The sequence below is a fragment of the Dermochelys coriacea genome, chromosome 27 (assembly GCF_009764565.3).
Source record: "Dermochelys coriacea isolate rDerCor1 chromosome 27, rDerCor1.pri.v4, whole genome shotgun sequence".
Taxonomy (NCBI): Eukaryota; Metazoa; Chordata; order Testudines; family Dermochelyidae; genus Dermochelys; species Dermochelys coriacea.
In genome coordinates this window covers 2,802,702-3,347,690 of record NC_050094.1, presented here as the reverse complement: position 1 = coordinate 3,347,690, position 544,989 = coordinate 2,802,702, and the positions used below count along the sequence as shown (strand labels likewise).

Genomic DNA, 544,989 nt, shown 5'->3' with positions numbered 1-544,989 from the left:
TTGTACATGAAGCAGGTGATGTGCTGTTCTCCTAAGGTCTGAATTCCTCTTCTTAGGAGACAAGGATGCCATGAACTCCAGGGATTAGGGAGAGAAGTGCTCAGTTGTTTCTGGTAGGATGCACCCCAGCTCTTGTCTTGCTAACCTTCACAGGCACCCAGACACCTTCATAGCTTCTGCAAAACCATCGGTTAGCACTTCTCTTATCATTCTTTGTATCACAGGAGCACCCCTACGCCCAGTGAAATCATGTCCCCACTGGGTTAGGGGCTCTCTGTGTATACAGTAAGAGAGAGACACCACAGACAAAGGATGCACCTGAGGAGCTGAGGCACTCGGGGTTGTGGAGCCATATAGAGCTTTGGACCAGATTATTCATGTGCTTGGCACCCACAATTAGGGTAAGATATTTCAAAAGAACTTGCACCCATTTAAACATCTAGAGAAGAGCTAGATTTTCAACATCCAATGTGCTAAGCAATTTTGAAAAGCGATTTGCCAAAGGTCACCAGGGAGTCTTTGGCTGAGCAAGGAATCAAACCAACGGCTACGTCCATCTTGCAGCTAGGAGAGGTGATTCACAGCTCAGTACTTGTGGGAGTTCTGCTCCAGCCAGGATGCTAAAAATAACAGGGTAGCCACAGTGGTACAGACAGCAACTTGGACTAGTTTCCCAAGTGCAACCTCATCTGAGATCCTAGGTATGTCCTCAGATGGTTCAACCCAGCTATTGCCTAGTTTGCTGCAGCCACGCAGCTACCTTGAGCAGAGTTAGCACGTCTACATCTACCTAATCTGGATATTAAACCTACCAGGGGTGGTGTAGTTCTACCCAGAGACTCCTGAGTCTCCAACCACTCCTTTAAACACATATCCATCCTGTTCACAGGAAGTGAGTAATTTATGATTGATAAGGCCTGTGGAAAAGGCCAGGGCAGTATTTAGTTCTCTAATAAGGGATATGTCAGATGTTAAAAGCACATATTAAAGCAACTTAAAAGAGCAAATAATTTTGTTCAAATTTCAAAAATGTCAAACAGTTTCATTCTGCTGTGTTTCAAAATAGGTTGACTTTCCATTAGTCAACATGTTCATCATTCTGGTTTCATCCCCTCATTTAAAATGTCAAAATCTATTTAATTTTTGAAATGTTTATGTTGTAAAAGGATCTGATTATGTGACTAAACGGACCATTCCAAATTAGGACTAAGGAGAAGAGTGAAACTGGACTCAGGAAAGAAGATTAAAAACAAATACAGGATAAAAAAAACGACCCAAAAACCAAAAACTGGGTTTGTGGAACATTTTTAGGAAATCAATCATTGCTGAAAAGTGGCTACATTTTTTCCAAAAAATTGTTTTTAAGAAAAGATTTTCACCTGTTCACAGTCATAAATCCCATGGTAACTTTATTTTGTTTTATCTTATTGGATAGTCAGTTATTATTTTACATGTAATTTACAGATTTTCAGCATTTATGCTGAACACAGTGAACCTGTCACTTACTATGTTTATATATCATGTGGGCTCCTGAACTGGCTGAGATTCTGATGCTCGCACAATATAAATGCTAAATAATAATAATAATAATAATTAATAATAAGAGAAGCCACAATTGCTTTTGTTTTCCATGAATTTAGTTCTGATGGAAGTTCCCTTGCAATTGAAGATCTCTGCCGATAACACAGACAGCAGCTGTGCAAGCATCCTACAACACAGCCACCCCCTGCCAACATGCCTCATCCCAGATCAGGAGGCACCATCTCTGAGGGTACTTCAGATGCCATGGCTCAGCCAGTGTTTTTCCTCTCTAGGGACACCCAATGAAAATGTCCATTGGGACCAGCTGTGCTGGCAGCTTTTGGAATTGGGTGGAGACCAGGGCTGGTTCTGAATCTCATTACCAACCCCCTGATTCTCTTACTGCGATGAGAACCCAGGAAATCTTTTCATGCAGTTGCTGTGCATCCCATAGCTCTGCGTTATGCAATGCTCGAATCAGCTTTGTCTCGAGCAGACAGTTGACCACATCACAAAAGCCATCAAGGTGGCAGCCTCTGCTCAAAAGAAACAGGCCCGGGAAAGAAGGAGTGGTGAGGATCAAGAACAAAGTGCATTAGAGGATCTGCATAAAAGAAAACTTACACCAGCCTGCATTGTGCCTGGTGAAAGTAGAACTAACTGAACATTAGAGAGGAGTCCAAAAGCAACATTCAGAAGCAGATGTTGATCCAAGATCTGTAACTTCCAGGCTGTTTGGATCTGGAGTTCTGGTTCAGGCTCCTTGCTAATGAAACCAGAGTGTATTTTTAAAAAGAAAGAAAACTGTGTATGTATTTCAGGGTAAAATTATAAGACCCTCTTAAATTAACACTCAAAAATGGATCCAGCCTAGTTAAAAGAATAAAGTACCAGTGCAGCGAAGGGTGAAATGCAGTAGGAAACTGACCTGATAAAAGGATAATCCTGGTCAATGAATAACATTTTCCATGCACGATGCAAACTACATAATGCATAGTTCATAAAGCAGCAGTGGCAGCTTCTGTAACAAATCTCTTCTATGGGAATGGTAGACTTGAATAAAGTTGATCTAGGGTAAAATTTTCAGTAGCCCCTAAATGACTCAGGAATGTAAGTCCCATTTTCAAAAGTAACTAAATTACATCTGCAAATGGGATTTAGGCTCACGAGTCACTTAGGCGCTATTGAAAATGCCAACAAGCAAACTATGAGGTCTAGTGGTCAGACCAGGCGAGACTGGGAGTTCAGACTCTGAGGTTCTGTTCCTTGCTCTGAAATGCATTGTGTATAATGGCTGCCAAAGAAAACTGAAAGTCAGAACTCCTGGGTTCAGCTTCTGGCTGGGCCTCTGGCTATGTGTGTGACCTTAAGCAAATCTCCTTGTCTCTCTGTGATTCCCTTTTCTTAGCTGCTCAATGGATCCTACCTCCCAGAGGGGCCGCAAAAAGTTGTTCATTAATCAAATCCTCAAGTTCCCTGGATGGAAGGTGTCTCATAATGGGCCAAGCCCTAGGCCCATGAAAATCAATGGACATTTTGCTATTGACTTCAGTGAGGCCAGGCTTTGCTACAAGAGGTTTTTAGCGTAATGGTGGAAGGGGAGGGATGGAGGAGCACTGAGGAAAGTTGAGCCCCTCCTTCCTAATCAGGGACACAGTGACACCTTTGGAACCAGAGCAGAGAGAAGAGCTGAGCAAATGTGAAGCCTGGAGTTCCTCTTGGTCAGCTCGCCGGCCATGCGGGCTCCAAAGCCCCTGCTGAATGGGGTGACTTAGGAAGGAGGGAGGGAGGGGGGGCTTCATCCTGTGAGGCTTACACTTCTGAGTACCTGCCTCTTAACAGCCTCTCTCCTGTGGCTCTCCTGCTGGCGGAAGCAGCTGGATCGTTTTTGAGGTCAGATTATGGAATTTTAGCTGGAGGCGCTTTGTGTCTCAGGAGAGCCCCACTGGTTTGTTCGGCTGAGAGATCTAAGGGGGGGGCCGCTGCAGCAGAAATGGCTTGTTTGGGCCATAGGCCGCCTGCCCTGGATCTGCTCCAGCACATTCATGCAGGCCCCCCACTGTCTTGTTTAATCTTTCATGCAGCTCCAATTGCCCTAGGCTGGACACTTCAGTGAGGCAGCTTGATAGAAGTGATGATTAGCTCCGCACCCCTCTGTGCTATGCTGGTGACTGGGAAATGTACGTCTAATGGCCAACCCTTCACCAATCCCCAGCCATGCCCCTGAGGGCAGCAGGGGTCATTAGCGGCAGCTCGCATTGGAGGGGCGTGCTGTTTGTCTCATTCTCTTGCTCAAAGGCACATGAAAGAGCTACAGGTGCAGCAGATCTGACCTGCCTGTTCCTGCTGGGTGCCTCATAGAATCATAGAATATCAGGGTTGGAAGGGACCCCAGAAGGTCATCTAGTCCAACCCCCTGCTCAAAGCAGGACCAAGTCCCAGTTAAATCATCCTAGCCAGGGCTTTGTCAAGCCTGACCTTAAAAACCTCTAAGGAAGGAGATTCTACCACCTCCCTAGGTAACGCATTCCAGTGTTTCACCACCCTCTTAGTGAAAAAGTTTTTCCTAATATCCAATCTAAACCTCCCCCATTGCAACTTGAGACCATTACTCCTCGTTCTGTCATCTGCTACCATTGAGAACAGTCTAGAGCCATCCTCTTTGAAACCCCCTTTCAGGTAGTTGAAAGCAGCTATCAAATCCCCCCTCATTCTTCTCTTCTGCAGACTAAACAATCCCAGCTCCCTCAGCCTCTCCTCGTCAGTCATGTGCTCTAGACCCCTAATCATTTTTGTTGGCCTTCGCTGTACTCTTTCCAATTTATCCACATCCTTCTTGTAGTGTGGGGCCCAAAACTGGACACAGTACTCCAGATGAGGCCTCACCAGTGTCGAATAGAGGGGAACGATCACGTCCCTCGATCTGCTCGCTATGCCCCTACTTATACATCCCAAAATGCCATTGGCCTTCTTGGCAACAAGGGCACACTGCTGACTCATATCCAGCTTCTCGTCCACTGTCACCCCTAGGTCCTTTTCCGCAGAACTGCTGCCGAGCCATTCGGTCCCTAGTCTGTAGCGGTGCATTGGATTCTTCCATCCTAAGTGCAGGACCCTGCACTTATCCTTATTGAACCTCATTAGATTTCTTTTGGCCCAATCTTCCAATTTGTCTAGGTCCTTCTGTATCCTATCCCTCCCCTCCAGCGTATCTACCACTCCTCCCAGTTTAGTATCATCCGCAAATTTGCTGAGAGTGCAATCCACACCATCCTCCAGATCATTTATGAAGATATTGAACAAAACGGGCCCCAGGACCGACCCCTGGGGCACTCCACTTGACACCGGCTGCCAACTAGACATGGAGCCATTGATCACTACCCGTTGAGCCCGACAATCTAGCCAGCTTTCTACCCACCTTATAGTGCATTCATCCAGCCCATACTTCCTTAACTTGCTGACAAGAATGCTGTGGGAGACCGCGTCAAAAACTTTGCTAAAGTCAAGAAACAATACATCCACTGCTTTCCCTTCATCCACAGAACCAGTAATCTCATCATAAAAGGCGATTAGATTAGTCAGGCATGACCTTCCCTTGGTGAATCCATGCTGACTGTTCCTGATCACTTTCCTCTCCTCTAAGTGCTTCAGGATTGATTCTTTGAGGACCTGCTCCATGATTTTTCCAGGGACTGAGGTGAGGCTGACCGGCCTGTAGTTCCCAGGATCCTCCTTCTTCCCTTTTTTAAAGATGGGCACTACATTAGCCTTTTTCCAGTCATCCGGGACTTCCCCCGTTCGCCACGAGTTTTCAAAGATAATGGCCAAGGGCTCTGCAATCACAGCCGCCAATTCCCTCAGCACTCTCGGATGCAATTCGTCCGGCCCCATGGACTTGTGCACGTCCAGCTTTTCTAAATAGTCCCTAACCACCTCTATCTCTACAGAGGGCTGGCCATCTCTTCCCCATTTTGTGATGCCCAGCACAGCAGTCTGGGAGCTGACCTTGTTAGTGAAAACAGAGGCAAAAAAAGCATTGAGTACATTAGCTTTTTCCACATCCTCTGTCACTAGCTTGCCTCCCTCATTCAGTAAGGGGCCCACACTTTCCTTGGCTTTCTTCTTGTTGCCAACATACCTGAAGAAACCCTTCTTGTTACTCTTGACATCTCTTGCTAGCTGCAGCTCCAGGTGCGATTTGGCCCTCCTGATATCTTTCCTACATGCCCGAGCAATATTTTTATACTCTTCCCTGGTCATATGTCCAACCTTCCACTTCTTGTAAGCTTCTTTTTTATGTTTAAGATCCGCTAGGATTTCACCATTAAGCCAAGCTGGTCGCCTGCCATATTTACTATTCTTTCGACTCATCGGGATGGTTTGTCCCTGTAACCTCAACAGGGATTCCTTGAAATACAGCCAGCTCTCCTGGACTCCCTTCCCTTTCATGTTAGTCCCCCAGGGGATCCTGGCCATCTGTTCCCTGAGGGAGTCAAAGTCTGCTTTCCTGAAGTCCAGGGTCCGTATCCTCCTGCTTACCTTTCTTCCCTGCGTCAGGATCCTGAACTCAACCAACTCATGGTCACTGCCTCCCAGATTCCCATCCACTTTTGCCTCCTCCCCAGTTTCCCTGCCACTGGGACTCTGGTGTCCCGGTGAAAGCGCCTTTGAAAGCAGGAGATAGACCTGGGTGAAATGTGTCTGCCCCCTGCCTGCTCACACCTAGACTTGCTGCCCAGTCTGAAGAGTGACATTGGGGACCCAACCCTCCATGGACCCACCCTGGCTTCAAGCCCCCTACCATCCACCGAAATCTCCCCTACCTCCCCACAGGGACTGATCCCTGTTCAGTTACAAGCCCTTCCCACATCACTCTGCCTGGGGCCCAAACATGTCTTACTTCCTATAGAGCCTCACAAAACCTAGGGGCTGTTCTGGTGCCTCTCGAACTAAAACCATGCCTGGGAATGAACAAGGGCTAACGACAGATAGGCCCAACCCCCAGCCCATTGGTCTGTGTATCAACTTTACCAATGTTTGGGAGCTCAACACGTATGGGAGATGGGAACTGGGGCCTCATCCCAGCCAGAGTTGGTTGACTGGGAAGTGAGTATAGATCATCAGTAGCAGGGATCTCTGCCTGGGAAAGGCAGCAGTTAGTGCAGCTCCTGTCAGAGGAGAACAGCGCTTCCCAGCATGCAGAGGAGTGGGGCCATGTTGAAGCAAAGCCGTCCCTCTACCCAGAGGTTTGGAAGAAGCCAGAGAACAAAAGATGGATGTCCAGGCTCAAATCACGGAAACTGAGCCACAGGAAAACCTGGCCCAAGAAGCAGGAGAATGCTAGAGGAAGCTTGTTAAGAAAGTGCAGGTAGTCCTGATGGCCTGTATGTCCCACAGCTCACATACAAACCTGGTGCCTAGGACTCACTGGAATGCCTTCTTGAGGCTAAACAGAAAGTGGTTGTGAAACACAATCAAGGTGTGGTAGTGCTGGCTACGGAAAAGCAATTTTGGGGAAGTTCATCACTCCACAAGTGTATCCCTTTGGGGAAGGGTGGCCAGCACGTCCCTTGGCCCGCGCTGCTTCCTGCAGCCCCCATTGGCCTGGAGCGGCGAACCGCGGCCAGTGGGAGCTGCGATCGGCCGAACCTGCGGACGCAGAAGGTAAACAAACTGGTCCGGCCTGCCAGGGGCTTTCCCTGAACAAGCGGCGGACTGGCTTTGTGAACCACTGGACTAGTCTGACTTCCTGTATAACACAGGCCAGAGAACTGTCCCAAAATATTTCCTAGAGCAGAGCTTTTAGAAAAACATCCAATCTGGATTTAAAAATTGTCAGTGATGGAGAATCCACCACGACCCTTGGTAAATTGTTCCAATGATTAATTACTCTTATCATTAGAACATAAGAACAGCCATACTGGGTCAGAACAAAGGTCCATCTAGCCCAGTATCCTGTCTACTGACAGTGCCTAATGCCAGGTGCCCCAGAGGGAATGAACAGAACAGACAATCATCAAGTGACCCATCCCCTGTCACCCATTCCCAGCTTCTGGCAAACAGAAATCCTTTACCCAGCACACATGTGCACACCTCCTTTAGGGTATAAACCCAAAATAATATTGTCTTGCGCCATGTAGAAAGATCTGCACAGTGCAAGCTCATAAAAATTCACCCTCTTCCTCAAAGTGAAGAGAGATATGCACAGCTTTTTGCGCTGCTCCTCACTGATATGAATTGCACAAACTGGGTTTTGAAATGAACAAGAAATAAGTTTATTAACTACAAAAGGTAAATTTTAAGTGATTATAAGGGATAGCAAACAGAACAAAGCAGATTACTGAGTGAATAAAACAAAACATGCAAACTAGGCTTAATACACTCAAGAAGCAGGTTACAAAATGTAATTTCTCACCCTCAATATTGTCTTAGGCAAGTTGCAGAGTTTCTGTATCTTAGAGTTCCAGTTATTTCTCTTTACAGACTGAACCCCTGCCTCAGGCTGGACTCAATCCTGTCTTTCCCTCCAGGTGTTTTTAGTAGGCTTCCTTCCTGGGCAGGCAATGTGGAAGGATCAAGATTAACCCCCTCCCCAGCCTTAAAAAGATTTTACCTAAGGCAGTAATCCTTTGTTTGATCCCCATCCCCCCACAGTGGAAAAGTACCAGCAAGTGAAGATATTTTCAAGTACCAGGTGACACAGTCACCTGACACTGCAGTGTCAATGCAGCACCCCAGGAAACTTCTCAGGAAGGAGTGAGATTAGCATTTTCAAAGTTCTATTGTTCTCCTTAATGGCTCATCCAGGTTCTTTGCCTACTGTCTGGTGGGCATTTCCCAGGTAAAAACACAGTTGTAATTGTTACATATTTAATATTCCTAACTCCAGATACAGAAATGATACATGCATACAAATTGAATAATCACATTCAGCAAATCATAACCTTTCTAATGATATCTCACATGATCCATCTTGCATAGAACATATCTTAGTTATGCCATATTCATATCATAACAATATTTCTATGAAGAATATAAAGATTAACATCACACTGTCATTCATGGTACCTAGCAATTTTATCTCTGCATCCTGTCCTGAGGTGACATGTACCCACTCAATATGGAGATAGTTGAAATCCCCCATTATTACTGAGTTTTCTATTTTTGTAGCCTCTCTAATCTCCCTGAGCATTTCACAATCCTGATCAGGTGGCCGGTGTTATATCCCTACTGCTATATGCTTATTATTCAAACATGGAATTTTTATCTATAGATATCAATTTAATTCATTTAAGATTTTTACTGTATTTCACTCTATGTGTTCTTTCACAGACAGTGCCACTCCCGCACCAGCACAACCTAGTAAATAATTCCTATATATTTTGCACTCTAGTATTACCATTTCCCACTCATCATAATTCCACCAAGTTTCTATGAGGCCTATTATATCAATATTCTCATTTAATAACCAGGCACTCAAATTCACCCATCTTAGTATTTAGATTTCTAGCTTTTTTATACAAGCACTTATAAAATTTGTCAATATTTAGTTGTCTGCCTTTATGTGATTGAATGAGACTCTTTTTCATTTGACTGTTTCTCCTCAGTTTCTGCCTGTACTTTATCAACTTCTATCCTCTCCTCTTTAATGGGCTAGTAAAGTAAATTTCCTTTAATAAATACTCCCATAAGGGATGTCTCTGTCTGAACCATGTGCTCCTGTTGGCTTTCCCCCAGCCCTTAGTTTAAACCTTTTTAATTTTACAGGCCTGCAATCTGGTTCCATTTTGGTTTAGGTGGAGCCCATCCTTCCTGTATAGACACCTCCTTTCCCAAATTGATCCCCAGTTCCTAATAAACCTAAATCTCTCCTCCAAACAACATTGTTTCATCCACACATTGAGATTCTGCAGTTCTCCGTGTCTAATTGGCCCTATGCATGGAACCAGGAGCATTTCAGAGAATGCTACCATGTAGTCCTGGACTTTAATCTTTTACTTAGCAGCCTAAATATGGCCTCCAGGACCTCTTTTCTACCTTTCCCTGTATCATTGGTACCGCCTTGTACCACAACCACCAGTTCTTCCTGAGCACTGCACTATCTAGATGTCTATCTAGATAGTCTATCTAGATGTCTCAAGAGATCCAGAACCTTTGCACCCAGCAGGCAATTCACCATGCAGTTCTCCCAGTCATCACAAACCCAACTATCTATATTTCTAATAATCAAATCCCCCATTACTATTACCTCTCTCTTCCTAATAACTGAGGACTCCTCCCCCAGAGTGGTATCCTCAGAGCAAGAGGATACCATGCTGTCATCTGGAAGGAGGGCCCCAACAATGGGATCATTTCCCTCCACTCCAGCTTGATGTTCTCCGTCCCCAAGACTTTCATCCTCTTCAACAGCACAGACGCTGTCAGACTGGGGTTGAGACCTCTCTAACATGTCCCAGAAAGTCTTGTCTGTGTCTCTCTGTCTCCTGTAGCTCCTCCATTTTGGTGTCAAAAGGCCATACTCAGTCTCTGTGAGCCCCTTGGTATTGAGGGCCGTGAGATCCCTTCCACCTCAGTAAAGCCCTAAAATGTTCCCATTATCCTTTATTAACAATTGAAGGGATCCTATCACAAATGCCTTTTCTTAGATGCCAAAGATGGTTTCTGCAGTGCTGTTGTAGCTGTGTTGGTCCCAGGGTATTGAGAGACAAGTTGGGTGAGGTAATATCTTTTATTGGACCAACTTGTATTCAGACCTGAAGAATAGCTCTGTGTAGCTTGAAAGTTTGTTTCTCTCATCAACAGAAGTTGGTCTATTAAAAGATATTCCTTCACCCACCTTGTGTCTCTAAGATGGTTTCTGGCAGGAAACAAGAGATGAAGAATGCAGCTCTTTGATGACCCTCTGGACTCCATTTGGCAGATATAGACATTGATAGGTATAGATAGCTGTGACTGCCATTTTGATGACAGAGAACTGCAGAGAATCGCCATGCAGTGCTACAGCTCACTTCATCAGATGCATTCAGTGGAAAATACAATGGGGAGATTTATATACATAGAGAACATGAAACAATGGGTGTTACCATACACACTGTAACCAGAGTGATCACTTAAGGTGAGCTATTACCAGCAGGAGAGCGGGGGGAAGGGGAACCTCTTATAGTGATAATCAAGGTGGGCCATTTCCAGCAGTTGACAAGAATGTCTGAGGAACAGTGGGGGGTAAGGGGGGGATAAACATGGGGAAATAGTTTTACTTTGTGTAATGACCCACCCACTCCCAGTCTCTATTCAAGCCTAAGTTAATTGTGTCCAGTTTGCAAATTAATTCCAATTCAGCAGTCTCTCGTTGTGTTTGAAGTTTTTTTGTTCAAGTATTGCCACTTTTAGGTCTGTAATCGAGTGACCAGAGACACTGAAGTGTTCTCCAACTGTTTTTTGAATGTTATAATTCTTGACATCTGATTTGTGTCCATTTATTCTTTTACGTAGAGACTGTCCAGTTTGACCAATGTACATGGCAGAGGGGCATTGCTGGCACATGATGGCATATATCATATTGGTAGATGTGCAGGTGAAGGAGCCTCTGATAGCGTGGCTGATTTGATTAGGCCCTATGATGGTGTCCCCTGAATAGATATGTGGACACAGCTGGCAACGGGCTTTGTTGCAAGGATAGGTTCCTGGGTTAGTGGTTCTGTTGTGTGGTGTGTGGTAGCTGGTGAGTATTTGCTTCAGGTTGGGGGGCTGTCTGTAAGCAAGGACTGGCCTGTCTCCCAAGATCTGTGAGAGTGATGAGTCATCCTTCAGGATAGGTTGTAGATCCTCGATGATGCGTTGGAGAGGTTTTAGTTGGAGGCTGAAGGTGATGGCTAGTGGCGTTCTGTTATTTTCTTTGTTGGGCCTGTCCTGTAGTAGGTGACTTCTGGGTACTCTTCTGGCTCTGTCAATCTATTTCTTCACTTCAGCAGGTGGGTATTGTAGTTGTAAGAATGCTTGTTAGAGATCTTGTAGGTGTTTGTCTCTGACTGAGGAGTGGGAGCAAATGCGGTTGTATCATAGAGCTTGGCTGTAGACAATGGATCATGTGATGTGGTCTGGATGAAAGCTGGAGGCATGTAGGTTGGAATAGTGGTCAGTAGGTTTCCGGTATAGGGTGGTGTTTATGTGACCATCGCTTATTAGCACTGTAGTGTCCAGGAAGTGGATCTCTTGTGTGGACTGGTCCAGGCTGAGGTTGATGATGGGATGGAAATTGTTGAAATCATGGTGTAATTCCTCAAGGGCTTCTTTTCCATGGGTCTAGATGATGAAGATGTCATCAATGTAGCACAAGTAGAGTAGGGGCATTAGGGGACGAGAGCTGAGGAGGCGTTGTTCTAAGTCAGCCATAAAAATGTTGGCATACTGTGGGGCCATGCGGGTACCAATAGCAGTGCCACTGATTTGAAGATCTCCATTGTCCCCAAATGTGAAATAGTTATGGGTGAGGACAAAGTCAAAGTTCAGCCACCAGGTTTGCCATGACATTATCGGGGATACTGTTCCTGATGGCTTGTAGCCCATCTTTGTGTGGAATGTTGGTGTAGAGGCTTCTACATCCATAGTGGCTAGGATGGTGTTTTCAGGAAGATCACCGATGGATTGTAGTTTCCTCAGGAAGTCAGTGGTGTCTCGAAGATAGCTGGGAGTGCTGGTAACGTAGGGCCTGAGGAGGGATTCTACATAGCCAGACAATCCTGCTGTCAGGGTGCCAATGCCTGAGATGATGGGGTGTCCAGGATTTCCAGGTTTATGGATCTTGGATAGCAGATAGAATACCCCAGGTCGGGTTTCGAGGGGTGTGTCTGTGTGTCTGTGCGGATTTGTTCTTGTGCTTGTCATGCTGTCGAAATCATGAATAGGTCGAAATATGAACAAGAGGCTGCTAGGCAGCTCTCCAACACCACTTTCTACAAGCCATTACCCTCTGATCCCACTGAGGGTTACCAAAAAACTACAGCATTTGCTCAAGAAACTCCCTGAAAAAGCACAAGAACAAATCCGCACAGACACACCCCTTGCAACAAAGTCCATTGCCAACTGTGTCCACATATCTATTCAGGGGACACCATCATAGGACCTAACCACATCAGCCACACTATCAACGGCTCGTTCACCTGCACATCTACCAATGTGATATATGCCATCATGTGCCAGCAATGTCCCTCTGCCATATACATTGGCCAAACCAGATAGTCTCTACGCAAAACAATAAATGGATAGAAATCTGACATCAGGAATCATAACATTCAAAAACCAGTGGGAGAACACTTAAATCTCTCTGGTCACTCAATAACAGACCTAAGAGTGGCAATTCTTCAACAAAAAAAACAGACTCCAACGTGAAGCTGCAGAAATGGTATTAATTTGCAAACTGGATACCATCAGATTAGGCCTGAATAGAAACTGGGAGTGGTTGGGTCATTACAAAACCTAAACTTAATTTCCCCAATACTAATTTCTCCCTACTGTTACTCACACCTTCTTGTCAACTGTCTGTAATAAGCCACTCTCTTACCACTTCAAAAGTTATTTTTTCTCCCTTGGTATCCTGCTGTTACTTGATTTATCTTGTTAGACTGACCTCATACTTGGTAAAGCAACCCCCATCCTTTCATGTATTTATACCTGCTCCTGTATTTTCACTCCATGCATCTGATGAAGTGGGTTCTAACTCACGAAAGCTTATGCCCAAATAAATTTGTTAGTCTCTAAGGTGCCACAAGGACTCCTCATTATTTTTGCTGATACAGACTAACACAGCTACCACTCTGAAACCTACTAATTCATATACACTCAAGCCATATTTGTGCTATAGCGATTCTACACAAGATAAATAAATACATAAGAACGGCCATACTGGGTCAGACCAATGGTCCATCTAGCCCAGTATCCTGTCTCCTGATAGTGGCCAATGCCAGATGATTCAGAGGGAGTAAACAGAACAGGGCCATTTATTGAGTGATCCATCCCAGTTTGTCCACTCCAAGCTTCTAGCAGTCAGAGGTTTAGGGATGCCCAGAGCATGGGGTTATGTCTCTGACCTTCTAGGCTAATAGCCATTAATGGACCAGTACTCCAGCAATGTAGCTAATTCTTTTTTGAACCCATTTATACTTTTGACCTTCACAATATCCCCTCGCAGCAAGTTCCCCAGGTTGACAATGTGTTGTGTGAAGAAAAACTTCCTTATGTTTGTTTTAAATATCCAAGATGTTCTCTATAGGCCCAAAGATGGAGAGTGAGCTCAAAAGACTCCATAAGCCAATGAACCATCTCTAACAAATTCTAGTATCCTTCGTGATGTTAATTGGTATTTCGATTATTGGGAAATGGATATCATAGAGACAGCAAGAGCAGCCTCTCTCACTGAATACTGCAATGCTCAATTTTCTGGTATGGAATGCCAGACACAGTTATTACTTTAGTTTGGCCATCAGCAACTTGCCCAGTTTTCAGCTGCAGCAGAATTTGAGCACATATCGCATTGTTCCCCCATCACGGCCAGTCTGATGGCAAAGCAGGAGCAGCTGTCAAGATTGCCAGAAAAACCATTTAAAAAGCCATAGTGGGACCCCTGGACAGCATTACTGGCCTGCAGAAATCATAGAGTCATAGAATCATAGGATATCAGGGTTGGAAGGGACCTCAGGAGGTCATCTAGTCCAACCCCCTGCTCAAAGCAGGACCAATCCCCAACTAAATCATCCCAGACAGGGTTTTGTCAAGCCTGACCTTAAAAACTTCGAAGGGAGGAGATTCCACCACCTCCCTAGGTAACACATTCCAGTGTTTCACCACCCTCCTAGTGAAAAAGTTTTTCCTAATATCCAACCTAAACCTCCCCCACTGCAACTAGAGACCATTACTCCTTTTTCTGTCATCTGCTACCACTGAGAACAGTCTAGATCCATCCTCTTTGGAACCCCCTTTCAGGTAGTTGAAAGCAGCTATCAAATCCCCCCTCATTCTTCTCTTCTGCAGACTAAACAATCCCAGTTCCCTCAGCCTCTCCTCATAAGTCATGTGTTCCAGTCCCCTAATCATTTTTGTTGCCCTCTGCTGGACATTTTCCAATTTTTCCACATCCTTCTTGTAGTGTGGGGCCCAAAACTGGACACAGTACTCCAGATGAGGCCTCACCAATGTCGAATAGAGGGGAACGATCACATCCCTCGATCTGCTGGCAATGCTCTGACTTATACATCCCAAAATGCCATTGGCCTTCTTGGCAACAATGGCACACTGTTGACTCATATCCAGCTTCTCGTCCACTGTAACCCCAGGTCCTTTTCTGCAGAACTGCTGCCGAGCCATTCGGTCCCTAGTGTGTAGCGGTGCATGGGATTCTTCCGTCCTAAGTGCAGGACTCTGCACTTGTCTTTGTTGAACCTCATCAGATTTCTTTTGGCCCAATCCTCTAATTTGTCTAGGGCCCTCTGTATCCTATCCCTACCCTCCAGCGTATCTACCTCTCCTCCCACTTTAGTGTCATCTGCAAACTTGCTGAGGGTGCAGTCCACACCATCCTCCAGATCATTAATGAAGATATTGAACAAAACTGGCCTGAGTACCGACCCTTGGGGCACTCCACTTGATACCAGCTGCCAAGTAGACATGGAGCCATTGATCACTACCCGTTGAGCCCGACAATCTAGCCAGCTTTCTCTCCACCTTATTGTCCATTCATCCAGCTCATACTTCTTGAACTTGCTGGCAAGAATACTGTGGGAGACCATGTCAAAAGCTTTGCTAAAGTCAAGGAACAACATATCCACTGCTTTCCCCTCATCCACAGAGCCAGTTATCTCATCATAGAAGGCAATTAGATTAGTCAGGCATGACTTGCCCTTGGTGAATCCATGCTGACTGTTCCTGATCACTTTCCTCTCCTCTAAGTGCTTCAGAATTGATTACTCGAGGACCTGCTCCATGGTTTTTCCAGGGACTGAGGTGAGGCTGACTGGCCTGTAGTTCCTAGGATCCTCCTTCTTTCCTTTTTTAAAGATGGGCACTACATTAGCCTTTTTCCAGTCATCCGGGACTTCCCCCAATCACCATGAGTTTTCAAAGATAATGGCCAATGGCTCTGCAATCACATCCACCAACTCCTTTAGCACTGTCGGATGCAGCGCATCCATGGACTTGTGCTCGTCCAGCTTTTTTAAATAGTCTCGAACCACTTCTTTCTCCACAGAGGGCTGGTCACCTCCTCCCCATGCTGTGCTGCCCAGTGCAGTAGTCTGGGAGCTGACCTTGATCAGGAAGACAGAGGCAAAAAAAGCATTGAGTACATTAGCTTTTTCCACATCCTCTGTCACTAGGTTGCCTCCCTCATTCAGTAAGGGGCCCACACTTCCCTTGACTTTCTTCTTGTTGCTAACATACCTGAAGAAACCCTTCTAGTTACTCTTAACATCTCTTGCTAGCTGCAACTCCAGGTGTGATTTGGCCTTCCTGATTTCACTCCTGCATGCCCGAGCAATATTTTTATACTCTTCCCTGGTCATTTGTCCAATCTTCCACTTCTTGTAAGCTTCTTTTTTGAGTTTAAGATCAGCAAGGATTTCACTGTTAAGCCAAGCTGGTCGCCTGCCATATTTACTGTTCTTTCTCCACATCGAGATGGTTTTTCCCTATAACCTCAATAAGGATTGTTTAAAATACAGCCAGCTCTCCTGGATTCCTTTACCCCTCATGTTATTCTCCCAGGGGATCCTGCTCATCAGTTCCCTGAGGGAGTCAAAGTCTGCTTTTCTGAAGTCCAGGGTCTGTATTCTGCTGCTCTCCTTTCTTCCCTGTGTCAAGATCTGAACTCGACCATCTCATGGTCACTGCCTCCCAGGTTCCCATCCACTTTTGCTTCCCCTATTAATTCTTCCGGGTTTGTGAGCAGCAGGTCAAGAAGAGCTCTGCTCCTAGTTGGTTCCTCCAGCACTTGCACCAGGAAATTGTCCTCTGCATTTTCCAAAAAAATACATCACCCGAGGGCTTGGGCAGCAGGTCACTCCACTGCCTACAGCAAATACACTTTTGCAGCCAGTAGTAGTGAAAAAGGAGCTGAACAAATTAAACCACAGTGACAGCGAGTCAAATACTACCTCGAGAAAGCAACTGAAAATCTCCCTGAACTCCAGCTAGGACAGCCAGTACGTGTGCAGCCAGCACCTAATAACACAGACAAGAGCTGGAGGGCAGGGACAGGTGTGTGAAAGGGGAGCACAAAGGTCCTACATGGTATCGTCAAAGATCCCAAGGCCGGAAGGGACCATTGTGAGTATTTAGTCTGATCTCCTGGATAACACAGGTCACAGAACTGCCCCCCAAATAATTCATTTTGAATTAGGGCAGATCTGTTAGAAAATCATCCCATCTTGATTTAGAAATTGTCAGAGATGGAGAATCCACCACAACCCTTGATAAGTTGTTCCAATGGTTAATTACCCTCAATGTTAAACATTTATGCCTTATTTCCAGTCTGAATTTGTCTAGCTTCCCATCCCCTCCCTCCCCACGTCCCTGCCCTTTGATAATCTGTGAGGAATCCAATAAAGACTCCTGCAGGAATTCACAGCAATGCATTCCTTCTCCCCCCATCATCCTCACTCTGGGTAAAACTCTCCTCTTATGTAACTCTTCTGACAGAATCTGAAACCACAAGTATTTTAAGCTGAGATGAAGAAAGTAGTGGTCTGTAATCCAAACTGACAGCAACATTATAAATCAGTCAGGAGAGAAGGCTGCAGAGAGCAGATTGCTCCCAGAGCCAAGAACCAGCCCAATGTTGGGAGAGGGAGCTGCTTGGTTCTAGGTGATGGGGACGGGATACAGAGCCTCTCACCTTGAGATCACCTGGTCAATAACGATCAAAAGTTGTTAGCAGAAAGGGGGTCAGACAGGACCACCTGGTTCTGAAAGATGCACCTATTCTCAAAGTCTGGAGACATTCAGAGCCTGGTCTAATCATTGCCACAGGGAAAGCACATTTTCCAAAGGACTCAGGGCCAGGTTTTTGAGTGTGTAGCACTCACACAAGACCAGATTTTCACAAGAACTCAGCCCGAAACATGCACCCAATCAGCTTGGAAATTCTGGCCTTACTGAACATTTGGGGCCTTTGTGACACAAGCTGGACTCGTCTCAGACCAGTTTGTATACCCTATTGCAGAACTCACTGTTTAGTGTTCAAGCATGCAAAGAGTGAGCCAACTCAGTGCAGCAGTGAGGCTTTATTCCTTCCTGCACATGTGCTGTCCTCTCCTGTCAAGCACGTCCTGAAAGACATGTTCTCTGAATTTCTAGACAAAATCATGCTATGTTACCCCATGTTGGGGAGCTATTTATTTGAGATAGTAAAATTAAACATGAATTCTACAAACTACTTACGTAACTTTCTATTATACCCTCCACAGCATTTAGATCACAACACCAGCTTCTGAAAAAATATTAACTAACTCTTAACTTGCTGGGGAACCTCAGTATTTTCTGCTAGGTTTGGGAGGGATGTGCTTTGACACCTTTGTGTTGCACAAAGTCTTATTTCAGAGTAGCAGCCATGTTAGTCTGTATTCGCAAAAAGAAAAGGAGTACTTGTGGCACCTTAGAGACTAACAAATTTATTTGAGCATAAGCTTTCATGAGCTACAGCTCACATCATCGGATGAGCTGTAGCCCATGAAAGCTTATGCTCAAATAAATTTGTTAGTCTCTAAGGTGCCACAAGTACTCCTTTTCTTTTTACAAAGTATTATGTATCCTTTGCAGGCAGTTTGATGTTGGAGTGAGTGTGAATTTCTTGTAGCAACAGGAGACTGCTTTGCATTTCATAGAATCATAGAATATCAGGGTTGCCAGGGACCTCAGGAGGTCATCTAGTCCAACCCCCTGCTCAAAGCAGGACCAATCCCCAATTAAATCATCCCAGCCAGGGCTTTGTCAAGCCTGACCTTAAAAACTTCGAAGGAAGAAGATTCCACCACCTCCCTAGGTAACGCATTCCAGTGTTTCACCACCCTCCTAGTGAAAAAGTTTTTCCCTAATATCCAACCTAAACCTCCCCCACTGCAACTTGAGACCATTACTCCTCGTTCTGTCATCTGCTACCACTGAGAACAGTCTAGATCCATCCTCTTTGGAACCCCCTTTCCAAAGGTAGTTGAAAGCAGCTATCAAATCCCCCCTCATTCTTCTCTTCCGCAGACCAAACAATCCCAGTTCCCTCAGCCTCTCCTCATAAGTCATGTGTTCCAGTCCCCTAATCATTTTTGTTGCTCTCCACTGGACGTTTTCCAATTTTTCCACATCCTTCTTGTATTGTAGGGCCCAAAACTGGACACAGTACTCCAGATGAGGCCTCACCAATGTTGAATAGAGGGGAACGATCACATCCCTCGATCTGCTGGCAATGCTCTGACTTATACATCCCAAAATGCAATTGGCCTTCTTGGCAACAACGGCACACTGTTGACTCATATCCAGCTTCTCGTCCACTGTAACCCCTAGGTCCTTTTCTACAGAACTGCTGCCTAGCCATTCGGTCCCTAGTCTATAGCGGTGCATGGGATTCTTCCGTCCTAAGTGCAGGACTCTGCACTTGTCCTTGTTGAACCTCATCAGATTTCTTTTGGCCCAATCCTCTAATTTGTCTAGGGCCCTCTGTATCCTATCCCTACCCTCCAGCGTATCTACCTCTCCTCCCACTTTAGTGTCATCTGCAAACTTGCTGAGGGTGCAATCCATGCCATCCTCCAGATCATTAATGAAGATATTGAACAAAACCGGCCCGAGGACCAACCCTTGGGGCACTCCACTTGATACCAGCTGCCAAGTAGACATGGAGCCATTGATCACTACCCGTTGAGCCCGACAATCTAGCCAGCTTTCTCTCCACCTTATTGTCCATTCATCCAGCCCATACTTCTTTAACTTACTGGCAAGAATACTGTGGGAGACCAAAAGCTTTGCTAAAGTCAAGGAACAAAACGTCCACTGCTTTCCTCTCATCCACAGAGCCAGTTATCTCATCATAGAAGGCAATTAGATTAGTCAGGCATGACTTGCCCTTGGTGTTCCTGATCACTTTCCTCTCCTCTAAGTGCTTCAGAATTGATTCCTTGAGGACCTGCTCCATGATTTTTCCAGAGACTGAGGAGAGGCTGGCTGGCCTGTAGTTCCTAGGATCCTCTTTCTTCCCTTTTTTAAAGCTAGGCACTACATTAGCCTTTTTCCAGTCATCCAGTACCTCCCCCAAATTCCATGAGTTTTCAAAGATAATGGCCAATGGCTCTGCAATCACATCCGCCAACTCCTTTGGCACTCTCGGATGCAGCACATCGGGCCCCATGGACTTGTGCTCGTTCAGCTTTTCTAAATAGTCCTGAACCACTTCTTTCTTCACACAGGGCTGGTCACCTCCTCCCCATGCTGTGCTGCCCAGTGCAGCAGTCTGGGAGTTGACCTTGTTCATGAAGACAGAGGCAAAAAAAGCATTGAGTACATTAGCTTTTTCCACATCCTCTGTCACTAGGTTGCCTCCCTCATTCAGTAAGGAGCCCACACTTTCCTTGACTTTCTTCTTGTTGCTCAGAAACCTGAAGAAACCCTTCTTGTTACTCTTAACATCTCTTGCTAGCTAAGTGGCCAACATTCTTTGTTCCTAAATACATACATTTACATTTAGCCATATTAAAATACCTTTTGTTTGCTTGCAGCCAGTTTACCAAACAATACAGATTGCTTTGTACCAGTGGTTTGTTCTCTTCATTATTTACCACTCTCACAATTTTTGTGTCACCTGCAAATTTTATTAATGATGATTTTATGTTTTATTCCAGGTCAGTGATAAAAATGTAAATAGTGTGGGGCCAAGACCCTAACCCTACAGTACCCCACTAGAAATACATCTGTTCTATGAGACTTCCCCATTTATAATTACATTTTGAGATCTATTAGTTAGCCAGCTTTTAATCCATTTTATGTGTGCCATGTAAATTTTATATCATTCTAGTTTTTTAATCAAAATTTAATGTGGTACCAAGTGAAATGTCTTACAGATGTCTAAGTAGATTACATCAACATTATTAGCATTTATCACCAAACTACATAATCTCATCAAAAAAGATATCAAGTTAGTTTGATAGGATCTATTTTCTATAAGCCATGTTGATTTGCATTAATTATATTAACTTCCTTTATTAATCAAGTCCCATATAAGGCAATCTATTATCTTTCCCAGGATAATATCAAACTGACAGGCCTATAATTATCTGGGTTATCTCATTTACCCATTTAAAATATTGGCACATTAGTTTTCTTTGAGCCTTCTGGAACTTCCCCAGTGTTTCAAGACTTATTGAAAATCGACAGTCCAGTAAGCTCGTCAGCCAGCTCTTTTAAAATTCTTGGATACAAGTTATTTGGACCTGATGATTTAAAAATGTCTGACTTTAGTAGCTGCTGTTTAACATCCTCCTGAGATACTAGTAGAATGGAAAGAGTGTTATCATATTACATGACTACATCATCTGTTTTTCCCCCAAGTATAGAGCAGAAAATTATAATGTCCTGTTAGTAGATCTTGCTGGCAGTGTTGGTAGTCTTCCACTGCAGGTTTGATCCTAATTGTCATTCTTAGCCATCAGTATCTATCTACTGGTATCTAGAATGTGATTAAGCAGCTGCTCTTTTTATCCAGTAGCAATTGGCAATATCCACCTTTGGCATCAAGTACTGAGAATATTTTTGCTTTTGCCAAATCAGATAATATTTCTTCAGTTGTAGGTATTTGGTAGTGAGTGCTTTTTAGTGCTGTGTTTAAATTTCAAATGCACAGTTAGCCTGCCTTCTCTATGGCTGCCATGATGCTTATCCAACTTGTGGCTCTGTAACTTTAACAATACCGTCTTTTTCCATTTGCTTTATTGTCCTCATATTTTTTCTCTTAATGCAATGGGGACTGTTGTATTAATTTAGATGGAATAAAAGGGCCAAAGGTATTAACATCATCTAGTCACTGTCCCACATTAACCAGTGGTAAACAAGGTCCCAGGTTTGGTATCTAGAGACCTCAGCTTCCCATAGTGTCATGGCAAACACCACATTAAAAATCCTTTTAACCTTCTCTTAAAGATACACAAAAGATGAAACACAGTTAAAGCCTTTGAAATGTCAAGTACTGCATGAGGCTGTTATTATAACAACATTTCTGGTTCCCTTTCCCTTGAACTGCAGAGAGTTGTAGAAGGAAAACCCCCTTGCCCGACAGTCTCTTAGATGGTACCAGAGAGTGATGACTGTCCTGGGGGGCAGAGGGAGGAGAGAAATTAGTTCATAGGGGCTGGAGCTGTTGTTGCTGCTATTAAAGTCCGATCCCATTTCATCCCAGGTACTGTCTGGGATTCAGCTGGAGCTGGTCAGAGTGGCATTGTCGTCTGACTCCCTCTCTCTCTGGCCTGGTCAGGTCAGGACATCCCACAGGATCAGGATGATGTTGGCAAGAGATGGTGGGGGTGGCAGCCATGAGGATGAAGCTTGCTCCAGGAGCCTCTGCCTGTCTTTCCATCTCCCCAAGGCTCTTTGAGTGGCGGGTGGAATAGCCCCTTCCCTATACATAAACCTACAATCACACCCCTTAATCAGAAGCTATTTATGATAAGACCCACCATCACATTCGGCATTGCAGTTGGCAGCAGGATTGACTGGACCACAGAGCCTAATCTTCCCTCTCACCCCTAGAGGGGTATCCCTGCAGATCTGGGCCCGTCCTCATTCATTAGGCAGTGTATTGAAAAAACTTGCCCTGCCTGTGCATGTGCCATACACAGAAGTTTCCAGGGCTCTCAGTCCAGAAGTAAATTCATTCAGCAGGTGGCCTCATGTGAAGCTTTTCTGTCCAAAGGCAAAGCCATGAATGTTTGACACACCTGGTCTTCCCAGAGAGGCCTTTTAAACACATTCATCCCCTTGCTCCCTGAAATGATGCAAATTCCAGGCAAGCAGAAGGAAACCATATATAAGACCTGTGGCCTAAGCTGTAGGGTAAAGAGCCCTCTGCCCCATCTGTTGGTAAACAGGAGGTCATACAGTTACAGAAACTGCCTAATTTGCATAAAATTTCTACCCAGAATTCCCTCAGTGACACTTTGGGAGCCACTTTAACCGAACACAGACTTATAATTAGTTGGGTAGTGGATCTGAAAAGAGAAATGAAAGAATACTTCTCTTCTGTGGAAATGTGTGTCTTCCTTATAAAGGGTACTTTGCTCAAAAGTTCTCTATACTATTGGCTCTCCTCATCTGAGGGCTCTGCACTGTTGCTAGAACTCTACCATGAAAGATGATGTCGCCTAAAAACTGCCCTTCTGCAGCTGGTAGAGACGGCTTTGTGAGTGAACAGCAGGAGAGCTGAGTGACCTGCACTGAGGCTTCTCCTACTCAGGCACTAAATAAAGCTGAAATTGCTCCAGCTGAGCAATGGCACCTCGGGGGAGAACCAGGCAGCACTCCGCAAGGGGCTGGAGACAGGCCTGTCCAAGTGACCTCCGGACTCTGCACTAAACAGCCATTGATGCCAAACTGTGAGTGGGATTTAGCAGATGGGGCTGGGGTGTGTTAAAGCAGGGGTGGCCAACCTGAGCCTGCGGGGAGCCAGAATTTACCAATGTACGTTGCCAAAGAGCCACAGGGATACGTCAACAGCTCCCTACCCCCACTCCCAGCGCCTCCCACCCACCGGCAGCCCCGCTGATCAGTGCCTCCCCCTCTCTCCCAGCATCTCCTGATCAGCTGTTCCATGGCATGCAGGAGGTTCTGGGGGGAAGGGGAGGAGCGAGGGCATGTCAGGCTCAGGGCAGGGGGCGGGAAGGGGTGGAGAGGGTTCAGGGCCTGTGGCAGAGCCAGGGGTTGAGCACTGAGCACCCACTGGCACATTGGAAAGTTGGCGCCTCTAGCTCCAGCCCCGGAGTCGATGCCTATACAAGGAGCCGCATATTAACTTCTGAAGAGCCGCATGTGGCTCCAGGGCCCCAGGTTGGCCACCCCTATGTTAAAGGGAGATTGTTTATTGGCTATTCTCCCCAATGGGTGGGGAACTGAGTGAACAGAGTACTGCCAACATTACTGTGTGCAGAGGTTCACTTTGGTCAGGCCAACACTAGCAAATTAGGTCAGTATAATTACATTGCTTAGGGGTGTTGTGTTCTCTTGCCCCCTAATAGTTTTCCTTATTTCATACATAGACTCAGTGCTTGCAAGTGGGGCAGAATTGCCTATAAAAGCGCTCAGGAAACGTATTTAGTGATCCCAGGAATTCTGGGCAGTGGGGGGTAGAAGGAGATGGATGAACTTGTGCTGGTGGTGTGTATTAGTTTTCAGCGGGATCCACAGCCACTTGAACCTGGCCCTCATGGCTGCTGATGGCATCTGGCAGAAGAGTTACAACCATCTCACAAGGTCTCACACCCATCCCAACCATCCAGCTTAGATGACAAACAGGGTCCTGGGTAGGGGTATTGTGCAAGACCAAAGCAGCGTTTCCTTTTGCTCCAGCTGGAATTGTTGTTATTATTTGTATTACAGAACCCCTGGAAGGCCCAGTGAAATCAGAGTCCCCCGGTGCTAGGAGCTGAACGGGCACATGGCAAGAGACAGTTCCTGCCTTTGGCCAAATAGACAAACTGTCTGAGGCAAAGCAGAGACAAGACCTAACTTGCCCAGGGTCACACAGCAGGTCACTTGCAGAACCAGGAATAGACCCTAGCTCTTATGGCTCCCAGTTGAGAGCTCCAGCCACTAGACAAAACTGCCTCTCTGGGTGAAAGTCCCTCCTGAATTGACTAGTGTCACCAACTCATATAAAACGTAATTTCCACATCCTTTGCCTGTGGGGGCTTCCTCTTCCATCTGGTGATTGACCTCCACGCACAGCTGCCAGCCCACATGGGAAGACTTGGGACGCAGCAGGGAGATAGAAGATTGTAGTTTACAGGGCAACATATGGCTTAGAGCTCCTTGTAGATACCCCATAGGCACCTTTCTCCTCCTTAACAGAAGTGCAGGTACCTGAGTTTCAGACCTTTTTACTGCACCATTCTAACAATGAGGGTAGGGGAGCGGGAGGGGGAGTGGTGGCATGGGACTCAGTCTCGGACCTGGACCAGCAAAGCAAACCACATGGGCCTGTCTGTGTCGAGCAGCCTCTACAAAAAATCTCCCTTTGTGTTCATTAGAGCCAAGGCTAGATTCTGCCATATCACAAGGAACATTACAGCTCTATGCACCATGACCTTCACAGTGGTTAAATTCAAGTGTCAGCCAACTTCCATCTTACTCTTTAGGTTGGGTTTGGTAGCATCATGTAGGTGTGATGCTTCCCTAGAGGAATGGACTGTATATTCATAGATTTTAAGGCCAGAAGGGATGATTATGATCATCTAGCCTGACTTTCTGCACAGCACAGGCCATAAAACTTCACCCAGGGATTCCTGCCTCAACACCACAACTTCTGGCTGCGTAAGAGTGTGTTTCTAAAAAGACAGACAATCTTAGAGGCTTCATGCAATGGAGAATCTGCCACTTCCATGCCAAGGAAGTTTTTTCAATTACCCTCCCTGTTAAAATATTGTGCATTATTTCCAATCTGAACATGTCTAGCTTTAGCTTCCTGACATTGGCTCTTGTTACACCATTTCCTGCTAGTTTAAAGAAATATCAAAAATCATCTTCACATGTAAGTACTTGTAGGCCAAGATCAAGTCTCCTCATAACCTTCTAACTGTTCACCTAAATAGATTAAGCTTCTTAGCTATAAGGCAGGTTTTCCAGTTCTCAGATAATGCCTACATTTTTTTTTGTGTGAACCTTTTGCCAACCTCCTTTTTGAAATATGGACACCAGAACTGGACACAATACCTAGGAATGGTCTCACCAATGCCATTGTGACTAACACCACCACCAATTGTTGTCTTTTGGTTGGCCTTGGTCTCTCTCCTCATGTTTTCCAACCATGGCATGATGACAACACAGGAAGTGAATACCTTTGTTCAATCCTTTTGTCTGTGTGGGATACAGGTTTCAGAAACTTTCTACCTTTCCTTTGACATTTCTCCTAGCAGGTCATGGGGACGTGTACATGAAATCACCTGAACAGCAGCAATCTTTACCAAAAAAAATTATTAAAAACAGAACATGGAGGCAAACAAAAGAATCAGTTTGCTTCACATCTCTAGATTTATGCTTCTCTGAAGGTAAAGTAGATACCACATTCTCAGCTGAGTTACAGAGGAAAGAAAGCCAACATTCCCGCACTGCTGTAAGCTCTCTAGTGTAGGCATGGCCTCTGTCTGCATCACTTGCAGTCTAGAGAGAGGTCTGGCTCCTTCCCTGACCCTTCTATTAAAGCCCCACCAATCCAAACCAACTGCACCCAGTTTCCAAACCACCGTACTCCATCTCTATACATGCACACAGTAGGGTTTGGGAACATCCTGAATTCCCTAAGACATGGACCATCAAGAATACACAGACTCTTTCATGAAGATTAAAATAGCTTTTTTAAGATTTTTAACAACCAACCTCATGTAACCATGAGGTAATCATGAAACCAACCTTTCCACAGGCCTCCTTGTCTGGTTTTAGTCAGACCTCTTGTTAAACTCCCTATGCATTTTTGATCTTGTCTATGAATTTGGACAGTGGGACAGACCCTGTGTCATAGAGGTATACAAAGGTAATATCACCTCCCTAGTCCTACCTGGTATTCCCTTGCTTATACATCCAAAGATAGCTGTGGCTTTTCTAGTTACAGCACTGCATGGGGAATCTCATAATCAGCTGTTTATCTGCCATTCCCACAGTCCTCCCCTTCAGAGTCACTGCTTTCCATGGGCCAGTCCAGCGTCCTATAAGGGCAACTTACATTGTTTGTGTCTAGATGTATGACCTTGCATACTGTAATAAAAAAGACACGTTCAAAAGACCCCAATTACAGAGCAATCCACGTCACTCTGGCCTTATAAGTATTTACAACGCCACCAATTTTTGAATCATCTGCAAATTTAACTGCAATGATTTTATTATTTTCTGCCAGATTATTGATAAAGATATTGAATAGTATTGTGCCAAGAACCGATCCCTGTGGGACCCCACTAGAAACACCCACCCACCGGGATGAGGATTCCCATTTTCAATTACTCTTTGTAGCTACAAATAGCCAGCTTTTAATCAGCTTAATATGGACTGCACTGATTTTACCATGGAATGCGGCTACATGGTCAGTGATCATGTGGGTACCAAGGGCGTCAGTGGTGCTATAAGATCTCCCGTGATGGACACAGACTGAATACACAGCCTTAAGGACCTAGCTAGAGATGGATCTGGATGAAATGCGACCTGCAAAGCAGCTGCATTCCGCTGGGATTTGCTGTCATGATGATGACAGTGAGTTTGAATAATGCTAATTTTTAGTCAGAATGTCTTGCAGTACTAAGTCCATTGAATAATTTGAGGGCTGGAAAACTGGTCTTATAGTGAGAAACTAAAGCAGCTTAATCGATTTATTTTACCCAAGAGAAGGTTAAGAGATGACTATCAAGGCTAAAAGTACCTGCATGGGAACAAGCTTTATCGCAGCAGACAGATCTTTAATCTCACAGAAAAAGGAATAACGTGAGCCAATGCCTGGAAACTGAAGCTAGAAAAATTCAGACTAGAAATAAGATGCAAATTTGTAAGAGAGAGTGGTGAACTATTAGCACAACGTAATTGGTGGCGAGGTGGATTCTCCGTCACTTACAGTCTTTAACTCAAGATTGGAAGTTTCTTTCTCAGAGATCTTTTACAAGTCAACCAGACATTCTGATGCAGCAATTAGTAGCTGAGGTTCTCTGGCATATGTTACACAGGAGGTCAGACTAGATTTTGAAAATGGTTGCTTCTGGCCTTAATCTATGAAACTATTAAAAGACTTACAGAAGGTTAAGTATAGTATTTCAACACAGTTACCATTTTCAGTCAAGACTGTAAGCCACATCAGTAAAGGACATCAAGTTTGTTTGCAAGACCTATTTTCTAGAAATCCATGTTAAATGACACATTAATTGACATTAATTATGCTGCCATCCTTTAATTCTTTATTGCTTGCATCTCATGTCAGCCTTTCCATGATTTTGCTTGCGATCACTGTCAAACTAACAGGCCTACAGCTCAACAGTAGCTTTTCCCCCCAGCCCTCTGGAACTTTCCCTGTTATCGAAGACTTATTAAGTTGCAACATCTATGGTTCAGTGTTTCTCAGCCAATTCCTTTAAAACTTTTGGGTGGAAGTTACACAACCCTGCAGATTTAAAAATAATTAATTTTAGTAGTTACTATTTAATATGCTGCCTAGTTACTGTTGGAGTAGGAAGCATTTCATTATCACCTTAAGATATGAATACATCATCCTGCTTTTTTTCCAAATACACAGCAGAAATAATTATTGAAAATGTCTGACTTTTCTGCATCATTGTTGACAATTTTGCCATCCCCATCCAGTAATGTACCTATGACAGTGCTAGGATTTCTTTTGTTAATTAAGACTCAAAATCCCCACTGTGAGTGAGTCATTATTATCATCATCATCCCCTATTAAACATGGGGAAACTGAGGCACAGATACATTAAGTGAATGGCCAAAGGTCACACAGCTAATCACTGAGAGAGAGAGCTGGGCATAGACTCCAAAGAGCCTAATTCCTGTGTCCTTGGCTTTAGGTGCTAAGCCATTCTTCTTCTCAACATGTTTTAAACTCAGAGCATAAAATTCCTCTCTGGGGGTCAGTGATATGATAAGGGGTATGAATTTGGCCCACTGCCACATTATGCCCAAGGCAGAGCTCAGCAGTGTGCTGCTGTCATTGAGACAAGAGCCCCAGCTCCCGTCAAAAATGGACTGCTTCTCAGGCCTGAGCTAAGCGGAATTTCGGGTAGGCACTCCAAGGATAAGGGAGGTGTAATTCCAACTCAGGTGGACGTACACACACAAGCTCTGATCAAGCTAGTGCATTAACAACAGAATTGTAGTTGCAGAGATGGGAGCGGTGGGATGGGCTAGCCGTCCTGAGTACAAAGGCAGGGTCCCAGGTGGGACTGTATTTGGGCTGGCTAGCCCCTCCCATGGCTTGCACTGCTGTGGCTAGCTCAGTCAAAGCTACCCCATCCAGCAGAGGTGTAGACATACCCTGAAAGTGAGGCTAGTTGCACTCTGGCTAAAGGCAGTCTAGTGCCTAATGCTCTCCACAGGGTGTTAGGAGGCCTTGGTTCTATTTTGCTATTGGCCTGCTCCATGATCTGAGATAAGTCACTTACCCTCCTTGTGCCTCGGTTTCCCCTTCCACCCTATGGCTGGTCTACTTAGATTGTGAGTGTTGGGGGCAGGGCCTGTTGTTCATTACAGGTCTGTCCAGCACTCAGCCCAGTCACACCTTGGTGCTATCGTAATCCTATTACTAATGAATAGCTTCCCTATACTGTGGGAGAAGCGGGTTGATGTTAAGAGACAAGGGCTTGACCCTGGAGCCAAACACTTCTGCTCTGTGGAGACAGGTGGGGTGGGATTTTGGTGGGTGCTCAGTACTGGCCTAATTTGCTCCTGTTGAAGTTGATGGTAAAACCCAGTCAGAGCACAATTTAGCCAATACCGAGTGCATCTGAATGCAACAGCTCAGGCCCAGCCCTAGCTGGGAGGTTCTTAACGGGGGCTACTGAATGGGAATTCTGTACGAAGGTATGCCCCCAATTTCCAGCTTTGGATGGGGCTGGAGCATCTTCTGACACTGAGGCTGAGATTGTCAAAACCACCCAAGGGATTTGGCTGCCCAATTTCTATTAAAATGAACAGGATTATTGGTATTACAATAACATAGGGAGGCCTCAGCTGAAATTGGGCCCCGCTGTGCTGGGCACTACACATACACAGTCAGCGACAGGGCCCTGCTCCAAAGCGCTAGATGAGATAGACAAAAGGGGGAAGGGAAGTGACTGGCCCAGAATCACATAATAGGTCAATGGCAGAGCCAAGTGAAGAACTCAAGTCTCCTGAATCCTACCCCGGTGCCCCGTCCACAAGATTACACTGCCCCAGAGAGGCATGTAGCCAAATCCCCGGTGCGCCTGTGAAAACCTACCCCGGCAAGCCTGGAGCCGAGAGCTGGCACTGTAAAAACATTCTGAAACGATGTGCCACCATCTGTCCCAAAGGATTCTCATCCAAAGCCTCATGTTCCAACCTGACCCAGCTTTTCCCCAGCCTGAGCGGGAGGAAATGTGAGAACTAAAGCTGGCAGCTCTGGTTGCTAATGTGTCACCCTCCCCCTTCAGCAATTCCTCCAGCCTCTCCTCTCTGCAGTGAGGCGGGAGAGGCTCACTCTGTCCCCTGCAACACCTGCACAGGCTGCTGCCTTCGGTGCCTCTGGCAAAGCAAGGCTGGAAACCATGCGGCCCAGAGAAGGTGAAAAAGAGTTTAAGGAAAGAATTAAAATAAAAATGTTACTTTCAGGTGACCCTGGAGATTTTCTTATTCTTACTCTAAGATGAGAGCATGTCAGTTGCAGGGTTGAACCCCAGGAAGCTGGAGTGAAGCAAGCTGCTAATATTAATTATCCATCTCCTGTGCCACTGGGCCTGTCCACGCAAATGGGCAGGAATTTGCTGGCAAATGAGGTCAAGGGGAAAATTATTTCTCTGCCCATCTCCCTTCTTTCTGGCTTCTCTGTTAGTCTGGCCAAACCCTTGACTCTGTCAGAAATGCTCTTTATACTCTTTCTTCAGTGAAGGAGCAAAATCCACCCCACCTCCCCAACACCCGTGTAACCATGCCAGCTTCAATGAGCTTGCAAGGGACATAAGGGAAGACATGACCTCCCACCGAAGAAAGTGGGAGAGGGAGAACAAACGGCCTGGCCGTGGCACACCACAGGTCCTGGGCCATTTCTGCATCTCCTGGATTCTGAGGCTGTTAGACGCTAGTTCAGTCCCCGGTGTAAACTGGAGCAGCTGCAGCGGCTGCTCAAGCTCACACACTGGATGCAGAACTCCATAAGAGCCCACCCACCCGTGCCCTCCTCTGATGCAGCTTCTTACCCCCCAGCCATGCCTTCAGTATGCCCCTGCCAGAGGGGCAGCCAAGGACTCTGCACCAAAACATCCTCCTTTCAGGGGAAAGCTGCACTCAGATGAGCTGGCTGATTTCTAGGCCAGAGCAGTACAGAGGGGCCAGGATGAAACCCAGAGAGGAGAGGTCAGGGGATAGAAAGAGGCGGAGGGAAGGGAGGGGGGTGCGAGTTAAGGGAAGGGGAAGAGCTGAGGGAGAGAAAGCAAGGTGACAATTATCAGGGATGTGGCATGGAGGCTATCACAATCCACAAGCTCACGGCTCTGTGACCCACAGCAGAGGGAGCCAGGCTGCCAGTGTTACTCACACACCTCCTGGCTGTGGTGTTCTGTCCCATCTAGTGGCACCTAGACCATTTAGAGAGAGATAAAATGAGTCAGCTCTACAGCCTTAGCTAACAGCCAGTTGACTTTTAGCTCATGCAGTAGAGGCTCATGCACTAAGCTCCAGAGGTCCCCTCTGCCTACTGACAACCATACTCTGTCGCCAATACACCAGCACCTCTTGGGAGCACCCAATGGCCTGGGCAATGCTAAATGTGTTGAATAGGTGAGAATTTAATCCACGAAAGGCCAACTTCGTAGCACATTGCATGGGCAGCCTCACCATCCCATCAGCACATAGTGTTAAAATCGCCTGCCCTTTCTAGAGCCAAGAGAGGCGTCCCGGGAAACTCCCAAGGCCACACACCTGTAAGAGTATGAGTGCTGGGAGGTGCAGAGTCCTGAGCCAGGTAATTATGAGCAGGGTGGAATGCAGCAGCTTTGTTAGGTAATGCTTTGGAAAGGGCTCCGGCAGCTGCCATGTAGCCAGGGGTCTATTAGGGTGGGACGGTACTGAAACATGAGAACAGAGAGAAACACACGTACCGCTATGGTTGCACCTGGGACTAACCAAAATATGTTCTAGCAAGAGGCATGCTGAGCTGGGCTTAGGATCTGCTAGCAAGTTGTCACAAAGACTCGTGTTGGGCATTACCAACAGAGATGGACTGCTCCAGACAAGACATAGACAGCTGTGTCAGATAGCCAAAGGACTGCCTCACACATTGAGCATGTGTGGGGAGCGATGTGGTCTTGTGGCTTGCATACAGGATGTGGAATCAGAAGGCCTGGCTTCTTTCCCCAGTGCTGCCACTGACTCCTTCTGTGACCTTGAGCATGTCTCTTAAATGCCCACTGCCTTTGTCCCCCATCTGCACCTTGTTGGGTGGGCAAATTCCTTCATGTTTTTGAAGTACTTGGAGACCTTCAAATGAAAGATGCTGGGGAAGGTGTTCATTGTTATAAAGGATTTAAACAGGTGTCTACAGGCACCAGTAACAGGCTCTGGGTTGAGCACTTGAAAGGGGAAGAACCAAACTGAATGTTCAGGCCTCAAATGGAAGGGAGGCCCAGTAGCTGAGAGGAGATGAACTTGGGCTGAATTTGCATGTTGGCCTCAAAGCACGGTCTAGCCCCAGCTCCTGGAGGAGACGTCAAGGAGCTGCATTGATAGGGCATGCTGGAATTGCAGTGTTTGGGACCCTGCCCATGCTGTCAGCAGTGTGTGTGTGCACTGCTTTCGGGGGGACCTGAGCAGGCGATACTGCTGGAGCACTGCAGCCTCAGGCTCTACATTGCAGGGAGCCACGTGCATCCTCAGGCTCAAGCTGGCTAGCCGGACAAATGGAAGTGATGGGGTCAAGTGTCCTGGGCTTGCTGGCACTCAGATGTGGGGAACGAGCACAGCAGGAACAGAAACAACACGAGGGACATGAAGAAGAGTGTGGTGAAGGAATAGCACTAAAACCCAACCGCTTCTCAGTCACCAATTTCAAAGCCTTTTTAGAAATACTGTCACAAGAATTAGCTCCATTTTATAGGGAGGGAAACTGAGATAGAGAGATTGGAAGCGATTGACCCCAGGTAGGAACAGAACCCATATGTCCTGAGTCCTAATCCAGGGCCCCAGCCACCAGACCTCATGAGCTCCTCACCCAAATCCCCCAGACCCAGTGGAGTAAAAAAAACTTTAGCCTAGACAGTGCTTTCTTGTTTCTTGGTTTCACAAGCAGGGTATTTTCAGTGGTGCACTAGTTACTTACAGTCATCAACCTTGAAATCTACCATATTCCACCCAGAAATGATGTGTTCTTCACTGCAGAGAGGTTCCACATGTGGGCCTTGCACTGAATGTATAATAAACGGGGCTGGCTATGTGAATGAAGGGTCCCCATATTTCATCAGGGGAGTATAAACCTTCCCATGTTTTCATGTCCCCCCTGACCAGTGCCCCGTCCACACAGGATTAGGTTACAACCCCTGCTACTTAGCTGGCTCAGTAGTCTAGAGACTTGTGCAGTTCACATTGGAAGTGCCTGCTGTCATCCAACATGGGGGTAATCCCAGAACCCGGCACAGATCTGGCCTTTGGACTGCTGTAGATCACAGATGCTCAGGATGAGCTCTGTGTGTCCAGAGGAAATCCATAATCCCTGGGTCAGTGTGTGGTGAGCGTCCCACTCCGTGACCAAACCAGAGCACATGAGAGCTCATTGCAGAGCTGGCATTCCAGCTCAAGCTGTAGCCACTTGTGCTTTTAGCTTTGGAGGGCCCTGCTGCAATCTTCAGTGTCAGCTAGGATGGCAGCCAGCATGTGTGCACAGTGTGGCCTTCAAGTTCACCTCCCTGTTTAAGATTTGGCTTAAGAAATTAACAATAAGATAATTAAAAGACCAGCTCAAACTGCCCTAGGCTTGGCTGCTCTGAGTTCCTCTGTGCGGCGCTGCCAACTGGACAGTCAACGGCCTGGTCAACGGTGCTGACCGGAGCCACCAGGATCACTTTTTGACTGGGTGTTCTGCTCAAAAACTGGACACCTGGTCACCCTAGCCAGCTCCCCAGAGCCTCTGACCCAGGGAGCCACTCCTATCTGGCCTTGCCTCAGTGAGTCAGCAGAACCCACTCCACCCTTCCTGATAGGATCCACACCTGGGTCTTGAGTGTGTCAGGGAAATGCTGCCAGGGCGCGTTGTCCATAGCTCTGACCCAGCCTGGTTCCCTGAGCGTGGGAAGAGGGGACGGAGCTGCCAGTCCTCCAGGATTGTCCTGGAATGGTGCCATGTGATGAAACCTCCAGGAATATGTCCAACGCCAACTGGCCACCCTAAGAGGGAACGTAAGGCAGAGCATTGCCTCCCTCTGTGTTCTGTGGCTAGAAAATGGTCCCCCTGTACCCCGCATGCTTTGGCCCTGCTCTAGGGCTGGACAGATGTGGCAAGGGGGGCAGGGGAAGGCGGAGTCCTTTCTCCAGCTTGCCAGGGCTGCAGGAGGAGCCAGGACTGACCTTTGGGCAGTGGTGGGGCTTCTCGGCATGGGTGGGGCAGGCTTTGCCTCAGCCCATTCGGAGCTGCCTGAGCCTGAACACACCTTCAGCAGCTGTTTTCTCAGTCAGTTGCCTCGTGCACTCAGGGCCTGTGGGGCCTTTCGGGGTGGGGTGGGGTGGGCGCCAGGCAGGGGCCAAGGCCCGTCGTGAGAGTGAGCCAGGCTGCACCCAGATGAGAGAGAGCAACGTACATCCGGATAGAAGCCAAGAGCCCAGAAAGAAGAGCAAAGTGGGGTGGGGGGAGGAGCGAAGAGGGCACAAGAGCATGGGGGGCGGGAAGCCAGTTGTCAGTCAAGCTGTCTGTCCAACAGCCCATGTTGTTTTTTAACCTCAAGAATCTGCCCAGAAGATGAGCAAACCAAGCTCGTTGTGGGGCCTCCTGTTTTCACTCTCAGCCTTTGTCCCAGCCTGCCTTGGCTGGGGTGCTCTCTTCCCCCAGCTGGGGTACCGGCTCACGCACTCTAAGGACGTGCAGGGGAGCTGGGGGAGCTGTGCTGACCCTCCCTCGTGCTGCCTGAGCCAGGCGCAGCGGGATTAACATGTCATGGGAAATGGCTTCTGGCAAATGAGGTGCGCGGGATGCCTGCTTATCTGGGCATCCATGCTGAAAATCCCCCTCCTTGCATGGACAGAGCGAGACTTGGCGGGGCTCAGGGCCCACTCAGAGACTGGGCAAAGTCATAGCTGCCCTCCAGGCGGCCTCATGCATCTCTTCTCCCCTTAGCTGGGCAACAGGATTGACACCAAACACCCTTGCAAAACCTGGGCACCAACTTTCAGTCTTTTGAGCCAGTGAATTCTGCTCCTCTGATGCCTTTAGCATCATTAAATCTGCAGATTGTTATTTGCAGTCCAGTAGCACCCAGAGGCCTCAGCTACCAGGATGCTGCACAGACTGTGAGAGACTGCCACAAGGAGCTCACTATCTACGGAGACAAAGGGGAGGAACGGAAACTGAGGCACAGAAAAGGGATGTGATATGCTCACAGTCACACTGGAGGTTAGTAGCAGAGTTGAACATAGTACCCAAGTCTTCTGTGTCCTAGCCCCATCTGCCACCCAGTAGACCACACTGTCTCCCTGCCTGGAGCTTGCTAACAACATGTATGGGCCACAATCCCATGGTCTACAGCACTCAAGCACTTACATGGCACTAAGTGGCATCCTGCATCATACACTGATCCCATCCTAAACAAACCCGTTAGCTGGGTCAGCTATAAAGAACGTATCCAGCCCAGCAATAGCTGATTCTTGAGAGGCACGGAATTCCCCTCACTCCCAATTGCAAAATGCTCTTTATGGGCAAAAACTCCTTTCTGCTCCCTTTCAGAGATCAGACTAATGCCCTAAAGCATGTGCGCAGAGCCCCAATATCATGGCCGCCAGAGCCACCCGCAGAATGACTGTTCTTAAGCCTTTTAAACAGTATTTGATGCGACAACGTGTGATATTTTAATGATTGAACCCTCCTCTGGTGACCCAGTGGTCCAAATACATCGGCCTGTTGCTGGAGAACAGACAACTGATTACAGTCTAGTCTACCCCCACCAGGCCCTCCCCAGCCCCTGGCCCCAGTGAACTGGTACACAGCAGCCTTGCAAGACAATAGAGAATGTGATCAGCCAAAGTGCTGCTTTGGAGGGGTGCAGCAGGGATGGGGAAGCTGGTTTGTGTGCGTGTGCCAGGAATGTCAGCGGTGCAAGGGGAGGAACTGGTCTGTGTGTGTATGTGCAAAGGAGGTACAGGAGGAAGGGGAAGTCTAGGTGTGTTCTGGAAAGTGGGGTGCAAAAGGGAGGGAAAACTGGGGAGTGTATGTGGAGGGGAGAAAGGAGGGAGAATTTGGGTTGTGTGTGCAAAGCAACTTAGAGCTTTGTTTTGCTCCAGGGGGTATAAAAGCAGCCATAAAATCTGGCCATAGTTGTTAATATTAAACATTTATTCAGGTCAATATTTTATATCAGTGACCCTCAGACCTCAGTGATTCAGGAGCCAAATTAATGATCAACATTCCCCCAAAGAGCCACAGTCATGTGAATTCATTGTTTCATTTATTATAGTGCTATCTAGTCATATTTAAACAGTATGGCAGGGGAAATAATTAATTATATTTATATAATTTCAGAGCAAATGACTGACCAAGTATTATTATTTTATCAACTACAGTTGGTTAATAACATAGTAAAAGCATCCTCATTGGTGAATAACTTTGATTGGTTAATAATTCCATCAAACAATGTTTTAACATCGTGCTGCAAAAAGCCACAGGAGACACATTGAAGAGCCGCTTGCGAGGCTCAGCAAGTATCACTGCTTTGTATCTTCCAATCATTAAAATATCACATCGTTACAGTCTCTTTTCGGTTCCTGTGTATTGTGTGATGTTTTTAAGTTCACAGCAATTTCCAGACAAGGGTAGAATTTTCAAAAGCACTTAAGTCAATCCTGTTTGCAAAAGGGACTTTAAGGAGGGATTCAGAATGGGGACTCAGCCTACTGGCTTTTGTGGATCCCATGCGTAGGTGCATAGCTTTCCCCATGCATCACATAGGGAGTCCGGTGCCTACTCTGGACTGTGGATTCCACTAGGTGGCAGGGTGCTCAACAGGGCAGATCCTAAGTGGGAAGCCACCTAGGCTAGTCAATAGGACATGCTGAGGAGAGCGGTGTGGCCTAACCCCCACCCCTCAAAAGGAGTTAGGTCCTTAATTCCAGGCCGATGGGACGTGCCTCCCTGTGTTCTGGATACATGGCTGTGAACCGGTCCTTGAAACTTCGTGATTTTTCACAAAGAAAGGAGGAGGTGGTGGTGCCTCCCTATAACCTGTAGCCCAGTGACATGCTCCTAGAGGTGGGAAGAGCCACATTCATGTCCCTGCTCCACATCTGGCAGAGGGGGAAGCTGAACCTTGATCACCCATATCCCTGAGGAGTGCTCAAACTACTGGGCTAAAGGTTATAAAAGGAGGAACCCTGTCTCCTCCATGCAGGCATGCTCTGATTGGGCCCTGAAGCCAAGAGAGGCAGGGGGACATCTTCTTTGTGAATCTCACTGGCACTCAGAGGAGCCAGCACTTAGGTGGCTGGGTGCATGCCCAGGTGTGGGGACTTTAACGATGGAAGCTCAGGAACTGTAGGGACTTGGGGCACCTATAGTGTTAGATGGCAGCTGGTCAGGGGTTTTGTGAATGGCAGCAGCACCTAAAAATTGGACTTAGTCCCTCTTGAGACTCCTAGAGCTCACTGAGATGGCAGAACCTCTGTACCTTAAGCACTTTCCAAAAGTTTGCCCAGAAGTCCATGGAGATGGAGTTAAGGCTGAAATCACGCAGCAGGAAAGAGGTTTGGAATGTAACATTTTTATCCCACAGGAAACGTTGACATTTAAAAATTAGTCTCTGTTTCAAATTGGAATGGAATGTTGAAATAGCAAAACAAGATGAAATTCAATAAGGAAAAATGCAAAGTACTCCACTTAGGAAGGAACAATCAGTTGCACACATACAAAATGGGAAAAGATTGTCTAGGAAGGAGTACTGCGGAAAGGGATCTGGGGGTCATAGTGGGTCACAAACTAAATATGAGTCAACAGAGCAACACTGTTGCAAAAAAAAAAAAAAAAAGCAAATATCATTCTGGGATGTATTAGCAGGAGTGCTGGAAGCAAGACGTGAGAAGTAATTCTTCTCGTTTATTCAGCACTGATAAGGCATCAGCTGGAGTATGGTGTCCAGTTCTGGGCACCACATTTCAGGAAAGAGATAGACAAATTGAAGAAAGTCCAGAGAAGAGCAACAAAAATGATCAAAGGTCTAGAAAATGTGACCTATGCAGGAAGATTGAAAAAATTGGGTTTGTTTAGTCTGGAGAAGAGAAGCCTGAGGGGAGACATGATAACGGGCTTCAAATATGTAAAAGATTATACAGAGGAGGGGGAAAATAGTTCTCCTTAACCCATTCCAGTTCTTCACCACCGTCCTAGTGAAATAGTGTTTCCTTATATCCAACCTAGACCTCCCCCACCACAACTTGAGACCATTGCTCCTTGTTCTGTCATCTGCCACCACTGAGAACAGCTGAGCTCCATCCTCTTTGGAACTCCCCCTTCAGGTAGTTGAAGGCTGCTATCAAATCCCCCCTCACTCTTCTCTTCTGCAGACTAAATAAGCCCAGTTCCCTCAGCCTCTCCTCATAAATCATGTGCCCCAGCCCTCTAATAATTTTCATTGCCCTCCGCTGGACTCTCTCCAATTTGTCCACATCCCTTCTGTAGTGGGCGGACCAAAACTGGACTCAATACTCCAGGTGTGGCCTCGCCAGTGCCAAATAATCACTTCCCTCGATCTGCTGGCAATGCTCCTACTAATGTAGCCCAAAATGCCATTAGCCTTCTTAGCAACAAGGGCACACTGTTGACTCATCCAGCTTCTCATCCACTGTAATCCCCAGGTCCTTTTCTGCAGAACTGCTGCTTAGTCAGTCAGTCCCCAGCCTGTAGCGGTGCATGGGATTCTTCCGTCCTAAGGGCAGGACTCTGCACTTGTCCTTGTTGAACCTCATCAGATTTCTTTTGGCCCAATCCTCCAATTTGTCTAGGTACCTCTGGACCCTATCCCTATCCTCCATTAATAAAGATGTTGAACAAAACCAGCCCCAGGACCGACCTCTGGGGCACTTCGCTTGATACCGGCTGCCAACTAGACATCGAGCAGTTGATCACTACCTGTTGAGCCTAACAATTTAGCCAGCTGTCTATCAATCTTATAGTCCATTCATCCAATCCATATTTTTATAACTTGCTGGCAAGAATACTGTGGGAGCCCGTATCAAAAGTTTTGCTAAAGTCAAGATACATCACATCCACCGCTTTCCCCAGAGTCAGTTATCTCATCATAGAAGGCAATCAGGTTAGTCAGGCATGACTTGCCCTTGGTGAATTCATGTTGACTGTTCCTGATCCCCTTCCTCTCCTCCAAGTGCTTCAAAATGGTTTCATTGAGGACCTGCTTCATGACTTTTCCAGGGACTGAGGTAAGGCTGACCAGTCTGTAGTTCCCCAGGTTCTCCTTCTTCCCTTTCTTAAATATGGGCATTATATTTGCCTTTTTCCAATCATCCGGGACCTCCCCCGATCGCTACAAGTTTTCAAATATAATGGCCAGTGCCTCTGCAATCACATCAGCCAATTCCCTCAGCATCCCTGGATGCATTAGATCTGGACCCACAGAGTTGTGCATGTCCAGCTTTTGTAAATAGTCCTTAACCTGCTTGGTGTCTGCTTAACCTGGTCCTTACCCTGCTTTATTGCTTGGTGACACTACAGGGCAGAGTTAAGGATTGTAAGGGAGCCTTAGCTGTTCATTTCCACACCTTACCATACCTGAATTTCTTTAAGTTTAACCTTCATGCTGAATTTCCTGGGTTTGTAATGCTTGGTTGGGGATAATTACAACTTCTCTGCAAATAACTGTACTGCCTGTTGCTGAACTGTACTTTAGCTCTATTTTAACATCGGTTTTGTCTGAGACTAGAAAAAGGAGGTGTACACAGTGAATGGGACTCTAGCAGTCTCCATGCAGGACGGCATGTGTCTGATCTAAAGAAGTGGCTGCACATGCTATGTCCTACTGCCATGCCTCGTGCAGTTCATGCTAGCAGAGGGGATACCCTCTGGTCTCGCACCTCTCCAAACCTAGCTTCAAATGACCCAGAGCGAATGGAGGCTCAAGTCTCAAGTGCTAAAATACAAATGCACAAAGCCTTGGAAACAAGCAGGGAGAACTGGAGGTCCTGGTGATGTCAAGGAATTATGACGTGATTGGAATAACAGAGACTTGGTGGGATAACTCACATGACTGGAGTACAGTCATGGATGGTTATAAACTGTTCAGGAAGGACAGGCAGGGCAGAAAAGGTGGGGGAGTAGCACTGTATGTAAGGGAGCAGTATGACTGCTCAGAGCTCCGGTACGAAACTGTGGAAAAACCTGAGTGTCTCTGGATTAAGTTTAGAAGTGTGTGCAACAAGAGTGATGTCATGGTGGGAGTCTGCTATAGACCACCGGACCAGGGGGACGAGGTGGATGAGGCTTTCTTCCGGCAACTCACGGAAGCTACTAGATCGCATGCCCTGATTCTCATGGGTGACTTTAATTTTCCTGATATCTGCTGGGAGAGCAATACAGCGGTGCATAGACAATCCAGGAAGTTTTTGGAAAGCGTAGGGGACAATTTCCTGGTGCAAGTGCTAGGGGAGCCAACTAGGGGGAGCGCTTTTCTTGACCTGCTGCTCACAAACCGGGTAGAATTAGTGGGGGAAGCAAAAGTGGATGGGAATCTGGGAGGCAGTGACCATGAGTTGGTTGAGTTCAGGATCCTGACGCAGGGAAGAAAGGTAAGCAGCAGGATACGGACCCTGGACTTCAGGAAAGCAGACTTTGACTCCCTCAGGGAACAGATGGCCAGGATCCCCTGGGGGACTAACATGAAAGGGAAGGGAGTCCAGGAGAGCTGGCTGTATTTCAAGGAATCCCTGTTGAGGTTACAGGGACAAACCATCCCGATGAGTCGAAAGAATAGTAAATATGGCAGGCAACCAGCTTGGCTTAATGGTGAAATCCTAGCGGATCTTAAACATAAAAAAGAAGCTTACAAGAAGTGGAAGGTTGGACATATGACCAGGGAAGAGTATAAAAATATTGCTCGGGCATGTAGGAAAGATATCAGGAGGGCCAAATCGCACCTGGAGCTGCAGCTAGCAAGAGATGTCAAGAGTAACAAGAAGGGTTTCTTCAGGTATGTTGGCAACAAGAAGAAAGCCAAGGAAAGTGTGGGCCCCTTACTGAATGAGGGAGGCAAGCTAGTGACAGAGGATGTGGAAAAAGCTAATGTACTCAATGCTTTTTTTGCCTCTGTTTTCACTAACAAGGTCAGCTCCCAGACTGCTGTGCTGGGCATCACAAAATGGGGAAGAGATGGCCAGCCCTCTGTAGAGATAGAGGTGGTTAGGGACTATTTAGAAAAGCTGGACGTGCACAAGTCCATGGGGCCGGACGAATTGCATCCGAGAGTGCTGAGGGAATTGGCGGCTGATTGCAGAGCCCTTGGCCATTATCTTTGAAAACTCGTGGCGAACGGGGGAAGTCCCGGATGACTGGAAAAAGGCTAATGTAGTGCCCATCTTTAAAAAAGGGAAGAAGGAGGATCCTGGGAACTACAGGCCGGTCAGCCTCACCTCAGTCCCTGGAAAAATCATGGAGCAGGTCCTCAAAGAATCAATCCTGAAGCACTTAGAGGAGAGGAAAGTGATCAGGAACAGTCAGCATGGATTCACCAAGGGAAGGTCATGCCTGACTAATCTAATCGCCTTTTATGATGAGATTACTGGTTCTGTGGATGAAGGGAAAGCAGTGGATGTACTGTTTCTTGACTTTAGCAAAGCTTTTGACACGGTCTCCCACAGCATTCTTGTCAGCAAGTTAAGGAAGTATGGGCTGGATGAATGCACTATAAGGTGGGTAGAAAGCTGGCTAGATTGTCGGGCTCAACGGGTAGTGATCAATGGCTCCATGTCTAGTTGGCAGCCGGTGTCAAGTGGAGTGCCCCAGGGGTCGGTCCTGGGGCCCGTTTTGTTCAATATCTTCATAAATGATCTGGAGGATGGTGTGGATTGCACTCTCAGCAAATTTGCGGATGATACTAAACTGGGAGGAGTGGTAGATACGCTGGAGGGGAGGGATAGGATACAGAAGGACCTAGACAAATTGGAAGATTGGGCCAAAAGAAATCTAATGAGGTTCAATAAGGATAAGTGCAGGGTCCTGCACTTAGGATGGAAGAATCCAATGCACCGCTACAGACTAGGGACCGAATGGCTCGGCAGCAGTTCTGCGGAAAAGGACCTAGGGGTGACAGTGGACGAGAAGCTGGATATGAGTCAGCAGTGTGCCCTTGTTGCCAAGAAGGCCAATGGCATTTTGGGATGTATAAGTAGGGGCATAGCGAGCAGATCGAGGGACGTGATCGTTCCCCTCTATTCGACACTGGTGAGGCCTCATCTGGAGTACTGTGTCCAGTTTTGGGCCCCACACTACAAGAAGGATGTGGATAAATTGGAAAGAGTACAGCGAAGGGCAACAAAAATGATTAGGGGTCTAGAGCACATGACTTATGAGGAGAGGCTGAGGGAGCTGGGATTGTTTAGTCTGCAGAAGAGAAGAATGAGGGGGGATTTGATAGCTGCTTTCAACTACCTGAAAGGGGGTTTCAAAGAGGATGGCTCTAGACTGTTCTCAATGGTAGCAGATGACAGAACGAGGAGTAATGGTCTCAAGTTGCAATGGGGGAGGTTTAGATTGGATATTAGGAAAAACTTTTTCACTAAGAGGGTGGTGAAACACTGGAATGCGTTACCTAGGGAGGTGGTAGAATCTCCTTCCTTAGAGGTTTTTAAGGTCAGGCTTGACAAAGCCCTGGCTAGGATGATTTAACTGGGACTTGGTCCTGCTTTGAGCAGGGGGTTGGACTAGATGACCTTCTGGGGTCCCTTCCAACCCTGATATTCTATGATTCTATGAGGCTGACACTCCTGACTGAGCCCACAAGAGCTGTTTGCCCACATCAGTATCTGGGGCTAATCAGTCCCTTCCCTCACTTTCAGAAGTACTGAAAAGAGGCTCCCCAAAGCTGCCTCAGCAGTTCAATGCTATTGGGATGGAGCATAAATCTTCCCCAGGGACCTACCCAGGGCTCCCCCAGTGCTGGGTTTACTGGAGGCTCAAGACTCCATAGAGCAGCAACAAGGCCAGAATTTTTGAGAGAGCTCAGCTCCCGTTTTGGCATCTAAAGAAATGGGCAGGCCAGCTGGGCACTGAGCTCTTGTGGGTGCTGAGGCCCCTCACTCATCCCAGTGCTCTAAACTCCAGCAGGAGGCAGCTGAAACCTTTTGCCTGGGATTTTGAGCAGGGCTCCAGGCTCTGAGGAAGACTTGCCTTGTGGATTGGGTATTAGAGCGGGAGTCAGATAATCCCAGTTCAATGTCTGGGTCTGCAACGGATTCCCTATGGAACCCTGGGCCGCTCACTCAATCTCTCAGTTCGCCACCCGTGAAACAAGGCTAATAATCACCCATCTGCCTTGTTTATTTAGACTGTAGCCCACTGGAGCAGGGCCTGGCTCGCTCTCTGCGGACACGGGCGGCACCCAGCACAACAGAGCCGTGGTTGCTGCTGGGGTTCCTGGTGCTATGGCAACACAAATCAGAGTGGGATGTATTGACCTGGGCCTGGGCAAATGCCTCCCTGTCCACCCCTGGCTGGCCGAACACGCTGGGGAGGGAGTGGTGGGGAGACTCACTGCTGCCCAGGCAAAGGGGATGCTTTGGGCTGTTCTGGGAGGGTCCATTGTCCGAGGTCTGGACACAGGAAGTGGTGCCAGTATGGGCAGGCTGTGAGAACATGGTGATAACATGAAGACCCACCCCCAGAGGAGGGATGGGGTCTGTGCTATCTAGGGCCACCCAGGCCAGCTGTTTGCCCAGGAGAACATTATGGATTGGTCAGAGGAAATAGGAAGAACCCAGTGCCCCCTATCCACACTATTCAGGCTTGATTTGTGGCCCATTGTCCTCAACAGAGCCTCTGTACAGGGCCAGCTGTACACTGCTCATCGGCTTCTGAATGTCAAAATAGCTGTCACTATCCTTTGCCGGGGGCGGGGCACAAAATAGTTGGATGCGATATTGGTGAAGTTTCTACCATAGAATTGGAGAAAAATATTTGACATTTTGAAAATGATATTCCCAATAAAAAGCAGAAAGATGTGTATTTTTAGAAAGAATTGGTATTTATGGACCACCAAAGCAGATTGGACATTAGTGCAACACTTCTCAGAAACCAAACAGCCATACAAAATATATAAATTAAATGTTATGAGAGAGACTTATGTACAATTTAGGAAAATGTACAAGGAGTGGAATGCAATTAAAAAAACACACAAGCTTATTTCTTTCAGGGAGATCGACAAATATAAATAAGAAATTTCTCTTTCCTTGCCCTAAATGCTGTACATTTTGAGGTAGAGAACTACTTTATTTCCCTTAGAGCACTAAGCTATTGCAGCAAAGCAATATTTGGTTTTGCACCATTAGTTCATTACACTATAGTTCCAAACTCATCCCCTCTGCTTGTAACATGAACTAGAGCTCAGGTGATTAGTCAGAATGTGGTAGCCACTTATTACCCTTCTCATAACAGTCTCCCCCTCACCCTGTGCTGGCCTTGTCACTTGTCTAATGGAATGTAAGGGGCAGTGGCCATCTTTTCATTGTGTGCGCACAATGCCTAGTGCAATGGGACACGGACTCCTCATTAGAGCATCTAGGAGCTACTGCAGTACAAACAGAACAGTCTTTCAACAGTAGTTCCTTGGGTTGGCCAATTATGCAATCTCTTCCTGTACAATTTGAACCTCAGCTATAGGCAGGTGTTTCTGCAGATGCTAAGGAAACAGCCAGTGGTGCATCTGCCTCCAGTTCTTGCTTCCACGCAGTGTTGAGCTGATAACCAGACTAGGCCTCGTTCGGCATGACCTCTGGCAGGGAACCAGAGACCCTGTTGACAGCTCATTGGAATCTCATGGAAAATTTCAACAGGGAGTCCCCTTGGCCTTCCCTCCCTCTAAGAGCTGCAGGGACATGTGGAGCCAGGTAGGGAGCCTGCCAGCCCTACCAACCCTCCCTTCCCGAGCACCAGCAGGAGTCTAGGGCCACAGGCTGCCACCCACCTCCCCACCCAGCACCAGTGGGGTCCCAGGCCACCCCCAGCACCTGTAGTGCCTCCTGACCACCACCCCCCAGAGCACCCCTGGCCCCTGTTTTAGTCAGGGGTATATAGTACAAATCATGGACAGGTCCCGGGCAGTGAATTTTTCTTTACTGCCCCTGACCTGTCCATGACTTTTACTAAAAATACCCATAACTAAAACGTAGCCTCAGTTATGAGATAAAAACCTCAGTAGTGGGAGCAGCAATGAAACCCCTGCACACTGGAGAGGCCAAGATTTTCAAGAGTGACTAGGGATGTTGGGGGCCCTACTCAAAGGCACCTGATGTTCAGAGGCCAGGTGCTTAGCACTTCCTCAAAGTGCATCAAATTGGACCCCAAAATAGTGAGGCTCCACAACCGCTAATCACTTCTGAGAATCATGGCCAAAAGGACCAGCATTGGCCAGGTGCCTGGACCCGAGTCACTGCCTCTCTCATAGTGTATCTGTTCACAGTCACAGCTGTGTCCCAGGACTCACCTGGCAGGAGCTATGCTCCCAGCCTGGACATTTGCTTCCTGCTAAACTATTCCAGAGTAGATGCTGTTCCACACTCACCTCCTTGCAAGAGAGCATTGCTCTTTCATTGTTCCCTTGTTCCTTGTGTTTCCTCCAAGTAAAACAAACTGCACCAACCATCATTGGTCCTACCAAAGAGGGTTGTCATGGCTGTGGAAATGATGCTGAGAGGCCGCTGGTTTCAAATAGTTGTTTTATTTGTTTGTTTGTCTGGCCAAGTAAAACTGCTCCTGGGGGTCCCAGAGGAATGGTCTACCTCAGGGCTCAGTTCTACCACCAACACTTTTCAACCTCTTCACAATGTTCTTCCCAACATCATTGCCAAGGGCTTGATCTACTCGGCAGGTGACCTCTGACTAGCAGTGAACTCTGTCTAGCAGTACAGGACCAGCACTGTAGTCACCAAGACATCCTGAATGCTGACACGAGAGATGGCCTACTACTGCTGAAGATGGAGACAAACTTTGCACCAAAAAGACAGTTTCCTGTTGCTTCATTGATACCACATCAAGGCCAACAAACAGCTCAACACCTTCCTGAATGGACACTTCTGGACCACAACCTGAAGCCTGGGTATCTTGGTGTTTCACTAGACCCTACCTTTACTTTCAAGGAAAATCTCACCAAGGCCTAACTGAAAATAAAGACAAGAAACAACCCAATCAGCAAATTAGGTGATTCTACCTAGGGAGCCAAGGCAGACTCTGCCTCACGCTATTCCATAGCAGTGTATTACTCCATGGAGTATTACTCAGTTCCTTTCACACAGGACTAGTGGACACTCAGCTGAAATGAAAGCAGGTGTGTAATAATAGGTATCAAGACTGACCAACCTGGCCTGGCCGTTGGTCCTGTCCAGCATTGCCCTCCAGACATCAGGCGACCAGTCACCTTGACGAATCTGCTCCTTAAGGTGCAAGACATACCATAACTACCCCATTTAAAGATTGGTTTAATCTACCAACCCACCGTTTCAGCTCAAGGCAACCTGCTTGGACAATTCCCCAAAGGAATCTCAATATGCCAGGTGGCATACTACGAGGCAAGAACAAACTTCAAACACAATCAATGCCTATCTCGTGACAGAGTCAACAGTTTGCTCCTGGTCTTGACCTTCCACACCACCTTTAGGTCTCCCCTCCACTCCCCACAAGTTCTTCCAGACACTGCGCTCCCACTCAGACACCCTCGTCTCCCATGCTCCCATTAACCAGATACAGCCACAAACACCACCGCCGAGTTCACTTCTAAGCACTGGCTTGCAATATAAAGTAAATTCAGACCCTTACCCAATAACTTGTACATAGAAGAATTCTTTCCATCCCTGGATTAGAGTTTGAACCCACATCCTGCAGCACCACAGCACAGACCACTTCCATTTCTGCAACAGGAGTAACTGGGACACCTGCTATCTATGGACCATCCCATGCAGAGAGACAACATATACTTGGCCAGCGGGTTACCCCAGTATCTGTCAGGTGCTAAGCCTCAGGATTCTTGATTTCTAGTCCCACATTTGGGAGCAGACTGTGGTCTAGTGGTTATAGACAGCACAGCCAAATAGAACACTGGTCCCGTTTGGGTCATCTGGGCAGTCCTCTAGATGTAAGAGCAAGAGCAAGATTTTGGCATGGCAATAGTAGCAGAGTTGTCACACTCTCTGTGGTCTAGCTGGAGGGTACCAGAGCCACAATATGTTATTGTGGGTTACAGAAGCAAGTTTTCCTTCTGGAAGGCTTTGTGGCAAAGTGGAAGAAGCTAGCCTTTATTTCGGTTAGAAACTAGGGTCTGTGCCTGCAGTGATGTTGATCTGTGAAATGGGTGAATGCTATTACAAGCCAAGGTCTCCTACCTTGGGGGTACCTAAGGGTCATGGAGGGCACAGAAATATTAGACAGCAGTCTGTTGAAGACCTGGGACTAGAACTCATGGTCACTCAGTTTACTGCACGTCCTACTTGGGGGACTCCCCTTCTGGTTTTACTTCCCAAAAGTTGCAGCTTGTCACTATCCCAAAACTGCCTGCTGGGGTGGGGAATCACAGGGCTCATGATCAATGCAGGAGAGCCGGCAAAACGGCAGTGACCAGTTCCCCCCACTGAACCTCTGCACTAAGTGCCTGGACCAGGGCCAGGCTCTGGTGGTGGATCATAGTACAGAGGGCAGTTCACAACCACCCTCTCTGCCAGGCCCTACACCCATCCCTGGTGATTTTAGCCCTTCATGGAAAACTGCTACTGTTGCTTCCCCCCTTTTACCTCCAGTCCGAGGAACCTGGAAAGCTCACGCTCTTGGAGGATTAGCAGTAACTCGTAAATAATGATCTGTTCATTATTAATTCCTAAGATATTTAGGGTGGTAAAAAATTAAGGCAGATTATCCTCATTGGCAGTAATGTGCAGGTCATAAGCACTTTGGCAGGACTTTTCCCTGTTCTGGCTATTGCTGACTTAGTGTAAGGGACAAATCCACTGCTAGCCAAAGAGACATTTTAGTGGCCTCCAACTATCAATTAAGAAATAGCTAGATTAGCTCTGAGCCAGTCAACGTCAGCTCCTTTCAAAAAACAGAACACATCTGTTTTGTTTACACTAAATGGTCACAAGATCTAATATGAATAGACACACGGGCATTAATTTACAGCTCCAAAGCCATTTAATACTGCGTGGAAGTGAGCTCATGAACCTGTGTCTGAGACACAGACTAATGATAGAAGGGACCCCCCCACTGACCCCCTGTGGAGGCTGCTCCAGAACTTCACTCCTCTGATGGGTAGAAACCTTCACCTAGTTTCGAACCTCAACTTCCTGATGGCCAGTTTACAGCCATTTGTTCTTGTGTGAACAATGGCCCTTAACTTAAATAACTCCTCTCCCTGCCTGGCATTTGTCCCTCTAATGTGTTTATAGAGAGCAATCAGATCTCCCCTCAGCCTCCTGTTGGTTAGCCTAAACAAGCCAAGCTCTTTGAGTATCCTCACATGTCACAGCACGAATGTTACAACTTGGACGCACACCAAGGTTAGACACTAGACAACTGGGCTCGAGGTCTAGCCGTGGCTAGCAGGCCTATTTAACAGCACCAGGATGGTGCTGCACCCAAACTCTGTCCAGTTCAGCTCATCTGCACCCCCATTGCACAGGGGCCAGTTCAGATTGGAGAATTCAAACTCACTTTCTCCCCCAACCCTCCAGTTTCTCAAGGATTTGGATTTGAGGCTGCAGTTTTGACTCCTCTCAAGTGGAAGATTTAAACACTTGCAGCCTGGGGAGCCCCCCCAAACAGCATCTTGCTAACACCTAAAAAATCACCAAGCAGAACTGCGGGATAGGGCAGTGGGCTAGGAGTGAAGAGACTGGGTTCTATTCTCAGCTCTGCCGGGCGAGCAACACAGGCCAGAGACCTGCCCCAAAATAATTCCTAGAGCAGATTTTAGAGAAACCATCTAGTCTGGATTTAAAAATTGTCAGATATAGAGAATCCATCATGCCACAACCTTTGGTAAATTGTTCCACTAGTTAATTACTCTCACCCTTAAAAATGTGTGCTTTATTTCCAGTATGAATTTGTGTAGTTTCAACTTCCAGCCATTGGGTCGTGTTACATCTTTATCTGTTGGATTGAAAAGCCCATTATTAAATATTTCTTCCCCATATAGGTACTGACAGACTGATCAAATCACCCCTGAACCTTCTCTATTAAGTTAGGCTCAAGGAGCTCAATCCGTTTATCATGTTTTCTAATCCTTGAATCATTTAGAGAAGGACTGGGATATCATACAGGAGGATCTGGATGACCTTGTAAACTGGAGTAATAGTAATAGGATGAAATTTAATAGTGAGAAGTGTAAGGTTATGTATTTAGGGATTAACAACAAGAATTTTAGTTATAAGCTGGGGACGCATCAATTAGAAGTAACGGAGGAGGAGAAGGACCTTGGCGTATTGGTTGATCATAGGATGACTATGAGCTGCCAATGTGATATGGGTGTGAAAAAAGCTAATGTGGTCTTGGGATGCATCAGGAGAGGTATTTCCAGTAGAGATAAGGAGGTTTTAGTACCGTTATACAAGGCACTGGTGAGACCTCACCTGGAATACTGTGTGCAGTTCTGGTCGTCCATGTTTAAGAAGGATGAATTCAAACTGGAGCAGGTACAGAGAAGGGCTACTAGGATGATCCGAGGAATGGAAAACTTATCTTATGAAAGATTCCAGGAGCTTGGCTTGTTTAGCCTAACTAAAGGAAGGTTGAGGGGAGATATGATTGCTCTCTATAAATATATCAGAGGGATAAATACAGGAGAGGGAGAGGAATTATTTAAGCTCAGCACCAACGTGGACACAAGAACAAATGGGTATAAACTGGCTACCAGGAAGTTTAGACTTGAAATTAGATGAAGGTTTCTAACCATCAGAGGAGTGAAGTTTTGGAATAGCCTTCCAAGGGAAGCAGTGGGGGCAAAACATCTATCTGGCTTTAAGATTAAACTCAATAAGTTTAGAGAGGAGATGGTATGATGGGATAACGTGATTTTGGTAATTAATTGATATTTAGATATTCATGGTAAATAGACCTAAATGGCCTGTGATGGGATATTCGATGGATGGGATCTGAGTTACTACAGAAAATTCTTTCCTGGGTATCTGGCTGGTGAATCTTGCCCATATGCTCAGGGTTTAGCTGATAGCCATATTTGGGGTGGGGAAGGAATTTCCCTCAGATTGGAAGAGGCCCTGGAGGTTTTTCACCTTCCTCTGTAGCATGGGGCACGGGTCACTTGATGGAGGATTCTCTGCTCCTTGAAGTCTTTAAATCATGATTTGAGGACTTCAATAGCTCAGACATAGGTGAGATTTTTCGCAGGAGTGGGTGGGTGAGATTCTGTGGCCTGCGCTGTGCAGGAGGTCAGACTAGATTATCCGAATGGTCCCTTCTGACCTTAGTATCTATGTATTTTTGTAGCTCTTTGCTGAACCCGCTCCAATTTATCAACACCTTTCTTGAACTGTTGATCCCAGAAGTAGACACACTTTTGCAGCAATGGGCACACAAGTGCCAAATACGAGGAAAAATAAACTCTATTCCTACTCAAGATTCCCCCGTTTATCCCAGAATCGCATTAGCTCTTTTGGCCACAGAATCACTCTGGGAGCTTATGTTCATCCGATTATCCACCATGACCCCCGACTCTTTTTCAGAGTCACAGGACACAGTCCCCCAGGCTGTATTTATGGCCTATATTCTCTGTTCCTAGCTGTAGACATTTAGCCACATTAAAATGCACATTGTTCGCACCCCTGGTTTACAGGACTATCCAGCATATCCTGTGCCATGGCCCCTCTGCATGCAGAGGGTGAAGGAGCGAAGCCTGCTGAGTGCCATGCAGCCAGCAGTACCTGTCTCTGCCTTGCCTCAGAAAGGGGCCCTGGCTCACTCGTGTCCTTTGCTTGGATTTCTTTCCTTACACCGCCCTACTGCTTGCAGCTGTAGATCACCTCCTCCTGCATGCACTGCTGGCACTCCACATAGCAGCACCACTGCACTTGGCAGTGGCAAGAGAAGGCGACCATCCGGCTCTGGATATTGTAGCCTCGCCCGCAGCAGAGACTGTCACAGCTGGCCTCCCGGGAGCACGTCCTTCCAGCAGTGCCTAGTGAGTATTTGCTGGGCCGGCAAAAGCTAGGAGAGTCCTCCACGTACACCAGATCTGTGGGGCGTGGAGCAGCTGGGCTGCTGTGGGAGTGGCTGTGCCTCTGCGTGCCCACGAGCTCAGAGTGCCCCACAGCATCATTTGTGGCACTGAAGATCTTGACAGCATCATCATAGCGCAGCTTGAGGATCTTGCCAGTCTCATGGAAAGGGGAGAGCTGCTTCCAGCAGGTCCTCACGGCACAGGAGCCTGAGACACCATGGCACTTGCACGTGGTTTTGAGACCATTCTTCACGGCCTGAGGAGGAAGAAACTCCAGTTAGTATTTGCCAGGACCATGGGCCTAGCTCTCGGTATAGATAACACCGCACGCCGCCCCTCCAGAGGATCTCAAAGCACTTCCATGCGGGATGCCAGTCCTGTGTTACAGATAGGGAAACTAAGGCACACCAAGAGGGGACATCATGCAAATGTTTCAAAGGGTGGAAAATGCATTACAGTAAGAAACTGACAGAGCTCAAATCAAAAAGAAGAGGGAGAGGACTTGATTCAGCAACTAGGGATCTTCACAGAGAGAAAGCACAGGGTATTAAAGGACATTTGAATCTAGTGGAGAAAAGCAGAACAAGAACTAGTGGCTGGAAGCCGAAGCCAGACAAATCCAAATGAGAAGTTAGGCCCAAACTGTGAACAGGGAGGGCGATTAATATTGGAAAGAGCTACCAAGGGGAGTGGTGGATTCTTCATCTCAATGTCTCCAGACCAAGCCTGGAGGCCTTTCTAGAAGATGCTTTAGTCAAGCAAGTTACTGGGCTTGGCACAGGGGTGTTTAATGGCCTGTGATGGCTAGATGATGTAATGGTCCCATCTGGCCTTAAACTATGAATCTCTGATAAGCCTGGCCCAAGGTCACAGCAAGGCAGAAGCTGAACTGTGGTTGAAGCCAGGAGTCCTGACTCCCAGCCCCTTTCTCTAACCACTTGCCAGCCCTGCATCTCTAGCCTTACTCAAAACCTGAATGGCCACATGAACACTGACGGATTTACCAAGCGCAGAGTCATACACAGACTTCGCAGCTGTCACTATTGCTGTTGGCAGGGGGCATACAGAAATCACTCCTCTCTATAAACACAGGTCCATGCCACCTGAGCAAAAGGAGAATTTTTGGTCAACTCTCAGTAGCACAGGGCCTATGCCACAGGTAAGCAGTTCTGACTAGTCAGAGGGGCACTGGCCTCTCTCCCTCACCGCATCAGTTCCCCTGTAGAAACCATGATGGCAGAGGATAAGTCAAGATGTTTGCATCTGATCCCTGAACCCTTTCTGGGCCAGGTGCCCTGCCCTCTCACCTTGATGCCCACGTTCGTGTTGTGGATATCCACCTTAGCCCGCAGGTCTTTGCCAATTTTCTTCTGGCCCAGGAAGTTTTTAAGGAACTTGGTACTGTATTTGAGGTTGTCGCCACACACTCCCCATTGCCAGGCCTTACGATTCTCCAGATCTGGAGAGTCATCGCAGGTGCAGCGCTCCATTCGTCCAGCGCTGCACGCCCGGGCCAGGGAGTGGGTAAGAGCTGCAGAGGACACTGCATACAGGAAGGCAGTTTCCTTAAAACCTGCACAAGATAGAAAGGTTGAGAGGGGCTGGGAATGAGGAACAGGCATTCACCCACATCACTGGGCTCTCTGCTGTATCCACACAAAGAAATATTGCGCCCTATTCTATGGGGAGAAGGGATGGTATGGTTTGGATGGCCTACATCTCAATCTTCTGGGTGACAGACTATCATGCTCCAGACTAGCTTAGTGCAACGAACAACAGAAAGGGAGAGTGCTAATGGGGTAAACACACAATCATAACTCTGACACTGAGTATCATGAATGTAAAGAACCCAGGTGCCAAGTGACAGAAAGGAAAGAGGTTCCTCAAGTGCCCATACATGGATTCTAGAAGCCTGGGGGATAAGAGAAATCACAGACACCCATTTATAAAAAGAAGTTAGACATCACTGGTATTCCTGAAACTGACCGAAATGTTAGTCACTGGACAGCTGGGTTAGAAGATGCGTAGAATCCAAGGCCAGAAAGGACCACTGATCATCTAGTCTGACCCCCTGTATGACCTAGGCCGGAGAAGTTCCCCAGAGCAGATATTTAGGAAAATCATCCAATCTTGATTTTAAAAAACTGTCAGCAATGGAAAAATCCACTATGACCCTTGGTAAATTACTCTATTAAAAATGTATTCTATTTCCCATCTGAATTTGGCTAGCTTCAACTTCCAGCTCTTGGATCAGGTTAGACCTTTCTCTGCCAGACTGAACAGCCCATTATTAAATAATTGTTCCCTATGTAGGCACTGATTGTAATTTAGTCACCCTTTAACTTTCTTTGTTAGACTCAAAGAGCTCAATCTATTGAGCTTACCACTAGAAGGCAGGTTTTCTAATCCTTTAATCGTTCTTGTGGCTCTTCTCAGAACCCTCTCCAATGTATCAAATTCCATCTTTAATTGTGGACACCAGAACTGCACACATATACTTGCTGCAGTCACAGAGCAAGATACAGAGATAACATCTATTCCCTACTCAATATTCCCGTTTCCTCAACCAGTACAGAGCCAGATTGCTGGAATGTAAAATTAAAAAGGTCAGAGGAGTTTTTACACTAAAGGGTTTAGAGAAAGCCAGTAGGTGCTGAAGAACACACAGTTCAGACAGACATACCCATTAGTGGAGGATTTATTAAAGGGGATGCTCTATATTCAAGTAAGAAGATAGCATAGAAGTTGATAAAGTACAGGTAGGAACTGAAGAGAAACATTCAAACAAAAAAGTCAAATTCAATTACATCACATGAAGGCAGACAACTAAATATTGACAAATTTTATAAGTGCTTCCATACAAATGCTAGATGTCTATATACTCAAATGGGTAAATCTGAGTGCCTGGTATTAAATAAGGATATTGATAAAATAGGCCTCATAGAAACATGGTGGACTGATGTTAAGTGGGACACGGTAATACCAAGGTGCAAAATATATAGGAACGATTTAGTAGGTTGTGCTGGTGGGGGTGTGGCACTGTTTGTGAAAGAACCCAGAGTGAAATACAGTATAAATCTTAAATGAATCAAACTGTACCATAGAATCTCTAAGGCCAGAAATTCCATGCTTGAAGGAGTACAACAATAGAAATACGCTACTGACCACCTGACCAGGTGATTCAGAAGTGTTGAGGGAGATTACAAAAGCAAAAACCAAATAATAATGGTGGATTTCAACTATCCCAATGCTGACTGGGTATATGTCACCTCCGGATGGGATGCAGAGATAAAATTTCTGGATACCATTAATGACCGCTTCTTGGAGTAGCTAGTCCTACAGCCCACAAGGGGAGAGACAATTCTTGATTTAGTTCTAAGAAGCACACAGGATCTGGTCCAAGAGGTGAATATAGCTGAACTGCTCAGTAATACTGACCTTAATGCAATTAAATTTAATATCCTTGTAGGGGATAAAATACCAAAGAAATCCATCACAAGAGCATTGAACTTCAAAAAGGGGAACTCCACAAAAATGAGATTTGTTAAACAGACATTACGAGAAACAGTCACAAGAGTGAAATGTCTGCAAGCTGCATGGAAAACTTTAAAAAAAAACCTTCCATAATAGAAGCTAATATATTACTATACCTTACTATTAATATACTAAATGTATATCCCACATATACATATTTGTAAAAAACAGAACAAACAAACAAGCTGGAAGGAACAATTTAAGAACAACGTTGAATGACATTTTTGACCAAAACTTTTCAGCGAAAAAAAAAAATACAGTTTCAGGGTCACTGAAACATTTTGCAAATCTGGGTCAATTTTGCTGAACAGTTTTAGTTGGAAAAAAAAACCTCAGTAAATTTCAGAAAGAAAATCAAAGTGTTTTGTTTTGCCAATCAAAAAATATTTCATTTGTAATAAAAATGGTCTGTTCTGAAATTTCCTTTATTCTAAAAATTAGAATGTAAAAAATGCTCAAAATCAAAATACTTGTTCAACCCAAAACAAACTTCTCAACTTTCAATTTGCAAAATGTTTTAAAAAATTACAGTTTCGAGTCAACCTGAAACAATTTCTTCATTTTTTCAGAATTGCCATTGAACCAAAATAAGACATCTCTGACTCTCACAGCGCTAGTAAAGGCTAAATAATGGCATCTTAATTAATAAGCGTCATGTTTTTATAGAAAATAGGTCCTGTTAATTAAACTTGATAGAGTTCTAAGGCAGTTACAAATTCAATTGACAAAAGTAGACATTTGACTTAGTCCTGCATTGCATTCTGAAAGAAAAAAAAAATCAATGCAGCATATATTAAATTGATTAAAAACTGGCTAACTAAATGGGAAATCCTCCTCCACTATGGGTGTTTCTAGTAGGATCTAACAGTGACCTGTTCTTGAGCAAGTACTAGTCAAGATTTTCTTCATGATCTGAAAGACAGTCGAATATTATGGCTGGTAAAATATGCAGACAACTCAAACTAGTGAAATGATAAATAATGGTGAGGATAGGTCATTCTACAGAGCAATCTACATCATTTGGTGAGCCAGGCTCACGTAAGCAATGTTTTAATACAGCCAAAATGCAAGGAGAGACATCTTGGACCCAAGAATGTAGGTCAGCCTTATGACATCCTGGAAAGAGGTGACTCGGAAGAGGATGAGGGGTCATTGTGGATAGCCAACCGAATACGAGCTGTGGCTTAGGGAGAATGCAAACTTTGGATGTTTAACATAGGCATGGGAATACTGAATAAGAGGAAGGAGTTACCACCATGGCATATAGCATTAGTGAGATCATCACCGGTCTGTCCAGTTCTGGTGTCCATGGGGCAAAAACAATGTTAAACTGGAATGGGATGAGAAAATAGCTACAAGATTGATTTAAGGTCTGGAAAACCTGCCTTATAGTTAGACTAAAACAGCTTGGTGTATTCAGTATAGCTAAGAGAAGGTAAAGTAGTAACTTGATTGCAGTCATGTACCTACCTGAGGAAAGATTTCTGCCTGCCCTAGTTTCACGTGGCTCCCGAAAGCAGCCACCAGGTCCTAGCGGCCCCTAGGCCAATGGGCAGCCACAGAGGCTCCACGCGCTGCCCCCGCCCCTAGTGCCAGCTCTGCAGTTCCCATTAGCCAGGAACCATGACCAATAGCAGCTGCGGAGGCAGCGCCTGTGGGCATGGGGGCAGCACGTGGAGCCTCCCTGGCTGCCCATGCACATGGCCAATTCCTGGCAGGCATAGTAAGCACCACCGGGACCCTGTACCCCAACCGCCTGCCCCAGCCCAGAGTCTCCTCCTGCACCCCAAACCCCTCATCCCCAGGCCCACCCCAGAGCCTGCACCCCTAGCCACCGCCCCCACTCCAACCCCCTGCTCCAGCTCTGAGCCCTTTCCCACACACTGAACCCCTCATTTCTGGCCCCACACAGAGCCCACACCCCCAGCCCAAAGCCCATACCTTCCCTGCACCCCAACCCCCTGCCCTAGCCCAGAGCTGCCCCCCCCAGTCCACACCCCCAGCCAGAGCCCTCACCCCCCACCCACACGCCAACCCACTGCCCCAGCCCAGTGAAAGTGAGGAAGGGGGAGAGTGAGCGACAGAGGGAGAGGGGATGGAGCAAGCAGGGGTGGGACCTTGGAGAAGGGGCAGGGCAGGCGTGTTCATTTTTGTGCCATTGGAAAGTTGGCAACCCACCTAGCAGACAAAGGCAGAACAAGGTCCAATGGTTGGAAGCTGAAACCAGACCAGTTCTAACTATAAATAGGGTTCATATTATTTGTAAATGATGCTAATTAATTATTGTAGCAACTTGCCTTGGGATGTGGTGGATTTCCTTTTGCTTGGGGTCTTACATCAAGACTGCATGTCTTTCCAAAGGATGCTTTAGCTTGACCAGAAGTGATGGGTTTGAGGCAGGAATCCCTGGGTTAAGTGTTATGGTCTGTGCTGTGTGGGAGGTCAGACTAGATCACAGTGCTTCCTTCTGGCCTTAAGAACCTATGAATCTACCTCAAAAGGTGCTAAAGGGGACGATGTTGCCAGAAGTGCTACCTTGTAGATTAAATTTTCCTGCAGTCCTGACAATTTGGGATCACTAAAGCTTCCATGGCACTTGCAGTGAGTCCGAGTGTTAACCCTGGTGTCCAATTCCCATTTTCCTTAATTATACTGCCTCCTAAAGGCCTCTGGTAGTTTCACTTGGAGATTGCATTCTTCCACACTTCCGGTCCTAAATTATTCCATAGCATGACTGTGCAGCTGTTACATTTCTGCCAGGCTTTGCCCCAGAGGTGGTTGCATTTCAGCAATAGTCAAGCTGATGCATGTTTGTAGAATGCTTTTGAGATTAAAACTTTTTCAAGGAATAAAATTATCTATAATCAAGGATATCAGTGTGCCCAGAGATCCAGCTTGGAGTGATTACGCATCCCATATGCCACATTATGCACATTTACAAACCATGCAGCAAGTTCTGTGCTAGAGTAAGCAGCCAAAATGTCACTGCTTGCACCACTTATGCCAAGGCCAAGTTTGGTCCTGTATGTTCATAGGGCAGGCTGACGTTCTGGGCCTTAGAGCAGCGGCTCAGCCCTCAGAGCCCAGGGACAGAGGGAGGCAATGTGATTTTAAGCCACCTTTGCGGTTTTCCAATTCTAGGCTGATGTGATTCCTGGGGAAGCTAGGCAACCCAAGCCTAGCTATCTGTGGGCAGCAGCACTATACAGAATTACTGCCAAGGCATCTGCTAAGGCCCTGTCCCTGTCCCAGGCATGCACATGCCCTTTTCAAAGAGGGCCTCATGACAGCATGCTCCGGTGTTACTCAGTTCTTGCATTCTGGGGGTGGGAGGGCAGAAATCCATTATACTGCCAGAGCAGGACGGAGAATCCCTCTTCAATTCTAAGGCCAGCAGGGGCCATTATGATCACCTAGTCTGATGTTCTGCAGAACACAGGCTGGAGACCTGCCCCACTAATTCCTGCATCCCGCTCAGCTTCTGGTTGATCTGGAGCAGATCTTTCTGAAAGAGGCCTCCAGTCTTGATTTAAAGACTCCAAGTGACAGAATCCACCACATCTCCAGGTAAGCAAATCCAATGGTTAATTCCTCCCCCGGAATAACTGGCACCTTAGGACTAGTCTGAATTTTTCCAGCTTTAGCTTTCAGACATTGGATTTTGTTCTGCCCTTTTCTGCTAGATTAAAGAGTCCTTGGCTGTCAGGAATCTTCTCATCTCAGTGGCTGTGGTGTGTGATCTAGTCACCATTTGGTAGGCAATGAGCGCGCGCGCACACACACACACACGGTAAAGATTCAGGGCTTGATCTCAGAGTTTAAGGGACCTTTCACCCCACAGTGACTGATTCAAAGCCAGCCAGGTTAGCAGCTGCTCTTGACGGCTCCTCTCAGCCAGTCTGTTTAGGTGCCTGCATGAAAGGAGTCTAGTCTCAGTCCTGCTCCCAGGGGTCGGAAATCCACATTACAGTAGCTGTCCTCAGCAGAGGGGCCAAGGGTGGAATGGACCTAGAGAGTGGGCTGAAACAGTGGGGAGGGCAGAGCGCCTGCCTGGTCACTGCCTGTTCTGTGGGCAAAGAGCATCAGCCCTGCCCTTTCACCAGCTCGACATTCCCAGGAAAGACTCACGTTCTCCAAACTAAAGCCTGGTTCCCTGCCCTGGTGAGGCCCAGCTACTGCCCTAAATGGGATTCTGTTCCACAGGCCAGCGGCTGCTGCGTACCTCGCTTCAAGAGGCTGGTCCGTCCATCCAGGCTGCAGTTCCAGCGCTCATTGCGGAACTGGTACTGGCACTCCAGGATGCTGAGCCGGATGGCATCCCGCAGGGTCTCCGCCAACCCTGGCTCCCGCTGGCAGAGCCTTTTCTGCTTACGGGACAGCTTGAGCAAGTCACACTGCTTCAGGTGTGCCTTCCCTTGGGCAGGGTTCACAGAGGGGCCCAGTGAGGGAAGATGGGTCAGACCTTCCTTCCCGGTCAGGCTGAGAGGGGAGAAAGGGAGAGAGGTGAGTCCATGGACTGTGGCCGACTGACTGACTGGAGGGAGCTTCAGAAAGCTGTCAGCGAGAACGTGGCACAGTTACCAGCTCAGAGAACTGGTCAGTAGAGCTGGTGAAGAACTGATTTAAAAACTAAAAGTAATTGGTTTGGGTGGAACCGAATGCAATACTGGCAAATCAAAATGGTTGACAAACATCAACCATTTTGTTCAACCAGAAATTAACAGTTTTGTTTGATTTTTGGGCACTTATTCACATAAAAGCAAAGGGCTAGAGTCACAAAACAGCCAGAGGACGAAGTGACATCACCAACCACCTTATAATCTTTAGCCCAATGGTTCAAGCACTCACCTGGACCATGGAAGACCCAGGTTCAATTCCCCCATGTCTGATGTGGGGAAGGAATTTGGACTTGGGTCTCACATGTTGCACGAAAGTGGCCTATCTACTGGGCTAAGAGGTACACTGGTGTGTGCCTCTCACTCTCCTGTTGAAGCAGTTTCACTGTTGATAAATAATGCAAGATGTCACGGGAGCAGGCATATGAACATAGGTCTCCCCACCCCCACGAGTGTGCCCTGACTGAAGAGTCAGCTCCGCTCTCTCTGGCCCAATGACCAGTCAAGTATTTTATACAGCTTCAGCAGGAGAGACAGAGAACCTGCCCCAGAATAGCCAACAGGCCAGGGGCTCGGGCACTTTCCTGCAATGTGGGAAACAAGTTCAGATGCCATCTCCGCATCAGAAAGGAGGCGAACTGAATCTGGGTCTCTTCCGTCCTGGGTGAGTGTCTCAGCACTAGGGTAAGAGCTGTATGTTAGATGGCAGCCCCACACGTCCTTCTCCAGTTTGGGAATAGTGCCCACTTCCCTGACATGTTTAACCAACACATTTTGGCAAACTCACGTCAGATTCACAAATTGTTTCGAGTCCACTGAAAATGCATTTTTCAGGTAAACAACGATTCACCCAGCTCCCCAGGCCACTGCAGCTCAAGCCACTGGCCCATCAGATCTGGTCTGCCATCTCCAGAACTGACTAAGGCCAGTACAGGGCCTGATGTGCCAATGGCCTGATGTTGCAGAGTAAACAGAAGATACACACTCCCATAAAACACCCATCATCACCCACTGCAGAGCACCAACAGGGAAGCTTCCTCACAGGCCTCCAATGGATCAGGTTATGCATCAAGCCTGCAGCCCAGGTTACGGTTGCCAATTTTGATTGGATGTATTCCTGGAGATTACATCACATCACAATGATCTTTAATTCCTGGATATGCCAGGACAATCCTGGAGGGTTGGCAACCCTAGCTCAAATACCTGTGTTTGGCATACCCAGCATTTTCACAATCACACACTGTTTGTCTACATGCTCATAGACCGGTTACTGCACAAGGATGCGGCAGGTTGCTACACGTCACGATTTATGTGACTACTTACTCATAGGCATATTGATCACATTGACTGAGGCCATTTGTAAACCTCTACAGTGCTGCTATAGGATACGGCCAGCATGAAAGAAGAGGTGGCGGCTAAGGGCGGTCCGGACCCTGCTAACGAGCCCAGGGGAGAGTTCCAGGGTCTCTCAGAGTCTGCCAATAAGGGCACCAAGTGCTTTATAAATACCTGGAGTCCCAACAAGTATCCCCAGCCCACATTAACCCTTGGAGATTCCAAAATCATTGACTGAGTACACGGCCAGTCAGTCCGAGCTTCCCCCTCCGCTTCCGCTCCCGCCCCCAGAGCGCACACACTACTACATCTTACCAACTCCCAGACCAAGCCTCTGCAAGGTCACTCATCAGCCAAGCGAGTAGCTGCTGGGCTCACCCTTGGGGGCTGCACAGCAGGATCTGACCATGAGTGTATCCACAGAAACTAGCAAGCCTCAGCAGCATGGATTCAGGCAGGGGAATGGTAGCATCTGCTCATGGATCATGAGTTTCAGGAGTAAGCATGGAACACACCTTCTCAATCATGGCCCAGAGCTCTCCCTGGCAGCCAGAGGGAGACTAGTTAATCATTAAACTGGGCTGGGAAACTGGTAAGTTTCCAGTCTATCAAACCCAAAGGTCTCTCAGCAGCAGCCTGGGGAGAGAGCATTCTCATCATTACACGGTCACCCACATTCCTTCCTGCAGCAGGGTCCCTCAGCAAGCTTTGCCATTGCCAAGCAGACTATCTGGCCAGGTACACGCGTTTCCTGACAGAGGAGACCCTGCATATACTCCAAGATTATTGACACAAACAGTGGAAATTCCAGAACAGTGAACACTATGAGTATCCACCCCCCATCCCCACCATCAAGTTCTGGCTCAGCACAAGCACAGAGCTGTGTTAATCTGTGGAACTCATTACCACAATATGCCAAGTCAAAGTTCTCATTAAGGTTTTTTTAAAAAAGGATTAGATCTATAGGAATATCTTCCTGAATTATCCCAGCTAGGATAGACATAGTAGAAGGATATCAACCTTCATGATTTAGGACACAAGCCAGGGGGTTAAGAGCAAGCATCCCCCATGGACATGTTACTGCATAGCTATTCATTAATTCAGCTTTTACATCTTCCTCCAAAGCATCTGAGAGGCTATTGCACTACAAGGACCATTGGTCTGACTGACTATGGTGCATATCTGGCCCCTATTCCCATAGTACCCAAGCACCTCAGTGTCTCAGGGTAGGTCAGCTGCACCACTACACACACACACACACACACACACACAACACAGCAATAGAACGGGGCTTTCCATCATTGTAGTAAAACCGTCCCTGACCTAGCAGCATTAACAATGTGGGCTAGGTCGACCTAACCATGTCGCAAAGGGCATGACATTTCCCACAGCCCTGAGCAATGGAGCTAGACAGACCTAAGTTGTACATGTGGCCTATGCTTTAATGATTTGTCCACCCAACCCCCTGTGAGACAGGGCAGTGCTGTTCTCCCCATTTTCAGATGGGAAATGGAGGCAGAGAGTCTAAGCAACTTACTCAAGATCATAGAACCACAGGGTTAGAAGGGACCACAAGGCTCATCTGGTCTAACCCCTTGCCAAAATGCAGGATTTGTTGCATCTAAACCAGCCAAGGCAGATCCAGCCTCCTTCTGAAAAGCTCCAGTGAAGGAACTTCCATGACCTCCCAAGGTATCTGTTCCATTGTCCTATAGTTCTTACAGGAAGGGAGTTTTTCCTGAAATTTAATCTAAATCTGCTCTGCTGCAGTTTGAACCCATTGCCTCTTGTCCTGCCTCTGTGGCAACAGAGAACAACTTTTCTCCACCTTTTCTACAGCAGCCTAATATCTGAGGATGGCTATCATGTCCCCCCTTAATCTCCTCGTTTCCAAACTAAACATACCCCGTTCCTTCAGCCTTTGTTCATATGGCTGCATTCCATCCCTCTGATCATCTTAGTCACTCACCTCTGGATCCTTTCTGGTTTTTCTACATCCTTCCTGTACATTTATAGCCAAAATTGGACACAGTACTCCAGCTGAGGCTTAACCAGCACTGAGTAGAGCAGAACTATCACCTACCATGACTTGCAGTTTTAGGTTGCATTAACAGAGGCATAGCACGATTTGCTATTTTTTGCAACAGCATCACATTGTTGACTTATGTTGAGGTTGTGATCCACCACAACTCCCAGATCCTTCTCAGCTGTGCTGCTGCCAAGCCCGTTATCCCCCATTCTGTCTTGTGCGTTTGGTTTTTCTTCCTTAAGTGTAGCACCTTACGTTTATCTTTGTTGAATTTCATTTTGTCGTCTATAGCTCAGTTCTCCAATTTATCAAGATACCTTTGAATTTTCGCTCTATCCTCCAAAGTGTTTACAACTCCCCCTAGCTTTGTGTCAGCTGTGACTTTGATCAGTATATTCTCTAGTCCTACATACAGATCATTAATAAAGATGTTAAACAACACCAGACCCAGAACCAAACTCTGTGGAACCCCACTTGAGACCTCCCTCCAATCTGACATCATTCCATTAATAGTTACTCTGTTTGTGGTTGTTAAACCAATGATCTATCCCCTTAATGATAGTTCTACCAAGCCCGCATTTCTCCAGCTTTCTTAGGAGAATAGCATGGCTTTTGATACGATCCCACATGACAAAGCCCAGGTATATGATTTCTACCACATTCCCCCAGCCACCAAACCAGTTACCTTGTAAAGAAAGAAATCAAGCTGCTTTGGCATGATTTGTTCACAGTAAATACATGAGGACTCCATCATCCAGGTATTCGTAAATTGAATGTTTTGTACATTGCTCTAGGAGCTTCAAGGTATCAAGGTCAGGCTGACGGGTCTACAGTTCCCTGGCTCCTCCTTTTAAAAAGTCACACAGGAAGCCTGTGCCAGAGCAGGAAACTGACCCTAGACCTCCCAAGATCACGGCTAGCTCCCAGCTGTTTCTATGCAATGGAACAGCCACACGAAAGGAATTTGCAAAAAGAAAAGGAGTACTTGTGGCACCTTGGATACTAACAAATTTATTTGAGCATAAGCTTTCGTGAGCTACAGCTCACTTCATCGGATGCATGCAGCGGAAAATACAGTGGGGAGATTTATATATACAGAAAACATGAAACAATGGGTGTTACCATACACACTGTAATGACAGTGATCACTTAAGATGAGCTATTACCAGTAGGAGAGCAGGGGGTGGGGTGGGGGAGAAGAAAACCTTTTGTAGTGATAATCAAAGGTGGACCATTTCCAGCAGTTGACAAGAACGTCTGAGGAACAGTGGGCAGGGGGGTGGTGATAAACATGGGGAAATAGACTTGAATAAAGACTGGGAGATGAACGGGTCATTACACAAAGTAAAAACTAAGTTAATTGTATCCAGTTTGCAAATTAATTCCAATTCAGCAGTCTCTCGTTGGAGTCTGTTTTTGAAGTTTTTTTGTTGAAGAATAGCCACTTTGGTCTATAATCAAAGTAACCAGAGAGACTGAAGTGTTCTCTGACTGGTTTTTGAATGTTATAATTCTTGATGTCTGTTTTGTGTCCATTTATTCTTTTACGTAGAGACTGTCCAGTTTGACCAATGTACATGGCAGAGGGCATTGCTGGCACATGATGGCATATATCACATTGGTAGATGTGCAGGTGAACGAGCCTCTGATAGTGTGGCTGATGTGATTAGGCCCTATGATGGCGTCCCCTGAATAGGTATGTGGACACAGTTGGCAAACAGGCTTTGTTGCAAGGATAGGTTCCTGGGTTGTGTGGTTGCTGGTAAGTATTTGCTTCAGATTGGGGGGCTGTCTGTAAGCAACGACTGGCCTGTCTCCCAAGATCTGTGACAGCAATGGGTCATCCTTCAGGATAAGTTGTAGATCCTTGATGTGTTGGAGAGGTTTTAGTTGGGGGCTGAAGGTGATGGCTAGTGGCGTTCTGTTATTTTCTTTGTTGGGCCTGTCCTGTAATAGGTGACTTCTGGGTACTCCTCTGGCTCTTGTCAATCTGTTTCTTCATTTCAGGAGGTGGGTATTGTATTTGTAAAAATGCATGATAGAGATCTTGTAGGTGTTTGTCTGTCTGAGGGGTTGGAGCAAATGCAGTTGTATCGTAGAGCTAGGCTGTAGACAATGGATCGTGTGGTATGATCTGGATGAAAGCTGGAGGCATGTAGGTAGGAATAGCGGTCAGTAGGTTTCCGGTATAGGGTGGTGTTTATGTGACCATCGCTTATTAGCACAATAGTGTTCAGGAAATGGATTTCGTGTATACTGGTCCAGGCTGAGGTTGATGGTGGGATGGAAATTGTTGAAATCATGGTGGAATTCCTCAAGGGCTTCTTTTCCATGGGTCCAGATGATGAAGATGTCATCAATGTAGCGCAAGTAGAGTAGGGGGTATTAGGGGACGAGAGCTGAGGAGGCGTTGTTCTAAGTCAGCCATAAAAATGTTGGCATACTGTGGAGCCATGCGGGTACCCATAGCAGTGCTGCTGATTTGAAGGTCTCCATTGTCCGTAAATGTGAAATAGTTACGAGTGAGGACAAAGTCAAAGTTCAGCCACCAGGTTTGCCATGACATTATCGGGGATACTGTTCCTGACAGCTTGTAGTCCATCTTTGTGTGGAATGTTGGTGTAGAGGCTTCTACATCCATAGTGGCTAGGATGGTGTTTTTAGGAAGATCACCGATGGATTGTAGTTTTCTCAGGAAGTCAGTGGTGTCTCGAAGATAGCTGGGAAGTGCTGGTGGCGTAGAGCCTGAGGAGGGATTCTACATAGCCAGACAATCCTGCTGTCAGGGTGCCAATGCCTGAGATGATGGGGCATCCAGGATTTCCAGGTTTATGGATCTTGGGTAACAGATAGATACACCCCTGGAACCCTGACCAGGGGTATTCTGTGTGGATTTGTTCTTGTGCTTTTTCAGGGAGTTTGAGCAAATGTAATTTCTTTTGGTAGCCCTCAGTGGGATCAGAGGGTAATGGCTTGTAGAAAGTGGTGTTGGAGAGCTGCCTAGCAGCCTCTTGTTCATATTCCGACCTATTCATGACGACGACAGCACCTCCTTTGTCAGCCTTTTTGATTATGATGTCAGTTGTTTCTGAGGCTGTGGATGGCATTGTGTTCTGCATGGCTGAGGTTATGGAGAGTTTGTTACAATCCCACAGCACGGACCTCTGGACTTTGCAGCCATTGTATCAGGACAAATACAGGCCTTGTAGAGTACTAAACCAAACCACCAATACAGCTGGCGACATCTCAGAGTAAACTTTTTTGCCAAAACATGCTGATTTGGGTCAACAAATTTGGGTTAATTTTGCCAGATTTTTTTTTTTTTTGCAATTTGAAAAAAAAAAAAAAAAAAAAACATTTACAACCTTATTAAACTGGCACATTTTGATTAAAGACAAGGTAGGTCAGGTAATATCTTTTACTAGACCAACTTCTGCTGGTGGAAGAGATACACTCTTCTCCAGGTCTGGGAAAAGAAACAGAGGGCTTGTCTGCGCTTGAAACACTACACTGGTGCAGCTGCTGTGCTGCAGCAAAACTGCTATAGTGCTTCAGCGTGGACACTACTTCTGGCAACAGAAGGCTAGCTAGGGCCGGTCTACACTACACGGTTAGGTTAATGCAAGGCAGTTTATGTCAACTGAGCTGTGGATGGATCTACACTTAAAATGTCACTCCTGCCAATGTCAGTGCCCCACTACATGGACATATCACCACCTCTTCCCCAAGCGGCAGAGTCATGGTGTATGTAGTTAAAATGACGCAGTGATAGCATAGACACTGCATTACATATGTCAACGATTACTGGCCTTTAGGAAATGTCCCCCATGCCCCACTCGGATGGCTCTGGTCACTATTGTGAACTCCACTGTCCAGGAGTCATGTGGACATGAACCGCCCCTCCCCTTTAGAGCCCTGAACATCTTTGAAATTGATTTTCATGGTTGTCTGGCTTGGTGAGTACACCAAGCATCTCTTCATTTTTTGTGTGCAACTGCCCAGCTGACCTGGCCAGCTACACACTGCAGACATACTCCTACCTGGAGTACACAAGAGGTATTGGATCTCCCAGGCCTGTGGGGAGAAGAGGTTGTGCAGACCCAGTTCCGACCCATCTGTAGAAACATGGACATCTATGAGCAGATTGCTCAGGGGATACCAGAGAAAGGCTCCCGCAGGAGTGGCAGCGCCACGTGAAAGTCAATGAGCTGTGGTAGTCAGACCAGAAAGCCAGGGAGGCCAACAATCGATCAGGTACAGAGTCACAATCCTGCTGGTTTTACAAAAAGCTGAAAGCCATCTTTGGCAGAGACCCCACCACCACCCCAAGAGCTCTGTGAATACTTCAGAGGAACCAGAGTCACAGCCCCTCCTTGCTGTTCACAGGAGGGAAGTGGAGGAGGAGTATGGGGGACAAATGACTGGGGATCCAGTAGCACAGCAAGCCAGGACATGTTTTTGATTCCACCAGAGTCCAGCCAGTTGAGCATAGGCAAGCCTGATGCAGGGGAAGGCGCATCTGGTAAGTACACAGTTTGCTTTGACATTACAGGGATGGAACCCCCAGAATAGCAGGACATCTGTTGATTTACTCTTTTAGACTTGTGGTAGAAGAGGTAGTGAAACATGCAAGAGGTGGAGTTATCTGCTTTTCATTCCCCGCTAGAGTTAGTGCGGTGGGATGTCCTGTGAATCTGCCATAGAGATCTTGAAACTTTCATGGAGCTGCTCTGCAATCCTCTGCTGAAGGTTTCTGGGGAGGGCTGAGTCACTGTGCGTGAGTGGGTCACAGCTGAAGATGCCAAATTCAGGACAAACTGCTGAGAAATAGGACAGGCTCACCCCAAACAGGTGGTTCTTCTCTCATTAGATTATACCAAGCCAGTAACAAAAGTAAACTTCTGTTTCACCACCCTGGTTAACAGGCAGCCAAAGATGCAGTCTCCTTAGGCTTTCCTGCCTTTGTCTCACCACCCAGATCCTAGACTGATGAGTGGTTACTGAAAACCAATTTAATCAAACATAGGGTTCTTCTAATCCCAAGAGATCAGCCACATAGTCAAGTCAATATACAATTCAGGTCTTACTCAATAATCATGCCATTTCCAATCCTTAAGTAAAAACTAAAAGTTTAATAATAAAAGAAAAAAAAGAGTTAATGGTTAATAGATCATATACATACAAATTGCAAAGTCCTTATTTCCGGTTTGTAGCAGTTAGATTGTTGGATAGTAAAGTCTCTCTTGTAGCTTCCAAAAGATTGGAAGATCCTCAGTCCATAGTTCAAAATACTCCTTTTGGTTGTAAATCCACAGTCCAGATACTCAGGGCAGGAAAGAGGCAAAATGGTGATCTCAGGGGTCTTCTATATCCTTTGCCATGTTCCTGGAAATTTACTGTTTCAAACAAAGCTCCCAGTCCAGTCTGTAGAAAGTTACTGACTCAAGATGGAGTCCAGGATCACATGAGCATAGCATATCACATGTTCTTACATAGTTTGAGGACTCATAGGGGCAGCCATTACCCATATTCTTGCTGAGGTGTCCACAGGAAGAGCTATCTGGGCAGAATGAGTTTCTTCTATGGCCCATTGTGAGAACTAAGTGTCCTGGATGGGCCATCAACACACAGCTGTCTAGTCTTAATGTAAATGTTACTTGGTGGGCATTAGCCAGGAATACAACCCAGGCATGCCGCCAATACATAGCAAATATTCATAACTTTAGATACAAAGATGATGCATGCATATAAACAGGATAATCATACTTAGCAAATCACAACTTTTCCATTTACACCTTTCATAGACTCAGAACTGGAAGGGACCTTGAGAGGTCATCTAGTCCATTCCCTGCACTCAAGGCAGGACTATGTATTATCTAGACCATCCCTGACAGGTGTTTGTCTAACGTGCTCTTAAAAATCCCCAATGATGAAGATTCCACAACCTCCCTAAGCAATTTATTCCAGTGTTTAACCACCCTGATAGTTAGGAAGTTCTTCCCTAATGTCCAACCTAAACCTCCCTTGCTGCAATTTAAACTCATTGCTTCTTGTCCTATCCTCAGACGTTAAGAACAATTTTTCTCCCTCCTTATAACCACCACCTTTTATGTACTTGAAAACTTATGTCCCCTCTCAGTCTTCTCTTTTCCAGACGAAACAAACCCAATTTTTTCAATCTTCTTTCATAAGTCATGTTTTCTAGACCTTTAATCATTTTTCAAAAAGAAAAGGAGTACTTGTGGCACCTTAGAGACTAAAATTTCTTTGAGCATAAGCTTTCATCACTCTTCTCCAGACTCTCTCCAATTTGTCCACATCCTTCCTGATATGTTGCACCCACAACTGGACACAATACTCCAGTCGAGGCCTAATCAGCACGGAGAACAGTGGAAGAATTACTTCTCGTGTCTTGCTTACAACACTCCTGCTAATACATCCCAGAAGGATGTTTGTTTTTTCTCCTTTTTGCGCAATAGTGGTACACTGTTGACTCATTTAGCTTGTGATCCACTATGATCCCCAGATCCCTTTCTTCAGTACTCCTTCCTAGGCAATCATTTCCCATTTTATATGTGTGCAACTGATTGTTCCTTCCTAAGTAGAGTACTTTGCATTTGTCCTTATTTCATCCTATTTACTTCAGACCATTTCTCCAGTTTGTCCAGATCATTTTGAATTTTAATCCTATCCTGCAAAGCACTTGCAACCCCTCCCAGCTTGGTATTGTCTGCAAACTTTATAAGTTTATATGCCATTATCTAAATGCCATCATCTAAATCATTGATGAAGATATTGAACAGAACTGGACTCAGAACCGATCCTTGCGGGACCCCATTTGTTATGCCCTTCCAGCATGACTGAACCACTGATAACTACTCTCTGAAAATGGTTTTCCAAACAGTTTTGCCCCCACCTTACAGTAGCTCCATCTAGGTTGCATTTCCCTAGTTTGTGTCAAGGACATGCTCTGTACAAAGTTTTTTGAAATTGTATAATAGTGGCAATATCAACAATATAGATGGACATATTCAATCATACAGCATCACAGGTTGTCTTATTTCTTCTGCCGTGGGAAGACACTCTCTCATGCCACTCAGTGATTACTTCAGCAGGCTAGCAGCCTATGGGCCAGGGCAGCAACAGGATACCAGCAGCAGCTGTGCTCTCTCTGCCCATTACCCTCAGGAGTGAGATATCAGCTAAAGTCACCACTGTCTGTGGAAAACAGTGCCAGTATTCATTGCCCCTGTCCTACACAGGTGTCCCCCACTCCCGAGGGCCATACTCGCCATGGCTGGTGCTGTATTAATCCCAACGAAAAGTGAGAACTTAGTGCCTACAACTTCTGGGGATCAAGAGGAGTGAGTTCTTCTATTTCCATCATGACTACACTGACAATAGTACCTCTGTGTTGTATCTATGGCTGATGCCATTGTGGTCTTCAGGGTCTCCCCCTCCACACCCGCGGAATGTTGGAACTAGGAGGAGGAGAAAGTAGAGTACTCAGGATGACACGTTCCAGGACATCCTGCAAGCCTGTGCTGCATCAGGGGATGAGACCAGAGCCTGGAGGATCATCCTGGCTGACAGCAGGGAGAAGGAAAGAGTGGAGAGGAGAAAGACCCAGGAGTCTAAGCAGGAAAAAAGGAGATGGAGATGCACCAGGACATAATAGGGCTTCTGAGACAAACAGCTGCTGTAGACTCTGATAGACCTGCAGGTTCAACAATCCTGTACTTGCCTCTCTCTGCAGTGCACAGAGATCTCAATAGAGGGACCTCCTTACACCCCGCACTCAACACTCCACATGGCATCAGGGCTCACTGGACTACCCCTACCACTCCACCCTGGGAGACATTAAAAACAATCACAGCTTCACGTACACTGACCTGTGAAAGATACTGTTGGCGTAGGTGTACCTGAAATGGAAATGTGTGTTCTTTCCCCTTCAAACATTCTGTTCCCTTAATAGATTAAGTTTTAAATGTTTTTTTTAATTGCCTGGTTCATGTTACTGAATAAATTTCTATTTTTGGATCAAGATTCATCATTGTTAGTTCACAACATACGCTGCCTGATGCTGAGCAGGTCTGACATGCACAAATTTCCTGTTACTTCATTTTGTCAGAGAACCCATAACATCGTGCACAGGCAGTATTAATAGGTGCATTGGCAATGTTCTATTCCTACATACACAGCAATCACTGCAAGAATCATACCAGGCTGCAAAATTGCAAGGCCAAGTTCAGCACACTACAACCACTCTGGCTCACTATTAAAATGTTCTTTCAATGCTTCATTGAACCATCACATTCTATGCTAAGCTCTTCTAATAGCCCTTGTATCTGGCTATTCAAATTCAGCAGAGATCCACTCCACCTCCACCCTTGCAGCAAGATTTCCCCCTTTGCTTTACAGATATTATGCAAGACACAGCCGGCAGCTATAACCATTGGGATTTCCCACCCCCGCTCCCCCGCACTGAGGTCCAATCTTGTAAGTAAAAAACACCAGCGATCCTTCAAACCACCAAAGGCACATTCAGCTGTCAGTCTGTACCTTTTGAGCCCGAAGGTGAAAAATTCCTAGACTGGCCACCTTGACAGCACAAAGGATTTCATGAGCCAGGGGAGCAAGGGATAGACTGGGTCTCCCAGGCTCACTAATGGCATTTCAGCATTCTCAATGGTAATCCGCTGGTCAGGAAAGAAAGTCCCTGCTTGCTGCTTTCTGAACAGTCCTGTGTTCTTCAAAATGCATGCTCATGCACCTTCCTTGACCAGCTCGCATGGATCACCAGGTATGCTTTACCGACATCAACCACTGCTCATATTACCATAAAAAAGTAGACCTTTCTATTGATCTACTCTGCAAAGGGTGTTAAAATAGGGATGTGCATGCCAGCTATCATCCCACTGCAGTTCAGGAAGCCCATTGCTGCAAAACCATACATTATGTCCTGCACATTGCCCAGAGTCACAGTCCTGCATAGCAGGAGGTGATTAATGGCCCTGCACACTTGCTTGACAACAGCCCCTATGGTGGACTTCCCGACTCCAAATTGATTCCTGACTGACCACTAGCTATGTGGCATTGCAAGTTTTCACAGTGCAATTGCCACTTGCTTCTCAACTGTCAGCATGGCTCTCATTTTTGTGTTCCTCCACCATAGGAGTAAGGTGAATTTCAGCACACAGATCCAGAAACATGGCCTTGCACATTTAAAAGTGCATCAGACATCTATCATCCTGAACCTGCATTATGATGGGATTGCACCAGTCGGTGTTTATTTCTTAGCTCCAGAAATGGCGCTTCACCATCTACAGCTACTCTGTCAATGCCACCAGCAACCTTGAATTATTTTTTTCTAGTTCCCCCAGCAAAGTGGCTTCAATCCATCTTCATGTTCCCTGCAGCTCCTCTTGCATCTCTTCAAATTACTCCCAGGCAATACAGAATTTTGCAGAAATTAAGGTTGTGTGCGCAGAATTTCCTTTCCTCTATAGAAACGGGCCGCAATGCTGCTGGCCACCACCAGGGGCTATTGGACCCAGCAGAGCCTATAGAAGACACTGCTAGGGGAGGGGGTGAGGAGGAGGGAGAAGGAGGGTTCCCAGCAGCTGCCATTCCCGGCACACCCAGAGGGAAGGATGCAGTGACATGTAGGAAACTCCACACAAGCTTGGGACCAAGCATCAGGCTGTTTCTCCCTCTGGAGTCTTTGACTCTGAGGGGTAGATGGGTGGGTGTCTGGGCTGGGGGGAGGTCGTAGTGTATCAGCTGGGGGAGGTCCCATGGCTGGGCCCCACGGGGGAGAGGGCAGAGAAGAAGGAACTGGATTGTCGCAGGGGTTCTTTAACTTTACTCCTGGGGGAATTTTTGTTTGCCTGTATTGTTACAGACAGACATACTTGCTAACAGGTATTTTGAAATAGTTTATCAAAATAATTGAAACTGGTGTGATTATGTGGGGTTATTGTGAAATAAAATTTGCAGAATTTTAAAATATTATGCACCGAATTTTTTTTTGGTGCAGAATTCCCCCAGGAGTAGCAAATATTGCAGAGTCGTGGACCCTGTACTTGCAACACTCATAACGATAGCACAGAGCTAGGCAGGCTCCATGCTTCTCTCACAGATGGTGAACAGTGAGGAGGGACATGTGGGTTTGCACAGGATTTTGAAAAGAAGGCCCATAATATTATCTGATGCAGATGAAATTATAGGATAGAGAACACTGTACTATGGGAACTTGATTCCATGCACCCAGTCACCATTAAGCAACTCATTTTGGCCTCATCAGGCAATGCAAAAATTACCCAAAACACCCTGCACTGGATGGTGACAGTTGCACAGGGGGATGCCTACTCCCAGTGCAATGCACTCTGCATCAATACAGGTTTCAGAGTAGCAGCCGTGTTAGTCTGTATTCACAAAAAGAAAAGGAGTACTTGTGGCACCTTAAAGACTAACAAATTTATTAGAGCATAAGCTTTCGTAAGCTACAGCTCACTTCATCGGATGCATCCGATGAAGTGAGCTGTAGCTCATGAAAGCTTATGCTCTAATAAATTTGTTAGTCTTTAAGGTGCCACAAGTACTCCTTTTCTTTTTGCATCAATACAGGCATTCCTGGTGAGCATGTGCACCACCAGGACAAGGAGTGTAGTGTGCACATGCACGAGTGACACGACGACTGTGATAGATGTATGCGGAGGTAACGTAGGTTGACATAATTGTGTAGTGTAAATATGCCCAAGGTCTACAGAAGAATTCTTCCATCAACATAGTACTGTCTACATGGGCATTTAGGTCAGCTTAACTACACCCCTTAGGGGTGTGGATTTTTTACACCCCTGAAATATCTAGTTATGCCAACCTAATTTTCTAGTGTCTGAGCTAAATACCCTTTTCACTTAATCTGTCCCAACTTGTAATACATGTGGGAGGTGGTCACTTGCAATGAAGTGGGCAATTCTAAGTTAAATTGTTATGCATAAAGGGTTTGAAATGAGCAATTAAGGGTAGCAGGAAGGGTGGTGTGTTACAAATGGCTGTAATGAGCCATAAAACCTGTGTCCCTGTTAAGTCCTTGGTTTTTGGTGTCTAGGGACAGGTCTACACTTAAAATGCTGCAGTGGCACAGCCTGTAGCACTCCTGTGAAGACGCTACCTATGCCGACAGGTGGGCTTCTCCCATCACATAGCTACCACCTCTTGGGGAGGCAGAGTACCTATGTCCACGCGAGAAGACCTCTCGTCGACATACCATTGTCTACTCCACCTGTTAGATTAGTTTAGCTGCGTCACTCAGAGGGGTGGACTTTTCACACCCCTGAGCAACAGTTATACCAACCTGATTTCCTAGTGTTGACCTGGCCTAGCAGAGTTATGAATTTAAGTGCCCAGCCTCACCTTTTGAAGGTGTTGTGCAGGTTTCCCTGGAGGTCAAATATTGAAAGATCATATATGGAGTGATTGCTTTTTGAGAAGTGTTTGCCCACAGGTAATATGAAGTTTTTGCATTATTTTTCTGTGTAAGTTCACTTGAGAGCATAGTGATGGTCTGGTTTCACCCACATAGTTATGGGGACATTTCGTGCATTGGATGAGGTACACCCTATGTGATAGGCATGTGTAGAACCCATGAATCTTGAAGTGTATATTGTGGAGGGTGTTGATCATCGTAGCAGTGGAGAGATGACTGCAAGTTTTGCATATGTTGTTCTGGCAGGACCTGGTGCCACTGAGTTGGTGGGTCGTGGTATGAGGGGAGCTTGGTGAGACTGGGTTGGGTTGTTTGAAAAGCAGTTGAGGGGGTTTGGGAAGAATTTCTTTTAGGATGTGGTCTCCGTCAAATATGGGTTGTAAATTGTTTGATGATACCCTATAAGGGGTCCAGTTCAGTGTGGCAAGTGACAACAGGAGGCATGTGCTCTCTACTTCTCTGGTGGAGTGCCCTTGTTTGGTGAAGGTGGTTTTAAATGTATCAAGATGTGTATCCTGGACTTTAACTTTGAAACAAGTTCTGCGATATCCGAGTGCCTGACTGTAGATAACTTGTTTTTGGTGTGTCTGGGGTACTTGCTGGATCTGTAGAGATAAGTGTGGTGATCGGTGGGTTTCTGGTATATAAATGTTTGTAAGGTTCCATTCTTGAAGCTGATCATGGTGTCCAGGAAGCTGGAGTTGTTAAGAGTGTTCAACAACCATCACCCATCCATGAAAAACTCTAGAAGTTGTGGAAATCTATGAGAGAGTCTAGATCTTCTGTCCAGACCAACACAGTGACAACACCACTGCAAACATTTTGATTATTCAGGCTCAACTATCAGGAGGATGGGGGTGCCCCCCCCACCTTATAGCCTTTAGAGCTGTGGTTTTAGCATTTACCTGAGAAGGAGGAACCTGGGTTCAAGTCCCTACTCCAGAGAATGTTCACTGGAGCAGGGACTGGAAACGAGCACTACCCCCAGGCTATAGCATCAAATCACTAAATTTTCTCTGTGGCCCAACAACTGCTGAAGTATTTTATACAGGGAGTGAGTGTGTCGGGGGCGGGGGGGGGCAGGATACACTTATGATTCTTTAAACTTAAGCCAAAAACACCTCTTCATAAAAGCCAAAGAACAAAAAAGGAACAAGCTTCAGGAGTAAAAAGATAATGCAGAAGTCCAGCAACAGAATGGGGGCTATCCAGGTTATTACACCCAATGCAGCATGTATTACCTGCCCTATGGGCAGGTGGCATGTGTGTGCATTCAGTGCAAAGAGCTCCTGGCCCTCAGAGAGCAAGTATGGGCTTTGGAGACCAGAATGGCTGAACTGGAGGAGCTCAGGGAGACAGAGTTACATAGATAAGAATTTCTGGGACACAGTAGAACTGTCCCATCTCCTCCCCCATCACCACCCATCTGACTGCCTCTGTGCTGTTGAGGAGTATGAAAGTCTCAGGGAAGGAGAATATCCAACTGGAGCAGAGGGAAACAATCCCATAGTTGGGACCCTCCTTCCAGATGATGATGTGGTGTCCTTTCACACTGAGGATACATCTCTGGGGGAGGGAACTCCAGTTATTAGGAAGAGCAAGTCATAGTTATGGGGGATTCTATCATTAGAAACAGAGAGCTGGGTTTGCGATGACAGGGAGAACTGCATGGTGACTTGCCTGCCTGGTGCGAAGGTTGCCGATCTCTCGAGACATCTAGATAGGCTTATGTGTAGTGCTGGGGAGGAGCCAGTGGTCATGATACAGGTAGGTACCAATGACATAGGGAAGGGTAGGAGAGAGAGGTCCTGGAGGCCAAATTTAGGCTGGTGTGTAAGATATTGAAGTCCAGGAACTCCATGGTAGCATTCTCTGAAATGCTTCCAGTTAGACAGGCAGAACTGCAGGGTGTCAATGCGTGGAGATGACAATGGTGTAGGGAGGAGGAGTTTACATTTATTAGGAACTGGGGAAACTTTTGGGAAAGGAGCCTGTACAGGAATGATGGGCTCCACCTAAACCAAAATAGAACCAGATTGCTGGCACTTAGTTTAAAAACTGCTCTTTGACCTTTTTAATTTTAGGGGGGGGGGGAACTGACATGTGCGAAGGAGCATATGGATTGGACAGAGACATCCCTTAGAAAATCTCCATTAATAGATCCTCCCCTATATCCTAGTAAGGAGGAAAGGATGGATGATAAAATATAGGTAGGATCTGATGAGAAACAGTCAAATGAAAAAAGTCTCATTCAATTACATCATGTAATGGGAGACAGCTAAAAAGTGACAAGTTTGTAAACTGCTTATATACCAACGCTAGAAGTCTAAATAATAAGATGGGTGGACTAGAGTGCCTTGTATTAAATGAGGATATTGATATAATGGGCATCACAGAAACTTGGTGGAATGAGGATAATCAATGGGACACAGTAATACCAGGGTACAAAATATATCAGGAGGACAGAACAGGTCGTGCTGTTCGGGGAGCGGCACTATGTGTGAAACAAAGCATAGAATCAAATGAAGTAAAATCTTAAATGAACCAAACAGTACCACGGAATCTCTATGGATAGTAATTCCATGCTCTAAGAATAAGAATATAGCAGGAGGGATATATTACTGATCACCTGACCAGGACAATGATCGTGACTGAAATGCTCAGGGAGATTAAAATAAACTCAATGAGGGGATTTCAACTATCTCCATATTGACTGGGTACAGGTCACTTCAGGATAGGATGCAGAGATTAAGTTTGACACCTTAAATGACTGTTTCTTGGAGCAGCTAGTCTTGGAACCCACAAGAGGAGAAGCAATTCTTGATTTGGTCCTAAGTAGAGCACAGAATCTGGTCCAAGAGGTGAATATAGCTGGACTGCTTGGTAATAGTGGCCATAATTAATTAAATTCAACATCCATGTGGTGGGGAAAGCCACCACAGCAGCCCAACACAGCAGCATTTAATTTCAGAAAGGGGGGCTACACAAAAATGAGGAAATTAGTGAAACAGAAGTTAAAAGGTACAGCACAAAAAGTGAAATCCCTGTAAGCTGCATGGAAACTTCTTAAAGACACAATAATAGAGGCTTAACTCAAATGTATACCTCACATTAAAAACCTAGGAAGAGAACCAAAAAAGTGCTACTCTGGCTAAAAAACAAAGCAAAAGAAGCAGTGAGAGGCGAAAAGGCATCCTTTAAAAATTGTAAGTTAAATCCTAGGGAGGAAAATAGAAAGGAGCATAAACTGGCAAATGAAGTGTAAAAATATCATTAGGAAGGCCAAAAAAAAAAAAAAAAATTTGAACAGCTAGCCAAAGACTCAAAAAGTAATAGCAATTTTTTTTTAAATGTACATCAGAAACAGGAAGCCTGTTAAACAACGAGTCGGGCCACTGGATGATCAAGATGCTAAAAGGAGCACTCAAGGACGAGAAGGCCATTGCGAAGAAACTAAATGAATTCTTTGCATCAGTCTTCACGGCTGAGGATGTGAGGGAGATTCCCAAACCTGAGCCATTCTTTTTAGGTGACAAATCTGAGGAACTGTCCCAGATTGAGGTGTCATTAGAGGAAGTTTTGGAACAAATTGATAAACTAAACAGTAATAAGTCACCAGGACCAGATTGTATTCATCCAAGAGTTCTGAAAGAACTTAGATGTGAAATTGCACAACTGCTAACTGTAGTCTGTAACCGATCTGGCTTTAAGATTCTACTCAATAAGTTTATGGAGGAGATGGTATGATGGAATAATGTGATTTTGGTAATTAATTGATTTTTAAATATTCAGGTTAATAGGACTAATCCCCTGAAATGGGATATTAGATGGATGGGATCTGAGTTACCCAGGAAAGAATTTTCTGTGGTATCTGGCTGGTGAATCTTGCCCATATGCTCAGGGTTTAGCTGATCGCCATATTTTGGGTCGGGAAGGAATTTTCCTCCAGGGCAGATTGGAGAGGCCCTGGAGGTTTTTCGCCTTCCTCTGTAGCATGGGGCATGGTTGACTTGAGGGAGGCTTCTCTGCTCCTTGAAGTCTTTGAACCATGATTTAAGGACTTCAATAGCTCAGACATGGGTGAGGTTTTTCATAGGAGTGGGTGGGTGAGATTCTGTGGCCTGCGCTGTGCAGGAGGTCGGACTAGATAATCAGAATGGTCCCTTCTGACCTTAGTATCTATGAATCATTTAAATCTGCTTCTGTACCAAATGACTGGAGAATAGCTAATGTGACACCAATATTTAAAAAGGGCTCCAGAGGTGATCCTGGCAATTACAGGCTGGTAAGCCTGACTTCAGTAGCAGGCAAACTGGTTGAAACTACAGTAAAGAAGAAAAATTGTCAGACAGATGAACATAATTTGTTGGGGAAGAGTCAACATGGTTTTTGTAAAGGGAAATCATGCCTCATCAATCTACTAAAATTCTTTGAGGTGGGGGGGGTCAAGAAGCATGTGGACAAGGGGGAATCCAGTGGATATACTGTACTTAGATTTTCAGAAAGCCTTTGACAAGGTCCCTCAAAGTCTCTTAAGCTAAGTAAGCTGTCATGGAATAAGAGGGAAGGTCCTCTCATGGACTGGTAACTGGTTAAAAGATGGGAAACAATGGGTAGGAATAAATGGTCAGTTTTCAGAATGGAGAGAGGTAAATAGTGATGTCCCCCAGAGGTCTGTACTGGGCTACTCAAGATAGTTAAGTCCCAAGCAGGCTGCGAAGAGTACAAAAGGATCTCTCAAAATGGGTTGACTGGGCAACAAAATGGCAGATGAAATTCAATGTTGATAAATACAAAGGAATGCACATTGAAAAATCAATTCCAACTATACATACAAAATGATGGGGTCTAAATTAGTGGTTACCATTCAAGAAAGATCTTGGAGTCATTGTGGAAAGTTCTCTGAAAATATCCACTCAATGTGCAGCAGCAGTCAAAAAAGTGAACAGAATGTTGGGAATCATTAAGAAAGGGATAGATAAGACAGAGGCAATATGATATTTTCTATATAAATCCATGGTATGCCCACATCTTCAATACTGCATGCAGATGTGGTCACCCCATTTCAAAAAAGATATATTGGAATTGGAAAAGGTTCCGAAAAGGACAACTAAAATGATTACGGATATGGAACGGCTGCCATATAAGGAGAGATTAATAAGACTGGGACTTTTCAGCTTGGAAAAGAGATGACTAAGGGGGAGAATATGATAGAGGTCTGGTGTGGAAAAAGTAAATAAGGAAGTGTTATTTACTCCTGCTCATAACACAAAAATTAGGGGTCACCAAATGAAATTAATAGGCAACAGATTTAAAAACAAACAAAAAAGTGTGGAAAAAATACTTCCAATGCACAGTCAACTGTGGAACTCCTTGCGAGAGGATGCTGTGAATGCCAAGACTATAACATGGTTTAAAAAAAACTAGATAAGTTCATGGAGGGTAGGTCCGTCAATGGCTATTATCCAGGATTGGCAGGGATGGTGTCCCTAGCCTCTGTTTGCCAGAGGCTGGGAATGGGCAAGAGGGGATGGATCACTTGATTACCTTTTCTGTTCATTCCCTCTGGGGCACCTGGCATTGGCCACTGTCAGAAGACAGGATACTGGGCTAGATGGGCCTTTGATCTGACCAAGTATGGTCATTTTTATGTTCTTTTAACATGAGAAATGAGACTCACTTACAGAAGAGTCAGGATCCCAGTGGTTGGGGCACTCACCCAGAAGAGGGAAACCTGTGTTTAAGTCACTGCTCCAGAGTGGAGATTCAAACCTCAGTCTCCCACCTCCCAGGTGAATATCCCAACCACTAAGCCAATGGTTGAAGATTGAAAAACAAGTGTCAGTACAATTTGTAATGGAAACAGACTCTTTCAATGTTTTGGAACTGCCAGCTTGGGAAATAAGCCAGTTAGTTAGTCGCACAGCTCTAACCACCAAACACAGCTCCCAGCCCTGCCCCAATACTTCATGAGCTAATACAGACTCTTCAAGTGTTACCATAGCTTACTGCTCCTGCTCCAGCTATTAGGGTGCAGCATGATCCCTTGCTCTTCAGCCAGACTGATTCCACCCAAGCTGGAGCGCGTGAAGGGCCCTGCCGAAGACCTGGGGCGCCGCCGGATCAGTAAAAATTTTAAAAAGCACCTATAAATAAAAAGGCGCCACTTGTGCTCAGAGGGGGAATGGCTGCTACCCCCTGGCTACGCTACTGATTCCACCTTCAGAGATCAACAATGCACAGATTTGTCCATTTAGGCTCTGGTAGAGCAACACACCGAAGCATGTGAGTAACTCCACTTAAGTCCGTAGGACTTGAGCACTGCTCTGGAGATCAGCATATTCTTCAGGGCCTCGTTTCCAGAGATGCTGGGCATCCATAGCTCCTGTGACTAGTTAGACTTGTGGGGGGTGGGATTTATGGTACTACTTTCTGGATGCCTCCAGTTATAGACAATCCCTTAACCAGAGAAGGAAAACAGCAGGCCCACAAGACAAGGTAATAAACAAATAACCATGCAGCACTAGGAGCCCCCATTTTCCCTGTGCATTGTCCCTCAAGCTGCATTCCCTTCCTCAGCTGCCCTCTTCAGAGGGAGCATTATCCTAGGTGTTGACCCTCAGGACATTCTGGAAATTTGGGGAGGTTTGGGGAGTGGATTCCAGAGCCAAGAGGCCTCCCAGAGAACATTCTGCTGGCAGTTCCCTTTTGTGTATACCAGAGGAGCTTAGCTAAGGCAGGAAGGAGTAGAGAGAGCACTGGTATCAGGCAGGTTCTGGATCATCTGGGGCTTTTATAGGTCACCACCATCACCTATAACCAGCCAGAAACCCACAGGCAGATTAGAGCACCTGTATAATATGCACTGGGGGGGGGGGGAAGGGAGGGAGAGGAGAGAGATGGGGACACTTAAGTGAGAAGCTCCAGTTTCTGCATACTTTATTGCACCCTCTACTCCACCCCCCAGACAGGCACTTTACTGTAATCTAGCCCTGAAGTGACAAAAGCCTGGCTCATGGTGCCAAGGTCTCTACCAGAAAGAGAAGACCTTTAGAGAGAGACTTGTGCCTTACGGCCATAATAATTCTGAGAGTCAGGAGAACTAGACTTAAGTCCTGGCTCTGCCACAGACTCCGTCTGAGACCTTGGGCGAATCCCTTCCACACTCTGTGCCTCAGCTGTGAGATGGGAACAGCGGTCCTTCCTTTACCCATTTTTGTCTATTTAGATTGTGAACTTTTGGGAGAGGACAGTCTCCCACTATGTGTTTGTGCAGTATCCTGCATAATGGAGCCATGGTTTTCCTTTGGCTAGGACCTCTAACTCAGCGATAGTTGGGAATCTTACCAGACTCCTGTGAGGCTAATATGAATGGACCACAGAAGTAATTGAGCTGCAGCTTCAATTACTAATAAAGCTATTTAATTAGGTCTGTCCCTTCCAATTGCATTCCCCAGCCCATCATCATCTGGTTTACCTGAGTTGAGCTCCCGCCAGACCATTCTTACCAATGCTCCAATCTCTGTCAGAAGTTGGGAAGGTCACTCAGAGTCAGTGTCTGGATCAGAAGAGGTAGAAACAGGTAGGCCACTAGCATACTGGAGATGCCACAATCCATGCTCTCACTGGCCTTTCCTAATAGCATTATATAAAACATTGAGGTCAAGGTGAAATCTTACAGTATCCTTGTGGTCCTCTGGGATCTCCGGAGATACAAGAGCCAACCCACTTAAAAGAGCAGCACCAGCTATCATAGAACCAGAGAAGATCAGGGCTGGAAGGTATCTAGTCCGACCCCCTGCTCAAAGCAGCACCACCAGCTATTGCAGAGGTCTGTAGGGAATCAGCAGATATGGCAGGTGTCCAGGATGTGCCTTTTGTGTCATGATCAGTGGTGTTGGAGAGGCAGCTGATAGACCAAACTATACCAATAAAGATTCTTGATCTGTTGCCAGGAGATCACCTGCCATCACAGCAGTCTCTGCACCAGATTGAGAAGAGGCATCCAGATACTGGAAGAATAGGATCAACACAACCTTCTTGATAAGCTTTACCACAAAGGAAAATGGCACAGGGCAATGACAGGCACCTATTCTGTTATCAGAGTTAGCCCCTTCCTGGAGCTTGGCTCTGTTGGCAAAGTTGATCTTATTCAGCAGGTGCAGGCTTTGTCTGGAGCCCCTGCTACCTGACCTCACACAGTTTAGCTCAGCCTGAAATTGTCACTCTCGAGGGCATTCTGCGCCAAAAAATTAAAAGTTCTGCAGTTTTAAAATTCTGCAAATTTTGTCAATAAATAAATGTGGAGGCTCCAGCATAACAGTGGGGAGCACAGGCCACTGGCTGCACTGAGGTGGGAGATCAGCCTCCAGCCATCCCCCTCTGCCCCTCCAGGACACTGACTTGATGGGGAGGCTGTACCCAACCCTGACACAGTACAAGGGCTGGGCTTGCCCTAGAAAAACCCAAGGGCCCTGCCCCTCCATGCCAGGCAAACCAGGTGTGGGCAGGTAGGCTCAGCCTGGCAGGACCCAAGTGTGAGGGGGAGATCCAGCTGTGGGGTGAGGGTTCTGGGTGGGGCAATCTGGTTACAGGTGGCTCAGTGGAGAGTCTGGGTGTATGTGTGTGGGATTTCCCCTGCACAAGTGCTTGTGGCAGGGTTCCAGGTGCAGGGGCAATGGGACTCTGCAGGGGGGTCCAGGTGAAGTTGGTTGGGGCTCAGTAGCTCAGTAGGGGAATCTGGGTGAGGTGGAATGGGGCTTAATTCTGGCTCTGGGGGCTTAGTAGAGGAGTCCAGGTCCAGGTGTTGGTGGGGGTTTGGGTGAAGGGGGTTGGGGTTCAGTGTGGGGGGTCCAACTGCAAGAGGTAAGGCTCAGTGGGGCAGGGGTTCAAGTGTGGGGAGGTCTGGGTAGGTGGGGGTCCAGATGCACAGGGATTAGATGGACAGTGGAGCAGCTCCCCATACAGTGACCCCCTTCCCCTGTTGCTGAGGAGCGATGGGAGACAGCGTGTTTGGCTTCCTGCAGACGGGGTAGGTTTCTGAGGGTGGGTCTGACCTGGTCCAGATCACTCCTTTCAAGGGTGGAGCAAGTCCCGTCCGCCCCTGTCCAGCTGGGGCTAGCAGCTGAGCCTGGCACACAGTAGGAGCCACTGACCAGGGTATGCCCAGCCCTGTCTTCCCCCGACCCATGCTCTCTACAGTGATTTACCTCTCCGCCAGCTGCTCCAGGTGCCAAAGATGATGTGCCTCTCCCCAGCAATGAGGGTACATGACCACACTTGCAGCTTCCCTTTGATTCCCCTTCAGAAAGTCATTATTCTACAGGGAAGCAAATAAATCTGTGGGGAACATGAATTCTGCATGGTGGTGCACAACTCCCCTAGGAGTAAATAATTGTTCTGCTCCCATCATATAGTGATACTGCCATCCCTTAGGGCTCCAGTTATCATAGAATATCAGGGTTGAAAGGGACCTCAGGAGATCATCTAGTCCAACCCCCTGCTCAAAACAGGACCAATCCCCAATTAAATCATCCCAGCCAGGGCTATGTCAAGCCTGACCTTAAAAACTTAAGGAAGGAGATTCCACCACTTCCATAGGTAACGCATTCCAGTGCTTCACCACCCTCCTACTGAAAAAGCTTTTCCTAATATCCAACCTAAACCTCCCCCACTGCAACTTGAGACCATTACTCCTTGTGCTGTCATCTGCTACCACTGAGAACAGTCTAGATCCATGCACTGTCAGATCTAGATGAGGCACTGTCATAAAATACACTCCTGGGTAAAATGTTCAGAAGCACCCAAGTGATTTAGGTTTCAGAGTAGCAGCTCTATTAGTCTGTATTCACAAAAAGGAAAGGAGTACTTGTGGCCCTTAGAGACTAAAATTTATTTGAGCATAAGCTTTCGTGAGCTGCAGCTCACTTCATCAGATGCATTCAGTGGAAAATACAGTGGGGAAATTTATATACATAGAGAACATGAAACAATGGGTTTAAGGAGAGTGATCACTTAAGATGAGCTATTACCAGCAGGAGAGCAGGGGGGAAGAGAACTTTTTCTAGTGATAATCAAGGTGGGCCATTTCCAGCAGTTGACAAGAACGTCTGAGGAACAGTGTGGGTGGGTTGGGGAAATAAACATGGGGAAATAGTTTTACTTTGTGTAATGACCCATCCACTCCCAGTCTCTATTCAAGCCTAAGTTAATTGTATCCAGTTTGCAAATTAATTCCAATTCAGCACTCTCTCGTTGGAATCTGTTTTTGAAGTTTTTTCGTTGAAGAATTGCCATTTTTAGGTCTATAATCGAGTGACCAGAGAGATTGAAGGGTTCTCCGACTGGTTTTTGAATGTTATAATTCTTGACGTCTGATTTGTGTCCATTCATTCTTTTAGGTAGAGACTGTCCAGTTTGACCAATGTACATGGCAGAGGGGCATTGCTGGCACATGATGACATATCACATTGGTACATGTGCAGGTGAACGAGCCTCTGATAGTGTGGCTGATGTGATTAGGCCCTATGATGGCGTCCCCTGAATAGGTATGTGGGCACAGTTGGCAACAGGCTTTGTTGCAAGCATAGGTTCCTGGGTTAGTGGTTCTGTTGTGTGGTTGCTGGTGAGTAGTTGCTTCAGGTTGTGGGCTGTCTGTAAGCAAGGACTGGCTTGTCTCCCAAGATATGTGAGAGTGATAAGTCATCCTTCAGGGTAGGTTGTAGATCCTTTGATGTGTTGGAGAGGTTTTAGTTGGGGGCTGAAGGTGATGGCTATTGGCGTTCTGTTATTTTCTTTGTTGGGCCTGTCCTGTAATAGGTGACTTCTGGGTACTCTCTGGCTCTGTCAATCTGTTTCTTCATTTCAGGAGGTGGGTACTGTAGTTGTAAGAACGCTTGATAGAGATCTTGTAGGTGTTTGTCTCTGTCTGAGGGGTTGGAGCAAATGCAGTTGTATTGTAGAGCTTGGCTGTAGACAATGGATCGTGTGGTGTGGTCTGGGTGAAAGCTGGAGGTATGGAGGTAGGAATAGCGGTCAGTAGGTTTCCAGTATAGGGTGGTGTTTGTGATCAGACACAAATCAGACATCAAGAATTATAACATTCAAAAACCAGTCGGAGAACACTTCAATCTCTCCGGTCACTCGATTATAGACCTAAAAGTGGCAATTCTTCAACGAAAAAACTTCAAAAACAGATTCCAACGAGAGACTGCTGAATTGGAATTAGTTTGCAAACTGGATACAATTAACTTAGGCTTGAATAGAGACTGGGAGTGGATGGGTCATTACACAAAATAAAACTATTTCCCCATGTTTATTTCCCCAACCCACCCCACACTGTTCCTCAGACGTTCTTGTCAACTGCTGGAAATGGCCCACCTTGATTATCACTAGAAAAAGTTCTCTCTTCCCCCCCGCCCCCGCTCTCCTGCTGGCAATAGCTCATCTTAAGTGATCACTCTCCTTACAGTGTGTATGGTAACACCCATTGTTCAATGTTCTCTATGTATATAAATCTCCCCACTGTATTTTCCACGGAATGCATCCAATGAAGTGAGCTGTAGCTCACGAAAGCTTATGCTCAAATAAATTTGTTAGTCTCTAAAGTGCCACAAGTACTCCTTTTCTAAGTGATTTAGGAGTTGAGGTCCCATTTTCAAAAGTGACTTCCAATGAGACAGACATTTAAGTGCCAAAGGATCAGATCTTCAAAGGCACTTAGACACCTGGAGGTACAAATGGGCACCTAAAGTGGAGTTTACGGGAATGCCAGGGTGACAAATTTGCCTAGGGACCCATCTGCTTCTTTAGGCACCTAAGCCCCTTTGACCATCTGCCATTAGAGCCAGGTGGCTATGGTTCTATTCCTGATGTGACTAAATTGCAGTGTGACCTTGACTAAAATCATTTGGGGCCATATTTTCTATGGAACTCAGCTCCCAGCTTTTGAAAGTTGATAATCATAAACCTTTTGAAGATCTGGCCAAGATTGTGGTTGATGAGCTTTTTGAAAGCTCTGGTGATGGACACCAGAGCTAACCCTAAATAGGGCATGCCAAGAAGATCAGATCAAACGTATTTTTCTCTTCTTCATTCCTATATTTAGTGTTCCTTAATGATGAAGTTACAGAAAGGTCAAAGAAAGTTTTCAAATTCTTGAAAGTACCCCTAAGGAACACACAGAATTAGGGTGGGATTTTTACCCCCGAAAGCTTATGCCCAAATAAATCTGTTAGTCTTTAAGGTGCCACCAGACTCCTCTATGCTTCTGTACTGCTTATCAAGCACTTTTCTTTACAAAAATATAGAATCAGAATCTTCGGACCTGTAGGGGACTGGACTAGATAACTCTTGAGGTCCCTTCACTCATGGCAGGACTAAGTGTTTATTAATTATTATTATATTGTACAATATATATGAACAGGTCTAGAACAGGAGAGGTTTCCCTCCTCCATGCTCTTATAAAATTGTAAGCGACAGGCCTGGCTAATAGCACCTCCTATTAAGGCTGCCCAACATTTCCCATTACAAGCAACTGAAACAGGGTCTTAAAACTTTGCAAGAATTTAACTGGACTGAAATTTTCCATGCCAGGTAACTGTCTCAGGCTGAATTGTCTTGGAAAAATCAGAGCCAAAACAGTTCTGTCATTTCCAAAAATGAGGCTGGGGGAAAAAAAAAAAGCCACCACCACCACCACACTGTTTGGCTTATTTTTACAGAATTCTGATGACATTTTCTTTAAAAAACTCCAGTAACCCACATTTTGGAGCACAGACTTGAAATTTGGCAGGAGGTGGCCTTTGTCCAGTATGTGCCTTTTACTATCTCTGTAAAAGTCTGTCCAGATTCAGCCAAATTACCTTTGAAGAAAAAGAACCAGTTTGTACATGCTCACTGGATACTTGTTAGAGTTTGGCAGGTAAAATCTCTGAAGATTCAATCCTCATCGGACATGCTCTAGCCCCTCAACTCCTGGTGCAAGCCAGGATGTACATATGCTATCCCCACAGAGCATGCTCCATCCCTTCACAGCTCTCACTTGTGAGTGGACTGCACATACTCCCTGTTCAGAGCATCTGCATATGCCAAAGCTACAGGGGGAAGCCAGATTTCCCTGCAATTTTAACTGTGGGCCAGGATGGGGATGGACACCAGAACAGAACTGTGCTCAGAATGATGTCCCAGATGGCATCTGGCCAACATGAAGGACGAAGTCATCAGATCCAAACGCAGAGAACAAAAAAGTCAATATGGCCAGGAAACAGGGAACGGAGTGAAAGTAGTAGATTGGGAGGAGCCTGGTGAAACTGGGACTGGAGTGTAGGGAGAGAACAGACTCAGGAGAGGGAAGGGGACAATGGCAGTGAACTCTGGTGAGGAGCTGGGAATGGGAATTAGCTGGACAGGGGATTGATTAATAGATTCCAAGACCAGGAGGGACCATTGAAATCATCTAGTCTGACCTCCTGTATAGTACAGGCCAGAGAACAGCTCCAATATAATTCCTACTGGAAATCCTTTAGAGAAACATCCAATCGAGATTTAAAAAATTATGAGTGATGGAATATCCTCTACCTCCCTTGTTAAGTTGTTGTAATGGTTAATTGCACTCACTGTTAAATATTTATACCTTATTTCCAGCCCAAATTTGTCTAGCTTCAACTTTAAAGCCATTGGATTGTGTTATCCCTTTCTCTGCTAATCTAAACAGTCCTTTATTAAATATATTTGTTCCCCATGTAGGTACTAACAGACTAATCAAGCCACCTCTTAACCTTCTATTTGTTAAACAAGTTGAGTTAATTGAGTCTATTATTATAAGGCAGGTTTTCTAATCCTTTAATCATTCTTGTGGCTCTTCTCTGAACCCTCTCCAATTTTTCAACATCCTTCTTGAATTGTTGACATGAGAAATGGACATTGTATTCCAACAGTGATTGCATCAGTGTCACACAGAGATAAAATCAACTCTACTCCTATTCAAAGATTCCCCTGGAATGAGAAGCCTGAGGAATGAAGACTGGGACAAAGAGCCAGGGGTGAGGAAGAAACATAAGACTAGGATAGGACGGATAGGATTGTACAAAACGTATCAAGTTTTTGGCAAAAGCATCTGTGCCCACTAGGGCACAATCCTCTCCAGTGTCTGGAATACAACCCAAGATTCCCAAGTCTCACCATTCCTCTGCTGTCAGCACATCTATGAAACCTACTAGCAAAGCACAAGATTCATTCCCCCCGCCAGTGCTGGTCCATGTAGGACAACCTACTGCTATCAGTTACTCCTTTAGCTTCATCACTGACAATTTTTAAAATCAAGACAATGTTGTTCTAGAAGATCTGCTGTAGGAAATATTTCACAGCAGTTCTCTGGTCTGTTTCATTCAGGAGGTCAGACAAGATTAACACAATGGTCCTTTCTAGCCTTGGAATCTATGAAAAAGTGACCGAGGTCTGTTAGATGGATAAAAGGTTCCAACCCTGCCGTTGGCTCATGCAGGTGTCAATATGATGCCACATGATTGAATTTGTTTTTTCCGTTTGCATTTTCAAAAAGCCTAGTAAGTTGCACACAAAAAGCTATGTTAAACGATCATTAAGGTCACTTATTAGTGCTGCACTCAAAGTTAAGAAGTGCCAGAATTAAGGTTTGACTGTAGAACCTTAATTTGGCCCGCTTGTGCATACATATTATAAGAGTAATTAAATCATAGAATCATAGAATATCAGGGTTGGAAGGGACCCCAGAAGGTCATCTAGTCCAACCCCCTGCTCAAAGCAGGACCAAGTCCCAGTTAAATCATCCCAGCTAGGGCTTTGTCAAGCCTGACCTTAAAAACCTCTAAGGAAGGAGATTCTACCACCTCCCTAGGTAACGCATTCCAGTGTTTCACCACCCTCTTAGTGAAAAAGTTTTTCCTAATATCCAATCTAAACCTCCCCCATTGCAACTTGAGACCATTACTCCTCGTTCTGTCATCTGCTACCATTGAGAACAGTCTAGAGCCATCCTCTTTGAAACCCCCTTTCAGGTAGTTGAAAGCAGCTATCAAATCCCCCCTCATTCTTCTCTTCTGCAGACTAAACAATCCCAGCTCCCTCAGCCTCTCCTCATAAGTCATGTGCTCTAGACCCCTAATCATTTTCGTTGCCCTTCGTTGTACTCTTTCCAATTTATCCACATCCTTCCTGTAGTGTGGGGCCCAAAACTGGACACAGTACTCCAGATGAGGCCTCACCAGTGTCGAATAGAGGGGAACGATCACGTCCCTCGATCTGCTCGCTATGCCCCTACTTATACAACCCAAAATGCCATTGGCCTTCTTGGCAACAAGGGCACACTGCTGACTTTGGTCACCTTCCCCCTGCCAGAACGATGCCTCATTCAGGCCTTTTTGAATTTTAGGTAGAAATGGGCCTAGACACACCCACAACAAAAATGAACCCAGAATGCAGTTGATTACAGGGGTAGACTAATGAACAAACAGGAAGAGGAGTCAACAGATCAAAATCGGGTACCAAAAAGGGGACACTAAGCAGAGAACTCTGAACAGCACCAGTTCTCCATACAGGAGTCCAAGGAATCAGTGACACCATCCAGAGGAACTCTACCTAGACATATGAACTAACGAGTGATCAGAAGTGGGCTCCACAGTCACAAAGAAGCACCCCCATCTAGCCCCCTCCTTGATGGATAGATGGCCATTTGGGCCAGGGCTAGGAGGAGATTAACAAGGTGGTCCCAAGACTTTGGTCAGGCCATGGATGGGATTCAAGTTGAGTGCAGCTAGAACCTAACATAAGGCTCAGGAGGGTGCAACCTGGCACACTGCAAATGCGCCAGACCTCTCTTGTCAAAGAAGGAACGAGAGAGCGAGCGAGCGCGCGCACGCATTGCAGGGGGTGGGGGAGAGATTCTGTAAACGTTGTCACAGTTCAGGGCAACTGCACCTGTATTCCCCCTCTGTGGCCCAGCAAGAGCACGCTCTCTCTAGGACACCTGCTCCTCAACCTTCATCTCTCAAATATAAGAAGGGCCACACTGGGTCAGACCAAGGGTCCATCTAGCCCAGTGTCCTGTCTTCCAACAGTGGCCAATGCCAGGTGCTTCAGAGGGAATGAACAGAACAGGTAATCAAGTGATCCATCCCCTCTCGCCCATTCCCAGCTTCTGGCAAACAGAGGAGGTCTATGCCTCCTGACTGGGGTTTTTCCAGACTGCACAATTCCCTGCCTACACAGAGTTTCCTAGCAAGTCACACAAATCCTGCATCTTGGCTGGGGGCTAGACTAGATGACCCTTCAGGTCCCTTCTAACGCTATGATTCTAAATCAGATGACCCAACTAGGCAGCTTTGCCTTCTCCTCAGAGGCAATAAACTGCCCTCAAAAGTCACCACAAAGCCCTTTCTAAGCAAGCAAGCATGTTTATTGTTAAGGTAAAAGCATTACAGGGAAAACATTAAAAACCTTCATACATGCTAATCAGCTTACCAAGATCATTCCAACTCCAACAAAGGGAATGGCAGATGATCAGTCCTTCAAACTCCACTTGGGAAGTTTTCTGTGGGTACAAGTTCATAACAGCTGTTAGCTCAGAACAAGCATCCCCATGAATCAGAGTCCCTTTTTATACAATTTGGGACTTTGATCTTGGGACCCTAGGAACAGGTAATCAGAATACAATCACCGTCCCCTTAGGCTGTAGTTTCAAAGGGTTGGGTTTTGCCAGGAAATCCATTTCATACATATTGTGCCATAAGTTCATTTCTGTCTGCCACAATGCTCAGTAAAGTCGTTGGATCATCCAGGCACCTAATACAGACCCTTTACATTTAATACAATGGACTCCAAAGATACTTAAACTTAATTCAAGAAGATCTCCTAAAGATATTGCAGGAACATTCTGTATCTGTCAAACAATGCTAACCTCTCCCCTCCCTATGCTCATGGCTCTGTGAAGGTAGTACCAACCTATGTCCCCAGCGGGCTGTGGAACAAAGGTGGGCTAGAGGCTGACCCACTGAGTGCTCTTGCCCTCCACAAGTGGGAGGAGGTTCTGCCACTTAGTATCAAGACAGGACACTAGGGACAAAAATGTATGCTTTGGAGCACAAGCATGTACAGCTGTTTTTGTAACGTGGCTCATGGATGGACAGGCTGAATCTCAATAAACCCAACTGGGCAGTGTGCTGGAGGCAGCTGGGGGCAGGGGAAAAAAAAAAAATCACAGGGCAGAAGTCTGACATCAAGTTCCAGAGGGCCAAGGCAGGCGGAGACCATCCTCTTTAGATAATTAAGAGAAGCAGGGAGAAGACAGCCTTCACCTCCAGGAGCACATGGTGTGGAGAGACAAGGGATGGGCAATCCCATGCACTGAGCAAGCGCCACACACTCCACTCAGTCCCACTGACAATAGTCCAGGAAGCTTGACTCTGGAGACACCAGCTGGGACCAACCTCCAGTGCATAAAGGGGCTGCCACCTGTGCCATGAGATGTGGCTTATGCTGCAAGCTCAGCAAGGAGTCTGCACCTTCAGCAGCTACAACAGACCTATGCCAATTTCCAGGTCCTGAGGAGGTCCTGGTAGAAGACCAGCAGCTCAAAGAGGTCTCAGAGGAGACCTCTTGGATGGAGACAAAATTGCTGACAGTCTTATTGCAACCCTTGAAGGAGACAGTGGAAGTCAGGCCCTTACTGGCTCCATGCCAGACTACAGGCACGATAAAGAAGTCTCTGCAGGGCCTAGAGGGCAAACATATGGACTTGACTGTGAATGCAAACCAGGCCCTGTCCAACCTCTCCCAGAGACACACTCCAGATAACCACAAAGACCCACTGCTTTCCTGGCCAGAAGAACTCAAAGACCTTTCTCTGGAGGCTGGCCAGGGCACTGAACAAGTACCAGACTGTGGGCAGGACTAGCTGGTTGAAGACCAGCATTCCTCTTGAAGGGAAAGGCACCAGAGCAGCCACCCATACAATCAGACAGACACCCTGGCCTCAAGTCTCTCCAACTGACTAGTGGAGAAGGGTCAGTGGCAGAGGGTAGATGCTCAGAGAAAACAATGGACCTGTGTCCCTTTGGGTGGTGTGGATTGTTGGTAGGAGGGAACCCACCTGCCCCCATTGCTGACCATCAGGCCAGAGGTCTTGACCCAGATGGAGGCCAGCAAACCAAAGAGATGGCTTAGGAGGCCTCCACCTGCACCAGATCCATCCAGACCAGGGCCATGAAGAGCACCTCATTGGCATATAGCAACAGGTCATTCATAGCCAGGTTGCCGAGTTACAACCCTATCAGTCTCTTACAAAGGATAGAGGACGGGCTCAGCGACAACAGCCAGACAGAGGGCAGCCCTGACATACTCCATAAGCAAAGGTGACAGGTTCAGTCAGGGCCCAGTTGAACTTGACCAGACACTCTGCAGAGGCATATGGCACCTGGAGGAACCCCACAAAATGAAGAGTGAACCCAAAACCCACACAGAGTGCCCATAAGGTATCTGTCATCCACCCTATCAAATTCCTTCCCCTGGTTGAAGGGCCATCCCTACACACCAGATGGAGAAGGTCCTGGACTTGACACAAGTTGTCAAAAATAGTCTGGTCCAGGACATCATAGGTCTGGTTGAGGTAGATCATGTCTGCAGCTGAAATCCATGCTGGGAAACATGATAAGCCTTATAGACCATACAAAGTAGCATTACTAGGCACCAATTCCTCAGGTCATGAAGGTCTCCCTATAGCAGCAAGTCAAACCCAACCCTGCATGGCAAGGGGGAGTGCCCCACTATGCAGGGACTCCCCCAAGACAATGGTGAGGTCTGGGCAGAGGAGGTTTCAAAACACTCAGTAGAACTCTACAGGTCTTGACACTATGGGGTGCTGAGCTGAAGAGACAGTGGGAGCAGTGCTTTGAATATATAAAGAGCTACATAAAATCAGGTCCCAAGTGTCTCAATTTGGGCACCCAAAATTAGTGGAGACTTTTGACCTTAACTGCAGGGATCAGTTCTCGGCCCTACACTATTTAATATTTTAAATCAGAGATCTGGAAGAAAAAAGAAATTACCAATCAAGTTTACAGATGACAGATTGAGGGAGTGATAAATAATAAAGGGACTCGGAGTGATCTGGGTCACTTGGTGTAAGCAAACCGTATGTGTTTCGATATACCCAAATATAAAAGGTCATACACCTAGGAACAAAGAATGTAAGCCATGTTTGCAGGATGGGAACTCTACCCTGGGAGCAGTGATCCTGAAAAAACACTTGATGTTCATGGGGGATAATCAGCTGAACATTAGTTCCCAATGGGTTGTGGTGGCCAACAGCGTAACAGTCCTTGGAAGTATCAAGATGGCAATACTGAGTAAGAGTAGAGAGGTTATAGTAACTATTTTGCACTGATGTGACTGCTGAGGGAATATTGTATCAGTTCCGGCATCCACAATTCAAGAAGGATGTTGATAAATTGGAGGGGGTTCAGAGAAGAGCCTCAGGAATAAACATGTCTTGTAGTGACAGATTCCGTTTAGCTTCTCAAAAAGAAGGTAAAGGGGTGACTAACACAATCCATAAATTCCTAGATGGGGAACAGAAATTTGATAATAGAGGTTTCTTCAATCTAGCAGACAAAAAGTATAACAAGATCCAACTGCTAGAAGTTGGAGCTAGAAAATTCAGACTAGAAATAAAAATTTTTAAAAAATTTAAAAACCATCTTAACAGTGAGGGTAATAAGCCATTGAGCATTTTACCAAGAGCTGTGGTGGATCCTTCATCACTGGAAGTTTTAAAACCACGATTGGGTGTTTTTCTTAAAAAAAAAAAAAAAAAAAAAAAAAAAAAAAAAAAAGACACTGGCAATTCAAAGAGGGATTAATTCAGGGAAATCCTAAGGCTCATGTGTGACGCTCCTCAAGGGTACCCAGCATTGAGACACTCCTCACCACCACCTGCCCTTAGCATGAAGCAGTCTTGTCTGTGCCTGGTGTGGGTCAGCTCCCTGAAATCACCAGCCTCTGGCAGGACAAGCCTGACCTGCCAGGCCTTGTTCTCTCTGTACAGATAGCAACAGGTGCACACCAGCCCTATAGCCTCTGGAGCATTCCTGGTATGTTCAACCCCAGAGCCACTGAATGCTCACAGAATTACCAGGTGTGCTGTTCCCAGAGGAACAGTACACACCAACTTGTAACAGTCAACTCAGTACCACCACTTTGCTTCACACCACAGCACTTACTCCTATTGTCACTATAAATATAGGCAAGAGTATCAAAGAACAGAGATACAAAAGATGGTGGATAACAATGGTTACATATAAAACAAAATCATAATATGCTTTCTAGGGACTAAACTTAACTAACGTGTTATCCTTCTATCTAAAGGAGCTTCTGTCACCCAAAGTCCACACCAGTTTTTCAACCAAGCCCAACTGAGACCCCCTTTTTCATAAAGCAAGGTCACTATCCTTTTACTTACTCAGCAAAAGGTGGTAGGGTATCTTTCTTGCCTCCCAAATATAGTACATCAAGGCTCCATGCCTCCAGATAGGGTTCTCTCCCCTACTGTTTTTCCCCTTCCTGTTAGTTTCTTTTTGAAGTCTCCACAAACCTTCATTTGCATTCAGTTCAGACGGGTGGTGGGAGACCCAGTGCAAATGAGCCAATACTCAGTTTACATGTAAACAGACAGATGGATCAACATCTCGTCTGACAGAAAGCCTTTCTTCCACCTGTTCTGATGACCAGTCCTTCGACACAGATGTTAAGAACATATCTTCACTAAATATACATAACTCCTTCCATAGTATCAATACATACATTTCACAAGGATATTGATGTGACAAGCTTTTATTCAAGATCTCACATGATTCTTTTGGTAAGCAAGACCATAAATACTAGAGACGCAAGATTCTTGTAACCCCTATGCAGCCCCTTGCCAGTTAGCATTAAGAGGTTCCTGGGTCACACTATTATACAGGAGAGTTCAAAGGGGTTTTTTTTGCATTTGGATGGTGGCAGCATCTACCCATCTGAGGTCAGAGAGAAGCTGTGACCTTGGGAGTTTAATACCAGCCTGGAGTGGCCAGTATTAATTTTTAAAATCCTTGCGGATCCCCACCGTCTGCTCTCGAAGTGCCAGAGTGGGGAATCAGCCTTGACAAACCTTCTGCTGGTGGCATCTGACTCAGATAATGAAAGTGAACATGTGTTGGTCCACGCTACTTTGGGTTATTATCAAGCAGAACCAGTCATCAGCATGGATGCATATTCCCTGGAATGGTGGTTGAAGCATGAAGGGATATATGAATCTTTAGTGCATCTGGCACATAAATATCTTGCTACACCGGCTACAACAGTGCTAGGAGAATGCCTGTTCTCACTTTCAGGTGGCATTGTAAACAAGAAGTGGGCTGCATGATCTGCAAATGTAAACAAACTTGTTTGCCTGAGCAATTGACTGAACAAGAAGTAGGACTGAGTGGACTTTGTAGGCTCTAAAGTTTTACATTATTTTATTTTTGAGTGTAATTTTTTCGCACATTATTCTACATTTGTAAGTTCAACTTTCATTTAAAGAGATTGCACTACAGTACTTGTATTAGGTGAATTGAAAAATATTTTTTGTTGTTTTTTTAGAGGGCAAATACTTGTAATCAAAAAGAAATATAAAGTGAGCACTGTACATTTTGTATTCTGTGTTGTAATTGAAATCAATATATTTGAGAATGTAGAAAACATCCAAAATATTTAAATAAATGGTATTCTATTATTGTTTAACAGTGTGATTAATCACACTATTCATCACGATTAATTTTTTTAATTGCTTGGCAACTCTATTTATAATCGAAGACCAGATCATACAGCAAAAAGCAAAGATCTTCACACTAATTCACATCTGTTAACAATTTTGAAAGACAAGAAAGATCTCAACTCTGTTCTCTGCTTTTCTGTCTGAGCACTTTGTTAAATGCATCATTTTGCTTTAATTTCTTTCCAGGCACATTCCAGCTACAAGAGATTTTTTTTAAATGAGAGCCTGATCCTGTGAGGTGCCAAGTGATCTCCATCCCTGCTGACGTCAGCAGAAATGAAGCATGCTTAGTAACTTATGGGACCAACCCTTGGTCTGGCCATCTACAAAAGGGTTAAAGGGAGCTTTAGAGAATTCTCCAAATTTCAGTTTTCTGGGGGTGGGGGGACCACCTCTCACTAGGACCGCTTTTCTCATGAGGATTTCTACATGCAGAGGAGTTTGTCACAGTCTCAAGGCCATTTCTGCACAGCTACATACAAAGTCAAGCTACTGGTGCCATTTCCCTGACCTGGATTAAGACTGGTCCAATGGTTAAGGTATGATTTTTCAGATTTTATAGGAGATGAGCACATCAAGAACGGTATTCATTTGTGAAAATGTTGCAATAGGAAAGTCGAGTGGCATCAGTTTATACACAGATGTAGTAGTGCCAGCTGAGTTCAGTACCTACAACAGCCTGTCTCAGTAGGAGCCAGTGAAAACAGGAACTGCCAGACTGGATCAGACCCATGGTCCATCTAGGCCAGTGTCCTGTCTCTGACAATGGCAATCACCAGATGCTTCAGAGGAAAGTACAAGAAACCTTTATTAGGCAGATATGGGATAATCCACTCCCACCTGCCCATATTAGGTCTCCTACTAACCCCTATAGTTAGAGATTGGTTTTCAGCCCTGAAGCATGAAGTTTTATAGCTCTTCAAAAGCTTGTTAGCATTAACTATTGTAACTCTGCATATTCTTGTTATCCATAGAAGTGTCTAATCTTTTTTAATCTTGCTACATTCTTGGCCTCAATTGCTTCCTGTGGCAGGGAGTTCCACAGTCTAATTACACATTGCTTGGAGATATTTCCTCTCATCTGTTTTGAACTGGCCATCTTTTAATTATTTCCAGTCTCCCTCTGTTCTTATGTTGATGAAAATTGCCCATGTAATTGTACTGTTTCTCACCTCTCAGCCAATTTTTGATCCATGACCATAATGGCTGCTACTACCTCTCATACAAGATTCTGTCAAAAGGCCATTTGAAAGTCCAAATAAGATGGATCAAGGAGAACTGGTTGACCTACTACTATATTGACACAAAAAAATTGAGAGATTAGCAATACAATTTCCCTTTTCAAAATCTGTGCTGGTTAGACCCTATCAGATGATGATCTTCCAGATGTTTTACATGAATCAGCAAGCAGACACTATATTGGCAGGCTATATAAAACTACCATTGTGGTAGTGTACCACTGATGCCACCCATCAGGCACAGAACCACATATGTCATAGTCCCCTCACTGCTCATGGAGATTCTTATTTAGCAAAGGCCCAAGCTTTTGCAGCAGGAAAATCTGGGTACTACCTTCCAGAAGTTCACTACTATGTACTGATCACCATGACTTTTCTAAATGGCTGTGGCTATTTAATAATATAAACATGGGGGGGGAAGGTCCAACTTCAGCAATTCAGTTCTAGTCAGGATTTGTTGGTTTCATGCAACAGGGGCAGGGTAGAGAATTGGCTCCCCCAAGTTCCAATTGGCTCATCAAGATCTTTAAGTCTCTTGGGAAGAGTTCTCCTTCCTTCCCCCAATCCTCCAGAAAGGAGTTCTGCATAAGCAAGAATCACAAGAATAGCCAAAGCAGAGGAGCCACAACAGCGTTATATGTTTTACCTCAAAGGGCTTTCCATGTTACATACATATGCCCCATTCAAATGCAGCTACCTCTGGGGTGTGGCCAACAGCCAACCAGTGCACAGAAACACACAACACTCAGAAAGGGAGTTTTGGCCAAGGAGCCCAGGACGAATAAGGAAATACAGGACCCTACGTACATCACAACATAGGGCCCCCTGCCATTCTGCCCCCTACCTGAGAGGGCAGTGGCATAGGGCTCCTTATCCTTTTAAGAGCAGCAACAGGGAAATATCAGCAAGGGTTCCCTCTCTACCCTCAAAAGGCAAGAACGGTAGAAGCAGTGACCCACAGTATGTACCCGCTTGCTGCCGAGCATGCGCTTGGGTAGGGCCTCCTGCCAGAGAGGGATCTGTTGAGGTGGGGTTGGCCTGACTCCCCAGAGCAGTGGGGCTTGACATTAACACCCAGAAAAACATACAGGGCACTTCATGGCCCTCGGTGCTATTGTTTCAGGCTCCTTGCATGCTCTGGAAGAGGTCATCATATCAATTATACTCAGGTCATGTTTTCAAGCTTTTCTTACCAGTCATGAGGACTAAACTTTCATTAAAATATGGAAAATATATATACACATTTTCCATAAGCTGGGGCCATACGCAATGGATCTGCAGTGCCTATGTCTTTACTCACTGCCCTTGTGAGCCTGTATTATGGATCTGCTAAGAACAGCAGCTACAATTCCTATCAGCCCCTTCCCCACTGCACTTCCCCAGGCCAGGTAAGAGGAAGCGTCCAGAACCAGGAAATGCCCAGGCTTGGGTGGGTAGGAGGGTGAGCGGTGAAGCAGCAGCCGCATGGCAAGCCAGGAGCTGCAGAAAAGCCCCATGCAGAAGCTGTGTGTGGAACAGGTTGGGACTCCCGGACATTACCACTGAATGCAGGTCTGTGTGGGACTTATGGGGGAGCAGCAATGGCTGGGCAAGGAGCCAGGCAGAGATGCTAACTGAGCCTGGCTTGGAAACCCTCAGTCTCCTATTGGCTTGACTAAAAATTCCAAGCCCTAGGCCTGAAGGACCCTGACACTGGATGGGACTGCCCCAGGGACCCAAACAGGAACCTCTATTGCTCACTTCAACCAGAATTATTTCAGCTTCTGTAACCAGGGTATTTGCAACCTTTCCCTTTCCTACCAGCCCTTGTAAAATACCCTGAGCACTTAACAGAACCCACAAGGCCTAGCTCCTGAAACACCTACAATGCTTGCCTCTGAGTCTTAGTACACCTGGCACACTACTAGCATCTCAAAGGCCTAGTGCACTCCAACACTCCCAATCATTACAACTGGTGCAAACTCCTTTCATAAGAAGAGCCACAAATCTAATGCCCATACAATCTTGATTTAAAGGTGCCCCCTAAAAGGCCAGATCCAAGAACGTACACAGAACCTCAGAATAATGAAGGGCAGAGCTTACTGCTTTGGGACTGGCACATGTACTTCTCGAAGCTGTCAGTATTTCAGTGCTAATGTTTAGCGTCTCCAAGGTCTAGAGGTACAACAAAAGAACTTAGGAACCTACGCTGGCAGTTAAGAGTCAAAGTTCAACATTTAAGCACTTGTGCGATCCTCATTCACAACAGAGGACTGTTCAAATGGGATGTATTCCACCTGAATAGGGAGGGAAAGTCTTCTGGGATGGAGGTTATCACAATGGATTAAAAACTAGGAACTCAGGGGAGATGATCAATTAATCTCCATACTTGATTCTAAACACTGACTAGGAAGAAAATAAAAAAATAGAGATACAGTAATAGAGAAAGCAATAGCAGGGGGTAGGAGAATGGACATTGAGAGGAAAGATAGTGCCTATACCAATGATGTTAATAGTCAGATAGGAGATACTGGCAGTAGAGCGACTTCCCAACTGGGTGAGAAACCTAGTTGAAGCCAAGCAGAAACTAGGATGTTTGTACACCAGTGCAAGTAGCCTGGGTAAGAAAACGGAGGAACTAGAACTACTGATGCAGGAAATGAAACCATGTATTAGAGGGATAATAAACATGGTGGAATAATAGTCATGACTGGAGTACAGGGATTGGAGGGTATGGGCTGTTCAGGAAATACAAAAAAAAGGGAAAGGTGGTGGAGTACCATTGTATAGTAGTGATGAGGGAGATTTAAAAAAATTAGAAGTGATGGAATGGATAAAAGTCTGATTGGGTCAAAAACACTTTGTGGAAGAAAACTACCAGAGGCTCCCCTGGGATAGTGCTTGGGGTGTGCTATAGACCCTAGGATCCAATCTGGATATGGATAGAGACCTCTAGTGTTTTTAATGAAATAAATCCTACTGGGAATTGTGTGATTATGGGAGACTAATTTGCTGATATAGATTGGAAGACAAGTGCTACTAACAATGGCAGGGCCTAGATTTTCTTGGATGCGATAGCCAACAGATTTCTTTACCAAATATTCACCAAACCAACATAGGGTGATGCGATTGTAGATTTGGTAATGGTGAGTAGTGAGGACCTCATAATACTTGTTGAAGGGGACAACCTTGGTTCGAGTGATTGTGAGCTAATTTAATTTAAACTAAATGGAAGGATTAAAAAAAATAGATCCATAATGAGGGTCCTTGATTTTAAAAGGGAAAACTCTAAAAATTTAAGAGAATTAGTTAGGAAAATGGACTGGACTGAAGAACAAGGTTTGAATGTGGAGGCGGCTTGGCATTATTAAGTCAAAAGTTACAGAAGCTGTCTGAAGCCTGCATCCCAAGCAAGGGGGGGGCGGGGGAGATCCTCATAGGGAAGGGTTGCAGACCAAGCATCTCACACAGGTGATGGAGAAAGCAGAAAGCCTACAATGGAATGGAAGATGGGCAGAATCAGCAAGGAAAACTACCTCTTGGAGGTCATAGTGCAGGGAAAAGTGAGAACTGCCAAAAGCCAAGCAGAGTTGGGCCTTGCAAAGGCAATTAAAACCAACAGTAAAAGGTTCTTTAGCCATATAAATAAAAAGAAATCAAGGAAAGAAGTGGGACCGCTAAGCACTGAGGATGGGGTGGAGATTAAAGAATCTCGGCATGGTCCAACACCTCAATAAATACTTTGCTTCACTTTTTAATAAAGGCAATGAGGAGCTTAGGAATAGTAGCAGGGTGGCTAATGGAAATGAAGACATGGAAGTAGAAATTACCACGTCAGAGGTGGAAGTCAAACTCAAACAGCTTAATCAGACTAAAGCGGGGTGGGGGGCAGGCATAGAAAGAACTAGATAAATTCATGGAGGATAAGTCCATCAATGAATATTAGCCAGGGTGGGCAGGGATGGTGTCCCTAGCCTCTGGTTTCCGAGTAGCAGCCGTGTTGGTCTGTATTCGCAAAAAGAAAAGGAGGACTTGTGGCACCTTAGAGACTAACAAATTTATTAGAGCATAAGCTTTCGTGAGCTACAGCTCACTTCATCGGATGCTGTGAATGGGTGACAGGGGATGGATCATTGGTGATTACCTGTTCTGTTCAGACAATGGCGAATGCCAGGTGCCCCAGAGGGAATGAAGACAGGATACTGGGCTAGATGGACCTTTGGTCTGACCCAGTATGACCATTCTTATGTTCTAACTGTCACATGAAATTACAAGCTCAATAGCAAGGATTTTTAATGAATCTATAAACTCAGGGGACATACCCTATGATTGGAGAATTGCTAATATAGTACCTTTTTTTAAAAAACTAGGGGTGAAAGTGATCAAGGAAACTACAGGCATACATACAATTGAGTCACACTACAATTAGTTTGACCTCAATTGTATGCAAGGTCTTGGAACAAATTTTAAAAGAAAGTAGTTAAGGACAAATAGTAACTGAGATAAAATACAACATGGTTTTACAAAAGGTAGATAGATCAGGTTGGTCTGGTGCATTTTTTTTTTAAGAAGATAACTTTTTTAGACAGAGGAAATGCAGTAGATCTAATTTACCTGGATTTCAGTAAGGCATTTGATAGAGTTCCACGTGGGAAATTATGAGCTAAATTGGAGAAGATGGGGATTAATGTGAGAATTGAAAGGTGTCTAAGGAACTGGTTAAAAGGGGAGACTATAGTGGGTCATACTGAAAGGTGAACTGTCAGGCTGGGGGGAGATTACTAGTAGATTCTCTGTGATTGGTCATGGGACCAATCTTATTTAATATTTTTATTAATGACATTGGCACAGAAAGTGGGAATGTGCTAAGAAAATTTACAGATGACATCAAGTTGGGAGGTATTGTCAATAGGAAGAGGACTGGAATATCATACAAAATCTGCACAACCTTGTAAACTGGAGTAATAGAAATGGGATAAAATGTAATAGTTCAAAGTCATGCACCTAGGGACTAACAAGAATTTTTACTATAAGCTGGGGACTCATTAGTTGGAAACGACCTAGGAGGAGAAAAACCTGGGTGCTTTGGCTGATCGCAGGATGACTCATGGCCCCATCACACTGGCAGCTCATAAAAAGGCTCATGCAATCCTAGGATACATCAGGCGAGGTATTTCCAGGAGAGATAATGAAGTGTTAGTACCATTATACAAGGCACTGGTGAGACCTCACCTAGAATACTGCGTGCAGTTCTGGTCTCCCATGTTCAAGAAAGATGAACTCAAACTGGAACAGGTGCAGAGAAGGGCTACTAGGATGAGCAGAGGAATGGAAAGACAAGACTTAAAGAACTTGGCTTGTTTAGCCTAACCAAAAGGCGGCTCCGGGGAGCTATGAATTCTCTCTATAAATACATCAGAGGGATAAATACCAGGGAGGCAGAAGATGAAGTTTACTAACCATTAGAGGAGTGAAATTCTGGAACAACCTTCTAAGTGGAGCAGTGGGGGCAAAAAAAATTTAACTGACTTCAAGACTGAGTTTGGTAAATTGATGGAGGGGATGGGGTGATGAGATTGCCAACAATGGAACATAGCTGATCTGCAAGTGCTAGTAGCAAATATCTCCAATGGCCAGAGATGGGATACTAGATGGGGAGAGCTCTGAGTTACTATGGAGAATTCTTTCCCAGGTGTCTGGCTGGTGAGTCTTGCTGAATGCTCAGGGTCTAACTGATGGCCAGATTTGCAGTTGGGAAGGAATTTTCCCCTAGATCAGATTGGCAGAGACCCTGGGGTGTTTCACCTTCCTCAGCAGCATGGGCCACAGATCACTTGCAGGTTTAAACTAGTGTAAAATGATAGATTCTCGGTAACTTGAAGTCTTGATTTGAGGACTTCTGTAATAGACCCATAACCTCTGGCTAAGTTACTGGAGGGAGTGGGTGAGTTTCTGTGGCCTAAAATGTGCAGGAGGGCAGATTAGATTATCAGAATTGTCCCTTCTTGCCTTAAAAATCTATAAGGAAAGCACGGCTTGAAAGGGGACTGCTATTCTCACTCACCCCCAACACTACCCCAGGACCTACCTCCTCCAGGGTGCTATGTAGGCAACAAACATTCCCAAGTCCCTGTGTGCTGTAAGGCAAACAAGACCCCCACAAAACCTAGGCCAGCTTGGGCTAGAGGAGAGCTTTTGTCATATGTGACTCATCCAGACATTTCTAAAAGGAAAGACAAGCACAAACCAAGTTAAAGGCCAAATTCTGCTCTCACTGAAATCAACACACAAGTCCCATTAACTTCAGTGGGAACATGACTGGAGCTTTGCCATACAAAAGATCCAACATCTCCAGAGGCCACCGAGTGAGAAGGACCAGCAGAGGATCTGTGTATCAGCACAGAGTGAAACTCCAGGGTACCTCAATGCTCCCTGCATAGGTCAGGATTTTAATCTTGGGAGAGGTTTCAGAGAAGCACTGAAGCAGCTCCTGACATGTACTTGTGAGGCAAGATAGACAAACTGGCCCATCGTCTGCATTTGTAGTAGCCCATTCACTGCAGAATTACTGGATGCCAAGAAGCACTGGAAGTTTTGATCACCAAGATGAATAGGGAGGCTAAAAAAGCCAATTGCTCCTTGTACAGCAGTGAGTCTAGCCCACATCTAAATAATGCATGGCAAAGAGAAAAAAGATCCCACATGTTCACAACTCTTTCAACCACTCCTATTTGTGAGTGTCTCAGGTTCAGAAAATGAAAGGAGTACTTGTGGCACCTTAGCGACTAACAAATTTATTAGAGCATAAGCTTTCGTGAGCTACAGCTCACTTCATCGGATGCAGAGTTTGCCCAGGTCTGGAATAAGCCAGACAAAAAGGGGAAGCTTTCAAAAAACTGCAGAGTCACCCAAAAACATTAAGTGGGGAGTGAGAGGGGAGAGACCCAGGGGCCCGTGCTGCAGGACATTCTGGAGTGCCAGGTGCAATTCCCACATTTCAGGAGATTGTGAAGTTTTAAAGCAGCAATTCCAGTCTGTGTTTCTCTGGAATTCCACAGCAGAGTAACTTGCCACTGGCAAATTATGTTGAATTACCAATGCAGTGCACACACAAGGCCCCAAATACCTGCTTATACTTCCAGAGAGTGACATATCCACCCCACTGCTCTCCTTCTCACACTATCACTCCCCCATTACCTTCCCTTCCTCCAGATCCTCCTCGTTCCCCTCAAAGCCTCCCTAGCGCACATCTGCCTAGCACCCACTCACCACTTTCCCCAGCCCCATTTTGCAGTCCTCCCCAGTCCAGTCCCTTCATGTTGCCCCCTCTCCCATCAATCTCTGACCACACACAATTCACCCTATTACACCTCCCTACCTGTTCTCTGATCTATGTCCCCAGTCCTCCCAATCAGTTCAATCTGTACTCCCCTGCTCTGGTCACTCATTGCAGCAATTCTGCTCCTTCCCAAAGTCAAGCCTCAGTACCCTGATCACGATTCAATAGGATTCCAAACCACTCCCTCCCCGAGGCCATGTTCCCATATCAGTTCTCACCCACTCCCTCCTCTTCCAAAGGAATTGAGACACCACCACCCCCAAATCCAATCACCCCATCCACCATCTCCCAGCCCCTCCTCCAACCCAGCTGTTTTGGGGCTGTTTCCCCTGGCCCTGTACAGTTCCCTCACACCACTGCCTAGTGACCAAGTCCTTGCTCCAGTGGGCCCTTCAGAGCCTCCCTGCCACTGCCCTCTTAGCCCTGGAGGGAGTTCTGAGCTTCCCAGTACCGCCTGCACCCTAGTGCTGTGGAATATGCTAGAGGGGGAGCTGGGTGGCTGAGAGCCCTCACCAGAAGAGCCGTAGCTCAGCACCAGCATCCCACCTGTGCAGCAGTCATGGGAGAAGGGGTCTTGGGGGCACACCATAGAAGGGAAGGAGCAGTGGCTGAAGGGAGGAGGCAGGGGAAGGTAAGAAGCACCTGAGGAGGGCAGCTGTTGCTGGGGAAGTGGGTGTGGATGGGAGGACACCATTAGCAAGGAGATGGCTGTCAAGCGTGTGCTGCACATATTGGGGGAAACAGGGGTGCTACTAGAGGAACTAATGGCCACAGTGTGGTAAAAGGGTAGCGGGCAGGCTTCGGGAAAGTGGGGGCAGCTGAGCTCTCCGAGCATCACGGCTGGGAGGTTCACAGCAGGAGAGCCATCTCTCAACATAGCTTTTCTTTGGAGAGTTTCAATGCAGTTCTCCCTGTTGCAGAAGTCATGTTCCCACAGATGCCCTGCACCCGTTTAATTGCTACATATTGTGCCACACGGCTCATTTCTCTTTTCCTAAAAACTCTAGGAAATTAATTGCAAAAAACTAGCACTAATGTATAATTAAGGTTGCAAGATCAGGTATTTAATGAGTCAGGAAGTTCCAACATGCACTAGGAGTGTTAGCTTAGCCACATTGCATTTGCTCTACTCCTCTTTCCCTTGTTAAATGCAAGTCTGAGTTTATTATTCTCTGGCCCCAGTCCTGCCAACTGCTCCACACACGTAGACCCAACCCACACGATTTTCAAAGAGCTGAGCATATTGGGTGCCAGTTGGGTGTGAGCAGGGCCAGCATTAGTGGGGGAGCAAGCAGGGCAATTGTCTGGGGCCTCACACCACAGGGGACCCCGCAAACCTAAGTTATGGGCAGCAGGGCTTCAGCCCCAGGTGGCAGGGCTCAGGCAGGGTGGGAACCCACTCCTCAGTTTCTGCCCTGGGCCCCAGTGAGTCTAATGCTGGCCCTGGGTGTGAGTTCACCCAAGAGCTGCACAACAATTCTCTCTGTTAAGACTGTATTTCTAATTATGCAGCCTTGGATCACCCTGAACAATTCTCCTGCTTCATATCCTTGTTAGGGTTGCCAACGTGGTAACATTTAAAAACCAGACACTCCAGCAGGAGTGTGGGAACCTCTCTGCCTCTTGCCCCAAGGCCCCACCCCCCATTCGCTCACTGCTTTTCCCCTCTCCTCTCTGGGTCAGGAGGGACCCACCTGCAGAGCCAGGGCTGGGAGCTGGAGCCACCAGGTAGGAGGTGGCCCTGGCTGAGCAGGGGCTCATGTGGGTGATGACCCGGTGCCTCCCCTGCATGCAGTAACCAGACTTCAGGTGTCTGGTCCCCCTTTCAGCTGGACTTTCTGGTCAAAAGCCAGGCACCTGCCCACCCTAATACTCGTCGACGAGCATCATCTTTCCCTGGTCTTAGTCAGCTTCAGCCTTGCCTGAAGAATTCTTACCTCGCTCTGACATTGACAGAGCCAGAACCCGACACGGCAGGAGACGTGCCGTTATCTCAACACTGCAGAGCTCCTCCAAGTAGGTGTCCACACGTACAGTGCTACAGCAGCTTAGCCTGCGCAGCTGTCAAGCGCGCTAGTGAAGATGCTCCTGCAGCGACAGGCAAGCTTCTCCCTTCAGCGTAGTTGATCCACCTCAAAGAGGTGGCAGCTAGGTTGATGGGAGACGCTCTCTTGCCGACACAGCGCTGTCTCCACTGGGGGTTAGGTCGGTAGAACTGCATCGCTCAGGGTGTGGTGAGTGACGTAGTTACACCCATGTAAGTTTGTAGTGTAGACCTGGCCTAACACTGCTTTCGGACTGGAGACTTCTGGGTTGCTTTGGACTGCATACAAGGGCCCTTTTCAATGAAGCGTCACTGTGCAAACTCCTCATTTGCTGTTCATCAGGTCTCTTTCCGCATTATCCTTTTCCAAGGCCCCAATTCAACAAATCATTTAAGCACGGATGTAGTCCTGATTTTAAGTGCCAGTACTCCACTCCCTGCCCCCCTGCTCACAGTGCATTTCTGTTCAAAATGGCATCCTCCATGAGGCATGACCTCGCACATACAGTGCATGAGGTCAAAAGTGCAGGAACGCATTTCCCACCTTGCTACCACACTGCTTCAGTCCATCCCTATTCAGCAAAACACTGGAACAGATGGTTAAAGATGCCCCCCCCCATTAAGCCACATTGCAGTTTAGATTGTATCTGTCACGGCTGAATCTCATTTTAACATTTCCTGCCTATACCACTAAAATATTACAGTTCCCTAATAATCCATTTCCCCAACCAGCACCTGGAAATATCATCCCATTCTTATGAATTATGGCTTTCTTCAACTGCCCAAAAATAATGCAGCTGTTACTCAGGCTTCAATTTATTTTTTAATTCTTTTTAAAGTTCTCTTTTCAATTAAATACTGCACGTTAAGGAGCAAGAGCTCTTGCACAGCACGTGCCACTGCAAAAAAGCTTATGCCTCAAGGACAAAATGTAACAAAGCAAGAAAATTCCAGCCTCAAACTCGGAGACACACAGAACAGAGAGAATGGCTAATATCAGCCCCTGATTTTTCATTTCAGGGCAATACAAGGCAGGTTAGATAGGCATTCCACTAACCAAAGGGTCATTGTTAAGAGACCAGGGATCATTCGTGTTGCTCAAACAACTGAATCCACCAAGAGTAATATTCAATATTTGTTTTGTGTTAAGGAAATAGGAGAATATTTAATTTTTGCTTTGTATACTCGGCAATACATACTTCCTGTAACTAGAAATCCAAACAGCAGCTACCAATTCTTAGTTCTATACAAGGTATGTGCTTAGATGTATATTCAATCATCAAGTGCTAGTATATATGGGATATTCCTCTGAGCAAAGTGAAACAATCATGTAGATCACATCTTTAAACAAACTTAAAAATCCATCTGATTTAAGAAATCCTTTAAACTCTTTAAAGAAATAATTGTAGCCAAATCAGTGTTTTAAGAAGTGTTAAATGAACATGACCTAGGCCCCAATCCTGCAAACACGAATAACTTTGCGCATGCAAGTGTTCTCTTCATTGGAACGACTCATGTATGTGTTTGCATGATAGAACCCAGACAGTGAATCAGATCTTCAGCTGATGCAAGTCCATTGACTTCAATAGAGCTACCGTAACTTCCTCAGCTGGTGATCTGGCTCAGGATTTTAGGGACGGTTATTGCAATGTTCAAATGTATTCATCTTCCTGCATCTCACAAACATTCATAATGCAACCACATGCACTAAGAGCGCTACGTTCTGTAAAACAATAGATAGGTATACGTTGGAATCGCCTACCTGCAAATAGGGTGACCAGATGTCCTGATTTTATAGGGACAGTCCCAATATTTGGGGCTGTGTCTTATATAGGCTCCTATTACCCCCCACCCTGTCCCGATTTTTTCCGCACTTGCTGTCTGGTCACCCTACCTGCAAATAAAAGATTTTGCAAAGACTTCTGCACGTAAGTAACTGGATGCACTGAAAGCAGCCCCACTGAAGTCAACAGAACTGCTCAGTCAGAGGTCATAGGCATAGGTTTTTGCAGGATCAAGGCCATAGAAAGGAACATCTTATTGGCAAAGTAATTTGTACAGTTGCCGGGAAAGGGTTTTCCCAGAACCAAGCAAGGCAAATTAAAAAGAAATAATCCACTTTTTTCTATTGGAGAAATTCTGTTTTTCTAGCATGTTCTAAAACTAATGCTGGCATCTTTAAAAATCAACATAGAAAAAAGTCTTTATTTTGCGGGTGGTGATTCGGGATGCTCAGTTCAGGGGCTGACACACACATACATCTTGGATATTGTCCCAGATAGCACGACTTGGGCTGAGACAGCCATTCCCTTTGCATTTCCCTGTCTCCTACCTCCAAAGCCAGCCGCCGGCTATGGTCGCCCCTACTCAAGACTAGGAAAACCTCCATGGATGTCATCCGCCAGCAAAGCCAGAGGTCAAGGGCATCCAGAGTCCCTCCACTTTCTCTCTGCTGCCTTAGTTAAGAGCCTGACTGTGCTTTGGGGACACTTTGTCCAGCCGGGCAGAGGAGCCCTCGGAGCTGCTGCCTTTTGGATTTCAAGCGTGACAATGATTCAGGCCCCTTTTAAACACACAGCTCTGAACAAGGGATTTCACAAGAACCACCACAACCAACAACAATTTTTCTTTCATGCTACAGACCCAGGCAACAGCCTTTGCCCTCCCGCAAGGCGGGTATTTCAGGACAAATTCCCTTCCACCCCCCAACAGCCTCCTCACCCCCAAGGAAAGAGAGCGGAGACCCAGACCCTTTGAACGCCTGTTCCTGGATTTAACCGCACCACCAAGGAACTGTCACCGCTTCCCACCGCACACACGAGTCTTTCCCACAGCGACAGACACCAGGCTAGCCCGAGGAATGACCATTATCAGTTCAGCTGCGGCGACCCGGAGGCTGCAAGGTGCTCGGCGCTGAGCAGATGGGCGGCCAGGTTCTGTTCAGACAAGCCCGGGGAAGGGGCACCCCAGAGCCCCGCCGGCTGCCTCCCCCAGCAGCGGCTTGGCTACTGTTAGCCCAGCCGGGAACTCTCCGGCGTCCCAGGCTGTGCAGCGGTGCCATCTCCCCGCGGAGCCCACCGACCCCGACCCGACCCCCCCAGGGAGCCGGACCCCACCGCGGGCGCAGGGAGCGGGGCGGGGCGGGACGGGCTGACCCGAAGTAGGCGGCGGAGACGGGCAGCAGCAAGAGGCACAGGGCGGCCAGCAGGCTCCGGGAGCGCATGGTGCCGGCCGGGCGCTGCTCTTCATGGCGCTGAGCAGCCGGCGGCTGGGGCTCCCGCGGCTCTTTAAACCGGCGGGGCGGGGCGGGAGCCGGGTGGTCCCGGGGGCGGCTGCTCACCTGCCGCCCGCGCCCCGCCCCACCCGGACAGGTCCCGCCTGGTAGCGCCGGGCTGGCCGGGGAGCCGCCGGGACATGCCCCGCTCGCTGGCCCCGGGCCCTCGGGGGTCCCGGCCGCGCACAGTGCAGCCCCGAGCCGGGGGAGCAGCGGGCCGAGGCTCCTGAGCGGGGGCGGACACGGACATCGGACACGGGGGGCTCCCCTCGCTCCTCTGGGGGCGCCTCAGCTTGTTCGTGGGGGCCAAGCTCCATGGGCCCTGAGACGAGCCTGTGCATAGCCCGGGCCTGGCCCTTTGCTCTGTCAGCAGGTCCCCGGGAGAGAAACTCCCCGCAGCTCCTCTGAGTCCCAGCCTGCTTCCCTGGCATGGCAGAGGGGGAGCCTCTGCCCTTTGTCTGGCAAGGGGGCAGTTTCAAGACAGAGGGATGAGCAGAAAGAGCCAGCAACAGGTCCCTGGGCCACCAAGGCCTGGTCTACACCTAACACTTAGGGCAGCCTCGCTATGTGGCTCAGGGCCGTGACCAGCTCCATCCCTGCGAGGCCGCTCGGCTGACCTAGGCCCCCCTGCAGCCACCTCTCTGAGCATCAAAGAACGTTTCCATCAACTTAGATCCTGCCTCTAGGGCGGGTGGATTAAAGACAGGGAGGGAAAACCCTTTCCTAGCAAGTGTCTACACTAGAGCCCCAGAGCTGTGCCCCCGTAATGTCTGTAGTGTAGACACACCCTCCCCACGGGCCTCCTAGTCCCCTTCCTTCCTTATGCACCATGCTCCCCTATTCTGGAAACTCTAACCGGGCAGTGGCTGCCATAACCAGCATCCTCCCTTCATCTCTGCCACGGCACGCAACCCACCCCAAAGACCAGTGCTGCTGACCTCTCTGATGTGCAGAACTGCCACTGTTCCATTCAGCAGGGCCACATAACCAGCTTTTGATCCTTCCATTCCTTTAGTGTTTATGGAGTGCCCATCTCTCTGGGACTGCCTTCACGGCCCCATTTGTAAAATGGGGATAATAATATTGCCTTATCTGGCATGAGATGTTGTAAAACTATTTAATGTGTGTGAGGCATTCAGGGGACTGGATCATGGAAGAAGCCTATAAATAAAAACAGTGAGAGGAAAGTGTCACAGTTCAGGGCATCTGTACTTGTATTCCCCCTTTATGGCCCAGCAAGCACACCCACTCTAGGCGCCTGGTTCCTCAGCCGTCACTTCCTAGGTGGAGACCTGCATCTCTCTTCATCCTCACTGGGATATTCCTGGGCTGACTGTAGTGTGACATCTCCAGCAAGCCAGACTGCCTAAGCAGGCCTGGCTTGCTTCTCTCCTCAGAGATGGTAGTTACCTAACTGCACAGCTGTTTCTAAGCAAGCACGTTTGTTCTGTAGGTAAAAGCATTAGAGGAAAACATTAAAAACAACAAAAGACCCTTTATACATGCTAAAAAGCTTACCAGAGATCACCCCCAACTCCAGTAAGGGCTCTGGTTGGTGATTAGTCTTTCAAGGGGTTCTTCCTGTGGTCACAGGTTCATCACAGCTGCTGAGGATTGCCCCTCCTCTGTTTGCTGGATCAGAAAGCAGGCCCCAAGTCAGTATTAACTCAGGCTGTTTAACCAAAAGTCCTTTCTTTGTCTGTTGGTCCCTGGAGAACCCAGTTTGAACCAGTAGATGTGAGCCTTTTTCCAGGTGGTGAAAGCTCTCTGGAGTTGAAAGGACCAGAGTGAATTGTTTTAACAACCACACACTGTTCTTCATTCCTGGAGGGCTCTTCCATGGGGTTCCATACAATCCCTCAAGAATACAGAAACACTTGCTCTTCTCAGACAAAGAGTAACAAGAAGGGTTTCTTCAGGTATGTTAGCAACAAGAAGAAAGTCAAGGAAAGTTTGGGCCCCTTACTGAATGAGGGAGGCAACCTAGTGACAGAGGATGTGGAAAAAGCTAATGTACTCAATGCATTTTTTGCTTCTGTCTTCACAAACAAGGTCAGCTCCCAGACTACTGCACTGGGCAGCACAGCGTGGGGAGGAGGTGACCAGCCCTCTGTGGAGAAAGAAGTGGTTCGGGACTATTTAGAAAAGCTGTATGAGCACCAGTCCATGGGGCCGGATGTGCTGCATCTGAGAGTGCTAAAGGAGTTGGTGGATGTGACTGCAGAGCCATTGACCATTATCTTTGAAAACTCATGGCAATCGGGGAAGGTCCCGGATGACTGGAAAAAGGCTAATGTAGTGCCCATCTTTAGAAAAGGGATGAAGGAGGATCCTGGGAACTACAGGCCAGTCAGCCTCACCTCGGTCCCTGGAAAAATCATGAAGCAGGTCCTCAAGGAATCAATTTTGAAGCACTTAGAGGAGAGGAAAATGATCAGGAACAGTCAGCATGGATTCACCAAGGGCAAGTCATGCCTGACTAACTTAATTGCCTTCTATGATGAGATAACTGGCTCTGTGGATGAGGGGAAAGCAGTGGATATGTTATTCCTTGACTTTAGCAAAGCTTTTGATACGATCTCCCACAGTATTCTTGCCACCAAGTTAAAGAAGCATGGGCTGGATGAAGATGGATAGAAAGCTGGCTAGATCGTTGGGCTCAACGGGTAGTGATCAATGGCTCCATGTCTAGTTGGCAGCTGGTATCAAGTGGAGTGCCCCAAGGGTCAGTCCTCAGGCCAGTTTTGTTCAATATCTTCATTAATGATCTGGAGGATGGTGTGGATTGCACCCTCAGCAAGTTTGCAGGTGACACTAAACTGGGAGGAAAGGTAGCTACACTGGAGGGTAGGGATAGGATACAGAGGGACCTAGACAAATTAGAGGATTGGGCCAAAAGAAATCTGATGAGGTTCAGCAAGGACAAGTGCAGAGTCCTGCACTTAGGACGGAAGAATCCCATGTACTGCTACAGACTAGGGACCGAGTGGCTAGGCAACAGTTCTGCAGAAAAGGACCTAGGGATTATAGTGGATGAGAAACTGGTTATGAATCAACAGTGTGCCCTTGTTGCCAAGAAGGCCAATGGCATTTTGGGCTGTATAAGTAGGGGCATTGTCAGCAGATCGAGAGATGTGATCATTCCCCTCTATTCAACATTGGTGAGGCCTCATCTGGAGTACTGTGTCCAGTTTTGGGCCCCACACTACAAGAAGGATGTGGAAAAATTGGAAAGCGTCCTGCGGAGGGCAACAAAAATGATTATGGGACTGGAAAACATGACTTATGAGGAGAGGCTGAGGGAACTGGGATTGTTTAGTCTGCGGAAGAGAAGGGAGGGGGGATTTGACAGCTGCTTTCAACTACCTGAAAGGGGGTTCCAAAGAGGATGGATCTAGACTGTTCTCAGTGGTAGCAGATGACAAAATGAGGAGTAATGGTCTCAAGTTGCAGTGGGGGAGGTTTAGGTTGGATATTAGGAAAATCTTTTTCACTAGGAAGGTGATGAAGCACTGGAATGGGTTACCTAGGGAGGTGGTGGAATCTCCTTCCTTAGACGTTTTTAAGGTCAGGCTTGACAAAGCCCTGGCTGGGATGATTTAGTTGGGGATTGGTGCTGTTTTGAGCAGGGGGTTGGACTCGATGACCTCCTGAGGTCCCTTCCAACCCTGATATTCTATGATTCTATGAATGGACTCCTAAAATACTTACATTTAATTCAACAAGGTTTGTCCAGGAGATTGAAGAATATTGTCATGTCTGTTACAGAAGGCATGAGGCCTGCTAATTTACAATCTAATCTATACATGCATAGGAATTAAGGAAGAAAGAGGCGAGGAGGCAGCTATGTACTTGACATTTGTACAGTCCGTCAGCACAGTCACAATGTGAGTAATATTTACACATAACAGCACTGAAATGCACCTACCGCGGATCCCAGCAGGCCTATTATGGGACTAAGAACACTTCCAAAAGTACCTTGTCGTGATGGGTTCAGCTAAGAAGAGCCCCACTTAGCACTGCCACTGGCTGCTGGTTTTATATAGCAGCAAACTTACAGAGGAAGATCTCAGACCAAGATAAAACAGGGTATGGAGAAGTACGGGTCTCCATAGCACTGACTCCGTGCATGCTCCGGGGCTGAAGCACCCATGGGGAAAAATGGTGGGTGCTGAGCATGCACCGGCAGTGCCCCCATCAGCCCTCCCTCCCCCCCACACAGTGCATCCTACCAATCAGCACCTCCCCCTCCTTCCCTGTGCATCCTGCCTGCCACAATCAGCTGTTTCATGGCCTGCAGGAGGCTCTGGGGGAGGAAGGGGCAGGAGCAAGGATGCAGCATGTTTCAGGGAGGGGGTAGGAAGAGGCGGCATGGTGATTTGGGGGAAGGGGTGGAGTAAGGGCGGGGCCTGGGGCAGAGCCGGGCTTGAGCACCCCCTGGCACATTGGAAAGTCTGTGCCTGTGGATGTGTCCATGATCATACAAACAGGCCTTCTGGGGGAGTCAATGCACATACACCCCCTGAGCACATTTAAACTCACTCATGTACACACACACAAATTCACACCCTGAAAGAGACACACACACGAGGGCAGATATACAAAGTCACACTTACCCGCACTCACAGGCAAGCACACAGATACACACATTCATGCAGCCACACCTTTGTAGAGAGAAAAGGAGTACTAGTGGCACCTTAGAGACTAACCAATTTATTTGAGCATAAGTTTTCATGAGCTACGGTTTCTTGAAGTGAGCTGTAGCTCACGAAAGCTTCTGCTCAAATAAATTGGTTAGTCTCTAAAGTGCCACAAGTCCTCCTTTTCTTTTTGCGAATACAGACTAACACGGCTGCTACTCTGAAACCTTTGTAGAGAGACACTTTTACACACACACGGACAAGTGTCACCAAATACAGAAACCGTCGGGCCAAATTTCCAGCAGCACTCAGTCCCAGCAGTTCCCACCGCGACCAGTTTTTACCAGAGCTCAATACCCAGTGTCCTTAGCTATTTGGAAAAGCTGGTTCCTAATGTCACAGTACACAAGCAGAGAGCTGAATACACCACACACACACACAGGGGCATGCTCACACATGGGCATATGCAAAGACATACACACACGTGCCCACGCACACACACGTGTATAAAAAAAATCTATCAGTCAATAAACAAGAAGCGGCCACTCTGTCGAGGTGATGTGTGTACTGTTCTGTTTCACATACACTTCTCTATCTGCTTGTGCCTCTGATACAGGTTGCTTTGCAAACATAGAGAGCAAACACTTGGACAAGCTATTAAACTGCAGCCCTTCATCATAATGTTTAAGGAAGGCACAAAGGCAACAGTGCCTAGGCAAATCTGTAATCTTCACAAACCCTGCCGTGGCGCCTTCGAACGGCTGGATGAGGGAGGCTGGAAATACTTAGGCCTTGTTTACCTGTACACCGCTCCCCCCAGCTCTAGGCTCCAGCTTGATACTTGGCCTTGGTCCCTGGTGATCACCCCTTGCAGCTCCTGGTGACAGGACCCCTCTGGCCATCTCCCTGGAGAGTGGGGGATGGAGGTTCCAGACTGGCTTTATCCTTCAGAACCTGCCCTTAGTGATCATGATTATTTATTTGTATTATTCTAGTGCCTAGAAGTCCTAGTCATGGACCAGAACCCCATGGTGGAGCCCTCTTCTCTGGAGGGAGCTCTGCATTAAATCACCCAGGCAGCAATAATCTAATACAAACCAGGTTTATTAAGAACAGAGAGAAAGGCAGTTAAAGCCAAAGACAAGGTTTGCTTAGCAGATCTAGCGGCAGTAGTTGTGGAAAGAAATACTGATATGATGGTAGCACCCAGAGGCTTCATTCAGAATGGGCCCATTGTGCCTGGTGCTGTACAAACACAGAAAAGAGCATGCCCAAATAAATTTGTTAGTCTCTAAGGTGTCACAAGAACTCCTCGTTGTTTTTATAGAAAAGAGACACTCTCTGCCTGGCAGGACGAACAGTCTGAAGTCACAAGGAGATGGCTACAACCTACAAGCAAATGACCCTGGGGAAGAATTGGCCAGCTTGGTTATTTCCACATATAGAATCCTGCAATCTGTGGATATCCGTTTTGTATCCACAGCCCATGGTTGCAGCTCATGGATCGTATGCGGGTACAAACTTTGTAGCCATGCAGGGCTCTATCCATGTATATTCAACTTGCAGTGGGGGAGGTTTAGGTTGGATATTAGGAAAAACTTTTTCACTAGGAGGGTGGTGAAACACTGGAATGCGTTACCTAGGGAGGTGGTGGAATCTCCTTCCTTCGAAGTTTTTAAGGTCAGGCTTGACAAATCCCTGGCTGGGATGATTTAGTTGGGGATTGGACTAGATGACCTCCTGAGGTCCCTTCCAACCCTGATATTCTATGATTCTGTTAAGTGGGGTTCTAGCTGGGGAGGAAGGGCATAGAGAAAGGAAAGACAGGAGAGAGGAATAGTCACAGCTTGTCACCAGCCTCGCCATGCCCAGGCAGGCTGGTTCTGTGCTGGGCATGGTGAGGGATTTCTCTGGCTGCACATTGAGGGTTTAAACTTTTGAAAAAATCCCAAGTTTCTTGACTCATACTTCCTCTTGGAGGTAGGGATGGGGAGGGGGCAGCACCATTTTCCAATTGCAGTTGGCCTGCATGGACCCAGAAATGATCCTCTGCACTATGGTGGCAAACACAGAGGCTGATTGGCGCAGTATTTCAGGACTCAAAGTTGGATTAATTCAGATATGGCCTTCACCTGCCCCATCCTTGAGCAGATAATGCGTCAGCGACAGCAACTCCTCCAGCAGCAGGACGGTCTTCAGTGGTGGAGGAAATGGGCCAAGGGCAATGAAGAAATGGAGGACGCCACCCAGTTGGCACAGGAGCAGCTTCACGCCATGCAGTGCCGACGTGGATTTGTGGGAAAGGACTGTTCTGCAGACCTGGGTGAGCAGCAGTGAAAGAGAATTTCCGGTTGGGGAGGGCTCCCTTTGGAGATATGTGTGGTGCGGAGCCCAGAGCTGAAGTGGCAGGACAGCAGCATGTGGGGCCTCATGCTTGTGGAGAAGCAGCTCGCCACTGCCATCTGGCAGCTGGCCACGGGTGTGGAGCCAGCCAATTTGGCCCAGGGAGATTGACTGCAGATGCGTCATGCCATGGAACAGGAGCTGTCACTGCGTTCTAAACCCAGCCCATGCTCAGAAGATTATTGATGGCTTTGTATGGATTGGATTCCCAAACTGGTTTGGGGCAGTTGATTGGAACTCATGTACCTAGTGTTTGCCCCCCAGTCAGGGTGCAGAATTCATAGGCAGAGGGGTATTTGTCCATAGCTCCAAGGGGTGGCTGAGCACTGTGGCAGGTTCAGAGACATAAATGCTGGGTGGCGTGAAAGGGTCCACAATGCTAGGGTCTTTCAGAACTCAGCTCAGTTTACATTAATGGAGTAAAGACAGTTGTCTGCATGACATTGCTCCCGTTATCCTGTGAGACCCGACTTGTCCTTGGCTTTCCTGCTTAATGAAGCCATTCACAGGCTGCTTGGGTGGAAGGAAGGCACTGTAGCTGCAGAGTGGTAGTGGAGTGTGCATTGGGCCATTTGACAGGCAGGTGGCACTTCTTGTGAACTAGCTTGGAAGCAGCCAGAGAAACCGTTCTGACTATTATAGCAGCATGTTGTATTCTGCTCAGTATTTGGGAGCATAAGGGAGAGAGGGATGGGAGGATGAAGTACCATCTCAGACTAAATCAGTTTGAGCAGCTGCCAAGGTGACCCACAGAAAACAGAAACAGCCACAGCAATATTATCAGGGATGCCTGGAAAGGTACCTGGAGGCAGATTGTGAGCAGTGCAGTACTGAGTATGGGGGTGGGAGGTTGCCTATATACTTCTGTAAAACCCATAGATTATTTCAGTTTTATTTTAAAGGTTTTCTGCATTAAATGCAGTGACAAGTCATTATGCTTGAATTTTAAATGGTTTTTCATTATAAACCAACAATCAATTAGGTAGCAAACCAAACATAAAGTTTTACGTGAACCAATAATAACACAAGTGTTTTAATATTGGCGAAATGCATTTTAAATAATCTGTTATGTAATTGGGTTAGTGTGCAGGTGCTGGTGGGGCTGGTGGCCTGTGGCATACAGAGGGGTCATAGTCAGTGATCTGGCCTTAAACTCTCTGACTGTAAGATGGTTCCAAGAAGTTCTGCAAGAAAGGAAGAGGGTTGCAAGCTATATCTGGGGGAATCAGTGTGTGGCTATTCCCCTCACATCTGGACAAAAATGGAGCAATTTCTCAGTTTTAAGTTCTGTTTTATCTGCCTGCAGACATGGTGAAAATGCAGAGAAAAATAGACCAGAATCTGCAGTGATGGCCAGTTCTTTTTCTGTAAGAATCCATGTTACAGGGCATGTCTACCTCTACAGGGAGCCGTCAATTTGTATCTTTATAGGCATGTATTGCCCATGTCTACCTCTGGTCAACTGAGAACACTAACCAGGTTACTTGTCCTGGAACTACTGTCTCAATAAGCTGGTGAATTTTGCGCAAGTGAACGTTTTCAAATGTGTCATTGGACGGAGATGGGGTCTGTGGCTTATGCCAGGAGCCAGCTGCCATTTTCAGATGGCAAATGACGGTTCAGAGGTAAAGGGGCAGGACAGTTCACCAGACAGGACAGATGAGGGCAGGAGACAGGGTAGATGTGGGCACAAGCCCTCTGTGATGTTCGCATTGCCAAGTGAAATTCTGCTATGCGTAGTGGTTTGTACAGGTGCTTTCTCTGTGTCAAAGTGTTCTCCCCTATGAATCTCAATGGCTAGTGCAGGGAACCGGACATGGATTCTAGGGCAACAAATCCAACAACTGTTCCTAAATCCTTTTATTTCTACTATCCACCCACCCTGCTTGTGACCTTAAAGCCAGACTTTTCCAACGAGCTCTCCACCTCCAATTGCAACCAGATATCCAAGAACTCAGTATGTTGGGTGCTCAACATTCAAAAATCTGCCCCACGTTCTTTTGAAAATTTGGACCCCTGTCATTTGTTAAGGCATCATCAGAGAAAAAACAGCATCAATGGAAGGAGGCAAAGGAAGAACAGGACACAACGGAGTACAAGCAAGTGACTTACAGAAACCAGAGATCACAATGATCGTATAGAGCCTTCCTGGGGCAGTTCTCTGTAGCATATTATTGAAGGTTTTGTCCCAGAGTTAGACCAGGCCAGTTTGTGGTGGCTCAGTGACCTGGTGTTTTTCTCTGGCGCTTGTAGTTCACAATCTAAGCTTTCATTGTAAAAAGATTTTTTTTGTCTGATTCTCATTGAGACTGTGCTCTGACACTGTAAAGGGGTTTTAAAGTGCGTGTATACGTAAGGCTCCTGTACACCACTCGAGTGGCATAAAGGGGCCTTAGTATATTTACTTGATATATTTCTCTTGGTGAGATTCAGACCCTAAGCCTAGCCCTTAGTTGCAGATGTAACTGTTTAAACATGAACCAACTAAAAACCAATTCAGTGATGTCTGTCTGAGTCTGCAGACACCTGAAACAATAGCTCTGAGGCGTGGGAGCTATTCCCATTCATCTCAATGCAGTGTTGGCTCTGAAGCCTCATGATGACAGACTAAATGTCAACATTGTTCACTGTTTCCCTGCTGATCAAAGCAGGCAGTGCTGGACCTAAGGTGCTGGATACTCTGTGCATACACCACTGTCCTGTACTAGGGAGAAGGTCAGCCTGCTTTGAGATGCCTCAGAGAAGACCTTAGATTGCTGCAGCTGCACTGCTAGCAGCATGGGTTGGCAGAAGCTGCCTACAGACAGCACGCAAGGCATGGCTACTGCTCCCAGTAGCAGCAAGCCTCAGAAGATCAGTGTGGGAGGCAGAGGGCCACAGAAGGAGAGTTTGCGCCCCACAAGATATCTAGCAGCCTATGGACTCTAAAATAGATGGCAAACTGGCATAGCAAAGGGAGGGGAGGAGATTGGTACTTCTGAGGGGAATGGGGTGTAAAGTGGAAGTTCTCCAATGGGGGTGGCTAGGACTGGCCCTGTGCAGTAATACTGGTCCTGAGAACTCTCTCACTGCCCCTTCTGTCTCTGCCAAGCTCCACCACCTGGTACCCTTAGGTCTGGCACCAGAAGGAAAGGGAATCTCTCACTGTTCCTCCTGGTGGGGGGAGCGGTAGCAAAGCCATGGTTAAACCTGCATCAGAGCCTAATGGGGCAATAGACTGGGAAGAATTGTGAGCAAGAATAAAGGTTAGGCTGGGAAAAAAATTGACTCACACATGGAGCATCAGGGGCTATGTGCAGTGCAATTCAGAGGGAAGTGGTGGCACCTAAAAATATTGAGGAAGAAAAACAGATGGGTTTTGAAAATGGGTCTGTAGTGTCTGCCTGCTTTTTGCAGCCCTTTTGCAAAGAATATATCTGGAGATTTTATTCTCAGCTTCTGCTGGAGATTACTGGGTAGCAAGAGTTCACACTTTGCTATTTTATGATTTCATTTCAGAATTGATTTGAGCTGAGCTACTTTGAAATTGCCGCATTAATGATATGATAACATTGTTTGCAAAGCAGCCACGTATAGCAGTACATGGCAACAGATTCATCACATTCCTGCAGCCCAATAGCCCTGTTGTGGCTATTGACTCCAGAGTCACCAGCCTGAAAGTACCACGCTGACTAACGATCAGCTTTGCTAGCTTATGCCCTGAATCTGTGACACATGGCAGCACATTGGCCACATTGCAATGGCCACATGTGATCTAATGTCGACATTTCTCCATAGTTGAATGCTCCCTGCAGCTGGGAGGTCAGTATATTGTTGTCATGTTTTGTGAGGCAATGGATTATCTGCCTTTGATTTTACAGCTTCAGTTTACACAATTGCTTTAAAAACTAGGGAAATTCACACAGGACTAGATCCACAAAGGGACTGGGCCCTGGCAGGGAGAGAGGTGGGGAAGGCCAAGGATGAGAATCCTGCTGCAGCTTTGGCCCAGTGAGGGCAATGAGCACAACTCCTTAGCTGGAGGCATCAGCAGCACTTGAGTGGCTTTGCACCTGCCGCCCATCAGAAGCCTCTGTGCCCAGGGGTCTGTAGGTGCTGGCAGGGTTAGGCAGCAGCTGAGCAGTGGTTTGGAGAATGTCAGTGGCACCTAAATGTTAGACTTCAGCACCAAATGAGGCCATTAGGCCCCTATAGCCCTGTGTGGATCTAGCCCCCAGACCTTAACTCTGACATTTAGTCAAGAAGGCGAGAGCTGTTAACAGCATGGACCCTTCAAAGAAATAGTTCTCTCTGGATTTCTTAGAAATAAAAAATAACTCTTAATCTACGTCTTCTCTGTGTATGTGAGTTGGAGTAAGGCTGCCTGGTGCATAGCTCATAAAGCTCGTAAAGCCATGGATAGTAACAACATGTTCTGGAAGGAGGCTGGCAGCAGGGAAGAGTTAACCGAGTTCTATATTGCTGCAGGTAAAGCCAGACCAGTGGCTGTTGATCTGAGGTGTTTAGTGCCTAGCTTTTCAGCACTGGAGTAAAATCTTATTACAGTAAAATACAGCAGCCTTAACTAATGACATTATTTTTAGTTTCAGAGTAGCAGCCGTGTTAGTCTGTATTCGCAAAAAGAAAAGGAGTACTTGTGGCACCTTAGAGACTAACAAATTTATTAGAGCATAAGCTTTCGTGAGCTACAGCTCACTTCATCGGATGCATTATTTTTAGTGTGATTCTCGTAAGACCTGACCACCAGCGAGGCTGTCTCACTGCAGCTCCACTGTGAGAGCCATGAGCATCTGCACAGCACCTTTGCTACCCCAGATGCTCAAAAACTGAGGATCAACTGTTAAGGAGTTAATAGTCCCTATCTTGACCAAGGGCAGCTGGCAAAGAGGGGACTGTCAACAGGGGAGTTTGAGAGGGGTTGAAGGAGATCCCCCTGCTGAACGAACAAGGTGCGAGTACTAACTTTGGGGTGAGTGAGTTTGTTTGGCTGTTTGTGTTTTTCTTTCTCTTTCAGGTTATTTCAGTTATTTTCAGTTATTTCAGTTACTGGGTCAGTTGGGATTATGTGTCTGGGGACTGTTGGAGCCTTTGTTCCCTGGATCATCCTTGATCATCTTTGATCAGCCTTAATCAGCCTTGTGATCACTCTCCCCCTGTGTGATTAACAAAGGGGGAGAGCTGACCTAGGAGAGAAGGCCTTAAAAGCCAGAGGCTAAGCAACCAAGGGAGTTTGTGGGAGGGAGATGTTATATAATCCACCTGCGCCTGTATCTAGACTGACAACCTAACTATGGCTCTACGCAGATCCTGGTGTGGATTTGCGGAGACTATGGCCTGCATTTCCCACTCACAGAAAGCCAGGCTGGGTGGACCATCCAGTGTGAAAGGTGCCTGCTAGTAGAATCTCTCAGGTAGCAGGTGAGAGAGCTACAGGAGGAAGTGGCTGGGCTGAGGAGCATCTGTGCCCACAAGGAATTCCTCAATAGTATTCATGTGAAGGCATCCAAGGCTGGGGTAGCTATCCAGCTATGTACCCCCAAGGCTGGGAGGATCACAGCCACCACTCCCAGGAGGAAACGTAGGGTAGTGGTGGTTGGTGACTCCCTTCTGAGGGGGACAGAGGCACCCATCTGTTGCCCAGACTTGGCATCCTGGGAGGTATGCTGCCTGCCAAGAGCCTGTATCCAAGACATTATGGAGGGATTATTGAGGATCATCCAGCCCTCTGGCTACTACCCCATGCTACTCATCCATGTGGGCACTAATGATACTGTGAGGTGTGACCCTCAGAGACCAGAAGGGACTACAGGGCTCTGGGATAAGGGTGAAGGAGTTGGGAGCACAGGTGGTGTTCTCTTCAATCCTTCCAGTCAAGGGTAGTAGCCCAGGCAGAGACAGAGGCATCCCGGAGGTGAATGCCTGGCTGCAAAGATGATGTTGCCAGGAGGGCTTCGGCTTCCTTGACCACAGGATGCTGTTCCAGGAAGAAGGATGCTAAGCAGAGATGGGGTCCACCTATTGAGGAAGGGGAAGAGCATATTTGGATACAGACTGGCTAATCTAGTGAAGAGGGCTTTAAACTAGGTTTGAAGGGGGCAGGTGACCAAAGCCCCCAGGTAAGTCAAAAACATGGAGACCTGGGAGAAGGGTCGGTATTTGGTGGGAGAATGGGCTGGTATAGCAGGGATAAGGGAGAGACAAGACAGAACTGGGGGTGGAGAAATCAAATCAGTATCTTAGATGCTAATGCGAGAAGTATGGGGAATAAGCAGGAAGAACTTGAAATGCTAGTAAATAAATACAACTATGACATAGTTGGCATCACAGAGACTTGGTGGGATAATACGCATGACTGGAATATTGGTAGAGAAGGGTACAGCTTGCTCAGGAAGGACAGGCAGGGGAAAAAGGGAGGAGGTGTTGCCTTATATATTAAAAATGGTTACACTTGGACTGAGATGGAAATAGGGGACAGACTTGTTGAAAGTCTCTGGGTAAGGATAAAAGGGGTAAAAAACAAGGGTGATGTCATAGTAGGGGTCTACAACAGACCACCTAACCAGGAAGAAGAGGTGGATGAGGCTTTTTTTAAACAACTCACAAAATCATCCAACGCCAGGACTTGGTGGTGATGGGGGACTTCAACTACTCAGACATCTGTTGGGACAATAACACCGCAGGGCACAGATTATCCAACAACTTCTTGGAATGTATTGGAGACAACTTTTTATTTCAGAAAGTGGAGAAAGCTACTAGGGGGAGGCTGTTCTAGATTTGATTTTGACAAATTGGGAGGATCTGGTTGAGAATTTGAAAGTGGAAGGCAGTTTGGGTGAAAGTGATCATGAAATTATAGAGTTAATGATTGTAAGGAATAGTAGGAGAGAGAACAGCAAAATAAAGACAATGGGTTTCAAGAAGGCAGACTTTAGCAAACTCAGGGAGCTGGTAGGTAAGATCCCATGGGAAGCAAGTCTAAAGGGAAAAACAATTGAAGACAATTGGCAGTTTTTCAAAGAGACATTATTAAGGGCACAAGAGGAAACTATTCCACTGCATAGGAAAGATAGGAAATATGGCAAGAGACCATCCTGGCTTAACCAGGAGATCTTCAATGATCTGAAACTCAAAAAAGAGTCCTACAAAAAGTGGAAACTAGGCCAAATTACAAAAGATGAATATAAACAAATAACACAAGTATGTAGGGACAAAATTAGAAAGGCCAAGGCACAAAACGAGATCAAACTACCTAGGGACATAAAGGATAACAAGAAAACATTCTACAGATAAATTAGAAGCAAGAGGAAGACCAAGGACAGGGTAGGCCCGTTACTCAGTGAGAGGGGGGAAATAATAACAGAAAATGTGGAAATGGCAGAGTTGCTTAATGACTTCTTTGTTTCGGTTTTCACCAAGAAGGTTGGTGGTGATTGGACATCTAACATAGTGAATGCCAGTGAAAATGAGGTAAGATCAGAGGCTAAAATAGGAAAAGAACAAGTTAAAAATTACTTAGATAAATTAGATGTCTTCAAGTCACCAGGGCCTGATGAAATGCATCCTAGAATATTCAAGGAGCTGACTGAGGAGATATCTGAGCCATTAGTGATTATCTTTGAAAAGTCATGGAAGATGGGAAAGATTCCAGAAGACTGGAAAAGGGCAAATATCATGCCAATCTATAAAAAGGGAAATAAGGACAACCCAGGGAATTACAGACCAGTCAGCCTAACTTCTGTACCTGGAATAATAATGGAGCAAATAATGAAGCCATCAATTTGCAAACATCTAGAAGATAATAAGGTGATAAGTAACAGTCAGCATGGATTTGTCAAGAACAAATCATGTCAAACCAACCTGTTAGCTTTCTTTGACAGGGTAACAAGCCTTGTGGATAGGAGGGAAGCAGTAGACTTGGTATATCAAGACTTTAGTAAAGCTTTTGATACAGTCTCACATGACCGTCTCATAAACAAACTAGGGAAATGCAACCTAGATGGAGCTACTATAAGGTGCGTGCAAAACTGGTTGGAAAACCATTCCCAGAGAGTATTTATCACTGGTTCACAGTTATGCTGGAAGGACATAATGAGTGAGGTCCCACAGGGATCAATTCTGGGTCCGGTTCTGTTCAATATCTTCATCAATGATTTAGATAATGGCATTTAGATAATGGCATGTAAACTTATAAAGTTTGCAGACAATACCAAGCTGGGAGGGGTTGCAAGTGCTTTGCAGGATAGGATTAAAATTCAAAATGATCTGGACAAACTGGAGAAATGGTCTGAAGTAAATAGGATTAAATTCAATAAGGACAAATGCAAAGTACTCCATTTAGGAAGGAACAATCACCTTCACACACACAAAATGGGAAATTATTGCCTAGGAAGGAGTACTGAGGAAAGGGATCTGGGGGTCATAGTGGACCATAAGCTAAATATTAGTCAACAGTGTAACACTATTGCAAAAAAAGCGAACATCATTCTGGGATACTTTAGCAGGAGCGTTATAAGCAAGACACGAGAAGTAATTTTTCCCCTCTACTCTGTGCTGATTAGGCCTTAACTGTAGTATCGTGTCCAGTTCTAGGTGCCACATTTCAGGAAAGATGTGAACAAATTGGAGAAAGTCCAGAGAAGAGCAACAAAAATGATTAAAGGTCTAGAAAACATGGCCTATGAGGGAAGATTGGAAAAAATTTGGTTTGTTTAGTCTGGAGAAGAGAAGACTGAGAGGGGACATGATAACAGTTTTCAAGAACATAAAAGGTTGTTACAAGGAGGAGGGAGAAAAATTGTTCTTAACCTCTGAGGATAGGACAAGAAACAATGGGGTTTAAATTGCAGCAAGGGAGGTTTAGGTTGTGTAGTGGGACAGATGCCCCAGTCCAGTAGGCAGGGGGTTAAAAGCAGCCCTGGAAAGGGCTGTGGCTGGGAAAAGCTAGGCTGAATGGGGAAGCAGCGACAGCTAGGGCCAGCCCAATCAGGGTCCAGCTGACCCTGATAAAAGGGCGGTGGGGCCAGAAGCTGAAGGAGTCTTACTCTAGCCCTGGAGTAGGAAGGACTAGCTGTCTGGAGTAAAGTACCTTAAGCGGAGCAGTGCTGGGCAAGGGCAAGGGCAAGGGGAGCTCCAGCCTGGTAAACACCCAGGCTACAGGCCTTGCTAAAGGCCAGGAAAGGTATTCAGGCTACAGAGGGGCAGTCTGGGAATAGGCAGAGGCAGCTGGTCCAACCCCCTTGCCAGTGATGAGTGGCCATTACAGATGGCCGTCTGCCCCAGTGAGCGGGGGCTATATGATGACTGGCAGTAGCCACTGTAGCAAGGTGGGTTTAGAGGGCTAGGGGTTCCCCGGGGATGGGAGACCCAGAGTGTGGGGTACGTCTGGGGCAGAACCTTGACATTAAAGGGCACCGGAGTCATGGAGGGACACAGGTGCCAGCAGCAGGTGAGACACCGCCCAGTAGGAGGTGCTCCGTATGCTGGAAAAGAGCTAATTCCCAGATTACCAGCAGGAGGTGCAGCACCAGTGAGTCATCGCGTCGCTACAGGTTGGACATTAGGAAAAACTTCCTAACTGTCAAGGTGGTTAAGCACTGGAATAAATTGCCTAGCAAGGTTGTGGAATCTCCATCATTGGAGATTTTTAAGAGCAGGTTAGACAAACACCTGTCAGGAATGGTCTAAATAATACTTTGTCCTGCCATGGGTGCAGAGGACTGGACTAGATGACCTCTCGAGATCCCTTCCAGTCCTATGATTCGCAAAAAGAAAAGGAGTACTTGTGGCACCTTAGAGACTAACAAATTTATTTGAGCATAAGCTTTCGTGAGCTACAGCTCACTTTCATCCGATGAAGTGAGCTGTAGCTCACGAAAGCTTATGCTCAAATAAATTTGTTAGTCTCTAAGGTGCCACAAGTCCTCCTTTTCTTTTTGCGAATACAGACTAACACGGCTGCTACTCTGAAACCTGTCCTATGATTCTATCTCACCACAAGGTGTCACTCTTACCCCACACCATGAGTAGCCGGGCCGTTTTCCCGGAGTCCTATAGTAGCTCTTAGCAGTTCAGGAGCTGCCCACAAATGAGCGACAACCTGAGCAATTGGGTCGGGGAGTCCTAGGTGGCAGAAGTCTGTGTTAGACTGTTAAAACCGCACCCACAAGGGCTGTACATGTGTAGGAGTTAGGGTCACAGGAGGGGGTGCAGGGGCTGGGGGCACAGGAGAAGGCAGCATGCAGGGATTAGGGGTGCAGAAGGGATTTCCGGGGTTGGGGTGCAGGAGAGGGTGCAATGCAGATGTTGGATGCAGGAGGGTGTGCAGAGGTTAGGGGTACAGAAGGTGTTGCAAGAGTTAGGGGCACAGGAGGGAGCAGTGTGCAGGAGTTAGGGGTGCAGGGAGGCTGGTGAGCCCATGTGGGCCAGGGGCACCAAAATGAAAGTTTGCTCAGGGCAGCATTTTCCCTAATGCCGGCTCTGAGCCTGGGAGAGAGGCTCAGGACCAGGTGGGGTGTGGGAGAGAGGCTTGGGCCAGGTTCACATGCGGGGGGTGGCGGGGTTGCCAGTTTTGGTTGGATGTATTCCTGGAGATTTCATCACATGACAATCTTTAATTAAAAATTCATATTTAATTCCTGGAGATTCCAGGCCAATCCTGGAGGGTTGGCAACCCAAGTAGAGGACGGAGGCGAGGGGTTTGGGTGAGGGGTTCAGCCAGCTTGGGGTGGGGTGAATATACTCACCCTATTTCAGTTGGCCTCCGGCTTCTGGCTTGGCCAGGAGGCAGGGCCTCAGAGAGGAAATAGGAGGAGCAGGGCAGGAGTTCTGGGATCCTGGGCGGAGGGGAGGCAAATTGGCCAGGGCTCCTGAGCACTGGCCCTGTTGGCCCATGTGGTAATCTGCCACTGCTCCCAGTATCTTCCTGCAGTGTCCAGCCCCTCTGTCAGGTGGTGGCTTGCAGTAGTCAGGCCTGGTGGTTGGAGCAGGGGTTGATGGGGAGCATGAATGTTGGTCACTGGCTCCCATGAGCACTCCATCTTCCCAGTCTAAGAGGTACAGGAGCTTCCCTCAGAGGATCTTGGAATCAAAGATTTGATTCACAAGGTATTCTTCCTGACCTTGTACCATGACCAGAGGAGGAGGAACTTGCATTCGTCCCAGCAGGGAGTTGGGAGGTGTTTTTTCAGTATGGAGACATGGCACACAAGATGTACTGACATCAAGAAGCGTAGCTGGTGTAGGCCTTGCAGGAGCCCTAGGCATAACTAGCAGTGTGAACAAAAGGCTGTGAAATAGAGTAGGCTTTGCCTTGGCAAAATAACAACACGCTAGGTCTTGGCTAACCGAGTAAGCACATTCCTGACTGGAGAGGGTGGTAAAAGAACACCCAGAATTCTCAAGTAACTACATAAACACATTCTTAAGAGATGGTACAGGAACACCCCAACCCCTCATAAGAAAAGACGGCCCAGCACCTGGTAACTCATGTCATCCATGTCCATAGGCTCCCAGAGCGAGTCACAACTGTTTGGGGTCTGCAATTTGTGTCACTGTTTTGATACAGAACTTTAAGATAGCTTGGGGTCTGCACTTACACATCCACTACTTATCACCTACAAACGGATGGTCAGTCCGAATGAGCAAATCAAGTGTTAGAAAAAATACTTGCACTGCTTCATGAATTTCCACCAGGGCAACTGGTCAAGTCTCCTACCCCAAGCAAAGTTTTCCTACAACGCCGACCATGTCTCTACTGGGCAGAGTCCATTCTATGCCAACTGTAGCTTCCACTCCATCTCCACGTGGCCATACCCATCAACTGCACCAATCCTGCGGCCATTGACTGGGTGAAGCAGATCCATGAGGTCCAAGAAGAACTCAAGCCTCATCTGGACAAGACCAAGGAAGACTGCAAGTGGTATGCTGACCAACGACACCAGGAAGGCCCAGCATTCACCCTTGGGCAAAAAGCATGGCTTTCAGTCCAAAATCTCTGCACCAACTGGACATGTCACAAACTGGACCACCAATACCATGGGCCAAATTCCATCAGCCAGGTAACCAACACAGTGACCATGAAGCTTCAAGTACCCAGATCCCTCAGAATACACCAGTGTTTCATGTATTCTTGTTAAAACCTTACATTGACAACCCTTTCTCCCACCAGGCTCAACCACGCCCCCCTCTAGTACAGGTCTAAGGACACGAGGAGTACAAGGTCAATGAGATACTTGACTCAAAAATCAGATGTGGTCTCTGGTACCTTATTGATTGGGCAGGTTATGGCCCAGGAGAGCAATTCTGGGAAGCTGCATCCCAAATCCATGCCCCTGACATCATGGAAGCCTTCCATGCAGCCCATCCTGACAAATCCAGGCTGTCCGGGCGATAATGTAAGGCCCTGCTCATCAAGAGCCCAGACTTGTAGAGCTGCCAGGAAGCTGACATCTCCAGGCTGCCACCCAGAAGTTACTCTAACAAGCTTGCAGTCCACTTCCCAGAACCCTCTGCAGACACAGACCATGAAAAGTCCCATCTCCAATGTTTGACAGACAGCAGCCTAATGAGGCCTGATTGATGAATGAGTATCTTCTGAAGCTGAGGTTGTACCAAGTAGCACAGGTTCCATCATCTCTCTGTTCAGTCTTCCTAGGCCTGCACCTGGACTCCAGCTAAGCTATTGACTTGGCATACCTCCTGCACCACCCACAAAATGTTTGGGGTTTGGAGGGAGAGCCAGGAGGGGGGCAGTATGACTCAAAAGTGCAGCAAAAGGATCAGGTCAAATTGCATAGTTTCCTGGGGGTCCTCAATCCTGACCTGTCTCATAGAAAATTGGCCCGGAGGTCAGCATATTGCCATCTGTAGTTTCTACCTGCTCTAGGACAAGCTTCTCCTGAATGGGCAAGTGATTGGCTCAGGTGAGGTCCAGGTCCATAAAGTTCCTGGATTTCCCCAGAGTTGATCAATGCAAGTGAAGTACAGCTTACTTTGTGAGCGGCGGGAGCCTTGAGCTGGAGAAGGACTTGCAGATGTAGTTGGCGAGGTTCCACCAATGTTGGGGCACCTTTAGGCAGCAGAGGGGATACTTTTGGAGATCTTTCTCTGAGTCATGTCCAGCTGTGACCCCTCTACTGGGGCTGGATAGGGTGGTTTTCTGGTACCATAGAAGGTCTGAGTTTGTGGGGGCACATTGAGGCAAAGTGGCCACCCTCTTCACAATACTAGTAAAGGCCATTTTGGTACCGATGTTCCTTCTCTTGGACTGTGAGGCACCTCCTGGTACTGTCAATCTGCATGGGCTCAGGCCCTGAACTAGGCAAAGGATGTATGTGGGGGCCCTTGACACTAGGCTGGGAATGGATAGAAGCCTGTTACCTTTCCAGGTGCTGCTCATGCAGCCAGTTATTGATTCTCAATCAGAGCTCAGTGTAGGGTAGCAACTTCACAGGGGGATCAACCCGAGCCAGCTCACCCTTTATGGTGTCATTCACTCCCTGAGAAAAATGGTAGATTTGAGCCACCTCATTCCAGGCCATATAGGTTGCCAGGCACCAAATGTGGGCTTCATAGGTGGAGATGGGTTGTGAACCTTGGGTTAGGAATTGTAGGGCTGCTTCAGGGGCATGGGCTTGGTTGGGGTTGTTGAATATCAATGAAAAGGAAATTCTCAAAGTGGCCAGGCGTTGGGTCAGCCCATTTCAGGAGGGGTGAGGCTCACTCTAGGGCTTCTCTGAACAGTAGTCCTGTCATAAAAATAAAGGGAAGGGTAACCACCTGTCCGTATACAGTGCAATAAAATCCCTCCTGGCCAGAGGCAAAATCCTTTCACCTGTAAAGGGTTAAGATGCTAAAATAACCTTGCTGGCACCTGACCAAAATGACCAATGAGGAGACAAGATACTTTCAAATCTGGAGGGTGGGGAACAAAGGGTCTGTCTGTCTGTGTGATGCTTTTACCAGGAATAGATCAGGAGTGCAGTCTCAGAACTTCTGTTAGTTAGTAAGTAATATAGCTAGAAATCTGTTAGATTTCCTTTTCTTTAATGGCTGGTAAATAAGCTGTGCTGAATGGAATGTATATTCCTGTTTTTGTGTCTTTTTGTAACTTAAGGTTTTGCCTAGAGGGATTCTCTATGTTTTGAATCTGATTACCCTGTAAGGTATTTACCATCCTGATTTTACAGAGGTGATTCTTTTACCTTTTCTTTAATTAAAATTCTTCTTTTAAGAACCTGATTGATTTTTCATTGTTCTTAAGATCCAAGGGTTTGGTTCTGTGTTCACCTGTACCACTTGGTGAGGATTATTATCAAGCCCTCCCCAGGAAAGGGGGTGTAGGGCTTGGGGGGAAATTTTGGGGGGAAAGACGTCTCCAAGTGGTCTCTTTCCCTGTTCTTTGTTTAAACACTTGGTGTGGCAGCATACAGTTCAAGGACAAGGCAAAGTTTGTACCTTGGGGAAGTTTTTAATCTAAGCTGGTAAGAATAAGCTTAGGGGGTCTTTCATGCAGGTCCCCACATCCGTACCCTAGAGTTCAGAGTGGGGAAGGAACCTTGACAAGTCCGATAACCAGTCCCACCTTTGTCTGGTCATCTGGGTACAAGGATGCTTGATAAACCCTTAACTTCTGGCACCAATCATCAGTCTGCTCCAGTAAGGGGATTTTCAGATCATGCTCCATGGATGCACCGTGGGGATCTATGGGTGAGCCTGAGGGTCTTGGAAGGGTTTGGACCTGTGCTCGGAAGGAGGCATTCTCCAACTTTAGCTGGGCATTTTGATTTTGGAGGCTCTGGAATAGGAATGCATCTCTGGAGCCACAGCACCCTGATGCTCCATCAAGGCCCTGGTGTCCGATACAGTGGAGTCTGTGCAAACTGTCATGTTCTCGCTCCCTTGGAGTGGATGTCAAAGCTGGACGTAGGTTCAGGACTGGGCCAAGCTGGAACCAGGGACAGGCCAGGATCAGAACCGAGATCAGAGTTCATGGGTAAGCCAAGTCAATACCAGAGTCCGAGTCCAGGTGCAGGCCAAAGGTTGAAACTAGGTGGTCAGGGCCCAGGGGGAGTCAGGAAGTGGAGATAGGGCTGGAGTGGATCAGTGACAGGGCTGGTGCAAACTCAGAGCAGGGCAAGGACAAGACTAGAACAGGACTTGGGCAAAGGTGGGACAGGAAAAGGAACCAGATCAAGAGCAGACTGTGAGCATGGACATTGGAATAGGAGGAGCCGGGGAGCTATGGCGCCTCCCACTTTTTCCCAGCTGTAAGGGTGAACGACAGGGATGGGACAGAGAGGAGCGAGTGGGGGGCAGGGCCTTGGGGAGAAGGAGCAGCAATAGCCCCCTCACCTTGAGGGACCTTCTGCCGCTCCTGGCTATGAGTCTAGAGAATCTGTTATGCTGCGAGGCAGCTGGAGGGTTCACGAACAGATAGTGTTGTTGCACAGACTGGCTCTGGCGAGGTTGGGGGAAAACCTGAGCCTGGAGGTCATCTGACCCAGGCTTTGCTCTGGATAGGCAGGCTGAATCACTGCAGACTCTGTTGAAAGGATAGGTCCCTGCAATCCTTGTTGCTGAATGCCTGTGTAATGACTCACCGCTCCTCCAACAGAGTTGCACCAATTGAGCTCCGCCCACATCTAAAGGCCCCTCCTCCAGCCTAGGGGGAGATGCTACTGAGCCTAGACATCAAGAAATTCCAGGGGACAATAAATGATAAAACTGGGATGGGAGTGAGGGTCACATGGTCAAAAGCAGATATCCAGAGTGGGACACCAAGCAGAGAACCCCAGATAGCGCCCATTCTGTTAGCAGGACAGCTGAGTGAGCAGCCCTGGTTTGGCTCTGGGTTTGCCTCACACCCTGATCCACTGTACATTTGCAGTATTCACAGATATGTTGCTACTAAAAAAACAGTATACCCAAATTTACTAGTTCCACCTCAGACCACTGGTCCACTTAATACAGAGCACATAAATATATTTGTAGTGAAATTAAGCAAAAGTTTATTTAACAAAGAGGAGAGATTCAAATGATTGCAAGTAGAAATATTGGAACAAATGGTTACATATAAAACAAAATCATAATATGCATTCTAGAACCTAGTCTTATTTAAATACTTCAAAAATTGGAGGGCAAATGAGCACAAACTCTAGCAAGTCTAAGGTAAAAGTATAATTAGGCAGTGTTATCCAGGGTTTTCAGAACCCACAGCAATGGTAACTTAACTGTTTCTCTCCAGGCAATGCCAGGAATAAATCAATGGGGACTCAGTTCCTCTGTCTGATATATGATTCATACAAACCAGAGTACTTTACTTAAAATTACTTTTTATTACATCTTAAGCACACATGCGCGCGCACACACACACATGCTGTCTCACAATGCACAGTCATCCTGTGGAACTTGTTGCCAGGCAGTTTTGTGAAGGCCAAAAGTATATCGGGGTTCAAAAAAGAATTAGCTATGTTCATGGAGGATAGATCCATCAATGGCTATTAGACAAGATGACCAGGAATGCAACCCCATGCTCTGGGTGTTCCTAAGCCTCTGACTGCCAGAAGCTGGGACTGGATGACAGAGGATGGATCACTCAGTAATTGCCCTGTTCTGGTCATTCCCTCTGAAGCATCTTATACCAGCCACTGTCAGAAGATAAGATACTGGGCTAGATGGAACAATGATCTGACCCAGTATGACCGTTCTTATGTTAAGTAGATACTTTCATGTGTCAGAGCAAAGCTCACCCCTCAGTTCTTCCAGTGTTTTTCACCCAGGCCAATAATCTTTTTTTTTTTCATGAGATGAAACAAACTGCCAGCTTGTGTGACACTTTATGAAATATGTGGAACACTTTGTGATATTATTGATACCAACATAATAAAATTGCAGTGAATCTGACCAAGTATGTGATTTGCCAAGTATGATTATCTTGTTTATTAGAGCATAAGCTTTCGTGAGCTACAGCTCACTTCATCGAAATGCATCCAATGAAGTGAGCTGTAGCTCACGAAAGCTTATGCTGGATATGAGTCAGCAGTGTGCCCTTGTTGCCAAGAAGGCCAATGGCATTTTGGGTTGTATAAGTAGGGGCATAGCGAGCAGATCGAGGGACGTGATCGTTCCCCTCTATTCGACACTGGTGAGGCCTCATCTGGAGTACTGTGTCCAGTTTTGGGCCCCACACTACAGGAAGGATGTGGATAAATTGGAAAGAGTACAACGAAGGGCAACAAAAATGATTAGGGGTCTAGAGCACATGACTTATGAGGAGAGGCTGAGGGAGCTGGGATTGTTTAGTCTGCAGAAGAGAAGAATGAGGGGGGATTTGATAGCTGCTTTCAACTACCTGAAAGGGGGTTTCAAAGAGGATGGCTCTAGACTGTTCTCAATGGTAGCAGATGACAGAACGAGGAGTAATGGTCTCAAGTTGCAATGGGGGAGGTTTAGATTGGATATTAGGAAAAACTTTTTCACTAAGAGGGTGGTGAAACACTGGAATGCGTTACCTAGGGAGGTGGTAGAATCTCCTTCCTTAGAGGTTTTTAAGGTCAGGCTTGACAAAGCCCTGGCTGGGATGATTTAACTGGGACTTGGTCCTGCTTTGAGCAGGGGGTTGGACTAGATGACCTTCTGGGGTCCCTTCCAACCCTGATATTCTATGATTCTATGATTCTATGCTCTAATAAATTTGTTAGTCTCTAAGGTGCCACAAGTACTCCTTTTCTTTTTGCAAATACAGACTAACACGGCTGCTACTCTGAAACCTATCTTGTTTATAAGTTTGTATCACCTTTGTATTGTAAGTTATAGATATGTATGGAAAAATCTGTATTTCCAAATTTGTGCTGCTTTTCTGGGTGATACCCCCCAGACAGCTTGGCATCAGCACACTCTAGCCTGTTCAATTACCCATCAAGGGTCATCAGCGAGAAATTATGGACCCTTTGAGAGAAGGCATGGGATACAGTCAGCAAGGCACGTAGGGGCAGGCAGGTGGCAGGGGTGAAAGTAAATTAGAGGACTTACCGGTACCCCGGAGTCCTGAGCAGGGGGCATGGCCTCAACTGGAAGAGGCGTGGCCTTAACCGGAAGAGGCAGGGCCTTAAATCCCCAGGCCCTTTAAATCTTGATTTAAAGGTCCAGTCTCCAGCTGCGGTAGTGGCAACTGGGAGCCTGGGGCCCTTTAAATCAACCCCAAGCTACCAGCTGCAGAGGCGGCTGGGAATCCCGGGGCTCGAGGGGCAATTTAAAGGGCCCAGGGCTCCAGCTATGGTAGTGGCGGCTGGGAGCCTGGGCCCTTTAAATCACCCCCGAGCTATCAGCTGCAGAGGCGGCTGGGAATCCTGGGGCTCAGCAAGTGATTTAAAGGGCCCAGGGCTCCATCTGCTGCTACCACAGTGGAGCCCCGGGCCCTTTAAATCACTGAGGAGCCCTGGGGGCTCCCGGCTGCCACCGCTACCCCAGGGCTCTGGGCTCTGGCAGAGCTTTAAAGGGCCTGGGGCTCTGCTGTGGTAGTGGCTGCCGGAGCCCCAGAGCCCTTTAAATCCCCGCCTGAGCCCTGCTGCCCGAGCCCTGGGGTAGCGGCGGCCAGGCTCCATCGGTGCAAACGATATTTAAAGAGAAGGGCTACTAGGATGATCCAAGGAATGGAAAACTTGCCTTATGAAAGGAGACTTAAAGAGCTTGGCTTGTTTAACCTAAATAAAAGAAGGTTGAGGGGAGATATGATTGCTCTCTATAAATATATCAGAGGGATAAATACAGGAGAGGGAAAGGAATTATTTCAGCTCAGCACCAATGTGGACACAAGAACAAATGGGTATAAACTGGCTACCAGGAAGTTTAAACTTGAAATTAGACAAAAGTTTCTAACCATCAGAGGAGTGAAGTTTTGGAATAGCCTTCCAAGGGAAGCAGTGGGGGCAAAAGATCTATCTGGCTTTAAGATTCTACTCGGTAAGTTTATGGAGGAGATGGTATGATGGGATAATGTGATTTGGGTAATTAATTGATCTTTAAATATTCAGGGTAAATAGGCCTAATCCCCTGAGATGGGATATTAGACGGGTGGGATCTGAGTTACCCAGGAAAGAATTTTCTGTAATATCTGGCTGGTGAATCTTGCCCATATGCTCAGGGTTTAGCTGATGACCATATTTGGGGTCGGGAAGGAATTTTCCTCCAGGGCAGATTGGAAGAGGCCCTGGAGGTTTTTCGCCTTCCTCTGTAGCATGGGGCACGGGTCACTTGAGGGAGGATTCTCTGCTCTTTGAAGTCTTTAAACCACGATTTGAGGATTTCAATAGCTCAGACATAGGTGAGGTTTTTCGTAGGAGTGGGTGGGTGAGATTCTATGGCCTGCGTTGTGCAGGAGGTCGGACTAGATGATCAGAATGGTCCCTTCTGACCTTAGTATCTATGAATCTATGAAAATCCCCGCCGCAGCCCCGCTGCCGTTTCTCCAGGGCTTTAAATTGCCCTCTAGAAAAGCCGGTCCCAGTACGGTACACCAGCTCTTATCGGTACGCCGTACCGGGGCGTACCGGCTTACTTTCACCTCCGGCTGGTGGACAGAGAACTCTCAGGCTTTACCATGCTATGTGTTGTGAATCCTGTGTTTGGACTCGGGAAGTACAAACCACATGGCAAAAAGGTGCATCTTCTCCATTTTTGTCTTCATTCCTGCTTCTTACCTCTGGAGTAACTTTTCTATGAACTGAAGCTCTGAACAAAGGACTGAGTGACTCATGATCTGTTCCAGAGGGACTTTCAAGCCAGCAAACTCACCAATACTGCTCAGAACCTGATATATGGACTTTGAAGTCTCTGTTTGTATGTGATTGCTTTATCATTTAACAACTCTTTTCTTATTCTTTCCTTTTTTTCTTTATAATAAACCTTTAGTTTTAGACACTAAAGGATTGGCTGGCAGTGTGGTATTTCGGGTAAGATCCACAGTAATATTGACCTGGTGATGTGGCTGACCCTTTGGGTTCAGAAGAACATTTTGTATAGTGAGCAAAGTTTTTAAATAACTTCATTAAATAAATGGACCTAGGTGCTTATTGGGAGCCAGAGAACTGGAATGCAATAGAGGGGGCTGTGTGATTTCTTTTTTAGCTTCTCGATAACCATTGTGGGGGATCAGAAGCACAGTTTGTTACTAGTTTCAGAGTAGCAGCCGTGTTAGTCTGTATTCGCAAAAAGAAAAGGAGTACTTGTGGCACCTTAGAGACTAACAAATTTATTAGAGCATAAGCTTTCGAGCTGTAGCTCACGAAAGCTTATGCTCTAATAAATTTGTTAGTCTCTAAGGTGCCACAAGTACTAGTTTGTTACTAGGTTGGTGAATTTAACATCAGTGTTAACCACCAGTTTGGGGAGTGTCTGCTCTCTCTTTTGCAGCCTGCTCTGACCTTGGCATTAATGATCTGGAGAATGGCATGGATTGCACCCTCAGCAAGTTTGCAGGTGACACTAAACTGGGAGGAGAGGTAGATACACTGGAGGGTAGGGATAGGATACAGAGGGACCTAGACAAATTAGAGGAATGAGCCAAAAGAAATCTGATGAGGTTCAACAAGGACAAGTGCAGAGTCCTGCACTTAGGACGGAAGAATCCCATGCACCGCTACACACTAGGGACCGAATGGCTCGGCAGCAGTTCTGCAGGAAAGGACCTAGGGGTAACGATGGACGAGAAGCTGGATATGAGTCAACAGTGTGCCCTTATTGCCAAGAAGGCCAATGGCATTTTGGGATGTATAAGTAGGGGCATTGCCAGCAGAACAAGGGACGTGATCGTTCCCCTCTATTCAACATTGGTGAGGCCTCATCTGGAGTACTGTGTACAGTTTTGGGCCCCACATTACAAGAAGGATGTGGAAAAATTGGAAAGCGTCCAGCAGAGGGCAACAAAAATTATTAGGGGACTGGAACACATGATTTATGAGGAGAGGCTGAAGGGACTGGGATTATCTAGTCTGCGGAAGAGAAGAATGAGGGGGGATTTGATAGCTGCTTTCAACTACCTGAAAGGGGGTTCCAAAGAGGATGGATCTAGGCTGTTCTCAGTGGTAGCAGATGACAAAATGAGGAGTAATGGTCTCAAGTTGCAGTGGGTGAGGGTTAGGTTGAATATTAGGAAAAGCTTTTTCACTAGGAGGGTGGTGAAGCACTGGAATGCGTTACCTAGGGAGGTGGTGGAATCTTCTTCCTTGGAGGTTTTTAAAGTCAGGCTTGACAAAGCCCTGGCTGGGATGATTTAGTTGGGGATTGGTCCTGCTTTGAGCAGGGGGTTGGACTAAATGACCTCCTGAGGTCCCTTCCAATCCTGATATTCTATGATTTTCAGTGAGGGCTGCCCCAGGCACCCCATGTCACAATTGTCTCCTAGATAAAGGATAAGATATGTCTCCTTTTAACCCCAGATATATCAAAACAGTCCTTTGTTGTTTTTTTCATAAACTGGACAACCTTCTGCTGTGTGTTCCTTCCTGTAGATTTTACAATCGCTTGTTGATTGTACAGTCTTGATTAGATGGCGGCACAGACTTACATTGTGAGACACCCGATGACCAGACAGAGATGAGCATCTACTACCCCCTGCCTAAACTGAACCCGTCCAAGGCATGCCTTTAACGTCAAGACTTTAAGAACATAATTTCCAGTATAGATATAAATATCTTAAATATAATCCATACATACTTTTTGGCAATTATGATGATGACCAGTTGACTACTGGCTCTTGGTACACACCTCACATGTCAACTTTTGGTGAATTATTAATCCAGTAGATACCTGGAAAACTCTATGCTCCTTGTGCCCTTTGCCAGTTGGCACCAAGAAATTCCTGGATCACAGGAATTACTGCTAGACTAGACTACTGCTCCCAGCCCATTTCTGATTGCAGATTGGGATGTGAATAAACCTGATCATTGGCTTGTTTTTAACAATTTGTATGAATTAGATTTTCAAGTCCTAGCCCAGTCAGTTTTGGACCCTTGTAAATATTCGGCATTTTCAGGAACTCCCCAGTCAGTGTGGAGAACACAGCTCCTGCCAGCAGAGTCTGTCCATCCAGCCTGGGACTGTCCAAGCCCCCAGTCATGAAGCAAAGAGGTAATCTCCAATGGAGGATTCTCTACAGCACTACCAATACCAAGGTATTTGTACATCATCTCTCTCTTGGCCCTTTGAGGGATGCGAATTACCCTGTTTTCCATATATTTGTAATCTATCCCTGGCTTCAGCCACTGTTTGATTTATTTCAGAATATTTCGTGTCTTGTGCCTTGATTTCCCCCCTGCTGTATTTATTTTTTGTGTTAAGTACTAGGCTATGTTCTATGCCTTTCAAATTCCATCCTGGACCCAGTGGAGATGTTAATCCTGCAGGAAATGCAAATTAGCAGACTGCCAGGGCTGGCAATGCTCTGCATGTTTTAATTTTCTTGTGGTTTCACAACTTTATTTGGAATTCAGATATCAATACATAATGTCAATCGATTTGGCACACCATGGGCCACTGTGGATGTACCTTACTAGGGCATGCAGGAGGAACCAGTTAACAACTTGCAACTTTCTCTTTTGCCTGTATTCCATGTCCTGGCTTGTACATTTAAGTGTTTGAAAAATCACAGTCTGTCTCCCCACAAACCCTCTCCACACCTGCATGCTGAGCAAAGCGTGAATAGTCTGTCATAATTGCTAAGGAATCAGCAAAATTCACCTCTCCGTTGCCTGCAAAAGAAAGAACAGTTCAGCTAGAGGAGGTCTGACAGACTGCATGCAATAATAAAGCTATCTGGCTTCATGGGTTAGAGCTATTTCAATCCGTTTCATATCATCAACGTTGTAACATTTTCACCCAGAGTTGTGCAGGCTGCATGGACGTTAAACATAAGCAAAGCCTGGTGATGGAGGGTGACAAAGCCATATTCCAGCAGCAGAGAGAGATGGGAAGGATTCTGCTTGGCTCATGCCGCCATTAGCGCTCTTTGTCTCTCTCTCAGGAATGAGGCCTCCTCCCTGGGGAATGCACTGTCAATAGCTGAATGGGTCCATGCCTCCTGGATCTCTTGACAACTTAGTGATGCCCAGTGTGGGCAGAAGAAGCCTCAGGCCACACATGGTGATGCCGCACTCTGCTCTGGTGCTGCAAATCTTGAAAGCTGCAGGCAGAGCACAGTGTGTAAGCCAGGCTGCACTCTTGCAATGAAGTGAAAGTAGCCACAGCTGTATTAATGCACTCACCTTGTCTCTTTGTACACTCACCCCCATCTATTCATATATCCACACTTCCTCTATCTATCCAGCCAGCCACCCCATCTATCTGTCATAGACTTTAATAGAATCATAGACTTTAAGGTCAGAAGGGACCATTATGATCATCTAGTCTGACCTCCTGCACAATGCAGGCCACAGAATCTCACCCACCCACGCCTGTAACAAACCCCTAACCTATGTCTGAGCTATTGAAGTCATCAAATAGTGATTTAAAGACTTCAAAAAGCAGAGAATCCTCCAGCAAGTGACTTGTGCCCCATCCTGCAGAGGAAGGTGAAAACCCCCCAGGGCCTCTGCCAATCTGCCCTGGAGGAAAATTCCTTCCCAACCCCAAATATGGTGATCAGCTGAACCCTGAGCATGTGGGCAAGACTCACCAGTCAGACACCCAGGAAAGAATTATCTGTAGTAACTCAGATCACACCCCATCTAACATCCCATCACAGGCCATTGGGCATATTTACTGCTAATAGTCAAAGAACAATTAATTGCCAAAATTAGGCTATCCAATCATACCATCCCCTCCATAAACTTATCAAGCTTAGTCTTGAAGCCAGATATGTCTTTTGCCCCCACTGCTCCCCTTGGAAGGTTGTTCCAGAACTTCACTCCTTTGATGGTTAGAAACCTTTGTCTAATTTCAAGTCTAAACTTCCTGATGACCCGTTTATACCCATTTGTTCTTGTGTCCACATTGGTGCTGAGCTGAAATAATTCCTCTCCCTCCCTGGTATTTATCCCTCTGATATATTTATAGAGAGCAATCATATCTCCCCTCAGCCTTCTTTTGGTTAGACTAAACAAGCCAAGTTCTTTGAGTCTCCTTTCATAAGACAGGTTTTCCATTCCTCGGATCATCCTAGTAGCCCTTCTCTGTACCTGTTCCAGTTTGAATTCATCCTTCTTAAACATGGGAGACCAGAACTGCACACAATATTCCAGATGAGGTCTCACCACTGCCTTGTATAGCGATACTAAAAGCTCCTTATCTCTACTGGAAATACCTCGCCTAGTGCATCCCAAGACCTCATTAGCTTTTTTCACGGCCATATCACACTGGTGGCTCATAGTCATCCTATGATCAACCAATACTCCAGGGTCCTTCTCCTCTTCTGTTACTTCCAACTAATGCATCCCCAATTTATAACAAAAATTTTTGTTGTTAATCCCTTAGAATATGACCTTGCATTTTTCACTATTAAATTTCATTCTATTACTATTACTCCAGGTTACAAGGTCATCCAGATCTTCCTGTATGATAGCCCGGTCCTTCTCTGTATTGGCAATACCTCCCAGCTTTGTCATCTGCAAACTTTATTAGCACATTCCCACTTTTTGTGCCAAGGTCAGTCATAAAAAGATTGGTCCCAAAACCGATCCCTGAGGAACTCCACTAGTAACCTCCCTCCAGCCTGACAGTTCACCTTTCCGTGTGACCTGCTGTAGTCTCCACTTTAACCAGTTCCTTATCCACCTTTCAATTTTCATACTGATCCCCATCTTTTCCAATTTAGCTAATAATTCCCCATGTGAAACTGTTTCAAATGCCTTACTGAAATTGAGGTAAATTAGATCTACTTTGTTTCCTTTGTCTAAAAAATCTGTTACCTTATCAAAGAAGGAGATCAAGTTGGTTTGGCACAATCTACCTTTCGTAAAACTGTGTTGTATTTTGTCCCAATTACCATTGACCTCAATGTCCTTAACTACTTTCTCCTTCAAAATTTTTTCCAAGACCTTGCATACTACAGATGTCAAACTAACAGGCCTGTAGTCCCCGGATCACTTTTTTCCCCTTTCTTAAAAATAGGAACTATGTTAGCAATTCTCCAGTCATACGGTACAACCCCTGAGTTTACAGATTCATTAAAAATTCTTGCTAATGGGCTTGCAATTTCAAGTGCCAGTTCCTTTAATATTCTTGGATGAAGATTATCTGAGCCCCCCGACTTAGTCCCATTAAGCACCTTAGGGGGGAGGTTTAGATTGGATATTAGGAAAAACTTTTTCACTAAGAGGGTGGTGAAACACTGGAATGCGTTACCTAGGGAGGTGGTAGAATCTCCTTCCTTAGAGGTTTTTAAGGTCAGGCTTGACAAAGCCCTGGCTAGGATGATTTAACTGGGACTTGGTCCTGCTTTGAGCAGGGGGTTGGACTAGATGACCTTCTGGGGTCCCTTCCAACCCTGATATTCTATGATTCTATGATTCTAAGCTGATAGAGTTTGGCTTCTATCTCGGGGGATGTGGCTCCAAATCCTCATTCCCATTTGTCATCCTACCATTATCCCTAAGCTCCTCATGAGCCTCATTAAAGACTGAGACAAAAGTATTTGTTTAGATATTGGGCCATGCCTAGATTATCTTTAACCTCCACTCCATCCTCAGTGTTTAGCGGCCCCACTTCTTCTTTCTTTGTTTTCTTCTTATTCATACGGCTGTAGAACCTTTTGCTATTGGTTTTAATTCCCTTTGTAAGGTCCAACCCTACATGGCTTTTGGCATTTCTCACTTTATCCCTACATGTTCTGACCCCAATAAGGTAGCTTTCCTTGCTGATCCCTCCCATCTTCCACTCCCTGTATGCTTTCTGCTTTTTCTTAATCACCTCTCTGAGATGCTTGCTCATCCAGCTTGGTCTACAACTTCTGCCTATGAATTTTTCCCCCTTTCTTGGGATGCAAGCTTTCAATAGCTTCTGAAGCTTTGACTTGAAGTAATTTCAGCCCTCCTCTGCCTTTAGATCCACATGTTCTTCTGTCCAATCCACTTCCCTAACTAATTTCCTTAATTTTTTAAAGTTAGCCCTTTTGAAATCAAAAACCCTAGTCACAGATCTATTTTTGTTTATCCTTCCGTTCAGTTTGAACTGAATTAGCTCATGATCGCTCAAACCAAGGTTGTCCCCTACAACTATTTCTTCTATGAGGTCCTCACTACTCACCAAAACCAAATCTAAAATGGCATCCCCTCTTGTTGGTTCAGCAACTACTGGGTGAAGGAATCCATCAGCCATCGCATCCAGGAAAATCTGAGCTGTCCATCTATCCCCTAATCTATCCATCCAAACATCCACCCAACCTTTATCTATTTATCTGGCCAGTCAGCCATTCCTCTACCACCTATCTCCCTTTTTCCCATCTTTCAAATCCCCCCTTTCAAATCCTACCTTTCTATTTATCCCTTCTTTCTTGTGCTGTCTTTAATATCTCAATCCCCTGGTGTCGAGCTTTCTCTTACTCACCTTGCCTCTCCTTTTTGCTCCATTCCATCTTATTGCTCCTAGTTAAACTCCCCAGAGTGTCCATGTGAACCCCAACCTCCATAACAGTCCCCTCACCATATCTCAAGATGTAGTTGCATCAGGCAGGGCTTGGCATCACCTCTCTGCCTCTTGCTCAGGGGTTCCTGAGGTATATCTGCTACATCCAAGGGATGAATAGATGGATACATCTCTGGTTTTGCTGCAAGGAAGACGCACACATATCTTAGCTGCCACAGCCTGCTATGCCAGGGTGCTGAGCTGATATCAGAGACAGGCTGGGTGCTTAACCCTGGATCCAAACTCCTCTGAGCTCTGGGAAGGTTTGGAGCTGGAATGAGCTCCAGACTTCATCACAATTCCTCAAGCCAAAAGCCTCCACACCTGGACTCAGGTGAGATCTGGGGCGAGCTTTTCAGCTGGTCCATGTGGATTCACAGTCGGAATTGGTTCAGTCTAAATGGTACCTGTTAGAGTGCTTTCCCTTCACCCTCTCCCCTGGTTCTTGTCATGCAGACAGAAAGCAGAAGACCAGATGTCCAAAGTGTAGTCAATGTGGTGTTTATTGGGGTTAGTTTTCAGCAAGCATGTATACCATAATTCTGACTCCACAGAGCCTTGTTTACCAGTGTCCCATGACTCCCCTCCTTAGCAAGCATAATTATACCTGAAATGCATGCCCACAGTCCCACCCCTTACAACTTATGTTCATGTTCCATGTTGATTCATAGATTCATAGATTCATAGATACTAAGGTCAGAAGGGACCATTCTGATCATCTAGTCTGATCTCCTGGACAGTGCAGGCCACAGAATCTCACCCACCCACTCCTATGAAAAACCTCACCCATGTCTGAGCTATTGAAGTCCTTAAATCATGGTTTAAAGACTTCAAGGAGCAGAGAAGCCTCCCTCAAGTCAACCATGCCCCGTGCTACAGAGGAAGGCGAAAAACCTCCAGGGCCTCTCCAATCTGCCCTGGAGGAAAATTCCTTCCCGACCCCAAATATGGCACTCAGCTAAACCCTGAGCATATGGGCAAGATTCACCAGCCACATACTACAGAAAATTCTTTCCTGGGTAACTCAGATCCCATCCATCAATATCCCATCTCAGGGGATTTGGCCTATTTAATATTTAAAGATCAATTACTTACCAAAATCCCATTATCCCATCATACCATCTCCTCCATAAACTTATCAAGTAGAATCTTAAAACCAGATAGATCTTTTGCCCCCACTGCTTCCCTTGGAAGGCTATTCCAAAACTTCACTCCTCTGATGGTTAAAAACCTTCGTCTGAGTTTTTGAGGGGTTGTGGGTCTGGGGTCTTCATCCAACCTCTTTTGTACTCCTTGGGAGGGGTAAGGAGTGAGGTTGTGCTATGATCAGTGGCAGGCGTCTGGCCTTTAGTGTTTTACCTTCCCCCCCCCCCCCGTCATCTCTTGCCCCTCCCAACTGGTTGCTTGACCTTGCCTTGAGTTAGGAGTTGAGGCAGTCTAAAGCTTGTATATTAGACTCCCACCATGCCCGGTAGCACTTTAACTGCTCTTATCTATTCCCATTATATTAATAAACTCATCTGGCTAAGCAGAAGTAACATACACAGTGTCTTTGTCCTTTTATTTGCACATATTAATAAGGATCTGTTTGTTCACACATATTAGTAAGAATGTATGTGTATCAAAAAATCAAACAGGCAAGCAAAACCCAAAATACTATCTCAGGTGAAAATACAGGCCTGAATCCTACATTGACGCTACCATGCTGAATAGTACCTAAATCCAGCAAACTTTGGGACATTCCTCCACAAATCCCTGCTGGGAATGTGACAGAATACACTCCGGTATTCACACCCTAAATACTATTGTAATAATCTTCATACGAAGTATGCCTTGTAAGGTATCATTTGAAAACTCATCATTTGCTGGTCAGTATTGTCCTGGTAAAATACATGGCACTGCTGTATGTAAAATTATAAAACTCCCCTGCATGATATTAATACGTGTTCCAAACCCCACAGCCCTGCCCAAACAGAAGTTGGAAAACAGGTCTGTCCTAGACAAGGGAATGTGTGCTGGCCTTAATTTGCATTTAAGCAGTAAATGGAGTCATCCAGCTAGGAGGGAAACAAAGAAAGCTGAAACAGGTGAGAAAAAGCTATAAGGGAACATCCTTCCACATACGCTTTTTGTCTCCTAGGGTCCAGCTGGAAATGTTTCAAGAAATTATAAAAAAGAGGGACAAACACCCCAAAAGATTCCTCTTTCTCTTCCTGCATATAGCATTCACTGCACCTGAAGGGACAAAGGAAGCAGTCATTGGACTCTGGGAGAACAGTCCTGACTTGAGAGTTTGGTCAGTAATCTGCTGGAGCATGTGGTGAGGAACTATGCTTGCATCTAATATTCTTTGTTAAGTTAGGCATTAGTAAATGTCTCATCTTTATTTTTCTTGTAACCATTTTGACATTTATGCCTCATTACTTGTACTCACTTAAAATCTATCTCCTTGTAGTTAATTAACTTGTTTTACTGTTTTATCAAATCCAGTGAGTTTAAATTGAAGTGTCTGAATAACTATTTGAGATAATAAATTAGCATATTATTCCCTTAAAGGAATAACAGACTTAAAATATTTGTACTGTCCAGGAGAGGGCTAGGCAGTACAAGACATACATTTCTGGAAGAAAATCTGGGACTGAGGGGGTGTTGGGGTCATGAGGATGGTGGGAACCAGAGTGTAACCCAAGTGTGGCTAGCAGGATGCAGTTACAACAGATACTCTGGATGTAGCTTGCATGCTGGAAGACTGTTTTGAAAGGTGCCCAGGTGCAAACTACTTCAGCAAGACATTATAAGGTGTTGAAGTTGCAGGCATGGGCAGCAGGTATCATAGGCAAGGGGAGGCTGTGCCTCCCCAAACAGCCTAGCTTGGCCCCGCCTATGCTCTGCCCCCAGGCCAGGCCCCCTCCTGCAATTCCCAGCACTCTGCCCTGGCTAGCCCAGGCTGGCCTGCCTCCTGCAGGGACTCAGGGCAGCTGGTGCTGGGGCTTGGCTGCATGGAGCTTCGGGGCCAGGGGTACTGTGGCCATGCTGCCCAGCCGCCTGGAGCACTGGGGTTGGGGGCACTGCCGCCCGGTGCTCTGGAGCTGGCTGCACTGCCCGGCTGCCCAGAACACCAGGACTGGGGCTGTCCCGGCTGTCCAGAGCACTGGGGCTGGGGCGTTGCAACTGCGCCACCTGGAGCACTAGGGCTGAGGATTATCTGGCTGCCAGGAGCACCGGGGTTGGGGCCTTGTCCCCCAGCTGCTTGGTGCTGGGGCCAGGGGCCATGGTGGGGGTGCTCTTGGCTCCTGTGGGAGAGGGGGCAGAAGGGGAGTGGTGGGGCCTTGGGCATAAGGGGTGGGGCTGGGGGCTATTCTCCCCCAGTGGCTGGGTCACCGGCTGCCCATGGTTGCAGGGCAGGAGTGACACAACTCCCCACTGGTCTGCACTGTACCCTAGTACAGACAGACTCCCTGACATGCTTCAGCCTTTGGTCCTCTCACTGGCCAGGTCTGGAGCTCCAGTCTGGACTCACATGTGTTCCCTTCCTGTGTTTTGCTAGCCCATGAAATTGATCAGCAGCCCATCCACAGCCCATCTGATCAGCATCTGATCTGAAGTTTCAGCCCCATGACTGTTAATCTACAGTGGAATAATCTCCTGCTGCTGCACTTATGGACTCCTGATCTCTTGACCTGGGCTCTGCTGCTCAGCCCCACACTTGCCCCTCTGGACAGCCAGCTGGTCTCTGTGACACTGCTCCTGAGAGTCAAGTGATGCATGTGATTAAGTGCTTTGCAGGACTGGGGCCTCCAAGCATGGAACCTGGTGGTGCTTCTGCATAGATCAAGGATAACATCATAGAGTCCACCTGTGAGGAACTGAGGGTCCACATCTCCCAGGCACTGCAAGTGTAACTGGGGATGGCTAGTGCTTTGTGGCATCAGGCCCTAAGACAGCTGGAAAAATGTTTACAAGAAAAGATATTTTAAAAGGAACTTTCAAAACCGCTCTGTGATGGGATAGTCTGCCCCTTAAGGGCAGTACTGCTACTGGTCAGTTCACCCTGCAACCTGTCATGGCACTTTAAGAGATGAAAGGTCCAATTATAGATTCAAGGACCTGGGAGATATTGGAAGAGAGGAAGTAGTCCCAGAAGTGAGTAGGGCTTGGGAGAAAACTTCTGTACTGTTTCTTGAAGGGCCTAGAGTCAGGACTTTGTGGGGAGTGGGGGGAGATGTAGGGATCTCCTCTCTCTCAACCAATTGGGGATGAGCAGATTGTGATCCCTGTCTGAGCCAGAGTTTGAGCTCAGTGCCACTAGTGTAAATTCAGAGTACCATCACTGATTTCAGAGCAATTACTCTGGATTTAGAATGCTCTGCCTGATAGCAGAGTCTGGTTCCCCATCTCTGCTCTCAGCCTGTCAAGCAGTGTTCAAACAGAATTTGTTTCCATACCCCTAATAATTTTAGTTGCCCTTTTATGAACCTTTTCCAATTCCAATACTTTTTTGAGATGGGGCGACCACATCTGCATGCAGTATTCAAGATGTGGGCATATCATGGATTTATATATTTTCTGTCTTATTATCTATCCCTTTCTTAATGATTCCCAACATTCTGTTCGCTTTTTTGACGGCCGCTGCACATTGAGTGGATGTTTTCAGAGAACTATCCACAATGACTCCAAAATCTCTTTCTTGAGTGGTAACAGCTAATTTAGACCCCATCATTTTATATGTACAATTGGGATTATGTTTTCCAATGTGCATTACTTTGCATTTATCAATATTGAATTTCATCTGCCATTTTGTTTTACAGTCACCCAGTTTTGTGAGATCCCTTTATAGCTCTTCGCAAGTCCACTTTGGACTTAACTATTTTGAGTAGTTTTGTGTCATCTGCACATTTTGCCACTTCACTGTTTAACCCTTTTTCCAGATAATTTATGAATATGTTCAATAGGACTGGTCCCAGTACAGACCCCTGGGGGACACCACTAATTACCTCTCTCCATTCTGAAAACTGACCATTTATTCCTACCCTTTGTTTCCTATCTTTTAACCAGTTCCCAATCCATGAGAGGACTTTCCTTCTTATCCCCTAACACCTTACTTTGCTTAAGAGCCTTTGGTGAGAGACCTTGTCAAAGGCTTTCTGAAAAAATAAGTATACTATATCCACTGAATCCCCATTGTCCATATGCTTCTTGACCCCCTCAAAAATTCTAGTCAATTGGTGAGGCATGATTTCCCTTTACAAAAACCATGTTGACTCTTCCCCAACAAATTATGTTCATCTGTATGTCTGACAATTGTGTTCTTTACTATAATTTCAACCAGTTTGCCCAGTAATGAAGTCAGGCTTACTGGCCTGAAATTGCTGGGATCACCTCTGAAACCCCTTTTAAAAATTGGCGTCACATTAGCAATCCTCCAATCATTGGGTACAGAAGCTGATTTAAATGATAGGTTACAAACCACAATTAGTAGTTGTGCAATTTCACATTTGAGTTCCTTCAGATGTCTTGGGTGAATACCATCTGGCTCTGGTGACTTATTACTGTTTAGTCTATCAATTTGTTCCAAAACCTCCTCTAATGCCACCTCAATCTGGGACAGTTCCTCAGATTTGTCACCTAAAAACAATGGCAGATTTGAAAATCTCCCTCACATCCTCAGCCATGAAGACCAATGCAAAGAATTCATTTAGTTTCTCTGCAATGGCCATATCATCCTTGATTGGTCCTTTAGCATCTCAATTGTCCAGTGTCCCCACTGATTGTTTAGCAGGCTTCCTGCTTCTGATGTACTTAAACATTTTTTTGCTATTACTTTTTTAGTCTTTGGCTAGCTGTTCTTCAAATTCTTTTTTGGCCTTCCTAGTTATATTTTTACACTTCATTTGCCAGAGTTTATGCTCCTTTCTATTTTCCTCCCCTAGGATTTAACTTCCACTTTTTAAAGGATGCCTTTTCGCCTCTCACTGCTTCTTTTACTTTGTTTTTTAGCCAAGGTAGCACTTTTTTTGTTTTTTTTACTATGTTTTTTAATTTGGGGTATACATTTAAGTTGAGCTTCTATTATGGTGTCTTTAAAAAGTTTCCATGCAGTTTGCAGGGATTTCACTTTTGGCGCTGTACCTTTTAATTTCTGTTTCTCTAACTTCCTCATTTTTGTGTAGTCCCCCTTTCTGGAATTAAATGCTACCATGTTGGGCTACTGTGGTGTTTTCCCAGCCACAGGAATGACAAATTTAATTATATTATGATCACAATTACCAAGTGGTCTAGCTATATTCACTTCTTGGACCACTTTGGACTAAATCAAGAATTGCCTCTCCTCTTGTGGATTCCAGGACTAGCCACTCCAAGAAGCAGTCATTAATGGTATCTAGAAATTTTATCTCTGCGTCCCGTACGGAGGTGATATGTACTCAGTCAATATGAGAATAGTTGAAATCCCCCATTATTATTGAGTTTTTCAAGTTTAATAGCCTCTATAATCTCTCTGAGCATTTCACAGTCACTATCACCATCCTGGTCAGGTGGTCGGTAATATATCCCTACTGCTATATTCTTATTATTAAATCATAGAATTACTATCCATAGAGATTCTATGGTACAGTTTGGTTCATTTAAGATTTTTACTTCATTTCATTCTATTCTTTCTTTCACATATAGTGCCATTCCCCCACCAGCATGATCTGTTCTGTCTTTCCGATATATTTTGTACCCTGGTATTACTGTGTCCCATGGATTATCCTCATTCCACCATCACTCTCTAACTTCTCCCATGCATGTTCTGAGCTCTTCCCACCCTCAGATGGTCATGCTACATGACAGACAATCCTACTTCTCTAGGTGGAGTTTCATGACACCACACTGTAGAATTGTTAATCATAGACCTGAGCCTGAGAGTTACTGAGCACCTGGAGGCGAGTTGTGGGTGTGCCTCTAAAAACAAGGCCACTTACGTACCGAAATTTGGATTTACATGCCTAATTTTAGGACTCCAAGGTTGAAAGTAGAATGCATAACTAGGGAAATATAGGAACAAGCCTGCACACAGGGCTGGCTCTAGGTTTATTGCCATGCCCAGCAAAAAATTTGCCGCCCCAAGCTCCTAGAGTGCAACTGCCCAAGCAAAAAAAAAAAGGGGGGGTGGCCGGAATGCTGCTCCTTGAAATGTGCCGCCCCAAGCATGTGCTTGCTCTGCTGGTGCCTGGAGCCAGCTCTGCCTGCACAGGCTTAGGAAAAGGACATGATAGCTCACAGGACGTTCACATTTCTAAACATCTTTTCTATACAAACCTGCCACTAGTCTCCCATTACCAACAGGTGGCCATGCACCCAAAGGGTCTCCCTGGGCTGTAGAGTAGCCTTTGGAAGGTGCTCTTCCAACACAAGCTCAGGCAATTGGTTATGAAAGTTTTTGCCTGCCCTTTTGCCTGAGTCAAAACCTTCTGCTCTCTAAGTCAGACTCTCCAAGTTATTCTACCACAAGGCACACTCGGGAGAGGGTTGCTGACTCCGAATGGGCCACGTTCTTGCCCTGTTGTGTTGAAACCGGGCATTGGGGCTGCTGATGTGTGTCTGCTTTCAGAGCACATGGAAACTGCTGTCAGTTACATTAGCACTGCAGGTGAAGAGCAGCTTGTGAGTGCAGCCTTTCCCCTCTTGCTCACTGGTTCAGCATCATCCCTGAGGAGTAGCAGTGGATGTCTCACAGGTGAGTGTGTGTGTTGTGTCCATACAGTGCAGTGTATATTAAAATTAATCAGTAACAAGGCTTCTGGCCAGTGTGTCTGTGGGCACTGAACCTGGCGCCTCTAGGTCTAAAAGCAGGCACTTCTAGTGCATGAACTAAAGAGGCAGGCTCATAAGCTTTGAACCAGTGTGAAATATAAACTTCTATATGCTCCTGCCCCAGGAGGGGGACGAAGACCTCACTTCCAGCAAGAGCCAGACAGAGCAGCGTAGTGCCATGTGGTGGAGGGATTCCTACAGCTTCTGCCAGGTGCCACTACGCAGGCAGAGATTCATGCATCTCTTCTGCAAATCCCCACTAGCTGTGCACCATTGTCTGTGCTCTCCACATATGAGCTCCACCACACGTGTGACCTGGGTTAATGGGTCTGAGAAAAAAGGGAGCCAAACTTTTGCCAGGTAGATGAGAGATGGGGTAGACTAAAGTGTACTCTGCTCACCTCACCAAAGGTGCTGAGCCTTGTGACTGGGTGAACCCAGGGGGATGGGAGGCTGGCTAAGCCGATTGGAGGTGGGATGAGAGGAGGACAGCTCTGCCTGAGGGGAGTGCGGACGATCCCCCGACTGTCTCCCCCTGCCTGAGGGGAGTGCGGGCGATCCCCTGACTGTCATCCCCTGACTGTCTCCCCAGCATGAGGGGAGTGTGGGCGATCCCCTGACTGTCTTCTTCCCCCAATAGCAGTGCGGGCGATCCCCCAACTGTCTCCCCCTGCCGGAGGGGCGTGCAAGTGATCCTCTGACTGTCTCCCCCCGCCTATGGGGAGTGCGGGTGATCCCCTGACTGTCATCCCCTGACTGTCTCCCCCTGCCTGTGGGGAGTGCGGGTGATCCCCTGACTGTCTTCTTCCCCCTAATAGCAGTGCGGGTGATCCCCTGACTGTCTCCCCCCGCCTATGGGGAGTGCGGGTGATCCCCTGACTGTCTCCCCCTGCCTGTGGGGAGTGCGGTCGATCCCCTGACTGTTTTTCTCCTGCCTGAGGGGAGTGCGGATGATCCCTAACAATCTCCCCTTTCCTGGAGCATGCGAACCTCTGACTATCTCCCCCTGCCTGAGGGGGTGCGCGTGATCCCCCTGACTTTCTCCCCTGGCCTGAGGGGAGTGCGGGCGATCCTGTGACTGTCTCCCCCTGCCTGAGGGAAATGTGAGTAACCCCCTGACTGTGTCTCCCTATCTGTTGGTGCCTGGGCAATCTCCTCATTGTCTCCTGTCTGCCGGAGTTTGAGCACTTTCCTGCTTGTCTTTCCCTGCCTGGGGTGTTGCCTCTTTTGCCCTCAAAGGGTTTTGCTGAACTATTCGAAAAGAGCAAGTGATCTCGGGAACACTGAGGAATCTCTCTATGCTATTGGGACTTTTTCCACTCTGATTAACGCCTGTTGGTGTTGTGGAGAGGTTAACCTGGGCAAACTGGCATCCTCATCACCTCGCCGCATTCATGCAGCTTCAGGGCTGCCTCATCAAGGTGTGGGTTTCTCCACGTTACGGACCCCACTAGTGTGAAATAAAGTGGACACGTGAATCCAAGGAAATTAGACCCTTAGCTGGAGCCCCTTAGCCTGAGTCAGCTGGCACGCCTCAGCTGCAAGTTTTTAATTGCAGTGTAGATATACCCTGTGAGGGCTTCTTCTTCGATGCAGAGAGGGAACTGGGTGTAGGAAAGGAAGCTGAGCAGGTACTGAGTAGCTTTTGGCCTGACAGGCCGTTTTCTGTATCTCAGTTTTGCATTTAAACTGGTATTTATTTCATGAAAAGCACAATCAAAATGTCCTGTCTATTGCCCAGTGTCCATTTCTGAGTGTTTTATTCAGTCTAGCTTTAAAAATCTCATGCAATGGGACTTCCGCCCTCTGACAAAATCAGACTGAATGGCTGCAAGGGGGTCTTCATATTGGGTTCTGGGAGGTGGGTGGGCACACTCACCTATGGCTAAAAGACCCTTCCCCAGCCTACGGGGAGGATCCACTGAGCCTGGGCCTCAAATAATTATGGTGGGCAACAGAAAAAATAACAAGGTTGTGTGTGAGGGTCAAAGGGTCAAAAAGGGGACACCAGCAGAGAACCCTGGACAGCACCCACTGCTCCTCAAAGGTATCAAGGGAGCCAGCGGATACTGCCCAGGGAATTCTGCTCGGATGCATGAGCGGAGAGAGGAAATAAGTCCCACAGTTGCAGAGAACCTCCTCAGTCAATATCCTCTCTCTGGTGTTATAAATGGCCATTAAGAGGAAATTGACGTGGAGGTCCCGCAACTTTGTGGGGCCACGGATCGGGTGTGTATATATAAGAAGGTGGGGGGAGAAGTGCAGCCAAAAATGTAAAAGGATGCCGAGGAGGAGCCGGAATAGGGGCTGCAACCTGGCGCACTCTTGATAGGTCTCGCAGCCGGCTCGAGGTATACGGGTGGGGTGGCCAGGGGAGCTCATGGGATGGGGCCCAATGAAAAGGTCTGGAGGGCCTGGGATGTGGGGTGGGTGGAGAGAACCCTCCCACAGGACCCACTCGAGCTAAGCCTGAGAGGTGGGTGACAAGGCTGCCCTCACCTCCCGAAGTACTCTCCGGGGAGTACGAAGGGTGTAGAGACCCATGCACTTAGCAAGTGACGGGGTCCACCCAGTCTCCCCGGTCATAGTCCAAGACTCCTGCCAGGACCAACCTCTGGAGCACCGAGGGGGACTCTGCCACCTGCACACCGAGCTGGAGATTGTGTAGCAGAGGATCCGCGAGATCATCTACCCCCTTGGCACCGCTATGTACCTGGTTGCTGAAACCAGCTTCCAGGTCCGGAGGAGGTCCTGGTAGAAGACCGGCAGCTCAGAGAGGTCTCATGGAAGATCCCTTGGATGGAGATAAAGGAGCTGCCAGTCGTATTAGAGCCCTCAGAAGCAGCGCAGGAAGGTGTATGCCAACATGTTTGATGCCGGACTAGCTGCACTAAAAAGAGGTCTCGTCAGGGCCTGGAGGCAGAAGACATGGACCTGAGTGTGAAGGCAGATCAGGCCCTGTCCTCCCTCCTCCACAGGGACACTCAAGATCCCTGCAGAGACCCAGTGCAATCCTGGCCAAAAGAACTCCAGAACTAGCATCTGGAGATGGGCCAGGAAACCCAGAGCCGGGACGAGGGTGTTGAGCCGGTGCCAGAGCATGGACAGGACTAGCTCATTCAGCTCCAGTGCCCTCCCCCGCAGGGAAAGGAACCGGAGCAGTCCTATCCGCCTCCGCAGCCTCTCAGCATAGCTCAGCACAGCCTGCCTGCACGACAGAGGGAGGACCCTGTTACCCAAGAACTCGGCCCAGATGGTAACAAGGTCCGGGCTGAGGACATCCCAGAATACGCGGTAGAACTCCATTGTCAGTCCGTCCATGTTTGGAGATTTATTAATGGGCATGAGACGGAGGGCTTCCGAGAACTCGGCCAGAATGAGAGGTAGCTCCAGTCGGTCCTGGTCGCCCACGCTGACCGTTGGGAGTTCATCATAAACATATAGCACCATATACACTCTTCTTTAAAGATAAGGTATACTTACACCCTCCTCTGAGTTTCCTCACTAAAGTAGTTTCAAATTTTCATAGCAATCAAGCAATCTACTTACCTGTGTTTTACCCAAAACCTCATGCCAATAGGCATGAACGACTACACCCATTGGATGTTAGATAAGCTCTGGCTTCTACATATACATAAACCATTTTGGCAGTCCACCCAACTGCTCATGGCCATAGAGGACAGGATGAAAGGTCTCCCAATCTCCTCACAGAGAATGTCATCTTCGATAATGTCATGTATCTACTCTTGTTAAGAACTGGCAGGCATTTTGGCACCATGTAACCTGACTGCTCATTCCACAAGATTGCAAGCATCCTCAGGAGCATTCTGAGCTCAAATCCCCATCCAGGACATTTGTAAAGAATCAACCTGGTCATTGGTGCACATTTTCTCTTCACGTACACCATCACCCATTTCTCTAGGGATAATGCCAAATTTGATCATCTGTACTATGGTCTGTATGTATGTGAATTCTGATTCCTCCACTTTTATTGCTGCTTGGAGTCACCAAGCACTTGAAGAAACAAAAGCGGTTACTAACCTTTCATAACTGTTGTTCTTCGAGATGTGTTGCACATGTCCACCCTCCTACTCCTCTACATTGGAATTCCTGGAAAGAAGGAACTCAATGGGCACAGAGTCGGCTAAGTGCTTTATACAGATGCTAGCAGCACATAGCAGCAGAGGGCACTCAAGCTGCCCCAAGGGGTATCTGTGAGGGGAATATTTCCAGCAATTGTGCACAGGGCAAGAGTGGAATAGACGTACAACACATCTCGAAGAACAACAGTTATGTAAGGTTAGTAACCGTTTTTTGTGAGGTAAGTACAGTAAAGATTGTGAGGTTCTTACTTGCCCATATTATAGGGGCTGGATAAGCACAATAAGTAGATAAGCTTCTAGTCACAGCACTTCCAAATTTATCATAATGTAATTTTGGCTTCTGCTGCAGTCTGTGTCATAATATCATGAAAAGTAATTTTTTCTACACAGTTTTTGGGCAGCAAAGCTAGCTAAAGCCCCACTGTGATGCCCTGTAGCCTAGGGAAAACACACTAAAATGCAAGTCTAGAGATTATGAGGTCTAGCCCCAACTCTTCTGCTAAGTACTGTTAATAGTTCTATGCCCTTTACAAGCCAAGGTTTCACACCTAGGGATAGGAGTAATTATCATCTACCAGTTTTAAAGCTTAGACAATAGAAAGCTTGCAGGCAGAAAAGAGAAGCTCATAATTGGGCCCCCTCTCTTCCATTTTGCCACTTAGGATATGGCTACACTGCCATAAACCAGCAACGGTGAGTCTCAGACACTATGTCGACAGGACAGCTTCTCCTATCATTATGGGTGCCGCCTATCAGGGAGGAGTACCTACGGCAACAGAAGAAGCTCTCCCATCGGCATAGGTAGCATTTTCATAAGTGCTGCAGAGGAACAGCTGCACCACAGCAGCACTGTATGTGTAGACAAGCCCTCAGGCCCAGAATGGAGCTCAGGCTCTGAAGCTCATCCCTCTCCCCAGCTGTTTTTAGTGCCCTCATGTGAGCCCCTCGAGCCAGAGTCTGTAGACCCAGGATCTGATGCTCACTGCTGCAGGTTTTAAAACCCACTGTAGACATACCCAAAGAGCACCTTAAATTAGGTACCCACACCATGATGCTGTCTCTCCCTCTGGCATAAGAACATAGGACTGGAAGGGAATTCTTGGCTTATCAAGTCCAGTCCCCTGTAATTGCAGGCAGCCCTGTCATACAATTGTACTCATAAGTTTATCAAGCTCCGTCTTAAAACTAGTTAGATTGCTTAACCCCTACTCTGCCTATTGGCAAGCTGTTCAGGAATTTTAGTTATCTGATGGTTAGAAACCTTCTAATTTCCAGCCTGAATTATTTCTTGTATCAACATTGTCCTTTAGCTTTAACAGCTCTTCATCCTCCCCTGTGTTTCAGAGGTGCTGGAACTAGGAGTGCTGTGGATGCTGCTGCAGACCCTGGTTTGAACATATACAGGGTTTACAGTTTGGTTCAATGGCTCTCAGCGCCCCACTATACACATTGTTCCAGCACCCCTGATGTGTTTATCTCCTGATGTATTTATAGAGAGCAATCAGATCCCCTTGCAGCCTTTGTTTTTCAAGGCCAAACAAGCCAAGCTGTTCCAGTCTCCTCTGGGAAGGTCAGCTCTCCATTCTCCGATCATCTGAAGAGTCCTTCTCTGCACCTGTTCCAGTTTGAATTTATCTTTCTGGAACATGGGTGTGCAGAATTGTACACAGTGTTCCAGATGAACTCTCACCAGTGCCTTGTACAAAGGCATTAATACTTCTCTATCTGTACTGGAAATATCTCGCCTGATGCATCCTAGGATCGCATTTGTCTTTTTCACAGTTCATCGCATTGGTGGCTCCTAATCCTCCTGTGATAGACTAATACACCCAGGTCTCTCTCCTCCTCTGTTTTTTCCAGCTGATGAGCCCCCATCTTATAGCAGAAATTATTTTTATAAGTCCATAAATCCTTACATTTTGTAATATTAAATTTAATCTAATTTCTATTACTCTAGTCTTCAGTGTCATCCAATTCTTTGTGTACTATTCCAATTCTTGGCAATGATTCCCAGCTTTATATCATCAACAAATTTCATTTATCACACTCCTACTTTTTGTGTCAAGGTCACTAATGAAAATATTAAATAAAGTCAGTCCCAAGACTGATCCTAGAGCAACTCTACAAGTAACCTCCCTCCAACTCAACAGTTCCCCTTTCAGCGCAAGCTGTTGTCACCTCCATTTAGCCAATTCCTTACCCACCTTGCAGTTCCTGTATTAACTCTCCGATTTTTCAATGTAAGTAATTATTTCCCATGTGGTACCATATCAAATGCCATACTGAAGTCTAGATAGATTAGATCTACTGCATTTCCCTTGCCTAGACAATTAATTATCTTAACACAGAAAAATATAAGGTTAGTCTGGCATGATCTGCTTTTGGTAAATCCATGTTACATTTTATCCCATTTTCCATTTACTTCCATGTCTTTATTCTTTCCTTCAGAATTTCTTCTAAAACCTTGCTTACTATTGAGATCAGACTAATAGATCTGTAGTAGCCTGTATCACTTTTTTGCCCTTTCTTAAATATAGGTACGGCATCTGCTATTCTCTAGTCATACAGTGGAAACGTGCCTTACAGTAAGAGACTTAAACACAATCTGGTTACTTTATCATAAAGAAAATGAGAGGTAATATGAGGAGTGGGTGGGTAAGGTTCTGTGCAGGAGGTCAGACTAGAAGATCATGATGGTCCCTTCTGACCTTAAAGCTTATGAGTACCCCCCCCCCCCCCCGATTTGATATAAAATTCCTTGCTACTGGACTTGCAGTCTCATGTGCCAGTTCTTTCAGTTTTCTGTGATGATTATCCAGTTCTCCTGCATTAGGCTCTAGGAGTTTTACTCCCACCTCAGATGTGACTTCCATTTCAATACACTCATTCCCATTAGCCTTTGTTCCCATGTTTTACATCATCATCCTTATGGAAAACGGAGCAGCTAATCCACATACTGTTTTTGTCTGTGCTACTGCTTGCCTGTAACAAGGCATGGTTCTTCAGCTCAAGGCTTATTCTTTTACACACAGAAGTCCCATGTTCAGTCCTCCCAGATGACCCAAACAGGGACAGTGTTACATTTGGCTGTGCTTTCTGTAACCACTAGACCACAATCTACCTCCCAGAGCCAGGAATAGAAACCAAGTATCCTCATGCTCTACATCCCACTGCTGCCTCACAAATATAGGTATAGCCTATGGCCAGGGGTATGCTGTTTCTTCCAGTATGGGGTGGTTCCAGTGTTGCCAACGTCAAAGCTCAGGTTTACACCAGTCACTTGTGAAAAGTAGCCCACAGCTGATCTGTTTGGGGGGCTGTGTGCTGAGCCTAGCAGCCTGTTAGACAAGGCTGAGTGCTTCCCAAGGTGGCTCTAACTTGCCATCCTTTGATCCTAATTCCTTTAGGGATGGGGAGGGGGGCTGGTAAGGGGGGGTAGAAAGCAACAGAAGGGTGTAACCCTGCACCACCGTATTGAGGAACCATCAATCCGATGTTATAGATGCCCATGCAGGGAGGAAGGAAGAAAGGCGGTTGGCAAACAGAGGGTTGGAAGGATCCAGGGAACAGTCTGGTAGGTCGCCCTCGGGCGTACCCTCAAAACGGGTGCTTGCTCATCTGCTTACTGCGGGTCGAGACCGACTGGGATGTAGATGGGGGTTGGTGGCCAGAGTGTCTCTTTTAGCCCCTGGATTTTTTGTGGGGAGGCTCCTGGCGAGGGTGGCTCCCCTGGCTCTGAGGCTGCTGCGGCTTAAACCGCTTGTAGGAAGGGCAGGGGATGTATAGACCCAGTGTTCTCAGGGTTGTGCCAGAATCTTTCAGGCCATGGAATTTATTGTCTGTCTGTTCTGTGAACCCATGCCTGTCAAAAGGGAAGTCTTGCATTGACTGCTGAGTCTCTGAGGAAAGATCAGAGAGGAGCAGCCAAGAAGCCCTGAACAGCAAGACGGCTGATGTCATGGTACGGGCGGTGGTGCCTGCCACTTCTGAGGCCACCTGGAGAGTTGCTCTAGCTGCAGTCGAGCCCTCATCCAGGATCTCCCAGAACTCCTTCCTCAGGAAGGGCGCTCTCAAATTTGGTCATGGCCTGCCACATATTAAAATCATAGCGGCCTAGTAGGGCCTGATGGTTGGCCACCTGCAACTGTAGACTGGAGGACGAATAAACTTTATGCCCAAACAAGTCTCATCTCCTTGAGTCTTTATTCTTGGGGATAGCCCCGGCTGACCCTGTCTCTCCCTGTGATTGACCGCCTCCACCACTAGGGAATTGGGAGCTGGGTGGGTGTAAAGGTACTCATGACCCTTGGCTGGCACAAAGTACTTGAGCTCCGCCCTCTTGGAGATCGGAGGCAAGGAGGACAGGGATCCCAGAGGGCATTTGTAATTTCCGCAACCCCTTCATGTAGGGGCATGAGACTGGCTGGGGCTATGGGGCAGAGAACATCAAAGAGGGAGTCTGCAGGCTCCTCTAACTCCTCCCCCTGGATGCCCAGGTTGGTGGCAACCCTCTTTAACAGCTCCTGATGCACCTTAGCATCATCCTGGGGAACCGGTGGAGGGGGCCCCACTATAGTCTCATCTGGTGATGAGGAGGAGGATGCCAGTACCAAGGGGTCCTTTGCAACCAGAGGTGGTCCAGCGGCTTTCTCGCCCACTTCCTCTGTGCCTGCGGAGTGCCTGCAGCCGAGGTCTCTTGAACTGGCGGGAGGCGGGAGAGGGCAGTAGCCAGTCTCTCTGAAGCTCCGGATACCAAGCAGGGGGACTGGGAGGGCTGAGTGAATCCCCAAGACAGGGCTGAGTGGCGGCTCTGTCCCAATCGGTACCGGTCGCTCTTCCCGGAGTTGGAACTGGCTGACCTCGAGGAGCACCTGGATCGGGGCCTCGGCAACCGGCAGCACTCGGCAGATCCGCGACAGCCCTGGGCTGGAAACCTATGCCTCATGCTCAAGGCTGGATTACCCAATAGGCAGACTAAGCACGTGCTTAGGGCACCAGCAAAGCAGGGGGCACCAAAAACAATGAGATTATTTTTGGAAAAAAATTGATATTTGATATTTCAAAAAAAGCATTGAAGTAGTCATCATGGGAAAAATCAGAACTTTGTTAGACTTCCTTACACTCCACTACACACACAGAGACTGACCCTTCTTCTATTGGTGAAACAAACACCATTCCAGAACATTTGGATGTGTCAGAGACAGTAACTGATCATCCTACTCCTGGTAGTAAAACAGACATTGTTCTAGAAGGTGTGGATGTGCCAGAAACTCAACCTGCTCATGCTGTAAATAATAGGAGAAAAGATCCTGGTATGTGGGTTGATTTCAGTACTGATGATGTAGCTTACTGGATAGATCATGGATCAAATGACTGTCAACACCATACTGGGCAATTTGAGAAATCACATTGGACTTTTACCAATGGCAAACAAACAAGATATAATCCACAAAAATATTTTTCGGCATGAAAGTGAATGGTGACAAATACACTCGAGAATGGCTACTGTATTCACCATCAACAGGATCTGTGTACTGTTTTGTTTGCAAACTTTTGCATATAAACCTCAACATCCCAGTTTGCTGCAGATGGATTTAGTGACTGGCAAAATACTGTTTTAATTGAACAACATGAAAATAGCACTACTCACAGAGATTCAATGTTGACATATTTAAATCAAAGACAGGGCTTTGGATTGACACAAAAATTGGAAGAACCAATTAAAGGGGAGCGTGAATACTGGCAACATGTCTTGCAGCGTGTTATAGCTGTTATTCAAACATTAGCTGAACATGGTCTGCCTTTCCGGGGATCAAATGACACATTTGGATCATTGCAGAATGGAAATTTCTTGGGATTGTTGGAGCTTGTGGCTCAGTTTGACCCATTTTTAGCAGGCCATATCTCAAAATATGGGAATGCTGGCAAAGGTAACCCATCATACTTATCCAAGACAATATGTGATGAACTCATTGGTCTAATAAGTCACAGAGTTCGTTCAGCTATTGTGGATGAAATAAGTACTGCTGGGTACTTCAGTTTATCTGTCGACTCTACACCTGATCTTTCACATATTGATCAATTGAGCATTGTACTAAGATATGTGTCTCCTACAGATGGAAAACCAGTTGAATGATTTAGAATGATTTTATTTATGTCCATTCATTCTTTTACGTAGAGACTGTCCAGTTTGGCCAATGTACATGGCAGAGTCCTTGCTTACAGACAGCCCCCCAATCTGAAGCAAATACTCACCAGCAACCACACACCACACAACAGAACCACTAACCCAGGAACCTATCCTTGCAACAAAGCCCGTTGCCAACTCTGTCCACATATCTATTCAGGGGATACCATCATGGGGCCTAATCACATCAGCCACACTATCAGAGGCTCGTTCACCTGCGCATCTACCAATGTGATATATGCCATCATGTGCCAGCAATGCCCCTCTGCCATGTACATTGGCCAAACTGGACAGTCTCTACGTAAAAGAATGAATGGACACAAATCAGACGTCAAGAATTATAACATTCAAAAACCAGTTGGAGAACACTTCAATCTCTCTGGTCACTCGATCACAGACCTAAGAATGGCTATACTTCAACAAAAAAGCTTCAAAAACAGACTCCAACGAGAGACTGCTGAATTGGAATTAATTTGCAAACTGGATACAATTAACTTAGGCTTGAATAGAGACTGGGAATGGATGAGTCATTACACAAAGTAAAACTATTTCCCCATGGTATTTCTCCCCCCCCCACCCCGCCCCCCACTGTTCCTCTGATATTCTTGTTAACTGCTGGAATTAGCCTACCTGCTTGTCACCATGGAAGGTTTTCCTCCTTTCCCCCCCCTGATGTTGGTGATGGCTTATCTTAAGTGATCACTCTCCTTACAGTGTGTATGATAAACCCATTGTTTCATGTTCTCTGTGTGTGTGTATATAAATCTCTCCTCTGTTTTTTCCACCAAATGCATCCGATGAAGTGAGCTGTAGCTCACGAAAGCTTATGCTCTAATAAATTTGTTAGTCTCTAAGGTGCCACAAGTACTCCTTTTCGTAGTTGTAGGAATGCATGATAGAGATCTTGTAGGTGTTTGTCTCTGTCTGAGAGGTTGGAGCAAACGTGGTTATATCGTAGAGCTTGGCTGTAGACAATGGATCGTGTGGTATGATCTGGATGAAAGCTAGAGGCATGTAGGTAGGAATAGCGGTCAGTAGGTTTCCGATATATGGTGGTGTTTATGTGACCATCGCTTATTAGCACCGTAGTGTCCAGGAAGAGGATCTCTTGTGTGGACTGGTCCAGGCTGAGGTTGATGGTGGGATGGAAATTGTTGAAATCATGGTGGAATTCCTCAAGGGCTTCTTTTCCATGGGTCCAGATGATGAAGATGTCATCAATGTAGTGCAAGTAGAGTAGGGGCATTAGGAGACGAGAGTTGAGGAAGCGTTGTTCTAAATCAGCCATAAAAATGTTGGCATACTGTGGGGCCATGTGGGTACCCATAGCAGTGCCGCTGATTTGAAGGTATACGTTGTCCCCAAATGTGAAATAGTTATGGGTGAGGACAAAATCACAAAGTTCAGCCACCAGGTTAGCCGTGACATTATCGGGGATACTGTTTCTGACGGCTTGTAGTCCATCTTTGTGTGGAATGTTGGTGTAGAGGCTTCTACATCCATAGTGGCTAGGATGGTGTTTTTAGGAAGATCACCAATGGACTGTAGTTTCCTCAAGAAGTCAGTGGTGTCTCGAAGATAGCTGGGAGTGCTGGTAACGTAGGGCCTGAGGAGGGAGTCTACATAGCCAGACAATCCTGCTGTCAGGGTGCCAATGCCTGAGATGATGGGGCCTCCAGGATTTCCAGGTTTATGGATCTTGGGTAGCAGATAGAATACCCCAGGTCGGGATTCTAGGGGTGTGTCTGTGCAGATTTGTTCTTGTGCTTTTTCAGGGAGTTTCTTGAGCAAATGCTGTAGTTTCTTTTGGTAACTCTCAGTGGGATCAGAGGGTAATGGCTTGCAGAAAGTGGTGTTGGAGAGCTGCCTAGTAGCCTCTTGTTCATACTCCGACCTATTCATGATGACGAAAGCACCTCCTTTGTCAGCCTTTTTGATTATGATGTCAGAGTTGTTTCTGAGGCTGTGGATGGCATTGTGTTCAGCATGGCTGAGGTTATGGGGCAAGCGATGCTGCTTTTCCACAATTTCAGCTCGTGCACGTCGGCGGAAGCACTCTATGTAGAAGTCCAGGATGCTGTTTCGACCTTCAGGAGGAGTCCACCCAGAATCCTTCTTTTCGTAGTGTTGGTAGGAAGGTCTCTGTGGGTTAATATGTTGGTCAGAGGTGTGTTGGAAATATTATTACATGCCACAAGGGGCCACAACAGTGGTTCCCGTAATCCACCCAGCAATATTGTTAATCTATCCAACTATACTCTTAGCCCAGCAGAAGAATCTGTCCTATCTCGGGGCCTCTCCTTTTGCCCCTCCACCCCCACGAACATGATACAGTTCTGTGGTGACCTAGAATCCTTTTTTCGACATCTCCGACTCAAGGAATATTTCCAACACACCCTCATGTTGACCATGTGGAATGAAATTTTACAACACTTTTACCACACAAGTCAAGCTCTCCAAGAAAAATCAATCATTAGCAGACCACTTACATGCTTTGAGGAATGATTTTGAAAGATCTGAAGACATATCAAAAGATATCTTGCCTGATACTAACTACAAAGAAGCCCAGTCCTGCAAGCGAATCAGGAAAAAACAAGCAAATGATAGCAGTGCAACAGAAACAGCATTGAATCCTAGGGACAAATTTCACATATCTACTTACTACGCTATAATTGATACGCTTGAAGCTCATATGAAGAGGAGAGGTGAAGTGTACAAAGAAGTATCAAGTAGATTTTCTTTTCTAAACGATATGGACTCATCTGATGAACAATATTCACAAGTTTCCCAAAAGCTAGTTGACTCATACCCTGTTGACTTGAACATGAATCTCTGTGGAGAAGTACGGCAGTTCCACTGTTATATGCGCGCAAAGTTTAATGAAACAGGAAAAATGAAATTCAGTCACATTGATCTTCATGGCACAATACTGAAAGACGGAATACAATGTGTATTTCCAAATGTAGAGATTGCACTATGTATTTTTCTAAGATTGATGATTACTAATACTCCTCAGAACGCTCTTTTTCTCAGCTGAAAAGAATAAAAAACCCTCAGAAAACAACGTGTCAGGACAGACTTGATTTACTTTCCCTATTGTGTATGGAAGTGGACATGCTTCATCGAGTCAGCTTCGATGAACTTATCCAGAATTTTGCAATCAGAAAATCTAGAAAGAAGCTATTTTAATTTCAGCATACATGCAAGTTTTATGTCATTTCAAAAAATAAAATTTTATTTTATGGTATAGTATTGTTTTTATTTTGAATTACATATGGGGGGCACCATAATCTCTTCAGTGCCTTGGGCCTCTAAAGGTCTTTATCTGGCCCTGCTCATGCTTAATGAACAGTACCGGGATATGGAGCGGAACCAGGAACCAGAGCAGGCTTGGCGTCATGAAGATGCAGCCGCAAGCAGTGATGCCACCCTGGGGGATCAGCAATGATCTGGGGAACAGCACTGTCAGTCCCTCGATCTGTCCCTGGAGTGGTACCGATGCTGCGGAGATTCCGGGTGCCGACTCCGAAACTCCAGCCAGGAGGTGTGTGCCTCCAGAGGTCTGTGTCCGGTCACTGACAAGCCATGCCTTGAGCCTCTCTGCCCTTGTCTGAGGTCTGGAGGCTGGATGGGGCTGCTAAGCTTCTGCCTATCATGGTCAGAAGTGTGTTGGCTGTGAGAGGGTGACTGTTGGCGGGACATCTCCCGCAATGGGGAGCATTGCCATAGAGGTGGAGACTGTGGTGGTCCAAACACAGGTTTACACTGGGACCCTGCAGGGGAAGGAGTGGGCAGCATTGGTAGGGACATAATCTCTTGGTCACTTTTAGGGCCTCCGGCGTGGATGGCACCCAGAGCTGACAAGGATCTCCATTGCTAGTCGGGGTAGCCAGTAGGGAGCAAGCTAGGCTATACCGCTTGACCTGAGCTGGGGCCCAAGATCCAGAAAGGGGTGAAGAAGTGCTCGAGACAGGGCTTTGATCCATCCCAGACTTGTCCTTTCCCTTGCCGGAAGCTGGAGACCTTCCTGACCCCATCTTCCTGGGCTTCTTGGCTGGAGCCACGGAAGTGGACCGGTGCTGCACAGACTGTACCAGCAGAATGCTGCGCAACAAGGTGATGGTGCTCAGCACCAGATCGGAATGCTGCTCCAGTATCGGGGTAAGGGCAGACTCCATAAGGAGCGCTTTCAAGTGAATGTCACGCTTCTTCTTCATCCTGGGCCCAAGCACTGTAAACAACTGTTATGTGGATGCCCCGTCCTGAGGCAAAGTCCCATTCGGGACCTACTAAGTCTCTGACTAACAAATAGGGAAACTAAAACTAGAAGGAAATTATATACAATAATATACAAGAGGTAAATGGGTTTGTACAAAAGAGAAGCAACAGCGCTAGCTGAAGCAGCAACAGTTCCATGCACCGTCACTGGCAGCAAGAAGGAACTGAGGCTGGAGGGGGCTGGCGGCGCCCTATATGCCACGGCATATGCGTGCCACTCCAGGGGGCACTAGAGCTGGTCCCCTACGGATACTACTGAGGGAAAAACTTCTGGCACCGGTGCATGTGGCAAGCACACAAACCTATGTTGAATGGACATGAGCAATCACTCGAGGAAGAAGTGAAAGTTAAATCCTAGGGAGGAAAATAGAAAGGAGCATAAACTCTGGCAAATGAAGTGTAAAAATATAAGTAGGAAGGCCAAAAAAGAATTTGAAGAACAGCTAGCCAAAGACTCAAAAAGAAATAGCAAAAAAAACCATCAGAGCAGGAAGCTTGCTAAACAATCAGTGGGGCCACTGGAGGATCGAGATGCTAAAAGAGCACTCAAGGATGATAAGGCCATTGTGGCATAACTAAATGAATTCTTTGCATCGGTCTTCATGGCTGAGGATGTGAGGGAGATTCCCAAACCTGAGCCACTCTTTTTAGGTGACAAATCTGAGGAACTGTCCCAGATTGAGGTGTCATTAGAGGAGGTTTTGGAACAAATTGATAGACTAAACAGTAATAAGTCACCAGGACCAGAGGGTATTCACCCAAGACATCTGAAGGAACTCAAATGTGAAATTGCACAACTACTAATTGTGGTTTGTAACCTATCATTTAAATCAGCTTCTGTACCCAATGACTGGAGGATAGCTAATGTGGCACCAATTTTTAAAAGGGACACCAGAGGTGATCCCAGCAATTTCAGGCCCGTAAGCCTGACTTCAGTACTGGCAAATTGGTTGAAACGATAGTAAAGAACACAATTGTCAGACACACAGATGAACATAATTTGTTGGGAACAGTCAACATGTTTTTTGTAAAGGGAAATCATGCCTCATCTATCTACTAGAATTCTTTGAGGGGTTCAAGAAGCATGTGGACAAGGAGGATCCAGTGGATACAGTGTACTTATATTTTCAGAAAGTCTTTCTTAAGGTCCCTCACCAAAGGCTCTTAAGCAAAGTAATCTCTCATGGGATAAGAGGGAAGGTCCTCTCATGGATTGGTAACTAATTAAAAGATAGGAAACAGGGTAGGAATAAATAGTCAGTTTTCAGAATCACTTTTGTCACCTTTATCCGGCTTGTCCTCGTCCATCCCTTCACAAACACAAGTCGACGCCATACCATTCTGTTTGTTGTGAGCACATTCTTTCCATTTCTGGTCAAAGAGTGTTGTCATGGGATCGGCCCAGTGCATTTTCAGTCTGCCCAGCAGTCGCTTGTGGTCTCTGGGGATCCAGTCACCAATGCGGGTTGACTGCCTATTGTCTTGCCTGTGGACCACATGACCGGCCCATCTTCGCTTTGTGTCGTACATAGCCTGCACTATATCGGTCACCTCTGTACGCCTTCTGATCTCCTCATTCAGTAGATGATCACGGAGCAATATCTTACATATTCGCCTTTCCATTGCTCTCTGGGTGACAGCTCATTTTTCTTCCTCCGCTTTTGTCTTTGTCCAGCTTTCTGCTCCGTATATCACTGCTGGCAGAACAGTGGAGTTAAACAGTTCTTCCCTTTTCTTCATGGGCAGTTCATCATCCGTTAGAGATGTCTTTATTTTGTTGAAACTTGCCCACCCCGCCTTTCACCTCCTACTGCATTCCCCTTCGCATGAGTTGTCTCTGCTCAGCTGCTGATCCAGGTACATATATTTGTCAACCTCTCGATTTCTTTCCTGTTTACAGTGATGATTCCTTCTGCACAATGCTCATTCTGCATCCACTTCGTCTTCGACGTATTCACGTCCAACCCGATATCATGTGAAAGTGTTTGCAGTTGCTGCAATTTGCTCTCATAGACTCATAGATACTAAGGTCAGAAGGGACCATTCTGATCATCTAGTCTGACCTCCTGCACAGCGCAGGCCGCAGAATCTCACCCATCCACTCCTATGAAAAACCTCACCTATGTCTGAGCTGCTGAAGTCCTCAAATCATGGTTTAAAGACTCCAGCTCTGCTGTGTCCTTTGACAGTATTACACAGTCATCAACGAAGAGATGTGTTAACTGTTCTCCGTCAATTCTGATTCCTTCTTCCCAGTTCAATTTCTTGAACAGCAACTCCTGTACTGCTGCAAACAGCTTTGGTGAGATTGTGTCGCCTTGTCTGACACCTCTGCATTTAGTAATAATGCCGGGGACATTGAATAATGTTATCTCTGTCAAGCAATTGCAGTTAATTTCTTCCAGCAGGTTGATGTATCTCGGGTCGATTCTGATTTCATTGAGCACGTTGAGTACAATGTTAATCTCTACCAAGTCAAATGCTTTTTTGTAGTTGACAAATACAATACACATCGGTACTTTGTATTCCTTGCATTTTTCGATGAACTGCTGAACTAAGTGAATGTGATCAATTGTTGAATACTCTGAGTGGAAACCAGCTTGTTCTCTGCTTTCGTGCATTTCAAGATCCTTCTTAATCAGATTGAGTATGACATGGTTGAAGACTTTATACACTTGTGAGAGGAGTGTGATCAAATGGCAGTTGTTCGGTTCTTCTAGATCGCCTTTCTTCATTAATAGTATTGTTTTTGATTTCTTCCATGCATCAGGAACACACTTGCTATAGATGTAGATGGTGAACCGTTGCGCCAATGCTTTGAAGAGAGTATCTTCCCCTGCTTTGAGATATTCCAGTCAAACATCATCCACTCCTGGACTCTTCCCTGTCTTTATGTTACAAACTGCTTTTTCAATTTCTTCCCACATAACGTCAGAACTTTTTCTATAACCTGCTGCCTTGATAGTGTACACTGGACATTGGCATGTGAAGAGTAGAGGCATTGTGGAATTTTGTACATATTTTTTTCATCTTGTTCCTTTCTGATGTCTTTTCACCATTTTCATCTTTCAGCGCGGCTGGGATAATCTGTTCTTTTCAGCCACCTCTCTGAATTTCATCTCTCTAAAGTCTTTGTAGTCTTTTTTGATCTTCACATGAATTTCTTTGCACAGTGGTCTTATTCTATGCCCATTTTTCCTTCTAATTTCATGTGCGTCTGCCTCACCATCAGATTCACAGTTTCCTTGGTGATCATCTGCTTGTGTCCTAGGATTTTCAATACCATTGTCTTCTTAGCTGCTGAGATTATCTGTGAGATAAACTCTTCGTAGTCCTCATTGATGTCCTTGTTGGCCTTATACTTGAGGTCCATTTCACTCACTTCCTGTGTAAATGCCTCTTCACTGAACAGCCATTTTTGCTTTGGTTTCTGGCTTCTCTTAACTCGGTCTTCGTAGACATTGTCAACACATAGTTTTGAGCGCAACATACGATGGTCTGAGCCTGTGAAAATGATTTGTTCTCCTATTGTAGCTACATCGTTGAAGATTCTTCTGGCATCTGCCATTACATAATCAATTGGATTCAGTGTGACTCCATCTGGGCTTTTCCATGTCCACTGCCAATGCTGGTCTTTTTGAAATATCATGCTCATTATGTGGAGATGGTTTGCCTCTGCGAATGCAACCAGACTTGCTCCATTAGTAGGTGGAAAGGAGAGTGAGAAAGAAAAGTACATGAGAAAATTTGGTAAAGGTGTATGTTTTCAGAATGGAAAGAGGTAAATAGTGGTGTCCCTGACGGGTCTGTATGGGGACCAGTCCTAGTCAACATATTCATACATGATCTGGAAAAAGGGATAAAAAGTGGGGTGGCAAAATTTGCAGATGATACAAAACTACTCAAGATAGTTAAGTCCCAGGAAGACTGTGAAGAGCTACAAAAGGATCTCACAAAACTGGGTGACTGGACAACAAAATAGCAGATGAAATTCACTGTTGATAAATTCAAAGTAATGCATGTTGGAAAATATAATCCCAGTTGTATATATAAAATGATGGGGTCTAAATTAGCTGTTACCACTCAAGAAAGAGCTCTTGGAGTCATTGTGGATAGTTCTCTGAAAATATCCACTCAATGTGCAGTGGCAGTCAAAAGAGCGAACAGAATGTCAGGAATCATTAAGAAAGGGATAGATAATAAGAAAGAAAATATCATGATGCCTCTATATAAATCCATGGTACGCCTACATCTTGAATACTGGGTGCAGATGTGGTCGCCCCATCTCAAAAAAGATAGATTGGGATTGGAAAAGGTTCAGAAAAGGGCAACAACAATGATGAGGGGTCTGGAACGGCTTCTATATTAGGAGAGATTAATAAGACTGAGACTTTTCAGCTTGGAAAAGAGACGACTGCGGAGGAATATGATAGAGGTCTATGAAATCATGAGGGGTGTGGAGAAAGGAAATAAGGAATTGTTATTTATGTGCATCTGTGACACCCCCTCTACTGTCTCTTCAGTCCCCTCTACTAGTAGTTGAGCCACAGGACTAGCTGTATCAGCTAGCACTAAGAGACGTCTGTTATCCCAGATGGGGAATGGGGTGCTGAGTTAGTGAAGTGGCTGGGGGCAGGGAGCCCGGCCTGACTCTCTCTTTCTCCCCCACCCCCAGAGTTGGGGGAGCTTGTGCCCCATGAGACAGAAATGGACTGTGGGGCAACGTGCTGGGTTGGAGCCAGGCTAGCTCTCTTACTTCCCCCACTCCCTGGCTCTACCTGCTCTTCTAGGGCAGAATGTGCTGCTGCTGTTGCTCTAGGGGGTGACGTGAGCTCAGCCTCTGAATAGTCAGTGATTTTGGCAGGCTGCCAACATTCCCGACACTACAAGCTGCAGACATGGAATGGCAATTTTTTAATACTTTACATCTTGACCAAATCTGAATGGAATTTCACGGAACTTCTGTAGCCCGAGGGGATTCCCCCTGCGAATATCAGGGGCCTGTTGCAAACACTGGAGGAGTGAGATCATCTCAAAGAAAAGTCACAAGAATCCCTTGCAGCAGACAGTGGTAGGCACTTTAGTGCAAGGGGTTGCTATTAGTGCCTCTTGTAACAACATGGAGGCAAATCTACAACATATGCTTGATGGTGGTAGTGCAAGAAGGGTTAGGTTCTTTTCCCTGCACTGGCCTTACCTTTGGTGTGAATCACTTCCCCTCTAACCCTTTGTCTGGTTAGATCATAGGCTTTTTGAGGCAGGGACTGTCTGTTAGGATGTGTTTATACATCACCTTGCACAATAGGGACCAATCCAGATAGGGGCTTCTAGGTGTTCCCATAATACAAATTCTAAATTATATTAGCTAGGGATACAACACAGCAGCTGTTTGGCTAAACATAGCCCTTGGGGCTTGAGTTCTGCAGACCTTTAATGGAGCAAAGCTCCCCCTGAAATCCAAGAAGTGAGCACGTCACCATGCCAGGAATAATTTGACCCTTTAGAGTTTATTTCTGGCTGCTGGCCAGACAGATCCACACCTCAGCAAGAAGAGATTGTCTCTGGAAGACCTTAGAGACACTGGAAGCAGGAGTTTATCTCGATCCCCCAAGGAAGCCCCCACTTCTGAGAGGGATGGTTCTGAGCTGGTTTGTGCGGGGGCTGCTGAGGTGACGGGCGTCGCTAGCTGTTTATCAGCTCTGAATGTGTAAAAATTTCATAACTATAGAGGAAGTGGGGGGGGGCGGGGGCCTTTGGCGAGGGGAACAATCGGCTGAAAGAGATAGCTGTCTGGGCGCCAGGGTGGGTCCCCAGGGGAAGGGATGCGGAGGTTTGTCCTAGATTTGTGGAGGGGTTTTGCCTGAGAGCTGAATGTATAATTGTGGGAGGAGACAAGAGAGAAAATGAGCTGAAGTCTCCTAACGCAGAGCCTGGTCCTTATGAGTGAAGGGCCACATGTCTCCTTTTATCACTGGCCATAATTCCCTCCTTGGCTCAAAGGCGGCTGTGAAAAGAGCAGGACTGGTTCAAACTTCCTTGTGGTCTCCGTGGCAACCATCCCTGCAGGAGCCTTTTCTTCCTTTCCCCCTTTCCTCTTTTGTTGTTGTTGTTGTTGTGTCATTAAAACTTCCCTCCCCAAAGGCCAGGATTGAATCCCTACCCAGCGGCTTCCCAGCCGCTGCCTCTGCTCTTCTGTCTGCCTCCTGCCCAGCTCACTCCTTTCCAGAGCAGCTGCCTTTGCTGAAGTCTCTAGTGGCCACTCCCAGGATAGTGGGGATGGAAGCAAAGACTTGATGGGTTTTTTTGGGGGGAGGGTCTTATTTCCAGCCCCCACAGGTCCTTCTTTCTCAGTCTATCCTATAGACTGGTGTCAAGCATTCAGGTCTTTTAAAGTCCCAGGATAAAGTTGTCTGCACAGATCCTGCTCCCACCCAAAAGCCCTGAAAAGCCACTCGGTGCAGCTTGTTACATTTATAATCAGATGGGTCCAACCTAAAACTTGGATGTGTACACCAAAAGCTGTGATCCTGGCCCAGCGTGGGTCCATCTCTCTCTACAAAGGGCCAAAGCCAGTAGTGAGTCTGTGTTCCCCTAAGGGGGCCTAAACTGGCCGCCTTCTGGGACCCTCAAGATGTAACCCAGCAATTCTGTCTCCCTTAGACTCAACTAGGAATTTGGCCCAACAGCTTTACAGTTGCCAGCCCAAACATACCCCAGTGCTTGGGACTCCTGGACTGAGATGCAGAGTGTTTTCTCAGGAGAGAAGTCACTGGCAATCACACACATGGCTCATGCTGTTGCCCTCACATGCAGACCAATAGGGCAAAATTTCAAAAGAGCTCATGGCCAAATTTTGAAAATTCTGGCCATAAGGGCCCGATTCCCCACTGTCTTGTAGCTTGGATCATTGCCTATGCTGGTGCAGTGTGTGTGAATAGCTACCAGATCAGAATGGCCACAGTTTCACACCCATTTGCACTCAAGATGGATGTAGATGACAACACAAGATGCAAGGAAGCATAGTCTTTGGTCCATTATCCTTTACATGTGGTATGATCAATAGTACACCAAGTGCACTTACTGGGAGCCATCTAACAGGGGAAGTTAGTGAAAAGGCTAAATGTGCCTAATCCTGAGCATCCTGAGCAGTGCTGAGCATCCTGATTTCCCAGAAGAGCACATCCTGAGGAGTGGCAAGGCAAGCTTCTTTTTCACTGTCTCACCAATATGGCACTACCTTGACCTTGAGGGTAAATTCAGTCTTCAGGCTCCTTCGGTCCTTTTCCTCCCTGCTGGGACTGCTGGTGAGAAGCTTTTTTGGATATGTCTATCCAAAAGCCTAGCGAGACTGGTACTGTGAGACCTGCACCTGCAGATTTGGTGTTTCCAAGCCCATGCTTGAGTGTCCACACTGCATGGGAAACCCAAGCCTTACGACCTTGCTGGCACATCCATATTGCAATACATAAAGCCGAGTCAGAACTTCAGCTTCTGTGAGTGTAACCCACACACTTCCTGGGTGTGGTGCTCTGTCCCACCTAGTGGCATCGAGACCACTTAGAGAGAGAGATTAATGAGTCTGCTCTACAGCCTTAGCTAAGAGCCAGTTGGTTTTTAGCTCATGCAGTAGAGGCTCATGCACTAAGCACCAGAGATCCCCAGTTCGATCCTGCCCGCCGATGACTGAGATCTGTTGGCGTTACAGAAGCACATACCATAATATCCCAGGACTCCTAGCATCCTTGCCAGCTGAAACAATTCTATGGCTTTGTTCACAGTGGGTTGAGAGTGAACTTATCTGTGTCCCGTAGGAGTTGATCAGAAGTGTTTTTGGTGGGTTTTGCCTGCCAGTAAATCCAGCAGAACCATTTTGTGTCCGCACACTCCCAGCAGCCTGAGCCTCAACATGGATCCTGACCCAATGGAAGACTTCCAATTCAGGGTGTCAGTCCTATTTCAGGAATCAGAAATAGCACCTGGGAGATGCTGGTGGACGTTTTGGTGGCAGTTTGTGATCTGCCAAAAGGGGTTGCTGACATGTCAGTCACAACCCAGCTGATGCCAGTGGTCTTAGCTGTAGATTCCCTATGTGCAGACCAGCGCTTCTGGTACAGGGCCACAAACACAAACTGGTAGGATCACATTGTCATGCACATGTGGGATGACCAACTGTGGCTCCAGAACTTTCTCATGGAGAAAGCAGATGTTCCTGGTGCTTCGTGATCAGCTTGCTTGTATCCTACAGTGCCAGGATGCCAGGGATGAGGGGTTTGGGGTGCAGGTGTGGGCTCCGTGCTGGGACAGGGGTTGGGATATGGGGGGATGAGGGCTCTGGCTGGGGGGTGTGGGCTCTGGGATGGGGCTGGGGATGAGGGGTTTGGAGCATGAGACAGGGACTCTGGGCTGGGACAGGGGGTTGGGGTGCAGAGGCGGGGGTGAGGGCTCCAGCTAGGGGTGGGGCCGGGGATGAGGGGTTTGCAGTGTGGGAGGGGACTCCGGGCTGGGACAGGGGGTTGGGGTGCAGAGGCGGGGGTGAGGGCTCCAGCTGGGGGTGGGGCCGGGGATGGGGGGTTTGCAGTGTGGGAGGGGACTCCGGGCTGGGACAGGGGGTTGGGGTGCAGAGGCGGGGGTGAGGGCTCCAGCTGGGGGTGGGGCCGGGGATGGGGGGTTTGCAGTGTGGGAGGGGACTCCGGGCTGGGACACGGGGTTGGGGTGCAGAGGCGGGGGCGAGGGCTCCAGCTGGGGGTGGGGCCGGGGATGGGGGGTTTGCAGTGTGGGAGGGGACTCCGGGCTGGGACAGGGGGTTGGGGTGCAGAGGCGGGGGTGAGGGCTCCAGCTGGGGGTGGGGCCGGGGATGGGGGAGTTTGCAGTGTGGGAGGGGACTCCGGGCTGGGACAGGGGGTTGGGGTGCAGAGGCGGGGGCGAGGGCTCCAGCTGGGGGTGGGGCCGGGGATGAGGGGTTTGCAGTGTGGGAGGGGACTCCGGGCTGGGACAGGGGGTTAGGGTGCAGAGGCGGGGGTGAGGGCTCCAGCTGGGGGTGGGGCCGGGGATGGGGGAGTTTGCAGTGTGGGAGGGGACTCCGGGCTGGGACAGGGGGTTGGGGTGCAGAGGCGGGGGCGAGGGCTCCAGCTGGGGTGGGGCCGGGGATGAGGGGTTTGCAGTGTGGGAGGGGACTCCGGGCTGGGACAGGGGGTTGGGGTGCAGAGGCGGGGGCGAGGGCTCCAGCTGGGGGTGGGGCCGGGGATGGGGGGTTTGCAGTGTGGGAGGGGACTCCGGGCTGGGACAGGGGGTTGGGGTGCAGAGGCGGGGGCGAGGGCTCCAGCTGGGGGTGGGGCCGGGGATGGGGGGTTTGCAGTGTGGGAGGGGACTCCGGGCTGGGACAGGGGGTTGGGGTGCAGAGGCGGGGGTGAGGGCTCCAGCTGGGGGTGGGGCCGGGGATGGGGGGTTTGCAGTGTGGGAGGGGACTCCGGGCTGGGACAGGGGGTTGGGGTCCAGGGGGGGTGCAGAGTCCTGGCGGCACTTACCGCAGCTCTGAGGAGGCTGCCACCCGGTCCCGGTGGCCTCTAGGCGGAGGCGCAGCCATGAGGTTGTGTGCGCTGCCTTCACCCCTGCAGGCACCACCCCCTGCAGCTCCCATTGGTCATAGTTCCCAGCCATGGGAGCTGCTGTTGTCCCTGTGACATTCTATCCCTTGGGGCAGCATCCTGTAACTCCCATGTTCCTCATCTGTATATAATTGTGATATTACATGTAAAACAGGCCACGTGAGGTATCAGGGAAAAGTTAAGAATGGCTGAAACCCATGGTTCTGTCTAAATATGTGTGTCTTTAGTGCATATGAAGTTGTGAGATTGTGTGGTATGGGTGTCATTAAAACATGCTGTGAGTTGGGGAATCAGCCAGATATTGGCTCCCCAGAGACAAGAACAAGGAAAGTCGCCTATGCCTGGGCAGGTGTCAAACAACCATCAACAGCCATTATCCAGAGAGGGAGCTATGATGCAATGACTCACCTGTATGAGGCCACACCAGGAGAATAGCTCAACCTTGCCCAGAGACTCAGCAATGCCCCTAGACATGCCTGGACTTGTGTTCTCCAAGCACATGGATTAAGGGTATAAAACAGAACACAAAGGCCACATGCTTCGCCTTTCTCCTTCACTCACTTATGCTGCAAGCAACAAAGACACTCTGGAGAGTCCAAGAGAGGGAACTGACCCAGGTTTAAGAGACAAACCTGTATATTAAGGACTGCAAAATCTACTGGGATGAGAAAAACTGCTTAATCTAGATGTTGCCCAGTCTAATAGGGTTGAGAGATTAGACTGCGAGCTTATATTTTATTTATCTTTACCATTGAGTTTGTATGAAGTGTGTGGCAAATGTGCTCAGGTTTGCAAAGGCTGGTGTATATCCACTTTCCATTGATGAAGTGGTGAATCAATTAATTATGGTATATTCCTGAGGTACAGTGTTGGGAGCTGGGGGGATTTGGCTGGTGCCTTTCTCTGTGTGATTCATGAGTGGTTCTGGGAGTATTCATGCAGCCTAGCTGGGTGTGGGGCTCCACATGTGGTTGTGCTGAGTGATGACAATGCCGGGAGGGGTTTGCTGCTTGTCACTAGCAAGGCATTATGAGAGACAGCCCAGGCTGGAGAGTAAAGGGGGCACAGTTCCAGGCTGCACCCCAGGGATCCTGTCACAGTCCCCTAATATGAGATGCTGCCATATCACCTCTGAATAGGAGCTCTTCTCAACTGATGTGACTCTGCTGTGAGCATGGGCATAGAGCCAATCTCAGCTTGGTTTATTCTATCATTGGATCTGTCCATTTGTGGCATCCTCCCATAATTCCCTCTGAGCCCGGTGATCCCAGCAAGCCAGGGTAACAGCTGAGGGATTGCAACCTCTGCCTAAAGAGCTGTCCCAATATGTGGCACAAGACTCCAATAAGGGATGCCCAGTGACCAAAAGTAATTACCATTTGGCATCTGTTTGGTGGCCTATGTGAAATGAGTTTCATGGGTCTCAGCCCATTTCCAGTTGGACAGGTGTCCAGGTCATGAAGAGTATGTCTACACAGCACATTGAGCTGGGCTCAGACTCAGGTTTAAGCCCAAACCCTGCTTCTGTCCACGCAGAAATCAGTCTGACTCAAGCCAGGAACCCCTCTGGACTCAGGCCCATGGGGATGATGGGTCAGAGCCTGAGTTCCACTGTGACACAGGTCAAAGCTGAGGCATTTTGCAATGTCGATGCAACTCAAGTCTGAGTCACCAGACTTAGGTCTGGAGAGTCCACCAACACTATCCTATAATCTCCCAGGAATGTGCTTCCCAGCCTGTCCCTCTCCAAACTTCTCACTTGCCTCACAGAGATTGTGCAGAACACAGCAGGCCACAATAATGCTGACTGCACTGACGACTGGCATCCAAACTGTTTAGAAGGCAGTGCCAATGGGATTTCAGTCTGCCAAATGCATATTCCACTACCATCCTAAAACTACTGAAAAGAAAAGGAGTACCCGTGGCACCTTAGAGACTAACAAATTTATTAGAGCATAAGCTTTCGTGAGCTACAGCTCACTTCACCGGATGCATTCAGTGGAAAAAACAGTGTGGAGATTTATATACACACACAGAGAACATGAAACAATGGGTTTATCATACACACTGTAAGGAGAGTGATCACTTAAGATAAGCCATCACCAGCAGCAGGGGGGGGAAAGGAGGAAAACCTTTCATGGTGACAAGCAAGGTAGGCTAATTCCAGCAGTTAACAAGAATATCAGAGGAACAGTGGGGGGTGGGGTGGGGGGGAGAAATACCATGGGGAAATAGAAAAGGAGTACCCGTGGCACCTTAGAGACTAACACATTTATTAGAGCATTTATTAGACTAACACGGCTGCTACTCTGAAAACTACTGAAGTGTAGTTGAACCTGCTTTTGCCAGGTCCTCTGAAATCAGGGTACGGTTTCATAAGCCAATGGCAACAGAGAGTAATTGGGTTCCTCTGGAATAAAAATGGGGACAGTGACTCCATTTATAACAATGCCATTTGGTGGGAATAATGTCCCCGCTTGTCCATGAAGGTAAAGTCCTAGTATTCAGGACACCCTGACTCCATGCATCTTGCCAGTTCATCCCATGCTGGCTCCCATGAATTTTCCCCCTGGTTGACCAGGGCCTGCATAAAGATGGAGTTGTACCTTTTGTGGTTTAGGTACTTGTGCTCCTTGCAGAGGGCAAACTATGGGCACATGAATCCCATCTGTGGCCCTAGCACCGTGTGGAAAGCCCATTTTCTGAAATCCAGCAATTATTTCAGGAACTTTTGTAATGCCAATCACTTTGGGGTACACTACAGTACTGATTGCCTCACAAACATTTGCCATAACAACCCCCACACTTGATTTGCCAGCTTCAAACTGGTTAGCCATGGACCTATAGCAGTCTGTGGTAACCAGCTTCTAGATGGCAATAGTGACTGCTGCTTCTGGCCTGGCATGGTCTATCTCATGTGGGTGTCCTGGCACCGCACAGTTTGTATTCTGTGTTGTCATTGAAATTGATATATTTGAAAATATAGAAAAACATCCGAAAATATTTAATACATTTCAGTTGGTATTGTATTGTTTAATAGTGTGATTAATTGCAATTAATGTTTTTAATCGGGATTAATTTTTTTTAGTTAATCGCATGAGTTTGTACAGCCCTAGTTTGGACTTGGCATGGGTGAGCTGTGCCTCTACTGCCACCATCCAAAGGACTGCAGCTACACTGCTATGTGTATGCACACGGACTTGATGAGAAGCAGCAGGGTATGTAACACACACACAAGGGAATCACACCCCAAGCTCAGATTGTAGACATAGCCGATCAGCAACGCACAACTTCTTCAAAGACTGAACAGCACTCTCATGCTAGGAAAAAACTTGTAAAACCATGTGTAAGAGCGCCATCTGGTGACTCCTGCTGTAACAATAAAGTAGGCCACACTGCTTTCTCTTACACTGGTGTGTCTCCACTGAATTCAGTCCGGTTACACTGGTGTAGGTGAGGGCAGAATTGACCCCCCCCCCCCGCCATTCTCTGAAAAGTGCTTTGGGATCCTTCTGATGAAAGTTGCTATAAAAAGTGAAGGAATTATCATTAGACGATTAAACCTGAAGAAGAGCTCTGTGTAAGCTCGAAAGCTTGTCTCTCTTCAGCAGAAGTTGGTCCAGTAAAAGATATTACCTCACCCACCTTGTCTCCCCATTGGACAATCTGACATCTATTGTAGCATGAGGATTATGGCCCCTATCATCTGCTAAGAGTAGCAGCTTGTTGCTGCTTTATGTGTTTGTATATTACTGTAATTAGGAGGAAATTTTCTTAGTAAGTTAGTTTATTTGTTTGACTTCCTATGGTCTCTTCAAGATCTGTCTCTAATTCTCTGTGATGGAGCAGAAGATCACAAAGCAAACCAGGATTCAAACTCCTACGGGCTTTTCCAATTAGGGCCCGATGGTTCTGAAAGAAGTAAAATAAGTGATGAGGTGAAGCAAGCACCCTGGTGACTCTTTTGGCCAGTGTTTCTGGTAGTCCCAGCTCAGCAGGCAGGCAGGATTTCCAGAGCGCAAGGTGTTTAATGCTTGGTGGTAGTAGCAGCCTCCAGTGTATCCAGTTCAGGTTTCTTCTCACATGACATGGCTACAGAACAAGATTTAAATATTTAAGAGGATCAAAAAGTCTGGAATGAGAGTGATACTAGCCTTCTCCATACCAAACTACACTAGCAAAAGTCATTTTCACAGCAAGAGACGCGGAAGGCTCCAGAGCAAAGAGCTTGAAATGGGGCAGGATGCAAAGCAAGAGAGAAGTACCTGGGAATTTTACTAAGACTGGCTAGACATGAAAGATAGTTGGCAGGGATGGTATTAGGTCAGTATCAGTAGCTCCTGAATGTCAGCTGAATGCTACTTAGGCCAGGAACTGTCTATTCAGTCTATAACTGTACAGTGCCTTGTACAACATGGGTCTGATCTCTGACTGGGGCCTCTAAGTATTCCCATCATGTAACTAGTAAATAACAAGGATTGGAGATACCAGTCAAGAGCGGGTGTTACAGAGTCAGCTCCAGAAGTGGGTCTCTCTCTTATAAAGTGGTCCCCAGAATGAACTAGTTGGAGGACCAATCATCATTTGGTTATTTCGTCTGCACTTGGAATACCTGGGCTGCAATACCAGGTTCCACTAGGAACTTCAGTAAGAGGGATTGACATCTATTATTATTATTTGTATGACAGAAGCACCTGGAGGATGCAGCTGAGATCAGGGCCCCATTTTGCTGGGCACTGCACAGACCACACTCAGAGACAGTCTCCGCTCCCAGAACCTCACAGTCTAAAGAGACAAGACCGGCAAAGGAGAGGTTTTCATCCCAAAAATGACAGGCAGGGAGCAGAAGCACAGAGATGTGATGGGACTCGCGCAGGATCATCCAGAGAGAGCGCAGATCTTCTGAGTCGCAGTTTATGCATAGTAATGTGGGTGTGGCTGTGGAGACCAAAGGGCAACCTCCATTATGGAAGGTGGCATCGTTTAGACTGGGGAGGGCAGGTCACACAGGTTGCAGTTCACAGCAGGCTCTGGTTTCAGTGTTATTTAATTCTTAAATAAATATTAAAATAATATATTTTTTAAATACATCTCTTATTGCCTTAATACAAAGTACAACAAACAATTAATGCGTTGGCCACAAGACCATCTAAGACCTCTCATCCAAAGCATGGTAGAAAGGAACCTCAACCTCTGCACCTTTGAAAGTTGGGCAATGTCCTGTGCGAGTGGGAGTATGAGTGCTAGGAGAGGAGACAGAAGAGTGCAAGAAGAGGTTACTCTTGCACCAAAACATTAAAAATTCTGCACCAAAATATTCAAAATTCTGTGCACAATATTTTAAAATTCTGCAAAATTTTGCATATTTTATTTGTCAAAACAACACAATATAATCACCCCAGTTTCTATTATTTTGGTAATTTATTTCAGAATACCTGTCAAAAAGTATGCCTGTAACTATAGACACAAAAAAAGATTCAGGAAATGTTTTAGACAAATCGATTCCTTACTCGACATATTAATACATATCTTTGAGTAATAATTCATTTAAACTACAATATAGAAATATATTTCCTGCACCTCTCAGAACAAGTGCAAAAGCTTGGGGGACTCAGGGGTAATGGAGGAGCTGAGAGAGAGGGATGTAATTGCTGGGAAGGAGCTAGGAGTGAACCTGGAGGGTTGTTGAGAGTGGGTGGGAGAAGTACGGAACAGTTTTTTGGGGGGTGAGAGATTGTTACAGGGTTGGGAAGAATCCACCATGCAGAGCCTGGATGACCCCTACCCTCTCCCATTCAGTCAGGCACATCTGCCCCGTCCCCATGTGTCCCTGCACCCCCACTCAGCCACCCCTCTCCCCCATCCCTATGAGTCCCTGCACCCCTCCCCATCCCCATGCACCTCTCTCCCTGTCCCCATGTGTCTCTGAACCCCCTTAGACATCCCTGCCTCCATGTACCCCTTGCCTCCATTGTCCCTGCACCCACACTTAGCCATCCCCTGTCTGCATGTGGCCCTGCACCCCCACTCCCACCCTAGTCTGAGCCCCCACCCCAATCTGTCCCCCCTCACTAGCCCTTCTGAACCCCAAAATATGTGACCTCCCCAGCCAGCCCTGTGTGCCCCACTCTGTCTATCACTTCCACATCCCCATGCCACCTCATCTGCCCCCACAGTCGGGCCCCTGAGGAACATAGCCTCTCCTCCTCAATATTGGCTGCTGACTGCTAAAGCCAGTGAGCCACAGCAGCCCCTGGTGAATGAAAGGCATAATGTGGAGAAAAAACAAAATCTGCGGAGCACATGAATTCTGCAATGCACAATGGTGCTGAACTCCCCCACGAGTAAAATATGCAGAGGATGGGAGAAGACTATATGTCAAAGGAGAGACCATCCATATTCATCAGAGAGAAAGAACTGATGTTCAGGGTCCTTGCTAAGGTCAGGATTTCCCATCATCATTGTCACAAAGTTCATCAAATCTCAGACTAAGGCCCAGTTCTCCCCTCATTTACACAGTGTAACTCAATTACCTTCTGTGGAGTTACTCCTGATTTACACCGGTATGAGTGACATCAGAATCAGGCTCTCAGGTTTCCAGGAGAGGAAAAGGAAATTGTGCACATGAGCAACAAGGAGAAATAGCCCCAGACCATTCAGCTGACCAAGGTGGGAATGATCTTCCTAACTTGATGAATATTTGTTACAGAAATTATATACAATTGCCTTCGCCATCAGACAGCAGCTTGTGGACCAGGAATATAGATGCAGGCCCCTTGCTGACAGACCTAACAGAGGTACCCAGAGCTCCATGCAACCTAACACATGGCAGATCAGTAAATATGGGCCCATGCAACCCAGCCCAAGACAGGAACTTATTTGGAGACCCCACACAACCTTCACCAGAGTAAGGAACATAGGACATGGACTCCATGAACCTAAAACAAGAGAAGAACTTGCCAATGGGCATCATGTAACTTGAATGTGAGTCAGAGGCAGCAGAGGCCAATCAAGACAGTCTGCCACCTCAGACAAAACTTCAGTGTGCTGCCCTTCTCATTGGTCTAGGGCGGCAGATTTGGCCCAGCTGCCCCTCTGTCATGACAGAGGGTGGCCAGGCCAAATTGGAGTGAGTGGCGTGGTGACCCACTCATGAGGAAGGGGCATGTTCAGCCTGCACCACAACCCCCCTCTGTGGGAGATCAGTGGTGACGTGGCATGGCACTACAGCACGCTCAGATCTTGCTGTACTCATGTGACCATGTAGCAGGATAGCAAATTCTAACACTCTGAACAGGAAGGTCAGATTCTTCTGCTGAGTCCTGCTCAGCTCATGTGGTAACACACCGCATTAAAATTCCACTCCGTTGCTGCTGGCTGGTGGGTCCTGTTAATGCCAACCAGCATATAAAATGGAGGGAAAGGGAGTAGGAGAAGAGTTTCTCTGCAAGACAGAGGGAACTAGGAATCTAGGACAGAGGAGGTGCTGCAGGAAAATCCGAGAGACAGCTAAGCCCTTGGTGGAAGCTTAGGTGGAGGTTTATGCTGCTGTGGAAGAAAAATGCAGTCTTCACTCTTAGGTTGTTTGCAAGAAGTCAGAGACAGTTTATTCTCAAGCAATTGCAAGGGGGAGAGTGCATACGGACAGGGATTCCCCCTTCCTAGGCAGGCCTCTGCCAGATATACAATTAGGGCAAGCATTTATACCTTTTGTTGCATACAATAATGATCAACAGCCGCATCTTGTTTATACATATTCCTTCCTGATATCTCACTTTTGAAAGCAGTTCCTGCTACAGTCTGCATTCCATTCTTATCTAACACAAGGTCAAAACAGCATCTCTTACAGTTTTCCCACTCGCCCAGGCCTTAAAGTCTCGCGTTATTAGAATTAGAGTTAGTCTGACTCTTGCTCTATTCCTAAGAAAACTAAGATGTCTGTGTTCAAATTCCCTTTATGCCTTTTTCCACTTCCACACTGCTGTTGTTTATAAGATAGCAGTAAAGCCATACCCCAGGAAGGGGCAGAGTTTGCTCTGTTGAGGACAGGTTAGGAACTCAGTATGGAGGAGGATTGTTGTGGCTGGTTAGAAATTTCTTGAGTAAGAAATTGCTTAAGGAATAAGGACTAAGATGTTAGCTGATTGGTGCCACAGTTCTGTCCTCTGACAGTGTATAATAGTCATTGCAAGCTCTTCGGCCATCCCAGTGCAGCAGCCTGAGCATCCACATCTGAACCTCCTTCTCAATGGTTGGATTCAGGTAACACTGGGCTTTATAGTACCGCTCGCCTCCAACAGACATTCCCAACACAGATGGCAGCCGTGTTTCCCCTGTCTCTCATACTGGCACGCTGGTCCCATGTTACAGAGTGCGGCTGTATGGATGCCATGTCATGCTGGCCTAGCCGCAGAAAGGACACCTGAGGGGAGTCTGTGGCTATGACATTCATTAGTGGGATAAGTTTCACAGCTGAACCCATGTGTCCTCAGACACCTTTCCCCGGGCCCATGCCCTGTCTCCTCTCCCCTGTACCCTGGTGAATGAGGGAGCACAAAGGGGCTTGAGACTCTCGCCTGGTCAGTACGAAGGATATGCCTCAGACTCAGTGTTACTGGATGGAGTATCTCCTTGCACTTGCACCGAGTAGCCCTGCATTCCTGCATGCGAGGCCCTTATGGCACATACCCCTCTCCACTCCTGTCTGGCTATGGAGAGGGAGAGTCTGCTGACAGGCTATTCCTTTGCTAGTTTCATCTTCCTCATGCTCTGATCTGCCTGGTTTGAGTCATTTGCACTGGCATTCAGTCAGTGTGCTCAAGCCAGATCAGTCCTTGGGGTAATTGCACTTTGGATAGTTTTAGCCCCTGGTGTCTAATGTTCAACTGGTTGACTGAGAATACTTCAAAACTGGAACAAGTCCAGGCAGACTCCACAACTTCATTACCTTACCCAGGCAAATCCAGTGGCTGTTTCCACTTTGTCCCTCTCTGCCAGTAGGACTCTAAAATATGAAAAAGAACCTAAAAGAAGGGAAGGAAAAAGACAGGAGGTTACCAGGGCTGCCAAACCTCTCAAGGTGAATGCAAACATGTCTCTGTGATTGAAACTTCACTAATCCTTTGCTGGGCTGATGTTGGTATAAATAAGAGAGAAGCCCCAGGTGAATGCCAGGATCTACAAAGCCCTGATTTAAGGATGTTGAGCTGGATTCTCAGCCCAAATTCTCAGTTCTATGTCAGATCTAGAGATACACATTTATATGGACACTGCAAAGGTGAAACAGGGCTTTGAAGCAATGAAACCCATTAGCTTCCTCAAATCACCCACTGGCTGGGCTGAATCAGCCAAACTGGAATGTGAGAGTCAATGCTTCCAAACTACAGTGCACCATTTCATTCAAAAGACTGTCAGTAAATATGACTGACAGCTTCTGACTCTTCTTGGGGTACCCTGGAGTCACCCTGTTACTCCCCTTGCCTCCAGCACGAGGAAATCTTCCTAGTAGTAGCTGGATGTCAGCTCCCTAACACAACCAGACTTTCAGCCACTCAAGCACTTTCCTCCAGACTATGTCAACCTGTCTTTGCCTTGCAGGTCAACCATAGGTACAGCCCAATCCCCAAATCCCTCTGTAGTGTTCTCTGTGATATCCAGCCCCTAACATTAGCTACTCACAAAAATCCCAGATTCTCTGCCCCCATAGGAGCAGAGTACTCCAGTTTGCTAGTTTTACCTTCAATCACCACTCCTGTAAACTGCACAGCACTTATGAGCATTTATAATTAAACAGAAGTAAGTTTATTTAAGAAGGAATAGAGATTGAACTAGAAACAAAAGAGAGTGGTGGAAACAAATTGCTACAATGCAAAACAAAATCATAAAAAGCAAACTCGGGCTTATCAATAGTTACCTTTCCTATGTGATAAAGTAGGGTTTCTCCCTCAAAGTTCTGTCTGTTGCAGAGCTAGCTGGTTCCTGGATCCTGGTTCCTGTGAAGACTTCCCTGTTCCCCAAGATATTTCCACAGTGAATGGATACAGAGTGCCTCACCCCACTCTGAAACATTCTTGTGTCTCTATTTATAGATGGGCCAAACCCCTGTCTGGTAGCCCTTAATACGTTATGAGTTTTCTGTAGATACCTTACATATTACCCCACATGGATAAATACTCTGCAAGACGTGTTTGGAATAGTGTGTTTGTCAGGTCTGAGACAAGAGTTGTTTGCAAAGAACAGGGGAACTTTTGCCAAGGGTCCGTGTGTCCCACAGCCCATGGCACCAATCCACATGACACCTTCAGTTGTGTTTTGAATGCCCTCCTGCCTTCTGACCACTTTCATTCACTCTTAGGCCTCAGATTGTAACAGATGTCATTAGGACATCTACATCCTACTTTTGGTTGCTCAGGTTGTCATGCAGATGTCTTTGGGATGATAGAAAGAGTTAAGAGCCAGATTCTGATCTCACTTACACAAAGCAAAATTCAGGAGTTACTCTACTGGTTTCAGCAGAGGCCCCATAGATTAATAGAATTTTCAATAGATTCTAAGACTAAATATGGAATTTGGATGTTCTATTTAGGTACCTACCACTGAAGATGAGCATGTTTTCAATTGGCCTCCTTAGCTACATTTCCAAATAGGTGACTACAAAAAACCCAGACCCCACTAGAAACATGCCCCCTGGATGATCACCCTCTCTGTGGTGCTGTGGGTATTGGTAAAAGAATGTAATACCACACTCAGTGTCAACTAAAGGTAAAAATTCTTAATCTCACTCAACTACAAATCAAAGTATATTCCAAGCTTCCTGGTGAGAACTGTCTGCCCTGCTGGGGGAATTCCTTTAAACACTTGATTTCCTGCAAAAAAGCTAAGACAAGGCTCTCCTGCGTTCCTTCAGGACAGGTAGAATTTTAAAACTCAAGGGGCCTAATCCTACACCACTGAAATCAGTGGAAGTTTTGCTGTTGACTTCAATAGGAGGATGGAGACCCACTAATATGGTCTAATCTTATGTCCCTTTTAGGTGTGTCTGGAGCACTCCACATCACTATAGTTTCCAAAAGCTCAAATTAATAATAGACCTACCCAATACTATCCGGAGAGGACTTCAGAGTGTTCCTGGACCAAAATAACTGCAGATGGATGTGCACTCCAAAGGCTAACAAACTCAGACTCTGGGGATGTCCACCTGGAGCTGGAAGGTGACATACCCACGTTAGCTTGATGACAGCTAACATAGAATGAGAGCTAAACACAGAATGCAGCCATGGTGGTACAAGCAGCAGGAGGGGCTAGCCATCCTGAGTACAATCCCATGTGGGATGCTAAGTATGTGCTCGTGTGGATAGCACCTCCCACGCTTTGTACCACTGCAGCTACACTCTGTGTTTAGCACACTAGTTTGATCAGAGCTAGTGTGGTTATGTCTCCTCAAATGGAAATTATATCTCCAGCTCCAAGTGTAGACATACCCTGTGTAAGACCCAGCTGGGAAGCAAGTTCTGGAGTGGAGAGCCCTCTGCTGGAAATGCTCTTCCCCCAGAGGTTAAAACCGATATACTGTGAGTACATAGCTGATTGTCGTTGTCACCAGAGCACACAGGGAGAGAAGACCCTCCTCAGGCAGTGAGAACCAGGGTTTTGAAGATCTAGGGAAATGAGGATTTGTCTAAATTGTGGAGTAATGTGCTCTATGGGGGTGTGATTTCTAAAGCACATCATAGAGTTATAGACTTTAACGTCAGAAGGGACCATCATGATCATCTAGTCTGACCTTCCGCATACCACAGGCCACAGAACCTCACCCACCCACCCCTGTAACAGACCCTAACCTCTGGCTGAGTTACTGAAGTTCTCAGATCATGGTTTGAAGACTTCAAGTTACAGAAAATCCACCATTTACACTAGTTTAAACCAGCAAGTGACCCGTGCCCCATGCTGCAGAGGAAGGCAAAAAAAACCCCCAGTGATTCTGCCAATCTGACCCAGGAGAAAATTCCTTCCTGACCCCAACTATGGCGATCAGTTAAACTCTGAGCATGTGGGGAAGACCCACCAGCCAGACACCTGGAAAAGAATTCTCTGTACATGAGTGGCATCATATGTACATTTAACTTACACTAATTCAACTGTACGCACTCGGCAAAAAAAAAGAAAAATAACAAGATACCTGTAAATAGTGCGGGCGATTCCACCCACCATTCCACTCAGTGAGCGTAGGCCCTGGAGTGAGCATGAGATGGGAGACGTGAATCTGCTGTTCCCTCAGTTGGTCTCAATTCCCGCGCGCCTCTCACAGTGTGAGCATCTCGCCGCGCTGAGTGTGATTCTAGTGTTTAAAGATACATATTTTTTGTACAACATGGCCCCTAACGAAAGCCAACTACTTCATCTGGTGCTCAACCAAAGAAACAGCAATCTGTTCTGATGCTGGAGGAGAAACTGGCTGTGTTGGACTTATTGAGAGATGGTATATCGGTCTCCAATGTGGCGTGTAAATATGGCTGCAACGAATCTAGCATCCGTGCCATCAAGATTCGAGAGAGAGAAATTTGTCAAGCCATGGCATCAAGTGCTCCAATAACTGCTAAGGTGACGAGCCAGGTGCATGATAAGACTTTAGTGAAGACTGAAAAGGCATTAAACTTATGGCTGGAAGACATGAACCGTAAAAGTGTGCCTATTGATGGCAACACATTGTGAGAAAAGGCTCTTAGCCTCTATGCGCTGTTCAAACCTCCCACTGAAGAGGGACAGCCTTCTGATGAGAAGGAATTCAAAGCCAGCCAAGGTTGGCTTAACAGTTTTAGGAACTGCTTCAAGCGCAAAAACATGCAGACTACTGGTGAAGCTGCATCTGCCAATGAAGAGGCAGCAAAAGCCTACCCGAACAATTAAAGAAAATCCTAGAATAAAACGGCTATCTTCCGGAACCAGTTTTGAAAGCTGACGAGACTGTGCTCTTCTGGAAAAAAATGCCCAACCGCACTTACATTTCGAAATCAGAAAGACGAGCCCCTGGCTTCAAAGCAGCTAAAGACCATGTGACTGTGTTGTTTTGTGGCAATGTGGCTGGGCATTTAATAAAGCCGGGCTTGCTCTACAGGGCTGCAAATCCCTGTGCCGTAAAAGGCAAGAACAAAAATCTCCTGCCTGTGTTCTGGCAATCAAATAAAAAAGTTTCAGTGACAGCAGCATTATTTCTGGATTGTTCCACAAGTGTTTCATTCCGGAGGTCATGGGATAACTCAAAGAGAAAGGACTTGACTTTAAAGTGTTGCTGATCGTAGACAATGCTCCTGGCCACCCTGTGGCACTCCGGTTTGCGCATAATGATGTTGAAGTCATCATTCTCCCCCCCAATACCACCTCCATCCTCCACCCTCTCAACCAAGGCGTGATTCGCTGTTTCAAGGCCACGTACACAAGGCTTACGTTCTCACAGATACATAGCGCTATGGATGCTGATCCCAATCTTAATGTGATGGAGTGTTGGAAGTCCTTCAACATTGCCGATTGCATCACTTATATTAAACAGGCAATGGATGCAATCAAGCCTGAAAGTCAATGCATGTTGGCGAAATCTATGAAAAGAACATGTGAATGATTTTAAGGGTTTCCCAACCATTGACAAAGAAGTGAAACGCATTGTTCAGGTGGCCAGGCAAGTGGGTGGTGATGGCTTCATCGACATCCTTGAGAAAGCAATTGAAGAATTAATTGAGAGCCATTGACTAACAAAGAGTTAGAGGAACTGATAAAGTCGTCTACAGAAGACAAAGATGATGACGACGAACAGGAAGAGCCCGCAAGTTGGAATCTTCAAAAATTTGCTGAAGTGTTCCAAGCAGCAAAACACTTGAATGGTTTAATTTCTGAATACAATCCCTCTATGAACAAAGCCTCAAAATCACACATAGTATTATGGACGATTTGAGACCACATCAAGAAATGTTTGAGCAGCTTAAGAGACAACAGCAACAGTTGCCGATCACCATGTTTTTCAAGAAAAAACAATCAGCAGCAGATGAGCCTACGCAATCAACTTCTTGAGTTGAACCAGAGCCAACCACTTAGTCTATGACTTGCTCTCCATCACCCAAGCTCTCTGTCACCTCTGTCGCCTGGATCATTATCAAGCCCTGATGACCCCCTGTAATTCCCCCCCTGTAATTCCCCCCTGTAATTAAAAATACAGTACTGTAAAATTATATTTTGCATATGTACTTTTTATTATATACTGTACATTACTGTATACATTATACATTTATAGCAGGGGGAGGGATAGCTCAGTGGTTTGAGTATTGGTCTGCTAAACCCAGGGTTGTGAGTTCAATCCCTGAGAGGGCCACTTAGGGATCTGGGGCAAAAATTGGGGATTGGTCCTACTTTGAACAGGGGGTTGGACTAGATGACCTCCTGAAGTCCCTTCCAACCCTCATATTCTATATTACTGTACAGGGTTGTATACACAAAACCACGTACAGTATACTGTACTTTATGGGCGATTTAAGGGATTTTCAAGGGTAATTTTGACTTTATGCGATTTTCACCTTATGCGCTGACTTTAGAACCTAACCCCCGTGTAAGATGCAACTCCACTCAGAGCCCTCCCCATCACTGACTGTTGGAGATATTTGATGCTAACAGTCACAGATTGGATACGTGCCATTGTCGGCAGTCCCATTAGACCATCCCTCCATAAATTCATCAAGCTCAGTCTTGAAGCCAATTAGGGTTTTTGCTCCACTGCTCCCTTTGGAAGGTTGCTCCAGAACTTCACTCCTCTGATGGTTAGTAACCTTCATCTAATTTCAAGTCTAAACTTGTTGATGGCCAGTTTATATCCATTTGTGCTTGTCTCCACGTTGGCGCTTAACTTAAATAGTGTTGCACGTTAATTGGTCCATTTAGTCCCTGCTGGTGCACTTTAACCTAGTGCTCTTTGAAACAGCTATGTTAAAGCACACTAGGGAACCTTTAGTGTGCACCAGCAGGGCCTACATGGTCCAATTAAAGCACAACATATTGGTGAGCTTTAGAAATCAACCCCCAACACTGAGCGCATCATTCCACAAGCCCTAAGAAAACACATTGAAAATGTGAGCCTTCAGATACCAAATTCGGGCTGTGACAAAGTTCCTCCTCTACCTTGGTGGGTCTTGCGCTTATTGGCGGATTTGCTCACCTTGGAGCTTCACAGCAGCCCTCAGTTTGGCCGTTTTCGTGAACCCACAGTCCAGGTCAACTCCTCCTGTGTCTGACCAGGAGTTCAGATGTTTGGGGGGAACCTGGGCCCACCCTCTACTCCGGATTCCAGCCCAGTGCCCTGTGGAATGCAGCTGTCTAGAGAGCCTCCTGGAACAGCTGTGCAACAGCTACAACTCCCTGGGCTACTTCCCCATGGCCTCCTCCCAACACCTTCTTTATCCTCACTATAGGACCTTCCTCCTGGTGTCTGATAATGCTTGTACTCCTCAGTCCTCCAACAGTCCGCATTCTCACTCTCAGCTCCTAGCGCCTCTTGCTCCCAGCTCCTTACACGTGCACCACAAACTGAAGTGAGCTCCTTTTTAAACCCAGGTGCTCTGATTCGCCTGCCTTAATTGATTCTAGCAACTTCTTGAGGTGTTCTAATCAGCCTGTCTGTCTTAATTGTCTCCAGAAGGATCCTGATTGTTCTGGAACCTTCCCTGTTACCTTACCCAGGGAAAAGGGACCTACTTAACCTGGGGCTAATATATCTGCTTTCTATTACTCTCCTGTTGCCATCTGGCCCGACATTGCCACAGGGCCTTAAAAATCTTCCCAAATAATTCCATCTGAATAATAGAGGAATGCAAACAATACAGCCACTGACTACATGAACTAGAGCAGTGGTTCTTAAATTGTGGGTCGGGACCCCAAAGTGGGTCCCAACTCCGTTTTAATGGGATCACCAGGGCTGGTGTTGGACTTGCAGAGGCCCAGCTTTGGCTCACCCACCCAGGGCAGTGGGGCTCAGGCTTCAGCTTTGGCCCCTGCAGCCCGGGGTGACAGGGCTGGGTGAGCTCATGCTTTTGCCCGCACTCCTGGGGTCTTGCAGTAATTTTTGTTGTCAGAAGTGGGTCATGGCACAATGAAGTTTGAGAACCCCTGAACTAGAGGAATCCACTGATGGCTCCATGACAAGGAACCCATACATTTCAGGCAGACGGGCACAGAGAACTCTGTGCTGGTGAAATTCAGGAGCGGAATGGATACAAGGAACTCACATGGAACCTAATCAAAAGCCCATCAAAATCAGTGGAAAGACTTCCATTGACTTCAATAGGCTTTGGACCAGATTCCATGGCCTTCACATATATGCTTGTTATTCATCTTTTAAAAACTGCCCGTGGCACAGTGTGATGCCAGGCAGCGGCAGATTCGAGTCTGGTTGAGTACCTCAAAGGCTCCACTTCCTGTGTATCATGTATTATTTCTCCATAATACAGCAATGATGAAATCTGCCAGTCTTCATGGCTAGTCAGTTTATAACACGTGGACTGTTCCAGAAGAAAGTTTTGCCTTGATACCAAACATCCCCCTCTCTTCCTGATCCTTTCATACTAGTCCCTCCCCATCTGCCTAACTGTTTCTGGGCCAGATCTTGATATCTCTGTTCAGTGACAGACTGTCCTAAGTAAACACTGGATAAGGTCGTCAGGATTTGGCTCTACATTTGCGGTTAAACTTAATGCACTCATCACCATTGTATGCATATTTTGGAATAGCATCAAGTCCCCCTAACTCCACCATTTATATTCCTTTCTTAAGATGGGTTGTTCATGCTTGGTTGTCTCCAAGAGAGACATTTCCAGGCATATCAAAGCTTCATTAATGAGCCCTAATCCTAACCCTAATGAAAAGCTAAAGAGATGCATGTTGTTTTTCCCCCGAGGATGGCAGAACATCAGAACCATCAACCTGGCAGCAGAGCAGAAATGGGTGAAGAGCCAGTGTACAGCGCGTAGCCTGGGGAGGAACATCCTCTCACTGATGCATGATGCCTGGTAAATTGGCCAGAGAGAGAGGGAGTTTGGTATCAAGATCAAGTAAGTTGGTCAAGCTGGTCATCTCTGGGCCAAAGCCTGCATTCTTACTCATTGAACTCATGGAAATGAATAAAGACTGCAGGATCTGGCCCAGTGCATTTCAGTAGTTATCCATGTACAGAAATGAGTTTGGCGCCCACAGCCTTGGGTTCTGGGGAGAAGTCTTACAGTTTTTAAAAGCAAGCCCACACATTAAACTGCCTGAGACCAGACCCCATATTTCATTTATTTCCACTTCCCCATGATCACTTGTTTGGATATCTGGTTATAAGGAGCCAGATCTTCAGCTGGTATAAGCTGGCATAGCTCCATTTGAAGTCAGTGGAGTGATGCAGATTTACATGAGTTGAGGACATTAGTCTTGGAGGAAATCCATTACTGACTGTTCCTATGTGCTGAATCACCCTGTCATTTTATTCTGCTGACACACAGGTAACTGTAAATAAAGCACCTCCACTGTCACGAATGAGGTGTCCTTATTGGCCTTTCACTGTGTCTGTTCAGAACATGGGCTCCATACGTTGGAACTGGGCTAGCTGGTGAAGAGCTGTGTTTTCTCATTATAGTAACTTATTACTTTAATGATACTTCACCCTACTACAGCACCTTTCATCCAAAAATCTTTGAGGCATCACTGACATTCCCAAGTGGTAGGTGTTGTTGTACCCATTTTACAGGTGGATAAACAGGGATTCAGAGACAGGAAGTGACTTTTCCTAAGCTCACACAGTGGGTCAGTGGCAAAGTCAGGAAAACAACTCAAAAGTCCTGAGTTCCAATTGCCCAGCTCTAACCATTGCATCCCATGCACTCCCACTTAGGAGCCCGGGCTCCCAGTCCCTCCTGCTTTGACCACTAGGCACTGATTCCTTGATTTAAGGTTTAACTAGTTTGGGCCATGCAGTTATTAACTTTAAAAAATAGATGGATTGCAAAGCAGCAAAACTAATTCTTGAAACCTTCCCTTCCTGAAGTTCTGCATCCCCACTGTGAGGGGTTTAGATTTACCTCCATCATCAACTAAGTCATTTTTCCCTTCCCCACCCTGAAACTGAGAGAAAGCAGAAATATCCTTCTTCCTTACCTTGCAGAGTCTCATCATGGCAAGCCACATGCAGGAGCAGTGCACCCGAGTTCCTAAGTGAACTTAAAAAAAAAAAAAAAGAAAAAGAAAAGAAAAAAAGAAATCTCATTATCCCAGCAATGTCTCTCGCAAAAGAGTTTCTCTGTGCCCTTCCCCAGTGAGGGCTAGGAACAGAGTTGTGGGGCCGGGGGGGGGGGGGATGACTGACAGCCCTGAACTATAGAATCATCCCTTACCTTAGGCCATGCAGTCTGATTGGCTGCCTGCTGACATCCCCAAGCCCTGCACTTTTTAATAGAAGCTTTTGGATGATCTACAGGGGGAAAGGCTTGGAGAGGTGCGTTTCTGACAAGAGAGAAAGTCATTCTGCACTTCAAGGGACTTTGTTTGCCTGTTTGGGGTGGGGGGATACTTCATTTTTGCCCTTAATGTTTTTCTGAAAACTTCACTGAGGTTTTCCTTTGCACCAGTCTGGACTAATGGATTACCACCTGCTTGGATTAATTTTATCTTTTCTCTTCAGTGGCACAAAGGTCTTAGCCGGGTACCCAATTTGGTGGTAAGATTTCCCCCCCAGTTTTTATGATTAATTAATGAGTTCATTAATTATTAGAGATGGGGTTTGTGTGTGTGCATGTTCCTTCCTTCCCACCCTTAGTTCTTCTGAGCTAGCCACAATTGCGTGTTTGGTTCTAAACACAATTTCTGCAGCTTTGCCTGGTAATTCATTAAACATTTCAGGGTTATTTTTAAAGGACAATGTATAGGTTTATCCCTGAACTAATGAAGATTCCTCCAACCCCCTTAATTCTCCAATTTCAGCCATTGTAGTTGTGTTTAAAATATACGAGGATGTATTTTTATTCACTGTGCAATATAATTTTCATCTGTCACGGACTCTGGCTTTTGTTCGTAGGTAGATTTCTCCTCCCTTTCTTATTAAATACTGCTCAATCCATTATTATTTTTTCAATTCTATTTTCTTTTGGGCTGCTGCAGTTTTGGGTCTTCTTTCTCTCCTTTTGTTTTATTCAGTCGTTCGTGTGAATTTAGTCCAGGAAATATGCAGAGGACATAAATGGCACCGAGAGAAATTTTTTATTGCAGATATGTTCCTTATTTTCTCTTACCAAAAAATAAAAGAAATCGGTTTTATTTTAGAATGTGGCTGATAATTGACCTGTATTATTCTACGTTTTAAAAATAAATACATTAACAAAATTTAATCAAAGGTTAGACCCCACCTTGAAGAACAGAGATGCAAAACAAAACAATCATGAGTCACTTGGAGATAGAAGATGTTTAGTAGTATAGTACAATATTTCAGTCAATTTCTCAGTTTATCACATAGAATTTCTCATTGGAATGAGTCTCCTATGTCTCTATACAAAGTAGGTAGGGGACTGTGTATGTATGGCGCCATGAGGCAGAAACTAGTTATGTCAAAATACTTTAATTATTTTTCCCCATTCCAGAAAAGCTTTTTTTATTAATTAATTAAATCCCTTCTGTGCAGACTTGCAGATGCAAAGAAGTAGGCTGGAGTGAACTTGGATATGGGCTGCCATGTCTGGGGAAAGGGAAAAGGGAGCAATTATTAAACAAATCTGTTAATTATCATGGGGATTAAGAATGAAAATTTCAATTATTGCAGTCAAAGCATGTCTAATAATGTTACTATGAGTGTATAATTTCGAATCCTTTAAAAGCTACACAGACTCCTTAAAATGGCTAAATCTCAGCGTTTGCATTTTTTTTTCTACAAAATAAAATTTTCCACCCTGATCATGAATGCTGAACTTGAGGGCCTAAGCCGGGCATAGGAGGTCCACCAAAATGAAGACCTTGTCAGATTCCTTTAGACCCTTCTCCTCATTCAATAATCAAGACTGTGAAGCATTGCAGTGTGTGTCTGGAGAGGGGGGTGCCTGCTGGGGAGCACTGATCAGAGTGGCTGTATCTAAAGAGAAAAAATGCCTTTGGAGCTGCACAGGATGACTGGACTTTGTTGTGCAGCCAACTGTTCGAGAATCCAATTGGGTTTGCACCCTGAATGAGATTCTGACATAACTCCGTGAGGGTTAAATGATTGAGTCAGGAGGCATCTGCTGAGACTTTCATACTGAGGAATGAAAATCCCCTGGAAGAGATAGATCTGTTTTCCTTCTCAAGTAGAGGTTTCTCCCTTAGAATGAGTCTTCTCCCTGTTAGCAGAGAAACACACCACAGAGAGTGCATTCCCCAGGCCTTTGGCACAAATAATACAAACAACATGCATGTTTTCTGGTCACTTACACAAACATGTTGTGCTCGGCAAGCAGTGACAATGGGAGAAGAGAGGGTTAAATCAATCAATGTAGAACTTGCCTATAGTTCCAGTAATCTGTACCCTGCATAGTTTAGCAGAGCCCTGTTCCCTGGCAGTGCTCAGAGTGCTAAAGGAAGCTCTGCCACACAGATATGATGATGGGGTGACTGAGTCTTAAAATGGGGGAGAGGAGACAGAGAAAGTGGCTAAAGCTTTTGAGAGACTTTTTCCAGGCTAAGTAGCAGCAGGCAATGAGTATCTGGAGCCAGGGCTCCCTAGCAGTTTGAGAATTCTCACTGCTAAGATCATGCATTCCAAAGCAGAAGAAATAAATGAGGGTTCCAGTTCAGCAAAACACTTAACCACACTCTTAATTTTAAGCATGTTCTTAAGTCGCACTGAAGTCAAGTGCTTAAATGCTTTGCTGAACTGTGTTCTAATTTCCTGTGCAAAAGCGCCTGCTCTGAGAAGCACCTTCAAAAGGCAGCTGCCTCGTTTTAAGCACTTCCTCTAAAATACCCTCATGAAGTACCCAGTGACCTTTAACTATAGAGCAACCTCTGCGAGATGAATAATTGCTAGACCTCCAGGTAGATGCTTGATTTGGGTTTTACCGGACCTCAAGGCTGAGGGTGTACTATGCTCAGTTATTCTATTGCAACCCCATAGAGCATTTTCCTATCCCATGTTGGAATTTTTGCCTCTAGACTACATTTGCAGTAGGCCAACCTCTCTGAAGTCAATGGGGTTGAGCCAGTATAAATGGGGGCCAAACTGGATCCTATTGTGTGCACAGAGTGTGTCAATGCAAGCTAGGAAAATACAATAGGAAACGTGGAATAAGAAACAGTGAATAGTAGGCTGAGTCCAAGGTCTCTAGAATAATTCTGATTCTTCTTTAACTCAACTAAAGGATTCAGTTCAGGTTGGAAATAAACCAATATAATGTCTTCAAAACAAGGAATAAGAATAATAAAAAAAAATTCACGGAGGGAGGCACATGTCCCAAAGTTTTGTAACACCTAGGCCTGGTGGTAGCAGCTGGATAGACATGATAGACAGGGTCTGTCCAGGTTTTCCCAAGATTGTCCCTTCTTTTAATGTATCTGTCCTGAGAAATCTGTAAGGGTGGTCAGTACACACTGCCAGCTGTCTAGATTTGTGGGCTCAGGATCATCCTGGATGTCCTGGTTTTTTGTACCTCAGAGGTGGCAACCCTAGATGTAGAAGATACCTCCCAATATCTGGAGCTGTTACAGTTGAACGATGGAGTCTATTGGGTCAATAAAGCACATACTAAAATTGAGTCCAGTATCCATGTCTGATGAATGAATCTTCAAAGGCTTGATCCTATAGTTCTTACTACAGCAAATCTCCCCTTGCACTCTCTTGGTCACTCTCTTGCACTAAGGGCTTCAGGACTGAGCTGTTGGCCTCTCTTTCTAGAAATTAACATGAGAGACAGGGCAGGGAAACTGGGATGATTTTTCAGTCTGCAAAGTCAAACCTAGACCAAATGTTGGTTGGGATCCAGGTTTCATTTTATCTGTAGTTCTCTGGGATTGAGGTAAATGGTTCCAGCCCATATGCATATAACATGCATTTTATATATAAACTTTTCTGAAAAAGGCCCTGATTCACCAAGGTTCTTAAGCATGCATGAAACATTGGAGAGAATGGGAAGTAAATGGGACTACTTTCATGCTAAAGTACCTTGCTGGGTCTCCTTCCCACCCACCTACAACAACCATTTAATAAAAAGAGACAGTCCTACCCACAAAAGCTTACATTCTAAATAGACAAAACAAATTGGTTGAAAGAATAATTAGAAACAGAATAACAAAACACCTGGATCATGTTCTGATGGGAACTTTAAAGGAAAATTGTGTCTCACTAATCTCTTATAATTCTTTGAACATGTCAATAAAATAGTGGAAAAAGGAGAACCCATTGGAGTTTACCAGTTGAATTTCTTTAGACTTCCAAAAGGCATTCAACTAGGTTCTACACAAAAGGCTACTAAAGACGCTAAGTAGTTACAGCATGAGAGGCAAAGTATTATCATGGATCAAAAAATGGCCAGAGACAGAAAGCAAAGAGTATGATGAAATGGTTAATTTTCAGCATGGAAGAAGTTAACAATGGGGGCCTCAAGATTCCGTACTAGTTCCTGTGTTGTTTAATACATTGATTAAAAATCTGGAAAGAGGATTGAGCTGGAAGAGGGCAAAATCTGCAAATGTTTTGAAGTTATTTAGGTTAGTCACCACCAGAGAGGAGTGTGAGGAACTTCAGAGAAACTGGACCATGCTTGGTGAATGGGCAACATCTTGGCAAATTAAAGTCACTGTTGATAAATGCAGAGTAATGCACACTGGAGGGAAAAATAATCTACTCATATATTTTGCAGAGTTATAAATTAAGTGTATCAACTCAAGAAAGAGACTTAGGTATCATTGTAGGCAGCTCAGTGAAACCTGTGCTCAATGTGCAGTTGTGGTCAATAATACAAACGACATGTTAGGAAGCATAAGGAATGAGATGGAGAATAATACAGAATATTTTAATTCCATCCTATAAAGCAATGTTGCAGGCTCACCTTTGAACTGTGTGCAGCCCAGGATCTCCAAAAGGCTATTGCAGAATTAGAGGGGATTCAAAGACGAGTGATGAGATGATGAAGAGCCAGGAAAAACTTTTATATGAAGAGAGATTGAAACAATTAGGATTGTTGCCTTAGAAAGGGAACAAATAAGATATAAAAAATAAATAAAATACTGAAGGGTCTAGAGAAGATAGATCAGGATGTTCTGCTCTCCTTGTTTCATAACACAAGAGCAAGGGACATATTGTGAAATTAAAAGGTTGATTAAAATTAAATTAAATTAAATTAAATTAAATTAAATTAAATAAATTAAAAGAGCCACAGCTGCTGGCTTTACTGACACAAACAAGCGCTCACACTCTGGCCGCTCCAACTAGGCCTGCGAGAGCGCTACAGGAGAGGGAGCCTCCTTTACTACCAGCTTGGTTCTATTGCAGAGCCTTTCGGCAGGGCTGTCGGAAGCAGACCAACTCCTCAGCTGAGCTGATATGGAATCACTGAGGGAGTGACATAGGGAATCCCACAATGGCGCTTAGAGTACAGCTACCCTTGGAGCTGGGGCGGGATGATTCCCAGTGCGAGGAGACATACTCACACTAGCTCTAGTCGAGCCAGTAAGCTAAAATGAGAATGTAGGTGGAGGAAGGAGCTAGTTGCTGCCAGTGCTTATGTAACGCTGACAGACCCCGGTCATTGGTGGGCAGGATTGAACCAGGGACCTCTGGAGCTTAGTGCATGAGCTAAAAGCCATCTAGCTGTTAGCTAAGGTTGTAGAGCAGACTTATTTTATCTCTCTCTGTTAGTGGTCTTGGTGCCACTAGATGGGACAGAACACCACACCCAGAAGGTGTGTGGGTTACACTTACCCATTCGAGACCCTCGGTATGTACTTGGACAGTTGGCACTACCATAGCTGTCTGATGTGAGGATATGAGATTGATGAGTGCTAGCTGGGAATCCCACACCAGCTCTCAGTGCAAATGTGCCCTTCCAGTTCTGTAAGTCTGGCCAAGCTACGGAAAGATTTCATTCACATTTGCAAAAGTAGACACTAATTTTGGGTACCTGATCTTCATGGGTGCTGAGCACCGGCAGCTCTTCCCGATATCAGATGGAGTTGTGGATACTCAGTCCCTCTGAAAATCAGGCCCAAGTTATCTCAAGTTGGGCTCCCAAAAATCAGGAACCACTTCTGAAACTGTTGTCTTAATGTGTTAATGGACTGGCAGATTCTCCAATATCTATATCACCCACGCTCGGCTAGTAGGTCTTTGTCCCCCCTCTAGTGGCTAGTCCACATATAAGGACAAGAGCCTACTTCAGGTGCCAGCTACAGGTCTTAAGCCTTCATTTCAAGTAAGGCACTTGCTCTTAGCTCTGAAGGTCTCTGGTTGAAGCCCTGTTATAGGGTTACGATGATGTAAAAAAGCAGAATGTCTATCAAAATTATATGTTTTTTATAACTGATATTCCATTAACATACTCCAATGGCTGCAACTAGATTATGCTCAGCGTTAATTCCCTGCTTTATGGCTTATTAAGCAGTTCAGTGACGAATATTCATTCCCACTGGTGACAGTTCCTTGGCTGTGGTGAACGGAGTGGGGCTGGCCTCAGGATAGTATTTAGTGGACAGGCCTGGAAATATGCTGGCATTCTATTTTCCTGGTTGTTGCTACCACCATCTGTGAGGTCCCCATCCTGTGGTTAAACAGAAGGCTCCAGAGCTGTCAGGCCTTGACCCGTCCCAAAGCTAACCACTTAACTGGTCTTGAGGTTCTGTAGCTGTATTGCAACATACAAACTACGATCTGAAAAGAATGTTAAGTTTACAAAGTCAAGCACCCAGAAGTTAGAACTGCCAGACTTACAGTTCCCAGTGCCACCATAATTCATTCCTCTTGTGCGTACACTTTATGAGAATCTTTAATTAGAGGATCACCTGCTGCTTTTCCCACAGGACCCCTGCCTCAGTCAGTGCTCAGGAGGGAAGGTGCCCACTAATTGGGGAGCTAGTCAATATTTCTTTTTAGCTCATTCAATCAGTGTATGGCCTTATTTACTGTCCATCATGAAAACCCTGCTCTGCATACGAAGTCATTCCCTCCTCAGGGGTGTTTCTGTAATGCCATCACCACCCCACTGGAGAGCGGTGACACGGTACCGTTGTCTTCTTTGCACAGGAAGAACTGAGGCATAGTGAGCTAGATTCACACAAGGACTAAGGCACCCAACTGCCACTTTAGGTGCATAAATCCCAGAATCAGGCCCCACTGGGAATCCCAAAACTCCTGCTTAGCTGCTGCCGAATCCTGTGAGCATCTAAACTCACTCAAAGCCTATATTTTTGCAGTAAAAGCTCCCTTCACACCTAAGTTGCTGTCTCTGGTTATGCACAATACTGCTCCTCACCAGACATCCAGACGCCCAAGCCCCAGAGCGATGCACGAATGGGGGAAGATAGGACCAATCCACTAAGCATGCTCAGAGCTCACCTGCTGGATCACCCCCGATAGGGAAGCTTACATATGGCAGCAGCAGACACCTGGGAAGTGGGAGACCTCTGGCTCAAGTCCCCCCTCTACCTGAAGCGGAGAAATTATTTGAATCAGGGCCCTCATCTCTCAGGTGAGTGTCCGAATCACTGAGCTATGAGAGAGTCTGATATGGGGCTGCCTCAATCTCTCCTGTTGAAGCTGTTCCATTATGGAGAACTAGTGGCCTGCGATGTGCAGAGGTCAGACTACATGATCACGATGGTCCCTTCTGACCTTAAAGCCTCTGAGTCTCTGACAGTGTCATTGAGGGAGCGTGAGAGGAAGTGCAAGCATGGGGGACTATGGTTAGAGCATTCAGAACCCTCTTCAAATCCTTTCTCCCCATCAGCTGGTGCCCGGAGTTGAACCAGAGTTTCCCACATCCCAGGTGAGTACTCCAGCCTTTGGGCTAAAAGCTAGGAGGGATGGTTTGCAGCTCAGAATCCCAAGCAGAAAGGGGCAGGGCTGAGGATATACCCTGCCTATTGGCATCTCCCACTGGCTAGCTTAGGCAGCTCCCTACATACATGCTGGCTTTTGTGAATCGCTGTCTACAGTATTAATTTGATAGGGAGCCTGGCTGCAAACACAGGCTTTGTGACTCACCGTGATTTTCTAGTTGCCTAAAAGTTACAGACATTAAGGCCAAAACTGTCAAGTGTCCACTAACTTCAGCCAAACTTGAGATACCACGGACTTGAGTTTTTAGAGCACCTTGCATTATATAGCACTTCCTATGTTCAAAGCACAGCTCTCAGTGAACATCTCTGGCAGCTGTGGTGCTCAGCACGTCTGCAAATCTGTGTAGCTCAGTGTGTGGCTGCTGGAGCCAGAAGTCGGGGCCACCTGGGAAAAGTTTGCTGCAAGTGACTTGGCCAGCACCACACAGGGGCTCTGTGGTAGCAGCAGGGACAGGCTCCATGTCTCCAAGGTTTTGGTCAGCTACCCGAACCACAAGACGTTCCTTACTCCTCTGGTAATCCCCTGCCTCATTCACCCCGCTCCTTCCAACTTCTACAACAAACGAGGCAGGATCCTACAGACAAGAGCCTCCTTCACTACACAGCCCTGATTCATTCCCAGAGCACCCAACTGCCGCTTTAGACATCTAAATCCCAGAATCAGGCCCCACTGGGATTCCTAAAATCTACACTCAGTCGTTGCTGTAGTTGGCTAAACTTGCTCAGTGCCTGCTTTTTTGTAGTGAAAGTTCCCTGCATGCCTCTTTCTGCCTCTGGCACCCCATGCCAGGCACGTGGACACCAAAGGCCCAGAGCGATGCATGAAGTGGGGGACGATAGGCATTCCTCTGCCTAACTCACTTGCAGGGCCCAATCCAATACACATGCTCAGAGCTCACCTCCTGGCTTAGCCCCTATAGGCAAGTGTACATGCTGCAGCAGTGGCCCTCCCTCCTGTCAGCCCAGAGGTTAGGGTGATGTCAAGAACTGTGGGTCTCGCCCCGGAGCCACAGGGCTCTGAGGAGCTAGTAAGCTCGAACCAGCCACTGTGACCCGGTAACCTGCTAACAGTCGCTAGGGCGGAAGCTGAACCCCAGCTGAGCACTCCAGTGCTGGAACTTGACTGAAAGGATGCAGGGGGGTCTGACTGGTTCACAGCTTCTCTATAAACCCAGCACAGGACCAGGAAGTTGTCCAGGGAACTGGGACTACGCTACTCTTGTGGCTTGACTCCTCCTGTCCAACTTGTGGTTCCTGCCTCTGACCTTTTGGTCTCCTGACCCAGCTTGACTCTGGTCATCAATCGGTGGTTCTGGTCTCAGTTAGTCTCCCCCTTCTGATCTCCTGGTAACCTGACCCAGCTGACTCTTGACTCTTGTCCTGTGACTGCAGAGCCTAGCTCTGACTGCTAGGGCTGGCTGCCTATGACCTGGCCATGAAAGGTACTCATCTGGGAGGTGGGAGACCCCTGGCTCAAGTTCCCCTCTGCCTGAAAAGGAGAAAGGCTTTGAACAGGGACCTGTCACTTCTCCCATGAGTGCCCTAGCCACTGAGCTTTGGGATATTCTGATGCAGGGCTCCTTTCAGCTCTCCTGCTGAAGCTATTCCAGCCTGAAGAACCAAGGGAAGAACAATTGACAGAGTGTGAGCATGAGACTCTGCAGCCTGGCGGTCAGAGCATGCACCTGGGAGGTGAGAGACATGGGATCGCTCCCCTGCTCCGATCATGCGGATGACTTATTCACAGTGGAACAGATTCAACAGGAGAGACTAAGGAGCCCCACCCAGAACACTCTGGAGCCCAGCGGAGAGGGCAAACCCCTGCTCAAAGCCTTTCACCTCCTCCCCAGTTACTCCTAAGGGTGCCAAAAAATAGAAGATTCAAAGCACAATATTTTAAAATTCTGCAAAATGTATTTGTCAAAATAGCACTACGTAATCACACCAGTTTCAATTATTTTGGTAATTTATTTCAAAATACCTGTCAGCAAGTATGTCTGTAGCAATACAAACACACAAAAATTCCCCCAGGAGTAGAGAGTTAAAGAAACCCTTATGACAACCCAGTTCCTGTTTCTCTGCCCCTTTCCCCCACCCCAGAGCCCAGCCGGGGGGCCAGAGACTCACAACCCCTCTCCCCAGACAGCCCAACTCCAGCCCCCCCAGCCAATACACCCAAAGCCCTCCTCCCCAGAGCCCAACTACAGGGCCCCCTCCAGCCCAGATACCCGCACCCCCTCCCTCCCCAGAGCCCAGGGATCCAGAGGGAGAAACAGCCTGGTGCTGGGTCCCAGGCTTGCATGGAGTTTCCTGCATGCCGCCCTCTCCTTGCCTCAGGGCATGGAGCCTCTAGCCCCCTCTCCCGCCCCCAAGCAGTGTCTTCTATGTGCAAGCTGGGCTCTGCAGGGGCCAGTGGCCCCTAGTGGCGGCTAGCAGCATGGCAGCCCATTTCTGTGGGGGGAAAGGAAATTCTGCATGCACAACATTAATTTCTGAAAAATTCTGCATGCAACAGCAGCAGAATTCCCCCAGGAGCACCCAGTGAGTACCTACCACTGGGCTAACGGTTAGGAAGGAGGTGTCCTTCTTCTCCCTTGCATCTTGTCAACAGGGTAGTTCCTGATGCCAGGAGAGGGTTCACAGGTGGGAAGCCCAAGCAGAGGGAGGCAGCCTGGACTTCCAGATCTTTCTCTGTGAGAAGAGTGGGGCTTGATACCTCCCATTGGCTAGCTTAGGCAGGGAGCTGCCTAGCATGCTGGCCTTTGTGGATCCCATTCTGAGGCACTTCTCGTCCCGTTCATTGGATAGGGAGCTGGGACACCTAACTTGGCTCTGGGAATCCCTGTGATTTTTCTAGATGCCTAAAAGTTAGTTGTGGTGACATTCAGTGTCACTTCTCCAACGTTCCTTTGTGAATCTAGCCCTGAGAGCCTAAATCCCATTGGCTAAGTCCCTTTTACAAATGAGATTGAGGCTCCTGGAGCAGTCAGGCAGTGCTCCGCTTAGCACAACAACTGGATACCTTGAAAAGCTGGGCCTGGATACTAGCTTCTAGCCACTGAAAGTAAGGGCTAAAGTTGTCCTCCCTTTTGCAGGTGCATCTTTGGTTATGGATGCAAATCAAGTAGGTAAAAGCACTTGGCTAGATCCACAAAGGGACCTTAGACTCAGTCTTGCAACATCTAACATTTAGGCACCCTGCCAGCTAGCAGACTCCACAGCCCTGAGGTTGGCACCCAGGCTCCCTGTACGATGCAGAATGGCCCAGAAAGGGAAAGGATTAAAACTTTCTAAATTCCCTGCTTCCTTAACCTGCTCTCTCCTCCCAACAATGAGAGTCCCTCATTCAATCAGGGGACAGAAACAATGCCATGTGACTAATTACAGCTTCCAAACATATAGTGAGTATCAAATCCTTACATTGAACTGTTGGGATCATTCTGTGAAGCTAAAAATCTCAACTTTACTATAGTTAGCTAACCAAAGAGAGGAAGCCATGATCTGCTCTCAGAGAGAGAGATGGGGTTTGTCAAACTATCCGGCCTGCGTATAAACCCCAAACACCTGCCTAGCACTTCATGTTCAAAGCATTTTACAAATACTGGGCCTTCACCTTACTTCTGGGAGAAATGGGAGCATTTTACAGTGGAGGAAATTGCAGCAGAGAGGTGAAGTGATTCACACAAGGCCACATGCCATGTCAGAACCCAGATGAGAACTTAGAAACTAACTTTTATTAGTCACAGAGGAACCCCATATGTCAAAGGTGGCCTCTCATTTTCCAGTGTGTTTTGACTAGAGGCGCAATGCAGGTACGTGGAAGCTCAGGTCTGCACTCTGCAATTCGCTTTGGGGGTGTGGTAAGGCAGTGTTGCCTCGTGGGCTGGGCACTGCAGTGGGGCTTGGAAGATCTGGGCTCTGTACCCTGCTCTGCTACCTACTTGCTGTATAATGTTGAACAAGTCACTTCACCTCTTTGTGCCTCGATTTCCCCTCCCACCCTTTATCTACCTTGTCTATGTCAATTGTAAGCTTCTTATGGAGAGGCTATTTCCTATCTTGAATGTACAGAGCCCTATGGAGTCCAGATCTCAGTCAGAGCCTCTAGCTGCTACTGGAATACAAATAATCAATAACAATAAGAAATCACAGAATCCTAGAATCATAGAATATCAGGGTTGGAAGGGACCTCAGGAGGTATCTAGTCCAACCCCCTGCTCAAAGCAGGATCAATCCCAACTAAATCATCCCAGCTAGGGCTTTGTCAAGCCTGACCTTATAATTCCACCACCTCCCTAGGTAACGCATTCCAGTGCTTCACCACCCTCCTAGTGAAAAAGTTTTCCTAATATCCAACCTAAACCTCCCCCACTGCAACTTGAGACCATTACTCCTCGTTCTGTCATCAGCTACCACTGAGAACAGTCTAGATCCATCCTCTTTGGAACCCCCTTGCAGGTAGTTGAAAGCAGCTATCAAATCCCCCCTCATTCTTCTCTTCCGCAGACTAAACAACCCCAGTTCCCTCAGCCTCTCCTCATAAGTCATGTTTTCCAGTCCCCTAATCATTTTTGTTGCCCTCCGTTGGACATTATCCAGTTTTTCCACATCCTTCTTGTAGTGTGGGGCCCAAAACCGGACACAGTACTCCAGATGAGGCCTCACCAATATCAAATAGAGGGGAACGATCACGTCCCTCGATCTGCTGGCAATGCCCCTACTTATACATCCCAAAATGCCACTGGCCTTCTTGGCAACAAGGGCACACTGTTGACTCATATCCAGCTTCTCGTCCACTGTAACTCCTAGGTCCTTTTCTGCAGAACTGCTGCTAAGCCATTCGGTCCCTAGTCTGTAGCGGTGCATGGGATTCTTCCGTCCTAAGTGCAGGACTCTGCACTTGTCCTTGTTGAACTTCATCAGATTTCTTTTGGCCCAATCCTCTAATTTGTCTAGGGCCCTCTGTATCCTATCCCTACCCTCCAGCATATCTACCTCTCCTCCCAGTTTAGTGTCATCTGCAGACTTTCTGAGGGTGCAATCCACGCCATCCTCCAGATCATTAATGAAGATATTGAACAAAACCGGCCCGAGGACCAACCCTTGGAGCACTCCACTTGATACTGGCTGCCAACTAGACATGGAGCCATTGATCACTACCCGTTGAGCCTGACAATCTAGCCAGTTTTCTATCCACCTTATAGTCCATTCATCCAGCCCATACTTCTTTAAGTTGCTGGCAAGAATACTGTGGGACACTGTGTCAAAAGCTTTGCTAAAGTGTGAACAAATTTCACCCACAATTGGGAAAGCTTGAAAACGTACCCTCTTTTAGACCCCAGGGATTAATTTGTCTAAGGCCAAGACCTGCTCTCTGCTAAAGACACGCAACTTCCATGGCTCTTAACTGAAAGTGCTGGAATATTTGCCCTGCACAATTCTGCTAGGAGTCTGAAGGGGAGCATAGCTGCAGGGGTAGTTCACACATCTGTATCAAACACACACAGGGTCAGAGTCTCTGGTGTTTTGCCCCTTTGGAGTCATTTATACTAGTGCAAAGTGGCTGTGAAATGCTGCTCTGGTTTGGTAGTGAGTAAATGACTCCACAGGATGCAGAGCAAAAGAGCCTCTGTCCCAAGTTATCAATTCATGCTCCACTAATCCGAGAGGCAGAAAGGAAATGGCGAGCGATCCCAGCGCTGCATACATTGTGGCCAGCTACCGTAATTACAGGCAGGTCATGGATTCTCCTGCATTCCCTCTTTGCGACTCTTCATCCCTAGTGTCATGGTGAGGGCTGCATGATGCCAGTAGATAGGTTTCAGGGGGCCTACTGTATTTTTCACTCAATGCTTCTGATGAAGTAGGTTTTAACTCACAAAAGCTTGTGCCCAAATAATTTGTTAGTCTCCCAGGTGCCACAAGGACTCCTCATTGTTTTTGATGCCTGTAGAGTGTCGGGGGGGGGGGGCAGGCATGCTCAGCAAGACTCAATGTAACTATACACTCCTCTTCCCCCGGCACCTCAGCCTCACACTCTGCTGAAGAACAGGATAAAAGTCCAGGCTTTCCAGAAGCATTACCCAGAGTTAACCCTCGGGGCTACCGTATGTAACCCCCTGATAAAAGAATGGCGAGAGTCCCCAGCCAATTTCAGAGAGCACCAGGCACTCTCCTAGTAAAACAAACATTAAAGCACACAAAACACCCTGCAAACAGCACCAAATAGTGTAACTAGTGTTTGGAATAGTAGGACTCAAACTTGTGAACATAAGGGATGAGACAGTAGATCTCCTGGTTTTCCTTACACAGACTCTCTCCCCTTTTGGTTTCCGTTCACAAGCAAGGTTTCAACATGACATTTTCTATGCTGTAACACACATCAGAACACATTCCCTCTCTGAGGCGATTTCTCCCTGTGTCCATAGTGTATGATGCGTGCCACGTGGGCTCTTCCAAGCGAGCGTGAGCCATGGCAGGTCTCAGTCCTTTCCAATAGTTCAGAGCCCAGCCAGCAAGCAGATAGTCTGGGGATGGCCACAGCCAGCAGCATGCCTGCCCTGGGGTTCCCAGATGACTGGTCCTTTCAGTTGCTGATGAAACAGAATCTATCGCCTGCATCCAAAGTGGCACTGGGATTGCAAGCAGCATAAAAATATCTATGCCCAGAATCCCTCCCAAGGCTCTCAGCCAAGTCAGGCAAGAATTCACAAAGCCTCCCCTCCCTAAGTGCTGCTCCAGTCTCTCTCGCTGAGTCACAAACCCAGGTGAGAGCCGTTAACTGATAGCTTAGTGTAAGTTCCACAAGCTCTGTAGCCTCTAGATCCATAAAACTCACCATTATCCTAGTGGAGAGCATCCCAAGTAAGTAATGCTGGAATCGCTCACTGATTTGTATCCAAATGGTGCAGGGACTGGGACACAGCCCTGGCAGCCCACCACCTCTTAGCCCTGTCAATCAACCACCGAGGCCACAGAGCTGTCTGTAAATCCTTTCCCCCTTGCTTTCTGATTGGCTCAGCTCTCCAAGGTGAATGGGTGGGATCTGCCAAGTGGGTTGCCCACAATGAAAACTTCCTACACAGCCTCAGAAACAACTGAGCCCATCACGTGACTGTCACACCCTGTTCTGGAAGTCTCTGGGCCCTTCCAGCTGAGTTTCCTGCCCTGCTCTCTTCTGCACCAACCTGAGCAGAGACACAGCAAATCCAACTAAGACCCACGTCTCCTCCCCACTGCTTCTCTCCCGCTCCGTGGGAGAAACAAGATCAAATGCTGCAGTATGAAGCATGTGGGTTACATGCACCTCTGCTAGGAGTGGAAGCAGGTGCCTGATTTACACATGTAAAATACTTGAAAGTGTGAATATGAATTAATTTTGCAGGAGACTGTGCAAGATACAGGCCTCTGCAGGAGTTCACTGGAGCTGTTAGGACGGGTCTGTATGTGATGGGAATGGGTTACCTAGGGAGGTGGTGGAATCTCCTTCCTTAGAGGTTTTTAAGGTCAGGCTTGACAAAGCCCTGGCTGGGATGATTTAGTTGGGGATTGGTCCTGCTTTGAGCAGGGGGTTGGACTCGATGACCTCCTGAAGTCCCTTCCAACCCTGATATTCAATGATTCTGTGATCAAGTAGGAAAGACAGGGGGACCTGTACTGATCTGGTCAGGGCTTCCAAAGCTCACACATACCCTGGGATGTTACAAACAGATACCTGGCACCGCTTTACGGGAAAGCTGGGTTGATGGCAGATGCCATAATGAGTTTTTAGTCCCTGTCTTCCTGGGATTTCCAAGCTTTCTCCTTGCATCATTGTTCCATTCTCCCCGCCATCCTTCTTGGGGTCACAAAATAGTCCCAACAGACATCAGTGGATTTTTTACAAAATCTGGTCTGGAGTCCTGACTATCATCATCTGACCCAACAACCACAAACAGGTTCCTCAGGGTGGAGAATTTTTCCCAGGATCTTAGCATCTGAATGAGTTTATCATACAACACAGAACAAATGTCATTAACATGTTCTCTGATAGTGTCTGTATGTATTCAAACCACTGAGAAAAGCCAAACTCTTTCATCCTACTGAGAACTTTTTCCAGCAGACTCTTTCTTGCTGATAAATAGCCAATTTTGCTTGCCATAGCAATGTGACTGAGGCAAAATTGTGTAACTATATACAACCTGCCCCCATATACAACCTGCTCTGCCCCCAAAAAAATATTTGGATGAAATAAAAAAGAAGGACATCTCAGGGCCCATGAAAGTACTTCCTGCCATCAGACTGGCAGATGGGGGGACGATGTGATATGTGCTCAAATTCTGCTGCAGGTGAAAACTGGACAAATAGCTGACAGCCAAACTCAGGCCCATTATGTGCAATAACAGTGCCTGGCATTCCATGAGAGAGGCTGGCTAGCTCACCCCATAGTTGATCAGGTATTTCAAGCATCATGAGTGGTTCCCTTTGTTGATTTGCTAGGAATTTGTTGTATATGCTGAACTTGCTTATGAAGCCTTAGACTTCACTGCTCATGTTTGGTCAAAACAGGACACCTTGGATCTTGCTTCAAGTCTGGCTTGAGTATTTTCAGGTTAGCATTTCCAGAAACATGATCTGGAAGAAAATATAAAACCTCTGCTGGTAAACTCTGCTGATGAAATGAATCGGAGGAATTATAAATAATGACAGATCAGTTCTACAGAGAGATCTGGATCATGTGATAAGCTGGGCTCTCTTGAACAGCATGTGTCTTAACACAGCTACATGTAAGGAAATAATTTGGGGAACCTAGAATATAGGCAACAAGTATAGAATGGGAGACTAATTTTGGACAGATAATAACTAAGAGAATATGGTCAATTTACCAACTGAACACGAGTTCCCAATGCAATATGGTGATTAAGACAGCAAATGTGATTCTTGGAAAGATAGGCAGGGGAATATCAAGTAGTAATAAGGAAGTGGTATTACCAATGTCTACAGCATTAGTGATACCATTATTAGAATACTGTGTCCAGTTCTGGTGTCCACACATCGAAAATAATGTTGACAAATTGCAAAGACATTCTGAAAATAAATACAAAAATGATTTATGGTCTGGAAAACCTGCTTTATAGAGAGACACTGAAGGCTCAAGAAGCAAAATCTATTTAGATTAACCACAAAAGGTCAAGAGGTGACTTGATCTTGGTCTCTAAATACCAGCAGAAGACTTCCAATCATAGGGGGTGTTTTAATCTATCAGACAAAGGTATAACAAGATCCAGTAGTTAGAAGCTGGAGCAAGACAAATTCAAATTAGAAATCAAGTGCAAGTTTTTAACAATGAGGGTAATTAACCAAGGGAAGTGATGGATTCCCCATCACTTGAATTATTTAAATCAAGTCTAACATCTTTCTAAAAGATATGCTCTAGCTCATCCAGAAATTATGGGTTTGCAGTAATAACCAGCTAGTGATTTTTTTTGGTCTTTGTTATACAGGGGATCAGACTAGATGATCATAATGGTACCTTCTGACCTTAAAATATATGACTAAATCTTTGATTTTATGACCTTACTGCTTGAAAAGAGAATACCATTTTGCACAGCCAGTTTTTTGTATGTCTAACATTCATGAATAATAAGTGGCTCTTCTTCCTTCCTGTCTGGCTTTCATGACATAATGATGGTTCTGAGTGCTTGAAGGACCATTTCTGTTTGGGTAGGTCTCTGTATCTGCAACAGACACCTGTCACATAAAGGGAATTGTGCTTATCAAGTTCCTGATGAAACTTCTCCTCCTGGCACATGCAAGGATTCCATAATCGAGGGACCCTGCAGCCACTGCTGCTCTGGGCAAAGTCCGCAGTGAACATCAGTGACCCTTGTTGGTATTGTGCAGCCAAGCAATATTTTTTATTTTTAACATTCTTTGAAGACACTCTGGAGCTGATCACAAAGGTGTTTTAAAAATGGATTCCAAAGATTTGTGTCTATGTTGATATGATCACAGCTCAGGAGAGATTGATCAGATTTGGTGCACAAATCTAATGGTTTGGCATGCGTCCTCTGTTCGAGTACAGCCTTGCTCTAGAGTGCCAGGGTCTATAGGTCTTGAACCCTAGTCCACAGGACACACAGGCACTAGCAAGTTCTAACCTACTACCCTGCGATGCCCTGCTAACTGCTGCTAAAATAGAAGCTGAACTCTGACAGAGATCTGGGATCTAAGAGGCGGAATGCCAGGGGTCCTGATTTGTTCACAGCTTCTGTTTAAACAGGAACAGGAAGTTGTCCATGCAACTGAGTTCTTACTGCTTAGGACTGCTTCTCCTGCAACTCCTGCTCCTACTGTCTGGCACTGATCTCCTGGTAATCTGACCCTGCCTGACATGTGATTCTTGGTTTTGCCCTCTGGCCTGCCTTGGACTCTGACCTCCTAGTATCTTGCCTGGCCTGACTCCTGCTCTGACCACTATGTCAGACTGCCCACATTGCAATCATGACATAGAGTGTCCTAGAGGCAAATGCTACATCGAATAGGGACATTTTCCTTTATCTCGTGCTAATTAGGCCTAGTCACTAACTTTTGGATCCATTTGAAAGCATCTTGCTATTGGGTTTCCCAACACCATCCAGCATCTCTGTCAATCATCTAACATTGACTGACGTGGGGAGGTATGGCGGGAACTTGAACAGATAATTCTGTTCTAACGAAATGGGGGCAGGGAATGTCCAAAATTGCTTCAAACCTGCTTAGGGTCTGTTTTTACACCTTCTGCTGTTAAAAGGTGTCTGATATGCAGACAGCTAATGGATGCAGTCTCCTTTATTTCCCATTTGGTTTGAACCACATGTGACGTGCTCTATAGAGCAGAGCTATCAGGTTATGATTATAATCATTCTTAGCCTCTTCATGGGCATCTCCACAACCAAACACTAAGATTCATAGATACTAAGGTCAGAAGGGACCATTCTGATCATCTAGTCTGACCTCCTGCACAATGCAGGCCACAGAATCTCACCCACCCACTCCTACGAAAAACCTAACCTATGTCTGAGCTATTGAAATCCTCAAATCGTGGTTTAAAGACTTCAAGGAGCAGAGAATCCTCCCTCAAGTGACCCGTGCCCCATGCTACAGAGGAAGACAAAAAACCTCCAGGGCCTCTTCCAATCTGCCCGGGAGGAAAATTCCTTCCCGACCCCAAATATGGCGATCAGCTAAACCCTGAGCATATGGGCAAGATTCACCAGCCAGATACTACAGAAAATTCTTTCCTGGGTAACTCAGATCCCACTCATCTAATATCCCATCTCAGGGGATTAGGCCTATTTACCATGAATATTTCAAGATCAATTAATTACCAAAATCACATTATCCCATCATACCATCTCCTCCATAAACTTATCGAGTTTAATCTTCAAGACAGATAGATCTTTTGCCCCCAGTGCTTCCCTTGGAAGGCTATTCCAAAACTTCACTCCTCTGATGGTTAGAAACCTTCATCTAATTTCAAGTCTAAACTTCCTGGTGGCCAGTTTATACCCATTTGTTCTTGTGTCCACATTGGTACTGAGCTTAAATAATTCCTCTCCCTCTCCTGTATTTATCCCTCTGATATATTTATAGAGAGCAATCATATCTCCCCTCAACCTTCCTTTAGTTAGGCTAAACAAGCCAAGCTCCTTGAGTCTCCTTTCATAAGACAAGTTTTCCATTCCTCGGATCATCCTAGTAGCCCTTCTCTGTACCTGTTACAGTTTGAATTCATCCTTTTTAAACATGGGCGACCAGAACTGCACACAGTATTCCAGGTGAGGTCTCATTAGTGCCTTGTATAACGGTACTAAAATCTCCTTATCTCTACTGGAAATACCTCTCCTGATGCATCCCAAAATCGCATTAGCTTTTTTTACAGCCATATCACATTGGCAGCTCATAGTCATCCTATGTCAACCAATACTCCAAGGTCCTTCTCCTCTTCCGGTACTTCTAATTGATGCATCCCCAGTTTATAACTAAAATTCTTGTTATTAATTCTTAAATGCATGACTTTACACTTCTCACTATTAAATTTCATCCTATTACTATTACTCCAGTTTACAAGGTCATCAAGATTCTCCTGTCTGATATCCCGATCCTTCTCTGAATTGGCAATACCTCCCAGCTTTGTATCATCTGCAAACTTTATTAGCACACTCCCGCTTTTTGCGCTGAGATCAGTAATAAAAAGATTAAATAAGATTGGTCCCAAAACTGATCCCTGAGGAACTCCACGAGTAACCTCTCTCCAGCCTGAAAGTTCACCTTTCGGTAGGACCCGTTGTAGTCTCCCCTTTAACCAATTCCTTATCCACCTTTCGATGTTCATATTGATCCCCATCTTTTCCAATTTAACTAATAATTCCCCATGTGGCACGGTATCAAACGCCTTACTCAAATCTAGGTAAATTAGATCCACTGCGTTTCCTTTGTTTAAAAAATCTGTTACTTTCTCAAAAAAGGAGATCAGGTTGGTTTGGCACGATCTACCTTTTGTAAAACCATGTTGTATTTTGTTCCATTTACCATTGACTTGTCCTTAACTATTTTCTCCTTCAAAATTTTTCCAGGACCTTGCATACTACAGATGTCAAACTAACTGGCCTGTAGTTACCCGGATCACTTTTTTTTCCTTTCTTAAAAATAGGAACTATATTAGCAATTCTCCAATCATACGGTACAACTCCTGAGTTTACAGATTCATTAAAAATTCTTGCTAATGGGCTTGCAATTTCAGGTGCCAATTCCTTTAATATTCTTGGATGAAGATTATCTGGGCCCCCTGATTTAGTCCCATTAAGCTGTTTGAGTTTCGCTTCTACCTCAGATATGTTAATATCTACGTCCATATCCTCTTTCCCATTTGTCATGCTACCATTATCCCTAAGATCCTCTTTAGCCTTATTAAAGACTGAGGCAAAGTATTTGTTTAGATATTGGGCCATGCCTAGATTATCCTTGACCTCCACTCCATCCTCAGTGTTTAGCGGCCCCACTTCTTCTTTCTTAGTTTTCTTCTTATTTATATGGCTATAGAACCTTTTACTATTGCTTTTAATTCCCTTTGCAAGGTCCAACTGTACTTGACTTTTAGCCTGTCTCACTTTATCCCTACATGTTCTGACCTCAATAAGGTAGCTTTCCTTGCTGATCCCTCCCATCTTCCACTCCCTGTATGCTTTCTGCTTCTTCTTAATCACCTCTCTAAGATGCTTGCTCATCCAGCTAGGTCTACAACTCCTGCCTATGAATTTTTTCCCCTTTCTTGGGATGCAGGCTTCCGATAGCTTCTGCAGCTTTGATTAAAATAATCCCAGGCCTCCTCTGCCTTTAGATCCATAAGTTCTTCAGTCCAATCCACTTCCCTAACTAATTTCCTTATTTTTTGAAAGTCAGCCCTTTTGAAATCAAAAACCCTAGTTGCAGATTTATTTTTGTTAATCCTTCCGTTCAGTTTGAACTGAATTAGCTCATGATCACTTGAACCAAGATTATCCCCGACAACCATTTCTTCTATCAGGTCCTCACTACTTACCAAAACCAAATCTAAAATGGCATCCCCTCTAGTCAGTTCAGTGACTACTTGATAAAGGAATCCATCAGCTATCGCATCTAGGAAAATCTGAGCCCTATTATTTTTACTAGCACTGGTCCTCCAGTCTATATCTGGGAAGTTAAAGTCTCCCATGATCATGCAGTTTCCATTAGTATTTACTTTATTAAAAACATTAAAAAGGGCTCTATCCATATCCAAATTAGATCCCGGTGGTCTATAGCACACCCCAAGCACTATCATAGGGGAGGCTCTACTAGTTTTCTTCCCCAATGTAATTTTTGCCCAGACGGACTCTGTCTTATCCATTGCATCGCTTCTTATTTCTTTACATTCTACCTCATCATTGATATACAATGCTACTCCACCACCTTTACCTTTATTTCTATCTCTCCTAAACAGCACATACCCTTCAATACCTGTAGTCCAGTCATGACTACTATTCCACCATGTTTCTATTATCCCTATAATATCACATTTCACTTCCTGCACCAGTAGCTCTAGTTCCTCCATTTTGTTACCTAGGCTCATCGCATTGGTGTATAAACATCTTAATTTTTGCTGTTTGGCCTTGCTCACATTTTGTACCCTATTAGGCACAGTCATTCTACAGCCAGTATAACCTATTAGACTGGTATCCACACTGCCCTTCCTCCTTATATACATTCTCCTATCCACGGCTGTATCCTTTCTTACTTCATGTCATTATAAATAGCAATTTTCTAACTCAAAAAGTGTTGCCGCCAACATGGGGGAATTCCCTATTAGACCTTGTCCTCACAGATAAAGGGGAACTGATTATAGAACTAAAAATGGTAGTTTAGGTACATGATCATGACCTGATCATATTTATAATGTGCAAGCAGAGTAAAGTCCAGACCAGCACTATAGGTACTTGGTGTCTAATAGGGCCAATTTCATAAACCTGAAAATTATTATGAGCTAAATCAAATAAGAGAAAGAATGTAATTAGAAAAATGTGAATGTTAATTGGGAATCATTAAAAAACACCTTACTAGATGCCCCAAAAGCCATAATTCCACAACTGAGGAAGAAGTCTATGCTGGTTACAAGACTAGCCTGGTTCAGAGAGGAAGTGAAGACAGCTATAAATAGATAAAACAAACGGAGGAAAGGGGAAGTTGATAGTAATGAATTTAAATCAGAAGTTAGGAATTGTAGAAAATTGATAAGGGAAGCAAAGGGACACAAAGAGACCTCTATGGCCAGCAGAGTTAAGGACAATAAGGAGTATTTTAAATACTTTAGGAATAACAAAAATCCTGACAATGGTATTGGTTCATTACCAGATGGAAATGGTAGTATTATCAATAATAATGTAGAAAAGGCAGAATGTTCAATAAATATTGCTGTTCTGTATTTGGGAGAAAACAGAATTCTTCCCATCCTACTAGGATGTTAAACAGAAGTTACTAAAGTCAGGCATTTGTAAAATCAGCAGGTCCAGATAACTTGCAGCCTAGAGTTGGTTGAGGAACTCACTGAACTGTTAATGTTGATTTTCAGGTTTCAGAGTAGCAGCCGTGTTAGTCTGTATTCACAAAAAGAAAAGGAGTACTTGTGGCACCTTAGAGACTAACAAATTTATTAGAGCATAAGCTTTCGTGAGCTACAGCTCACTTCATCGGATGCATTTGGTGGCATCCGATGAAGTGAGCTGTAGCTCACGAAAGCTTATGCTCTAATAAATTTGTTAGTCTCTAAGGTGCCACAAGTACTCCTTTTCTTTTTGTTGATTTTCAGTAAGCCTTGGAGCATTGAGGAAGTTCCAGAAGCCTGGGAGAAAGCTACTGTTGTGCCAGTTTTTAAAAAGGTTAAACAGGATGGCTCATCATAGGCCTGACAGCCTGACATCAATCCTGGGCAAGATAACAGAGTGGCTGATATGAAACTCTATTAATAAAGAATTAAAGAAGGGCAATGAAATTAGTGCAAATCAACAGGGGTTTATGGAAATAGATCTTGTCAAATTAACTTGATTTGATGAGAAGTTTGACTGATAAAGATAATAGTGTTGACGTAATATACGTGGACTTCCCTAAGGCATTTGACTTAGTACTGCAGAACATTTTGATTAAAAATCTAGACTGACTTAAAATGAACATGGCACATATTAAATGGATTAAAAAGTGGCTAACTGATAGGTCTCAATGTAATTATAAATGGGGAATCATCAGCGAACTGGTGTGTTTTCAGTGGCATCCACAGGGATCAGTTCTTGGCTCTATGCTATTTAACATTTTTATCAATGACCTGGAAGTAAACATGAAATCATCACTGATAAAGTTTGCAGATGACACAAATTGGGAGAGTGGTAAATAATGAAGAGGAGAGGTCACTGATTCTGAGCAATCTGGATTACTTGGGAAACTGGGCGCAAGCAAACAGTATGCATTTTAATACAGCTAAATGTCTAGGAACAAGGAATGTTAGCAATACTTACAGGATGGGGGATTCTATCCTGGGAAGCAGCGACTCTGAAAAAGATTTTGGGGTCATGGTAGATAATCAGAGGAACATGAACTCCCAGTGTGATGCTGTGGCCAAAAGGGCTAATGCGATCCTTGGATGCATAAACAGGGATAGGATTAGAGAGGTTATTTTACCTCTGTATTTGGCACTGGTGCAGCTGCTGCTGGAATCCTGTGTCCAGATCTGGTGCCCACAATTCAGGAAGGAAGTTGATAAATTGGAGAGGATTCAGAGAAGAGCCATGAGAATGATTAAAGGATTAGAAAACCTGCCGTATAGTGATAGACTCAAAAAGCTCAAACTATTCAGCTTAGCAAAGAGAAGGTAAGGGGTGACTCGTTTACACTCTGACGAGCAAATATGGCTCTTCTATCTAGCAGGAAAAATATAACACAACCTGATGGCTAGAAACTGAAGCTAGCCAAATTCAGACAAGAAATAAGGCACAAATTTTTAACAGTGAGAGTAATTAACCATCGAAACAATTTGCCAAGGGTCATGGTGGATTCTCATTCACTGACAATGTTTAAAATGTTTTTCTAAAAGATTATTCTAGGGATTACTTTGAAGAAGTACTCTGCCTTGTGTTATATAGGAGGTCAGACTACTTGATCACAATGCTAGCCTTGGAAGCTATGAATCTATGAATGTAATCTGCAATTACATCACCCCCTGGATTCCCTCTAACACTGCATGGTAACTTTCTGCAGTTCTCTGGCACCAGAAGAGTACCAAATGACATTCTCAGCCATCTATATCTGCCAAATGGAGTGCAGAAGATCATCAAAGAGCTGCCTTTTTCTTCCATTTTCACCTGGCAGAAACCATATTTGGCATCTCTCAATTGTTACTAAAACATTTTAGAGCTTTACTGAGGTGCGAGGGGTTGATACATATGTGAAGTTTCCTGTTTCTTTTTTAAATGACTACTCTACTGTGGATCCAATGTATTTGTCCTGTAACTTTCTTTTAAGACTCCATCTCCACAAACTTGTCCAACTAGTTTTTAGATTCCTCCTCCAAAGGAACTGCTACTCTGCATGGAGCTCATCTTCACGATTTCACCTCTAGGTTGATTTCCTAGTGATGTTCTCCAGGAAGACAACCAAGGCATTTAAAAACATTGAGTTGAGTATCTGTGCCTTTGAGGCCTATGACTGTGGCTGTCTATTGCATTGTATAGCACTGCATCATCTGCCACCTGCAAAAGCCTACCTTTCTCTCAATTCCGCTGAGAGTGGAGACACGAGGTGTTTCAATTATTTCAAAGTCTAGTTTGTGGTGCTTGCCCTTGCATGGACATGTCAGCGTGCCCCGTCCCACGCTGGACACTAATTGGCCGCTGTTGAATTTTAGCTGGGAGTTGCTTCAGCAGTTTGGGGAATTTATCTTGTACAATTTTGCAGTGATCAGTGCAGTTCATTATGGTGCAGGCAGAGCCCCTGTCTTAGCTGGGGGGCCTGGGTGATGCTAGAGGATTTAGTTGTGCAAACCACTTTTTCCCTTTGATCTTCACAGCCCTACCACAGTGCGTGATGCCTCAGACAAACTCCTGTGCCACTGTCACTCCCCACCCAATGTACATTATAGAGCTGTTTCCATTGCTCGTTAAAAAATGATTTATCTTCTTGCAATAAGCTCCTGTGGCATCATGAACTGGACATTTGCCTTTTTCCTGTTTTTTTATTTTCCCCACAATAGAAGTATTACTTGCCCTTCTTTGTAGACCACTGATCTGTTTCTTTGTTTACACTGTGTTTGCCTTTATTTTGTGTATGGTGAATATCTTCTGTTTCTACAGCTTTCCATTTCTGTAGCTGTTCCTTTGTTCACTGCTGCAGTCAATATCAACTGCCTGATTAAGTTCCAGCTGTAACAGTTGCAAAGTATATGCCCCAATTTCAGTATATTTGGCATCTAAAATTATACAGTGTCTAACTGGTTTGTCAGCAAGTGTATCAGAGTTGCATGATGAGGGTAACCGATGCAGCCTAATTACATATGATTACTCAGTTCCTATTAGCCAGGATGGACAGGGATGGTGTCCCTAGCCACTGTTTGCCAGAAGCTGGGAATGGGCGACAGGGGATGGGTCACTTGATGATTCCCTGTTCTGTTCTTTTCCTCTGGGTCACCTGGCATTCGCCATTGTCGGGAGACAGGATACTGGGCTAGATGGACCTTTGGTCTGACCCAGTATGGCCGTTCTTATGTTCTTATGTTCATAGTAGTCTATTGTTTGTTTAAATTTTGAACTGATGTACAAAGTAGACCTCTGACTGAATATATTTCTTTTAGGCGTATTATCGTACAGCATCTAAGTTTTTAGTTAGTTCTTGCCTTCTCTGCTAGCTGTAAATGTTGTTGTTTTGCAAGTAGTCATAGAATCGTAGAAGATTAGAGTTGGAAGAGACCTCAGGAGGTCATCTAGTCTAACCCCCTGCTCAAAGCAGAACCAACACCAACTAAATCATCTCAGCCAGGGCTTTGTCAAGCTGGGCCTTAAAAACCTCTAAGGATGGAGATTCCACCACCTCCCTAAGGAACCCATTCCAGTGCTTCACTACCCTCCAAGTGAAATAGTTTTTCCTAATATCCAACCTAGACCTCTCCCACTGCAACTTGAGACCATTGCTCCTTGTTCTGTCATCTGCCAAACACTGAGAACAGCTGAGCTCCATCCTCTTTGGAACCCCCCTTCAGGTAGTTGAAAGCTGCTGTCAAATCCCCCCTCACTTTTCTCTTCTGCAGACTAAATAAGCCCAGTTCCCTCAGGCTTTCCTCATAAATCATGTGCCCCAGCCCCTAATTATTTTTGTTGCCCTCCGCTGGACTCTCTCCAATTTGTCCACGTCCCTTCTGTTGGGGGGGAGGGGGGCAATACTCCAGATGTGGCCTCACCAGTGCGAACAGAGGGAAATAATCACTTCCCTTGATCTGCTGGCAATGCTCCTACTAATGCAGCCCAATATGCCATTAGCCTTCTTGGCAACAAGGGCACACTGCTGACTCATATCCAGCTTCTCGTCCACTATAATCCCCAGGTCCTTTTCTGCAGAACTGCTGCTCAGCCAGTTGGTCCCCAGCCTGTAGCGGTGCATGGGATTCTTCCATCCTAAGTGCAGGACTCTGCGCTTGTCCTTGTTGAACCACATCAGATTTTTTTTGGCCCAATCCTCCAGTTTGTCTAGGTCACTCTAGACCCTATCCCTACCTTCCAGCATACCTACCTCTCCCCCCAGCTTAGTGTCATCAGTGAACTTGCTGAGGGTGCAATCCATCCTCCCATCATCCAGATCATTAATGAAGATGTTGAACAAAACTGGCCCCTAGGGCACTCTGCTTGATACCAGCTGCCAACTGGACATTGAACCATTGATCACTACCTGTAGAGCCCGGCAATCTAGCCAGCTTTCTATCCACCTTATCGTCCATTCATCCAATCCATACTTCTTTAACTTACTGGCAAGAATACTGTGGGAGACTATACCAAAAGCTTTGCTAAAGTCAAGGTATATCATATCCACCACTTTTCCTATATCCACAGAGCCAGTTATCTCATCATAGAAGGCAATTAGGTTGGTCAGGCATGACTTGCCCTTGGTCAATCCATGTTGACTGTTCCTGATCACCTTCCTCTCCTCCAAGTGCTTCAAAATGGGTTCCTTGAGGACCTGCTCCATGATTTTTCAGTGTACTGAGGTGAGGCTGACAGGTCTGTAGTTCTCCGGGTTTTCCTTTTTCTCTTATTTAAAAATGGGCATGATATTTGCCTTTTTCCAGTTGTCCGGGACCTCCCCCGATAGCCACGAGTTTTCAAAGATAATGGCCAATGGCTCTACAATCACATCAGCCAACTCCCTCAGCACCCTCGAATGCATTGTATCCAGTCCCATGGACTTGTGCATGTCCAGCTTTTCTAAATAGTCCTTAAACTGTTCTTTCACCACTGAGGGCTGCTCATCTCCTCCCCATACTGTGCTGCCCAGTGAAAGCAGTCTGGGAGCTACCCTTGTCTGTGAAGACCAAGGCAAAAAAGCATGGAGTACTTCATCTTTGCCCACATCAACTGCCCCATTCAGTAAGGGTCCCACACTTTTCCTGACCTTCTTCCTGTTGCTAACATACCTGTGTAGAAACACTTCTTGATACTTCCTGATACCTTCACATCCTTTGCTAGCTGCAACTCCAATTGTGCTTTGGCCTTCCTGATTATACCCCTGCATGGTTGAGCAATATGTTTATACTCCTCCCTTGTCATCTGTCCAAGTTTCCACTTCTTGTAAGCTTCCTTTTTGTGTTTAAGCTCACCGAAGATTTCTCTGTTCAGCCAAGCTGGTCGCCTGCCATATTTGCTATTCTTTCTGCACATCGGGATGTGCAGAATATAAACAGCTACACCAAGGAAACCACTAGGAGCACACAATGAGTTTTTTGTCTCTACAACACCAAGGAACTATGCTACATATTACTGAAAGCCATGTGCTGGCATTTTATCTATTTAATGCACTTCTGTAACAAGCTGTGTTGGTCCCTTTAAGCAATAATCACTTCCGGGCGAGTCCCTGTTTACTGCTAAGCACTACCACACCATGCAGTGTTGCAGCTCTTCTGATTTTTTGGCCCTTGCTGCAGGCAGTCTCATGAAGACCAAGTTGCAGCCTTGACATGCTCTTGGGGAAGTGGAGAGAGCCAGCTTGGAAACCATGAATTTTAGTCCCAGCTCTTCCCCTGACTACTGTTAATATTTCTGTGGCCTTCACAATCCTATTCTAAACTAAGGACTCATACTTTGGGCATAACATACCCCTACCAGTTGCAGTAGGGTTATGAGAGGGTTTTCCCGGACATGACCTCTTTTTTGGTCCTCCGATCTCAGTCAGGGTGGATTTTTGAAATATGAAAGAATGTCCGTGATTTTTCCTTTTTCAGCATTGATTCTGGTAGAACCGCAATTGCCAGCATGCCTTAGTTGTGGTGTGCATGTTTACTGGTCTGCCACCCTTGCCTTCAGAACCTGGCGGCCAGAAAGCAGTGACTGCTGGCCGACTGGCCAGCTCTGAAATCAGTGCCACTGCCAGCATCAGGGCAGAAGTAAGGGTAGCATGGTATTGACTGCTGAGTCGCTGAAAGGAAACCTGTTTGTACAATACAACTTCAGGCACATAACTTGCAAAGAATTTCATGTCTACTTGATGAACAATCAACAACTGCTGAGAAAGATAAGCTGCACATAGGCACAAGGGGAAGAAGCGCAAAAGGAAAGGACTGACTGCATGTAAAAAGGTGCTATTTCCCCACTGAGTGATCTGGCTCTTTGGTTCAAGTGGTTGAAGCCCACAGGCCCTATGTTCAGTCCTCTCAGATGACCCAACAAGGGGCGCTGTTATTTTTGGTTGTGCTATCTGTAAACAGTAGACCACAATCTGCTCCCAGCCCAAGGAGCAGAAACCAAGATACTTAGCATGCCGCTGCTGGCTCACAAATATGAGTGCTAATCAGGGCATGTTTGCACTGCAACAGTTAGCTTGAGTTATTCCAATGGAGAAAGCCTAGCTCAAGTGAGAGAAGCCACGCTGCAAAACAACACTCGAACTACAAAGAGTGATTGGATTAGTGGTTGATGAGTTGTGCTAACTAGAGTTTTAGCCTGTAGCTGCATCCTTATTGCATTACTATGCTTATGCATCAGTTGCAGTTGAGCTTCACACCATATCTCATGACAGGTCTGTTGGCTTGAGTTTAAAACCAAGATAGAGATTTTTGTGTGTGGATGGGAGTCAGGTGAGGGGCAGCACTCAAGTTATGCCAAGAGCTAACAATGCAATGCGGGCAGGCCTTAAGTGGTAACGCATATGTTGTATTTCCCTATATGAGCTGGTCCCCATGTAGCAGAGCAGCCTGTTTTCTTTCTGCTGGTTACTTATAGCTGAAGGACAAGAATTAGGCTGTAGGTTTGAAAACTGCAGGTTCAAGCCCTGCTGGTGATCCATGTTCAGTCAAACAAGAGGTGTAAAGACTCTGGATTAATTGTTGCACTGATTATTTATTAGCAAATGTTTTTTGAGCTATGAATTTGGATGCTTGTTAGCATTTGTTTTCCCATTGTAGTTTTAGTGTTTGTAATTTTGGTGAACTTAAGGGGGCAGGTTAGATGCTCTGAGATATGGAGGCAAGTTCCCTGGAAATTTTTCAACAAAACATATTTTCTTCAGAAAATGCTGATTGGTTGCAACTGAAACTTTTAATGGGAACATATAAAACTTTACTCAGGAAAGATTTCTTTGGCCCAGACTGGAATTTCTGGTCTCACACACAGCTACCTGTGCATAGCTCCAATAGGCTGGTGGCTAGGCCATGCCTTGCACTGGGAAGATCAAAGTTCAAGTCCCTGCTCTGCCTGATTCAAAAGAGGCTCTCCGACATCTCAGGTGAGTGTGCTAGCTTTTCTGGGGCAGCTCTTTCTCTGCATTTTAATGAAACATGTCAAATAGTCTCAGTTTTGCTCCCAAGCAGATTGTGTAAATTGTTTGAAATCTTGAAAATTTTCAAGGGATGGGAAAACCATTTCCCACCCATCTCAGTCTTTCACCTGTAGGTATTCAGCTTGCATACTGTCCAGCTCAGCTGGGATTAAAAGTCGTTCTCACCTAATGGATCTTTGGGTCTCAGTTCCAGCTCCCACATCACAAAATTACCATGATGCTTTGCTCTCAATTGTGAACTCAGTGTAGTCATTCTCAAATGTTCAAAAATCAGGCCCAACAATGATGATTAAAAAAAATCGCATAATTTAAACCAAATAAATGTGTTTCCCTTCTGTTTTTTGAGCCATAATCACAAGACTCCAAGAGCTGGGGTTTTTTAAAAAAACACTGAATAGCACGAGCTTTGGGAAAACTGTGTTCCTGCCAGGCTGGCAGCTGTGGGGAGAGGATGTCCTGCCCGATAAAGAGCCTTCATGGACTGAGCAATAGAGATTAGGAGCATCTTGGGCCTTAAATACCTCTAAAGGCCAGTGCAAGTCCCTCCCGCCCCGCCATTGACAGAGGCAGATTAAGGCCCAGCAATGTTTCTCTCACAAAACAACTGTCAAGTTTCATCCTAGAGCATTTCAAATGGGTCCATTTTCCCATGGACTTAATTGTGACCCTTTAATTAGGTACCTGGATGAATTCACTTGGATACCACAGACAAGGGTGCAACAAATCCAGATTCATAGTGCCTAGAAATTGAAGTTGGAGATGGAAGTTTAGTGGCAGCCCATAACACACACCCGGCCTCCGACTGCTGCCCTGTGCCAGAGAAGGGTTCTTCCCTCAGGTATATTTGCTTGTGTATTGTCAATGCTGCCTTTAAATGACTGGAGTGTGCTGGCTTATGCTCGGGTCTAATCTAATGCTCCCATCACCGTAGGATCACCATAGGCCAAGATTTCTCTAGGCTAGTGATTGTGGGTGCCCGATTGGACACTTTATAGAGGCTTGATTTTCAGCAAGAGGGTGCTCAGCACTTTCTGAAATCAGGCACCTTCAAGGAGTCTCCAGCTGGGCACCCAAAAAGGGAGGCACCCACTCATCACTCTTGAGACCCTTGGCCTATAGAAGCGAGCTGGAGCCTGTCCAGCACTCCTGACCTCATCATGAGCAAGCTCTTGCTATTTTGGAGAGACAAGGCCTGAGGAGGGGAGAGCGGGTTGGACCTTAGAACCTTCCCTTCCCTTCGTTTCCACAATAACCAGGTCTGTTCCCACTCCTTGGTCAGAGAAACTTTGTCTTTTCACTTCAGCTCTGTTTTTGGGGGGGTGTTCTGGGGGGAGGATGTGATGTTTAAGTTTTCCAATTCCTGGGAAAGCCTGGCAGAGATGCCTGCCGGTCAGTGTGGGGCGGGAGCTGGTGCTGACCCGTGGGGTGGATACAGTTGCACTCTGTGAGTATGCAAATCCCCTGCTAGCAGCTCTGCCAAGTCTCACTAGTTTGGGGAAAGCAAGACTCTGCGTGAATTTTGGAAGCAGCATCTCACTCTTCCAAGGAAAGTTTCTGCTGCGCTGAAAATCTCACTGTGCTTATAATGGGCACAGCCTGGGAGCCCTGGTTTATGTATGCAAATCATATGCATTTATGTAAATTCCACAGAGAATAATATTATCATGGGCCCTGTAGAATAGGTTCCTTCCCAGAGCAAATCACTCAATTGTGTTTTCTAAACACAGAGTGACATTGCTTTGAACTGGCCATCTGAACATAACATTTATATTTTGATACATTTAGCACAAAAGAGCCCTAATTCCTGGCCCCGCTTCCCCACACACATACATCCTTGTCAGTAACTTTATTCAGCTTGTTTTCCTGATGAAGTGAAACAGACTCCATAGCCCAGGCCCTCCCCCCGCTGGCGAATATGTCAGAACCTACCCGTGGACAGTGCCCAGACAAAGGGACGCAGGCAGATACCAAATCACTTCAATCCCATGATAGAGTCCTGAGTCACCCAAACGTCAGCAACTCTCCAAGATGGGCTCCTCTGAGCAAAATGGTGTTGCTGCAGCAACCCTAATCCACTCACGAGTGGGCAGCATGATAACATCATGGATGCAACAGCAGATTCATTTGTTTTGTGCCGTGATCAGACAATGAGGCATTGCAGTCATCTATAGCGATAGACTGTCACTAAGTTCACTGTCATCCTGCCCAACCTTCGGGAACTTTCCTCAGGCAAACTGCCCCTGGATTCCAGCTTGAGTCAGAACCTCAGGGTCTGGCCCACTCTTGTGTACACCCTGCCTATGGCCCCCACACCACCTCAGTGATAAACCACTGCTGAGAAACATGCTCCAAGAAACCTGAAAGAACATGCTACTCTTAAGTCTATCGTGGGCCCCCAGTGGCTGAACTGTTTGGGGTTTGATGGGAATTGTGCAAAGCTCTCTGTACTTCCAATGGAGCAGAGTTAGGCCAATCCCATGCTGTCACACAGCAACCAGGAGGGTGTTTCCCACTGCATTTAGACAGATACATGCCAGCTCTGCGCGAGCCAGTGCATTAAAAATAGCACAGTGGCCGCAGGAACGCAGGTGCTTTAATAAAACCAAGTGCAAAGCGACCCATCGAGGAACAAGGAATGCAGGTCAGATCTACAGAGTGGGGCACTGGACCATGAGAAGCAGGGACTGGAAAGGATTCCGGGGTCACAGTGGACAAGCAACTAAACATGAGTGCAATTGTGTGGCAAAAGGGGCTAATATGATTTTTGGCTGTGTGAGTAGGGAGGTAATTTTGCCTCTGTTCATGGCAGTGCTGAGACCAGTACCAGAATACTGTGTCCCATGCTGGTGTCCACATTTTAAAATGGAAGTTGAAAAACTGGCGAGGGTGCAGAAAAAAACCACAAAAATTATTCAAGAGCTGGAAAAAATGCCTTGCAGTAAGAGACTTAAAGAGCTCAATCCATTTAGCTTGTCAAAAATAAGATTGAAGGTGCTTATACACTGTTGCCTCTCAAAGGAAGAAAACACCAGGCTCTTCAGGCTAGCAGACACAGGCATTACAAGAACCACTGGCTGGAAGTGAAACTGGACAAATGCAAATTAGATTTAGGCAAAAAAAAATTAAGTCAGGGTTATTAACCAACTCCCAAGGGAAGTGGAGGATTCTCCATCTCTTGGTGTCTTCAGAGCCAGACTGGAGCCTTTCTGGAAGATGCTTTAGCCAAGCACAAGTTATTGGGCTCAGTACAGGGCTAAGTGAGTGAAGTGTTCTGACCTTAATCTATGAATGTTTTGGTATCGTGCTACACTTAGCATTCAACAACTACTTTTATGACACCATAAAATTCAGCAGAGCAATACAGGCCTTGTTGACACGAGGAAAAAAAGTGTGTTAGCTAACACATGTTAAAAACACACCTTTTTTTACTAGTGTAGTTCTGGTTCAAGAGTCCAAAAGGCATGAGACTGACCCTGAAAAAGCCATGAGATATTATTAAATGACATTTTGCTTTTTTGATCTGTCTTCTGATTTTCTTTTCCCATAATGTGTGTGTGAAACGGGGTTGCCAACCCACAAGCAGTGCAAGTTTTGGCCTCTGCTGCAGGAGCTGTCCCTAGAAGACCCCTAGAAGAGAAGGTCTCCATGCTCCTGGACACTGCACAAAGACAGAGTGAGAGTCAGGGCCTGCCCAAAAAGCTCACAGGGTTTGCAGCTCTTATGGCTTTTATTGAGAGTCTTGCAATATTTGGTGATTTTCTTGGTTTTTTTAGAGACACAGCTCCTGGAGTCACAGGAGTATGTTAGAGGAGTGCTTCTCAAAAGTATTTGATCAGGCCCCCCCTTCTTTGTGCCTGCAGTAGTTTACATTCCCCCCCCCCCCCGAAAGTACCTATATCACCACCCAGATAGCGAGACCAGTGGCTGCTGGCCATGCACCAGCTCTGAGGGCAGAGCGGAGAGCAGCGGCTGTTAGCCGGGCACCAGCTCTGAGGGCAGAGCTGTGCCAGCAGCTGCACAGAAGTAAGAGTGGCAATGTGAAAAGTGACATTTGTCAATATCACTTTTCACAGCAGACTTAGCGCTCCAATGCCACCCTTACTTAGTGCTCCAATGCCACCCAGGGGCTGAACAGCCAGCACCTTGCCGCTTCCCAGTGAGGGATGGGGGGTGGGGAGTAGAGGCCAAGCCTGGGTGGTGGGGCTCCAAGCTGTTCCCTATATTCCCACCTCCCAAGTGTGCACAGCCCTTCTGCACGAGTCCCAGACATCCAGGGCTGACAGGCAGAGCTCTTAAAAAAAAATGCACAGCTCGCACCTCCTTTGGCACATTTCCGTGCCTCCCTTGGGAGGCCTGCCCCATAGTTTGAGAACTGCTGTTGTAGAGAATATCAGCTTTCATTGTTTAAAAGTTTGTTTTCTTGGCCTCATGTGATCCAAAAATCTTGAAAATATGACTAGAATGTACGCCACAGAACAAGACCAGATGGCAAATGAAAAGAACCCAAATTTGTGAGTTTAAAAGATTTTTAAGCCAGTGATTTTGGGGGACTTGATTTATGATTTGTGAACAGTTGAGGGTTGGAAGTACTGATTTCTGTACTATGGTATATTTGGTCTGTGGCTTGGTTAATGGAGCTGTCTCTTCAAGAAGAGAGTGGGATACTCACTGGTAAAATGATTGTTTGTTTGCAGAAGAGTGAGAGCAGTGTGTGTGGGACCCCAATGTGTGGGCTCTACTCCAAAGATCAGAACTTGATTTAATGAACTTTTCCACAAAATAAGCCTCATTCTCACAGGTATAACATTAGTACTTATGGGACAAGATGCCTTTGGGACATGGCTAATGAGCTACAGAGACTTATACCTACTGGCACCAGTTTCGCAGATTCTAAAGCTAGAAGGGACCATTGTGATTATCTGACCTCCTGTATAACACAGGTCAGAGAACTTCCCCACAATAATTCCTAGAGCAGAGCTTTTAGGAACACATCCTATCTGGATTTGAAAATTGACAGTGATGGAGAATCCAGCATGACCCATTGTAGGCTGTTCTAATGGTTAATTATTCTCAATGTTAAAATTTTTCACCTTATTTCCTGTCTGAATTTGGCTAGATTTAGCTTCCAGGTATTGGATCATGTTTTACCTGTCTCTGCTAGGTTGAAGAAACCATTAATAAATAGTTGTTCCCCATGTAGGTACGTATAGACTGCAATTAAGTCATTCTCATGGCTTTTCTCTGGGCCCTTTCCAATTAATCAGCATCCTTCTTGAATTGTGGGCGCCAGAACTGGACATAGGATTCCCGCAGTGACTGCACCAGTGCCAAATACAGAGGTAAAATAACCTCTCTGCTCCTCCTTGAGATTCCCCTCTTTAAGCATCCAACGATCTCATTAGCCCTTTTGGCCACAGCATCACACTGGGAGCTCATGTTCAACTGATTGTTTACCATGATTCCCAACTGTTTTTCAGAGTCACTGCCTCCCAGGATAGAGTCCCCCATCCTGTAAGTAGGCCAACATTCTTTGTTCCTAGACACATACATTTCCATGTAGCCACATTAAAACGCACATTGTTTGCTTGCGCCTAGTTTACCAAGCGATCCAGATCACTTTGTATCAATGACCTGTCCTCTTCATTATTTACCACTCCCCCAATTTTTGTGTCATCTGCAAACTTCATCAATGATGATTTTATGTTTTTTTTCCAGGTCATTGATAAAAATGTGAACTAGCATAGGGCCAAGAACCAATCCCACCAGGATGCCACTGGAAACACACCTGCTTGATGCTGATTCCCTGTTTACAGTTAAATTTTGAGACCAATCAGTTAGCCAGTTTTTATTCCATTTAATGTGTGCCATGTTATTTTATATCATTCTAGTTGTACAATCAAAATATCATTTGGTACCAAGTCAAATGCCTTACAGAAGACTAAATATAATACATCAACACTCTCTTTATCAGCCAAATTTGTAATCTCATCAAAAAAAGATTTCAGGTTAATTTGACAGGATCTATTTTCCAAAAACCCTGTTGGTTTGCATTAATGACATTACTTTCCATTATTACTTGATTAATTGAGTCATAGAATCATAAAATATCAGGGTTGGAAGGGACCTCAGGAGGTCATCTAGTCCAATCTCCTGCTCAAAGCAGGACCAACACCAACTAAATCATCCCAGCCAGGGCTTTGTCAAGCCAGGCCTTAAAAACCTCTAGGGATGGAGATTCCACCACCTCCCTAGAGAACCCATTCCACTGCTTCACCACCCTCCTAGTGAAATAGTGTTTCCTAATATCCAACCTAGACTTTCCCCACTGCAACTTGAGACCATTGCTCCTTGTTCTGCCATCTGCCACCACTGAGAACAGCCGAGCTCCATCCTCTTTGGAACCCCCCCGTTCAGGGAATTGAAGGCTGCTATCAAATCTCCCCTCACTCTTCTCTTCTGTAGACTAAATAACCCTAGTTCCTTCAGCCTCTCCTTGTAAGTCGTGTGCCCCAGCCCCTAATTATTTTTGTTGCCCTCCGCTGGACTCTTTCCAGTTTGTCCACATCCCTTCTGTAGTTGGGGGACCAAAACTGGATGCCATACTCCAGGTTTCAGAGTAGCAGCCGTGTTAGTCTGTATCCACAAAAAGAAAAGGAGGACGTGTGGCACCTTAGAGACTAACAAATTTATTTGAGCATAAGCTTTCGTGAGCTACAGCTCACTTCATCGGATGCGTTCAGTGGAAAATACAGTGGGGAGATTTATATACACACACAGAGAACATGAAACAATGGGTGTTACCATACACACTGTAACGAGAGTGATCACTTAAGGTGAGCAATTACCAGCAGGAAAGCAGGGGGAAAAAAATCTTTTGTAGTGATAATCAAGGTGGGCCATTTCCAGCAGTTGACAAGAACGTCCGAGAAACAGTGGGGGGTGAGGATTCGCAAAAAGAAAAGGAGTACTTGTGGCACCTTAGAGATTAACAAATTTATTTGAGCATAAACTTTCATGAGCTACAGCTCACTCCAGGTGTGGCCTCACCAATGCCGAGTAGAGGGGAATAATCACTTCCCTCAATCTGCTGGCAATGCTCCTACTAATACAGCCCAATATGCCGTTGGCCTTCTTGGCAAAAAGGGCACACTGCTGACTCGTATCCAGCTTCTCGTTCACTGTAATCCCTAGGTCCTTTTCTGCAGAACTGCTGCTTAGATAGTCAGTTCCCAGCCTGTAGCGGTGCATAAGATTCTTCCATCGTACATGCAGTACTCTGCACTTGTCCTTGTTGAACCTCATCAGATTTGTTTTGGCCTAATCCTCCAATTTGTCAAGATCACTCTGGACCCTATCGCTACCCTCCAGCATATCTGCCTCTCCCGCCATTTTAGTGTCATCTGCAAACTTGCTGAGGGTCCAATTAATCCCATCATCCAGATCATTAATGAAGATGTTGAACAAAACTGGCCCCAGAACCGACCCCTGGGGCACTTCGCTTCATACCTGCTGCCAACTAGGCATCAATCTGTTGATCACTACCTGTTGAGCCTGACAATCTAGCCAGCTTTCTATTCACCTTATGTTTCATTCATCCAATCCATACTTTTTCAACGTGCTCACAAGAATACTGTGGGAGACCGTATCAAAAGCTTTGCTAAAGTCAAGATATATCACATCCCCATATCCATATCCCCATATCCCCATTTCCCCATATCCACAGAGCCAGTTATCTCATCATAGAAGGCAATCAGGTTGGTCAGGCATGACTTGCCCTTCGTGAATCCATGTTGACTGTTCCTGATCACCTTCGTCTCCGCCAAGTGCTTCAAAATGGATTCCTTGAGGACCCCCATGATTTTACCGGGGACTGAAGTGAGGCCGACTGGTCTGTAGTTCCCTGGGTTCTCCTTCTTCCCTTCTTTAAATATGGACACTTTATTTGCCTTTTTCCAATCTTCCGGGACCTCCCCAATCACCACGAATTTTCAAAGATAATGGCCAATGGCTCTGCAATCACATCAGCCAACTCCCTCAGCACCCTCAGACGCATTAGATCTGGACCCATGGACTTGTGCATGTCCAGCTTTTCTAAATAGTCCTTAAACTGTTCTTTCACCACAGAGGGCTGCTCACCTCCTCCCCATGCTGTGCTGCCCAGTGCAGCAGTCTGGGAGCTGATCTTGTCTGTGAAGACCAAGGCAGAAAAAGCATTCGGTACCTTAGCTTTTTCCACATCATATGCCACTAGGTTGCTTCCCCCATTCAGTAAAGGTCCCAGACTTTCCCTGACCTTCTTCTTGTTGCTAACATATCTATAGAAACCCTTCTTGTTACCCTTCCCATCACTTGCTAGTTGCAACTCCAATTGTGCCTTGGCCTTCCTGATTACACTCCTGCATGCTCGAGCAATATTTTTATACTCCTCCCTAGTCATCTGTCCAAATTTCCACTTCTTGTAAGCTTCTATAGTATTTACTCCATTATCTTGTCCAGGATCGATGTCAAACTGACAGGCCTATAATTACCGGCGTCATCCTGTTTACCTTTTATAAAAATTGGCGTAACACTAGCTTTCTTCAGTCTTCTGGATCTTCCCTAGTGATCAAAGTCTTATTGAAAGTCAACATTAACGGTCCAGCCAGCTCATTTTTAAAACTATTGGATGCAAGTTATCTGGACCTGCTGATTTAAAACATTAATAACTTCTGTTTGACATCCTCAAGAGATACTAGTGGAATGGAAAGAGTGTTATCATCATGATGTAGAATATATCATCTGTTTTTCCCCAATTACAGAATAGAAATATGTATTTAATACTTCTTCCTTTTCTGCATTATTATTGCTAATACTACCATTTTCATCTAGTAATGGACAAATACTATTGACAGGTTTCTTTTTGTTTTTAATATATTTAAAAACTCCTTCTTACTATCCTTAACTCTGCTGGCCATAGAGTTCTCCTTGTATTCCTTTGCTTCCCTTATCAATTTTCTACAGTTCCTACTTTCTGATTCATAGTCATAACTACCAACTTCCCCTTTATTCCATTTGTTATATTTTTTAAAACATTTTATATAGCTGCCTTCACTTTCCCTCTAACCTAGGTTTGTTTTCTAACCAGCGTGGTCTTCTTCCTCAGCTGTGGGAAGGTTGCTTTTGGGGCATCTAGTAATGTATTCTTAAATGATTCCCAATTATCATTCACACTTCTCTGATTAAATTCTTCCTCCCAGCTGATTTGGTTCATAATTGTTTTTAGCTTTGTGAAACTGGCCCTATTAAAGCACCAAGTATATCTATTACTGGTCTGGATTTTATTGTACTTGTACATTATAAATGAGAGCAAGTCATGATCAATTGTACCTAAGCTACCATTAATTTTTAGTTCTGTGATCAGTTCCTCTTTATCTGTTAGGACGAGGTCTAACATAGCATTCCTCCATGTTGGCTGCAACACTTTTTGAGTTAGGAAATTGTCATCTATTATATTTAGAAATTCCAAGGATGTTTTAGTCCTGGCAGCATGAGGCCTCAAATGGATGTGACCTTGGCACAAAAAGTGGGACTGTGCTAATAAAGTTTGCAGATGATGCAAAGCTGGGAGGTATTGCCAATTCGGAGAAGGATCGGGATATTATACAGGAGGATCTGGATGACCTTGTAAACTGGAGTAATAGTAATAGGATGAAATTTAATAGTGAGAACTGTAAGGTTATGCATTTAGGGATTAATAACAAGAATTTTAGTTATAAGTTGGGGACGCATCAATTAGAAGTAACGGAAGAGGAGAAGGACCTTGGAGTATTGGTTGATCATAGGATGACTATGAGCTGCCAATGTGATATGGCTGTGAAAAAAGCTAATGCGGTTTTGGGGTGCATCAGGAGAGGCATTTCCAGTAGGGATAAGGAGGTTTTAGTACCGTTATACAAGGCACTGGTGAGACCTCACCTAGAATACTGTGTGCAGTTCTGGTCTCCCATGTTTAAAAAGGATGAATTCAAACTGGAGCAGGTACAGAGAAGGGCTACTAGGATGATCCGAGGAATGGAAAACTTGTCTTATGAAAGGAGACTTAAGGAGCTTGGCTTGTTTAGCCTAACTAAAAGAAGGTGGAGGAGAGATATGATTGCTCTCTATAAATATATCAGAGGGATAAATACAGGAGAGGGAGAGGAATTATTTCAGCTCAGCACCAATGTGGACACAAGAACAAATGGGTATAAACTGGCCACCAGGAAGTTTAGACTTGAAATCAGACGAAGGTTTTTAACCATCAGAGGAGTGAAGTTTTGGAATAACCTTCCAAGGGAAGCAGTGGGGGCAAAAGATCTATCTGGTTTTAAGATTCTACTTGATAAGTTTATGGAGGAGATGGTATGATGGGATAATGGGATTTTGGTAAGTAATTGATCTTTAAATATTCAGGGTAAATAGGCCTAATCCCCTGAGATGGGATATTAGATGGATGGGATCTGAGTTACCCAGGAAAGAATTTTCTGTAGTGTCTGGCTGGTGAATCTTGCCCATATGCTCAGGGTTTAGCTGATTGCCATATTTGGGGTCGGGAAGGAAATTTCTTCCAGGGCAGATTGGAGAGGCCCTGGAGGTTTTTCGCCTTCCTCTGTAGCATGGGGCATGGTTGACTTGAGGGAGGCTTCTCTGCTTCTTGAAGTCTTTGAACCATGATTTAAGGACTTCAATAGCTCAGACATGGGTGAGGTTTTTCATAGGAGTGGGTGGGTGAGATTCTGTGGCCTGCGCTGTGCAGGAGGTCGGACTAGATGATCAGAATGGTCCCTTCTGACCTTAGTATCTATGAATCTATGAATCTATGGATGTCCCCCGTGATCATATACGTTTTTTCCCTACATGTTTTAGACAGGTGCGTAAGGAAGTGGTCGTCCTGTTCCCTAGTGTGATTTGGTGGTCTGTAGCAGACACCACCTAATATTCCCTCCTGTGCTTTATCTGTTAGGACATTGTTAAAAATGTCATTACCTGTTTCTGAGTCATGGATAGCTTGGAGGAAAAATACTTTCAATGCTTATGGATCAGAGTGCCACTGCCCCCTCCTTTTGCCCACTCAGTCCTTCCTAAATGTATTATAACCATTGATTTTAACATTCAGTTCATGTGACTCATCCCAGCAGGCGTCAGTAATACCAACTAGATCATATTTATGCTCATAAATGCACATTTCCAATTCCTCTTATTTGTTACCCAGGCTCCTAGCACTGATGTATCAGCAATTTAAGAATTTCTTCTCTTCATGTCCTTTGAAACCTTGATTCATTTTGTACTCAACATCTTGATTTGTGCTCAGTGCTCATATCTTCCCTCTTTTTACATTCCCCATTTGTTATTAATTAAACACCCTCCTTACTTCTCTAGCCAGCCTGCCCCAGGGAGATTGGTACCCCTTCTACTGATGTGAACACCATCCAAATGATACAGGCCCCTCTCCCCATAGAAGGTGGACCAGTAGTCTACAAAACCAAAACCTTTCACCACTTACCTAGCCAGTTCTGTCATCCTTGGCCCATGGGACAGGAAAGATCTCAAAGAAAATTGCTTGGACATTCTTAGTTCCAAGTTCCCTGAAGTCATCTGCTAGTGTCATTCACACTGATGTCAACTACGGACGCTTACCCAATCTTAGAGGTTCATCTCGGGTCTTGGCTCCAGTCCCTGGACAGGTTTGAATCCAGACCATTTCAGAAGGCTTTAAAAATTGTTCTCATCTGTGGATATATGGTGGCTACTAACATTAGAGGAGTTTTGGCCTCACTTTGAGCAACTGACCATTTGTGTTATCAGCAGAGAGGCCAGGAACATCATAGGCCATGGAGACTGACTGACCTCTCCCCCATGTTACGAGGATGCACTCACCCACAGCGGTGTTGGGGCACGTTGGCCAGCCATTGGTGTGGGGGAACAGGCACTGGAGCTGCCCATCAAACAAGCAGAGGGATTCTATAAGCAGAGCAGTCAGGGCAATACCTGTTACTAGCAATAAATCCACACAACTCCCTTTAACAGGAAGATATGGTTATATGTAAATTAGTTGTAAATATGCACATTGGCTCATTATATAATTTGCATAAAATAACACATGGAGCAGCACAAAACTTGGCAGCTATGTAGTAGCTGCTCCCCCCAGTTAAATGGATAGGAGACTGCTCCAACTGGGGCTCGGGCTGCACCACCTCCCAGCTGGGCAGGCAGAAGATGGTAGCTGTGGTGTCTGCTTTCAGCTTCTTCCTTGCCAGGGCTCCTGCCCTCCCAGCACCAAGCGGCTCTAGAGCAGGATGAGTACGGCCCTACCAAATTCAAGGGTCCATTTTGGTCAATTTCGTGGTCGTAGGATTTAAAAAATAGTAAATGTCCTGATTTCAGCTATTTAAATCTGAAATGTCACAGTGTTTTAGTTGTAGGGATCCTGACCCAGAAAGGAGTTGTGGGGTGGTTGCAAGGGGTTATTGTAGGGGGGTGGCGGTACTGCTGTTGCTGCTGTGGGCAGCGGTGCTGCCTTCAGGGCTGGGCAGCTGGAGAGCGACGGCTGCTGGCCTGGAGCCCAGCTCTAAAGGCAGAGCCGCCGCCAGCAGCAGTGCAGAAGTGATCATGGCATGGTGTGGTATTGCCACCCTTACTTCTGCGCTGCTGCCTGCAGAGCTGGGCCCTCAGTCAGCAGCCACCACCCTCCGGCCACCCAGCTCTGAAGGTAGTGCAGAAGTAAGGGTGGCATGGTCTGGTTTTGCCACCCTTACTTCTGCACTGCTGCTGGTGGGGCCCTGCCTTCAGAACTGGGTGCCTGGCCAACAGCTGCCTCTCTCCGGTTGCCCAGCTCTGCAGGCAGCACAGAAATAAGGGTGGCAATAGTGCAACTCCCCTAAAATAACCTTGCGACCCCCACACGACTACCTTTTGGGTCAGGACCCCCAGTTTGAGAAACACTGGTCTGCCCTGTGAAATCTGTATAGTAGAGCATAAAACCACACAAAAGACCAGATTTCATAGTGGGGAGACCAGATTTCATGAGTGGAGTCCGGATTTCACAGTCTGTGATGCGTTTTTCATGGCCAAGAATTTGGTAGGGCCCTAAGGATGAGCCAGGCCCAGGAGAGAGCCCAGCTCTGAGTGGGGACGGCAGGTCCCAGGAAGAGGCAGCTTATGGAGTGTGAGCAGGGCAGGCACAAGGGAGGACAGGTACAGGGCAGGACACTAGCTGTTGTGCTTACCCTGACACATGTGCACACCATAGCACACATCATTGGTGTAAGCCTGGTGAGGTGTGGCTGGGTATCCTGGGTCCCTTGCACTGCCTGTAGGGTCACTGCCTTCTGAGAAATGGGCTCAATGGACTGGGGGATACCCACTAGTGTGTGGGAATTGCAGGAGTAGGGGCAAACATGCATCCTCCTTTCACCGTCTCCTGGAATGCAGCACTGTGACATTTTTGGACCTGTGCGTGGCTGAGGGTCGGAGGAACACAGCGTCCTGTCCATTGTTATGACAGGAAAGCAGCCCCTGTTGTACAGGACAGGACCCTGAAGGTGGCTGGACTCACCAGAGGAGAACCCTGGGATTGAGACCCTTGCATGATTCCTTTCGGATCCGTTCTCAGAGCAGTGACAATTTGGGGTGGCCCGGCTAACAGTCACCGAACAGTGGGACCGGATTGTTATGCGGCTTGGGATGAGCAGCAAGAGCTGAAGAGCTCCCAGATGCAAAAGACGATGTACCTGGAACTGTGTGTGGAGCTTACCCCGATGAGGGCTTGCCTCAGCACAGAGAAGTGAGTGGCAATTGCAGTATGGAAACCTGACATCTAGATTGTTAGGGAACTGTGGGGAGCCAATGTGGTGAGGGGAAATCCGCTGGCGTTGCCAGAAAGGGCTGCAAGGCAATTCAGCCTATCCGACCACACCAGGTGGCCAGGCTGGGCAATGTGCAGCAAATAGCAGATGGATTCAAGCAATTGGGGTTCCCCTCAGCAGCGTCCTGGGACAGTGAGTTCTGCTGTCTAAGGCTGCACTCTGTGGAAAGTATTTCCTTTTATTGATTTTGCACTTGCTGCCTTTTCAGAGTCATTGAATGTCTTCTTGTTCTTATGTTATAGGGCAGAACTTCCAACCTGCCTTCTCTAGACTGTTCATGAGTGAGGCTAAGTGACTAGTCACTTTAGGGCAAGTTGTTGCATTGTTTGCCCAGGAGGCTTTAGCCTCCTGTGTCCTGCTGCAGTCGCACTGCCTTATTCTGAGCTGTCCTCTCCAGTTGTGCAGGTTTGGGCTGGGTCAGTCCTTGACTGGAGACCCTCAGGGAACAACTAGCAGGGAAGCAGACCTCCTTGGCAGGCACTGACTGAGCTGGTGCCCCAGCAGGGTGCTGGGGGTGTTTTGCTGCGGGAGCTGTCAGCCTTCAGAGGAGACACAGTAAAGAGGTTGCTGTAACACAGGATTTTCTCCAAGAGCTCAGACTAGAAAACAGAAGCCCTGCTCTGCCCACCCCGCACTCGCATGTACAATGCAAACGAGCTCATCTGGAAGAGACTCAGCCACAGAGGGAAGCTGGGTGTGGGAGATGGCAGTTCTGAGTGAGTCCCAAAGGGTTCCTCGTGACCTGGAGGGCAGCATCTGAGCTCCTCACAGTCTCTAACATATTCCTCCTCCTCCCTCACCCCCCGCAGTGAAGAAGGGTGGAGCTGTGATCCCCATTGTACAGATGGGGACTGAGGCCCAGAGACCTATTTCACAGAGGGACCAAGGTGCCTTAGACTGGGCTATAGGCTCCTAAGTCCCAGTTTTAGGCTGCACTGTGATTCCCAGAACTCCCCCTGGACCAGTAGGCCCCTAAGCTCCCTCGGTGCCCAAGGGTTCGCAGCACAATGTCCCCTGGGTGCCTCAAGCTCTGCCTCTGGGCCTGCATGCTGCAGTTTGCAAAACACAGTCTGAAGCCCAGAACGCCAAAAAGGGTTCCCAGCTGCGTTCACTGGCAGCGCTGAGTGCCTCCCTGCAGCCCAACCCATGTCTACACTGCAAACAGCAGAGTCTCAGAGCCCAGGTCAGCTGGCAGTCTCACGGGGCTTGGGCTGTCGGGCTAAAAACAGCCATGTAGCCATTTGGGCTTGGACTGGAGTCTGGGCTCTGAGCCCCTCTCCTTACTAGGGTCCCAGAACCCAGGCTCCAGCCTGAGCATCTACTCTGTGATTTTCTAGCCGGTGGCCTGAGCCCTACAAGCCAGAGTCAGCTGACCTGTGCCAGCCACAGCTGTGCCATGGGTCTTGTATTGCTGTGTGGACGTACCCTTCGGCACCTAGCTACCCCCCTCATCTGTATCTCTCACTGGCCAGCTTAAACAGCTCCCCGCTGGCAGATTGCAGCCTAAGGCACATCTCTCCCCAGTCATTGTGCAGGGAGCCTGGGCACCCAACTCAGGCTTTGTTAGTTCCAGGGTGTTCCTGTGATTTGCTAGGGGTGTCATGACCCTGAGCGTCACAGCAGCTAAGTCTCTTTGTGGGTCTAGGCGAGAGGGACCAAGGGCACACAGAAAATCTGTGGGGGATCAGGGAACGAAGCCCAGACCTTGTGAGTCTCACACCAGCCCCCTAACGCTAAACCCTCTTTCCCATTGCAGGGGACAGCTACCTTCTGGACAGTGAGCAAAAGGCAGGCCACTGTCTCCTTGGCCTGTGACTGGCCATGATGTGGGGCTGTCCTCTGGTGTGATGCCTCACAGTGGGGAAAAAGCAGCCACAAGCAGGAGACAAGCTGTTGGGGAGGGGAACAGGCCGGCATAGCTTTGAGGTGGCAGGGTGGGAGAGGTTTCCACTGGAGTCTGTGGAATGTGAACTCTGCTGTGCACTGAGCTCCCAACCTGGAGCTCCAGGCTGATCTGATAAGAGATGACAGGGCTCCTGACAAATGTGTACGCTAGTTTTCTTTGTACCATAGAAAACACTCTTGGCTCAGGCAGAAAACGGGGAAGGTAACTAGCAAAGGAGATGAGCCAAAGGGGAAGAAATTGGGAAGAGAAAGCTTTCCTTTCCGAAACAGTGTCCCTCTCTCAATGTAGGGTCACAGCTTTTAGTGCCAAGTGCCCCCTCCCCTCACATGCACACAAAATGGGCACATGCTAAATGGATGGTAGCTCAGGCTGGAGGAAGCCGGAGGCAACCGCTAACCCACAGCACCAGGGCTGGAGCCTTCCAGAACCAGCTCTCACTCTCTGCCATTCACAACGTTATTTTAAACAATGACACTGATTTAAAAACGGAACCTCCTGGCACTCCTGTATTAAAGATGGACAAACCGAGGCAAACCCAGGTCCCCACAGCATCTTTCTTAAACTAGTGCTACCAACCTCTCTTTTGCATCCCATTCAAATATGGAGCCTGTGTAGGACTGGCACTCATGTTATGTAGAAACTGGGAGTAGTGAAGTAAGAGCAGAGAGGTGATTTTTCCTCTTTATATGGCATTGGCAAGACCAATCCTGGATCCTGCATCCAAGGTCTGGTGTCCCCCTTTTTAAAAGGATGCTGTAAAATTGGAGGGTGCAGAAAAGAGGCAATGATTTGAGGGCTGGAGAAAATGCCTTACACTGAGAGACTGAAAGATCTTAATCTGTTTATCTTAGCAAACAAAAGATGAGGTGACTTGATGACAGTGTGCTGGTATCTTCCTGGGGAGAAAATTCTGGGTACCAAAGGCGCTTTAAGCTAGTGAAGAAAGGTGAAATAGGAATCAGTGGCTGGAAGTAAAAGCTGTGTACATTCAGCTTAGAAACACAGCACAGACTTTTAACACTGAGGCTGCTTAACCACTGGAACCAACCATCAAAGGACGTGGTGGATTCTCCATCTCCAAGACATCAAGACTTTCTGGAGCCAAATATAAGTTACTGAGTTAAATACAGAGCTCAATGGATGAAATGCTCTGGCCTATGCTAGGTGATCTAATGGTACCTTCTGCCCCTAAAATTTGTGAATTTCACTCTGTGCCCTTGATTAACAAATGTCCAGTTTGGCTGCTGGTAATTATTGTGGAGGCGATTTGTCCCCCTGGCAATTATTGATGATGGCCACACTGGTACAGGAGGTGAGAAGAGGAGGGTAGACTTGGGGTTAAAGCACAAGCTGGAGAGTCAGAAGAGCTTGGCTCCATTTCTGGCTGGCTGTGGGGCCGTGGACGCTGGAATGTGCTGTTCAGCCACCAAACAGGGAGAGTACGTGGGGGGAGCACCTCCAGGGGTGAGCGGAGAGTTTATATTGCATGTATTGCAAAGAAATGACACCAAAGAGGGACAATAGACTCAAGCTGAGATTTTTTTAAAGCCTTGTACTGGAGTTGTGTCTAAATTGGCTTCAGTATCTGTTCAATTCAGCTACACTTGCAGCAAGAGTACTTCCTATACTGCTGAAGTATGACTGGGTTGCCAAATCCTACATTACATGTGAATATGAAGTGATGGTTTCCACATCTCCTGGGCATCACTTGTAAATAACAAATCATGTCTGGGTGCAGAGAGCAGTGAGCGGGATTGTTGGCTAGTGGTTTGACACAGGCATTGTGGTCAGGATTCCAGAGTTCTGTTCTTGATACGGTCACGGACTCACTATGTGATTTTGGGTAAGTCACTTCCCCTCTGCCTCAGCTTCCCCAGCTTGAAAAATAGGATAGCCTGCTCTGAGCTCGAACACAAGAAATGATCAAGGGTACTAAAGTGCTCCGACTGTTGCTTATGGCCTATTAAAGGAAGAGCAGAGGTCAGTTGGGTAGTTATAGATATCCAGTATGATCACTGGTTCAGAGTCTCATGGAGAATATCTTGGTAACCTTTATGTCTGGCACCCTTGACAATCTTTCCTCTTCACTGGATACTCCTTTGTACTAGTAGAAACAGGGTTGAGGTAGCTAATGGATGAACATTGAAGGGTTTTGAGGTTCAATGCAGATCTTCTCCAAATATTTCAAATATTTTTGGACACATTCAACTGACTGGCACCCCAGCTGGTACATAAGTTACTATGGTGAGACAATGAGGTTATGTCAGAACTTTGCTCCTTGACTCTAGAAAAATGGGTGGAAATCTTATGCATATGGGTTCTGTCCCGTGCTTCCCAAATAACTGCTGCTTGAAAATAGCACCACTCTTGCAATAATTTGCTATCAGCAGGAAGTGCAGAGGTGGTAGCAGAAATGGAGGGAAAAAATCAACAAGTTAATTGAACTATGTCGATTGAGCTAAAAGCTCAAACCAAGATTTTTTGGAGAAAAGCTATAGCTAGGCTCATCATCTGCTCCTCCTCCTCATGCTTCTACGCTCACCCTATATATACTTAGCTCTCAGAGTGCTTTTTGCCCATACAGCTCCAAATGCTTTACCAAGTCAAGAAAGCATTATTGCTGTTTTTACAGATAAGGGGAACTGATGTGACTTGCTCAAAGTCACCCAGGGATAGAGTTGGAAGTAAAATTTGGGATTCCTGAAGATCAATCCAGTTTCCTAGACATTGGACCATGAATCATAGAATCATTGAATATCAGGGTTGGAAGGTACCTCAGGAGGTCATCTAGTCCAACCCCCTGTTCAAAGCAGGACTATTCCCCAACTAAATCATCCCAGCCAGGGCTTTGTCAAGCCGGGCCTTAAAAACCTCTACATTTTTAGAGCACAACTTAATCTCTAATACCCAGAATCTGCGTCGCTTCTCATAGCATGTTTGGGTTCTGCATTCATCTACCTTGAGGCTTGTTCAGTCACTTCTTTTAAGTCAGTGTATATTCTTGTTCTGGATACATTTTTACTGTTGCTCATGTTTGCACTTCACCATAGTGTCTTTCACCCCCAAAGAACCTCAAACCGCTCTGCAAACTAGGGGGTCAGTTCTGCAAGGTACTGAGGACTCACAGCTCCCATGGAACTTAATGCACCCCACAGGATCAGACCCTCTATAATGTACAGACTGCATCTCTGGTGTGGAAGCTCTTTGGGGCTGGGACAGTCTTCAGTTATGTGTACTGTGTCTAGCGCAACAGGAACTGGAGTCTAGAGAGATAAACATAATTTATTGGGAAAGAGTCAACATGGTTTTTGTAAAGGGAAATCATGACTCATCATTCTACTAGAATTCTTTGAGGGGGTTAACAAGCATGTGGACAAGGGCGATACAGTGGATATAGTGTGCTTAGTTTTTCAGAAAACCTTTGACAAGATTCTTCACCAAAGGCTCTTAAGCAAAGTAAGTTGTCATGGGATAAGAGGGAAGGTCCTCTCCTGCATCAGTAACTGGTTAAAAGACAGGAAACAAAGGATAGGAATAAATGGTCAGTTTTCAGAATGAAGAGAGGTAAATAGTGGAGTCTCCCAGGGGTCTGTACTGGGACCAGTGCTGTTCAACATATTCTTAAATGATCTGGAACAGTGATGTGGCAAAATTGGCAGACGATACAAAGCTACTCAAGATAGTTAAGTCCAAAGCAGACAGCAAAGAGTTACAAAGGGAATCTCACAAAACTGGGTGACTGGGCAACAAAATGGCAGATGACATTCAATGCTGAAAAATGCAAAGCAATGCACATTGGAAACCATAATCCCAACCATACATATACAATGATGGGGTCTAAATTAGCTGTTACCACTCAAGAAAGAGATCTTGGAGTCATTGTGGATAGTTCTCTGAAAACATCCACTCAATGTGCAGCAACAGTCAAAAAAGTGAACAGAATGTTGAGAATCATTAAGAAAGGGATAGATAATAAGACAGAAAATATCATCTTGGCTTTATTTAAATCCATGGTACGCCCACATCTTGAATACTCTGTCCAGATCTGGTCGCCCCACCTCAAAAAAGATACGTTGGAATTGGCAAAGGTTCAGAAAAGGGCAACAAAAATGATGAGGGGTCTGGGACGGCTTCCGTATGAGGAGAGATTAATAAGACTGGGACTTTTCAGCTTGGAAAAGAGACGACTAAGGCGGGATATGATGGAGGTCTGTACAATCATGAGTGGTGTGGAGAAAGTAGATAAGGAAGTGTTGTTTACTCCTTTTCATAACACAAGAACTAGGAGTCACCAAATGAAATTAATAAGCAGCAAGTTTAAAACAAACAAAAGGAAGTATTTCTTCATACAGTGCACAGTCAACCTGTGGAATTCTTTGCCAGAGGATGTTGTGAAGGCCAAGACTATAACAGGGTTCAAAAAAGAACTAGATAAGTTCATGGAGGATCAGTCCATCAATGGCTATTAGCCAGGATGGGCAGGGAGGGTGTCCCTAGCCTCTGTTACTAGAAGCTGGGAATGGGCAACATGGATGGATCACTTGATGATTACCTGTTCTGTTCATTCCCTCTGGGGTACCTGGCATCAGCCACTGTTGGAAGACAGGATACTGAGCTAGATGGACCTTTCCTCTGACCCAGTGTGGCCTGGGGTTTCTAGATGCTACAACAATACAGATAGTAAACAATAATACACAACACTGAAGGGAGAAGAGATTTAGATAAAGACATGGGGGCAAGCTCTTACATGTCACCCAGCAGAGCTGTTGCTGGGCTTTTAAGGTCTCATACCCCAAACCACGACACACTTGAAAAAGAAATTGAAATGGGTCGTTTTGATTTTTTTCATTTTGAAATGACTTTTGTGTAGAAATTTATTTAATTTTATATTATATCATATCATAAACTAGAATATAACATTAAAATGTCAAAAATGTGAATGAAACATTTCAATTTTGAAATGTTGAAATGCAACATTTTGACTGACCCAAAAAACAAATTGTTTGAAAATTTTGTTTCTTGCAAAATTTCTGAATTGCCCACAGATTAGAAATTCTGAGTTTTAACCAACTACAAACATGTGAATACATCCTCTGAGGCCTAACTCCCTGTGTGCAGTGTTGGCTGCTATAGTGTGAGAAGATATCCCCCCAGAGACTCTGTGAGCTTTGGCAGTGAGCTAGAGAATCCCTTCCTGCACAGAGTTTCTTGCTTCGTTAAGTTCTGCCTACAGCCTATCCTGGTCCACTTTGGGAACTGGAGGACCAAGAACTCTGAGTTCAACTAAACTCCATAGCTGTAATATCTATGGCTGCCTAACTTGCATTGTTTGGAAAGCTCCATTAAAGTTTCTCCAGTCTTTGTTGGGACATAAGTTCTATGTGTGAATCCAGAAACAAAAGTAGACATAAATCAGGAGTGGGACGGGGCAGTGCTTGAAGAGGAAGGCTGCTTCTCACAGAAGAAAATGGCCATCTCTAGTCCACCTTAGTCTAGCTGTTGAGGTGTGTGATAACACTGGTGGGGTTGGGATTCCTAGATTCCAAAGCCAGAAGGGGACCATTGTGATCATCAAGTCTGATCTCCTGTATAGCACAGGCCAGAGACCTGCTCCACAATAATCCTTAGAGCAGATCTTTTAGAAAAACATCCAGTCTTGATTTAAAAATTGTCAGTGATGGAGAATCCACCACGACTTTTGGTAAATAAATCCATCGGTTAATTACTCTCAGTATTAAAACTGTATAACTTATTTCTAGACTGAACTTGGGTAGCTTCAGCTTCCTGCCTGTGGATCATATATTATAACCTTTCTCTGCCAGATTGAAGAGGCCATTGTCAAATATTTGTTCCCCATATAGGTGACTTATAGAGAGACTTATAGATCACGTATACATCCCTTAACCTTTTCTTTGTTAACCTAAATAGATTGATCTCCTTTAGTCTATCAGTATATGTAGGTTTCTAATCCTTTAATCATTCTTGTGGTTCTTCTCTGAACCCTCGCCAATTTATCAACATCCTTCTTGAACTGTGGACACCAGAACTGGACACAGTATTCCTGCAGCGATTGCACCAGTGCCATGGATGATTTGGGTGGCATGGATTAGAAGACATTGAAAGGAGAAAATTATGAGATAATGTTTATTTCTCTCTCCTGTGTAAATAGTTTGGTTATTTCAACCAGCTCCTGTTAACCAAGATGATAAGCCTGAAAATCCAAGTCAGAGGAAGGTGAAAAATTTTTAGGAAATTCTCAGTGTGATTTCAGGTGCTCAAAAGTTGGGAACTAACTGACCAGAGCCATGAATGATGGAGGCAGGTAGTATATAAGCCTCTCACCATTCTGGTAATGTTCCCACCTGGGTCATGCCTGATTTGCGGACCCTCATCACTCCCTGCTATTTGAGCTGTAAGCCTCGATCCCAGAATTCTTGCTATTCACTTCAGTCCTGATCCACGGGTCCTAGCTCACCCTCAAGCAGAGGCTGTCAGTTGCATGGTAGCTCTGAAGTGCTTTAAAAGCACTTCTGCTTTAAAATCTATAACTCTCCCAAAGATCAGGTGTCTTTGGAACCAGTTTGACTCAGCCTGTTTTCAATGCAGGAGCTGTGTGTCAGACCCAAAGGGCCCCAATGTTTGTACAAATTTTGGATCCAGGACATGGGACCTTTCCATCCTGGCAGGATCTGAACGCTGATCTCCAGTCGTGAGAAGGCAATGCTCCAGGTCATCCGGAAGCAGCAAAACTCCTTTGGTTAACATGTACTGTACCTTGCTGTCACAGGCAAAGACTAAGAGCCAACAGAGTTGTGTGAAAGGCTATCATAACCCCCCTGGTCACACTCAGGTCTTGATTGTATCTTGGGATTCTCTGTGGCAATGGGGATGGTCTTAGGAAGAGAGACAGAGGTAAATGGGTTGTTAATAAATCTGTGGTTGGCTTCCAGTCAGTCTCCTGCCTTACTTGCCTGTGAGCTGTGGAAGCATTTGAATGGGCTAGCAAACATCCCACAAGGATGGGCTCTCACTGAAGACATCTTGTCTTGGCTGAGGAGCCACACCTTCCTCAAGTGTTAACAAAACACCTCACCCTGCTGCCCAAGCCAACTTTCCTGTCCTGCCAACAATCAAGTGGCAGTAGCCAGGAAAGAGTGGTTATTCAGAAATAATTACTGGGCAGGCGAGTGGTGCAAAGCCTAACCAAGCATTTTCCAGAGCCCCACAGACACAATTCTTCAATAGGAACCCCATCTCTTGTCATAGTTTGTTGTGTAAGGAAAGGCCTTCCATGCCCCACACACGCATCCATGCCTGGGTCTGAGCAGGTCAGGCTTGGATTTCGGAACCCAGCTTCCCTCCAGCCCCACACGAGATCATCCTGCTTCTGGACTATGTCCATGAGTTGGCAGTAGAGGGGTTTTCCAAGAGATGTGCACGGTCCTGTGGAGAAACACAGTGGCTCAGTGAAGGCTCAAGCCCTGCAACAGTGAGCTTAGCTTTGTATCACCACCCCCAAGCTCAAGCAGCGCGAATCGGATCCAAACAATCCTGAGTCTGGCCCCACATTTATGTCTTTTCTAGAAAAAGGATTGTGGTTTTTGCTCTGAGTTGTGATTGTCCCTGGCCCCCAGGCTGCACCAGAACCAGCACGCCAGCGCTCGCACAGCCCTGGCAGCCAGGCAATTCTGGCCCCTGCTGCAGGAGTTGGCATGAGAGAACCAACTGAGATTCTGCCTGATGGTGCCGAGCTTCCAGCTTCTGCCCCAAATGCCATTTCATCAATTTGTTCTGTGCCACCCAACCCCACATCGGTTCTGTGCCCCACTCAAGCCCCACTTCTGCCCCTTGTCCCCCACCATGCCTGCTCCTCCTGCAGTTGTGAAGGTTTTTCACCCCCCTCTCCTAGGCATGGGATGGGGAGGGGGCTGCGCCAGCAGGGATCCTGTTCTCCTCCTTCCCAGGTCTAGTGTCGCAGGAAGGATGAGGAGGGGGAGGAAGTAGGAGCAAAGAGGACCTGAGCCATTGCATGGACAGGGAGGAGGTGAGGAGGAATAGACCCACTCTGAGCTGCTGGGCTCTTTCTGCTCCATCCCGCCTTGTGAAAATGGTACCTGCCCCTCCTCCTACCCAAAAACTTCTTTTGGCTCCTGAGGTGGGAGGGGAGAGAATCTCTTTCCTCCTTCCCCCGCTCTCCCTGTGTGTTCTTCCCCCAGAAGGTGGGGTCAGGAAGGCAGCCAATCAGAAGGGGTTTCCCCCCCTTGGCAGATCTGAAAATTGCTTGAAGGCTGCAGTTTCTTGCCTCGTGGTGCCACTGCTTGTAGCAAGGGCCAAAATCCCGTTATTCGCAGGAGTTGGCAGCACTGCCAGCAGTTATACCAACCGGCTCTGGCCCTCCCGGGTGTGTGAGTGCACCGGAGGCTGTATTCAATACACAGCAGCTGTAAGTGGCTCCCAGGCGCCAGCACTGCGTTGGAAACCACTCAGCTCAACAGGCAAAACTGGCACAGAGATGCTCTTGAATGCAGCCTTCAGCACCAGGTAGCAATTGTGCAGTCCTGCCTCAGACTAGGGTAGGCAAACACCAGCCTGCACTACCGCGAGGTGTCCCACTGCCATCTTCTGGAACGGAGTCCCCAGGGTCCTGAAATCAGGGAACTGAACGTGCAAAAATGCTTCCACTGCACTTGGTGCAGAATTATTTTCCAAGTGCAACTCATGTTTTTATGAACAAGGCTCCGGCTGCAGCCTGATGTGCTCACCTACCCTCTGCCCCCCAGATTACAGCTCCCAGATGGTCTCTAGCAAGCAGCAGAGAAGCTGAAAGTCCATTGGCAGGAACTCTTCAACAGGCATGGATAACCGTGTTAAGTTTTCAATTAGCAACAGCCAGGCCTCAGTTTACCTCCTGGCCTATGAAACTGCCACTGCCATAACCCCCTAATGCTGTGACACAGCAAATGCCTCAAATGGTAACTAAAGATTACATTTTCACTAACCCAACGCATAACTGCTCTGCAGACTACCTAGCAACCTTGAGACGTGCACATTTACAGCCAAAGTTCCCAGATGGCTACAGTATTCCCTCTCGTCTGCAGCAGAGACAAATTAAAGGGGTTGCTATGACTTATTCCCGCTTTCTTACCTACCTGCAGTAGTACCCCCTAGGGGTGAGAGGGTTCCCAAACAGTTCAGAGGATTGTCCTTGCTCTGGGGAGCTCCAATGCGGGAAAAGCAAATAATGAAGAGGACACATCACTGCTAGAGAGCGATCTGTACTGCACCCAAACAATATATGTTTTAATACAGCTAAATGTGAATGTACACATCTAGGAACAAGGACTGTCAGCTGTATGTACAGGATGGGGGACTCTATCCTGCGGAGCAGTGACTCTGAACAAGATTTGGGAGTTATGGAGGATAATCAGCTGAACATGAGCTCCCAGTGTGACGCTGTGGCCAAAAGGGCTAATGCCATCCTGGGAAACATGAACAAGGGAATCAAGTAGGAGCAGAGAGGTTATTTTATCTCTGTATTTTGCAGTGGTGCAACCATTGCTGGAATCCTGTGTCCAGTTCTGGTGCCCACAATTCAAGGGAGATGTTGATAAATTGGAGAGGGTTCAGAGAAGAGCCACAAGAATGATTAAAGGATTAGAAAACCTGCCTCCTAGTGATAGATGCAGGGAGCTCAATCTATTTAGCTTAACAAAGAGAAGGTTAAGGGGGGAGTTGTTTACAGTCTGTAAGTACATACATGGGGAACAAAGATTTAATAATGGGCTCTTCAATCTAGCAGAGACAGGTGTAACACCATCCAATGGCTGGAAGTTGAAGCTAAACAAATTCAGACTGGAAATAAGGTGTAAATTTTTAACAGTGAGAGTAATTAACCATTGGGACAATTTATAAGGGTCGTGGTTGATTCTCCATCAGTGACAATTTTAAAATCAAGACTGGATGTTTTTCCGGGGAGAGGGATAACTCAGTGGTTTGAGCATTGGCCTGCTACACCCAGGGTTGTGAGTACAATCCTTGAGGGGGCCATTTAGGGAGTTGGGGTAAAAATTGAGGAATGGTCCTGCTTTGAGCAAGGGGTTAGACTAGATGACTTTGTGAGATCCCTTCCAACCCTGATATTCTATGATTCTAAAGATCTACTCTAGGTATTATTTCAGGGCAGTTCTCTCTCTAGATGATCACAATTGTCCCTTCTGACATTGGAGCCTATGAATCTAAGCTAATAAATCTGTCATGTGGTCTTGTCCAGCAGCTCTAAATGGACAGCAACACACACTTGTTTAATGGACATTACTGCTCTTAAATTTCAGATTTTGTTAAACATGTTGTAGTATTGAACCGGTGACTAAAGGGTTAATAAGCAGATAATCTATATGAATGCACTAATGCTGAGGTTTTTCTATTGGGCAGCAGTGCTTGAGGCCAGAAAAAAAATGCAATCAGTGATCTAGTTTACCCTCTGTCTATATGTCCAGAGACAATGCTGATGAGGAATGCAGTTTGGGAACTCCTGAGAAAAGCAGATTGGTATCTTGACCATAGCTCTGTGAATATTTGATCTCAAAGTTTGTTGGCCATACTGGAAAATAACAATATTTGTTTTTGTTTTCTCAGCAAAATGAAAAACTGGAAAATATTTAATTTCAGGTCAACCAAAAAGTTTTAATCAATTTGAAACAAAACATTCTTATACTGCTCAATCTCTATATGTGTTTTCTCTTTCAGTCTGAGAACCTCTTCCCAGCTGAAAACAGCATCCACTCTGTTGCTATTAATACTTTGTATCCATAAATGCAATTATTACACTGTACTTCCATCCACAGGATCTCAAAGCACTTTACAAATGTAACTTAAAGAAGCTCAACATTTCAATGCACCAGTAGATTTAGCCCCATTTTATATGGGGGAGGGTAGCAAGCTAAAGTAGAAATTATGGCTCAAATTCTTATAAGTGGCCATTAATTTTCCTTCAATGATCAGGAGCTTTGTAATTCCACAGTTTACCTTGACAGCTTCATAGAACCATTGAATGAATGAACAGCTGGAAAATATAGCCTGGGTCACTAATATCCTTGTGTGCTTTAAATGTCCCGCACAATGGATCCTCCTTCAGGATAGAGACTCCGACGGCCTCACAGCACTCATTGCCAGGAAATCTTCCTCCCTAAATTTTCCTTTGCTCAATTTCATTCCATTGGTACCAGCTCTCCCCCCTTGGCACACACTAAACTCCTATCCACTGTTTGCCTTCTTCAACTTCTTGTATACAGGTCTCACAGCTTTCCTGAAGTGTCCTTAGATGCTGCCTAGTCAGTTCTCCGAATATCCCCGCCAATCCATCCCGTCAGCCATCTGCTCACATTGAATCCTTTTCCGTTTGTTGTTGGCTTCCTGGCATTAGGTTGATCAGGATATTAACACTGTATTCATCTGTGATCCTGCCACTGCCAAGGTGCTGTTAGAGCACGTTCCAGCATGCTCCAGCCATGTCCTTACACAAATTAGATTCCCTTCCACCCAGTCCCTGGCATGTAATTTACATCATCTTCCACATCACCTTCTGAACTTGGTCTTGGCCCTCATCCTAATCTGTAACCTTAATATTTTCCTAATGCAGTTTAACTGCCTCCCTCCCATCCTGCCTTGTGTCATCCTCCCACGAGGAGAGTCCCTGCCCATAGCTCTGTATGGTGACAGTTATCCCTCGACATGTGAGCTACGTTTGAGGAGCAAGCAGGGTGCGCAGCCCCTACTCCCTTGGCTAGGGGATGGGCAGAGAGAAGGAGCTGGCTTCTCCATCTCCCAGAGCCCTGCTTGGCAGGAAATGCCATCCCTACTTCCTGCTGCCTTTGGGGGAAGGGCACGCCATTCCAGAGAAGGCTGTAGGAGAGTGGAGGCTGATGTTGCCCTGCTGGGACACAGTAGGCCCAGAGCCTGAGTTCAGGCCAAAGGATGAGCCCAGGATGTGCGAGTCCTGAGCTGTCACTTAGGGACTGATGTTGGAGGAGCAGTAGGACTGGTCCTTTGCTGATGAGGGTATTGGAGTAATTCCTGGGTGAATTCCTGCCCCGCAAAGCTTGTAGGAGGCTCCTCTAGCCTGACAAAAGGAGGGAAATGAAGATTTCAGTAGGAACCTGACCACTGACTTCACTGAGAGTCGACCTGAGCACCTACAGAGAGGAGGCGCGTTGCACGTGGCTGACAATTTTTTGCATCTCCATGTGCCATTTCATGCAAATTGTTTAGCTAATTTGCATATAACAAACTGACTTTAAAAATGTTCTGTAGCTCTCATGCTAATGTAGCCTTGGTGCGGGAAGCCCTCTGTTTATCTACCTTGTGGCAGCAGGACGAGCGTCCCGTGCACATGCCCACCCACTGGCCTGCTTGCACGACTCAACCCTGAGCCTGGGGGGACATCCTCTAGCTGGAGGGCGAAATGTTTTGGTCAAATAGTTTATTCACCAAAAAATGCAGCTTTGAGATGACCAAAATAACTCACAAGTTCAGGCTGAATTTGGTGAATAGTTTCAGCTGAATAAAAAATGGAAAAAAAATATTTTGAAAAAATCTAAATGGCTCATTTCAGCATTTCCAAAACTATATTTTGTTTCAAAATTTAGCTAGATTTGTTTAGATTTTTTTTAAATGGTAGAAACTAAACACATTTTGTCATTGGGTTACACATCTATTTGTGAAGTAGCCCTAGAACATTGGCTGTCAGCATTCCCGGGTTCTGTTCCTGGCCCTGGCAGCAGAGTATGGTCTAGTGATTAGGGATGGCATAGCCAAGTGTAACAATGTCCATGTTTGAGTCATCTGTGGGTTTCATACCCAGGATCTCTGAATCTTAAAACCATGAACTTTACTATTTGAGCTGAAAGACCATGCATGTTAACATGGAGGCCATTACAAATTCATAATCACAAACCTCTGTATGTGGTCTAGCCAGAAGAGAGGAACAAAGTGCCACATTGTGCTAACATGGGTTAGATAAGCACGTAATTTAGCCCTTTTCATCTGAAAGGCAGTGTGGCAAAATAGACCAGACTTGGCTCGCTCTCATATGACAGACTTGCATTCTGTTCCCAGCTCTGCCTCCAGTGCCCTTGTCCAGCCCCTCAGTTATCTTATCTGTAAACTAAGTGAATGGTCGTTACCTCCCCCTATGACAGGAATTTGAATCCTGGGTTAATAAGAGTTGTGATGAACACACACATCATGAAGAACAGTAAGTAGGAATGACCAGGATTGAAATCCATAGGCTCTGGCTTGTGGCTCAGTACTACTAAATTTGCCCAAAATATATTTTTTGGGGATCCCAACACTATTTGTGAATTCAGATTGAATTTGGTGAATAGCTTAAGCTGAAAAAACCCAACTGTTTCAGAAGTAAGCATTTCAACTTTTCATTTAGAAACAACATTTCATTTCAAAATGTAGCCATATTTATTAAAAAAAACCCACCTGAAACACCTGACAATGAAATTATATGGAAAACTGACAAAAATTGTTTCCGCTCAAACAACATTTTGACAATCAAAAACAAAACAAAAAGTTGTTTTAAACTGGTTTTGTGTTTTGTTTTGTTCATTTTGTTTTCCATTTGGTGGGGTTTTGTTTTTTTATCCAAAACTAATTTTTTCCCCCCAGTTTTTTGTTTTGGGTGAGAAAACAATGAAAAGTTAAGTTTTAGTGGGAAATTTCTTTTTCAATTCAGGCCCCAAACAGAAAAATCAGTTATTCACTCAGATCTTCTCAGTACCCCTTCCCCTAGACTACCAGATATTGTATAGAGCAGGGCTGGTTGGTTGTGGCAATTTACCTGTTATGGGGGAATGCATGCCAAAAATGCAAAATGTGTGAGTGTCATGTGACACTTGGCAGGTCTTTTTGTGAGGCCACTAGCCAGCAATGCGGTAGGACAAGAGCGATGTGTATGTAATACTACTTCAGCATGTATTTCACCATCAACATGCTTCCTGAATATTTACTAATTAATCCTCACAGCCCTTCTTACCCCTCTGGGAAGTCCACATTAACATTCCTGTTGGGGAAACTGAGGCACAGCCAGATTACAGAGATGGTTGGTGGCAGGTGAGAGTGTAGAACTCTGGCCCTCTATAGACTGTACCACTCCATCCATGTGGAATGTACTAACCATCAATGCAATGACTGCACTGATGCCCCAATATTAATTATTGAGGCATCAACAAGGCCCCCCAAGTGTTCAGGCAGAGACAGAGTCTGCCCTGCACCAACAGACTATGGTGCTGCTTGTGCTGAGGTTCAGATTTTCAAATACGACTGTACACACGTGATTGGAAAGCATGGCTTCAATTATGCGCCTAATAAAAATGCCTGGCACTTTTCATCAGCAGAGTACAAAGGAGATCAGTGTCATTATCCCCATTTTACAGATGGGGAAACTGAGGCAAAGAACAGCCTAGCAACTTGCCCAGATCACCCAGCAGGATAGTGGCAGAGTCAGGAATTGACATTGGTCTCCTGCACCTAAGGCCAGTGCTGTTGGCAAATCAATCCTCATGCTTCTGGGCATGAGTTGATTGCTAGCTGATGGGTAGGAAGAAACTTCTCATTCTGGCATCATAGGTCTACTCCTCTGAAGCACTCAGCATGAACTCTGTCAGACCCAGGACACTGGACTAGATGGCCCATAGGCCTGTCCCTTCCAGCATGGCAATTAGCCTGTGTGCCCTCCTTGAATAGACGGGAGGAGGTGAAGTCTAACCCTACCATACTCAGCTGCACTCTCCAGGCTCTGCCTGATGCACGTAGTCACATATTCCTGGCTGGATTGGACCCTGGGCTGAGCCCTATTGGAGCTGAGCCTGGGGGCTCCTGAGACTATAAATGCTTTCTAAGGAGGTAGTGAGGGAAACAGCACAGCAGGGTCAAAGAGGCATGTGACACAGCTGCATTTGTGAGGAGGAACTTCTTCAGAGAAGGAAAGGAAAAGCAACCACGTGAGGAATGCAGTACAGCCCCAAGGGACAAGGTGCTGCTATTGTGCAGAGACGGCATCCACAGCCTCCTGCACTGGCTGGCCTAGCGACCACCCCGATTCCCGGCGGAGCAGAATGGGGGAGGGAGATTAATCTGCTCGGAGCTGAACAGTCTGGGGTTACACAGTCGCTCTTCTACCCCCTCCTGCAGACACTGCCATGACATGCCCCCGGCCCTCGATCTCACACAGCCGGTTCCCTCATTTCATTCTGGAGCCAGGCCTAGAGCTCTTCGGAAAACTGTCAGAACAATCAGCAAGACTTCTGGAAAGAAACAAAAATGTTCCATTTCTTTTCAAAATGTTTTGTGGACATTTTCCAGTTTCATGGCAGAAAATCCAGTTTTCGTTTCTTCCATCCTTAAAATGGAAAATTAAAAAAACTTCCAAACCTTTCGTTGAAAAGGTTTTTAAATCAAGGATTTGTTGGAAGACACTTTGGCTCTAGTCAAGTGCCAGCTTGACAGCCCAGGGCCAGCAGTGCTCCTCCACCAGCCTTGTGCAGTACACTGACACCCAGGGAAGGCCAAGCCTGCCTCGAAAGGAACCATCTCTCCCCCTGTGGTGTTTATCTTCCCAAACAGGGCATCACACATTAACTAAAATAATGAAACCAGACCCACGAAAGACTGTCTACCCCTCCTCCCCCCGGTTGTGTATGAAGAGCCTCAGTGTTCAGAGCGTTATCATAATCCCATCTCATGGTCAGGGTCTGACTTTCCTTCCAGTTCCTGACTTCACAAACCAGGCTTCTTCTCACGCTGGGCCTACCCAATTTAAGAGCTTGTCTACATGGCAAGTCAGAATCACCAGTACCCCAACTTGCAGTACACTGCCATCCCATGTTAACACTGGGTGTGCCATCCCATGATGCACTGCAGGACATTCCCTGATTGTAGCAGTGTCCACACAGGACATAACTGCACTGCAAGCTGGTGTGCTGTAGCTTCACCTGGCTGGCTGTATAGACATGGCCTTAGCCTGCATCTTGGGAAGCACTCCAGCCAGTGAAACCAGTGCTGTGAGGCTAATGCAATGACTTCTCTTCCCCACTCTGGTCAAGGAGCAGGCCAGATGGTGCCTGTGGATTTATACTGTAGCCCTGCATCTCTCTGGCAAGAGCACTGATGGGGACACCAAAACAGATGTAGGTTGAGCCCCCAACACCCTCTGCCCAGGTAGAGAATGGTTCCTGCCTTGAAATCTTTCTGCCTGTGATGGCAGTGGGAGAGTCTGGGTGTGATGATTTCCTGTGAGGTTTTGGAAACTTGGCCCCAGGTGGATAAGGAATATCTTGTTCCCAGCACCCAGCCCACCGTCATCCTGCCTCATCCTCCCAAAACAGTATTGGGACTGACTTCCTGATCCTGTGCGACTAGCTCGCTAAGATCGGATCAAAGAGAGTCACGGGCTCACTGGAGAGTGTCAGCTCTTCCAAAGTGGATTGAGAGGATTTCCTCTGGTCTGTGCCACCATCCCTTACATTCGCATGAACTCACTGTCTCTCCTCCATACACACACTTCCCGTGCCCACCTTCATGAACCAAAGCCCTCATCTCTCACCCACACCTTGCATGCCCATATTTTCACGCACAGACACTCAAAGGTGAAAGTGATTCCCCCAGCCAGATTGGCTGTGCCATTTCGAGGCTGTGACAGCCAACGACACATGGGGGTGCTGAGTAAGGCCCAGGTGAGAGTGCAGCTGTCAGCCTTCGGCAAGGACACTGGAATGGCTGGCTTGGGGATAAGGTCTGAAGCCAAGGCAGGTGAGCCGGTGTTTGGAAGTGCCCCAGCAGGCACCAGACCCAGATGCCAGCCCAGATGAGTGCCCCCGCCCTGGGCTATGTTAAGTACCCTTGGGCCCTGAGAGAGAGACTGAGAATGACTCTGTGACTTGGAGGGGTGGGGAATCCAAGATCAATGAACACTTACACATAGTGGAACAGCTTCAATAGGAGAGCTTGCGAGACACACACAACACACCCATGCAGATGGCTCTAGATGAAGGCTAGCTTCCCAAAGGTGGTGTCCCAGAGGGTAAACAATGAAAGAAACATTGGGCCAGAGTGAGTGAGCATGAGAATAGCTCTAGCTTGGCGATGTCTCTTTGTGGATCTAGCCCTAGATTTCCCATGCAATGGGCTTGAAGACAGTGGAGGGCCTCTGCTTTGATGAGTCCCAGGACAGAAATATTGAGGGCTGCAGTTCAGGAGTGAGGTGCGTTGAGGTGCGTTGATGGAGAAAGCAGCCAGTACTTCACATTTCTTCCACTAAAATAGCATGGGCCAGATTTAAACAACCATGTGTGCCCTTGTATGGGTGTGCAACTCTTGATGCACATAAACTTGGAGTTACATATGCACAAGCCTGTCACACATCAGCAAATCAAAATTAATACGTCTGTAAATTGGGCACATTCATTTCTGTTTGTGCCTGTCTGTAAATCTGGTCCTAATGTTATAAAATGTGTAATTCTGAAATAGAAAAAATAATTCTGGCTCATGAGCTTCGTTCTGCCAGAGACCTTCACTGACAGTTTCCCCTGCTCCTTCCAAATGTCACCTTCTCTGGAACCGCTTTAGTCCTCTCAGCTTGATGCCGTTTCCATCCTGACCTGGAAAGAGCAGGGCCTGAACTCATAGGTCTGATATTCATGCTCTTCACACATGTGCTTCTGCATTGCTCTTACATTTAGATACCTTGTCTTTCAGCAAGAGGCTCCAGCAGAGTCAGGCCCTATTGCATCAGGGACTGTACAAAACACACAGCGCCTGCCCCAAAGAGCTCGCGGTCTAACAGACAGGGGAGATGAAAGCGGGCACAGCGAGGGAATGTGTGTGTCCTAGACAACACAGCAGATCAGTGGCAAAACTGGGACTAACACTCAGGCCCACTGAATACCAATCCTTACACTGGAAAAGGCCCCCAGCCCTAAAATCCTATGGCTCTGCTTTCAGCTCATGGCAAGCCACTGCTTCTTCCACAGTAGAGCAGACATACAGGAAACAGGCCCAGATGCTGGGCTGGAAGCCAAGGCACAAGAAGAGCTGCCCACCAGAAGCCATTTGCCATATATACTAGAACCTGAATGAATCTATTGAGTTAGACAATGCCGTATGTATTCTTATAACCCAGAACATGCTACACTTTTTGTAACCAATTAACATGTGTGCAGACATGTCTCTTCTAGAACTCCTGTAACAACTCCCTTCCTATAACGGAAATGGAATAATTTCATTTCGTAGTCTTTTAAGTTCATTAATGAAGTTTCATTTAATAGTCTTTTAAGTCACTTGCTCATGTGTCTGCTTTGTGTGGTTTTATTTTGAGCCCCTCACGTTGCTCTTTGGCTTGGGAGATTTCTGTGCTGCTAGAGTCCAAGGCCAGAAGGGACCATTAGGATCATCTCGTCAGAGAAGTTCTGACAATTAGCTCTATAGCCAGCCCGTTCTTTGGCATTGCTTTTAACAAGGCACGAGGGTTGCGACAAAGTGAACTCATTTCATAGTTATTCCCACACAACCGCATGGTTTTATGGAAAATTGGTCTTGTCAAACAAACCTGATTTCATTCTCTGATAAGATTACAAGTTTGGTTGCTAAAGGTAACTGAGGAGATGTAATATAATTAGACTTTTGTAAGGCATCAGAGTTTGATTAAGAACTAGCCCTACACAATATCAGTAAAGCACATTTTAAGTGCATTAGGAACTGGCTAATTGACGGCACTCAAAATGTAGTTGTCCATGGGGAATCATCATCAAATGGGCCTAATATTATTCAACATTTTTACCAGTGACCTGGAAGTAAATATAAAAAAATCATGACTGATAAATATTGTGAATAATGCAAAGATTGGCTGAGCGAGTGGTAAATAATGGGGAGAACAGGGCAGTCACACAGACCTATCTCAGTTGCTTGGTTAGCTGGGCTCATTTAAACAAAATGCATTTTAATACAGCCAAATGCAAAGTTATAATCGAACAAAAGGAATGCAGGTCAGCCCTATAGATTGGTAGGCCTGTATCCCAGAACCCAGGGACTCTGAGAAGGACAGAGGGTTCACAGCAGACAAATAATTGAACATGAGCTCCCAGTGCAAGGCTGTGGGAAACACGGCTAATGCCATTCTCGGATGGATATACAGGAGGTGGTGAGCAGGAGTGGGGAGGTGATTTGTCCTTCCAAGGAGCTGCTACTCTGTATGGTGCTTGTGGTGGTGATGTCACCTCCAGGTTGATTTCAAGATAGGTCATTTTGAGAATTTGTCCCTTTGGCTATGGCTGGAACTGTCTATTGCATTGTATAGCACTGCATCATCTGCCACCTGCAAAAGCCTACCTTTCTCTCAATTCCGCTGAGATTGGAGGCACGAGGTGTTTCAATTATTTCAAAGTCTAGTTTGTGGTGCTTGCCCTTGCATGGACATGTCAGCGTGCCCCATCCCACGCCAGGCACTAATTGGCCGCTGTTGAATTTTAGCTGGGAGTTGCTTCAGCAGTTTGGGGAATTTATCTTGTACAATTTTGCAGTGATCAGTGCAGCTCATTATGGTGCAGGCAGAGCCCCTGTCTTAGCTGGGGGGCCTGGGTGATGCTAGAGGATTTAGTTGTGCAAACCACTTTTTCCCTTTGGTCTTCACAGCCCTACCACAGTGCGTGATGCCTCAGACAAACTCCTGTGCCATTGTCACTCCCCATCCAGTGTACGTTATAGGGCTGTTTCCATTGCTCTTTACAAAACGATTTATCTTCTTGCAATAAGCACTGGTGGCATCATGAACTGGACATTTGCCTTTTTCCTGTTTTTGTTGTCCCCATAATACAGGCTTTGTTTGCTCTTCCTTGCAGACCACTTCACTGTGCTTGCCTTTATTTTGTGTTTGGTGAATAGCTTCCTTTCTTTCTACTGCTTTCCAATTCCGTAGCTGTTCCTTTGCTTGCACTGCTGCAGTGGATATCAACATCTTGATCAAGTTCCAACTCTGACTGCTGCAACATATCCCACAGATACGTACGGCTTTTTTAATGAAAGCTGAGCTTTTCGTAACACCACAAGATCTTGTGAGACACACTAAAGCTGGCAACACTGTAAATCAGTCCACACGCTTTCTCTTCTGCCTTATGTTAGGAGCTGTGTGTTATGAGTTCCACACTGGACTCTATGCAGCATTCATAACAAGTACTATGTTATTGCATCTTCTAATGTATCAACTTTGCAACATCTTCCATAGGGTCAGTGGTGACCAGGCCTGGGGGTCACCCAAGGAAGTGGTTACAGGGACATTGTGTGCATGCAGTAGGTTAGCATCTCACTCATCCTGCACCAGCAGGTCAGCTCGTCCCTCCCAGAGCGACACTTTCTGACCCAGCGACACAGTGTGCCTGACAACAAGGGGCTCGGGGATGCCTGGAGCAGCCCTTTGTGCCCAGCACTGTCACCGGGACCAGGGATTATGGATGATTTCCAGCCTAGAAACATTGGGCTGTGGGGTGGAGTTGGGGGACAGAGCAGCCAGCAATACCTGGGGCTTCCCAACCACAGTGGGGAGAAACAGGGGCACCAGCCAGCCAGACCCGGACCCAAGAGTAGCACCCAGCAGTTAGACTCAGGGCTTGTAAAATGCTTGGGGTGGCTGGTGTGCATGGGGGGTGGCATGCAATAGGCCCAGCAGCTCCATCTGCAACAGCTCTTTGGTCTCTCATTGGCAGGAGAGGGCTTAGAACATGAGAAGCAGTAGAAAGAGGCCCTCTGACTGGTGAGTGAATATGGAGTATTAAACTGGCTCCTTGTCCCCCCCAGTCCAGCACTTGTGCTGCATGGCTTAGCCACATCTGTTCGTGGCACCCAGTGATGCAGTTAATGCACAGGATGGGAGTGGCTGGGGTTTACAGGGTGGCGTGCATTATCTGGGCGCTGCGTATGTAAGAATGGGGTGTTCGACATGTCCACCCAGTGCTTCTGGCCTCACACTCTGCCCAAGGCTGCAGAATCAGCTGTCAACTTTGGGGCTCTGCCCTGCCCGACTGTCAGCCCTAGTCTATGGTGCCTCTGTTCAAGGCTCGGCCCTGGTGGTGCCAAGCTACCAGAGCTGAGCACTTGTCAAAAGATGCTCCCTGATGCAGCAACAGCCTTGTGCTGTGAGCTCTGCCTGGGCCCTGAACACAGACCCTCATGGCTCTGCCATACCCTGCAACATCCTGCACCAGTGAGGCTAGGCCTGCAACAGCAAGGCAGCACTTGGGCAGGATTTGGGCATTCTGGGAAGTGCAAAAGGAGTATATATTGCTGCTGCCCGCTCCACATCTGGCTCTGACCAGCAGGAGAATATTGGTCTTCCCAGTGTCTCGGTGTGGATGCAGATTCCAGCAGTGGCAGTCAGGGTCCTTTTCCATGGCCCATGCCCAGCTAGAAGCATACTTGGAAAGACCCTGTCTCATTCATCTGCGTCACAAAAATTCAACCCACTGACCCCAGTTGTTCTCATCTCTAATCTCTTCCTGAGACCTGCAGCCCTTCAATTCCTGTTTAATCCATCCAACATCCACTGATGGTCACACATTTGATCCTTAGTAGGGCCAGCTGCTGCCCTCCTGCCAGAGGTGGATGCTTTGCAGTAGTGGGTGAAGTGATTGCTGCGTGCGCATTGGGATGACAGCTGCCCTCCCTCCCTATTCCCACCCATAAAATGATTCCAGACGGAGGCGTCTGCCTCACTCTGTACCTTTCCCTAAAGCGTTCCTCTCTACCCACTCCCCAACCCAAAAGGGAACAAGGGCAATGCTGATCCCCCAGGCCCGGAGCCTCCCTTCCCAATACGTAGAACCGATCTCAGGTGGGGGCTGCTCAACTGGGAGTTCTCCGGGAGGTCCAGCTCTGTTCGTGCAAACAGACAGATCCCATTGGGAAATCCCAGCTCGCTGGGTTGCTGACTGATTCAAATCAATGGGGCCAGGTTGTTAGCATGGAGTGAGGGCTCCTGGACCTATCCCAGCTCTGGCACAGATTTGTATTATTTGCATCCCAGCAGCACCTCAACCCCACCAGCCAAGCTCACAACCCACTTGCACTGGGCGCCTCATAAGACACGGTCTGTGGCAAAGCTCACTGTCAAACTGGGCAAGGTAGGGGTGGGGGGTCAGCCTCAGCCCAGGTCACATGGTGAAGCAATAGCAGAGCTGGGGAGGAGAGTGCTCAGCCAGCACCCTGGCCACAGAGCCAGGCTGCTTCTGCTAACACTTGTGACAGTGTGCGAGTGACTTCACCCTTCTCTGCTGTCCTGGCAATTCATTGCACCTGGCCCAGGTCAGCCTTGGGGGCTCCCAGCACTTCTCAGAGCAGGGCTATTACGCAGGACACCTGTCCTGCTTGCCTAGTTAACCCTGGCTGGACATTTGCTACCTCTCAAAAACGAAGTGAGTTTAATGAAAGTTTGGTGAGGCCCTGCAGAAGCTCTGCTTGGGCCAGGAGAGGGGAATTCCAGCTGGCTTTCTCCTGTGGTGGCACAAATTCACAAGTACCATTACATGTTCTGTGTTTCCCCTCCTAGGTCCCTCGCGTTAGGCCAGCAATACTCCTCGCTGGGGTCCCAGCCCATCCTGTGTGGCTCCATCCCCGGGCTGGTCCCCAAGCAGCTCCGCTTCTGCCGGAACTATATTGAAATCATGCCCAGCGTGGCCGAGGGGGTGAAGCTGGGGATCCAGGAATGTCAGCACCAGTTCCGAGGCCGGCGCTGGAACTGCACCACCATTGACGACAGCCTGGCCATCTTCGGGCCAGTCCTGGACAAAGGTAAGGAAACCACGCGGCCGCTCAGGTTGGGGCGGGGGATTCTTCCATTTAGCTGCATTCCAGGACCCTGCAGCGGCGCAAGCTGAGATCAGGGCCTGTCGTGCCGGGCACGGAACGGACACAGAGCGAGATAGGCCCTGCCCAAGGAGCTCACAGGGGTGGGAGGGGAGACAGAGGCACAGAGACGGGATGGGAAGTGCCCACGGTGACCCAGCCCCTGCATGGTGTGGCTGGGCTGGGTAGAGGGAAGGTCTGCTCATGACAGCAGCTCTCACCAGACAAGTCCCTGCTGCGAGGGAGTTTGCCCTGGTGAGAGATTGCAGCTAGGATCAGAAATCTCCCCCCCCCCGCCCCCGTCATGTGTGAGTCTCGGGGGCAGGGTGTCTTCAGCCTTGCCAAGAGACCAAGTGAACACGGTCCAGCTCTTCCCACCCAGACCCATGGCTCCCGTGTCGGCCCAGCCCTTGTCCGCAGGCACAACAGGACAGCGGGAGGCTCAGCTGGGCTTGGCCAAAGGCTTTGGCAGCAGCGCCCTGACCGTGCCCCACGGAGTGCACCACTCTCTGCGAACGCAGCTTTGGGGGCAGGAGGAGGAGGAACGCCTACACCCCCTCCTCACCCCCCAGGCCTGCAGACCTGGCCCGTGGGCTGGAGTGACAGCAAGGGGAAGCTGCAGCCTGGCCAGAGCCATGGGGGTCCTGCAGCGGCTGCCTTATTTTGCCCAGAGGTGCAGATCCTAGCACTATATGCCTCAGTCCCTCTGGTTTGGACTCCCAGTCCTGGCCTCCAGGGCAGGGTCTGCTTTAGCCACACACAGGTGCTGCCTGGTACTGCCCGCCAGAGCCCCTGGCCACAGCCCGCAAGGTCTGCATGGCCCCTTCGTGGAAGCTGCTTATTTAGTCTCCCCTCCCTGTTCCAAGACTCCATCGGGGCTGAGCTGGGCCCCCTTCAGGCCTCTGTTAATAGCAGGGATCTGAGGCACCCCCGTACCCACAACGACTAGAACCCCTCATCTGGTCGCTTCTGAGAAGACAATGGATCAAGGCATTGAAACAGAGGACTAAGGAGTCAGAGCTCCTGCAACCCATTCCCAGGTCTGCCACTGAGTTGTTGCATAGCCTTTGAATAAGTCATTGCCCCTTTGGTGCCTCAGTTTCCCCATCTGTGAAATGGGGACAGTTAATGCTTCCTGACCTCACAGGCTGGAAGGCATCAGTAATGTTGCTGAGGGAGGCTGATGCCTGTGCCAGGGAAGGCCAAAGGATTATTTGAAACAGCTAAGATGGTAGCTGGAGGGCAACCTCACCCATTGTCTCTGGGCCCCGGTCTTTGACACACCATGGGTCAGCCTTTCACAAAAGCTCAGCACCCCAGCATGGTCCCCAGCAGCTCTTCTGCCCAATGTGGAAACTTTGGCTGCTCTTCTCCCAGCCAACCCTTGCCAGGGGCTGGATTTTCTCCCGTCCCATCTGTGCACTCAGTGACCAAGGGTCCCACTTACCCCAGGAAGCCCCAGATCCCATGCTAGCAATGACAGGCAATGCCAGGCTGCTGGGAGCAGAAAGGGAACAATGGGGCCAGATGCAGTGGAAGGGAGCTGGAGTCAGGGCACCATGGCGTCCTGGTGCTTTTGGCTGAGTGGGGGGAAGCACAGAGCCCATGACACGAGCTATGAAAAGGCCAACAGCACCAAGATAACCCTGTGGCTTTTCTCAGCAATGCCACTCACAGTCATTTGCATCTAAACAGGGGTGTATAGGATGGGATCAGGGGGCCCGGGGCCATCTCAATATCAACTCAAGAGACTTAAGAGGAGAGGGAGAGAAAAGACAGAGGGAGAGAGCAAAATAAGCTTATACTGATGAGAAAGAGCTAAGCTTCCTCCCCTACTGTGAGGCAGGGTGAGTGATACGGCCCCAGCACTACAGTCGTTTCAAAGTGCTGCACCATTCACACGCCCTTTAGCCATTCTGATCTGGGGGTGGGGGATGGGGAGAGCCATCAATAGGCTTTCCCAGCTGGGCTGGCAGGATTGGACGGGGACGGCAGGCCGGGGACACTGTCCCGTTGCTACGCGGGGCTCTCAGGGAATGCCAGCTTTCTGTGCTGGGGGGACGTTGGACGGCGGAAACATTCCGCATTATGCTGGTAATACAGTGTGACACCGAGGGGAACAATGGCAAATTGAGTGGCCCAAGCAGGTAACGGGCCTGGCTGGGAGACAGTCGCAGTGGTGCACTGTCAAGCACTCGCTAATCCTCCCTCCCGGCCCCTCCCTGGTTCTGGGGAACTTCGCTTGCCTCATTTCACTGCTGGGAAATTTCTCCCCAATGCCTTGTGCAGACTAGAGATTTTCAAGTGATTCATTTATAGTGCCAGGCCTTCCCGCCCGGAGCCTCTTCTCACTCCCCCCATTGACCTGTTGGGTTTGAACATGGCTCCTGCCAAACTGGCTCTGGGGCTGCAGGACAAAAACCACCGGAGTAAACATGGCTGTGGTCGAGCATGGCTTATTCTTGCTGTATATTCAGAAAGTTGTGTTCTGACCGGGGTTAACCGTGCTCTCCCCCTGCCAGGGACAAGAAAAGTGTATGTAAACTCCCAAGTTTAAAGCATTACTTGTTTGGCAGGAGGTTGTTCTAGCTGGGGGTGTTGCCCTGATTAAACCTGACCTGAAAGTAAACAACATTGATTAGACTTGTGCTCTCCACTTTTTCCCCTTGGGGTGGCTAGAGTCAGCCTTTAAGTAGAGCTGACACTTTCCGGCTTGCTTTTTCCCTTCGGAATAGCGGGAATGCCAAGTTTGTTCTTCCTTGTTGCAACGGGAGGTGATGATTCATGTGCACAGTGGCCCGGGGCAGGCACGTGGAATCTTGAACCCCAAGGAGCTTTTTCTCCCAAGGGTTTCCCTCTCAGAACTGACCTGGCCTCATCACTGTAGGCTGAGCCCCTCTCAGCACACCTGGGACAGGGGTCAGTACTATTATCTCCATGTGAAGCAGAACCACCTGTGGGCTTTGAAGCACGTACTAAGTGACTCACCCAGGGTCATACAGGAAGGCTGTAGTAGGGGCAGAAAATGACCCTGTCTCCTGAATCCCATTCCAGACAGACCAGTTTCTCTCCTCAGCTGGTGAGTTACAGTTACAAATCATCTAAATACAAATTCTTGCCCCCTCACTCACCTTGCAGTGTCAGATCTGGTGCAATAAACCTACTGATGCTCTGATCGTCCATAGAGGTGGGGTTGGTAGAGATGCGGAGAGCCATCAATAGGGATTTTCCAGCCTGACTGGGAGGAAGTGGGGAATTGGGATACCGGGAGGAAGCACGAGCAGGAGCGTGCAAGAGGGGAAGGCTCCTGCCTCATCCTGAGAAAGAGGGACGATCAGCGATTTATCTCAAGTGCCTATACACAAATGCAAGAAGCCTGGGAAAGAAGCAGGGAGAACTGGAAGTCCTGGCACAGTCAAGGAATTATGATGTGATTGGAATAACAGAGACTTGGTGGGATAACTCATATGACTGGAGTACTGTCATGGATGGATATAAACTGTTCAGGAAGGACAGGCAGGGCAGAAAAGGGTGGGGGAGTGCATTGTATGTAAGGGGAACAGTATGACTGCTCAGAGCTCAAGTATGAAACTACAGAAAAACCTGAGAGTCTCTGGATTAAGTTTAGAAGTGTGAGCAACAAGGGTGATGTTGTGGTGGAAGTCTGCTAGAGACCACCAGACGAGCAGGATGAGGTGGACGAGGCTTTCTTCCGGCAACTCTCGGAAGTTACTAGATCGCAGGCCCTGGTTCTCATGGGAGACTTCAATCACCTTGATATCTGCTGGGAGAGCAATACAGTGGTGCACAGACAATCAAGGAAGTTTTTGGAAAGCGTAGGGGACAATTTCCTGGTGCAAGTGCTTAACTAGGAGCAGAACTCTTCTTGACCTGCTGCTCACAAACTGGGAAGAATTAGTAGGTGAAGCAAAAGTGGATGGGAACCTGGGAGGCAGTGACCATGAGATGGTCGAGTTCAGGATCTTGACACAAGGAAGAAAGAAAGAGCAGCAGGAATATGGACCCTGGACTTCAGAAAAGCAGACTTTGACTCCCTCAGGGAGCTGATGGGCAGGATCCCCTGGGAGAATAACATGAGGGAGAAAGGAGTCCAGGAGAGCTGACTGTATTTTAAAAAATCCTTATTGAGGTTACAGGGACAAACCATCCTGATGTATAGAAAGAATAGTAAATATGGCAGGCAACCAGCTTGGCTTAACAGTGAAATCCTTGCTGATCTTAAACACAAAAAAGAAGTTTACAAGAAGTGAAAGATTGGACAAATGACCAGGGAAGAGTATAAAAATATTGCTCGGGCATGCAGGAGTGAAATCAGGAAGGCCAAATCACACCTGGAGTTGCAGCTAGCAAGAGATGTTAAGAGTAACAAGAAGGGTTTCTTCAGGTATATTAGCAACAAGAAGAAAGTCAAGGAAAGTGTGGGCCCCTGGCTGAATGAGGGAGGCAACCTAGTGACAGAGGATGTGGAAAAAGCTAATGTACTCGATGCTTTTTTTGCCTCTATCTTCACGAACAAGGTCAGCTCCCAGACTTCAGAGTAGCAGCTGTGTTAGTCTGTATTCGCAAAAAGAAAAGGAGTACTTGTGGCACCTTAGAGACTAACAAATTTATTAGAGCATAAGCTTTCGTGAGCTACAGCTCACTTCATCGGATGCATTTGGTGGAAAAAGCAGAGGAGAGATTTATATACACACACACAGAGAACATGAAACAATGGGTTTATCATACACACTGTAAGGAGAGTGATCACTTAAGATAAGCCATCACCAACAGCAGGGGGGGGAAAGGAGGAAAACCTTTCATGGTGACAAGCAGGTAGGCTAATTCCAGCAGTTAACAAGAATATCAGAGGAACAGTGGGGGGTGGGGGGGGGGTGGGGTGGGGGGGAGAAATACCATGGGGAAATAGTTTTACTTTGTGTAATGACTCATCCATTCCCAGTCTCTATTCAAGCCTAAATTAATTGTATCCAGTTTGCAAATTAATTCCAATTCAGCAGTCTCTCGTTGGAGTCTGTTTTTGAAGCTTTTTTGTTGAAGTATAGCCACTCTTAGGTCTGTGATCGAGTGACCAGAGAGATTGAAGTGTTCTTCAACAGGTTTTTGAATGTTATAATTCTTGACGTCTGATTTGTGTCCATTCATTCTTTTACGTAGAGACTGTCCAGTTTGGCCAATGTACATGGCAGAGGGGCATTGCTGGCACATGATGGCATATATCACATTGGTAGATGCGCAGCTGAACGAGCCTACGAAAGCTTATGCTCTAATAAATTTGTTAGTCTCTAAGGTGCCACAAGTACTCCAGCTCCCAGACTGCTGCACTGGGCAGCACAGCATGGGGAGGAGGGGACCAGCCCTCTGTGGAGAAAGAAGTGGTTCGGGACTATTTAGAAAAGCTGGATGAGCACAAGTCCATGGGGCCAGATGCGCTGCATCTGAGAGTGCTAAAGGAGTTGGTGGATGAGATTGCAGAACCTTTGGCCATTATCTTTGAAAACTCATGGCGGTCGGGGGAAGTCCTGGATGACTGGAAAAAGGCTAATGTAGTGCCCATCTTTAAAAAAGAGAAGGAGGAGGATCCTGGGAACTACAGGCCAGTCAGCCTCACCTCAGTCCCTGGAAAAATCATGGAGCAGGTCCTCAAGGAATCAATTCTGAAGCACTTCGAGGAGAGGAAAGTGATCAGGAACAACCAGCATGGATTCACCAAGGGCAGGTCATGCCTGATTAATCTAATTGCCTTCTATGACGAGATAACTGGCTCTGGGGATGAGGGGAAAGCAGTAGACGTGTTGTTCCTTGACTTTAGCAAAGCTTTTGACATGGTCTCCCACAGTATTCTTGCCAGCAAGTTAAAGAAGTATGGGCTGGATGAATGTACTATAAGGTGGATAGAAAGTTGGCTAGATTGTTGGGCTCAACGGGTAGTGATCAATGGCTCCATATCTAGTTGGCAGCCGGTATCAAGTGGAGTGCCCCAAGAGTCGGTCCTCGGGCCGGTTTTGTTCAGTATCTTCATATATGATCTGGAGGATGGCGTGGATTGCACCCTCAGCAAGTTTGCAGATGACACTAAACTTGGAGGAGAGGTAGATACGCCGGAGGGTAGGGATAGGATACAGAGGGCTCTAGACAAATTAGAGGATTGGGCCAAAAGAAATCTGATGAGGTTCAACAAGGACAAGTGCAGAGTCCTGCACTTAGGATGGAAGAATCCCATGCACCACTACACACTAGAGACCGAATGGTTAAGCAGAAAAGGACCTAGGGTTACAGTGGACGAGAAGCTGGATATGAGTCAACAGTGTGCCCTTGTTGCCAAGAAGGCCAGTGGCATTTTGGGATGTATAAGTAGGGGCATTGCCAGCAGATCGAGGGACGTGATCGTTCCCCTCTATTCGACTTTGGTGAGGCCTCATCTGGAGTACTGTGTCCAGTTTTGGGCCCCACACTACAAGGAGGATGTGGAAAAATTGGAAAGAGTCCAGCAGAGGGCAACAAAAATGATTAGGGGACTGGAACACATGACTTATGAGGAGAGGCTGCGGGAACTGGGATTGTTTAGTCTGCGGAAGAGAAGAATGAGGGGGGATTTGATAGCTGCTTTCAACTACCTGAAAGGGGGTTCCAAAGAGGATGGATCTAGACTGTTCTCAGTGGTAGCAGATGACAGAACGAGGAGTAATGGTCTCAAGTTGCAGTGGGGGAGGTTTAGGTTGGATATTAGGAAAACTTTTTCACTAGGAGGGTGGTGAAGCACTGGAATGGGTTACCTAGGGAGGTGGTGGAATCTCTTTCCTTGGAGGTTTTTAAGGTCAGGCTTGACAAAGCCCTGGCTGGGATGATTTAGTTGGGGATTGGTCCTGCTTTGAGCAGGGGGTTGGAGTAGATGACCTCCTGAGGTCCCTTCCAACCCTGATATTCTATGATTCTATGATTGTATTTAGCAAACACAGGTTAGACAAGAGCAGACTAGGGTGGGGGGAAGCGTAGAGCAAACCCTTCTCTCTCTCTGACCAAAGGTTTCAGACATCATTCCCCCTGAGAAGGCACAAGGCAGGTTCCCCTTTTGCTGGTCACCATAAGGTCATGTCTACATTTAAATAAAAAGTAACGCAGCTGAGTTCTACCACGTCTCCTTTGTCTCCTTCTTAGCCACACATGCAAGAAAAAATGTTAAGGAATCATTTTAGGTCCCATCGAGACTAGTTAAATGAGTCGGAGGATCCAGCTATAACCCAGGTATCCCTGATTTGGTTACATAGACTGATAGACTGTAAGGCCAGAAGAGACCATTGTGATCATCCAAGCCCACCTCCTGCATGTCACAGGCCACAGAACCTCACCCACCCACCCACCCCCCTCCCCGTGGCCATAACTTAAAGGCTTCAAGTTATGGAGAATCCACCATTTACACTAGTTTAAACCTGCAAGTGACCTGCGCCCCATGCTGCAGAGGAAGGCAAAACAAAAAGAAAAATAAAAAATACCAAGGGTCTCTGCTAATCTGATCTAGGGGAAGATTCCTTCCTGACCCCAAATATAGCAGCCAGTTAGATCCTGAGCATGTGGGCGAGACCCACCAGCCAGACACGTGGGAAAGAATTCTCTGTAGTAACTAGAGCTCTCTCCATCTAGTGTCTCAGCACCAGCCATCAGGGATATTTACTATGAGAAGTTGCAGACCGGCCATATGCCATTGTAGACAACCTCATCAGACCATCCCCTCCATAAATGTATCAAGCTCACTCTTGAACCCAATGGGGTTTTTGCCCCCACTGCTCCCCTTGGGAGGCTGTTCCAGAACTTCACTACTCTGATGGTTGGAAATCTTTGTCTAGTTTCAAGCCTAAACTTGTTGATGGCCAGTTTATATCCACATTGGCACTTAACTTAAGTAACTCCTCTCCCTGCCTTGTATTTGTCCCTCTGATGCATTTATAGAGAACGATCAGATCTCCCCTCAGCCTTTGTTTGGTAGACTAACACGGCTACCCCCCTGGTACTTGACTCCCAAGTTTACGGATTCATTCAAAATCCTTGCTATTGGGCCAGCAATTTCATGAGTCAGTTCCTTTAATATTTTTGAATGGAGTTTATCTTGGCACCCCCCCCCCCCCCCCCCCCCGCTTTAGTCCCATTAAGCAGCTTGAGTTTGACTTCCACCTCTGATGTGGTAATTTCTACTTTCATGTCCTCATTTCCATTAGCCACCCTGCTACTATCCCTAAGCTCCTCATTGCCCTTATTAAAAACTGAAGCAAAGTATTTGTTGAGGTGTTGGAACAGGCCTAGATTATCTTTACTCTTCACCCCATCCTCAGTGCTTAGCAATCCCACTTCTTCTTTCCTTGTTTTCTTTTTATTTACATGGCTCTAGAGCAGAACTAGAGCAAAGCTGACCACTTCGAAAATACCACCTGAGACTTTCAGACCGGACTGGATAGAATACTGACAGTGAACTGAATTGCTGGAGCACAGTCTAGACTCACAGCATAAGCTAGAATCTGACTTCTGTGAACCACAGGAGCAAAGTGACTTTTATTAATACTGGTGCCCCTCTGCCAAGAGCTAGTACAAATCTGGGGCCTTGCTGGTTGGCTTCCCAATAGCGGACAAATCAGGGACATGGAGTCTGCGAATATCCTTAGTGTAAATTGCTTTATTTATACATATGCACCAGTCCTGGGACAGAAGCTGTCCCAAATAACATGTAGTACACCTTCTCTTCCAGAAATCCCAGACTGCATATCAATGCCCAGTCCTCATGAAGCTACTCTGTACCAAGAATTGCCCCCAAATATCGAGAATGAAGCAGAGAACAAACTTTGCTGTCTGCCAGAGTTTCTCCCAAAGGTCAACTACAGAACAAAACTTATAACACAACAGCATTTCTTTAAAGACTAAACACTTGCTCACAAACCAAGAAAAAGAACTAAAAGTAAGAGTAGGTATAACAGTGACATCTATTGACTGACTCTTGCCATAACAGCACTATGGTTCGAGCTCCACTGTTCTCTAGGATTAAAACATGGTTTGATAAAAAGTTTTTTATTTTGTGTAATCAGCAAGCTTTCCACAGTGCTATACAAATAATCTCATCAGTTCTCACTGCCCCACCACAAAGTGAGTCACTATCATCCCCCCTTCACTGTATGGAAAACTGAGGCAAAGGTGGGTGGCATGACTTGCCTAAGGCTTGGGGAGGCATCCACTTCAGTTAGGATTAGAATTTAAGAGCTGAACACCTAAAATCCAGGGCTCGATCCACAAGGGCCAAGGTTCCCAACAGTGACCAGCCAGTTCTTTGCAAATCACGCAGTTCTGCCACCACCTCCTTGCTTCCCTCTGCTACATTTTATTGAAATGTGAACTAACATACACTCGGCGCATTGTTAGTGTCACTTTTCCACTTAATAACTGCTGTAGTGCCCATGGGCATTTTGAGCAACTGTGATTTTGAGAGGAGGGGTCTGCCTCACAATCTCTATTAAATTGTGATAGACACTATGAAAAACTGAGCAGTTTTGCCCTGGAACGTGCCTCATGAGCACTCTGACACCAGGCCTGCCCTGGAACATGCCACAGGAGCATCCTGATGCCAGGCCCAGGCCTGGAACATGCTACATGAGCGCCCTGACACCAGGCCTGGAACACGCCCCACTGTCTATTTGGATGCTGCTGATTTTTCTTTGCATCTGGTGCTTGTCTGACTTTTACAAACCATTTATTTTTTCTGTTTTGTGCTGCATAGTGTCATACATGCAAAATCTCAACCTCTGAGTCACGGCCAGCTTCCTTGCCATGGTGCATTTTTTCCTGTATTCTTCACAGTTGCAAGAGAGCCCTGGTGGGGAGGCACTAGAGAGGGGCCAAGTAGGATAATGCATTGGTTAAGTGTTAGTGGGCTGTTGTCACTGCCCTCGTCGGCTGCATAGGATCAGAATTGCCTAGGTATTATTGGTGGTCCAGTAGCAGCCAGAGGCCCCAACCCAGACCAGGGCACTCTTGTGCTAGGTGCTGTGCCACAGAGTGAGAGTCTCTGCCCAGAAGAGCTTACAGTCTAACTATATAAGGAGGAAAAGGGATGGGAGGGGGACAGCGGCACAATGAGAAAAAGCAACTTGCCTAAGGTTACACAGCAGATCAGTGGCAGAGCTGGAAGTAAATCCCAGATCTCTTGATTCTCAGTCCCTTGATCTATCACCTAGAGCATGTTGCTTCAACTGTGCATCACATGCCCTGTACTGCTGGTGAAGTCTACTCCTTTAGAGCAAGTGGTGATTCTGCAGTAAGGGCATCAAGAGCATGGGAAGGGCTATAATCCCTCGTGCTTCAGAGCCAGAACCACTAACTGTTGGAGGCTGAAGAGGAAGCTTTTCCCGGGGGCAGGTTAGACCATAACTGCTTTGAACCTTTCTCGGGGCAACTGGTGCTGGCCACTGTCAATGGCAGGATACTTGGCTCCCTGGACCATTGGTCTGATCTACAGCAACCCAATAACCTGCCAAGCTTGTCACTGCTGGGACAGCATCAATCGTCTAGATGGGAGGATTTTTACACTAGTTGGGCTGGGGCATGAGAACTGAGCCCCAGATGGGTTTGGAGCAAAATCTCCATGCAACAGGAAGCATGTCAGATTCATAGAATCAGAATATCAGGGTTGGAAGGGACCTCAGGAGGTCATCTAGTCCAACCCTGGCCTGCTCAGCATCAGCCTGAAGGTGACATTTGAAAGGGATTTCTCTTGGGCTGGGTATGGTGCGCACTGTACACTAAGACTCCAGCAGCACACAATGGAAAGCCTGACACGGGATGCAGTGAGTACAGAATTAAAGGATGGCAGATGAGATTACAATTTTGGTTACTAAGAATAACTGTGGTGATGTTATATCAAAGTTGTGTGTGACATTTGATTTAAACATGCATGACATTAGAATTAAAATAGTAGCACTATCAAAATCAATATAGCACATAATAATAACTGGCTAAATGATAGACCTTGAAAAGGGATTGTAAATGGGGAATCATCATCCAGTGTGGGAGTTTTTAGCGGGGTTCCACAAAGATCTGTTCTGGGCCCAATAGTATTCAATATCTTTATCAAGGGTCTGGAATATTTTTTTTAAATCTTTGCAAGTAAATTTTGCTGCTGAGACAAAAACAGGAGGTGTGATAAACAGACAGGAGACTAGCAAGCAAACTAAAGAGGCTGTTCAACACCTAAGTCCCTTTCTGGACTTCATCTATCCCATTTCTGTGCCCGTTTCTCTTCCCACCTTTGTGTGTTGGATCTGTAAAGCCTTCTCTCACGATGGGTTTGTCCTAGGATGGTGCAAAGGGCACTGCTCTCAGTGGGGAGTGCTTCTGTACAGAACTACAGCAAGACAAGTAGCAATGGCATAGTATAGTGCAGCACCGGCTCCATTCTAGGAAAGGCTGATCGGCACCCTCCAGTGAAGACTCTAAAATCTGCAGGCTTACTTGGATGGTCTTGACATTTGCCATGTGTTCTGGGGGTGCTGGACAGTGTGAATGACCCAGAAATGGGATCAGTTGAACAAGGAGTTCCCAAGAGACAGTCCCCCTGAAACGCCCCACTCAGCATTTTTCAAAATCAATAGGGTCTTATAACTTTGGTCCGCCCACACCTGGGGCTTAAACCCTGGCTCTATAATTGCCCCCCCCCCCATGATCTCAGTTGCTCAACATTTATTTCAAGTAGTGCATAACACCCATGAGCCTTTGGGGCAGCAATACTGAAAATGGCATTAAAGCAGGATTTGAGCTCTCTAGCATGGTGTGTGCCAAACCCACCCGTGACGAAGAGTGAAACGAGACATGCAGCAAGACCAAGCAGGAGCGCTTGGAGGCAGCCCCTTGTCATAGCAATTTGGTGGCTCAAGGGGCCATGCCCTGGAAACTGGAACCCTCCCCTTGGCAGAAACGTGCAGTTGATCTGCAGGCATGTTTGGCACATCCCAGGGCTACAGCCACAAAGGTGGTGAGGGGATGAACGGCCTCTCTACATACCTATGGCCAACTTCTGACTTACTCTGCTCCTCTTTGTCCCTCCAAGGATCACGTTTGCTCTACTAGCCACTGCATTACCGTGGGAGTTCATGTTCTTTTCATTTCTACTCTAGATCCTTTGAGTCACTGCCTTCCAAATTACACACCCCTCATACTGTCAGGGTGACCTGCAGTCTTGGTTCGTAGACAGAGGAGCTTGTATTTGGCTGTATTAAGACACGTGTTATTCAAGGGAGCTCAGCTTACCAAACAATCCAGATCACTCTGTAGGACTGACCTGTCAGCATTATTTATCGCATAAGCACAGCTGCCTTCCCACCTGTCTGGGAGAAAAACTTTTCTCTGTGTTTGGTCACATAATGTCACTGAGTAGCCACCCTTCCTCATACAGACCTTTCACAAAGATAGTCAGCTCCAGTGAGTCAATCAGCTTTCAGAAAAGACCTTACGTGGTACACTTTTATGATACAGTAATGCTGGATACAATTATTTGATTCAATGGCTTATCATTTGAGGTTTAGACCCTCACAAGAGTCTATCTCCGCCACTCGCGAGGTTGATGGCTTTGTTTACCTTTTATGTAAATGTGCCTTCGTTGTCTCTGCTGCCAACCCGGCTGGTCAGTCAAGCAAATGCGCATTCCTTTAGCTAAGGCAGCCGGTGCTTATGCGCTACTTGCAAACACATTTTAAGAACATAATTCTAGCATAACTTTGTACACAGCCCATACATGAATAGTACTGATCAGTGACTTATTAGTTTTCCAGTGATATCTTAAATGCCACTGTTTGGGTATATATCATGACAACAGTGTGTTAGGTGTAGTGAGTGCATCAGGCCAGACAAGAAAGGCTGACAAAGAAAAGTGAACCACCAATGGGCCTCTGTGTCAAAGCAGTGTAGTGCACATCAGCACGGGTTTATGGATCTTGTCAAACTAAAGATATATTTTTTGGATGAGATTACAGTTTTGGTTGATAACTGTAACAGTGTTTATGTAATATATTTAGACGTCTCTGAGGCATTTGACTTGGTATCGTACATTTCAATTAAAAAACTAGAATATAAAATAAACATGGCGCACATTAAATGGATAATAAATTGAGTAACTGATAGGTCTCAAAATGTAATTTTAAATGAGGAATTGTCATCATGCGGGTCTGTTTCAGTGGGGTCTTGCAGAGATAGGTTTTTGGCCCTACATTATTTAATACTTTTATCAATGATCTGGAAGAAAAGATAATATCACTGATAACATTTGCAGATGACACAAAAATTGGAGAAGTGGTAAATAATGAAGAGGACAGGTCGTTGATACAGAGCGATCTGGATCACATGGTAAGCAGGGCCCAAGCAAACCTTATGTTTTAATATGGCCAAATGTAAATGTACACATCAAGAACAAAGACTTACAGAATGGGGGACGCTATCCTAGGAAGCAGGGACTTTCAAAATATTTGGGGGTCATGCTGGATTATCAGCTGAACATGAGCTCCCAGTATGACGCTGTGGCAAAAAGAGTGAATGTGATCCTGGGCTGCATAAACAGAGGAATCTTGAGTAGGAACAGAGAGGTAATTTTACCTCTGGATTTGGTACTGGTGAGACTGCTGCTGGAATCCTATATCCAGTGTTAATACCCAAAACTCAAGAAGGATTTTGATAAATTGGAGATGGTTCAGAGAAGAGCCACAAGAATGATTAAAGGATTGGAAAACCTGCCTTATAGTGATTGAACTCCCTGAGTCTATCTATTTAGCTTAACAAAGAGAAGGTTAAGGGCTGACTTGATTGCAGTGTATAAGTACCCACAAGGGGAACACATATGTAATAATGGGCTCTTCCAACTAGCAGAGAAAGGTATAACATGATCCAATGGCTTGTTGAAACTAGCCAAATTCAGTTCTAGCTCCACAGCAAGCCTGATGGTCTCTTCCAGCCCATTTGGTTTCTCCTTACAAAGAACTATCCAGATTTCTCCCCCAGCTGCATGTCATAAGTTGGTTCCTGACCAGTAAATCCTGCATTTGGTTGTCATAGTCCAGGATCGCCTTGGTGGCCAGGTGCCAGAGGAAATAGCCAAAATTGCTGACAGATTCCCCTTTTTCTTGTCACCAGCTGTTGAAGGCTGTTCGGTTCCACTCAGGGTCTGTGGTCTGATGCAGAGACCGCTGTGGAACATCCTTGACAGAGGCACATTCCCCTGGGGTATCACAGGTCAGTCGTTCAAACACTCCTGGGTTTTACTTTGGAGCAGCAGGCCAAGAAAATCCAGTTTGGCAACCTCTTCCCAGCTAGTTATTCGAGCAGCTAGTTCATAATGGTTGAGCCAGCTGGCCCAGCACTGACCATGCCTAGTATACATTCTGGGTAAGAAGATGGGGCACCGCATCTCCCAACTGCACTGACCTTCCACTCTTGGGGCTCAGGGGAATATTTCAGTCAGTCATCAGGAGTGTTCATTTCTACTCACTAAGGAGATCTCATACCTATGGCAACTGCCTCTTAATTCCTTGCCAACCAGATTCATAGATTCCAAGGCCAGAAGGGACCAGTGTGATCATCTCATCTGAACTCCTGTTTAGCACAGGCCATAGAACTCCCCCCAGATAATTCCTATTTAAACTAGAGTTTGTCTTTTAAAACAAATCCAAAACTGATTTTAAAATTGACAGTGATGGAGCCTCTACCACAGCCCTTGGTAAGTTGTCCAAATGGTTAATTATCCTTAAAAATTTACACATTTCCAGTTTGCATTTGTCTAGCTTCAGCTTCCAGCAATTGGATCATGTTAGACCTGTCTCTGCTAGATTGAAAAGCCCATTATGAAATCTTTGATCCTTATGTAGATACTTAGAGACTGGGATCAAGTCACCCCTTAACCTTCTCTTTGCTGAGCTAAAGATTGCGCTCCTAATCACTATAAGGCACAGTACCTTTAATAATTCTTCTCTGAACCCTCTCCAATTTATCAACTTCCGTCTTGAACTGTGGACACCAGGACTTGACACAGTATCCCAGCAGCCAACAACAGAACCAAATAGAGATAAAATAACCTCTCTAGCCCTCAGAATTCCCATATATACATCCAACGGCTGGCAACAGCTTCACTGGCTAACTGATAGGTCTCAAAATGTAATTGGCCACTACAACCCCCAAACCTTTTCAGAGTTGCTGCTTCCCAGGATAGCATCCCCCACCTGTAAATATGGCCAACAGTCCTTGTTCCTAGAAGTGTAAATTTAGATCTATTAAAATGCATATGTTTTGCTTATGCCCAAGCTTATCAAGTGTTCAGATCACTCTGAATCAGTGACCAGTCCTCTTCAGTATTTACCACTTCCCCATTTTTTGTGTCCTCTGCAAACTTTATCAGTGGTGATTTTGTTTTCTTCCAGGTCATGGATAAAAATGTTAAATAGCATAGGGCCAAAGAATCGATCCCCGTGGGACCCCCACTAGAAACACACCTGCTGGAAGCTGATTCTCTGTTTCCAATTACACTTTGAGACCCTTCACTTAACCAGTTTATAATTCATTTAATATGTGCCATGTTCATTTTGTATTCTAGTTTTTTTTAATCAAAATGTTGTGTGGTACCAAGTGAAACATCTTACTAAGTCTAATTTTGTTACATCAATACTATTACCTTCATCAACAAAACTTGTCATTTAAGCAGCAAGTATATCAAATTAGGGTGACAGGATCTATTTTCCATAAACTCATATTAATTGGTTTAATTATACTACCCTCCTTTACTTCTTTATTAATCAAGTCTCATATCAGCCACTCCATTACCTTACCTGGGATAGGTGTCAGAGTGATAAGCCTATAATTACCCTCATCATCAGGTTTCACCTTTTTAAATATTGGTGTATTATTAGCTTTCTTCCAGTCTTCTGGAAGTTCCCCACTGTTTCAAGACTTATCAAAAATCAATATTAACGGTCCAGCGAGGGTTGCCCTCTGCACTCCATTGCTCTGGGTGCAGGCAGGGTTCCAGGCCAGGATCAGTCAGTGATGTATCTTGCTGGGGCCTCTCTGCACTGGCTCCCTGCCTAATCTCCGTTGCTTTCCCGTAAGTCCTGCCTCGACCTGCTCCTGGCTGCAATGTCCATCAGTCACAGCCTGCTCTGAGCCCTCTCCCTGACGGTTACCAAGCGCCTTGCCTCCTGGCAGTTCCTGTCTTCCAAGCCACCACCACGTCCCCGACTGCAATGTTTCTTTTTGGATCAAGGCCTTCCTTGATTTCTGCTCCCTCACCTGGGACAGGGATGTGCCTCCATGTCTCTCCCCCACCCCAAGTGGTTTGATGGGAATGGTAGGCCCCTGCTTAGCAGACTCATTGCACCTATATTCTCCCTTGGTTTAACCCATCCCTCCTAGCTGTGCCATGACTAATTTCTCTCCATTCTTGCAGATGTTTAGACTCACCCCCTCAATCTCCTAGCTCAGCTAGAGCTTTTCATTCTTCCCTCGGGAATCAAGCCCTCCAGCTCATCCCTCCATATGCCTGAGCACAACTTAGCTAAGTGAATTTTGTTTCTAATAAACTTGCTGATTCATAAATTACTGTCTGTGCAGGACACCTCTATAATTACTGAAGCAAATGGCATATTCTTGTCCAGTCTAAAGGCAGCATGCTTTGATTTCTCTTTAAAGGGCTTGATTGTGCACTAGTGAAAGATGACCCAGTGTATTTTCAGCACACTGCAGTGCTTGCTGAGTTAGACACAAGAAAACAGACATTCAGCCTGAATTCAAAATAAACCCAAAAACCCATAGGCTGGAGAGCATGCATTGAGCACCTCCTACCAACCTGCAAAGAACAGAGCACAACATGGCTGCCGGTCTCTGCAGGCAGCAGAATCTGAGCAGTTTAAAGGTGCGGTACACGGAAAAGAAGCCAGTCACTGAGAACTGCAGCAGGGTGAAGAACGGCTCAGGGAATGAATTTGAACAGCTCAGCAATGATCTGACAGGCTTGCAGTGAACTGGTCCCCCCCCTCTGTACCCGCTATGCTGGGGCAAGATGAGCCAGAGAGGGTCACACACTGAGGCAGAGGCAGCTGGGCCTGACTTCCCCATCCTGTGCGCTGGTCCCTGCAGCCATCACTGCCTCAGCCCCATTATCTGTCTTCCAGAGTGCTGCCATCGGACCTTTTCTTGTCATTGATCCTTTCTAGGGGGGCCAGAGGTCGATTTTTCCTGCCTTGTTCAACTCTTTGCACTCAGTCTCTGGGAGCATTCTTGGAAGCAAAGTCAGGGGAGTTCTACTTTTGAAACCCAGTGGAATGCCCAGAATATGAAGATTGCTTCTCTTTGGCTTGTTTTCCAGGCCCTCCGGTTTGTCCCATGCTCTGATTCGGGGAAGCGGTTTCCCTTGTAGCTCCTTTGTTGCAGTGATTCATTTCCCTGAATGTGAGGTTTGAGATTTGAATCAAACACAAGGAGGGACTGGCTGGCGAGGAGCTGTTCTGCCAGGAAGCCCCTCAGCCATATTCCCTTTCTCCCATTCAGAGATTTGAAGGCTGGAAGGAACCTTTCTCCAGCCCTGACCATTTTTAAATCCAGACTGGCTGTTTTTCTAACTGATCTGCTCTAGAGGTTATTTGAGAGCAGTTCTCCAGCCTGTGCTAGGCAGGAGGTCAGACTAGAAGAGCACAATGGACCTTTTTGGCCTTGGAATCTATCCACCTATGATGATCCAGTTTCACTTTCTGCATCACCCCAGCCAGAGAATTTCACCAAGTGACCCCTGCATGGAGCCCGGAACATCTGGTTGCGTTAGAGAGCATCTTTAAGACAAGCAGGCTGGGTTTAAAAACTGCAAGAGATGGGGAAAACTTCACTCTAGGGAAGCTGTTTCAATGATTACTTACTCTCACCATTAAAAAAACTGAACTTTATTTCTACTTTGCATGTTTAGATTCAGCTTCCAGCCATTAGATCTTATTATACCTTTATCCCCATCATCAGACAGCTTTTCCCTGTTTAGATATATACATAGACCATGATAAAGGCAACTTTTAACCTTTTCTTGGCTTAATTAGAGAGGCTGAGTACCTTTAGAGTCTCCCTGAAAGGCACCTGTTCCAGCCCATGAATCATTCTTGTTGCTCTTTCCTGAACCCTTTACAGTTTGACTTTTATCTTTTTGAAGCGTGGACACCATAACTAGACAGTGTTCCAGTATCAGTCTCACCAATTCCATACACAGCAGGAATAGAATCGCCCAACGCCAACACAATGTCCCCCTTGCCCGGTATACACATATACATGCGTCTATGCCCCAGCTCTAGGTCTTGCTCATTAGGGAACTGCTCGGTTTTTGGATTTTTTTTTTTTTGGAAAAGTTAATAAATAACCTTTTTAAAAAGATTCACAGAAGTTGGTGGGTACCTGGGGAAGGGAAGCAGCTAAACATTAACCTAGCACATAATCCCATGGACTTGAACATAAAAGCGACCGTACTGGGTCAGACCAAAGGCCCATCTAGCTCAGTATCCTGTCTTCCGACAATGGCCAGTGCCAGGTGCCCCAGAGGGAATGAACAGAACAGGGAATGATCAAGTGATCCATCCCATCGCCCATTCCCAGCCTCTGGCAAACAGAAATCCTGTCTCTTCACAGCTACGCGAGAGTCCGCCTTTGTCCATGCCATTGCTTCAGCCGGCGTGGCCTTCGCTGTCACCCGCTCCTGTGCTGAGGGCACCTCCACCATCTGCGGCTGCGACTCACACCACAAGGGACCCCCAGGCGATGGCTGGAAATGGGGGGGCTGCAGTGAGGATGCTGACTTTGGCGTTCTGGTTTCCCGGGAGTTTGCAGATGCCCGAGAGAACCGTCCGGATGCCCGATCAGCCATGAACAGACACAATAATGAAGCAGGCAGAACGGTGAGTGCCTTCCCCTCCCACCCTCCTCTGTCACAAAACCGGCACATACTGTAGTCCCCTGGCATTTGCAGATGGCCTGATTCAACTCCCACTAAGGAAATGGAAAGACTCCTATTAACAGAAGGCGGATCAGGCCCTGGCTGCACTTACAGCCATGACTGAACCCTGCCAGGCAGGCAGCCCTAGTGTAACAGCCGAGCATCTCCACATACTGACCCAACGTCTCTCTTTGTTCAGGCTGGGGCAGATTAAAACCAGGGTGGTAATGCACTTGGCACAGCTCGCCACCCGAAACCCATTCCCTACTCCACTGACGTACCCATGCTCCTAGATGACAGCCTTCCACTAAGACAGTGTTGGCCACAGTAGCAGATAAGATGCAAGGGACCTTATTAACTCCTAAGACTAACCTGTGAAGCACAGTGATCTCCAGCTTGTGTACTTTCCATGCTCCCCATTTTGGCAGGGGGTTGTAGTGTAGGGAGTGGGAGGGGGAAGCCAGCCAGGGTTTGCAGCTCTTCACTTGCAGGAGAAATCTAGATTAAGATACACCTTGCTACAATCTAAGAACTCTAAACAGATATTTTGGTGAGTAACTTCAACTAGTGAATAACTGCACTCTTCACAGGCCCTTTTCAAATAGGCAACATTACTCACATAGGTTATTTATTATGGGTTGGGGTGTTTTTGATTATTTTGCCCAGCTGTAGTCTAAACCATTAAAAACACACAAAGCGAAGGAGTTACTCTCCCTGCCTGCATGTGGGAATGCTTGGTTCTCTTTAACTCCTCTCTCTAACTCTCAAATCTTTTACTCTCAAGAAACTGGCAATACATCCCCAAATCAAAGGCCTAGGGATTTTAACAGATAACCCTGATTTTCTACTTCACGCTGAGGTGATTTCTTTGCAGCTGGTCTTGCCCAGTGAAAGTTTCTTGCAGAGACCAATCCTTAGAATGACAAGCCCCCATCCCTTTCTGTGCCAGGCTGACAGACTGAGTGCACAAGAACAAAGAATTGTCATGTTAGTTAAGATGTGGCACACGGAATCAGGACTATTCTATTCCCAGCTCTCCCAGAGACTCTCTACTTGGCATTGAGCAAGTCAATTACCTGCTCTGTGCCTCAGTTTCCCCAAGTGTATAAAAGGATTAATAGGAGGGGCATGAGTCTAAATCCTTGAGTGTTTGTAAAGCACTTGGGTGGAAGGCCCCAGATAAATGGAGATTAGAATTGTGCTACTTTCTCTCTAGGTGGGATTGGATTTTTAGCCAGCAGAGAGGCATTCAGGAATCATCACTTAACAGTCTCTATTCTGCCAAACATCGCTGATGTACAGAGTCTTCAATGTTCATATTTGGCCAGATATTTAATGTGGTTACTTCTGCTTGTCCGATAGAAAATATTTTTGTTCCCTCAACCTTTAAATGTCAAAAGCAAAGCTGTCTCGTCTAGGATAGTTCAGATAAATCTAAACCAGGATTTTGTGATAGTGGGATTTAATCCTGAGCTTTAAAGACTACATTTTACACGTCTCAGAATCGGGGATTGATGTTATCTACACCTTATGGCTGAGGAAACAGAGAGGCTTAAGCAACATTTTTCAAGTAGGTCCCAATTTTCAGAGGTTGAGTACCTGCAACTCCAGTTGAAGTCAAGGGGAGGTGCTGGTGCTTGAGGCTTCTGGAAAGCAGGGTGAGAGCATCTCAAGCTGGGCAACCCAGACTGGGGTCAGCTGGAGAGTTTTATCCTACATGACTTGTCTGAGGACATGCAGCAAGTCTGTTAGGCTCACAGAGGATTGAGGCTCTGGAATAGCCACCTAACGAGTGTAGCAGGGACAAGAAACCTACCTGGTTTTAGGGTGGATCTTGGTACATTTATGAACGAGATCATATGATGGGGTTGCCTGTAGTAGCAGGGAACTGGACTTGATGACCCAAGTCCTATGTTCCTATTGCAAAGCTGTGATTAGAATTCATGCTTCCTGCCTCCCACTCTGTGCCTTAAGTCCAAACCCTTGCTCCTTGACGCAGCCATTGTGCAGTGATGGTTCCATGGTCTCAGCAATATTGCAGAGGCCATTTAGAAATCAGACATGTGCAGGTTTCAGTCCAGGCTCAGATGAGAGTTGGGCTAAATCCATGCAACCTCAAAAGAGCAATTTGAAACCAAGCAGGTGGGGCTTGAGCTTCCAGGCTGACTGTCTACTTATTGTCTTCTGGACAGACGATTCTGGATCACATGCACCTGAAGTGCAAGTGTCACGGCCTCTCAGGAAGTTGTGAGGTGAAGACCTGCTGGTGGGCACAGCCAGATTTTCGGGCAATTGGTGACTACCTGAAGGACAAGTACGATAGCGCCTCTGAGATGGTGGTGGAGAAGCACCGCGAGTCCCGGGGCTGGGTGGAAACCCTAAGGGCCAAGTATGCCCTCTTCAAGCCCCCAACCGAGCGAGACCTGGTATACTATGAGAATTCCCCCAATTTCTGCGAGCCCAACCCCGAGACCGGCTCCTTTGGGACCAGGGACAGAACATGCAACGTCACCTCCCACGGGATCGACGGATGCGCCTTGCTGTGCTGTGGGCGTGGCCACAACACCAGGATGGAGAAGCGGAAAGAGAAGTGCCACTGCCTCTTCCACTGGTGCTGCTACGTGCGCTGCCAGGAATGCCTCCGCGCCTACGACGTCCACACCTGCAAGTAATCAACGGAGGGGGCGGTAGGCCAGAGCAGGGGGCCAGTGTCTCATTGAGCCTGGGAGCATCATTCCTCACACAGCGGCTTCATGCATCACAGGATGGCGCCGAAGACCACAATGTACCCAATAAGCTGTGCCGTGATGTATATCGAGGCAGGCATTCCCTTCATGAATACCACCACCAAACTGAGCAAGCTGGAGTCTAGCTCCTGTACGAGAGACTCCGCCATGTGCTCTCCAAACCTCATCAATGTCTCCCAGGCGAGAACAAGGCAGCTCAATGGCTTAGACATTCCATACCCATTTTAGGTCACATAGCTACTGATTTTTCTCTAGTTCCACTCTGTTTGACAAGCGTCAACATGGCAGGCAATCTGTTCTGGCAAGGGAGGGGGACACAGGTCAGGACTGAGATGTATTGGAAGAGGTTTGTAACGGATTCACAACTGGGAACACGTGGTGTGTCAGGTCGAGATAGAAGTGCATTGGCACAGCAGCTGTGCAGGGTTGGTTTAACTTTTAACACCGGGTTTAAGCAGAAATGGATTTAACAGTGAAACACAGGAAACTGTAGACTTCCTCCTTTCCCTGTCAAGGAACTCGTACCCTGCTGCCACTCTCAGAACCGAGCATGGCCAGCAATGGTTTCATCACACCCACACCTTCCCCTGCAAGTCTCTAGCTCTCGCTTGATCTGGTGGGTTCTCCAGCTATTTCCCTTGCAGCTGCTTCTCCGGCTGGCCACTACCACAGCCCGATGCCATTCCTGTCTCCACTGCTAGTGTATGCGAACACTGGCTGGCTTTCCCTTACCACACCCAGCCTCGCCGCTCCCTACTCGACTCCACCACTTGTAGGGATGTTGCTAATACTTCAAGTACCTGACTTGAAACAAAATTCCTTGCTTTTTTAATCAAGAAAAAAAGGTATTTAATAAATAAATAGCACATTTATTGCCTTGTAATTATTTTTTCTGTAGCCCAGTATTCTAGCACTGACTGGAAAATCCTTCCCATCAACCTGCTGTATCCAAAGTTTGTACAAAGTTGTAGAGGTTGTTGATTTTTTAAATTTTATATTCAGAAAATTCTCTTTTTATAAGCATTATTTATTATACAGTGTATATATCTTTGAGTTAACTAAGATTATATATTATATAAATATATACATATATATATATATATATATTTGGAGATAAATATATTTCAACCTGCTTTTTGTTGTTGTCCTGTTAAGACATTAAAGAGAAAGTAAATGAACTTAAACTGATACACTCGAGAGCCCATGTTGTTCACTTGTTATGGAGCCTTGTGAGATCACTGACAACCACAGGTCAGTGCTCTTGCTGGACAGGTGAGTGCATTCAGACACCACCACCTCAATTAACACCAACAACTGAGACTAAAAACTAACCACTTGCCATATAGTGATAGTGCTTATGACAAGCAGCTTTCTACAGTGAAATATCACAATGAACAAACATTAAGACAGCATCTGACCGTGTCCAACGTAGCTTAATCCTACACAGAACTCAATGGCATTAGATTAAATAGAATCACAGAGTTTAAGGCCAGAAGGAATCATTAGATTATTTAGTCCAGGAGTTCTCAAACTGGGGTGTCAGGACCCCTCAGGGGGTCACGAGGTTATTACAGGTGGGGGGGGGGTCATGAGCTGTTAGCCTCCATCCCAAACCCCGCTTTGCCTCCAGCATTTATAATGGTGTTAAATATATTAAAAAGTGTTTTTAATTTAATCGGGGGGGTGCACTCATAGGCTTGCTGTGTGAAAGGGATCACCAGTACAAAAGTTTGAGAACCACTGATCTAGTCTGACCTCTTGTTTGTCACAGTCCATTAAATATCCCTGTATTGAGCCCAACAACATGTGTGGGATGAATCATCTTTTCCAGAAAGGCCTCCAGTCTTGATTTAGACTAGAGACATCAAGAGTGGAGAATCCTCCACTTCACTTGGTGGTTTGTTCCAATGTTAATCACACTCAGTGTTAAAAATGTGCGCCTAATTTCTAATTTGAATGTCTGGCTTCAGCTTCCAGCCATTGATTCTTGTTCTGCCTGTCTCCAGTGCATTAAAGAACCCTTCAGAGTACCTGGTATTTTCTCCCTGTGATGGTACTTATACACTGTGATCTAGTTCCCTCTCCATCTTCTTTTTGATAAACTACACAGATTGAGCTTTAAATCTCTCACTGTAAGGCATCTTCTCCAGCCACCAAATATTTTTTTTGGCCTCTTTTCTGTACTCCCATCAAGTTTTCAAAAACCTTTATAGAATGTGGACACCACAACTGGACAGTGTTTCACTATCGGTTTCATCAATGTCCTACACAGAGATAAAATTACCTCCCTACTCCCATTTATCCATCTGGAGGGTCACGTTAGCCCTTTTGGTCACAGTATTGCACTGCGAGTTTGCGTTCAGTTACTTGCCTACTATAAAACCTGAAGGCCTTTTCAAAGTCACTGCATGCCAGGATAGTCCCCCATTCTGTAGGTGTCACCTGCATTCTTTGTTTCTAGATGTGCAACTTTATATTTGGTTGTATTAAAGTGCATCTGTTTGAATGGGCCCAGTTTACCATGAAATCCAGATCGCTCTGTATCACTGCCCTGTTCTCATTTACACTTCACCAATTTCTGTGTCATATGCAAATTCATAGAATCATAGAATCATAGAATATCAGGGTTGGAAGGGACCCCAGAAAGTCATCTAGTCCAAACCCCCTGCTCAAAGCAGGACCAAGTCCCAGTTAAATCATCCTAGCCAGGGCTTTGTCAAGCCTGACCTTAAAAACCTCTAAGGAAGGAGATTCTACCACCTCCCTAGGTAACGCATTCCAGTGTTTCACCACCCTCTTAGTGAAAAAGTTTTTCCTAATATCCAATCTAAACCTCCCCCATTGCAACTTGAGACCATTACTCCTCGTTCTGTCATCTGCTACCATTGAGAACAGTCTAGAGCCATCCTCTTTGAAACCCCCTTTCAGGTAGTTGAAAGCAGCTATCAAATCCCCCCTCATTCTTCTCTTCTGCAGACTAAACAATCCCAGCTCCCTCAGCCTCTCCTCATAAGTCATGTGCTCTAGACCCCTAATCATTTTTGTTGCCCTTCGCTGTACTCTTTCCAATTTATCCACATCCTTCTTGTAGTGTGGGGCCCAAAACTGGACACAGTACTCCAGATGAGGCCTCACCAGTGTCGAATAGAGGGGAACGATCACGTCCCTCGATCTGCTCGCTATGCCCCTACTTATACATCCCAAAATGCCATTGGCCTTCTTGGCAACAAGGGCACACTGCTGACTCATGTCCAGCTTCTCGTCCACTGTCACCCCTAGGTCCTTTTCCGCAGAACTGCTGCCGAGCCATTCGGTCCCTAGTCTGTAGCGGTGCATTGGATTCTTCCATCCTAAGTGCAGGACCCTGCACTTATCCTTATTGAACCTCATTAGATTTCTTTTGGCCCAATCTTCCAATTTGTCTAGGTCCTTCTGTATCCTATCCCTCCCCTCCAGCGTATCTACCACTCCTCCCAGTTTAGTATCATCCGCAAATTTGCTGAGAGTGCAATCCACACCATCCTCCAGATCATTTATGAAGATATTGAACAAAACGGGCCCCAGGACCGACCCCTGGGGCACTCCACTTGACACCGGCTGCCAACTAGACATGGAGCCATTGATCACTACCCGTTGAGCCCGACAATCTAGCCAGCTTTCTACCCACCTTATAGTGCATTCATCCAGCCCATACTTCCTTATCTTGCTGACAAGAATGCTGTGGGAGACCGTGTCAAAAGCTTTGCTAAAGTCAAGAAACAATACATCCACTGCTTTCCCTTCATCCACAGAACCAGTAATCTCATCATAAAAGGCGATTAGATTAGTCAGGCATGACCTTCCCTTGGTGAATCCATGCTGACTATTCCTGATCACTTTCCTCTCCTCTAAGTGCTTCAGGATTGATTCTTTGAGGACCTGCTCCATGATTTTTCCAGGGACTGAGGTGAGGCTGACCGGCCTGTAGTTCCCAGGATCCTCCTTCTTCCCTTTTTTAAAGATGGGCACTACATTAGCCTTTTTCCAGTCATCCGGGACTTCCCCCGTTCGCCACGAGTTTTCAAAGATAATGGCCAAGGGCTCTGCAATCACAGCCGCCAATTCCCTCAGCACTCTCGGATGCAATTCGTCCGGCCCCATGGACTTGTGCACGTCCAGCTTTTCTAAATAGTCCCTAACCACCTCTATCTCTACAGAGGGCTGGCCATCTCTTCCCCATTTTGTGATGCCCAGCACAGCAGTCTGGGAGCTGACCTTGTTAGTGAAAACAGAGGCAAAAAAAGCATTTTTTTTGTAAAATTGTAACAAGCAGTGACTTTGTATTCACTTCCACGTGACTGGTGGAAATATTGAATAGCATCAGGCCTACTGCCAATCCCAGCGAAACCTTCCTAGAAATTATGGTTCCCCATTGACAGCTGTTTTGAGATCTGTCAGTTAGCCAGTTCCTAACCCATTTAATGTGTGCTTTAATGGTATTTTAAAGTGTTGATTTCCTAATCAGAAAGTGCTGCAGTTCCCACCCAAATGCATTACAAACGTGTAGCATATTACATCTATGCAGTTACCTTTTATCAACCAAACTTGTAAACTCAAAGAATGAAATCAGATTTGTCTGACAAGTCCTATTTTCCAGAAACCCCAGTTGACTGGCATTATATTCCTAGCTTTTAATTCTTTATCAATTGAATCCCATATAAACTTTCTCATCCTTTTAGCCAGGACGTCAGGATAACTGGCTTTTGGTTACCGGGTCATCCCTGCTTGCACTTTTTTGAATACTGACACAGCATTAGCACTTTCCCAATCTTCTGGAATTTCCCCAGTATTCCAAGATTTATTAAAAATCCACATCTGTGAGCTAAATGTCTCCTTTACCAACTCTTTTGGAACTTTTGGGTGCAAGTTATCCAGGCCTGTTGATATAAAAATATTTATCCCTAGCAGATGTTGTCTAATGTCCTCCTTAATTACTAGTGGAACAGAAAGTACTTCATCATCCCCAGGTGATAGGACAACATTATCCTGCTTCTTTCCAAATACAGAACAGAAAGATTTACTGAACATTTCTGCCTTTTCTGTATCAACAACTTTCCATCTCTATCTAGTAATGGGCGAACACCATGGCTAGGATTTCTTTAGTTCCTAATCTACTTAAACTCCCTCTTACTGCCCTTAGCCCAGCCAGCCATAGATTCTTCCCAGGTATATTTAGCTTGTATTATTAATGTTCCATATTTAATAGCAATCAAAGTACATTAGAAGTTATTTCTCCCCTTTTTTCCATTTTTTTGTTATTTCTAATTCCTGTCTTCACTTCCCCACTGAACCAGGATGAGCTTTGGTCCTCTTTTTTGATTGTGGAATTGTGGCTTTTGGGGCATCTAATTAACTCCCAATTTTCACTGACATGTTTCTATCTAAATTTTTCCTTTCGATCAATTTCACTCAAAATTCCTCAGCTTTAGGAAGTTAGCCACATTGAAGCACCAGGTTTATATATTACTTGTTGGGACGGTTCTGTGTTTGCCCTTGAATATAATCGGGTCCCATGGGAACCACCAACTTTCAGCTCAGTGATTAATACATCTTTAGCCACCATAATTAAGTCCAAAATAGCACAATCTTGTCTTGGCTGCAATCCCTTTTGTATTTATAAAATTTTTAGAAACTCTAGCAATGTTTTATTGCATGGGGACCTCAAATTGAGAAACAGCTTTTTCCCCACATTGGACAGGTGCTGGTTTGATTTGGCAGTCACAAATCAAACAGGTCCCCACAAGTACATACCCATTCCTGGGCTTTGTTAGGTAGAACATGCCAGAACACACAATAACTCCTTTAAGTCAAGTGTGCAGAAGAAGCCAACAGTAGGGTAGACAGGCCCACTGGGGCTAGCCAAGCAATATAGCCCGAGCCCAGGCTCATACCTACCCGTCCCCGCTCTTGCATCCACACTCCAATTGGGTTAACCTAGGGTCCAAGCCCATGTTAAGCTGGGTCTGAGCCCTATTGCTTTCCTGTGTGCACATGGCCCCCAGCTTGACTCGGGTCCTGGAAGTCCTCCAGATCTATCCCAGAGTTCCTTGGGGCAACTTCCTTAGTCCTCTGGAAGCCAACAATCTATGGTGCAGTCTGTTGTAAACAGAAGCCAGGCTCTCCTTTATGCAGCAGCTCGGATCAGCGTTAACCCTTTGTCTGCTGAAAACCTGTTTGCACACACACTACCAGGATGCCTGCAGGGTTTTCAATGGAGACCGACCCAAAGAAGCTTTTTGCAGAGAGAGCTGCTTCCTGGGCACAAGAGCACAGCCAGATTTTGGTGCATGCTGGCCAGGCACCCCTGCACCCGCAGCCCCTGGGACGGCCTTGCGGGCCAGAGAGCAGAACAGGGACTAAGCAGCTGCCCTGTTGGGAGGAGCAGCGGTAGCAGCGTTCCTGGCTGAGCACCCCCTCCCAGCAGGGCAGCTGCTTGGTCCCTGTTCTGCTCTCTGGCCTCCCTGGAGCTGCCTAGTCAAACTTTTACCATTAGTCCAGCAGGGGTGGTCAGAGAACAAGAAACTTACCAAATGCCTTCAGAATACACATACCAATTTCTGAACACTAGATCAAGCAGAATCCTATTAATGGCCAATACATGTGCTGCAAACCAAATAAATACCTTTTCTCTCACTCCATTATAGCATCAAATGGCTAGATCAGTCCTTTGGCTTCTGAACCTGCTTGTGTTGTAGCATGAGAGTTACACAGGATGCTAGAATAAAACCCATTTGCTTAACAGTTCAGTATTTAATATTCTATGGTGGAAATGCAGCCTTGGGTGGTTCATGTGGGCCCTTCAATTGGCAGTGAAAGCACTAGGAGGATGACAAGGAAATAATTAAGTTAGTAGCCGGAATGTGTATAACAAAAGTCATGGGCCATTATTTATTTTACATAAAAGGAGACTATATAGAAAGAGAAATTCTTGTGAAAACACGCATCTATCCCCAACGGCCTGAAACCCAAGGCTAGCTCTGTAACACAATATTAACCACTTCGGGCAACATGTGATGGAAGTGCCAGGTTGCAGAGGCTATGCAGAGAGGGGGATATGGGAGGTGACAGGTGAAAGACAGGGCTGTAGTTAAACACTCCCCCCCACCCCCCCAGTGTGGTTTTAAAGATCAAACTGAATCTGGGAACATTTCCTTGCTAGCCCATCGTCAAAGAGTTAATGATTTTGGCCAAGATTTTCCAAAGTGTGACCTAAGATGCCTTAAAGGGACCTGATGCTCATAGGGGTCATGCCCAGGCTTTCTGAAGATCAAAACCCTTCATAGTGTCTCAAGTTGAGCACCAAAATACTGGGCATCAAAAGATTATTCACTTTTGAAAATCTTGGTCTTGATCTGTTTTTCTCTTTGCACATAAAATCCATTTTATCACGCCCTGTAACCGGTATGGGAACTACTGCAAAAACATGAGCTTTGCTTCTAAAGATCTCCAAAGCTGTATCTTAAAGTAAGACCCCAGAAACAGCAGTTTGAGGCCTGTGCCTGGATACATCCAATATATCCAGTTCTCAATATGTATCAGCTCCCGCCACAAAACACATCCATCTCCCAAGGACAATTCAGCCTCCTAAGTCATTCCAAGTATGTGCTTTTTATTGCATCCATGATTTACATTTAAACCATATAATATTTGTTTCTCAATATCTTTTTGGACAAAAAAAACACAATAAAATGGTTACATCATTTAATCTGAGACATAAATTAATACATTGTGTGCTGCTTTCACTGGGATTTGGGGGGGAAGAAGGGAACAAATGAAAGTTGCAAGATCATACACAAATATAGGAGGGTGCATACTGGCCACTGGGACTCACAAAATCACAATACAGCAGCACTGACCAAAAGAAGAAAAAATCAAGGAGGTAAGTTAAATTGCTAAAATACATGACCAAGTTCAAGTACACAGCAAGGTCTAGAGAATGGTTTACCTTCAACCACGGGGCCAAAGGACATTCGCAGAGAAGGAGGTTGCTCCCAAACCCCTAGGGGTGTCCGAGTTGCTAGCCTTTGGCAGTATGCCTCAGCAGCTTGTGAAGCCACATGGGCTTTATGTTCCTGCAAATGGCTTTGATTGCTTGCCTCACCCTGTCAGGGGTGGGGAAAATACAGCAGCATGCTCCATGCACTTTATTAAAATACAGGCTGAGCTCACTGATGAGGGAAGAGAATTCTCACTCAGCTATCAGTAAAAGTGTATCATGCAGGTGCTTTGCAGCCAAAATTTGGTACATTGCTTTACAACAGCGCAAGAATGGAAACTGAGCCTGCCCTGGCAACACAAGGGGTCCTGCAGAACCTAGAGAACTCAGGAAAAAAAACTTGGATACCTACCTTTCAAAGGATGAGAGGAAAGATCATTTTTTCCAACCCTCAGTAGCTCATCAGGAAAGCAGGATTAGTTATACTGGTTAATGCCAGTTCTGGCTTCAATACCACACATTTTAATAAAATTTAGGTTCTCAACTGACATTATGAAAACAAAGATGTTTGAGTAAGAAAATTAAAAAATTCTTCAAAGCTTTACAGAAATATTTGTTGTGCACGTATCTAGCTCGGGAAGGAACCCAACTCTGCCCAATGCCACTCACTGCCAGCTGCAGTCACTACTGCTGCTAGCCCCACTGGGCAGCCAACTGAGTGAATGTCAAAGTGGGCTGTAGCCTCTCTATTACTGCACTTTGCTGTCAGAGGCAACGACTACGCTGCCTCGTGTTTAGAATCATCACAGACAAGTTAGCTCTGATAGTCACCATATCCGGCAGGACTGGGAAGTGACATCACAGGCTCAATAGCCAATCCCACTGCGTCATATGACAACAGACAACTGTACAGGAGAGCATTCACTATCACAATGATATCACAAACACACTGCAAATCATCTGCAGACTACACCACTGTAGGTTAGAAGTAGAACTTTTGTACAGAAAAGGTGCCATGTTGTGGTATTAATTTAATGCTGTACATAAGCATTAGCTTCATAATTCATTGGACACTTCCTCCATGATAAAACAGTGAGAATGTACTTTAGCGTGCACAGAAACAGAAGCAAGGTATTCTAAAGGACATTGATCATTCCACAAGACACCAGAATATTTAAGAGCAAAGAAGGGATATTTTATTTTGCTAAACATGCAAATTCCAAGTGGGATGTTGAAGGTAGATGAACATTTCACTTTGTCCAGTGTGTTGAACAGAAGAACACAGATCCCAGTGTATTCTCCAGCTTGGTCACTTCTCCAGCCACTGAGCTCTGCACACAGACCATCTCCACTCAGTCGAGCACACTACTGAAAAACAGACCACAACCGCCATAAAGCACGTCTCTCTGAAGACACTGAGACCCATACACAGCGTGCACACAGAAGACGCATCTGCAACCACCCACTCTACGTTCCCTGTCAGCTGCGCAGCAGGGTCTCAAGGGCTGCGCAGGTGGGGAGAGCAGCCCCTCCCTCAGCCCAGCCCAGCTCTGCCTGAGCTACCAGGCAGGGTAACCCCCCCACCCCCGGCCCAACCCAGCCCAGGCCCGCCGGAGCTGCCACAGCCGGGGAAAGGCACCTCTCACCTGGCCCCAAGCTGCTGTGGTGAGAGAGGACTGGGCAGAGACCTAGCCCTGGGGCAGCTTTCACCCCAAACCCCTCGTCCCTGGCCCAACCCCAGAGCCTGCAACCCTCCCACAACCCTCTGCCCCAGCCCTGAGTCCTCTCCCACACCCCGAACTCCTCATCCCCAGTCCCACCCCAAAACCCGCACCACCAGCCAGAGCCCTCATCCCCGCACACCCCAACTCTCTGCCCTAGCTCTGAGCTCCCCACCACCGCACCCCAATCCCCTCATCCCTAGTCCCATCCCAGAGCCCACACCCCCAGCCAGACCCCTCACCCCCCCCCCCACACTCCAACCCTCTGCCCCAGCCCTGAGCCCCCTCCCACACTCTGAACCCCTCAGCCCCACCACACATCAACCTCCATATTGGTGCACATAACAAAATTCATTCCACACATGGGTGTAAAAAATGAGGGACCATTGCCCCAGAGATTCCAGTGCATGCACGGGAGAGCAGGCGTCTGTGAAATGATGCTGCCAGTGGAGGCCTGACTGTATGTCCAGTTCAACAGGAGTGGGATGGGCCCTTTGCACAGGGACAGGGAAGGCTGACAAAGCAGGACACAGAGAAAAATAAATAGTAGAGCCAACAGGCAAAGGGACCGATTCTGATGTCACAGGGTTTAACTCCATTGGCTGCAGTGAAGCTACTCCTGATTTAGTCTCGTTAGAGACAATAGATCAGGCACAAGTTTAACGCCTCCCCCGGATATTCAAGGCAGAGAATTCAAATATGCTTTGGGTCCCTAATAGCTTTGGAGAGTCACTGGGGAATAGAATGATACTAGAGTAGGAAGGGAAGGTTCAAAATGGAATTTAAAAGAGCTATTACAACTCCAGAACCCAATACTGCGGTCAGATACTCTGCTGCCAGGGGGAGTGGCACCCACGCATCTGAGAGCAGAGTTGGGTCCTGGATCAGCCTTTAAAATATTACTAGTACTTACACCCCTTCTTCTCTTAGGAGTGCCAGGAACTTTCTCACACGATAATCAGGATCCATCTAAACACAAAACAAAGATGAAGGAGTGGTCACTAGCAGCTAGAATGGATTTACCAAGAACACGTCATGCCAAACGAGCTCGATTTCCTTCTTTGACAGGATAACTGATTTGGTAGATAGAAGGAATGTGGTGGATATAATATACGTGGACTTCAGCAGGCTTTTGACATAGTCCCACATGATAGTCTCATAAATAACCTGGAGAAATGTGGGCTCAGTAGAACTGCCATTAAGTGGACACATAATTGGTTAAACAACTGCAAATGAAAAGTAACTATTAGTGGAATGATGACAGATTGGAGGGAGCTCTCAAGTGGGGTTCCACAGGATTCTGTTCTGAGCCCGTTGTTGTTGAATATCTTTATTAATGAACTGGATGTTGGAATAGAGACCACACTGATCAAAGTTGCAGATGACACAAAGCTGAGGCGGCATGTGTGTGTGTGTGTGTGTGTGTTTTCTACAGACACTTTGGAAGAGAGCTAAAATTCAAAGGGATCTTGATAAATTGGAGAACTGGGCTACAGACAACACACACACAAAAATGGATTACAAGCCACCAGGAACAGTATCCCCGATAACGTCACGGCAAACTCGGTGGCTGAACTTTGCGACTTTGTCCTCATCCACAACTATTTCACATTTGGGGACAATGTGTGCCTTCAAGTCAGTGGCACTGCGATGGGTACCCACATGGCCCCACAGTATGCCAACATTTTTATGGCTGACTTAGAACAACCCTTCCTCAGCTCTCTTCCCCTAACACCTCTACTCTACTTGTGCTACATTGATGACGACATCATCATCTAGACCCATGGAAAAGAAGCCCTTGAGGAATTCCACCATGATTTCAACAATTTCCAACCCAACATCAACCTCAGCCTGGACTAGTCACAACAGGAGATCCATTTCCTGGACACTACAGTACTAATAAGCGATGGTCACATAACCACCACCCTATACCGGAAACCTACTGACCGCAGTACTTATCTACATGCCTCCAGCTTTCATCCAGACCACACCACACGATCTGTTTTCTACAGCCAAGCTCTAAGATACAACCACATTTGCTTCGATCCTTCAGAGAGAGACAAACACCTACAAGATCTCTATCAAGTATTCTTACAACTACAACTCCCACCTGCTGAAGTGAAGAAACAGACTGACAGAGCCTGAAGAATACCCAGGAGTCATCTACTCCAGGACAGGCCCAACAAAGAAAGTAACAGAACGCCACTATCCGTCACCTTCAGCCCCCAACTAAAACCTCTCCAGCGCATCATCAAGGATCTACAACCTATCCTGAAGGACGACCCATCACTCTCACAAATCTTGGGAGACAGACCAGTCCTCGCTTACAGGCAGCCCCCCAACCTGAAGCAAATACTCATCAGCAACCACACACCAAAAACACTAACCCAGGAACCTATCCTTGCAACAAAGCCCATTGCCAACTCTGTCCACATATCTATTCAAGGGACACCATCATAGGACCTAATCACATCAGCCACACCATCAGAGGTCATTCACCTGCACATCTACCAACATGATATATGCCATCGTGTGCCAGCAATGCCCCTCTGCGATGTACATTGGCCAAACCGGACAGTCTCTACATAAAAGAATAAATGGACACAAAACAGATGTCAAGAATTATAACATTCAAAAACAAATCTGAGAACACATCAACCTCCCTGGATACTCAGAGACCTAAAAGTCGCAATACTCCAACAACAAAAACTTTGAAAACAGACTCCAATGAGAAACTGCAGAAATTAATTAATATGCAAACTGGACACCATTAAATTAGGCTTGAATAAAGACTGGGAGTGGATGGGTCATTACACAAAGTAAAAACTATTTCCCCATGCTAATTTTTCCCCTACTGTTGCTCACACCTTCTTCTCAACTGTTGGAAATGGGCCATCCTGATTATCACTACAAAAGTTTTTTTTCTCCTGCTGATAATAGCCCACCTTAATTGATTAGTCTCATTATAGTTGTATGGCAACATCCATTTTTTCATTGTGTGTGTGTGTGTGTGTGTGTGTGTGTGTGTGTGTGTGTGTGTGTGTGTGTGTGTGTGTGTGTGTGTGTGTGTGTGTGTGTGTGTCTTCCTACTGTATTTTCCACTGCATGCATCTGATGAAGTGGGTTTTAGCCCACGAAAGCTTATGCACAAATAAATTTGTTAGTCTCTAAGGTGCCACAAGTATTCCTCGTTCTTTTTGCTGATACAGACTAACATGGCTACCACTCTGAAACCAGACCACAAAATGAAATTCAAAAAAGACACATGTAAGGTACTATATTTAGGGAAGAAAAACCAAACGCAAAAATGCAGACTGGGGGATAAGTGGCTTGGCAGCAGCACAGCTGAGAAGGATTTGGGAGTTGTGGTGGATCATAACCTCGACATGAGTCAACAATGTAAAACTGTTGCAAAGAAAGCAAATACAATTTTGGGCTGCATTAACAGAGGCATAGCATACAAGTCACAGGAGGTGATAGTACCGATCTACTCAGCGCTGGTTAGGCCTCAGCTGAGTACTGTGTTCCACTTTGGTCAAAAATGTATAAAAAAGATGTAGAGAAACCAGAAAGGATCCAGAGGTGAGTGACAAAGATGATCAGAGGGATGGAATGCAGCCATACGAGCAAAGGCTGAAGGATCGGGGTATGTTTGCTTTGGAAAAGAGTAGATGCGGGGGGGGGGGGGGGGAGAGTCACAACTGCGGTCTTCAAATTATTGAAAGGCTGCCCTAAAAAAAGATGGAGAAAAGTTGCTCTCTCTTGCCACAGAGGCAGGGCAAGAGGCAATGGGGTCAAACTCCAGCACGGCAGATTTAGATTAAATCTCAGGAAAAACATCCTCCCTGTAAGAACAGTAGGATAATGGAACAAATTGCCTGGAGAAGTCGTGGAAGCTCCTTCACTGGAGGTTTTCGAAAGGAGGCTGGATAGCATTTGTCTTGGATGGTTTAGACACAACAAATCCTGCATCTTGGCAGGGGGTTAGACTAGATGACCTTTGCAGTCCCTTCTAAGCCTTTGGTTCTATGAAAGAAGTCCCATAGGAAACAGGAAATGCACTCTCCAGGCAATCATAACAGGAAAATGAACAAAACTAAGACACTCAGCAGTCTCAGATATGAAGACTGAACACAGATTGGGACTCAGAAATGAAGGCTAGACTTCTGATTTATTATGAAGACAGGAGAGAGGCTTTGTTTCTTACGTCCCACTCAAGTAGGAGAAGTTTGAGTTATAATCATTTGGAGATCAGAGATTGCAGTTTCCTAATGTTTTATTTACATTTTATTGCATCTCACACAGTTTGAATATAAGCTCCATATTCAGTTGTTTATTCTGTAGTCTTCAGGTAGGTTGGTGAAGTATGGTGGGCTAGTACTGGAAATACTCCACATGGACAGTCCAAAGTTTACAAATGCTGTAATTTTGGAACTAGGGACCAAATATTCTATTTGAAGGGAGCACTCAGGCCTACATTTAGCAAAATAAACACAAATGGAGGGCTAGCTGCAATATGCTCACTGGCCTCTTGACCGACACCTGGATAGATAGAGGATAATATTCAATCTGAAGAGCACAGGAGTGCCACAAGGGAAACTATAGCAAACAGTTCCTTTATTGTATGTTTTATGTTCCTATAGTTAAAGAAAACCTTCTATTGATTCCAGGTTTATGAAAAAAACAAAATGTAACAAATGGAAAGAGAGGGAAGTTGATGACAATGACTATAAATTAGAAGTAATGAAATGCAGACTACTGATGAGGGAAGCTAAAGGTATGAGTAAAAAACCTGACCAGTAGGACTGGGGACAATAAGAGGGATTTTATAAAAATATATCAGGAACAAAATAAATCCTATCAATGGTATAAAGTCTGATACTAGACAAGGATGGTAAAATTGTAAATAATGAAGAAAAGGCAGACATGTTCAATCACTATTTCTGTTCCACGTTTGGAAAGAAGCTGGATGATATATTCATATCTCACAGTGATAACAAAATATTTTCTATGAGAACAGTAACTAGGTAGAATATTAAACAGCAGCTACCACACCTGACTATTTTTAAATCTGCGGGAATGGTTGCACCCAAGAATTTTAAAAGAATTGGCTGAGTTGCTCAGAGCCACCAATGTTGATTTTTAACAAATCTTGGAATGTTGAGGATATTCCAGAGGACTAGAAAAAGAAAACCAACTACTGTTGTGTCATTATTTAAAAGGTAAATGAGATGATCTGGATAACTATGGGTTGGTTAGCCTAACATTGATCCTGCACAGTTAAAAAATTAAATAATGGAAGCATAATTAATGCCAATCAACATGGTTTTATAGAAAACATGTCTTGTAAAACAAACTTGATATAGTATTTTGATGAGATTACAAGGTCTGTAGACAAAAATAACTGATATATGACATCTGTAAGGTACTTGACTTAGTCCTGCACAACATTTTGATTAAGAAATAGTAATATGCAAGATCAATGTAGTATATATTAAATTGATTAAAAACTTGTAGATCTCAACTAATTGTAAATGGTCAGCGATGAGAGTATTTCTAATGGGGTCCCACAGCACTGTATTCGTGGTCCAATACCATTTAATGCCTTTATCAATGATCTGGAAAAAATATATCATTACTGATAAAGTTTGCATATGACTCAAACTGGTGGAGTGATAAAAATCATACAGACAGGTCACTTATACAGAGCAATGTGGATCGTTTAGTAAGCAGGGCTCACTTGAACAAAATGCATTTTGATCCAACCCAACTATAAGGCCATATATCTAAGAAGCAAGAATGTAGGTTACATGTACAGGACAAAGGAGTGTTTGTGAAAGCAGCAACTCAGAAAAGAAAAGAACTTAAGGATCAAAGGATAACCACCTGAACATGAGCTCACGGTACAACACAGTGGCTGAGAAAGCAAACAATCCTTGGATATACAAGTAGTGGAATATGAAGCAAGAGGGGGGAGTGATACCAACACTGCATACACAGCACTGGTGAGACCACAACTCTATACTGTGTCCAGTTCTGATGATCACATTTTAAAAAGAATGTGGACAAACTGGAAAGCGGTCAGAAAAGCACTACAAGTATGACTCAAGATTTGAAAAACTTGGCTTACAGGAAGAGACTGAAGCAGTTCAATCTATTTGGTTTATCCACGAGAAGGTTAAGAGGTACCTGAATGGGGAGAAGATTTCCAGTCATAGGGCTCTAGCAGACACAGGCCTAACTAGATCCAGTGACTGGAAACTGAAGCTGGAAAAATTCAGACTAGAAATAAGGTGCACATTTTTAACACTGAGGGTAATGAACCGTGAGAACAAAACAGCTAGGCACGTAGTGGATTCACCATCACTTGGCGTCTTTAATTCAGGATTAGATGTCTGTCTAAAAGACATGTTCAAGCTCACCCAGAAGATCTGGCCTTGAGGCGTCACTTCACTTAGTGAAATTCCATGACTTTGGCCATGTAGGAAGCTAGGCCAGAGCAGCATAATGAACTTTCTCTTATCAGTTGTGAACATGTGAATTTTTTCCTGTATCTCTGGCAACAAAGTGCATCTGAGACTTGTGTGAAAAGCGATGACTTTTTGCAATACAGATATCAAGTGTGTGGGAGACTGAATATAAAGGAGCTATGCAGAATTCAAATTACTTTAATTAATTAATGGCCATGGATCACATTGCTACAAGCAAGTGCATACCCAATGTCTGTATAAGCTCCAATTTGCTCTCATTACCCACCTCTCTATTTAATGGATTCAAAATGACTTGAACCAAAGTTAAAATGCTGCCTACTTTCCCTCAGGTTGGTCTGTCAGGGATTCAGATCATCTGCGAAGTGACCAGCTTCCTAAACAAAATCACTTGTATTGTAAGCAACAACATTTTTCTGAAACATTCCAGAACAGCAGCCTGTTTACCAAGGGGGGAAACACCCTACCCCCAGTGACACTGCTCACCATGCTGGTATGCAGCAGTGGGGAAAAGCTGGTGCAATTTGATTCCCACTCCTCCATCTCAGAACCGCCCTTACTCTGCACATTTTTAATCCTGGAGTTTTAAAAGCATCAATGTTCAAGGTCACAATCTAACCAAAGTCACTTCCCTGCCTCAGAAGAAGGTTAGAGAGGTATCTATTGTCAAGATTTTATGTAAAATGGGCTGTAACTGTACCCTTGCAGGCCTGAGCCCATTAAAGACATTTAATGCGTGTGAGCAGTGACTTACTGACTTGCCTGTAGGTATGGAATTAAAAATCAAGGGAAAGAGAGGAAAAAGTAATCTAAATAAATGACTATTGCCTCAGGTGACATCTAGTTAGAGCAGATCCTCAGTGCTGTGCAAGTTTTAACAGAATTGTGAATAGTGAACAGCAGGGATACATGACTCATATGCTGCTAAACTATATGCTTCTTCATTTATGCTCAGCATCTCATAGCAAGATCTAAAGACAGTACATTCAGCTGCACCAAATCCATTTGATGAAAAAAAGGGGAGAATGGGAGGGAAGGGTTCACATGTAGAAGGGCTCTGAAATGTCAGTCACTGAGGATTAGGCCCAAATGCTACACACACATTTTTTTTTTTTAGCTCAAATACACAGTAGAGCATGTGCCTGATGGCAAGCTTGCAGGCACAGGAGATACAACGGTGAGGGGCTAAGAGCTACGTATTTCTACCCTAGGCAATTCTTTTCTTTAAAGTGCTGACAGTGGAAAATGAAGAGCAGCTGAACAACTTGACAGATTTATCTTCTTTCAGGGAAAGAGCCACTACACCTGCACAGGAAACTTTTTCATAACAAAATCTTCAATTATCATCTGCAATCTTAACTTATCACTTGTGCTTGAGAAGGCAATTCATGAAAGGCAAGTCAGCCCAGATCCCCTGGTCTGCAGACATGCTTCTCTGAAAACTAACTTCATACAACTCATGGGCACTCTATTTTTTTTACAGCTCTCTCAATGGACAGAGACATGGTGCTCTCTCTACTGATTGGAGCTGAAAACTGCTGCAGGGAAATCTACAAGTAATACTGCTGCCTTTTTGGAAATGTAACATGTTCAAACCATAGCAGACGCAATACAGGGCTCCCAATTTAACAGAGGCAAGGGTCTGTGGGCCAAAAGGTGCTTTCAAGGATGTTCTAGTCTCCCTCATACACCCCTGAAGCAAAAAGCCTCTTACTTGCAATGACATCTCGATCAACATCAGGAGCTTCTTGATTCCGATCCACACTTTCTTCCCTTTGACATGATGTGCAATCGTGCTGCGCTCGTTATCTTTGAAGTTACCAAGAAGCTGGAAGGAAACCCAGGAGACAGCCAGCAGCATTAGAAGGCAACTGTGCTAGCCACACTGGTGAGTGCAGCAATAGAAAACAGTCCATAGCTTAGTCTTGGAAACAGTTAAGAGTAACTGCCTGAAGATACTATAGGAACAGTCAGACCAGGATACTTTTATGGCATAGCTGTTATCAACAACATCATACAGAGCCAACCGTCCATTGATTTACTTTCTGAATCTTCTATCCTAGGCTAGTCTTCCCCAAATGACAGAGTCTATGAGGAACACAGTGATGTGTGCTAGAGAAACCTTGCAAAACTGTTGTAAAAATTACCATACATGAACTACCCTTCGTGAGAATGATGATAATGAAAATACTAACAGTATTTTAGTTACCCTTGTGGAGTGCCACTTTGAAGGCTGTACTAACAGTCTGATAAGCATTTACATCACCTGCTACAAATTACACACTGCTCTGAGGAGCAGAAGCCGGCCATGAGCTTGACCTGTGGGAGGCCAAGCATCTCCTGATGTGCTGAGCTTCCTTAGCCCCCATCAGTCAACTCAATGGGAATTCAGTGCTTCACAGGATTGGGCCCCGTGAATTCAAATTTAAAGTGTTTTGAGGACAACTCTGCTCTCTCTCTTCTATGCCCTTGGAACCGTTTCCAGCCAGCAGAAAAAAGAAGTCACTTTCTCTCCCGTGTTTTTCCTTTCCCTGTGTCTGTCTCCCACTCCCTCCTGCTTTCCTTGCTTTGGGAACATGACATTCAATGACACCGGATAACCGGTGTTGGGCCAATAGAGTAAAGCAGGTCACTATTTCAAAATGGAGCTCTATCGCACTCCCCACAGACACCTTTTGATCCCATTCATCAAGTGCTCTATTGCATGGGACATTATTCACACTAACAGAGTCACTCAGGTAGTCTCTCAGCCGTCTTGACATTCAGGGGGTCTCCTTACCTCCAAGGCCTCCATCAGCTGCTCTCCTGTCGCAATACTGGGTACATGAATGGTGGTGCTGAAAGCATCTAGCATTTCCATTTCCTGCAGGACATCTTTACGGCTGGTGGTTCCAATGATTAAAAGCTTGCGACCCTGCCCATATAAGAAGGAATAAATGTCAAGAAAAAAAAGAAAAAAAGGAAAGCACAGGTGTCACCCTTCGGGAGATTATGTTAACTGCAGGGAAAAGAAAGGAGGGAAATGGTGAGAAATGCTGCTTAAAGCCCCTACAACATATCTCTAACAGATTGAAAAACGAGAGATATCAGATTGAAAATAGTGGAAGTCACCAGCACAAATCTTTAACAAGACAATATCTAAGTATAAGGCTAAGGAAATCAGAATCCTTCCTGCCCATCAGAATCAGAAAAGACCGAAAAAGATTGTTTGTTAAGCCCCATCCATAAAGCCTGCATATCGGAACTTTTCTGCTAAAATGACCATTGGTGACATGTGAGTATCATTAGGGTTCAGAGTTAACACTCACTGAGCTGAATTAGGGCACTTACACCTCTGAGAGCTATAGTTTCTACTTGATGATGCTGTGGCTGTGATGACTGTTGTGAAACCTAGTACAAAAAGTTCCAGCCCCTTTAAGCATTTTTACCACTGGGTCAATGTCAAAAGGTCAGAAGCTGCCAGAGCTTCATATACAGAACTCCATCCTCCCCCACACCCCAGGCTAATGTTGCTGGAGACAAGGACAATAAGACAGCACTTCATTGGACTATGTTCTGAAGTAGCATTTTCCAGAACCAGAAAGGACAGAAACCTGATTATTATTTTTTTAAGTCAACACAAAAGCTTAAATTCTGATGAAAATGCTCTGAATAGCAGAGAGGAAGGAGTCTGGCACACCCAGGGCATCTCCTCACTCTACCATACATAGTTCTTTTTGCTGTGTCAGACACAACACTGTGATGACTGCACCCTCCCTGCCCTCAGGACACAGCATGCCAGACTCCTGAATAAAGTGAATAGGTCCGAATGCTAGTAACGGTAGGTGCAGTTAACGCACGGGGAGGCTTCTGTCCCATATTTATAAATTCTCACTAACGCAGCTCCCAAGTTCACAAGTCTGGGTGCACACAGTGAGTAGGAAAAAGATTTGGGGGTTGTGGTGGATAATCAGCTGAACATGAGTTCCCAGTTACCTGTACACAGGCTAAAAGACCCACAGCATGACCGCAGCTGGCCCAGATCAACTGACTCAGGCTCGCAGGGTTCAGGCTGTGAGGCTAAAAATGGCTGTGTCAACATGCAGGCTTGGGCTGGGATGCATAAACAGCGGAATATCGAGTAGGAGAAAAAAGGTTATTTTACTTGTCTATTTGGCACTGGAATATGGTGCCCAGTTCTGGTGCCCTCAATTCAAGGAGGATGTTGATAAATTGGAGAGAGTTCAGAAAACAGCCAGGAGAACAATTACAGGATCAGAAACCTGCCTTATAGAGTTAGACTCATGGAGTTCAATCTATTTAGGGCCAAAGACCCTGGATCCCTGCAGGCACAAGGTGAGGAGAAGGCTGCAGTCCTCACAGGGCAGAGCAGAAAGCCCCAGCCAGGCCTGCGAGGCGGCAGATCAGCCCCAACTTGCGGAGGCCACCCTGCTGCTGCTAAGTGATTCCATTCTCCTCCCAGTCCTGGCCAGGGGTCTCAGCTCCACCAGGCCAGAACCAGCCTCTTCAGCACCTTGTGCTTGAGTGTCTTGGGCCCCTCAACTGCACAGGGATACGTGGGTCAGAGGAAACAGTGTTACAAGCTTTGAAGAAATGTGTGATCTTGTTGCTCAGGCACATTTCCTAAGTTTTTGTATTGATGTAAAAGGGTGTTTATGAGATAAAAAAGCGAAAACTGTTGAGGAACTTGCTGATGAATTTGAACAAACCTAAGCATCTATTCGAAATAAATCACAGGTAGAGGGGTTAGGCGGGAAGAAGGGTTCCTGTTTTACCCCTGGGAAGGAGGGTGGATGGGAGGCCGGGTGCTCACTTCCCCAAGTCCATTCCTCTAGTCCTCATCCCAAATCTCCTGTAAAAACAGAAGAGCCCAGAAGGTGCTATCACTAATTCCACTGAGCACCTGAGGAATAAATGCCCTGTGCTGAGTGGGAACAGACAATAAGCAACTCATGGGAATGCTGCTCCGCAGAGCACAGAGGCATCTCAGGCAATTGTCACGTCTCATACAGAGTTTATAGAAGTAGCCTCTGCCCAGCCAGGCAGGAAGCACATAAAGGCTGTCAAAATTAATGGGAAGGAACTCCTGGGGTGGAGGGATACAGGTGCAGACATTTCTGTGGTCAGGGGAAACATTGTTAAGGAGAAAGACATAGTGCCAGGACAGATGGCAGAGCTTTTGTTAGTAGGTCACAAAATCCTTGTGCCTTTGGCTAAAGTGCACATAGAAACTGAGGATTTGGAAGCTGAATTGACAGTGGCAGCAGTACATGATAACCCGTCAATTATTACTGGAGAATGACTTTTTCAATGTAGCTCGGGCTGTCAAGGGATCTGCCAGCAGCAAGGAGGAATATGGTGCTGAAACCCCAGAAGGAAAGAGCTAAGTCCCAGGAACTGCTGGAGGAATGGGAGTGTCTCTCTTTAATTCCTCTGCAGCAATGGAAAAGAGTCTGCTACCAGGGGCGGGTGTGGTTGAGACCAGCTCCTGCTGCGTGGTGCTTAAAGGCAGCGTCTCCTCTGAGGGGCAGGGGAATGTGTTTCTGTCAGTGAGGAAACTATCCAGGTTGCTGGCTGCCAGCAGGCTGCAGTTGAACAGGGGGCAGACCTCTCTCTAGGGTGCATAGGGAGATGTGTCCTAGAGGGAAGGCTGGAGGAGGGGGATGAAATCTTAGAGATCACTGCGGTGGGCGACGGTTCCATGGACTCTGTAGCTGGAGGCAAACCCAATTCAAAGGGAGGGGAGAGGGTGGTCCCTGCCAGTGAAAGAACTGTTCTGGCTGTTAGCTGAGAGCCCTTCACAGATGAACAGGGGACAGATCCCACTCTAGAGAGCACAGAGGTGTGTCTCTTAGGAGGGGGCCAGAGGGGGAAGTTGAGAAGGAATTTAGAGGAGTATAGGAATGTCTTCTCACTGATTACACAGGAAGGTGTGCCCAGGGCAGATTTGCTGGGTTGGCGTTTGTGTTCCAAGGCACCCAACCTGTGGATCAGGTTTTAAGAGGGAACTGTGTAACTGACTTCCCGGAGAGGAGCAGACATACTACTGACCTCTTGGGGACAGAGAGGAGCGACAGAGGGAACCCCAATGCAGGACCCACTTTTGCAAAATGCTGTTCCTGGTGTACTTGTGAAAACTAACTGTCTCTTTAAGCCAGGATGGGAATCCTACTAAAGACTTGAGTGACAGTGAAAATGCTAATGACCCATCTGAGAAAGGAGATACTGGACAAAACACTAAAGGGAAAGAAAGACCAGTACCTGAACAGACACTATGGTTTAGAAAGGGGTTGCAAAACACAATAGGTATTGAACAAACCGGACTGTCTGAAGGCGTGGTATGATAAACATAGTTGGAATCACCTCCCTGTCATGAGGATGGAGTGGAGGTTAAAAATAATCTAGGGATGGCCCAATATATAAACAAATACTTTGCCTCAGTCTTTAATAAGGCTAAAGAGGATCTTAGAGATAACGGTAGCATGACAAATGGGAATGAGGATATGGAGGTAGATATTACTATATCTGAGATAGAAGCAAAACTCAAACAGCTTAATGGGACTAAATCGGGGGGCCCAGATAATCTTCATCCAAGAATATTAAAGGAATTGGCACCTGAAATAGCAAACCCATTAGCAAGAATTTTTAATGAATCTGTAAACTCAGGAGTTGTACCGAATGATTGGACAATTGCTAATATAGTTCCTATTTTTAAGAAAGGAAAAAAAAGTGATCCGGGTAACTACAGGCCAGTTAGTTTGACATCTGTAGTATGCAAGGTCCTGGAAAAATTTTTGAAGGAGAAATTAGTTAAGGACATTGAAGTCAATGGTAAATGGGACAAAATACAACATGGTTTTACAAAAGGTAGATCGTGCCAAACCAACCTGATCTCCTTTTTTGAAAAAGTAACAGATTTTTTAGATAAAGGAAACGCAGTGGATCTAATTTACCTAGATTTGAGTAAGGCGTTTGATACCTTGCCACATGGGGAATTATTAGTTAAATTGGAGAAGATGGGGATCAATATGAACATCGAAAGGTGGATAAGGAATTGGTTAAAGGGGAGACTGCAACGGGTCCTACTGAAAGGTGAACTGTCAGGCTGGAGGGAGGTTACCAGTGGAGTTCCTCAGGGATCGGTTTTGGGACCAATCTTATTTGATCTTTTTATTACTGACCTTGGCACAAAAAGTGGGAGTGTGCTAATAAAGTTTGCAGATGATACAAAGCTGGGAGGTATTGCCAATTCAGAGAACGATCGGGATATTATACAGGAGAATCTGGATGACCTTGTAAACTGGAGTAATAGTAATAGGATGAAATTTAATAGTGAGAAGTGTAAGGTTTTGCATTTAGGGATTAACAACAAGAATTTTAGTTATAAGCTGGGGACGCATCAATTAGAAGTAACGGAAGAGGAGAAGGACCTTGGAGTATTGGTTGATCATAGGATGACTATGAGCTGCCAATGTGATATGGCTGTGAAAAAAGCTAATGCGGTCTTGGGATGCATCAGGAGAGGCATTTCCAGTAGGGATAAGGAGGTTTTAGTACCATCATACAAGGCACTGGTGAGACCTCACCTAGAATACTGTGTGCAGTTCTGGTCTCCCATGTTTAAAAAGGATGAATTCAAACTGGAACAGGTACAGAGAAGGGCTACTAGGATGATCCGAGGAATGGAAAACTTGTCTTATGAAAGGAGACTTAAGGAGATTGGCTTGTTTAGCCTAACTGAAAGAAGGTTGAGGGGAGATATGATTGCTCTCTATAAATATATCAGAGGGATAAATATAGGAGAGGGAGAGGAATTATTTAAGCTCAGCACCAATGTGGACACAAGAACAAATGGGTATAAACTGGCCACCAGGAAGTTTAGACTTGAAATTAGACGAAGGTTTCTAACCATCAGAGGAGTGAAGTTTTGGAATAGCCTTCCAAGGGAAGCAGTGGGGGCAAAAGATTTATCTGGCTTTAAGATTCTTCTCGATAAGTTTATGGAGGAGATGATATGATGGGATAATATGATTTTGGTAATTAATTGATCTTTAAATATTCAGGGTAAATGGGCCTAATCCCCTGAGATGGGATATTAGATGGATGGGATCTGAGTTACCCAGGAAAGAATTTTCTGTAGTATCTGGCTGGTGAATCTTGCCCATATGCTCAGCGTTTAGCTGATCGCCATATTTGGGGTCGGGAAGGAATTTTCCTTCAGGGCAGATTGGAGAGGCCCTGGAGGTTTTTTGCCTTCCTCTGTAGCATGGGGCACCGGGTCACTTGAGGGAGGATTCTCTGCTCCTTGAAGTCTTTAAACCACGATTTGAGGACCTCAATAGCTCAGACATAGGCGAGGTTTTTCGCAGGAGTGGGTGGGTGAGATTCTGTGACCTGCGTTGTGCAGGAGGTCAGACTAGATGATCAGAATGGTCCCTTCTGACCTTAGTATCTATGAATTTGCTGGTACTGTAATGTTTCATAATACGCAGTTTATTGTTATGACAAAGCATTTGGTACTTATGGTAAATCCTTTAAAAATGTGTAAAACGCATAATACTGCTTTTCAGTTAGTACCTGTAAACAGGCTCAGAGCTTGTCACAGCAGAGAAAACAAAGCTGAACTGCTGTGTGGAAGGGGAAACTGGGGCACACCACCTCATGGCATTGATGGCTAAATGCCAAGACACCTACACTCTAAAAGATATTGGTATCTGCATTATGGTAACAATGCCACACACCAGAATGTTTTCAGGCAACCTGGGAAAAGAAACACAGAACTTTGCAAATCCACAATATGGATGACACTACAATGTTTGGTAACACTTGGGAGTTGTATAAGCAAAACCTAAAGAGGGCATTAGGCACACTGCCTTCACATTAGTCAGTGACTAACTCGTGGCAGTAATCTAAGGGGGGAAGTGTGACACCCTGGCACTCAATATTCACCACCGTCAGGTAATGAGGATGTGTTTTGTACAAAGTATGCCTTGTGAAGTATCCTTCTAAAAGTCTTGATCTGCTAGACAGTAATATCTCGTTGGATTGTACATGCTATCGTCTGTGAAGTTATGAAGTTTGGCTCAGTAGGTGTTACTGAAACCTGTCGTGAGGTTGAAAACGCCCACAAGCAGCCTTTCAGGTACAACAGTAAAAAGACCCAACAATATTAATGACTTACTGAGGAAATGCACACAAGCACCAGGTTTACCCCAGGAACTGTGTGCAATAGAAACCTCTCTGAGATAGCGCCACACAATGGGAACTGTTTGACCCAGATCACAGCAAAAGAGCTTTCAAGCAAGTGGGAACAAGATCTAAAAGGGGGGAAATGACATAATGAAGGAACCTCACTCTCCCCACGACAACACTCCTGGAAACACCTCAAGAATAAAGACTGAACAAGGGGGAATTGATGGTCCCAGGCTAACAGGATTTCTAGCCTGTGTATGAAAACCTGGGAAACCCAAGTTGTAAAGCCAAGACAGCTTGTGCCTTAAGAATCTGACAGCCTATCACTCAGTGTGAGAAGTATGTTAAACTCAGTTTGTGGTTTTGTTTATTCACTAGGTAATCTGCTTAGATCTGTTTGCTATTATTTATAATCACTTACAATCTATCCTTTTGTAGTTAATAAACTTATTTTATGTTTTAATTCGAACCAGTGTGTGTTTGACTAAAGTGTCTGGGGAAAATCTTAACTTGGTTACCGGAAGTGTGCATGGTCCTCTTCACATTGAGGAAGGGGCGGACCGGGTGTTAAACCCACATACTGGCCAGATTTGACCAAGTCAGGGCAGTACTGCTCTGGGGTTCGAGGCTGGTGGCTAGAGAGCCTGCATGTGACTGCAGCTGGGTGTGTCCCTAGCTGTGTGAATGCTGGTGAAAGCGCAAGCTTGGAGGGCTTTGCAACTTTTCACAGCAGTACAGTGTGAGAGGGAGCAGAGGCTGCTGGGTCAGAGGGCTCAGTGGTATCCTGGTTCCAGGTGGCAACCTTGGGGGAACCCATCCTTCATGCCCCCTACTCCTGCTTGCTGCCAGATAAGCCATTTCAAAACTATGTACAATTTGCAGGAAGATATTAGTAACTTCAATGGGAACACAACAGCTATGTATAACTGACATACAGCCTGCACCATCCAGAGTGGGTAGAATTGTGGAGATGCTGCTAGCAGAAAGATGTTTATCAGTAGAAACTTTCCTTTCTGCAGCCCCACATCTCCCCAAATTCTGAAACATCTGGGAAGTAGAGAGTAGTGAATAGAGACTGGGAGGGTAAGAAATCCAGCAATAAGATGGAAAAGGCGAAAAAACAACCTTTTTTTTTGTACGAATTGTTCAAAGGGCAACATTATTTTTGGGCCACCACCAGCATATTTCTACCAAAGGAGGCCTCTGCTGATAACAGTAAGTCCAGCTTGCAGTGTCTGATGAAGGTGTTGGCTGACCATATGGATGCTCTGCAGATCTCTGTGTGGAAGCTCTTACTTGTTCCACTCACAAGGCAGCTAGAGGTCTCACGGTGTGCGCTTTGATACCTTCCAGAGCAAAGGTCTCGGACGTCTTGTAGGTGTCAGTGATATAGACCCTAGTGCACCTAAGACAATGGAAATGCTGAGTCCTTTACATCTAGGCTGGAAGGACTCAAACAGAGCACCCGATTTTCTCCTGGATGGAGGTAGAATTTCAACACTTATTTGAGATCTTCTCTGTCAGATGTTGCGGCTCTGGACAGAATGAAGGACAGACAACTTCTTGGGAAGCATGGAAGGGAGAATTTACTTTAAGAAGAAGGAACTCGGGAATTCTCAGCACCACCTTGTTGTTGTGGAACATAAATGTATGGCTTTTGCATAGACAATGCCACCAGCTCCGATACACATCTAGCAGATATGATAGCAACCAGAAAACAGTAGCAGGTACAGGTAGAAGACTGTCACTGAAGCCAGGGGCTAAAAGGAATGATCTATTAATGTCTTCAAAACACAGTGGAAGAACCCATTTTGGGAAGATTGGCCTGACCATCCTCCTGGCCAGTTTGACAGCCCTGAGGAACCTGGAGATCTAGGGGTTCTCTCCCAGGGATGCTGCAGAAAGGATACTGCTGAGAGCAGAAATTTGGTGTGAAATGGTACTGGAGAATGTCCAAAATGACTGGAGTCCCCAGATTCCTGGGTCCTCACCATGCTCTTGGCACCAGACACTGAACTGAGCCTCTCCTGGATGCTAGCAAAGTCTTGATGACTTTGGAAGATAGACCCAGCATTACTAAGGATTCCCAGGCTGTTGGCTGAAGCCAATCTGGGTATGGATGGAAGAATGAGCCTTGGGAGATGATACCCAGTCTCAGTGTAGCCATAGAGGAGGTTCCACTGTCAGGTCTATTAAGTTGGAAAATGAAGGTCTCCTTGGCCAGCGGTAGTTATCAATATGTCTGTCACCTGTTCCTTTTTTATTTTCTTAATCACCTTCCCCAGGAGAGGAAACATGAGAATGCATAAAGAAAGCCCTGTGGCCATCTGTGTGAAAGGGCATTTGTTGCCATGGATTCAGGAACTCTCTCTCTGATGGGAGTACCTTGGGCTCTTTGTCTCCCTTCAGTCGATTTGTTTGCAAGAACATAATGTCCTCAAGATTAGACCAAAGACCTGATTGAGGCAGAGTGTTTAGCTGGCATCTGCCTGAGCCAGTTCATCTTCTAGTTCAGCTCCCCTTTTACATGGCTTGCTCTGAGGGACAGGAGAGACTACTCTGGACATCTCCATCACCTCCTTCACTTCTGGGTGTAGCTTTGGTCTCCGGGTCCCTACCTAGTTGTTTATGTACATGTCTGCGGTTGTGTCGTCTGACTGAAGCAGAATGTTATTTTCCTCTGGGGAGCTGCTCTGAGTTCTAGAAGAGCTATGCTGTCTCTCTTTTCCCTCAGGCTTCCTAGATGGTTTGAAAACCCAGATAAGCACCCCAGCCCTCCTCCTCCTCAACTACTCCGACATCTGTTGGGAAAACACCACCACAGGGCAAAGATTATCCAACAACTACTTGGAATGTATTGGAGACAATTTTTTATTTCAGAAGGTGGAGAAAGCTACTAGGGGGAGGCTGTTCTAGATTTGATTTTAAAAAATAGGGAGGATCTGGTTGAGAATTTGAAAGTGGAAGGCAGCTTGGGTGAAAGTGATCATGAAATTATAGAGTTCATGATTCTAAGGAATGATAGGAGGGAGAACAGCAAAATGAAGACAATGGGTTTCAAGAAGGCAGACTTTAGCAAACTCAGGGAGTTGATAGATAAGATCCCATGGGAAGAAAGTCTAAGGAGAAAAACAATTGAAGACAGTTGGCAGTTTTTCAAAGAGATATAATTAAGGGCACAAGAGGAAACTATCCCCTGCATAGGAAAAATAGGAGGTATGGCAAGAGACCACGCTGGCTTAACCAGGAGATCTTCAATGATCTAGAAATCAAAAAAGAATCCTACAAAAAGTGGAAAATAGGTCAAATTACAAAGGATGAATATAAACAAAACACAAGTATGTAGGGACAAAATTAGAAAGGCCAAGGCACAAAACGAGATCAAACTAGCTAGAGACATAAAGGGTAACAAGAAAACATTCTACAAATACATTAGAAGCAAGAGGAAAACCAAAGAGGTTACTCAAGGCCGGGGGTGGCGGAAATAACAACAGAAGATGTGGAAATGGCAGAGGTGCCTACTGACTTCTTTGTTTCAGTTTTCACCAAAAGGTTAGCAGTGATTGGACGTCTAATATAGTGAATGCCAGCAAAAATGAGGTAGGATCAGAGACTAAAATAGGAAAAGAACAAGTTAAAAATTACTTAGACAAGTTAGATGTCTTCAAGTCCCCAGGGCCTGGAGTATTGTGTCCTGTTCTGGGAGCCACATTTCAGGAAAGATGTGGACAAAGGAGAAAGTCCAGACGAGAGCAATAAAAATGATTAAAGGTCTAGAAAACATGACCTTTAAGGGAAGATTGAAAAAATTGGGTCTGGAAAGAGAAGACAGAGAGGATATAGCAGTTTTCAAGTACGTAAAAGATTGTTACGAGGAGGAACGAGAAGAATTGTTCTTCTTATCCTCTGAGGATAGGACAAGAAACAATGGACTTAAATTGCACAAAGGGAGGTTTAGGTTGGACATTAGGAAACAATTCCTAACTGTCAGAGTGGTTAAACACTGAAATAAATTGCCTAGGGAGATTGTCTAACCTGCTCTTAAAAATCTCCAATGATGGAGATTCAACACACACCTGATAGGGATAAAAAGAAAAGGAGTACTTGTGGCACCTTAGAGACTAACAAATTTATTAGAGCATAAGCTTTCGTGAGCTACAGTTCACTTCATCAGATGCATTTGGTGGAAAAAACTTTGAGCTGTAGCTCACGAAAGCTTATGCTCGAATAAATTTGTTAGTCTAAGGTGCCACAAGTACTCCTTTTCTTTTTGCGAATACAGACTAACACGGCTGCTACTGTGAAACCTGATAGGGATAGTTAGTCCTGCCATGAGTGCAGGGGACTGGACTAGATGACCTGTCGAGGTCCCTTCCAGTCCTATGATTCTATTGTGCTAGTCATTGTACAAACAGAACAGAAAGATGGCCACTGCCTCAGAGAGCTTTCAGTGGCTAACAGATAGCCAGTTGTGACTTCACATATTTATCTTCATAGACTGCTTTAGTCTATGTAGGCACACGTTCTGTTTTCTTCATTCTCCCTAATGCTTTTTGCACCCAACTGGAGTCACTTGTCTTCAGAGCAAGAGATTGTCTTTTATTGTGTTTATGCAGCACTAAGTATGGCCCTGATTCTGATCCAGGGGCTACCATAACTCAAAGTATTTTTAGCACAAACTGTTTCCACAAATGTAACCCTTTTTATCATATCCACAATCAGACTGATATATAGATAACACATTTATTTGAATTTATGTAAACTTATTTCAACCAATGCAAACTATTTCCTTTATGTTATTCATAATGCACAATGGGGTCACCTATATTACATTGCACTATTTCTGCCTCCTGACTGGATGAACTTTTATTTTTAACAAACAGGAAGAGGGAAATCCCATATTTTTAGTTGGCTGCAGGAATCTATGCACCAATCCACATAAACAAAAGCGTATGTAAACCTCAAACAGTCCATGAACATTCTTGTTAAGAAAAAAAGTCACTTATATGAACGTTCATGGAAAACTACCTGGTCAATAGGCCAGCAATGACACAGCTAGCAGGTATGCAAACAACATTGACAAATGTCTATACTACCACTTACTTCGGTATAACTTATGTTGCTCAGGGGTGTGACTAAGCCACGCCCCCAAGTGATGTAAGTTACATTGACCTAAGTACCGGTTTCGATAGGGCTATGTCGGTGGGAGAGCTTCTCCTGTTGACATATCTACCGCCTCTTGTGGTGGTGGATTTATTATGCTGACAGGAAAGCTCTCTCCCATTGGCATAGGGCGTCTTCATGAGATGCGCTACAGAGGGACAAATGCACTGGTGCAGCTGCGTCAATGCAGAGCTTCTAGTGTACCCCTACCAGCGCTTCTAGTGTACCCCTTCATCCTCCAGGTATTCGCAAATGGAATATTTTATACATCGCTTTGGTAGCTTCACAGGTATTGAGGTCAGGCTGACTGGTCTATAGTTCCCCATCTCTTCCTTTCCCCCCTTTTTAAAGATGGGTGCATTGTTAGCCCTTCTCCAGTCTTCCAGGACCTCTCCTGTCATCAATGAGTTTGCAAATATTATTGCCAAGGGCTCCAAGATTTCTTCAGCTAGTTTCTTCAATATCCTGGGGTGAAAAGCATCCGGACCCGCTGGTTTGAATGCATTCAAATTGGTCAGAAGATCTCTGATGTGTTCTTAACTTATCCTGATCCATATCCTTTCCCCTTTAACATCTAAGCATAAACATGAGATTAATGTGGTTTTAGGGAAAACATCGGTAGATGAATGGACAGGTCAAGATGAAAATCAGGCAACACTTTAAGGTGTGCTCCCCAGCCCAACAGTGAAGAATCTCTTGTCACAGTTATTGCTGGACATGAGCAAGTGAAAGAGATACCAAGCAGACACTGAGCTGATTTTTCCACCAGTCTAGGGAATTTATCACTTGAGGGGAACCATGACCCGTTTGTCCAAGCTGTTTCTGGTTGGCTAATGGGTCTTTCTGAGCCAGCCCTGGAAGCAATGGAGGTGTCGTCTTGTATGCTTGGTCACAAAGGTGAGCTGTAAACAGTTCCTTATTGTAGCTCAGGGACTTCTTTGAATTGTCCCGACAAGATATGATAAAGTTATGAATCTGTGGGAAGTTAGGCCCTGGCTGCCAACAAATCCAAGTATGCCCTTACGAATGTTATTCTCTGTACAGGAGCTAACATGGATTTTTTTTTTTTTAAACATTCATCTGGAAACCTAATTCTGGGAAGAGAAAAAGGGCTGTCTGGGAGGAAGTCAGTACTGCTTTGTAAGATCAGCTCCTGAGTAGCCAGTTGTTGAGATACGGGAAGGCTAAAATCACTTCTTGCCGAAGGTAAGCAGCTACCTACTTCTAGGACTTTTGAGAACATGCTTATGGCGGAAGGGAAGTAATTTGGTATTGAAAATGTAACTGGACCATGGTAAAATGTAGGTATTTCCTATGTATGGGATATATCGCTATATGAAAATAGCTGTCCCAGAGTTTGAGGGCCAAAAACCAATCTCCTGTGTCTAAAGCAGGAATTACAGCTGCCAGAGTCACTATCCTGAACTTCTCAGGCTTTATGAATTTGTTCAGTAGTCTTAGATCTAAGATCGGTCTCCACCCTCAGTCCTTCTTTGACACAAGGAAATACTCTGAGTAAAATCCTTTCCCCTTGTGAGGAGGTGGGACTGGTTCTACTGCTCCTAAATGAAGGAGAAAGTGAACTTCTTGCCTCAGTATTGTTGGTTCGAGGGGTCCCTGAAGAGGAACAGGAAAGAGGAGTGGGAGGAACGTAAAGTATACGGTATAATCCAATTATATGACTTCTATGATCCACTTGTCATTGTAATATGATGCCAAGCATGTTGAAATTGAGAAAGGTGATTTCCAAAGGTGGGCAAATGGTTGCAGCTTCTGAACTAGAGGTGAGGGAGGAATCAAACCCTGAATCAACCAAACAAAATTGTTATTTTGATGATGACTGGGTACTCACTGAAGGAGGGTGAGTAGTTCTCTTTCTCTGGAATTTCTGTCTCTTCCTAGTGGCTTGGGTAGGGATCTATGAAATCCAGAGAACTGGCCAGGAGGCAATCTCTGCGCAGTTTGAGACCTACTAAATCTCCGTTTGTTCGTAGGAATGTACATATCTAGAGATCTTAATATGGCCATGGAGTCCTTTAACGTGTGCATGGACTCATCCGTGGACTCCAAGCAGAGCTTTTCACTCTCAAACACAAGGCCCTCCACAGTGTTTTGAACCACTTTTGAAAACCCTGATACCCTGTGCATAACAACAGCTGTGGATATGGATATGGCAGTGGTGTGCGCGGCATTTAAGAACCCTTGGAGAGAGATTTTGGCTAATAACTGACCCTCTATGATGATGGCCTGCAAGTGTTCTCTATGCTCCTGTGGAAGATGCTCAATAAAAGCTGCAAATATATCAGTTGGTGAAGTTCTACTTGGCCATGATCACCTGATAGTTTGCAATCTAAAAATGGAGGGTCACGAATGAGTAACACTTTCATCCAAAAAGAAAAAGAGTACTTGTGGCACCCTAGAGACTAACAAATTTATTAGAGCATAAGCTTTCCTGAGCTACAGCTCACTTCATCGGATGCATTTGGTGGAAAAAACAGAGGGGAGATTTATATACACACACACAGAGAACATGAAACAATGGGTTTATCATACACACTCTAAGGAGAGTGATCACTTAAGATGAGCCATCACCAGCACCAGGGGGGCAGAAAGGAGGAAAACCTTTCATGGTGACAAGCAAGGTAGGCTATTTCCAGCAGTTAACAAGAATATCTGAGGAACAGTGGGGGGTGGGGTGGGGGTGAGAAATAACATGGGGAAATAGTTTTACTTTGTGTAATGACTCATCTATTCCCAGTCTCTATTCAAGCCTAAGTTAATTGTATCCAGTTTGCAAATTAATTCCAATTCAGCAGTCTCTCTTTGGAGTCTGTTTTTGAAGCTTTTTTGTTGAAGTATAGCCACTCTTAGGTCTGTAATCGAGTGACCAGAGAGATTGAAGTGTTCTCCGACTGGTTTCTGAATGTTATAATTCTTGACGTCTGATTTGTGTCCATTCATTCTTTTACGTAGAGACTGTCCAGTTTGGCCAATGTACATGGCAGAGGGGCATTGCTGGCACATGATGGCATATATCACATTGGTAGATGCGCAGGTGAACGAGCCTCTGATAGTGTGGCTGATGTGATTAGGCCCTATGATGGTATCCCCTGAATAGATATGTGGACAGAGTTGGCAATGGGCTTTGTTGCAAGGATAGGTTCCTGGGTTAGTGGTTCTGTTGTATGGTGTGTGGTTGCTGGTGAGTATTTGCTTCAGATTGGGGGGCTGTCTGTAAGCAAGCACTGGCCTGTCTCCCAAGATCTGTGAGAGTGATGGGTCGTCCTTCAGGATAGGTTGTAGATCCTTGATGATGCATTGGAGAGGTTTTAGTTGGGGGCTGAAGGGGATGGCTAGTGGCGTTCTGTTATTTTCTTTGTTGGGCCTGTCCTGTAGTAGGTGACTTCTGGGTACTCTTCTGGCTCTGTCAATCTGTTTCTTCACTTCAGCGGGTAGGTATTGTAGTTGTAGGAATGCATGATAGAGATCTTGTAGGTGTGTGTCTCTGTCTGAGGGGTTGGAGCAAATGCGGTTATATCGTAGAGCTTGGCTGTAGACAATGGATCGTGTGGTGTGATCTGGATGAAAGCTAGAGCCATGTAGGTAGGAATAGCGGTCAGTAGGGTTCCGATATAGGGTGGTGTTTATGTGACCATCGCTTATTAGCACCGTAGTGTCCAGGAAGTGGATCTCTTGTGTGGACTGGTCCAGGCTGAGGTTGATGTTGGGATGGAAATTGTTGAAATCATGGTCGAATTCCTCAAGGGCTTCTTTTCCATGGGTCCAGATGATGAAGATGTCATCAATGTAGCGCAAGTAGAGTAGGGGCATTAGGGGACGAGAGCTGAGGAAGCGTTGTTCTAAGTCAGCCATAAAAATGTTGGCATACTGTGGGGCCATGCGGGTACCCATCGCAGTGCCGCTGATTTGAAGGTATACATTGTCCCCAAATGTGAAATAGTTATGGGTGAGGACAAAGTCACAAAGTTCAGCCACCAGGTTAGCCGTGACATTATCGGGGATACTGTTCCTGACGGCTTGTAGTCCATCTTTGTGTGGAATGTTGGTGTAGAGGGCTTCTACATCCAAAGTGGCTAGGATGGTGTTTTTAGGAAGATCACCGATGGATTGTAGTTTTCTCAGGAAGTCAGTGGTGTCTCGAAGATAGCTAGGAGTGCTGGTAACGTAGGGCCTGAGGAGGGAGTCTACATAGCCAGACAATCCTGCTGTCAGGGTGCCAATGCCTGAGATGATGGGGCCTCCAGGATTTCCAGGTTTATGGATCTTGGGTAGCAGATAGAATACCCCAGGTCGGGGTTCTAGGGGCGTGTCTGTACAGATTTGTTCTTGTGCTTTTTCAGGGAGTTTCTTGAGCAAATGCTGTAGTTTCTTTTGGTAACTCTCAGTGGGATCAGAGGGTAATGGCTTGTAGAAAGTGGTGTTGGAGAGCTGCCTAGTAGCCTCTTGTTCTCACTCCGACCTATTCATGATGACGAAAGCACCTCCTTTGTCAGCCTTTTTGATTATGATGTCAGAGTTGTTTCTGAGGCTGTGGATGGCACTGTATTCTGCATGGCTGAGGTTATGGGGCAAGCGATGCTGCTTTTCCACAATTTCAGCTCGTGCACATCGGCGGAAGCACTCTATGTAGAAGTCCAGGCTGCTGTTTCGACCTTCAGGAGGAGTCCACCCAGAATCCTTCTTTTTGTAGTGTTGGTAGGAAGGTCTCTGTGGGTTAATATGTTGTTCAGAGGTGTGTTGGAAATATTCCTTGAGTCGGAGACGTCGAAAATAGGATTCTAGGTCACCACTGAACTGTATCATGTTCGTGGGGGTGGAGGGGCAAAAGGAGAGGCCCCGAGATAGGACAGATTCTTCTGCTGGGCTAAGAGTATAGTTGGATAGATTAACAATATTGCTGGGTGGGTTACGGGAACCACTGTTGTGGCCCCTTGTGGCATGTAGTAGTTTAGATAGCTTAGTGTCCTTTTTCTTTTGTAGAGAAGCAAAGTGTGTACTGTAAATGGCTTGTCTAGTTTTTGTAAAGTCCAGCCACGAGGAAGTTTGTGTGGAAGGTTGGTTCTTTATGAGAGTATCCAGTTTTGAGAGCTCATTCTTAATCTTTCCCTGTTTGCTGTAGAGGATGTTGATCAGGTGGTTCCGCAGTTTCTTTGAGAGTGTGTGGCACAAGCTGTCAGCATAGTCTGTGTGGTATGTAGATTGTAATGGATTTTTTACCTTTAGTCCTTTCGGTATGATGTCCATCTGTTTGCATTTGGAGAGGAAGATGATGTCTGTATCTGTACGAGTTTTTTCATGAAGTTGACAGATTTCCACTCTGTACGGCTAAATGCAGTGCCTTGCATAATGACAGGTTTCAAAAAAGTCTAACTTCTTTTGGTCTTTGTTCTAAGGGGTAGACCTAGAGTAATGCTATTACCCCACTCATTTACAGCATCCACCGCTAGGGAATTAGGCAAGGGGTGGGGAAACAAAATTTCCGAGATCCTGGGTGGGACATAGTATTTCTTATCCACCTGTTTACAAGTTGGCGGGATAGTGGCAGGTATTTGTCCCAGTATCTTTGCTGGATCCAGGAGCACTTCATGAATGGGTAGAACAACCTGGATGGGTGTTGCCAATTGTAGAATGCCCAGCAGCTTGTGTTGTGAGTCTCTGACCTGTTGAAGACAACAGGTATCTGAAGGGTATGAGCTACCCTCTTCACAAGGTACTGGAACTGCCGAAAATCACTGGCCATAGATTGTTGTGGAGGTATGACTGCATCATCTACAGCCAATGATTTTGAATGAATGATGAGAATGGAATAGGAGTTTGAGGGGCAGCCTCCTTATCTGTCCTAGATTCCTGTTCTTCAAATATCTCCTTGTGCTAGAGGACTGGTTAGGGGGACTGTGCAACCCTATCCTCTCTATGCGACAGAGCCGAGCTTTGGCAAATTGCTGTCAATATGCAGCCTCATGGTCCACTGGGGGGAGGGGGGAAGAAGGAAGAGGGCATACAGGAGAGGGGGAAGCATCCAGGTTGATCCCAGCACCCTGGCATGGAAAAGGATCTTTCTCAGAGTATGGGTTCCCATACGGGATAGAAGGAGACCTCTACAGTGATATGGAAGAGACTGAATGTCTCCTTCCTCCTCCTCAATGTTCTCCAATGGGGGGAGGCACCAGTGGAAAAAGGTGGAGAGTCCTGTGATATCAGGAAGCAATGGTAATCTGGAGACTGGGGTCTCAGTACAGAGAGTTGTTCGGTACCCATAAGTAGTGAAAACTCTGGCTCATCTAAGACTGCCAAGTCCCTGGAGTACCACAATTCCTGAGGTACCAAATGGGTCGGTACTGACATAGTAGCTGAGGTGGACGGTGCTATCAATTTAGGGTGTGTCAATGCAGGGACTGAGGGCATCTGGAGCTTTGATTTGCCCAGTACCAAGCATGCTGAGTGGGAAGGTGCCGAAGGTAAGTCTGTGCTAGAGGATGCCATTCTGAAGGAGTGCATATCCTTGTCCTCCCTATTCCTCTCAGACAGTACTGGGGGAGGGGGAGGCGGCACTTGGAGCGGTGCTTCTCTGTAGTGCTCCAGGAGTTCCCGGTATTGGAGGAGGAATCCTTCATTTCTGTGGTACCGAGCCAAGAGGTAAAGGCTTCCGACACCACAGACTTAACAGGAGATCATGGTCTTTGGGAGCTGGTTTCTTTTGGTGGGAAACTGATCTCCTCTTCTTTGGAGCCTTCCCTGAGTCTTCCACAGCCTTCTTCTTCTTAGGGGAGATCTGTGTCAAGGTCAAAGGGGCACGGGATCTGCCTGGAAAGAGATGTACAGGGAGGGTCTCTCCTGAGCTAAGTCAGAGGCAGGTCAAAGGGAACACGCCATCATCAGAAATCTCAATTTGATCCCCTGGCTCTTCCATGCTCTAGATTTGAGAGCCAAGCAGATGTTACACTTCTGGGAGAGGAGGGACTCTCCCAAGCAATGGAAGCATTTAGAGTGGCCATCACTAACCAGGATAGCCTCTTGGCAAGGGAGCCAGCGGTTTGAAGCATGGCGAGCCAGGCATGCCCACCCAGGCAAATAAGGCTCTCTCAAAAAGGGAAGGGAGAGGAAACAAATTCAATATTCTCACTACTTAACTAGCTAACTATATAACAACACCTAACACGAAACTGCTAACACTAATTCTAAGAAAGCTGAACAATAGCAGCTGAGGCACACACAAGGCAAACACTCTAGGGCTCTGTCTCATGCTGAGGCAGTTGGGAAAGAACTGAGGGTGGTTTGCCAGCGCAGTCCTATATACCCTCATTGCACGGCATGAGGTTGTGTAGATCACATACATGGACTGAACAGCCACTGCTGACGGAAAATCTCCAATCAAGGGCTCAGGAGGCATATGCATACCTGAAGTGGAGCACCCTAGGGTTGCCAGGTGTCTGGTTTTCAACTGGAACGCCCAGTCGAAAAGGGACCCTGGCGGCTCCGGTCAGTTAAAAGTCCGGTCGCCAGCACAGTGGGGCTAAGGCAGGCTCCCTGGCTGCCGTTGCGCCGAGTGGCTCCCAGAAGCAGCAGCATGCCCCCCGCTGGCTCCTAAGCATAGGGGCAGCCAAGGGGCTCCACACGCTGTCGCCACCCCAAGCGCTAGCTCCGCAGATCCCATTGACTGGGAACCGCGGCCAATGGGAGTTGCAGGGGCAGCACCTGCAGACGTAGCAGTGCACAGAGCTGCCTGGCCGCACCTCCGTGTTGGAATCGGAGCGGGGGGGGGGGGGGGAATATACCATTTTTTCTGGGAGCTGCCTGAGGTAAGCACCTCCCATAGCTTCCACACCCTCCTTTGCCCCAACCCCCTGCTCCAGCCCTGATCCCCTTCCCACACCCTGAATGCCTCAGTCCCAGCCCAGAGCACCCTCCTGCACCCCAAACTCCTCATCCCCAGCCCCATGCCAGAGCCTGCACCCCCAGCCGGAGCCCTCACCCCCCCCCCACACCCCAACCCTCTGCCCCAGCCCAAAGCCCCCTCCTGCACTCCAAATCTTTTATCCCCAGCCTCACACCAGAGCCTGCACCCCCAGAGTGTACGGAGAGAGGTACGGAGCCCCTACCCCCGCACACACCACAACCCACTCGTCCAGCCAGGAGCTCCCCCACACCCTGAATTCCTCATTTCTGACCCCACCCTGGAGCCCTCACCCCCTCCTGTAACCCAACCCTCTGAGCCAGCGGGTGAAAATGAGTGAGGGAGGGAGGGTGGAGAGAGCGAGTGACAGAGGGAGGGGGATAGAGTGAGCAGGGACTGGGCCTCGGAAAAGGGGCAGAGCAGGGCAAGTGTGTTCGGTTTTGTGCTAGTAGAAAGTTGGCAACCCTAGAGCACCCATAGAGACACTACTCAAAGAAGAAGAGTTACTGTCCACTGCTAGCCATTTTCCTTCACTAATTTTCATACTTTAACAGGATTAGATTGCTACACAGATTGATGAAAGATTGGGAAATACATAAACTTGTAACTAACTGAGGAGTGAAGTTCAGTTTTGCTTTAAGCCTTGTTACTCAAGACTTAAGACAGTATAAGGAAATTCATGGCCCAGGGCAAGCTCAGGTCTCAACTTGTAAGACGTGACCTTCAAAAATGCACAAAAAGCATTATCAGGCAATTACACTGTTCTTGTATGTTTGTATGTTAATTACCACCAGCTTCTCCAGAAGTACCCCTAGCATGAGCTATCAGATCTTTGGACAGGTTATCTAGTAAGACATATTGGGCAATATAATGCAGAAGAGTAGCCAGCAGCCCATGAATCTATGAAAAAGCCTAAAATAAAATGCTAGTTTTAAAAAGTAAAAATAAATCAATCCTGCTTTACTGACAGATGACTTCACTTGCTAATGACATACACTGACTAGCAATAAAGTCACGTTTCAAAGTAGCGGACGCGTTAGTCTGTATTCGCAAAAAGAAAAAGGAGGACTTGTGGCACCTTAGAGACTAAAAGAAAAGGAGTACTTGTGGCACCTTAGAGACTAACACATTTATTAGAGCATAAGCTTTCGTGAGCTACAGCTCACTTCATCGGATGCATTTGGATGCACTTCATCGGACCAAATGCATCCGATGAAGTGAGCTGTAGCTCACGAAAGCTTATGTTCTAATAAATGTGTTAGTCTCTAAGGTGCCACAAGTACTCCTTTTCTTTTTGCGAATACAGACTAACACGGCTGCTACTCTGAAACCTGTCATTATTAGAGACTAAAATTTATTTGAGCATAAGCTTTCGTGAACTACAGCATCTGATGAAGTGAGCTACAGCTCACAAAAGCTTATGCTCAAATAAATTTGTTAGTCTCTAAGGTACCACAAGTACTCCTTTTCTTTTTGCGAATAAAGTCACGGTATGTAAACATTCCCCTTAATGGAGCTGAGAACAACATGTAGTAATAGCATGTCGACATATGAAAAAGCACTACATTATTCTGTTGCTGCTCCTGCACTGGCAGGAAACCCACTAAAATCTTAGTAGGCTGTGTTGTTATTCGTATTCTTTTATTTATTGTATCATTTTTCTAGAGAGTTCAGAGAGGAGGAGTTTTATACATTTAAATAAAGTGTGATCATTAGACCAACAGGTCCTTCACATATGGACTGAAAAATGACAAATGTCCAATGGGGTGTTAATAATAAGTGAGATTGAATCCTCACTCCTGTTTGCAAAAAAGCAGCACAGGTGGAAGAATTAAAGTGAGAAAGATAAGCCACCAGTCAGGTGTTGATCCTTCATCTAAAGCACTTATTTATAAGCCAAAAAAAATAAAAGAAACTAAGCAATGCCTAAGCCTTTTGCTACACAAAAGACAAGACTAACCCAATAATCCTTACCCCTTTTTGTGATTCTCAGTCCTAACAAAACAGATTTTAAACAAAGGCTTGGAAGCTGTACGATGCCATTAATCCTAAAAGGAACATTTAAAAAAACCCCAATGAACCACAAAAAGTGATATTCCAATGATGCAGAGGACCAACACTGCCCCAAGATGGCAAATTCAGAGTTAAGGCAGAAAGTGTGCCTCAAGTCATTCAGGCAAGTCCAGCAGTATACAGCCATGAAAACTGACCCGGTGTTCAAAACCTGCAAGACCTGGGATGTAACTGAGATTTGGGCTAGGGACAGAACCTCAGCCTTCACTCTGACTTTCCTTGAGTTTTTGGGTCTTAGCGATTAGAACACTGTATCTGATGGAAGTGGGGAAGAGAAGTACCATGTTTGAATGCCAACATACAGCTCTCAACAAAATGTTTAGGGTCAATTTACAAATATCACTCTTTAAAGCAAATACCAAGTCCTTGCTATTTGAATTCTGGAACAAACAGGAATCCGGGTAATGAATAAAGCTGCCCATTTTGCTGAAAGTATCATATTTTAATCCAATGATAAGATCTTACACAAAGATTTTTATCCATCACTCTAAAAGCACTTTAAAGGTATCAACCTTTAAATGATTTTAAAATTGAGAAAACTGAGGAACATAGGAAGTCAGCGGCAGAGGTGGAAATAGAACAGAGGCATCCCGACAACCAGTTCTGTGCTCTGACCTCCTGGACCACACTGTCTCAAGGGTTACAAAGCAAAATCCATGTAACATTACACTTGTGACATTTCAGAGATGTGCACTATTAAATATAAGATTTATACAGGTCATGAGATTAAAACAACTGTGTAATGTTAATAAACTATTCTATAAAAACACATAGTAAGTGCTACCATTCTGTACAAGTGATGGGACAAATCGAAGGTCTCTCTCTCTCTCTCTCTCTCTCTCTCTCTCTCTCTCACCAAAAACTGCTCCCACTGACTGCACTCAGGCAGTCAGTGTCAATTTACAGGACTCATCTGATAGCATGGGACCATGTGATTATCAGATGTCTGGAGTTCTGCAGGATGCCATCTGAGCAATTCCAAACACCTTCCAGATCAATAGATCATCACACTAATTGAATCTAAGATGAGGATTCATCACAGATCTAGATTAAAGGGGTTTATCATTGACAGACATTTAACAGTCACAGTAATTAAGGTACCTGCTGTAATGAAGCACATAAATTACTAATACTCATGAATTATTCGCAAAAAGAAAAGGAGTACTTGTGGCACCTTAGAGACTAACAAATTTATTAGAGCATAAGCTTTCGTGAGCTACAGCTCACTTCATGAAGTGAGCTGTAGCTCACAAAAGCTTATGTTCAAATAAATGTGTTAGTCTCTAAGGTGCCACAAGTACTCCTTTTCTTTTTGCGAATACAGACTAACACGGCTGCTACTCTGAAACCTGTCATGAATTATTGTAATTTTTGTACACTTCTAGAACAGAAGGAAGAGATAACCCAAGAGCTGAACAGGGAGCACAACCCAGTCTTCTTATCATCCAACATTTCTATTACGATAGTAAGTAAATGGCCCGATTGGGACCCCACTGCACTGGGTTCTGTGGAGATACAGAAAAGAGATGATCCCTATCCCACAGAGCTTACAATTCAAGAGATATGCTTTCCAAAATTAACCTGAACATTGTGATCAGAGGGGCCAAAGTTATGCCTAACCATAACATCACTGATCATTAACAGGTGCTCCATTTTCTGTCTTGGGTCCTTTTAAAATTATTCCTAATCTCACCCAAGGCCCTCTTATATTTGCAGTAGTATAAAGACGAGGCTAACAGGAAAATGGATTCTGGATGCAGTGTAGAACAGACAGGGATACACGTGGTAGAAGACGACCTGACCAAGTCTGAGGAGGCAGGGTTTGTACATTTTGCAATGAGTTGATTTTCTGTTACAGATTATCCACGACCACTGCAACAGTTTGGAGGTCTCCTGCAAGAGGAGCATTGTGCAGCATTCTACCACCTTAACAACTATCATAGTAATGGAAAATTCCAGCTACCTGGCTAGCTGGATGTAATGAGTAGAGCTGGTGGGAAAATATTTCTCCCACTGCTCCACACAAAATGTCAACAAAAAATGTTTTCATTGAAATGTGAAGCAGAAGATTTCAGCTTTTCATAAAGGGGCCAAAATCTGAAACATTTGTAAACATTTTTTTTTTCAGTTTTGGGTTTCTGGCAAAACAAATTTGAGGAAACCCAATTTTCCATTAGAAATGAGTTAAGGAGAAAACTAAGACTGGCAGAGGCTGGTGAAGACACCACACACACTGACTGGCCCTAATCTGGATTCATACTAGTGAGAAAAAAGGGAGCTTCAAGACAAACCAAGCCTAGAGCTCTCATGCTCAGTGGGTCTGGGGACACTGCTTTTTTCAGCCTAACCAAATATCTAAGGAAGGATTTTCCAAAGAAATCATGCAACTACACAGACAACTCCACTTAAACTTCTTCATTAGTTTCTACCCTGCAGCATATCACCAAGCTCAGTCACCAGAAAGTCGAAGCTAAGGTCTCACCATGGCCAGACCCTGAGAGGAGCAGAGCACTCAGCTCCCACTGTCTGCAGTGTCAGTCACCCAGGGAACTCCCAAGATTCACAAACTGCCCAGTGAAAAAACTCACAAGCAACCCATCTGCTGGCCCCAGATAGTGTCACATCTCCCATTCTGGAGATAGGTACCTGACAACAAGGGAACAAGATATGTGCTACGGCAGAAACTAATCTCTGGGACTGTGTTTTAAACTCACACTCCGTAAAGGCAGCTAATCAACATAAAACAAGAGGTCTCTAAGAAAAGAATCTTCCACAATCAATAATTTAAACAGAAGTTATATTAGTAGAATTCACTTGCATTTCAGAAATTTCACCCAGTCTGTTCAGCACATTATTGTGTAAGTTTAGTGGGGAGGAGTGCTTCGCCCTGGATATTACTTGTGAAATGCATTTGACAATGAAGACCCGAACAGCAGCCAATCCATATTGATGGAGGCTAATCACACATGACAGAGTTTTACAGTCACTTGCTGGAGCTTAGATTCCATCCATTTTCATCTTACTTTAATACAGAGGACGTATACGTCAGCAGAGTCTGACTTGATCTTGAAGCACTTGGCAGATGAAGCCTCACAGCTCCTCTGTAAGGCAGGTCAGTATCATCCTCATTCAGTAGAGAATAGTGAAGCACAGAAAGCCTACGGCCAAAATTTTCACAAGCGGCTCCGTTTTCAGCGCCCAACCTGAGAAACCGAGGGACCAGCTGCCACAGGTTCTGAGCAATGGCAAATTCCTGGGCAAGTCAAGAGGAGCTGCAGGTGCTCAGCACCGCTGAAAGAAAATATTTTTCAAGTTGGTCACCGAAAAACATTATTCCCCCACTGACCAGCAGCGGGGATTTAACCAGCACAGTGCATCCCACACAACAGTGCGAGATGGATGGTTTTACTTCAGAACCATTCTTTACAAGGCTGGAAGTCAAAAACCTTGACTCTACCATTGATTTACTGAATGACCACGGGCATGTCTCTTAGCCTGTCTGAGCCTCAGATACTTGATCTGTATCCTGGGGATACTACTTACCCAAATTTAAAAAGTAAGAGCTAATTATTTTAATCAGAGTTATTTTCCCCTCTTCTGAAACAATATATATATATTTTTAGTTTTCAACACTATTCAAATAGGATTCTATATAAACCACATGGGGACTCTGCTACACACAAAAGATTATTCAGATCCCCAAGAGAGCAAACTGGGTTCCAAGCAACTACCAAATCCAGCAAATCTGATCAGTCGGTAAGGGCGTGACTGAGAAACCGCAGCTACATTATAGCTGGGCAATTACAGAAAGCAGAGGGAGAGAATAAAGCTATGCTATTCCATAAGTTTCCGTGTTTGATAGAGACTATTCACTTGTCCTTGGTTCCTTATAGCTTTTTAAACAGACCTTTTGGGTGACTGGAATCCTTCCCTAAATGATGGGTTGTTGATTTTTTTTTTTTTCAAACATTAGGACAGCTTCAGCTCTGAGCTGCACAGATGTAAATCCAGAATAACTATTGACTAAAATGAAGTTACTACCAGTTTACACCAGTGTAAGGGAAAGTAGGATTTGGTTCTATAATTTTTAAACCTACTGTCCCACATGTACATGTCCAGCAACACTGGGACATCATCATTCTGTATGTGGAACTATACCAGACAAGGAGCATGTTCCCCTCCCCCTCCAGCCTTCACAAATCTGCAGAAGCCTGCCAAGTCCCAGAAAAGGAGGAGGGGGCCTCAGGGAGCATAGGAAGGGCATTCGCAAGGGTGTCTGAGAGCATCTTGCTAAGCCGGACATTTCACAACACTGAACAAATTGTACGTCCAGCTTAGTGAGGGGATGCTGCAATGGTCTTTCACTCCCCGAGCTGATTGTTAGCTTTTCATAGGAACCAGCAGGGAAGCACATGTGAAATCTCTATGGTGTTGGTGAGCGTCCCCATGCCTTGTGTGACTCTGCATGTAGATTAAGCAGCCTCTTAGGCTTTAAGAGCTGCTGCTGCTTAGTTCTCAGAGAAATCCTTTTCTCCAGCTTGGCTCCCTGCTGCGACAGCCCTTTTCAATCTTTCTATTTCTCCCCACCCCCATCTCTTCTGCTGCAGAACACAGGGAAATCTGATTGAAATAAAGATCCAGGAGAACATGTTTTATTTTCTTCTCTTCAACCCATTTCAGAAAAGCTTTTTAATTGGTTTAAAAAGATGATAAACAAAATGCAATGTTTTTCAGTCTTCTTAAACTGGTAATAGATACCACTTTTTAAGCATTGCTCAAAGAAACTCTGAATCATGGAGTGCACCAAAGAATTTAAAGCAAACTCAAAGTGGTTTTCTATGGCTTTTAAAGTCTCATAGATTTAGTTTGCAATTTTTTTTAAATAGTAAACAAGCCAGAAATCCCAACTCCCAAGGGCTGCTATCTGACTAGCATTTTTAGTCCTGCACAGGAAGTGTAAAGACTAAGACAGTCTCAATGGGGAGGGGGGAATCTGGGAGGCAGCTCCCATAAGCCAATTTAACACAGAGCCATGCATCTGGATGCATAATAATACAGTGGCCCAGAAATGCCCCCTTACACACTAATTTTGCCCATGGTAGTTGTGGGAAGCTGTTTGCAGATTAAGTCTCCATTCTGTGACATGATGACACCGTGTGAATGTGTAACCTACAGATTTACACCATGAATACATGTTAAGCTGTCTCCCACTCACCCCATCTCTGTGGTTCCTATAAATCTAGACCTCTGTCAGACCAATGTTACTGTGCATGCTGCATGGCATGCTGACAAAAAAAAAAAAAAAAAAAAAAAAAAAAAAAAAAAGCCAAAAGGCCTGTTTGACAGCTATGCGAGAGATGACTGTTGCCTCTTCCGCTATTCAATGACAACTCTCGTGAGTACTTTGGATATGCTTGGTAAGGGTCAGTGCATTTCTATTAGGAGTGAGTTTGAACTAAGGTGTCAATCCTGCAGAGACTTATGTGCTTGCCTAATTTTATGCATGCGAGTAGCAGCAATAGGACTTAACCACATAAGTCTTTAGAATCATGACCAAAATCAGCAGCTAGTACAGACTAATCACTCACTGTGGGAATAACTGATCACAGAGTATTGCCTGCCAGTAGTTCCCATTCCAAATCCCCACCTCTCCCTTTGGTTTTTCGACCTTCCAAGAAGCCCTGTGACTCTCTCAACCCCCCTTGCCTCCCCACATCAAAGTCAATGTCATAATCACTACCTTTCTGATGAAAGGAAACACCCTTTCCAAAAATGGCTCGTCTTTTCCTGCCCCACTGTGGATTTGAGATATAGAATAATAGAAGATTAGGGTTGGAAGAGACCTCAGGAATTCATCTAGCCCAACCCCCTGCTCAAAGCAGGACCAACCCCAACTAAATCATCCCAGCCAGGGCTTTGTCAAGCCGGCCCTTAAAAACCTCCAAGGATGAAGATTTCACCACTTCCCTAGGTAACCCATTCCAGTGTTTCACCACCCTCCAAGTGAAATAGTTTTTCCCTAATATTCAACCTAGACCTCCCTCACTGCAACTTGAGACCAATATTCCTTGTTCTGTCATCTGCTACCACTGAGAACAGCCGAGCTCCATCCTCTTTGGAACTCCCTTCAGGTAATTGAAGGCTGCTATCAAATCTCCCCTCACTCTTCTCTTCTGCAGACTAAATAAGCCCAGTTCCTTCAGCCTCTCCTCATAAATCATGTGCCCCAGCCATCTAATCATTTTCATTGCCCTCCACTGGACTCTCTCCAATTTGTCCACATCCTTTCTGTAGTGCGGGACCCAAAACTGGATGCAATACTCCAGATGTGGCTTCACCAGCGCCAAATAGAGGGGAATAATCACTTCCCTCGATCTGCTGGCAATGCTACTACTAATTCAGCCCACTATGCCGTTAGCCTTCTTGGCAACAAGGGCACACTGTTGACTCACATCCAGCTTCTCATTCACTTGATATCCTAGGTCCTGTTCTGCAGAACTGCTGCTTAGCCAGTCGGTCCCCAGCCTGTAGCAGTGCATGGGATTCTTCCATCTTAAGTGCAGGACTCTGCACTTGTCCTTGTTGAACCTCATCAGATTTCTTTTGGTCCCATCTTCCAATTTGTCTAGATCACTCTGGACCCTTTCCCTACACTCCAGCAGCTTAGTGTCATCTGCGAACTTGCTGAGGGTGCAATCCATCCCATCATCCAGATCATTAATGAAGATGTTGAACAATACCAGCCCAAGGACCACCCCTGGGGCACTCTGCTTGATACCGGCTGTCAACTACACATCGAGCTTTTGATCATTACCTGTTGAGCCTGATGATCTAGCCAGCTTTCTATCCACCTTATAGTCCATTCATCCAATCCATACTACTATAACTTGCTGGCAAGAATATTGTGGGAGATCATATGAAAAGCTTTGATAGCTCTTTCTTAATGGAAAAATTCTCCACTCACTGTCACAGGGGTAGGAAGAACATATTAAAAAAAACCTAGAAGCTTCCTATGGGGTGTCTCGATAATACTCACTATGCCTACCATTCCCTTTGAAATGTCACAGAGCACATATAAACTCACCAGATAACCCACAGCCTTGCATCCCACTCCTAGGAGACTACAGGGATAACGAGATGCAAGTAGGGGCAAGAAATGAGCAATGGATCCACCTATCCAAATCTGGTGCACTTTGGTAGACTCCTTTCTCCAAGTGACCCTTTCAGTAACACTGGACAGGGTTCACTTCCATCACTAACTCCACTTTCGGTATGAGATATTACTACCAATTGTTCCAAGGACAGTCTTGTGTTAGTTTTTAAGGAAGAGGACTAATGCCCCAGAGCCTGGCTTACATTATTTGAGAGATCTATATAAATATTATTTGAAGTTTCTTGTATGGAAACACATTAGTCTCCTGAGAAATGAACTGCACATGCCTATTTTTTTTAGGCTACGTTACTTTCACAGCCAAGTTAGGAAGGGTGAAGGAACGGGTGTAATTTTTACTGCATCCTGAAAAGCTCTTAAATATTAGGAACCTGTAAGATAGCTTATTGAAAGAAACCATGACTTCTAACTGTATTAAGCATGGACTGCAAGGTATCACCCTATGTAGTTCAAAACCCAGTGAGGAAATGCAAGGTTTAGTTTTATTCCAAACAATGTAAAACCATATTTTAACCCCCCGCCAGAAATACTGGAACAAACTGAAATGGTTCATCTTATCTCTGTACTCTCAGTAATTCTGTTACTTAAATAAATTATTTCCTTAGCACTTTGCACATAAAGAAGAAAAAGTCCTTGCCCAAAGCAGGTTGCCATCTACAGAGAACACACAGTAAATGACGACAACAAGCCACATGAGAAGGGAAAAAAAAAAAAAAGCAGGTAGAGTTATCTGATTTGTACCGTATACCTCTTGTTTTTCACTTTTTATAAAATAAGGTATGTTCTAAATGAATAGTTTTTCTTAGATACATTGTTACAAATATTAGTGTCCACTTGATTAATCTAACATGGCTGGGTATTTAAATAAGTCTAAGTAACTAGGCTTAGAGAAAAGGCTTTTTCTGGAGTAAATCCTATTTTATTACTCTTAGGCCATGTCTACACTACCTGCTGGATCGGCGGGTACTGATCGATCTGTTGGGGATCAATTTATTGCATCTAGTGTAGACATGATAAATCGATCCCCAATCGCTCTGCCATCGACTCCGGAACTCCACCACGGCAAGAGGCAGAAGCGGAGTCGACGGGGGGAGCAGTGGCCGTCGATCCCGCACCACGAGGATGCAAAATAAGTGATTTTAAGTCAATCTAAGATACGTCGACTTCAATTATGCTATTCTCGTAGCTCAAGTTGCTGGTATCTTAGATCAATCCCTCCCCGCCCCCCAACAGTGTAGATCAGGCCTTAAGAAGACTACAGTTAAAACATTTTTACAGAGTTGTTTGTAGGAGACCATTTAAGATGAGAGGTGTTAAATGCTCACTTCATCTTAAGTGGTCTCCTACAACATGTATTAATTCCGCATACATAACAATCTGTTCCAGCATGTATTTAACTGTGATTTTCTGCTTACCTTCTCCAGACTTGAAGAAAAGCTCTGTGAAGCCTGAAAGCTTGACATTCCACCAAAAGAAGTTGGTCCAATAAAAGCTATTATCTCACTCACCGTGAGTGCTTTGTACTGGACAAAGAGCTCTTTAGCAGAAGTCTTCTCTCTTACAGTTTGCTAATGCTACTAGCAGAATCCCTGGAACTAAGGTACTGTACTCCAGTAGGAATTTTGTCACCCACTTCTACAATTAAACCATGAACTGTCTTAAATAAGAGTATTGATTTGTGCAGCATTACTATTTTATTTTCCAGCATGTGACAATGTGAACAGGCTACCAATTTATTCAGGGTGTGTTGTTCGGTACCTTTGCCACAGCCTTTCTTCAACTTCCCCTTGTTCCACATTTCACAGGCTCATACAGTGGAACTCAAATGAATAGCCAGGAAGTGGTGCTAGAAGCCCTCTCTCCTTGCCTCCCCTAAAGCAAACCAAGTTAAGGTGTCATTTACAAGGTACCTAAACTTCACCATGTCAGTGAACATGAGTACAAAGGCCTTCTGAGCCCAGTTTTTAACTAAGGAGTCTACCATCAGACTTTAAAAACATTCATTTTCACAGGTACCTGGGGATTTCAATTGAGGCAGACAAGATAAAAACCCATGCTCAACTGAAAAAACGTACATACACCGGAGGAAATTCATTTTTTAAAATTAGATAAGAGAAAGACAACTAGATCTGAGTTTGGGAAGATTAGAATTTACTGTTTGTTTCTCAGACAAATCAATGACCAGAGAATTTTAATCTTCACTCTGTAAACTTGCTGCATATTCAGCATGCTGCCTTCTTCCTTAAGCAAGTACAGCTATTCAGGGCTGAGTGTGTTGCTGAATAAACAACAATGAATCAGAATAAACTCAGTTAAAATCCTGTATTCAGCCAATAGCAGTTAGCAATTGCTATAATTAATTGTCTGTCAGACAGGCGTGAAGACCTCTCCTGCAGAACAGTTCTAGAAATGACAATGCTCATGGAAACTCTCAGCCCACCATACAACTTTCTTACCTGAGGAGGTGCCTTTTTTAGCAACACGAGAAGGGCCTGCAACACCAAGTTGGAGAATCGTGGTCCAATAGGAACATAATCTGGAAGGGAAAAAACACTAATAAACATGATAATGTCATACAGCAGGAACCAAACTTTTCTGGTTCACTTTTCAAATTCCATTGTGCTCCTCAGAGGAAAGCAGAGTCGTTTAAAGAGAAATCTTCACTCAGTCTTGCAGTCACAATGAAACAATGGGAAAAAATACTGGATTTTAAATTCAGTGATCACACTGTTTCTATTTCCTTGTCACTTGTGAATGCCTGCTGCACGGCTGCTTCTCAATAAGCCTCCCTGCAGAGCCATAGCCTTTCCTTTCACTGCAGGACACCTCTGGTATTCTAGTTCTGAGTATTTCCTGAACAGATGCTGCCTTATTGTAAGGGATATGGGCTAAATAGAGAGGAAACCATTTTTCTTGGATGACCTAAATCTGGGACCACAAAGGTGCATTAATAAACCAGGGCTTTCAATATACAGTGCCTGTCTATTACCCCAGAAGTGTCTGTCTGTCTGTCTCTCTCTCTTTTTTTTTTTTTTTTTTTTTGGAGGGGGGGGCATATCCATTAACAAAAGCAAATACTGCAGAAACCCAACTCCAGGACCCCAAAAGCATTAAAAAAAACTCAATTAAAAGCACCTACAGTGCTTGAGTTATATGGTCACTCTACTGTTCTCTTAAGATTGTCTTGGTTTCTACAATGGAGACACCTTGGGACAGCTGCCCCACTGCCTTGCCCCTTGTACAGCGAGTCCCAGTTGGGTGTAAAATGCTAGGAAATCAGAATTCTGCACTTATTCAGGCTGGTGGTGCAGTAGAACCTCATAGTTACAAAACACCAGAGTTACAAACTGACCAATCACGCACCTCATTTGAAACTGGAAGTACGCAATCAGGCAGCAGCAGAGACCTCGCCCTCCTCCCCACCAAAAGGCAAATACAGTACAGTATTGTGCTAAATGTAAACTACTAAAAAAAAAGGGAAAGTTTAAAAAAAGATTTGACAAGGTAAGGAAACTGTTTCTCTGCTTGTTTCATTTAAAATAAGATGGTTAAAAGAAGCATTTTTCTTCTGCATAGTAAAGTTTCACTATATTAAGTCAATGTCAATTGTAAACTTTTGAAAGAACCACCATAACATTTTGTTCAGAGTTATGAACAACCTCCATTCTTGAGGTGTTTATAACTCTGAGATTCTACTGTACTATTTTACACAATTGCAAATGACTGTTCAAAGGTGCAAGGCAGTGAAGAATCAGGCCCCTTTCTGACTTGTTAATTAAGCCTATAAATGTCATTTAGTTAAAATGATTCACATGGAGGCTGGAGCACAAGGACCAGCTCAAATACCTTCGAACAAGATGAAGCCAACACTGAGGCAGAAAACAAGATTACTACTGCCGGACTTCAGAAATGATACATGTTTAGACCAACATGGAGGATCAATTCACGGCTCTTGAATCATCAGACTTAGATTAGACTCCATACACACTTACGGTTCCTGAATCATTTCTGGTTTGTAACATTATGTTGGCTGTTGCACAGTGCAACCAAAATTCTATGACTCACCTAGGAGCCTTTCAATGTCATCGACTACTACACAGCTGAGCTGGGACTTGTATGCATCATCAAAGATCTGGGGAAAAAACAATTTATTATTGTCACAAATCTCATCATGAGAGATCTCCAAGACCATCCAATTATATACATGTGAACATGCCTCGAGTTCCTTGGACACATGGCCTCGTGTACTTTTGTGATGCCATACATTAGACTGCACCTCAAACCATTTCAGGATGGCTGAGGTCAGTCTATCAACCAAACAGGCAGAGCATGAACATGCAACTCAAAATCCCAGCACATTACAGGAAAAGGGGGTTTTGAAACATTAAAAGGCCTATATGCTTATCTATCTTACGTAAAACTTACCATTTCCCTGACAGCTTAGGAAGTTGCCTGTCCTTCAGACCTATTCTGTCTCTGTATCTGTCTGTTTCCCCCAAAACAGCCCCCAACAACTGCCTCCCACTCTCCCCAGAATCCTCTTTTTAACTCTTTAGTGTCTTGATTTGTTAGTTCTCAGTCTGGGCAAAACAGCTCTGTAAATTAGCTGGCACTTGTAAGTAGCATCTTCACAGTTTAACAGCACAGGTATTGTTTCTTAACCTTTAGCACTGTTTACCAGGAGGTGTTTCATCTGAACCCAATGTGTTACCTTCCCTCTAACACCTTATTATTAAAACAACTCCCACACCATAAACATTTCAGTAAATATTTCTCATGACCTGGTAACATGCAGTACTGATAAATTAATAGCAATCAGTATTTCTAGATTATTACATATCAGTCCCATGTCCAACACAGCAAGAACAACGGTGATCTGCAGCACTTTGAGGTGGCAACTTTATTTAAATTACAAATGGAGGCTTTTATTGAAATAAGTATGAAAAAAATGTTTAGCTATCTTTTCGTAACTATTGTTCTTCGAGATGTGGTGCTCATGTCCATTCCATTCCAAGTGTGGGTGCACCCACGTGCACATTGTCCGAGATTTTTGCCTTTGCAGTATCCATAGGGTTGGCTGTAGCACCCTCTGAAGTGCCACGCTCATGCAACAGGAGAACAGGCACTGCCAACCCTAAACCCTCTCAATTCCTTTCTGCTGGCAACTCCATCAGAGGGGTAGGAGGGTAGGTAATGGAATGGACATGAGCAACACATCTCGAAGAACAACAGTTACAAAAAAAAGTAGGTAGCCGTTTTTCTTCAAGTGCTTGCTCATGTCTATTCCATTCTAGGTGATTCACAAGCAGTATCCTCGGAGTTCAGTCTAGCAGCTTGCAGAACTGCTCTATTGAAGCCAGCATGATCCCGGGCAAAAAAATCTAAGGCAAAAGTCTCCGATGACTGTGCACGAACACACCTAGAATGGAATCGACACGAGCAAGCACGCAAAGAAGAAATGAATAATCCAACTAATGCGGAGGCTTATCTTATTTATTTTGCTATTAAATTCAACTGATTTCACAGTTTCCTTGTAACGGTGCACGCAGTGACTGATCGCCCCATTCCAGGCCCGGGTGGCTTTGCAGGTGGGCACTACCTTACTTTCCCCAAGGGGAGTAGCACAAGACTCACTTTAACCACCAAGGGCAAGGAGAAGCCAACGTACTATTAGTAAAACACAACTTCCCATTTTAATCTGGTTTCTCTGTTTCTCCATCATTCTGAGGACTGCAGATAAGATTAACCAGATTAAAGGTTACAATTCAAGAATCATTGTAATAACAGTTCATTAGGATCCAGGCTCAGGGTTCCCCAAACTTACAGTTGAGACCTAAGTCTCTGAATCAGATCAGGTGCGTCTCCAAGTACCTGAGAGAGCAATGGCCACCCACTGCAGCCCGCTTGGCTTCTACTCCTCTCTCTGTGTCTCCTGTTCCTGTTTATATATAACCCAGCCTCCAAAGCCAGACAGGGCCTTATTGATTATCCCCAGGCTGCAGGCTCCAGCCTGTCCCTTAAAAGGAGAGTACCCCCTTTGTGGTATCCATAGGGTTGGCTGTAGCCTCCCCCCCCCCCCATTCTTTCACTTATCTCCCTCCCAGGCCCTTACCCAGGGCAAGGTCTACTGTCAGTTTCTGACTACATAGGCACTTCAATAGGACAAGTTTCTTAGTTGATTTCACTAGAGCTACTGACCTAATCACTTCCTCTGAACCATTTCCTCCAAGCTGCAGGGCACCTCCTGCTTAGCAGCCCCAAAGAAGTCCAAGTCTGTTGGCCATATTTTTGTCTTTGTCACCAAAGTATGTAGAGACCAGAAGTTGTGTTCCCCAATGTCCAGAATTCCCCAGAGTTGCAAAGATTTCCACTTCTCCTCCAGGTGAGACTTCACCCGTTTATGCACGTACTACTGTTCTTTCTTCAATTACTGGGCTTCTTGGAGGCCACCTTGGAGTTTCCTCGGATGAATGTTGCAGTTGCTTTTCAGCGTATGCATTAATTTGCCCTATCTTAGCCACAACCAAATGGCTGCCTGTCTTTTAAGCACTGGATTTTTTCCTGTTGCTTATCCAGGTTGTGTAGGAAAATGTGCATCTGGGCCTGCAAATCTAACTGTTCAAGACTATCAGAGCCCCCAGAATCACTGACCTCATTTTGGTCTTTTCCCTAGTTCCCCCAGCTCAGGAACTCTGCTGCCTTTCAGAGCAGCTAACTGTCTTCTTTAGGCTCCCCACACTCATTCTCTGAGGGTGAAAGGACTGAGTTAAGGCATTCCCGGTAAGTGGGGAAAAATCTGAAATCCATGGCCAACCTTGGCCCCTACAGCTCACTGCCCCCTACCCACACTGGAAGCTTCTGGAGCTTCCCTACTATACTCTCTTACTTCCCCATAATCATTATGAAGTTTTTGCAGGCCAGCGTCTTCTGACATGCCCTTCTTCCCCAAACCTAAAACAAATGACTACTAGGGTATCACTCTTCCTGCCCTAAAACTGAGACCCCTCAAGTACTTTCTTCAGCTTCTGCAGCTGTCTGGGGCCCAGCATCCTTCACAGTCTAGACCTCCCCAGGATTCTCAGTGCCCCACATCAGCCAGTATTCCACAGTCTCAGGTTTCCCAGTGGGAGACGCAACTTATATGCCCCTGTTGGTGACAGTCCGAGCACATAACTGGCAGGACCACATGTCTCCTTTCCTTTCAATGTTGTGTCCGCTTGCTCCTGAAACCACTGGGCCCCTCACCAAGTCTGAGACCAAAACTTCTGGGGTTGTCACTGTGGCTGTATGCTCCAGCCTGGGAAGTTGGACATCTCATCGCCATGGATAGCACAAGCACCTCTTGGCCTTCTCATCCCTCCTTGCTGGGAGGGAGTTTTCAGTTCCTGTTCAGGCACAATGTGTAATGGTGTGGACAGTCCCTCAGCACACCCACGGAATAGCCACACTTTAGTTTCCCCAAGACTCACTTTAATTGCCCTGGGCAAGGAGAAGCCAACACACTATTAGTAAAATGCAACGCCTCCTTTAATCAGGTTTCCAGACAGGAATCTTTGTAACAACAATTCATCAAGACCCTGGCTCAGTGCTCCGCAAACTTACAGTCAACAAAATCTCTGAATCAGGTCAGGTGTATCTCCAGGTGCCTCAGAAAAAAACTGCCACCCACTGTAGCCTGCCTGGCTTCTATTCCTCTCTCTCTCTCTCTCTCTGTCTGTGTGCTTCCTCTTCATATAAAACTCAGCCCCCCCAGGCAAGGTGATGCCTTCTTGATTATCCCCAGGCTGTAAGCTCCAGCCAGTTCCTTTTTCCTATGTATTCTTCCACATCCCCACACATTCATGTTTCAGTGTGCTGTAGAATTTTGTACATACACACAAATTATATTACACACAAAAATGTTAAAAGAACATGAAGGTTACAAAGTCAGGCATGCAAAATTAGGAAATGCTAAGATTAAGTTTAAACCATGCAACCTTAATTGAGCCCCCTTGTGCAGATGCATAATCAGTCTAATTACATTACCAGGACGCTGTCTTATTCAATGCACAGAATGGGCAGTGCATACTGAATGATCCATTATTCAATATTTTGTTTTAGCCTCATTGTTCAATGTGGGTGTCCTCATGGTTTATTTACTGCATACTATTCAAATTCTGCACAGAAGACAGAATTATCAATTTCCTCATTGGCTTTTCTATGGCACTTATATAGATTCATAGATACTAAGGTCAGAAGGGACCATTCTGATCATCTAGAGCATATGAATGCTTCACAATCATCAATCTATTGTGGCAACATCCCTGGAAGGTTAGGGGGCTATTATCATCTCCCTTTTACTGATGGACAACAGAGGCAGAGACAGATTAAAGTCAGAAGTTTCCAGTAATTGGGGGTGCCCAATGTGAGACACTTTAAATCTACTTATTCAGAGTTCTTAGTACGTTATATGTTCAAAAGACGACTCCCAGTGTCTTCACTTGCAGCTGAGAGTGTTCACAGCACTTCTGCAAATCAACCTCCAGGATCTCAAGTCAAGCACCCAGAAAATGAGGAATAGACAATTAGTGACCACCGGTGTGGGGGAGTGGCACTATATGTGAAAGAAATAACAGAGCCAAATACAGTACAAACCATAAATGAATCCATCCATACCATAGCTGCTGTATAAATAGAAATTCCACACTTGACTAATAAGGGTATAATAGTAGGAATATACTACTGATCGCCTGATCAGGATGGTGATGGTGAAATGCTCAGGTAGATTAGAGAGGCTACATATATATAAAACTCAATAATAATGGGGAATTTCAGCTATCACCATATTTACTGGGTACATGTCACACCAGGACAGGATGCAGAAATAACGTTTCCAAACACGATTAATGACTATTTCTCAGAGCAGCTAATCTTGAACCCACAAGGGAGAGGCAATTCTTGACTTAATCCTAAAAGGAGCACAGGATCTGGTCCAAGAGGTGACTATAGCTGAATCTCTCAATAAGCAACCATAACATAAATAAATTTAACATCCTTCTAGGGGGGAAAACTACTAAAGATACCCGCCATAGTCGCATATAACTTCAAAAAGGGGAACTACACAATAATGAGGAAGCTAGTTACATGGAAATTTAAAAAAGCAGTCACAAGTAAATGAATGCAAGCTGCATGACACTTTTTAAAATCATCATAATAAAGGCTCAAATTAAATATATACCCAAAATTTAAAAAAAAGAGAGGACCAAAAAAATGCCACCATGGCTAAACAACAGAGTAAAAAAGGCAGTTAGAGGCAAAATAGCATCTTTTAAACTGGAAGTCAAATCCTACTGAAAAAAAATATAGAAAGAAGAGTTTTATCTCTGCCAAATGTAAAAGTATAATTAGGCAGGCCAAAAAAAATTGAAGAACAACAAACAAAAGACACAGAAACTAACAGCAAAAAACCTGAAGTACATCAGAAGCAGGAAGCCTGCCAAACAATCAGGGGGTCACCTGGACGATCGAGGTGCTAAGTAAGGGTAGTCAATTATTTCTGGCCAAGGTCCAAATTTCTTGGAGAAACTATAGTCAAGGTCCAGATTCCAGAGAAAATCATAAAAATAAGTGAATAAAAAGATTTTGGGGTCTGTTCAAAAGTGTCTGGCAGTCCAGATTCAGCCCACGGACTGTCTATTGACTCCACTGTGCTAAAGGAGCACTCAAGAAAGACAAGACTGTTGCAGGGAATAATATGATTAGAAGGGAGCACAAGGGTTATCTAGTCTAACCCCCTGCCAAGAAGAAGGATTTGTTGTGTCTAAACCATCCAAGATAGATGGCTCTCCCTCCAGTGAAGAAGATTCCATAACCTCCGGAAGCAGTCTGTCCCGCTGTTCTTACGGTGAGGAAGTTATTCCTGAGATTGAATCTAAATCTGCTATTCTGGAGTGTGAACTCATTGCCTCTTGTCCTGCCCTCTGTGGCAAGAGAGAACAACTTTTCCCCATCTTTTTTACGGCAGCCTTTCAAGTATTTGAAGACTGCTATCATGTCTCCTGTTAATCTCCTCTTTTCCAAAATAAACATAACCAGTTCCATCAGCCTTTGCTCATATTGCTTGTTTTCCATCTCTCTGATCATCTTTGTCATTCACCTCTGGATCCTTTCCAATTTCTCTACCTATACATTGGTGACCAAAACTGGATGCAGTACTCCAGCTGAGGCCTAACCAGTGCTGAGTAGAGTGGTACTGTCATCTCCCATGACTTGCATGCAACCTAAAATTGCATTTGCTTTTTTTTGAAACAGCATTATATCAATGATTCATGTTGGGGTTGTGATCCACCACAACACCTAGATCCTTCTCAGGAAGGGTGCTGCCAAGCCAGTTATCCCCCATTCTGGATTTGTGCATTTGGTTTTTCTTCCCTACATGTAGCACCTTACATTTGTCTTTTCTGAATTTCATTTTTGTTGTCTATAGCCCAGTTCTCCAGTTTATCATGATCCCTCTGAATTTTTGCTCTTTCCTCCAAAGTGTTGGCAACCACTCTGTCGTAGGCAAATTTGATCAGTGTGTTCTCTTTACGTACATGCAGTTCATTAATAAAAGTGATTAAACAACATTGGACCCAGAACAGATCCCTGCAGAACCCCACTTGAGACCTCCCTCAAATCTGACATCATTCCATTAATAATTTAACTTTGTTTGCAGTTGTTTAATCAATTATGTATCCACTTTATGGTAGTTATGCCAAGCCTGCATTTCTCCAGCATTTAAGTGTTTCACCTACGAACTCTATTGCTGAGATGGTATCCAATTTGCCAGGGCAGCATTCAACTGCCTTAACCATGAGAACATTCTTTCTATTCCTGAAATCCCATCTTATTCACTACACCCCTCCAACTTCAGCAACAGAAAAGGCAGGAGTCCCCTTTGTTACACAATCCCTATTCATCCCTAAAGCATGGTCCATCCTGAGCACTGAATGAGGCAAGGGTTCTGGGGGGAAAAAAAGTATGCAATCATATAATTAAAGACTGTCTCATAACACACATGCGTGAGGGGGCCATATTAAGGCAACCTTAATTCTGGCATTTCCTAACTTTTGAGTGCTTGACTTTGCACACTGTTAAAAAGATACTGAGGTTAACTCAGATTTCAGCCATATTGCTGATGGTAGTGTACAAGGTCAATAGCAGCCAGCCTCCTAAACAAGAGCATGCATACAAGGACGTGAAGGAGCTAGGGGGTAAGTCTACTTTCAGAATGGAGAGCACAATTTAGGGCAAAGTCATTTTTCAATCCCATGTCAGAGTGCACAAGAATCAGGTTCAGATAAATTACAGTAATACCCACAGTACCTTCTTCATAGCTTGGCACTTAGCAGTTTCAGAAAAGCCAATTGTCTTATCAGGAGAACAGATCTTGATAAATGGAAAATTGGATTCTTCTGCAATCTTTGCTGCCAAGGCAGTCTTTCCACTATGTGGGGGACCTGTACAAAGGAAGAGATACAAGTTGGAAAGAGGGAAAAATAGATTTTGCAAGGCTCAAGGTAAACTAGATGGACTTGAGCAAGTTAATAATCTTATTCACAGGGACCTGACTTTTTGAAGTGACTCTTTACTCATAGAAGATTGACTCCTTTCTTAGCTCCTGTACAGCATTGCTTTCCAAATGGATTCATTTACAGCAGGGGTTCTCAAAAGGGGTCACGAGGTTATATGGGGGTTGCAAGCTGTCAGCATCCACCCCAAATCCTGCTTCACCTCCAGCATTTATAATAGAGTTAAATATATAAATAAGTGTTTTTAATGTATAAGGGGGGTCACACTCAGAAGCTTGCTGTGTGAAAGGGGTCACCAATACAAACGTTTGAGAACCCTGATTTAGGGAGACTATTTGGACTCCAAGGAGTGTGACTTGCAAAAAAACCCAAGAACCAAAAAGATGCTGCGTGTCTTATTGAGCTGGCTGACTACTGCAAAACACTGGACACATTTGCTTGGATTTTAAATGAATTTTCTTAAATTACATTCATGCCCCCTTGTGCATTTGCAAACGAGCTGGCTGGCAGGAATTGTGTGTAAATGTTGAAAATACCTATGAAAGGCAAAAGTGGAATTTGTAAATGGAAACTCACACCAGAAACCTAATTCTTCACTTACAGACAGCCACCAAACCTGAAGCAAATACTCACCAGCAACTACATAACACACCACAGAAACACTAACCGAGGAACCAATCCCTGTAACAAACCTCGTTGCCTACTCTGTCCCCATATCTACTTTAGCAACACCATCAGCCACACCATCAGGGGTTCATTCACTTGCACATCTACAAATGTAATATAAGCCATCATGTGCCAGCAATGCCCCTCTGCCATGTACATTGACCAAACCGGACATCAGGAATGGTAACATACAAAAGTCAGTAGGAGAAAACTTTAATCTTCCTGGACATTCTATAACAGATTTAAAAGTAGCCATACTTGAATAAAAAAACCTCAGAAACAGACTTCAAAGAGAAACTGCCGAACTAAAATTCATTTGCAAAGTTAACACCATTAATTTGGGCTAGAATAGGGACTGGGAGTGGATGGGTCATTACACAAGCAGCTTTGCCTCTCCTGGAATTGACATCTCCTCATCAATTATTGGGAATGGACTACACCCATCCTGATCGAATTGGCCCTGTCAACACTGGCTCTCCACTTTTGAGGTAACTCCCTTCTCTTCATGTGTCAGTATAATAATGCCTGCATCTGTAATTTTCACTCCATGCACCTGAAGAAGTGGGGTTTTACCCACAAAAGCTTATGTCCAAATAAATCTTTAAGTCTTTAAGGTGCCACCAGACTCCTGGCTGTTTTTCAGGATTCAGACTAACACGGCTATCCCCGATACTAATTCAACCAGGTATCAAAAAAATAACATACATGCTACGTGCCCAACCAAATGAACTAATAATACAAAATGTGCAGGCGTCACACACTATCAACAAACTGCTCATGAACAAGCAACAAACTAAAGACTTACTCTCAGGAGCTACTTACAGAATAACTTCAAGTAACATATCATAGAATCACAGAAGATGAGGGTTGGAAGAGATCTCAGGAGGTCATCTAGTCCAACCCCTGCTCAAAGCAGGACCAATCCCCAACTAAATCATCCCAGCCAGGGCTTTGTCAAGCCGGGTCTTAAGAACCTCTAAAGATGGAGATTCCACCACCTCCCTAGGCAACTGTTCCAGTGCATCACCACCCTCCGAGTAAAATAGTGTTTTCTAATATCCCACCTAGACCTCCCCCACTGCAACTTGAAACCATTGCTCCTTGTTCTGTCATCTGCCACCACTGAGAACAGCCAAGCTCCATCCTCATTGGAACCCCTCTACAAGCAGTTGAAGGCTGTTATCAAATCCCCCCTCACTCACTCTTCTCTTCTGCAGACTAAACAAGCCCAGGTCCCTCAGCCTCTCCTCGTAAGTCATGTGCCCCAGCCCCCTAATCATTTTCTCTACCCTCCGCTGGACTCTTTCCAATTTGTCCATATCCTTTCAGTAGCGGGGGGCCCAAAACTAGATGCAGTACTCCAGATGTGGCCTCACCAGTGCCGAAGAGGGGGGAAATCATTTCCCCTCTATTCAAGGTAACCGCAATCTGCTCGCAGGCTGGTTACAAACAAAGTCAAAACTGATCGAACAGGTTATTAGTTACAAATTATTCACCCCGCTCTAGTGTTCCAAGAGCAGTCATAGGATGGACAATGTCCTACTCTCCCTCAGAACCAGATAAACCTATTTTAATATCTGCTGCAACATTCATTCATCTAGTCATTTTGCCAGGTACTAATGATACTTTTCTTTCTGATAAGTGGACTTCACACACTACTGGATGCCTAATTCAAGTACTTATATGTGGTAACTGCACAGACTGGATTGTGTGTGTTACTCACTATCAGACACTAGTACCCCTAAACTCACCTTCTAAAAGAACGCTAACCAGCGGAGTGCGGTCACTGTTTTTGGTTTGCTGGACAAGCAATTCCCCATCTTCCAGCACCCTTGTTACAGGGTCTCCCCACTGGATAATGCCATTCATGATGTAACTTGCATAATCCTCCTGGTTCGTTCCAAATGCCTGTGTTTTGGAAGATAAAAAAATTATTCTCAATAGTGAGTCTTGTTTGATCAAAGGAAAACATGGCAAGGGCCAGTAGACAAAACTAGAGTGACAGGAGCTGTGGTGGGCTTTTTCAATATAATTATAAGAGATTTTGGTACACATTTTAACTGAGCGAGCAGTTAAATCATAGATTTACCAGTGATGTAGTACAGGTTGTCTTAAAGGACCACAGAATAAGATGTTGCCTATTTAGCATATGGTAACCTCTAATCAAATACAATATCATCTATCCCTATGTAAATTACCATTAGGTTCAGAAATCATCTACACTTTACTAAAAGATAAGTTCTCTTCATCAAAGCCCTAATCCTCCTGGCACTGAATTCAATGTCAAATCTCTCACTGATTTCAATGAGATTAGGCTAAAGACCAACTAGTGTGTACTGCAAAGTGAAGGGCCCGCTCTTGCAATCGCTCTATTTGACACTTCCCATGCGCAGAGAGGCTGCAGAATAGAGTCCTAAAAGGATGGGAAAGAGAGAGTCTCAGTTCATTCCTGTTGAACAGTATTCAATTTTATTAAGCCACAGAAATGATCTCAAAAGCCATGCTGCAACATTACATTTGTGCATGTGCATAGATTTGAAGTGGTTGCTATATTCATTGATTAAGGAAGCACATGTTCTTCTCCTGCACTAACTGCTTTATTATATGAATTAAATAAGTCCCACTCACCGGCTTGATATCATTCTCCAGGGAGGCTAAGAAGTCTCCCCTTGTCACCCGCAGACACTCTGCCGTCTCCATATTCACTTCCACTTTGGTGGTGGCCTAATTAAATTACAAGGAAATGGGTTAACTTGTACTCTGAGACTGTATGTTATCTCAAGGGCAGTGTTGAACATCATTCTCTGTTTTCACAGCATTTTGATTCTGTAGTTAATTATACACCAATAAAACCTAAAACAAATTATCTTTAACAACACATTTCAAACACAAATATTGAGTACTCCTGGAGTAGTTTTCATCCCCAATGTGAATCACGGCCATTAGCTAGTTCTCACATCTCACATGTCAGGCTGTGAAGCATTAACATTAACATTTTTCAGGGTGGGAAACTGAGGGATGGAGTTTAAGGGCTTGATCCTGCAGAGTGTTCAGCACTTCACAAGATGTGGTCCTGGAGTTCCTGGCTCCCATTTCTCCACTCTGATCATGCTTCCACCCAACCCCTCAAGAACTGTCTTTAAGTGGGAATTTTAAAACCCTAAATGTTTGATTTTTTGCTGCTTTTCCTATATTTATATCAGATGAACCATACTTGAGAGCCCATTTTAATTTAGAATCAGACTGCCTTCATAAAAATGGCACTATTAATATTGTTTAGAAGAGCTGAACCCCGCTGGGAAGTCTCTCACACAGCCTCACATCAAGAATTGCCTTTTCCAGGACTAAAAAGGACTCCCATTTCCTTCAGTTCAGCCCTCCCAAGAACTAACAGGCAAGCTTTAAAAAGTAGTGAGTAGGAGTATATAGATCCTGGACTAGCAGAGACACTGGGGCCCTTCTCACCCCTTACAAATGGTTTGTCAGTCACACTGAAGGGCACAGGTGGCACTAGTATGTCTTGCTGTCTTGCTCTCACAGTGCATTTTAACTCACTGTCAACATATCAGGAAACAGCCCCCACAGGCTGAAGAATCTTTTCATCAGAATGCGTACAGCTCCTTGCTGTACAAACCACACTCACTGGCTAGGATTAGTGGATAGGTCTACGGCACTCTGAAATCTTGATTGCCCTGGGCAGGAATCAGGAGTCATAAATGGATTTAAAGAAACTTTTCAGGTCTTAACATGATATAGATAAAAGAACTGGTTCTTACTACTGGCACCACTGCCACAATTGCCTGCAGATCCAGAGAAGTGGTTCGCAGATACAAGGAGAAGGTGTAAGTATAAAGGAGGACAGAAGTCAAAATTTGAAAAAAAAAAAAAAATGATTTTCCTATGAAGTGGTGAAGTACAAGTTAAGTTTGAAAGAACATGATGCATTACACAGTAACTTCATTTTAGTTACTGTCATCAGGTGATGTGTCTATCAACACACCTTGGACAGATTTCATGATCTTTCTATATATTTCCCATAATATAAGATTTTAGTTTTATATTTGTTACTTTGGGACTTAAACAGATTATGCTCTTTATCTCCAAACTGTACATATTTTACAGTTAAAGTGATTTCTGACCTTTACTACACCAGGCACCATCAATGTCTACAGCGTCATTTAAATGCACCAAGCTGACTGGATGGCTCAGGAGATTAGTATTTGGGATTCAAAGACCTTCACCAGGCCCAAATCCACTCAAGGTGCTGACAGTACCTGAAACTCATTACCGCCTAAACATCTCATGCTGTGACTTGTGAAGGCAGCATTAACTCTTGGAGTGAGAGTAAGTTGTTTGCGTCTATTGTAAGTATTTTAATTTAATTTCTGTCTGTGCACCCTGAGACAAGATGGACACATCTGACAAGTCCAATCAATGAGTGTTTTCCCGCACTGAGTGTCAGCAGAGATGCAGAGTCATGGTTGGGCCATGGAGACCAAACTCCCCTATGATTACTAGAGGTGGCATTACTAGACCAGGGCTGTACACTGGTAAAGTGGGAAAAGTTTACTTTGCCTCTGGCTCATACACAGACCAGGCACAGTGCGACTAGCGATTGATGGGTTCCAGGGATGTGTACCTGGAACCTTTGAAGAGAACTGAATTAAGCTTACCCAATGGACGGTGAGGGACCACTCCTCAAGGGAGAAGCACAGCTGCGCAATGGCTACTTTGTTTCAGTCTTCTCACAAAAAACAACATGTGACTGGATGACAAGCAAAGTTTTCATAGACAACACAGGGGAAGGGACGCCGATCAGGATAAGTAAAGACCACGTCAGATCTTCTCACCAATTTGAATGAATTCAAACTAGCAGGGCCAGATTCTATTCACCCAAGGGTGCTGAAGAAATTAGCTGAAGAAATCTTGGAGCCGGTGGGAAAAATATTTGCAAACTCATGGATGACAGGAGACGTGCTGGAAGACTGGAGAAAGGCTAACATATTGCCCATCTTTAAAAGGGGAAAAAGGAGAAGCCATGGAACTATAGACCCATCAGCCTGTCTTGATACCTGAGAAGCTACTAAAGCAATGTATAAAACATTCAATTTGCAAATACCTGGAAGATGATTTACTACCTGAAAGGGGGTTTCAAAGAGGATGGCTCTAGACTGTTCTCAATGGTAGCAGATGACAGAACGAGGAGTAATGGTCTCAAGTTGCAATGGGGGAGGTTTAGATTGGATATTAGGAAAAACTTTTTCACTAAGAGGGTGGTGAAACACTGGAATGCGTTACCTAGGGAGGTGGTAGAATCTCCTTCCTTAGAGGTTTTTAAGGTCAGGCTTGACAAAGCCCTGGCTAGGATGATTTAACTGGGACTTGGTCCTGCTTTGAGCAGGGGGTTGGACTAGATGACCTTCTGGGGTCCCTTCCAACCCTGATATTCTATGATTCTATGATTCTATGAAGGGGTGACTCCTCATGGATTTACTAAGAACAAGTCATGCCAAACCAGCTTGATTTCCTTCTTAGACAGGGTAACTGATCAGATGAATGGGGGAATGTGGTGGACATAACATACCTTGGACTTCAGCAAGGCTTTTGAAACAGTCCCACATGATATTCTGATAAGTAAGCTGGAGAAATGTGAGCTTGGCATAACTACCATGAAGTGAATACATAATTGGTTAAACAACTGCAAACAAAGAAATTATTAATGGAATGATGTCAGATTGGAGGGAAGTCTCAAGTGGGGCTCTGCAGGGACCTGTTCTGGGTCCAGTGTTGTTTAAACACTTATTAATGACCTGCATGTACGTACAGAGAACACACTGATCAAATTTGCCTACGACAGAGAGTGGTTGCCAACACTTTGGAGGAAAGAGCAAAAATTCAGAGGGATCTTGATAAACTGGAGAACTGGGCTATAGACAACAAAAATGAAATTCAGAAAAGCCAAACGTAAGATGCTCCAGTTAGGGAAGAAAAATAAAATGCACAAATCCAGAACGGGGGATAACTGCCTTGGCAGCAGCACAGCTGAGAAGGATTTTGGAGTTGTGGATTACAACCTCAACATTAGCCAACACTGCAATGCTGTTTCACAAAAAGCAAATGTAATTTTAGGTTGCATTAACAGAGGATAGCACATAAGTCACGGGAGGTAATAATACCACTAGTTAGGCCTCAGCTGTACTGTGTCAAATTTTGGTCATCAATGTATAGAAAGGATGTACAGAAACCGGAAAGGATCCAGAGTTGAGCAACAAAGATGATCAAAGGGATGGAATGCCATAGGTGCAAAGGCTGAAGGAAATGTGTATGTTTAGTTTGGAAAAGAGAAGATTAAGGGGGGGACACGAATGATATCTGTCTTCAGATACTTGAAAAGCTGCCCTAAAAAGATGGGGAAATGTTGTTCTCTTTTGCCACAGAGGTAAGGTCAAGAGACAATGGTGTCAAACTCCAGCATAGCAGATTTAGATTAAATCTCAGGAAAAACTTCCTAACTGTAAGAACACGAGGACAATGGAACAGATGTCTAGGGAGGCTGTTGAAGATCCTTCTGTGACATTACGTCCCGTATTCTTCATAGAGATAATACTATATGAATATGGCATAATTAAGGTATTTTTTATGCAAAATGGTATCATTGGAAAGGTTATGATGTACTGACTATGATTATCCTCTTTGTATGCAGGTTTCATTTCTGTATCTGAAATTAGGATTAACAATTTGTAACAATTACAACTGTGTTTATACCTGGGGAACGACCACCAGACAGTAGGCAACCAGCCTGCATGGGGCATTAGGGAGAACAATAGGATTTTGAAGTTGCTAATCTCCCACCTTCCTGAGAAACTTCCTCGGATGCTGCTTTGACACTACAGGGTCATGTGATTATGTCACCTGGTACTGAACCCCATCAAACTGGGAAATAAAGGATTCCCGCCATATGTAAATCCTATTTAAGGCAGGGAAGTGAGTTAATCTAGGTCGGTTCTTCACTGAATCCCCGCCCAAGATGACTGCTGAAAACACCGGATCTGGGGAAGAAAGGACTGGACCCAGGCTAGAAGGTGTCTGGTTTACGAAAGGAATATCTGGAGTTCTAAGCTGCAACCAAGAGCAGTTTGCCTACAAGAAACTCTGCAACTTACTTAAAACAACATTTAGGGTGAGAAATTACTACTTGTAGCCAGTTTCTTTAGTGCACTAAGATTAGTTTGCATTTTTGTTTTATTTGCTCAGTAATCTGCTTTTATCTATTTGCTATCCCTTATAATCACTTAAAATCTGTCCCTTGCGGTCACAATTTGGTGATTATTTGGTTTTCCATTTGTGGAGGAGATATCCACACCTTCCGTGCATTGTCCAAATGCAGTTGGAGTACAATCCACTGCCCATTGCCTACAGGGAAGGCAAACTCCTAGGATTTCTTTTGTTGGATCTTCAATCAGGTCATTGTTTGGGACAGACAAGCGGCCCACAATCCAATCCAGGGAGTGCTGGCATCCTTTCCATTCACCTGCAGCTTTGACACGTGTATCCATAAAGGCTTCATCAATTTGAGCAGTACACTGTAGTGTGGCAGTGCTCTGAAGCTTTGGTGTATTGGCAGGTCCGGAGCAGCCAGGACCTTAATTGTATTCCTGGATCACTGCAATGCCTCTCCTGATGTTGGCAGGCACAATGCTCACCAAAACTGGAAGCAACAGTATTGGTATTGATTTGAGAGAGCCGCTAACAATAGTGCGCGTGGCATTCATTTCGGTGTCAATGAGATTGGTGTGGAGCTGTTGCGCCAAACAGGCATGCAATACTCTGCTGTTGGCAAGACCAGAGCTTGTACAAACACTCAAAACATGTGAACATCATCCCCAGGATGTGCCAGCGAGCTTCCGGATGATGTTAATCCTTTTCTTTATTTTCTTTTCGGTGTTGCCAATAGCTCAGCATCCAATCGAGGGAAACCCCAAGGTACTGTGGATTGTGGTCACGTGAAAGAGGCAGACCACAAAAACCCACTTTCAGCAGCACTTTGGAATCCTTGATATTCAAGTGGAAGGCAGAGACAAGTGTTTTCAAAATATTGGGTTTCAGTCACCAAGCTTTGAAATACATCTCAAGTATCTGGAGATGGTTGTTCATGACCTTTTCTGTGGCCTTCTGCGGCACTTGTGTTTCTAGCACAAAGTTCTCTGCATAAACGAATTTATGTGGAATGACATGACCACAATGTTTCTGGTATAGAGACTGAACAGTGTGGGCACTAAAATTGATCCCTGTGGGAGAACGTTGTTTAATCTCCATGATTTACTGGCAGATTTACCAAAAGAAACTGTGAATCTCCTGTTACTCAGCAACCCGGTGATTAGTCTGTTGGTGATTGGCATGGGAAAGCTAATGATAACTTCAGCAGGAGACCTTTGTGCCACACAGTACTGTATGCAGAAGAAAGTCAATGAAGGCTGCCACTGTTTTTAATTTTTGCTGGTAGCTGTATTCTAGGTAGCTGGTTAAGGCCAGCACCTGGTCATAGCAGTTACAACTGGTTCTATATCTGGCTTGCTTGTTGGGGACCAGTTACTCCAGTGTTGGCTGTAACCTCTGAAGAAGGAGCTGCTCCAACAGTTCATAACAACTGCAAAGGAGAGAGATAGGCAGGTAGTTTTGGGATTGGTAGCCTCTTTTTCGGACTTCAAATGGTTATGAACTTGGCTATCTTCCACTCTTTTGTTATTATGCCAGATGATTGGATGTTGCTGGAGAAGTCTTGCCTTTTCTTCAGGAATTCCAGATATATTCCATCCGTTCCTGTGGCCTTCTTGGACTTAGTGTTGAAGAGACCCTTGTCCACTTGATCTATGGTGTAGGGGGCAGAAAGGGGTAAAGAGAACTGGCACTGGTTCAGGGTGCGATAAAGTTCTTTGTGGACTTGCTGCCTGACGTTTTTATCCATCAGCACACAGGAGTTGGAAATTAACTGTGTGAAGATAGCATCTGTACTTACTTGAGGTGGTTTGTATATTGCTGTAGCCGCACTGTCTAAAAGACAAAAGAGCTTCCAGGCTTTGAAGCTTGACCTTGTGAATTCTAGCGCGTCACTGTTTCAATACCACCTTATTCTTCTTGCTGAGTTCAAAAAGACTCAAGCAATGCTGTTGTGGGGGAGAAGATGACAACCTTCACATGGTCTCCCCTATTACATGCAAAAGCACAACAAATGTCACCAAACTGGCAACCAAACGTCCTTAAGGGACCTCCCAGTCAGAAATACAACAGCAATAATGGTCCATGTCAGGGCCAAACCTTCATTCAAATAGGCCCACTGCTGCAAATTACACAGCTCAACATCAAGGGTCTGTCTAACGCATATATATTCCAGCCCATATATAATGTTTGTTCTCTATTTTATGTTGCGCAATATTTATAAAGGGGCAATTATATGGGTACAGAATATTTAGGCACACCACTCTACTGCAAACTTACGCAAAAAGAAAATTATTCAAAAGTACTATGTTTTGAAGGAGAAATTCTAAGTGGCAAATGCCCACATTAGTTATGAACATGAATGTGCTGCTGGGCAGCTATCGGATGTGTACTACTAAAAGAATGGCCAAAGGCTTTTCTATTCAGCCACTATGTCATTTTTTTTCTGATTGACTTTCCAAGTACTTCCACTTGCATCTATTTTCCATCCAAGTTAATCAAAAACCATGTACAACTCTACAGCCCTCTCCACATGGACACACAGGCTGGCCTGAATAGAATACACTGAAGTACCCTACAGTCCCCAATCCCAGCTAGGGGTTCAAGGAGTTAAAAGGCTTTAACTATGTGGTAATGAAAAAAGAGTTTAAGGAAGCTGTTTCACTGGCAAAGGGATAAGATACATCCTGAAGCACTGGACTGATCCCATCTGGACCCATCTGAGAGAGAAAAGGAAGAGAGAAGTTGTTAATGCCTTGAAGCAACAAATTAGTTTCACTGACTGATGGTACTGAGCAAGACATCAGCCTTTTTCTAACCTGGCACTTAACAACATGGAGGCAGGTGAACAGATATGATAAATCTGCAGTAATGTCTCTATAGAACAACTGCAGTGAAGGTCTCTTCTTGGCAGTGCAAAAGTCAGACTGATTTTCCTGTAATGCGATAAAGCAGCAAAACCTCGCCCCACATGCACAGAAGATGCAGTTCTGTCTCTCTGCCATCTCATTTTAGTCTTACGATACTTTCTTTGCATGAAGAAATTAAGCAAGGCTGACAACTAAGAAAGGTGCAGCAGAATATAAGCATATGATCTGAAGCAAGAGATCAACGGGTCTGGGTAATTTTATGGATCAAAAATATTTGTAGTAATATGTATTAAGTTGAGATTCTTCTTGTCTGAATTAGACTCCTGGGTAGATTTCACCTTAGATGGTATTTTATAAAATGCATGTGCATTTAAATCACACTCTATGTAGCACTGTTTATGCTATCAGGGAGTAACTTTAGCTCAGTCATCAGAAATAGTAAAAATGTCCTCCATCCCTGGAACAATTATATGAGCATCACACCAGCTACAGCCAGGCTCACGACAACTGCAGAGCATATAGAGAAAACGATTAGATCAGGTGAAAATGCCAGAACACACACTGATTTTAGCCAGAACTGTGGATGTTCAGCTCCAACATTATATAGTTCCAAAAGGAAACCAGAACCTTCAAACTCCCCTTATTGAGGAGCTTTGCATCTCACTCCAGCAAGTTCTTTCTACAGAGAGAGAGAGAAGACAGGATTGCAGCTTTCATTCTGCTTGGAATGGCAATGATAAACACACAGATTTTTTACACTGATCTGACCATGAGTGAACCTTACACAGGCCTGACTATGCTACTTAGACTTTTCAGTTTTCCCTAAGCATTGAGCCTGTTATGATGAACCCAGCTGTTTGCAGAAAACTTACTAGAGGAAGGGGTCAGAGTTGTCAAAAAGGTTTAACCGCCTTTTAAATGTCTCTGAACAATAGGTGAACTTGTCAAAGTGAACAGGTCAGAAGACCTGACAATAGCTCAGGAAAAACCTCTCTGGGAGATGAATCTGTGAAAATGATACTGGAAGATCAGGCCTTCTAAAAATACCAACTGCTTTGAGTTAGTTTCCCAGACCTGAAGAAGAGCACTCTATAAGTTCAAAAGCTTGTCTCTCTCAACAACAGAAGTTGGTCCAACAAAAGATATTACCTCACCCACCTTGTCTCTCTTACTGCTTGAATGGCCATTTATACTCCCTTTCTGCCTATCAATGATTAGCTTAAGAACCCTTTGACAAAGAACATGCATATGTGCCAGACTGAAACAGACTGTCACAGGTAACCTTAGAAAGTTATAATTGAAGAGACAATTTGAAACCTTCATCAGAACAACTGGAACTTGTGCAGAGGTCTGAACAATTTAAGTAATTCAGCCCTAGGACAAGGATGACTGCATGGGTCAGCTATATTTGTGTGATAAAGAGTAACTAAATTTAAACATAACATGTCCAAAAAGAGAACTTACATTTGATGCTTGATATTATTTGTTTTTTTGATCTAAAGAGGAAAAACAGTCAACACCTTTACACTTTAACATCGACATGTCCAGTCTCAGGGGCTAGAGTCGTACTGATGAGAAGAATGGACTAAATGATCTAATGAGTCCTTTCTATCCCAAATTTTTAATCTCTTAATACTCTGCAGTCATAAAGCTAATTGCAGGTTCTAATATACTTCTAAAACATTCTCTACAGTTACCGATTGCAAGCTGGTTTACAGTGGTTCTAAATCTATAGGGAATTCTTACTGGTGAGAACCCCCCAGTGAGTTTGACCCAATGAATCCTCATCAGTTTGTCCCACTAATTACTCCTCAATTTGACACGAAGCATGAAGAAACCCACTGACACTCCCTCCCCCCGACCCAGTCACACACAAAAAAAAATTACTGATATGGCTTTTTATACTCTGAACATTAAAAGAACCCCTCAGTGGGTTTTTAGATAATAGCTTGTTCTGATTGGATGAGGAAGCCTCTTTTCCCATTCAATACAACATCTCCAATAGAGATACATGGTTAGCTAATACAGCCCAGAACTCTCCCCTGCTAATAACCAAAGGATTTGTTTAGCTTACATGCAAGATGGCTTTCTAAGAATTATACGTTATCTTAAAATACAAATGGAGAAAACAAACAGGCTTTTAAACACCTTCGTTTCCTTCTTAAAAATCAGCAGTATGTGTCAATGTAAAAGGCCCTCCCTTTTCATTATATTCACACCATCTTTTGGTCACTTGGGCAAAGAGTCTGTCTTTCAGCCTACACCTGTATGAGCTAATAAATCTGTATTTCAACACTATCAAATATCAAATGGCACTTTTTACATTTTGGTTAATTTCCTTACCCTCTTAAGCTGACATTTCCCGGTCCTTATCTCTCTAGTTAAATGCACAACGACCTTCATAAATCACAAACACTAAGAGCAGGACATCCTCATTTCATTCTGAAATCCTATATGCAGAGATTTATAAACACATTATGGATGCTGCAGAGATCTACATGCACTTAGGCAGCATTCAAATGTGGTTCTGCTCTGAAATGGTATCACCCTATGCAAAAGGAATTTACACCACTTTTTATACTTGTAAGAACAGCACAACTGTGGGAAAGCGGACTGGATTCCACTTCTTCTTGTGCATCATCAGAATTGTTTAGTAAGTTGCTATCACAGTTACACTTGTGCAAGTCCACCGTCACCAGGACTGAACAGATGTCTCTGAGGGCCTAGCCTGGCCTCTGGAACCTTTACTACTGAGGTGCACAAGGAAGAAAGAAGCCAGCCTGTCTCAGATCCCAATGGAGTCTGCGGATCTGACTGTTGGTGGGGATGGTGGATGGGACAACTTTCTTCCTTGTAGACTGAAAGCATTTGATTATTGAATCAGTGACACACAAACAACATGGAGTCCTCTGACCGCATTTTACAGTCATTTCTCATCTGCAAGTTCCGTTAAGTCAGTGAGAGTTGGTGGGGTGCCCTGCAGGCCCTAAGTGAGGCAAAGCTCTCATGCCATAATGCTCAATGGTATGTCAAAGAACTGGTTCGTATGAGTCTTGGCTCTAGAATTTAGCTCTGAGCTGCAGAGATAGCAGATGCCCAGCCATGGGAAGGAGGCAATGCCTTATGTCATACGCTGACAAAGTGCTGATAAGATCTAGAGAGACTCCAGCCCAGGCCTCCTTCAGATATGTGGAAATGGTATGATACATGCCTAACACAGCATGTCACATCTTGGCTCTGCCTGCCTCTGGAAGGACACCAGTCTGTTGTGAGAGGATCCAACTGCTGTATCTCTCATGTTCCAAAGTGCAACTGCTGCGGGCAGAACTGAGGTGCTCTTCCTAGCGTTGGGTCTCTAAAAGCACAGATCTCATGCCCGCTCCCCTTCCTTGGGATGTGGGGCTCTGCACCCCAGCTGCCCAGACCTCGGAATCAGTGGCCAAAGCCCTCCGAGTCCCCAGCTGCTGTGGGCATTCTGAGCTTCCTGATTAACCCTTTCAGGACAACATGGCAGGCCAGTGAGGAATACAGGCTTAGCAAATGGATTTCTTAACCACAAACACTTTGCTCTTGAAAGCACTCAAGAATTATAGAGCTTTGAAAAAACAATTAGTACTGAACACAGCCCACCCCTCTGTCTGATCTCCCACCTCCTGTCAGTCCTGGGTTTTGTCAGCTTCCATAGGCTAGGCAGCCCTTTGGTCTTCCTCTCTCTTTAGCCTGGTCCCCTTGTGGTTGGGGCCTGCCCGCCTTCACAACAAACCTTCCTCCCTTGAATATACTCTCAAGTTATTGGGCTCAGTACAGGGACAACTGGGTAAAATGCAATGACCTGTGATCATGACATGAGAGACTTCATGATTCCATTTACATGGAACGTAAAGTGTGCCCTGTTTGGAGATGCCATACTGCCCTCAGTGTGCTTCTTCTCCGGGAAGGAGGGTGGGAGAAGAGGGTGAGCATCTAAGCAATTGTCACTTAGGTTGCTCCATAAGTTGATCAGCAGGGGCACTCAGTGGTCCCAGCAATCCAAACTCAACCAATTCATGAAGAACAGTTGCTTGCCCTACAGTAACTATCATTCTTCTAGATGTTGTTAGCGTGAATCCCGCTGTGGGTGCACATGTGCCTCATGTACACAAGATTGGAGTCTTGAACTGCAGCGTCCATCAGGGCCGCATACCCATGTGAGAGCATGAAGGATGGAGCAACTGCATCCCTCTCTGTCCCCTTGCAATTCGAAGCCTGAGGACACCAAAAGCAGGGACAGAGGGAAGGTTGTGTGATCCATACTGACTATAACTCCTCAGAGAAGGACAGTTATGTAGGGTTCAGCAACCATTCTCTCTCCAAGTATATGTCAGTGTAGATCCCACTGCAGGTGACTGTCAAGAAGTAACCCTTCTGGATGGTGGGATGAGAAGCATCAGTTGCATGAGTCAAACAATTTTATACTGTTCTCCCGAACTCCGCATCATCCCTTGTGGCTAAGTCCAACACAACGTCTGACAAAGGTTAGTGGGTTAACTCCACAATGCAACTGGCTTGCAGATTTCAGAAACTGACACATTTCTCAAGCAGACGTTAAGCAGGAGAGGTACATCAGTCAACTTGCAATGTAGTCAGATACAGTGTGTTACCCACTTAAAGATTTTGTTTGTGATGAAACAGCCTGGCCTTTGGAATGGCCAGCAACAAACGGAAACAAATGGGAAGGCAATTTGAACAGTTTGATTCTGTAAATGTAGTAAAAAAACAGGACGCTTGAAACATCCAGTTTGTGTAAATTCGTCTCTCCCAGTGTAGAGTGGGACTTGAGAAGAAGACAGACAAGTTACCTGATTGTTTCAGATGGAATTCTGAGATCACCTCAGGAACAAACTTAGTGTGAGGTTTTACCACCACCTTGTCTCTATGATCTATTGTGTAGGGGGGAAGTCAGCCATGAGAATTTGAGTGTGCTTCTATCCTAAGCCACTTGAGTGCAACTTAGGATAGAAAACTGGGAGAAAGATGCCTTGGTTAACGTGAAACTGGGAGATGACCTTGGGGAGGAAAGCTGGATGCAGCCTGAGCTGAACTTATCCTTATAGAACACCGTGTAAGGAGGCTCTGATGTTAAGGCCTTGAGCTCAGACACCCTCCTGGCTGACGTTATTGCTACCAGAAACACCACCTTGTATGAGAGAAACAGTAGAGAACATGTCGCCAGTGATTTGAAAGGTGGCCCCATTAAGCCTGGAAAGGACCAGATTGAGGTCCCAGGTCAGGACCAGCCGTCGAACGTGCAGATACAGCCTGTTGAGACTTTTCAGGAAACGACTGGCCATGGGGTTGGCAAGACCGACTGGCCCTCCATGCCTGGATGGAAGGCCAAAATGGTGGCCAGTGCACCTTTACTGACTACCTGGATAGCCCCTGCTGCTTAAGGTGAAGGTAACCCAGTATGAGGGGCATGCACATGAGTTGGACCGTGTTGTGCCAGGTAGGTAGCCCTCACGGAACGTTTCCTACTGAAAAGGAGGACTTGTCTGACTGTGTCCGAACAAGTGAGTTCCATCGGATTCAGACATGGAGCTTCCATGCCATGAAGTTCGGGTGCTTGAGACAGCCATGATACTGAGTTATCAAGTCCGGGAAGAGCAGCAGGGTGATTGGGGCTTCCACAGACGTTTCCAGGACAGATGTGTACCAGTGCTGAAACTAACAATATCATTGAGGCCTTGTCCCTCTGAACTTTGAGGAGCACCTTGTGAACAAGAGGAATTGGAGGGAGCTGCGATGGAGCTGGGGCTGTGATTCAGGAAGGAACAAAACTGCTGGCACTTCCTGTTGCATTGCATGACAAACAGGTCTATCTGGGGAAACCCTCACTGTTGGAAGATGAGGTTCATGACATCTGGGCACCGAGACCACTCATGGCCATGGAACAACCTGCTAAAATAGTCCGACAACTCGTTCTGTACTCTAGGGAGGTACGATGCTTCCAGGTGAATCGAGTGAGCTACGCAGAAGTCCCACAGCTTGAGGGCTTCCTGCCTAAGGGGAGAGGAGCATGCATCCCCGTCTGTTTATATAAAACATCACTGTGGTGTTGTCCATCATGACTGATGCACATTTCCCTTCCAGATGCACCCAGGAGGTCTGGCATGCCAGGCAGACCACTCTCAGCTCTTGGATGTTGATGTGAAAAGAGAGCTCCACCTAGGACCAGAGACGTTGTGTCCTGAGGTCTCCCAGATGTGCTGGGGTGGGGTGCACGTCTGTCACCAGTGAGAGGGATCATTGAGGTCTGGTGAAGGGAACTCCTGCAACCACCACCTGCGGGTCGAACTACCACAGGAGGGACTCGAGGACCGGGTGGGGAAGAGTGAGAACCTTGTCCAGATTGTCCCGAATCGGCTGATATACCGAGGCCAGCTGTGCTTGGAGCAGCCGGAGTCTGAGCCTGACATGCTGTACCACATAAGTACAAACAGCCACGTGTCCCAGAAGCTTTAGGCAATTTCTTGCTGGAACCACAAATCCAGAAGGTACGCCCTGGTCTGCGTGGAGTCCAATACCACCTCTATAAACTCTGTCCGCTGAATGGGGGACAGAGTTGATTTTTGCACATTCAGGAGAAGGCCCAGTTGGTTGAACGTTGTTCTCATGAAGTCGACTTGCGCCTCCACTGCCACTGCCTTCATCAGCCAGTTTTTGAGTATGGAAACACCTGGAGGAATGCAGTGACGACTGCCATGCACTTGATAAACAGTCAAGGAGCCACTGACAGGCCGAACAGGAGGACAGTGAACGGGTATTGATTGTGATTCACCATGAACCTGAGGTATCTTCTGTGGGATGGCGTGATTGAAATGTGAAAGTAAGTGTCCTTAAAGTCCCCTAGATCCAAGGAAGGGATGATGGAGGGGGACACCCTGACATCAGCTCCTTCCCACACCCCACCCCACCCCCACTCTGCACAGCCAGCAGAAGGGTCCCAAGAGCAGCTGCAGGACGGAGCAACGTGTGGGGAGGGCAGGGTGGATTTGATTTAAATCATGATTTAAATCACTGGTCAGGAAGACTCATTTTAACCATGGTTTTCTACATAAAAGTGCATTCTTGTTGGCTGTAATAACCTTAATACATATTCTTCACAACTCAGAAATAGATGTTGGTTTCATTTTTAGAAGGAACACACTATACATTTTAAAGTGATTTATTTTGAAAACTTTTCAGATTAGTTTTACAGCTATATCAAAAAATGAATGATTGTTTGGTTATTCCATTTACCAAAGGTAATTGAAGCAGATATTTATGAAGTCAATGGGAGGTGAACTATCTCCATTTTAACAGATTAATCATTAATATTTGGAGGATTTTCTTGCCATGCTGTATTAGGAGGAGACCACCACCAGACAAACATTTAAATTGTTTTATTTAACTAAAACAATGTTAAGTATTCTGGATTTTTTTCTTCAACAGCAAATATATAATATTAACAAAACAAGCATATGTCCCTCGCTTCTCACATTTATCTCCAGACTTCTTCTCCTTGTCCAGATCTATTCCGCCCCCAACAATCCTGTATTCATTGAACTTTTCAAAACTTTCCACTTTTAGAGAGAGAGGTAAGGGATTGACTCTGTGTACACAAATTTGCGAGGGACAATAGAGCTGAGATCTGTTATTTCTCACCTATATATATATTATTTATTTAAAACATTTTTTGCTGTTGTTAACAAGCATATGACCTCTGGACAGACAAATCCACAATTTAAGAACTGCAAAACTAAGCATCTCTGATGGTATCTTCTAGACTGAGCACTGAGACCCATTGGGCAGATAGAAAGATTAACCTAAATAATCTATACAGAAGCCCCTGGAACTCCATAAGATTGGGTCCCTAATCCGTGAACTATTGGAACGCATTTACAAAACTTTTCTTAAAATATTACATTAATATATTGTCTCATACTACAGAATTAGAATTTATGATCCCTATTCCATGATGAGCTATCTTTGAGCTATAACGTTAATAATATGTTATAATCTTAATTAAAACGATCTTTAGATAGGTTTTTTCCTCAAAAAGCATTTTATCAAAAAAGTCTGATTTAAATAAAAAAATCCATTTTTTTTTATTTTTAAAAAAAATAATTGATTTTTATCCACCCTGGGGGGGGACACACACCCTGGGGGAGGGACACCTGAACACATTCTGCCGGCTGTCCACGCTCTGCTATCAGCTGGATAGCACTTAAATCTCTCCTACGCCGTCGGCCAAGCGTGTAGCTTACAGGGAACACGGGCGCTCCTGCTGATTGGCTGTGTCTACTACCAGGGAGTCTGGCGGAGGGTAGGTATACAGGTGCTCATAGCCCTTCGAGGGAACAAAGTACCTACGCTTGTTCCTCTTCGCAGTTGGAGGCAGTTGTGGGGTCTGCCACAACGTCTTATTGGCCGGATCGGCGGGTAGTGATCGATCTATCGGGGATCGATTTATCGCATCTTGTCTAGAAGCGATAAATCAATCCCCAAACACGCTCCCCGTTGACTCCAGAACTCCAGCTCACAAGAGGCGAAAGCGTAGTGGACGGTGGAGCGGCAGCAGTCGACTCACCGCCGTCCTCACGGCCAGGTAAGTCGACCTAAGATACGCCGACTTCAGCTATGCTATTCGCGTAGCTGAAGTTGCGTATCTTAAGTCGACCCTCCCCCGCGCACAGTGTATACCAGGGCTAAATTGTTTTAATTAGTGGCAGAGCAATGTGTGAGGGGCCCAAGGGAGCAAGGATGTCGACCATGGGATCAGCATCTTCCACCACCTTCTCCGCCTAGATCCCCAGGTTCTGTGCCACCCTCCTAAGCAGCTGCTGCAGCATCTTGCTTTCCTCCAGGGCCGGGGCCACTGACATGCCCACCACCACCTCATCACGCGAGGACGAAGCCCTGGCTGGCAAGGGGTACTGTTCCTCCCCCTCAGCACTGAGGTGGGTCTCATGACCCCCAGTGCCCCGGCACAGTCACCAACATTAGGACCGGCATGGTCACTACCAGTGGTGCTGCGATCATCGATGCTGTGGCAACTGTGTAGCTACTGCCAGTGCCCCCAGTGCTGGTAGTGTCTGATCAGAGGCTGGCGCCGATTGGCTTCGGAGTGGTGGAGGCACAAGCGACACCGAGATCATGGAGTGAGACCTCTGGCTCTGGTGGAACCCCCAGGGCATCCAGAATGGCTACTGACCTAGCCACAGTGCCAGGTAGGGCTGTCTATTGTGCCAGGACTGAGACCTTCTGCTCCTGCTGGAGCGGTAGGACTCCACCGCAGACTCCGAGGACTCCAAATAGGAAGACAATGGATGAGCAGTGCGGGCAACCTGCATCAGGGTCTGGGGGACCAGTATGGCTCCCCTGCATGGGTGGAAGGTGCCGGAGCATGATGCCTAGGCGATGCTGAACACCACCCCATCATTGCCAGCTTGCCCCTAGAAGGCACCGAGGGTCGTACTGGGGCTGAATGCTCTGGTGATCTGTCCCACCTTGGAGGGGAGGACAGCACCGTGAGCTCCATCAAGTTCCTGGCCGCCTCAAACGCCTCCGTCGTGGACGGAAGCTGCAACTCACGGCTCCGATAGACCAGGGAGCCCTGAGGGTCCGGAATTCACTGGTCCCCTGCAGGGGCGGGAGTCGATACAATCCTAGTTGGTGGCAGGGCTGAGCCCAACGTGGGTCTCATGGATGCCGGCTCCTTCGGTTTTGCTGGAGGAGAGCGGCCCCGCTCCGGCCTCCTCTTCTTTTGGGGCACCGGCGATTGAGAACGGTGCTGCCCCATGGCCTGCGCCAAGGCCCGGTGGGTGGAGCCATGAGGGTGCTGACAGCCTCTGGCTGAGTCCTTCCTTGGCACCGGTTTGTGTGCCACCGGTACCGATGCATTCTGCACCAACGACTCGGTGCTCAGGGTCAACTCTGCCGACCCAGGGTCTGAGTACAGATGGAGCGCAGCCTCCATCAAGAGGATCTTAAGATGCTGGTCTCGGTCCTTCAGAGTCCTAAGACGAAACCCTCTGCAAATTCTTCAGCACTCCTTTTGGTGTCTCTCCCCCAAACACTTCAGACAAGAAGTGTGTGGGTCACTCCTGGGCATCAACTTGCCATAGTCCTCCCAGGATTTAAAACCCGGGAACCGAGGCATGCCCGGGTGCTGGAAAGAACGTTTGGAGGATGGGGAACTTGTAGAAATTAAACGTACAGGAAAAATCCTATCTAAACTAACTACTAAAACTACAATAATAACTATATACAAAGTACGAAAGCCACTGCTAGAGTGGAGATGCTTGCTGAAGCAAGAGATACAGATGTTCTGGCTAACCGTCACTGGTGGTAAGAAGGAACTGAGGGAGTGGCAGGTCGGCAGGGCCCTATATTGAGCACCATGCACACACGACCCCAGGGGGCGCCCAAGCCAACCTGACGGATACTGCTAGGGTAAAAATCTTCTTGTTGCCGTACACGTGGTGCACACACACCTAATTGCAATCACTTGAAGAACAACAAAAGTTCTGACACTTGGTGTGCCTTGGCTGCAAACAGATTGATCATGGGAACCCCCCCAACAATAAAATACTGGCTCTATGAGGAACCCCCACAGTGACCGCTCAGGACTGGCCACGGATTATCTGCTCAGAAAGTCTGCCACGTTATTGTTGACTCCTGGGAGGTGAAGAGCTATTGGGGTTATCCTGTGAGAGTGGCACAAAATCCAGAGTTTGATGGCTTCCAGACAGAGGGGCTTGTGAGCAACGGCCTCCTTGTTTGCTTGTGCAGTGCACCACAGCAGCATTATGCGTCAGGATCTGCACTGCTAAATTTTAGAGGACAAGCAGGAACACAATAGAGGCCAGACTGGTGACACAGTTTCAGGATATTTATGTGCAATCTCAAGTCTTCTGGGGATCCTTTGCATTTGCTGCTACTTCAGTGCACAGGATATCTCTGCTTCTTTTGCTGGGGTGCAACTCAGACCCTTGAAGGGCTTGGCCACCAGTACCACTCCAGTAGTCAGTACCGAATCAGTAACCTGCCTTCTTTCCTGCACACCATACTGCAAATAAGCTTCTCTCTTCAGACATGGGGCCTTCAGAGAATTTGGAGGCTTTGCCTCAGCAGAGTGATGTTTAGAGACCTCTTTTTTTTGGGGTGGGGGGGAGGGTTCCTATGTGGTGCTTGGAGCTGTGCTGAGGTAGCCAGTGCCAAAGTAGTCTGTGTCAAAGATGTCAGCATCTTCTTCAATGCTGCATTCCCTCAAGATCCAGGAGTATCGTGTCTGGTTGAGGAAGCACTGACTCATTATTTCTTAGGCTCTGGTCTTCACATTCATGTATATTCTGGGTCAGAAGTGATCTGCATGGACTGCTCCAGCAGATGTAGCTTACAGCCCTGGACTTGAAAGTCCTAATAAAGAGAGACCAGCATGCACGGCCCTGGCAAGCAGAGCACATGTCCAGGATATGACTCTATCCCAAGTAGAACAGACATCAAAACGACATCTTTCTGGGACGGAGATCAGGCAGTCACAGGGGTCAAGGTTTGATCCCTGATGGCTTCAAGTCTGCCGTAAGGTGTGGGAATTGGCAAATAGCACCTCACCATGCTGTGCTCTAGTGCTGGGAGGGGAGGGGGGCTGCCAAGAAATGTTTGTGGGGGGTGGGTGGGTGTGTTTTTAACATCCAATTTAAAGCAGTGGAGAAGATGAAGTTTTTCACCAAAATTATGAAACACACATTTTTTAAAGCTCTGAAGAAAATAACAGGTCAGGTACTCACTAGGTTCACCTTGCTCCTTGGGGTGGTAAGACAGAACCAACAGGGGTCACAACCCCGCCGCCCCTTATTGCCCTCACATGGGGAACAACAAGAGACTGGGCATGTGTGTGGCTGTGAAGAACACGGCTATTCAAAAGGCTGGTCTCATGCCCATGAGGCACACAGGCACCTGCGAAGGGATCCACCCTGATACACACTGGAAGAACTTCCATTAGTCCCAAGGATTACTCAGACACACACAACACCCTGCCTCCAGACCACTGTAATTGGTTAACCGCTTTCCTTTCTCCCTTTTTATGAATCTGTTGATGCACCTGATTCATCACTACACCAGTTCTCTTGCATGTTCATTCAGGGCCACACGATAGGCATTTTGCAGACACGTGCTGGAGATGGAAAAATGGACATATTTTGTCCATATAAAAAACAATGACATGTTCATAGCTTGGAATCCATGCAAGATCCCCAACTCCTGAGGTATGTAGAGGCTCCATTATACACAAAAAACGAACAAAAAAACATCACACAAGTGAACCAATTTCACAGCCATTCCTTTTGTCTATTTCCTGGGTGGGGGAATTTATTACTGACCTTTATGTGTCTGTTCATAGCAGTAGACTGTGCTGCTCGCACCAGACCCTCTAATTCAGCACCACTGAAGTTTTTGGTCTCCACAGACAGTTCTTTAATATCTACATCTTCAGACAGCAGCTGGTGTTCCCGCATCCTTGCTGTGTGGATATGAAGAATCTGAAGTCGGCCCTTCTCATCTGGTAAACCTGAGAATTGTAAACAGAAAGTGTCAGTCCTTGTCCTCTGCTGTCTCAAAGCAGCAACTTCAGGACGAAAGTGTTACTGGCAGCCTCTCCTTACAGCTCCAGCATGCAGGTGATTGCTTATCTCCATGAGCAGCCTCCATTCATGTATGAAGTAGGATACTTTACAAAGGCTTTTATCAGAGAACCTCAAAAAACATTAATGACACCTCAGCCCCCCCATGACTAGGGCTTGTGGACATGACCACTGAGTTTGCGGCAAGTGAGGGTGTGAATGTACCCACATTAGATGCTCATGTGCACTCTGCTGCTGTGCACTAAAAGCTCCCTAGTGCACCTGAATTTACTGCCATTTCAAAGTGTGGTAGATCAAATCGCATTACAGAATTTTTCTTCTGCAGCAGCAAGGTCCACACAGACACTTAGTGTGTGGCAAGCTAGTGCAGGGTAGATTCACATCCCAGCTTGCTGCAAACTAAGTCTAACAAGCCTTTAGTCAGAATTATCCCACATTTACAGATGGAGAAAATGATACACAAGGTTTAAGTGACTTGGTCACTGGCAGAGAAGGAACTCTTGTATTCAATTCCTGAATCCCAGTTGCCATGTGTCACACATGCAGGCAGGCTGGCCTCATGCATTCGGCGAGGCTATGGGCAAGCCAGGGAGTTTGGGCTATAATTAAGGCTGCATGTCTGTCTTTTGCAGAGGCCGGTGCAGCTGGCTCAGGGCCTGCCCAAACACTCGGACAGCCCCAAGGACAGCATCAGCAGTTTGGGTGTGAGAGGGGGCTCAGGCTGTGTCAGGGGGTTAAGGTGCGGGGCGGCGCTTACCTTGCGGGGAGGGCTCCCCAGAAGCAGCTGGCATGTCCCTGCAGCTCCTAGGTGGAGAGGCCAGGGGACTCTGTGTGCTCCCCCTGTTTGCAGGCCCCGGCCCCGCAGCTCCCATTGGCTGCAGTTCCCAGCCAATAGAAGTTGCAGAGCCGGAGCTCGTGGCAGGGGCAGCATGTGGAGCCCTCCTGGTCTTCCCTCCCCCTAGAAGCTGCAGGGACATGCCAGCCGCATCCAGGGAGCTGCACGGAGCTGGGTAGGGAGCCTGCCAGTCCCTCTAACCGCCCCCCTCAAACACCAGTGGGGTCCCAGGCTGCGCACCACCACCTAGTCCCCCCCGGCGGGGGTCTTGTGCAGCATCCCCTCCAATTTTTTTTTACCCATGTGCAGAATGAGTTTTGTTATGTGCACCAATATAGAAGTGACGTGACACATCACCTTCCTACTGGTGCACATAACAAAATTCATGTGGTGGGGTGGGGCCAAGGCATTCGGAGTGTGGGAGGGGGCTCACGGCTGGGGCAGAGGATTGGGGTGCAGGCTCTGGGGTGGGGCTAGAGATGAGGGACTATGGGTTGGGGTGCAGGGAGGTGTGGGCTCTGGCTGGGGGTGCGGGCTCTGGGGTGGGACCGGGGACGACAGGCTTGGGGTGCAGGCTGCCCTGGGGCTATGGCGGGAAGAGAGAACTCCCCCCCCCCCAGCTCTCTCCCTCCGCAGCAGCACCTGGGCTAGGGGGTGAGAGGCACCTCTCTCCGCCACAGCAGCTCTGGGCCAGGGCTGGGCTGGGGTGCCTCTCCCCCAGCCATGGCAGGTGCAGGCAAGGCTGGGTTGGGGCTGGAGAAGGGCCACGTGAGAAGCATCTCTCCCCGCCGCAGCCCTGAGTGCCTGCACAGCACTTAATAGGCTGCTGTGTAGCCACACAGATTAGAGGGAACTTAGGACCCCGGCCGTGTGCCACCAGCACCTGCCCCACCCCAGCACCTGTGGACCAAGTTTTAGTCAGGGGTATATAGTACAAGTCATGGACAGTCACAGGCCGTGAATTTTTGTTTACTGCCCGTGATCTGTCCATGACTTTTACTAAAAATACCCATGACTAAAACGAAGCCTTAGCTACAATTCATCCTGGCTGCCACAAGGGGCTACAGTCGTACCGGCTAAACAGGAAGAGAGGTGGCCTCTCCACCTCCTCTCTGGCTGTTCTCTGCCATTTGTTAGGATTCCTTTTGTTCTGAGAGCTCTAAGGAATAAGGTCCTGCCTACCTATACCTGCTCCCCGGGGAATCTGTTGTCAATCCAGTGCCTTTCACTGGCACTAAAACTATACTTTTGAAAAGCAATATTTATGACTGTATGTAAATATACAAGCTAATTACATAATTGACATAAATGGAGCTGCACAAAACTTTGCAGTTATGCACTGTAGCGATAGGCTATTGCCTATTGAGCACCAACTGGCCCGCTTACCAATCTCCATTTTCACCTCCAATCTCCCAGGTCGCAGCAGGGCCTCATCAATCAGGTCTGGTCTGTTGGTCATTCCTAATTACAAAGGTGAAGTCAAAAGAAGCATTAGCTGAGACTAAGTTTCTAACAATCACCTGAATGTTAAATACAGCCTTGTAAAGTCAAGGAGAAGATTTTGAGAGAGAAAATAAGAGGACTATTAAAAAAAAATCACAGCACTTTTGGAGGTCTGTGGGTTGTCAGCAGCCAGGATTGAACCTAGCATCTCTGGATCTAAACACAAGAGTTCCAGTTCCTGAATTACAAGACCCAGCTCAGTTAGACAAGGCTGTATCAGACTCATCAATCTCTGTCTGCCAGGTACCACTGGAGGGGGACAGAGCTCCGCACTGACTGGGTTCCCCATGTTCCCCACAAGACTGAACATGGGAACCCATAAGGTTCTCCGGTGTCTTGGATTAGCCCAAATGGAGGCCTTTAAGAGCAAGGAAAACTAAAGCAAGCTGACATAACTAAAGAATTACTAGAGAACCGATTACAGGGACATTCAAAAGTAACATAATACTAGTCTGCCAACTAAACCGTCAGCACACGCTATGGTATGAACAGGCACTACAGCAAGGGTAGGCAACTTATGGCATGTGTGCCAAAGGCGACACACAAGCGGATTTTCAGTGGGACTCACACTGCCTGGGTCCTGGCCACCAGTCCGGGGGGCTCTGCGTTTGAATTTAATTTTAAATGAAGCTTCTTAAACATTTTTAAAACCTTATTTACTTGACATACAACAATAGTTTAGTTATATATTAAAGACTTATAGAAAGAGACCCTCTAAAAATGTTAAATGTATTACTGGCATGCAAAACCTTAAATTAGAATGAATAAATGAAGACTTGGCACACCACTTCTGAAAGGCTGCCAACCCCTGCACTACAGACTTAATGGTCCTCTCACTCTTGGTCTCTCCAAGCTTATGAGGGTTGAGGCACACTGGTGGAGAAAGGCAGGGAAGCTCCCAGTGTCCCCATCTGGCCTGTATCTGCCCTGAGGATGGAGAGCTTTGTCAGGACTAAATTCGCACATAAGACTGCTGCTGAAATCCTCCGATTTCAAATGTTGAAGCCAAATACTTCGTTCCCATTCTGCCAAGACAGCCCCACCCCAATTGTTTATCATTTTATGGTGTCTGAATCACTAAGTCTCTCCTTTAAAGTATTGGGTTCTTAAGCCAATCTTTATTTCATTGCTCTTTACTTTGACATTCTTGTCAATACAAGTTCTTTCTTCTTGTGATTTTATCTTAAAATAGAGCAACAAAATTCTTCCCCTTTGTTACTAAGGCCAGTAATTGGAGTCTCTTACATTACACTACAGTTTTCCTTGGACAAAAAGCTGCAATTCTGGGCATAGCTCATTTGAATAAGTCCAGTTTTTGTTTCCAGAATGCCTTGCATCAGCCCAGCTGGAGTTATTTGTCATCACATTCTTAGTGTGATGGGATTTTGCAGCTTCTATTAGAGCTAGCACAGTGGGAGGGGAGGTGGATAACACACATTTCCAAACCAAGGTATCCTGCCTGACCTGCATTTTTAGAAACCACACTTGAAGCATCACACTTGAAGTTTTCATACCAATGACCAGGATGTTATTTAGCTGCTCCACCCCATCGATTTTAGACAGCAGCTGGTTAACGACGGTATCATGGACCCCAGTGCTGCCCGCCATGCTCCCTCTCTGCTTGCAGATGGCATCAATTTCATCAAAGATTATGATGTGGAGACCACTGTTTGCCCCAAGCTATTGGAAAGAAATAATATAAGAATACTCCAAGTTATCAATGAAATTGACCAGACAAAATGGCTAATATTCTACCCTTTCTTGGCTCCTGCTGGTGAGAGAACACTGAGACATTGGCATATTTTTATCAATGATCCTACAAAGTGCTGTGTGGCAGACACCCTGTAGGTCAAGTCCTTAACATTCTATTGTCTGGTCTACACTAGGATTTAAAGGAGTGAGAACATGTGTTAGCTAACATGTGCTACCTCATTTTAGGTCTATATGAGGTCATGCGTTAAACTGGCTAAGTTAAATTTAAGGCTCCTCCTTGGCTTTAACTTGACCACTTTACCACATGTTAAATGCAGCATGTGCCTTGTCTACATGAGAATTTTAAAATCTGTTAGCACATGTTAACATAACTGCCTTAAATAGTAGTTTGAACAAGGCCCTGGATACCAGAAGACCTTTAAGAGGAGTAAACGTTTTTGTCACTTAGGGATTTTTTCTTATTTTCCTCCATATTTGAAATTCTCTAAAAAAGGCAGAGGCTGCCATCCTAGTTTGACCACATTACAAAAGGGTAAAGCTTTTATACTCCTATGATTTCAGGTGTTTTGCAGACATATCAGCTCCCCTTGTGTGTGCAAACAATGGGGTCATGGCACTCCTTGGGCTTACCTATGTGCAAATGCTTCAACACAGTCTGGAGCAGGAAAATAGTCAAAGCAGACACTACCTTGGTGGCTTATGGGGAGTAGGTGTGTCTATATATTTCACCCAAGCAAGAACAAACAGGTACATGTCAGTTCTGCTCTCCCGGACCATGAGCTAGATAATTAAGAAAAAGTGTTTACTTAAGTAACACCATCATTTTGAGATCCTGCACACATTACAGCTTGAATCATAAAGCAAAAACTAAATCCAAAAGTTGTAGTCTAGTACAGCTTTAGTAAACAAGACTAAAACAGTCCAATACAGTGTAGTTGAGGCCCTATACTCAACTCAACACCATCCCTCTCTCTAATGTGATAACTATGGAAAACTGCATCCCATCAATTCCAAAATTTCAGGGAAAATTCTAGACATCAATAGATACAACCCCAGTGATTCTGCTGCAAATAGGAGCACTGGAAAAGCCCAATTCAGAAGAAAATCTGATACTGCAGGCAGAAGAATCTCTCTGTTGCTCCCTGTTCAGAGGCAGCACCTTAACTTGCTGCTTGGGGAGCTTGTCAGCAGCCTGAGCTCTAACAGAAATAAGAAAGCCTTGCAAGGTTGGCTTATAAAGGAGGAAGCAGCAGGGACCCAGAAAGGACTTGGGAGCGAGTGCTGATGGTGAAGTGAAGAAGCAAGGGCCAGGAGGGTCAAAACAGGGCCCCCAAGAGCAGTGGGGCTGTTAGATTTTAAGGCCAGAAAGGAAGGTTACACCTTATAGTAATACCATCCACCTTACAGTAAGTGGAGCTGCAGATGTGTGCTCCCAATCTGTATTCCATTATGGGTGTGTATGCGCTCTGTGCATCTAAGACCAGAAGATTCTTGCTAGAAGATGAGCCTGCTAGCAAGAATCTTCCAGCTTCAGTAGCATAAAGTGAGCGCATGACCACCAATGCTGGAATACACACAGGGACCATCAAAGAAGAAGGGACCACTGTAATCAACAAGAATAACCTCTTGATTTAAAAATTGCCAGCGATGAAGAAACCACTATGACCATTGGTAAGTTGTCCAAATGGTTAATTACCTGCACTGATATAAATCTGTACCTTACTTCCAGTCTGAATTCGTCTCACTTCAACTTGTAGCCCTTGAATTTTGTTATACCATTGTCTGGTCTCTAAGGTGACTTGATTATTGTGCATAAGTACCTTCACAGGGAGAGTATACCACATATAAAAGGACAAGCAGAAAAATTTCTGTTCCTCAGGTAGGTACTTATAGACTGTGATCATGTCATTGCTTAACTTTCTCTTTGTTAAGCTAAATAGATTAAGCTCCTTAAAACTAGCATTATAAGGCAGGTTTTAGAGTGGTAGCCGTGTTAGCCTGTATCAGCAAAAAGAGCGAGGAGTATTTGTGGCACCTTAGAGACTAAACTTTATTTGAGCATAAGCTTTCGTGGGCTATAATCCACTTTATCAGATGTATGCAGTGGAAAATACAGTAGGAAGATTACACACACACACACACACACACACACACACACACACACACACCATGAAAAATTCGGGGTTGCCGTACCAACTCTAACGAGACTAATCGATTAAGGTGGGCTATTATCAGCAGGAGAAAAAAAAACTTTTGTAGTGATAATAAGGATGGCCATTTCAAACAAACAGTTGACAAGAAGGTGTGAGTAACAATAGGGGGAAAATTAGCATGGGGAAATAGTTTTTAGTTTGTGTAATGGCTCATCAACTCCCAGTCTTTATTCAAGCCTAATTTAATGGTGTCCAGTTTGCAAATAAATTCCAGTTCTGTAGTTTCTCGCTGGAGTCTGTTTTTGAAGGTTTTTTTGTTGAATAATTGCGACTTTTAGGTATGTAATTGAGTGACCAAAGAGATTGAAGTGTTCTCCAACTGGTTTTTGAATGTTATAATTCTTGATGTCTGATTTGCGTCCATTTATTCTTTTGCGTAGAGACTGTCCGGTTTGGCCAATGTTCATGGCACAGGGGCATTGCTGGCACATGATGGCATATATCATATTGGTAGACGTGCAGGTGAACGAGCCCCTGATAGTGTGGCAGATGTGATTAGGTCCTATGATGGTATCCCTTGAATAGATATGAGAACAGAGTTGGCAATGGGCTTTGTTGTAAGGAGATAGATAGATAGATAGATAGATAGATAGACAGACAGACACACACACACCCCTCTTCCTACTGTATTTTCCACTGCATACATCTAATGAAGTGGGTTTTAGCCATGAAAGCTTATGCTCAAATAAATTTGTTAGTCTCTAAGGGGCCACAAGTACTCCTCGTTTTTATTATAAGGCAGGTTTTCCAATCCTTCCATCATTTTCGTGGTTCTGCTCTGAACCCTCTCCAAATTTATCAATATCCTTCTTGAACTGTGGACACCAGAACTGGACACAGAATTCCAGCAGAGAACACAAGCGCCAAATACAGAGGGAATAGTACCTACCTATTTATACTCAATATTCCCATTTATGCATCCCAGGATCGCATTCACCTTTTGGGGCACAGTGTCACACTGGAAGCTCGTGTTCAGCTGGTTATTTTGGGAAGTTCAATGGCCTGTGCTATCCAATAGGCCAGTCTAGATGATCACAATGGTCCCTTCTGACCTTGGAATCTATGTGTTATCCACCAGGATCCTGCAAGACCTTTTCAGAATCACTGATTCCCAGGATAGTAGCTCCCATTCTGTAAGAAGGGTCTGTATTCTGAGTTCCTAAATGTATTTGACTTTTACATTTGGGGAGTGGTGATAAGAGAAAGAGTGATGTGGGGTGGGGAGGGGGCCCATGTACGTAGCAGAGGGGGAAATGTGGGACACACACAGCCTTGTGGGGGGCGGGAATTGGGGACACAGAGCCCCAGTGTGGGGTTGGGTGGAGCTAGAGAGGGTGGCACACAGGGAACTCATGGGGCAACAGAAGGATGAAAGGAACCCCTGGAGCGTGCAATGCGCTTGGCCTACAGAAGCTAGGATGTGTGCAACACCCTACGGTCGATGAGGTCTATAAACTGTTTGTTTCACATGACACTGTACTCAATTACCTCTTCCTAAGCACATTTTTAACGGAGAATATTAATTCAAACCAACTTGGCCAAACTCTAAATACACAATAAATACCTCAATCTAAGCCTCAATCACTCATTTCTAGTCATTCAAATATCCACCAGATGCCACTGGGAGAGAGAATAAGGCAGGTCTTTTTTCTGCCCATATTTACACTGTCAAGCCATTTTCTCCCCTCCAAAATCCTGCTTCAAAAGACAATCTTTTGTGGATAGCAAGGAGCTAGAGACAATGTGAACAGTATGCGAGAACATGCTGTCGCGCTGGCAATCTGCCACCAGCACAAGTCATTATAATTGTGACCTTTCCGAGGCTTTCCTAATCTCATAACTTGTCATCAGGACCACCCCCTCCAGTCAGCATAAGGTCTATTTTAACAGGTGTGTACCTCAAAAGAGAAAGAGCTCACAGATACAGTTTTATAGCAATAAACTGGAGAGGAAGGGACTTGCAGGGGTTCAAATTAACACTCTCCTGATATCCCTACAGCTGTAACTGATCAGTACATTTTTTTTTTTAGAGGAAAGTACAAATCCTTATAAACTTCAAATTCTGCCTCTCCTTCAGCAAAGGATCTTGTCAAAATCACAGAGATGACACTTTTCCTGTAGCAGGCACAAACTATCAAGAGTCGCCTCTAACAGTCTATTTCTGCTCCACTGCACATAAACAGTATTTAGACTTTTAAGCTATAGATGACTATTAAAATCTGCCTTTAGCGCTGACTGTACAGAAAACTTAAAAGACTTACAGAAAAGTTAACATCCCCTTGTCCCCTGTATCCACTCCCCATCCTAATGGGGCAATTCAATTTACCAAAAGTAGTTTTGCATTATTGTCCTGTTTGCTAGCCAGGTTTTTTGCTGGGAAAAATTAGTGACAGAAGAAGGTATCATACAATCTTGGACAAAGGATAGGAGAGCCCAAACTTCAATGGTGCAGCATATTGAGGGATAATGTGAATTTGAGGCATTTATGCTTACAGGGTGTTTATGTCTTTATCCTGTGACTGCTGAAGTCAGTGGCAAAGCTCCCACCAACTTCAAAGGGTCTGAGAGCAAAATTTGGGACCCATTTCCTTGCTCTTGATGCTGTGTGAAGCAGATACCAGACTGCATGATACAAAACAGTCATGAAAAATATGATGCAAAACCAGTACAAAAAACCCCACAAGAATACTTCCAAATGCTCCCACATTTACCAGGAGGCTGCCAATAACATCCTAACTGAACATGACCACAAAACCTGGGACAGAGAAGGTTCCTTTATTTGTCCAAGATGGCTACCACTACTCCAGTTTGAGTTCTACTGTTGGAGGAGGGCTATCTAATCCAACCTACACTAACATCTCCTCTCACCATAGGATTTAAGTGTTGTCAGCAGTTAACAGATTGGGTGACCGGAACACCTGGTTGAAAAGGGATCCTGCCAGCTCTGGTTAGTACCACTGACTGTGCCATTGACTATCTGATTGGCGGCACCATGCAGCAGGGCTAAGGCAGGTTCCCTGCTAGCGTCCACACCGTGCGGCTCCCAGGAAGCAGCCGGCATGTCCCCCACTCCGGCTCCTAAGCGTGGGGGCAGCCAGGGGTCTCCACATGCCGCCCCTGCCCCAAGTACTGCCCCTGCTGCTCCCATGGGCCAGGAACCAATGAACCAGAGCCACCTGGCCACATCTCCGCATAGGAGTCAGAAGGGGAACATGCCACTGCTTCCGGGAGCTGCTTCAGGTAAGTGCCACCTGAAGCCTGCACCCCTGATACCTCCCGGGCCCCAACCCCCTGCCCCATCCCTGATCCCCTTCCCACCCTCCTGTACCCCAACCCGCTCATCCCCAGTCCCACCCTAGAGCCCGCATGCCTAGCTGGAGCCCTCACCTCCCTTGCACCCCAATTCCCTGCCCCAGCCCCCTCCCACACCCTGAACCCCTCATTTCTGGCCCGACCCCAGAACTTGCACCCCCAGCCCAGAGCCCATACCTCCTCCCACACCCCAACCCTTTGCCTCAGTCCAGAGCCCCCTCCCATACTCCAAATCCCTTGGCTCCACTCCCCAAGCCTGGAGCCCCCTCCTGCACACCACACCCTTCAACCCTGGCCCCACCCCAGAGCCCACACTCCCAGCCAGAGCCCTCACCCTGCACTTCAGCCCACCTGGTGAAAATGAGCAAATGAGTGAGGGTGGGGAGAGTGAGCGACAGAGGGCGATGGAGTGAGTGGGGAGCAGGGCCTCAGAAGAGGGGCAGGGCAAGGGTGTTCGGTTTTGTGCGAATAGAAAGTTGGCAACCCTACTTACAGCTCAAATCATGACTCAGCACATAAGTGAAACTGCAGTACTTTTAGGGTACACATGTAGTCTGGAAGGGACAGAATGTGGATAGTTTTATTGTTAATAGGGGAAACTACTGGCATTCAGATTCACAAAGTGACTCCCGGGAGTAACACCACCACATGCTGATCAGTGAGTCACTCTCTCAATGCACGGGGCAATAATCTTCCAATTAGTCCTAGATTCCAAGGCCAGAAGGGACCATTATGGTTATCTAGTCTGACCATAGAAAGTCCACAAAATAATTCCTAAAAAAAAAATTTTAGACAAACATCCAATTTTGATTTCAAAACAATCAGTGATGGAGAATCCATCATGACCCTTGGTAAGTTGTTCCACTGATTAATTACACTCACTTCAAAAAATTATGCCTTATTTCCAACTTGAATGTGTCTAACTTTCCAGCCATTAGATCATGTTATATCTTTCTCTGATAGACCGAAGAGACCATTGCCATATATTTGTGTCCCATGTAGGTACTTACAGACTGTAATCAAATCATCCCTTAACCTTCTCTTTGTTAAACAGGTTGAGCTCCTTGAGTCTATCATTGTAAGGCAGGTTTTCTAATCCTTAAATCATTTTCATGACTCTTCTCTGAAAATATCTCCAATTTATCAACATCCTTCTTGAATTATGGACACTAGAACTGGACACAATATTTCAGCAGTGGTCACATCAGTGCCACAGAGAGGTAAAATAACCTCTCTGCTCCTACCTGAGATTCGGCTTCACACTGGGAGATCATGTTCAGCTGAATGTCTACCATGACCCCCAAATCTTTTTCAGAATCATTGTTTCCCAGGATAGAGTCTCCCATCCTGTAAGTAAAGCCTACATTCTTTGTTCCAACTGCAGAAATTTACATTTATATTAAAACAAGTTGTGAGCTTCCACAAGCTAACCAAGCAATCCAGATTGCTCTGTATCAGTGACCCGCCCCTTAATTATATATCACTCCCCCAATTTGTGTCACCTGCAAACGTTATCTGTGATGATTTATGTTTTCTTCCATGTTACTAATAAAAATGCTTAACAGCCAAGAACCATTACCTGGGTGGGATGGGTGGGCACTAGAAACACTCCCGTTCGATGATCATTCCATGTTTGCAACTACATTTTGAGACCTATCAATTAGCCAACTTTTAATCCATTTCATGCGTGCCATGTTAATTTTATATCTTTGTAGTATTTTAATCAAAATGTCATGCAGTACCGAGTCAAATGCCTTACAAAAGTTCAAGTATATTACATTAACACTATTAACTTTATCACCCAAACTTGTAATCTCATCAGAAAAAGAAATCAAGTTAGTTTAACAGGATTTATTTTTCATAAATCCATGTTGACTGGCATTAATTATATTACCCTCCTTTAGTTCTCTATTAATCAAACCCTTTATCAACCGCTCCATTATCTTAGTTATTTATCCTTTTTAAATATTGGCACAACATTAGCTTTTTTCCAGTCTTCTGGAACTTCCCTGGTGTTCCAAGACTTATTGAAAAGTAAACCTTCAGTCATTCTTCATACCTAGACATATTGACCTTGCTACTTATTTATTTTTGCATTACCCTCCTTTGCTCCTCTTCTGCATCAGCAAAGAGCTTGCGGATGTTGGCCTCAGACTCTCCTACATATTTGTTGAGGATTTCTGGACCGTTGACCACCTTTGGTTCTCTAGCATTTAGCATCTTGCCAATCTGTCTAGCCATCAGTGTTTTACCACAGCCTGGCGGTCCATATAATAGGATGCCTTTCACGTGCTTGCAGCCTAGAAAAAAAGGAAACATAAGAAGCAAGGTAACTGAAAGATATAAAAAAGTAACTGCTAATGGGAAACAGAAGGTTCTATGTGAGCATAATCCTGAACCGGTCACGGTTGTTGCATTTACCTGTGCAGTTTAAAAAGGAGCAGGGAGAAGAGAAAAAAAGTGTTGCTAAAATGGCCCCTGTACCTGACACACAGGGCCTTTCCTTGTTCTCATTCTGGAAACTCTTAATAGATTAATATATTTTTAAGGTCGGTAGGGACCATTAAATCATCTAGCCTGATTTCCTGCATAATGCAGGCCAGAGAATTTCAGACAGTGATGTGAACTTTTGGTTGAGTTTAGAGCTTTTTTTTTCCCCTTGATTTAAAGACTTCAGGTGATGGAGAATCCAACACATCCCAGGGGAAGTTGTTCTAGTGGTTATTGTCTTAATTTTTAGTTTAAATTTGTCCACCTTTAGATTTCAGCCTTTTTGTGCTAGATTTAATCTTCTTTTGGATGAATTGGTGAGCTTCTTAAAATTTCTCTAACTGTAAGGCATGTTGCTCAAATAAGTCCAGTTTAACATGTGATCCTGATTGCTCGTGCAACTGACTTATTTACCAGTCGACCAGTTTGTGTCATCTGTAAACTTTACTAGCAATGATTTGATATTTTCACACTACGCATAATTAGACTGTGGAACATATTGCCACAAGATATCACTCAGGCCAAGAATTTGGTAAGATTCAAAAGAGGGGTTGGCCATTTCTGTGGATACCAACACTATCCAGTTTTATAGTTAATCTAGTAATTTCTGGAAGGAATATAAAAGACACTAGACTAGATGGTCCACGGGTCTGATCCAGTCCGACTATCCCTATGTTCTTTCACTTCATTGATAAAGATATTTAACAGCATTGGGCCAAGAATACATCCATGCAGGACCTCAGTAGAAACAGCACTGGATCCATCTAGTATGACTGCCTACATAGCACAGACCAGAGAATTTCACTCACTGACTCCTGCATCAAGCCCAGAACTTATGGGGGACCTAGAATACAGAGTTTAGAAAGCCATCCAATCCTGATTTAAAGTTTTTAAGTGATGGCAAATCTATCACTCTGTGCTACGCATCTGAAGGTAGTAAGTTAACTAGCTAATGACCCATATGAGAGAAAAATACGTATGCAATAAAATACAATGATGATCGGTGGGCAGTATAAATCCTAAAACAGGTAAATAAAACTAGGCATCTGATTAAAATGAAACTATACATTTTTATATACAAATATGGAAAAGTAAAAATAGATGAACTAGAGTGCCTTGCAATGGAAGACCATGTCATATCCATTATGGAAAGATGGCAGAATTAAAAAAAAAAAAAATCTGTTGGATTCTGTAATACCTGGCTATAAACTAGGCTGAAGAAGTGGGGGAGTAATGGTGGGTTGAAAAAGATTCTACAGAACAGTGAGATAAACATTCTGAGTGGTGAGACCCGCCCAGCTAAACCAGGACAAATACAAACACCAAGTTGCAAAAATATTCATCGGGCTGTACATACCACTTCAAAACAAAGAAAAGAAAATTGACTGCAAAATGTCAAGAGAGATCAAATAGGCAGCATAGTCTAAGAAAATGACGATAATGGAATTCAACTACCCCCAGATAAACTGGTCAAATGGCACGATGGAACAAAGCTGAAAGAAACAACAGTGTGGAACTTTAAAAGCTTGCTTAGAACAGCTAGCTCTAGAGCACACAAGGGAAGAGGTTTAAACAACACACACAAGTTAATTCAAGAATTAACTGTAGCTGAGCCACTAAGTAATAGCAACCACAATAGAATCAGGTTCAGCATATGCAAGGATCTTAAGCCAAGGGCAAACTGGCCACGTGTCCAGAGCCCCCTGCAGAAAGGGGACCACAGCAGTGATGTGGGGAAAAATATTTTATGCAGGCTCTGATGAATACTGAATCCAAAGTGCTTGCAGATGTCATTTGTGACTTTGCTGCTTGCAAATCTAGAAAGTGATGCTTTTAAACCAGCAAAATATATATACATTTTTTTCTGTTACCACTATGTTGTGTTTTGGTTCACAATAAAATTTTAAAGACAGTAATTACTATTTATTTCCTACTATAATATAATAGGGCCACCAAATTTACACTGCACCCAGGGGCCTGCAAAGTTATTAAGATGGCCCTGCCTAGGGAGATATGATATACCATAAACTGATTGACCCTGAACATTAAAGGAAGATTTCATTACATTAGGCGACTTCTCAAAAAGGCCCTAAAGGAAGAAGTAAAATCCTTAGATGTAGCATGGCTGCAACTTATGAAAACACAAACAATCTTAGCAGCACAGATATAGCTGAATAAAATTGGTACCAGACAGGCAAGAAATAAATCAAAGTAGCTTATCCAGCAAGAGATCTTTCAAAGTGAGGAATTTTAACCTAGCAACACAACTGAGTGTCTTTTTGTAAGCCAAGAAAGTTGAACTATTACAGGATCAATAGGAAAAATTAACCAATCCCTACTATGAACACAACACAGGACACACTATTTATTGAATACATACAAACACATTTAATGCAACATTTATGGATGAGATTTTACATCACAAGCAAGTTCAAAGACTTCCCACAGTAATCCTAAACCAGCACTCCAACAAAGATGCAGAATTTTAGGGGCTCAGATGACATGGTGATGCATTCAGTGTCAAAACAAAAATCTTAGCCCTGGTCTATACTACGAGTTTAGGTCGAATTTAGCAGCATTAGATCGATTTAACCCTGCACCCATCCACATGACGAAGCCATTTTTGTCGACTTAAAGGGGTCTTAAAATGGATTTCTGTACTCCTTCCCGACAAGGGGATTAGCGATGAAATCGACATCGCCATGTCGAAGTTGGGATAGTGTGGACGCAATTAGATGGTATTGGCCTCCGGGAGCTATCCCAGAGTGCTCCATTGTGACTGCTCTGGACAGCACTTTCAACTCAGATGCACTAGCCAGGTACACAGGAAAAAGCACCAGGAACTTCTGAATTTCATTTCCTGTTTGGCCAGCATGGCGAAGACATCAGCAGAGGTGACCATGCAGAGCTCATCAGCACAGATGACCACGCAGTCCCAGAATCGCAAAAGAGCTCCAGCATGGACCAAACAGGAGGTACTGGATCTGATAGCTGTATGGGGAGACGAATACGTGCTATCAGAACTCCATGCTAAAAGACAAAATGCCAAAATATTTGACAAAATCTCCAAGGGCTTGAAGGACAGAGGCTATAACAAGGACCTGCAGCAGTGCCACGTGAAACTTAAGGAGCTCAGGCAAGCCTACCAAAAATCCAAAGAGGCAAACGGCCGCTCCGGGTCAGGCCCCCAGACATGCCGCTTCTATGATGAGCTGCATGCAATTCTAGGGGGTGCCCCTACCACTACCTCACCCGTTTCTGGGGAGGGCAGCCTTATTCCATCCTCCATGGTAGGACACTTAACCACGCCAGGCCAGTAGCACGTAGTCTGGAATCACTGCATAAGAAAGCATGGCAGCGTATGTCCCAGTGTTTGCTGGCATTCAAGCAACATCCGTTCTTTATCTCTCTGTGTTATCCTCAGGAGAGTTGTATCATTCATGGTCACCTGGTTGAAATAGGGGAATTTTATTAAGGGGACATTCAGAGGTGGCCATTCCTGCCGGGCTGTTTGCCTGTCGCTGAAAAGGAATCATCCCCGCTGTTAGCCACGCGATGGGGGGAGGGGTGAAGCGATTATCCCAGAGAATTGGGCATGGGGGGCGGGGTGCGACCTTGTACCGACAACACGTGCTATGGAATGTTAACAGCTTGGTTCACTGTGAAAGAATTTGTTAGTCTCTAAGGTGCCACAAGTACTCCTTTTCTTTTTGCGAATACAGACTAACAAGGCTTCTACTCTGAAACCAATCTATCCATTGTTCTCTAAAATGTCTTTTTAAATACTACTCTCCCTTTTTTTCCCTCCTACAGCTGCAAATGTTTCAACGCTCCCTCTATCATCTCCGTCCCACAGGCTAGCGCAGATAAGAAGATGAAAAAACCACACTCGTGCTGAAATGTTCTCTGAGCTCATGCAGTCCTCCTGCACTGAAAGAGCTCAGCAGAATGCGTGGAGGCAAACAATGGCAGAGTCCAGGAAAGCACAAAATGAAAGCGAGGACAGGAAGGAGAGCAAGAGGAGCGCTGGCGGGATCAAGATGATAGGTGGCGGAAGCGTGATGAGAGGAGGCAGGATGCAATGCTGAGGCTACTGGAGGATCAACTGATATGCTCCAGCATATGGTTGAGCTGCAGGAAAGGCAGCAAGAACGCAGACCGCTGCTGCAGCCCCTGTGTAACCGCCCACCCTCCTCCCTAGAGTTCCATAGCCTCCTCACCCAGATGCCCAAGAATGCAGGGGGGAGGGGGGCCCTCCAGGCACCCAGCCACTCCACCCCAGAGGACTGCCCAAGCAACAGAAGGTTGGCATTCAGTAAGTTTTGAAGTGCTGTGTGGCCTTTTCCTTCCCTCCTCCCCTCATCCACCACCCCACCTGGTGCTTCCCTCCTCCCCGACCCCTTCCGGGCTACCTTGACAGTTATCCCCCTATTTGTGTGACGCATTAATAAATAATGCATGAATTTGAAACAACAATGACTTTATTGCCTCTGCAAGCGGTGATCGCAGGGAGGAGGGCAGTTGGCTTACAGGGAAGTAGAGTGAACCAAGGGGGCAGATTTTCATCAAGGAGAAACAAACAGAACCGTCACACTGTCAACTATCCAGTCATGAAACTGGTTTTCAAAGTTTCTCTGATGCGCAGTGCACCTTTCTGTGCTCTTCTAACCACCCTGGTGTCTGACTGCGCAAAAATCAGCAGTCAGACGATTTGCCTCAACCTCCCACCCCGCCATAAACGTTTCCCCCTTACTCTCACAGATATTGTGGACCACACAGCAAGCAGCAATAACGATGAGAATATTGGTTTCGCTGAGGTCTAAGCGAGTCAGTAAACTGTGCCAGCGCGCTTTTAAACATCCAAATGCACATTCTACCACCATTCTGCACTTCCTCAGCCTATAGTTGAACAGCTCCTGACTACTGCACAGGGTGCCTGTGTATGGCTTCATGAGCCATGGCATTAAGGGGTAGGCTGGGTCCCCAGGGATAACTATAGGCATTTCAACATTCCCAATGATTATTTTCTGGTCTGGAAAGTAAGCCCCTTCCTACAGCTGTTCAAACAGACCAGAGTTCCTGAAGACGCAAACGTCATGTACCTTTCCCGGCCATCCCACGTTGATGCTGGTGAAACTTCCCTTGTGATCCACCAGTGCTTGCAGCACCATTGAAAAGTACCCATTGCGGTTTATGTAATGGATGCCAAGGTGGTCTGGTCCCAAGATAGGGATATGCGTTCCGTCTATCGCCCCACCACAGTTAGGGAATCCCATTGCAGCAAAGCCATCCACTATGACCTGCACAGTTCCCAGAGTCACTACCCTTGACAGCAGCAGCTCAGTAATTGCGTTGGCTTCTTGGATCACAGCAGCCCGCACAGTAGATTTGCCCACTCCAAATTGATTTCCGACTGACCGGTAGCTGTCTGGCATTGCAAGCTTCCAGAAGGCTGTCACCACTCGCTTGTGAACTCTGAGAACTGCTCTCATTTTGGTATTCCTGCACTTCGGGGCACGGGAAAACAAGTCACAAAGTTCCATGAAAATGCCCTTACACATGCAAAAGTTTCGTAGCCACTGGGAATCATCCCAGACCTGCAACACTATGCGGTCCCACCAATCTGTGCTTGTTTCCTGGGCCCAGAATCGGCATTCCACGGCATGAGCCTGCCCCATTGCCACCAGGATGTCCAAATTGCCGAGGCCCGTACTTTGAGAGAAGTCTGTATCCATGTCCTCATCACCGCACTGCCGTCACCTCCTCGCCTGCTTTTACAGGTTTTGGTTGTGCACATACTGCAGGATAATGCGCAAGGTGTTTACAATGCTCATAACTGCCGCGGTGATTTGAGCGGGCTCCATGCTTGCCGTGGTATGGCGTCTGCAGGAGAGCAGAGTTGCAGCAGAAGTTGTGGCTGATGACAGATGTCACAAGAATAGATATTTATAGAGAATGATGAGAGAACCTGCAAGGTGAATTCATGAAAGCAGGAGAGCAGAGTTGCAGCAGAAGCGGGAGCCCATGACAGCCAACATGGAGAAATTCGCTATCGAGACAAGAGCAGGAGAGCAGAGTTGCAGCGGAAGCAGTGGTTCGATGATGACGGTTAGCAGTCCTACTGCACCATCTGCTGAAAGCAGTATAGTGTCTGCACAGAATAAAGGAGCGAAATGATTGTCTGCCGTTGCTTTCACGGAGGGAGGGGCGTCTGATGACATGTACCCAAAACCACCCGCAACAACGTTTTTGCGCCATCAGGCATTGGGAGCTTAACCTAAAATTCCAATAGGTGGAGGAGACTGCGGGAACTGTGGGATAGCTACCCACAGTGCAACACTCCGAAAGTCAATGCTAGCCACAGTACTGTGGATGCACTCCGCTGACGTAATGGTCTTAGCGGGGGGAACACAATCGACTGTATAAAATCGCTTCCTAAAAAACTGACTTCTATAAATTTGACCTAATTTCATAGTGTAGACATACCCTTAGCTAGCTATTTCACTGTAACTGAAAATTAAGCCTACAGCAGCTCCATCATACACAGCACTGTGAAATATACACATGTTCTAGGGTTTGCTGCAAGAGCACTAATTTTCAACTGATGATGACAAGCAGGGGAGCAAACAAAGACACACAAATGGATTTAAAATAGCAGAATGCAACTTTATTAACTGTAATATTAAAGACAGGGACTGACACGCTCCAAACGACCAGACATTCAGTAGCTCCAGCAAAGAGTTAAATGTCAAGGTTCCTTCCCCACTCTGAACTCTAGAGTACAGATGTGGGGACCTGCATGAAAGACCCCCTAAGCTTATTCTTACCAGCTTAAGTTAAAACTTCCTCAAGGTACAAACTTTGCCTTGTCCTTGAACCCTATGCTGCCACCACCAAGCGTGTTAAACAAAGAACAAGGAAAGAGCCCACTTGGAGATGCCTTCCTTGGCTAAACCCCTGCCATTCAATTTGTGATTTAGTCCACTACTGAATTTCACCACCCTCCCCACGCGAGGGAGGATGAGACTCAAACAATCAGGCGCTCAGGATGTGCAGACTTAAAACTGTCTCTCACCTCACAGGCTAACAGAATCCCTTACAGTCCCTCACTCACACTTGGACACCAGCTGCATTTGACATGTATTGCTCCCCACACCTTCCCTACCCTTCTCTGTCCTGAAAACAGTACTCCTGTCTCATCCTTATTATCCCCATCCACCAGGTCTCCAGGACTCTTGGGATATGTCGACACAGCAACTAGACTCCCACGGCTGACCCAGGTCAGCTGACTCAGGCTCAAGCTGCAGGGCTGTTTCATTGCTGTGTTGACTTTCTGGCTTGGGCGGGAGCCTCTCACGTCTCAGGGTCCTAGAGCCTGGAAGTCAACAGAGCAATGAAACAGCTCCGCAAGCCTGACCCAGAAGCCAAGGGCCAGCAACGGGTGTCTAGTTGCTGTGTAGACAGACACTCAGAGGAAAGAGGAAAAAACCCACCGGACACCTTGTCAATCTTGCCTAGCAGAAGAAAGTTCTTTCTGGACCCCATAAGACAACTGGGTTAGACTAACAGCAAGCATGGAATCCCAGCTATGACATTCCCACCACCTATAGGCAGGGAAGCTTTCAGCAGCAAGAATGGCTGCAGTGAGCTTGGGAATGCTTGAACACATGGATTCACTGGAGCCAGCTCCACTCCATGAGCCACATCCCCCACTCAATCATGATCCTACACATGCATTCTGGGCTGGGGGAGAGTAAATGGGGGGTGGGGGGAGAAGGGTCGACTGATGCTGGAAATCTAACCTTGATGAATGAACTAAGTTAATTTGCTTTGTATGCCCAGTGGAAAACTGGGAGACCAAAACTACTTGGGAAAATTGGTACTGATATATTTGAACACATTTCAGAACTATGTTTGATTCCCAGTAGATTAGATCAGTCTAAAAACACATTTAGAAACCTTTGAGTGTTTAATTGTTCTATGGAGAAAAAGCCATTAGTCACTGGAACCAGTTCAGTGCCAGATATAGCTAACTACATAGATCATGTTTATTTTCAGAGATTAGTTTCCTTTTATCCATGTTGACTTTCTGCTTTACTATTAGATTTTTTCTAGTGTAAACCCCATATTAAAACTCTTGCAGCATTTAATATACTGTTAATAGAGAAGTAAGGTGATCATCTTTTTAAGGTGCCAAACTGGCGCACACAGGATCCGAGTTCAATTTCTAGTGCTGCCACAAACTAAGCAATCTCGGGCAAATTATGTTAATTTCAATTTGAATAAATGAGCATTGCAAGGCATTGTCATTGATCTGTGTTAGTTTGTTTCCCCACTGTGTTTTTCTTGCTGCTGCCTTATGTTTTCATGTTGTGCCTCTATAACATATTCAGTGAATAAAATATTCTGCAGCTTCAAAAGAGAAGAATACCAAAACAAAGAGTATCCAGCCCTCTCAAGCAACCTCAAAACTACAGTTCAATTTTGTTACGCATCGCAACAAAACAAAATTTCTGGGCTGAGAATAATGAAACTGTTTTGCCACAACAAAGATGTTATCAAGGAAGCTGGGTTCAGAAAAATTTGTTACTCAACTTTCAGATATTCAAAAGTCAAAAATAAAACAAAATACTGGTTAGCAAAGACCATTTTACACAGGAACCACCAAGGCAGTGATAAATTAGAAGTGATTTCTGTCCAATTAGTGTCAGGAGAGAAACTGTTAATACATTTGTGGGAGAATATGATCTCCTGTGTAGCCAAGAAGCGTGGGGCAGGATTTGTATGATGAATGATGCTTCGAAGGAGAATCCCAAGCACAAAAACCAAGCACATTTAGATGGCTCCACTATGCTCAGAGTTGACGAAGGCAAACAAAAGGCTACTGGCAAGTCAGGGCACATGTACACAAACAGATTTGAGAGTTTCTTGCAACAGCTGTATTGAATGCTATGTAGCACATCTGCAAAAAGGGGCAGGATGAGAGGAGACAAGCTTCTCGGACTGGCCAAGTTCCTTCTCTTCGGACCAATTCAGTTTCTGTAAGGTTGTCATTTGACGTGCTTTTTGTGGAGCTTTTAGGGACATCTGAAGTTTTGAGCCCAGTCCCACCTATCATCATCATACTTGCTACAAACCTGTCACATGCTTTTAGATAAGGGTTGATTATTTTTCTTCTGCAGCTGTAAGGAAAGGAAACTTCTCGTTCCCCATGAAATGTACACATAAGGTCTCATTTCACCTCACCCTTTGTGAGGGGGATAATGGCATGAGGGGGGCGGGGGGGGGAGGAGAGAGACACCAAAAACGAATTTTACTTGCCCGTTGCTGGAGTTCTGAGAAAATACTGCAAAGGCTATTCTCTATGGAAAACCAAGAGCCAAAACCTACCCAGAGACTCCAACAAGTTTGTAGGAGAGTTAGTTTGGGGTGGCAGGATATCCTTTAATCACATAGCTGCTCAGCAAGGGGTGTAGTGTTGAAGTATTTTTCTCCCTCTTTCTAAGCAACCACAGACAGTTCACTTTTCATAAGACTCATTTGACATTGGTTAAATCAGGAAAATAAGCTCAGAGCTCCTGAGCAGTCACTTGGCAGCATTAGTTTAGTCATATGGGATTTATAAGCATATCTCCCATGTAAAGGGCCAACAGCACAGATAGCAGTTCAGAGGGAAAAGGTGAAGTCTCTAGGCACAGAGATGGCCCATGGGATGTTATTTATATTTTTGTGGCATCTAGGTACCCCAGTCAAGGAGCAGGGTCCGTTTACGCTAGGCTCTGTTCAAACACACACCAAAAAGACAGTCCCTGCCCCAAAGAGTTGAAAATCTAAGCATACAACAAGAGATAACAGATAGATATGGACAGACTGGGAAGCACAAGGAAACAATAAGACAATGCTGGTCTGCATGATAGGCCATGGTCTCAGCACACCAGCTGCATAGCCACTGTCAAGCTTCACATCACAGACCAGGGCCACTCACCACTATTGCAGAGTGGAAGTCTTTAGGGAGGTGGCAGGTTCCAATACACAATACTCCGTCTCGAGACAACTAGAAAGCTATCTATTGAGCATTATGAGCACAGGACCAGGAAGTACTTAGTCCCACCTTGAGTGCAGGGGACTGAACTAGATGACCTCTCAAGGTCCCTTCCCGTTCTATGATTCTAAGTGTTGGAGTCCCAGCTCCAACACTAACTCCTTCTGTGGCCTTGGCAAGTCACTTCACATTTCTGCCTCTGCTTTCGCCATCTGCCAATTAAGGACATTAGTAATCATCTGCACTTCACAGGGATGTTTGTGTTGCTGAATCACACTGTGTGAGTGCTAAATATCTCCCTATTAAGTGAGAACATTTCTTCTGGAAGCCAAAGCAATGAATTCCTTTCAAACAGAAATGCTACATGCTGTTACAATCAGAAGATTTTCTTGCACAACTACAGCTACACCTAGCCAAAATTTAAAAACATTTAAAACAAACAGGCCCTGGTTAAAATAGACAGGTGATGACAGACTACAAATGTTACGTCTTAAATCACAACTCAGTTCCACAACAAAGCAGGAGTTTTGATTAAGTTTTATCTCCATTTTGCAATTTATCCAGATCAGACCAGTGTGGCTAAATGTCAAGCAGATCTTATAAACTCAATTTATTCTCTGACCAAGCATTTTTAACTGGCTAGTCTTAGCATCAGGACTACCACTAAATCTAAGGTCATTCATGTCATGGATACTGGATTATCATGCTATGCCATGGGGAACTGCAAAGCAGGAGGGGAAAAATAGGAAACTACACAGGTAATGAAGCTGGGGGAAACTGATGACGAAGATCCAAAAAGACAATGGCAGAGCCACCACTGTAATGGCACTGTGATAGAAATCATAAATGGAGACTCGAGCCAGAATGACATTTAGCCAAAATGAGACTAAGTTTAATAACCATGTATTTATCTCTCTTAATACGACCTCTTCTCAAAAGATCAACATAAAATTGCCTTAGCGGGTCAGGGGCTTTCCTACTTAGTGGAGTAATTCCTCCTTGAATTAAAATCAAAGAATTCTGTATGAGGTTACCATTCAGGTGCACCTACGTGAAATCGACATCTGCACACAATGTACCAATCTTGTGTACAGTAGGGGAAAGATGATTTATATATTAATCTTCAAGCAGATTAGCGTATGATTAGGGTTCCAAGACTTTACCTGCCATACAGAAAAGATTTTCCATTAACGCACAGAAATGTCCCTCTCCTCTCCCACGTAAGCCTTCCATTATTCCTGCCTAGATCCACTGCCTCCAGTTGACCTCTATGTAAGATTTAAGTGCTATTGACAAAGTTAAACTGAAGGGATTTGCTCCTGTTTCTTCCTCAGAAAGTAGGTACATGCATGGGGCTAGATCTTAAGCAGCCAGCAGAAGTTTTAATTTAAATGGACCCTGCAGAACGGACTGTTTGATAAAACAAATCACATATTTTTCCAAACAGTTTGTATTAGGCCTTTGTTAATTTTCTCCCTCCCTTCCCCATTATCCACTGCATGGCCATGTTTTTTTTTAAATCATGTTTATTCCGTACAGAAGGCACTGACTAGATTTATGGCAATGACAGAACATTTATCAGTTTCCTTCTGATGGAATGTGATAAAACTGAAAATAAATCAGCCCCAAGTATGAGCTCCCAAAACACACACAGTGCCTTTGGCTATACGATCAAAACACATGACCCCAAATGGGACTGTGATAGCAAATTCAGAGTTCAGATGAAACAGCCTAATTTCAGGCTTTTAACAATCATTGCATCATCAAGAGATAAAGACTGCCCTCATCCTTTAACAGTTTAATAATAAAAATGCAGCCAGATAGCTAAATTAAGATCACTGGATGGCTTCCAGATCACAGGGTCTCACATTTATCTATACATTTCATACCTCACCTGTATGTTAACACCATGGCCTTCCCCAGCAATTTTCTGCAGTCTTTAGAATGAAGCTAGATGCTTGTTTAGTCTAAACCGCAGTGTCTATAAATAGGATGCACACTTTTTTAAAAGGTGACCACAAATGTATTACAAAACAAATACTGATATCAAGGAGCCGTCAGGTGCTCAGGACATCATCGATGTAACAGGGCCACTGGCTGGCCACACAAATCAGCCAAGTGGTTGGGGGAAAAGGAACAGTCCTTTCAATCATTCCAGCTTCTGACAGCGCAAGAACCCTCCTCAGTTCAAAAAAAAGTGGGTATATACTCCTTTTCCCCCACCTAACTGGGGCCGAATTCAGGAGTCGCCCCCTAAAGGACACTAAAGAGCAGTTCTTCTTCTCTTCTTAGAAGTCCTTCTCTCCCCTCTCTTCTGGAAGCCTTTATTTCCTTTTACAGCTTTCCCCACTTAAGAGGCAAAGCTGTCTGTTCCACTCCCAGCATCTTAGCAAGGAATCGCTACCAGCTCTTCCATCCAGATCTGATAGTGCAAACAATTTCAGTGCTACCTTCCTCTCTTCTACCTAGTGAAGTGGTTTAGCCCTTTCTTAGCTCACCCAGGGATGAGGCAAACACATCTAACAACACAGATGAGATGATCATATCATCAGCTTAGCTTTGCTTTGGTTAATGTTTACCTCCCAAGTAAATAAATCTTGGCTGTCATTTTAATACGTTTTAAAGCCGTCTAACGAAGAGATGACTGAGGATTACAGAGGATAAGTTACTTACCACTGTCTCATGAAATCTGAAATTTACAGCTAAGTACAAAACCAAGTAACCTGCAATCCAGCCAGTAGAATGTTTACGTACATTTTTTCAGTTTTTTTGGTGTAAGAAACATGTCTTATCTATGCTCCATAAAATGTAAAGCAAATTTACAGCAATATGTTTGTTGATATTAAAGCTAGTAACAGAGCTAGAACAGAGCCATGGATTCCTGACTTCCAATTCACTGCTCTAACCACTAGCCACACTACCTTCAAAAAAGGAAGGTCTCAATCTCTCATAACGCTGCTCTGATGCCACTTAAAATCGGGCTGTAGACAAGACTGATTCAGTATCAATGATTACAGTTTTCAGAGGGGTAGCTGTGTTAGTCTGTATCAGCAAAAACAACGAGGAGTACTTGTGGCACCTTAGAGACTAACAAATTTATTTGGGCATAAACTTTTGTGGGCTAAAACCCACTTCATCAGATGCATGGAGTGGAAAATACAGTAGGAAGATATAACTCCCATCTTTTCATGTACTGTTTGTGGCAAATTGCCGGTATGATTATGATGCGTTCCGCGCTTCCTCTTCTTGGGGGGGCGGGGTTCAGGGCGCAGTTTCCTACCCCCGAAACTAGGGTATCTATTGTCCCACTAGTAACCCAGAAAAGGGTAGTGGAGCGGGAGGGACCCAGGTCCGCCCTCTACTCCAGGTCCCAGCCCAGGGGCCCTAGGGATAGTGGTAAACCATTTGAACTAGTGCTTCCTTCCCCTGAGCTACTTACCTCTCCTGCTCTTCAGCTTGTGGGGCTTCCTGCTCTCTCTCTGCACAAGCCGGGGGTCTCTTTACCCAGGGTCTTGGTCTTCTAGCCAGCCACTGCACTTCTCCAAACTGCTCTCTGCTCCAACTCCTTCCCCTGGCTAATTGAAGCAGAGGGGTTTTAATCAGGTGACTAGCTTCAGGTGCTCTAATTGGCTTCAGGTGCTTTTAATTAATCTATAGAAACCTTTCTTCCCTCTACAGGGAATAAGGCTTTTCCTCATCCTGGGACTTGCATATCTCTCCTATATCATGCTCCTGATGCCTTCTGGCCATGCTGTATCACATATCCTGCTCCCCTGCTCAACACCATGGGGTTGGGTTACTTGGGACGAGAGGCAATGCTTTCGTGACAAGCCATCAGCGATGCTGTCTTGGCTTCTGGCCCTATGCTGTACTCGGAAATGAAAGGGTTGCACAGATAGGAACCATCTAGTCACTCTTGCATTCTTCTCCTTGTTTCTGTGCATCCACTGGAGCGGGATGTGGTCTGTCACCAGGGTAAATCGCCGCCTCAGTAGGTAAGTAGTGGAGAGTTTCCATGGTCCATTTTATCGCCTGACATTCCTTTTCAACAATAGCGTACTTTTGTTCCCTGGGGAGGAGCTTCTGGCTGAGGTACAGGATCGGGTGTTCCTGCTCCCCTACCATCTGCGAAAGGACAGCTCCTAGCCTTACTTCTGAGACATCTGTTTGTAGGACAAGTTCTTTCTTGAAGTCTGGGGCTATGAGTACTGGATGGCAGCAAATGGCTGTCCTTAAATCTGCAAATGCTCCTTCTGCTGCATCACATCATTTTACTATCTCGGGGCCCCGAGCCTTTATCAGGTCTGTCAATGGCCCTGCTCTTGTGGCAAAATGAGGGATGAATCTCCGATAGTACCCTACTCACCTGAGAAATGCTCTGACCTGCTTTTTACGGACTGGCCGAGGCGAACCTTGCATTGCCTCCACTTCGTTCCATTGGGGTTTTACCAAGTCTCTCCCTACTACATACCCAAGGTATCTGGCCTCAGCTAGTTCTAGCACGCACTTGAGAAGGTTGGCAGTGAGGCCAGCCTTCCGCAGGGCGTCTAGCACCGCTTCTTCTTTCCCTAGGTGTGTTTCCCAGTCAGTGCTATGGATGACTATATCATCTAAACAGGCGGCGGCATACCTGGCATGGGATCGCAGCAATTTTTCCATAAGTCGTTGGAATGTTGCAGGGGCCTCATGGAATCCGAAAGGGAGGACAGTGTATTGGAACAGGCCATCAGATGTAGAGAAAGCAGTCTTCTCCTTGGCTTTCTTGGCCAGGGGAATTTGCCAATATCCTTTGGTCAGGTCCAGAGTGGTAGGTATTGGGCCTTGCCTAACTGATCAACTAGCTTATCGATACGTGGTATCGGATAGGCATCGAATTAGGATATTTCATTCAACTTCCGGAAGTCGTGGCAAAACCTCAGGGTGCAGTCAGGCGTGGGTACTAGGACGATAGGGCTGGACCACTGGCTGTGGGATTCTTCAATAACACCAAGGTCCAACATCTTCTTCACTTCTGTCCTAATTTCCTTTCTTCTAGCTTCAGGTATCCGGTACAGTCTTATCGTCACCCTTATTCCGGGTCTGATGACGATAGGATGTTGGACCAGTGCTGTACAGCCCGGTTGTGTACAGAACACATCTTGGTTCCGTTGGATCATATCAATGACCTCTATTTGTTGTTCTGGGGCTAACTCGGGGGATATCCTCACCTGCTCCTGTGGGTCGTCCGTCCGAGGTTGAGCTCTCCAAATGACCAGGCACATCTCTCAGTCACGCCAGGGCTTCAGTAAATTTACTTGGTAGATCTGCTCTGGTCTTCGGCGGTCTGGTTGTCTGACCTTATAGTCCACTTCCCCAATGGCTTCCACTATTTCATATGGCTCATGCCAGCTGGCCAGGAGTTTCTTTTCCGCTGTCGGCACTAGCACCATCACCTGTTCTCCCAGCTGAAATTTCCATACTTTCGCCCAGCAGTTATAATATGTCCACTGGGTCTGTTGTGCTTTTTCCAAATGTTCTCGTATTATAGGGGTTACTTGAGTTATTCACTCTCTCATCTGTGTCATGTGCTCAATGACATTCTTTCCTGGGTTGGGTTGTTCTTCCCAGTCCTCCTTAGCGATATCTAATATTCCACGTGGGTGGTGTCCATATAGTAGCTCAAAAGGGAGAGAAACCAGTGGATGCCTGGGAGACTTCCCATATTGCAGACATTAGGTATGGTAGAAGGGTATCCCATTCTTTTCCATCCTGTGCTACCACCTTCCGGATCATACCTTCCGGATTAAGGGTGTGGTTAAACCCCTTGACCAGTCCATCCGTTTGTGGATGGTAGACTGAGGTCCGTATGGCATGGATGCGGAGCAGGGTACATAAGTCCTTCATTAATTTCAAAATGAAAGGGGTTCCTTGATCAGTCAGGATCTCCTTAAGGATGCCCACTCTGGCAAAAATTGAAGTAGTTCTTTTGCTATTGCCTTGGATGTGGGGTTTCTTAAAGGAATGGCTTCTGGATACCGTGTGGCGTAGTCACGGATGACTAATACATTTCGGTGGCCCCGTGCTGATCTTTCCAGCTGGCCCACTAGGTCCATGGCTATTCTTTCGAAAGGCACTTCAATAATAGGCAAAGGTACTAATGGGGCCCGCAAGTGAGGTCAGGGGCTATGCAACTGGCATTCCGGGCAGGAGGTACAATAGCGTTGGACCTCTGCACATATTCCTGGCCAATAAAATCTTCTTAGAACTCTATCAAGTGTCTTGTCTACTCCTAGATGTCCCCCAAATAAATGACTATGAGCTAACTAGTATTGCCCTTGTGTGTTTCCGTGGGACTAAGAGCTACTCTACTTCTTCCCCTCGAATTTGCACTATTTGGTACAACAGATCATGTTTGATCACATAATACGGCCTTGGGTCTTTCCTTCCATGGATACACCATTTACTTTCATGATCTCCTCCCTCACATTCGCATATAGCGGGTCATTGGCTTGGTCCTGCCCGAAATTCTCACATGCAGTACCGACTTGACCTAACTCCATGGGACCTATTTCTTCTCCACCCCTTGGGTTGCCCCTACTTGGGCTAGGAACTGCCTCTGAGTCCTCACAGGCCTGAATTGTCTCCTGACCTCCTGAACAGGTTTGCTTACCAACAAGGGAGGCTTGCTGGTTCTCTGCTAGAATCCTGGTCCCTAGCCTTTTGGGATTTCCCGGGGGATGAAAATAGCTCTGGGGCAAATTCAGCAAAAATTGGGGTGAGGCTATCTGTAGGTGCCTCCGTCTCAGCCTGGGGGTTGCTACCCTCCCCTGGCTCTGCTGGGGGGGAGTAAGTTCTCAAACCCAGGGAAGCCCCTACCAATTAAGACCGGGTAGTGGAGCCTAGGGACCACTCCTGCAGTTACCCTGGTAGTATTTCTCTGGATCTCAATCCGTACTGGGATTGTAGGGTAGAAATTTACGGTGCCCTGAACGCACATTACCCCTGTGGTTTTGGCCCGGGTTAGTTGGTCTTGCCCCACCAACTTCCCCAAGACCAATGTGATAGCACTCCTGGAATCTACTAATGCTTTGGTCGCAATATCATTCATCTTTACTGACCTTGTATACCCATGTGAGGTCATTGCGACCCCTACCAGGCCGATTAGGCCACATTGTTCTCCAGGATCCCCCAGATTGCACTGTACAGGCTCTTCCCTGTTGGGGCATTGGGCTGCTATATGCCCCAATTCCCCACACTCTTAACACCGACCCCTTATCCTGGTTGCCGTCCTCTGTCTGGGGCTATTGGTCAGCCCCCCAGCCCTCTCTTCCCAAACCCTCAAGTCCCTTCTTGGCCTCAGTCCATTCCTCAGTGTCTTTCCTCCCAGTTATGGTTCTTCTGTAGTTCTCGACAATCCGGGGCCTTGGGTTTGGGGCGGTCTTCCTGGTTTGCTGTGTCTCACCCCCTGGGGTCTGGAACAGTTCACTGGCTGCCAGCTGTCTTTCCACAAGGGAGACCAACTCATCGTAGTAGAGGGGTCATTCTGGCGAACCCAAGCCCAAAGGCCTGGTGGTAGCCCCCTCATATACCGGTTCAGTATCAGGAGCACCAACATTTTTTCAGAGCTCAGGGCCTCAGGGGGCAGCCATTTCCAGGTCAGGTAGATCAGGTCAAACAATTGCGATTGGGGTGTCTTGCCCTCTGTAAATTGCCATTCATCAAACCTCTGGGCTCTCAATGCCATGGTTACTCAGGATCTGGACAGGATCTCTGCCTTCAGCTGGGGGTAATCCTCTGCAGTCTCAGTACAATTATGATGGGTTCTGCGCTTCCTCTTCTTGGGGGGGGGGGGGGTTCAGGGCGCAGTTTCCTACCCCTGAATTAGGGTATCTACTGTCCCACTAGTAACCCAGAGAAGGGTACTGGAGAGGGAGCGACCCAGGTCCACCCTCTACTCCAGGTCCCAGCCCAAGAGTCCTAGGGATAGTGATAAACCACTTGAACTAGTGCTTCCTTCCCCTGGGCTACTTACCTCTCCTGCTCTTCAGCTTGTGGGGCTTCCTGCCCTCTCTCTCTCTCTCTCTCTCTCTCTCTGCACAAGCCGGGTATCTCTTTACCCAGGGTCTTGGTCTTTTAGCCAGCCATGGCACTTCTCCAAATTCTCCTCTACTCCAACTCCTTCAAACTGCTCTCTGCTCCAACTCCTTCCCCTGGCTAATTGAAGCAGAGGGGTTTTAATCAGGTGACTAACTTCAGGTGCTCTAATTGGCTTCAGGTGCTTTTAATTAATCTATAGAAATTCTTCTTCCCTCTACAGGGAATAAGGCTTCTCCTCATCCTGGGACTTGCATATCTCTCCTATATCACTCTCCTGATGCCTTCTGGCCATGCTGTATCACATTATACACATCTTCCTACTGTATTTTCCACCCCATGCATCTGATGAAGTGGGTTTTAGCCCACGAAAGCTTATGCCCAAAATGATTATAGAAAAGCTCTCAGATTGCTGAATGGAGGCTCACAACTGAAAGACGAATAAAACAGCACGTTACAATATGAGAAGTTGCATCAGTCATTTACATAACCACTAATGTTTCCCAACTATTTACCAATGATACACACAAAAGACTAAGTCATCTTTACTGCTACATGACCCTAATTACCAGTGAAGTTTATTAGGTAGTTTCAGGTCTTCAATCATAGCTTGAATCTTACTACAGAAGATACTAAGTGATCCCCCACACACATACATACACAGGGAGTGCTGGGTATCCAGTGTACGCAAAGCCTATCATGATTGCTCCAGATAGCTTAGATTTAAAAGTCAACCTTTCAGATCAATCCAAGCTATCTTCAAAACCAATTTTCCACAGCACTTCACATCAATAGGACAGCATTTTATTGGGAAGTGGGGTAGGAAATGGAGAAGAGGAGACCAAAGTCACACTTCTATCTATCCAATTGTGCACATTCTACGGTTTTTCACTCTAATTTCATTTTAAGCATCCCCTTCTAGAGCCGATATAAGGACCAAGCACTTGTTTCTCAGTTTGTTTTCTTTCTAGTGTTCTTCTCTGATCTCATTATCAGCTTTGTTGTTGAAAAAGTTTGTATCTAAGCTACTGTTGAAGGCCCTTTGTCTCTGGCCACTACTTTGATTGAACTAAAATGTTTAAGTTTTTGCCACAAACTCTAATGATTCCAGAGAGTTCCCTGATAACCCTATGGATTCTCTTACTCCTTTCAGTGTCTCCATTCTTCTTAAGATGGCCGTGAGTCCTTTCAGTAATCTTGATCTTGGTTTCACAACCACGGGCTTAAACTGCCCTCAGAAAGCTCACAGTGTCTTCCATGGAAACTACTTGTATACATACACAGATATAGTTTTGCCCACTGATTATTTTAATTAAAAATAAGATGTGAACATGCACAGATGGTGCAGGAAAGGAGATCCATGAAGGGCAGTAAATAAGATAGGAGTTTGGACACAGAGTGCCTTTCTCAAAATCCATACCATACTGTGGAAGAGTAACCACACGTGAGCCATAGGAACAAAGAGCAATCAGGGCCAGGTCTTAAGGACTCTTGTTGGGCTTTTGTTTACCTGTAGGCTGTTCGGGCTTCTGCTTGCAGCAATGAAAGGCTCCCTGGGGAAGCTCAGAGAACCAGCAGGAGGTTGAACTAGACAAGCATTTCATTGTCGGGCTCTTGCCCGGAGATTCATTCACAGATTCCAAGGCCAGAAGGAACCATTACAATCATCTAACTCCTGCATAACAGGCTATAGAACTGTCCTGAAATAATTCCTGTTTGAATTGCAGCATTTTTAGAGGAATAATTCTTTTTTCCTAGCATACTGACTTATTTATGGTAGAATAATTTTAGAGAGAGTTTTACAGGCATTCTGTTTCTGGATTATTTGTAAATTGCAGGAAATAAACACTTCAGCACAGAATTGTTGTAGTCTTTGGATGGCTAATTTACCCTACTCTACACATCTCTGCAAATACAATGAATGTTATATATAAATCTAATATAAACACATATAGCATTTCGCACAATGGTGTCCTGGTTCATGACTGAGGCTCCCAGGCAGTACCACAATACAAATAATGAAGCTACAAGCTAATGTAGAACCTTGACTATCTGAAATTATCCTACCGCCCAGTATATTCTGAATTAGATTACTTCCTCCACTGTGCATTTGCACTGAAAAGTCCCCCATTTATCCCAATAAATTCCATATCCCTTGGTCTATCCAGATACGTATTGCATTTTGTTTTGGGAAGTGATCGTGTGTGCTTGTTTAACTCAGACTGTCAGGTAGTAACCAAAGGACTATTTCAGCACTGGTGCTCTTAATTCCAATCAATCTATGGCAAATGTTTGTCTGTTAAGATTTCATATCACATTCACCAGGCAGTTCTGAAGTCAGTGCAGTGCCTGTGTGCTCTGTAGATTTGACTAACTAATATTGACTTATATGCTTCACTTCCAGAACATTCTTTGATTGTTATGGGAATCACACACAGTTACAAGGAATTTATATTTTATTTTATGCTGCAAAGGGTCTAGATAGCATCTATATAGTTACAGGGCTGCAAATGGCATATTTATTGCATTTTGCATATAAGGCATAATCTGTGAGCACTTAGCAGAAAACAGGAAAGGGTAAGTTTTGCAGCTCCAGACAGTGAGCAATTGTTTTGTTTTCTTTCCTAATAAATTATATGCAGACCTGAACAGATGTCACACTGGCATTTGAGATCTGAAATATAGTTGAAGAGCAAGTTATGACTAATGCAGAAAAAAAATGTCAGAAAGCATTTTTTCAAATTTCAGATAAGCTTTTTAGCCCTAGGGATCATCATAGAGAGAAGGGGAGTTCCGCTGGGTGCCTTAACATCCACTTACCTGTGAAATGCCTCTTTGAATAGTCTGTGGATAAACTTGCATTGGTAACTATATATTTATTTATTTAGGACCTGGCAATCCCTTTAACTCATTGCCTCCCAAAATACTATTGCTCTTTCAGAGCCTTATCATTTTATTAATATAAATTAACTTAATATAAGAAGAAAAGGAAAGATCTGTATACACATCTGTATACAGGCACCTCAATCTCTGGATATAGCATCAAAGTTTCTGACCTCTTCCAAATGTACTGATGCGCATGAAAGGGTTACATTTGTGAAGCTAGTTGCTCCATGTAGTTGCTAAGTAACAGTGTCTTGCTCTCAGGGTACTCTCAGCCAATGAGAATATTCTGGTAATATAATCCTTTCTTGGTGTTCCACTGGTGTGCAATCATTCAATATCCAGCTGGGGGAGGTATGCGGGTGGAGTTGTACTGGAACCAAGATGAAACTTTCCAGTTTACCTCTGCAGTTTCTGTTAAACTCCACTGAATTCATCATTCAAATGCTATGGATTAAGGGACTTTGAATCTTTGGTGTGAAGATGATGCATTCTAATCATTTCAAAAAGTAAAAAGTTTAAGGAGATGAATGCCAGAGTCCATAATTTTTTTCTGTTCCATTAAAAGCCTAACCTTTATTCAGTGAACAGCTGCATAAATGCATGTCTGTATCACAATGGGAGCAAAAAGAGGAGAGTTACATTTACCCGATTAGGTTTCTTTGCTTTCCACTCTCCAGAAGACTGATTATAGTTTTACATAAATGGAAGAGCTAAATATTAGTAGCACCAAGCACTTTTGGCATCTCAGTAACCATTCCTAGACCTGGATTTCAAGCAATGGACATGCCATGAAAGGAACTGACCACATCAGAAAGTGCTCCATAGTGAAATCTCACCGAGTCTTCAGCGGCACAGAAGCACCAGTAAACTCAGATCATAGACTAGCTGTCACTCAGTTCTCACTGCATCTCCCAACTCCTCACAAGCCAGACAGTACAGTGTCCAGCAACTTTCCAATGGCTCTGCTGAAGCTGTGAAATACACATAGGCTATCAAAGATCACATACCTAACCTTAGTATCCTCCTGGATGATGTGGCAATCACCTGGAGTGATATACATAATGCTATATCACACACCATCACTTGAAACAATCAGCTTCAGACAATGACACAAGAAACCTTTCAGAGTAGCAGCCGTATTAGAAACCTTGGCTTTCTGAAGAGGCCTTTGATAATTAAGCAAAAAAGGCAGAAGCACAGAATCAGGGAGACATCCAATAACAAAGGTTAACTAGCATTTTCTGGGCCATTGCAAAACATGACCATGATATCTACACCAACTCGCTGGTCAACAAAGCAGAGGACAGCCTAAAGCACAACAATCTGCATCTCGCCTATAGAGCTATCACACTCCTGGCTGGCAGCCATAAACGGTCTTCTAATATCCCCATGAAACCACATGGCTCTCATTGCTCATCAACAGATGAAGTCCTGGACAGATGGAAAACAAATTTTGAAAGCATGCTAAATCACACCCCTGCTGATGACTGTCCAGAGCTACATGACCCAAAGACAAATGCTGATCTTCTCTCAAAGTACGGAAGGCTATCCAAAAATTTACAGAATGGACATGCTGCTGGACCTGATGGTATTCCCCTCCAGCTGCTCAAAGATGCCTTGCTTCTCGTTGTGAAATTAGATTTGATATTTTGTATAAATCTCATCAGTGTTGGAAATAAAAAAAGAAACTATATATGCAGCGACCAATGAACAGAACACTTCTTTAGGCAGCAAAGAGATTTCTGTGTTTAAAATCCCATCTCTTTTAAGGAAAAATTCATGAAATTTAAGTATACAAAGAGTGCATAGCTGACGAACAGGTATCAAAAACAGGCAGCTGCAAATCCAGGGTTTAAAAACATTCTGGCAACATAACAAAGAGAACCAAAGTTAGTCATGGCAACACCAGCAACTACAGTTTGAAGAAATGGGCATTCTTCAGCACCAGGACTTGTTGAGCTCAAATAGGGGCCAGAGAATGTAGTTTTTGTAGTAAGACCACTTACAGATTGGTAAAGAAGACTTCATAGATCCCAACAGAAAAAAAACAAAAAAAACAACAACAACATAGGACAACATAGCCTCCAGCATTAGATACCAATTGTTTTTAGTGTGCACAGTCCAATAAAAAAAGTAGTACCAAGATTTGGGGGCAGTAGGAAAAGAGTACACTTTCCTTCTCCCCAGGCTTAAAGAATTTCAGAGTCACAGCATTATCACACAATTAGTTCTCATCTGATCTGTTGAATCAGAAACAGAACTGAATGCAGGTACCCCAGATGTATTTCTGCTGTTTTGTACTCACCCATCTGCTCCACAAGCTCTGGTGGAAAAACTCGAGAAGCAAACGCTCGACGGAAGATGTCTGAAAATTCTCTGTCAAGACCTCCTATCCCCATCTTCTCAAAGTTCCAATCAGGGTTGATGATTGACTGGCGGTTCTCCTTGGTCTTAGATTTACCTGTAGAAAAGACACCTAATTCTTAATCCAGGAATTAAGCACACAACAGAATTACAGCCACAGACTAATACGCTGGAGGTTTTGTAGTCCATGTGCAATAGTGTTATAAAAATCACCATGAGGACAAACTACACAGGACTTCCTACTCCCATTATGGGGGCTCAGGAGACTGTGCATTAAATAGTTGCATTCATTTTAGAGGACTGCTTATATTAAGTTCTAAAAGCTATAATAAAAAAATAGTAGTACAGCTGAGATGCCAGCTGTCAGAACAATGTAATTTCATTTTAAGTTCATTCTATTCAATTTGTAATAGGCTGCAGCCATTGTATGGAACACACTCTACCGAGACATTTGCTTTCCAAACTTGTTTGTTTCTCAGCAATTTCACAATGAGAGAACATCTAGGAGGTAGCAATCCTAAGAATTCATGGAGAGATCCTGCGAGGTACTGAGCACCCTCAAGTCACATGGATTTCAATGTGCATCGAGGGTTCTCAGCACTTTCGTATAGACTTGCAGCACTTCACAGGATTGGGCCCTTTGCAGCATTCAGGGGGTTTTTTATTTTAGCTATTCTGAAGGCAGAGATAGGTCAGAGAGGCAACTGAAATCACTGAGAGAGCCAAGTGCAGAGACAATAAAAACACTGGAATACACCCTTTAAAATTAGGTTGAGACAGTAGCAAATATATTGTAGGGAATCATCCATACAATTCCTTTGATATCAAAAATGTCTAATACAGTATGTCTAATAACCACAATACCTGGAAGCAAAAGATTAAATCTGAACATGTGATCTCTTGGTTACTGTTTCCATGGGCTAACTGTATATTTATTTTCTTATGACTTGTACCTATCAGCAAGATTGCAGACTCACTCAGACAAACTGCTTGCTCCTTTAGTTATGCTTAGTCTACACTACCCCCTTCTGGCCACACACAGTGTTCATTACATAGCAATAAGAAACTAACTACCTCAAAGATAAAGAGCCTGGATATGGACTTGCATTGTGGTTTCAAAATGAATACACAGGAAGTTCCCCAACACCCCTTTGCTGAGGAATGGCAACATAACTGGAATTAATAAACAAATGAAGTAAAGAACAACAGTACTTTAAAAAAAAAAAAAAAAAAAAAAGGCAGAGCAAAGGCAGATTCCACCTCAAAAACTAGTGCTCAGTTGATACTTGCCCGAAGGGTACAATCACTTGGGTTAGTTTTACCTAGCAGTAATAACTATTAATAACACTCTGAACAGGCCACATCAATGGCTCTCAAAGCACATTAAACAATTAAGCCTTATAATGTACAATTAAGGTGCTAATAATGAGGTGTCAATTTGACAGATAAGCAAATTGAGGCACAAAAAGATTAAGTAATTTGTTCACGGGCAAGGCTACGTTTTAGTCATGGGTATTTTTAGTAAAAGTGGATAGGTCACGGGGAATAAACAAAAATTCATGGCCTGTGTCCATGACTTTTACTACATACCCCGACTAAAACTGGGGGTTGTGGGGAGCTGCCCAAGAGTACTGCAGGTGCTGAAGGAGGGCAGCCTGGGTGCCGGGGGGTGGGGTGGGCGTGTGGCCCAGGATCCCTCTCTGGTGCTGGGGGAGTGGGCAGTGGCACCCAGCCCTGGTCCCCCGTTGGTGCTGCGGGGTGGGGGCGGGAAAGGGGAGAGGGGGGACAAACATGGTGGCCTGAGACTGCCCAGCAGCGGCTGGTACGACTGCCTGAGCTGCCCCTGAGCCAGTTGAACTGGCCGTTGCAGAAGTGATAGAATCCATGACTTCTGTGACCTCCATGACATACTCGCAGCCTTATTCATGGGCACTCATAGGGACAGGACCAAGAATCCCAGTCCTCTGCTCTGCGAAACCACACTCCACACAGAAATGTGCTATGACAGAGATTGGAGGTCACTGATCAACTGTGATCCTAAACATTAGGCTAGCAAAATATCACTGCTTGCCATGCTGCAGTAAGTTCAATAGTTTCTACATTTCCTATTTAAGCTGTTCCTACAGAACTGTATTATGAAGTAAGCGGATTTTATTTAATTCCTCCTACATTACATACGTAGTGACTGCTTGCTCAACTTTAACTCAGCCACTGTAAATATATTCTTTATGATATAGTCTTTAATTACATGGTCACATACTCTTTCCCTGCCACACGACCCCTGAATTATTCAGTGCTCAGAGAATTATTCTCTAGTGTATGAGGTGGCTAAGTATAATACATCACAGAATCATAGAACTGGAAGGGACCTCAAGAGGTCATCTAGTCAAGTCCCCTGCACTCAAGGCAGGGCTAAGTATTATCTAGACATCTACTTCATTTGTTGCAGAAGTTGGAATGTATGTAGTGAATGAAGCAGGAGACTGCAAGAGAAAAGGACAGTCTCATGGTTAAGGAAGTTGGACGTCACCCCAGAGAACTAGTTTCTATCCCCTGGCCTCTGCTAGAGTACCTACATGATCACAGAATATCAGGGTTGGAATGGACCTCAGGAAGTCATCTAGTCCAACCCCCGGCTCAAAGCAGGACCGATCCCCTACTAAATCATCCCAGCCAGGGCTCTGTCAAACTGGGCCTTAAAAAGGTCTAAGGATGGAGATTCCACCATCTCCCTAGGTAACCCATTCCAGTGCATCACCACCCTCCTACTGAAAAAGTTTTTCCTAATATCCAACCTAAACCTCCCCCACTGCAACTTGAGACCATTACTCCTCATTCTGTCATCTGCTACCACTGAGAACAGTCTAGATCCATCCTCTTTGGAACCCCCTTTCAGGTAGTTGAAAGCAGCTATCAAATCCCCCCCCCCCATTCTTCTCTTCCGCAGACCAAACAATCCCAGTTTCCTCAGCCTCTTCTCATAAGTCATGCGTTCCAATCCCCTAATCATTTTTGTTCCCCTCCGCTGGATGCTATCCAATTTTTTCACATCCTTCTTGTAGTGTGGGGCCCAAAACTGCATACAGTACTCCAGATGAGGCCTCACCCATGTTGAATAGAGGGGAATGATCACGTCCCTTGTTCTGCTGGCAATGCCCCTACTTATACAGTCCAAAATGCCATTGCCTTCTTGGCAACAACAGCACACTGTTGACTCATATCCAGCTTCTCATCCACTGTAACCCCTAGGTCCTTCTCTGCAGAACTGCTGCCGAGCCATTCGGTCCCTAGTGTGTAGCGGTGCATGGGATTCTTCCGTCCTAAGTGCAGGACTCTGCACTTCTCCTTGTTGAAGCTCATCAGATTTCTTTTAGCCCAATCCTCTAATTTGTCTAGGGCCCTCTGTATCCTATCGCTACCCTCCGGCATATCTACCTCTCCTCCCAGTTTAGTGTCATCTGCAAACTTGCTGAGGGTGCAATCCACGCCATCCTCCAGATCATATATGAAGATATTGAACAAAACCGGCCCGAGGACCGACCCTTAGGGCATTCCGCTTGATACCAGCTGCCAACTAGACATGGAGCCATTGATCACTACCCGTTGAGCACGACAATCTAGCCAGCTTTCTATCCACCTTATAGTCCATTCATCCAGCCCATACAGTTTTAATTTGCTGGCAAGAATACTGTGGGAGACTGTGTCAAAAGCTTTGCTAAAGTCAAGGAACTAGTGATGATGATGGCAAACAAGTCACAAACTAAACTTTCCATTAGTGGCCACTAATTGTGTGTGCCTCATTTTCTAGGTGCCCCCAAACTTGAGACACCTAGGGCCTGGTTTACAGAAGTGCAAAGCAGTCAGTGTTCCAATTTAAGCCAGTGAGATTTGTGCTTTGAAAATATGTGCTATAAAAATTCTAAATGTTCTGAAAAATCAGGCTCTAAGCGTCAAACTGGGCACCCAAAATTAGTGGGCACTTCAAAGGTTTGGCTTTAACTTCTGTGCATCAATTCCCCATCTGTAAAATGAGGATAATATCACCAACTAATTCCACAGGAGTGCTGTGAAAATAAATTTATTACCATTTATGCAGCTCAGTAATTAAGGCCTGAGGCCACACACTGATAAGAATAAAAGGAAATTTTGAATAGCTACACATTCAGTGCATATTGTCTATCCTGTGAACTAAGTATCCTGTGGGGGGGGGGGAGGGGAAAGCATGCGATATGTAATTAAGGATAACCAGAATGCACACACACCAGGGGGCCAAATTAAGGGCATGTGCAGCCTTAATTCTTGCATTTCCTAACTTTTGAGTGTTTGATCTTGCAACCTGAATGTTCTTTTAAACACAGATTTTTCCCCCCTTTTGTAATTTAATATACATTCCAGTATCTCCTCTATCACTTTCAGAGACACATTAGTTTGAATTTTTAGTCCTAGCTAGTTAACACATCATCTGATACATCAGATATACTTCCAAGAGTCAATAAACAAATGCATTTCTAAAGCAACCTCACTATAGTATTGAGGCACCAACAGTCCATTGGCCAATGTAGCAAACACTGATTAGTGTGTGAATTCACAGTTTCAAACATATTAACTCCAATTAATTCAAATTTTGAATATTAATTCAAAAATATTGGAATTCATAGGTTTTTGTTTTCTTCTATCACTAAGATTAAAATTAGATGCTTCAGAACTTGAGCCAAACTAAACGCACCTCATTCATCCACATGATGCAAAAATAAATGTAATTTAATTCAGATGTTTTATTTATATCTTGGTAGTTCTTTACTTTCTTCCCAATTAGTAATTTAAGATTGTAAAAATGGATGTTTTGAACTTGTTTAGTTTCTTAATTGCTAGCAGAATTTCATATTGTACATAATTTTTTTCTGCCAATAAATTCCATGCTTAAAATGCTCAACTATCCTTTAAAAGACAACTCCTGAGCCTCATTAACATCCTTATTGTGCAAACAACAAACTCAGTGCAAAATTGATAGGCAAATACCCTGCACTATATTTGCAACTAACATCACCACTTTCACAAGTCAAAAAAGCTGAAATGCTTCAACCGTACTCCTCTTAGGGTATGCAATTTGAAGACAATGGGACTTTTGCTCCAAACTCAATAGGACTTGTACTCCAAAGGCACTACAGGATGGGATTTTCAAAAGCCATTAGGTACTTAACTTTCAGCTTTTGGTTTAGAAAATTTTGGCCTGCGTGTATAAACACAGTAACTCTGTTAATGAATTTAGAGTCCAAATAATTTTTACTGTTAACACTGAAGCAATTTTGCTCTGAAGTGACATTTTATGTCACTAAGAGACTTGTTAATAAAATACAATTTTAGTGCCTTGTGCTGAAAACATTCATGCATATACTTAACTTCTAGCACATCAGTATCCCTGTTGAAGTCAGTGGGACTATTCACATGAGTAAAGTTACATACCTGCTTAAGTATTTGCAGATTCATGGGCCTTAATTTTCAATATTTGGGTTTTTATCTATAGCAGTTTTATAAAATTCATATAAGTCACCTTAATCATGCATGTAAAATAATAGCTTTTACAATTAAATTCATTATAACTTTTAATCTGAAGTTTCAATAGCACAATTTTTTCAGATTAGCTTTTATAAACTCTCAACCAGATTTAAATCCATGATTTTTTTTTTAATTAAGTGATTTAAGTCACTTTCATTAAAATTGCTGTCCTCTGGTTGTGAATAGAGAAAAGTCAATTCAAGATTATTTAAAGTAAAATAAAAATAAAAAAAACACCAGTTAGGCTTGTTAACTTCAGTGTTTACATATCAGAGTCTCATTTTTAGAGCTGAATGCCAGCACCTGCTGTTGTCACATCTGAAAGTTAGGCCTACAAGAGTGTGATTAGAAGGCTACCACAGCTGGGAAGTTAAATGGTCTCTTATCATTTAGAGTCTCAAAGACCCTTGGCTTTCTTCTACTGTAGGTGTTACAAATACTATGATATAAAGACTTGTATAACTACCCTGGAAAGTAATAGTAGCTTCCATTACTACACTGGATCAGCTGTTATTCTGTTCCATTTACATTCCTGGGGTCAGTTCAGAATGGCTTCTTGGATTTGGAAGAACTCACCAATCAGATTGAGAGAGGAGTTCTCAGCCTTTTCAAATGCAACTTGACTATTTCCAACAACCAGACCCACATCAATCTGTGTGGAAGAAAACAAAAATAATTAAACCTTAATATCAGACTCAACTTCAAATTATTATTCTCTAGATGCTCCCTAGCAAGTCTCCGAACAAAGGCAAGAGACAGTAGCAAACAAGCTCCATTGCAAAAGGGATTTGTTTGGAAGTAAATATTAACTAAGTCATGTTAGAGGCATCTCTCATTCTTCCTTAACACAATTCTTAGTGACACCCTGTAGCAGTATCTTTTACACTCATAATATGCAAGCAGAATAAAGTCTATACCAGTAACATACAGTAATGCCTTGCTTAACGTTGTAGTTATTTTCCTGAAAAATGCAACTTTAAGTGAAACGATGTTAAGCGAATCCAATTTCCCCATAAGAATTAATGTAAATGGGGGGGGTTAGGTTCCAGGGAAATTTTTTTCACCAGACAAGACTCCACACACACACACACAGTATAACTTTTAAACAAACAATTTAATACCATACACAGCGATGATGATTGTGAAACTTGGCTGAGGTGGTGAAGTCAGAGGGTGGAATATTTCCCAAGGAATGCCTTGCTGCTAAATGATGAACTAGCTTTTGGCTGAGCCCTCAAGGGTTAACTCATTATTAATGTAGCCTCACACTCTACAAGGCATCACGAATTGAGGGAGGCAAGACAGTATGGCAGACAGAGATAGAGAGAGAGAGAGACGCGCATTGCCCCTTTAAGTAAGCTGACCCCACTCTAAGTACACCACTTTGTTAAGTAGATCAGCAAGCTGAGAGAGCAGCTGCTGCTGCCAGGAAGCACCCTCCATCCTGAGCCCTGTCATGTGTTCTCCCCCCCCCCCATGGAGATGGGATAAGTGGGGTGCAGGAGCAGGGGGGAGAGGGACATCCTGACATTAGCCCCCCGCTCTTCCCCCCAGCACCGCAAGCAGGAGGCTCCTGGGAGCAGCTCCAAGGCAGAGGGCAGGAGCAGCACATGGCAGTGGGGGGAGGGACAGATGAACTGCTGGCAATTGATAGCCTGCTGGATGGCTGCCACACAGGGAACTTATGGAACCAGGGCAATGATGGGGGGCTGCCGGTCCACCCTGGTTCCAAGCCCACACCAGCTAGCTCCAATGGGCTGCTCTTCCTGCAAGCAGTGGACAAAGCAGGTAGCTGCCAAACGACGCTGTAAGGGAGCATTGCACAACTTTAAATGAGCATGTTCCCTAATTGATCAGCAGTGTAAGAATGAAACAACATTAACCGGGACGACTAAGTGAGGAATTACTGTATAAACTTGGTGCTTTAATAGGGCCAATTTCACAAAACTGAAAACAATTATGAGCCAAATCAGCTGGAAGGAAGAATTTAATCAGAAAAATGTGAAAGATAATTGTGAATCATTTAAAAACACCTTAACAGATGCCCAAAAAGCCACCATCCCACAATCGAGAAAGAAGGATGTACTAGTTAAAAAACAAACCTGGTTTAGAGGGGAAGTGAACGCAGCTACAAAAAATTTTAAAAATAATATGTAACAAATGGAACAAAGGGGGAAGCTGATAGTAATGAATATAAAACTGAAGTTAGGAATTGTAGAAATTTGATAAAGGAAGCAAGGGACAAGGAAAAATCTATATCCAGAAGAGTTAAGGACTATAAGATTTTTAAATACTTTAGGAATAAAAAGAATCCTGACAACGGTATTGGTCCACGATTAGATGAGAATGGTAGAATTATTAACACTGCAGAAAAGGCTGAAGTGATCAATAAATATTTCTGTTCTGTACTTGGGGAAAACACAGATAAGAATGGCCATAGTGGGTAAGACCAAGAGTCCAACTAGCCCAGTGTCTTGTCTTCCAACAGTGGCCAGAGCCAAATGCTTCAAAGGAATGAACAGGGCAATTATTGAGTGATCCATCCTATATCATCCAGTCCCAGCTTCTGGTAGTCACAGATTTAGGGACACCCAGAGCATGGGTTTGCATCCTTGACCATCCTGGAAAACAGACATTAATGGACCAATCCTCCATCAATGTATCTAATTCTTTTATGAATCCACTTATACTTTTGGCCTTCACAACATCCCATGGCAATGAGTTCCACGGTGCTTTCTTTTGTTTGTTTTAAATCTGTTACCTATTAATTTCACTGGGTGACCCCGGATTCTTGTTTTATGTGAATGGATACCTAACACTTTCTTATTCACTTTCTCCATAACATTCATGATATTATAGACTTTTATCATATTCCCCACCCCCTTAGTCTCTTTTCTAAATTGACCAGCTCCTGTCTTTTTAATCTCTCCTCACTTGAAAGCTGTTCCATAGCCCTCATCAGTTTCGTTGCTCTTCTATGTATTTTTTCCAATTCTAATATACCTTTTTTGAGATGAGGCGACCAGAAGTACACACAGTATTCAAGGTGTGGGAGTATCATGGATTTATATAGTGGCATTATGATATTTTCTGTGTTATTAGTGATCTCTTTCCTAATAGTTCCTAATATTCTGTTAGCATTTTTGGCTTCTGCTGCACATTTAGCAGATGTTTACAAAGAACTATCCATGATGACTCCAAAATGTTGGAAACAGCTAACTTAGAACCAATCATTTTGTACGTATAGTTGGGATTATGTTTTCGAATGTGCATTACTTTACACTTATCAACATTTAATTTTATCAGCCATTTTGTTGCCCAATCACCAAGTTTTGTGAGATCCCTTTGTAAATCTTCACAGTCGACTCTGGACTTAACTATCTTGAATAATTTAATACCTCAAACTTTGGCACCTCACTGTCTACTCCTTTTTCCAGATCATTTATTAATATGTTGAATAGCATAATTCTCAGTACAAAATCCTGAGGGACCCCGCTATTTACCTCTTTCCATTGTGATATAGTCTCATCATATAGTAATAACACTCTTTCCCTTCCACTAATACCTCCGGAGGATGTTAAACTGAAGCTACTAAAAACTTATGACATATTTAAATGAGCAGGTCCAGATAACTTGCATACGGAGGTTACTGACCTATAGCTTTCAGGTTCTTCAAGATATGTGGTCCCAATCTGTATACTACACGTGGTTATGCATGCACTTCATGAGCTTGAGTCCAGAGATTTGTAGCAAGCAGCGTTTGTTGGTCCGCACCTGCACATTTGTTCTCTCCATGCTCTAACCCAAAGGCATAAATAGCGGTGTGGACAAAACACCTCTCCAGTTTCTCCTCTTGCTGAAAATCAGACAAGGTCTGCAGCAGATAGGAAGGAGGGCAGGGAGCAGCATACAGATAAGGATCATACATCTCAAAGAAACTCCAGTTACAGGCGAGAAACCTCCATTTCTTCACATGCTGGTCCTGAGGTGTATTCCACACATGGGAGCTCAGAAAGCAGCACTCAGAGAGGAGGAGTGTACAAGGATGCAGTTGGTATAGATGACTGTAACACCACCGTCCCCACTGTTGCATTTGTAGATTAGACCTGGATTAGATGTAATGTTTCGTAAAGGTGTAGATGGAATTCCAGGTAGTCGCTTTAGCAATATCTAAAATAGGTGCATCTTAAAGTGATGCTGCTGAAGTTGCCTGTGTTCTAGTGGCATGGGGAAGGAATTTACCTTTTCTGGGGATGGGAGATGACCCAAATGGCAGCAAGCAAAGGAGAATACATCAAGAAATCCACTTAGAGAGCCTTTGAGCAGATAACACTTGTCACTGATTTCATCCTGCTATAGCAACAAAGTCTAGGTGTTCTTCTAATTGGTTTCATTCTCTACAGATAAAAGGCCACATCTTATTTGACATCAAGAGAGGGAAGTCTCTTCCCTTCCTCAGAAGCATAAAATTTAGTAAAGAAAACCAGTAAGCGAATATTCTGATTGATGTGGGACTCAGAGATTGCCTTACAATTGAATTTCGGCTGGAGACAAATAATAAACAATTGAATTTCGGCTGGAGACAATAAACCTTCTCCTTATTAAATATGGTGCATCGTGTGTGTGTGTTTCTAAGAGCATCATGGTGCCAGAGGGTAAGGGGCTCACTGATATCAGGGAGTGAGGTTCGGCAAGCCTGACCAATTCAATGTACCCCAATTCTCTTATATCATAAGAGGTGTTGTGTAAGGTATCATTGGAAAACCAATGACACCCTGATCTTGAGTGGTATATGTACGGTAAACATCCAAATACTGTACAAATATGAAGAAAATATGGGACTAAAGTGTGGAAAGGCAGACTTCTCTGTCCAGGTGCAATCATAGACAACAGGCAATCGCAGTCAAGTGACCATTCACTGGCATATCAGAAGCTGCAAAGACAGATCAATTTGCATTGTAGAAAGCACCACAGGGAAGAAACCAGCATGGAACCTTCCCCTTCAAACTCCATGGCACCTTTCCTCACAGCAGAGGCACTAGACTTTAAGAAGATATATTTAAAAAGTTCACTGGACTATAAAAGAGAGGGACAAAGAACCCGAGTTATGTTTCGCCTAAGATGATGAAGGAGCAGAGACTTGGGACTTTGTGAGAGAGCCTAACCGTAGCGGTGGTATAAGAATCTTACCTTGAACCAGGACTGTAGTTTTATTAAGTCTTAGTCACTATAAAGCATTTTTCACTTTTATTTGTTTTAAATCATTTCTGACTTTCTCTTACACCTGAACTCAATTAACATCTCTTTTCAATTAAATAAACTTATTTTATTTTTATTCTAAATCATACCAGTACTGTGTTTGATTAAAATGATTATTAACTCCAGTTAAAGCAACTAGCTTCTGTGCTTTTCTCTCTTTAAAGGAACAATGGACCTTATTACTCCTTTGAATGTTTCAGAAGAGGAATGGACATTTCAGGGCAAATGGTTTTGAGGAAATTTGGGAGTGGGGCTGTGTTGGGGCCACTTGGCTCGTCATAACCAAGGCATGTGGTTACCAGAGTGGCTATGGTGTAACAAGCAGGCTGCTGAAATGAGAGTTGCTGAATTGGGGCTGCTCAACACACAGACATTCAGTGCATGCTTGTATGCTGGCTGGGAGTATCTAGACAGGGAGCTACAGCAGCCATATATTTTAAAGCACAACCTCTGACTGGTCTGGGTTGAACCCTAAAACATGACAGAGGATCTGCCATGAGAGCTCATATTTCACTAACCCTTCTAGCAGAAGTAAAGGTGACTAGGAAGGCAACCCTCATAGAGAGGCAGGACATGGTACAAGAGTCTAAGTGTTCAGAGGGAAGTCTGTTAAATGTTGAAAGTACAAGCTTGAGGTCCCCATTTGGTGCTGGGTTCATAACTGATGGAAAGGTTCTAATGAGACCTCTCAGAAATGTGACTGTTGTAGGATGAGAAAAAAATAGTATAGTCTTCAAATAAATGGATGAAAAGTGCTGATTGCTGCTAGGTGAACCCACAGAGAGCTAACAAAAAAGCCCAACATCTTGAGAGGAAGGACATGGTCAAGAATAGTAGGAAGACCCACAGCCGCAGAAGGAAAAGGGTTCTGTTGCTTGCAGGTGGAAACATGTCTCCATTTAGCATCTTCTAATGGAGTATCTTCTGCTCTGGCTGAGAGTGGACTGGATGTTCTCTGAACATGAATATTTTAAGTTTGACACCCATCCAAACACCAGGCATGAGGTGGAGGGGGTCTAGATTGGGGGTGTCTGGTTGTGCTGTTCTCCTCAGTCAACAGATCCGGGAAGGATCAAATAGATGCTGATAGAAGGTTGGGTTGACATTCACAGAATGTCTGAAAACCAAAAGTGTCTGGGCCAGTTGAGCACAATGAGAATGACTCAAGCTTTGCTGTGATTCATCTCAGTACCGGTTGTGGTACTGGAATGGGAATAAAGGCATACTTCAGATGTTTTGTCCAGGAGAGAAGGGTGTCACCCTTGGAGTCCCTGCCCCGAGCTGCTCTGGAGCAATATAGGTTGAATTTCTTGTTTGCTTGGGAAGCAAAAAAATCTCAGGATGGCATTTCCCACTGGGTGAATATCTCATTCAGAATGGAATCGTGTAACTCCCATCCATAGTCTAGGGAGAAGTGTCTGCTGATATTGTCCACCAGAGAGCTCTGTGCCCTCAGAAGGTATATTGCCAGAAGTGTTACGCAGTTCCTGATGCACCAGTTCCATAAGCTGACTGCCTCTACACAAAGAGGAAGGGATCTTGCCCCATCCATTTTGTTTATGTAGAAGAAAGTCAGCATGTTGTCCGACATCATTTGAAAGTAGCTGGAAGGAATCAGTGGGAGGCATGCAATGCAGGTGAGGCAGACTGCTCTCAGTTCTAAAAGGTCTATGCATCCTGACTTCTCTAAGGGTCCAGATGCCTTGCACAGTAGGAGTGCCCAGAGGCTCTCCATGTTATGGGGGACGCATCTGATGACGATGGTCATGTTGGCTGCAAGTGGGACAAAAGGTACTCCCACACATCAGAACCAGTTTTGTCCACTAAACCAAAGAGGCCGAGAACTTGACAGGAACTATTACTCTAGTAATCATATTGGTTCTGTCTAAAGAGTAAACAGAACTAAGCCAAACCTGCAAACAATGGAGATGGAGTCTGGCAAACAGCATTACAGAGGTACATGAGACTTAGTAGAGAAAGACAGACCCTGATTGTGATTCAGGTATAATTAGTCACGGCATGGAACCTCTCCATCGGGAGGTAGATCCTTGCTGAAACTGAACGTAGTTTATAGAGGACTTTTCTTTGTTTATGCAGACTCCCAAGGATGCAAGGAGACTGCGTAAAAAGATGGTTACTGACTGGAACTCCTGACTGGATCTGCCCATCAGCAGCCAATTGTCCAAGCATGGGGAAATAGCGTAACCATTTCATCTCATCTGGGCCACTACCTCTGAGAACTCCTTGCCGGAGGATGTTGTGAAGACCAAGACCATAACAGGGTTCAAAAAAGAACTAGATAAGTTCACGCAGCATAGGTCCATCAATGGCTATTAGCCAGGATGGACAGGAATGGTGTCCCTAGCCTCTTTTTGCCAGAAGCTGGGAATGAGCAACAGGGGATGGATCACTTGATGATTATCTATTCTGTTGATTGCCCCGGGGCACCTAGCACTGGCCACTGTCGGAAGACAGGATACTGGGCTAGATGGACCTTTGGTCTAACCCCGTATGGCCATTCTTGTGTTCTGGGAAGGAGTGACTGAAAAAGATTTGGGATGAATGGGGAATGGAGAATAATCAGCTGAACCCAAGCTTCCAATGTGATTCTGTGGCTAAAAAGGTTAATGTGATCCTGAGAGGAATAAACCAGGGGGAAAAGTAGGCACTGGTGAGACTGCTGCTGGACTATTGCATCCATTTCCGGTGTCCACAATTCAAGAAGGATGTTGATAAATTGGAGAGGGTTCAGAGAAGAGCCACAAGAATGATTAAAGGATTAGTGTTAATGTTAAATTCCAGGAGTTCAATCTATTTAACTTAACAAAGAGAAGGCTACAGGTTAGAAGGAACATTGCTTGCAGGTTCCCTTTGCTTCCTCATCAGAAGTCATTTTTCTGTGGGGAAGCAAAGAAATCCGTGCATGCGCAGTGGCCTGAAATTCCACCAGGAATAACATATGGCTGAGAACGCCAAGAAGAATGATTGTTTCTTTTTTTTTTCCCCCTCCTGGTATCACTACAAATAAGAGTTAAGTTGTTTGGGAACATAAATTGTGCATTTCCATTCCAAGCATGTCAGTAAAGTTGATGAGCATGAGAAGAGAATAAGACCCACGTCCTTTGGGATTAGTTTCTAGCATGAATTCCACCTGCCCTACCTTTTGTTTCTTGCTTGTGCCAGGCTCCCCTTTGAGAATGCTGGGATCCATGGCTTCAATATCCTTCACCAACAGGCCAAAAAGTTTATCGTTGAAACTGAACACAAGCTGTGGAAGGAGGGAAAGAAGAAAACCATTAATTTAACTTGTTCAAAAGATGCTAGGACTTCAATGGGAGTAGGGTAGGAGGGACAGGAACAGGATTTGAGGGAAGACAAAATCTTAAGTAAATAGTTGACTGAAAAAGAATTAGCCCACTCCTATCACTAGTCAAGAGAATTAAAATCCTACTCTACAGAACAAAACAACATTTCACCCGTTGCAATTAAATTCTTCAAAGATGGTCAAATTTAAAACTGGCCAACAGTTATGTCTCTAATAAAACATCACAGACAACGGGTTGGGGGAAACTGCAGAAAACTACTGACCTATATTTTGTGGAAAAGATAGTTTAGAATATCCTTATCTGCAGATTAGTTTATTACAGAAGTTCTCTGATGCTGTGATCACTGTCTTCTCTTCGGTATGGAGTAGAGCACAGTAGCAAACAGTAAGGCTTACTGTTTGTGGGAAGATTTTACAGACTGCATAACTGCCAACCATGTGCTCAGTCCACAAGGGCCACAGCTGCCTCCCTGTGCTTGAGGTATTATCAAGAGACCCTTACTAGCAAACAGTAAGGCTTCCTAAAAGCCATTATCACCTCAAGGACATAACAGACCCTTGGTCAAACACTTATAACAGATAACATTTAAACCAATATCTTAAAATAATAATAAATGTTTGCAACTCTATGGAACCTTACACCTGAGGATCTCAAAGTGCTTTAAAATCAATAGATTAAGTCTCAACCACCTTCCAAGACCTGCAAATGTTCCTATTTTACTTCTGGGAAACTGAGGCACAAAGAGATTAAGTGACTTGTCCAGAGTCATACAAGAATTACATCCAGTTACATCAAGTCGGAATTTGACCCAAAATCTGTCACCAAGTTGGCACCAGAACCCAGATCTCATAAGGCTTTGATTTTCTTTATGGGCAGGGCTATGAAAAAGCCAGGTTTTGTACCACTTTACTCAGGTTGTCCCTACAGACAATGAAGCACTTATTGTTATAGACTGTCTCTGACAGTGAGACACGCCTTCTGCTCAAAGTGATGGGAATGCTCAGCAATACAAACAGTTTGGTTAAACATTCCTTAATATTTCACAATACAGAACCTACCAACAGTATGATATTTGTCACCTCACTATAGTTGAATGGAAGTGATGGAAACTATAGCAATGATTTAACACACCTGCTGTCCGACTGAGAAAGCCAGGCTGTTGAACTGCTGGATGAATTCAGCTGCCATCTTGTCTGTGTCATACGGGTTGGCATCAATGCTCTTCTTCTGCAAAAAGTCTATCTCAATTGTCATAGTGCCGATGCACTGCTTGGTCTTGTCGAAAGTGTATGGGGAGACTGGAAAAAACCCCACATATTTCAGCATGGTGAAATCCCAGTACAACCTTGACAATGTACCCAACATGCTATAAACTGGATTATACACTCTCACAGCTATATACGGGAATACCACTACTACAGCCTAGCAAGTGTGATTCATAGAAAACATTTCACCCAACACTTGAAAAATCCCAATTACAATATAAGAATTTATTTCTATTATAATAATTATCTGGTTCTTTGCAAAAATTCAGTCTACTTGTTCAGATAAAAGTTCTTCATTGATCTGAGGGTAGAAGACAAGTGCAAGAGGAAAAAAACAAAGTAAATGGATCTTTACATTGAAGAGCACTACAATATGTTTAGAACTTGGAATCGGAGTCCCCAGAATCCCTACCGTATGTGATGAAGTATCCCGTTTTACTACTTCATCAAGCTTAAAATGCACAGTTTAATGCTGAAGAATCATTTGTGATTGCATGATAGGTTTACATTATAAATCTCATGTACTTCCAGAATGGTATTTAAATACTCTCAAACAAGTGACTGGAAATGCTTAAAACACAAGAGACGCACCCGTGAAAAAGATTTGCATTAAATCCACAAAAGCCATTTAGACCACTGGGCTAGCACTGTAGTACAACTGGCTAACACTTCGTACTTAGATAATGCCTTTTAACCATGGTGTTTGAAGGAGGTCATTACATAGAGTCATTCTGATTTTACAGACTGCATAACTGCCAACCATGTGCTCAGTTCACAAGGGCCACAGCTGCCTCCCTGTCTCTAATGGGAGGAATCAGTTTGAGATTGGGGCTCACTGAGACTAAGAGCACAATCATCCTCCCTCCCCCACTTCTCCCAATACCACCCTGAAATAACAGTGCTGGCAGTTGCTCTTGAGGTATTATCAAGAGACCATTCCTGCACACAAACACAGGTACATGATGTAAATTGCAGGGAATCCAAGTTACTTACATCAAAGCAATACAAAGAAGTGAAATCATAGAACCATAGGTTTCAGAGTAGCAGCCGTGTTAGTCTGTATTCACAAAAAGAAAAGGAGTACTTGTGGCACCTTAGAGACTAACGAATATATTTGTTAGTCTCTAAGGTGCCACAAGTACTCCTTTTCTTTTTTCATAGAACCATAGAATATCAGGGTTGGAAGGGACCTCAGGAGGTCACCTAGTCCAACCCCCTGCTCAAAGCAGGACCAATCCCCAATTTTTGCCCCAGATCCCTAAATGGCCCCCTCAAGGATTGAACTCACAACCCTGGGGTTAGCAAGCCAAAGCTCAAACCACTGAGCTATCCTTCCCTTGCCTAGATAATTAGTGGTTCCAGGAAATCTACCTGCTCCATACCAGATTCTCAGTACTAATCCTTCAGTTCTGATAGTGACCTACAAACACTTTCATTAGAAAATTCTTCTGAGCTCCTCCTCCTCAAACATCTCTCAGCTCTGCCCCCCAGCCGGCTGAAGAGACGTAGCTCCTCCATAGCAGGGGCAGCATGCAACAAGCATACAGGATGGTATACCCTCTGTCAATGCACATCATTGTGTGCACACCGTGGCAGTTTGCAGTAAACCGAGGGTATTCCATGCTCCTTTGCTTCCGAGCAGCGTGCATTCTGGGATTTTTCTCACTGTGCATTGTGAGATACATAGTGGAAGCCAGGCTAATTCAAAATTTTAAATAATCCCATGATTCATCCATCTCCATACTTCCTTTAGGGGTGGGCTAGCACCATATTCAAATTGCTGTTGACCAGCACGGACCCAACAATGCTCTGCATTGCTATGCTGCAAATGCGCAGAGGCTGTTTGAGCTGTATTTCAGCACTCAAAGCAGAGGAGTTCGGCTTTGAAGTTCACCAACTGCACCACCAAGCAGACGATGTGGCAGCAGCTCCTCCAGCTGCTAGAGGATCTTTAGCAATGGTGGAAGGAAGACAAGGAAGGAGGAGGAACACACAGAGCAATTGACAGCAGAGAACGTGTTCCTGGAGCAGCTTCACTTTGTGCACCGCTGTCTCTGGGCTTGGGAAACCAATGCAGACTGATGGGAACGGATTGTTCACACCTGGGATGACCAGCAGTGTCAAGAGAATTTCAGGACTTGGAATGCAACCTTACTAGAGATATCTGCTAAACTGACCAGCACCTACAGCAGCAGCATACCAACATGCAGTGCCTCATACCAATCAAGAAGTAGATCACAACTGCAATCTGGAAACTGGCCACCCGTGAATGCTACTAGGCCATTGCAAACCAACTCAGCATGGAGAGATCGACCACTGGAGCCACTATCATGCAGAAGTGTGATGCCATGAAAAAGGTACTGTCGCACCAGGTTATAAAGCTTGGTAATGCTCAGAGTGTTATTTATGATTTTGGACACACAGGATTCCTAAAGTGTAATGGGACAATTGATGGGACCCATGTGCCAGGCATTTACCTCTCTCCACCCTTAAGGCACAGAATTCATAAACAGAAAGGGGTTTTCCTCCAGCTTGCTCCCGGATTTGTAGACCACCGTGGCAGGTTCACTGATATAAATGCAGAGTAGTCTGGAAAAGTCTACCATGCTAGGATCTTTTGGAATACAGCTCTCTTTATATTAATGGAGAAAGGACTGTAGCCCCCAGGATAACTGTCATTAATGGTATGGACATGGCTCAGGTATCCTGGGAACACCCGGTTTATCCTCCATTTTCCTGGTTAATGAAGCCATTCACAGCCTGCTTGGACAGAAAGACAGACCTTTTTAACTACTCACTCAGTAGTTGAAGAATGGGAGTGGAGCGTGCATTTAGCTATTTGAAAGGGAGATGGCACTGTCTGTGGAATAGGTGGGAAGCAGCAGAAAAATCCCCAAGATCACAGCACCATGTTGTATTTAAAAAATATTTATAAGACTATGGGAGAAAACCTCAGCAATGGTGGGAGGCAGAGGTGGAAAGATGTACTCAATAGTTTGAGCAACCAGCTAGGTGGCTAATACAAAATGCAAACAGGCAGGGCAATATTCATCAGAGTCTCTTACTGAGTATCCCCAAGAATGAAAATGCTGAAGAATCACCGATTCAGAATGCAGACTGTTACGTGATTCTATTACTACAAATCCAGTTTACAGATGATCCTAAAGATAATGCCATTGATTCAAACAGAGCTACTCCAGAGATGAACTTGTCCCAAGGTATTTTTATCAACAAACTATTTTTTGACTGGCTGAAAAGGATTTTTTTTAATTTATCAATGAATAAGGGTCAGCTACCCATCAGTCTCAACATGTGATGACCAAACACCCTGGTCTAAATCAAGCAATAATCTTGATGCAGAATAGACTTCTACATTTTATGTAGCCGCAAAGTCATTATCTCTGTGACAGTGTTCAGTTACTGAAATTTTATTTCTGTTATGACAGAAGATTAACATTGTCCGAATCATTTTCTCTGATGCATGTCACATACAATGCTCATTTTTGGCCCACTCCTTAGAGGAGCGCCCGCTGCTCCCGTGTTCTCTACCGGCTGAATTCTAGCTGGTTTAGAGAGTACAGTCGTGTCATTTATCCAGTTATCCATAATAGCATTGCTTTTTAAAAGACATTACTTGAGGTGAGAAAGGGAATCAATCATCAGTTCCTACCTTGCTTATTTGTGAGCAACAGAATCTTTCACCTTATTCAATGGAGAAGAGGGAGTAAGCAGTTAGATTTGCTAATGAAGTATCTAACCCACATTATTATGGGCAAGAGACTGAATGAAACTTAAAATATCATAGATTCAGATCTATGTTGCCTGGGAATGGGGTGAACGGGAGAAGAAAGATAGTCAAGACTTTTTCTCCTGCTACTTACTCAATTTAAAATTAAATTAAGCTGCCTATGCTTCCTCTTCCCCTGTACTATGCCACCTCCCCCACTAAAACTTACTATGATTGGTGCACCTTGGAAGGCTTACCTGTTTTTCTCCAGTCTGCCCAAACTCCCAGGTCAAATCCTAATTACTTGCATCAGTTTAAAACCTAATTCTGTAATGAGATCTGCTAACACAGACCCTTACACCTGAAAAGATTCCAACTGAAGACAATGGGAGAGCATGCAGGTGTTTAGAACCTGAAATAACAGATCCCACTACAGGACAGGAACCTCTGTTTATAACCTCTTGAAGGAAGAGCCTTTATGTTGTGCTAGCTAATAAAGCACCAGCGAAGACCTATGGATGGGACAACACATGGCTAAATACTAGAAGCTGCAAAGACTCAAGAGCGCCAGTCTTTGCCAACACTCACCTTCCCACTTCATCCCCAATCTGCATCTGAAGTCACCCTATTGTGTGTGTTTAGCATTTCCAAAGATCAGGCCTCTTATGTGCCTCAATGTGTAGAAGACTAAATTTAGCACCCAACTTTGAAAAATCTTGGCTTACAAACCAGATTCTTTTTAACTGCCCCCAATTTTGAAGCCCTATTCATTTGTGAGAGCTGTCTTTCCCATAAATTCACGCTTCCTGAAGAAACTCATGTGGAGCAAACAGCAGATTATTTTATGATGTTGCTGTATTCATCTTGACACATTTTGTAACAATATGTCATGTCAAGAAACTCATCTTCAACCATTATGCAGTTTGGACAGGACATTCTCAGACATGAACTCAAACTCTAAGAGCGATGGACGATCAGAAGGCTTGCAGCCAGATAACAGAAGGACTTCTAGCCAAGGAAAAAAGGTATCAGGTATATTCAGGATAAGTGAAATATAAGTACTAATTAATCTTCTAACACAGGTCCTACAGGCCCTCAGGAGGCCCACAAGATATTTATCTTAGCCAAATTAGGCCTTAGTATTTAGGATAAATTAAGTTAATAATAAGCCTCTGAGCTTGTGTCAATGTTTGTGTTATGCTGATGTTTGGATAATAATGTCTAGGAGATCAGTAGACATCCCACGATGACCATTGATAGCCTTCATGAAATGTTAGAGACTTCCTTCAGGTAACTGCCAGTTACTATGGTGATAAAGTGAAGTAAGTATTAATGAGCATAAGGAGAATTAATGAGTTAGCCTGTGAAAAATGAGGCACTCCAAAAATAGTGGGGTGTGGAAGTTTAAGAAAGCAAAAGGAGTTAAAACCTTCATAAATATGTATGCTGTTCAATAAGCATCAGCATAACACATTATAAAAGCTGGTTTCAGAGTAGCAGCCGTGTTAGTCTGTATTCGCAAAAAGAAAAGGAGTACTTGTGGCACCTTAGAGACTAACAAATTTATTAGAGCATAAGCTTTCGTGAGCTACAGCTCACTAGCTCACGAAAGCTTATGCTCTAATAAATTTGTTAGTCTCTAAGGTGCCACAAGTACTCCTTTTCTTATTATAAAAGTTGAATCCTGTGCGCATGAGCAGAGGGGACACCAGTATGACAATCACTGGTGGTGATTATAGTGAGGAGAAGGATGACTACAATGACTAATACTTTGGATTTTTCCACAGGCATGGTGTGACTAATGCAAATGCTTTACTTTCTGTATTGGCCTGTCTCTCCTTTACCAGATTGCAGTGTGTACTGTTTCATTGGCTAATAAAATAATTATAGAAAAAGCATTATGTATTATTTCGTGCCCCCTACATTCGCCCTTCTACTGATAATCTCTCTACTGTAGTCAGTCTTAGGGGCTGAACTCTCAAAGATTAAAGTAGGTGTAAACCCTCACCTTGGAATCAGTAATTGGTGAAAGTACCCCATAACTATAGATAGGGCTTCAGGCTAAAGATCTGGCACACTCCAGCTCAGTTCACCTTTAGTCTGTAAACCATATAAAGAATCAGCTCTGATAAGTTTATGTTAAGTGCTTGACCTACCATCTATGTCTTGTCCAATGGAGAGGCCGGCCCATTTTCTCTGTAAAAAAAAAACAAAAACAAAAGTTGTAAAGAGAGACAACCATTCACCCAAATTACAGATACCACCTCACAGGAGAGTCTACTTCCTCACTGTGAGCTTTAGGAAATGTAGGAAGCCCAGTCTGAACAGCAAAGCAGATAGACTAAAACCAGGGCTGTTAATTAATCACAGTTAACTCACACAATTAACTCAAAAAAATTAATTGCAATTAAAAAAATTAATTGCGATCACACTGAAACAATAGAATACCAATTGAAATTTATTAAATATTTTTGGATGTTTTTCTTCATTTTCAACTATATTGATTTCAGTTGCAACACAGAATACAAAGTGTACAGTGCACATTTTATATTATTTTTATTATAAATATTTGCACTGTAAAAATAATAAACAAAAGAAATAGTATTTTTCAATTCACCTCATACAAGAACAGTAGTGCAATCTCTTTATCATAAAAGTGCAACTTACAAATGTAGGGTTTTTTGTTACATAACTGCACTCAAACAAAACAATGTAAAACTTTAGAGCCTACAAGTCCACTCACTCCTACTACTTGTTCTGCCAATCACTAAGAGAAACAATTTTTTTTACATTTACGGGAGATAATGCTGCCTACTTATATACAATGTAACCAGAAAGTGAGAACAGGCGTTTGCATGGCACTGCTGCAGCTGGCATTGCAAGATATTTACATGCCGGATGTGCTAAAGATTCATACGAGTCTTCATACTTTGGCCATCGTTCCAGAGGACATGCTTCCATGCTGATGACGCTCCTTAAAAAAAATAATGTATTTATTAAATTAGTGACTGAACTCCTTAGGGGAGAATTGTACGTCTCCTGCTCCGTTTTACCCGCATTCTGCCACATATTTCATGTTATAGCAGTCTCGAATGATGACCCAGCACATGTTGTTCTTTTTAAGAACACTTCACTGCAAATTTGACAAATGCAAAGAAGATACCAATGTGAAATTTTTAAAGATAGCTACAGCACTCGACCCAAAATTTAAGAATCTGAAGCGTCTTCCAAAATTTGAGAGGGATGTGGCGTGGAGCATTCTTTGGTCTTAAAAGAGCAACACTCTGATGCGAAAACTACAGAACCCAAACCACCAAAAAAGAAAATCAACCTACTGCTGGTGGCATCTGACTCAGATGATGAAAATGAACATGCGTTGGTCCCCACTGCTTTGGATCGTTATTGAGCAGAATCCATCATCAGCGTGGACGCATTGTCCTCTGGAACAGTGGTTAAAGCATCAAGCGATATATGAATCTTCAGTGCATCTGGCATGCAAATATCTTGTGATGCTGGCTACAACAGTGCCATGCAAAAGCCTGTTCTCATTTTCAAGTGACACTGTAAACAAGAAGCAGGCAGCATTATCAACTGCAAATGTAAACAAAATTGTTTGAGCGACTGGCTGAACAAGGACTTGTAAGCTCTAAAGTTTTACATTGTTTTATTTTTGAATGCAGGTTTTTATTGTACATAATTCTACATTTGTAAGTTTAACTTTCATGATAAAGACACTGCACTATAGTACTTGTAGTAGGTGAAATAAAAATACCATTTCTTTTGTTTTTTACAGTGCAAATATTTGTAATAAAAGATATAAAGTGAGCACTGTACACTTTGTATTCTGTGTTGTAATTGAAATCAATATATTTGAAAATGTAGAAAACATACAAAAATATTTAAACAATATTCTATTAATCTTTTTATTCGCAATTAATTTTTTAATCGCTTGACTGCCCTAATAAAACCTAACAAAATACTTAGTAAGAGATGACAAAAAAACTCAACAACAAAACCCTTACAGAATGTCATCGTTTTGCCATTTGATGGCTTTGACTGTAATGTAACCAAGTTCTCTGAAACCATCCATGTTTAATCCCACAGAGAATAGTTACAACAGCTCTTGAAGACAGAAATGATTAAGTGCAGCCTTGTTAACAAAAGTGAGCTCATGAGTCCAGCACATCCCTGATGATGAAAGAAACAGTATGGGATATTTTTCCTGCCATTCAGTTCAGTCCACTCTCAAGCACACGCACTGTATGAAGATTAAAGGGGAGATGTATCTCAACAGGCAGAAAAGAGTATGCTACACTTTACACTCATTTTAAATGGGTGATTGTGTGAAAACTCTCATTGGGGAAAATATTTATAATGCATTGTATTATGGTTTATGTTCTTTTGAGATCTTTCAGTGAATGAGAAATTAGGTGCTATAAAAAGATATTTAAGTGAATTTCAGTAGGTCTAAAGGATTCTTACAGAACAGAACCCTATAATGAGAAGGAATGGACAAGTGGTTTAATGTACTCTGAGTGAAATTCTATGGCCTGTGTTACACAGTGAGACTAGAATGATGATGATCACAACAGCCCCTTTCTTGGAGTCAGAATTTAATAGAATTTAACTTATTGATATGGTCTGGATTGTGGTTTGATTGCAGAACTCGCTATACTTTCACCTTTGAATACCAAAGCTAAACATTTCTCATTCCAGTGACTAAATCATTCTTGACCATAAATCTCTTTACAGATTTGCAGCCAATTCAGCTTTTTTAGTTCCCAATTTCTTGGGCAGAATTATTGAGATCCACAACAAAATTATTGCTTACTGCTGAAATTTCTAGCATTATTCATTAGCTGGCCCTTCCAAAAACATCAAGTATAGTTACATTCCTGAATTTCATTGTCTAGCCATACTAGGGTCTGTCCCTCTTTTGATGCATATGTAATTTCCATTAACATAAGTAGGAGTTACAAACAAAGCATACTCCAGTGTTGACTGTTGCTACTTTCTTGGAAAATAGTTCTACTGAATTAAATAATCTCTAGACACTACTTTAGCAAGGTACGATGTAAAGTAATTCTTAGCAAGAATGATAACCTGATTGCCTAGGCCCAGAAACCAATGGAGAATATCATCATATGTATAACACAGGCTGCAATTAATTTTTTTTTTAAATCAGAAATTACTCAATTGAAATCATTCATTCAATCAGCATTTGTAGCAGATCTTATGAGCAAGATGAAACAAACTAAACTGAAAAGAAAATTCCTATTTACATTTACTCCTCAGCACTGGAGACATTTCCCTAGTTGCAATTTTAAGAAAAAAGTCTCTCAGCACCTATATTTCAAAGCAGTTTCTGCTTTATTCACTTTGTGAAGTGTTTGTCAGCATGGCAGCACCTACTGGAACCTTGCATTAGATGTACATACTGTAACCCACTGCTGCCAAGCATCTTATACTTCTCATTATTTTCCAGACTCCTGTCATAGAAGTAGTATATGGAGCATCAGTAGAAAAGGATTATGTTTTTCCTGATTAAGACATAATGGAACATATGACAACCTTACAAAATTCTGTACACCCACTCACCTCAACAAGCATATATTAACTTTTTCATCAGCATGGTAAGAGTGAGAAATTAGTTTTTGTGCATACACGGATATAATTTATGACATCTGAGGCTAACATACTGCAGAGAATAGGAGACAAACCAGAAGAACTGCATGATTTAATAGATCTTTTCTTGCTCTCGCATTTAGATTCTATAACAGAGGACAGTAATAAGCAGCTACAATGTATATGCTTATTCCATTATAACCTCTTTAAAAAAAAAGAAAAAGAAAGACAGTCAAGAGCCAGCAGAAGGTTCGCTGCACCTATCTCAGAGTAGGCCAAATCCTCAAGTAAGCTGATATGAATTAAACAGAAAGCATTTCTGGAGAAAAGTTGGCAAACATGTTTTCTTTCATAATTTGAATGTGCTGAATCTGAAGATGAGGTTTACCAAGATGAATTTTCAACTTTAAGGCTAACATTTGTAACTTTAAAAAAAATAAATAAATAGACAGTAAAGGAGAGGTACTAAATATGGAATATGTTCCTAATTTGAAATACTGTGCTATCAGAAAATGCAGGCAGTGATCTCTGGTCACGTGATGATAAGCACTTGAATTTTGTTGGTTTTGCAGTAAGGCTGACATTTAGTAGTTAGTTTGTTCAATCTTTTTCATTGTTGTATGCAGTGTTGTTGTAGACATGTGAGTCCCAAGATATTAGAGAGACAAGGTGGGTGAGGTAATTTGTTTTACTGGACCAACTTCTGTTGGTGAGAGAGAGAAGCTTTCAAGCTTACACAGAGCTCTTCTTCAGGTCTGGAAAACTTACTCAGTGTCACAGCTAAATACAAGATGGAACAGACTGCTTAGCATAAATAGTTAACACACATTTTAAGCAACCACTCAACCACTTCACCTTGAATCTTGTCTTTAGCTGTGACACTCCAAGTACCTTTCCCAGACCTGAAGAAGAGCTCTGTGTAACTTCAAAAGCTTGTCTCTCTCTCACCAACAGAAGTTGGTCCTCCAATAAAAGATATTACCTTATGCATCTTGGTTCTCTAACTACTTTTCAAGTATTTTTGATGAGAGTTCAGTGCACTGCTATACATTACACAAAGAATCATACATAACATAGTATGACATACTTTATTTCCATAAATTCTCCTTTCAAAAATATAATTTATTAGCTAATTATTAGTCCTAACCACTAACCTAACCTAAAGCTTACTTTTGCATACAGTACAAGTTGAGTATTGATTTGGATACCTATGCCATGGCACAAGCTACGTATTGGTATTATTTGTTCAATATCCATGTGGTAGCTGGTAATTATATTTATTAGTATCAGGTATTGCACAGATGAACCATGGATGCAGTCTTGAACCTGAAGCATCCTTCAACAGTAGCTTACGAACAATGCATTATTTGTCAAGAAGTGAAAAAAAAAAAAACAGTTTTTGCTTCTAGTGAACAGGAACTGGCTACAATATAAGAGGCAACCAATGCAAGACACTCAGGGATTTCCAAAATTGGGATGCAATTGATAAGAGTTCTAACAGCTCTTCAATCTGAACGCAGGCAATCGTTACTTTGCATTAAAAACTATTATGCAACATACACAGGCAAAATTAGCAAACTTCATAAATCTCCTAAAGCTACTTCACCAACCAGGAAGGGTGAACTGCAAACCTGATCTTGCGTTACAATCAGCAAAACCTCGACAGTGTTTTGGAGCAAGGCCCCCTTAGTGAACTTTGCATTTTCTGCCAGGATGGATGTTCCAAACAAAAAACTTTCTTCTGTAACGACATTCAAAATGAACAAACAAGAGACAACCGAGTATGAACATGAGCACCGTGTACCGGAAGTAAGTGATCTTATAGATTCAGAAGGGAACTACCACCCTAAATGCTATAAGCATTTCTTGAGAAAATTAACAAAAACTAAGCATGAAACCACTCATAGTGGTACTGACTTGGCAATGGTCTGCCTTAGTAATAAGTCAAAAAAAGGAAAAACAGGCTGTGTTTTGGAACTTTCACAGGTATGGACTCATTACTGTCTTCTCTCAAATGAGGCTGGTGGAGAAGTCCCATGTTCATTTGTGAGCCACACAGCAATCTTCAAAGAAAAACTTATTCTACATCTTATGGTGCTTACGAGTTCACTGTTTTACATGATCAACCTGCTTCCGACACACACACACACATTATTAATGCCTGTCAAATTCCATTGCATCCCTTTCTCTAAATTATTAGTGCAGGAGAAGAAAAATCATCATGCATTTCAGTTTACAAGATTGATCTGGAAGATGAATTTCCCTCAATGGTACATGTAGCATTGAAATTACACTCAGGTATACTTGCTCATCCTTGATACCATGCGCTAAACACCAGTGAAGAAGAGGCACTAGCCTGCATACCAAAAAGAGTATACATGTTTTTGCAACTCCTCTTGGGTGGCCAATCTATTCTTGAAGTAGGAGAAGTTGAAGGTGATGAAGAAGAGAAGGAGGGCAGCACAGAAGATAATGTTGCAGAAGTATATGAAGATGAGAAATAGGCATCATGTAAACAGTCCAGGGTGTTAAATATTGCACAAGATTTCATGGACAGCGTAAGTTGAGACAAGTGGATACCCAAACAAGTTGGGCTTGGAAGCACCCTTCACCAAGCCACAAGATTAAAAAAAAAAACTTATCCAGATGTTTCACAACACTGGGCACTGTATCAGTCAAAAGGATGTATTTCGAGCTGACATAGCACTAGCCAACAGCACACTGATGACAAGGAATGAGGATGGGACAGTAATCCCAACAAGCAAGGCTAAATGAAGATTTACCCATTTCACTACAAAGAACATAGATATAAATGAGTTTACACTTGATGTGTAAAACATATTTCATGAAGTGGCAGAGAGGACCTGCATCTGATCTGATAGTGCAGGACATTGAGCCAACAAATCATGCTTCTTTGAATCTTCCAGATGCAATGAACACAAACTGTCCTGCTAATACCACAGAAGGTATAGCAGAACCAAAACTCAATGCAGATGTCTTCGCAGAATGGTGTGCTGGACACACAAATGACTGCCATGTGCCACTCAGCTCTGAAACCACAAGCACAGGATGTGTTTCAGAGCAGCGGCCGTGTTAGTCTGTATTTGCAAAAAGAAAAGGAGTACTTGTGGCACCTTAGAGACTAACACATTTATTTGAGCATAAGCTTTCGTGAGCTATAGCTCACTTCATTGGATGCATTGAGCTGTAGCTTCCGAAAGCTTATGCTCAAATAAATGTGTTAGTCTCTAAGGTGCCACAAGCACAGGATATGGCATTTTGCCTTCAAATGCCAATCTGAAAATTCAAAATCTGGTTGGACAACTTTTAATGAAAAACAGAGTAACAATAACTCTTCATTAACTACATATGGAGGGGAAGGAAGGGGAGGGGAGGGGAGGGATAGCTCAATGGTTTGAGCATTGGCCTGCTAAACCCAGGATTATGAGTTCAATCCTTGAGAGGGCCATTTAGGGATCTGGGGCAAAAATTGGGGATTGGTCCTGCTTTGAGCAGGGGGTTGGACTAGATGATCTCCTGAGGTCCCTTCCAACCCTGATCTTCTATGATTCTAGGATATGGCTACATGCCAATAATTCCATCCCCAGACAGCTGGAAAAGGAAAGAAAATCAAAGACAAGGCATCACATCAATTGCTGATCGTCTCATATTACAGCGCGTCATTACTGCTTGTAAGTATAGTGGAGAGGCACAAAATATCGCATAATGAGCTAATGCTAAGTTCCTCTTGCTCTTACTGAGGTAAATGGGCATCTTAGACGTGGAAATAAGTCTGGTATGATAGATGTTTTTAACAAACAGCCATTTTCTTCCTGAGAATCTTGATAGTACATCCAATCCAGTGATTTACAGCCAAGCACACGAAATGGCACTGGCAACCTTGCAAACATTTCTTCGAGTTAGTTCTTCATTCTGGACAGCATTTCAGCAGGACTGATGTAATCTTTGAAAGGTACAAACAGAATTCTATTAAAGGAATGATGTGACTGAAGCATGCCAAAGCTTCTAAGCAAATTTGGAAAAATCATTGAGGACAGATCTGTTCCACTTCCTAACAGCTGGCCAGACTTCTTGACCCATCCCAAAAATAAGACTGATCTGGCTTGCTTCTTATCTGAAGAACTCCTCATCAGTGCTCCATAAAATTGTCATACCCAGAGAGTTCAAAGAACACAGTTCGGTTAAATCATCAAACCCATCTCTGGACACAAGCAAGTTGCAAGCTGATCATGAAGGCAGTGACACCAGGATTGTACTGCACTGTATACAAACAGATGCTGACTGTGTAGTTGTGTCAGCACGAGACACTAATATTCTTCTTCTGTTAGTGGAACACTATGACAAAATGCATTGCAGCAAGTTGTGGATGAAGGCTGGAACATCAAAAAAACCCAAATGCATTCCTGTGCATACTATTCAAGAGAAGCTTCTGCCTGTGTTTCTCCAAGCAGATACAGAAACAGTACTCTCCTTCCATGCACTGACAGTCAGTGATACTGTTTCTATGTTGTTGGAAACAGCAAGAAAACTGCTTGGACAATATTCATGGAGAAACGTGTACTCCCAAGAAACTGGGGGAAGGATGATCTACAGAATGATCATTTCAGCAGAAAAGTTCATCTACAACATGTACCATTTATCTGATAGGTTTCAGAGTAGCAGCCGTGTTAGTCTGTATCCGCAAAAAGAAAAGGAGTACTTGTGGCACCTTAGAGACTAACAAATTTATTTGAGCATAAGCTTTCGTGAACTGTAGCTCACGAAAGCTTATGCTCAAATAAATTTGTTAGTCTCTAAGGTGCCACAAGTACTCCTTTTCATTTATCTGATGAGGAGGGCTGCAACAAGACCCGGGTGATATTGTTTTCCAAGTGTCAACCCCAGAGGCACTGCCCCCAACAAACGATGCACTATGCTGCACTCAAAGCGCTCACTTGCAAGTTATGAAGTGTAGGCAGGCAAATTACAACAATCCCCCACTACCCCAATATGGGTTGGACCAAACATAATGGGGAAATGGTACCCAAGTAATGCCACTAGAGACAATCCCTTACAGCTATGCAGAAATTGTTACCTGTGGCTGTATCAAAGAGTGCATATCACAACACTGCAGCTGAAGAAATATCACATTGGCATGCACTGGGGCCAGTAAATGCAAGGGGTGTGTTGACACACGTAGGAACTGTTAAATTATGCTTGTCTAACAATGTGCAGGATATGCAGTAATTCTTTGTAGTGGAATAAAAATAGAAAAATTTCTAATTTTTCAAATTTTACATAAATTTTTAATTCCAATTTAGGTAGTGAAATTTTCAAAATTCAGCTTGGTAAATATTTTCAGATTCAGCACATTCAAATTATGAAAAATAATTTTACCTACTTTTCCCCAAAAATGCCTCTTACATCTTATTTTACTGAAAATGTGCCCAGTCTATCAGAAAGGTCTTTTGAAATTCTGATTGCAAAAGCCCAAACTTGCAGCATTAATTTACACTACTTATATTTATCCACAGGGTTTTGTTAACTTTAAAAAACTGACATGATACAAATGCCTTCTTTTGCTTAAAAGCCCTTCCACCTTCTTCCTAGTGGAAAAGTGAGACCACACAATACCTGGGGCAGGCTGAACGCGATACTGCCTGGAACAACTGATGAATGGGTTCTCAACGTGAAAATGTATCTGTGGTTTGGAGAAGTCCTCACAACTACATGCCTAGAAGAGAAAGAGCAGCATTTTATTTTGATTCCAATGTTATTAGAAATCATGTGTAACAATTCTTAGATTTCATTCAACTTCTGTGATGGAAAAACTAAGGCACCAGTCCTGCAATACAATGTAAGCAGGAGTATGCCTCTGCAGAGCTGCACTGAAGTCACTGACTTCAATCCGGCTTCACATGGGTGCAAGGCCCCTTTGAGATTGAGGAAAGGAAATCTGCACAACACTTACAAAAAATAAGCCTGGGAGATTAAATTAGTCACTCTACTAGACACTAAAAATTATGGACTAAATAGAGACAATGGATTTATGGCTTATTACAACAAATCAAGGGAGGCAATTACAACAACACAAGGGACAACAAACTTACTGACCCGCCAAGCTGAATACGACAATCTTCAGACGTTCGAGAGCCAGGGCACACCTGCCTGGGGTTGGGGCTTTGGCCCCTCGGGAGGAGCCTGCCGGGGCTTGGTTTCACCCCCGCTTCTGCTGAAGCCCCAAGCCCTGGCAAGCGTGCCCCACAGGGCTGAAGCCCCAAGACTCCCCTCCCCACTGGGCAGAAGCCCCTACCTCACCAACCTGCTGCAAGGCAATTCCAAGCACCCCCCTTCCACTGTCTAGTAGGTGGAAAATGTGGGGGGCTCCGCGAGCTGCACTTTAACTGTAAAAGAGCTGCATGTGGCTCATGAGCCATTGTTTGTTTGGCCACCCAGATCTACTGCCTTTCCCCCCTCCCAGGATTGGAGGGGTGTTAATGGGCCACTTTACCTTGAATGGTTTCAGAGTAGTAGCCATGTTAGTCTGCATCCGCAAAAAGAACAGGAGTACTTGTGGCACCTTAGAGACTAACAAATTTATTAGAGCATAAGCTTTCGTGAGCTACAGCTCACTTCATCGGATGCATAGAATGGAACATATATTAAGATATATATACACATACAGATAAGTTGGAAGTTACCATACAAACTGTGAGAGATTAATTAGTTAAGATGAGCTATTATCAGCAGGAGAAAAAACTTTTGTAGTGATAATCAAGATGACCCATTTAGACAGTTGACAAGAAGGTGTGAGGATACTTAACTTAAGGAAATAGATTCAATAAGTGTAAAAACCCTCCTGGCCACTATGGATGTAGAAGCCCTCTACACCAACATTCCACACAAAGATGGACTACAAGCCATCAGGAACAGTATCCCTGATAATATGGCAAACCTGGTGGATAACCTTGTGACTTTGTCCTCACCCACAACTATTTCACATTTGGGGACAATATATACCTTCAAGTCAGCTGCACTGCTATGGCCCCACAGTATGCTAACATTTTTATGGCTGACTTAGAATAACTCTTCCTTAGCTCTCGTCCCCTAACGCCCTTACTCTACTTGCGCTACACTGATGACATCTTCATCATCTGGATCCATGGAAAAGAAGCCCTTGAGGAATTCCACCATGATTTCAACAATTTCCATCCCATCATCTACCTCAGCCTAGACCAATCCACACAAGCAGCCCATTTCCTGGACACTACTGTGCTAAAAAGGGATGGTCACATAACCACCACCCTATACCAGAAACCTACTGACCGCTATACTTACCTACATGCCTCCAGCTTCCATCCAGGACACACCACTCGACCCATTGTTTACAGCCCAAGCTCTAAGATACAACTGCATTTGCTCCAATCCCTCAGACAGAGACAAACACCTACAAGATCTGTATCAAGCATTCTTAAAACTACAACACCCACCTGCTGAAGTGAAGAAACAGATTGACAGAGCCAGAAGAATACCCAGAAGTCACCTACTCCAGGACAGGCCCAACAAAAAAAGTAACAGAACGCCACTAGTCGTCACCTTCAGCCTCCCACTAAAACCTCTCCAGCACATCATCAAGGATCTACAACCTATCCTGAAGGACGATCTCTCACTCTCACAGATCTTGGGAGAAAGACCAGTTCTCGCTTACAGAGAGCCCCTCAACCTGAAGCAAATACTCACCAGCAACCACACACCACACAACAAAAACACTAACCCAGAAACCTATCCTTGCAACAAAGCCCAATGCCAACTCTGTCCACATATTTATTCAAGTGACACCATCATAGGACCTAATCACATTAGCCACCCCATCAGGGGCTCATTCACCTGCACATCTACCAATGTGATATATGCCATCATGTGTCAGCAATGCCTCTCTGCCATGTACATTGGCCAAACTGGACAGACTCTATGCAAAAGAATAAATGGACACAAATCTGACATCAGGAATCATAACATTCAAAAATCGGTAGGAAAACACTTCAACCTCTCTGGCCGCTCAGTAAAAGATTTAAAGGTGGCAATTTTGCAACAGAAAAGCTTAAAAACAGACTCCAATGAGAAATTGCTGAGCTTGAATTAACATGCAAACTACATACCATTAACTTGGGTTGGAATAGAAACTGGGAGTGGCTGGATCATTACACATATTGAATCTATTTCCTTAAGTTAAGTATCCTCACACCTTCTTGTCAACTGTCTAAATGGGCCATCTTGATTATTACTACAAAAGTTTTTTCTCCTGCTGATAACAGCTCATCTTAACTAATTAGCCTCTCACAGTTTGTATGGTAACTTCCAACTTGTGCATGTGTGTGTGTGTGTATAATGGAACATATAGTTTTATATATAAACTATATGTTCCATTCTATGCAACCGATGAAGTGGGCTATAGCCCACGAAAGCTTATGCTGTAATAAATTTGTTAGTCTCTAAGGTGCCACAAGTACTCCTGTTCTTTTTACCTTGAATGGTCTCTTGAAATACGTGCTAACTACATATGCTAAACGATCTGTTCCACTACTTTTCCCAGACCTGAAGAAAAGCTCTGTGTAAAAGCCTCTCTCTCCCCCCTCCAAAAGAAGTTGGTCCAATAAAAGATATTACTTCAGCCACCTTGTCACCAGAGACGAGTGGGGTACCTGCTGATAGTGGAGGGGAATAATTTAAAGGTTTGCCTCCCCCCCCCCAATAGCTTGAGTCACACACACACCCTTACCTTCAGCGGCCCCTCCCTGCAGCTGCCTCTCCCCACACCGCAGCTCACCAGCTCCAGCAGCTGCCACGCAGGGAGGGGGGCCGGCCAGCAAATCCTGGCAGAAATGTGGGGAAGGGGGAATGTGCCCCCCCCGAGTTGCCTCTGCTCATCACTCTAAAGCTCCCTGATCTCCATTATGTTTAATGTCAACTTATTCTTCACAGTAACTTTGTGTAAGCATCCATACATTGTCATTCATTGATAGCATCCATGATTTAATTAGCCTTTTAAAATAAGGAACCATAGTACTTTAACCACTGGCACAGCTTAGCAAGAAAGGATTCCGAAACGCACTGTAAAAGCTTTAGCGCTATAAATGGCTTTATACTTTGAGACACTTTTTGTGCAAAACGGAAGGAAGGTATCCTTTTCATCAGCTTTCACAGTTACAATCTTAGTGACTTCTGGAAGCTTGTTTTTCAAGAAGAGGGTGGTGAGAAAATCGTAAAGTTATTCAGAAAAAGCCCTCCCCACAAAGGAGGTCACTCCCTGTTCTACACTTTTTTGTGGGGGGACAGGGGACGGAGAGGACTTCTCAGAACATATTTATTTAAAATATGAAACAGGAGATCAGACCCTGGGTTAGGGCACAAATTAAGTGAGTTTAGTGGCCTCAGGCTGGTTTGTTACTCCAGAAAACCACCATGACAGGCTCTCATTGCACAGAAGCAGCCATAGAAGAAGGTGGGGAAGGGCATGTCTCAGAACTAAGATGGGCAATGGGAAGTTTGCATTGCATCTTCTCGCACTGAATCAGGCTCAAACCAATGATGATCATTTTAATATGCACTCTGACAAAAGGTGGCACTCGGCCCATGCACTCCCAGGAGAGTTCCTGGAACCTGCAAGGCCAAGGACCATCGATGGGTCATCTTGCCTATTACAGGGCTCCCCAGCAAAGGATGGTGTGAATATGCAAGTTTTGGATGCTTGTATTATCTCTATCTACTGTACTACATGGTAGTGTTTGTGATATCATTGATTGTTCTAATAAAACTATAATAAATTCAGAAGGTCTTCCTTAAATGCAAATCTCCCCAAAAAACATGGACATCCTCACTCTGAAAACAACTGCAAAACTGTGGCCAATGTAGAGACAAATTAATCCTGCTAAACAGAATGTTAAGTTGGAATCTCTAAATAATACCTAACCAATAGGTCAACACCCCCAACCCCTTCTTCCCCCAACTCTACATCTCACCCTCTCTGACTTCAAGTCAGTCAATTTCCTATTCCACACTATCTGGGCATCAGCAACAGAGGCATTAAGAGCACAGAAAAACAGTCCCCCACCTCTCAGTTCCTGTGCCCATTACCACAGTGGTCCAGCCGCTGGGAGGAGCAATTATAGAAAATCCCTTTCTCAGCCCCTGCCCGAAACAGAGTCATAGAATATTAGGGTTGGAAAAGACCTCAGGAGGTCATCTAGTCCAACCCCCTGCTCAAAACAGGACCAATCCCCAACTAAATCATCCCAGCCAGGGCTTTGTCAAGCCGGCCCTTAAAAATCTCTAAGGAGGGAGATTCCACCACCTCCCTAGGTAACCCATTCCAGTGCTTCACCACCCTCATAGTGAAATAGTGTTTCCTAATATCCAACCTAGACCTCCCCCACGGCAACTTGAGACCATTACTCCTTGTTCTGTCATCTGCCACCACGGAGAACAGCCAAGCTCCATCCTCTTAGGAGCCCCCCTTCAGGTAGTTGAAGGCTGCTATCAAATCCCCCCTCACTCTTCTCTTCTGCAGACTAAATAAGGCAAGTTCCCTCAGCCTCTCCTCATAAGTCATGTGCCACAGCCCCCCAATCATTTTCGTTACCCTCCGCTGGACTCTCTCCAATTTGTCCACATCCCTTCTGTAGTGAGGGGACCAAAACTGGACGCAATACTCCAGATGTGGCCTCACCAGTGCCAAACAGAGGGGAATAATCACTTCCCTCAATCTGCTGGCAATGCTCCTACTAATACAGCCCAATGTGCCATTGGCCTTCTTGGCAACAAGGGCACACTGCTGACTCATATCCAGCTTCTCATCCACTATAATCCCCAGGTCCTTTTCTGCAGAACTGCTGCTTAGCTAGTCGGTCCCCAGCCTGTAGCGGTGCATAGGATTCTTCCTTCCTAAGTGCAGGACTCTGCACTTGTCCTTGTTGAACCTCATCAAATTTCTTTTAGCCCAGTATCCTGTCTTCCAACAGTGGCCAATGCCAGGTGACCCAGAGGGAATGAACAGAACAGGTAACCATCAAGTGATCCATCCCCCGTCACACCATTCCCAACTTCTGGCAAACAGAGGCTAGGGCCACCATGCCTCCCAATCCATACTCCAGAATGGAAGCCTCTTCCCACCAGACCAGAGATTAAACAACAGAACTACATAGAAAGAAGTAATTTCTAACACATTAAATATCATCACATAATTAAAACTCAACTCCAACTGTCAAAAGTAAAGGAAAAGAACAGTCCATGATTTAGCATCATTACTTTTCATTTTCATAGTGTTCACTCACTCACAATGACTCTCCAACTCAGTGCAACTTAACGAGGGTCTCACATAATAAATGAATGTGCTGAATACTGTTAGGATATAGATATTCAGGCTGGTCTGCGAAGGCCTAAGAACTTAGGTATATGGTTATCATTTAGCTAGTTATAGAGAGAAAGAAAGAAGAAAGAAACATCACTGTCTGCCTGTATAAGGCCTTTTCTCACCGTGACAGTCTGAGGCCCTGTTCTTAGGTCAAGGCCTTTGGCTAAGCAGCAGAGGCAGCCATAAGCTGGGAAGCCACCGGTCACCTCCTCACATTCCAAACTAGTCCCATTGAAATAAGGTGCTATTGGGCTGTTAGGATACAATCCTGTCCTGATAATGCCTGTCGCCTCCAGAGAAAGGGAAGTGCCTAGAAGATGTAAAAGGAAACTCAGTTTGATAGCATCCTGTCTGGCAAGAACTCACTTATCAATAGCTGGGATGTGAAATCCTCATTTCTTTGTTGTTCAATCACTGTAGTCCCCATTTCCCTATTGTTTGTCTGTATAATCTCTGTCTGGTTCTGTGATTGTTTCTGTCTGCTGTATAATTAATTTTGCTGGGTGTAAACTAATTACGTTGGTGTATACATATATATATATATATATATATATAAAAACTGGTTAAATCATGTTACAATATGTTAGGATTGGTTAATTAAATTTCAGTAAAATGATTGGTTAAGGTATAGCTAAGTGGAACTCAAGTTTTACTATATAGTCTGCAGTCAATCAAGAAGAAAAGCGGGGAATTGGAATGCGGGTAGGGAAATTGGAATCATGTTTTGCTAAACGGGAGAATGGGAACAGGGACACAGGCAAGGTTCTGTGGCGCCAGAGCTGGGAAGGAGGATACTAAGGAAGGAAATTAGAATTGTTGCTTGCTGGAAATTCACCCCAATAAACATCGAATTGTTTGTACCTTTGGACTTCAGGTATTGTTGCTCTCTGTTCATGCGAGAAGGACCAGGGAAGTGAGCAGGTGAAGGAATAAGACCCCTAACAAATACTTCTCTCAGTTTAGCTATAGGGTCATTGGGTACATACTGCGGACGTAGAAGCGACTTTGGCAGTTCCTACTGCAGGCCCTCTTTAAGAGGAAGAATTCAGCATAAGCATGCATGCAGTGAATTTTTTCTGCATTCTTTGAGACACAGAACTGTGGAACAGTCTCCCCACTTTATTGCTACACCTTAGTATGTAAAAGGGTGATGAAATAGTAATCTGGAGATATTTGAATGGCCTAAGCAGCTTTTAGTTTGAATTTGATAAAGCAGCAGAGGATCCAAGATTAAAACCATTTTTTAAAACCATAAGAATTTTAGCGATCCCCTGGGGAACTTTCTCCAAGAGTCAGAGGGTGTCCCAAAGAATAGAAGTGTTCCTTCCTCACACACTTCATACCACCAAGCCATTGTCAGGTCCTCCCTGGAGCTGGATATTTGTTTTTTGCACATTTTTATTGTTTTCAAACAATTTGGGATTTGGGATCCCCCAGGATGAAACATACAACAGAAATGTAAGATATTACCACTGTCTAATAACAAATACTTTGTAAAGTTCACTGAAATCCTATGATCCAATGCACTATATCAGTGTAAAGATGAGACTCATGCTAACTTCTACAGATGTCAAAACTAAAAGCATGAACAGGAAGTGACTTGTCCCAAGATGTCACCATGAATCAGCTGGGAATAGATCCAAGGTCTGATTCCCAGTCCCATGTCTGAAGGTGATTTCATGAAGGAATCTGAATATCATATCCACATATATGTGCATATGATAATGTGAATATTAAAAGGAAGCCAGTTATAAGGTATACATCCAATAAATTCTCCCCTGCAGTTAGTCAAATCTAGAATAGAATGGTAAGTACTAATTTTAAAAGAACAGAAGATGACAAGTGATTACGGTCATATGCACTTTACTGCAAGGCAGCAATATGGATGGCCTGGCTAAACTTATCTACAGTGCAGCAAGATTACCACAGCCTACAGCTCTGGTTTGATATTGAAACACTACTCTACACTCCAGGTGTATTTGCTTTTAAGAACAATTTGCAGTTTCTTTCCACAACCAATACACCCACGCTAGTTCCTATATAAATCTTAATTCTACAAAACAAGCAATCTTCTCAGGATTATTTATATAGCAGAATGTGCAGGGCTTTTTTGGTTACAACAGCCCGTTGAAAGCTCCGTTTCTGACAGCCAGCTGCTTATCTCCTCCGAGACAAAGCAACCATTACTGTGGAATGCTGTGTGTGAGAGAGAGACAGACAGACAGAGACAGACAGGCGAGGGGAAGGGAGGTCTGCTGCTGTCTGAACTTACAAGACTACTTGCTGACATGCTCTCAGTCCCCCAAAAACCCACTCTTTCCCCCCCACACAACACACTCCCTGTCACACTCCACAAAGCATGTTGCAGCCACTTGCCTGCTGAGATAGCTGCCCATAATGCACCACTCCCAATGCCGCTGCAAGTGCCGCAAATGTGGCCACGCCAGTGCACTTGAAGCTGTCAGTGTGGACAGACTACGGTGCTTTCCCTACTGCGCTCTACGAAGACTGGTTTAACTCAAAGCGCGCTACATCTAATCTAATTGCCTACTATGAAGAGATAACCGAGTCTGTGGATGAGGGGAAAGCAGTGGACGTGTTGTTCCTTGACTTTAGCAAAGCTTTTGACAGTCTCCCACAGTATTCTTGACAGCAAGTTACAGAAGTATGGGCTGGATGAATGGACTATAAGGTGGATAGAAAGTTGGCTAGATTGTCAGGCTCAACGGGTAGTGATCAATGGCTCCATGTCTAGTTGGCAGCCAGTATCAAGTGGAGTGCCCCAAGGGTCGGTCCTCAGGCCAGTTTTGTTCAATATCTTCATAAATGATCTGGACGATGGTGTGGATTGCACCCTCAGCTAGTTTGCAGATGACACTAAAGTGGGAGGAGAGGTAGATATGCTGGAGGGTAGGGATAGGATACAGAGAAACCTAGACAAATTAGAGGATTGGGCCAAAAGAAATATGATGGAGGTTCAACAAGGACAAGTGCAGAGTCCTGCACTTAGGACGGAAGAATCCCAAGCACCGCTACACACTAGGGATCAATGGCTCGGCAGCAGTTCTGCAGAAAAGGACCTAGGGGTTACAGTGGACGAGAAGCTGGATATGAGTCAGCAGTGTGCCCTTGTTGCCAAGAAGGCCAATGGCATTTTGGAATGTATAAGTAGGGGCATTGCCAGCAGATCGAGGGACGTGATCGTTCCCCTCTATTCAACATTGGTGAGGCCTCATCTGGAGTACTGTGTCCAGTTTTGAGCCCCACACTACAAGAAGGATGTGGAAAAATTGGAAAATGTCCAGCGGAGGGCAACAAAAATGTTTAGGGGACTGGAACACATGACTTATGAGGAGAGGCTGAGGGAACTGGGATTGTTTAGTCTGCGGAAGAGAAGAATGAGGGGGGATTTGATAGCTGCTTTCAACTACCTGAAAGGGGGTTCCAAAGAGGATGGATCTAGACTGTTCTCAGTGGTAGCAGATGACAGAACAAGGAGCAATGGTCTCAAGTTGCAGCGGGGGAGGTTTAGGTTGGATATTAGGAAACACTATTTCACTAGGAGGGTGCTGAAGCACTGGAATGGGTTCCCTAGGGAGGTGGTGGAATCTCCCTCCTTAGAGGTTTTTAAGGCCCAGCTTGACAAAGCCCTGGCTGGGATGATTTAGTTGGGGTTGGTCCTGCTTTGAGCAGGGGGTTGGACTAGATGACCTCCTAAGGTCTCTTCCAACCCTAATCTTCTATGATTCTATGACAACCTACCAGCAAATGTCTGTCTATTGTATAGTGCTCATTAGCGTAATAGCTGAGTGCCTCAGTCTTTTTAAGGTATCAACACCCCTGTAAAGTATGCCAGCATTATCCCCATTTCACAGATTGGGAACTTAGGCACAAAGAAGCTCAGTGGTTTAAAAAAGTTCCCACAGGAAATTTATGACAGAGACAGAACCACCTGGATCTCCCAAGAGACCAGCTACTACCATAACCACTGGACTATGCTTCCTCTCTGCATCTCTCACACCACATCAATACCTCAACAGATACAACTGTTGCCCTGGATTGTTACTCCAGAACATGATCAAGCCAACTGCAACCATATTATGTGCACTCAGCTGCTATGAATTAATGAAATTGACCACCACAGAGTTAAGGGTTAATTTGCAGACAGGCTTTCAGAAGCAAGGTCAAATCTAGCTGGCAGTTTCTGCTAATCAGAATGTGAGGAAGGGACAGACAAGTCAACCACTGAAACCAAAAATCTTGGTGGAGGGAAGACCTTGAGTCTGGGCTCCTCTGATATTAGAAGTTTATTGAAAGTTAGGAAGAGTGATGCTCCAGTAGGGGTCATTATGACCTGTGTGTTTTGTACAAGTTAGTTATAAAAGACTAGATAAAAGAGTATTTTGGAGCAGTTCTCTGAAGCCATCTGGAGAGATTTTTTCCCGACACCCTTTCTCCCCAGCAGTTGAGCAACTGGCCACTGCAAACCTGCTGTTAATTACTTCTTAATACCGTTCATGGGGTTTGCCACTTCACCCATGTCTACACCACTTGCTCACTCTGAGAAGTGTAGAATTTTGCTTGTATTTGCACAACTGTAAAAGCCATTTTAAAAAAATCACAATCCAATTCAATCAATCAGAGACAGTTGCTGGAGGGCTGGGACAGCTCCCTCTGTGACAGGAGCTCTCCATGGTAGAGGAGAACTAATCAAACCTGGAGAAGTTGACTAGCTCACAGCACAGAGAAAGACAAGCCCTGAAAGGTGTTTTCACCCCTGGACACAGGAAGTCAGAAGCACCATCATAAGCATTTTCACTGAGTGTCAGCCCCCTTTTAATGATGTAGGTATGAACCTACTACCCATTTTCTATCATTTAGTGGGGTAGGAGGAGCTTCCATCCCTGACCCATACTGCTGTAACAGTCTAGTTTTCAGGTGATCATGCCCCCCCACTAGTACATATCTGTTGGCAATAAATACATAAGCCAGTGAACAGAAACTACTCCCAAGGGAATTCTGTGCCAAAAAGTTAAATATTCTGCACACAATACTTCAAAATTCTGCAAATTTTCTTTGTCAAAATAACACAATATAATCATACCATTTTCAATTATTTGCTGACAAGTATTTTGAAATAAATTACCTAATTGAAAATGGTGTGATTATACTGTTATTGTGTTTGTGTTATTTTGACAATTAAAATATGCAGAACTTTGCAGAATTTTAAATTTTTTAATTTTTTTGGTGCAGAATTGCCTCAAGAGTACCAGGGTTCTGAGAGGTTTCAGAGTAGCAGCCGTGTTAGTCTGTATTCGCAAAAAGAAAAGGAGTGCTTGTGGCACCTTAGAGACTAACAAATTTATTTGAGCATAAGCTTTCGTGAGCTACAGCTCACTTCATCGGATGCATCCACCAAATGCATCTGATGAAGTGAGCTGTAGTCACGAAAGCTTATGCTCTAATAAATTTGTTAGTCTCTAAGGTGCCACAAGCACTCCTTTCCTTTTAGGGTTCTGAGAGGCGCAACCAGTGTGTGAGCAGCTCAGTGGGGGTCTGGGTGCAAGAGGGAATTTGGATGCACAGGGGCTTGGTGCAGGGGGTATGGGACTCTGCAGGGGAGTCCAGGTGAAGGTGGTTAGGGCTCAGTAGGGTGGGGCTCAGGGTGCTGAAGGGTGTGCAAAGTTGCTCCAGGGCAGCAGGAAAAGGCCAGTGGTAGATGGGCCATGGCAGGCGTGCCTGAGCAGCAGGAGGTGTTTAAGTGAGCAGACAGTTGGGGGCTCTAGAGCACCAGTAGCTACATAAACAGTGGTTAGAGGCACTCTTGCTCTCATGTAACCACAGATAGCAAATGTAGTAGAGAGAGTGAGCCTGAGACAAGAGGCCTGAGATAAAGCAGTGGGCAAGCTTTCCTGATATAAAGCAAAGTTAGCAAAAGTCAGGCTGTAAGCAAAAGGCAGGCTCTGCTATAAAACATGCCTGCTTGCAAGTTCACAGAATCTGGCAAGAACAGGGCTGGTATTGCAAAAACACCACATTCCTAACAAGTACTAGGCACAGTAAACTCACGCAAACACATTCCAAAAGGGTGGTACCAGAACACCCAATACCAAGTATGGTACACACAAACCAACATGTTCAAGGTAATGCAAGGTAACAAACCATGTCAAGGGGCTACACTTGTATAGTTAGTTGTATAACTAGCTACACAAGAGGGGCAATACATAACTTGTACACATTGGTGTATGAAATGGAGTCTCAGAGTGCGTCTTTGGCCAGCCTGGGGGCAGTGGAAGTCCCACCAACTGACTGAGTCCATTGTCATGGGCATCCATGTCTTAGCATCCCCACAGAGTCTGCTGGGTGCTATTACTGTGCTTCGTCGACAATAAACCTGATCAAGTGCCTTTGCTACTAATGGGGCTGTAGTTATTGGACAGTTTGATCGGAGCCTGCTGTACAGGCTATATGGCCAGAGCCAGTGCAGCACACAGAGAGAACACACGCAGCCAACATCTGATGACGGCAAGCATGATTGGGAACTAGAGATCTATGAAGAATACAGCATGTTCCACTGAAAATGCCAATTATTAACTACAGGAATCACTACAGCTTTAAATCAGACTTTCATTAACAGATTCTCAAGATGAGCCCTGCCTGTCACAGGTTGGCTAGCCCTTTAGAGTAGTTGTGCTCAGCCACACTTAACAGATTAGCTATCCCCTCCTATCAGGACCATCTGGGTTACTTCCAAGTAGTTCTGAGCCCTTTCAAAGAGAATAGAACCACACAGAATCAGGAAGTTTCTGGGGAAGGCCCTGAGCAAAGGCCTGCAGGAGATTGTGAGGGGACTCTAGGGAAGAAGCTCTATCTCAGAGCCAAAGGAAACAAAATGTAGCCCAGAGGAGCTCAGACTGTGTCAGAGGAGGACTCCAGGGAAGTGGTCTGGGAGTCAGGACTCTCTGACAGAGCCACAGAGAGAGATTGAAAGTAACCCAGAAGGGACTGGGAACTGAACCTGAAGAGCAGGCTGAAAAGGATCCTAAGTGGGGCAAAAGTACTTTTGGTTTGATCTGGACTTCTGTTACCCCGAAAGGGGACAGAAACGAGAATGACCCAGTCACAGGGTTGAGCCATGTGAACCCTGGGAGAGACCGAAAACCACGAGGAGGCGGAAATTGAGGCAGGGTGTCTGAAGTGCCACGCTTGGCCATCAGTAAGCACCACAGAGCAGGCACACCCTGTGACACTGGCCATACAAAACGTACAGTGGTTCACTGATTTCAGTAGGAGTTAGGCACCTAACATGCTTAGGCACCTAGAGTGGTTTACAAAAGTGCCTATCTGCATCTTCAGGCACCTAAATATCTTTGAAGAGAAACAGTCAAGTCACTAAGTATAATTAATACTTTCTTAAATGCAAAATGTTTTAACACACATTTCTTATGCATCCAGCATATTTTTATTTAATAAACTATTTTTACATTTTTAATTGAATTCCAATTTCCATCCAAATGCAGTTTGACAAAAATCCTGCATAAGAAATCATCTTCCAGTAAACAAGAAATGCATGATTCACTGTTTTCTAACATAATAATGTAAAAATTAAGAATTTGACTAAATATACATTAATCTATAGAATTGCTTCAATGAATGCATAAAGATACAGTGCATCACTGTGACTAGCAAAAATGTACCAAATTTAATGTAACAGCTATATTCGGTTGCAAATCAGTATGTTTTAATGGTTACCAATGAGAATTAACCTGTCTCTAGGAAACAATACAAAAAAAAATATCAATTATTTAAATTGAGTTTTCCTGCTTAAAATCACCCAGATCCACTCCATTGCACACACAAAACATCCTCCAGAGTAGCAGCCGTATTAGTCTGTACTCGCAAAAAGAAAAGGAGTACTTGTGGCACCTTAGAGACTAACAAATGTATTTGAGCATAAGCTTTCGTGAGCTACGTGCATCGATGAAGTGAGCTGTAGCTCATGAAAGCTTATGCTCAAATACATTTATTAGTCTCTAAGGTGCCACAAGTACTCCTTTTCTTTTTACAAAACAACCTATATGTTAAAAGTACTTTAAGGTTGCAAAGGAAAGCAATCACAAGTAGTAAGGAAATCCCACATTCAAGGTTGTCCTGAGCACTACACACACACACACACACACACACACACAGAGCGCGCTCAGGACAACCTTGAGTGTGGGATTTCCTTACTACTTGTGAGTAGTAAGTATAGTATAGATGTATGCCTAGTTAGATTCACATTTTTGAACTGCAGAATATTTTAATCTCAAATATTGAAATCATGTCTAGCAAGTGTATAGGTGGGGCTAAGAGGACAAGGTGGCAAACTTTTCCATCTCCTCAAGTTGCATTTTATGGACTAGCCTAGTTATAGGAGTTTTCTGTGGATAAAATGATGTTTTCTGCTTCCAGGCATTACATTTAAAAAAGACTTTTACTGAAATACCCTAAATACGCATCCACGCAAAGAAAGCCTGCTCTTTGTCCAAGCATTGCCCCTACCTTATTCCCATCTTTTGGGATAAAGCCACACCCTCACTTTTAACCTCAAAGCCACATTCACATTCCCAAAGAAGAGATACACAAATGACTCAGGCGGGGTGAGTTCTGGGAACAAGTCAGTTTCAGAAATTTAGCTGACTGCTTTCAGGTCTAAAATCACACTGTCTCTAGTTCTCGTTAGACAAAACAGTAACGGTGGATACTTACAGGCCAGCCTGGAAGTCCTTCTCATTCACCACAGCACAATTGCTTAATGACAGTTCATCTGTCGGACATCTTGCCGCTTGCATAGACTATTGGAGGTGACACAAACAAACAGGGCAGAAAAAAAAACAGTAATGAGCGACAAGAAAATACAAGCATCTCTTTTTTAATAAAATTATGCATTTCTTAAACTTTATTAATTAAATGAAATGCAAATTGGTTCCTTGAGATCTCATTAGAATTGATGTGCTGTCTGGATGCATAGTTTACCATTAGTGGCAAAAAGCAACTTTCTACATTCACAGTTTCTAAGGCACTTGCACAGCTTCTCTCTAAAGTATGCCTGCAATTGCATGTAGCCTCAAGGCAAGTGAGGTAATATCTTTATTTAGAACAACTTCTGTTGGTGAAACAGACATGCTTTCGAATTTCACAGAGCTCTTCTTCAGAAATCTGAAGAAAGCACATCTCTTTCACCAACAGAAGTTGGTCCCATTAAAGATATTACCACACTATCCTCGTTTCTTTCTTTAAAGCAGACATTGCCACCCTGAAACCTCTAGATCTGACAACTGCAATACACTCTACAGAAGACCGCCCTAAGCTCATCTGGCAAAGAATGTGTCTGCTTGGCACTATTAGCCACTATTAAACCATATTGCATCATATTTACTTCTGAGGGCAATTCAAGGTGTTGGCAGAAAAATGTAAAACTCTATACTGTTTGGGATTCTAGTACCTGAATACCCACCCCTCTCCTACTGTGCCACCAAAGGTTTACGATTGTGCAGTGGAAAAATATTATGGTTCAATGAATAGTTCTGATGTTTTCAACCAGGTCAGAGACCAAAATGGGTGATTTTTATTAACTGAAAGTTATTGGGAAACTTCTCTTTATAATTTCATAGAGTTTAAGGCTAGACGGGACCATTTGATTATACAGTCTGACATTCTTCATATACAGGTCATTAAATTTCATCCAGATACCGTTATATTGATGCCAAGGATTTTAGTCTCCTAAGGACTGAAACAAAAGAATCATAGAATATTAGGGCTGGAAGAGACCAACATTGCAGTGATACTGTTGGTGAGTACCACTGAGTGTCTGACAGTATCAAAAGGCACAACATGCACTGTGGATAGCCCAAAGTTATAACACGTTGATATGGATTGAGGCTCCCAGTTCTGCCCACAGGCCATGGACCTTCAGCAAGACCAGATTCACCCCTCAACCCAGAATGGAAACATCAGTAACCAGTGTCTTGGTTGGAGAAGCCTGAGTGAAAGGAGCCCCTTGGCGCACATTGCGTGGGGACTCCTACCAGCATAGGCAATCTAGAACTGGTGGAGAGAGGTGAACCAACCTGTCCAGAGGATGCAGAGCAGGGCGGTAAACCATCCTGAGCTACATCCGAAGCGGGTGAAGGTGCAACCTGGCAAACTGGACCACCTGCATGCACACGGATATGCAGCCCAGCAGGCTCAGACACACACTGACTGTCGTGGATGGCTGGGATTGCAGACTGAAGCAGAGCTGCTGCATTGACTGGAAGCAGTTGCTTGGCAGGAACGCTCTTGACCTGTGGAGTCTAAAAAGACTCCAACAAACTTGATTTTTTGAGTGGGAGCCAAGGCTGACTTTGAGGTGTTTAAAAGGAGGCCCAGACTGTCAAGCAAATGCAACATAGCGTCAACGTGGGTGAAAACCCCCCCTCTCTGGATCTACCTTCGGCAACCAGATGTTAAGATATGGGAAGATGCGGATATCCTTCCATGAGAGTACTTGCAGAGTCAACTGTGGTGGTACTGAAGAGGGCCCAGTACCAATTCTGGTACCAGCTATACCCCACCACTGGAAGGGGAGCATCTGGGTGCAGTGCCAACAGACATGGAGGCGCAGTGGCTCGCTCCATCGGAGGGGCCACAGGTGGCGCAGCCCTAAGAAAGTGCTGGATGAATGGGGAGGTCAGGGACCGAAAGGCAACAGAGGTCTGGGGCTGCCTGGTACACTTACAACATGAACTCAGTTGGTACCGGCATTTCCCTCATCGGTACCAGGCTCAACAGACACCCGGAAGCCAGAACCAAGCCAATGGTATGGTGTTTCTGCCCTTCCCACTCAGTACAGGGCAGGGTCAGAGGCACCCACACCATACTGCGTGCCCAAACCATGCCAGTCTGCGCTTTTCCTAGGGGAGGCAGAGGAGTTGCCCCGCAACCTGGAGCGATCCAAATTAGTCTAATGAGACCTCTTTCTCAACACTGATGACGGAGAATTGTTCCTCCTTCTCTTCGGCGAGGCGCCTGCCCTGGAACAAGAGGCATCAGCACCCTCTGAGTTCAACAGCGATCTTCAACCCGAGGAGGCAGTTGAGGTCACATGGCTGGTTTAAGCAGGTGCTTCTTGAGGCAAAGTTCCTGCACCACCTGAGACCACTTCTTAAACAATATACAAGTCAAACAGCAAGCTTTAAGATGGGCCTCACCAAGACAATGTAAGCACCATGTGTGGGGGTCACTGTTGGGGATTGCCTGTCCACACAAAGGACAGTGTTTGAACCCCAGTGAGGGCATCACTAACTAACACTATCTAACTACTTACTAACATTAACTCTACACAATAAATTAGGCTAACACAGTCAGGGTTTCCTCCCCACTCTGAACTCTAGGGTACAGATGTGGGGACCCGCATGAAAGACCCCCTAAGCTTATTTCTACCAGCTTAGGTTAAAACTTCCCCAAGGCACAAACTCCTTGTCCTTGGAGGGCATGCTGCCACCACCAAGTGATTTAATAAAGAATCAGGGAAAGGACCACAAAGTTCCTATCCCCCCAAAATACCTCCCCAAGCGCTAACACCCCCTTTCCTAGGGAGGCTTGAGAATAATATCCTAACCAATTGATTATAAAGTGATCACAGACCCAAACCCCTGGGTTTTAGGACAATAGAGAAATTAGTTAGGTTCTTAAAAGAAGGGTTTTATTTAAAGGTAAAAATCACCTCTTGTAATTAGGATGGAAAATAACTTTACAGGGTAACAAAAGATTCAAAAACACAGCAGAACTTCCTCCAGGCTTAGTTTCAAAGTTACAAAAAACAGGAATAAACCTCCCTCCAGCAAAGGAAAAATTCACAAGCAGAACAAAAGATAATCTAACACGCCTTGCCTGGCTTTTACTTACAATTTTTGTAATATGAGAGACTTTTAGGATGGTTTATAGGAGAAGGAGTTTTCTGACTTGATGCTTCTCTGCTTCCCAAGAGAACACACAAAAACAAAACCTCCTCCCCGCTATGCCCAAGATTTGAAAATATCTTCTATCCCCATTGGTCCTTTTGGTCAGGTGCCAACCAGGTTATTTGAGCTTCTTAACCCCTTACAGGTAAGGAGGAATTCTAGGCCACTCTTAGCTGTATGGTTATGACAAACACGAAATGCGAGGTTGTCAAACTACAACCACACACACCTCCAACTCCAGCCACAGGTGGGGAAAAGGAACTGAGGGGGGTTGGGGCAGCTCCACTCTCACAGCCAGAGGAGCGGTCACAGCCACGAGCGCTGCCCCCTGTAGGTACTGCTAGGAAAAAGGCTCTGGCTCCAGCATGCACACACCCAAATGGAAGACACGCCTGCATCGACTCGAAGAACTCCAAGGTCCCTGCCAATCTGATTTGAGAGAAAATTTCCTCCAGACCCCTGTAGACAACCAGCTGAAGCCCTACAGCATGAGATTTGATTTTTGTTACCTACAGCAGAACTTGAAACGTTATGACCATGTGGAGAGCAATGCAGGTCAGGCAAGGCCAGAAGGGACCACTGAGACCCTCCAGCCTGACCCATCCCACACACAGGCTGTAGAATTACTCCCAGAAGCTGGATTAAAGTATACCTTTGAGAGAGAGAGAGAGAGAGAGAGAGAGATCTAATCTCATTTCAAAGACCCCAAGTGATGGTGAGTTCACCACCTCCCGAGTAAGCTGTTCCAACATTTAACTATCTTCACAGCTAGGAAATCGTGTTTTATTTAAAGGTTGAATTTGTCCAGGTAAAGCTTCCGTTGATCCACTGGATCTTGTTCTGACTTTCTCTGCATGAATGAAAGCCCCCCTCCCCTCTGATATCTCTTGCCCATTTGTCAGTGCCTATACTCAGTGATCACCTCAACTTTCTCTTCCATAAGATGAATAGATTGAGCTCCTTCAGCCTCATATTCTATGTCCTGTTTTCCAGCCCCGGAGCATTTTTATGGCCCTCCTTTTATCTCAACTCAGTATTTTCACATCCTTCTCGAAATGCAGACACCAGAACTGGACACAGCATTCTAGTAGTGGTCTTACCAATGCCACATACAGAGGAAAGACCACTTCCCTACTTGTTGATATTCCTTTTTTTATACATCCACGGATCACATTAGCCTGTTTTGCGGCAGCATTGTACTGACAGCTCATGTTGAGGTGATTTTCTGAAGTGACCTCTTACATCCTTCTGAGTCACTGCTCTCCTAGATAGTCTCCCATCCTGTAGGTATAACCTGTGTTCTTCGTTCTCAGATGTATTACCTTGCATTTGGCTGTATTAAAATGCACATTATTGGGCTATGACCATTTAATCAAGTAATTCAGAACACTAACACAGTTGTCCCCAAACTTTTTACCTTGCACCCCCCCCTTACCTCTGTATGTGCCCCCTCCCCGGAGCTGGGGCCCAGGAGTGGGGATGCAGATCCGGGAGGAGGAACATGGACCAGGAGAAGAGCTGAGTGGTGCTCCTTCCCCACCCTGTGGGGGCTGGCCCAGGCCCCAGCTGTCCCCCCAAATGTTCCTCCACGCCCCCTAAGGGAGTGCACCCCACAGTTTGGGGACATCTGCTGTAACAGTATCCTGTCCTCATTATTTACTACCTTACCAAACTTTGTGTCATCTGCAAACTTTACTAGCAAAGATTTTATATCATAGTCTAGATTATTGATAAAAATATTAACTAGCCTTGGACCAAGAACCAATCCCTAGGGCAGCCTGTAAGAAGCTGCCCCACTCCACTGATGTCTCCCCATTTACATTTTGAGATCTACTGGCGAGACAGTTTTTAATCAGTCTATTGTGTTCCCTGTTAATTCCATATAATGCAAGTTCATTATCCTAAATAGTAGCGTCTATTAGTTTATGGAACCCCTTACGTGATGTGCGTCCCTGTCAAATGAATTCACAGCTATATAGTGTATTAAATCAGCCTGGATTGAAGACAGCTATACAGACTGCACCCTTCATTCAGGCAGAGAGATAAAAAGCACCTACTCAAGTTTTTCACCAAAAGGAAAAGCAGAAGCAGGGCCTGACCAGTTCCAGGTAAGGTATGAAATACCCAGAGAAAAAGATCCTGGCTTTCATTTTACTGAATGCTCAACCAGAATTTCAGATGCTCAGTGGAAATTAGTAGTAGTAAATACTTATATTATCATAATGCCCAAGAGTCCTAGTCATGGATCAGGACCCCATCGTATTAGGCACTAATCTTCTGGACCTATAATGAAATGCTGCCTTGTGGTCATACTAGAGTTACTACCACTGCAATAAATTTCCCTAAACAAAAAGTGTTAAGGCTGATCTCCAGTTGCAAAGGTAACACATTAATGTTAAGGGAATCTTTATAAAAAGTATATAAAGGTTTAATAAATGATTGATATGCTTTAGTAAGTTGTTACAGGTTCCAATAGGTTGCTTATAGCCATGACTTATAACCATAATACAGACATGCTACAGACATGAGTAGTAACACTTCTTAACCCTTCATAAATTCATTATCTCTTTATTAGCTATCTGTAAGAGAATAGCTAACAAAATGTGAACGTTGCATGCATAGAAACGCAGTTAGGGTTGTGTGGATGATCTTATCTACAGAAAAAATACACTGGGAAAACAGTCAAGTAAGACGACCCCGTTTTCAAACCCTATTTCCCAAACATTGTCCAATTTGTCTCAAACTTTCCCCAATACCTCTATCCTGGCATAAAATGAAGAATTACAAAATTCCAACTGGATTAATTTTGGCAAAGTTGGGGAAGAGGAGTCAATGAAAAGCTAGTTTAAACCTTAAGTAGAGAGAGGAGAAAGTCTCATAATATCAAGCTGTGGCTTCAGAGCCCCAAGGAAAGAAGGCTTAGCAAGCCAGGGAATAAGACACTATCCTCTAGCCCACAACACTAGCTAGACATACAGAACACATTTCACTAAAGAAAACCCATTTTGCAAGATCTGTGGATGGCATAGGTGAAGCCTGTGGCTTGTCCTGATTATTCGCAAGGCACAAGTTACTACTTAAGCACCTTTAAATTACACAGGGCTTTACAAGCCCAGAAAACACACATTACCTTGTCTTATTTAGACAGTAAGCACTTCAGGGCAAGGAAACTGGGTGATACAACAGCTCTGGAGAGGGGAAGACTGGGGATTGTTGAGATGATTAGGAATGCCATAGCCTGAAGAAGGATTTGAAGATTATAAATCGGGATTTGATTAATTAGGAAAAGTGCCCCGGCAAAGAAGTACTTGGAGACTATCCCAGGCATATGAGGCAGAGCAGAAAGTACAATGTTGAAAGTGGGAGAAGGGGAAATGAGAGTAATGACATAGGCACAACCAAAATTATACAGGGCCTTATAGGGAGGGTAAAAAAAAAATTTGATGCAGAAGAAAATAGCCAACAGACATGACTAGAGCAGCAGAAGAGGGAGATAAATAGAACTTTGTTCATCGTATTTTAAACAAACTGGGGAGGAGAGGCCCCAGGAAGATACTTGTAATGACCTCCTGATTTGCTCAGGACATGCACAGGGATTTTAGCATTGAGTACAGAGAGGAAAGTGAATTATGGAAGTAAGAGGAAGAAATCAAAGGACTTGCCTAGATAGTGGATATGATGGGGAGGGGAAAGGAGAGACTGATGAAAGTGGAGAAAATACTGAACCTGAATAATATTTGTACTTTCTAGTCAAGAGATAAGTCCTCTATGAATTTAAAATTATAGACTTTAGCCCAGGGGTGGCCAACCTGTGTCTCTGGAGCCACATGCGGCTCTTCAGAAGTTAATATGCGGCTCCTTGTATAGGCACCGACTCCAGGGCTGGAGCTACAGTTGCCAACTTTCCAATGTGCTGGGCAGTGCTCACTGCTCAACCCCTGGCTCTGCCATAGGCCCTGCCCCCACTCCACCCCTTCCCCACCCTGAGCCTGCCATGCCCTCGCTCCTCCACCTCCCACCCAGAGCCTCCTGCACACTACGAACCAGCTCAGCTGATCGGGAGGTGCAGGGAGAGAGGGGAAGGCGCTGATCGGCTGGACTCCCAGTGGGCAGGAGGTGCTAGGAGCAGGGGGATGGAGCTGATCGGGGCTGCTGACGTATTACTGTGGCTCTTTGGCAATTTACAGTAGTAAAATCTGGCTCCTTTTCAGGCTCAAGTTGGCCACCCCTGCCCTAGCCAATGAACCAAAGGAATTAAATAATGCCATGATGCCTCAATAACACTAAGCACCTGTCATGCTATGACCTCTGCTTGTTACACTAATCTTAATCATCTCACTGTTACCTTGTGCTGCCAGTCTGTTGCATCCATCTGCTGTGTCTCAAATATTGACAGCATGCAGGTGGACTGCTTGGGTCTAAGGCTGAGGACTTCAGGCACCACCACAATACATATTAAATATTAACTGGCCTTATGAACACTAACATCTTTGGAGAGCTGCACTGAAAAAAAGGAACAACTAATATAATTCATGGGATGTAGGCGGGAAGAAATGTGGATTCATGGCAGGAAGTAGTAAAAAAATAAATGGGTTTGCACAAGAGTTTAAGTCCAACTATTTATTCATACTCAAAGCCCACAAATTAAAGATGTGCACATGAAAAATAATTTCATCATGAAACATCTGTTATAAAAACAAAATGCAAGATTTCCACGGTGCATTGATCTTCCACGAGCTGACAGTCCATTTAGCATAAAAGATGACCTATGAGTCAAACTGCATCCTGAAGAGGCAATTCTCATTGCAAACTAACATCAGCAGAAGAGCCCAGAGCAAAATCAGCCTGTGTGCACAGGGTTTTGCAGACTTTATTCCAAAAAGGATGTTTAACGCCAGAAAGGATCATAACGATCATCCAGTCTGACCTCCCGTGTAACATGAGCTATCGGACTTCCCTGAATTAATTCCTGTTTGAACTAGAGAAGATCTTGATTTAAAATTTGACAGTGATGGAGAATTCACCACAACCCTTGGTAAACTGTTTCAATGATTAATTACCTCACTATAGAAAAAATACACTCCTGATTTCTAGTCTGAATTTGTTTAGCTTCAACTTCCAGCCACTGGATCATGTTATAGCTCTATCAGCTAGACTGAAGAGTCCTTGATTGTATTTCTGTTCCCTATGTAGATACCTACAGTCTATGATCCAGTTTACCCCTTCACTGTCTCTTTGAAAAGCTAAATTAAGGTCCTTGAGTCTTTCACTACCAGGCACGTTCTCCAATCTTTTAATCATTCTCATGGCTATTCTCTGAACCCTCTCCAATTTATCAACAACCTTTTGAATTGTGGACACCAGAACTGGACATGGTATTCCAGCAGTGGTCACACCAGTGCCAAAACATATATATATAACCCACCTAGGACTTAAAGAAAACCTCTTTTAATTATCTTTTATTGCCACAGAGTTCTTTTTGTGCCCTTTGGTTTCCCTTATCAATTTTCTACACTTCCTATTTTCTAATTTATATTCATTGTTACCAAAAAACCAGTTACCTACCTTTCAGACCTTTCTTCAAGGTATGTTGCACAAGTCCATTCCACTGTAGGTATGTACGTGCCTTGTACACAGTTGTCAGAGAACTTTTTCTCTCAGCACTACCAGTCAGGGCAGCTCAAGTGCTCTGTGCCATCATGCACCATTGCATGCAGATACAAGAGGATGGAGCTGCTCCCAACCCCAATCAGCTCCTTCTCACTAGAAAGACTACAATAAAGAGGGGGAAGGAGGGATGTCGTGGAATAGACATGTGTAACACATCTCAAGCAACAACAGTTAAGGAAAAGTAAAAACTAATTTTTCTTCTTCCAGTGATCACACATGCCCATTCCACTGAAGGTGAATCACAAGCAGATTAACATGAATGCGGGCTCAGAAATCACCTGGAAAGCCTGAACAGCAACTGTAGAACAACCCCGTCCAAAAATGGCATCATTCCTGGACTGACAGGAAATGGCATACTGAGCAGCAAAAGTGTGAAATGATGACCAGGTTGCCACTTTGCAAATGTCTCAAATAGGTACTTGTGTCAGGAAAGCTGCTTGCGCTCTAGTCAAATGAGCCAGCACTCTAGGAGGTGGCGTGATATTAGCTAGCTAGTAGCACAAATGTATAAAAGGGGAAAACCTCTGAATGGAAACCAGATTATCTTTCAGCCTGTTTGCAACCACAGGATTCAGTCAAAGGTTAAAGGTCTCATCACATTCGACAAAAAGAAATTTCTGCTCATCTCTATGCATATGAGTCTTCAGGAAAAGAGTGGCAAATAAACTGTCTGGTCAGTGTGGAAACTGGAAACCACCTTTGCCAGAAATTTTAGGGGAAAGGTTAACTTTATCCTTAAGTATAAAAGGAGGCTCTGAGATGAAGAATGGACTTGTTAGCCTGGGCCCTGAAGAGGGTCAGGGAATGGAGGTAGGTAGGGGAGATAAAAAGAAAAACAAACTGAAGGGAATATCCAAGACCCACCATGCTTAGGACCCGCTGATGTGATGTCATGAGAATACAAGCACAGAGGAAGTAGGACAGACAACTGGTAGGAACAGATGGTCCTGTAAGAAATGGGATGTTGCCCTTGACAAACCAGGTAAAATGCGTGCTTAGACTGGGCCGCTGTCACAGAGGAAAAGGTGGTCGCTTCCTGTAATTCCTGCCCCTTTTTCTCAGCAGCTCTTGGGGTCGAGGTATAAAGCTCTGATATCTGTGAGACAGACCAGAACTGCTTCCTCTGCACTCATTGTATAGAATCTAAGTGACTTCAGTGTTGCTGTGGAATATTTAGGGTATGCAGCCTATTGTCTGTCTTTTCCAGAAAGAGGGAGAGACACTCAAAGAGCAGATCTGGGATGGTCTCTTGTATTTCAGGAGGGAGTCCGAAAGACTGCAGCATGTCCTCATAGATAAGCAGACATCATGGATTGAGCAGGTGAGTCTGCTGCATCCAATCTCCACTAGAGAGCTGTCCTTGCCACCAGCTTGCCCTCCTCTACCATCAGAGTAAACTCTTCCCTGGAGTCCTCCAGTTGCTTATCATTTAAACTTCATGATATGTTCCCACAGAGTCAAGTCACAGCAACTTAGTCAAGCTTGCTGGTTGGCAATTCTAAGTTTCAGCTCTCCTCTCAAATAAACTTGACAACCAAACTAGCCCAGTCACTGATTCCATCCCCTTCAGTGTTGATGCCTCTGCCTCTCTCACTCATTAGCTGCAGCCACCACAAAGAGCCTGGGGGCAGGTGGGAGTAGAGATGTTCGAACCCTTAGAAGGGACATAGTATTTCCTCTCTGGCCATTTCATCATAGGAAGGAGAAAGAAGGGGTCTGACAAAATGTTTTGATCAGCTTCAGAATCGTTTCATTAATTGGGAGTGGCATTCTGGAGGGCCCTGCTGAAGCCAATATATCCACTAGCTTGTGGGATTTCTCTCTGATTTCTTCCACCTGAGCATTCAACACTTTAAAGCAGTTCTTGGTGAGCCTTGTAATCCCCACTGGTGGTGAATTGTTCACCATCTCTATAGCCTCATATGATGAAGAAGAAGACGACAGACCAGTGATTGTCTCAACATCTGGGTGTATCTCTTGTGGTGAAGGAACTGTCTGAGCAACTTCCAGCTGCTCGGTATGAGTCCCAGTATTGCACATTGGCCAATGTTGTCTGCAGTGCTAATCTGGGTGCACTCTCAAGCAAATCAGCTCACATGGATGAGGGAAAGTCCTAACAGGCGGAGGGACACCCCATAGTGTCCAGAAAGGCCACTGATATGGCGGTGGTGGGCCCCATGCTTCTGTAAGTCATTGCCCCTTGCAATGTGTCCACTGCTGGAAGTGCCACGACAACCAAGGCTCTGACTGAGGGTAAGCTTCCCTTTGGGTATGGGACATAAGACCCCACTTCGGAGTCTGATGAAAATGACTCAGAGCCCTGTAAGAACAATGAAGCAGGTAGTGGCCATCCCTGGATTTGGCTTATCAGGGATATAACAGTGGCTTGCCCCTGGAAAGTACCGCCTCTCAGGTACCTGAAGCACAGAGGGCACAGTTACCACAGTCTCTTGTGGAGCTGATGTGGGAACTACAGTCACCAGCACCAATTGAAACTCTTGTTGTATCACTGTGGACACCGGTACCGAAAGGTTGAGAAGTTCTCTATTGGCTGCGTACACCTCCGATGACGTCGGTACCAGAACTAGGTCTTTAATTTGGTGTCTCTGCATCAGAACTTCAGGGGACAGTCTTGAGGGACCTGGCACAGATTCCAGAGTCAATGAACCCACATTTTTGAGATCAGAGGAACACCCTAGGGAATGCTTCTCCTCAGAGTCTCTCCCTGAGTCTTTACTGATCTCAGTACTGAAGATCTTGCTGAACGGGGTCCCTGGAAGATCTGTCTCTCTTCTTTGGTACTGGAGACATGGAACGAGGTGCCAAAGACATCTCGGATGGCACATCCTGTACTGATGGTGAAGCACTTTGGAGTACACTCTGAACCCAATGGCTCTGATGTAGGGCAGAATGCCACCTCCATAAGGAGATATTTAAGTCTCATAGCTCTATCTTCTTTAGAGCAAGGCTTAACTCCTCTACAAATGTGACATTTGTCACTGATGTGGGACTCTCCCAAACATTTTAGGCAGCTGGCTGTGGGTTGCTGACCAGCATCAGCCTGGCACATTACTGGCGAGACTAAAACCCTGGAGAGCAAGGCATGACTATGGTACCGGTATCAAGATTCAAACTTGGCCGAAAAAGGACCTAAAACTGAAACCTATAACTAACACTAACAATACTCTATATCTAACTAACTACTAGGAACATACAAACTATATTTAAAGAATAAGGGAAATAAACTTGTGATAGATGGTTAAAGGATTAGAAAACATGGCTTATTGTGACAGAATCAAGGAGGTCCATCTATTTAGCTTAAAAAAAAGAGAAGGTTTTGAGTGACTCGATTACAGTTTCAGAGTACCCACAGGAGGAAATTTAATAATAGGCTCTTCAAGCTAGTAGAGAAAAGTATAACAGAACCTGATGGCTAGAAGTTGAAGCTGGACAAATTCAGACTGGAAATAAGACATAAATTTTTAACAGTGGGAGTAATTAACCATTGGGACAACCTACCAATGCTCGTGGTGGATTCTACATCATCAACAATTTTTAAATGAAGATTGGATGTTTTACTAAAAGGTACACTCTAAGAATTATTTCAGAGAAGTTCTATGGCCTGTGTTATAGAGGTCAGACTAGATGCTCACAGTAGTCCCTTCTGGCCTTGGAATCAATGAAGTACCTCCTAGGAGGGAGAGAGCAGGAAAGATGGAACATGCATCTCTTCTTTCTTGTCAAGGGAACACATTTGATACAGTCATTGAGAGAATATAAACATGGAACCCCATTGTGCCATTTTTACAGAATTACATTTAGGCAAAAATACCATCTGCTTTTATGAGAAACTAAATCCCACCACGTTCCTTCTCCATTTTTTCATCTAGTGTAGCCTACAAGAGGGTGAACCAAAAGTGAACCACATGAGCTTCTCCAAAGAGAGGTTACTGAGCTACATTCAGCGGTAAGCTTTCCCCTTCCCTCGTCCGCCGTGAGCAAAGCCCTTATTAAGGACCACATTATGTAAGGCTAATTCTGTATTCTCCCTCCAATTTGCCGTGAGATAAATACAACTACAGGTAACACTGATGTTTCTCATGCTGCAAGGTAACTGCTGGGTTCCCTCTTACCTTACAATTTATTACTTCAAATCCTAACATTAACAAATCATTACCAGAGACACAAAAGCAACTATGACAGGTTTCAGAGTAGCAGCCGTGTTAGTCTGTATTTGCAAAAAGAAAAGGAGTACTTGTGGCACCTTAGAGACTAACAAAATTTATTAGAGCATAAGCTTTCGTGAGCTACAGCTCACTTCATCGGATGCATCCGATGAAGTGAGCTGTAGCTCACGAAAGCTTATGCTCTAATAAATTTGTTAGTCTCTAAGGTGCCACAAGTACTCCTTTTCTTTTTGCAAAAGCAACTATAAGAGCAACATAGGGGGCAGGAGGTTCATTGATGTTGATAATACGTAACATTTATGCAGCATTTTTCATTCTGGAGAATCCAAAATTGTGACACTGTTCATCTAAGTAGAGCATAATTTAGATTTAGCCACCACTAGGACAGAGGGCAGCAAGTAATCTGTGCATATCATACTACACAGCAGTTGGAAAGGGATTTTTTATTATTTTAAACAAGGACAGCACAGTAATCTTACAAGAATTACTTTAGGGTCCATACAGAATACACAAGCCTTCATAATAAATACTAATCCCTTCATGTCCTGCCTGAATGATTCTAACAGAAACTGTAGAGATCCCAATTTATCCACCACAGAATGATGAAATTCTGAGTCAACCATACCAGGATTTGAACCTGTGATTTGAACCTGTAGGGGGTCCAGGTAGTTCAAACCAAGGACTTAAATTGCTAAGCACTGCCTTTAGCCATTTTCAGATATGGTGCTACACATAAACTGGTGCTTCTGTTATCCCCCTCTGAAAGCCAGGATAAGGGTCCAGAACAAAGGTTTGGTGCTTGTGATTAAAATAAAATCATCAGTGCTTGTGAAGTAGTACGAATTTAGCCTGGAATAAGCTTTCTGGGATATTGCTTGGGATTTTAATACAATACGATTCCAAATTATAAAGGAAACTCGAAGCAATTAAGTTGTTACCACAGCTTCCAATTAAACTCAGTTAACTCACGCAATTAACTCAAAAAAATAATCGCGATTAATCAGTTTTAATTGCACTGATCAACAGAATACCAACTGAAGTTTATTAAATATTTTTGATGTTTTTCTATATTTTCATACATATTGTATTCTATGTTGTAATTGAAATCAAAGTGTATATTACTTTTATTATAAACAAAAGAAACAGCATTTTTCAATTCACCTCATACAAGTACTGTAGTGCAATCTTTCGTTGCGAAAGTGCAACTTACAAATGAAAATTTTTTTTTGTTACATAACTGCACTCAAAAACAAAACCATGTAAAACTTCAGTGCCTACAAGTCCACTCAGTCCTATTTCTTGTTCAGCCAATCGCTAAGACAAACAAGTTTGCTTACACTTACAGAAGATAATGCTGCTCGCTTCTTATATACGTCACCAGAAAGCGAGAACAGGCATTTGCACGTTTGTAGCCAGCGTTGCAAGGTAATTTACATGCCAAATATGTTAAACATTTGTATGCCCCTCCATGCTTCGGCCACCATTCCAGAGGACATGCTTCCATGCTGATGACGCTCATTAAAAAAAATAATGTATTAATTAAAATTTGTGACTGAACTCCTTGGAGGAGAATTGTATGTTGCCTGGTCTGTTTTACCCACATTCTGCCATATATTTCAGGTTATAGCAGTCTCAGATGATGACCAGCACATGTTCATTTTAAGAACACTTTCACTGCAGATATGACAAAACGCAAAGAAGGTACCAATGTGAGATTTCTAAAGATAGCGACAGCTCTCAACCCAAGGTTTAAGAATCTGAAGTGCCTTCCAAAATCTGAGAGGAATGAGGTGTTGAGCATACTTTCAGAAGCCTTAAAACAGCAACATTCTAATGCGGAAACTACAAAACCCAAACCACCAAAAAAGAAAATCAACCTTCTGCTGGTGGCATCTGACTCAGATAATGAAAATGAGCATACGTCGATCTGCACTGCTTTGGATTGTTATTGAGGAGAAACCATCCTCAGCATGGACGCATGCCCCCTAGAATGATGGTTGAAGCATGAAGGGACATTTGAATCTTTAGCGCATCTGGCACGTAAATATCTTGCTACACTGGCTACAACAGTGCCATGAGAATGCCTGTTCTCACTTTCAGGTGACATTGTAAACAAGAAGCGGGCAGCATTTTCTCCTGAAATGTAAACAAATTTATCTGTCTGAGCGATTGGCTGAACAAGAAGTAGGACTTGCAGGCGCTAAAATTTTACATTGTTTATTTTTGAATGCAGTTACTTTTGTACATAATTTTACATTTGTAAGTTCAACTTTCATGATAAAGAGATTGTACTATAGTACTTGTATTAGGTGAACTGAAAAATACTATGTCTTGTTTTTTTACAGTGCAAATACTTGTAATCAAAAATATAAAGTGAGCACTGTACACTTTGTATTTCTGTATTGTAAATGAAATCTATATATTTGAAAAGTAGAAAACATCCAAAAATATTTAAATAAATAGTATTCTATTATTGTTTAACAGTGCGATTAATCAAGATTAATTTTTGTAATCGCTTGACAGTCCTAATTGTTACCATCAGGGTGGATTTTATTTAAATCAAATTGATTTAAATCATTAGTCAGAAAGACTACATAAAAGTGCATTCTTGTTGGTTGTTATAACCTTAATATATATTCTTCACAACTCAGAGATAGATGTAGGTTTCATTTTTAGAAGGAACACATTATACATTTTAAAGTGATTTATTTTGAAAAAACTTTTCAGATTAGTTTTACCGCTATATCAGAAAATGAATGATTGGTTGGTTATTTCATTTACCAAAGGTAATTGAAGCAGATATTTATGAAGTCATTGGGAGGTGAACTATCAATATTTGGAGGATTTTCTTGCCATGCTGTATTAGGAGGACATCACTAGACAGACATTTAAATTGTTTTATTTAACTAAAACAACAACGTTATATATTCTGGATTTTTTTCTTCAACAGCAAACATATAATATTTTAACAAAACAAGCATATGAATTTTTTAATTTAGTTAAACATTCAAGTTTTTTAAATCAGGTTTGTTTTTGTTAAAATTGTTGTTAACTAAAATAGTTAAATGAAATTTAAAAAAAAATTAAATCGACTGTCAGCCATGTCAACATGAGAAACTTAAAATATTGGCTTTTGCAGCTAACTCAGTCGTCTTCACCTTCATTTTCCTGTTTGTTCATAATCTGGAAAAGAAAAACAAGCTTTCCTGCTTTTTCAGGTCCCAAACAATTTCGCAATATGGAATGAATTAATCCAAAGGAAGAAAATGTTCCCTCCTAATGAGAGAATGGTATGCTCAAATCAATGAAGGCTACACTCAGAAAGACCAAGACTTACTCTGAAACCTGCTCAGTTTCACTTTTGTTTCTACTGGCTGTCCCTTCCTTCTCACATTTATCTCCAGACTTCTTCTTCTTGTCCCGATCTATTCTGCCCCCAACAATCTTCTATTCATTGAACTTTTTGGAACTTTGCACTTTTAGAGACAGGTAAGGGTTGACTGTCTACACAAATTTGCAGAGGGACAATAGGGTTGAGGTTTTATTTCTCACCTCTATACATTATTTATTTATTAAAAAACATTTTTGCTGTTAACAAGCATGTTATCTCTGGAGACACAAATCCAGTTTGAGAAATGCAAAACTAAGCATCTCTGATGGTATCTTCTAGACTGAGCCCCATTGGGTAGATAGAAAGATTAACCTAAATAATCTATACAGAAGCCCCTGGAACCCGATAAGATTGGGTCCCTAGTCAATGAACTATTGGAACTCACTTACAAAACTCTTCTTAAACATTACATGAATATATTGTCTCATACTATAGAATTTAGATTTATAATCCCTATTCCATGATGAGATATCTTTGAGTTATAATGTATCTTAATTAAAACCATCTTTAGATTGCTTTTTGAGAGGAAAAAACCTTTTTATAAAAAAATCCGATTTAAATTAAAAAAATCCATTTTTTTTTAAATCATTGCTTTTTATCCACCCTGGTTACCATTCACAAATCAGAAGTCAAAGTCCTAGAGAGACAGAGAACTTGATGGCATTAAATGAAGTCTTGGATATGGTGTTTTCCATTTTTGGAGTCCTAAGGGGGGCATAAGTTTGATATTCATAGTAGAAATAAGTTACTAATTGCCAGTTCTCTTCTGAATATGAGAATCAGCATTACCTTTGTACTGATAGACAAAGATGCTCCTCATTTGACAAAGGAAAGCTTAATTTGCTAATCCTGATGGCAGGTTACTCAATAGCATCTAAATCAGGGAGACATTTTGTTCTTACATTGAGAACTGGATGCTAAAACCTGATGCTTTAGGCTCCCTGTACTAGATGAATATTTAACCACTGTACTTGTAATTTACCATATGTTAGTCGCATTCCTCTCTCCTTTACCATGACTCTGAAAACGTACCTTGCAACTGCAAAATTAGATTCCCCTATTTCCTCACTACCTTTTTATTTTCATTTATATTCCTGATGGCAAGCTATTGAATCTCCTTAAGTAAGTCTGAAGCACAAAGATCTGGGCTTCCGTTGCAATTGTGATGCAAGAATACTCTGCTCTCCTTGCTTGATGCTTGTGACCCAGAAGGGAGTTGTAACTGACTGTTTCTCCATCCTGTTGGTGCACAAGAAAGGAACTAGTAAGAACCAGTGTGCTGTGACCATGTGATGTTGCAGTCACAACACGTCTTACATGAAGCCTGATGACATCAAGTAGCTTGCAACAGACCTAGTGTTAAGATCAATAGAATCACTTTGGAAGTTTAAAAATATGAAGACATCATTTCCTCTACAGCCACCCTTTGGGAACTGTGTTTAGAAACAATAACCTAATGTATTCTTTTTTCTACATTAGTACATGACACCTATCTCCTGTAGCTCAGTTTTTGGAAATCAGCAAACCAATACAAACATGGTATTTCCAGGAGAATCAAATATATCCTAAGTAGCTTCATCTTCAAATTATTTTATATCCATCAACTCATTAATACTCAGTATCACTAAGAGGAAGGTAGGAAAGTATTAGCCCTACTTTACAGATGGGGAAAAAAAGTTCAGTGAGTTGACAGCGATAATAAAAACTATGATGTTTCTGACATCCAGTTCTGTGTTCAAACCACCAAACCATGACTCAAGCTCTTCAGATGTTTAAAAAAAAAAATCAAATTGTGTCACTAACATAGTTAAGTTTCATAGTAGCAGCCATGTTAGTCTGTATTCGCAAAAAGAAAAGGAGTACTTGTGGCACCTTAGAGACTAACAAATTTATTAGAGCATAAGCTTTCGTGAGCTACAGCTCACTTCATCGGATGCATCGGATGCTGTAGCTCACGAAAGCTTATGCTCTAACATAGTTAAGACTCTTTCCTTACAAAAGACCTCAGAAAATAAGTATCCAATTTAATTCTTCATTACCTCAATATGGTCATATACATAAACAAGTCACCACATCTTAATATAGGTCCCAAATATTATAAATTGGAATTTCCTCCTGTAGGTCCCATCACTGGCAAGTGAGGGAAACTAACCACTAGTACCACGGGTTTCATAGGACTTTATTCTGTCAGTCACTTGTCTGGAGATATTTCTGGTTTTAATCACGTAGGTTTTGAATTTTTTTTTTTTAAACATCTTAGTAGTCAAAATGCTCAATTTAAAAAGCAAAGAAGAATTAAAAAAAATCACAAATATGAGTTTAGCAAGGTCTCTGCACTGTTTGTGTTTTCATGGGGTACATCATACACCCATTGTCCAAGAAAAAGACAAACCTGATCACAAATGCTTTTCCAAGACATCAAACCTAAATTGGCAGGATTTCCCTTCAAGATCTGTAATGGTTTAGAATAGCAGCCGTGTTAGTCTGTATTCGCAAAAAGAAAAGGAGTACTTGTGGCACCTTAGAAACTAACAAATGGTATTTTCCACCAAATGCATCCGATGAAGTGAGCTGTAGCTCATGAAAGCTTATGCTCAAATAAATTTGTTAGTCTCTAAGGTGCCACAAGAACTCCTTTTCTTTTTGTAATGGTTTAGATTAACTGAAAGATCAGCAATATCAACCACATGAGCATCTAGTGTGTGCAACATCACAGGTAGGAGACCCTCATTTCCATCTGCTTCATTTGTCCATCAAAAAGGTTTTGCAAATTAAATTCTTCTGTTTTGGAAGAAGTTGTGCTCCTTAAGCATGTGTAACAAGTTCAACAATATCAAGTCAAACTTAGTGCCTTTGAAGGCGAACAGCTGTGTTCTTTACCTGATTATCCTGAAAACATTAACTCCTATCACAATGAGATTTTTAGTAGCTTTAAGTTACTTTGAGTTTGAATAGTAAGGTTTTTTTTAAAAAAAAAAAAAAGCTATTGAATAAATGTTAATTTTCATGAAAGTGAAATGTCTTAAGTGGGCCGCTGCTGAGATTCCCCTTAGATAAAAAAATAGACTCTAGGCAAGAAATACAGAATGGCATACACTCCTCTTCACTCCTCCCTTGACCCAGGTGCTTCCACTGCCATAAAGCCTCTGCTTGTATTTTCGAAAGCAAGCAAAATTTGAACTTCTGAGATGAGCAGGACTGGTAACTACAACAGATACCTGTGTTTACTCTAGCCAGAGACAGGTTTCAGAGTGGTAGCCATGTTAGTCTGTATCAGCAAAAACAACGAGGAGTCCTTGTGGCACCTTAGAGACTAACAAATTTATCTGGGCATAAGCTCTCGTGGGTTAGAACCCACTCCATCAGATGCATGGAGTGGAAAATACAGGAGCAGGTATAAATACATGAAAAGATGCGAGTTGCCTTACCGAATGTGAGATGCCACTAGCCATCACCTACAGCCCCCAACTAAAACCTCTCCAGCGCATCATCAAGGATCTATAACCTATCCTGAAGGACGATCCCTCACACTCATAGATCTTGGGGAACAGGCCAGTCGTTGTTTACAGACAGCCCCCCAACCTGAAGCAAATACTCACCAGCAACTACACACCACACAACAAAAAACAGTAACCCAGGAACTAAACCCTGCAACAAACCCCCTGGTGCCAACTCTGTTCACATATCTATTCAAGGGACACCATCATAGGACCTAACCACATCAGCCACACCATCAGGGGCTCGTTCACCTGCACATCTACCAATGACCTAGCTGTTAAGCTTGACATTAAAAGTTCAGACCAGATTTCTGTTTAAAGCTTGAATCGAAGTGCTCCAATATCTACACGGTTGCTCAGATTGCCTTGAAATTTGGTGTGCCTTATGGCAGCGCGGAATTCTGTTAGGGATCCAAATTTGGGGACATTTCAACAAGGGGCTCCCAAGATACAGCAACTGAAAAAAAATAGCTTTTCTTAACATTAAGAGATTCTGGCACTCAAATTTTGCTTACAGAGAGAGATCAAACAAGTGCTCCATTGCACCAGGGTCTCCAGCATTTGAAGGTTATCCTCACAGAGCGCATGCCACCCACCAGCCCTCTGAGGAAAAATCAAACTAAAGCTTACTTTGAAAAAGGTTTTGTTACTCTAGTTTAATTTGTCAGAAGCCTCTTGCATTGAATGTGAGCTAAAGAATTAAACTGTGCAGGTGCAGACTGAGGGGCTATTTAGAAAGCTACCTCTTTATAATAAAACCAGGGAATATCACAGTCAAAGTCTAATCCCAGCTCTACCCCATTGCATTGTAAAACTACATTTACACTCCAGTGACACAGCTATGTCGCTGCAGCTGTGCTGCTCTACCTAATGTCATAGTGTAGAGGCTTCCTACATCAACAGAAGAGGTTTCTTCCATCAATGCAGTTAATCCATCTCTCTGAGAGGTGGTAGCTAAATCAACAGAAAAATTCCTCCATTGACCTACCCACTTCTACATCAGGCGCAAGGTAAACCTAACTAGAGGGCTCAACAGGTTTAATTTTTCACAACCTTGACAAAACTAGGTCTATCTAATTTTTGAGTGATGATCAAACCTGAGTTCAAATCCCAACCTAGGACAGGAATCTGAAATTAAAAGCAAGCATATTGTTCCAATCAGCCGCTATCAAGGGGGATTTTTATTATGGGGGAAATGTAATCTGAGGACAATGGAATATTCACGCTGAAACTGTTTTCTGGAAAGAAAATAAACTATAAAAGCAGGTGCTCGCCGGGAGGGGAAGGGGATTCACACTGGAAGAGTACATGGGACCAGGGGGAAGGGGCTGGGGAGAGGGGGGACTCTGAGAAGCCGGACACGAGGAATCAGTGTTAGGGGATCAGGGGAGAACAGGGACAGGGGCACCTGCCACCCCACATTCCCCTCCTGTGTGTGTGCCACAATCTGGGGGACCCAGCCTGGGGGAAAGGGGGGGATTGGAGAGAAAGGGGACCCAGCATGGGTGGGGGGAGGGACAGGAGGGGGGAGCCTTGGGGGACGGGGGGGACCCTCACGCGCACTCACCCGCCCCGCCATGTCGCCGCTGCTCCCTGCAGGCACCGACCGGCAGCTAAACGCCAGCGCGTCAGGCGGCCGCGCATGCGCGCTGCAGCCATGCTGCGCCGCGCTCGGAGCGGAGCGCCGCCCCCGTAGCTGATTCAGCAGCGCCCGGCAGAGGGCGGGGCTGCGCGCCCCGGGCTCCGAGGGGTGACGCCACCGCGCCAGGGCCTCTTTCCCGCCCGGTGACGTCACCATGCCGGGCGGAGCCTGGGCCGGCCCGTGGCGAGTGGGGGGAGGGGCCGCTCCGCCGTCCCCGGCTCCTGCGGGCCCGCCCGGGCTCAGGCGGAAGGAGGCAAAACCGGGAGTTGGCATTTTAGAAAAACGCGGAGTTTTCAAAGCCGCCTCAGGAGGCCGGGGGGCCCCGCACGGGCTGTCGCTGCCGCCGCCCCAGCGCGCGGGAGCCGGAGCCGGAGCCGGAGCCGGAGCCGCGCGCTCCAGGCTTTGGCCGAGCCAGCTCCGGAGCGAGGGTCTCGGCCCTTCCTGCCGCGAGGCTGCCCGGGCGAGGCCCTGTCCTCAGCGCGCTCCGGCAGCCAGGGCGAGCGCGTTGCCAGGGACCCGCGCCGCCCGCTACGCTGCAGATTTACCGTGTCACCGCACTACGTGCGTGTCGGTGAGACCCACACGCCTCCCGCGGTGCTGCTCCGTCCGCCCGGTGGCGCCGAGACCGCCTCCGGAGAGAGAAATGAGTCGCTCTGCAGCCGCAGCTACCGGCCTGTTGGCTTTGAGCTCCTGCGCTAAGCTCCAGAGGTCCCCGGTTCGATCCTGCCCGCCAAGGACCAGAGTCTGTCCGCGTTGCAAGTCTTACAACGCCTACGGGCCGCCCCGGTCAGCGGGATCGCGCCTGGACATGAGGGCGCCCTGTCACCGTGGGATTTCGTCAGCAGGGCTGCTGGAACAATTCCTGTAAGGGGAGTGCTGAGAGCTATTGAAACAAACTGCGAATGCTGTATGCAACGGAACCCGCTTCAAGCCAGCACCCCTGTTCCACCACCTGTATTCTTCAGGTCTCCACGGTACCTATGTTGGCACATCTAGGTTCTATTGCAATGTAAATTATATTTGTTATGTTCAATGATATAATTAAATACAGGTTTCAGAGTAGCAGCCGTGTTAGTCTGTATTCACAAAAAGAAAAGCAGGACTTGTGGCACCTTAGAGACTAACAAATTTATTTGAGCATAAGCTTTCGTGAGCTACAGCTCACTTCACGAAAGCTTCTGCTCTAATACATTTGTTAGTCTCTAAGGTGCCACAAGTCCTCCTTTTCTTTTTGTGAATACAGAAGCTTTCGTGACGTGAGCTGTAGCTCACGAAAGCTTATGCTCAAATAAATTTGTTAATCTCTAAGGTGCCACAAGCCCTCCTTTTCTTTTTATAATTAAATATAGGTCATCGTCCATAGGTATTGAAACCAAGTCACAGGGCTCCTGAGTGGAGGCATTGCCTCACTCCAACCCTTGAATCGGTGGCTTAGTGGCAGCAGCTCGATCTGGGAATTCTTGAAGCTCGGCTCCACCCCAGCCCTGAAAGGTGGAACCCAGCGTTTCTGGTTGGCCTACTCTCCTTACTTAAGCCAGAAGGAGAAATAGGAAGTTGTCTGTTTAATTGCTTTGGATTACTCTCTCAGTGCTCGCTGCTCCTGTCCCTGTCCCTGATCTCCTGGTTTGATGATTGTCTGGTTCCTAGTGTAGTCCCCAACTCAACTTAGCAAAGGGACTCTGCCACAAGAGAAGACACCCCTTTTGGGCCCCCATGAGGTTGACAGAGTCCTGCATTGTTGCTTTCCCCTAGCAGCTGAAGGGAAGAGGATGGGGATGTGACTCCCCCCCCAGTCACTGTGGCAACCCTCCTCTCTCAACCAGTGGGATTTGGGGAGACAACAGGCAGCAGCAGCCAATTAGAGGGCTGAAGACAGCCAGGCAGCATGGAAGCAGTTTCTGACCCTGCCATGCAGAGCCCCAGATTCCCAGGAGAGAAGCTGTGGGTAGTCCCAGGTTCTCTCCACATGCCGCAGACCAGCTGGGAGTGAAGGAGAGAGAAGGTCTCCCTGTATATCTGCAGAAAAGCCATAGGAGGAGACAATCTGCTCCTCCTGCCACTAGCCTGCCAACAACAGGAAGAGATAGCCCCTCTTCCCTCCTGCCACCTGCTTGCCATGCAGCTGTCCGTATTGACAAAGGCAGATTATGGTTTCATGGGGCCCTGGGCCAGAGCAAGTGGGGGCCCCACCCCACCCTTCCGCCTGTAATCACCCCCCCTTCCTTCCCCCATGCTCCTGCCTGCCCAGCGCTCCTGCTGGGGAGCAGGGTCAGGGCACAGGGGTTTGCCCAGCTCCACCTGCCCGGTGCTCCTGCCAGAGAGCAGGATCAGGGCACGGGGGCTTGCCCACCTCCCTCACAGGAGTGCTGGGCAGGTGCAGTGGCGCAAGCCCCAATGCCCTGATCCTGCTCCCCAGCAGGAACACCGGGTGGTTGGAGTGGGTCAGGGCAAGGGGGCACCCATTTTTCTGGGCCCCCCAATTGGCCAGGGCTAATCCACCACTGCATATTGGATCCGGGATTTGGGTTCCATTGACTCAACTTGCTTGCATCAGAAGCCCTGGGTTCCAAGCTTTAAAGACAGGTTTCAGAGTAGCAGCCGTGTTAGTCTGTATCCGCAAAAAGAAAAGAAGTACTTGTGGCATCTTAGAGACTAACAAATTTATTTGAACATAAGCTTTCATGAGCTACAGCTCACTTCATCACATGCATGCAAATTTTAAAGACTGTCAGGGACAGTGTCTAAACCTGCCTGCCCCAGCCCGCAGAGAGCAATTGGGATTCAGCCATGGATCCCATACAGCAGTCTGAGTGCCCAGCATGGGGAGTTCAACCAACTCTGTGACAACCATGATGAAATAACTTGCCTGTAGAAGTGATTCTCCAGATCATAGTTGAGCCACATGGGCAGGACAATGGAGGGAACCTTGCCACGCCGGTGCCTATGCTAGGGATGCTGCGTGTGCTCTTTGAGATGGGCACTGAGTCTTCCTCTCTGAAAAGTGCCCAGCACATTCTGGATGCTTCCTCCAGCTAAATACACAGCAGTAAATGTTCAGTACACATTCTGAGGCTAGAAGGCTTCATCCTCCAGGGCTGTGAATCCAACACCCCTCATCAGCACCCAATTTACACATACAACAAAAATCTTTCTAGTTAAAGACCTACCTAGATGACCCTTTTTTGTTGTTTGTTTGTAGGGTCACATAAAATAGGTGTCATGGTGAAATCCTGACTGTATAACCAGCCCTTAAAAATACCTTGTACTGTGCATTATTGCTGGTTTTCTGATGAATATTAATGCTGCATTTTAATTTCCCTCTAGAAATCCTTTGATTAAAGATTTTCCCTCCAGGATTTTATGAGTCTCTAATAGTCATTGCTTATTCTAGGGCCCAGTTTTAGAAGACATCCCCATTTTTCAAGTTAATTCTCAAAGCCAGTTTTCCATTGGTAGAAATCTATCCAAACAAACATGCACAGAGACAAAAAGAAAAGGAGTACTTGTGGCACCTTAGAGACTAACAAATTTATTACAGCATAAGCTTTCGTGAGCTACGGCTCACTTCATCGGCTGTATTAGCTCACGAAAGCTTATGCTCTAATCAATTTGTTAGTCTCTAAGGTGCCACAAGTAATCCTTTTCTTTTTGCGAATACAGACTAACACGGCTGCTACTCTGAAACCTGTCATGCAAGGCACAGAGACAGAATCCTTGGGGAAAAATGGGACAGCAAAAAGCTCTTGGAACAAAAATAACGTTGGAGAGAGTAACAGGGACACTAGCCTATAGAAAGGTCACCTTGTGTGGAGAAAAGTTCTTTGTTAAAAGTTATTACAGCTAATGTGGATTGAAGAGATGGTTGCCCCTTGTTTCTAATACAGTGCAAAACCTAGCGGTGTTGGAATTTAAGGGGAGAAAGCGGAGGATTTCTTTGCCTCTGGTGGTGTTTATTTTCCTAATATTGGATAATCATGCCAGCCAGTGTGGCTTTTATCCCCAGCTTATAAAAAATGCTTCTGAAAAACAATATTTACCGTTTGGTGCAAAGAAATTTATTAAAAGCAACTTCTGCGTAGGTTCTCAAACCGGCGCCCCTCACGGGAGTATCTGACCATCTCCCAAGTATTTGAAAGTGACAACAGTCTCTCTCTTCCTTTGCAGGAGATAGGAGTAAATGCTTAATTAGAATTTAAGGTTTGGTGCTGGGGGGGGAGAGAGACTTACTGTGGGAAAGCCATGCTGAAGACATTTCCCTAAGGAAGAAGCCACACTGTGATGTAGCCACAAGTTGAACCCCGGGCCCCTGGTACACATGATCATATCTAGCACAATCATGATTCACAATCACAATCTAGTAGAATCATGTCTGTGACTCCACAGTAAGACACAGGAAGCTTTCCTACTTACTTCTTCTTCTTTCTCAAAAAATCTTCTAGTGCCTGAAACTGTGCGCCAGCATGGAGAGGTACCACACTGCAAACTGATCTTATTGGACAGCTGGTGGCTTATACATTCTGTTGAAGCAGGGTCTTTCAAAGTGTCACCCAGAGTCAAAGGCAGCTTTGGGGTTCTAAAACATGGCCTGTGGCCACCCCTCTGAACTACAAGAGAAAGAAAACACTAAAACAGACACAAGGAATGTATGTTCTTAGAAAATGCTGATACCACACCTGAGGGAAAGATTGTCTTTATGGTTAAGGTACAGGACTGGTAGACAGCAGTCATGGGTCCCACTCCCTGCCCTGTCACTGACTTGCTGTCTGACTTTGAATAATTCCAAGACTCCTTGGCCAGCAGGGACCCCTGTGGCCATCTTGTCTGATCCTTTGTGTCACACAGACCAGAGAACTGCCCCAGAATAATTCCTAGAGCGTAAGTCACTGTGACGCTCTATGCGTCAATCCCCCACCAGTAAAATGGGGATGCTGACCTTCCTCCAGCTGAGCGGGCAGGCTAAACTCATAGCTAGCTTGTACCCCTTAGAGGGAGGGAGCTACAGAAGGATGGTACATTAAGGGATGTAAATTTATGTACAAATTAACTGTGGCCCTGGGACTCCTGGGAAGCTGCCAAAGATGTGAAGTGCTCCAGTTAAACTGAATTCTCTTCAAAGACTGGCACAGGATCCTAGAGTCCTAGAATCTCAGGGTTGGAAGGGACCTCAGGAGGTTATCGAGTCCAACCCCCTGCTCAAAGCAGGACCAATCCCGAACTAAATCCTCCCAGCCAGGGCTTTGTTAAGCCTGATCTTAAAGGAAGGAGATTCCACCACCTCTCTAGGTAACGCATTCCAGTGCTTCACCACCCTCCTACTGAAAAAGTTTTTCCTAATATCCAACCTAAACCTCCTCCACTGCAACTTGACACCATAGGTCCTCGTTCTGTCATCCGCTACTGAGAACAGTCTAGATCCATCCTCTTTGGAACCCCCTTTCAGGTAGTTGAAAGCAGCTATCAAATCCCCCCTCATTCTTCTCTTCCGCAGACTAAACAATCCCAGTTCCCTCAGCCTTTCCTCATAAGTCATGTGTTCCAAACGCCTAATCATTTTTGTTGCCCTCCGCTGGATGCTTTCCAATTTTTCCACATCCTTCTTGTAGTGTGGGGCCCAAAACTGGACACAGTACTCCAGATGAGGCCTCACCAATGTCGAATAGAGGGGAACAATCACGTCCCTCAATCTGCTGGCAATGCCCCTACTTATACAGCCCAAAATGTCATTGGCCTTCTTGGCAACAACGGCACACTGCTGACTCATATCCAGCTTCTCGTCCACTGTAACCCCTAGGTCCTTTTCTGAAGAACTGCCGCCTAGCCGCTCGGTCTCTAGTCTGTAGCGGTGCATGGGATTCTTCCATCCTAAGTGCAGGACTTTGCACTTGTCCTTCTTGATTCATAGATTCATAGATACTAAGGTCAGAAGGGACCATTCTGATTATCTAGTCCGACCTCCTGCACAGCGCAGGCCACAGAATCTCACCCACCCACTCCTATGAAAAACCTCACCCATGTCTGAGCTATTGAAGTCCTTAAATCATGGTTCAAAGACTTCAAGGAGCAGAGAAGCCTCCCTCAAGTCAACCATGCCCCATGCTACAGAGGAAGGCGAAAAACCTCCAGGGCCTCTCCAATCTGCCCTGGAAGAAATTTCCTTCCCGACCCCAAATATGGCAATCAGCTAAACCCTGAGCATATGGGCAAGATTCACCAGCCAGACACTACAGAAAATTCTTTCCTGGGTAACTCAGATCCCATCCATCTAATATCCCATCTCAGGGGATTAGGCCTATTTACCCTGAATATTTAAAGATCAATTAATTACCAAAATCCCATTATCCCATCATACCATCTCCTCCATAAACTTATCGAGTAGAATCTTAAAGCCAGATAGATCTTTTGCCCCCACTGCTTCCCTGGGAAGGCTATTCCAAAACTTTACTCCTCTGATGGTTAAAAACCTTCGTCTGATTTCAAGTCTAAACTTCCTGGTGGCCAGTTTATACCCATTTGTTCTTGTGTCCACATTGGTGCTGATCTGAAATAATTCCTCTCCCTCTCCTATATTTATCCCTCTGATACATTTATAGAGAGCAATCAGATCTCCCCTCAACCTTCTTTTAGTTATGCTAAACAAGCCAAGCTCCTTAAGTCTCCTTTCATAAGACAAGTTTTCCATTCCTCGGATCATCCGAGTAGCCCTTCTCTGTACCTGCTCCAGTTTGAATTCATCCTTTTTAAACATGGGAGACCAGAACTGCACACAGTATTCTAGGTGAGGTCTCACCAGTGCCTTGTATAACGGTACTAAAACCTCCTTATCTCTACTGGAAATGCCTCTCATGATGCATCCCAAAACCGCATTAGCTTTTTTCACAGCCATATCACATTGGCAGCTCATAGTCATCCTATGATCAACCAATACTCCAAGGTCCTTCTCCTCTTCCGTTACTTCTAATTGATGCGTCCCCAACTTATAACTAAAATTCTTGTTATTAATCCCTAAATGCATAACCTTACACTTCTCACTATTAAATTTCATCCTATTACTATTACTCTAGTTTACAAGGTCATCCAGATCCTCCTGTATGATATCCCGATCCTTCTCCGAATTGGCAATACCTCCCAGCTTTGTATCATCTGCAAACTTTATTAGCACACTCCCACTTTTTGTGCCAAGGTCAATAATAAAAAGATTAAATAAGATTGGTCCCAAAACCGATCCCTGAGGAACTCCACTGGTAACCTCCCTCCAACCTGACAGTTCTCCTTTCAGTAGGATCCGTTGCAGTCTCCCCTTTAACCAATTCCTTATCCACCTTTTGATGTTCATATTGATCCCCATCTTCTCCAATTTAACTAATAATTCCCCATGTGGCACAGTATCAAATGCCTTACTGAAATCTAGGTAAATTAGATCCACTGCGTTTCCTTTATCTAAAAAATCTGTTACTTTTTCAAAAAAGGAGATTAGGTTGATTTGGCACGATCTACCTTTTGTAAAACCATGTTGTATTTTGTCCCATTTACCATTGACTTCAATGTCCTTAACTAATTTCTCCTTCAAAATTTTTTCCAGGACCTTGCATACTACAGATGTCAAACTAACTGGCCTGTAGTTACCCGGATCACTTTTTTTTCCTTTCTTAAAAATAGGAACTATATTAGCAATTCTCCAATCATTCGGTACTATTACTGAGTTTACAGATTCATTAAAAATTCTTGCTAATGGGCTTGCAATTTCAGGTGCCAATTCATTTAATATTCTTGGATGAAGATTATCTGGGCCCCCCGATTTAGTCCCATTAAGCTGTTTCAGTTTCGCTTCTACCTCTGATATGGTAATATCTACCTCTATATCCTCCTTCCCATTTGTCATGCTACCATTATCCCCAAGATCCTCTTTAGCCTTATTAAAGACTGAGGCAAAGTATTTGAACCTCATCACATTTCCTTTGGCCCAATCCTCTAATTTGTCTAGGCCCTCTGTATCCTATCCCTACCCTTCAGCGTATCTACCTCTCTTCCCAGTTTAGTGTCATCTGCAAACTTGCTGAGGGTTTAATCCACACCATCCTCCAGATCATTTATGAAGATATTGAACAAAACTGGCCCCAGGACCAACCCTTGGGGCACTCTGCTTGATACCGGCTGCCAACTAGACATGGAGCCATTGATCACTACCCATTGAGCCCAATAATCTAGCCAGCTTTCTATCCACCTTATCGTCCATTCATGCAGCCCATACTTCTTTAACTTGCTGTCAAGAGTACTGTGGGAGACTGTGTCAAAAGCTTTGCTAAAGTCAAGGAATAACATGTCCACTGCTTTCCCCTCATCCACAGAGCCAATTATCTCTTCATAGAAGGCAATTAGATTAGTCAGGCACGACTTGCCCTTGGTGAATCCATGCTGACTGTTCCTGATCACTTTCCTCTCCTCTAAGTGCTTCAGAATTGATTCCTTGAGGACCTGCTCCATGATTTTTCCAGGGACCAAGGTGAAGCTGACTGGCCTGTAGTTCCCAGGATCCTCCTCCTTCCCTTTTTTAAAGATGGGCACTACATTAGCCTTTTTCCAGTCGTCCGGGACCTCCCCCGATTTCCATGAGTTTTCAAAGATAATGGCCAAAGTTCTGCAATCACATCCGCCAACTCCTTTAGCACTCTCGGATACAGCGCATCCGTCCCCATGGACTTGTGCTCATCCAGTTTTTCTAAATAGACCCGAACCACTTCTTTCTCCACAGAGGGCCGGTCCCCTCCTCCCCATGCTGTACTGCCCAGTGCAGTAGTCTGGGAGCTGACCTTGTTTGTGAAGTCAGAAGCAAAAAATGCATTGAGTACATTAGCTTTTTCCACATCCTCTGTCACTAGGTTGCCTCCCTCATTCAGTAAGGGGCCCACACTTTCCTTGACTTTCTTCTTGTTGCTAACATACCTGTAGAATGTTCTTGTTACTCCTTCTTGTTACTCTTAACATCTCTTGCTAGCTGCAACTCCAGGTGTGATTTGGCCTTCCTGATTTCACTCCTGCGTGCCTGAGCAATACTTTTATACTCCTCCCTGGTCATTTGTCCAATCTTCCACTTCTTGTAAGCTTCTCTTTTGTATTTAAGATCAGCAAGGATTTCACTGTTAAGCCAAGCTGATCACCTGCCATATTTACTATTCTTTCTACACATCGGGATGGTTTGTCCCTGTAACCTCAATAAGGATTCTTTAAAATACAGCCAGCTCTCCTGGACTCCTTTTCCCCTCATGTTATTCTTCCAGGGGATCCTGCCCATCAGTTCCCTGAGGGAGTCAAAGTCGGCTTTTCTGAAGTCCAGGGTCCATATTCTGCTGATCTTCTTTCTTCCTTGTGTCAGGATCCTCTATGTTCATAGAGCCGATGGTTGTCTGAAGTTTAAGTGAGATGATGCGCTCTGACTTCCCAGTGGGTGTTTCTAGGAGCTTTACCCACATGTTTCTCACAGTGAAACTGACACCGTGCAGATGATTTTCTTCACTGCTTTTACCTTTCCAAAAGAAGGTGTAATTGGCTTCTTGGACAGAACCAGCATCTGCAAGTCTTGTTTCCTTGAGTGCTGCAATGTCAGTGCTGAATTTGTACAACTCACAGTCTATCAAAGCTGACCTCCGTATGCTACTTGTGTATTGTAGGTTGTCATCATCTGTCAATCCTGCACACATGGTCCTGACATTCCAGCTTCCAAGCCGGAAAGTTCTTGGTTTCTTATTTTTGCCAGGTGCAAGGTTTACGTCTGCCTTTCAACTTTTGGTCTAGCCCCATGCACCCCATGAGGCAGATAGACCGTGTTAGGTCAGCACCTAATAGTCTGGTGGCTGGCCAGTGGAATGCAGTGATTCCTCCAACCGTCGAAGGTGAGAGGCGAGGACTGGTTTGAAGAAAATGAAGCGGAACCATTACTTCTCATCAACATTAAGAACACAGCCTATGTGGAACACAACAAGAAGCCAACAGAGAGCACCAAAGTGAGACTTGGACATGCAGTGAGCAAGCAGATGCTGTGCAAATCATTACTGGACCAAGCTCTGTGAAGAGCTACAGACAGCCTCAGACACAGGAAACCTCAAAGTTATGTATGATAGCCTGAAGAAAGCTCTAGGTCCCACTGTCAACAAGGTTGCCCCTCTCAAATCGCACAGCGGTGAAACAAGTACAAATAAAAGCAAGCATTTGTCTCGTTGGGTTGAACACTATTCAGAGCTATACACACAAGAAAGAAACAACATCAGCGAATCACTGGACCAAATACCAACTCTACAGGTCATGCCAGAGTTAGATGTGGAGCTAAGCAAGGCCATTGATTTGCTATCAACTGGCAAGCCTTCTGGTAAAGATGGCATCCCAGTGGAAATCCTCAAGTGCAGGAAAGACAGCCTACTACCATATCTTCATCAGCTGCTACTGAAATGCTGGAAAGAGGGTGAGGTACCACAAGAGATGTGTGATGCGAACATCATCACTCTGTATAAAAATAAAGGTGAAAAGGGTGACTGCAACAACTACAGGGGTATCTCGCTACTAAATGTAGCAAGAAAAGCTTTAAAAGTCATCTTAGTGCACCTACAACAGCTGGCAAATTGTGTCTACCCTGAATCACAGTATGGATTCAGGTCTGGAAGATCAACTATAGACATGATATTTTCTCTGCGTCAATTCCAAGAAAAGTGCAGAGAGCAAAACCGACCATTGTACAGTACATCCCCTTTGTGGACCCAACCAAAGCACTTGACACAGTCAGCAAAGCAGGTCTATTTGCAATACTAGAAAAGACAGGATGCCCACCAACCCCATTAAGTCTTATACGTTCATTTCACAACAACATGAGAGCAACTGTCCAGTTTGCCGGGTCCACTTCAGACAGCTTTGAGATAAAAAGCGGAGTGAAGCAAGGGTGAGTCCTTGCCCCTACACTCTTTGGAATCTTCTTCTTGGTACTCTTGAACTGTGTGTTTAAGGACATGAAAGATGGAGCGTATCGCCACATAAGATCAGACGGGAAACTCTTCAACCTGTCCTGACTTAAGTCAAAGACCAAAGTCAAAAAGGTGCTACTCAGGGAACTTCTATTCGCTGATGATGCTGCCCTCATAGTCCACAATGAAGAACTCATGGACTGCCTTTCAAGTGCCTGTCACATATTTGCTCTCATCATCAGCATCAAGAAAATGGGTACCAGGACAGGGGGTTCCACAAGATCCTTCAATTACCTTAAATACAAACCAGCTAGAAGTCCAAAAGTTCAACTATTTAGGTTCTACAGTGACCACCAACCTCTCACTGGATGAAGAACTAAATGTTCGTATTGGAAAGGCTGCCACCACCTTTACCAGATAACTAAAAGAGCAAGGAACAACTCAAAGCTGACCATCAAGACCACAATGCTAGTGTACCAAGCCTGCATCCTCAGCACTCTCATGTATGGTGGGGAAACATGGACAACTTATGCTCATCAGGAGAAAAGGTTAAACAGTTTCCACCTACGCTGTTTATGCCACATACTCAACACCAAATGGTAGGATAAAGTCACCAATGCAGATGTTCTTCAAAGGGAAAATTTACCAACTGTGATAGCCCTGCTCAAGCAAAGACGATTGCACTGGCTGGGCCATCTGAGTAGGTTGGAAGACAGACAGACACACACCCAAGGACATGCTATATGGGGAGCTATCGGAGGGAACAAGAACAACAGGACGTCCCAAGCTTTGCTATAAAGACACATGCAAGCGAGATATGAAGGAATTTGGAATTGATCCTGGCCAATGGGAGATCTTAACAAGTGATCATAACAAGGGGCACCATCATCTCCGTCAGAGTATCAAAGTCCATGACAGGAGCTGGCTTCTACAGCTTGAAGAGAAAAGAGCCCATAGGAAGCAAGCAGCTCCCAACCAAGGAACATACACTTGCAATAACTGCCAAAGATCATGCAAATCTCGGACTGGACTATTCAGTCACATGAGACATTGCAAACCATCTACATCATAGGCTGCAATTCCCACTGTCTCTCGTATATGGAAGGATGCCAACAAACCTTTCAGATACAGGTTCTGTCATTAATGAGTGTGGGGTACACTGAACTGGTCAAGCCAGCAGAAATCTACCACCAGCTATCAGTGAGCCCCTAGCTCCTTGCATGGGGATGCTGTTAGGGTCACAGCACCTAAGCTACCTGACTCCAGGAGAGGGGTTCCCAGCTGTGAATCGCAAGCAGAGGCAGGTGCCTCCCTACACCTGGATATAGTCACCTAGCTCTGAGAGAGGGCCAGGACTTAGAAAACACCCTTCTCATTAGCATCTCCCAGTGGTTATCTTAGGTCATTCCTTGCCCAGCATACTGACTTTTATGTTTCCCATTCTAAGGCGCCTGTCTCTCCCCATTCGTTGTACAGGGAGCCTGGGTTCCTGACTCAGCTTTGTGAACCCCAGGGTGTTCCTGTGATTTTTATCTTGATGCCTAAATATTAGGCATTGTGCTTCCAACAGCTAAATCCCTTTATGGACTGGGCCAAGGCCTTTCACACTAGATCTAGTGGCACTCACTAAACCAGGGGTTCTCAAACTGGGAGTTGGGACCCATCGGGGGGTCACGGGGTTATTACATGGGAAGTCATGAGCTATCAGCCTCTACCTCAAACCCCACTTTGCCTCCAGCATTTATAATGGTGTTAAATATATAAAAAAGTGTTTTTAATTTATGAGGGATCGCACTCAGAGGCTTGCTATGTGAAAGGGGTCACCAGTACAAAAGTTTGAGAACCACTGCACTAAACGCCTCCCACAGCTCAATACTGCTAAGGATGTGGGAATGCCTGTAATATTTTATGAATGATGTGTTCTGTCTGTTTGCTGGATTGTTCTTCTTTGCTATATGATTACAAGGAGTTCATTCCTGCAGGAGCTAATGGCATGTATGTAGCAAAGGTATCTTCCGATAGTGTCATTGATTGATACTTAAGACAATGCAAGTGTCCTCCATTTGAAGTTTTATCTCTGACTATGCTGAGTTCAACTGCCTGGCTTGTAGCCCCCACCTCCGGGGGGCGGGGGAATCCAGGTGGGAAATTGGAAAAAAGAACATTAGGGTGGATAAAAACAGCCCCTGAGATAAACTAGGCTTACCTCATCCTTAGGTTAGATTGAGATGCACATAGACTACTTATTGTGATAAAAGCCTTTCCACTCATCATGATGTGTTCCTGCTGTTAAGAACAAACAATACTTTGTTTTGAGAAGGCTGGTTTGGGTCACTTTATTCACTACTCAGAAAGTGTTGCAACTGACCTGGGAGATTCTATATTAGACCTTGTACTAAGAGATAAAGAAGAACTGATCACAGAACTAAAAATTAATGGTAGCTTAGGTACAAGTGATCATGACTTGATTACGTTTATAATGTGTAAGCAGAATAAAGTCCAGACCAGTAATAATTATAATTGGTGCTTTAATAGGGCCAATTTCAGCAAGCTAAAAACAATTCATTATGAGCCAAATCAGCTGGGAGGAATAATTTAATCAGAAAAATGTGAATGATAATTGGGAAATATTTAAGAACACCCTATTAGATGCTCAGAAAGCCACAACTGAGAGAGAAGGCTGTGCTGGTTAAAAAAAAACAGACAGATTTAGAGGGGAACTGAAGGCAGCTGTAAAACATAAAAATACACAGACAACAAATGGTAGATAAGGGAAATCGATAGTAATGAATATAAATCAGAAGTTAGGAATTTTAGAAAATTGATAAGGTAAGTTAAGGGACACAAGGAGAAATCTGGGGCAGCACGGCGATAAGGACAAAAAAAGACAAGGTGGGTGAGGTAATATCTTTTATTGCCATCTTCCGTTGGTGAGAGATGAGCTTTTGAGCTTACACAGAGCTCTTCTTTGGGTTTGGGAAACTAACTCAGATAATAAGAAGGCATTTTTAACTATATTGGGAAAAGAAAGATTTCTGACAATGGTATTGGACCATTACTAGATAGAAATGGTAGAATATGACTTGTGGTCTTCCATTCATCCCCCTCTTGCATATGACTTCACCGCGGAACTTCAGCCAGGAGCAAATCTGTTTGGGCAGATTTCTACAATGTCAGAGCCTGAACTGATTGTGTTGTGAAAGTATCTCCAAGAGAATCTGGCTCAGGGGTTCATCCACAAGTGAACTTCATCAGCAGGCTTCCCAGTCATTTTCATAAAAAGGAGGGGCTACAGCCTCTGCCTCTGTGTTGATTACTAAGCCCTAAATCGGATAACAATCTGGAACCAATACCCTCCCCCTAGTTGTTGGATTGCGTGGGGGCTGCCCCCATATTCACTAAACTGGATCTCTAGGGAGCTTACAACCTTGCCCCCTTGCGAGAGGGAGACAAATGGAAGACCATCTTTCAGACCCACTCAGGCCACTTTGAATATATAATTATGCCATTCAGACTGACTAATGCCCAAGCAATGTTCCAGCACTTCATTAACAATGCACTATGAGACCTACTGGAGCAGTTCGTGGTATACTTAAATGATATCTTGATCTTCTTAGACAATCTGGACCAACACACGAATCACATCTACACAGTCCTGAAGTCACTCGTGTTCTCTACATTAACTTGAGCAGTGTGCGTTTGATCAGACCTCAGCCCAGTTCCTGGGTTTCATCCTGTCCCCGAATGACTCAAGATGGATCCAAGCAAGGTCAAGACTGTCTGCAGTTGGGCAACTCCCCAATGTGCGTGACCTACAATGTTGTTTAGACTTTGAAAGCTTCTACCAGAGGTTCATTTCAAATTTTTAACAAGCTTTGTAGTCTAGATGATAGGCATCCTAAAGTATTAAGAGAATTAGCTGTCAACCTTAGCTCCCTCAATCCTTTAGAGTCCACATCTCACTTACCAAACCATACACCGAGAACACATTTCCCTATAAAGCCCAATCATCGCTTTCACGGGTGCAAGTACAGGGTCAGGTTGAATACACTATTCATGAAGTCCTCGACTCTAAGATCAAGTGAGGAAAATGGTGGTACCTAGTTGATTGGGAAGGTTCTGGCCCAAAGGAAGGAAATTGAGAGCCACTGAAGCATTCAAACTCCTACCTTGGTTCAGGTCTCCCATTGCAGCCACTGCAAGAAACCTGGACCTATGTCAAACAGAGGATATGGACAATACCATGACTGAGGGATCTCAAACCCAGGTCCACAAGGTTCATGGGCGCACCCACACTTCAACCCTCCATCCGGCAGCCTGCTGGCCATAGCTTACCTGGAACCAGGAAGCCCAGCCCCAGAGTGAGGCTCTAGCATTGAGGTCCATTTGACAACTCCCAGAGCAACTGACTGGCCTACTGACCTTACTTAAGCCAGCAGCAGAAACAGGAAGTGGTCTGAACAACTGGATTCCTCCCTGCTCTGGACTGTGTGCCCTGAGTTTCCTGATCCTTCTGCATACTCTCACTCCTGCTTCCCCAGCTTCATTTCCTGCCATCCCAACCCAGCCCAACTCTTGACATCTGACTTGAGGTTCCTGGCCTCCAGTTCGTCTCCTGCCTCTGACCCCCCAGTACCCTGACCTCACCTGACTCTAGTTCCTGACTCATGCTTCTGATCCACAGTTTGTCTCCTGCCTCTGACCTCCTGGTATCCTGACCCAGCCGACTCTTGATTCCTGTCTCACGAATGTGGACTCTGACTCTGACCACTAGGTCTGGCTGCCCACGACCTGGCTGTGACACTGTTGTCATGATATTTACCCAAGAGGGGGCATGGAGTGTATCACTGGACAACTAATAACTCACTGATCAGAAATATTCTTGCATGATGCATGTACAGTAAACCCACAAGCCATTTTATAGCTCTATGCTAGAAATAGGTGACTAAAATGTATTTAAACCAGGCATGTCAAGGGGAGTAGATAAACAGGTTTTCTCCAGACAAAGGAAAGTGACCAACACCTCAAACTAGTGGCCAAATTCAGAGGTTGCAGGAAGACATCGTGTGCACTGTAAAAATCACCAGTGGGGAAGAAGACAGCATGGAGTCTACACCAGACAGCACAGCATCCATACCCAGCAGGGAAAAGGATCTCTGTCTGGTCTTGCTGTTCAAGAATCCATTTCACAGGTTTATGCCATATGAGGAGAGATTAGTAAAACTGGGACTTTTCAGCTTGGAAAAGAGACGACTAAGGGGGGATATGATACAGGTCTATAAAATTACGACTGGTGTGGAGAAAGTAAATAAGGATGTGTTATTTACTCTTTCTCATAACACAAGAACTGGGGGTCACTAAATGAAATTAATAGACAGCAGGTTTAAAACAAACAAAAAGAAGTATTTTTTCACACAACACACAGTCAACCTGTGGAATTCCTTGCCAGGGGATGTTGTGAAGGCCAAGACTATAACAGGGTTCAAAAAAGAACTAGGTTCATTCATGGAGGATAGGTCCATCAATGGCTTTTAGCCAGGATGGGCACAGATGGTGTCCCTAGCCTCTGTTTGCCAGCAGCTGGGAATGGTTGACAGGGAATGGATCACTTGATGATTGCCTGTAGTGTTCATTCCCTCTGGAGCACCTGACATTCTGTTGGGGCTTCCTGTTGGAAGACAGGATACTGGGTTAGATGGACCTTTGGTCTGACTCAGTATGGCCGTTCTTAGGTTCTTATGATCTGGGAGTTGTGGATCAGAACCTCAGCATGAATCAGCAATGTCATGCCATTGCAAAAATAGCAAATGCAATTTTAGGTTACATTAACAGAGGCGTAGTGTGTAAGTCATGGGAGGGGACAGTACTGATCTACTTGGTGCTGGTTAGGCCTCAGCTTGAGTACTGTGTCCAATTTTGGTCACCGCTGTAAAGAAAGGATGTAGAGAAACTGAAAAGGATACAGAGGTGACCAACAAAGATGATCAAAGGGATGGAATGCAGCCATACAAGCAAAGGCTGAAGGAAGTAAGTTTGCTTTGGAAAACAGGAGATTAAGGGGGGACATGATAGTGGTCTTCAAATACTTGAAAGCCTGGCCTAAAATGGTGGAGAAAAGTTGTTCTCTCTGGCCACAGGAGGCAGGACAAAAGGCAATGGGGTCAAACTCCAGCACGGCAGATTTAGATTAAATCTCAGGAAAAACTTCCTCCCTGTAAGAACAGTCGGAAAATGGAACAGACTGGCAGGGCCAGATTTAGGGGAAGGCGATCCAGGAAATGAATTCTTTTATTTGCTTATATATGGCATGAATAAATACACATTTACAGATCCTAGCATGCAAGTTATCATCTTCTATGACAGAGATAAATCATGCATGCAAATCATGCATCAAAGTCATGAAATGGGCTACAGATGCAATAAAAATAAGGTATTCAAAAGATTAACAAATGGACAAGTGATGACGAAGACGCTTCTCGCCTGGGGCACCAATTGGTCTAAGGCCGGCCCTGCTGTTTGACTCGGAGGTTGTGGAAGCTCCTTCACAGGTGCTTTACAAAAGGAGGCTGGAGCCATCTGTCCTGGATGCTATAGACCACAACAAATCCTGCATCTTGGCAGGTGGTTAGATTACATGACCCTTGTGGTCCCTTCTAAGTTCCCTTTAAGCTGTGTGGCTACATGGCTACACAGCAGCCTATTAAGCGCCGCCCAGGTGCTCAGGCTGCAGCAGGGAGAGATGCCTCTCCCTCAGCCCAGACCTGCCACGGATGGGGGAGAAGCGCCCCTCCCCTGGCCCCAAGCCAGCCTGGACCTGCCGTGGTGGGGAGAAGCGCCTTCCCCCCAGCCGAGGTTCTGCCGTGGCTAGAGAGGACTGAGGGGAGTCCTCTCTCCCCGCCATAGCCCCGGGGCAGCCTGCACCCCCAGCTGGCTCCCTCACCAGCACCCCCGCACCCCAACCTTCTGCCCTAGCCCTGAGCCCCCTCCCACACTCCAAACCCCACCACCACCACATGAATTTTATTATGTGCACTGGTATGAAGGTGATGTATCACACATCACCTCCATATTGGTGCACATAACAAATTCGTTCCGCACATGCGTGGAAAAAATTAGAAGGAACACTGCTTCTAACCCTATGATTCTATACCGATTAAGGCATTCCGAGTTGCAGGAAAGGAGGCAACACAACCCATCATTGGTCTGGGGTTGAACCATAATACATCACAATATCTGCATGGGGAATAAATATTTAATAATAGGCTATTTGACCTAGCAGAGAAAGGTACATCATCATCCAATTGCTGGAAGTTGAAGCTAGACAAATTCAGACTGGAAATAAGACGTACATCTTTAAGGATGCGAGTAATGAGCCCTTGGAACTATTTACCAAAGGTCATGGTGGATTTTCCACCACTGACAATTTTAAAATCAAGATTGGATGTTGTTCTAAACGCTCTGCTCTGGGAATTATTTTGGGGCAGGTCTCCAGCCTGTGCAATCCAGGAGGTCAGACAGATGATCACAATGGTCCCTTCTAGCCCTGTAATCTATGAATCTACTGGTCATCATTCCTGAAGGGAAGACTTGTAGGACCCACACACAGTCAGGCCTGCTGAGGAATCAGGAATCAGGGGGCTGTAACCCTGGGCCCAGTCTAAAAGATGGAGAATCGTGGAATTCAACCTTGAGAATGGTGAAGGAGAGACGCCTGTCACCTGAGGGGGTGTACCTGGAGAGACTACGGATGGATCAGAGGTGGAGCTAGTCTTGAACCATGACAGATGTTTTACTGCCCATCCTAACCCCTTTGATTAATCCTTCAGACAATTGGTAATCCAGGGGACAGTGTTCAGAGTTTAACCAAACTAAACTGGCTTTGAAAGTAAGATTTCATACCTTAGTAAAACCCAAGTATGTCTCTTGTAGATTCATAGATACTAAGGTCAGAAGGGACCATTCTGATCATCTAGTCTGACCTCCTGCACAACGCAGGTCACAGAATCTCACCCACCCACTCCTGCGAAAAACCTCGCCTATGTCTGAGCTATTGAAGTCCTTAAATCATGGTTTAAAGACTTCAAGGAGCAGAGAAGCCTCCTTCAAGTCACCCATGCCCCATGCTACAGAGGAAGGCGAAAAACCTCCAGGGCCTCTCCAATCTGCCCTGGAGGAAAATTCCTTCCCGACCCCAAATATGGCGATCAGCTCAACCCTGAGCATATGGGCAAGATTCACCAGCCAGATACCCAGGAAAGAATTTTCTGTAGTAACTCAGATCCTATCCATCTAATATCCCATCTCAGGGGATTAGTCCTATTTACCCTGAATATTTAAAGATCAATTACTTACCAAAATCCCATTATCCCATCATACCATCTCCTCCATAAACTTATCGAGTAGATAAGTGTTCCCTTCTGCCTCCAGCTTGGTAATCTGACCTATAAAATATCTTGTTTATCTAACAAAACTGATTCTGTACACTGAATGCCATTTATTGCTCAGGGTTATTTTTCCTCTGGAGTGATTTTTTCTTTTCATACTCATCTAATCATTTTACTAGGTAATCGAAGCTGGTCTTGATGGCTGCTAAATTCCAGGATTTCTCCCCCCACCCCTTAAATATTTTTTTTAAGATCAGTATTTGCTTTTCAACTCTTGTAAGATAAGGGACAGCTGGATAGAACCAGGAGGAGGAACAGAAGTGCTAGGAACCAGACAGAAAAGAGTACCACTTGTAAGTTTCAGCAGAATGAACAAAAGTGTATCACTTTGGTTAATTATTGTGATTTATACATGATAATGTTTTAATTAGAGGTTTAGAATGGAATGCATATAGACAGGAACACAGATGAGGGAGCATGGTACACCGAGTCTGTGCATAGTTCCACGACAGCGGGTAAAAGATAGGTGATTAACAATAAGAGAGGTCAGAAGAAACATGGGAGGAACAGTGAAACACAAAAGAGACCGGAAATTTGAAGAGTTAGCCTATCCAAGGAGAGGTGATTTGGCCATTTACTTTTCTTCCCTTGACTGTGTTTTCATGTAATAATTCATAGGTGATAATCGCATTGTCTTAAACTGGATATAATAAAGGCTAAAAGAAACTGTCTAAGCCTGTGATTATCAGGCTCCAGACACTCCAGCGTGAGAACAGACGGCCTGAACCCCAAAGAATAAGTAATTGAGTCAACTGATTGTCTAGAATATTCATGTGCTGTAAAAGTGTATCAAGTATGCTCTTTTATGAAAGCCAGTGACACACTGGTGATTAATATCATTGTGAAATATCTGTATTAACATTACATGAGTAATTGTGGATATTCACTGATATTATGCTTTAAAGTCTGTGACTAAAGGGAGAAATAGCTTTTCTCCCAGGCAGGAGGGAAAGAAGCTAGTTTTGTGTCTCCAATGTATATTAAACATTATGGAATCAAAATAATGGAAGCCCAATTTACACACAAATCAGCACAGAGATGGGAATTGAACAGGAAGGGGAGAATAGCAGGAGGTCAGCCTGACTCTGGGGACAAAACAGTGAGTTTCTGGAAATATATGCAGAAGCAAAAAGCCATTTTGACATCCATCACAGAGGGGATGATAGGGTACAGCACCCTTTAGCCGATGAAAGCTGGGTCTTCTTGACCTGAAAGGCAAGAGCTAATGGAAACTTGATGTCAGTAACAAACTGCTGAGGCAAAAATTACAACTTTCTAAAATTAAGTTTTAGTGTGTTCTAGAAAGTGTGTTTTGTTTTGTCTGCAACCAGACCTGTCTTCTATTCTTCCTTAGTATCATGTAAATCTCTGTACTTGGTTAATAAACTTATTTTTGTTTATGTTTGGTTGTGACTCCACAGATAAACCAATGGGCTCGTGTGTATTGTGTCTCTTTGGAGGCAGTGAACTTGGTCATTTAGGGGCATGTCCCAGTGAGAGGCATGGGAGCATAGGGTTTGAGTTTCTCACCCAACAGCAGGCAACACAAGCTCTCCCTTCTAGTCTCACAGGCCTTGCATCTCTCGACAGGTTTGTGACTGGCACACTCCAACTCTCACACCTCCAAGCATCTTCCTGGAGTTTGCAGCCCCTGGTCCACCAGACACTCATGGTATTCGGAGAATTGCAGCTTCCAAAAAAACAGAACACCTCAGTTTACCAGTTCCACCTCTGATCACAGCTCCACTTCACACACAACATTCATACTTGACTTCACTATGAACAAATCTAAGTTTGTTTTCAAAAGTATAGAGATTCAAATGACTGCCCGTAGAAGTATTACACACAGATTGTTACATATAGAATAATACACATTCTACAGCATAGACTTAACTAACAAGATGCTCTTGTCTTGTAGAATATTGCTCACCCAAAATCAGTGCTTGCTTTACAGCCACGTTGACTGTGATCCTTTTTTCATGAGGAAAGTTCATTGTCAGCTTGCCTTCCCAATGAAGAATTCAGTGCATTTCTTTGCCCCACAAGTCCCACCCCTTGTCTTTATTCATAAACAGGACACCTCCTGCAATTTGTTTCAACTTCTAAATTTTGCAATCTCTCATTTCGCACCTGGCTCAGTATGCAAATAGTCATTTAGTGTGGGGCACACAATATGCAATAAATAAATGGCCAGGCAGGAATATCTCCAAGGTGTGTCACCTCCTGGTGACCTGACTTAATTCCAAGACCTTAGGAACACTATTTTCCGTATACATACATAATTCCTTAAATACTGTCTATACATACATTTTGTAATGACCACCAGTTGACTACAGGCTCTCAGTAGAGACCTCACATGCCACCATTCAATGAACTGTTAGGCACCTGTTCAACTCAGGGGAATCCCTTTAAGACCCCATGTGCCCACTGTGCCCTGTTGCAGTTGGCACCAATAACTCCCCTGGATCACAGCTGAAGAATGTGAACTCAGCAAGGGTCTGCAGGAGTTGGACAATGGCCCCAAAGGCATCAGATTGCTGGAATAAGAGTTTGCTTTTGGGAGAGACACAGCAGCTTTCACCTGGGACTGACAGAGCAACAGAGGGGTTCCATGGCAGATTGGTTGGGTGGAACATTGGCTTGGCCAGAATGGACTATGTCCTACCTTTATTTCTCTGGTACTGAAGTCAGGCTTACTGGCCTGTAATTGCCAGGATCACTCTTGAGCCATTTTTAAAAATTGGCATCACATTAGCTACCCTACAATCCTCTGGTACAGAAGCTGATTTAAGCAATAGGTTACATGCTACTAATAGGTTACATGCTACAGGTCAGTAGTTCTGCAATTTCGTATGTCAGTGTCTTCAGAACTCTTGGGTGAATACCATCTGGTCCTGGTGATTTACCACTGTTTAATTTATCACTTTGTTCCACAATGTCCTTTATTTACACCACAATCCGAGACAGTTCCTCAGTTTATCATCCAAAAAGAAAAGCTCAGGTGTGGGAATTTCCTCCACATCCTCTTCAGCGAAGACCTATGCAAAGAATTAATTTAGCTTCTTCACAACAGCCTTGTCTTCCTTGACTGTTCCTTTAGCACCTCGATCGTCCAGTGGTCCCACTAATTGTTTGGCAGGCTTCCTGCTTCTGAGGTACTTTAAAAATTAGCTTTCAGTTTTTGTCTTTTGCTATTTGTTTTTCATATTCCTTTTTGCTCTGCCTAATTATACTTTTACACTTGACTTGCCTCTAACCACCTTTTGCTCTGTTTTTTAGCCATGGAAGCATATTTTTGGTCCTCTTACTGTTTTTTTTATTTGGGGTATATATTTAGTTTGAGCTTCTTTATGGTGTTTTTAATTAGTTTTCATGCTGCTTGCAGGCTTTTCACTCTTGTGACTGTTCCTGTTAATTTCTATTTAAGTAGCTTCCTCATTTTTGTGTAGCTCCTCTTTTTTGCAGTTAAATGCTACTGTGGTGCATTTCTTTGGTATTTTCCTCTCCTACACGATGTTAAATTTAATTACATTATGGTCACTATTAGTGAGCAGTTCATAGACTCAGTATGTACGGCCAGAAGGGACCATCATGATCATCCAGTCTGACCTCCTGCACATTGCAGGTCACAGAACCTTGCCCACCCACTCCTGTAATAGACCCCAAACCTTTCGTTGAGTTATTGAATTCCTCAAATCATGACTTAAAAGTAAAGTTACAGAGATTCCACCATTTACACTCGTTTAAACCGGCAAGTGATCTGTGCCCCATGCTGCAGAGGAAGGAGAAAAACTCTTGAGGTCTCTGCCAATCTCACCCAGGGAAAAATTCCTTCCCAATCCCAAATATGATGATCAGTTAGACCCTGAGCATGTGGGCAAGACTCACCAGCCAGACAGTGGGAAAGAATTCTCTGTAGTAACTCAGAGCCCTCCCCATGTAATGTCCCGTCACCAGATGCTGGAGATATTTGCTGCTATATTCACCTTTTGGACCAGATCCTGTGCTCCGTTTAGGATTAAATCAAGTATTGCCTCTCCCCTTGTGGGTTCCAGGACTAGCAATTCCAAGAAGCAGTCTGTTGGAATTATTAATATGGGAAACCACCAAACACAAATTTAACCATAAATTCCTTTATTAAATCCAAAGTCCACTTATACAATTGTTCTAATCATACCTAAGAAGCCTAAATAATAAGCAATATACTACATTCAAACAGTAATAAAACATGTGTAAGCATTTGATCAAGATACTTACAAACGGGCTAAATCTAGAAGTGCTTAGACCCATATTGGTTGGCTCCAAAGTGGTCAGGCAGGTATACGCAATGAGCCAGTTAAGTGTTTACTTTTTATACCCTTTAACAAACAAGTGATGTGACTGCTCATTACTGATGTCAGCTAAAAACTAATGTGAGACAGTTCACCCTTAATTCCAGTCTTAAGCAAGAGAAGCTTTACAACCATCTTTCTTCCAGAGGCCGTTCCTCCCCTCCTTTCTGCTGCCCAATAGGTTTCCCATTGCACCTGAGTTCACTTAACTTTAATATAGGTGTGTGCGTAGGATGGGCCATGCTGGCTTATTTTAAAACCAGGGCTGTCGATTAATCGCAGTTAAATCACACGATTAACTCAAAAAAATTCATTGTGTTTAATCGCACTGTTAAACAACAGAATACCCATTGAAATTTATTAAATATTTTGGATGTTTTCCTACATTTTCATATATATTGTATTCTGTGTTGATTTTTTAAATCAAATTTATATTATTTTAAAAATGATAAACAAAAGAAACAGCATTTTTCAATTCACCTCATACAAGTGCCAGAATGCAATCTCTTTGTCCTGAAAGTGCAACTTACAAATGTAGATTTTTTTTGTTACATAACTGCACTCAAAAACAAAACCATGTAAAACTTCAGAACCTACAAGTCCACTCAGTCCTACTTCTTGTTCAGCCAATCGCTAAGACAAACAAGTTTGTTTACATTTACAGGAGATAATGCTGCCCGCTTCTTGTTTATAATGTCAACAGAAAGTGAGAACGGGCATTTGCATGGCACTTTTGCAGCCAGCATTGCAAGGTAATTTACATGCCAGATATGCTAAACATTTCTAAGACTCTTCATACTTCAGCCACCATTCCAGAGGTCATGCTTCCATACTGATGACGCTCATTAAAACAATAATGTGTTCATTAAATTTGTGACTGAACTTCTTGGGTTGAGAACTGTATGTCCCCTGCACTGTTTTACCCGCATTCTGCCATATATTTCACGTTATAGCAGTCTCGGATGATGACCCAGTACATGTTCATTTTAAGAACATTTTCACTGCAGATTTGACAAAACACAAAGACGGTACCAATGTGAGATTTCTAAAGATAGCAACAGCACTTGACCCAAGGTTTAAGAATCTGAAGTGCCTTCCAAAATCTGAGAGGAACAAGGTGTGGAGCGTGCTTTCAGAATTGTTGAAAGAACAAAACTCTGATGCAGAAACTACAGAACCTGCATCACCGAAAAAGAAAATCAACCCTCTGCTGGTGGCATCTGATTCAGATAATGAAAATGAACATGCATCAGGCCTCACTGCTTTGGATTGTTATCAAGCAGAAATTGTCATCAACATGGATGCATGACCCTTGGAATGGTGGTTAAAGCATGAAGGGACAGATTAATCTTGTTGCGATGCCAGCTACAACAGTGCCATGAGAACGCCTGTTCTCACTTTCAAGTTACATTGTGAACAAGAAGCGGGCAGCATTATCTCCTTCAAATGTAAACAAACTTGTTTCTCTGAGTGATTGGCTAAACAAGAAGTAGGACTGAGTGGACTTGCAAGCTGTAAAATTTTACATTGTTTTATTTCTGAATGCAGGTTTTTGGGGTTTTTTTTTTTGCATACTTCTACATTTGTAAGTTCAACTTTCATGATAAAGAGATTGCACTACAGTACGTGTATTAGGTGAATTGAAAAAATATTTATTTTGGATTTTTATAGTGCAAATACTTTTTTAATCACGTGATTAATTGCAATTAATTTTTTTAATCGCTTGACAACCCTATTTAAAACACATTCTCTTTGTTTTATTTAAAACCATCTGCAGTCATCCCTATAGGTCAAGGCCTTCTTTTTAGAAACATCCCCTTATCTCATTAATTATTTTTTGAACCACACATCCTCCCTACTTCATTCCTTCTGGCCTTATAAATTATAAAGGTCTAGTTGGCAGCCGGCATCAAGCAGAGTGCCCCAGGGGTCAGTTTTGTTCAACATCTTCATTAATGATCAGGATGATGGCATGGATTGCACCCACAGCAAGTTCATGGATGACACTAAGCTGGGGGGGGAAGGTGGGAATAGGGTCCAGAGTGACCTAGACAAATTGGAGGATTGGGCCAGAAGAAATCTGATGCGGTTCAACAAGGACAAGTGCAGAGTCCTGCACTTAGAATGGAAGAATCCCATGCACTGCTACAGGCTGGGGATCGACTGGCTAAGCAGCAGTTCTGCAGAAAAGGACCTGGGGATTACAGTGGACGAGAAGCTAGATATAAGTCAGCAGTGTGCCCTTGTTGCCAAGAAGGCCAACGGCATATTGGGTTACATTAGTAGAAGCATTGCCAGCAGATCGAGGGAAGTGATTGGAGGATGTGGACAAATTAGAGAGAGTCCAGCGGAGGGCAATGAAAATGATTAGGGGCTGGGGCACATGACTTGCGAGGAGAGGCTGAGGGAACAGGGGTTATTTAGTCTGCAGAAGAGAAGAATGAGGGGGGATTTGATTGCAGCCTTCAACTACCTGAAGGGGGGTTCCAAAAAGGATGGAGCTCGGCTGTTCTCAGTGGTGGCAGATGACAGAACAAGGAGCAATAGTCTCAAATTGCAGTGGGGGAGGTCTAGGTTGGATATTAGGAAACACTATTTCACTCGGAGGGTGGTGAAGCACTGGAATGGGTTCCCTAGGGAGGTGCTGGAATCTCCATCCTTAGAGGTTTTTAAGGCCCAGCTTGACAAAGCACTGGCTGGGATGATTTAGTTGGGATTGGTCCTGCTTTGAGCAGGGGGCTGGACTAGATGACCTCCTGAGGTCTCTTCCAACCCTAATCTTCTATGATAAATCACAACAACCAACCTAAAGTGATACATCTTTGTTCATTCTTCTGAAACTTAAAAGTGGTACTCTTTTCTGTCCGTTTCCTAGCACTTCTGTTCCTCCTCCTGGTTCTATCCAGCTGTCCCTTATCTTACAAGAGTTGAAAAGGAAATACTGATCTTAAAAAAAAAATTGGGGAGGGTGGGGAAGAAATCCTGGCATTTAGCAGCCATCAAGACCAGATTTGGTTCCCTTGTAAAATGATGAGATGAGTACTAAAAGAAAAAAAATCACTCTAGAGGAAAAATATGATTCTATTATATTCAAGGCCTTCCTTTTACTTCCTAGTCAGTCTTTCTTTACAACAGATATTTTTCCTTAACCTTAAGGTAACTCTATTTCTTTAATTTTGTATTTATCCTACAGTCATTAATGGTGTCTAGAAATTTTATCTCTGCATTCCTTTCTGAGGTGACATGTATCCAGTCAACATGGGAATAGCTGAAATCCCCCATAATTATTGGGTTTTCTGTTTCGGTTCCCTCTCTAATCTCCGTCAGCATCTCACAATCAAACTCATCCTAGTCAGGTGGCCAGTACTATATTTCTATTGCTCTGCTCTTTATTCAAGCATGGAATTTCTAGCCAGAGAGATTCTATTGTACAGTTTGATTTATTTTAAAATTTTTACTATATTTGTGTCATAAATATAAAGGGAAGGTAAACTCCTTTAAATCCCTCCGGGCCAGAGAAAAATCCCTTTCTGTAAAGGGTTAAGAAGCTAGGATAACCTCACTGGAACCTGACCAAAATGACCAATGAGGAGACAAGATACTTTCAAAGCTGGGAGGGAGGGGGGAACAAAGGTTCTCCCTGTCTGTGTGATGCTTTTGCCGGGACCAGAGCAGGAAAGCAGGTCAGGACTCCTGTAAAGAGTTAGTAAGCAATCCAGTTAGATACGCGTTAGATTCTGTTTTGTTTAAATGGCTGATAAAATAAGCTGTGCTGAATGGAATGTATATTCCTGTCTTTGTGTCTTTTTGTAACTTAAGGTTTTGCCTAGAGGAATTCTCTATGTTTTAATCTGATTACCCTGTAAGGTATTTACCATCCTGATTTTACAGAGGTGATTCTTTTACTTTTTTTTAATTAAAATTCTTCTTTTAAGAACCCGATTGCTTTTTCATTGTTCTTAGGTTCAAGGGTTTGGGTCTGTGTTCACCTATGCAAATTGGTGAGGATTTTTATCAAGCCTTCCCCAGGAAAGGGGATGTAGGGCTTGGGGGGATTTGGGGGGGAAAGACGTTTCCAAGTGGGCTCTTTCCCTGTTCTTTGTGTAACACTTTGGTGGTGGCAGCTGTTAACCTAAGCTGGTTAGAATAAGCTTAGGGGGTCTTTCATGCAGGTCCCCACATCTGCACTCTAGAGTTCAGAGTGGGGAAGGAACCTTGACAAGGAACCCTCTGCTTTTGTGACACTGAGCCAGCGAGGGTTAAGCAACTAGCAGGCTGGTTGAACTGAAAACAATCCATAAGGACATGTTAGAAAAGTACTGAAATGGTAAACAGGGCCATTTCTTGTAGATAGTTGTCAGAGCCAGGTAAAATAGACTACAGTTCTTAAAATATAGGCCTGTATTGTTAGAGGATTCATAGATACTAACTGTATTTGTCTGTGTTTATCTATATCTTGTTAGAAGTTAAAAATGTAATCAGATTAGCTTGCGGATGCTAATTCTCTTTCATGTCTTAATTACATTATATTATGCATGCGGATGGTTCAGTTAACATTAAGATCAAAGACGTAAGATATTGCAGGAAATAGTAGTACAGTAAAAGCTGTGTTATCCAGCCCTGTACCAACTGGAAAGCTCTATAAACAGTATTTCTAACTTTCATAGAGAATTTGGTTTATAGTCTGGTTAGCGCAGGGCTGGCAGCAGAAGGCTCCCTACCTAGCTCCGTGTGGCTCCCCACAAGCGGCAATCTGTCCCAACTGCTCCTAACCATCTTGTACAAATTATATATTTGTACAACACCCAGGACTATACCCAGACTCCTATGCACTACCAGAATACAAAGATTAAAGAACCTCATTTTATCTTTTGTAAATCACCTTTAAGTGGTTTGCCCAAAATCACACAATAAATTAGGCTCTTCTGCTTTAACCAGTACAGGGCAGTCCTTTCAGAGAGAGGAGGCCTTGTGACTTCGTGTTTAAACAATCCTAAAAAGTTAAGCCTTAATACTTTTTGCTCTCCCCATCAACAGCTCCTCCTATTGAAAAACCCAGGAAGTGGGCGGGCGCAAGCCCACCCACTGCTAAAGGCCACTCCCCCAGCCTAGCGGGAGGGACCACTGGACCCAGAGACCAACTGATTACAAGGGACAACTAATGAAAAACAGGGATCTGAGTGAGGGTCAGAGGTTCAAAATGAGGCTATTGGATGGGGACAGCGAGCAGAGAACCCCCGTCAGCGCTGGATGCGTGAAACTAGAGAGGAACGGAAATAGGCCCTGCAGTTGCACAGCACCCTCTCGTCCAACATCCTCCTCCTGGTATTATAGATGGAGACTTTGGCCAGAGCCAGGAGGAGGCTGAAGAGGAGGTCTCGTGACTTCATGGCGCCACAGATAGGGTGTGCAAAGAGGAACAAGTGTGGGCAAAAGTGCAGCCAGAACCTCAACAGGAGGTTCTGGAGGAGCTGGAATAGGGGCAGCACCTGGCATCAACAGCTGTGAGCCAGTCAAACCTTCCCCACGTAGCTCGGCCGTGCACATTAGCACATGACACATCCATCATTCAGTTTAGAGCCCAACATCCCTTAGCTCAACAGGATGAATTCTGGCTCCATGAGAGTAACAAGAAAGACTGGGGTGCTTAGAGTGTAACCCCGACACACCCAGTTAATTATACAGGATACTCCAGCTTGAGCATCATGGTTATTAATACAGCTGAAAGAACAGGAGGACGTGTGGCACCTTAGAGACTAACCCATTGATTAGAGCAGAAGCTTTCGTGAGCTACAGCTCACTTCATCCGATGCAAAACACAGTGGGGAGATTTATACACACACAGAGAACATGAAACAACGGGTGTTCCCATACACACTGTAAGGAGAAAGAAAAGGAGGACTTGTGGCACCTTAGAAGCTAACAAATTTATTAGAGCAGAAGCTTGCATGAGCCACAGCACGCATCCGATGAAGTGAGCTGCAGCGCACGAAAGCTTCTGCTCTAATCAATTGGTTAGTCTCTAAGGTGCCGCAAGTCCTCCGGTCCTTTTTGCGACTACAGACTGACACGGCTGCTACTCTGAAACTGTAGGGCGAGTGATCAGGTCAGATGAGCTGTTAGCAGCAGGATGGGGGGGGGGAAGGAGGAAAACCTTTTGTGGGGATACTCAAGGGGGGCCATTTAATACAGCTGGGCTCCACCGCGGGGCTGACGTGGCGGCTCCTGGCCAGGACCGTCCCGCGAGCTGGGAGCGGTTGTCTTCAGGAGAGGGGCCCCTTCGGGCAGGGTGCAGCATCCTGCGGCGCCGCGGGAAGGCTCCGTAGGTCTCCTTGGGCAGGTCGCGTCTCTGCCACGCTGGGCTCTACCCTGCGCGCCCCGCCGGCTCCGGCTGCCCCACGAGCTATGGGCACGAGGCGCCGGGAGAGGCCTTAAATACAGCCCGCGCCTGGCCCCGCCCGCCGGCCCCGGGCATTGGCCGATCCGCTCGGAACGCAGCCGCCATTGGTGGGTACCGCCTGCCCTGCGGCGTGCCCATTGGATAAATCGCGGCCAGCTCGCCGCGGTGACGCGAGGCAGGCAGAGAGTGACGGGAAGTAGCGGCGTCTCCCCTCCTGGTTCTGCCCCGCCTCCGGTGGTTGGCGCTTCTCTGATTGGCTGACCTTGCCCGTGTCTCACTTCCTATTGGTAGAGGGGAGCAAGTAGGTGGGGTTTAGCCGCCCCTTGCCCCGCCCCCTGTCGTCGCCATTTCGTTGCGGGAGCTGCCGGGAGCGGACGCGGCGTGCGGACGGAGGCGGGGTAAGCGCGGCGCGGGGCTGGATCCCGCCGGGGGGCGCTGCGGCCTCCGGGCAGGGCGGCCCCGCGAGAGGATCCGGCCCCGGCGGGAGCGGCCTGCGCGGGGAGCCGCGGCTCAGCCCGGCCGGGCGGCCTCCGAGCCCAGCGGGCCGGGGGGCGTCGGGCAGCCGGGGCCGCTCAGTACAGAGCCGCTGGGCCCTCGGGAGGCCCGTTTGGCCGCGCGCCGCGGGCGGCAAGTGCCCCGCCCTGGGGTCGCCGCCCGCCCGCCGAGCTGGGGCTTCCGAGGCTGCTTTCGAGTCTCCGCGCCCCGCTTTGTGTTGGCAAAGAGCGTCTGTGCTCGGCTGCTGCAGCTGGGAGCGGGGCCGGCCCAGGCAACGCCCGCGGCCAGACTCCCGCTGCCGTGTGCGGCCTCCGTTCCGCTCAGGCGGCGGCCACTCCTGGGCCCGGACGGAGAGCGGGCTCCGCTTGCGGTGACCCCACCGCAGATGTGAAAGATCGGGATGGGGCGGGGGAATAGGAGCCTCTATTAAAAAAAAAAAAGACCCCAAGATCGTGACTGTCCCTATACAACCGGGCCATCCGGTCACCCTAGGTGCCGTATCTAACCCTGTAAAAAGAACAGGAGGACTTGTGGCACCTTAGAGACCAACAGATTTATTTGAGCAGAAGCTTTCGTGAGCTACAGCTCACTTCATCGGATGAGCTTATGCTCTAATAAATTTGTTAGTCTCTAAGGTGCCACAAGTCCTCGTTTTCTTTTTGCGAATACAGACTAACACGGCTGCTACTCTAAAACCTGTCATTATGCAAGGCATCTTCTAATGCTGTCTCTCTTCAGGTTTGCATAGGTCTTGGGAATTCCCTGGATACCCAAGTTTCATAAACTTGATGAGTTGTGGTGTTAGGAACAACAATCCTACGCTAGCCTCTAGGGGCTGGACTTAACCCAACCTTTCCCATCGCTAGTTAGTTTAATTCTAAGGCAGAGGGGTTCAAAAAGTAGCCAGTTGAGACTAGGGAGAAGCACACATATGACTGATGTATTGCAAAGGTGGCTCAAACAAAGCACTTGCTGTCATAGAAGCTGGCTTCACATGTGAATCTCTCTCTCTCGGTATAGAAGCTGTATGCACAATAGTCTGTTTTAACTTACTTTCAGGTTTCAGAGTAACAGCCATGTTAGTCTGTATCTGCAAAAAGAAAAGGAGGACTAGTGGCACCTTAGAGACTAACAAATTTATTTGAGCATAAGCTTTTGTGAGCTACAGCTCACTTCATCAGATGCATGCTGTAGCTCATGCAAGCTTATGCTCAAATAAATTTGTTAGTCTCTAAGGTGCCACAAGTCCTCCTTTTCTTTTAACTTACTTTGTTACTGCTGGTAGTTATGGGTAACTATAGGAGGAAGAAGACTGTGGTCAGATGTTTGGCTGTGTATGTGTCTTCCCTGTGCGCTGGTCCAGCTCTGCACAGACATTTAGCACAGCAGACCTTGAGTGAACTGTCCAATGACCACGAGATCCATTAAGGTACGAAGGCACCCAGCCAGGTTTATTGTTGAATTGTTGTTGAAACACAGTAATAGCAGACTATGAGGATACTAAGACATGTAACTTAACAAGGGGAAAGAATATTCATGTCCATTTTGGCTACACATACACTGACCTGGGAGAGCTACGGTTGCTGTATGTGGAGCTGTAGTTGTCCTGCCTGTCCCCGCTGCATGGAGTGATAGGGGTAGAAATGCAGCCCTGTATCCCATGTAGAATGGTGCAGGGTGGGGAGTGGTGTGAGGTGCTAACATGGAGTTCTCCATGGACTGCAAAGGGAGGTGAACTCAGGATTGTTGAACCTGTAGGTCCACAAGAGTCTGCAACATCTGTGCTTGCTGGTGAAGACCTGTTATGTCCTGGTGCCTCTCCCTCTCTTTTTCCTGAGCCTTTCTCCTATCTGTTCTTTCCTTCTCCATACAGTGTGCAATAGTCACCTTCCAGGCAGTGATGAGCTGCCAGAAGCTGAAGAACCGGTTCCTTCACTCACTCCAGGTCTTCGGCGGCACTGAAGGACCCGCCGCCAAAGGCCTGGAGCAAGCGAAGGACCCGCCACCAAAGGCCCGGAGTGCCGCTGGGTGAGTAAAAATTCTTAGGGGAGCTTCCCCAGCCGAGAGCTCAGGCGGGACGGAAAGGACGGTTTGCCCACCTCTTTAACAACCAGTTCTAAACCGGTTTCAAAATTCAACAACCAGTTTGTGTGAACCAGCTCCAGCTCACCACTGCCTCCAGGCCCTCTGTTCATCATCTGATGTAGCACTGGCTTGTGGTATCTCGCTGAACATGTCACCCCAAGTCCTATTCTTTCTTGTCCTTATCTGGCTCAGGCGGTTTAGGGTGGAGGCTGACAGCTCATGGACTCCCACACATAATAACCTTGCAACCCCCTGAGGGGTCCCAACCCCCAGTTTGAGAACCCCTGGACTAGATGATCATAATTGCCCCTACTGGCCTTAAAAATCATGACTCTATCAAAGGACATTTTTCCACACCACACATTAGGGCGTAGAATTCATTGCCATGTGTTGTTGGGGCCAACCAACTGGAGAACTGACTAGCTATTTGGGTCATAATATGGTTATGGTTTTGTAAGCAGAGGGGCGGTCCAAAATCATCCTGGAGAACAAACAGCCTTCTTTTAGCAGGAGTTCATCTCCAGGTCAGCTAAGGAGTAGAACTTGTGCAAAGTTTGGCAACCTCCTTTGTAAAGCATGGACACACATCCAGTAATGGTTTCTCTACTGCCGTAGGTTCTGGTAATAGCATCCCTAGACATTGCAAAGTCAAGGTGCCACAATATCCTCTAACAATGTCTTTAGTTTTATGGGTTTATTTTATATTTTCATCCTTAATATGGCTTCCTCTTTTGATAGCATTTTAACTTAGATGAATAGCTTCTTGTTTTCATGCCATTTTGGTCTCCCATTCTGATTCATCATAAACTGGATTGCTGTCTTCCCCTTACATGAGATCATCTAGAGCTCAGACTTACAGTCCCACCTGCTTGTGTTACTGTTCAGTTTCTCTTAGACTGTAGTCAGTCGCACTCATCAGATGGATGCTGACTTTAGTCTCCTATGGAGGGTTGTTTTATAAAACAAAAGGCTGGTGCCCTCCATGCACCAAACCGGGAACAGCACTGGCAGTAACTGCCCTGCATTGTGTTGCCTCCTATACCTAGAGGGGGATGATCATGAGGAGTTACATGAGCCTGATCATTTGCTGATTGGATTTTAGGCTGAGCCTGCCCAGGGTTCCAGTTGTGGTGGCTGCTTGTGTTATGGGCACTTGACCTACTAGGAATTGAGCTGAGATGATCAGTGTTTCAGCTTGGTGATAACTTCAGATAGTATCTGGCTAAATTAGGTAATGGTGAGAGGCTGTAGGCCTATTGCCACCTGCCTGACCATTTCCCCGGCTGCTCTTCCTCCTACGAGTCATGTTTTTGTCAGTTTTAATTTGTACCTGGTAGATTTTGTAGTTTCTCCCACAGTCTCGGGTGGGATGCACACTCCAAAATGTAACATGAGGTTTAGTTTAGTTTGAGCTAGCAGCCAAGTTACAAGCCAGATGAGGATCTACCGCTTTTCCCTTTCCTTGCTTTCTCCCTCTCTCCCTTCAGAATCAATAGCATCCCAAAGAGTAGATGAAAATAGCAAATCTACTAAGCCTTACCTCTCCTGCCAGCCATGCTTGATTTCTCTGAATACTGCAGGACCCTCCTCCTGTGGCAGACCAAACCACCAGATTCTAGCTCTGCAGAAAGCCCTGAGTCATCTGCCTTGGTTTCATTCACCATTGTCCTTTCTCCATCCCCAAAGAGTGATCTTTGATTGTCTCCAGAGTTCAGAAATACTAGTCGTGAGCTACCCATGAAGGCCTGGAAATCACAGCTTTCAAGCTAGAACATTAATGCTCATTCCCTATCATACCAAGCTGCTATGCATAGTTGTCAAGGGGTTTAGTTTTAATAAAAATCAGTTTGATTAGCTCTCTGAAATGTCAGTTACTACTGACTGCCTCCTAATAGTGTCTGAATGAATACATAGTGGAGAAATGCCTGGTTCCTGGAATCCTCTCTCCACTGGGACTCCCAAAGTTGACTCTTGCGGTATTGCAATGAGTAAGAATGTAGTTTGAAACTTTTTAGGAAGCTCTCTGAAAACACATATGCAAATAGGGTTACAGCATGCTGTGTGGTGCAGCGGGGGAAGGGAGACGTTTAATTCCAAGGTGCACTTACATTTTGCAACACAAGTCTCAGCTGATCACTCAACAGGAGCCTTAGATCTTCCCCTAATTCTAGTGTTATAAATTAAACACACACACACATAATGTGCTCTCACTTGGCTGAGCAGAAATTGTATGTTGGAATCAACCAGTGATTAAAACTCTGCATTTGCTCAGCTCTTTCCTTATGGTAGTTGAATACAGTGGCTGTATGCTGCCGTTCACTACTTTACAGGCAGGGTGCTGTGCACCTGTTTTCTATCTAATAAGGCAATGAGCAGACCGATTGCGGGTGTGGTTACATGTTGGCTGCAGGTGTGTTCTTTGTGCTGTCTCAGCTCCACGCAGACGGCAGACCTCAGTTAAACTGCCCGATAAATCCACAGACTTGGTTTTAAGCAAAGGCACCTGGCCAGGTTTATTGTTGACAAAGCACAGTAATAGGGGAACCTGGCAGACTCTACGAGGATACTAAGACCTGTATGCCTGTGACAATGGATACAGCTTAGTGAATCGCAGGATTTTCAACTGTCCCCCTCGGCTGGCCAGAGATACACTTTTATACCCTGATACAAACAAGTTAATATTGCCCCTTTGACATAGTTACTGACTCCTTACATCGATAGTTATCACCCATCATCTTGTACATGTTGGTTCGATCAAAACACCTCTATTATGTACTGTCGTCCTGACCTTCTCTTTTAGGAGGGGTCAGTGTGTTCCCTTTATCCTTGGGGAATGTTTTTGTACCATTCTTGATATCGGGGGTGTTCTGGTATCACTGATAACGGGCTGTGTTTGCATGAGTACTCTGACTAGCACTTCTTAGGAATGTGTATTTCTGCAATATCAGCCCTGTTCTTGCCAAATTCTGTGACCAAGTCCTGCCTCATACAAGGACTTATGTCCCAGGCACTATTCCTAATACAGAGGGGGTGAAGAGATGCAATCATTAATCTTGTTTATCTGTGTTTGGTGGTTAATAATCATTCTGGGATAGCATGTAAGCAGGAATTCTCCTTAGATGGGACACCTATACAGAGATTGACTCTTGCACAACACAGGAATGGGGAGGTGCTAAATCAATCTTTTTTTTTTTTTCTTAACAGAGAACATAACCAATTACAATGGGGAATGTCTTTGAAAAACTGTTTAAAAACCTCTTTGGGAAGAAAGAAATGCGAATTCTCATGGTAGGTCTGGATGCAGCAGGAAAAACAACCATCCTTTACAAACTTAAGCTGGGGGAAATTGTGACCACCATCCCAACAATAGGTAGGTTTTACTAATATATGGACTCCATTAGATGTGTACAGTAAAGGAACGTAATCAGTGATTCACAAGGACTTTCTGACACACCAGTTTGTGAGCATTGTTGTGACTTATAACAGATCATGTAGTGTGGGTCGAGAGTGGCCAGAGGAACCTGGTATTAGAGTAGGGAGTTAAAGCACTTCTCTAACTTCACTGTAATGATCCCTGATTCTAAAAGGAGCAGAAAACCTCTTGTCCTAACACTACTGTTAAATGTTTGATTAATGGGATGCATGGACTGAAATTTACAAAGAGGCAATATGGTCTAATGGTTCAGACTGGGGATTAGGAAATGAGAGAGATGGGTTATGTTCCCAATTCTGTCACAGACCCTAACCTTGGGCTAGGGATGTAAAAGGTTAACCAGTAAGCATTAGGCTTACTGTTAACCAGAACTTAACAGTTATCCCATGCAGGAGCCATGGAGCACGGGCACGGCCCGGGGAAGCCAGGCCAGAGCAACCCAGGCCACAGTGTGCAGCCTAGCGGGGCCCTGGTCTCAGCAGGACTCTAGCCCCTGCTGCCCCACTCTGGCCTGCCATGGAACGACATCAGTTAACTGGTTAAATGATATAATTTTAATTGTTTAACCGGTGAACTTTTTTAACCAATATTTACATCTCTACCTTGGGCCAGAGTGGATTGATTTTAAAACAAGGCAATTTAAATCACCAAGTGGAAAGCATCAGTTTTAATCACCTTTTCCAGTTGTACTTCCTTTTATTTTTCAAAGAAAGGTGCATTCTCACTGGTTTATATAATCATTAAAACATGTTGATTTACAACTAAATAGAGCCTGTACACTAGATTTGGTAAGTCTTTTTGCTACGTAGGAGGGTACACTGTATACATTTATTTAAGCAATTATATAGCTTAATATTTTCAGCTTATTAATTATACAATTTTAGTATGTTAGAAAATAGTGAATGATATACTGCTTATTAGATAATTAACTTTCCTCATGATTTTTGTCAAGCAGTATTAGGATAGCAATTGGAATTTTATTAAACACACAACAGCATGTACAATTTATTAAACAAAACAACATTAAATGTTTTGGAAATGAGACAACTGTCTCCTAAGTTATTTAGGCTGTTCTTCAAAATTTAAAACAACCAGATCTCATCCACTCCTTATTTTCATTTGTAGTCTGGAAGAGACACAAGCTTTCTTGTTTTTTCATCTCCCAGTTGATTTCTCAACTTTGAATTAGTCTAAAAAAAAAAAAAATCCTTCTGTGCCTCCAAAAGAGACAATTGCTGTCAGAAGCTGGTTTAGCCCTTCAACAAACTCTGGTTCCAGGTGCTTAGCTAGTGACTTTCACCAGTTCAGTGGTCTGACTTTCTTAAAACATCATCAGCCAACACCTACTGCTTGAATGGTCCCCTCTATCCCTGGTCTCTGCTATGGTCGGTATGACAGAGAGGTAATTATTAGATGCCCATGTCATAGCAGCTGGTTCTTCTGCAGCAGCTAGGCATCTAAATGAGGTGGAGCAAATGCGTGATCCACCTGCTTCTTTATTGCCTGCTGCTGAACTCTGTTGGTGCCTCTGTCTGTCTTCACTGGCTCTTGAAGTCCTTTCCAAATTTCAACAGCATCAGCACCAGAGTAGCAATCTTTCTGCAGTTTGTTCCGGGCTATGGAAATAGGTTTCAAGCTATTCAGCATATCTTCTGCATTTCTCTTTAGCCCAGTGTTGACAACTTTGGCTGCAATAGTTTTCTCTTTTTTTGGTCTCCATTTTCTTCACAAATTATCAGAATAGGCCAGTGTCATAAATATAAACACCTTTAAAATCCCTCCTGGCCAGAGAAAAAGCCTTTTCACCTGTAAAGGGTTAAGAAGCTAGGATAACCTTGCTGGCACCTGACCAAAATGACCAATGAGGAGAAAAGATGCTTTCAAAGCTGGAGGGGGGAGAAACTAAGGGTCTGGGTCTCTGTGTGTTTTTGCTGGGGACAGAACAGGAATGGAGTCTTAAAACTTAGTAAGTAATCTAGCTAGATATGTGGTAGATTCTGTTTGTTTAAATGGCTGAGAAAATAAGCTGTGCTGAATGGAGTAGATATTCCTGCTTTTTGTGTCTTTTTGTAACTTAAGGCTTTGCCTAGAGGGATTCTCTAGATTTTGAATCTGATTACCCTGTAAGGTATTTACCATCCTGATTTTACAGAGGTGATTCTTTTTACTTTCTTCTCTTAATTCTTCTTTTAAGAAACTGAATGCTTTTTCATTGTTAAGATCCAAGGGTTTGGGTCTGTGATCACCTATGCAAATGGGTGAGGATTTTTATCAAACCTTCCCCAGGAAAGGGAGGGTAACATCTGGGAGGATTTTGGGGGGAAAGACGTTTCCAAACGGACTCTTTCCTAATAAAATAATACCGGTTAGACGCTTGGTGGTGGCAGTGAAAGTCCAAGGGCAAAAGGTAAAATAGTTTGCATCTTGGGGAAGTTTTAACCTAAGCTGGTAAAAATAAGTTTAGGAGGTTTTCATGCAGGTCCCCACATCTGTACCCTAGAGTTCAGAGTGGGGAAGGAACCTTGACATGGTGGCAGAGTGGTGGGATTAACTTAAAATCATTTTGAGAAAAATTTTAAGTGGTTTGTGTGTGTTTGTGTGTGTTTTTTGAACCAGAAGCACAGATTAAGTGATTTTTTTTTTCCTTTGGGTTGCTGGAAAGCAGGTTTTAAACTGAAAGCAGTTAGTGGTTTTTTTTTTCTCTCTTTGGGGGCCAGAGCAGAGACGAAAGGGAATTGTCTTTTGTGAGCTGGAGTTTTCTCTATCTAAAGGCAGGGTAGTTAACCTTCTGCAGGGAAAGTCACCAGTCTTCAGACCTGAAGTTTTTTGTTTTGTTTACTTAAGAGCAACTAGAGGGGTTTTCTGCCTATTTCCCTGGAGACAAAGGTGTTAGGGTTTCTTTCGTGGTTTTTTTTAGGATTTTTCTGTAGGCTGACAATCACTATCAGAGAATATAGGTATCCTATTACAGCACAGCAAAATTTTACAAGCCAAGTTTTGGGGGTTTTTTTGTTTTTGTTTTATTTCTAACTCTCGGGTGTAAAGTTAGTTTAAAAACAGAGGCAAAGATGACAGAAACCAAGACACGACACAAATTGGAGTTAGCCAGACTGGAGGCAGCAAAAGAGGCAGAAAAAGCCCTAGAAGCTGCCCACAGGAGAGAAATGGAGGTAGAAAAGAACCAAGAGGCTGCCCACAGGAGAGCTATGGAGGCAAGGGCCAAAGAACTGGAGGAGAAGGAAAAAGAATGGAAGCATGCACTGGAGGTGGAGAAGGCAAAGGCTCAGCAGAATATACCAACAAACCCTAGCAATCCTTCTCCAGGTACCACTTCCCATCCCAGAAAGCTCCCCACCTACAAGGCAGGCGATGATACCGGGGCCGCCTTAGCAAACTTCGAAAGGGCTTGCCTTGGGTACAGCATCTCTACAGATCAATACATGGCCACAGCTCAGTGGACCCTTAGCTGAGGTGGCGGCTGAAATGCCTAAGGAACACATGAACCAGTATCAACTGTTTAAAACAAGGCGAGAGTCAGAATAGGGCTAACTCCCGAGCATTCCTGTCGGCGGTTCAGAGCCCTAAGGTGGAAACCAGACGTGTCATTTACCCGACATGCCTACCACATTGTGAAACATTGGGATGGCTGGATATCAGGAGCAAGTGTTAAATCTCCAGAAGATTTGTCCTTCCTAATGCAAATGGAGCAGTTCCTAGAGGGTGTTCCTGAGGAAATAGAAAGATACATCCTAGATGGGAAGCCCAAAACTGTAATCAAGGCAGGGGAGAATGGAGCCAAATGGGTGGAGGTGGGAGAAAAGAAAAAACTGGCTGCAGTTGGAGCGGATACCAGAAGGGACAACCTCAGACAACCCCCTACTATCGGGGGCTGCCCAAGGCCCCAACTATCCCCCAAGGAATCCTCCAGACACCTTATCGTCCCACCACACCGTTATCCAGCAACCCACCTTGCCCCAGTGATCTGTCAGCTGGACGATGTTTTAAATGTAACAAGCCGGGGCATGTAAAGGCCAACTGCCCCAAGAACCCCAACAGATTACAGTTCATTGCACCAGCATCACACCAGAGGTCCTCAGGCCCAGATACCTCCCAGATATCCTCAGAGCGGAGGGAAACTGAGTGTGGGTGGGAAGAAGGTCACCGCGTGGAGGGACACCGGAGCACAAGTATCAGCTATCCATGCTTCCTTGGTGGACCCCAATTTAATCAATCCAGAGATCCAAGTGATGATTCAACCCTTCAAGTCCAACTCTTTCAATTTGCCTACAGCCAAGTTGCCTGTCCAGTACAAGGGCTGGTCAGGAACGTGGACTTTTGCAGTCTATGATGATGATCCCATCCCCATGCTGTTGGGGGAAGACTTGGCCAATCATGTGAAGCAAGCCAAGAGGGTGGGAATGGTCACCCGCAGCCAGACTAAACAAGCCATCACGCCTAGCTCTGTTCCGGAAACTTCTACCAGGACCTGGTCAGAGGTGATGGACCTGGATCCCAGGCCAATGTCTGCAACAGCAGTAGTGGATCCAGTCCCAGAGACCCAGACAGAGCCAGAACCGGAACCAGCAGAACTAGCACCAGACCCATTGCCAGCACTGAATCCAGTACTTGCAACCCCAACACCAGAGGGCCCAGCGAACCTGGACCAGCAGCGGCCGATAATCCTACACAAGAGGCTCAGCCGGAGCCTGAACCCCAACATAGTGCACCAGAGGAGAGCGGTTCACAGTCAACGGAAACAGCCCCATCCCCTACATCGCTTCCAGAGGGACCAAGCATAGGTCCACAATCCAATGAGGAACTGATGTCTCCAGCATCAAGGGAACAGTTCCAGACCGAACAGGAAGCAGATGAAAGCCTCCAGAGGACGGCAGCACAGAGCAACCCACCGCCGCTCAGCTCTTCTAATCAATCCAGGTTTGTTGCAGAAAGAGGACTTTTATACATGGAAACTCTTTCTGGTGGATACCAGGAAGACTGGAATCCTCAGACAGTTGGTAGTTCCAACTAAGTACCGGGTCAAGCTCTTGAGCTTAGCCACGATCATCCTAGTGACCATGCTGGGGTGAACAGGACCAAAGACCGTTTGGGGAGGTCATTCCACAGGGAGAGAATGGGCAAACATGTTTTTACCTATGTCCGGTCTTGAGGTATGCCAAAAAGTGGGAAAACCCCAAGACCAGGTCAAAGCCCTTCTCCAACCACTCCCCATCATTGAAGTTCCATTTCAGCAAGTAACTCTGAATATTCTGGGTCCTTTTCCAAAAAAGACACCCAGAGGAAAGCAGAACATACTGACTTTCATGAATTTTGCCACCTGATGGCCGGAAGCAGTAGCTCTAAGCAACACCAGGGCTAAAAGTGTGTGCCAGGCACTAGCAGACATTTTTGCCAGGGTAGGTTGGCCCTCCGACATCCTCACAAATGCAGGAACTAATTTCCTGGCAGGAACTATGGAAAGCCTTTTGGAAGCTCATGGGGTAGATCACTTGGTTGCCACTCCTTACCACCCTCAAACAAATGGCCTGGTGGAGACGTTTAGTGGAACTTTGGGGGCCATGATACGTAAATTCATGAATGAGCACTCCAATGATTGGGACCTAGTGTTGCAGCAGTTGTTCTTTGCCTACAGAGCTGTACCACATCCTAGTTTAGGGTTTTCACCATTTGAACTTGTATATGGCCGTGAGATTAAGGGGCCATTGCAGTTGGTGAAGCAGCAATGGGAGGGGTTTACACTTTCTCCAGGAACTAACATTCTGGACTTTGTAACCAACCTACAAAACACCCTCCGAACCTCTCTAGCCCTTGCTAAAGAAAACCTAAAGGATGCTCAAAAAGAGCAAAAAGCCTGGTATGATCAACATGCCAGAGAGCATTCCTTCAAAGTAGGAGACCAGTTCATGGTCTTAAAGGCGCTCCAGGCCCATAAAATGGAAGCATTGTGGGAAGGGCCATTCACAGTCCAGGAGTGCCTGGGAGCTGTTAATTATTTCATAGCATTCCCCACCTCCAACCAAAAGCCTAAGGTATACCATATTAATTCTCTAAAGCCCTTTTATTCCAGAGAATTAAAGGTTTGTTAGTTTATAGTCCAGGGAGGAGATGACGCTGGGTGGCCTGAAGGTGTCTACTACAAAGGGAAAAGTGCTGGTGCGTGGAAGAGATGAACCTCTCCATGACCCTTGGGCATATGCAGTGACAGCAGATACAGGAGCTGTGCAGTAGCTACGCGCCAATGTTCTCAGCCACCCCAAGACTGACTGAACAGGCATACCACTCCATTGACACAGCTAATGCTCACCCAATTAAAGTCCAATCTTACCGGGTGTCTCCTCAAGCTAAAACTGCTATAGAATGGGAGATCCAGGATATGTTATAGATGGGTGTAATCCACCCCTCTGGCAGTGCATGGGCATCTCCAGTGGTTCTAGTTCCCAAACCAGATGGGGAGATACGGTTTTGCATGGAGTACCATCAGCTAAATGCTGTAACTCGCCCTGACAACTATCCAATGCCATGCACAGATGAACTATTATAGAAACTGAGACAGACCCAGTTCATCTCTACCTTGGACTTAACCAAGGGGTACTGGCAAGTACCGCTAGATGAATCCGCCACGGAAAGGTCAGCCTTCACCACCCATGTCAGGCTGTATGAATTTAATGTACTCCCTTTCAGGCTGCAGAATGCACCCGCCACCTTCCAAAGACTTGTAGATGGTCTCCTAGTGGGATTGGGAGAATATGCAGTTGCCCACCTTGACGATGTGGCCATATTTTCGGATTCCTGGGCAGAACACCTCGAACATCTACTAAAAGTCTTCGAGCACATAAGAGAGGCGGAATAGCAGTTAAGGCTAAGAAGTGTCAAATAGACCTAAACAGAGTGACTTACCTTGGACACCAGGTGAGTCAAGTAACTATCAACCCCCTACAGGCCAAAGTGGATGCTATCCAAAAGTGGCCTGTCCCAAAGTCAAAGAAACAGATTCAGTCCTCCTTAGACTTGGCCGGTTATTACACGCGATTTGTACCTCAATACAGCCAAATCGCCGCCCCACTGATAGACCTAACCAAAAAGAAACGGCCAAGTGCCATTCAGTGGACCGAAGAGTGTTAGAAGGCCTTTAACTTGCTTAAAGCGACACTCATGTCTGACCCTGTACTAAGGGCCCCAGACTTTGACAAACCGTTCCTAGTAACCACAGATACGTCCGAGCGTGGTGTGAGAGCAGTTTTAATGCAGGAAGGACCGGATCAAGAATTCCACCCTGTAGTTTTTTCCAACAAGAAGCTGTCTGAGAGGGAAAGCAACTGGTCAGTCAGTGAAAAAGAATGTTACGCCATTGTCTAAGCTCTGGAAAAGCTATGCCCATATGTTTGGGGACAGCGTTTCCACCTGCAAACCGACCATGCTGTGCTACAGTGGCTTCATACCGCCACAAGAAATAACAAAACTTTTTCAATGGAGTTTAGCTCTCCAAGATTTTGATTTCAACATCCAACACATCTCAGGAGCTTCTAACAAAGTGGCTGATGCACTCTCCCATGAAAGTTTCCCAGAATCAACTGGTTAAAATCATCTTTGAGATGTGAAAAATATTATTAGTCTTTATATACCTAGTAGTATATTTAGAGGTGCATGTGTCTTAACTGTTTTTTCCTAGCGCTCCAGGAAGAAATCCCAGCCAGCGTTTCACCCTTTCTGTGATTTGGGGTGTCATAAATATAAAGGGAAGGGTAAACACCTTTAAAATCCCTCCTGGCCAGAGGAAAAGCCTTTTCACCTGTAAAGGGTTAAGAAACTAGGATAACCTCGCTGGCACCTGACCAAAATGACCAATGACGAGACAAGATACTTTCCAAACTGGAGGGGGGGAAGAAACAAAGGGTCTCTGTCTGTGATGCTTTTGCTGGGGACAGAACAGGAATGGAGTCTTAAAACTTAGTAAGTAATCTAGCTAGATATGCGTTAGTCTGTTTGTTTAAATGGTTGAGAAAATAAGCTGTGCTGAATGGAATGGATATTCTTGTTTTTGTGTCTTTTTGTAACTTAAGGTTTTGCCTAGAGGGATTCTCTGTTTTGAATCTGATTACCCTGTAAGGTATTTACCATCCTGATTTTACAGAGGTGATTCTTTTTACTTCTATTAAAATTCTTTTTTTAAGAAACTGAATGCTTTTTCATTGTTCTTAAGATCCAAGGGTTTGGGTCTGTGTTCACCTATGCAAATTAGTGAGGATTTTTATCAAACCTTCCCCAGGAAAAGGGGGGGTAACGTTTGGGAAAGAAGTTTCCAAATGGACTCTTTCCTAATAAAATAATACTGGTTAGACGTTTGGTGGCAGTGAAAGTCCAAGGTCAAAAGATAAGTTTGTACCTTGGAAGTTTTAACTTAAGCTGGTAAAAGTAAGTTTAGGAGGTTTTCATGCAGTTCCCCACATCTGTACCCTAGAGTTTAGAGTGGGGAAGGAACCTTGACAGTCCATTCTTAATAAATAGATCAAAAGTCACTCACTGAATTCCATCATACATCTTGGAAGAGAATTAGTTTGGATCCTCCTATCTCCAGGGAAGCTGAAGCAAAGTGGAAGTGTGTTTCAATTTCAACAACGTTTTCCTTTATTCCTGGAGTTGTTCTTAAATTTAAAAGATGCATCAAATGAGCACTGCACCCTTTTTATTACAAGTTTCAGGTTCTCTTCGTCTAGACTTCTTTTCCTCTTTGCTACATTTGCAGCATGACAAAGCTATGCACTTGACATTTGAATTTTTGTTCACAGTTCGTTATAGCTTTCACTACTAAATCTGCTATATGGGCACTTTCTGATGTATCAGTTGTTTATCTTATAGAAACAATCCCATCTTCTGTTGCCACACACACATTACTGCATCGTTGTGTACAATGCTCCACCCATGAAGATTCAGATTAACGAATTTCCCATCAACATGTTTTGCACACTTCCTTCTCAGTGTATCCAGCAACCTTCCAGCTCTGCCGGGTGGAGTGTAGCCTGGTCATAACGATTGAATCATGTCAATTGAATGTTTGTTCTAAAACAAGACTAAAGGGAAAAATTGTTCCATGAATGAACCAAACATACTTTTCATCTTTGGAGACTGACTGGAATTTGCTGGTCATGCTTATGAACTCCTCCATGGTTTCTCTGGGTGATGTTTATTTATTTATTTATTTATTTATTTATTTTAAATACACTCAGGTAATTTGTCTGTTTCGTTACAGCTCTGTTGGTGCGACCAGCATATGATGAAGCTGTAGATATTGCAAATAAGTGTTCAATTCCCTTTGTCTAAGCTAGACCATCAAAACAAAATTTTTTTTTTTTTTTTTTAAAGTCACTCTATTACTCAGTGCAGTGGTTTTTTTTTGTTTTGTTTTAAAGGTCAAGAAAAGATTCCTCCTACAGCCATTTGTCTCACTGTTTAAATATATAACTTATTCTAAACCCAGTTTGACAGGGGAAATAAATCATAAGGATTATATAAATCTATCTCTAGCAACATACCAAACAGCTTGGAAAAAAAATTTTAATAAAATTCATAAAATCCTAATAAAACTGTACTTTTTGAAGAGGAAATCTTCCCCTAGGAGGGTTGATTATGTTGAGCAATAAAAAATCATTTCAGAAGTCCAGCAGTGACAGTGAAAATGTAACTGATAAATACTCCCACAACAAACATTTTGAAATTCATAAGTAATGCACCAAAAACACACTTATGACAATCTAAGTGACCATTTCATAGAATATTAGCGTTGGAAGAGACCTCAGGAGGTCATCTAGTCCAACCCCCTGCTCAAAGCAGGACCAACCCCAACTAAATCATCCCAGCCAGGGCTTTGTCAAGCCAGGCCGTAAAAACCTCTAAGCAGGGAGATTCCACCACCACCTCCCTAGGTAACCTATTCCAGGGCTTCACCACCCTCCTAGTGAAATAGTGTTTCCTAATATCCAACCTAGACCTCCCCCACTGTAACTTGAGGCCATTGCTTCTTGTTCTGTCATCTGCCACCACTGAACAACTGAGCTCCTTCCTCTTTGGAACCCCCTTCAGGGAGTTGAAGGCTGCTATCAAATCCCCCCTCACTCTTCTCGTCTGCAGACTAAACAAGCCCAGTTCCTTCAGCTTCTCCTCGTAAGTCATGTGCCCCAGCGCCCTAATCATTTTCGTTGCCCTCTGCTGGACTCTTTCCAATTTCTCCACATCCCTTCTGTAGTGGGGGGACCAAAACTGGACACAATACTCCAGATGTGGCCTCACCAGTGCCGAATAGAGGGGAATAATCACTTCCCTCAATCTGCTGGCAATGCTCCTACTAATGCAGCCCAATATGCCATTAGCCTTCTTGGCAACAAGGGCACACTGCTGACTCATATCCAGGTTCTCATCCACTGTAATTCCCAGGTCCTCTTCTGCAGAACTGCTACTTAGCCAGCTGGTCCTCAGTCTGTAGCAGTGCATGGGATTCTTTCTTCCTAAGTTCTCTGACTTTCTTCCTTGTAGGTTTCAATGTGGAGACTGTAGAATACAAAAACATAAGCTTCACAGTCTGGGATGTGGGTGGCCAGGACAAAATCAGACCCCTTTGGCGACACTATTTCCAGAACACACAAGGTAAGTGCACATATTTAAACTGCATACATACTGTGAATGTCACTTGGCTAAATGCTGTCAGCCTTGTGCATGTGACTGTTCAGGCCTCAGCTGTGGCTTCTCTAAGCCAACAAACATCAGTCTTGTATCTTGCCTTTCACTTCTCCCTCTGTGCCGCTCTTTAATTCTTTACCTAATTCTGGAGTGGCTGCTATGGTCTCCATAGTTAGTTTCTGTTTAAAGCACTTTTTGAAACCACTCTTACTTGCCACACACACAGTTAAATCAATGTGACTGACATGGCAGTTGAGAGCCTGGATATAGCCTTTTGTGCAAGTCCCAGGTAATTTATTGAGGGGTTTCCTGCGATACAGCCCATGCCTCCAAAATGGCCTATTTAAGAAATGCTTTTATTTGTGCAGCGATTGTGGGGGTGGAGGCCTGGAAAAGGATCCACATGCAGTTGATGATGCTGGATGCCCTCTGCTGAATTTTAGCACCTCGCTCTGGAAACAAGCTCAAACGAAGGTGGAGGTGCTGGAGTTTAGGTTTTGGCTCTGCAGAGCAAGTTGCTGGACTGCAGTGAGCCAGGCACGTTTTACAGTCCTGTGCACAGAGACTCTACTCCTTAGCTTACCCTCAGACGCACTGCTGACAAAACAGGCAGTTTGTTCAGTGATGGTTTTAGACTGCCTCTGCTTACTAGGCCTTAAAAACATTGGGAGACCCAAATAGCTGGTTGATTGTCCAGACAAAACTTAACTGTGTCCCAGAATCATATGATGCTGCAGCTTTGCTTGTGGCAGCGATGGCCCGGGGTAGGCATTACTTTAACAGGCCTACAAAGAGGCAGTAGGGTTAGCTTTTCTTGCAGCCTGCAGTAGAAATTGTCAGAGTTTCAATTTGACGCTTTCAGAAATTGGGGTCTTTGGTTAAAATAAGATTGGCTGGGATGACACATTATCAGTACTCCAACTTCACTTGGGTTTTACCAGGAGTGGAAGCTTGAGGAATTAGCCTTGCACAAAGTGAAAATCCATAATCTTTGGCTATGTAATTGAAAGGACAAGTAAGCTAACTTTTTTCCTTCTCTATGAACTAGGTCAAAGTGTGACGGAGGACCCATCAGTGACTATAGCCAAGATAGTCAGGGACACAACCCCATGCTCCAGGTGTCCCTAAACCCCCAACTGCCAGAAGCTGGGACTGGACAGCAGGGGTGGATCACTTTGAAATTGCCATGTTCTGTTCATTCCCTCTGAAGCATCTGGCCAGTGTCTGAGGATACTGGGCTAGATGGACCCATTGGTCTGACTCCGTACGGCCCTTCTTATGTGACCTAGTTATTACTGAACACTGATTGCATCTCTCCTCTGACTCCTGCTTAGGCTTAATCTTTGTAGTGGACAGCAATGATAGGGAGAGAGTGAATGAAGCAAGAGAAGAACTCACCAGAATGTTGGCAGAAGATGAGCTCCAGGATGCCGTTTTACTAGTGTTTGTAAACAAACAGGTGAGGTGTCTCCTGATCCCTATCTTTTCTAAGTCTTCATGGGTGGCCCTTGTGATTGCCAGCACTGGCAGTCTTTAAATCTTCTGCAACATCTGCTCTAGTCCAAAAGGAATTATTGTGGAGCAGTTCCAGGGCCTGTATTACACAGGATGTCAGACCACATGATCACAATGGTTGCTTCTGGCTTTGGAATCTCTGATCCTAACCAGGAAAAGGTTCCAGGCTAGACAATGAACTGGCTGTGGGGAATGAAAATATTTATCTTCTGAAACTGGAACTACCCTATACATTCTTGCTAGTGAACAGCCCTGGTGCAGTCTCTGCCTGGGAGAGATTAGGTGGCGTGGGGGAAGAATTCCTGTATAGGTGAGATTGATGTTTTTGGACTTCTTTTAATTCAGCCTTTTGAAATTTTGCTGTTCTGGGGAGACTAAATCTTAATTTAGTGGAGCAAATATCCTTAGCATCTTAATTATCCTCATGAGGAGGGTGGGCAAATGGTATTTGTACCTGAGCTGGTAAATTTCAGTTTTTCTTGCAAGGCTGATCTGTTGTCACTCTGCCCCATTCCTGCTGTCAATGTCTAGATTAGATTCTTCCAATTATATTCAACTCTCCAGTTAAAATTTGCTTGTAATCCATGCCAGCCTTACAATACTTGCTTGACATTCCAGCTGGTTTTTCAGCCATTTTGCCTACCTGCTTAGGAATGTAGGAGTCATTAGTTCATTAGTATGGCAGGCACAGCAAATCCAAATGACAAGTCAGACCTGTTAATACTGAAATTCATAGTCAGGCGTACGCTCATCTTCCTATCATAGCAGACTTTCAATTATTTGCTTCACTTTCATCTAAACCTTTCAGGTGTCCCTAAAACACTTGAAGTAAGTTGGGTTTAGGTAGCAGACTGATTCAGGACCCCACCTATGTTCTCTCTCATTTTTTCCATCCATATGCAGAATGAATTTTGTTAGGTGCACCAATATCGAGGTGATGTGTGCTGCCAGTAGAAACAAAAATCCTAGATATATACTTTTTTTAAAAGTTACCATAGGAATAATTACTCCAGCCAGGATAGGCATTTTAGTACTCACTACTCAAAGGATTACATTTAAGCATAAAAGAAATAAAATTATGAAATGCATAAACTAGTCAAAAAACTAAAATAACAGCACTTCGAAAGAATAAAATTAGAGAATATATGTGTATTGCAGGAAGTATCAAGAAGTAACAACAATACAAGTATGTGTTGGGTGTGTGTGTGGAAAGAGGCGCATGGTGGGGTGTGGGTGTGACTGAGATATGGTGGGTGACAGATTGTCTGAGACAGTGACGGGGGCGAAGAGAGACACGGTGCATGTGTGAAGAGGGGCAGAGATTGTGTGTGTGTGTGTGTGTGTGTGTGTGTGAGAGAGAGAGAGAGAGAGAAAGACGGACGAGGGATGTGACATGTTAGCGAGAGACACGCATGCGAACACTGCCCCTTTAAGTAGATTCGCACTCACCAGTCTGAAGCCTGCTTGTACAAACACAGCAGCCACCAGCAGCTCCATCCCACATTCTGCTCCTGAGCCCTGTCATGTCCCATCCCCTCCCCCCCGCTCTGCGGAGATGGGGTACATTGGAGGGGACACCCTGACTTAAACCTTTCTCTTCCCCCCCCCCCCCCCCATGCTCAACACAGCAAGCAGGAGGCTCACAGGAGCAGCTGGCCAGGGGCTCCAAGGCAGAGGGCAGGAGCAGTGTGGCAGCAAGGGAGGGGTACCTGAAGTGCATAGCACTTGATTGACTACTGAGCGGCAGCACGGGTGCACAGTTTAGGGGGAACACTGGTCCTGATCAGCCTATCTTGTGTTTATAGTGCACTACACACACACTCCTCAGTTAGCTGGCAAGGATTCAGTAGTTTTGACAGGGCTCCACTGTGTACAGAGAGCTCTCTAGTTAAAGAACTGCGTTGGAATGTCCTGCCTTGTTTCAGTTTAAATGTTTAATCTTAATGTGTTTCAGTGGCTGCAAAGCATTTTTAGTTTTAACATTGTGTGATTAAACTTCCATTTAGGACCTTCCCAATGCTATGAATGCTGCAGAGATCACAGACAAACTTGGCTTGCATTCCCTTCGTCAGAGGAACTGGTACATCCAAGCAACATGTGCCACCAGCGGAGACGGGCTTTATGAGGGATTGGACTGGCTCTCCAACCAGCTCAAAAATCAGAAGTGATCAGTTCCCCGAGCATCTCATCAGAACCAGCCAGCCTCTGCTGTGTGTGCGTGCGTGTGTGTGTGTCTGTCGGAGGGAGAGAGAGCTCACACAAGTGTGTGTGTGTCTGTCTGTCTGTCTAGGAGTGGGAGCAGCTTTCTCACACTGTGCCTTAAACATGCTGTAAAATAAAACCAATAGTATTGTATTTTAAACACTACCTTCCATATCTTTGAACAGAGCATTTTTACACCAGCAAGCAGAACTTAGGGGATTCTATGGGACCTGATTGGAAAAAGGAGCCTCAGCATTTGAAGGACAAGAAAATCTGGCGTGTAAAACAGAGTTATCGTGGCAGGTGTCTCGGCTGAGTTTTGTTTTCCCTGTTATCAGTGCAGTCTGTTGCAGTTTGATCTCCTTCCTTCATCATTTTTCAGTAGAATAACTTCACTCTTTCTGAATGTTGCCATGGGACTATATACCAGCATGTTACTCAGTAGTTCAAACCCCTGACCCACACATCCTTCTGTAGCGTGAGATGTCTCTTCGGGTTCAGTTGAACAGTAGCATAGACAGTGTGTTTTGTGGTGGAAACTGTGTAATTTACTCTGCTGTGTATAACATACCTCATTGTAAAGTAATTTGTTTGGGGATGTTGTGGGGCTTCTTTGGATCAAGGTTTCCCCAGCTCCAGTCATATATTAGCCCCTCTAGCTAATTCCTCTCTCATGGGATGGCAAAAGCTCAGCTTGGGAGGGAGGATAAGATGTCTGGACAGGCCAAGTGACGTTTCATAAAAGACCTTAGTTATTGATATCAGTTAGAATCTCCATCAGCAGGCTGAAAACGAGGCTTTTGAGATTACTGCCCCCACTCCTGTTTTGTACAAAACATCCTATGCTCCCTTGGAACGGATAGCAATGTTTTGTACAGTATTGATTCTAACTACCAATTTAGGTTATCTCTGTTGCAGGAACCGTATCAGTCTGTGAATGTCAGTAATTTGGTGTCAAGGGGGAGAAAGGAATCTAATGATAAAGGGGATTGGAGGGACAAGAAAGACTAGCGTGGAGCCTAGACTGGAGCTGCCTGGCTAGTGCTGTGTAAGCAATTCTCATGTCTGAAAAATCCATTCCAGTTTCAGCAAAACATATGTGATTTGGCAAACACTGCACTGTGTCTGATGTCATTTGGTGGGTCAAAAGTACTCTCTGACACTTGTTTGCCTTTCTCAGCTGAAGTCTCCACTATCTCCTCATCCCTTTTGGTCACAATATGGAAGAAAAGGGTTGGTGTCCCTCTTCTTCCATTGATAGTAATGCTTTGCACAGGCTCAGTGAACAGAATGTGCAGTTACTCCTTTCCTCTTTTAAAAAAAATAAATAAAAAGGGGGAGATCTTCTAGCTCTTGGAAGGAGAGAATGTCAGTCTTTTAACCATTTGAAATCTACTTGGACTATTGAGAAAATGAAGCAGAAATGTCTTTTTAATAAGTTTCATATATTCATGTTCAAAAACATACATCTATAAAAATACAATGGGGGGGTAGGGGCAAAAGTGAAGCATGACTCAGATACAAGCCAAATGTGGATTTGGTTTTTGAACCATGTTGTAACTTCTCTGAGAAGTGCACTGTAATAAAGAGACTCTGTCTTGGAATGAGGGATGGGCTTGTGATTGATGGCAGCTGTATTCTTTTGCACACATGCATCCCTGTCAATAGTCCAAACTAAGACCACCAATCTCGTTCCTGCATTTCCTTATTTACTGATCAAGGAATCTACCCCCCCCCCCCACCTCCCGGCACCATGCTCAAGGGAGCTAGTTGGTACAAAGTTCTTTAATCTGACCCAGATTTGCTCTGGGACCACAATCTTAGAACTTTGGTCTCTTCTGTTCCTGCAGGACTGGAAGTGTGGTGTGTGTGAGAGTGTATAGTAGAGCATCTGCTCTGCACTGCCCTGTCTCAAGGAGCTAGACAGACCATAGAAAATGCATCTGGGAGGGCTGGAGGAAGCTGCCATTTTGTGAAAGATTGTTCCCTCGGTGCCCAGCAGAGGAGCTGGGATTCATCTTGGAGAGCTTCATTTTCAGTATTGTAGGGCAAAGGGGAGACAACTGCCTTGTGGGGTCAGGATACAGCACATATGCTGTCATGTCAGCCAGGGCTGCTTTCTGCTCCCTGTTGCCTTCTTTTTCCATTTCTGGGGCTGTACACTACAGCTGATTTTTGTAGAGAGAGCTCACCAGCTGACCTAGCCCCACAGCAAGGACTCTGAAGAACTCTGCCTGCTTGCATGCTCTGCTGCCCACAGCTTGGTCTATTTCACAGAGCTTAAGGCCAGCAGGGACCATTATTACACCATTTAGTCTGGCTTCCTGGGGCTGATGAGCCATTACATTTTACTTAGATACCACTAGATTGAGCACAAAAACTTCCATTAAACTAAAGCTTTTCGGTCCTCAGGAGACTAAGCTGTGTCAAGAACAGAAGAGACTGATTTCAGAGTGGTAGCCATTTTAGTCTGTATCAGCAAAAAGAACAGGAGGACTTGTGGCACCTTAGAGACTAACAAATTTATTTGAGCATAAGCTTTTGTGGGCACACAATGTGTGCCTGACAGGGTTCCCTCCCCTCCCCTCTCGGCACTCTAGGGTACAGATGTGGGGACCCACATGAAAAGCCACCTAAGCTTATTTCTAGCAGCTTAGGTTAAAACTTCCCCAAGGCACAAATTCTTTGCCCTTGGATGGTACACTGCCACCACCAAGTGATTTAACAAAGAATTAGAAGTTCCCACTTGGAGTTCCCATGTCCCCAAAATATCCCCCCAAGCCTTTACACCCCTTTTCCTGGGGAGGCTTGAGAATAATATCCCAACCAATTGGTTACAAAGTGATCACAGACTTCAACCTTGGGGTCTTAGGACAACAGAAATCAGCCAGGTTCTTAGAAGGATTTTATTTAAAAAAAAAAACCAGGATGGAAAATAACTTTACAGGATAAAAAAAAGATTCAAAAACACAGAGCAGAACTTCCTCTAGGCTTAGTTTCAAAGTTACAAAAAAACAGGAATAAACCTCCCTCCAGCAAAGGAAAAATTCACACGCAGAACAAAAGATAATCTAATGTGCCTTGCCTGGCTTTTACTTACAATTTTTGTAATATGAGAGACTTTTAGGATGGTTTATAGGAGGAGTTTTCTGACCTGGTGCTTCTCTGCTTCCCAAGAGCACACACAAAACAAAGCCTCCCTCCCCCCCCCACCTTTTGAAAATATCTTCTTTCCCCATTGGTCCTTTTGATCAGGTACCAACCAGGTTATTTGAGCTTCTTAACCCCTTGCAAGTAAGGAGGAATTCTAGGCTACCCTTAGCTGTATGGTTATGACAATGCTAGACTAACAAATTTATTTGATCATAAATAAATCACACAAAAGCTTATGCTCAAATAAGGTGCCACAAGTACTCATTCTTTTAGAAGAGACTGAGTGGCCACCATTGCCCAAGGCCCTGGTAGTGACAGGAAATGGATTAGGTGAGAGATTCCCAGATCATCCCAGCAGGTGAACCACACTCCATGTTGTAAAGGAAGGCGCAAAAAAAAAAAAAAATATCCAGCTCTCTGCCACTGTGACCTGGGGGAAAATTCCTTCCCAACACCACATGAATGATCAATTGGACCCTGAGCATGTGAGCAAAACACACCAGCCAAGCATCTAGAAAGGATTTTCTGTGCTACCTCAGAGTACTGCTTCTGCCCCCTCTAGTGTCTTGTCTCTAGCTGTAGCCACTCTGATGCTTCAGAGGAACATGGGGGGAAAAAAATCCAGAACACGTGTGGCCAAGTATGCAGTGAGGGACAAATTCTTTTCTGATCCTTACAGGTGACCAGCTGAAGCCTAGAAATGTGATATTAGTCATGTTCTTAATGCAGTGCTGCAAGTATTATGGAGTCCATCTGTTCTCCACATGGAAGGAGATGAACAGGAGGACTTAGGTTCACAGATTCCAAGGCCAGAGGGGACCAGCACAAACACTTAGCCTGACACTCCTTTTCCCCCTACAGCCACCCCCACAGGCTATAGAATTTCTTCCAGAAGCTGGATTAAAACATACCTTTTTAGAAAGATCTAATATCTTAGATGTCAAGTGTTTGTGAGTTCACCACCTCCCTTGATAAACTATTCTAATGATAAACCACATTCATGGTAAGAAAGCTGCATCTTATTTCAAGGTTCTAGCTTTTACAGGAGTCTCAAACAGAGTTATTTCCTGTGGCCCACCAAACTCCCCTCATCCCCAGCTCCCTCTACCTCCCAGCACTTTCCCACTGCCAAACAGGTGTTTGGCAGAATTTAGGACTTTCCAGGAGGAAGTAGGGAGGAGCACAGATGTGATACACTCAGGGGAGGAGGTGGAGAAGAGGCAGGGTGGGGATTTGGGGAAGGGGTTGTATCTCCTATCCATGTGTCATGCCTAGATGCCATGATCACCTCTCAACATTCTCTTTGATAAACTGAATAGATTTAGCTCAGCATTTCTCAAATGGGTCTGTAGACCTGTGGAGGTCCCCAAGGGAACCCCTGGGGATCCATGGACCCCACTGATCAACTCCCTCCCAGCGCCTCCTGCTCGCTAAAAGTCCGGTGGCGCACTGGCTCTAAGGCAGGATTCCTACCTGCCCTAGCCCTGCGCTGCTCCCGGAAGTGGCCATCACGTCCCGGGGGGCCAAAGGTTCTTCTTGTGCTGCCCTGAGCACTGATTCTACAGCTCCCATTGGCCGGGAACAGTGGCCAATGGGAGCTGTGGGGGTGGTGTCTGTGGGCAGGGGCAGCACGTAGAAGACACCCTGTCCTCCCGCACACACACATCTAGGAGCTACTGCCAGAGTGATATGCCAATCGCTTTTGGGAGCTACCCAAGGTAAGTGCCACCCAGCCAGAGCCCTCATCCCCTCCCATACCCCAACCTCTGCCACTGTCTGGTGAAAGTGAGTGAGGGTGGGGGAGAGCGAGCGATGGAGGGAGGGGGAATGGAGTGAGTGGGTGCAGGGCCTTGGAAAAGGGGCACGGCCAGGACATGGCCTTGGGCCAAGGGCTGAGCTGGGGGAGGTTTGGGGTTCCTGAACGTTTTTTAAACAAAACAGGGGTCCTTGGGTTGCTATAGCTTGAGAACTGTGATTTAGCTTCTTAACTGGTTAAGAGATAGGAAACAAAGGATAGGTATAAATGGTCAGTTTTTGGAATGGAGAGAGGTAAATAGTGGTGTCCCCCAGGGGTCGTACTGGGACCAGTCCTAGTTAACATTCATAAACAATCTGGAAAAAGGGGTGAACAGTGAGTGGCAAAACTTGAAGATACAAAACTACTCAAAATAGTTAAGTCCCAGGCAGATGGCGAAGAGCTACAAGAGGGTCTCACAAAACTAGGTGACTGTAAAACAAAATGGCAGATGAAATTCAATGTTGATAAATGCAAAGTAATGCACATTAGAAAACAATCCCAATGATACATATAAAATGATGGGGTCTAAATTAACAGTTAACATTCAAGAGAGATCTTGGAGTCATTGTGGATAGTTCTCTGAAAACTCAATGTGCAGCGGCAGTCAAAAAAAAGCAAACAGAATGCTAGAAATAATTAAGAAAGGGATGAATAATAGGAAAGAAAAATATATTGCCTCTATATAAATCCATGGTACACCCACATCTTGAATACTGCATGCAGATGTGGTCACTCCATCTCAAAAAAGATGTACTGGAATTGGAAAAGGTTCAGAAAAGCACAACAAAAAATGATGAGGGGTCTGGAACAGCTTCCGTATGAGGAGAGATTAATAAGACTAGGACTTTTCAGCTTGGAAAAGAGGCGACTAAGGGGGGGGATATTATAGAGGTCTATAAAATCGTGAGTGGTATAGAGAAAGTAAATAAGGAAGTGTTATTTACTCTCTCATAATACAAGAGCAAGGGGCCACAATGAAATTAATAGGCAGCAGGTTTAAAAGACAAACACAAAGAAAGTATTTTTTCATGAAACACGCTGTCAACCTCTGGAACTCCTTGCCAGAGGGTGTTGTGAAGGCCAACACTATAACAGAGTTCAAAAGGGAGCCAGATAAATTCATGGAGGATAGGACCATCAATGGCTATTAGCCAGGATGGGCAGGAATGGTGTCCCTAGCCTCTGTTTGCCAGAAGCTGGGAGTGGGTGACAGGGCATGGATCACTTTATGATAACCTGTCTGTCCATTCCCTTTGGGGAACCTGCCATTGGCCACTGTCAGAAGACAGGATACTGGGCTTGATGGACCTTTGGTCTGACCCAGTGTGGCCATTCTTATGTTCTTAAATGTCACATCATAAGGCTCATTTTCTAGCCCCTGGACCATTTTTGTGGGGCTCCTTTGAACTCTCTCCAGTATTTCTGGAGTGGACACTTCTCAATATGCCCTTTTTATACATTGAAGGATCTCAAGAGCCCTTTACTGCAGCACTGCACTGAAAGCACCTGCTGAGATGATCTATGATGAGTTCTCAATCCTTTTCTGAATCGCTGCTTTTCCCCATCATAAAAAGAAAAGGAGGACTTGTGGCACCTTAGTCTAACAAATTTATTAGAGCATAAGCTTTCGTGAGCTGCAGCTCACTTCATCGGATGCATTCATTGATGAAGTGAGCTGTAGCTCATGAAAGCTTATGCTCTAATAAATTTGTTAGTCTAAGGTGCCACAAGTCCTCCTTTTCTTTTTGCGAATACAGACTAACACGGCTGCTACTCTGAAACTTTTCCCATCATGTTAGGTATAACCTGTGTTCTTGGTTCCCACATTTGTTACCTTGCATTGGCTGTGTTAAAACACATTTTGTTGCTTTGTTACCACTTTACCAGATTATTCAGATCACTCTAGCAGTATCCTGTCCTCATGATTTACTGACCCCAAATCTGTCATCTGCAAGCTTTACCAGCAAAAATTTGCTATCATTGTCTAGATCATTGATAAAAATAGTAACTAGCACTAGACTAAAAACTGATCCCTGGGGAACTCTACAAAAGACAATCCACTTATTCATGCATCTCCTCATTGACTGCTACATTTTGAGATCTATCTGAAAACCAGTTTTTAATCCATCTAATAGGTGTCCTGTTAATTCCATGTAATGCAAGTTTTTTTTAATCAAAATGTGTTCTGGTACAAAGTCAAATGTCTTAGACATCCAAGGAAACAACATCAATACAAAAATAAAAGGAGTACTTGTGGCACCTTAGACTAACAAATTTATTAGAGCATAAGCTTTCATGAGCTTCATAAGTGAGCTGTAGCTCACGAAAGCTTATGCTCTAATAAATGTATTAGTCTTTAAGGTGCCACAAGTACTCCTTTTCTTTTTGCGAATACAGACTAACACGGCTGCTACTCTGAAACCTACATCAATACAGTTACCTTTATAAAACAGATTTATAATCTTTTTTTTGTTTAAAAAACAGGTTTCTCTGACAAGCCCTTGCTTCTATGAAACCATGCTTACTGGCATTGATAAAGAATTAGAGGCTAAAAATGTAAATGAAGTCCTGAATTAGCCATTCCATTATTTCACCTGGGATTGATGTCAGGCTAACTGGTCTGGCTCCCCTGGCTAACCCCTTTTGCCCTTTTTAAATATTGGAACTATGTTGGCAGTTCTCCAACCCTTTAGAATTTCCCCAAAGTGTATTAAATATTAGTATTACTGGTTTCAGAGAGCTCCTCAGCTGGTTCCTTTAAGGTTCATGGGGTAAGTTAGCTCCGCCTGGTGATCTGGAAATGTTTGATTTTTAGCAGATGCTGCCTCTCATCCTCTGTCATTGTAGTTGGTAAATTCCATTGCCAATAACTTGGCATAAACCAAATCCCATTGTATTTTTGACTGTCCTACAAAAATGTCTGATTTGCTGCCCAAGCATTTACCTGCTGTTTCTAAGGTGTCCCCTCGGTGAATCTTTCAGATTCTTTTCCCCATATGCATTTTTCCACGAGTCTCCCACCATTGTTTTCTAACCATGTTTCTAACCTCGCTGCCTCCTTTTATATTGAATCCTTGTCCTCTTACTTTCCTCCCCACTTAATACCCTCGGTGTATTGTGCTAATGTTTTACTCTCTGCTCTTCCAGATCACTCCCCAAAATGCACAAATGGGACTTATCAGAGCTCCCTGTGATACCTCTAACCCAGTTGCTCTCAACCTATTTACCATTGTGGGCCTCCTTTGCAGCTCTCTAGGTATTGTGGGCCATCTCCACACACTACATATACTAGCTGTGTGGCCCAGAGATTGTCATAGGCCACAGCTGGGTGCTGACTGGACCACAATTGGGCCGTGGGAGCTGTTAAACAATAAGATCCTGATGCCCCTGCTGATCTGTTGGAAAATAGACAGTATGGTAAAGAGAGGCTGCTGTGAAGGATTCTGGGAAGCCATACTGCCTAGCTACACCTGAGTGAGAAGTGGAGGACAGACTCTTAGCAGCAGAAGAGCTTTGTAGCACAGGCCTGCCAGTAATCTCAGAAATCCCAGTATTCTACCACTGCTCACGTGGGCAGCCACCAGTGTAGCCTGTGCTAAGCCCTGTGGCTGTCTTTGCCCCCATTTCCATTGGGCCATAAAAATCCACTGCCCAGACCCCAAGCTCTCTCCCTGGCTGCAGTGCTGAGGGGAAAGCTAGAGAGGGTCATCGCAGGCTGTAGAATTTGTTTAAGGATTTGGGAGTGGCTAGTCTGAACACCTACAGCAACTGAGCTATTTTAAATTAGAACCATGTGTAAAGGGCTGGACTCCCCCCCACCCACTTCTGGGGTCCCACTGAGCCTGGGTCCCCTGCCACTGTGCTGCTGTGTCAGGCTCTCAAGCCCCCTTCCAGCACACACAGGTAGGGACACACCCAGCTGTAGAATCACAGAGTCTGCAATCAGTTCTGTGTGGGAGGACTCAGCTTGGGGAATTGCCCAGCACTTTGGTGCACACTCCCACTGGAGTGTAAACCCAAAATTATATGGTCTTGCACTGTCAAATAGAGGTAAGAGTAGCATAAAATCCCTCCTTAGCAGCTGTACTGAATTGCCTTACCTGTAAGGGGTTAAACAGGTTCAAATAACTGAGTTGGCACCTGACCCGAAGGACCAATGAGGAAAGATGATACTTTCAAATCTGGGACGGGGAGGATTTGTTTGTTGGGCTCTTTTGTTGTTGTCCTCTCTCCAGGAGAGGGAGAAGCCAAGCAGGTACAACATCTCCTGAAAATATACCTGGAATAATCCATCTAAAACCATAGAAATTGTAAGTAGGGCAAGGAAACGCGTTAGGTTCTCTTTTGTTTTATCTTGTGAATTTTCCTATGCTACAAAGGTAGTTTTATTCTTGTTTTTGTAATTGTGAAGCTGAGCCCAGAGGGGAATCCTCTGTTTTAAATCTTATTACCCTGTAAAGTTACTTTCCATTCTGATTTTGCAGGTGTAATTCTTTTACTTTTTTCTTTATAATCAAGTCCTTCTTTTAAGAACCTGATTGATTTTAGTGTCCTGAAGACAAAAGGTCTGGTCTGTGCTAAGGTAATTCATTGGTATATTATTCTCAAGCCTCCCCAGGAAAGGGGGTGAAGGGGCTTTGGGGGAAATAGGGATTCCAAGTGACCCTTCCCTGAATTTTTGTGTAAATCACTTGGTGGTGGCAGCAATACCCTTCAAGGACAAGGAAAGGAATTTGTGCCTTGGGGAAGTTTTAACCTAAACTGGTAGATATAAGCTTAGGGGTCTTTCATGCGGGTCCCCACATCTGCAACCCAGAGTTCAGAGTGAGGGGGGTGGGAACCCTGACAAGTGCAAGCTCATGAAATTCGCCTCCTCTCTCAATGTGGAGGAAGATATGCACAGCTTCCCCTCCCCTGCATTATGAAATGCACAAACTGAGCTTTGGAACAAACAAAGAACTATAAAAGGTTAATTTTAAGTGATTATATGAGATAACAGAACAAGGCAGATTACTGAGCAAACAAAACAAAACACGCAAACTAATCTTAATACACTAAGGAATACTGGCTACAAATAATATTTTTGTACCCAAAATGTTGTTTCAAGCAGGTTGCAGAATTTCTTGAAGGTAAACTGGACTGCTTGCAGCTTAAATCTTTTTTTACAGACTGAACTGTCTCACCTGGACTCAGCCCCCTGCCTCGAGTTTAGATCCTTTGTTTTGTCAGATGTTTTCAGAAGTCTTCTTTCTTGGGTGGGGAGGCAGTGGAAAAGAGCCTCGATTAATTCACTCCACAGCCTTAAATAGCATTTACATATGGCAGGAACCTTTTGTTTCCCAGTCTGACCCCCCACCTCCTCTTTTAATAGAGAAACACTGGAAGCCCAAGACGGGGTCTAGTACTCGCTGTTGCGATCACATGATTCTGCAGTGTCAAAACAGCAACCCAGGAAGCTTCTCAGGAAAGCAGGAGATTAGTCTTATTGTTCTTCCTAATGGCCTATCCAGGCTGATCGCCTACTCTGGTGGGCGTTCCCCAAGTACACACACAGTTGTAATTGTTAAATAGTCAATATTCCTAACTTCAGATACAGAAATGATACATGCATACAAATTAGATAATCACATTCAGTAAATCAGAAGCTTTCCAATGATATCACGACCCATTTTGCATAAAACATCTTAGTTATGCCATATTCATATCATAAGCATATTTCTATAAAGAATATGGGACATAACATCACACCATTTATCTCTGGCTCAGCGTGGGCAGAATCTGCCATTAACATCACCAAAACATATCCATGAGAGGGGGAAAACGTTTAGGAGTAACAGATTTTGATTTTGTTGCTACCTGTCCCAGTTCCTGGGTGAACTGCACCTATGAATGCTCCTGGCCTTGTTGAGTGCATGCCCTCCCACCTGTCAGGCCTGGGGCCATCACCTGGCTTGGGGAGGAATGATGTGATTCTCTGGCCCACAGATGGGCCCTGAGGGGCACTTCCCCTGGTCCTAGCTGTGATCACCTTACCAGATCTGATTTGGGCTCAGACCCTGCTGTTCTGGTCCCACTTGGGCAATGAGAGTTAGAACCAGTGACCAAACAGCCTCCTTCCAGCAAACAATCATTTATTTAGAACAAAAGCATTTCAGAGAAAACAGCTTAAAAAACAGCAAACCAGACATTCTGGATATCCTGCTTTTCCCCTAAGGCTTCCCATGCCCTGGCTCTGAGGCGGTACAGTTCCTTTAGCCTGCCTCCGCAGAGTCTGTCTCAGCCTGTCTCCCTCAACAGCTTCTGGCAGCTTTTTAAACTGTTTAGTGTTTATCTCCTGGTTTCCAGCCTGGAGAAACAAGCTTGCATCTTCTTCGGAGACAAAGTCCTTGAAGCTAACAGCTTAGACCAGCGGTTCTCAAACTGGGTTGGGACCCCCCATTTTAACAGGGTCACCAAGGGCTGGCATTAGCCTTGCTAGGGCCCAGAACTGAAGCCCAAGGGCTTCAGCCCTGATTCAGGGGCTCAGGTTACAGGCCCCCTGCCTGGGGCTGAAGCCCTTGGGATTCAGCTTTGCCTTCCTGCCAAGAGTGGTGGGGCTCTGGCTTTGGCCCTGGCCTCCCTGCCTGGGGTGGCAGGGCTCAGGCTTCGCTCTACCCTCCTGGAGTCATGTAGCAATTTTTGTTGTCACAAGGGGGTTGTGGTGCAAAGAAGTTTGAGAACCCCTGGCTTACACCATTGTCTTTCAAGTGTCTGCTGGGGGAGGGGGGGTGTTTATCTAGATCTATTGTGTTGCTTGCCTATTTGCTCTTCCCACAGCCCCCTGTTCACTTAGATCAATAGTCATACAGGATATTCTAATAATGCAAAATACAGTAATTTCCCCTCACAAGCTCATATATAATGTTTAAATTGTTATCTAGCAATCTCACAGCTGTCACACTGCTCTTTCCCAACGGCCATACAGGGTGGGTCTTAAGTCATATGTGAAGCCTCGGTAAAGTACGGCCAACAAGGCATCCTCCACCTCCTTGCCTATCTGTGAACCTCTTGCTGTTCTTGTGGCCCCTGATCTCTCAGGCTATGGTGACCTGTGATCTCCTAAAGACCTGTTCTGTGACTCATCCTTTCACACGGGGGGGGGGGGGGAGAGCTCTAGCCCCTTCTTCTGACTCCCTCTCACTGTGGGATTGCTGTCTCTTTGGTTCCCCCCGTACTCCAGGCGGGTAGCTCTGCTGTCACTCCAAGACACCCTTTCCCTTGTCTCCACACCCCCCCCAACATCACTAAAACATGGAGCCATTTGTGGGAGGCTAATTCAGCATGAGCTGGTCAGGTTAGCAGCCCTGCCTCTGCCCAATGGGATAGACACCTTAGGGAGAGGCAGTGCCTAGCCTAGTTTCCAAGCCAGCAGGGGTGGAGCACTTCCCTGGCTGCAATGGGAATGGGAAACGTTACAGTATCTGCAAAAAGAAGGAGTACTTGTGGCACTGTAAAGACTAACAAGTTTGAGCATAAGCTTTTGTGAGCTACAGCTCACTTCATCGGATGCATTCGGTGGAAAATACAGTGGGGAAATTCACACACACACACACACACACACACACAGAACATGAAACAATGGGTTTGTCATACATACTGTAAGGAGATTGATCACTTAAGATGAGCCATCACCAGCAGGAAGGGGAGGGGGGGAAGGAGGAAAACCTTTTATGCTGATAATCAAGGTGGGCCATTTCCAGGAGTTAACAAGAACATCTGAGGAACAGTGGCGGGGGGGGAATAAACATGGGGAAATAATTTTACTTTGTGTAATGACCCATCCACTCCCACTCTCTATTCAAGTCTAAGTTAATTGTATCCAGTTTGCAAATTAATTCTAATTCAGCAGTCTCTCGTTGGAGTCTGTTTTTGAAGCTTTTTTGTTGAAGGATAGCCACCCTCAGGTCTATAATTGAGTGACCAGAGAGACTGAAGTGTTCTCCGACTGGTTTTTGAATGTTATAATTCTTGACGTCTGATTTGTGTCCATTCATTCTTTTACATAGAGACTGTCCAGTTTGACCAATGTGAACAAGTGGATTTATTCCTACCCTTTGTTCCCTGTCTTTTATCCAGTTCTCAATCCATGAAAGGATCTTCCCTCTTATCCCATGACAACTTAATTTATGTAAGAGCCTTTGGTGAGGGACCTTGTCAAAGGCTTTCTGGAAATCTAAGTACACTATGTCCACTGGAAGAAAAGGAGTACTTGTGACACCTTAGAGACTAACAAATTTATTAGAGTATAAGCTTTCGTGAGCTACAGCTCACTTCTGGATCCCCCTTGTCCACATGTTTGTTGGCCCCCTCAAAGAATTCTAATAGATCAGTAAGACGTGATCTCCCTTTTACAGAAACCATATTGACTTTTGCACAACAGTTTTTCTTCTGTGACTGAAAATTTTATTCTTTACTATTGTTTCAACTAATTTGCCTCGTACTGATGTTAGACTTATTGATCTGTAATTGCCAGGATCACTTCTAGAGCCCTTCTTAAATATTGGTGCTACATTATCTTCCAATCATTGGGTACAGTAGCTGATTTAAAGGACAGGTTAAAAAACCTAGTTACAGGTTTCAGAGTAGCAACTGTGTTAGTCTGTATCCACGAAAAGAACAGGAGTTCTTGTGGCACCTTAGAGACTAAAATTTGAGCATAAGCTTTCATGGGCTACAGCCCACTTCATCAGATGCATGCAGTGGAAAGTACAGAAGGACGATTTTATATACAGAGAACATGAAACAATGCGTGTTACCATGCACACTATAACAAGAGTTATCAGTTAAGGTGAGCTATTACCAGCAGGAGAGAAAACCTTTTGTAGTGATAATCAAGATGGGCCATTTCCAGCAGTTGACAAGAACATGTGAGGAACAGTAGGGGGGAAAAATAAACATGGGGAAATAGTTTTACTTTGTGTAATGACATTCCCTCCCAGTCTTTATTCAAGCCTAATTTAATGGTGTCCAGTTTGCAAATTAACTCCAAGAGACTGCTGAATTGGAATTATTAACTATAGTTAAGTTCCACTATTTCACATTTGAGTTATTTCAGAACTCTTGGATGAATATCTGGTCCTGGTGACTTGTTACTGTTAAGTTTCTCAATTAATTCCAAAATCTTCTCTAGTGACTTCAATCTGTGACAATTCCTCACATTTATCACCTACAAAAGACAGCTCAGGTTTGGGAATCTCCCTAACATCCTCAGCCATGAAGACTGAAGCAAAGAATTCATTTAGTTTCTCTGCGATGACTATCGTCTTTAAGTGCTCCTTTTGTATCTCGATCATCCAGGGCCCCCACTGGTTGTTTAGCTGGCTTCCTGCTTCTGATGTACTTAAATGTTTCATTACCTTTTGAGTTTTTGGCTAGCTGTTCTTCAAATGCTTTTGGCTTTTCTTATTACATTTAATTTGGTAGTGTTTATGCTACTTTCTATTTACCTCACTAGGATTTGACTTCCACTTTTAAAAAGATGCCTTTTTATCTCACTGCTTCTTTTACACGGATGTTAAGCCACAGTGGCTCTTTTTAGTTTTTACTGTGTTTTTTAATTTGGGGTATACATTTAAGTTGAGCCTTTATTATGGGGTCTTTGAAAAGTGTCCATGCAGCTTGCAGGGATTTCACTCTAGTCACTGTACCTTTTAATTTCTGTTTAACCTCCTCATTTTTGCATAGTTCCCCTTTCTGAAATTAAATGCCCGCAGTGTTGGGCCATTGAGGTGTTCTTCCCACCACAGGAATGTTAATTATATTATGGTCACTATTTCCAAGTGGTCCTGTTATAGTTACCTCTTGGACCAGATCTTGTGCTCCACTCAGGACTAGATTGAGAGTTGCCTCTCCCCTTGTGGGTTCCTGTACCAGCTGCTCCAAGAAGCAGTCATTTAATAAGTGTGAATATAATGTCACTGGAATATGCTTCATGCGAAAGGTCTCTTGTAAAGTGTTACAAAGCTTATAATCTACTGGATGTGGTCATCCTATTTGTATAAATGCATCACTCTTGTATCTGAAACTAGAAATATGAAATATAATTCTGAGGTCCTATTGTAATTACGCAAAGTGTGGGCCATTAATGGTTGTTTGGAATCTTGATGGCTCCCATTAACCAGGACAATTGACTGTAGATGGCGTGGTTTACTTGCAAGCCTTCCTGTGAGTCAGGCTGGGAAGAATGAAGGTTTGGGGTTTCACAGGACATGTGACCATGTCACCTGGTACTGGAATCCATTTTAAACCTGGTGCTCTCTCATTTAGAAGGAGGGGTGGGGACCCAAAGAGACAAGATTCCTGCCTTGCGCCAAAGGTATACAAGGTGATGGAACAGAACAAAGGGGGCTGCAGTCATGAGAAATCCCCTAGGTACCACCTGAGCTGGAACAGTGACTGTATCAGGGGACATAGGCACCAACTCCATGGGTGCTCCGGGGCTGGAGCACCCACGAAGAAAAATTGGTGGATGCTCTACACTCACTGGCAGCTCCCCCACCCCAGATCACCTCCGCCTCCTCCCCTGAGTGCACTGTCCCTGCTTCTCCTCCAGCGCTTGCTGCCGTGAAACAGCTGTTTCACAGCATAACAAGCTGTGGGAGGGATGGGGAGGAGCGGGAATGCAGCATGCTTTGGGGAGGAGGCATGGAAGAGGCAGGGCTGGGGAAGAAGTCCAATAGGGGCAGGGAGAGGGAGGAGTTGGGGCAGGGACTTTGGGGAAGGGGTTGGAATGAGGGCAGGGCTGGGGTGGGACAGGGGGGCACAAGCACCCACCAGCACTGGGAAAAGTTGGTGCCTATGCCGGGGAAAGAATTGTGCCCAGACTAGGAAGGAGTCTAGTCTGTGAAAGAAGCTTTTTGGAACATATCTGAGGGTGAGATTTACCTGCATTTAGTTTCCTACTGTATTAGGTTTAGACTTGCATGTTTGTTTTATTTTGCTTGGTAATTTACCTTGGTCTGTTATTACTTGGAACCACTTAAATCCTACTTTATACTTAATAAAAATCATTTTGCTTATTAATTAACCCAGAGCAAGTATTAATACTTGGGGGAGCAAACAGCTGTGCATCTCTCTATCAGTGTTATAGAGGGTAGACAATTTATGAGTTTACCCTGTATAAAGCTTATACAGGGTAAAACTGATTTATTTGGGATTTGGATCCCATTGGGAACTGGGTATCTGGGTGCTGGAGACAGGAGCACTTAAGCTGTTTTCAGTTAAGCCTGCAGCTTGTGGGGGATGTGGCTCAGACCTGGGTCTGTGTTTGTAGCAGGCTAGCGTGTCTGGCACAACAAGGCAGGGCACTGAAGTCCCAAGCTGCCAGGGAAAATAGGCTCAGAGGTAGTCTCAGCCACATCAGGTGGCAGTCCCAAGGGGGTCTCTGACCCAACCCATCACAGCAGGATTAAGGTACACTGGGGGGGATGAGCAGGGGATGCTTGCCCTGCTGCTGCCTATGCTGGGCCTGCTGTGGAGAGAGGGGGCTCTCAGTGCCATACCCTCTGTTCACACTGTCGTCACCATAGACTGGGTTTAAACTCACCACCATGCTACACAAATGAACATGGGGGTAACAGATACCCTAATCACAAGTCCAGCCTTCTCCTCGAGGAGTGCCTTGCCTAGTGGCAACACTTTGGCCACCAGGGTGACACCATTATTGCAGATCCTACAGAAGTTTAGAGGTTGCCACTGTCTCAGATCTGTGAGCTTTTAAGTCCAGGATTCTGATTCCAACAGTGGCCATGATGAACGGCTTCACAGGAAGGTGAAATGAACCCTGCAATAAGCAATGATGGACTAACCTGCCCCCAGAAAAGTTTCCTCCTGAAACATCCCTGTTAGAGATGCCCTGAAATACTAGGGCCTCGATCCCTTCCAAAAGTTTTGTTCTGTCATCTTTATGATTGTAAAGAAATATTCCTGTCACACCCATAGATGTCCAGGCCTGTTTTTGAATCCTGCATATTCTTGGCCGCAATGATTTTTTGTGGTCATGAGCTCCACAGGATAACTGCAGTTTGTGTGAAATAGGCTTTTCTTTGTTCAATTTTAAATTTGCCATTTTTAAAAACATTTCATTGAATGTCCCCTTCATCTATTATGAGAAGGCTGAATAGAAATTCCTGGTCTATTTTCTCTGGATCACTCATAATTTTGTACTTTTATCAGGTCTCTTCTTACATTTCATTTCCAATGATTTCAATACCTCTTCATATGATTTTCTATATATCTAATTATTCTCATTGTGCTTCTCTGAATCTCCTCTGTTTCTGCAATACCATTTTTGGAAGAGAATGACTAGAGATGAGCAAGCATTCCAGGTGAGTGCCATGCTACCGATTTACATGAAGGCATTATAGCATTTTCCAATTATTCTCCAACCTATTCCTGATGCAGCCTAACATTTGTTTGTGTTCTTGACTGGTGGGGGGTGTCCAGCTTGCCACTGCCCTTCCTCTGGGTGATAGTAATCCCCCCCCGTATTCCATCCACTAGTCTTCTGGTCCGCATGGGAGCTCACTCTTGGAACTCACGTAAATATTTAACAACTTCTTTATTAATGATGGGAGGCTACAGCCATTGGAGCTCTGCTGATCAAGCAGTGTCATGACAGGGTAACTGACCAGGAGATAGCGCCAAAGAATTGGTAACAGCATATAGTACTCTATAGATAAACAAAGTAACCAAGTAACACAGAGCCTGAGCTGTTGCTGGGTAAACAAGTTAACCAATTACAAGCTGTTTTTTGGTAAACAGGTGCCTCTCACATGAATTATAACCATAAGCAAGATTCTGAGACCTGCATACTTCAGACCAGGAGTCCACTCTGCATGTGCAGACCCACAAGGATCACACAACAGGCACTTTGATTGACAGCCCTAGGCTGCACTTTGCTTGCCATAGCCTGGCAGTACAGCCTACATTGACCTCTACTGCATATTGAGAAACATCTTCATTGATCTGTCCATACTGAGTTAATGTACATCTACAGTTAATCTAGAACTAAGCAGTGGGACTGGGTAGTTCCTATTATTCTGTGTGTATTTATTTGCATTTGTCAAAATTTAATGTTATCTGCCACCAGGCAGCACATTCACCCAGCTTGGTTAGGTCCCTCTGAAGTTCCTCACAACCTTCTTCAGTCTTGAAGAATCTAAATAACTTCATTTTATCTGCACAGTTTACACCCTTACTGCTTACCTTCTTTTCCAGATTGTTCATACATATATTAGACAACTGTCATAGTATGGACCCTTTTGGTTCCTGGCTTTCAGGCTTGGCCATGAAGAAATTGACCTTTTATTTCTCCTTTTTGTTTTCTGTTTCTTACCTAATTTTTGGTCCAGGAGAGCACTTTGCCATTCTCTACAGAACTTAGAGGCCTTAGAAGGCCCTAGTAAGGGACTTTGTAAAAAATGTTTTAAGAGTCTACATAAATTGGTCATCTGGTTCACCTTTATCAAGTATTTATTGACACACTGTAAAGAGTGTCAATTATAGCTCAGGCTGAGTCTGTGCAATTCAGTTCAGCAATTCAGGGTAGGGAATTATCTCCAACCAGAAGTGACAGCAAATGCACCTGGTGCCCTAGCTCCAGCAGGTGCCAGACCAATTCAGGCCTCCTGGCCTATCAGTGGGGAGGTGGCCAGGGGTAGGGAGACACAGGCCCTCCCACTCCACTGCATCCCAGCCCTGGGCCCTATTAGTGGCAGGGTAGTTCACCACTAGGTCAGCAGGGATCTGCCCACAACACACTAGCCAGTTCACAATAATTCCACAGCCAAACCTTATTCAGTGTCCCTGGGCTCCTCCCTACCCTCCCCAGTTTCAGGCACCTGGGTTCCAGTGTCATCCTCAGTCTCCCCTGGGTAAACAGCCAATGGCAGCCTCAGGAGTTCATCAGCATTGCTGGTCTCCAGCAATTCAGGTAACTCCTCTGGTCAGGCAGTCATCTCCTTCAGCTCTGAGCTCCAGCAGCAAGGAAGAGACATCCTGCTCCTCTGGAAGCTCTCCCCCTACTGAGCTAGGAGGCTGGCCTTTTATAGTCCAGCTTCCTGTCTCACCCCTCTGCTTCCGGTGGGGCAGCCACAGGTGGCCTGGTTCTGTCCACCAGGGGGTGATTTCAGGTCTTTCCCCTTCTAACAGGGCGGGAGGCCATGCCTTCTCACTACACACACTAATAGAATTCTTAAAGATTAGTGAGATGTGATTTTTCCTTTGCAGAAGCCATGCTGGTTAGATCCTGTCATATTATGATCCTCTAGGTGTTTTATTTTAATTATCATTTCAACCAATTTACCAAGTGCAAAGTACGACTATTGCTTTGTATTTTCCTGGATCAGCCCCACTGTCTTCTTTAAACAGAGATATAATACTTGCTACCCTCCAATCCTCCGGCATAGTAGCTCATTTTAATGAGAGATTGCATATTATTATTAACAACTCAGCTTCATCATTCTTAAAGTTCTTTCCAAACTCTGGAGTGTATGCCATCCAATTGTGTGGACTTGTTGCTCATTAATGTATCAGTCTGTACCATGGAGAAGGGACTTCATTAAGGATATTATCATATGATATCTTGCCCAATATATGCACAATTTTAAAAAGATGGTAAACGTCATCAAAGTCCCGGGCCTAACATTCCCAGGCCCACCATAAGGGACTAGACACAATTGGAAAATTTAAATTTATTAGTCGTATGAGGGAATATACAGACTAAGGGACAGATTGGCCATGAATGTATGGATGGCAAAGTAAGGTGACCACATAACATAACAGTATTTAGTCTACTGGGCCATCTTCAGTCCATGCATTATGCTTTTCTGGGACAATGGATAAACATCCTCCCTGTAAAAAGACAAAAAGTGGAGGAATGTAGTAGAAAGATAGCCTGAAACAGAAGACCTTGCCTGGTGCGAGGCCTAAGGCTTGAACTAAAGTAGTGGTCAAGCTTTGCAGATATAAAGCAAAGCAGCAACGTGAGCAGAAGTCAGGCTTTGCCTTCTTGCAAGCTCACAGAACCTGGCAAGAACAGGGCTAGTATTGCAAAAACACACACATTCCTAAAAACGGCTAGGCACAGGACACACACACAAACACATTTCAGAAGGATGGTACCAGAAAATCCCCCCCAGAGGAAATGAGAACACACTGACCCCTCCTGAAGATGAGGTCAAAATGACAGTGTGATGAATAGAGATGTTTTGATCAAACCAGCATGTTCAAGGTAATGAGCAGTAACTAATCACATCAGAGGGGCAATATGTAACTTGTTTGTATTGGAATCTGGAGTGTCTTTGGCCAGACGAGGTGGGAATGGAAAGTCCTGCCATTCACTGAGCTGTGTCCATTGTCACAGGCATACATGTCTTAGTATCCTTGTAGAGTCTGTCAGGTGCTATTACTGTGCTTTGTCAACAATAAACCTTGCCGGTGCCTTCCCTACAAACTGAGTCTGTGGATTTATTGTGCAGTCCGACTGGGGTCTGCTGTCTCCGCTATCTGCACAGAGCTGAGACAGCACACTGAAAGAACACACACACACAGCCAAACAGCTTACAAGTAATAGCGATGCTAGCAGTGTTGGATGAAGCAGATCCGAAGAGCAGTCTGTGTATCTGTTCGGATTCAGACTGGGTAGTAAGGGCCCTCACAGAATCAATGTCCCTCTGGACCCAGAGGTCAGTGACATCAACCATCAGAAAACCAATTGTGCATTCAAAATATCTACTGCACACATGGAAGCCTGCCTCTGCACAACCAGGAGACAAGTCAAAGTCCATCGTAAGGACCAAGCAGAGGTGTCTAAACTTAAGAACCAAGCTGATGGATTGGCAAAGCAGGCAGCCCTATTGGGTGAGAAATATTTATGGATCAAATCCAACTCGAAGGCATTCAAAGTACAGCCACGAGATAATGAGGTTGACAGCCAATTGGACATTATTGAACGACAGAAGGAGGACAAATAAGTTCAGACATTGCTGCAGAAAGGGGAATGGAGAAATTACAATGTTTTCAAAAACAATGATGGATTAATCTTGGCCTGTAAAAAGGATCAGGCAGATGTGACACCGGTATTGGTCCTACTTACTTCTCTAAGGCGAGAGTTAGTCAGTCTCAAGTACAGTGAAGGCCACTTCTGTACTGAGAAAACCTTGAACAGGTTGTCATGAGTGGGATGGTGGCCAGAGATGTCCAAAGACATAGACATACATATCAGGAACTGCTTAATGTGCACTGAGAACAATTCTGACCACAAAATAGTAAAGGGGCCAATGCTCCACCAAAAAATAATGGAACTATGGATTATATTACAGGTGAACTATATCGCTGCTCCCGTGCACTAGCAGAGGAAATAATTACTACCTGTTGGTGGTAGATGCATTTTCAAAGTGGATAAAAGCCTACCCCACCCATAACAACACGGCATTAACCACAACCAGAGTGTTCTAGAACAGACCTTTGCGCAGTTTGGCTTACCTGAGGTCATTGACTCTGATCAAGGGAGAAGTGATGAAGAGCATTTGCCAAGCTTTTGACATCCAGCAACGGTTCCATATCGTGGGGCCTCCCCAAAGTAGTGGTCTTGTGGAGCGTACTAACAGGACGATCAAAACCACCTTGCACAAAATAATAAGTAACACTGCAAGGATTGGGATCAGACGTTCCCACTAGTGTTGATGACCATCAGATCAGCAATATCAGCACATGGGTTCACACCCCATGAGGTGTTTACTGGATGTACTATGCGAACCCCGGAGCACTGGTGGTTGTGGGGAGTGCCTCCTGATAACTACCAGCCACGGGTCTTAATGGACGAATTTATGAAAAAGCTCCTGACCAATATTAGAGAGATGCAAAAGCAAGTTATCCAGCAGCTAAAAGCAAATATCAGATACATGGATAAACGGTAGGAGAAAGTTTAAAAATTATTAATAACCACATCTGCACTTCACTCCTCCATCCCCAGCCAGCCCCAAACTGACTCACCATCCAGCCCCTCCTCCTCTGGGCTTTGTCCCTTTCCCAGGCCAGGAGGTCACCTGACTCCTTTGTTCTCCAACCCTTTAGCTCTCACCTTGCAGGGGGGAAGGGCCCAGGCCATCAGTTGCCAGGAGACAGAGTGTCGGCCATTTATGTACACTGGCCCTTTGCTCTGTAACAATTACACCCCCTTATCCCACCACCTAGAGACTTAATACATGCATAGGGGAAACTGAGGCACCCCTACAGTATTCAGAGGAAACATTAAGAACCGTCCCACTTGGTCACAGCGCCTAAGTCCCCACTTGTATGCTGTTGGTGCCACCCAGTGGGAAAAACTGTCCATAATGGTTGCATCAAATGTCACTGGCATCTTGTACCTTCTCTGCCCCCCAGGAAGTAGACTCATAGACTCAAGGCCAGAATGGACCATTGTGATCATCTAGTCTACCCTCCTGCACAATGCAGGCCTCAGAACCTCACCCACGCATTCTTCCAATGGACCCATAACCTCTGGCTGAGTTACTGAAATCCTCAAATCATGCTTTAAAATCTTCAAGTGACAGAGAATCCACCATTGACACTAGTTTAAACCAGCAAGTGACTTGTGACTCATGCTGCAGAGAAGGCAAAAAAAAACCCAGTTTCTCTGCCAATAAGACCCAGGGAAAAATTCCTTTCTGACCCCAAATATGGATATCAGTTAAATTCTGAGCATGTGGGCAAGACCCACAAGCCAGACACCTAGGAAAGAATTCTCTATAGTAACTCAAAGCCCTCCCCATCTAGTGTTGTATCACTGGCTGTTGAGGATATTTGCTGCTAGCAGTCGCAGATCAGCCACATGCCACTGTCAGCAGTCTTATCATATCATCCCCTCCATAAACTTACCAAGCTCAATCTTGAAGCCAGTTAGGTTTTTTGCCCCCATTACTCTCCTTGGAAGGCTGTTCCAGAACTTCACTCCTCCGATGCTTAGTAACCTTCTTCTAATTTCAAGACTAAACTTGTTAATGGCCAGTTTAAAGCCATATGTTCTTGTGTCAATATTGGTGCCTAACTTAGATTCATAGATTCATAGATACTAAGGTCAGAAGGGACCATTCTGATCATCTAGTCCGACCTCCTGCACAGCGCAGGCCACAGAATCTCACCCACCCACTCCTATGAAAAACCTCACCCATGTCTGAGCTATTGAAGTCCTTAAATCATGGTTCAAAGACTTCAAGGAGCAGAGAAGCCTCCGTCAAGTCAACCATGCCCCATGCTACAGAGGAAGGCGAAAAACCTCCAGGGCCTCTCCAATCTGCCCTGGAGGAAAATTCCTTCCCGACCCCAAATATGGCAATCAGCTAAACCCTGAGCATATGGGCAAGATTCACCAGCCAGATACTACAGAAAATTCTTTCCTGGGTAACTCAGATCCCATCCATCTAATATCCCATCTCAGGGGATTAGGCCTATTTACCCTGAATATTTAAAGATCAATTAATTACCAAAATCCCATTATCCCATCATACCATCTCCTCCATAAACTTATCAAGTAGAATCTTAAAACCAGATAGATCTTTTGCCCCCACTGCTTCCCTTGGAAGGTTATTCCAAAACTTCACTCCTCTGATGGTTAAAAACCTTCGTCTGATTTCAAGTTTAAACTTCCTGGTGGCCAGTTTATACCCATTTGTTCTTGTGTCCACATTGGTGCTGAGCTGAAATAATTCCTCTCCCTCTCCTGTATTTATCCCTCTGATATATTTATAGAGAGCAATCATATCTCCCCTCAACCTTCTTTTAGTTAGGCTAAACAAGCCAAGCTCCTTAAGTCTCCTTTCATAAGACAAGTTTTCCATTCCTCGGATCATCCTAGTAGCCCTTCTCTGTACCTGCTTCAGGTTGAATTCATCCTTTTTAAACATGGGAGACCAGAACTGCACACAGTATTCTAGGTGAGGTCTCACCAGTGCCTTGTATAACGGTACTAAAATCTCCTTATCCCTACTGGAAATGCCTCTCCTGATGCATCCCAAAACTGCATTAGCTTTTTTCACAGCCATATCACATTGGCAGCTCATAGTCATCCTATGATCAACCAATACTCCAAGGTCCTTCTCCTCTTCCGTTACTTCTAATTGATGCGTCCCCAACTTATAACTAAAATTCTTGTTATTAATCCCTAAATGTATAACCTTACAGTTCTCACTATTAAATTTCATCCTATTACTATTACTCCAGTTTACAAGGTAATCCAGATCCTCCTGTATAATATCCCGATCCTTCTCCGAATTGGCAATACCTCCCAGCTTTGTATCATCTGCAAACTTTATTAGCACACTCCCACTTTTTGTGCCAAGGGGGTCAGTAATAAAAAGATTAAATAAGATTGGTCCCAAAACCGATCCCTGAGGAACTCCACTGGTAACCTCCCTCCAACCTGACAGTTTGCCTTTCAGTAAAACCCGTTGCAGTCTCCCCTTTAACCAATTCCTTATCCAACTTTTGATGTTCATATTGATCCCCATCTTCTCCAATTTAACTAATAATTCCCCATGTGGCAAGGTATCAAATGCCTTACTGAAATCTAGGTAAATTAGATCCACTGCATTTCCTTTATCTAAAAAATCTGTTACCTTTTCAAAAAAGGAGATTAGGTTGGTTTGGCACGATCTACCTTTTGTAAAACCATGTTGTATTTTGTCCCATTTACCATTGACTTCAATGTCCTTAACTAATTTCTCCTTCAAAATTTTTTCCAGGACCTTGCATACTACAGATGTCAAACTAACTGGCCTGTAGTTACCTGGATCACTTTTTTTTCCCTTCTTAAAAATAGGAACTATATTAGCAATTCTCCAATCATTCGGTACTACTCCTGAGTTTACAGATTCATTAAAAATTCTTGCTAATGGGCTTGCAATTTCAGGTGCCAATTCCTTTAATATTCTTGGATGAAGATTATCTGGGCCCCCCGATTTAGTCCCATTAAGCTGTTTCAGTTTTGCTTCTACCTCAGATATGGTAATATCTACCTCTATATCCTCATTCCCATTTGTCATGCTACCATTATCCCCAAGATCCTCTTTAGCCTTATTAAAGACTGAGGCAAAGTATTTGTTTAGATATTGGGCCATGCCTAGATTATCTTTAACCTCCACTCCATCTTCAGTGTTTAGCGGCCCCACTTCTTCTTTCTTAGTTTTCTTCTTATTTATATGGCTATAGAACCTTTTACTATTGCTTTTAATTCCCTTTGCAAGGTCCAACTCTACTCGACTTTTAGCCTGTCTCACTTTATCCCTACATGTTCTGACCTCAATTAGGTAGCTTTCCTTGCTGATCCCTCCCATCT

At 45.1% G+C, this 544,989-nt stretch overlaps 4 protein-coding genes across 10 annotated transcripts; 2 read left to right on the top strand and 2 right to left on the bottom strand.

Moving 5' to 3' along the window:
- Window positions 1-50,371: 50,371 nt before the first annotated feature.
- Window positions 50,372-109,760, bottom strand: WNT9B (Wnt family member 9B). Its single transcript, XM_038386012.2, has 4 exons — window positions 109,691-109,760; window positions 58,861-59,117; window positions 52,412-52,677; window positions 50,372-51,360 (listed from the first exon to the last, which is right to left on the bottom strand). The coding sequence occupies exons 1-4, from the start codon at window positions 109,756-109,758 to the stop codon at window positions 50,884-50,886; spliced, it is 1,068 nt and encodes a 355-aa protein (XP_038241940.1). The 5' UTR covers window positions 109,759-109,760; the 3' UTR covers window positions 50,372-50,883.
- Window positions 109,761-193,842: 84,082 nt separating this feature from the next.
- Window positions 193,843-285,680, top strand: WNT3 (Wnt family member 3). Its single transcript, XM_038385492.2, has 4 exons — window positions 193,843-194,159; window positions 262,455-262,696; window positions 281,441-281,706; window positions 283,937-285,680. Exons 1-4 carry the CDS (start codon window positions 194,080-194,082, stop codon window positions 284,414-284,416), a joined length of 1,068 nt encoding a protein of 355 aa, XP_038241420.1. The 5' UTR covers window positions 193,843-194,079; the 3' UTR covers window positions 284,417-285,680.
- Window positions 285,681-292,122: 6,442 nt separating this feature from the next.
- On the bottom strand, window positions 292,123-469,576 carry NSF (N-ethylmaleimide sensitive factor, vesicle fusing ATPase). 3 transcript variants are annotated; one of them, XM_038385821.2, is made up of 21 exons: window positions 469,050-469,576; window positions 447,502-447,587; window positions 432,978-433,077; window positions 423,875-423,914; window positions 417,858-418,024; window positions 416,561-416,668; window positions 408,718-408,793; window positions 402,527-402,682; window positions 378,831-379,030; window positions 371,007-371,172; window positions 369,376-369,450; window positions 366,894-367,081; window positions 347,036-347,131; window positions 346,159-346,315; window positions 343,536-343,669; window positions 336,255-336,321; window positions 334,646-334,725; window positions 303,455-303,589; window positions 302,390-302,503; window positions 295,101-295,156; window positions 292,123-293,834 (listed from the first exon to the last, which is right to left on the bottom strand). In XM_038385821.2, the coding sequence occupies exons 1-21, from the start codon at window positions 469,395-469,397 to the stop codon at window positions 293,819-293,821; spliced, it is 2,565 nt and encodes an 854-aa protein (XP_038241749.1). In that variant the 5' UTR covers window positions 469,398-469,576; the 3' UTR covers window positions 292,123-293,818. The 3 variants fall into 3 exon arrangements, with proteins under 3 accessions (XP_038241749.1, XP_038241750.1, XP_043359189.1); XM_038385822.2 differs by having other exon boundaries at window positions 292,123-293,831; window positions 469,050-469,412; XM_043503254.1 differs by lacking the exon at window positions 469,050-469,576 and adding an exon at window positions 448,863-449,814.
- Window positions 469,577-499,443: 29,867 nt separating this feature from the next.
- Window positions 499,444-525,826, top strand: LOC119849118 (ADP-ribosylation factor 2). Of its 5 annotated transcripts, none has more exons than XR_006277207.1 (6): window positions 499,463-499,643; window positions 505,030-505,195; window positions 515,804-515,914; window positions 517,282-517,406; window positions 519,469-519,734; window positions 525,812-525,826. XR_006277207.1 is itself a non-coding variant. In XM_043503255.1 (6 exons), exons 3-6 carry the CDS (start codon window positions 505,048-505,050, stop codon window positions 519,628-519,630), a joined length of 546 nt encoding a protein of 181 aa, XP_043359190.1. In that variant the 5' UTR covers window positions 499,465-499,608; window positions 499,822-499,846; window positions 505,032-505,047; the 3' UTR covers window positions 519,631-521,272. The 5 variants fall into 5 exon arrangements, 3 of the variants coding, with proteins under 3 accessions (XP_038241752.1, XP_043359190.1, XP_038241753.1); XM_043503255.1 differs by lacking the exon at window positions 525,812-525,826 and adding an exon at window positions 499,822-499,846 and having other exon boundaries at window positions 499,465-499,608; window positions 505,032-505,195; window positions 519,469-521,272; XM_038385825.2 differs by lacking the exons at window positions 499,463-499,643; window positions 525,812-525,826 and adding exons at window positions 500,988-501,169; window positions 501,614-501,768 and having other exon boundaries at window positions 519,469-521,272.
- The last annotated feature ends 19,163 nt before the right edge of the window (window positions 525,827-544,989 follow it).

Bases quoted from the DNA above. Each gene is read 5' to 3' on its own strand.
- WNT9B (XM_038386012.2), bottom strand. From the start codon at position 109,758: ATGCGCTCCCGGAGCCTGCTGGCCGCCCTGTGCCTCTTGCTGCTGCCC. The intron at 59,118-109,690 runs GTCAGCCCGTCC...CTCCCCTCTCAG, and splicing joins GTCTCCGCCGCCTACTTCGG to CCTGACCGGGAAGGAAGGTC. The intron at 52,678-58,860 runs GTACGCAGCAGC...TATCTTGTGCAG, and splicing joins GACCAGCCTCTTGAAGCGAG to GTTTTAAGGAAACTGCCTTC.
- WNT3 (XM_038385492.2), top strand. From the start codon at position 194,080: ATGGATTACCACCTGCTTGGATTAATTTTATCTTTTCTCTTCAGTGGC. The intron at 194,160-262,454 runs GTAAGATTTCCC...TTCCCCTCCTAG, and splicing joins GCCGGGTACCCAATTTGGTG to GTCCCTCGCGTTAGGCCAGC. The intron at 281,707-283,936 runs GTGAGTGCCTTC...TCTTCTGGACAG, and splicing joins ATAATGAAGCAGGCAGAACG to ACGATTCTGGATCACATGCA.
- NSF (XM_038385821.2), bottom strand. From the start codon at position 469,397: ATGCCAACTCCCGGTTTTGCCTCCTTCCGCCTGAGCCCGGGCGGGCCC. The intron at 402,683-408,717 runs GTGAGTTCTTCC...TCTTTTCTACAG, and splicing joins CTCCTCTCTCAATCTGATTG to GTAAATCTAAGACCAAGGAG. The intron at 336,322-343,535 runs GTACTGTGGGTA...TTTTTTCCCCAG, and splicing joins AGTGCCAAGCTATGAAGAAG to ATCTTTGATGATGCATACAA.
- LOC119849118 (XM_038385824.2), top strand. From the start codon at position 505,048: ATGGGGAATGTCTTTGAAAAACTGTTTAAAAACCTCTTTGGGAAGAAA. The intron at 505,196-515,803 runs GTAGGTTTTACT...TCTTCCTTGTAG, and splicing joins GACCACCATCCCAACAATAG to GTTTCAATGTGGAGACTGTA. The intron at 517,407-519,468 runs GTGAGGTGTCTC...ACTTCCATTTAG, and splicing joins TAGTGTTTGTAAACAAACAG to GACCTTCCCAATGCTATGAA.